A 576716-nucleotide genomic window follows, 5' to 3' on the forward strand; every position below is an offset into this window, starting at 1 on the left:
GTCCTCCCTAAATTTCTTTGTTGGAATCCTAACCCCCAATGTGATGGTGGAGCCTCTGGAGGTGACTAGGTCATGAGGAGGGAGCTGTCACGAATGGGATTCGAATACTTATCAAAGAAGCCCCAGAGAGCTCTCTCCTGCTCTTCTGCCAAATGAGGACAGAGCAAGAAGATATGCGGTGTGTTAACCAGGGAGCGGACCCTCAGCAGACAGCAAATCTGCAGTTACCTTAATCTTGAACTACCCACTTTCCAGTACTGGGAGAAATACATGTTGCATTGTGTCTAGTCATGTACAATGCACAAATATATTGTGGTCTAGTCATGTACACAGCTATACTAAAGAATGGACCCAGTGTCAATGACAATGTATCTTCAGACAATGCATAGGCTATCTAGTCTATGATATGATGTTACCGCAGTCTGAGCTAAGACAATGTGTTACAAATATCTTGGTCAATATGTGCTCTATACTGCTTTATTTTTTTTTTTTAATGTGTCTTTTAGTGAGCAACAATCCCCAATTTTAATGGAATCTGATATATTAATATTTTCCTTCTTAGCTGAAGTGCTTTTAGTGTCCTGTTAAAGAATTTGTCCAAGGTCATGAGGACCCTTTGCTTTCTTCTCAGTCTTTATTGTTTCAACTTTCACGTGTACCTCTGCAAGCCACCTGGAAATGATGGTTGGGTGTGGTGTGAGGTGGGGTCAAGTTTCTTTTCCTGGGCAGGTGTATTCCACTGACTCAATACCGTTTAGAGAAAAGACTGACTCTCTCTTTTCTACTGCTCTGTGATGCTACCTTCATTATTAATTCAGTGTTTTAAATATATGTGTGGACCATTTTCTTTTTTTTTTTTTTTTTTTTTTTTAGATTTTATTTATTTATCAGAGAGAGAGAGGGGAGAGAGCGAGCACAGGCAGACAGAATGGCAGGCAGAGGCAGAGGGAGAAGCAGGCTCCCCGCCGAGCAAGGAGCCCGATGTGGGACTCGATCCCAGGACGCTGGGATCATGACCTGAGCCGAAGGCAGCTGCTTAACCAACTGAGCCACCCAGGCGTCCCGAAATATATGTGTGGACCATTTTCTCATGGATTTACTTATCTATCGTTTCACCCAGATCACACTGTCTCAATCACCATAGCTTTGTAATAATAAATGTTTGTATCTAACTGTGTAGGTCCTCCCACTTTGTCGTTCTTCTTCAGCTGGTATTGATGAGACTATGGAGTGAAAGAAATTCTTATATACTGTTAGTAAGAATGTAAATTGGTACATGCACTTTGAAAAACAGCTTGGCAGTCCATACTGAAGATTTATATGTGCTATGACCCAGCAATTCCACTCCTACATGTATATCCAAGAGAAATGTGTGTGTATGTTCCTGGAGAAGCATGTCTGAAACTATTCTTAGCAACATTGTTTATGGAAACAAAATTTGCAAATAACTCTAGTAACAGTAGAATGGACAAATGCATTGTGGTCTAGTCATATACACAGCTATGCTAAAGAATGGACTCAGTGTCAATGGCTGTATCTTCGGACAATGACAGCTCCAGCTCTTGCTGGGCTCCCGTAAACATTTATTCTTCCTGTTCTTCAGGTGCGGTGTGGTGGGGTAACAGCTTTTCACTATTGTGTGTCTGTGACAGTAATCCTGCCCACGCCTCTTTGTTTCGCTCCTTCGTTAAATCTCATCAATAAACCATATACAGTGAATTCTTTTTCATGCCAGGACTCTAAACAACACACACACATATACACACACGTTTTTCATATGGATGCATGGGTGAGAGCATATCATATACATAACTGTTAGAAGGTTTATACAATTAAATTGTTCAAATATAATTTCTGTTTCTGTTTTCTTTGGATTATCAGGCTCTAGAACTCAAAGGGACTTAAGAAATTAGCCTGTCCAATCCCGATTTTTGGTAAGTAAATTGTTTTCACCAAACAACATACATACCAGCTCCTATGGTCGAGAGCGTTTAGACTACTTGCTCTGTTCACCCCACCATACTGGGGACTGGAACCCAGGCCCTGGTCCTGAGCACAGTGAAATGCCATACCTCTTATACATTGGTTTTCAAACTTGGCTGCATTTAAGAATCACAGGGGTGGGTTACCTGGGTTGCTCAGTCAGTTAAATGGCTGCCTTCAGCTCAGGTCATGACCCCAGAGTCCTGGGACTGAGTTCCGCATCAGGATCCCTGCTCAGCGGGGAGCCTGCTTCTCCCTCTCCTTCTGCCTGCCACTTTGCCTACTTGTGCACTATCTCTCTGTCAAATAAATAAATAAAATCTTTAAAAAAAAAAAACAAAAAACATTCACCAGGAGCTTTAAAGAATACTAATGCCTGGGGCGCCTGGGTGGCTCAGTGGGTTAAGGCACTGCCTTCAGCTCAGGTCATGATCTCAGGGTCCTGGGATCGAGTCCCGCATCGGGCTCTCTGCTCAGCAGGGAGCCTGCTTCCCTCTCTCTCTCTCTCTGCCTGCCTCTCCATCTACTTGTGATTTCTCTCTGTCAAATAAATAAATAAAATCTTTAAAAATAAAATTAAAAAAAAAAAAACTGATGCCTGGGTCTCACCTCCAGAGAATGTGATTTAATTGGTCTGAGGTGAGACTGGGGTATAAGAAATTTTTTAAATATATATTTTTATTGTAAAATAAAACATCTTTGCAGGATACCACACTAATAAAGCACATAACTTACTGAATTATTTGAAGGTGAACATCATCCAGATTAAAAAAAAAAAAATGAGTTTTGCCAGTTACTCTAGAAGCCCCTTCCATGTACCCCATCCCAATCACATATACCCTCCTCTCCCAAGAAAGTGCTTGTTAGATCTAACTTTTTTTTCAAAGATTTTATTTATTTATTTGAGGTAGAGCAAGAGCAAGCGAGAGATCATGAGTGTTGGGGGAAGGGCAAAGAGAGAGGGAGAAGCAGGCTCCCCACCGAGCAGGTAGCCTGACATGGGGCTTCATCCCAGGACCCTGGGATCGTGACCGGAGCCAAAGGCAGACACTTAACCGACTGAGCCACCCAGGAGGCACCCCATAGACTTGACTTTTATAGTGAGCACTTTCTTATGTTTTTTGTTTTTATTTCATTTTTTTTTTAAAGACTTCATTTATTTATTTGCCAGACAGAGATCACAAGTAGGCAGAAAGGCAGGCAGAGAAGGGTGGGGGGAAGCAGGCTCAGGCTGAGCAGATCACAAGCAGGCAGAGAGGCAGGCAAAGAGATAGGAGGAAGCAGGCTCCCTGCTGAACAGAGAGCCCGATGCAAAGCTCTATCCCAGGACCTGGGATCATGACCCAATCCGATGGCAGAGGCTTTAACCCACTGAGCCACCCAGGCACCCCTACATTTTTTGTTTTTATACTTTTATTACCCCAGTGTGCATTCCTAGACACTATAGTTCACTCTTGCCCATTTAAACATGTATCATGTACGTATCTTTTAATCCGTAGGCTCTTCCTGCATCCTTTCTTTTGTTTACAGGCCTTTCGGCTGGATTTTGTTACTTAAATATTCTTAGTGAAGTTCAGTGTGTTCCTCTGTTTTCTGTAGTTCTCGCAAATAGGCAACTGATCCAGATGATGGATCAAACAACAGGTACAATCACTTTGGCAAAATGCTGAATATTATATGAAGATGATAGGAAGCACATATTGTCTGGTTGTCATTTTTTGTGATCTTAACAGATGCATAATGACATATCTATTATTCACTCTGGAGTTACCAAATGTTAATAATCTACCATGATATTGTATCATTTCTCTTTCATTTTTTGTAGGAATACTTCTATAAAAACACATTTTCCTCATCTGCTGTCTTGTTATACAGCAGTGAAGTTCATATAAAAGGCAGGATGAATGTTATAGTTATTCCTTTTAATTGTTACTTGCAAGATAATAAATTAGTGCCCTGTTGTCCTCTAAACGGGACCAATTCTTGCTTTTAAAAGTATCATTATGAACTCCTAGATTTAGACATATTTGGTGAGTTTGAAATAGTTGCAATTACTGTCATTATTGAAGTTCATACAGTCCTGCGGCTGATGGGACTCGAGTTAGCTTCCAAGTCCTTTTGACCTCATCCTTGTCTTCAACAGCTTCCTTGCAAGCTTCCTTACTTCCTTGCAATCCTTCCTTTAGATGCTCTGGATTCATCTTGTGCATTTCTTGCCCCAGACTTGGGATCAGCCATTTTGTCAAAAATATCATTTTCTTTTCGTGAGAAAGGGTATTTCAAGACCACAGTCTGGGTACTAGGGGATACTCATTGCTACATAGTGTGTCATTGTCTTTAGGTTTCTTTCAGTGGCTAGAGCTAAATAATTCATGAGTTCATATTAATATTTATAACTCTAGTCCAGGACTACAGAACATTTACTTAACCTCTTCTCTATTATGATTGCCTTCTTCATTTTATGTTGAGGATCTGGTTTTCAAGGACACAGGGGATGAAAAATATTCATTTGTTTGGGACCCCTGGATGGCTCAGTCAGTTGAGCATCTGCCTTCAGCTGAAGTCATGATCCTAGGGTCCTGGAATCAAGTCCTGCATTGGATTCCTTGCTCAGCAGAAACCTGCTTCTCCCTCTCCCTCTGCCTGCTGCTCCCCCTGCTTGTGCTCTCTCTCTGACATATAAATGAATAAAATCTTTTTAAAAAGGGAAATTTGTTTTATCTTCTATTACATTTGTTTTATCCTCTATTACACTTCAAAGAGAGTGAGACTAACAATTCTAATACAACCACCAATATGATTGCTGAAAATGTGTAAAACTTTGCCCATGCTTTCTCTGTTCTCTCTCACCATCTAAAAAAAAAAAAACAGTTGTGCTGCCAGGACTACTGGATACTCACATGCAAAAGAATGAGGTTGGCGGGCGCCTGGGTGGCTCAGTGGGTTAAGCCCCTGCCTTAGGCTCGGGTCATGGTCCCGGGGTCCTGGGATCGAGTCCCGCATCAGGCTCTCAGGGAGCCTGTTTCCTCCTCTCTCTCTCTGCCTGCCTCTCTGCCTACTTGTGGTCTCCCTCTGTGAAATAAATAAATAAAATCTTTAAAAAAAAAAAAAAAGAATGAGGTTGGACCCTTACTTTATATCATAGATAAAAATTAACTCCACATGAATCAAAGACCAAAGTATAAAAGTGAAAATAGTAAAACTCAGAGCTCCTGGGTGGCTCATTGGATTAAGCCTCTGCCTTCGGCTCAGGTCCTGATCTCAGGGTCCTGGGATCGAGCCCCAAGTCAGGCTCTCTGCTCAGTGGGGAGCCTGCTCCCCCACCCCCGCCTGCTGCTCTGCCTACTTGTGATCTCTTGTCTGTCAAATAAATAAATTAAATCTTTAAAAAATAAAATAGTGAAACTCTTAGAAGAAAATATAGGTTCAAATCATTGTGACCTTGGATTGGGCAATAGTTTCTTAGATACAACATCAAGAGTACGAGCAACAACAACAACAACAAAATATTAATAGGGACATCCTAAAAATGGAAAACTTTTATGTTTCAAAGAATACTGTCAAAAAAGTGAAAAGATTATTCACAGAATGGGAGAAAATATATGCAAATCATGTACCTGATAGGGGCTTTTATCTAAAATATATAAAGAATAATTTTAACTCAATGACAGGAAGACAGATTTTAAAATACACACAAGATAGGAATAGATATTTCTCCAAAGAACAGCTATAAATGGAGAATAAACACCTGAAAAGTGTTCAACATCATTAGCCATCAGAGAAACACAAGTGAAAATCACACCTACTAGGATGGCTATTGTCAAAGAGGGTGTGGACAAATTGGAACCCTCGTACATTGCTTGGGGGTATTGTGTAATTCCATTTATATGAAATACAGAAGAGGCAAGCCTATAGAGTCAGAAAGCTGATCAGTGGATACCTGGGGCATCCAAGGTTAGGGGATGGGGAGGTTAGAAATGACAGCTTAAGATTATGGGATTTCAGGGGCATCTGGGTGGCTCAGTGGGTTAAAGCCTCTGCCTTCAGCTCAGGTCATGATCCTAGAGTCCTGGGATTGAGCCCCGCATCGGGCTTTCTGCTCTGCAGGGAGCCTGCTTCCCCCTCTCTCTCTGCCTGCCTCTCTGCAAGCTTGTGATCTCTGTCTGTCAAATAAATAAATAAAATCTTAAAAAAAAAAAAGAGTATGGGATTTCATTTAAGTAATGAAAATGTTCTAAAATTGATCGTGATGATAGATGTATGTTTCTGTAACTACACTAAAAGCCACTGAATTGTACTTTAAATGGGTGAACTATATGGCCTTTGAAATATATCTCAACAAAGCTGTTTTGAAAAAGTAAAAATAAAGAAGATAGCTGTACCACATTTATATTGTCAGAGTACATATCTGAGATACATAATATTCCATGTCCTAGCTCTCGTTTATTTGTACTCTGATAGGTAATTATATATTGAATGCTCACCACTTATTCTTATATCAATGTCTCTCCAGTTACTTTGGTGGCCTGAAGCTGATTTCTCTCTGATACATTTTTCAGGAAGGGCTCATGAGACTAATATTACCCAGTTTTTATATGTTGTTAATAGTTTGTTGGTGTCCTTTATGTTTGAAAGTTATTTTTGCTGGATATAAAATCCTTGTTTCATACTTGTTTTTCCTTGCTCATACTATTATTTTTCTCTTTTTGTCCTGGCATAAAGTGTTGTTGTCAAAAATTCTGATGACATAGGAAACAAACTGAGGGTTGCTGGGGGGGGTGGGGGAATGGGGTAACTTAGTGATGGGCACTAAGGAGGGCACATGATGTAATGAACACTGGGTATTACATAAGACTGATGAATCATTGAACTCTGCCTCTGAGACTAATAATGTATTATATGTTAATTAATTGAATTTAAATTAAAAAATAAAATTAAAAAAATTTTGATGATGATCTAATTTTCTTTTCCTTAAAAGTCACATGTTGTTTTTTTCTAGATGTCAAAGACTTTTAATTTTTTAAAAAAGATTTTATTTATTTATTTGATAGAGATCACAAGTAGGCAGAGAGGCAGGCAGAGAGAGAGGGGGAAGCAGGCTCCCCGCCGAGCAGAGAGCCCGATGTGGGGCTCCATCCCCGCACCCTGAGACCATGACCTGAGCCGAAGGCAGAGGCTTTAACCCACTGAACCAGCCAGGCGCCCCTAATTTTTTTTTTTTTAAGATTTTATTTATTTATTTGACAGAGATCACAAGCAGGCAGAGAGGCAGGCAGAGAGAGAGAGGAGGAAGCAGGCTCCCTGCCGAGCAGAGAGCCCCATGCGGGACTCGATCCCAGGACCCTGAGATCATGACCTGAGCTGAAGGCAGCGGCTTAACCCACTGAGCCACCCAGGCGCCCCTAATTTTTTCTTTTAAGACCAATAATTTTACTAGAATATGTTGGGGTCTTGGTTGTTCTAGGTCAATAATCTCAGCTATATGATATGCTCTTTCAATATGCAGTTTTAAGTCTTTTTTATTTTTAGGAAAATTTTGTTTGTTGCTGTTTGTTTTGTTTCATTTTTAATCCATAGGATGTAGCTATTTTTTCTATGTCCTTGCTTTGGTTTTCTCCCTTAAGCATTCCTATTACCTGTGTGTTTGAGCTCCTCTAAGTTCCTTCTTTCCTTTTTATTTCTCTTCCTTTCTTGTTGGTCTTCAATTTTTTTCTTCTTCACTTTCTATTTTTCTTGAGTTGCATTGACTTGCTTGTTTATTCTTTTTTTTTTTAAAATTCTCAGCATAATAGTATTCATTGTTTTTGTACCACACCCAGTGCTCCATGCAATCCGTGCCCTCTCTAACATCCACCACCTGGTTCCCCCAACCTCCCACCCCGCAACCACTTCCAACCCCTCAGATTGTTTTTCAGAGTCCGTAGTCTCTCATGGTTCACCTCACCTTCCAATTTCCCGCCACTCCCTTCTCCTAACTCCTCATGTCCTCCATGCTATTTGTTATGCTCCACAAATAAGTGAAACCATATGATAATTGACTCTCTCTGCTTGACTTATTTCACTCAGCATAATCTCTTCCAGTCCCGTCCATGTTGCTACAAAAGTTGGGTATTCATCCTTTCTGATGGAGGCATAATACTCCACAGTGTATATGGACCACATCTTCCTTATCCATTCGTCCGTTGTTTATTCTTTGTAATTTTGCCTTCATTTCTGAAATGATTCTTCCTTTTGATTCTTGTTCTTTATTGAATTCCATCACCTCATTTCTGAATTTTTCTTTTTTTTTTTAATTTTAAAGAATTTTATTTATTTATTTGAGAAAGAGAGATCACAAGTAGGTAGAGCATCAGGCAGACAGAGAGAGAGGGAAGCAGGCTCCTTGCTGAGCAGAGAGCCCCATGCAGGGCTCCATTCCAGGACTCTGGGCTCATGACCTAAGCCGAAGACAAAGGCTTAACCCTCTGAGCCACCCAGATGCCCCCATTTCTGAATTTTTCTAATTCTGACTAAGATTGGGCTTTTTAGTGTATGCTCCATGGTTATTGTGGAGCCCAACAAGGGGCTTGAACTCACCACCCTGAGATGGAGACCTGAGCTGAGATCAGGAGTTGGATGCTTAACCAACTGAACTACCCAGGCGCCCCTGTGTGTGTGTTTTTTTTTTCTATTATTTTCTTCATGATATTCATTTTGAAATAGTAATTTACGATTTTTACATGTTTTGTGGGCAGGTCTTTTTGGCATGCTTTGTCATCTGGGATGTTATTCTGCTCTGTATTCTCTTTTTTCTTGTAGTAATTTTGTGTGGGATTTGACCTTGATACTATTCTCTTTCTTATTTTTGCGTGAAATTAGTTTTCAGGGACTTAAAAAAAAAAGGAGCTCAGAAAAGCTTTTCTAATTTCGTAGAGCTCCCTCTTCTGTTGTTTTCGTATAGTGTTCAAAAACATGGTGGCTTGCTTTCTGGGATTTTTCTGGCACAGTTCCCCTCCCCCATTCAGGTCTGGTCTGTTTATTTTTATGCCATATTTGGGACATACTTATACTAAAAAATTATTCATTGTTTATCTGAAATTCAAATTTCATTGGGAATTCTGCAATTTCATTTGCTGAATCTGGCAAATCCAAAGCTTAGCTATGAATATTGTCCACGTGCTTTGGCTTTGCTATCTAGATGTTCTGCTGTTTTTTAAGTGAAAACTTGTTGAGATTGAGTATCTTTGCTGGTGCTGCTGAGGCCCCCTTCCCAGAATCCATCCCACAATTTTCAAATGTAGATTTTTTTTTTTCTTTTCTTTTTCCCTTGGTATAGTTCTCCCTTCCCTCACACACGTATCACTCTATATCTCCCCAGATAACCTATGTTCTAAACCTGATGCCTATTTCTTCTATGGTTTTTATTATAGTCATATAATCATACATACATATGCATTATATAAACAGTTTCTTTTAGTTTTCTAAGCAAAAACAAGATCACATAATATACATTTGTCTTTATCTTATTTATCTCAGTCAAAATCATCCTGAGGAAATCCTTCCTGGTCACCTTGAAGAACGCTGTTTCTTTATAATAATAGCACTCAGAGGGCACCTGGGTGGCTCAGTGGGTTGAGCCGCTGCCTTCGGCTCGGGTCATGGTCTCAGGGTCCTGGGATCGAGTCCCACATCGGACTCTCTGCTCAGCGGGGAGCCTGCTTCCCCCTCTCTCTCTGCCTGCCTCTCTGCCTACTTGTCATCTCTATCTGCCAAATAAATAAAAATCTTAAAAAAAAATAATAGCGCTCAGAGATCTACATGACTTTAATGAATTCAACCATGTTCTTTGTGTTGGGCCTTTTCTTTGTTTATGGATTTTTGTTGCTTACAAAAGTATCTGTAATAAGCCTTCTTACATAGATCTTCACATGTGAGTGCTTTTGTTTCTGTGAGATAGACTTCCAGGAGTATATTTGCTGGGCAAAAAGTGTTCCTGATTGTTGGAGGAATGAAGACTGAGTCATCCAATATCCATTTCTCACTTCTAGTCTACTTTCCCATAAGAGAGAGGATGGAAAATTAAAACAACAAAATCCCAGGCTTTGAACAATTCACCCAAGTAAATACGCCTGTGCAGTATTAGATGCTAGAAGTGAGTGATATAGGAAGTATCAGGCAGTGGGAATATTTGATCTTTGGGGGGAAGCTATATTGGTGATCCTTCCTGTTCTCTTGTCCCCAGCCTCGTACATGTCGATAAAAGGTAGTGGTAACTGCAGGCTTTCCCTTGGGACCTTCCATGGTGAGGCTGACTGTTTCTCCTGGCTGTGTTATCATGCCAATTTCTTGTCTATTCTTATAGATAATATTCTATAATAAATCACTCAACTGAAACATGCTGAAGTAAAATCTGTAGGCTAAAACAAACAACTCTGACCAGTGCTGGTTGTGATTGCAGGCAGTAGTACCTTAATAAGATGGAGAGGTGGGATTGTTCGTCTGACCTGGTTGTAGTTGGAAGCTGTGACGATCTGTTTAACATCAGAAGATGGGTTGCTGGCATGGCACATGGTGCCCAGGGGTGAGCAATTACTTTAACTGTCATCTGTGGTTACATGGAGTACAGTCCATATTGAAGACAATGCCTTAGTGATCAAACTGGTTACTGTGATAGGCCGTGTGAAGGGCATACAGAATATAAAGGCTGTGGCTGAGTCTGGCTATTTTTAGCTGTGCTTAAAGAAAGAAAATGGAAGTCTCAGGGTTTTAAATTCTTGCCTTAAGGTGTGGTTAGAGAACCACGGAGTTCCTGTGACTGCCCTAAAAGAATCTCTTCATGTGGTCTCACATGGCTGAGGTTCATTGGACTGCTGGATTAACATAGGTTGAACCCACAGCCTTGTCTAATCTTTTAGGTAAAAGTTAGGGCATGGAATGGGAAAGAATGGTAACGTGAAATTTGGAATGGGGAAATTCGGGATCTGGCTGATACCAAGCACCTCAAACCTCATTGAGCCCATTTTGATAGCAATAGCATACTGTCTCCTTGGCTTTGGCTGTTGCTTGAAGCCCTTCTTATGACTTCACATGAGATAGTTGCCTTGCAAGTGGATGCCAATTCTCCTCATACCTCTTTCCCCTCTCATTACATCCAGACATATGAGTCATGTTATGTCCCAAGGGATCAATTAAAGTCAGACATTACTTAGCAAAAGAACTGCAACATTTTGCTAATTTATTTCAATAGGACATGGATAAAATATGTGGGCATGGAGTTCAAGCGATTAAGGACACAATTTTACCATGGCCTAAATTTGCTTAGTTTTAGAGGATCTATCTCCTTGGTCAGCTGTTGGAAGCCTGTTGTGGAGTCTGACATATGAAGTTGAGATACCAGAAACTCTTTGATATGATATAGAAAAATCCAGAGACTTTAGTAGTTTGGAAGGTTTTTTTTTTTTTTTTAAGATTTTATTTATTTGACAGACAGAGATCACAAGTAGGCAGAGAGAGAGGAGGAAGCAGGCTCCCTGCTGAGCAGAGAACCCGATGCGGGGCTCGATCCCAGGACCTTGGGATCATGACCTGAGCCGAAGGCAGAGGCTTTAACCCACTGAGCCACCCAGGCGCCCCTAGTTTGGAAGTTTTGAGTAGATTTATTAAATGTGGATTTATCATTCACTCACCCCTTTCCTGAGCCAAGAAGGCTCAGAAAACATTTCCCTCATTATGGCATAGAAAAATATACTAATGAGAAGAGCCCTATATTTTCACAAGGTACAGATAGTTGTCCCCTGTAGAGTGAGATGAGGGGGGATATTCTGTTACTGAAATGTACTTCCTGATTTCAGTGGAGATAATCATATCCCAGAATGGTGGAGGCTATAGAGCGGCACTTACCCAACAGAGGTGAGCATGGCTACCGTAAAAGGTAGCGGAGCTAGAATGGTAATCAGAATAGTTTGACCTATAGGAAATTTTGATGGTGGCTAACATGGGATACTCAGAGCCAAAATAGGCAGTCCATTAAGGTTCTATTTAAATCGTATAACTGGGAAAAAAAAAAACTTTAGGTGTACAGAAAGAATCCTAACTTAAGCCGTCACAATAAAGAGTCATGGCCTCTTACGTTTTTCCCATTTCTGAGTCAGTTCAGTGTCCCAGGGCCCCTTGATGGAAGGAGAGATCAGGAACACTTGAGGAAGGACCATGTGATAAATCTTATTCCTAGACTTCCCTGGAAAGACTTGTCCTTATTTACCATGGTAACTTACCCTGAGGAAAGAAAAAAATATATCCAGACCTCCCAGGAATTATTAGTTACTGGCTCTGAGCCAGAATGAATCCCTAAGGAATCGGAATTCCACTGTGGTCTATCAGTCAGGATGGGGCCTAGAAGAGCTAGGAGATGAAGATTTGGCTATTATTCTCCTCATAGAGGTCCAGTGGATCTTCAAACCCATCCTGTCTTTACTTTCTTAGTTCCTGAGTTTATAATTGGAGTGGAAATATTTAGCTTCTGGTAGAAGATTACACATATACATTGCTCTCTGACCTATGAAACCCTGTCTATTATGGTAGAAAGGACCAAATGGAAGTTCCTGGAGATCACCTTTTTGGGTAATGTTTTTGGATAATGATAAGCTTAATCAAGTGGTAACTTCAATTGTAGCTGCTGATTCAAATGGGATCTCTTTCCTGGAGGAAAAATCATCTCAGCCCCTGATACCGTAGACTGCTATTTATCTTTTTTCTATCACCCAATAAGCAGAGACTTGAAGAGGAAATTGCTTTCACCTGCAAGGTCAATTGTATATTCTCTTGGCTCTGCACTACTTAAGTTTAGCATTGGATCATAATTTGGTCTTTATGTTTATTCACCATCCTGTTGGATATTACTTTGCTCTGATAAATTGATGACATCCCTTCTAATACAACTAGTGAGCAAGATGTAGCAATTATCCTTAGTTCTCTGATAAAATATGTACATACTAGAAAATGGCTGGGGAATCTCACAAAAATTCCAAGGTATCACTTCAGGGAAGTGTCTGGGGATCCAATGGCCTGGGGCATGTGGAGTTGTTACCTTCAAAATTAAAAAATAAGTAGCCAGAAAAACAAACAACAACAATGACAAAAATAATCCATCTTTCATCTGTACCTTTAAGAGAAAGATATGATATATAGCAGATCATTCTGGATTTTTTAAAAAGATTTTATTTATGTATTTGACAGACAGAGATCACAAGTAGGCAGAGAGGCAGGCAGAGAGAGAGAGGGGGAAGCAGGCTCCCCGCTGAGCAGAGAGCCTGATGCAGAGCTCGATCCCAGAACCCTGGGACCATGACCTGAGCCAAAGGCAGAGGCTCAACCCACTGAGCACCCCAGGCGCCCCTCATTCTGGATTTTTGAGACAACGTCACATTTACTGAGTAACCTGTACTCCAACCCCTTGACAAAGTAACCTGGAAGGGTTACATGATTTGAGTCAAGTCCAGAATAAGAAAAAACTTCAGCTTGTTGGAACTGCTCTGGCATCTAGCTCTGATGACCCAAAGTATCCAGTGGTGCTTGAAGTATCTGTGGCCAATTGAGATATTATATAGAGTTTGTGAAAGAACCAGTTAGAGGAGTAACAGTGAAGCAACCATCAAGGTGATCCATGAGTTGAGACAGAAATTTTGTACTCACAGGAATAGAAATGTTTTGCATATTCCCAGTTATCCTCGCTGGTTTATCATATATAAATTTCTTTTATACGAATACACACAGAGACAAACATATGCATCTATAAAACAAAATTTGTGTCTACATATGCCATATACTAACTTTTGTAATTTATTCTTCTGAATATAAAAGCACCATGAAAATGAAGTTATTAATGGATTGATCTAACCATCAGTGGAAATGACTCATCCTAAGGGAGAGTTTGCCACCAGAAGTCAACTGCAAGTTATAGTCAACTTCCAGACGCCAGCTGGAAAAGGAAATTAAATGTTCTCTGGTAGGCAGACATCTTTATCAGTTCCAGCAAAACCAAATTTATACTGAAGTTCTATTCAGAATCTTTTGACCAGCCAGTTCAATGCAATCTCCATTGACTTCGTTCCACAATGTTTACCAAGAACCACTATATATGTCAGATGCTGTTTTTGGCACTAGGCACAGAGTGGTGTGCAAAACAGATGAAATCTATTCTCTTGTGCAGCTTGTATCCTAGCAGGGGGAGATAATAAGCAAACAAATAAATGTTGAGTGGCAAGAAGTTGCAAGAAGTGAAAGAAAGCTTTGGTGAGTATATCGGGTTATCAGAGAAGGGGTCTCTGAAAAAGCAAGCAGATTTGGTGGAAGTGTGTTCCAGGCCCTGGGAACAGCAGATGCTCGGGCTCTTAGGTGGGAGTGGGCTTGCATATTAAGGAACAGTGAGGAGGCCAGCATGGCTCAAATGGGTGAGCAAGAAAGATGGGCAGGAGTTTAGATCTGGAGGGATCTGGGTAGGGGCCAGATCAGGTAGGCGCTTGTAGACCATGGTTAATTAGGATTTTGGATTTTATTCTGCACGAGATTGAAAGTTCTTGCAGAACTTTGAATAAAGACATGAAATACTCTAATTTTTTAACTGGATCAATCACTCTTTTTCCCCTGTAGAGAATGGTCTGTCATGGAAACTAGTTCCATATCTTGAAGTTTCATCTCCAGCCACATACAAGAATGCAAGCTCTTCTAATCTTCCCTGGCTGCAGGGCTTTCATCTGTGTATTTCTGCAAGTCTCCTATGGCTAGGAGCTCCTGGGTGGCTCAGTTGGTTAAGTGTCTGCTTTTGGCTCAGGTCATGATCCCAGAGAGCCCTGAATTGGACCTTGCTCAGTGGGGAGCCTGTTTCTCCCTCTCCCTCTGCTTCTCTACCTGCTTGTGCTCTCTCACGCTCTCTCTGTCAAATAAATATATTTTGAAAGATTTAAAAAAAACTCTTCTTTGGCTTTTCCTGAAATGTTGACCTCGTTCCTCCAAACCTGTGCTGAAATTGTAGACAAACTTCCTTGCCTCACAGCCTCTTACCTCAACCAATCCTTAACTGACACCTAGCTTGCTCCCGAGGTTACAGCTGTCCTTGCAGCTCCTGCAAGGGAAGTTGACAGTTTCCCACGTTCCACTTACAACAAGGTTAGGCCTTGTGCTGTGCCTGCTCCTGCTGCCCCCCTGGGAGCTTCCACACTGTATGGTTCAACAGGAAGGTCATGGACCATGTCGTCAGACAAATCGGGCTTAGAGCTATATTGCGCCTCGTCTCACTGGATGGGTTATATTGAGACAATGATTTAACTTATCTGAACCTTGATATCCTCATCTGTAAAATGCTTTGTTGAATTGCTGTGAAGATTGGAAGAGGCAATTATTAAAAAATATCCATCCTAGGGGCACCTGGGTGGCTCAGTCGTTAAGCATCTGCCTTCCCGCTCAGAGCATGATCCCAGGGTTCTGGGATCAAGCCCAACATGGGCTCTCTGCTCAGCAGGAAGCCTGCTTCTCCCTCCCTCACTCCTTCTGCTTGTGTTCCCTCTATTGCTGTGTCTTTCTCTATCAAATAAATAAATAAATAAAATCTTAAATACCCATCATAGTGTTTGATGCTCAACAAGCCTTGGTCTTCCCTTCCAGAAATTTATCTATTTATATGACAAAGAAAGAGAGAGCACATGCACAAATAGGGCAGTGGCAGGCAGAGGGAAAAGACACAGGGCTAGATCCCAGGATCCTGGGATCATAATCTGGGCTGAAGGCAGATGCTTAACTGACTGAGCCACTCAGGTACTGCTGCTCTCCTTTTAAAAAAATATTTTATTTATTTATCTGAAAGAGAGAGAGAGAAAGGGAGTGAGTGGGAGGGAGAGGGAGAGAGAATCTCAAGTCAACTCCCACTATACCAGGACCTATACCAGGACCCAGAGATTGTGACTTGAACTGAGATCAAAACTCAGCTGCTCTACAGGACTGAGCCACCCAGGAGCCCCCCACCTGTCCCTTTGATGTCCATATGGCCCTCCTGGTGGCTTATCTGGATAATGTGCAGAAAGAATGTGGCATGGACCTTCTTTATCATTCAGCTGTTTCTATCCCAGGGGATTTTAAATAAATACATGGGGAGACTTGTTTCAGGAACTTTCTGCTGTAGCCATAGCTCGGACATTTTAAACTCCTGTAGCTACATCTTGGACCTTTACAATTGCAATATTTTGGTCTCTAGTCAAGACCTTCAATTTCTCCATTTATCGTTTTATTCATCTAACCGTCTTGTGCATATAATCTTTCGGTGCTTTTTCTCTGAGGCTGACAGCTACATCCTGGGGCTGTCTACCTTCTTCCCTATCTGGCCTACACTTCCTTCTGTGGATCAGTGACAGGTTTTGTTTTCAAGTGACAACAGACACTGATGCTGGCTAACTTCAGCAGAAAAGGAACCTACTAGAAGGATATTGTGAGACTCATAGAACCAGTGGGAAAGCTGGAAACCAGGCTTCAAAAAGGGGTGGTATTTATTTCCTGTCTTCTGTCAACTTCTATAGGAGATATGGGATGTCGAATTTAGCCATGTGGTGTGCTTTGGGCAGTGATGTGTGGGAGAAAGTGAGAGTGTGACTGTTGCCTTAAGCGGCATTTGTGTTTCCACTCACCTTTGAGAGCTTCCTACCTCCCTCATGGAAGAAGCATTCTTGGAGTAATGGGCTGGTCCCAAATAATGAAAGACTTGTGGACTTAAGTCACCCCAGCCAACTCATGCACTGCAGCTTGAAACCGAGATCTCCAGATGACCAGCTGGTAAACGAGCGAGAAACAGCACTTTTTATTGTGGGTTGCCGAGATTTTGTGATTGTTTGGTGTTACCTGCATTAATATGAGTAGATGACCAGTAAAGGCAAGAACCAAGAACACCGGAGAACAGAACCAACGACTGAAGTCGTGCTACGTGTTCTATTGTCTGTTGCTACTGCTGAACTCTCTTTTTTAAAAAAAATTTTATTTCTTGGGGTGCTTGGGTGGTTCAGTGGATCAAAGCCTCTGTCTTTGGCTCCGGTCATGATCCCAGGGTTCTGGGATAGAGCCCTGCTTCGGGCTCTCTGCTCAGTGGGGAGTCTGCTTCCCCCCCTTCTGCCTGCCTCTCTGCCTACTTGTGATCTCTGTCAAATAAATTAATAAAATCTCTAAAAAAATTTAAAAAGTTTTATTTCTTTATTTGAGTGAGAGAGAGCATGAGTGGAGAGAAGGGCAGAGAGAGAGGGAGAGAGAGAATCTCAAGCTGACTTGTGCTGAGCGAGGAGCCTGACATGGGGTTTGATCTCATTACCCTGAGGTCATAACTGAGCCAAAATCAAGAGTTAGATGCTTAACCGACTGAGCCACCTAGGTCCCCCAATGCAACCCATTTCTTTACCTTGCAGGTCAGGGAGACAAGAACCTCTTGAGATTTCTTGCATTTTGTGGTTTAATGTGCCTCTGAGCCATCTGGGGGTCTTGTTAAAGTACAGGTTTGGTAGGTCTGAATGGGGCCTGAGAGTTCACACCTCTAAGAAGTTCTCAGGTGATGCTTCTAGTCCCCAGACTATGCTTTTGAGAAGTACAGTACTGAATTCTGTTTCACTCCCTTAAGATTCAAAGTCATATATGGGAGCATACACAGGTGTCAAACTAGGCCACGTGTCCATGTCTTGGCTGCTAGGTGGCAGGCAGAGGGAAGATTTTCTGTAGTTGATTTGGAAGCATTGTATTGTCCTTGATATTTCACAGAGAAAAGAAAGGAGTGGTTCTCAACAATTACGGGGCATCTGCATTACTTGAGGGTCGGCGGGTGGGGGAGGTGGGTATAAGAGCTCGTTTAAAGATCAGATTTTTGGGCACCAACCCAAACTTCCTAAACCTTATTCTCTGGGTGATAGCAGCTGGGATTCTTCATAAACATATACCTCAGGTGATTCTAATGAAGATGGTCTGCAGACCACATTTTGATTACCATGATTAAAAGCCAAGAAACATGAATTCGGTCACCATCTTGCTCCGCTTGCCTGAGTAAAAGATTTTTATTAATATCTGTCTTTTCTCTCCTCTATGAGAAAGCCATATTTTTGGAGGGTACTCCTTCCACTTGAATCCCCTGTCATCCTCTCTGCTTTTATCAATTATCTTTTTGTTTTCTAGCTTCAATGTCTTTCTTTCCTTTGGGTCAATCTTCTCGGCGTAGTAATAAACTCAATTGTCTTCCATATTGAAAACCAAAACAAAACTCTTGTCATGGTTCCTTTCCTGTTCTAGCCACTAACTTATCCTTTTTTTTTTTCTTTTCATGACCAAAATCCTCTCTACACTCAATGTCTCACTTTCCTCACCCCCAATCATTTCCCAACTGTTGTACCTGGAGTCTGTTCCCACCATTCCAGCAAAATAATTTCTTGTGCAAGTTACCAATAATTCCTTAATGCCAATTTCATTAGATGCTTTTCAGTTATTTTGTCTTTCTGTTGCATTTGATGCTTTTGGCCTCTTCCATCTTAAAACTATAGCTGACCCTTGAACAGTGTAGGGATCAGGGAACTACCTACCACACAGTTGAAAATTTATATGACTTGACTCCACAAAAACTTAACTACTAATGGCCTACTGTTGATCAGAAGAAGTCTTACTGATAACCTAGTCAATTAACACATATTTTGGGGACACCTGGGTTTCTCAGTTGGCTGAGTATCCTGGGATCGAGTACCATATCAGGCTCCTTGGTCAGCTGGGAGCCTGCTTCTCCCTTGCCTGCTTTGCCTGCCACTCCCCCTGCTTGTGCTCTCTCTCTGACAAATAAATTAATAAAATCTTAAAAAATGAATACATATTTTGTATGTTTTGTATATCATGTATTGTGTTCTTACACTGAAGTAAGGTGAAGCATAGAAAGTATTAAGGGATGCCTGGGTAACTCAGTTGTTTATGGGTCTGCCTTCAGCTCAGGTCATGATCTCAGCCTCCTGGGATGGCCTGTATCAGGCTCCCTGGTCAGCAGGAATCTGCTTCTCTCTCTGCCTGCTGTTCCCCCTCCTTGTGCTCACTCTCTATCTGTCTCTCTCAATCTAACAAATAAACAAAATCTTTAAAAAAGAAAGTGTTATCAAGAAAATTTAAAGAAAAGAAAATACTTTTATAGTACTGTACTGTAATTACCCCCCCAAAATCTGTGTATAAATGGATCTGTGCCATTCAGACCTGGTTGTTTCAGAGTCAACTGTATTTGATTTTCCCTACTCTGTATTACCACTTTGTGTTCTCTTCCTATCTCTCTAGTAGTTTCTTCTCAGTCTGTGCTCTCCTCTTCCTCTTTTGGAATGTGCCTATTATTCAGGGTTCCATCCTTGGCCCATTTATCTTTTATACTGAGTTGTGACTTTCTCTAACACCTATGTGCTTGTTGTCACCAACCTACACCTCCCTCTTCCCTAAGTCCCAGCCCTGTGTCTACAACTGTTACCTGAACATCCTTAACTGGATATTTTTAGGCAACTGAAACTCAATATGTTAAGAATTGAACTGATGACCTTTCCCTAAAGACCTGCATGTTTCTACTTCTGTATTTCCTTGATCAGCTCAGCTGCCCAAATGAAAATGAGGGATTTATCGTCCTCTTTCCTTCTATCTCTCCTACCTACACCCAGTCACCAGGTCCTATCGATGTGATCTCCAGGTACCTTTTGCATCTGTCCTCTCCTATCTCCACACCACAATCTGCATCCCATCATTCATCATCTGAAATATTGTTGTTAGTTCTTTTTTTTTATTGTTTTTTTTAAATATTTTATTCATTTATTTGACAGAGAGAGATCACAAGTAGGCAGAGAAGCAGGCAGAGAGAGAGGAGGAAGCAGGCTCCCCGCTGAGCAGAGAGCCCAATGCGGGGCTGGATCCCAGGACCCTGGGATCATGACCTGAGCTGAAGGCAGAGGCTTTAACCCACTGCGCCACCCAGGTGCCCTGTGTTAGTTCCTTATTGATTTCCTTTTCTCTGTCAGGTCCTCCAGGTCCTCTCTTGTGTTTTGGTTCCTAAGGAGAATGGGTGAAAAGATGTAGAACTGTATCAGTTGTAACTCAAGGATACAGCCATTTGTGTAAAGGACGGTGTAGTTGAAGGAGAACTCCAATTTATTCTCTGGAGGGCTCAGAGTCAGGAGACATCAGGTTTGTCTTTCAGACTGTCAACTTTGAATGTGGAAGTTGCTGAAAAGATTTACACATTTCAGCTATTAAATTAAGAGCAGTAGCTAAGATTTGAGAAAAACACACTAGAGATCATTGTTTTCCTTTCCTCTCCTTTTCTTTCCCTTTTTTTTCTTTTGAATTTTATTTATGCTATTACTTGGGGGGGTGGGTGGAGAAGCATGCTCTCTGCTCAGTCAAGCCATGGGCTTGATTCAGGATCCTGGGATTGTGAGCTGAGCTGAAGGCAGACACTTAACTGACCCACCCACATGCCCCTTTCTTTCTTTTTTAAAATTGTTTTTTCTTAACTACCATATGATCTCCCTGATATGAGGAAGTGGAGATGCAGCATGGGAGGTTTGGGAGGTAGGAAAAGAATAAATGAAACAAGATGGGATCGGGAGGGAGACAAACCATAAGAGACTCGTAATCTCACAAAACAAACTGAGGGTTGGCGGGGTAGGGAGAGGGTGGTGGGGTTATAGACATTGGGGAGGGTATGTGTTATGGTGCGTGCTGTGAAGTCTGTAAACCTGATGATTCACAGACCTGTACCCCTGGGGCTAATAATACATTATATGTTTATAAAAAAATAAAAAATTATAAAAAAAAGAAAAAAATTGTTTTTTCTTACGTGGCAGAAGAGCATACGGAGTCAAAGGTAATAGTAGGAAGATAAGGGAGATCATATAGAGAAATCATTTTGTAGTTAATAAAGGTTGTCCAAAAACATAATAGGCAAGATTTAGTGGTAGGGTAAAGGATGCTGAAGAACCAGAAAATTAATCTTGTTCTGTTGTAATGGGCATAAGCTACCCATTTCTGTAGTCTGCAGCTTCAGGATAATTCCTAAGAATCTTTGGTTTGAGATCTTCCAATGAATTAGACATTCAGTGTCCCAGAAAAAAATGATGCATTCATTTTTTTTTTTAAAGATTTTATTTATTTATCAGAGAGACAGGGGGGGAGAGAGAGAGCACAGGCAGACAGAATGGCAGGCAGAGGCAGAGGGAGAAGCAGGCTCCCTGCTGAGCAAGGAGCCCGATGTGGGACTCGATCCCAGGACGCTGGGATCATGACCTGAGCCGAAGGAAGCTGCTTAACCAACTGAGCCACCCAGGCGTCCCGATGCATTCATTTTTAGTTGAGTAACATGAATCCAGAGATCAATGCCTTTGGAGTTTCACTGTTGGTTTGTTGTTAACAGTGCCTGATTAGGATTTTCCATTGAGGATCAAGGGAAATTTTTTTCTGATGCTTTCTCAGAAGATCAAATCTCTAGATTTCAGGTCATGCAGAAGCTGCTTAGATGGGTGCTTTGTAAATATTTTGTTGCTTTACTGTTGATAAAACAAGAGTTACAGTGTGGGTCTCTGCAGTAATTAGTCATATCAGTTTGTATTAGGGTAGGATCTAGTACTGCAAATACACAAGGGAGCCTGTTATTAACTCAGAAAGAGATAACTTATGGGTCTTTTGATAGATTGATGTCATCATTATCAAGACAAATGGAACTACTTCGGGCCTTGGGAATTTGAGAGTTTCTGAGAATTTTGCTAATGAGTTATAGAATTCCATTAGTTCCCTTTAATTTTCCTGAAATTTGTGAATGATAAGGATAGTGGAGTTTCTAAGTAAATGGTAAAGGTTTACAGAATTATTTAATAACAGTGTCACTGTGTGTACCTGTTACTGGAGAGGTGCATTGGGATTTCTCAAGTCAGGAACACAAAATCAAGGAATTTTTTTCCATCATTACATCCATAGCTCTCCAGCAAGGAAAAGCCTCAACTGTCATAAGAAGAGTTATATTTGAATGTACTCATAGTCAATTTAGAGGTTTTCTTAGGAGCCCTGAGGCTTTGGGCTTCAGTCTGTATTCTATGTTTATAGTTTTGCCAGAATTGCGTCATTGGCAGATAGGACATGCATCCTTGGCAATAACCTTAAAAATTACCCCAGCGGTGCTGGTTCGATATCATTGCCAATTTATCTTTGCTATTATGGATAGATACCATGAAGAATTTCACTGACCTCTAATTATGGCTATCTCCTTAGGTAATAGCAAAACATCTCAAGATTCTTTAATTTGCTATTTATTTTACAGGAGTTCCTGAAATAGTCAGGAAATCTGTTTCTAAAGATTTTCAAAGCCACTGACTAACCTAAAATGTATATGTACCATCAGTACAAATACTTGTCCTTTTTCTTTTATTAGCTGATAGCTCTGGGCCAGGGCAATTAACTGGATCTACAAAAGACTTGGGATGGCAGTAATTCAGAGATTTTGGGCGAGTTATTTTTCTGAGCATTATATTTCTTCAAATACGAAATGGTAATAATACTCATCTCAGAACTGTGAGCATTTAATGAGTTTATCAATGAATAATACCTACCACTAAGTCCTTCAGGTTGGTTATCTGCTTTAATTATCACAACCATCCTTTGTGATGGCTTCATCATTTTATAGAGGCTCGGTCACGCAGCTTTAAGGGCAATGTCAGGCTTGAAACTTCTATTTTTTTCTGATACCACGCGTCCGGTTCTTAATGCCTCTACTGTCCCAGACATTTTTCACTGCTAGGTTCAAGAGCCGATCATAAGGCCTGTCGCCCAGCAGGCACTCAATCTTTAAAAATTTAGTTTGCAAGTTTGATCATCATGGGTTTGTACTGGGGTCTGATCTGCTCTCGGTGCATGGGCAAAATTCAGTCTTGCCTTGGCGCAGTCGAGAACTAAATTCTCCCCTCCCTCGAGACGAGCCCAGTCGGGGTTTATTGTGAGCTTTCAGTAGTGTGAGCAAGATCCCAGCGGGTGACGAGGACGACGCCCCTCCCCCGCCGGCCCCCACCACACCTCTGCCCCCTGCCCCGCCCTTTCCCGCGGGGCGTCCTTAGCAACGCGCGCTTTCTCTCCATGCCCCGCCCAGTCCGCGCGGCGCGGGGCGGGGCGCGAGGCCTCGGTGGTCTTTGCGCCTGCGCGCGGCCGCAACCGCCAGTCAGCTCTCCTCCCCTCCCCTCCCTCCCCTTTCCCCTCTCCCCCCCCCTCTGCCTCCTAGAGCGAGACACCAATATGGAGCCTGAAGACCTACCGTGGCCCGGCGAGCTCGAGGAGGAGGAGGAGGAGACGGAGGAGGCGGAGGAGCGGGCAAACCTGGACTCGGACGAGGTGGTGATGGTGGAGGAGGTGGAGGAAGAAGAGAGGAGGTACCTGGACTTGGACTTTAGTAACTACGAGAGCCAGCCTCCGGAGAGTACGGACGACGAGGAAGACGAGGAGGCCAAGGCCTGGCTGCAGGCGCATCCCGTAGGGCCTTTGCCTCCGTCGTCGGTCCCGAGGCACCGCTACTCGGAGGACCAGCGGACCGGCCCGGAGAAGGTAAGCCGGGTCGGGGAGAGATGGGGGCTGCCGTCGGGCAGGGTGACGCGGCGTCTCTGCGCGCTCAGCCCGCTCTCTGATCCGCTGCCTCCTGCCGGCTGCCGGTCACCGTGCCGGGCAAATAACAGGCGGGCTTGTAAAGTCTTGTAGGGGCCGTATCGCGTCCTGGGTCTCCACTCCTGCGCAGGCTCTGGCTGACTACGCCAAGTCTCCCATTGTTTATGGCAAAGACCTCTCTTGCTTCACCCTCTCTGTGGGTCCCGGGCCTTTTGAATTACACCAGCTGTTCCGAGCGTCCCTATTCCCAGGGGGTGTGGTTAAGCAACGCTTTGGGGAGGAGGTGGGGCTCCTCGTGCCCTGCTGGAGGGGAAGCGTTTGTACGGGGGGAGAGAGTAGTTCTCCAGGGGCTGTCTTGTTGGGAAGACCGGAGATTAGCGTGCCTGAAGGGCAGGCAGGACTCTCCTGGAGGGAGTAGTGTGGATTCTGGACACTACATGAGGCTCCTCACCTGTTTGACTTCTCCGGAACCTTGTTTGTAGCAATGAAGGGGAGTGCCCCGTAGGTAGGAGGTTTATGCTGCAACTCCAGTCTGGAAAACTAGAAAGCACCACGTAGTACACAATGGAGAAAGAGCTGGTTTTATGGTGGGCTCCTGAAGACGATTTTGAAAATAACTACATTTAATTCATTAGCTTTTCAGGGAGAAAAAAAAAAGTTTGCTATTCAGTTTGAATATCAAATCATCAGACACTTATTAAGTTTCTGTTGTGTGCAGGGCACGTTGTGGCGACCAAAACAAGCCTAGTGTTTATTGTCTAGGACTGCTCCATAGACAAGATGTAAACTGTGCAGAGTGAACAAAATACAACAAAGTACAAGTGAAAAGACAGTGAAGAGACTTTTAATAGACCTGTGCTGTTCAACACAGTCATCACTATCCACACGTGGCTCTTGACATCGTATTTCGTTAAGATTAAATAAAGTTTAAAAATTCAGTGCCTTTGTTGTACTAACCACGTTTTAAGTGTCCAGTAGCCACACTTGACCAGTGGCATTATTGGACAGTGCAAATATAGAATAGTTCCATCATCACAGAAAGTTCTTTTGGACCTTAATGCTATAGACGGTTGATCATTAAGGAGTAATAGTTATTGTTTTTCTTGGTAAGTATTCCAGTGGGTGCTTAATTCATTGAGCATTCACCATGGGCATTCACACTGTCCGGCTGGATGCAAAGGAATCTTGGTGAACCGAAACATTTTTTTAAAAATCTCTGCCCTTCTAGTGTTCAGGTAAGAAAAAGCAGACAAAATTTAGTTGGCCACATAAATAAGTAAAACTGGTATGTGCTAATATACTTTGAAAGTATACCATAAGGGGATTTGACCTTGTTAATGAAGCTGGGGAAAGCTTCCCTGAGGAAGTTCTGATAAAGCTAAGATCTGAAGACAAAAATTAACTAGACACAGAGAAGAGAAAATCCTCCCAGTTGAGGGAAAGTCACATGGAAAGGTGCTGTTGGAGAGAACATGGCATTTCCAGGGAACCAAAGGCTAATACGGATAAAGGCTTTATCTCTGGAACTTTGGAATTGTTTAAATGGAATTGTTAAATTTGGAAAATGTTTAAAACATTTTCAGTGGTAAGATTCGTGTTTCAGAGGGGCGCCTGGTGGCTCATTAGTTAAGTGCCTGCCTCAGGTCATTATCCCAGGGTCATGGGATCAAGCCCCACATTAGGCTCCCTGCTCAGTGGAAAGCCTGCTTCTCCCTCTCCCACTCCCCCTGCTTGTATTCCCTCTCTCACTGTTTCTCTCTGTCAAATAAATAAATAAAATCTTAAAAAAAAAAAGATTGGAGTTTCAGAAAGATCACTTTGTAGCAGAGTAGAGGACAGCTTTGACAGCAGGATGGAGTCAGAAGTGGCAGTAAGTCAAGGATGCTAATTATTAAGCCATTGCAGCATTCCCAGGCAAAAGATGATAATATTTTGGAACAGTAAAGTGTTAGTGGATATAGAAAAAAGTAGACTGATTGAAGAAATATTTAGGAGGTAGGGGTTCCTGGATGGCTCAGTCACTTAAGCGTCTGCCTTTGGCCCAGGTCATGATCTCCAGGTCCTGGGATTGAGCCCTGTGTGTGTGTGTGGTGGTGGTGGGGGAATCCTTGCTGAGCAGGGAGTCTGCTTCTCTCTTCTTCCCACCTCTGCCCCTCCTCCCTGCTCATTTTCGTTTTTCTTTAAAAAAAAAAAAAAAAAAAAAGAAAAAATATTTTGGTTCTATAAACATTTTTTATAACGTTTCTATAAACATTTTATAACATTTCTATAAACATTTTTATTATACTGATAATGGATTAGATAGAGTCTGGGTGTTAGATAACTCGATGAATGGTTGCGTCAAGCATCAAGGTATGGCCACCTTCATGGTGGGAACAGTGGAGGGAGGGGTTGATGGGTTTGGCTGAGATGAGTGTTGAGATTGTAAGATTGGTTTTGGAGATCAGAACAGAAGTCTGAATTGGGAATTCCAAGTTGTAAGTTATCTGCTTATAGACCATAACATATGGGACTCCATCTCAGGGCTGTGGGATCATGACCTCAGCCGAAGGCAGACACTTAACAAACTGAGCCACCCAGGCATCCCTGCCTTTTTTTTTTTTTTTTTTTTAAGATTTTATTTATTTATTTGAGAGACAGAGGGAGAGCATCCCAGCGGGCTGGAGGGAGGGGCAGAAGGAGAGGGAGAAGTAGACTCCCTGCTGAGCAGAGAGCCAATTGCAGGACCCCATCCTAGACCCTGAGATCATAACCTGAGCCGAAGGCAGATGCTCAACCAACTGAGGGACCCAGGTGCTGCATAATTATCTGACTTTTTTTTTTTTTTTTAAAGATTTTATTTATTTATTTGACAGAGATAGATCACAAGTAGGCAGAGAGGCAGGCAGAGAGAGAGAGAGGAGGAAGCAGGCTCCCTGCTGAGCTGAGCAGAGAGCCCGATGCGGGACTCGATCCCAGGACCCTGAGATCATGACCTGAGCCGAAGGCAGCGGCTTAACCCACTGAGCCACCCAGGCGCCCCATTATCTGACTTTTTGATTGTAGCCATCCTGGTGGATATGAGGTGGTATCTCATTGTGGTTTTGCTGTGCATTTCTCTGATGGCTTATGATATTGACCATCTTTTCTGGTGCTTATTGGCTGTTTGTATATCTTCTTTGGTGAAACGTCTATTCAGGTCCTTAACTCATCTTTATTTCAGTCATTTGTCTATTTGCTGTTGAGTTATAAGAATTCTTTATAAAGTCTTCATATTTTCCACAGTGTAAAGTAAAAATTTCCACATAAGGTGTCTGATTTGCAATATTTTCTCCCAGTCTGTAGGTTGTCTTTCACATACTTGATAGTGTTCTTTGAAGCACAGAACTTTTTATTTTTGATGAAGTCTGATTTATCTTTTTGTTGTTGTTGTTGCTTATCCTATCTTAGAAACTGTTGCTGAATGAGAAGTCAAAGATTTATCCCTATGTTCTCTCTTACGAGTTTTATAGCTTTTGCTCTTACATTTTAGATCTTTGATTACTTTTGAGTTATTTTTGTACATTGCTACTTTTTTTGTATGTTGTTTGTATGTATGTATGCTACTTTTTTTGTATGTTGCTACTCAGTTGTCTCCACCATTTGTTGAAGAGTCTTTTTTCCAATTGAATGGTCTTAGCACTCTTGTTGAAGGTCAGTCGTCCATTGATGTATGGGTTTATTTCTGGACTCTCAATTCTATTCCATTAACCATCTGTCCAGCTTTATGTCATGGTACACTTTTTTGATTACCATTGCTTTGTGTAGTAAGTTTTGAAATGAGGATGTGTGAGTCCTCCAGCTGTGTTCTTCTTTCTCAAAATTTTTTGGCTATTCTAATTGCCTTGCTCTTCTTTATGAATCTTAGGATCAGTTTGACAATTTCAACAAAGAAGCCAGCTGATATTTTGATAGGAATTACATTGAATCTATAGATCAGTTTAGGAGAATTGCCATCTTAGCAACACTGGGTTTTCTGATCCATGAACATAGGATATCTTTCCATTTATTAAAATCTTTCCAGACACATTCAGTACTGTTTTGTACTTTATAAGGTATAAATTTGACACTTACTTTCCCTTAAATTATTCTAAGTTTTTTATTCTTTTTGTGCTATTGTAAGTAGAATTTATTTTTTAATTTCATGTTTGGATTGTTCATTGCAAGTGTATAAAAGGACAGTTGGTTTTTGTACATTCATTTTGTCTCCTGCAATTTTGCTGAACTCGTTTATTAATCCTAATAGATTGTTAGTGGAGTTTGTAGAATTTTCTGTATATAAGACCATGTCAAATGTGAATACATATAGTTTGATGATTCTTTTCCAATTTGAGTGCTTTTTATTTTTTTCTTGTCTAATTTCCTTGGATAGAATTTCAAGTATAATGTTGAATAAATTTAGTAAAAATGGATGTACTTCTCTTATTCCTGACCTTAGGGGGAAAGTATCCAATTTTTTCACTGAAAGTAGGATGTTAGATTGATGAAATTTCTATCTATTCCTAGTTGATGGAGTATTGTTTACCATGAAAAGGTGTTAGATTTTGTCAAATTATTTTATTATTTGGTGTATTAATATTAGATTGTTAAGCCAAGCATGCATTCTGGGGATGCATGCTTTACTTCATCATGGTACCTAAATATATGTTATAGGGTACAGGAATATGTACACATACACACACAATTTACCTAGTATTTTTTAAAAGAATTTTTGCATCTGTAGTCCCAAGGTAACAGTCTGTAGTTTTTGTGATGTTTTTGTCTGGCTTAGTATCCAGGTAAGACTGGCTTCATAAAATGAGTTAAAAGTGTCCTTTCTGTTTGTTAAGGATTGGCACTAATAATTTTTGACTGTTAGCTAGATTACACCACATAGGTCTGGGCTTTTCTTTTGGGGAAGTATTTTAATTACTAATTGACTCTCTTTCATTGCTATATGTCTCTTCAGATTTTCTATTTCTTCTTGGATCAGTTTCAGTAATTTGTGTTTTCTAGGTGTTTGTCCATTTCTTCCAAGTTATCTAATTTTGTAATGTGTAGTTTTTCACTGTATCTCCTTATAATTATTTGTATTTCTGTAAGATTGGTAATGAAGTTCCCTCTTTAATTTCTGATTTTAAGTAATGGGAGTACCGTCTTTTTTTCTTGGCGAGTCTGGCTAAAGGATTTTTAATTTGGGGACTATTTCAAAGACCTAACTTTTGGTTTCATTCATTTTTCACTATTCTCTATTTCATTTCATTTCTTTCTTTCTTTCCATCCTTCCTTCCTTCCCTAAGATTTTTATTTATTTATTTAGAGAGAGCATGCACAAGCAGGGGGAACGGCAGGCAGAGGGAGAAGCAGGTTCCCTGCTACAAAAAGAGCCCCATGTGGGATTTGATTCCAGGACCCTGCAGACCATGACCTGAGCCAAAGCCAGATACTTAACTACTGAGCCACCCAAGCTTCCCTATTTCATTTATTTCTATTTAGTTTTATTTTCTTCCTTCTGTTTGCTTTGGGTTTTGGGTTTCTTTTTTAGTTAAAGATGCGTGGGCAGGCTGTTGATTGAGATCTTTGTTCTATTTGTAATGTATACATTTGTAGCTATAAATTTCCCTCTCAGCACTGCTTTAGCTGCAATGCATAATTTTGGTATGTAGTATTTTTGTTCTCATCTCAAAATATTTGAAAATTCTCTTTATGAGTTCTATTTTTTTACCCATTGGTTATTTAAGAGTCTGTTGCTTAATTTCCACCCATTTGTAGATTTATTCAATTTGCTTTTGTTACCAATTTCTGCCTTTATTCCATTTTATTCGAGGAATAAACTTTTCATGTTTTCTTTTCTTTTTTTTTTTTTTTTTTTAAGATTTTTATTTATTTGACAGAGACAGAGAGAGAGAGAGGGAACACAAGCAGGGGGAGTGGGGGAGGGAGGAGCAGGCTTCCCCCTGAGTAGGGAGCCTGACATGGGACTTGATCCCAGGGCTCTGGGATCACAACCTGAGTTGAAAGCAGACAACCAACTGACTGAGCCACCCAGGTGCCCATGTTTTCAATTATTTAAAAATTTTGAAGCTTGTTTTATGGCCCAACATATGGTCTGTCCTGGAGAATGTTCCATGGGGGCTGGAGAGGAATGTGTATTCTGCAGCTCTGGAGGGAAATGTTCTATTATATTTGTACATCTGTTGTGTTTATGGTGGCATTCACATCTTTTTTTCCCATGTTGGTCTTTGTCAAGGTGGCTATCCTTTTTTTAAAGTAGACTTCTTGGGAGCAGTTGTTCTTTTTTTTTGATAGAAAAACTAAGCAGAAAGTACAGAATTCCCATATATCCCCCCCATTTTCCTGTTATTAACATCTTGCACTAGTCTGTCACATTTGTTACAGTTAGTAAGTCAGTACTGATATATTATTTTTAATTAAAGTCCATAGTTTATGTTAGGGTTCACTCTTGGTATATTCTGTGGGTTTTTAAAAAAAAATTTTTTTTTAAATTTATTTAACCAACAGAGATCACAAGTAGAGAGGCAGGCAGAAAGAGAGGGGGAAGCAGGCTCCCTGCTCAGCAGAGAGCCGGACAAATGTATAATGCCATGTATCCACTATTACAGGATCATACATGACCGTTTCACTGATCTAAAAATCCCCTGTGCTATACCGAGTCACCCTTCTCTCCCTTCCTCTGAAACCCTGGTAACCACTGATATTTTTACTTTCTCCATAGTTTTTGCCTTTTCCAGAAAATCATGTAGTTAGCCTTTTCAGAATGACTTCTTTCACTTAGCAATATGCATTTAAGTTTCTTCCATGTCTTTTTACAGTTTGATAGCTCATTTCTTTTTTTCTCCTTGACTTTTTTTTATTGTGGCAAAATATACATAAAATTTATCATTTTAACCATTTTTAAGTAGCATTACATGTTTATTGTGTAACCACCACCATCATCCATCTCCAGAACTACTTTATCTTTCCAAACTGAAATTTTAACATTTCTGATTCTGAAGCTTGCTCTGTCCCATCAAACTGTTTGTCTTTTAGTATGCCTTTTAACTTTTTGTTCAAAGTCAGATATTTATTAAATGAATGTGATATGAAAGGAACTGAAGTAAATAGGCCTTTAGTGTGAAGTTTTGTATTTATCTGGCTAGAGGTAAGATTGTATTTACTATTTGCTGTAGCTTTATGCCAGGGGCTAAAATTTCCTCTGGTGACTTTGTTTTTGTCTTCCGGTTTCTCTAAGGATTTATTCTTAAATAAGGTCTGAGATGTACTTTTAGTTATATTCCCCTATGATTATCAGGAGCCCTATTGATGCAGGATGGTGTGTGTGTTGGGGGGGGGGAGGTGGTGGTGGGGTGGGGGAGCAGGGGGAGTGTTCTTTAGTGCTATTATTATTAGGTGTTAGTCTTTCCCCTGGGTTGTGATTTTCTCTGGGGTTTTCATTGTCTTCTCTTAAGTGAGACAGAAAGGCTAAAAGGGGGCTGGAGTTGGGATATTTCTTTATGCTCATGTTGAAGGCCAGAGCAAGCTAGAGTTGGTTATTTACCTTCCTCTAGGTCTCTTAGTCTCTGGTAAAGCCCAAGTGGGTTAAGCTCTGGTAAAATAGTTTCTTTTGAGGGCAGGTTTTACTAGGAACAGAATGCTCAGGTATATTTCAAAATGGCTACTTTTCCCCTCCCCCTGCCAGAAGCGGAAGATTTTTCTCTCATCTGTAGGAATGTGGTGCAGATCCTGCACGTAAAACTCATAGGTGTGGTGGCCCCTTTAAGACTGATATTCCTTTTTTTTTTTTTTTTATCTCAGGGTTGTTTACCCTGAGCTTCTAGCAAGTTGTCAATTGCAGTTTAGGTTTTCCTGCTGTAGTACTAGTTGCCATCGTGGCATCTGCTCCTTGGATTTTGCTCCAGTAAACAGTAATTCTCTGTATCTGCTTGTCTGTTTCCCCAGTCTTTGGGACTGTGGTTGCCTTTTATTTTATTTCTCTAATGGATGTAAGAAGAGTTGTTGATTTTCAATTTGTTCAGCCTTATTGTTGTTGTCCTTGTTGTAGTTATGGGAGTGATAACTTCCTAACTTGTTGCATGCTGGACCAGGACTCTTGTTTTTGTTATTTTTGTAACAGACACCGTTGTTAAGATTCCCAGAAAATTTGAGCAGAAAAACTGAGCAGGCTCCAAGCATACCTTGGAGATATTGCAGATTTGGTTCCAGACCATTACAAAAAAGTGAATATTGTAATAAAGCAAGTGAAAAGAATTTTTTGTTTGCTAAGTGCACATAAAAGTTATGTTTACATTATAGTGTAGTCTGTTATGTGTGCAATAGCATTATGTGTAAACCAACAATGTGTATACCTTAATTAAATACCTTATTGCAAAAAAATGCTGACCATCATCTGAACTTCTAGAAAGTTGTAATCTTTGTGGTAGAGAGTCTTGCCATGATGTTGGTAACTGCTGACTGATCAGGGGTGGTAGCTGCTGAAGGCTGGTATGGGTGTGGCCATTTCTTAAAATAAGACAGTGAAGTTTGTGACATTGATTGCTGGTTTCATGAATGATTTTTCTGTAGCATGTGATGCTATTTGAAGCATTTTACCCACAGTAGATTTTTTTTTAAAAGACTTATTTATTTATTTTGGGAGAGGGGGAAAGAGAGAAGAGGAGGGGAGGGGCAGAAGGAAAGTGGGAGAGGGAACCTCAAGTAGATTGCCTGATGAGTGCAGAGCCCAATGTGGAGTTCGATCTCATGACCGTTAGAGCCTAAATCAAGAGTTGAGTGTTTAACCAACTGAACCACTAGAAGTTCTTCATAAAACCGAAGTCAGTCCTCTTAAACCCTGCCACTGCCTCTCAAACCCTTGCCATTACAAGGTTAAGTAATACTTTTAAGTCCTTTGTTGTCATTCCAACAGTCTTCACAGCATCTTCACAAAGAGTAGATTCCATCTCAAGAATTTTCTTTTCCTGTGCATAAGAATCAACTCCTTATCCATTATAGTTTTATCATGAGATTGTAGCAATTTGGTCATATCTTAAGGCTCTACTTCTAATTCTGGTTCTTTCGCTATTTACATCACATCTGCAGTTACTTCTTCCACTGGTCTTAAACTGTCACAGTCATGCATGAGGGTTGGAATCAGCTTCTTTTTTTTTTTTTTTTTTTAAAGATTTTATTTATTTATCAGAGAGAGAGAGGGGGAGAGAGCGAGCACAGGCAGACAGAATGGCAGGCAAAGGCAGAGGGAGAAGCAGGCTCCCTGCTGAGCAAGGAGCCCGATGTGGGACTCGATCCCACGACACTGGGATCATGACCTGAGCCGAAGGCAGCTGCTTAACCAACTGAGCCACCCAGTCATCCCTGGAATCAGCTTCTTTCGGACTCCTGTTAAAGTTGATAATTTGACCTCTTCCCATGAATTATGAATGTTCTTAATATCATCTAGAAAGATAACTCCTTTCTAGAAGGTTTTCAATTTAGTTTTCTCAGATCCATCAGAGGAATCTCTGTCTATGACATTCTTTAATAAGACTTGAAGGTCCAAATGATTCCTTGATCCACGGGCTGCAGAATGCATGTTGTAGGCATGAAAACAGTGTTAGTCTTACTGTAGATCTTCATTAAGGGTCTTGGGTGAGCACGTGCAATGTCAGTGAGTGGTAATGTTTTATTTTTTGCTGAGCAGTAGGTGTCAACAGTGGGCTTCAAATATTTATTAAACCATGTTGTAAACAGATGTACTATCATCCAGGCTTTGTATTTCCACTTAAAGAGTCCAGGCAGAGTAGATTTAGCGTAATTCTTGAAGGCTCTAGGATTTTCAAAATGATGAATGAGCATCAGTTTCAACTTGAAGTCGACAGCTGCATTAGTCCCTAATAAGAGTCAGCCAGCCTGTCCTTTAAAGCTTTGAAGCCAGGTGTTGACTTCTTTCTAGCCATGAGAGTCCTAGACAGCATCTTTTTCCAACATAAAGCTGTTTTGTCTACATTGAAAATTTGCTGTTTAGTGTGGCTACCTTCATTAATTATCTTAGCTAGGTTTTCTGGATAATTTGCTGCACCTTCTGCATTAGAACTTGCTGCTTCATTTTACACTTTTGTTATGGAGATGGCTTTTTCCCTTTAATCTCATGAGCCATCCTCTGCTAGTCTCACTTTTCTGCAGCATCCTCACCACTCTCAGCCTTCATACAATTGAAGGGTTAAGTAAGGCCTTGCGCTGGATTAGGCTTTGGTTTAAGGAAATGCTAGATTGTATGCTAAGAGTATGTTTAGTTTTGTAAGACACTGTCAAACTGTCTTCCAAAGTGACTGTACCATTTTGCATTCCCATCATCATTCAGTAATGAATGAGAGTTCCTGTTACTCTGTACTCTGAGCAGCATTTGGTGTTGCCAGCGTTTGGGATTTTGACCATTCTAGTAGGTGTGTAGTGATGATCTCATTGTTTTAATTTGCAATTCCCTAATGATAATACGATGTGGAGCATCTTCTCATGTTCTTGTTTTCCAGATGTATATCTCTTGTTCACATCTATCAACCATTTTCTAATTGGGTTGTTTGTTTTTGTATCATTGAATTTTAAGGGTTATGTATTTTGGTTTATAGTTCTTTATCAGATATGTCTTTTACCAATATTGTTTCCCAGTCTATGGCTTCTCTTTTCATTCTTTTGACATTGTCTTTCACAGAACAAAAGTTTTTAATTGTAATGAGTCTGATTTCTTTCAAGGATTGTGGTTTGGTGTTGTACCTAAAAATTCATCATCGTATCCAAAGTCATCTAGGTTTTCTTCTATATTATCATCTACGAGTTTTACAGTTTTTATAATTTCCCAGTTTGCATTTACATCTATGATTGATTTTTAGTTAAATTTTCTGAAGCATGTCAAAGTAGTGTCTAGATTCTTTTTTTTGCTTGCGGATGTCTAGTTGTTTCAGCACCATTTGTTAAAAAGACTCTCTTTGCTCCATTACATTGCCTTTTGTTCCTGTGTCAAAGATGAGTTGACTATATTTATCTGGGTCTATTTATGGGCTTTGTTATGTTACCGTGATCTATTTTTGTTTTCTTTTGCCAATACTACCCCGTCTTAATTGCTGTAGCTTTATATTGAGTCATGAAGTCAGATAGTATCAGGTCTCCCACTTTGTCTTTAATTTTGTGAGAGCTGTTCTGGGTCTTCCTTATGAACTCTAAAATTACTTTGTCAATACCCGCAACATAATTTGCTTAGAATTTTGATTGTGATTGGAATTGTGTTGAGTCTATACATCATGTTGGGAGGAATTGACATATTGACAGTATTGAGTCTTCCAAACCGTGGACGTGGTAATTAGTTCCTCTTTGATTTTTTTCATCAGTCTTAACAGTTTGCCTCATATAGATTTTGCACATATTTGGTTACATTTATACCCGAGTATTTTAATTTGGGGGTGCTAATGTCAATGGTATTGTTTTTTAAATTTCAGATTCCAGTTGTTAATTGCTGGCATATAGGAAAGTAATTGACTTGCTCTGTGTTTGTTTTTTTTTTTTTTTTAGATTTTATTTATTTATTTGAGAGAGAGACAGTGAGAAAGAGCATGAGTGAGGAGAAGGTCAGAGGTAGAAGCAGACTCCCCATGGAGCTGGGAGCCTGATGCGGGACTCGATCCTGGAACTCTGGGATCATAACCTGAGCCGAAGGCAGTCGTCCAACCAACTGAGCCACCCAGGCGTCCCTTGCTCTGTTTTTATAATGTCCAAAAATCATTCATAGAATATCTGTTTCTTTGAAAATGGAATATTGAAGTCTAAGTATTGTTGAATTGTCCATTTCTCCCTCCATTTCTTCCAGTTTCTCCTCTCAGTTTTTACTGGGGGCTCTGATGTTAGTAGCATATGGATTTTTAATTGTTAATGCATTCTTGGTGGGTTGACTGTGTTATCACTGTGAAATGTTCCTGTTTATCTTGAGTAGTTTATTTTAATATGTTTTTAAAAAATATTTTAAAATTTTAATTCCAGTATAATTAACATACAGTATTCATTTCAGGTGTACAATGTTATATTCATATATACAATATAATACGATGAACATCGTTTCAGGTATACAATATTATGATTCAACAGCTATAACTCAGTGCTCATCATGATTAGTATGCTCCTAATCCCCTTCCCCTGTTTCATACACTGTTTGTGTAAGGTGTAAGACAGTGGTTGAGATTCATTCTTTTGCATGTGTTAGGGTCCGTAATCAAAGGAGCAAGACTGATATAAAGCAAAAGTCAAGCAAAGATTTATTTCGAGCCAAGCATCGAGAATCAAACTGACCGGTCAGGACTGATCAGGGCCGTCTCTTACAAAGAGGTGACGATCCTTCCCAGCCTCACAGACTAACTTTTATAGAGGTGGTTGAGTCTAGCTTATACACAGGTGGCCAATGAGATTGCAATACACAGGGAATACTGCACAGTCATGCTAGGTCGGCAATACGGGTGGCCAGTTGAATTTCAACTTACCATAGTAAATATATGTGTGCCCTACTGATTGGATGTCTCCACCTGGCCTGGCCCACCCTTGTATCTGGGCTTTGCAAGTAAGTTCCTCTGGGCGGGGCAGGGTCAATCTAAGTTTACAACCAAATGGCTCCCTCTGGCTAACTAGGCCCTTACAGCTGTCCAGTTTTCCCAGCCCCATCTGTTGAAGAGACTGTCTTTTTCCCATTGCATATTCTTGCTTCCTTTGTCAAACATTAACTGATCATATAATCAGTTTGTATTTATTATTAATATTATATTATTTCTGGGCTGTCTATTTTGTTCCATTGATCTGTGTATTGTTTTTGTTTTGTTTTGTTTTGTTTTTGGTGCCAGTACCATACTGTTTTGATTATTGTAGCTTTGCAGTATATCTTGAAATCTGGGTTTGTGATACCTTCAGTTTTGTTTTTCTTTTTCAAGATTACTTTGGCTATTTAGGGTCTTTTGTGGTTCCATACAAATTTTAGGATTATTTGTTCTATTTCTATGAGAAGTATTAGTTGTATTTTGATAGGGATTGCGTTAAATCTGTAGATTGCTTTGGGTAGTATGGACATTTTAACAATACTGGTTCTTCTAATCCATGAGCATAGAATATCTTTCATTTGTGTTGTCTTTAATTTCTTCCATTGGTGTTTTATAGTTTTCAGAGTACCAAGTCTTTTACCTCCTTGGTTAAATTTATTCTTAGGCATTTTATTATGTTTTGCTATGTTTCATCTTGATAATTACTATAGCTACTCTACCTCTTTTTTGATTGTTTGCAAGTAAATCTTTTTAATCTGTCCTTTAATTTTCAACCTGTTTGTCTTTTTGGGCCTAAAGTGTGTCTCCTATAGACAGCATACAGTTGAATCTTCTTTTTCATGCAGTCTAACACAACATATGCCTCTGATTGGATTATTTAGTTCACTCACATGTTTGGATTTATTTCTGTTTAACTTTTAAATATGTCTCCTGTCTGTTTTGATCCTTTAGTCCTCCTTATATTGCCACCTTTTGTATTAAGTAGATAATTTTCTCTTATTCTGATTTTTAAAATTATTATTCTTGAGTTATTTTTAGGGCTTACTTTCATATTAACTTATCAGAATCTGCTTCAGATTCATTAGGACTTAGTTCCAGTGACATTTAGAAACTGTATCCCCAGATATGTCCATTCTCTATCCCCTTTTTTTTTTTTTTTTTAAATATATTTTTTTAAGATTTTATTTATTTATTTGACAGAGAGAGATCACAAGTAGATGGAGAGGCAGGCAGAGAGAGAGAGAGAGGGAAGCAGGCCCCCCGATGAGCAGAGAGCCCGATGCGGGACTCGATCCCAGGACCCTGAGATCATGACCTGAGCCGAAGGCAGCGGCTCAACCCACTGAGCCACCCAGGCGCCCCTCTATCCCCTTTTTAATGCTATTACTGTGAGGCATAGGTCTGTATGTGTTACATACACAGCAATATATTTTTATATTTAGAACTTCATAAATCTTAGTTTTTTTTGAAGATTCTGGCAGGAGGGAGAATAACAACTATATATTTGTAGAGATTGATATACTAACTTTCCTATTTTCCCTTTTTCGTGCTCATTTCTTCCCTTCTTTTGAGTTCTTATTATGTGGTGTTATTTCCTTACTCCATTGCGACTCTATTCCTGTTATCTCCTTTGTGGTATCATTATCAAATATATTTCTGTGTTATAGCCCAGCAATATGGTTAGATACATTTTGTTTCATACAGTAGCTTTTTATTTTATTTTTTAAAAGATTTTATTTATTTGTTTGAGACTGAGAGAGCACAAGTAGGGAGGAGAGGATTGGAAGGATTGGAAGGAGAGGGAGAAGTAGATTCCCTGCTGAGCAGGGAACATGACATTGAGATCATGACCTGAGCCGAAGGCAGATGCCCAACTGATTGAGCCTCTCAGGTACCCCTACAGTTCCTTTTTAAATCAGTGAAAGGAAGAAGGGAGAATAAATACACAATTATACTATCTTTCCTAGTTGCCTACAAAATTGCTTTGATTGCCTTTTGTTGTGTTCCATAAATTTGAATTACTCGCTGGTTGTCACTTGCTTTCAACCAGAAGAACTTCCCTTAATATTTCCTGTAAAACCAGATTGTATTCAACAGATCTTCTGATCTTCTGTTTGGTTTATCTCGGGCTTAAATTTTTTCTTTTTTTTTTTCCCTTTTATTTTTATTTATTTTTAAATTAACATATAATGGATTATTGGTTTCAGAGGTACAGATCTGTGATTCATCAGTCTTATATAATACCCAGTGCTCATTATATCATGTGCCCTCCTTAATGTCCATCACCCTGTTACCCCATCCCTCCATCCCTAACCCCTTCCAACAACTCTCAGTTTGATTCCCATGATTAAGAGTCTCATACAGTTTGTCTCCAACTCTGGTTTCGTCTTGTTTTATTTTTTCCTCTCTTCCCCTATGATCCTCTGTTTTGTTTCTTAAATTCCATATAGGAGTGAGATCATATGATAATTGTCCTTCTGTTACTGATTTATTTTGCTTAGCATAATATTCTCTAGTTCCATACACGTTGCAAATGGCAAGATTTCATTTTTTTTGATGGCTGAGTAATATTCCATTTGTGTGTGTGTGTGTGTGTGTGTGTGTGTATGTATACCACATCTTCTTTATTCATTCATCTGTCGATGGACATCTGGGCTCTTTCCATAGTTTGGTTATTGTAGTTTGGTATAGTAGTGCATTTGCTGGGCTGTAGGGGAGCTCTGTTTTCAACTTTTTGAGGAACCTGTTTACTGTTTTCGAGAGTGGCTGGACCAGCTTGCATTCCCACACAAATTCTTTTAGTCCTGGAAGCTTTTTTTTTTTTTTTTTTTTTTTTTTTTTTAAGATTTTATTTATTTGGCAGAGTTCAAAAGTAGGCAGAGAGGCAGGCAGAGAGAGAGGGGGGAAAGCAGGCTCCCTGCTGAGTAGAGAGCCTGATGGGGGCTTGATCCCAGGACCCTGGGATAATGATCTGAGCCGAAGATAGAGACTGTAACCCACTGAGTCACCCAGGCGCCCCTAGTCCTGGAAGCTTTTTATCTCTTCTTCTATTTTGAATGACTTCTAGCTGGATAAAGTACTCTTGGCTGTATATTTTTCTCATTTAGCACCCTGAATATATCATGCCAGTCCTTTCTGGTCTGGCAAGTCTCTGTGGATAGGTCTGCTGCCAGTCTAATGTTTCTACCCTTGTAGGTTATGGACTGATTGTCCCAAGCTGCTTTCAGGATTTTCTCTTTGTCTCTGAGATTTGCATGTTTCACTATTCAACTGTCAAGTTGTTGAACTATTTTTATTGATTTTGAGGGGGTTCTCTGTGCCTCCTGGACTTGAATGCCTGTTTTCTTCCCCCGGTTAGGGGCCCCCCTTTCCTTTTCTGGGATCCCAATTATTTCACTATTGTTTTGCTTTATGGTATCATTTATCTCTTGAATTCTACCTTCATGATCCAGTAGTTTATCTCTCTTTCTTCTCTGTCATTTCGTCTTCTATATCACTAATTCTTTCTTTGCCTCATTTATCCTAGAGTCTTCAATTTTTATTGCCTCTCATTAGTAACCTTTTTTATTTTGACTTGATTAGATTTTAGTTCTTTTGTCTCTCCAGAAAGGGATTCTTTTAGTATGTTTATAATTGTTATTCTGAACTCTAGTTCTGACTTCTTACTTACCTCTGTACGGATTAGATCCCTGGCAATAAGTACTGCCTCTTGTTCTCTTTTTTGAGGTGAGTTTTTCTGTCTTGTCATTCTGTCTCGTAGAAAGTGTATGCTTTTCGATTTGTAGGATATTATTCTTTTTTTACATCTCTGGTTGAGTTTGTAGGTGTTCAGAATGATATGATAGCTATCTAGATGAATTCCTAGGACTAGAAGAAACTAAGGTCTCCTACTCCTCTGCTATCTTGGACTATCTTCTGCTTTTTTTTTTCTTTTTCTTTTTAATGTATGCCTTTACAGTGGTAAATTTCCCTTTAGCACTGCTTTTGCTGAATCCCTTAAGTTTTGGTATTTTGTGTCTTCATATTCATTTGTGTCAAAGTTGTTTTTGTTTTTGTTTTTCCCTTGTGACTTCTTATTTGATTTATTGTTTATTTTTTTTTAAAGCATATTGTGTTTAATTTCCATACGTTTGTGGAAATTTCCAGTTTTTTCTGTGCCATTGATTTCTAGTTTCATTTCATTGTGATTGGAAAAGACATTGTATTTCAGGCTTCTTTAGTTTGTTAAGACTTTTGTGGCCTAAAATGTTCTATCCTAAAGAATGTTCCATATGTACTTGAAAAAAATGTATATTCTGGCGGCGGGGGTGGGGGTGGGGGCTGGGTGGCTCAGTCTTTAAGTGTTTGCCTTCCACTCTGGTCACGATTCCAGAGTCCTGGGATTGAGCCCTACATCAGGTTCCCTGCTTAGCAGGAAGCCTGCTTCTCCCTCTCCCACTCCTTGTGTTCCCTCTCTTGCTGTCTCTCTCTGTGTCAAATAAATAAAATCTTTTTAAAAAAAGCATATTCTGCTGTTTTTAGGTGGAGTTTTCTGTATATGTGTTAGGTCTAGTTGGTCTATAGTGTTGTTCACTTTATTTACATATTGTTCTTCCATATGGTGGTTTTATCCATTATTGAAAGTGAGGTATTGAAGTCTTTTAATATACTGTGTTGCTTATATTTCTCCTTCAAGTTTTTAAAAATTTGCCTTATTGGTTTGGGAGCTCTAAGATTGGGTCCACAAATATTTGTAATTGTTGTATCTTCTTGGTGATTTGACCCTTTTATGGTTTTATAGCGTCCTTTGTCTCGTAACAGTTTTTTTTTTTTTAATTTTATTTATTTATTTATCACAAGTAGGCAGAGGCAGGCAGAGAGAGAGGGAGAAGCAGGCTCCCCGCTGAGCAGGGAGCCCGATGCGGGGCTCAATCCCAGGACCCCAGGATCATGACCCGAGCCGAAGGCAGAAGCTTAAACCACTGAGCCACCCAGGCACCCCTCGTAACAGTTTTTTATTTAAAATCTGTTTCATTTGAATTTGGTATAGCTACTCTTTTGCTCTTTTGGTTACTATTTGCATGGAATATCCTTTTCCATCCTTTCACTTTCAGCGTATATGTGTCCTTAGATCTCATAGGCAGCATATATTTGGAAGACTACTAACCTTTAATATTAAAAAACTATTCAGGGAAGGACTCTTTCAAGCTGTTAATTTATGCCCAAAAAACCCACATTTAATCTCAGATGAAGAGTTGATGACACCTGCTTAGCTTTGAAGCATTCATCTTAAGAATCCTTCAAATATTTGGGCTATAGTCAGAGGCAGTAGTGGGAAAGTTGATCAATCATATGGGAATGTATTAATTAGTTTTCTTGATGATGTCTAAACAGGTGATAAAAATAGGAAGTTCTGGGGAATGGATTTTTTTTTTTAATATTTTTTATTTATTTGACAGATCACAAGTAGGCAGAGAGGCAGGCAGAGAGAGATGGGGAAGCAGGCTCCCTGCTGAGCAGAGAGCACAATGCTCTATCCCAGGACCCTGGGATCATGACCTGAGCGGAAGGCAGAGGCCTTAACCCACCGAGGCACCCAGGCGCCCCGGGAATGGATTTTCTAATAAGAACTTTTAGCATTTAATTTTTAGGTTTTCTTTAAACTGATAAAGGGGGAATGGTTGTTTTCTCATACATTAGGTTAGTTCTCAAAGTGCTAGTTTCTTAATATTGTATCATTACTAATATCCTAAAGAATTGAACTCTCTTTTTATAAGCTGTTGTGAAGCAACTCTTTTCAAAGGCAAGACCCCATGGTCTACAGCAAGCATTATTTGGCTGTAGTGACTAGCCATTTTAAACATTTATGTTGGGATTCTTTCCTGGAGGGCTCAAAGAAGACTGTGCTAGAACTTTGGTTGTATTGTTACATATTTAGGTATTTCAAATGTCCAGAATGCATTTGCAAAACAGTTTTCTTTATTTTTTATTCTTTGTCCCTTAAACATTGCCAGTGAAGCAAGATGGGTGTGATCCATGGTACTCTACCTTTAGAGAAAAACCTCTTGGAAGAATTGATATCTTAGAAATCTCTTTAGTTATTGAATAGATTTTAAACAAGCTGGCCTTTCTGTAACCAAAAATACATTGTTATAAGTTCTCTCTGTAAAAGTGTTCTTTGAGTGTAGTAACAATGTTTTAAGTCTGGAAAAAATCTGATGACCTTGGATTTCCTTCAGAGGCTCTTTCACATTTGTGGTTCTTAATAATTTTTAGTATTCATCTTTTCTTGGCTTATAACTGCCTATTTTACTTTTATAACTTCTTCCCTTTTCATGGACATTGTGTGTTTATATCTTTGAGGATCTGAGATACTCATTTTAAAGTGTTTTGAAAGTATAGTTTGTAATTGCATTTTTATTAGCAGGAGTGTTTTTTTGTTGTTGTTGTTTTCTCTTTTGGTGTACCCTTCACTACCTGGTGTTTTTGTGATTGTCTTTGCCTCTTGTGGCTGCTTTTTAAAGAAGAGGTCTTATATTGAAGCTTCGGGTTTTTATTTTCCAGGGATATTGGAGAAAATCTCAGGAATCAGTCTCTGAACCAGTGGGTGACTTGACCTAGCTCATTTTTGTTTGATTGCCTTGGATCTCTTCCATTTGCATTGCTTCAGCCTTGAGCTGTAGTCACAGCTTTTACTGCTTCCTTTCACAGTTGAGGGACCCCTGCTCTAACCCCTGATCTCACAAAATAGCCTGATGTTTGTTCCCACGGTCTCCACCATGAGTTGATTTTAGTCCCTATTGTTAGGGTTCATTTCTTAGATGTCTCAAATAGTAAGATTTTAAAGTTAGTAACTTGCTTGTTTCTGCTTGCTTCTTTTACTTCTAGGGGTAAAGGAGGTTAAAGAACTGCCCTGGTTTATTGGAAAGTACGTTGAGTTCTAACTGGATAACCTTAAGACTGTTTTAAAATTTTTATCTTTTTAAGGATTTGTTTATTTATTTTGGAGAGAGAGAGAAAGAGAGCGTGTGTGAGCATGCATGCGTGAGGGCAGCGGGGAGGTGTGTGAGCATGCATGCGTGAGGGCAGCGGGGAGGGGCAAAGAGAGAGAGGGAGAGAATTGCAAGTAGACTTTGTGCTCAGCATAGAGCCTGACACTGGACCCCGAGGTCATGACCTGAAGTGAAATGAAGAGTCGGTAACCAACTGAGTCACCCAGGTGCTCCTGTTCTTTATTTTTAAGTTAAGGTAGTAATTTGGACAATGGTTGTGGAGTTGAAGTGTTTTATATATATATATATATAGACACACACACACACACAGGTTTGAAAATGCTTTAGAAGCTGAGAAGTACAAGCTAAAGTTTAGATTTTATTATTATCTAATAACAATGATTGTGTCACTACTCTATTTAAATCTGCTTTTGATTTTCAGGTTGTTCCATTGACCTGTCATATATGGCAACAGCCACTATATCAAGGCAATAGTAGGACACAGATTCCTAATACTACTGTGGTCTCTGTGGAAAAAACAGTTCGGTGGAGGCCTAAGGCTGATCAGGTGTGTCTTGTGTAACTAGCAAACTATTTTTCTCTTCATAAGCAGCATGAGAAATTCTGATTTAGCTGTTAAGAATAGTAAGAGGGGATTTAGAGAGGAGAAGGGTGTTGGGGGAAATTGGAAGGGGAGGTGAACCATGAGAGTCTATGGACTCTGAAAAACAATCTGAGGGTTTTGAAGGGGTGGCGGGTGGGAGGTCGGGGTACCAGGTGGTAGTTATTATAGAGGGCACGGATTGCATGGAGCACTGGGTGTGGTGCAAAAATAATGAATACTGTTATGCTGAAAATAAATAAAAAATAAATTAAAAAAAGAATAGTAAGAGGTGAATTACTTTAATATTCATTTTTCTAATAGATCTTTAACAATTTTAATTATGTAGACTAGCTAATTCAGTTTCTTTTTTATCTCAGGACTCCTTTACATTTTTTGTAAGTATTTTAAGCATCTTTTGTTCATAAGGATTATCTATATTGATATTTAGCTTACTAGAAATTAAAACATTTAAAAATATTTTAAAAATAATAAACCCATTATATATTAGCATAAATAATATATTTTAAAAATGAGAAATAACTTTTTATTTTTTTAAGATTATTTACTTATTTAAATAAATTTTATTTATTTATCTCCGCTGAGCAGAGAGCCCGATGCGGGGCTCAATCCCTGGACTGTGAGGTCATGACGTGAGCCGAAGGCAGAGGCTTAACCCACTGAGGCACCCATGTGCCCTGAAAAATAACTATTTTCCAAGACAAAAAAATTAGTTGAAAGAGTGACATTGTTTTACATTTTTGTGTATCTCTTTAATGACAGGTGTAATGAAAGATGATGTATTAGACAGGATTCTCTAGAAAAACAAAACTGGTAGGAGACATACATACATACATGTATATACACACACACATAAAATAAGGAATTTGCTCTTGTGATGGCTGAGAATTCTAAGATCTGCAACCTGGAGACTGAGGAGAGGTGATAGTATAGTTGTAATCTGAATCCAAAGGCCTGAGAACCAGGAGAACTGATGGTGTAAGTTCTATTCTGAACCCAAATCTAAAGGCAGGAGAAGACCAGCCTTAAGACCATCAGGCAGAGAGAGTGAATTCTGTTTTGCTCAGCCTTTTGTTCCATTCAGGCCTTTAATGGATTGGATGAAGCTTGCCCACAGTAGAAAGAGTAATCTGCTTTACTCAGTCTGTGGATAAATTTAGACATAGAGACATACAGAATAATGTTTAACCAAATATCTGGTCATCTGGTGGTTTAGCCAAGTTGACACATAAAATTAACCATCACAGGGGTACCTGGGTGGCTCAGTGGGTTAAAGCCTCTGCCTTCGGCTCAGGTCATGATCCCAGGGTTCTGGGATCGAGTCCCGCATCGGGCTCTCTGCTCAGCAGGGAGCCTGCTTACCCCCCTCTCTCTGCCTGCCTTTCTGCCTACTTGTGATCTCTGTCTGTCAAATGAGTAAATAAAATCTTAAAAAAAAATTAACTGTCACAGTTGGAGTCTTATGTCTGTTTGTGCATTTAGTCTGCTGGGATATATTGAAGTATGTGAAAAAAAATCTGGCCTTGTGTAGATAGAGCTGCACGAAGATTTCCTGAGAGAATGTCTGTGATGGCCAGCGATCTTTGGACCATACTTTGAGTACTAATCTAGAGTATAGTCTTGAATTTAGAAGAGATGGAAAACTAGGGAGCAGATAGGAAAGAAGCTTACATATGTTTGCTGGAGGGAAAAAAAATGCAACCTTATTCGTAATGGTTAAATATTTAAGGTTGATTATCTAATAATTTGGTTATCAGATTTTTTCTGGTACCTTTCGTTTCCCCTAAATTGCAGTGATGATCCATTTGATGCAAGATATGGAGGAAGGAGATTTGCTATCATCAGGGGAAAAAAGAGGGTTAAAAGAAATCTTGACTGGAAAGTGCATAGGATTCTGGGACCTTTAAATGGAAAGGGAATTGCGTGCCCCAGAATTTGTTGAAGTCCTAATCCCCAGTATTTTAGAAGGTTTCCTTGTTTGAAAATAGGGTGATTGCAAATATAACTTAGAGCATACTGAAGTATGGTAGGCCCTTAATCCAATATAACTGATATCCTTTTAAGAGAGGAGAACGGCATGTGTAAGAGACACACACAGGAAGAAGTCAGCCTTGTGAAGGCAGAGGCAGAAAATGGAGATACACTGTCCCAGGCCAAAGAATGCCTGGGGCTATCTGAGGGAAGAAGTAAAGAAGGAGCCTGCCTGGAGGCTTTGGGTGGAGCATGGCCCTGCCAGCACTGATTCCAGACTTCTAGCCTCCACAACTCTAGCCTGTGAGAAAATAAATTTCTGTTGTTTTGAACCCCCCAATTTGTGTAACTTTGTTATGGCAGTCCTAGGAAATGAATATAGGGATATATCCCCAAATAGTTTCATATTCTCTGAGGACATATTTATGTAGAGTGTGGTCCAAAAATAGATGTCTTCCCCTTTTGTCCCTGTCTTATGATACTATATACCATGGATAGATCCTGTAGCTCTTTATTTCTGCCTTTTTATGCCTGGGTTCCTCAGCCTAGCAGGAGCATTATGCCATTTTTTAATTCCCTTTCCTCTTTTCTCCTTCTTGTTATTCTGTTTGTTCATCTTTGTTGCTGTTATCTGAGTTACCTCTCTTTATTCATTGGAAACTATAGCTTTTGCTGCCCTGTTCTCAGTTTCTTTCACTTCAGCTTACATTACCCATGTAGTGCCTAAAGCTCCTGGATCTTTGATCTAACCTTCACAGATCTTTTCCTCTACTTCTCCTCCTACACTTCTGCCCCTACTACGTTATTATCTGATGATCACAGTCTAGACCATGTCACCTCCAGCAACTGAGTACAAATGTCTCATGCTCTCTTTCCCTCCAGCTGCTATTTGGTTTAATATTCTGCTCCTTGTTAAATGAAATTTTCAGGAATTTTCTCTGTTTCCTGCTACATTAACCTTATTGATGTATAATTTAAATACAGCAATCCTCTTCTAGGTATACAGTTTGATGAGCTTTGGCACATATTTACAGTCATAACCACTACCACATTTGAGATATACAAGATTGTCATGGCCCTGGAAAGGTTCCCTTGTGCCTCGATATATAACTAGTCATGTCCCCATCCTTAGTCCCTGGCAACCACTGATCTGATTTCTGTCCCTATAGTTTTGCCCTTTCAGAATTGAAGTGTATAGGTTTTTGAGACTGGCTTCTTTCACTTAGCACATGCTTTTGAGATTTATCCATATTGTATGAATTAATAGTTTGTTCTTTTTAATTTTTTATTGCTGAGTAGTATTCCATACAGGTGAAGGTTTTTGGCAGACAAATGGTTTCATTCTCTTGGTAAATACTTAACAATGGGATTGCTGTCTGATAAAGTAATTATATGTTTAATGTTATGAGAACATACTAAACTGTTTTCCAAAGTGGCTGTACCGATTTGCCTTCTCCCATAATATATGAGAGTTCTAGTTGATTTGTATCCTTGCCAGCTCTTGGTATTGCCAGTAGTTGTGTTTTAAAAATTTTAACCATTTTATACATAGGTGTATTATGGTGTCTCATTGTGGCTTTAGTATGCATTTTGCTAATGACTAATGATACTGTACATCTTTTTGTGTGCTTATTTGCCACCTATGTTTCTTCTTTGATGTAGGGTCTTTTAAAATCTCTCCCCCATTTTTAATGGTTTATTTATTCCATTTGTTGAGTTTGGAAGTTCTTTATAAATTCTGGATGCAAGTCCTATATCAAATGTGTATTTTGTAAGTTTTTCTTTGAATTCTATGTATCAGGATGCCTGGGTGGCTCAGTTGGTTAAGCCTCTGTCTGCCTTAAGCTCAGGTCATGATCCCAGGGTGCAGAGATTGAACCCTGAATTGGGCTCCCTGCTCAGTGGGTTGTCTGCTTCTCCCTCTACCACTCCCCCTGCTGTGCTCTGTCTCTGACAAATAAATAAATAAATAAAATAAGTAAAATCTTTTTTAAAAAACCCACATAAAAAATGAATTCTGTGCCTCTTTTGAAGAGCAGAAGCTTTGATTTTGATGAAGTTGTTATATAGATTTGGGGTTTTTTTTAGTGGTTTGTATTGTTGTGTTCTGAGAAATTTTTTCCTAATCTTGTGTCACAAAGATTTTGTTCTATATATTTTCTAGAACAAGGTTTCTTAACCTTGGCCTTTTTGACATTTTGGGCTAGATAGTTCCTTATTGGGTGGAGCTGTCCTGTGTGTTATAGTGTTTAGCAGCATTCTTTTTTTTTTTTTTTTTTTTTTTTGTCTTTCTTTTTTTTTTTATTTTTTAATTTTTTATTTTTTATAAACATATATTTTTTATATACATATATTTTTATCCCCAGGTCTGTGAATCACCAGGTTTACACACTTCACAGCACTCACCAAATCACATACCCTCCCCAATGTCCATAATCCCACCCCCTTCTCCCCAACCCCCTCCCCCCGGCAACCCTCAGTTTGTTTTGTGAGATTAAGAGTCACTTATGGTTTGTCTCCCTCCCAATCCCATCTTGTTTCATTTATTCTTCTACCCACTTAAGCCTCCATGTTGCATCACCACTTCCTCATATCAGGGAGATCATATGATAGTTGTCTTTCTCTGCTTGACTTATTTCGCTAAGCATGATACGCTCTAGTTCCATCCATGTTGTTGCAAATGGCAAGATTTCATTTCTTTTGATGGCTGCATAGTATTCCATTGTGTATATATACCACATCTTCTTGATCCATTCATCTGTTGATGGACATCTAGGTTCTTTCCATAGTTTGGCTATTGTGGACATTGCTGCTATAAACATTCGGGTGCATGTGTCCCTTTGGATCACTACATTTGTATCTTTAGGGTAAATACCCAATAGTGCAATTGCTGGGTCATAGGGCAGTTCTATTTTCAACATTTTGAGGAACCTCCATGCTGTTTTCCAGAGTGGCTGCACCAGCTTGCATTCCCACCAACAGTGTAGGAGGGTTCCCCTTTCTCCGCATCCTCGCCAGCATCTGTCATTTCCTGACTTGTTGATTTTAGCCATTCTGACTGGTGTGAGGTGATATCTCATTGTGGTTTTGATTTGTATTTCCCTGATGCCGAGTGATATGGAGCACTTTTTCATGTGTCTGTTCGCCATCTGGATGTCTTCTTTGCAGAAATGTCTGTTCATGTCTTCTGCCCATTTCTTGATTGGATTATTTGTTCTTTGGGTGTTGAGTTTGCTAAGTTCTTTATAGATTCTGGACACTAGTCCTTTATCTGATATGTCGTTCGCAAATATCTTCTCCCATTCTGTCAGTTGTCTTTTGATTTTGTTAACTGTTTCCTTTGCTGTGCAGAAGCTTTTGATCTTGATGAAATCCCAGTAGTTCATTTTTTCCCTTGCTTCCCTTGCCTTTTGCGTTGTTCCTAGGAAGATGTTGCTGCGGCAGAGGTCGAAGAGGTTGCTGCCCGTGTTCTCCTCAAGGATTTTGATGGATTCCTTTCGTACATTGAGGTCCTTCATCCATTTTGAGTCTATTTTTGTGTGTGGTGTAAGGAAATGGTCCAATTTCATTTTTCTGCATGTGGCTGTCCAATTTTCCCAGCACCATTTATTGAAAAGGCTGTCTTTTTTCCATTGGACATTCTTTCCTGCTTTGTTGAAGATTAGTTGACCATAGAGTTGAGGGTCTATTTCTGGGCTCTCTATTCTGTTCCATTGATCTATGTGTCTGTTTTTGTGCCAGTACCATGCTGTCTTGATGATGACAGCTTTGTAATAGAGCTTGAAGTCCGGAATTGTGATGCCACCAACGTTGGCTTTCTTTTTCAATATCCCTTTGGCTATTCGAGGTCTTTTCTGGTTCCATATAAATTTTAGAATTATTTGTTCCATTTCTTTGAAAAAGATGGATGGTACTTTGATAGGAATTGCATTAAATGTGTAGATTGCTTTAGGTAGCATAGACATTTTCACAATATTTATTCTTCCAATCCAGGAGCATGGAACATTTTTCCATTTCTTTGTGTCTTCCTCAATTTCTTTCATGAGTACTTTATAGTTTTCTGAGTATAGATTCTGTGTCTCTTTGGTTAGGTTTATTCCTAGGTATCTTATGGTTTGGGATGCAATTGTAAATGGGATTGACTCCTTAATATCTCTTTCTTCTGTCTTGCTGTTGGTGTAGAGAAATGCAACTGATTTCTGTGCATTGATTTTATATCCTGACACTTTACTGAATTCCTGTATAAGTTCTAGCAGTTTTGGAGTGGAGTCTTTTGGGTTTTCCACATATAGTATCATATCATCTGCGAAGAGTGATAATTTGACTTCTTCTTTGCCGATTTGGATGCCTTTAATTTCCTTTTGTTGTCTGATTGCTGAGGCTAGGACCTCTAGTACGATGTTGAATAGCAGTGGTGATAATGGACATCCCTGCCGTGTTCCTGATGTTTAGCAGCATTCTTGACCTTTCCCCACTAGATATCAGGAGTATTCCCCCTTGTTGTAACTGTGAAGCATGTCTCCAAATATTGCCAAATGTCCTGTGGTTGAGGGAAGAGGGAGTGTCAAAATTTTACCCAGTTGTGAACCCGTTTCTGAAGTTTTATAGTTGTAGATTTTACATTTATTATATATGATCCATTTTAGTTGGTTTTTGTATATAATGTGAAGTAAGGATACAGCTTTATTTTTTTTACATAGGAGTATTTAATTGTCATTACAACACCATTTGCTGAAAATACTGTAACTTTTGTCTAATGCTTCTTTGGCATCTTTATAAAAAACAGATTGACTGTAAATGTGTTGGTCTATTTCTGAACTCTGTTCCATTGATTCATATGTCTGTCATGCCAGTCTCACACTCTTAATTATTATACTGTCCTAAAATCAGGTAGTGTGAGTTCTCCCACTTTGTTCCTCTTTTGAAAAATGGTTTTGTTTATGTTAGATTCTTGTAATTTCTGTATAAATTTAGGATCAGCTTCTCTATTAAAAAAGCCCGATGGGATTTTGATTAAGATTGCCTTGAAGGGTGCCTGGGTGGCTCAGTGGGTTAAACCTCTGCCTCTCGCTCAGGTCATGATCTCAGGGTCCTTGGATTGAACCCGCATTGGACTCTCTGCTCAGCAGGGAGCCTGCTTCCCCCTGTCTGCCTGCTTCTCTGCCTACTTTTGATCTCTCTCTGTCAAATAAATAAAATCTTAAAAAAAAAAAAAAAAGGTTGCCTTGAGTTATATGTCAGTTTGGAGAGAATTGACATCTTAATAATAGTTGAGTTCTCTAATCCACAAACAACAGTTCTTTCAGTTTCATTTCGGTGTTTATTTTTTCGTCAGTGTTTTGTTGTGTTCAGTGTAACAAACTTAACACGTGTTTGTGTTAGACTGACTTTTAAACGTTGCTTTTATTTAAGGTGTAATTAATCTTACTGATGTTTTAAAAAATTTCAGTTTTCTATTGATTACGAGTGTATGGAAATATAAATAACTGTATAATGAACTTGTATCCAGTGACCTTGCTAATCACACTTACTGGTTTTAGTGGTAGACTTCTGTAGATTTTTTTTAGGATCCCGGCCCCCCCCTTTTTTTTTGAGAAAAGGAGAGAGAGTGGAGAGGGGCAGTGGGAGAGAGAGAGAGAGAAAGAATCCCAGGCAGACTCCACACCCAGCGCAGAGCCTGTGGAGCTCGCTTACATGACCCTGAGATCATGACCTGAGTTGAAATCTAGAGTCAGACACTTCATCAACAGAGCAACCCAGGTCCTCTAGGACTTTCTAAGTCCTACAGTTATATCAACTGTAGTTTTTTCTCCTTTTTAATATATGTACCTTATATCACTGGTTAAGATCTACTTATTATTTTACTTAATCTGCTTTGTGTTCTGACCTCAACTCTGTGTAAGCAAATTATGCTAACATTTGTGTAGCTGAATACAGTGAGCACTTTTCTGTGCTCATTTTAGCTACAGTAAATAGCATTTGACACCATTAACCATTGCATAACTTCTTAAAATGATTTCCTTTCTTAGCTCCTACTAGTTTTCTTTCTACTCTTCTGCTATTCTCTCTCAGCTTCCTTTGATGCTTTATCTTCCCCCGTTAAACTTCAAAGTCAAAGGTTGCAAGCCGTGGGCCTCAATAATGGTTAAATGTGGTTTTCAGAAAAAAACATTTTTTTTTCGCACACTGTTTTTAAAATTTTGAAATAGAACACTTTAAAATATTTTATTTATTTATTTATTTGTCAGAGAGAGAGACAGAGAGAGAGGGAGAAAGAGAGAGTGAGTGCACAAGCAGGCAGAGTGGCAGGCAGAGTCAGAGAGAGAAGCAGACTCCCTGCCAGGCAAGGAGCCTGCGGGACTTGATCCCAGGAATCTGGGTTGTCATGACCTGAGTCGAAGACAGTGGCTTAACCAACTGAGCCACTCAGGTGTCCCGAAATAGAACCCTTTAAAGTGTGTATGCAGTGCATATTTGGCCACAGGTCCCAACACTCTAACTTCAGGCAGATTTACTCATTTCTCTTACTTCCCTGGCCCTGTTCACATTTGAGTTTTTGACTTCTGCTTGAAGTTTTGGGATGTTTTAGTTCTTATTTGGATCTGGGGGGTTAAATATATCTGTATACTTAAAAATCCCAAATTTGTATCTCTGATTTTTATTTCTCCCTCAAAATGTGTTTATGTCAAAAACATTAGAGATTCGAGGGCCTTTTTTTTATTGATTAAAAAGGTATAACACAAGTGACCACTGTATGATAGAAACAGCAACATAATGTACAGAAACTTGTGACCAGTACCAGGTGTTGTATGTAAGTGTTAAATCACTAAACTGTACACCTGAAACTAATGTTTATTGAGATTTACATAAAAACTAAAACAAAGAAAAGAAAAAAAGATAAAAAGAAAAAGATATGCAGAAACAAAAGGAATGTTGAACAGGAATGTTTCATAATTTTATTTTATGATGGGAAATTATATATGTTTGCTTGGGGAGAAGAATGATTTAGTAGAGAGGGCAAATGGATGAAAGCAGGAGCTTAGTATAGGAAGGCAGTTGTTGAAAAGAATGGAATAAGATGATGCCTTTGGTAGGTACAGAGACTTTTTTAAAGTCACAAGATGAAAATAGAATTTAGATCTGATGATAGGAAGATAAGGAAGTTCCATCTCCTGCTCTTCACTTAATTGAAGTACAAGATGAGGTCATCAGCTGATAATCCAAGATCTATAAAGAACTCCTCAAACTCAACACCCAAAAAATAGATAATCATGTCAAAAATGGGCAGAAGACACGAACAGACACTTCTCCAATGAAGACATACAAATGGTTAACAGATAGATGAAAAAGTGTTCATCATCACTAGCTATCAGGAAAATTCAAATCAAAACCACATTGAGATACCACCTAACACCAGTTAGAATGGCCAGAATTAACAAGACAGGAAACAATAAGTGTTGAAGAGGATGTGGAGAAGGGGGAACCCTTTTACACTGTTGGTGGGAATGCAAATTGGTGCAGCCACTTTAGAGAACAGTGTGGAGATTCCTTAAGAAATTAAAAATAGAGCTACAGTATAACTCTGCAATTGCACTACTGGGTATTTACCCCAAAGATACAGATGTGGTGAAAAGAAGGACCATCTGTACCCCAATGTTCATAGCAGCAATGGCCACAATTGCCAAACTGTGGAAAGAGCCAAGATGCCCCTCAACAGACAAATGGATAAAGAAGATGTGGTCCGGGGCACCTGGGTGGCTCAGTGGGTTAAGCCTCTGCCTTCGGCTCAGGTCATGGTCCCAGGGTCCTGGGATCAAGCCCCGCATCGGATTCTCTGCTCAGCGGGGAGCCTGCTTCCCTTCCTCTCTCTCTGCCTGCCTCTCTGCCTACTTGTGATCTCTCTCTCTCTCTCTCTATCAAATAAATAAATAAAATCTTAAAAAAAAAAAAAAGATGTGGTCCATATATACAATGGAGTATTATGCCTCCATCAGAAAGGATGAATACCCAACTTTTGTATCAACATGGATGGGACTGGAGGAGATTATGCTGAGTGAAATAAGTCAAGCAGAGAGAGTCGATTATCATATGGTTTCACTTACTTGTGGAACATAAGGAATAACATGGAGGACGTTAGGAGAAGAAAAGGAAAAGTGAATTGGGGTAAATTGGAGGGGGAAACAAAGCATGAGATACTGTGGACTCTGAGAAACAAACTGAGGGTTTTGGAGGGGTGGGGGTTAGGTGAGCCTGGTGGTGGGTATTAAGGAGGGCATGGATTGCGTGGAGCACTGGGTGTGGTACATAAACAGTGAATCTTGGAACACTGAAAAAAAATGAAGGAGAGTTCAGTAGTTCTGAGGAGAGAAAAGTGTAGTCATTTCAGCAAGTCAGTTCAGCAGGAAAATATAGTAGGATTTCTAGGCAATTCTGAGTGCCCTTGAGGTTTAAGGTCATTACTTTTTTTAAAGAGCCTCCCAATCTTTTTTTTTCTTTTTTATAGATTTTATGTATTCGTTTGACATAGAGAGAATGACAGGGAGAGAGGGAACACAAGCAGGGGGAGTGTGAGTGGGAAAAGCAGGCTCCCTGATGAGGAGGGAGCGCTGCGGGGCTTGATCCCAGGACCCTGGGATCATGACCCCAGTCCAAGGTAGAAGCTTAATGACTGAGCCACCCAGGCATCCCTAATATCATCAATTTAAGGGAAAAACGGTTTGAGTTTGTGCTTTACTCAGCAGTGCGCCACTGCTTTGTTCGGATAAGGAGAAGGTTCGACTAGAGAACTGAGCTTTTACCAGGCAAATAGGATAATGGGAGAAGAGTGCAGGAAAGTTAAAGATGTTTGCAAGGCAGTGGTTATAAGGATGACTCTGAACTCTCAGAGTGGTAAAGAAGGAAATACAGGGGGCACCTGGGTCGCTCAGTGGGTTAAAATAAAGCCTCTGCTTATGGCTCAGGTCATGATCCCAGGGTGCTGGGATCGATCCCCACATCTGGCTTTCTGCCCCCCAGGGAGCCTGCTTCCTCTTCTCTCTCTCTCCCTCTGCCTACCTGCGATCTCCCTCTGTCAAATAAATAAATAAAATCCTTAAAAAAAAAAAAAAAAAGGAAATACAGGAAAAGAAAGGAATTATGAAAAGTCTAAATGTATTAGGATAATTGTCTTAATGAGGTTAAAGAATTACTGAGGTTGAGCTAGAGTAGAGTGCTCTGACTAGGCCAGAGGATGGGCAGGAGAGCCAACAGATAACCTGTCTCTTTGGAATGAGGAATAAACTGTGGGACCAAGTTCAAACCATGCTCGAGGAGACTGAGAGGAGTTGGGGACTAGAGATTTTTTGGTAGAGTCACACAATGACTGGAATTCCCCTGCTTTTGAACACTCCTTTGGTTCACTGTGCTCTATAGAATGGAGTACTCTCAAAAGAAAAAATTTAAAATTAATCACCTTTTGTTTCCAAGTATTGAAAACACGATTTTGATGTTCTGGGTTGGACTAATTTATCCAGCATAGCAGGGATTGAGATATTCTGGAATGTCAAAGGTCTACTGTTCTATAATCCCAGAAGCTATAGATGAGTTTTTTTCCCTGCATATATTCATATAACTGATAGTAAACAGTGGATAGTTGTGTTTTTTTTTTCTTAACTTACTAAAAGAACATGTAATTAGTGAATTTTAAGTAATGGTAATTTTAACTAATAACTTCAAAAACGAAAGTGTTTGAGAAAATCATTCTGTATTATAATACATCTTTTTATAGATTTTGGGTTATTTGAGAATAAGAAATTTATACTCTCTTAAAACATTTGAAAAAATAAAAAAATAGAAAAAAGAAAAAAAAAAGAAAACATTTGAATTGGTTAAGAAAGAAAAGTTCAGGGGCACCTGGGTGGCTCAGTGGGTTAAAGGCTTTGCCTTCAGCTCAGGTCATGATCCCAGGATCCTGGGATCGAGCCCTGCATTGGGCTCTCTGCTTAGCAGGGAGCCTGCTCCCCACCCCCCCGCCCCCACCTGCCTCTCTGCCCACTTGTGATTTCTATCAAATAAATAAAATCTTTTTTTAAATTTTGGGCTTTCTTTATTTTTTTAAAAAGATTTTATTTATTTATTTGATAGACAGAGATCACAAGTAGGCAGAGAGGCAGGCAGAGAGAGAGGCGGTGGAAGCAGGCTCCCTGCTGAGCAGAGAGCCCGATGTGGGGCTCAATCCCAAGAGCCTGAGATTATGACCTGAGCTGAAGGCAGAGGCTTAACCCTCTGAGCCACCCAGGTGCCCCATAAATAAATAAAATCGTTTAAAAAAAAAAAGAAAAAAGAAAGAAAAGTTCAGTAATAGACTTATTTACAAGCCATGAAAATCAATAGGTTGAGGTGCCTGGGTGGCTCAGTTGGTTAATCGTCTGCCTTCGGCTCAAGTCATGGTCTTGGTCTTGGGATCAAGCCCTATGTTGGGCATTACGTTCAGTGTGGAGTCTGCTTCTCCTTTTCCCTCTATCCCTCCCCCTGCTCATGCTCATTCTCTCTCTTTCTTTCTGTCTGTCTCAAATAAATAAATAAAGTCTTAAAAAATATATAGGACAAGTTTATGGAATAAGGTTAGAAAACAAAGCAAGGCATTTGAAAATCCTGATCAATCTTAAGAATATGTATGAGTGAAAATGTTAAGAGTGCTTGCAAATATGATTAAAATCTGATCTACCATTGCCAAGTAGGAAATGTACTAGAAAGAAATTTAGTACATTATCAGACTTAATTGGGAAAAAAAGATACTGTATTATAGTTTGATCAAATATAGAGTTCATTCCTAATCAAATTAATTAAATATGAAAGTAAAAGTGTACTTTCATAGCATGGTAGGAAGAATATCTTCATTAACCAATACAAAATTTAAAAGAAAAATGCCGATAAAGTTGTTAACCATTTGTCTTTTTTAAAATTTAAATTCAGTTAGACAACATATAGAACCTCAGTAATTTCAGATAGTCTTTAATTCAACATTGGTACTTAGTGTGATCTGTGGATTGGTGCCAATCCATGAATTGGTTGTTTCAGGTCTATCAAGAGATAAGTACAAGAATATAGAAGTAGTTAGAAACTTTTAAAAATTTGACAGTAATTTTGGTTTTTAGAACTAAAAATTGGACATTTGGCCTTCTGTTTTATAATTTTGGCTTATATATCTTTTACATTTAATTTTGTAATTCAGATTTGTAATCAAATTGTAGGATTTCATGTAGAACCAAATATAGTGAAGAGAACTGTTAAAGAATAACAGAAATGCTAGTGATATAACACATTAAAAGTGGGTAGTGATGGGAAGAGCTCTAATGTAGTTAATATTGTGAAAAATATACAGAAAGAACAGTTTTACTTTCTCCAAAAACACTATGATGAGAATGTTATCACACAGAAGCCAAATACTACATGAGTTAATGGATATTTGTATCTAAATATTAATGTATATGGTAACTTGGTCAATGATTTAGCATATTTTCCTTCAAAATTATTGTTTTAGAGAACAGAATGTTGGCAGTATCTTCCTCAAGAGATGGACTCTTCTCACACCTTGGATATAATCCAGACCAGGTTTAATATGAGAGAGGAAGGGACCGAAGTGACAGACCTCACCTCTGTGGAGGAAGGTATATTGACCCAACCAGAAAATGAAGGAAAGGAATCCAAGAGAGGTCTCTTATGTTCGCCGCTGCTAGGTAATGCCTCTTTATTTTTAACTAGTAGTAATAACATATTTATAACATACTTTGGGGGGATGTTGGGTCTTGCATCTAAATCTCTTTTTCTTTCTTTTAGGTTATTTATTTTAGAGAGCGTGCAAGCGAGCAGGGGGTGGGGAGAAGTAGAAGGAGAGGGAGAGAGAATCTGAAGCAGACTCTGCAGTGATTACAGAGCCTAACTCGAGGCTCGATCTCTCCACTGCAAGATCATGAGCTGAGCTGAAACCGAGTCAGACGCTTAACTGACTGAGCCACCTAGGCACCCCTAAATCCTTTCATGAATTGAGGAGCTCTGTAGAGCCATCCTCAAAGGTATTAGCTTAATTTTGGTTTTCTACACTGACCATCTGGTCTAGTTATGTGTACCTGCCCTTCATTATGTCCTGTTGCTCACAGAAGGTAGAAAGGTGATAACTTCCTCCCTAGTGGGTATACCTCCTTGGCCTTGAGGTTGTGGATTTTTCCTTGGGGTAAACTATATATTATCTTTTGACAACATCTCTCGCAATGGAACCTCCATGATCCTTAAAAAACAAAATAAATGCTTACAAGCTTGCTTCATTAGATTCTTTTTTTTTTTTTTTAGATTTTTAAAAATTATTTTTATTAACACATAATGTATTATTTGCCCCAGGGGTACAGGTCTGTGAATTGTAAGCCTTACACACTTCACAGCACTCACCATAGCACATACACTTCCCAATGTCCATAACCCAACCACCTTCTCCATACCCTCCTACCCCAGCAACCCTCAGTTTGTTTTGTGATATTAAGAGTCTCTTATGGTTTGTTTCCCTCATGATCCCGTCTTGTTTCATTTTTTCCTTCCCTACTTCCCAATCCCTCCACTCTGCTTCTCAAATTCCTCATATCAGAAATTTATCAGGAATTATCAGGAATGATAATTGTCTTTCTCTGATTGACTTATTCCGCTCTACATAATACCTTCTAGTTCCATCCACGTTGTTGCTAATGGCAAGATTTCATTTCTTTTGATGGCTGCATAGTATTCCATTGTATATATATATACCACTTCTTCTTTATCCATTGCTTCATTAGATTCTTAGAATTAGTTAAGTCGTATGTTATTCTCAGTTTTCAGACCCTAAAAGTGAGATAAAGAGGTTAAATGACTTGTCTGAGGTAGATCTTACTGGTTTCCTCTGCTTAATATGGCACTGATTTATTAGCTCTTTACAAAAGGTAAACGTGAAGTACCTTTCAGATTATCAGGGTGGGAGATAGAATTGTGTTATTACTACTTTGAATCGTGTGGGTATAGAAGAATGGTTAACCAGTATGGTGATTTCAGTTTTTTATGCCTAAATGATAATTAAGGCAATATTATTTTGTTCTTATTTTTGTTTTATTCAGCCCCCCCCCCCCAAAAAAAAAAAAAAAAAAACGCTTCTCAGCCTTTTGGCTAAGATCAAGTATAGAATTAGCCTTGACAGTGGAATGAAATTTAACCCTGATGTTATCTTGTTAGCGTTTTGTAGAGGAGCGCCAATAGGAGTTAATTCAACAAGTTTCTTTTTTTTTCTTTCAAGATTTTATTTATTTATTTGATAGAGCACACAAGTAGGCAGAGCGGCAGGCAGAGGGAGAGGAGGAAGCAGGTTCCCTGCTGAGCAGGGAGCCCGGTGTGGGGCTCAGTCCCAGGACCCTGGGATCATGACCTGAGCTGAAGACAGCTGCTTAACTGACTGAACCACCCAGGTGTCCCACAAGTTTTTTTCAAACATAAGTCAAGGTTATTCAGATCAGAATATGGGCACCAGTGTGTTTTATGATGTAGACCATCAGAGTCCATTTTAGTATCACATTTTAAGAAAGAATGTTGACAGTGGGGCTCCTTGGTTGTTCAGGCAGTTGAGCTTTTGACTCTTGATTTTGGCTCTGGTCCTGGGATCCGGCTTCATGCTTAGCTTGGAGACTGTTTGGGATTTTCTGCTTCTCCCTCTGCCCCTCCCCACCTCACATACTCTCTTTTTCTTTCTTTAAAATAAATAAATGAATAAAAAGATTTTTTTTTTTAAAGAAAGATATCGACAGCACAGCAGTTCCTTTTTGAGAGGAAATGAGTATGACAGTAGATCAAAGAGAAGACTTTGTTATGATCAGGTGTTTGAGGGGATGTCAAGCTAAAGAGGAAGGAGTTTACCTTTCATTTATTCACTCATTTGCTTAACAAATATCTAAGTGCTTATAGTGTGTTTAATGCTAGGGATATATAGATGAAAGCTATTTCTACTCTTGGGAAGACTAGTAAACAGAAAAATAACAGTACCATGGGATTGGTATTATAATGATCTGGTGCAAGGATCTGATTTTGTACTGGCCATGAGCTAAGAATAGTTTTTGGATTTTTTTTTTTTTTAAAGATTTTATTTATTTATTTGACAGACAGAGATCACACATAGGCAGAGAGGCAGGCAGAGAGAGAGGAGGAAGCAGGCTCCCTGCCAAGCAGAGAGCCTGATGCGGGGCTCGATCCCAGGACCCTGGGATCATGACCTGAGCCGAAGGCAGAGGCTTAACCCCCTGAGCCACCCAGGCTCCCCAGTTTTTGGATTTTTAAATGATTGTAAAAAACGAAAAAAAGAAGTACATGTGATAGAGACCATATGTGACCCACAAAGTGTGAAATATTTATTAGTTGGCCTTTTAAAAAAAGGTTGCTTATTCTTAGTCTAGGGGTTAAAATGAGAATACATAGCTTATAGGGAGGCTGTTTTCAATTTGATATAACAAAGAACTTTTCTAACGGAGCCATTTAATAGTATAAAGACCATATAACAACAGAAAATGTGAGGTTTACATCACTGCAAAATGTCAAGCAAAATTCTCTAACAGAAATTCAACATTGGGTTGGAGATTATGCAATGTGGCTTCTAAAATGTTTTCTAGTTAAGGTTTTAGAACTAAAGCTTCTCATTTACTTTAGATAAATAGAACATTTTTAGTTATTAGAGCAGACCCCGGATTTGATATATCGCTAGAGGAAATTTCATCATTGCTGTTTTGTTACATATGTATACAGTCATTGGGGGGTGTATCGGTCTCACCAGCAGCAGATGTCATGATGATGACTGGTGTCAGAACAGTTAGATATTTCAAAAAATAGTGGCCTAAGCCATCAGCGTTGTCTAAATGTGAGGAAATGTGGGATCTTTGTTAAAAACCTTTATGATTTTTAGAGGAATGAGAGACTTCTCTGTTATGAAGGTTTAAGACTGAGTCTGTAAGCCAAGGTCAAAGAGGAATCATACCAAGCAGTCCTTGGTAGTCAAGGTTATCATTCTCATCCTGCTTGATTTTTAATAAGTTAATTTTAATAAATAATTCTATTTTGAGTAACTAAGTGTAGCAAGTACTTTGGTAGGCACTGCAGATACAGCTGTGAATAAAGTGGATGTGGAGTTGATTGTCTAGGTGAGAAGCAGTTAGACCAAAAATTAAAATTCACAGATACAGCTGTGAATAAAGTGGATGTGGAGTTGATCGTTTAGGTGAGAAGCAGTTAGACCAAAAATTAAATGGTATGACAGTTATGGTAGGGAAGGTGTTGTCATGCAGAATTATAGGCATTCTGAAATCAAGAAAGTGTACCATAGCAATGATATCACATTCATAGTGAAAGAATGTTTAGTTCTAGCAAAGTATCACCTATCCAGTTAAATTAATCTTAGAATATTGATGGTTTTATAGTTTTATTTCTATTAAAATTTTGTTTTTGTTTTATAGTTATATAAATGGTATAAATAATGAGGAGTTTATACCTACTTTGTATGTATTTAGGTACATATAATAGGAATTATTTAAGTTGACATTCAGGAATCCACAAGAATTATTTTTCCTTTAAATCAGCAGTTCTCCAACTTTTTGGAGAACAGGACTCCTTTACATATTTTAAAATTACCAAGGACTTCAAGGAGCTTTTGTTTATATGGGTTGTTGATAATTTCCCATTTTAGAAATTAAAACTTAGAGATTTCTAAAATATTTATTAACTCATAAAAAAATAACAACTCCATTGCATGTTAACATAAATTACATTTTTTTTAAGAAATATAACTATTTTCCAGAACAAAATATTTAAGAGTGCTATTGTTTTATTTAAGAAAAAAAATCTCTATAATGTTTGACCTCATAGAGGAGAGGTAGATTTTGATAATCTGCTTTTGCATTCAGTATGTTGCTATATCTCAGATGGTGTAGCTTCTGGAAAATTCTACCATACCCTTGTGAGAGAATGAGAGTGAATAAGGCAAATGACATCTTAATATTATTTTGAATATAATTTTGACTCTAGGTACCTCCTGAGAATGTCTTAGGGATGCCCAGGAACCTAGGGACTACAGTTTGATTTAAGATGGAAAGAAACAAACACTCATAATGGTTAAGAGCACTCGCTAAGAAATTAGTGTTTAAGTTCAGTTCTCATTCTGACCCTTAAGCTATTTGAATGTGGGCAAATACGTATTTCTTAAATTTTATAATCATGTTTCCTCAGCTGTGAGATGGGCATAATAATACCTATCCTTCAGGGTTATCTTTGAAATTTTGTACTTTAAATGCTGTTATGTTAGCATTCTGATGCTTTTAGAAACTTCCAGATGGCTACGTATTTAGGTTCTTTAAAGTATTACATGAGTAAGCTAAGCATTTAACTTTCAGCATTCCCAACATTTTTATGCTTGAAACTTTGCAGTCATACAAGACAACTTTGCTTCCCCTGATTTGCCTTTGCTGACATGTATGACACAAGATCAAGAGTTTGGATCTGATTCCTTATTTCAACGAAGCGAACCAGATTTTGCACCTCTGAGGTAGGATGATTTATTTTTTTATTTGCATGTAAACTTCCTACTTTTTCTTGTTCTAAGTTGTTACTAATATTAATGACTTCAGGCTAAGGTGAGACTTTGGAGTGGGGGTTAGATATTTTCAGCACACCCTTGGAAGGTAACAAGGCCCTAAGTTAAGACATGATGCACATTAATTTGGTAGAGTAATACATGTGTAAAAATGAGCCATACAATTGTGGTTTATTTAAAAATGGTTTTTAATGTATTTTAGCATTCCAGGCATAATTTATTTTATTTTTAAATTTTTATTATTGTAGTATAGTTGACATACAGTGTTAGTTTTGGGTGCATAACGTAGTGTTTTGACAGTTCTATTCATTCTGTAGAGCTTACCATGACATGTGTTGTACACCTGAAACTAATATTATAGTGTATGTCAACTAAAATAAAATGTTTAAGAAAAAACTGTAGATGTTTGCAGAGTAAACACCTTTGCCCTTCTGCTGTGTATTACCTTAAAATCACTTTTATGAAAAGGTGTTCTATGTATAATAGTCAACTAATAATTAGGTTACTGCTGTGTTTTAAGAGTAGATCACTTAAGGGGTTTTAAAGAGCACAGTAAATGACTAGTGAAAGAATTAGTGAAAGTTAAGTGAGTATTAAATTATGATAGGTGATAAACATTTTAAATAGTAAAGTTGGAATTTTTTATTTAATCTTTTTTTTTTTGGCAGTATGAAAATATTCCCTATTTTTTGGTAGTCTTGTTTTAGGAAAAGGTTGAAAAAAAGTCAGGGTCGTAGGATGGGAGTTCGTATTCTCTTTACACAAAATTTGCCTGGTTCAGTCCCTAACCACTTTAAGGGAATTTGAGATTAGAACTTTGTTTTTCCAACACACTTTTCAAATAATCTTAATTTTGGTGACATATCAATTTTGTATTTTTCATGTTAGTATTTAAAAAAATGTTTTAAATGTGTTATTTATTTATTTATTTTTAACTGTATATTTTTCAGGGGAATTCCTGGTAAGTCTGAAGATACTGAATGGTTTTCTCGACCATCGGAAGTTAGTGAAGCTTTATTCCAGGCAGCCTCAGAAGTAGCTTCAGACTTAGTTAACAGTTGCATTAGTGTATCTCAGCACTCGCTTATAGCTAGTACAACTGTTGAGTGTCGGCACTCTTTTTTACCTTTTGAACAAGGGATTAAAGAAGAGACCCCTTCGTGTGATACAGTTGATGAACTGAAAACCCCCAATGACTTCGATAGTTATGATGCTCTTTGTTCCTATATGGCATGGAAGACACAAGAAGTTCAGGAGCCAGAAGTCAGTTTAGCTGATAAAGGTCAAGTTTCTGTTTCAACCTCATCTTATACAAGTGATGAATACATGACTCCTGAAGGAAGTGACAGTTTTGATGCTTCTTGTTCATATGTGCAGTATTGGAAACAGAAAGCTTTACAGCAGTCAGAAAATTATCTAACCAGTAAGGATCATGATTCTTATTCAGATTCGTCCGACACAATTGATAAAAACAAAATTCCTAAGGGAAGTGACAGTTTTCATGCTCCTTTTTCATGTACGCCATGGAGCAAACGGAAAGTTTCACACCATCCAGAAACATATGTGATCAGTAAGGACTATGTTTCTTTTCCCCATGAAGTTGCTCCTCATTTTAATAACAGAATGTCACATTCTTTCTTGCATTGTCTGTTGGAAAGAAGAGGAAAGGGCATTCCCTTGACAGCCCACAATCATTATTTTGGGAGTGTTTATTTAAGGGCTCCAGCTGAGAATGAGGTGAAAGAAATGATGGGGTATGAAAGAAATGAAGAAGGTCTGGAGAAAGAACTATCTCAAGGTTTTGAACAAAAGGAGAGTAGAAGTACTTCAGTATTTCCCGAGATGCATCCCAGATCTTCAGAAATAAAATTATTTGAGAATGTTGTATTTCCTGATAATTCTGTAAAAGTTTCGGAAATAGATACATACTCTAGGCAACATGGTACCTGTAAGATGGAGGTTTCTGGAGGTCCTCTTAAGACGATTAAATTCAACTTGGATGAGACATCAGAACAACCGTATTTACAAGAGGAAAGATACCAAAGGGCAGCTTCTGCTTTTGGTGGAAATAGTGTTGATGCTTCTGAAAATGTAGCCTTTGAGGTAGTTATTGCCTCTATTGAGCCTTCCAAGAAAGACAGTACAGTAAATGAAATCCAAACTGACATTAGTAAGTCTTTAATAAATGACAGCCAAGAACGTGAACCAAAAAATTCACATCTTTCTCTATTAAATTGTAATGGTGAAAACTCTTTGTTTGATGAGCTTAGTCATCCGCTTTATCAGTCTACTCCTGGGGGGTTTGAATTAGCGGCTTCAAAACCATTGTTGCATAAAAAAGATAATAGTGATAGCTCCCTGTATTGGCATCTTGATTTAAAATCCCTCCCCAGTGCTCCTCAGGAAGTGTTCATTAAGCCACTTTCTCTTATTCCAGAGCTTAAGTCATCTGCTTCTTTAAGTGAAAAATCTCACAGCCAGGCTGCTTGTCTTGGCAAAGCACAGTCAGCTTTATTTCACTGCGATCTAGACAATGAACCATTTCTTCCCATTGGGAAGATAAAGTTTGGTCCTGATCTTGACCTTGCAGAGAAGGCAGGATCTTCAAACATTTTTTATCCAATGAAAGTATCAACTTCAGATTCTTTGGTTTTACAAGATTTAAGAAGATTTGAAGAAATTGTGGATTCCTCAAACGATATTTTGGTTAAGAATGGAAACTCCAGTAACATCATTGAAGGTCCTTCTGCAAGTGTAGGAGGTGGCTTTTCAGCAAACTTGGTGACAAGTGATGCTGAGTCACAAGGTGCTTTATCAATGACCAGTAATGCATCTTTAATTCCAGTCGATCAAGAGTCATTGCTGAAAGCTGATGTAGGCCAAGATAAAATTCCTCAGCCTTTGGGAGCCAAATCCTATTTTACTATACATACAGTTATGCAAAACGACTCCTATTTTGTAGAGGGCCTGCAGGGGAAGGCTGAATCTGACACCTCTACTCTGGGTGATGATACTGAATGCTGTGACCTAGATGAAAATGCTACTGTGGGCAGTACAAGAGCTGTTGATCTACAAAGAGAGGTGAGACACAATAAAATGATAGTTGGGGGAAATGTTGTCTTTTCTAGTACTATTTTAGGAAATGGTATTGTTACTTGTTTTATTTTTCTTTCTTTCTTTTAATTTTATGAGCAGGTGTGTGAACAAGGTGACTTGGCTGTTGAGTGCATTGAGCTAGCAGGTTTTAAAAATGTGCTTGATGATCTGGAGGTTTGTGACAGCTCCCTGCACAGGCAGTCTGCCTTAGAACTGCCATCAAAGGAAGAGAGTGATTTTGAAGAGCCTGTAAGTTACTCTGTTTGATATTTCTTATGGGGTAGGGAAAGAATATTTTAGTTGAAAAATGGAGTTGAAAGTAAAGGGCCCATTTATATCCTCTAATACCAACATGTGACTTACAGTCTGGTCTTCATCTGATATCCAAGAATATGCTCCATTTATTTGTTAGAGGTTGGCATAAAAGAAATATTTGTGTTTCATAGACGGTAAGAGTGAGTTTTGTGGTGTCTGGGGAAAGGCCTTCCTTTGGAGCTCCCAGGCCTTTTATGTTGAGACGTGCTAATTCTTCCCAGTTGTGGCAGCAAGAACCTTTAGACAGTGTTCAGATTAGACTCACTGGTAGAAATAGTCAGTTGTACATTTTTTCACTCTGCCCTTCAACTTATAAGCATTGGAATAGACCCTGGAATATTTAAATATTTCTGTTTAGAAGCTCCTGAAAGGTTTGACTTTAGAGGAATTTTGAAAATTATAAGAACCGTTGTTTTCCCAGGAAGGATGCTGAGGTGCTTAATACTCACACTAGTTAGTGTCCCCAACTAACTGCCTCCTTCCCAAATGAGTGACATACTGAAGCATATACACACCCCCCCCCCCGTTTATATTATTATTATTGTGTATGTGTACTAGAAAATAACTTTGAAGTGCTAAAAAGTTCTCTGTCAACCTTTCTTTTATACAAAACTTCATTTGCCTGGATGCTTGCCTCTCTTGGTTTTAATGCTCCTTTGGTCCCATTGCCTATCCTCTTTTATCTGATACTGTCAGCTTCTTTATAAAATATCCTTATATTTTATTAGTCATTAAATATAGCTGTACAATAAATTTTGTGTACTTAATGTTACTTTCCCTTTCCTGTTTTTCCATGTATATGATTAGTATGTCATTGGAAAGCTGCTAGTTGAAAAGCGTCTGCCTTTGGCTCAGGTCATGATCCTAGTGTCCTGGAAGTGAGTCCCCTATCAGGCTCCCTGCTCACTCTTTTCCCTTTAGCCCTCCCCACTGGTTGTGATCTGCTTCTCTCTCATGCTCTCTCTTTCTCAAATAAATGAATAAAATCTTTTTTAAAAACCCGCAATTTTTTAAAAAAGATTTTATTTATTTTGACACAGAAAGAAATCACAAGTAGGCAGAGAGGTGGGCAGAGATGGGGAAGCAAACTCCCCACTGAGCAGGGAGCCCAATGTGGGGCTGGATCCAGGACCCTGAGATCATGAGCCGAGCCTAAAGCAGACGTTTAATGACTGAGCCACCCAGGTGCCCCCCAAAAAACACAATTTAAAAGAAATGTAGATAGATATTCAGTTAATATCCACTATTCCAGATTTTATTTGCACGCAGCTGTCGCCTTAAGTATACTTCTTCACTTTAGGGAGCATGTTCCCTGTATTCTCTTTCACTTGTAGCTCCATTCTGTAGTCCGGGAGTTATAATGCCAGTATCAGGGAAATAAGGACTCAGATATGGTAGTAATTTCCTGCATGGCTCACATTGCTCTCAGAGGGCTTGCCTGCTTCTTGGTTCCTTTCTTATTCTCATCTGTGTCTCAGAAGAGTCATTCATATTTGTTTGCCTACATTTGATACTAGCCATCATTTCTTTAAATGATTGTTCGGGCATCCACTTATATATGATGTAGCTTGGGGCTGTGAAAAGAGTGTGGAGATGTGGAATCAAACCTTGTTCAGTTATTTGTTAGCCTTATGCCTTGTGCAGATGACTTTGGAGGGTCATTCTGCTCATCTACATGAAGAAAGAGGAATAGTAACAATCAGCCTCATGCATTGTTATATCGAATGGGGTAAGGTGTATAGCACTGCCTGCCTGTTAGTTCCTTCACTTCACTGAAACCAAGTGACTAGACCCTCACCAGTGATTTCCTCCTGCCTATCATTGTTCTTTCTTCTGTCTTTCTCCTTGTTCCTGGTAGCAGCACATTACATTCTTATAGCTTCTGTGATAAAATACTCTTTTTAGGAAAGAAAATATTGTTTTAGTATTCCCTGTTTTGGTCATGTAACTAAATATTATTTAAAGTTTACTTTTAGAGTTCTTTTTGTTTTGTTGGTTCTGCGTCTTCCACCAAGTACTTTCCTCTCATGGTTTATTTAAATGCTTCTCTCTGTGTGATGGCTATTACTTCCATTTTTAGATCCTAATATTTCTACTAAGGTAGACCTGAATGCTTTCTTGCATGACATTTTTTTGTGAACATTCCTGTCACCTCAAACACAACTTGCCTGTACCAAAGAACTCAGACGTTTTTATGGAATCGGACTGACTTGTAGATTTTCTTTGTTCTTAGAGAGAAGTTAACATGTCTTGGTTTCTTCATCATCTTTGATTGATTCTTTCTTTATTATTGATTAAAGACTGGGAGATAAGCCAGTTTAACTTTTTTCCTCCTGATTTCTCCCATTTCCAGTTAGTAATGAAGATCTGCTGATCTCTTAAATAAATTCTTCTCATCTTTTTCATTCTACATCTTTTTTTTTTTTTCTTAAGATTTTATTTATTTGAGAGAGACAGAGAGAGAGCATGAGCAGGAGGGAGGGGAAGAGGGAGGGGGAGAAGCAGGCTCCCTGTTAAGCAGGGAGTCCAATGCAGGGTTCAGTCCCAGGACCCCAGGATCATGACCTGAGCCAAAGGCAGATGCTTAACAGACTGAGTCACCAGGTGCCCTACATTTTCTTTTGCATTAACTACTCTAGTATCCGTATATTTCGAAGCTTTGATAATAATGAAGTTTTATTTATTTACTAAATTTTAATTCCAGTATAGTTAACATACAGTGTTATATTAGTTTAGGTGTACAATATTCTGTACATTAACAGTTATATACATTACTCAGTGCTTATTGTGTTAAGTATACTCTTAATTCCCTTCACTTACTGCACCTGTCTCCTCCTCTCCCCCCCCAACCATCAGTTTGTTCTCTATAGTTAAGAGTCTGTTTTGTTTTTGTCTCTTTTTTTTCTTTGTTCATTTGTTTTCTTAAATTCCACATAAGTGAAATCAAATGGTGTTTGTCTTTCTCTGACTGACTTAGTTCACATAACATTATACATTCTAGATTTGTCTGTGTTGTTGCAAATGGCCAGATTTCATTCTTTTTATGACTGAATAATATTATCAATGAAATCGTACTGAAGTCAAGATTGGAATAGAGATTTTTTTTTTTTCTAACTATATTTGAAAGCTCTAGAGAAAAACTATTAAATACACATATGTGCCTGGGGACACACACACGAAGTCTCAATCATATATGTGATACATGTGTTAATGAACTGTACTTCAAAAAAGTCTATAGGAGTGGGATAATTGAAAACTTAGAACTTTGTGCTTTGTTTAGAGTAGAGTTTCTCTGTACTGTTGTCTTTTTGGATATGATATTTCTTTGTTGTGGGGTGGTGTGTGCATTTTAGGATGCTGAGCAACATCGCTGGCTTTTACTCACTAGATGCCAATAGCCACACACACTGCTCCCAACACCCAAAGTCAGGACAGTGAAAAATGTCTCCAGACATTGCCAGATGTTTCTTGATCAGGGAGAGATGGGTGGGGGCAAAATCTCCCACAACTGAGAACCACTGATGTAGAGAAAACTAGACCAAGGCAGCACAAGTAGACTATTTATTTTACACCCTGCCAGCTTCCTAAGATTGTTCATTACAGCACGATGAAAAAACCTGGACAAAAGAGGATCAAACAAAATTCATCTTTACATACATTTTTAGACTCTCCTGAGACTGCATCAAGAAGTGGGAATAAGGGGCGCCTGGGTGGCTCAGTGGGTTAAGCCGCTGCCTTCGGCTCAGGTCATGATCTCAGAGTCCTGGGATCGAGTCCCGCATCGGGCTCTCTGCTCGGCAGAGAGCCTGCTTCCCTCTCTCTCTCTCTGGCTGCCTCTCTGTCTACTTGTGATTTCTCTCTGTCAAATTAATAAATAAAATCTTTAAAAAAAAAAAAAAAAGAAGTGGGAATAATATTTTTAGGAAAATAAAGAAACCTAAATGTTGTATATTGTTTTTATATGAGAGTATGATGTGAATTTGGTGAGAAATGATATATGTTTATGTACTGACATCACCAGAGTTGGTTTCTAATTTCTTTTCTAGTAAGGACTTGCTGGGATCTGATGAAACTTTGAGAACTTCTTTTTCAGCATTCAACCTTTACTTCACTGTCAGTTTGTATTTCCCACTATTCTTGTTTAAAGAAATTTGAGGACTTAGGCTTTTTGGTGATTGATCATAGATTCAGTTCTTTGATACTTTAGTTTTTTTTTCTAAACATTTGTGGATTTCTTGAAAATATTCCTGTTCTCTCATTCCTTCTTTTCTCTTTCCTTTTTACAACGTAACCTCTCCTTTAAAAAAAAAAAAATCCTTGAGCTTGTCAAGAGTAATACCAAAGTTCACATTCTTCAGTGATCATACCATTATATGGAACAAACCAGATAGGCTTCCTATCTGTAATTTTCTATATAGGCAGACTTCCAGACCCTCAAGAGTAATTTGTAGAGCCTTCTTAGAATTGACCAAATAAGATACGACTTGTAAATGAATTTAGGAGGGTTGAGAATTTGAGCTTAAGGAACTGTTTAAACTGTTAAGTATTCATTTTCATAAAAATTAGGTTTGTTTTAATTAGGTGAAGCCTACTATTAATCCTATTTTCTTCATTTTTTTCTCTCTTTTTATAGGTAGGTTGTTCTAATACGGACACTAATCAGACGTTTTCATCCACATTGCCTCCATTTACTCCTGATGAGCCAACCATAGAGTTGGAGTATCACTCTTCAGATCTCAGGATGTTGAGGGTATCTCCTGACACTGTGCAAAAGTCTCTTAAACATATAGCAGGTATGTAGAAAAGAAGATATTAGATGTTTGTGTGACTAGCTTGCTAAAAATACATTGCTGTGGCTAACTAATGTTTTATTTTTGAACACTTTCAATAATGTTAACTTTGGATTAGGTGTATTTATAAATCCCCAGATCTTTTATTAGGTGAATCATTTGGTTTTTTATTGCCTTCTCTATGGCAGTGTTTAGAACTGAATTACATGGTGGAGTCTATTAGAGTCAGTTTATTATTTCTGCATTCCTTTCTGTGACTTGAAGGGAAGAAAGAAATTAATGGAGCACAAGAGGAAAAGAGTGGATCCAAATAAATTTGTAGAGAGGAAACAAAGATCAGTTCTGAGGTAGAAAGCAAGATTCTCTGCTGAGGGGAGGTAGTGATAAAGGAGGTTTGAGGAGAGTAGATTGGTGCAGGCTCAGAATGTATGTTAAGGTGAATAGGAATTGCAGCTGACCAAGAACAAGCAAAAGAGCTGGCTGGTAGTTCTGAGAAGTCAGCTGAGGTTGGAGATGATTCTGTAATGTTGCCAGCCTTACTAGAATCTCTGGTTTTTCTCTTCTAAAACTCAAGACTGCAGAGATTGAGTTAGGTTGATCCTCAGTTTTGCTGAGGGATTTGTTGAGTGGGTGGATGTGGTGGATGAAAAACAGTGGAAGGGAATCAGTAAATATTAAATGTTTAGATCTGTGAATGTGCGTTGTCTTTCCTTTGATAGAATGCCATTTTATATTAAATGCTTTGACCTATAAATATGGGACATCTTTTCATTATTTAGGTTTTCTTTATTTTTTCAAAAATATTTTGTAGTTTTCAGTGTATGAACCTTGCAGTCCTTTGATAACTTAATTCTAAGTATTTTAATCTTCTTGTTGAAAAAGAAACTGTTTTCTTAATTTCATTTTTGGAATATTCATTGCCAGTATATGGAAATACAGTTGAATTTTGTTAATTGTATAGCTGCAATCTTGCTGAACTATTTATTATCTCAAATATATTTTTGTGTGGATTTCTTATAATTTTTATATACATGACCATGTCATCTTCAAATATAGTCTTCTTTCTTTCCAACATGGATGCCTTTTATATATTTCAGATTCCCAACTGCCCCCAACTAGAACCTTCAGTGCAGTGTTGCATAAAAGTGGCAAGAACAGACATCCTTGTCTATTCTTGATCTTTGTAGAAAGATATGAAGTCTTTTATCATTAAGTATGATGTTAGCTGTGGGATTTTTGTAGACTATCTTTATCAGGTTGAGGACTCCCTTTATTTGTATTTTTTAGAGCATATTTATCTTGTTACCGTATAAGAGTGTTAGATTTTGTCAGATTTTTTTTTCTGTCTCTTTTATGATGATCACATGGTTTTTGTCTTATATTCTCCTAATATAGTATAATGTTAATTTTCATATAACCGACCTTACAGTCTTGGTTATATATGCCATTTGGTTATGGCATATAATTCTTTTTGTATGTTGTTGGATTTTTTTGGCAAGTAATTTTTTGAGGACTTTTGTATTTATATTCATAGTGGGTATTGGTGTGTACATTTTTTGTGATTTTTGTTATTGGCTTTGGTGCAAGAATAATACTATGTTACAAGTTGAGGTGAGAAGCATTATCTCTTCTAGTTTTGCTAATGTCACAAGTTGGAATGAGAAGCTTTGTCTCTTCTAGTTTTGCTAATGTCACAAGTTGGGATGAGATGTGTTGTCTTCTAGTTTTTGAAAGAGTTCGTAAAGGATTAGTTTTTATTGGTTGAAGGCTGCCTGCCTCTTTGTAGAAGTTTTAAAATTACTAATTCCATCTCTCTGCTTGCTATAAGTATTTATATTTTATAATTTTCATGAATCAGTTTTCATAATTTGTGTCCTTTGTGGAATTTGTCCATTCCACCTAGGTTATCTAATTTGTTGGCATATAACTGTTCATGGTATTTGCATATAATCCTTCTTATTTTGGAAGATTGGTAATAATACCCCTTCTTTCATTCATGATTTCAATATTTTGAATTTTCTATTTCTTTTTTTAGTGAGTCTAGCCAGGTTTTGTCAATTATGTTCATCTTTTCAAAGAAATAAACTTTGGTTTCTCTACTTTTTCTGATCTCTTTTCTTTCCATTTGAATTTCTGTTTTGTTCCAATTTTAGTCTTTATTTTTTCCTTCCTTTCATACTTCAGCTTTGGTTTGTGCTTTTTACTATTTCTTGAGGTGAAAGAATAGGTTATTGATATGAAACCTTTTTTTTTTTTTTTTTAAAGATTTTTCATCTGTTTATTTGAGAGACAGAGAGAGAGAGTGCACATGAGCTATGGGGAGGGGCAAAGGGACAGAGAGAAGCAGACTCCCTGCTGAGCAGGGAGCCTGATGTGGTCCTTGATCCCAGAACCCTGAGACCATGACCTGAGCTGAAGGCAGACACTTAGCCAGCTGAGCACCCAGGCACTCCGAGACTTTATTTTTGATATTAGGTGTTTACATTTAGAAATTTCTAAGCACTACTTTAGTGGCATGCTCAGAGTTTTCGTTTCTTGTGTTTTTGTTTTTCATCTAAAATATTTTTAAGTTTCCATTGCAATTTGTTTTTGTTGACCCCGTGGATATTTGGGTACGTCTTGTTTAATTTCCACATATTTTTGACTTTCCTTTTGTTATTAATATCTCATTTGATTCCATTTTTGTTGGAGAACACCTGCTTTGTATGATTTTAGTTCATTTACATTTTACTGAAGCTTGCTTTTATGTCCTAGTGTGTAGTTTATTCTGTAGAATGTATGGTTTACTCTTGAGAAGAATGTGTATTCTGCTGTTGTTAGGTGGTGTGTTCTATACGTGTATCTTAGTTCTGGTGGGCATATAGTGTTCAAGTCTTCTGTATCCTTGTTGATCTTCTGCCTAGTTTTCTCTATTTTTGAAAGTAAGCTATTGAAATCTTGAACTATAATTGTCTGTTTTATCATTTTTTCTGTCTTACTTGCTTCATATCTTTTGAGACTATGATATTAAGTGCATTTATGTTTATAATTGTTGTATATTCCTGGTGAATTGACCTTTTTGTTGTTACAAATGGTTGCCCTTTAATTCTAGTAACATTGTTTTAAGGTCTATTTTCTCTTACATCAGTATAGTCACTTCAGTTCTTATGCTTGCTGCTTGTATGGCATATGTTTTTCATCCCTTTACTTTCAACCTGTTTTCTTTTTTTTTAATCAGAAGTGTTATCTCTTGGGGCACCTGGGTGGCTCAGTGGGTTAAAGCCTCTGCCTTCGGCTCAGGTCACGATCCCAGGGTCCTGGAATCCAGCCCTGAGTCCAGCTCTCTGCTCGGCAGGGAGCCTGCTTCCCTCCACTCTCTGCCTGCCTCTCTGCCTACTTGTGATCTCTGTCTGTCTAATAAATAAATAAAGTCTTAAAAAATTTTTTTTTTAATTTTTATTTATTTGACCGACAGAGATCACAAGTAGGCAGAGAGGCAGGCAGAGAGAGAGGAGGAAGCAGGCTCCCTGCCAAGCAGGGAGCCCGATGCAGGGTCCGAGCCCAGGGCCCTGGGATCGTGACCTGAGCCGAAGGCAGAGGCTTTAACGCACTTGAGCCACCCAGGCACCCCTAAAAATAAAAATCTTAAAGTGTATTTCTTGTAAACAGCTTATATAGTTGGATCTCCTGGGTTTGTTTTGTTTTGTTTTGTTTTAATCCAGACTGACAGTCTTTGCCTTTTAATGTGACTGTTAATCAACTCATGTTCAATGCCATTATTAAGATTGGATATATATTTGCTGGGTTACTTTTTGTTTTCCATGTTTCTTGTTTTTTTGTTTGTTTTGTTTTGTTTTTTTGTTATGTTTCTCCCTGCTTTTTATTGGGCTTAGTGAATGTTTTCTAGTGTCGCATTTTAATTTTTAAAATTATTTTCTAGTTAATTTTTAAAGTTATATCCTAAGGGCACCTGGGTGGCTCAGTGGGTTAAGCCTCTGCCTTCAGGACAGGTCATGGTCCTGGGATGAAACGGGCTCTCTGCTCAGCGGGGGGCCTGCATTCCCCCCCCCCCCCCGCCTACCTCTCTGCCTACTTGTGATCTCTCTGTCTGTCAAAAAATAAATACAATCTTTTAAAAAAATTCTTTAAATATCCAAATTTTAATAAAGATCCACCTATCATATTAAATGGATATGCTGCTATTTTAAAATATTATTCTATTGCTGAATATTTAAACTATGTCTACCTTAGTTTGCTGTTGTAAATGGCTTTATAATATTTTTGTAAATATTTGTCTCCTTTTATGACTGTTTTCTTAGGATTCTTTACTAGAAGTGTAAAGGTCAAAGGAAGGAAAGCTTTATTTCTTTTATGCATAAAAGAAATGTTTCTTAATTAAAAAACATATAATATTAGTATTAATAAGTCTCTTTTTTTAGGAGATACTTCTAAAGGAGGCATACCTGAAGTTACTTATTCCAGCTCGAAACCAGGCATCACTGCTACTGCTGGAGATTCAGATACTGGATCTCTTTTCTCCTTGTTCCCCGAGGACTTTCCTCAGTTGGCTTTAAGGTCTCCTCAAGAGAATACTGTTGGTCAGCATACTGATAAACTCAACCAGCAGGCACCAGTAGATAGTAAGATAAGTGAAGAGACTCTAAAACTTTCAGCTGTTAGTGAACTAGCTGACCAGAAGACTGAGATATCAACAGTACCCTCTAGTTCGTACTCACAAAGAGGGAAGCCCAATATTTTCTACCCACAAGCCTTACCAGACAGTCATCTAACTGAAGAGGCTCTAAAAGTTTTGGCTGTTCCTGGTCCTGCTGTCCAGAAGGCTGGCATACCTACAGTCCTTCCAAGCGCCTACTCATGTGGAGAGAAGCATAATATCTTCTACCAACAGGCCCCGCCAGACAGTCATCTAACTGAGGAGGCTCTGAAAGTTTTGGGTGTTCCTCATCCTCCTGACCAGAAGACTAGCATACCTGCTGTCATTCCAAGTTCCTACTCACGTAGAGAGAAGCATAATATCTTCTACCAGCAGGCACCGCCAGACGATCATCTCACTGAAGAGACTGTAAAAGTTTCGGGTGTTCCTGGTTCTCCTGTCCAGAAGAGTGGCATACCTACTGTCCTTCCAAGTTCTTACTCACGTGGAGAGAAACATAGTATTTTCTACCCTCAGACCTTGCCAGACAGTCATCTAACTGAAGAGACTCTGAAAATTTCAGCTGTTCCTGTATCTGCTGACCAGGGGACTGAAAAGACAATAGTTCCTTCTAGTTCCTATTCACGAAGAGAGAAGCACATTATTTTCTCCCAGCAACAGTTGTCAGACGGTCATCTAACTAAACAGGTTCTGAAAGTTTCATTTGTTCCTGGGCCAGCTGATCAAAACACTGGGATACCTACATTATCTTCACATTCATGTCCACTTGGAGAGAAGCCCAGTATCTTTTACCAACAGGTCTTGCCAGATAGTCATTTAATTGAACAGACTCAGAAAATTGTGGCTCTTCCTGAACCAGCTGACCAGAAGACTAGGATACCCTCTACTTCTTACTTACACAGAGAGAGGCCCCCTATTTTCTATCAACAGACATTGCCAGAAAGTCATCTAACTGAACAGGCTCTGAAATTTTCTGCTCTTGGATCCATTGAGCAGAAGATTGGGGTACCAACCTCTACTTTCCCCTCACGTAGAGAGAAGTCCAGTATTTTCTACAAACAGGAGTTGTCAGATAGTCATCTAATTGAACAGGCTCAGAAAGTTCCATCTGTTCCTGGACCAGGTGACCAGGATACTGGGATACCAGTAGTGCCCTCTAGGCCCTCCTCTCTTGGCGAGAAGCCCAATGTTTTCTATCAGCAGGTATTACCAGATAGTCCTCTAACTGAAGAGGCTGTGAAAGCTTCATCTCCTCCTAGACCAGGTGACCAGAAGACTAGGATACCAGCAGTATCCTCTAGTTCCTACTCACATAGAGAGAAGCCTGGTATTTTCTACCAAAAGGTCTTACCAAGCAGTCATCAATCTGAAGAGGCTCTGAAAGTTTCAGTTGCTTCTGAACCAGCTGAAAAAAATAGTGGATTACTATCAGAAGCTTCTAATTTCTACTCACATAGAGAGAAGCACAATATTTTCTACGAACAGGAGTTGACAGATAGTTCTCTAACTGAACAGGCTCAGAAAGTTTCACCTACTCCTGAACCTACTGACCAGAAGACCGAGATATCAACAATAACTTCTGCTTCTTACTCGGATATAGAAAAGCCCTTTATTTTCTACCCACAGAGCTTGCCAGACAGTCATCTACCTGAAGAAGCTCTAAAAGTTACAGGTGTTTCTGAACCCACTGACCAGAAGACTGGAATACCAGTAGTTCCCCCTACTTCCTACTCACCGAAGGAGAAGCCCATTTTTTCCCCTCAGGCCTTGCCAGGCAGCCAGTTACTTGAAGAGGCTCTGAAAATTTCAGCTCTTTCTGGACCAGCTGACCAGAAGACTGGGTTGCCATTAGAACCTTCTAGTTCCTACCCACCTAGAGAGAAGCCTATTACTTTATACCCACAGGACTTGACAGACAGCCAGGTGTCTCAGGAGGCTCTGAAAGTTTCAGCTGTTCCTGGACCAACTGACCAGAAGACTGGGTTGCCATTGAAACCTCCTAGTTCTGACTCACCTAGAGAGAAGCCCATTACTTCATACCCACAGGACTTGACAGACAGCCAGGTACCTCAAGAGGTTCTAAAAGTTTCAGCTGTTCCTGGACCAACTGACCAGAAGACTGGGTTGACACCAGAACCTTCTAGTTCCTACTCACCACAAGAGAAGCCTATTATTTTTTCCCCCCAGGCCTTGCCTGGCAGTCAGTTCCTTGAAGAGGCTTTGAAAGTTTCAGCTATTCCTGGACCAGCTGACCAGAAGACTGGGTTGCCATCGGAACCTTCTAGTTCCTACTCAGCTAGAGAGAAGCCCATTATTTTCTACCCACAGGGCTTGACAGATGGACAGGTACCTCAGGAGGCTCTGAAAGTTTCATCTGTTCCTGGACCAACTGACCAGGAGGCTGGGTTGACACCAGAACCTTCTGGTTCCTACTCACCACAAGAGAAGCCCATTATTTTTCCCCCTCAGGATTTGCCAGGTAGTCATTTACTTGAAGAGGCTCTGAAAATTTCAGCTGTTCCTGGACCAGCTGACCAGAAGACTGAGTTGCCATCGGAACCTTCTAGTTCCTACTCAGCTAGAGAGAAGCCCATTATTTTCTACCCACAGGGCTTGATAGATGGCCAGGTACCTCAGGAGACTCTGAATGTTGCAGCTTTTCCTGGACCAGCTGACCAGAAGACTGGGTTGACACCAGAACCTTCTAGTTCCTACTCCCCGTGGGAGAAGCCCATTATTTTCTACCCAGAGGGCTTGACAGACTGTCTGGTACCTCAGGAGCCTCTGAAAGTTTCAACTGTTCCTGGACCAACTGATCAAAAGATTGGGTTGCCATCAGAATCTTATAGTTCCTATTCACCACGGGAGAAGCCCATTATTTTCTACCCAGAGGGCTTGGCAGACAGTCAGGTATCCCAGGAGGCTCTTAAAGTTTTAGCTATTCCTGGACCAGCTGACCAGAAGACTGAGTTGCCATCAGAACCTTCCAGTTCCTACTCATATAGGGAAAAGCCCATTATTTTCTACCCCCAGCGCTTAACACACAGTCCGATATCTCAGGAGCCTCTGAAAGTTTCAGCGATTCCTGGACCAGCTGACCAGAAGACTGGGTTGACATCAGAACCTTCCAGTTCCTACTTATATAGAGAGAAGCCCATTATTTTCTACCCTCAGGGCTTGGCAGATAGTCAGTTACCTCAGGAGGTTCTGAAAGTTTCAGCTGTTCCTGGACCACCTGGCCAGAAGACTGGGTTGCCATCAGTACCTTCCAGTTCCCACTCATATAGAGAGAAGCCCATTATTTTCTACTCACAAGGCTTGACAGACAGTCGGGTGTCTCAGGAGGCTCTGCAAGTTTCAGCTATTCCTGGACCAGTTGACCAGAAGGTTGGGTTGCCATCAGAACCTTCTAGTTCCAACTCACCTAGAGAGAAGCCTATCATTTTCTACCCACAGGGCTTGACAGATGGCCAGGTACCTCAGGAGGCTCTGAAAGTTTCAACTATTCCTGGACCAACTGACCAGAAGACTGGGTTAACAGCAGAACCTTCTAGTTCCTACTCAAACAGAGAGAAGTCTAATATTTTTTACCAGCAGGAGTTATTAGGCAGTCATCTAACTGAAGAGACTCTGAAAGTTTCAGCTGTTTCTGGAACAAGTGATCAGAAGACTGGGATACCAACGGTACTTTCAAGTTCCTATTCACTTGGAGGGAAGCCCATTATTTTCTATCAGCAAGCCTTATCAGATAGACCTCTCACTGAAGAGGCTCTGAATGTTTCACCTTCTCCTGGACCAGCTGACCGGGACACTGGGATCCCAATAGTATCTTCTGTTTCTTACTCTCATAGAGCGAAGCCCAGTATTTTGTACCAACAACCCATGTCAGATGATCAGCTGGCTGTAGAAGCTCTGAAAATTTCAGCTGTTTCTGGACCGGGTGATCAGAAGACCAGAAAACCAACAGTTACCTCGGCTTCTTATTCACATAGAGATAAGCCCATCATCTATCAGCAAGAGTTTCCAGATCTTACTGAAGCATCTTTAAATGTTTTCAGGGTGCCTGGACTAGGTGACCAGAAGACTGGAATACCAGTAGTAACCTCTAGTCCTTACTCACATAGAGAGAAGCCCATCATTTCTTACCAGCAGGAGTTGCCAGATCCTAATGAAGGTATTGTAAAAATTTTAGGGGCTCCTGGGTCTGCTGACCAGAAGACTGGGATACGATTTGGGTCCTCTGCTTCCTATTCACATAGAGAGAGCCCCATCTTTTCTTACCAGAGGGAGTCGCCAGGTGTTACTGAAGAAGCTCTGAAAGTTTCAGCTGTTTCTGGACCAGGTGACCAGAAGACTGGAATACATATAATTCCCTCTAGTTCCTTCTCATACAGAGAGAAGGACGGTATTTTTAAACAGCAGGAGTTGCCAGAGATTTTTGCTCTTCCTGGATCTGCTGATCAGAAAGCTGAGATACCAATAGGACCTTCTAGCTCTTACTCACATAAAGAGAAACTCAAGCTTTCACCTGTGACTTTACCAGATGACCAAAACACTGAGTTACTAACAGCTCCCCTTAGTTCCTACTCACAAGGAGAAGAGCCCAAAATTTCAACTGTGATTGGACCAGATAACCACACAACTCCATTACTGACAGTTTCTCATAATTCTTCTTCTCAGAGAGTAAAGCCCAGTATTTTCTTTCAAAAAGAACTGCCAGATGGACATTGTAGTGAGGATATTTTGAAAATTTCACCTATCTCTGAACCAACTGTTGTGAACGCTGGGATACCAATACCTCTTTCTAGTTCCTATTCCCACAGGGAGAAATCTAATATTTCCTACCCACAGGAATTGCCAGACAAACATCTAGCTGAAGATGCACTGAAGGTTTCAACAATTCCTGTACCAGCTGACCAGAAAAGTCTGTTACCAACAGTTCCTTCTAGTTCCTTTTCACACAGACAGAAACCAAATATATTCTATAAACAGAATTTTCCAGATAGACATGTAATGCAAGATGCTCTGATGTTCTCAGGGGGTGTTGGGCAAGTTGATCAGATTACTGGGTTATCAACAGTTACCCCTGGAACTTATTCACATAGTGAGAAGCAGAAACTTGTTTCAGACCATGTTCAAATGCTAATAGATAATTTGGATTCTTCGAACTCCAGTGTTATCTCAAACACTATGCCTTTAAGTTCTCAGACTGATGGTAGAGTTGTAATAAGTAAACCAGAATCTTCAGGTTTTGAAGATGTTGGGTCTGAGGAAATTCAAGATACAAGCAGCAGCTCCAAAACGCTTAGAGAGATTCGGAACCTTTTAATGGAGGCAGAAAATATAGCACTGAAACGATGCAATTTTTCTGCTCCCCTTGTCCCTTTCAGAGATGTTAATGATATTTCATTTATACAATCTAAGAAGGTGGTTTGCTTCAAAGAACCCCTCACAGCTGATGAATCTAATGGTGATTTGCCTCAGAGTCTGCCATTTGCAGAGGAAAGCCCAAGCAACAAGTGCATACAGAAGGATATTAGCACACAGGCAAATCTGAAATGCCAGAGAGGCATTGAGAATTGGGAGTTCATTAGGTCAACTACATTTAGAAGTCCTCTACAGGAAGCAGAAAGCAAAGCCAGAGTGACAGTAGATGAAACCCTTCGGCAATATAGAGCAGCCAAATCTGTAATGAGATCTGAGCCTGAAGGGTATAGTGGAACCATTGGGAATAAAATTGTTATACCTATGATGACTATCATTAAAAGTGATTCAAGTAGTGATGCCAGCTCCTGCTCGTGGGACAGTAATTCACTGGAGTCAGTTTCTGATGTCCTTCTAAACTTCTTTCCATATGCTTCACCCAAGGCAAGCTTGACAGATAGTAGAGAGGAAGAAGGTGTGCTGGAGAGTGATGATGCTGGTGGTAGCAGTGTAGATTCACTGGCTGCACATGTCAGAAACCTTCTGAAATGTGAATCGTCATTGAATCATGCTAAACAAATACTCCGAAATGCAGAAGAAGAGGAATGTCGAGTACGAGCACGAGGTAGGAACTGATAGTTTGTTATAAAGGGAGGTCAAGCTTATAAACATCATACTTTAATTTATTTAAAGTTAAGTATTTGTGGAGTCTGAATTTATATTCTTGTAGGACTGTTAGAATGATTACATTTTCCACCGTAATCCAGAGTAAGTCCATTTAACCAATAGTGTAACTAAGTCACAGTATTAATAGTGCTAGTTTGAGTTTAGGGTCTTAGATAGTTTCTAAAGCCTGAAGGAGAGTAAGAAGATAGCTTGGGTTTTCAGATTCCTGAAGTTCTCCTGTTTCCTTAATTCTCCTATTACAGTATTATTCTATTTTGGAGGCAGAAAAAAAAAATTAAAACAATTTGCTCTGCTCTAAATCAAACTGTATCATAAAACTATATATACATTTCTCCTTTTCTAATAAAATTCTTAGAGCGTATTTTAGACATTAGAAAGAACAAGTATTTCACACTAAAACTTGGGTTGGAGCTTTGAAAGAGGATATTTACCAATCTCATTAGTCTCTAATGGTAGAATGCCATTAAAAAGTTTTTTTTAAGATAAAATAAGGAATATATTTAGAGAGCGACTTAACAGCCAACAGTTCAGGCCTCCCTGATTTGTTTATAAGTTTTCCCTTGAGATAAACTACCTACGCTGTTCCTTTTATCACTTACATATGTTCTGACTCCAGAAAACTTAAGTATCAGCTCTCATGGAAGCAACAGTAACTGTAACAGGACCTAATAGGGCAGGGAAAGGGACCATCCTGATTGGAAGGAAGATTAAGATAAAAATAATTGAAAATCGTGGTTAAAGTGGCCTCTTTGGAGAAATATCTGTAGAATGTGGTTTTTAAAAATCACAGTTTTCAGTGAAATGATTGCTCTAGAACTTATAATAGTTTGTCATATGAGAACACATTTTGCTAAGTATTGTGGTAGCATTTAGCTGGATATATTGATGGTTTTCTGTGCTCTTGTAATCACTGAAAATTATCATTTTTGCATTGCATTATCTCAAGTGTTTTTATATTATCTTTTCAGCCTGGAATCTGAAATTTAATTTGGCTCATGAATGTGGCTACTCCATTTCAGAATTAAATGAAGATGACAGGAGAAAAGTAGAAGAGATCAAAGCAAAGTTGTTTGCTAATGAGAGAACAACTGACTTGTCCAAGGTATAAAAGAAATCTAGAAATGAAGAGAGAAAATGTGAAAGAAAGGGCATTATAGAGTTGGTATCTTTTACTTGGGCATTGATGACATGGGCTGAGTCATTAATAGTCTTTGGATAAAGTGTTAGAAGTCTTATTTCTTTAAAATTAATATTTAAGTATTAGGTTCAATAGTTTTTGATTACTTCCAAACTCATCTATTGAAAAAAAAAATTATCTCCTTAGGAAAATAAGAATAAATTTGCCTTGTCATTTGTATTTTCTCATGAAGGTGATAACTTGGGGTACAGAAGAAGTCCAGCCATATTCAGATATATATTATCTACTTAAGAACATAGAGCTATAATAACTTATGTTTAAATGATTTTCTTTTTAATAGTACTTACTTTGCTTCAGTTGTGAACCATTTGATGCATAATAAAGAAAATATATATGAAACATATAAAACATATAAAGAATAAAGAAAATAAAAATAATTCCTATATATATTAGCCCACTAACTTGAAAAATGGAATGTTACCAAATACCATTGAAGTCCTTTGTGTCTTCATCCCGACATGTACTGATTTTCTCTTGTTGTTCAGTGTAGTTTTAATTTCTTTAATAGATGGAATTACTCAGAAAATTCTGAGAATTACTTTTTTCACACAGACTTGGGTTTTTGAGATTGCTCTGTGTCAATGGGTGTAGTTTTAGTTTATTCATTTTTAGTACTGTAAGTATTCTAGTGTAAGACTATATCATAATTTGTCTCTTCTCTTGTGGATACAGCATTTGGTCCGCTTTCATGAATAGTAATGGGGTACAGTAGTACCTGACTTACAGGGTTTTGATGTGGGTTATATGAGATAATGCTTAGTGGAATATGTGGTATCTAGTTCTCAATAATTGGCAGTTATTATCATTACTATTAATACTATAAAACTGTTAATGCATAGACTTTATGACCTAATTCATAGTTTTTTAGAAAATTTTTTGTCAGTGATACAGCATAATTATTTGGCTTATCTCTTTTGGAAAAGTTTTTTAAAAGTATAAATTAGGTGTCGTTTGGGTGGCTCAGTGGGTTAAGCCTCTGCCTTCGGCTCAGGTCATGATCTCAGGATCCTGGGATCGATCCCTGCATCGGGCTCTCTGCTCAGCGGGGAGCCTGCTTCCCACCCTTCTCTCTGCCTGCCTCTCTGCCTACTTGTGATCTCTCTCTGTCAAAAAAATAAATAAAATCTTAAAAACAAAGTATAAATTAGATTGGATTTTAGATTTATATATATATTTGAAATAATCACCATCATCCCATTTCCAGAAACTTTTCATCTTACAAGAGTGAAACTTTGTACTTGTTAAATAATTTCTCTCCTTTCTACCCTCCTGCCAGCCCCTGGTAAGCACCATTCTGTCTTTATGATGTTTTTAAAGATTTATTTATTTATTTGGCACACACAGAGAGAGCAAGCACAAGTAGGGGGAGCAGCAGAAGGAGAGGGAGAAGCAGGCTCCCCACTGAGCAGGGACCCCACTGTGGGATTTGATCCCAGGACTCTGGGATCATGACCTTAGCTGAAGATAGATGTTTATCTGACTGAGCCACCCAGGCACCCCTATGATTTTTTTAAAAAGATTTTTTAAAAAATGTATTTATTTTAGAAAGAGAGCACGAGTGGGGCGAGGGGCAGGAGGAGGAGCAAACTCCCTGCTGAACAGGGAGCCCGACTTGGTGCAACTCTGGGACTGTGACCTGAGCAGAAGGCAAACACTTAACAGACTGAGCCACCCAGGCTCAGTCTGTCAATTAAAAGTCCGAGTTACTTTTAATTAAGTACCTCATATAAGTAGAATCATAACAGTATTTGCTTTTTATGATGAGTGTATGTCATTTAGCATAATGTCTTCAAGTTCATCCATGTTGTACCTTATGTCAGAATTTCCTTAAGGTGGTTCTCTTAGAGATAGTATATAGTTGAGTAATGAGTTTTTTTTTTTAGCGATTCTGCCAATCCCTGATGTTTTGATTGAGTTTGATCCATTTAAAGTAATTACTGTTAAGGTATGACCTACTTCTGTCATTTTGCTATTTGTTTTCTATGTCAAGGAACTGATTTTTATGTTCAGGTACACCTCCAAACCACAGGTTTATTTACCTTATTGCCTTTTAGTCCACAGAAGTGCAGAGGACAACAAATAACATTTTGTAGGCTCCTAAAGACACCCTGTTACATTGCTTGTTGGCATTAACTACTCAGATCAAACTATGATGACAAAATTCACTTTGTATGTATAGATTTACTGTCTGTTCTTAGGATACTCCCTCCTTTCTTTTCCCTTTTTTGTTTGGTAACCTCTGAAGACAGGAAGAGTTTGAAGTCAGGAATTTAGATCATCTTGATGTATGGATCATTATCTCTTAAGTTTATAAAGAAAATCATAAAACAAACCTAAGAGTAAAAATAAAACAAGCCAAACTAAGAAAGTAGTAAGAAAGAAATTATAAAATCAAATGGATCAACTAATGTACTAGAAAACAGGAAAAATAATAGAATTGAACATTACCATTTAGAGTTCAGTCTTAGAAAAATTCCACATGAATAGGCAGCCTCTAACTAGAAGATTACAAGAAAATAATTCAATGTTATAAATTAAGAGGAGTATGCTAATCATACCATTGAGAAGTTTTAAAGTCGTAAGAAAATATAATATATACCTATTTTTAAAATTAGATTTAAAATTCTCATGAATTGGCTGATTTTCTAGGAAGATGTCTATAAATCTTAAATAGATTAGATGTGAACAAGATAGAAAAGTCCTTGTTGGGAGGCCTGGGTGGCTCAATGGGTTAAGCCGCTGCCTTCGGCTCAGGTCATGATCCCAGGGTCCTGGGATCGAGTCCAGCGTTGCGCTCTCTGCTCAGCCGGAAGCCTGCTTCCCTCTCTCTGCCTGCCTCTGTCTACTGTGATCTCTGTCAAATAAATAAATAAATAAAATTAAAAAAAAAAAAAAAAAAGAAAGAAAAGAAAAGAGCAGTCCTTGTCTCTTAGATTTATCTTCCAAGAAAGGTAGCTGACTTGTTAGTAAATGGTATAGAGTATTTCCTAGGTGTGATATTAGTAGTGTGGTTTTATGACAGGTGAGTATCCCTATTCTTAGCAGATGTGGTGGTGAACTATTTAAGATTGAAGTGTCATTTACCAGTGTTTGTATAGAACTGATAGGGGGAAATGTTCAGTTGTTGAATCATGGCAGAATGAATTCCAATGTTTATTTTAATACTGCATCAACTTTTTAAAAAGAAGACTTTATTTTTTAGAGCTGTTTAAAGTTCACAACAAGGGGTGCCTGGGTGACTCAGTTGGTTAAGCATCTGCCTTCAGCTCAGATCATGATCCCAGGAGCCTGGAATTGGGCCCCATATCGAGATCCTTGCTCATAGGGGAACCTGCTTCTCTCTCTGCCTCTTTGCTGCTCCTCCTGCTTGTGCTTTCTTTCTTGCTCTCTGTGTCAAATAAATAAATGAAATCTTTAAAAAAAAATAAATTTCCCAGAAGAATTGAGAGGAAAATATGGAGATTTTCCATAGATCCCCTGCCCTACACATGCACTTCCACTGGCATTGTCAGCGTTCCTCTCCAGAGTAGTGTGTTTGCTACAATTGATGAACCTACATTGATACATCATAGTAACCCAAAGTCCTTGGTTTACATTAGGGATCACTTCTGGTGTTATATAGATTATGGGTTTGGACAAATATGTAATGACATGTATCCATCACTATATCATACAGAGTATTTTTACCACCCTACTTCTTCCTCTTCCCTCTTGCGCTGCATCTGCTGATCTTTCTGCTTTCTCTGTACTTTTAATACGTCATATAGTTGGACTAAAACAGAATTTAGCCTTTTCAGTTGGCCTTTCTGAATTATTAATATGCATTTAAGTTTCCTCCATGACTTTCCATCATTTGCTAGCTCATTTCTTTTTAGCACTGAGTAATGTTCCATTGTCTTACTGTACCAAAGAGTTTATTTCATCTACTGAGGAATATCTTGGTGGCTTCCAAGTTTTGGCAGTTATGGATATAGCTGCTATAAAGTCCTTATGCAGTTCTTTCGTGTGGAAATCAGACATTTTAGCTCCTTTGGTTAATTATCAGGGAGTGCAAATGCTAGATTATATGGCAAGAGTCTTATATTTAGTTTTGTAAGAAACTACCAATCTGTTTATAACTTTGTATGTCAGCTATCCTTCAGTTAAAAACATACACATATGCGTACGCACACACACACACTTAAATGGGGGAGAGAAAAAAAGAAACCAAAATTGTCTTACAAAGTGGCTATACCATTTTTTATTTCTACCCACAGTGATTCAGAGTTCCTGTTGCCACCATTTGGTGTTGTCAGTGTTTCAGATTTGGGCCATTGTTGTAGGTGTGGAGTGAATCTTGTTTTGTTTTATTTTTAAAATTTTTAATTTGTAGATTTTATTTACTTATTGAGAGAGAGCGTGCATAAGCAGGGGGAGGGAGAAGATACAAAGAGACTTGTACTGTGTGTGGAGCGTGAGTTGGGGCTTATTTCATGATCCTGAGATCATAATCCTGAGATCATACCTGAGCCAAAACCAAGAGTAGGATGCTCAACTGACTGAGCCACCCAAGTGGTTAGGAGTTTCGTTTTTCATTTTCATTTCCCTGATGACATAGGATGTGAAACATCCTTTCATATGCTTCTTTTCCAGCTGTATGTCTTTGGTGAATTATCTGTTAATGTCTTTGACCCATTTCTGAATTGGGTTGATTTCTTATTGATTCTTTTGAGTTCTTTGTATATCTTAGATAACAGCCCTTTATCAGACATGTCTTTTGCAAATATTTTCTTCCAAATATGTGGCTTGTCTTTTCATTCTTGACATTGTATGTTGCAGAGCAGAAGTTTTTAATTATAGTGAGTTCATCTTATCAATTACTCTTTCAAGGATTGTACCTTTGATGTTATATCTAAAAAGTAATCACTGTATCCAAGGTCATTGATGTTTTCTCCTTTGTTATATCCTAGCCTTTGCATTTTACACTTAGGTCTGTGATCCATTTTGAGTTAATTTTTGTGAGGAGTTTTAAATCAGTGTCTAGATTGGGGCGCCTTGGTGGCTCAGTGGGTTGAGCCGCTGCCTTCGGCTCAGGTCATGATCTCGGAGTCCTGGGATCGAGTCCCGCATCGGGCTCTCTGCTCAGCAGGGAGCCTGCTTCCCTCTCTCTCTCTCTGCCAGCCTCTCTACCTACCTGTGATCTCTCTCTGTCAAATAAAATAAAATAAAATAAATCTTTAAATCAGTGTCTAGATTCATTTTTTTGCCTGTGAATGCTCAGTTCCAACATCATTTGTGGAAAAGACTATCTTTGCTCCATGCCTTTGTTGCTTTGTCAAAGATCAGTAGACTATATTTACATGGATCTGTTTCTGGGTTTTGTTCTCTCTTTGATCTGTTTGTCTATGCTTTGACCAGTACCACACTGTCTTAATCACTGTAGCTTAATTGTGAGTCTTTTAGTGTCAGGCCTCCAACTTCATTCTTCTTTAGTATAATATTGGGTATTCTGAGTTTTTAACTTTCCCAGATAAGCTTTGGAAGCTGTATGTCAGTATCCAAAAAATAACTTGCTGGGATTATGATTAGCATTGCAATGAATCTATATAAGTCAGGTTAAGAGGAACAATGTCAAGTTGGGAGGTCTTGACAATATTGAGTCTTTCTATCCATAAACATGGAATGTCTCCATTTACTTATTCTTTGACATCGTTTATCAGGATTTTATAGTTTTCTTCATGGAGAGCTTGCAGGATATTTTGTTAGGTTTAATGTAAGCATTCCATTTTTGGGAATGCTAGTGTAAATGGTATTATCTTTTTTATTTTGAGACCAGTTATTCATTGCTGGTATATAGGAAAACGGTTGACTTTTGTATGTTAACCTTGTATCCTGCCTTTTGCTATAATCACTCAGTAGTTCCAGGAGTTAATTGATTCTTATAGATTTTCTACATAGATGATCAGATCATCTACAAACAAAGTTTTATTTCTTCCTTCTCAATCTGTATGCCTTTTATTTCCTTTAGTTGTTTTATGGCATTAGCTAGGAATTCCATTTCGATGTTGGAAAGGAGTGGTTAGATGGGATATCATTAACTTGTTCCTGGTCTTTGTGGGAAAGCTTCTAGTTCTTACCATAAAGTAAGAAGTTAGCTGTAGGTTTTCTGCCAATACTCTTCATCATGTTGAGGAAGTTTCTTTCTATGCCTCATTTACTGATCGTTTTTATCACAAATACGTGTTGGATTTTGTCAAATTCTTTTTCTACATATATTGATACAAGGGTCATTTTTCTTTTTTTTAGTCTGTTGATGTGATAATATTAACTGATTTTTGAATGATAAGTCCCACTTGGTCATGATATATAATTATTTTTATACTTTTTTGTATTTGATTTGGTAATATTTTATTGAGGATTTTTGCATCTATATTCATGAGAGATGATGTTGGTCTCTGTTTTTTTTTTCCCCTTGTAAAATTAAATGAATTAGGAAGTGTTTCTTCTGCTTCTATCCTCTGAAAGAGATTGTAAGAATTGGTGTAATTTTTTCTTTAAATGTTTGGTAGAATTCACCACTGAATCCAGCTGGGCCTGGCATTTTCTCTTTTGAAAGATTATTGATTCAGTTTCTTTAATAAATAGATTCCTATTCTGGATGTCTTCCTTTGGGGTGCCTGGGTGGCTCAATTGTTAAGCATCTGCCTTCAACTCAGGTCGTGATCCCATGGTCCTGGGAATTGAGCCCGCATTGGGCTCCCCTGCTCAGTGGGAAGCCTGCTTCTCCCTCTCTGACTCCCCCTACTTGTATTCCCTCTCTCACTGTGTCTCTCTGTCTGTATCAAATAAATAAATAAAATCTTTTTTTTTTTTTTAAGGACTTTTTTTTTTTTAAGATTTTATTTATTTATCAGAGAGAGAGAGCACAGGCAGACAGAATGGCAGGCAGAGGCAGAGGGAGAAGCAGGCTCCCCGCTGAGCAAGGAGCCCGATGCGGGACTCGATCCCAGGACGCTGGGATCATGACCTGAGCCAAAGGCAGCTGCTTAACCAACTGAGCCACCCAGGCGTCCCAATAAATAAAATCTTAAAAAAAAAAAAAAGAAGGGAAGGAATGTCTTCCTCTTTGTGTGAGTTTAAGTACATTTTTTATTTCCAGAAATTGGTCCATTCCATCTAGGGTATCAAATTTGTGGGCATATGGTTGTTCATACTATTTCTTTATTATCCTTTTAATGTCTGTGGGGTTTATAGTGATGTCACCTCTTTCCTTTTTGATATTAGTAATTTGTGTCTTCTTTTTTTTTTCCCTTTCTGGCTAGAGATTTATTGATTTTATTGGTCTTTAAAAGAAATAGTTTTTTTGTTTTGATCATTTTTCTGTTTTTTTCTATTTGCAATTCCATTGATTTCTGTTCTAAATCTTCTACTTTTTTTCCTGTTTGCTTTCAACTTAATTTGCTGTTCTTTTTCTAGTTACCTAATGTAGAAACTTGGGTTATTGATTTTAGATATTTCTTCTTTTCTAATATCTAATTTAATGCTAAAAATTCCCTTCCATGCCATGCATTCCCTGCATCCCACAAGTTTTTATAAGTTGGGTTTTCGTTTCAAGTTTAACACTCTTTTGTTAAACATTAGGTTAATATGCTTTTAAATTTTTTTGAGATTTATTCTTTGATTCATGCTTTGTTTAGAAGTATATTGGTTAATCACATACTTAGGGGAGGTGAATCATGAGAGACTATGGACTCTGAAAAACAATCTGAGGGGTTTGAAGTGGCAGGGGGTTGGGAGGTTGGGGTACCAGGTGGTGGGTATTATAGAGGACATGGATTGCATGGGCTCTGGGTGTGGTGAAAAAATAATGAATACTGTTTTTCTGAAAATAAATAAATCAGTTTAATAAAAACAAAAACAAAATCACATTTAGGGATTTTCTTGTTATCATTCTTGCTTTGATTTCTAGTTTAATTCCATTGTGGTGTAAAAGCAGACATGTGATTTTTATTCTTTTTTTTTTTTTTTTTTTAAGATTTTATTTATTTATTTGACAGAGAGAGATCACAAGTAGATGGAGAGGCAGGCAGAGAGAGAGAGAGAGAGAGGGAAGCAGGCTTCCTGCCGAGCAGAGAGCCTGATGCGGGACTCGATCCCAGGACCCTGAGATCATGACCTGCGCCGAAGGCAGCGGCTTAACCCACTGAGCCACCCAGGCACCTGTGATTTTTATTCTTTTAAATTTGTTAAGGTGTGTTTGATAGCTTAGAATATGACCTGTGTTAGTGAATGTTCTGTGTAAGCTTAAGAAGTTGTGTATTCTATTGTTTTTGGCTGAAGTAGTCTATAGATATCTATTATATCCAGTTGATTTATGGTATTGTTGAGCTATGTCCTTACTGATTCACTACCTGATAGATCTGTTCATTATGATGAGGATGTTGAAGTCTCCATCTATAATAATGGATTCATCTATTTCTTCTTATAATTAAATTAGTTTTTGCTTCATGTAGTTTAACACTCTTTTGTTAGGCACATATACATTATGGGTTGTTATGTAGAGAATTGAACCCTTTATTTTTTTTTTTTTTTTTTTTTTTTTAAAGATTTTTATTTATTTATTTTACAGAGAGAAATCACAAGTAGATGGAGAGGCAGGCAGAGAGAGAGAGAGAGGGAAGCAGGCTCCCTGCTGAGCAGAGAGCCCGATGCGGGGCTCGATCCCAGGACCCTGAGATCAGACCTGAGCCGAAGGCAGCGGCTTAACCCACTGAGCCACCCAGGCGTCCCGAATTGAACCCTTTAAAATCATTATGTAATGGTCTTCTTTATCCCTGATGACTTTCTTTGCTTTGAAGTCTGTTCTGTTTGAAATTAGTAAAGTATTCCTACATCCTTTTGGTTAGTTTTAGAATGGTATGTTTTTCTTCATTTGCTTACTTTTTTTTTTTTTTAAGATTTTATTTATTTATTTGACAGACAGTGAGAGAGAGAGAGCAAGTGAGCACAGGCAGGGGGAGCGAGAGGGAGAAGCAGACTCCCCCACGGAGCAGAGAGCCTGATCCCAGGACCCTGGGATCATGATCTGAGCCGAAGGCAGACACTTAACTGACTGACCCACTCAGGCGCCCCATCCATTTACTTTTAATCTATATGTGTCTTTATACTTACAGTGGCTCTCTTGGGAGGCCTGGGTGACTCAGTCAGTTAAGCATCTACCTTTGGCTCTGGTCACAATCCCAGAGTCCTACGATCTAGTTGCGCATTGGGCTCCTTGCTTGGCAGGGAGCCTGCTTCTCCGTCTGGCTGCTGCTCCCTTGCTTATGTTCTCCATCTCTCTCTTTTTCTCTGATAAATAAAATCTTAAAAAAAAAAATAAAGTGACTTCCTTGGGGCACCTGGCTGGCTCAATTAAGTGTCCAACTCTTACTATTGGCTTATTATCAGGGTTGTGAGATTGAGTGCCACATGGGACTCTGTGCTGGGTGTGGAGCCTGCTTAAGATTCTCTCTCCTTCTCTCCTCCAACCCCCACCCTTTAAAAATTTAAATAGATAAAGTGGATTTTTTTTTGGCATTGTTTTTCCATTTATTAGACAACCCTGGGCTTGTTCACTTGAAACCTCCTTTCTAGTGGTAGATGTAGATAGATATAGATGTAGATAGATATGAAAAGCTCAACATATATATATTCATATATACATATGCTTTTGTGTGTACATATGTGTATGTATGTATATTCTAAATTTTACTTCCTTCCTTAGAGTTTGTTCAGCAGAGGGGGAAAAGTTTAAAATTCACTCTAGGCTAAAAGCCAGTAAACAAAAGTAGTACACTTTTTGTTTGCGGCTCTGGTGTTAGATTCATGGCTCCATCGAAAACTCACTTTTAAGTCTTAGAAATGTCACCTAAACTTTTGGTTCTTGGTTTCAACATGTATAAAATAGAAATGTTAATGACATCTACTTTCGAAGGTTTTGCTAAGTATTAAGTCATATTGTGCACATAAAATGGTTAGCAACCGTAACACATAGGAACACTCCCCAAATTATTTACTGTTATTATTATTCTCAATGAAAAGCCCAATGGGACAGGAACTATTGTCCCACTTACTAAAATGATATTTTAACTTTATTTTCAGGCTTTGTTATATCACCCCTACTTGTAATCATGGGCTGAATATTTAATTATAAATTTTATTTTTATTCTTTAGAAATGTTATTTTATTTTAATTCAATTAATTAAGATATAATGTATTATTTGTGTCAGGGGTACAGGTCTGTGATTGATCACTCTTACATAATACCCAGTGCTCATTACAACACATACCCTCTCAAGTGTCCATCACCCACTTACCCATTCCTATACCCTCATCCCCTCTAGCAACCCTCTTTACCTATGATTATGGTTTGTCTCCCTCTCTGGTTTCGTCTTGTTTCATTTTTTTCCTCTCTTCCCCTATGATCCTGTTTTGTTTCTTTAATTCCACATATGAGTGAGATCATATGATAATTATCTTTCTGTTATTGACTTATTTTAGCATAATACCCTCTAGTTCCATCCATGTCATTGCAAATAAAGTGCCTTTCTCATAGATAACAGGTAGTAAGATCTTGTTTTTTTGACTCACTCTGACAATCTTTGTGTCTTTTTATTTTACTATTTTTAAAAAATATTTTATTTATTTATTTGACAGACAGGGATCACAGGTAGGCAGAGAGACAGGCAGAGAGGAGGAAGCAGGCTCCCTGCTGAGCAGAGAGCCCGATGTGGGACTCGATCTCAGGACCCTGGGATCATGACCTGAGCCGAAGGCAGAGGCTTTAACCCACTGAGCCACCCAGGCACCCCCATCTTTTTTTTTTTTTTTTTTTTAATTTTTATTATTATTTTTTTTAAAGATTTTATTTATTTATTCGACAGAGAGAGATCACAAGTAGGCAGAGAGGCAGGCAGAGAGAAAGAGGAGGAAGCAGGCTCCCCGCCGAGCAGAGAGCCCGATGCGGGACTGGATCCCAGGACCCCGAGATCATGACCTGAGCTGAAGGCAGCGGCCCAACCCACTGAGCCACCCAGGCGCCCATGTTTTTTAATTAGTGTACTTAGATCATTGATTTTCAAAGTTATTACTGGTATAGTTGGAGTAATATCTACCATATTGACTACTGTTTTTATTTGTTGCCCTTGTTCTTCATTCCAGTTTTTGTCTCCCTGTATTTTGTGTTTTAATTAAACATTATATTTTCTCTCATTTCTTAGCATATCAGTTACACTTTAAAAAATTAAAAAATTGTTTTTAACCTTTTTTTAGTGGTTGCCCTAGAATTTATAGAACATTCATAACTAGTTGAAGTTCATTTTCAAATAATACTAAGCACTTCAGGTAGTGTGAGTACCTTCTAATAACAAAAGAGAGTTTGATATTGAATAGTACAGCAGTGAGGGGAACCACTTCCCCACACAGTTGAAATTCTGCATATAACTTTTGACTCTCTCAAAGCTACTAATAGCCGACTGTTGGTCAGAAGCCTTAATGATAGCATAATCACTTAATATTTTGTACAGTATGTGTATTATATACAATATTTTTCAAAAAAACATATAAAGAAAATGTTACCATCATAAGGAAGAGAAAATACATTTATAGTACTCTATTTATCAAAAAAGTCACTGTGTAAGTGGATCCACGCTGTTGTTCAAGGGTCAATTATAGTCCTGTTTTCTTCCTCCCGTCCCTTGTGTCATTTTGTCATTTGTTCATACACATATATACATACACACAAGCAATAGTTTGAACAGATTATTATCTGTTAGATCAATTAAAAGTAAAAAAAAGTATGTGTGTCATTTTTCTTTTAACTATCACTTAGTCCTTCTTTGATGTTCTTCCTTTTATGTAGATCCAAGTTTCTGACTATATTTTTCTTTAAAGTACTTCTGCTAACATCTGTTGCATGGCAAATCTGCTGGCAACAAAGTCCCTCAATTTTTGTTTGTTTGGGAAACCCTTCATTTCTTCTTCAGTTTCAAAGATAATTTCATAGAGTAGAGAATTCCAAGTTTGTATTTTTATTTTCGGCAACACTCGAATATTTTATTCTCTTTTCTTGTTTGCATAGGTTCTGAGGATAAAGTGAATGTAATTCTTTGTTTCTTTATAGATAAGACTTTTTTTTTTTTTTTAAAGATTTTATTTATTAATTTGACAGAGAGAAATCACAAGTAGACGGAGAGGCAGCCAGAGAGAGAGAGAGGGAAGCAGGCTCTCTGCTGAGCAGAGAGCCCGATGCGGGACTCGATCCCAGGACTCTGAGATCATGACCTGAGCCGAAGGCAGCGGCTTAACCCACTGAGCCACCCAGGTGCCCCAAGACTTTTTTTTTTTTAATACCAAATAACTTCTTTCAGTATTTTTTCTTTATTATTTTTTTCTTAAGATTTTGTTTATTTGTTTGAGAGTGAGAGAGAAAGAGAGAGCACAAGCACTTCTCCCTCTGGTCAGCAGAGGGAGAAGCAGACTCCTCACCAAGCAGGGAGCCTGATGCAGGGACTCCATCCCAGGACCCTGGGATCATTACCAGAGCCTAAAGCAAATGCTTAACCCACTGAACCACCCAAGTGTCTCTCTCTCTCTTTTTTTTTTTTTAATGTTTGATTTTCTGTACTTTGAAATGTTATACCTATGTGTAATTTTGCAGGGCATTTATCCTGCTTTGTGTTCTGTAGCTTCCTGAATTTGTACTTTGGTGTCTGACATTAATTTGGGGGAAATTTTTAGCCATTTAAAAAAATGTTTATTTGTTAGAGAGAGAGCTCACACAGTGGGAAGTGGGGGATGGCAGGCAGAGGGAGAAGCAGGCTCTTCACTGAGCAAGAAGCCTGATTCCAGACTCAATCCCAGAAAACTAGAGTCATGATCTGAGCTGAAGGCAGATGTTTAACCCACCTGAGCCACCCAAGTGTCCCTAGTCATGGTTATTTTTTCAAGTATTTCTACCATTCCTTTCTTCTCTTTTTTTTTTTTTTTTTTTTTTAAAGATTTTATTTATTTATTTGAGAGAGAGACAGTGAGAGAGAGCATGAGCGAGGAGAAGGTCAGAGGGAGAAGCAGACTCCCCGTGGAGCTGGGAGCCTGATGCGGGACTCGATCCCGGGACTCCGGGATCATGACCTGAGCCGAAAGCAGTTGTCCAACCAACTGAGCCACCCAGGCGTCCCCCTTTCTTCTCTTTTTGTTATTTCCATTGCTCATGTGTTACACCACACCTGTTATAGTTGTCATAGAGTTCTTTGATGCCCTGTTCTTTTGTTTGTTTTTCAGTCTTTGCTTTGCCTTTCAGTTTTGGAGCTTTTTGTTGAGATACCTTTATGTTCAAGATTCATTCCCCCCCCCCTCAAGATTCATTCTTTAGCCACGTCTGGTAATAATGTAATAAGCCCATCAAAGGCATTCTTCATTTCTATTAAAGTGTTTGTTCTATAGCATTTCTTTTTCATTCTTTCTTAGGATCTCTGTCCTCTTGCTTACGTTGTCCTTAGCTGCTGTTCATTTTATCCATCAGAGCTCTTAGCATATTTATCATCCTTGTTTTAAGTCTCTGATCTGATAATTTCAGCATTTTAAAAAAAATTTATTTTTTATAATCATATAATATATTTTTATCCCCCGGGGTACAGGTCTACAGGTCTGTGAATCGCCAGGTTTACACACTTCACAGCACTCACCATAGCACATACCCTCCCCAATGTCCATAACCCCACCCCCCTTCTCCCAATAATTTCAGCATCTTGACATGTCTAGTTTTGATGCTCTATTTTTCTTTTCAACTAGGTTTTTAAAATTTATTTATTTATTTATTTTTTGCTTTGTAGTATCCTGTTCTGGGGCCTGTAGCTGGTATATTACATGCAGATTATGACCCACTGAATAAGGAGACATTAGCTATGCTCACAGGACTGGCAGATCACTTCCTTAGCATCCAAACTCCCACTTTGGGGGAGGGAAAACCCCAAGATCATTTTGATTGAAGATGCAGTTTCAGTACACTCACACAAAGGGAGTTAGATTCCAGCATTTGTTACTTATAGATCCCAGAAGCAGGGGTCTTTGGTGGGTGGGTGGCTCTGAGTAGGGGCAAGGGGCAGTCACTGAGCTGAGAGAAAGGCAGTCCTTTGTCCCAGGTCTGAACAAGCAGGAGGTAGAGAACAAGGTCACAGATACCTATTACCTATGAGGTAGTTGAGCAGAGGTCACTAACTTCATAGTCTTAACTCTAAGTAGTTCTTTTAAAAGCTGCCTGAGGGAAACAAAGTGGAGACTTCTGGAGGGGAATCCCAAGCTCAGGTCCTTATCTAACTGTCCAGACTCTGGGTGTGAGCAGGGTTGTCATACTGTAAAATGCCTAGGCAGCAACTCAAAATAGCTTTTTTCTCATCACAATTGACCCTGTGATGCCTCGGCATTAGTCTTTAGGGAAAACCATGGGCATGGTCTAGTTGGTGGAGATGTTAAAAGCCACTGGCAGGGTTTTGGTCACCTAGCTCATGAAACATTTGAGCAAAGCCAAAATGCCAGTCAATAATATCAATAGACAAATGGTAGTTTAAAATCCTGTCTGTAACCATCTCTCCATTTGTCAGGGTCCAGCTAAGAAAAGCCCATGGACAGGTTTAAGGTAAGTATCTGATTAAAAACTTAGGAAAGATTATGGAATATTTGTACCTATTAGGCCACCTTTTGTAAATTAGTCTAAATCTGTCGAGAATTACTAATACATATGCAGTAGGTGATGCACTCTACAGTGTATGTACCTCCTTCCTTTACCAATAAGGAATGTAAAGTGCTTATCCTAAACACTTCGCACTAAAGAACCTTTTGTGAAGTCTACGCTTTGGGGTAGCAGTCCAGTGTATTCAGCCAGGGTGGCTGACAGGTTAGTATTTGCCTTAATAATTTGTTGTTGTGTGCCTAGTGCGTTGGGTGTTCCCCACAAGGGACAGTAGCAGATCTATTTTCAACATAATGAGAATGCATTCTGAATGCTTTTGACATGAGGGGACAGAAAGACAGACTGGGGTTCCTGTTTATTAGGTAGTAAGGGTTGTGCCAGGGTACTGAAATACATTAGTGTGAACAGACAGGACTCCTAGGGGACCAGCAAGGAGGCAGATGTGTTGGGAGTTTGAAGGAAGAAGTGCATGTATGGAGAACCATATATGGACTGGACTCGCAGTGAACACTGACTGTTTCATTGTGGAAGCTAGAGTAAGTTAGAGTTCCCCTAAGTGAGTAGGCTTCAGGGCCCAAGACTGTGGGGTTTATGCTCTTTGGGACAAGATATATGTTCTGTTCATTTTTGTGGTGTTGGTGCCTGCACAAATAGGTGGAACTACAAAGAGCTTGTGGGGTCTCCTGCCAGATGCCACATACTGTCCCGCAAAGTGTCCTGCATTGGAACAGTTGAGCACCACAGAGAGTGGTCTGGCAAACTATAGAGATGTGTGGGATACCTTTTGGTGGGCAGATGAGCATAGGCTAGGCTAAGCCTTTGTTGAGTTCAGTAATGTGCCCAGCAATTACAGTGGCTCAATAAATGAGCCCTAGTTCTTGCCCATGGGATAGAAATAGACTATTGGAGGGCTTCAGTGGGAGGATTGTGGAAAGCTGAGTGGTGACAGTGGGAAAAGGTCTCCTTGGAGTCGTGAGGGAGGTGACCTTACAGCTATGGTCCTGTGAGAGTGTTGGGGGGGATCCTCTGGCGGTAGCTTCTGCAACCAGAGTGGTTCTTCCAGTAGAGATTAAGTTTACTAACCCCCAGTAAAAAGCTTGGACCAATCTAATGGGTATGATGAGGGCCAGTAACTAAGTGAAATGCTTAAAGGGGCCTCTGTAAGTTTATGAGTCTTGACAGATACCTTGGCCTTTCAAAGCTCAAAATTGCAGTGGAGACCAGCCTGGGAGTCATAGGGCTGCTTCATACTCAAGTAGCAAGCGTGTAGTAAATAAGGGGGCCTTGGGGTAAACACATAATTTAATGTGTTTAATGGACAGAATACCACTCGGGGGGTCATGTTCCCAGTTGTCATCTCTACTATTGTGGAAGGTTTTAGAGGCAGTATTTGGGATGAAGTTTTGTCCCATGCCATCATGGGCTAGGGTATTGTCATCTCCAGTGTTGTTGGACTGGAGAGAGCCATCCCAGAGGAGAGTGGTTCTTCTAGGTACCCACCCAGGAGGGGAACTGAGGGGCCCAGGAACATAGATTTCAGGGTCACATAGATTTCAGATGTCCTGGTTAAGGTTTGCTTGCATCATCATAAACATCTACTGGTATTGCAATTTTTAGTAAACTTTGGAGGTTCTTGGGAGAGTATACCTCACAAATGACTGGTCAGTGCTCTTCTCTGAGGCTTAGGACACCTCCTCCATAAGTAGTAAAGATTGGAGGTATATGTGTAGCCTTAATATAAAGAAAGTGTAGTTAGATGCTTCTGACAGTTTAATGTTTGATCCTGTATTACTGGAGATGGGTCTGAACTGCATAAGCCTATTAGCCAGTTAGGGTTGGAATTGGGGCAGTGCTACGGCCTTTAAGCATTTATGCCTTTGATTCCACTTAAGATTGTGGGCTTGAATCTCCTGGCATTTCAGGTGCATTTCAGGTGCAGCCACTCCAGGGCTGACTTCAGCACACACCGTCTTCCCATCCTGGGGTACAGTTGTGAGCTAGTGTTGTTTGCTTCCAGCAACTTTCTAGTGTTGTCTTTCTGGGGTCAAGGAGAAGCTTCATGACCCCCATGGTACAAAAGCACAGAGTTAGGCCAATAGTAACACGCATCTGCATTTTATAGTTTTGTCCTTCTCACTGCCTCATGAGAAGATATATTATGGGGCCTTGTGGATCAGCAGCTTATTGGTGGCCTCTTCAAAGTGGGGTAGGGCCAAGTGTTATGACAATGTCACCATGATGTCATCCCGTATTGTTGGTATCAAACAGGAGGAGTGCCTCTTCGCTGCTTTGAGTGGGTCCAGGTACAATTACTTCCACTTTCTGTGGGGAGGTATGGTTAGGAGAAATGAGCCATTGACTGAAGCCACTATACATTGGAATTTACATATCAATTAAGTAAGTGTGGTCCAGCAGCAGCACAGAACTTCTACTGGGCCAGCACTGTCTGTGACTAGGAGAGGTAACCGTCTGTCCTCAATCAGGTTGCCAGGGAAGACTGGAAAGTGAGATGATTGACCTTTCAAATCTGTAATGTTGGGGGAAATGTAAATACTACTGTTTTGTAAGATAAAGGTATCAGATTACCCCATGATAACAACTATAGGCAGCATGGTCAGATAAGCCTAGTTGGTATGAGAAGAGTGGTGTCCATATGTTCTATAGTTTAAAATGTTTTAAAGTGCCCCTCCTAGCACGAAGTCCATTTAGGAGTCTTTTTGTTGCCTTGTAACTTAAGGAGCAAGGAATTTAAAATACCCTTGTGTTGAATAATGCCAGAAGTCTGTAGCTGCTATGGAAGATGAAAGTCTCATCAGATGCCCTGTTGGAAAGTCCAGTGCTATGTTGTATGAGCAGTAAAATGAGATCCTTGATCTGAATCAGTGGTATCTGGCGGGCTGAATGGGGGCAGGCTATACTTAGGAAAGAAGGAGCTTACTTGTTCCATAGAGCTGTTCATGATGGGTATAGCAGGCAGCAGGCTGGTGAAAGCGTCTACACATGTAATAGTGAAGTGGGTAGCGCCTGCTGACGGAGGATGTGGCGCTGTTGAGTTCAACCTGCTGGCAGCTTACTGGGGCTCTCTCCTTGCAGAACTTAAATGGGGCAGGGCAGTTACCAGTGTTTGGTTTGGAAGCATAATTTGCAGTTTAAAGTGGTGTGTTTATAGGGGTGGTGGGCCCAAACTGTTGTGGCAGCAGTCCCTCATGACCCAAAGAGGTATGGTACCATTCAGACAGGGAATAAGGAGTATGGAAGTAGTGACTAAGAGCAGCTGGAATGTTGATGGCGGGTAAACCAGTTTTGTGGTAGTGGGTGGAACTGACAGTTGGTAGAGTGACAGTGGCTGAGAGCCCCAAATCCCTGGTGACCTGAATTTGGTCAAGGGTGTCTGCCTTGGAGTTAGACTCTGGTGTGATAGTATTTGTATGTGCTGAAACATGGGTAACCTTATTTGTGACTGGTGCCAGGGCATTGCCTTTCCAAATTTGGGGCATCCCAAATGGGATAGCCTTGAATATGAAAATCATCCTGTTGCAATTGGTCCGACCAAACAGCTGATATGGTAGCAACTGTCCATTAGTCAATGAAAATAAGAAAAGAGCCTTGTCTGGGCAACTGCACTCCATTTGGACCACCACAGATTCAAGTTAGCCAACCTTCACGTACCATCTTTGATTAGCATGCGTTACTGACAGGATGATACATTACCACTCTCCCAATAGGCTGTACCACATCCAGTAGTGGTGCCGCCCACGAAGAATACAGAATCCCTTTCTTGTTCTGTCAGCTCTTCCCAGGGACTACCACAGGTCACTAGAGGCTTAAGCAGTGGGAGCACTGTCAGCAGTTCCTCAAGGTCCATTGGCAGTAGGTTGAGGATCCAGGAAGCCACATCCCTCAGTAACATGGAAAGATTTGCCATGTCAGGTTTAGCCCATTCTAGAAGCTACCATTTCCATTTTAGCAAAGAGGCATTTGTGGCCATGCTGAGCCATTATTGGGTGGCAGACCTTAGGCACGATGTAATAGGAATTTGGGTACACAGTAGTAGAACAGTGTACAGTGAACAGGATCTGTTCCTGTTGAGTTGCCTTTGAAACAAAACCCAATAAACTGCCAGAATTTGATGTTTTAAGGGGATGTAGCAGGTGACTATGAAGGGCAGCCATGTGGTCTCAAAGCCAAGAGGCAACCAGGGAAAGCATTTAGTCCGTAGACTCCAGGCTGAATAGTACATGGTAGTAAGTGCCTCAACCTGGAAGAAAGAGCCAGAGGGAACTATGGGTAGGGCTTGATGATTTGACTTTTGTGCCAACTGTAAAACTTGTTGTAGGGCTCTTCCTGTGGTAGAGGATTTGTGTGTAACTGCATAAATGGTGCTAAGTATGGTGGATATGTGTCGTTTATGTGCCTCCAAAATGTGAAGAGAGCTGAGACATGTTGGGCTTGCCATAGTGTGGTAGGAGTGAATTCTTGGCCTTCAGAGGGCCAGTTAATGCCAAGAAATTTAACAGTTATAACTGGACCTTGAATTTTGTGTGGTGCAGTAGCCCCACCTCTATGTCGTAGGTGGGTTATCAGCTGTGTTAAGGCCTTGCGCACCATATCCTCCAAGGAATCTGGGATTCGAATGTCATCTGTATAGTGTCAGACAGTGCAAGGGGACACTGTAAGGGCATCTGTGTCTTGCTGGCAAAGATTGTATGTAATGGCTGGGTTGTTAAGTTAGCTCATAGGCAGCTGGGTAAAGGTATGTTGGATCCCTGTGGCTGAGATTTCTCAGTGATTGACACTAAATAAGACATACCAGCTAGATGGCTCTACTATGTGTTAGAATTGGCCCTCTAAGATCAACTTCTGTAACATCTGACATATTAGACCCAGCAGCTAGTCTCCCCTCCTGGCCTAAATGTAGGGGAATTCTCCTTGGCTCAGAAGACCTGATAGCCTATACCTCTAGTCCCTGTTTGTGAAAAAGAGGCAGAACCCTACCTTCCTGGTTAGCTCACCGTGGCTCAATTCTGGAACTTCGCATGAGTAGAGTGGATCACATCCAGACCTGACACCCAATGGACTCTCCTTTAGAGACTAATAGGAAAACTTACTGCCTCAGACTAGGGCCTGTTGGCCAGTCTCTGCAGTTTAGTCTGACCTTTTATAGGACTGACAATTAGGGTGGGGATCCACAGCAACAATCAGCAGCAGCATAAAGCAATGCCACAGACCACCAGCAAGCAGTTCTTCCTTCCCAGAGAGGCCGAGCAGTTTGGAAGAGGAAGTTAGTGACCAAGTCACAACTCAAAAACTTTATATGGGGTTACAAACTGCACTCACACTCCCATCCTGGTCACCAGTTGTGTTGTGGTCCCGGAGCTGTTGTATTAAATTAAGAATATGCAGATTATGACCTGCTAAATGAGGAGGGGCAGACCACCAACACAGAGCTGGCAGGTAGCTCCCTCAGCATTCAAGGGTTTTGACTTGGGGAAGTGAAAACCCCAGGGTCATTTTGATTGAAGATGCAGATTTTACTGTCACACGAAAGAAGTAACATTACAAGATCTCTTATTCCTTGCAGATTCCGGAAGTGGGGGTGAGGGTAGGGAAGGCATTGAGTGAGCCAGAGGAAGGGCAGCCCTCCATCCTAGATCATGAGTGAGCAGGAGATAGAGAGCAGAGTAGCAAACACCTGTTACTTATAAGGAAGTTGGGGCAGAGGTCACTAACCTTTCATGGGCTCAACTATAAATGGGTATTACAAAAGATGTCCAGGGGAAACACAGGGGATGTCTGGTTGGGAATCCTAAAGGTCCTCTCTAACTGTCCAGACTGAGTGTGAACAGGATTGTCCCACTGGAAAACGCTGAGCTGGCAAGTCACAGTAGCTATTTTCTCATCATATATGCCTTGTAATTTTTTATTCATAGGGAGACACAGTGTATCAGGTAAATAGGCCTTGAGTAATGTGGTGGTAAGGTATGTGGAAAAGGAAAGCATTCCTAGGATTAGATCTCAGTCTTTTTTTTTAAAGATTTTATTTATTTATTTGACAGAGAGAGATCACAAGTAGGCAGAGAAGCAGGCAAAGAGAGAGGAGGAAGCAGGCTCTCTGCTGAGCAGAGAGCCTGATGCGGGGCTCGATCCCAGGACTCTGGGATCATGACCTGAGCTGAAGGCAGAGGCTTTAACCCACTGAGCTACCCAGGCGTCCCTAGATCTCAGTCTTTTAGTGAACCTATACTTCTTAAAATATTTCTCAACATTTTTCCCCTGCTGTTATGTGGAACAGAATGACTAGAATGGTGTGGAAGGTGTATTTTCCTTCTCCCATATGGAATACTTGAGTTGACTAGACCTGGAAATTTTCTTTCACCCATGTCGGTTAGGCTTTGATAATTCCCCAGTGGATTAGGCTCTGGTTTACTAGTCTCTCCTGAGCGCAGGCCTTGTTAACAACAGAGTGGTCTGGGGTATTTCAGAATATTTCCTTTTCTCCTCTCAAAAGCATGCAGGGATTTTTCTCCAGTATTTATTGTGAGAACCTGGTCAATCTTCTGGTGGTAAAACTCATAAAAATGGGGCGCCTGCTCTCTGCTCAGCAGGGAGCCTGCTTCTTCCTCTCACTCTGCCTGCCTCTCTGCCTGCTTGTGATCAGTCTGTCAAATAAATAAATAAATAAATAAAAACCTTAAAAAAAAAAAAAAACCTCACAAAAATACTAGGGTACCCCTATGACTGGGTTCCCTGTCTAGTTTTCAATTTTCAGACTTGTCCACACTGAGCCTCCAGAAATTCATCTACTGTTGAGGTTTTCCTACCCCAGCACTAGTTCCCACAGTGGTTTCCGTTCAGTGGTCTCTGTGCCTGTTAGCCTGGACTCCCTGTATTTGCTTTTCTTCCTGGGGACAGTGATTTTCCCTATATCCTTACTTACGGATCCAAGAAGAGTTGTTCGTTTTTCAGTCTGTTGTTAGGAAACAGTGGCAACTTCCTAGGTTCATACATAAGGAACCAGAAATCAAAAGTCCCTGAGATAGCCCTCTACCAATCTTTTGGTACATTTCATGGCAAAAAGTTGCAGAAGAACATAATGTGATTCAGATATTTATATGGGTAAGTCTTTGAAACTGTTGAATAATGGATAAGTCCCATGCTATCTAAATACTTATCTAATGCATAAAAGAAAATAAAAAATTTACAGTTAATTTGAGAATACTGATACGTGAGAATGTTGATACAAAAATTTTAGATCCTTCAAAAAAGAAAATTACGTAAGAGTCTTTGACAGCAGTTATAATGTCTCTTTTTTTCCTTTGAGATTCTTTTTAATTTATTTCTTTTTTTTTAAAAAAATTTATTAACAGATATTATTTGTCCCAGGGATACAGATCTCTTTTTAATTTATTAAGGAAAATGGATTTTCTCACCTAATGAATTCCTAGAGGTGAAGATTTCCTCCCCAGCATTTTAATAATTGTAATTTTTTTTTGCAGTCCATTTTAAGGAGCCTCATATCAGTGGCTTCTTTTCATTTTCTGTCTTACCAGTTAGAAAATGGAATGGTTTTTCTACACCAGATTATAGGGATAAGATTATTGGAACTATTTGACCCGATTGAACAGCCATTTTTATGTCTGGATATATTTAAAACTCCATACAGAAAGGGAAATCCATTCAGCATAAAAAGGTCAAGTAAATATTCACACTGTGGTTTCATTACAGGCAATAGGTTTTCATAAAAAATGAAGGCTTCAGGCACCTGGGTAGTTACATACGTGTGGCCATTTGTTTTAGAATGGCCAGAGTTCTGTGCTTTCTGCCTAATTCTTTAGTAGTAGGAACAGATTGGCAGGTAGGAAGTAATGTCTCCTCTTTCATTTCCAATCTTTTTTTTAACAGTCGTTTTTTTTAAACATCTTAATTTAATTTTATTTTTTTCAGTGTTCCAAGACTCATTGTTTATGTACCACACCCAGTGCTCCATGCAATACATGCCCTCCTTAATATCCACCACCAGGCTCACTCATTCCCCCACTCCCCTCCTTTCCAAAACCCTGTTTGTTTCACAGAGACTTATTTACTAAAAAACAATCTTCTCTTTTTTTTTTTTTTTCTGTAGTCTAGCTAAAGGTTTGCCAATTTTTTCTTTTCAAATTTTAATTTTTTCTTTTATTGCTATGCTCTCTATTTAGTTTAGTTATGCTCTAATTTTTTAAAAATTTCTTTTCAGTGTAACAATTCATTTTTTATGTAACACACCCAGTACTTCATGCAATATGTGCCCTCCATAATAGCCACCACCAGGCTCCCCTACCCTCCTACCCCCTGCCCCTTCAAAACCCTCAGATTGTTTTTCAGAGTCCATAGTCTCTCATGGTTCATCTCCCCCTCCAGTTTCCCTCAACTGCCTTCTCTCCATCTTCCCATGTCCTCCGTGTTATTTGTTATGCTCCATAAATAAGCGAAACCATATGATAATTGACTCTCTCTGCTTGACATACTTCACTCAGCATAATCTCTTCTAGTCTCATCCATGTTGCTACAAAAGTTGGGTATTCATCCTTTCTAATGGAGGCATAATACTCCATAGTGTATATGGACCACATCTTCTTTATCCATTCATCCATCAAAGGGCATCTTGGTTCTTTCCACAGTTTGGCGACCGTGGCCATTGCTGCTATGAACATTGAGGTACAGATGGTCCTTCTTTTCACTACATCTGTATTTTTGGGGTAAATACCCAGTAGTGCAATTGCAGGGTCATAGAGAAGCTCTATTTTGAATTTCTTAAGGAATCTTCACACTGTTCTCCAAAGTGGCTGCACCAATTTGCATCCCCACCAAAGTGTAAGAGGGTTCCCCTTTCTCCACATCCTCGCCAACACGTTGTTTTCTGTCTTGCTAATTTTGGCCATTCTAACTGGTGTAAAGTAGTATCTCAATGTGGTTTTAACTTGAATCTCCCTGATGGCTAGCGATGATGAACATTTTTCATGTGTCTGATAGCCATTTGTAGGTCTTCATTGGAGAAGTGTCTGTTCATGTCTTCTGCCCATTTTTTAAAAATTTTTTATTTTTTATAAACATATATTTTTATCCCCAGGGGTTCTGCCCATTTTTTGACATGATTATCTGTTTTGTGTGTGTTGAGTTTGAGAAGTTCTTTATAGATCCTGGATATCAGCCTGTTGTCTGTACTGTCATTTGCAAATATCTTCTCCCATTCCATGGGTTGCCTCTTTGTTTTGTTGACGGTTTCCTTTGGTGTGCAGATGCTTTTGATCTTGATGAAGTCCCAAAAGTTTTTCGCTTTTGTTTCCTTTGCCTTTGGAGACATATCTTGAAAGAAGTTGTTGTGGCTGATATCGAAGAGGTTACTGCCTATGTTCTCCTCTAGGATTCTGATGGATTCCTGTCTCAGGTTGAGGTCTTTTATCCATTTTGAGTTTATCTTTGTGTACAGTGTAAGAGAATGGTCTAATTTCATGCTTCTACATATAGCTGTCCAATTTTCCCAGCACCATTTATTGGAGACTGTCTTTTTTCCACTGTATATTAGTTTTATCCTTCTGCTAACTTTGGGCGCTTTTTTTCCCCCCTAGTTCCTTGAGGTACAAAGTTAGGTTCTTTATTAGGTATCTTTATTGTTTTAGATAGGCATTTATAACTATAAAGTTCCCTCTTAGTACTGCTTTTGCTATATCCCATTAGTTTTAGTGTGTTGTATTTTTGTTACTTGTCTCAAGATATTTTCTAACTTCTCTCTCTCTCTCTTTTTTTTAAAAGATTTTATTTATTTATTTGACAGACAGAGATCACAAGTAGGCAGAGAGGCAGGCAGAGAGAGAGGAAGGGAAGCAGGCTCCCTGCTGAGCAGAGAGCCCAATGCAGGGCTGGATCCCAGGACCCTGAGACCATGACCTGAGCCGAAGGCAGAGGCTTTAACCCACTGAGCCATCCAGGCGCCCCTCTAACTTCTCTTTTGATTTCTTCTTTGACCCATTAGTTGTTCAAGAGTATGTTGTTTAATTTCTACATATTAGTAAATTTTTTAGTTTTCTTTCTATTACTGAGTTCTGGTTTCATTCCATTGTCAGTTTCTTTACTGAATTTTCTGTCTGGATGTCCTGCCCATTACTGAAAGTAGGCTATTGAAGTTTGCTACTATATTTATTGCTATGTGCTTCTCCCTTCAGTTCTTATATTTGCTTTATATATTTAGGTGCTCTGATGTTGGGTGTATGTATATATATAATTGTTATTTCTTCTAGATGAATTGACCCTTTATCATTATATAATGACCTTCTTTGTCTCTTATGACAGTTTTTTATTTTATTTTGTCTGATGTTTGTATGGCCACTTTTGTGCCCTTTTGGTTACCATTTGCATGGAGTATCTTTTTTTTTTTTTTTTTTTTAAGATTCTTGTTTATTTGAGAGAGAGAGGGGGAGAGAGAAAGAGCACAAGCATGGGGAGGGGCAGAGGGAGAGGCAGATTCCCCCCAGTGAACAGGGAGCCATATGCGGGGCTCAATCCCAGGACTTCAGGATCATGACCTGAGCCAAAGGCAGACGCTTAACTGACTGAGCTTCATGGAGTATCTTTTTGCATCCTTTCACTTTAAGTCTATATGTGTCCTTTAAACTAAAGTAAATCTGTTGTAGACAGCATATAATTGGATCTGCTTTTTCATCCATTCAGCCATTCTGTCTTTTGATAGGGCGAGTTTAATCCATTTATATTTTAAGTAATTATTGATAGGGAAGGAGTACTCTTGCCATTTTGTTAATTGTTTTCTATCTGTCTTTTGTCCCTTTTCTCTTCACTGGTTGTCTTTCTCCGTAATTTGTAAATTTTTTGCAGGGATGGGCTTTGGTTGCCTTTTTTTTTTCTTTATTATCTGTAGGTTATTTCTTTGTGGCTACCATGAAAGTTTACACATAACACCTTATAGTTACAGCATAGACAACAAAGGCAAAAATAGGCATCTGTGACACATCAAATTAAAAAGCTTATGCACATGGGTGCCTGGGTGGCTCAGTTGTTGGGTGTCTGCCTTTGGTTTGGGTCGGGGTCCTGGGTCTGGGAATCAAGCTCCGCATTGGTCTACCTGCTGGGTGGGAAGCCTGCTTCTCCCTCTCCCACTCCCCCTGCTTGTGTTCCCTCTCTTGCTGTGTCTCTCTCTGTCAAAAAAATAAAATCTTAAAAAAAAAAAAAAAGAAGCTTCTGCACAGCAAAGAAAACAGTCAATTGGGTGAAAAAGCAAATTATGAAATGGGAGAAAATATTTATAAACCACACATTTTATAATGGGGTTAATATCCAAAACACATAAGGAACTCCTATACCATAATAGCAAAACTAAACCTGACTTAAAAAAAAAAAATGGCAAAGGCCTAGATAGACATTTCTCCAAAGAAGGATAAGTGTATGATTCTACTTACATAAGATTTCTAAAATAGTTGAACTTACGGGAAGAGTAGAAAGGTAATTGCCAGGGCTGCGGGGCAGAGGCAATGGGGAATTAATGTTCAACTGGTATATCGTTTCAATTATACTAGATGAGCAAGTTCTAGAGATCTGATTCACAATATGGTGCCTGTAGTTAACAATACTTTATTGCACACTTAAAAAATGGATGGACCATATACACTATGGAGTATTATGCCTCCATCAGAAAGGATGAATACCCAACTTTTGTAGCAACATGGACGGGACTGGAAGAGATTATGCTGAGTGAAATAAGTCAAGCAGAGAGAGTCAATTATCATATGGTTTCACTTATTTGTGGAGCATAACAAATAGCATGGAGGACAAGGGGTGTTAGGAGAAGGGAGTTGGGGTAAATTGGAAGGGGAGGTGAATCATGAGAGACTATGGACTCTGAAAAACAATCTGAGGGGTTTGATGTGGTGGGGGGGTGGGAGGTTGGGGTACCAGGTGGTGGGTATTATAGAGGGCACGGATTGCATGGAGCACTGGGTGTGGTTAAAAAATAATGAATACTGTTTTTCTGAAAATAAATAAATTAATTAAAATTTTAAAAAATGGATGGACGTTTGTCAAGAGGGCACATCTCATATTAAGTGTTCTTACCACAATAAAACATATATTTTAAAAATTTTGTGACAAATATAGATGCAAAAATGTTTAAAATAAATATTAATATTTGGTACTGAGTATCAGGTTTTTGAAAAAAAAAATCTCAAGCAAGTAGGGCTTGATCTAGCAAAGCAGTAATACCTAATTTATAAATCTACATTTTACATTAGTAGGAAAACCACAGTTATTTCAGTAGTCTCCAAATAGGTATTTGGGAATAAAAGTTAAAAAAAAAAACCTGTTCCCAGTTAAAAATACTTCTTTAAATTAGAGTAGAGCAACAATGCCTTGATATAATAAAGAATATGTTTTGAAATTAGCAGTTAGTATAATCAAACGTCATATACTTTTTTATGCATATAAAACATTGTGACTGATGTTACCAAAAATGGTGAACTCTAGGGCTCCATTCCCACACAAAAAGTCTAACAGGATAGCAAATCTGTCAGAATCAACTTTTGTAAAACTCTGGACTCTAGTCAGAACTTTAGAAGTAAACCAGGAACCATTACTGAAGTAAAAAGCTTTTGCACTTAAGTGAGTGAGTGGTGTGACACCTTAAATTGCCTGCCTGCCATCCCTCAATTTATTGTAGCTTTGAAGATGACAGATCATACTCCTGGTATAGGTTAATGTTTATGAAGGACACAATGCAAACCTTTTTCTTAACAAATTGTTTTAAAGTGTTTTAACCTGTCTGGCAGCTCCCAGAAGCTAAGAAAGTTTTCCCAGGGCTGGGACAGCTTCCCTGCCAGGGTTTGTTGAAAATATTTAATGGCCAAAGTATTGGCTAAAGCAACCTAGGCCCGGGGATATCAGGATAAACAGTAAGCACACTGAAGAGCTTGAGAAGGAAGCAGTTGAGAAAGGGGAATACTTGGGGGGAGAGGACTTTCAAAGGCTCCTGCTTATATGGGGGAATTGAGAAGGCCAAGGGCTGGACTTGGCTCAGGGCTGGACTTATTCTCAGAAAGGCCTGAGAAGACCCTGAACTTCACTTTGGCTAACCTTTCAGGCTTTGTGTTGCACAAGTGAGAAGTGGAGTGTGAAGCAGTGTTTAAATAATATGGCTAAGTAATGAGGAAGTACCCTAACTTGGAGAAAACCAGAAAAGACTGGTAGAGGTTTTTTTTTTTCCTCTACCCCCCTTGTTCCTTTCCTTCCCTTTCCTTTTTTTCTTTTTGGCTACACATTTTAAGGAAACTCAAAACAGCTGATTATTAAGCTAAGCACATATACACTTCAATGCTACACACAAAAAAGAATACAGACCTTTCGCAAAAGTAATTTAGAAAAGTATCCAACAAACAACAACAATCTACAACAAGTAAAAATAAACCCTAGGCAGGGAGGAGAATCTGATATCCAGAGTTGCCATGTCCATTTTTAACAAATCATGAAATAGTTAAACAAAGTGGTCATTTTCAGGGAAAAAAGTAATTAATAAAAACTGTGTCTAAGGAAGCCCAGGAATTATACTTGTTAGAAAAAGATTTTAAGTCAACTCTCTTAATTATTCTCAAAGAGCTAAAGAAAGCCATGATTAAAAAAACTGAAGAAAACCAAAAAAAGGAGGCTTCATCAAATAGAGACATCAAAAAACAGGATAGAAATCCACTTGAACAGATTGAGGGTTTTAGAGGGGAGGGGGAGGGGGAGACGGGGGAGCCTGGTGATGGGTATTAAAAAGGGCACATATTGTATGGAGGACTGGGTGTTACACATAAACAATGAATCTCGGAATACTACATCGAATACTAAAGATGTATGGTGACTAATATAACACAATAAAAGTTGAAGGTTTCAGTAGCAGATTTGAGTAGGCAGGACAAAGAATCCATAAATTTGAAGATAATTGAGATTATAAAGTCTGAGGCCCAAAAAGAGAAAAGAATGAAGAACAATGAACAGAGCCATGAGATATAATCAATTGCCCCTCACAACCCCAGTGCACTTCTTCCTGCCCACAGGTACTGTCTCTGTGCTTTAATAAAACCACCTTTTTCCACCAGAAACAAAACCAAAAAACAGCCATGAGATACCATCAAGCATACCAACATGTGTAATAATGAAAATCCTGGGAGGAGAGAGAAAAAAGAGAAAGGAGCAGAGGCAATATTTGAGGAAGAAGTTGTTGAGAACTCCCAAATTTGATGTAAATTACCTATCTATACATCTTAAAAAGCTTAATGAACTCCAAGCAGAATCAAGAAAGAGTTCTTCACTGAGACTCATTATAGTCAAACTGTCAAAAACCAAAGACAGGAAGTCTTTTAAGCAGCAGTAAAGTAGTATATCATCACTTACAAAGGGATCTTAAGTAAGATTAAAGGTCAGCTTCTCTTTAGAAACCATAGAGGATGGGCACCTGGGTGGCTCAGTGCGTTAATGCTTTTGGTTCTAGTTATGATCTCAGGGTCCTGGGATCAAGCCCTGAATCAGGCTTTCTGCTCAGCAGGAAGCCTGCTTCCCCTTCTCTCTGCCTGCTGCTCTGCCTACTTGTACTCGCTTTCTCTCTCAAATAAAATCTTGAAAAGAAAGAAACCATGGAGGCTAATAAGGAGTGGGGTAATGTATTTACAGTATGTTTAAAAACAAAAACAAAAAAGCAAAATCCTCCTAACAATTCTACATCTGGCTAAATTGTCTTTCAAAATGTGCAAGAATTTAAGACTAGATAAACATTGACTTAGGGAATTTGTCATGCGAGAAACGCTCTAGGAAGTCATTCAGGGGAAATGAAAGGACACTAGATAGCAACTCAAAGCCATGTAAAAAAAATAAAGGACAGTGATACCACTTCAAACTTACTAGGGTAGCTATATTTTAAGAAAATGAAAAATAAAAAGTCTTGTCAAGGACATAGAGAAGTTGGAACCCTTGTGACAGAGAAATTGGAACCCTTGTACGTTGCTGGTGGAAATGAAAAGTAGTGCAGCCACTGTGAGAAACAGCTTTGTGGTTCCTCAGGTAAACAGGATAGCAAATAATAATAATAGTAATAATAACTAGTCCCTGCAATTCCACTACTATGTGTGTACCCCAAACAATTGGAAACAGATGTTCAAGCTAAAATTGTACATAAGTTTTCACAGCAGCACTGTTTACAAAATCCAAAAGGTAGAAACAGCTTAATGTTCATCAACAAATAAAGGAAGTATGGCATATTCAATACAATGGAATATTACTCAGCCATAAATAAGTACAGTTTTTTGATACATGCTACAATATAGGTGAACCTTGAAAACATGCTAAGTAGAAAGAACCTAGATATGACACATACCATGTCATCTATAGGTAATAGCCAGAGTAGGTAAATTCATAGAGACAAAATCTTATTAGAAGTTACCAAATGCTAAAGAATAAGGAGAAAAGGGATAGAAATTGCTTCATGGATACAGGTTTCCTCTGAGGTTGATAAAAATGTTGTAGAACTAGGTAGAAGTGATGGTTACACACTGGATAAGAGTGTTCGAAATGCTACTGAATTATACATGTTAAAGTGGTTAACTTCATGTAATGCAAATTTTGCTTTGATAAAACATTTGCATAAAAATTGATTAATATATTCTATATGTGGGGTCTCTTATCTTTTGCATTTCTCCATTAAACATTCTTCTAAAAGAATATATTTTAAAGCTCTTTTTTTTTTTTTTTTTTTTTTTTTGATTCTCATTTTTTTTTTTTTTTTTTTATTTTTTATTTTTTATAAACATATATTTTTTATATACATATATTTTTATCCCCAGGTCTGTGAATCACCAGGTTTACACACTTCACAGCACTCACCAAATTACATACCCTCCCCAATGTCCATAATCCCACCCCCTTCTCCCCAACCCCCTCCCCCCGGCAACCCTCAGTTTGTTTTGTGAGATTAAGAGTCACTTATGGTTTGTCTCCCTCCCAATCCCATCTTGTTTCATTTATTCTTCTACCCACTTAAGCCTCCATGTTGCATCACCACTTCCTCATATCAGGGAGATCATATGATAGTTGTCTTTCTCTGCTTGACTTATTTCGCTAAGCATGATACGCTCTAGTTCCATCCATGTTGTTGCAAATGGCAAGATTTCATTTCTTTTGATGGCTGCATAGTATTCCATTGTGTATATATACCACATCTTCTTGATCCATTCATCTGTTGATGGACATCTAGGTTCTTTCCATAGTTTGGCTATTGTGGACATTGCTGCTATAAACATTCGGGTGCATGTGTCCCTTTGGATCACTACATTTGTATCTTTAGGGTAAATACCCAATAGTGCAATTGCTGGGTCATAGGGCAGTTCTATTTTCAACATTTTGAGGAACCTCCATGCTGTTTTCCAGAGTGGCTGCACCAGCTTGCATTCCCACCAACAGTGTAGGAGGGTTCCCCTTTCTCCGCATCCTCGCCAGCATCTGTCATTTCCTGACTTGTTGATTTTAGCCATTCTGACTGGTGTGAGGTGATATCTCATTGTGGTTTTGATTTGTATTTCCCTGATGCCAAGTGATATGGAGCACTTTTTCATGTGTCTGTTGGCCATCTGGATGTCTTCTTTGCAGAAATGTCTGTTCATGTCTTCTGCCCATTTCTTGATTGGATTATTTGTTCTTTGGGTGTTGAGTTTGCTAAGTTCTTTATAGATTCTGGACACTAGTCCTTTATCTGATATGTCGTTTGCAAATATCTTCTCCCATTCTGTCAGTTGTCTTTTGATTTTGTTAACTGTTTCCTTTGCTGTGCAAAAGCTTTTGATCTTGATGAAATCCCAGTAGTTCATTTTTTCCCTTGCTTCCCTTGCCTTTTGCGTTGTTCCTAGGAAGATGTTGCTGCGGCAGAGGTCGAAGAGGTTGCTGCCCGTGTTCTCCTCAAGGATTTTGATGGATTCCTTTCGTACATTGAGGTCCTTCATCCATTTTGAGTCTATTTTTGTGTGTGGTGTAAGGAAATGGTCCAATTTCATTTTTCTGCATGTGGCTGTCCAATTTTCCCAGCACCATTTATTGAAAAGGCTGTCTTTTTTCCATTGGACATTCTTTCCTGCTTTGTCGAAGATTAGTTGACCATAGAGTTGAGGGTCTATTTCTGGGCTCTCTATTCTGTTCCATTGATCTATGTGTCTGTTTTTGTGCCAGTACCATGCTGTCTTGATGATGACAGCTTTGTAATAGAGCTTGAAGTCCGGAATTGTGATGCCACCAACGTTGGCTTTCTTTTTCAATATCCCTTTGGCTATTCGAGGTCTTTTCTGGTTCCATATAAATTTTAGAATTATTTGTTCCATTTCTTTGAAAAAGATGGATGGTACTTTGATAGGAATTGCATTAAATGTGTAGATTGCTTTAGGTAGCATAGACATTTTCACAATATTTATTCTTCCAATCCAGGAGCATGGAACATTTTTCCATTTCTTTGTGTCTTCCTCAATTTCTTTCATGAGTACTTTATAGTTTTCTGAGTATAGATTCTGTGTCTCTTTGGTTAGGTTTATTCCTAGGTATCTTATGGTTTTGGATGCAATTGTAAATGGGATTGACTCCTTAATATCTCTTTCTTCTGTCTTGCTTTTGGTGTAGAGAAATGCAACTGATTTCTGTGCATTGATTTTATATCCTGACACTTTACTGAATTCCTGTATAAGTTCTAGCAGTTTTGGAGTGGAGTCTTTTGGGTTTTCCACATATAGTATCATATCATCTGCGAAGAGTGATAATTTGACTTCTTCTTTGCCGATTTGGATGCCTTTAATTTCCTTTTGTTGTCTGATTGCTGAGGCTAGGACCTCTAGTACGATGTTGAATAGCAGTGGTGATAATGGACATCCCTGCCGTGTTCCTGACCTTAGCGGAAAAGCTTTCAGTTTTTCTCCATTGAGAATGATATTTGCGGTGGGTTTTTCATAGATGGCTTTGATGATATTGAGGTATGTGCCCTCTATCCCTACACTTTGAAGAGTTTTGATCAGGAAGGGATGTTGTACTTTGTCAAATGCTTTTTCAGCATCTATTGAGAGTATCATATGGTTCTTGTTCTTACTTTTATTGATGTGTTGTATCACATTGACTGATTTGCGGATGTTGAACCAACCTTGCAGCCCTGGAATAAATCCCACTTGGTCGTGGTGAATAATCTTTTTAATGTACTGTTGAATCCGATTGGCTAGTATTTTGTTGAGTATTTTCGCATCTGTGTTCATCAAGGATATCGGTCTATAGCTCTCTTTTTTGGTGGGATCCTTGTCTGGTTTTGGGATCAAGGTGATGCTGGCCTCATAAAATGAGTTTGGAAGTTTTCCTTCCATTTCTATTTTTTGGAACAGTTTCAGGAGAATAGGAATTAGTTCTTCTTTAAATGTTTGGTAGAATTCCCCCGGGAAGCCGTCTGGCCCTGGGCTTTTGTTTGTTTGGAGATTTTTAATGACTGTTTCAATCTCCTTACTGGTTATGGGTCTGTTCAGGCTTTCTATTTCTTCATGGTTCAGTTGTGGTAGTTTATATGTTTCTAGGAATGCATCCATTTCTTCCAGATTGTCAAATTTATTGCCGTAGAGTTGCTCATAGTATGTTCTTATAATAGTTTGTATTTCCTTGGTGTTAGTTGTGATCTCTCCTCTTTCATTCATTATTTTATTTATTTGGGTCCTTTCTCTTTTCTTTTTGATAAGTCGGGCCAGGGGTTTATCAATTTTATTAATTCTTTCAAAGAACCAGCTCCTAGTTTCGTTGATTTGTTCTATTGTTTTTTTGGTTTCTATTTCATTGATTTCTGCTCTGATCTTTATGATTTCTCTTCTCCTGCTGGGCTTAGGGTTTCTTTCTTGTTCCTTCTCCAGCTCCTTTAGGTGTAGGGTTAGGTTGTGTACCTGAGACCTTTCTTGTTTCTTGAGAAAGGCTTGTACCGCTATATATTTTCCTCTCAGGACTGCCTTTGTTGTGTCCCACAGATTTTGAACCGTTGTATTTTCATTATCATTTGTTTCCATGATTTTTTTCAATTCTTCTTTAATTTCCCGGTTGACCCATTCATTCTTTAGAAGGATACTGTTTAGTCTCCATGTATTTGGGTTCTTTCCAAACTTCCTTTTGTGGTTGAGTTCTAGCTTTAGAGCATTGTGGTCTGAAAATATGCAGGGAATGATCCCAATCTTTTGATACCGGTTGAGTCCTGATTTAGGACCGAGGATGTGATCTATTCTGGAGAATGTACCATGTGCACTAGAGAAGAATGTGTATTCTGTTGCTTTGGGATGAAATATTCTGAATATATCTGTGATGTCCATCTGGTCCAGTGTGTCATTTAAGGCCTTTATTTCCTTGCTGATCTTTTGCTTGGATGACCTGTCCATTTCAGTGAGGGGAATATTAAAGTCCCCTACTATTATTGTATTGTTGTTTATGTGTTTCTTTGATTTTGTTATTAATTGGTTTATATAGTTGGCTGCTCCCACGTTGGGGGCATAGATATTTAAAATTGTTAAATCTTCTTGTTGGACAGACCCTTTGAGTATGATATAGTGTCCTTCCTCATCTCTTATTACAGTCTTTGGCTTAAAATCTAATTGATCTGATATAAGGATTGCCACTCCTGCTTTCTTCTGATGTCCATTAGCATGGTAAATTCTTTTCCACCCCCTCACTTTAAATCTGGAGGTGTCTTCGGGCTTAAAATGTGTTTCTTGGAGGCAACATATAGATGGGTTTTGTTTTTTTATCCATTCTGATACCCTGTGTCTTTTGACAGGGGCATTTAGCCCATTCACATTCAGGGTAACTATTGAGAGATATGAATTTAGTGCCATTGTATTGCCTGTAAGGTGACTGTTACTGTATATGGTCTCTGTTCCTTTCTGATCTACCACTTGTAGGCTCTCTCTTTGCTTAGAGGACCCCTTTCAATATTTCCTGTAGAGCTGGTTTGGTATTTGCAAATTCTTTCAGTTGTTGTTTGTCCTGGAAGCTTTTAATCTCTCCTTCTATTTTCAATGATAGCCTAGCTGGATATAGTATTCTTGGCTGCATGTTTTTCTCGTTTAGTGCTCTGAAAATATCATGCCAGCTCTTTCTGGCCTGCCAGGTCTCTGTGGATAAGTCAGCTGCCAATCTAATATTTTTACCATTGTATGTTACAGACTTCTTTTCCCGGGCTGCTTTCAGGATTTTCTCTTTGTCATTGAGACTTGTAAATTTTACTATTATGTGACGGGGTGTGGGCCTATTCTTATTTATTTTGAGGGGCATTCTCTGAACCTCCTGAATTTTGATGCTTGTTCCCTTTGCCATATTGGGGAAATTCTCCCCAATAATTCTCTCCAGTATACCTTCTGCTCCCCTCTCACTTTCTTCTTCTTCTGGAATCCCAATTATTCTAATGTTGTTTCGTCTTATGGTGTCACTTATTTCTCGAATTCTCCCCTCGTGGTCCAGTAGCTGTTTGTCCCTCTTTTGATCAGCTTCTTTATTCTCTGTCATTTGGTCTTCTATATCACTAATTCTTTCTTCTGCCTCATTTATCCTAGCAGTGAGAGCCTCCATTTTTGATTGCACCTCATTAATAGCTTTTTTGATTTCAACTTGGTTAGATTTTAGTTCTTTTATTTCTCCAGAAAGGGCTTTTATATCTCTCGAGAGGGTTTCTCTAATATCTTCCATGCCTTTTTCGAGCCCGGCTAGAACCTTGAGAATTGTCATTCTGAACTCTAGATCTGACATATTACCGATGTCTGTATTGATTAGGTCCCTAGCCTTCGGTACTGCCTCTTGTTCTTTTTTTTGTGGTGAATTTTTACGTCTTGTCATTTTGTCCAGATAAGAGTAAATGAAGGGGCAAGTAAAATACTAAAAGGGTGGCAACAACCCCAGGAAAATATGCTTTAGCCAAATTAGAAGAGATCCAAAATCGTGAGTGGGGAGAAAGGGGATAAAAAGAGGTTCAAAAAGGAAGAAAGAAAAAAGAAAAAAAAAAAAAAAAAAAGAAAAGAATTTTTTTTTTTTAAAAAAGAAAACACCTAAGAAAAATGTAAAAAAATATATATATATATTAGATAAACTAGTAAAAAGTCGTTAAAAAAGAAAAAGGTAACAGTTAAAAAAAAAAAAATTTTACCCGAAGGCGAGAAAAAAAAAAAAAAAAATGAAAAAGAAAAAATTAAATTAACTGCAAGACTAAAAAAAATCACAGGAAAAAAGCCATGAGTTCCGTGCTTGGCTTTCTCCTCCTCTGGAATTCTGCTGCTCTCCTTGGTATTGAAACCGCACTCCTTGGTAGGTGAGCTTGGTCTCGGCTGGATTTCTTGTTGATCTTCTGGGGGAGGGGCCTGTTGTAGTGATTTTCAAGTGTCTTTGCCCCAGGCGGAATTACACCGCCCTTACCCGGGGCCGGGGTGAGTAATCCGCTCGGGTTTGCTTTCAGGAGCTTTTGTTCCCTGAGCGCTTTCCGTAGAGTTCCAGAGGACGGGAATACAAATGGCGGCCTCCTGGTCTCCGGCCCGGAGGAGCCGAGAGCCCAGGGCCCCACTCCTCAGTGCGCCCTCAGAGAACAGCGCCCAGTTACTCCCGTCTGCCTGACCTCCGGCCGCGCTCCGAGCTCACCGAGCCTGCGACCGGTTCAAGGTAACACGGAGCTGCGAGCTTACTGTCGGCTCTGTCTCTGTAGCCGGCTTTCCCGTTCCAATACCCGCAAGCTCTGCGACACTCAGACACCCCCGATCCTTCTGTGACCCTGCGGGACCTGAGGCCACGCTGACCCCGCGTGGGCTTCGCCCCGGTTTAGCCTCTGGAGCGATGTCCCTCAGCGGAACAGACTTTTAAAAGTCCTGATTTTGTGCGCGGTTGCTCCGCCGCTTGCCGGGAGCCGGCCCCTCCCCCGGGGTCTATCTTCCCGTCGCTTTGGATTCACTTCTCCGCCGGTCCTACCTTTCAGAAAGTGGTTGTTTTTCTGTTTCCAGAATTGCTGTTCTTCTTCTCTTCCATCTGCCGATGGATTTTCAGGTGTTTGCAATCTTTAGATAAGCTATCTAGCTGATCTCCGGCTAGCTGAAGCAGTCTCAGCTTGCTACTTCTCCGCCATCTATTTTAAAGCTCTTTTATACACCTACGTACACAGTATTGTTGCATAGGCTCACTGTTGTATATTTAGGTCGTTTTGAATATAAATGAAATTAACATCCCAGTAGGTTTAATAAGGTTGACTTTAAATTTGTAGCAAGGTTTTCAAGTGTTTCCAGAAAACATTTAAAAATAACTCTCAGAATACTTGTTGGTTCTAATACAAATAGATGTTTTTCAGCTAGTTTTTTAAAAGTTTTTGGTTTTGGGGCATCTGGGTGGCTCAGTGGGTTAAACCTCTGCCTTTGGCTCAGGTCATGATCTTAGGGTTCTGGGATCAACTCCCACATTGGGCTCTCTGCTCAGCAGGGAGCTTCCTTCCCCACCTCCAACCCCATCTTCCTCTCTGCCTACTTGTGATCTCTCTCTCTGTCAAATAAATAAATTAAAAATTTTTGGTTATGAGATCTTAAAACTATGAACAACTTAAAAAATTATCCCTCTTAGATAATTCTGTGGTAATTTTTAAATATTTCTAAAATTTTATGCACAACCTTATAGTAACCCTTATGTATTTCTTAAAACATTTGTTTCCATAAGTTTCATTTTCAAGGAAATTTTGCATGACTAGTAATCCATGTTTGATTTCTTTGTAGGGAGTAGATTTTTGCTGTTAGTGCTAGGTGATTATGTTTGCAGGCATACACGTGTGTGTTTCATTTTATGTGTGTTTCATTTTATGGGACAGGGCAAAACTATTTTTCTGGTTTGTGACATTGAAGTCTGTGACTTCTGGTAGTAAACTGAGCAATGAGAATAACGTAAGCTGATAAACTCAAAAAGATCTTATAAGTGAAATTTGTAATTGAGAAATTATCTCTGGAAATTAATAAAGGACATGTATCAGCTAAAGAGTACTTTTGTAACCTCAGTACAATTTTTATAAGGTTCACCCATTTAAAGTATATAATTCTGGTTTTTTTTACTGCACTGTGTAATGTTCAATAATTAATTTTAGAACACTTTTTAAATTTTTATTTATTTATTTGACAGACAGAAATCACAAGTAGGCAGAGAGGCAGGCAGAGAGAGAGGAGGAAGCAGGCTCCCTGCTGAGCAGAGAGCCCGATGCTGGGCTCAATCCCTGGACCCCGAGATCATGACCTGAGCTGAAGGCAGAGGCTTTAACCCACTGAGCCACCCAGGCATCCCTGATATTAGAACATTTTTATTATCCCCTCTCCTCCCCTTAATTCTCCTAGCCCTGGGTAAAAACTAATCCACTTTCTCTATGGATTTGCCTCTTCTGGAAATTTGATATAAATGGATTCGTATGTGATCTTTTATGACTGCCTTTGAATTCCGTATGTTTTTAAGATTCACCCATGTTGTATAGCAGCATGAGTACTTTCTTTTTATTGCCAAATAATATTGCTTTGTATAGATACTACTTACCCATTCACCAGTTGATCTACATTTGCTTTTTCCTATTGTTTTGCTCTGTGAACAGTGCAGCCAGGAACATAAGTGTACAAGTTTTTAAGTGGTCATGTTTTCATATCTTCTGTGTACATACCTAAGAGTGGACCTTCTGGAACAAATGTTCAGCATTTTAAGGCACAATAAATAGTTTTCCAATGTAACTGCACCATTTTACATTCCTATTAGCAGTGTATGAGGGTTCCAGTTTCTCCACATTCTTTCTGACTTATTTTCTTTTTGATTATAGTAGTTCTATTGATTGTAAAATATCATTGGGTTTTTTAAATTTTCTAATGATTAATAATGTTGAACATCTCATGTGCTTGTCATTCTTTGCAAAATTTATCTTTGCAAAAATGTCTGTTCCAATCCTTTGCTCATTTTAATTTATTTTTTTAATTTTATTTATTTATTTTTTTAAAGATTTTATTTATTTATTTTACAGAGAGAGATCACAAGTAGGCAGAGAGGCAGGCAGAGAGAGAGAGAGGAGGAAGCAGGCTCCTGCTGAGCAGAGAGCCCGATGCGGGACTCGATCCCAGGACCCTGAGATCATGACCTGAGCCGAAGGCAGCGGCTTAACCCACTGAGCCACCCAGGCGCCCCTGCTCATTTTAATTTAAATTTTTTTATTTTTATGTTATTTTATGTTTTTATTTAAATTCTAGTTAATTAACATACAGTGTAATATCAGTTTCAGGTATACAGTATAGTGATTCAGCACTTACATGCAACAAGTGCTCGTCACAAGGGCACTTTTTTCCCCCTTCCTTTGTCCATTTTAAAATAATTTGTCTTTCTGACTGTTGAAAATTAAGATTATTCTGAATATTAGTCCCATGACAGATGTACTGCAGATATTTTCTCCTATTCTGTGTGCTGTCATTCCACTTTTTTGATGGTGACATTTGAAGCACAAGTTTTTTATTTTGATAAAATCCGACTTACACTTCTCCTTTATTGCTTATGCTTTTGGTGTTACAGTAAGAAATCATGGCATAATTCAGAATTACAAAGGTTTATCTTTTTTTTTTTTTTTTTTTTTTTAAAGATTTTATTTATTTATTTGACAGAGAGAGATCACAAGCAGGCAGAGAGGCAGGCAGGAGGAAGCAGGCTCCCTGCCGAGCAGAGAGCCCGATGCGGGGCTCGATCCCAGGACTCTGAGATCATGACCTGAGCCGAAGGCAGCGGCTTAACCCACTGAGCCACCCAGGCGCCACCAAGGTTTATCTTTTTTGAAAGAGATTTGGTTTTTGTTTTTATATTTAGGTCTGTGATTCCTTTTTAAGGCAATAAAAAATTTATCTTTGAAAATTCTGTAAAATACGCATAACATAAAGTTTACCATCTTAACTTTTTTTTAAAGCTTTTATTTTTTTGACTCTCCTGTTCAGCGTCATCACGGCGACCAGCACCGTGTGCCCAACCTGTTTCTCTCTCCCTGTTTATGTCCCCCTTAGAGGGCAGTGTCTGTATCTTTTCCATTCTCTGTTTCTAGTTAGGTGCTCAATAAATATTTTTGAATAAATATATGAATACGAGTATGGCCCAAGAGTTGTTTTCAGTATTTCTACTAAGAATGTAAAGTCAGGGCAGCTGCTTCCTTTCCCATCCTGCCTGTCACCCTCAAGTTCTAATTTCTCTCAGTTCTAAGTTTTAAATGCACATGCATCCTCCTCTTGCACCTCCTCCGTGAAACCCCCTAATTCCCTGTATAACATCTCCAGTTCTCCTGATCTTTTGGAGAACATTTGAAGAGAAGTTTGAGAAATGCAAAATCAAGTTACCTGTAAATGATCCCTCTCAGCCAGCAGAAATAAATTAGATGACCAAATCCCAGCCAACAGAGAGGGAGGGTTCATGGTGCCTTCCTTTTATACATTTAGTTCTTTTTCATTATAAAGGAAATGCATATTTCTTTTTTTTTTTTTAAGATTTTTATTTATTTACTTGACAGAGATCACAAGTAGGCAGAGAGGCAGGCAGAGAGAGGGGAGAGGAAGCAGGCTCCCCGCTGAGCAGAGAGCCCGATGCGGGGCTCGATCCCAGAACCCTGGTGATGAGGGAGCAGGAGGCTGGCTGAGGACAAAGCAAGAGCTGGCGCCTTGCACCCCCCCCCCTTCCATCCGCTCCCCTCCATAAGTGTAGCATTCCTCAGGCACCCCTGACTGCCATAAAATGATAAATAGTTAACTTGCTAAAATCACAATCCTACAAGACAGGAGTCTCCCTTGGTTTGCAAATGTCCTTGAGATTTACAAACAAAGAAGTTACCTTATCAATAGCCCAAATTCCAAAGACACAGAACTCAGTTTCTCAAGCCTAATGTCACCCTCCCCTCCATAAAAACCGAAGGAGGTGGAGGTAGAAGGAAAAGTAAATAAAGTTAAATTTCTTCTAAACCTAAATCTCATTAACAAGGATGCTTGATGGCAGGAATGTAACATTCCACCAGGAGACTCTCAATTGTCTTTACTTAATAGTAACTAAGCCTTCAATATCCTGATAGTATTCTTTGCCCCAATAGCCCTTTGTCCTCACCTACCCAACTCCTGCGTATATAACCAACCACCCCTCACAACCCGGGGCAGCAGCAGCTCTTCCTGCCCACGGGTCCTGTCCCCGTGCTTTAATAAACCACCATTTTGCACCAAAGATGTCTCAAGAATTCTTTCTTGGTCATCGGCTCCGGACCTCAGCCCACCAAACCTCACCTAGGTTCTAGAACTTCATCATATGGCGCCCGAACGTGGGGCTGTGAGTCTTTACATTTGGACTCTGAGCTTCGGTGCAAAATTGGTGAGTACTTTCTTTCCATTTACTCTGATTTCAGGGGCTTTTCAAGGAGTATGGTCTTATTGGAACACTTGCATGTCAATTGCTCAGGCTCCGGACCTCAGCCCACCAAACCTCACCTAGGTTCTAGAACTTCATCACTGGGATCATGACCTGAGCCGAAGGCAGAGGCTTTAACCCACTGAGCCACCCAGGTGCCCCAGGAAATACATATTTCTTTAAAAAAAAAAAAAAAGATTTTATTTATTTGAGAGAGAGAGAATGAGCACAAGCAAGGGGAAGGGTAGAGGAAGAGGGAGAAGTAGACTCTCTGTTGAGTAGGAAGCCCAGTTTAGGGCTTGATCCCAGGACCCTAGGACCATGACCTGAGCCAAAGGCAGATACTTAATTGACTGTGCCACCCAAGTGCCCCCATCTTAACTACTTTAAGTATGCAATTCAGTTGTGCTAACAATATTCACACTATTGTACAATTGATCTCCAGAACTCTTCTAAGAAAACTAAAATTATATCCATTAAACCATAACTCCTCATTTCCTTTTCTCCCCAACCACTGACAACCACCATTCTAATTTCTTTGTCTATGAATTTTACTCCTTTAAGTGTCTCATAAAAGTGTGATCATAACAGTATTTATTTGTTACTATCTTACTTTGCTTAGCATTATGTCCTCAAGTTTTATCCATGTTGTAGCACGTGTCAGTTTCTTTCCTTTTTAAGGCTAATTTTCCATTGTATGTATATTCTACATTTCATTCATCCATTCATTCATTAGTGGACACTTGAGTTGCTTTCATCTTTTGATTATTTGTGAATAGTGCTGCTATGAACATGAGTGTACAGATAACTCCTTGAGACCCTACTTTTTAGTTTTTTTGGAGGTACAGGCCCAGAAGTGGAATTGCTAGGGTCATTCTATTTTTAAGTTTTTATGGAACTGTCACATATATGCAATTGTATATATTATACAGGTTCATATACTTGTGCTGCCTATACCCATAGAAGTAATTTTTATGTATGGATTGCAAATTCATTCTTTACACATGAATAATCATTTGTCCTAGCATTGAAAAGACTGTTGTTTTCCCATGAATTTTCTTGGCTCCTTCATTGAAAATCAAGTCGCCATAAATGTTAGTGTTTATTTATGGACCATCAGTTCTGTTCCCTTGATCTGTATATTTATCCTGTGCCAGTATTACCCTGTTTAGATTACCTGTTTAGTAAGTTTTGATATCAGAAAGTGAGTCCTCCAACTTTGTCCATCCTTTTTTAGGGTTGGTTTGTCTACTATGGGTCCCTTGAATTTCTACATGAATTTTAGGATATGTTTGTCAGATTTTTGAAAAAAAAAGAAGCAGCAGCAGCAGCCAGGTGGGATTTTTTTTTTCCCCACATAGCAGTATTCATTATTTTTTCACCACACCCAGTGCTCCATGCAATCCGTGCCCTCTATAATATCCACCACCTGGTACCCCAACCTCCCACCCCCCCCCCGCCACTTCAAACTGCTCAGATTGTTTTTCAGAGTCCATAGTCTCTCATGATTCACCTCCCCTTCCAGTTTCCCCCAACTGCCCTCTCCTCTCTAACTCTCCATGTCCTCCATGCTATTTGTTACGCTTCACAAATAAGTGAAACCATATGATAATTGACTCTCTCTACTTGACTTATTTCACTCAGCGTAATCTCTTCCAGTCGCCACGTGGGATTTTTGATAGGAATTGCCTTGAACCAATAAATCAATATGGGGAGTATTGCTATTTAACAGTATTATCTTTAAATACATTGGGTCAGTTTTCCATTTGTTTGATTGCCATAATGTTTTTTCAACAGTGTTCTATAGTGTGCTAGTTTTATATTTATTTTGGTAAATATGTTCTTAGGTATTTTATTTTTTGTGCTATTGTAAATAGAATTGTTTTTTTAAGTTTCATTTTTGGATTGTTTGCTGTAAAAGTACAGTTGAGTTTTGTATATTGAGCTTGAATCCTGCAACTTTCCTGAGCTTGTTTCTTACAATCTGGTTGGTTTTGTGTGGTTTCCTTGGAATTTTTTATATGAAGATCTTGTCATTTGCAAATACAGTTTTACTTCTTCCTTTCCAATCTGGATTTCTTTAATTTCTTTCCAGATTGTCCTGGGGAGGACATACAGTATGATGTTGAAGATAGGAGGAAGAATGGACATACTTGACTTATTCTTGTCCTAGGGGAAATCATCTAGTCTTCAACCATTTGGTATCATTTGGTTGGTTCTTCCAGTCCATAAACATGGAATATATTTTCATTTTTCATTTGTGTCATCTTCAGTTTCTTTCAGTGTTTTTTACAGCTTTCAGTTAGGTCTTAAGCCTCCTTGGTTAATTTTAGTCCTAGGACTTTTATTATTATTGGTTCGTTTGTAAATAGGATTATTTTCTTAATATCTCTTTCTGCTACTTCATTATTAGCATATAGAAATGCAACAGATTTCTGTGTATTAATTTTGTGTCCTACTTTACTGAATTAATTTTTCAGTTCTTACTAGAGATTTTTTGGTGGAGTCATTAGGATTTTCTTTATACAGTATTATGTCATCTACAAATAGTGAAGATTTTACTTTTTCTTGTCTTGCTGCTGTAGCTAGGACTTCCAGTACCTATGTTGAATTAAACTGGTGAAAGTGGATATCCTGATCTTGTTCCTGACCCTAGGGGAAAATTTTCCTGCTCTCAGTTTCTCACCATTGAGTATGTTAGCTGTGGGATTTTCATATGTGGCCTTTATAATGTTGAGGTATGTTCTCTCTAAACCTACTTTGTTGAGGGTTTTTATCATGAATGGATGTTGTACTTTATCAGATGCTTTTTGTGTATTTATTGGGATGATCTTATGGTTTTATTCTTTCTCTTTTTAATATAATAATGCTACAAACAATGAATGGCTCAACCAAGAAATCAAAGAGGAAATCAGAGAATACACGGAGACAAATGAAAATGAAAACACAATGGTTCAGAATCTTTGGGATACAGCTAAAACAGTTCTCAGAGGGTAGATTATAGTAGTACAGGCCTACTTCAAGAAGCAAGAAAAATCTCAAAGAATCTAACCTTACACCTAAAGGATCTAGAAAAAGAACAAAGTCCAGAGCCAGTGGAATGAAGGAAATAATAAAAATTAGAGCAGAAGTAAATGAAATAGAGATTTAAGAAACAATAGACCTGATCAATGAAACCAGGAAATAGTTCTTTGAAAAGATTAACACACTTGATAATCCTTTAGTAAGACTTACCAAAAAAAGAAGAGAGGATTCAATAAATAATAAAATCAGAAATAAATAATATCAGAAATGAAGGAGGAGAAATAACAACCAATACCACAGAAATGCAAAGAATTATAAGAATATTATTAAAAACTATATGCCAACAAATTGGGTAACCTAGAAGAAATGGATAAATTCCTAAGAAACATATCACCTTCCAAAACTGACTCAGAAAAAAAACAGAAAATTTGAACAGACCAATTACTAGCAATGAAATTGAATCAGTAATAAACTCCCAACAAACAAAAGTCCAGGACCTGGTGGATTCACAGGTTAATTCTACCAGTCATTTAAAGAAGAGTTAATACCTATTCTCAAACCATTCCAGAAAATAGAAGAAGGAAACTTTAAGATTCATTCCATAATGCCACATTACCCTGATACCAAAATTGTATAAAGACATTACAGAAAAATAGTACTGTGGGCCAGTATGTCTTATGAACATAGATGCAGAAATCTTTGACAAAATATTAGCAACCTCAATCTAATAATACATTAAATAAAATTATTTACCATGATTAAGTGGGATTTATTCCTAGGATGCGAGTGTGGTTAAATATTTGCAAATAAATCAACATGATACATTACATTAACATGCAAAAGGATAAAAACCATATGGTCATCTCAGTAGATGAGTTTTTAAAAATTATTTTATTTCATATTTAAATCCAATTAACATTTAAGGCTACCTTATGGTTTCAGAGGTAGAGGCCAGTGATTCATCAGTCTTATATAACACCCAGTGTTCATTACATCACATGCCCTCCTTGATGTCCATCACCCAGTTACCCCATCCCTCCATCCCTACCCTCTTCCAGTGTTTCCTATGATTATGAGTCTCATATGGTTTGTGTCCATCTCTGGTTTCATCTTGTTTTATTTTTTTCCTCTCTTTCTCTATGATCCTCTGTTTTGTTTCTTAAATTCCACAAATGAGTAAGATCATATGATAATTATCTTTCTGTTATTGACTTATTTTGCTTAGCATATCCTCTAGTTACATCTACATTGTTGCAAATGACAAGATTTCTATCTTTTTTTTTTTTTAAGATTTTATTTATTTGACAGACAAGATCACAAGTAGGCAGAGAGGCAGGCAGAGAGAGTGGGAAGCAGGCTCCCTGCTGAGCAGAGAGTCCGATCCAGGGCTCCATCCCAGGACGCTGGGACCATGACCTGAGCTGAAAGCAGAGGCTTTAACCCACTGAGCAACCCAGGTGCCCCAAGATTTCTTTCTTTCTTTCTTTCTTTTTTTAAAAAAAATTTTTTTAAGATATCATTTTATTGATGGCTGACTAATATTCTGGGGTGTCTCTGCATCTTCACCAACATCTGTCATTTTCTGACTTGTTAATTTTAGCCATTCTGACTGGTGTGAAGTGATAACTCATTGTGTTTTTGATTTGTATTTCCCTGATGCCTAGTGATGTTGAACATTTTTTCGTGTTGGCCATTTGTATGTCTTCTTTGGAGAAATGTCTGTTCATGTCTTCTGCCCATTTCTTGCCTGGATTATTTCTTTCAGTTTGATAAGTTCTTTATAGATTTTGGGTACTAGTTTTTTATCTGATATGTCATTTGAAAATATCTTCTTCTCTTCTGTTGGTTGTCTTTTGATTTTGTCAACTGTTTCCTTCGCTGTGCAAAAGCAGTCATAGTTTTAATTTGCATTTCCTTAATGTAAATGGTATTGAACACATTGTTACACCCCTATGCCCCATCTCTGTTCTAGTAAGAGAAATGCTGGGGTTTTATTCATTTTTCTGATTGGGTTGTCTTTTTTTTTTTTTTTTTTTTAAAGCTATTAAGGTTTCAACGTCTTTATGTGTGTTAGATACAAGTCTTTATTGGATATAAGGCTTGGAAAATTTTCTTCCAGCCTATAGCTGGGAGAGAGAGGGACCCATCATTGCTGCTGTAAGGAAAAGTCCAGTTACCCTGTGTGGTCTCCACACAGGAAGGGGTAGCTCCTTACCAGACATCATGGGTTAAAAATAGGTCCTGGGCCCCTGCTTGGCCATCTCTAATACCTTGGCTTAGATGTTGGGGTGCCTTGTCATTTAGCAAGGATAGAGGTTTAGGCTCCTCATTTAGCCTTTTCTGATATGAGAAAAACAGGCGCCCCCCCCCCCACCACCACCACCGTGGTGTTTGGCTGGAATAGAGCAGTTATGGTCTAAAAGTTTTCTGTCTTGTTAGACTTTGCTTTTACTGTTTTGTTTGTATTGTTTTGTTTTGTTTTTTTAAGCTAATGAGGGTGGGTTTTTATTAGAGACTTTGTCTATGCCCCTTTTTTCCTGTGTTGCTGGCCTCTTTAGCTCCTAAATCCGGAATATATGAGTTACAAAGAAAACCCAGGGATTTCACTACCATGTCCTTCCTCTGGTCCCAGAATTCCTAGCCCACCTGCCTTCTCTCCATCTTTCAGATAATTCTTATGTTTTTTTATATATAATGTCTAGGACTTTTAGTTACACTTATCAGACAAATAGGAGAAGGTACAACTACTCCATTACATCAGAAGTGACAGCATAATTTTAGGTATTATTTGAAATCAAATGTGGCTGTTACCATCACATAGGATGCCAGGTAATGACTTCATAGGTAAGACAGAAATCTCAAAGAAGTTTTATCTTTATTGTAGCTTAGCTTCTGATCCAGTACCCCAGAAAGAAGTACTCATTCTTTTTCCTATTTTTAGGAATAGTCCTTTACTTATTCTTTTTTTTTTTTTTAAAGACTTTATTTATTTGAGAAAGAGAGACAACGAGAGAGAGCATGGAAGGGGAGAAGGTCAGAGGGAGAAGCAGACTCCCCATGGAGCTGGGAGCCCGATGCGGGACTTGATCCTGAGACCCCAGGATCATGACCTGAGCCAAAGGCAGTTGCTTAACCAACTGAGCCACCCAGACGCCCCTCCTTTCCTTATTTTTATTGGTATAATATTAGGGTATAGACCAAGCTTCTGTAACAAAGAGACCCCCAAATGCAATGGCTCACATATGGTATTTTATTTTCCTTTTTTATAGTAGTCTAGGATAGGAACAGGAGCTCTGTTCCTTAAAGGTATCCAAAGACCCAAGCAGACTTGGCAGCTAAGCCATTTGCACACATGGCTTCTGAGATTGTTCTAGATATTACCATTTTTAGCTGGCAAGAGTAATGCTGATGATAGTGATGGTGCTAGTAGGGGAACATCGAGGTCAAGAATTTGATTTTCTAAGGACAGGAGGCAGAATTTATACTTACTGCTTTTGCTTATATACCATTGGCCTAAACTTAGTCATAACGGTCATACCTAGGTAAAGGAACCTGGAAAGGTCTCCAGTTTTGTGGCCATGTGACCAGCAAAAGTTGGAGTAAGGGACCTCTGTTACTAAAAGCAAATAGCTGAGAATGCTGAGGGACCAAAGTAGTCTTTACTTTTGTTAGTTTAGTGAAACATTTTTGAAAAAAAATTTTAAGATTTTATTTATTTGACACAGAGATCACAAGTAAGCAGAGAGGCAGACAGAGGGAGAGGGGGAAGCAGGCTCCCTGCTGAGCAGAGAGCCCAATGTGGGGTTTGAGATCATGACCAGAGCCGAGGGCAGAGGCTTAACCCACTGAGCCACCCAGGCACCCCTAGTGAAACATTTTTAGAAGAAATTAACAATGTGGTCTTACATACACAGACATTTCTCCAAAGAAGACATGGAAATGGCTAATAGACACAAGAAAAAATGTTCATCATCACTAGCCATCAGGGAGATTCAAATCAAAACCACATTGAGATACCACCTTACACCAGTTAGAATGGCCAAAATTAGCAAGACAGGAAACAATGTGTATTGTAGAGGATGTGGAGAAAGGGGAACCTTCTTACACTGTTGGTGCGAATGCAAGTTGGTGCAGTCACTTTGGGAAATAGCATGGAGCTTCCCTATGACCCTGCAATTGTACTGCTGGGTATTTACCCGAAAGATACAGATGTAGTGAAAAGAAGGGCCATCTGTACCCCAATGTTCATAGGGTGCCCTTCAATGGACGAATGGATAAAGAAGATATGGCCCATATATACTATGAAGTATTATGCCTCCATCAGAAAGGATGAACACCCACCTTTTTTTAAGAACATGGATGGGACTGGAAGAGATTATGCTAAGTGATATAAGTTAAGCAAAGAGATTCAATTATCATATGGTTTCTCTTGCTTATGGAGCATTAGGAATAACATGGAGGACATGGGGAAAATGAGAGGAGAAGGGAGTTGGGGGAAATGAGAGAGGGACATGAACCATGAGAAACTGTGGACTCTTAGAATCAATCCGAGGGTTTTGGAGGGTGGGGGTGGTTGGGTGAGCCTGGTGGTGGGTTTTATGGAAGGCATGAGTTGCGTGGAGCACTGGGTGTGGCATAAACAATGAATTCTGTTACACTGAAAAGAAATTTTAAAAAATTTTAAAAAGAAAAAATAATGTACCGTTCGGGGGGGGGGGAACTATGTGGTCTTAGTTATCATGAGCCATTTTATCCTATAGTTAACTGTCCTTTTTGTTATGTTCCTACCTGTTTTATTGTAATAGATCAACAGGACCTTTGTGGTCAAATCTTAGCCTGGATTATGTAACTGGTTTATATAAGTATTCGGACTAAAAGTAAGAACTTGTTTATATCTTCTAGGGTGTACGGAGTCCACGGGGAATAGGATGCAAGCCAGAAGCTGTATGTAGTCACATTATTATTGAGAGCCATGAAAAAGGATGTTTCAGGACTCTAACTGCTGAACAACCACAATTGGATAGTCACCCTTGTGTTTTCAGATCTGCTGACCCCTCAGAAATGATCAGAGGACAACGGAGTCCATCATCATGGAGAACCAGACACATCGACCTTTCCAAATCACTAGACCAGAGTAACTCCCATTTCAAAGTTTGGAATTCCTTGCAGTTACGAAGTCATTCCCCATTTCAAAACTTTACAGCTGATGACTTCAGAATTAGCCAGGGTCTTCGAATGCCATTCCATGAAAAGATAGACCCTTGGCTCTCAGAATTAGTAGAACCTGCTTCTGTGCCATCTGAAGAAATGGATTGTCATTCTTCATCACAAATGCTGCCCCCAGAACCCTTGCAAAAGTTAACTACTTCCATCACTTTTTCATCTCACCGACATTCTAAATGCTTTTCAGATTCCTCTGTTTTTAAGGTTGGTGTTACTGAAGGTAGCCAATGTACTGGAGCCTCTGTGGGGGTATTTAATTCTCATTTCACTGAAGAACAAAATCCTCCCAAAGATCTAGAACAGAGAACCTCTTCCCCTTCGTCATTTAAAATTGTTAGTCATTCACCAGATAAAGCTGTGACTATCTTAGCAGAAAGTGGTAGACAAAGCCAAAAACTATCTGTTGAACATTCTCAGCAAGAAGAAGAACTCTTAGAAAGATCAGATTTTAAAGGCAGTGATTCTGAGCCCAGTACCAGTGAAAAGGGTAGCAATGTCAAGGAAGTTCATTTTTCTGATAACCATACCTTCATTAGAATGAGCAGACCTAGTTCCACACTAGGAGTAAAAGAGAAGAATGTAACTATAACTCCAGATATTGCTTCGCACATTATTCTTGAACAACGAGAGCTCTTTGAACCAAGCAAAGCCTCACATGCGGATCACCATGTGAGAAAACATTCTCCCCCTCCTCAACATCAAGATTACATAGCTCCAAACCTTCCTTGTCGCATTTTTCTTGAAAAACGAGAACTCTTTGAACAAAGCAAAACCCCACATTTAGATCATCAAATGAGAGAAAACCACTGTCCCTTTCCTCAAAGTCAGGATTATATAGCTTCAGACATTCCTTCTTCCATTTTTCTTGAACAACGTCAGCTCTTTGAACAAAGCAAAACCCCAGATGTAGATCACATGGGAAAATACCATTCCCCTCTTCCTCGAGGTCAGGATTATATAGTAGAAAAGAATAACCAGCATAAGTTTAAATCATACATTTCCAGTATGATAAATGTTGAAGCCAAATTCAATAATGTGGTGTCCCAGTCAGCCCCAAATCAGTGTACATTAGTAACATCTGCATCTACTCCACCCACAAATAGAAAAGCACTTTCTTGTGTTCGTATAACTCTTTATCCCAAGACTCCTTCCAAGTTGGATAGTGGAACCTTAGATAAAAGATTTCACTCATTGGATCCTGCTTCTAAAACAAGGATGAATAGTGAGTTTAACTCTGACCTACAAACTATATCTTCAAGATCATTGGAACCAACCTCCAAATTATTGACCGGTAAACCTGTAGCACAGAATCAACAATCTTTAGGTTTTCTAGGACCTAAATCTTCACCGGACTTCCAAGTTGTACAGTCTCCTCCTCCAGATAGTGATACTATTTCCCAGGACTTGAAAACCATACTTTTTCAGAATAGCCAGATAGTAACTTCAAGGCAAACACAAGTGAACATTTCAGATTTGGAAGGATATTCCAGTTCAGAAGGGACTCCGGTATCTGCAGATCGGTGAGTCTCAATGCGATGAAAAGCAAGCTGATGGAATTTGGGATAGAGGGTTTTAAATACTTAAGCAAATGTAAGTTCTTGGGGGAAAGGCAGTACAATTTTTCTTAGGGGAGGTTGTAACTGACTATTCTTCTAGAAGTCTTTCAAGACATAAATGCCTAGGTAAAAGAGAATGTCTGAAAGTAATGTATTTATAATTTCAGAGGGCTTTTGACAAGACTTGGCATTGAGTGTTTCAAAACATCACATTACTTTGGGAAGAGTCTTTGATCATCCCATCGTACAATTTACTAATTGTTTATTGTATTGGAAATATGCTGAACACCAGGCTTTGGGATATGTGCATGTTGCTCACTCTCGTGCTTGTTTCTGCATGTTCTCTCTCTCTCCCTTCTTGGTTTCCATTTCATGATTCTCCTTAAATATTTAGTATTTATAATGAAAAGTAACTTTCCAGCAGAGAATCTTGGCTTACATCACTTTAGTCAAGTTATCAAGGGTAACATCACCAGTAATGCATGTCAATATAATGTTCTCTTTGATGTGATACCCCACTTTACAGTGTATTATAGGGAAGGAAACCCAGGTCAGGACTAAATGCATTACATTTATACTATTCAGACTAATTTTAAGACTATCATTAATTCAGTTTTACATTTTGAATCCTTTAAAATACAGCTAAACAGAATTACCCTGCGTGTTTCACGGTCTACCTGATAGTTGAGAAAGCAGCATATCGTAGTGAAGAGCCTGGGCTCGTAAAGAAGGAAGGGAAAAAAGGTTTGTTCAGCATCCACGTGTGGTGGTCACGGCAGTGAGGGACTTCTGTATGTTATCTCATTTAATGCTCATGATAACCCTATGAGGTAGGTTTTTTATTCTCTGGGAAACCAAGATGCTAATATTGCTACTTTGTCAGCAGACAGTATGGTCTCACGTAATGCTGGGTTTGGGGGGGTTTTTTGGCCTTTTTTTTTTTTTAAAAAAAATTTTATTTATTTATTTATTTTTTGAGGGTGGGAAGGGTCGGGGGAGAGGGAAAGAAAATCTCAAGCAGGCTCCCCTGAGCCATCCAGGTGCCCCCACACATACTGCTGTTTGTAAGCAGCAGAAGAGGCATTCTAGTGCAGTCTGTTTAAAGCAAGAGGTCATTCACTGCATGGTAGCGTCTCCCCAAACCTTGAACCCTGCTTTCAGCATCTCTATCAGCTATTCTCCTGGACAAGTCATTTAATATCTTTGGTACTCATATGTGGATAATGGTTGGAGGAAAGGCTTGAAAAGCTGCCGGAAGGCCCCTTATAGCTCTAAAACTTAGTGATTTAGATTGAATTGGGCCTGAAAAACAGGGTCAGTCTCTGCTTTCAGTATTATAATACTGAATTAGTGTTGAATTCCTCAAATGAGAAGAAAATAATAGGTGACTATAAATATAAACTAATAATAATGCCATTTGTCTAGAACGTACTAAATGCCATTTGTTATAGTAGATGTGAATATCATTTTATACTTAATATAAACATCAGGATTTTAAAATCCTTAATACTTGGAGAAATTTAATGTTTGGCCCAATACCAGTGCTTGGCTATTGTTAAGTGTTAAAAGGTGGCATTTGAATCTAGTTTGTCTCACTCCAGAGTCCATAGTAGTTCAAAGGGTACCTGGGTGGCTTAGTTAGTTAAGCATCTCCCTTCAGCTTTGGTCATGACCCCAGAGTCCCAGGATGGAGCCCCACATTGGCCTTCCCTCTCAGCAGGGAGTCTGCTTCTTTCTTTGACCCTCCGCCCTCTTGTGCTCTCTCTCTCTCAAATAAATAAAATCTTTAGAAAAAACAACAGTAATTCAAACCACACACACACACACACACACACTCTAATCTGTATACATATGTGTATATACATATGAATAAAATGTGTAAGTATGTGTATAGTTTTAAAACTTCTTAATTTTGAGATTAAGTTTACAGAGGTATTAGAAAAATAGGAAGATTTCTTGTATTATTTATTGCTGTGTAACATATTACTCTAAAATGTAGCAGCTTAAAACAATATTAATATGAGTTTCTATGAGTCAGAGATCTGGGTGAGGCTTAGCTGGGTGCTTTGGGCCCAGGGTCTCTTATAGGGTTGCAAACAAGGTATTGCCTGCAGCTGTAGTCCCATATTGAGGCTTGGTTGAGAGGATATGCTTCCAGGCTTGTTCACATGGCTACTGGCCAGAGACATCATTCCCTTCCTTCCATAAGGCAGCACAAATATGACAGCCAGATGTTCCTCAGAGTGAACATGTGAGAGAACAAGGAAGGATACCCAAAACAAACGTCATAGTCTTTGCAACCTAACTTTCTATGTGAATCTCACCACTTCTGCCACTTTCTCTTCAGTAGAAATGAATCACTATTTACTCAAGGATTCGGGATTACACAAGGGTGTAAATACCAGGATTCAGAGATCATTGGGGAATATCTTAGAGGGTGCCAATATATCCTTTACCAAAGATTGCTCTATGTTAACATCTTGCCATAACATCATAACCATAAAACATTTAACCAAAACTAAGAAACTATCCTTCATATAAAATTATACCTAAAATATAAACTGATTTGGTTTGGATTTCACCTGATTTTTCCACAATTGAACATTTTTTGCTTCAGATCCAACCCAAGATCCCACCAAGATTCCACCTTGTGTTACAGTTGTCATGTCAACTTTATTTCCTCCACTCTGTGGCTGTCCTTGTTTTTATGACATTGACACTGAAGAGAAGTGATTACTTATTTTGGAGAAAGTTTTTACTTAGTTTTACTTGATGTCTGAGGAGTATATTGAGATTATGCTTTTTCTTTTTTTTAAGATTTATTTTTTAATTATTAACATATAATGTATTATTTCAGGAGTAAAGGTCTGTGATTCATCAGTCTTAACATTATTCACAGCACTTTCATTGCATCTCATTAGGGAGCAGCACATTAAGTTGATATGCATTACTGGTGATGTTAACCTTGATCACTTGGCTGCAGTGGTGTCTACCAAGACTCTCCACTGTGCAGTTACTGTTTCTCCTTTGTATAAATACTAGGTATTTGAGGGAGAAACTGGTAGACTGTGTAAACATCCTGTTTCTGCTTAAACTTTGATCACTAATTTTAGCATTCATCACTGGATCTTGCCTGTAGCAATTATTACTCTGGTATTCTAATGGAGTTTTTATATTTCTTTCATTCTTATTAAGTGGAATTTTTCTATAAGCAAGAGCTATTGTTCCTTCTCCATTTATTTATTACTTTATTAATGTACATCAGTATGGATTCCAGGGCATTTATTTCATTCTTTGGATTGTAAGCAATACTACTCAAATTAATCCAGTTTTAGCTATTGAGAACATTTTCATGTTGGCTATTGTACCCTGCACTAGCCCCTCTGCCGCCCCCATCAGCCATTTCTCCCAAGAACTCTTGTTTCCTGTTCCCTCCCTCCCTCCATCCCTTCCTCTCTCCTTTCTTCCTTGTTTTACCTTTCATTTCTTTTTCCCTTCTTGAAAAAAGGATTTGTTTTTTTCTAGCTTTTTTGACACATAATTTACATAAAACATTGTGTAAGTTTACTAAGGTTTGTAGTGTGTTGATTTGATGCACATATATTGCAAAACAATTACCATTATACATTAGCTAATACCTCTGCCCTGTCACATAATTGCCTTTACTTTTTGCGGTGAAAACGTTTAAGGTTTTCTGTTTTAACAACTTTCAAGTGTATGATATTATTGTTAGCTATCATTACAATGCTGTGCATAGATCTCCAGAACATCTTCATCTTCTAGTTGGAAGTTCATATCCTTTGACCACAATCTCCCCGTTTCTCTCACCCTCCAGTCCCTGATCACTACCTTTCTACTCTTCTACTCTCTGTTTCTAGGAGTTTGGCTGTTCTGGGTTCCACATATGTATCATACAGTTTCTGTCTTTCTCTGTCTGACTTTTTCACTTAGCATAGTGCCCTTAAGGTCCATCTGTGTTGTTGCAAGTGCAGAATTTCCTTCTTTTTAATGGCTGAATAATATATAAAATATAGATACGTATAAATAGCACATCTTTATCCCTTCATATATTGATGGACACTTGGGTTGTTTACAGATTGGCTATTATGAATTAATGACGTAGGAGTGTAGATCTCTCTTCAATATCCTGTTTTCATTTCCTTTAAATATATACCCACAAATGAGATTGCTGGCTCATATGGCAATTCTGTTTTTAAGTTTTTGAAGAATCTCCATACTGTTTTCTGTAGTGGCTGTATCAGTCACATTCTCACCAACCAGTAGTGCACAAGGGTTACCTTCACTGTGTATCCTCACCAACATTTATCTCTTGGCTTTATTTTTTTTTTAAGATTTTATTTATTTATTTGAGAGAGAGCACAAGCTGTGGGGAAGGGTGGAGGGAGAAGGTGAAGGAGTCTCCCCACAGAGCAGGGAGCCCTCTGTGGGGCTCAGTCCCAGGACCCTGGGATCATGACCTGAGCTGAAGGCAGATGCTTAACCGACGAAGCCACCCAGGCGCCCCTTTCACTTTTCTTTTTGATAATGGCCATTCTAACAGGTGTCAGGGAATAATAGCTCATGGTTTTCATGGAGCTAGAGGGTTGTGTTTTCCTGATGACTAGTGATGTTGAGCACCTTTTCAAGTACCTGTTGGCCATTTGTGTGCCTTCTTTGGAAAAATGTCTGTTCAATTCCTCTGCCCAATTTCATTTTTTAAATTTTTATTTGAATTCCTGTTAGTTAACATACAGTACAGTTCCAGTTTCAAGTGTACAAAATAGTGATTCAGCACCTCCGTACAACACCTGGTGCTCATTACAGCAGGTGCACTTACCAATTTCCCTAACGTACCCAACCCATTGCCTCCAACCACCTCCCTGCTGGCAACCATCAGTTTGTTCTTTATAGTTAAAAGTCTGCTTCTTGGTTTGCCTCTCTCACATCCCCCCACCCTTTGCTTATTTGTTTTGTTTCTGAAATTCCACATGAGTGAGATCATATGGTATTTGTCTCTGACTAACAAGTATAATACTCCTTAGCTCCATCCATGTTATTGCAGATGTCAAGATTTCATTCTTTTTATGCTGAGTAATACTCTGTTATATGTATATATACACCACATGTTCTTTATCCATTCATCAATTGATGGACACTTAGGCTGTTTTCGTAATTTGGCTATTGTAGATAATGCTACTATAAACATCAGGGTGCATGTATCCCTTTGAATTATTGTTTTTATATTTTGGGGGATAAATACCCAGTAATACAATTGCTAGATGGTAGGGTAGTTCTATTTTTCACTTTTTGAGGAACCTCCATATGGTTTTCCACAGTGGCTGCACTAGTTTGCATTCTTACCAACAGTGCAAGAGGTTTCCCCTTTCTCCACATCCTCAGCAACATCTCTTATTTCTTCTGTTGTTGGCATTAGCCATTCTGACAAGTGTGACGTGATCTCTCATAGTTGTGACTTGCATTTCTCTGATAATCAGTGATGTTGAGCACCTTTTCGTGTCTGTTGGCCATCCCTAGGTCTTCTATGGAAAAATGTCTGTTCATATCTCCAGCCCATTGTTTAAATTTATTTTTTAAATTTACTTGACAGACAGAGATCACAAGTAGGCAGAGAGGCAGGCAGAGAGAGAGGAAGGGAAGCAGGCTCCCTGCTAAGCAGAGAGCCCAATGTGGAGCTCGATCCCAGGACCCTGGGATCATGACCTGAGCCAAAAGCAGAGGCTTTAACCCACTGAGCTACCCAGACACCCCTCCAGCCCATTGTTTAATTGGGTTATTCATTTTGGGGGTGTCAATTTGTTTGTTTCTTTATTATCGAGTTTGTGTGAGTTCTTTATATATTTTGGATATTAATCCCGTATCAGTACATGGTTTGCAAATATTTTCTTCCATTCTGTAAGTGGCCTTTTTATTTTGTTGATTATCTTTTTTTTTAAATTTTTTATTTTTTTATAAACATGTATTTATATCCCCAGGGGTACAGGTCTGTGAATCGCCAGGTTTACACACTTCACAGCACTCACCAAAGAACATACCCTCCCCAATGTCCATAACCCCACCCCCCTTCTCCCAACCCCCCTCCCCCCAGCAACCCTCAGTTTGTTTTGTGAGATTAAGAGTCACTTATGGTTTGTCTCCCTCCCACTCCCATCTTGTTTCATTGATTGTCTCTTTTGATGTACAGAAGATTTTTTGTTGACACAGTCCCACTTACTGAGTTTTGTTTTTGTTGCTTGTGCATTTGATGTCACATTTAAAAAGTCATTGCCAAGATTAATGTCAAGGAGTTTTTCCCATATGTTTTTCTCTAGTACTAATTTTCAGGTTTTATATTTAACTCTTGCCCCATTTCAAATTAACGTTTGTGAGTGGTATAAGATACGGGTCCAGTTTCATTTTTCTGCACATGGTTATTCAGTTTTTTCAGGACTTTTCCTCATTGAGTATTCTTGGATCCTTTGTCAGATATTACTTGACTGTATTTGCAGGGAAATATTTCAGTGCTATCTATTCGGTTCATTTGTCTGTGTTTCTGTTTTGATGCTACTACCATACTGTTTTGATTACTGTAACTTTGTAGTGTAGTTTAAAATCTTGAAGTGTGATGCCTCCAGTTTTGTTCTTATTCAAAATTTCTTTGGCTTTTTGGGGTCTTTTATGGCCTCATACAAATATTTTTTTAATTTAATTTCATTTTTTTCAGTGTTCCAAAATTCATCGTTTATGCACCATGCCTAGTGCTCCATGCAATACGTGCCCTCCATAATACCCACCACCAGGCTCATTCAACCCCCCCCACTCCCCTCCCCTCCCAAACCCTCAGTTTGTTTCTCGGAGTCCACAGTGTTTTATGGTTTGTCTCCCCCTGCAATTTCCCCCAGCTCACTTCTTTCCATCTCCCATGTCTTCTGTGTTATTCCTTATGCTCCACAAGTAAGTGAAGCCATATGATAATTGACTCTCTCTGCTTGACTTATTTCACTGAGCATATCTCCTCCAGTCCCATCCTTGTTGGGATTCATCCTTTCTGATGGAGGCTTAATACTCCATTGTATATATGTACCATATCTTCTTTATCCATTCGTCCATTGAAGGGCATCTTGGTTCTTTCCATAGTTTGGTGACTGTGGTCATTGCTGCTATGAACATTGGGGTACAGATGGCCCTTCTTTTCACTGCATCTGTATCTTTGGGGTAAATGCCCAGTAGTGCAATTTCAGGATAATAGGGTAGCTCTATTTTTAATTTTTTGAGGAATCTCCACACTGTTTTCCAAAATGTTACACCAACTTGCATTCCCACCAACAGAGTAAGAGGGTTCCCCTTTCTCCACATTCTCTCCAACACTTGTTTCCTGTCTTGTTAATTTTGGCCATTCTAACTGGTGTAAGGTAGAAGCTCAGTGTGGTTTTAATTTGAATCTCCCTGATGGCTAATGATGATGAACATTTTTTCATGTGTCTGATAGCCATTTGTATGTCTTCATTGGAGAAGTGTCTGTTCATGTCTTCTGCCCATTTTTTGACGTGATCATCTATTTTGTGTGTGTGGAGTTTGAGGAGTTCTTTGTAGATCTTGGATATCAGCACTTTGTCTTTAGTGTCTTTTGCAAATATCTTCTCCCATTCCGTGGGTTGCCTCTTTGTTTTGTTGACTGTTTCCTTTGGTGTGCAGAAGCTTTTTATTTTGATGAAGTCCCAAAAGTTCATTTTCGCTTTTGTTTCCTTTGCCGTTGGAGACATATCTTGAAAGAAGTTGCTGTGACTGATATCGAAGAGGTTACTGCCTATGTTCTCCTCTAGGATTTTGATAGATTCCTGCCTCATGTTAAGGTCTTTTATCCATTTCGAGTTTATCGTTGTGTGTATGGTGTAAGAGAATGGGCTCCATATAAATTTAAGAATATTTTTTTCTCTTTGTGTGAAAAATGCTAGCGAGTGTTGATGGGGGGATTACATTGACTCTATCACCTGTGATGTCTTCTCTTTAATTGTTTATTTTTATTCATTTGTGACTTTTCTTTTTTCCTTAGTTTGGTTAAAGATTTACAATTTTCTTTATCTTTTTGAAAAAAAAAAAGATCTTAGTTTCATTATCTTTTCTGTTGTTTTTCTGAACTTTATTTCATTCATTTCTTCTCTGATCTTTGTTACTACCTACCTTCTGAGTTTTTTCCTTGAGGTGTAAGTTAGGGTATTTGAGACCTTTCTCTTTTCCTTTCCTTTCCTTGTTTCTTTTCCTCTTCCTTTCCTTTTCAGGAGAGAGAGAGTGTGCATGAGCAGGAGGGAGGGGCAGAGGGAAAGGGGGAAAGAGAATCTTAAGGTCAATTAATGGGGCTCAGTCTCACGATCCTGAGATCATGAACTGAACTGAAATCAAAAGTCAGACGCTTAACTTACTGAGTGAACCAGGTGCCTAAAGACCTTTCTTTTTTCTTAATATAGGCATTCATCACCATAAACCTCCCTCTTTGAACTGCTTTTGCTTCATCCCATTGATTTTTGTATATTGTGTTTCCATTTTCATTTGTTACAAAATATTTTTTTGCTTTCTCTTTTGATTTTTTTCTTTACATATTGATTGTTCAGGACTATATTGTCTAATTTCCACATATTTTAGAGATTTCCTGTTTTCCTGCTGGTATTAGTTTCTAGTTTCATATTATAGTGGCATGATTTCAGTCCTCTTAAATCTGCTAAGACTTGTTTTGTGACCTAATCATATGTGCTGTCCTGCAAAATGTTCTGTGTGTGCTTGATAGGAATGTGTGTTCAGGAGCTGTTGGATGGAATATTCTATATATGTTAGTTAAGTCCATTTGGTCTAAATTATAATTCAAGTCCAACATTTTCTCACCTAGAAGATCTATCCATTGTTGAATTGGAGTATTTAAAAACATAAAAGTTCAGGGGGCAAAATGATAGTGATTTTGTGTGTGATCAAACTTGTTATTATATAAAATAGGTTGTTAAAACTATAAGAAGTTTTATGTAAGCTTTATGGTAACCACAAGGCAAAAACATGGTAGATTCGTGAAAAATCTGAAGGGAATCAGAACATAATCTTTTGAAAAATCAACAATTCACAAAAGGTGGCAGCAAGAGAGGAAGAAATGAACAAGGAAACTGCAAATCAGCCAGAAAAAAAATAATGAGATGGCATTAATTAAGTCTTTACCTATCAATAATTACTCTAAATATGCATGGATTGAATTCTCCAATTAAAAGACATAGAGTGACCGGATGAATTGGGGACAAAAAAAAACCCAACAACACGACCCAACGATATGCTGCCTACAAGAGACTCATTAGCTTAAAGACATACAGGTTTAAAGTGAAGAAATGGAAGAAGATACTCACTCCGTGCAGGTGGTGACCAAAAGAGAGCAGGAGTAGCTATATTTATACTTATATTGGACAAAATAGACATTAAGCCAAAAGCAGTAACAAGAGACAAGGAAGGCCATTATGTAATAATGAAGGGGACAATTCATCAAGATTGTATAACAATTGTACTCCCAACATTGGAGTATCTAAGTGTATTAAGCAATTACTAAACATATCTGAAAGGAGAAATAGATAACAATACAATAATAGTAAGGGGCTTCGGTACCCTCTGTTGACCAGTGGAGAATAGTATTTAGAAACAAAGGTATAACACCAGATTGGCTCATTGTTACTAGGATGTCCCTGCTTCTAGTAATTACTCAAGCTAAGAATTATATGTATATATATATTACTTCATATATATACCTACTTCTCTACTTGTTCCTATCTCTATCAGTATGTGTGTATGTGTTTATGTTTATCTGTATATTTAAGTATTTTTATTTATTTATTTATTTAAAAAGATTTTAGGGCACCTGGGTGGCTCGGTGGGTTAAAGCCTCTGCTTTCGGCTCAGGTCATGATCCTAGACTCCTGGGATCTAGCCCTGCATCAGACTGTCTGCTCAGCGGGGAGCCTGCTTCCCTTCCTCTCTCTCTCTCTCTCCCTGCTTGTGACCTCTGTCTGTCAAATAAATAAATGAAATCTTTAAAAAATAATAAAATAAAGGATTTTATTTATTTGACAGATGGAGATTACAAGTAGGCAGAGAGGCAAGCAGGGCGGCAGGGGGAGAGAGGGGAAGCAGGCTCCCTGCTGAGCAGAGAGCCCGATGAGCCCAATGCGGGGCTCGATCCCAGGACCCTGAGATCATGACCAGAGCAGAAAGCAGAGGCTTTAACCCACTGAGCCACCCCGGCGCCCCTTTAAGTATTTTTTAAACCACTAGTCAGTATTGATACCCTCAACTGATCTAGAGCCACAGAGTTGATTCAAGCCTCTTACCCTTATTTTTAACTTATTTCTTCAGTGGTGATACACCTGGCTCTCATTATCTACAATATATTTACCCTTGTATTTAATTAGATAGTTTCAGAATTCCTAACCCATACTCTGGTGAAAAACATTTAGTCACTCAGGTGACTAGATGCATTATAGCATCTAGTCAAAACATTGCTGACGTTTCTTAGGTCATGTTCTTTTTTTTTTTTTTTTTCCTATACCCTTCTGTGATTCATTTATAATACAGTTATTATCATTTGTCACATCCTGCATTCTATCTTTGTTCTTACATCATGGTTCATTTTTAAAAATTTACATAGTTTAAAACTTACATTTTGTGGTGTACAACTCTTATCAATTTTGATAAATCCACCATCACAGTTCATACAGTGTTTTTCCATCAGTCCCCAAATTTCTACATGCCTTCTATTTATAGACAAATCCCTCCCTTGACACCTGGTAATTCCTCGTTTGTTCCTTCCTCTGGTTTTGCCTTCTATAGTGTCATATAAATGAAATAATAAATATGTAACAGCCTTTAGGTTTAGTTTCTTTTACTTTGTAAAGCACATTTAAGATTCATCCCTCCTTTTTGTGAAGCAGATTTTTTTGCTTTTTATTGCTTTATTGAAAGCAGTGATATTTTATTACTCCTTTATATTACAATTCTATTTTATAGATTACCATAGTCTGTTTATCCATGCATTCACTCTTTGGAGTGATTGCACTTTGGGGTGATTACAGTTAGAGCAGTAAACTTTTGTGTGCTAGTTTTTGTTTCTGTAGGGTAAATACTCAGGAGTGGGATTACTAAGTCATGTGGTATATGTGTATATTTAATTTTACAAGAACTGTTTATTTTTGCATTTCCACTAGCATTGATACGTGTTCCAGTTACTCTACATCTTTGCCAGAATGTGGTATTGTCCACATATTTTAGACATTTTTATATGTGCACAGTGATAGTTCAACATGTTTTTCATTTGTATTTTCCTAATGGGTTTTCCTCATTTCATGTGATTTTTTTTTACCATCCTCTTTGGTGAAATGATTTTTTAATAGGGTTTTATTTTCTTACTCTTGAGTTCTGAGAGTTTTGGATAATGTGTTTTGGATATAAGATCTTTGTGGATATGTTATTGGCAAATATCTTCTTGTAGTATGTGACTTATCTTTTCATCGACTCAGTGGGTCTTTCACGGAACAAAGTTTTTTTAAATTTCAGTGAAGTCCAAGTTTACTCATTATTTTATGGCTCATGCAATTAGGTTGACAGTCCTTTTCTTTTAGTACTTTAAAAATAGTCTACTTCTGTCTGTATTTCATGGTTTCTGATGAGAAATCTACAGTTGTGGAATTGTTATTCCCATATAAGCTAGAGCAATGTATCATTTTTCCCAGATTGCCTTTTCATTTGTTTTGCTTTGAGTCAGTTCATTATGATGTTTCTAGGCATGGATTTCTTTGGTGCATCATGTTTGGAGTTTGCTGAGCTCCTAAGGGTTTATAGTTTTCATCATATTTAGGGAGTTTTAGCCCTTATTTCTTCAAACATTTTTTCTTACCACATTCTTCCTCTTCTCTTTCTACATCTCCAAAGACACAAATGTTAAACCTTTTGGTATTATCTTGTAAGTCCCTGAAGTTCTCTTGATTTTTTTTTTCCCAATCCTTTTTATCCTCTGTTGTTCAGCCTAAATAATTTCTGTTGATCTGTCTTGGAGTTCACTAAGTCTTTCCCCCAACATTTCCATTCTGCTGTTGAGCTCATCCAGTGAGTATTTTATTTCAGTTATATCATTTTTTAGTTTTAAAACATCTTCCGGGACGCCTGGGTGGCTCAGTTGGTTAAGCAGCTGCCTTTGGCTCAGGTCGTGATCCCAGCGTCCTGGGATCAAGTCCCATATCGGGCTCCTTGCTCCGCAGGGAGCCTGCTTCTCCGTCTGACTCTGCCTGCCTCTCTGTCTGCCTGTGCTTGCTCTCGCTCGCTCTCTCTGACAAATAAATAAAATCTTAAAAAAAAAAAAAAAAATAAAACATCTTCCATTTCTTCTCTAGATCTTCTCTTTCTCTGTATGTTCTGAGACCTGTCTTTCCATTTGTTTCAAGGGTATCCACCCTTACTTGTTGGAAGGATTTTATAATAGCTTCTTTAAAGTTTTTGTCAGATAGTTCTAACATTTCTTTCATCCTACATTGGTGTCTCTTGATTTTCTTTTCCCATGTGAGTTGAGATTATTCTGGTTCTTCATATGCTGAGTAGTTATTGTTTGTATTTTGTAATATTTTGAAGTAACTAGTCTCATTTAAATCCTATAGAAAATTTTGATATTTTTGTTTAACTGGGCAATCAACACATTCACATTCATATTACAAATTCTTACCTGCCTTCTGTGGGTTATAGTTCCATGTGAGTTCAGTTTTCAAAGTTTTTGCACTGCTGTTCAGATCTGACATGTGGCCAGTCTGAGACTTGGACTATAGTCTGTCTCATACTTCTGTGCTCAAAGTATAGGTATGCTGTTTAGGTTCAGATCCACACACACAAATGGCTCAGGGATAGGCCCAGGAGTTTATAACATACGTTAAGGAGTTTCTTTTCTCTTTACAGTTTTTCCTTTAGCCCCCCTTTCCTGGCTCTCAGGACAGAAAACAGGAGCTTAATTTACTCCTCTCTCCTGTGTACTTTGTGTCAGTTGTAGGTGGCTTAGTACAGAGGGAACCAAACCTCCTCTGTTGGAAGAGGAAAGTTTTCCTTCTGTAATTTGTGTTATTGAGAATCATTTTCTTAGATATTCCAGCACCATTTTTGAAATTTTGTTTCCTTTTTGAATTTAGTTATAACCTTTGTCAGAAGTCAGTTATGTGTGGGTAAAAATAATTTTACTCTATTCCTCTAATATATCTATTTTTATAGTAATACCATGATGTCTTTTTTTTAAGCCACGATTTCTTGATTACTATAGCTTGATATTAAGTCTTGAAATCAGGTTATGTCCTCCTCCAACCTTGTGTTTATTTTCAACGTTACTTTTGCTACTATAAGTCCTTTGCATTTCAATATAAATTTTAGAATAAGCTTCCTAATTTGTACGTTAAAGCTTCTTGCGATTTTGTTTAGTATTGAATTGAATCTATAGATCATTTTATGAATGATTGATATCTTAAGAATATTGAGTCCCACACATGAACAGTTCTTCCCTCTTATTAATGTCTCTCAGTAATAAGTAATTTCCAGTGTTTAGATCTTGCCATCTTTTGTTAAATTTAATCCTAAATACTTGTGTTTTTTAATACTATTGTATATGGTGTTTCAGAATTTATATTTTCTAGTTATTTGTTGCTTGTATATAGAAATACTGTTGTCAAGCCAATTTATATATGTCAACAAGTTACTTTTCATTTTTAATTTTTTACTTGTTGGATCAGAGCTTCCTATGGGGTAATTGAGGGCAATGGATTCTAAGACCACAGAGAATTTAAGTAAGCTAATATTTCTGTGGTTAAGTTGAGGCATACCTGCTGTCCTCTATTTTATATTCTGTAACTCCCTTAAGATTTAGGGAGTGTCTTATCTAAATTTAATGAGATCTGCAAGTATGGTATTTATTCTTAGTAGACAATCTTATTGTCAGGGAACAAGCAGAGCAGTTTTACTTCTTCCTTTTTAATCTTCATGGGTTTATTTCTTTTTCTTGCCTAATGCACTGGCAAGGACATTCAATATAATATTAAGTAGAAGTAGTAAGAGTAGACATCTTGCCTTATTCTCTGTTTTGGGAGCAGGGGGAATAAGTTCATTTTTTTCAAGTGTGATAGTACCTGTAGATTTTGAAAAAAGACTTATTGACTTATTTGAGAGAGACAATGGAGGAGGGGCAGAGGAAAAAGGGGAGAGAGTCCTAAGAGGAGTGCAGAGCCCAGAGTGGGGTCCATCTCACCACCAAGAGATCACATCCTGAACCAAAACCAAGAGTTTCGACTGCCGCCACCTGGGCACCCCTAATAGATGATGCCCTTTATCAGATTAAAGATTTTCTCTTTTATTGTCTACTGTGAGTTTTTATCATGAGTGGGTATTGAATTTTGTCAAATGCTTTTCCTGCTTTGTTGAGGTAATCATAGGTATTTTCTTTTTTTAAAATCAGTGTGGTAAATTATACTGATTAGATTTTGAATGTTAAATTTATCTTGTGTTATTGGGATAAACTTGCTTGCTTATGACATATTGTCCTTTTTTTACGTTTATTACTGATTATAGTTTGCTAATATTGGTTTATAATCTTTTTGAAGTGTCCTGATATCAGTTATGGTGGCTTCAAAGAAGAACTGGGAAATAGTCATTCTTTTATCATTGTTTGAAAGAGTTTGTGTTAGATAGGTATTATTTGATTTAAATCTACCATATCACATTTTGCTTTCTATTTGTGTCATATAGATTTTGTCCATTCTTTCCTGCCATCTTTTTTTTTTTTTATTTACCCTGCATCTTTTATTATTTGCCTTATTCTTCTTATAGGCCTTTTATATACATTCTTTATTTTTAATAAAGAAATGGGATGATTCCTGCCCCAAATTTGGTTCAAATATGTGAGCTATGACATTTCTCATACTATGAGAATTTGAGAAGAAGTTTATTACTCACACAGGAACTTTTAGGGTGAGCTGGATGAATACAAACAGGTCCTGGCTAGCTTTGGCAAAGCAGAGTGAGTGGATTGGGCTTATAGTGGCTAGGAAGTAGAACTAGGAAAAGGGTTTTATGTGTGGGAGGTTAAAATTTTTTTTGGTGCCAAAGAAGGAGGTACTTATATTCAGAGTTTCTTACCAGCCTGTCCAGATGTAGGGCCAAAGGCAATGCTTAAAAAGAAGTCATTAGTGAAACATCAAAAATGATATCAGACTTTATTACAGTTGTAGAGATTACCCTAATCATCTTAATTTATGTATTATCCTTTGTTGCTAGACACAATTTACCCAGTATTTTATTTAGGATTTTTACATCTATGTTCATGGGGGAATATTCACCTATAATTTTGTAATATCTTTGTCTGGTTTTGGTATGAGCATTAGGTTGACCTCAGAAATATATTAGAGGATACTCTGAAAGAGTTTGTGTAAGATTAATATTCTCTCTTTCTTAGGTATTTGGCAGAATTCACCAGTGAAGCCATTGTGGCCTTGAGTTTTTAGTACAGATTCAATGTAATAGATAAGACTGTGCAGATTTTCTTTTTTTTCTGATGTCAACTTTGAAAGTGTTTTTCAATAATTTTTTTTCTATTCTAACTTGTCAGAATTTGTTGATATGAGTTATTTTCATATCTTCTTATCCTTCCAATTTCTGAATCTTTAGTGAAATTAGCTTTTTTATGTCTGATATCAGTGATTTTTGTTTTCTCTTTTTTTACTTGCTTGATTTTTCTAGGGGTTAAGTCATTTGGGTTTTGTTGACCCTCTAGTGTGTGTTTTCTGTTTTTAAGGTTTCAGCTTATATATTTATTTTTTTCCTTCTGTTTGGGGTTTTAACTTGATGGTCTTTTTCTACATTTCTGAAAATAAGTACTCAATTTTTTTTCATATTCATTAACATTTAGCCTTTTTTTGATATAAACAGATTTTTATGTAGTTTCTCATCACCATCTTTGCTCTAAATATTTTCTCATTTCTGTTACAATTTGTTGTTATTGTTCCATGGGCTATGTAGAGATGTGTTTCTTAATTTCCAATTATATGAGAACTTTCTAATTATTATTTATTTCAAGTTAATTCTATTGTGGTCATTGAGATTATATTCTAAATGATTTCAACATATTTAAATTTCTTAGAATTGCTTCACTTTACAGTATATTTTTATTTTGATCAATGCACAGTTGAAGGGAGTATGTATTCTGCAGTTCCTGAATGTAATATCTATACATGTCAATTTGGTCCAGTTGAGCAAGTGTTATGTTGAAATCTTCATTTTTACTGAATTTTTGTCTGCTTGTTTAATTAGCATTTGAGAATATTATGTTAATATCTCCTTTGTTTTCCTTAACTATTTGGGAGTAAGTTGTTGACATACTGCCCCATCACTGTATCATTTCCTGTAAAAAGAACATATTCCTACATAACCCCAATAAAGCCATGAAAATCAGGAAATCAGTATCAGTGCTCCATTACAGACACTATTCAGGTTTTCTGGTTGTTCTAGTAAGGATTTTTATAATAAAAGTAGGCAGTTAAAAATCACATGTTGCATTTAGTTGTTAGGACTCTAATTTCCTTTGGTCTGGAACATTTCTTTAGTCTTTCTTTGACTTTCTTGACCTTCTGAAGATAACAGTTCATTTACTTTGTAGAATTTTTCTCAATTTGGGTTTCTCTGATGTTTATCATGATTAGGTTTGGGTTAGGACTATCACAGAAGTGACACTGAATTCTCATCGTAGTTATCAGATGTTGCACAATTTTTGTTTGTCCCACTGCTGACTGTTACGACATTAATTACTTCAGGTTATGGCTGCTAAGTTCCTTCACTGGGAAGTTACTCTTTTTCCCTTTGTAATTACATATTTTGTGGGAAGTATTTTGAAATTATGTAAATATCTTACACCTTTGTAGGTTTGGGTTTATTATATCCATACAGAATCATGCTTTCTTATTTCATTCATGGGTCTATTACGTTTTTTCTTCACTTTTTACTTTAAAAATATATAGACTCACAAGAGATTACAAAAATAGTTTAGAGAGTCCCACTCAACTTCTCTTACACAATATCTTATGTAACTTCAGTACATTATCAAAACCAGGAAATTTACATGATACAATACAGATAACTAGACTATAGACCTTCAAGAGATATCACCAGTTTTTGCATGCAGTTGGTTTTTAAAAAATATATATGTGTATAATTATATGAAATTTAATCACATAGATTTATGTAAATACTACCATAATCAAGATACAGAGGTGTTCTGTCATCACAAAGGAATTCCTTGTACACAGTCACACTCCTTCTCTCTGACCCTGCCTTCTTTAACCCTTGGAAAACAGTGATATGTTTTTCTAAGTATGATTTTATCATTTTGAGAATGTTCTATAAATGGAATCATATATAGCATGTAACCTTTGGGATTAACTCTTTTTACTCAGCCTAATAACCTGGAGATTAATATGAATTATTATATGTATCAATAGTTTTTTTTTAATTGCTAAGTAGTATTCTAATGTATGAATATATCACAGTTTATCCTGTAAAGGACATTTGTGTTGTTGCCAGTTTTTTTACTATTAGGAATATAACTGCTATGAACATTCAGGTTCCCTGTTTCTCTAGAGTGGGGCGCCCACTCTAGAGACACCTTCTTCATTCTGTTTGGGATCAGTCCACATGCCGAGCTGGATCTGCCTTTCCATGGAAACCTTTCCCATCCTTATTAGGCTCTGATATTTTATATCAGGCCACGCCTCCAGATTATCTCCTTGCCCTTATTAGATTATGATACCTTGTATTAGGCTGCTCTTTTACTTGGTTTTGTTGTTGTTGTTGTTGTTTTGTTTTACTCTTTTACTCCTTACACTAAAGAGGCTCTGTTACCTTACTCTGGGTACTTATTGCCTTACCCCATATAGGTGCCTAATTTATTCTCTCCACTCTGTCTAGTGGGACTTGGTTTGTTATTGGTGCCATGACTATGAAGGAGCACTCCACTTTTCATTCAGGAAAGAAAAGATAAAAGGATGGGGAAAATAAGGCAGGAGGAGGAGAAAAAGAAAGAATGCTTATTTTTTATTAGGATTTCCTTAGTATATCTTTTTCTATCCTTTTACTTTCAGTATATCTGTCACCTTATGCTAAATTGTATCTCGTGAATAGCATATAGTTTGGTTTTATTTATTTTTATCTTGTCAATATTTGTATTTTAATTGGGATATTTAGGTCATTTATATTCAATATAGTCATTGAAATGATTGTGTTAAGGTTTGCCGTTTTGCTGTTCATTTGTTTGTTTTCCGTGTCCTTTATTATTTCAATTATTTTTATTTCATGTTCTCTCCTTTGTTGGATTTTTTAAAAGATCTATTTATTTATTTATTTGAGAGAAAGACAGATAATGAGAGAGTACACAAGTGGGGAAGAGGTGCCCCTGTTGCATTTTTTATTGTACTTTTTTCTATTACTCTTTTAGTGATTATTCTAACGATAATACTTTACAATTCATTTTAAATTAGTATTCTTTCTACTTCATGAACAATGAGGACTCTTTAGGAGTGCGTGGGTGGCTCAGTCATTTAAGCATTTACCCTCAGCTCAGGTCATGATATCAAGGTCCTGGGATTGAGCCTCACATCAAGGTTCCAGAGCTCAGTAGGGAGTCTGCTTCTCTTTCTCTTTCTTTCTCTCTCTCTCAAATAAATAAATAGATAAATAAATAAATAAATGAAAATTTTTTTAAGAGTCTTTTTTTTTTTTTTTTTAAGAGAAAGAGTGTCTGGGTGGGAGTGGGGAAGGGCAGAGGGAGAGGGAGACAGAGAGACAGAATCTTAAGCAGGCTCCTCGTCCAGTACAGAACCCATGCAGGGCTCATTCTTGCAGCCCTGAGATCATACCTGAGCTGAAATCAAGAGTTGGCTGCTCAACAGACTGAGCCACCCAGTGCCCCGAATAATTAAATATGCTTATAACAGTTTAGCTCCATTTGCCTCCTCCTGCTTTTGTTCATGTGTTTATTTTCTACATTTTTATAAATCACCACAAGACATTGTTGCTTATTTTCTTTCATGTGAAATATAGAACATACAAGTATATATAAAAAGGTGCATCTGTATGAGTGTATATGAATAGGTACTTGTGTATGTTACACACACACACACACACACACACACACACACAGATGTAAGTACCTTCATTCTTTCCTGTAGTTCTGTACCATGTTGGATTGTTTTATTTGAGCCTAGAAAGTTTAGTATTTCTTGAGGTCTGCTGGGGACGTGTTCTGTTATTTTTTTAATTTTTTCTGTATTTGATTCTAAAAGGTAGATTCTAATTTTTATGAGAAGCCCTATATTTTTATCTATTATTCCCCATAATTTGATCTTTTAATATATTCACAGTCATTTTAAAGTCCTTCTTTCTGCACTAATTCCAATATCTTGAATCCTCTATAAAAGTTTTTGTTTTTCTCTTAGTTTTTAGTCACTTTTTTCTGCTTGATAAATTTTGTAATTTTTGATTATGTAATAAATGTTGTGGATTTGAAAAATCATAGGGACTGAGGATGCTGTTACTTTCCAGCCAGAGGATTTGCCTATTCCTCTGATCATATACAGTGGCTGATCACTTTAGTCATGTCAGGAATTTTCCTGGGTCAGCACTGGGGTGCAGTGCAATGACTCATTAAACTTTTTTTTTTTTTTAAGATTTATTTTTTTATTTGACAGAAAGAGAGAGAAAGCGAGAGTACAAGTAGGGGGAGCAACAGGCAGAGGGTGAGGGAGAAGCAGGCTCCTGCTGAGCAGTGAGCCCGATGGGGGGCTCAGTCCCAGGACCCTGGGATCATGACCTGAGCTGAAGGCAGAGGCTTAACGACTGAGCCACCCAGGCATCCCAACTCATTATACTTTTGATTTTTCCTGATCTGTGGCCTCCCTGGATTTTTTCTTTAAGCCTGACAGATCTTTAACTCTTCAGTAAGTAAATACAGCAAGATGTTCAGTTTAGTCTCTCAGGTGTTTTGAGTTCAGCTCTTGCAACTTCAGAATATGGCAAATGTAAGGGGAGTCCAGCTATATATTTGTTGTAGTTACACTTTCTTTTCTTTTTTTTCCAAGATTTATTTATTCATTTATTTGACAGACCGAGATCACAAGTAGGCAGAGAGGCAGGCAGAGACAGAGGGAGGAAGCAGGCTCCCTGCTGAGCAAACAGCCTGATGCCGGGCTCAATCCCAGGACCCTGGGATCATGACCTGAGCGGAAGGCAGAGGCCCTAACCCACTGAGCCACCCAGGTGCCCCTGTAGTTACACTTTCTTAATAGACATTTGTCTCATAAGAACTCAAACATTGAGATGATTTTACTTTTCCTGGATCAGCCCCCTTGTTGGGGGTGGCACTTCTGGGTTTTTATTGTCAGTCTGGAATATGTCCTAAGGTTTGAAAGTTCTCTCCCTCAGGCTGTAATTATTTAGCTTCCTGCCTTATTGAGGTTCAGAATCTGGCAGATGTCTTGAGGAGGAGACCTGATGTTTGTTACAGGCCCCTCTGTCTAGTGGGACTTGGTTTGTTATTGGTGCCATGACTATGAAGGAGATTTCACTCCACTTTTCTGATTTAGCTTTCCGTTCTCCCATACCATCCTGATACTAAAAAAGTGTCCTGTGGGGAAAATTGGCTGGCATTCTGCTAGATTTCACCTCATCATGCCAGCCCAGGAGTGATTTCTCTTTCCCAGTGGAGTATGTCTGCCTATACTCTGTCCCTGCCCATAATCTCCAAAATGCCCCTCTCTAGCTTATTAGATAATACTGTTTCCTGATGCTTCCATAATTTTTCTGATACAAAAAAAGTAGTAGATTTTTTTTTTAATTTCTTTTCAGCTTAACAGAATTCATTGTTTTTGCACCATACCCAGTGCTCCATGCAATACATGCCCTTCATAATACCCACCACCTGGCTCCACCCCTTCAAAACCCTCAGATTATTTTTCTGAAAAGTAGTAGATTTTTAAAAAATTTTATCTCCTGTCAACTTTCCTAAAAACTTACTTATATTCTAATGAGTTATGTTTAGATTGTTTTGGACTTTCTGTGTACCTAATTATGTCAAATATGAACAATGACAATATTATTTCTTCCTTTGTTATCCTTCTGTCTCTCATTTCTTTTTCCTGACTTCCTGCTAATGCCATTTAAGACCTTTACTAAAGTTGAACAGAAATGGTAAGAATTGGCATCCTTATTTTGTTCCTAATCTCACAGTGAACATTTTCTTCATTTCAGTATAAATAGGATGGTTGCTCTAAAGTTTTTTGTGGTTTCCCTTTGCTATGAGTTTTTATCTGAATAATTAATGAGTTTTATCAATATATTTGTATTGATATATTTGTATATATCAATATATATATCTATATAGATATATCAATATATTTGTATTTATATTTGACTATATTTATATGGTCATATGCATTTTCTCATTTATTTTATTGATGTGGTGAATCATATTGATTGATTCTTGAGTGTTAACTCACCTTGCATTCCAGGAGTAAACTATCTTGGTAGGAATTCACGTACATCCATTTAGTTTTGGATTTTGTTTATGATTTTGTTTGGATTTGGTTTAGGATTCTTGATTTTATACCCATAAAGGAGATTAGCCTATTATTTTCTTTTCTCCTAATTGTCCTTTTCAATTAGTGAAGGCAGAAGGTAGAAATTCAGAAGGCCTTCTCTTTTTTTTTTTTTTCCTTAATATTTTATTTATTTGTTTGACAGAGAGATCACAGGTAAGCACGGAGGCAGGCAGAGAGAGGGGGAAAGCATGTGGGGCTTGATCCCAGGACCTTGAGACCATGACCTGAGCTGAAGGCAGAGGCTTAACCCACTGAGCTACCCAGGTGCCCCAAAAGTTCTTCTCTTTTGTGATATAACTATTACTTCAAAATAATACAATATTACTCTATTTTTAAAAGAATAACTTTCAATTTCTTATTTTCAAAAAATATTAATTTGAGAGAGAGAGTGAGTATCTGTGTGAGCAGGGGAAGGGGTAGAGGGAAGAGGGAAAAAGAGAGAGACTCCTAAGCAGACTCTCCGCTGAGTGCAGGGCTCAATCCCATGACTCTGAGATCATGACCTGAGCTGAAATCAAGAGTCAGACACTTAAATGACTGAGCCAGTCAGGTACCTCAATAACTTGTTATTTTTGAGCAATTTTAGACCACAGAAAAGATACAAACATAATAGAGTATAATATATATCTATAATATATTATAGATATAATATTATTAGTTATATTATTAATTATTATATAATAATAATAATATTATTATTATTATGTATAGTAATCTTACATTACTATAATGTACATTTGTCAGAATTAAGAAGCCAACTTTGTACATTACTATTAACTACACTCCAGATTTTATTTATGTTTCACATTTTTTCCATCAATAACTTTTTTTTTTGGTTCCAGGACCCAGTGCATATCACATTCCCTTTGGTTAGCTATTGTACATCTTTCGTCTCCTCTTGTCAATGGCAGTTCCTCATTTCCTTATTTTTCATGATTTTGACAGTTTTGAGGAATATTGGTCAATCTGAGTTTAGATTGTTTTTTGCATGATTAGATGGAATTATGGGTTATGAAAAAAATACCATAAAAGGGTACCCATGTTTTCACATCCCAGCAGAGAGTATGTGACATCCACACAACACTGGTGATGACTTGAATAATATGGTGTTTGTTAGGTTTCTCTACTGTAAAGTTACTATTTATCACTTTTTATTACTCTGTTCTTTGGAATCCAGTTAATAAGTCCAGCCCATACTCAAGGAAGAAGGGAAAGATTAATCTTCACCTCCTTGGATGAGGAGGTATCTGCATATATTTTTTGGAAATTCTTCTGTAAAGAAGATTTGTATTCTCTTATTTTAAAAATCATTTATTTACTCTATTCTGTTTTAGTATTAATTCTCTAAAATATTAGTACATAATTACAATCTTAAATACCTCTGGTTCCCCCACTGACAATAAGCTTCTTGAGGCAAGTCTCTATTTTTGTACACTCTATGCATTTAGCACAGTCCCTTAATTTATTGTAGATGTCTAGTAATTTTTTTTTATTTTTTTATTTATCAGAGAGAGAGAGGGGAAGAGAGCGAGCACAGGCAGACAGAATGGCAGGCAGAGGCAGAGGGAGAAGCAGGCTTCCTGCTGAGCAAGGAGCCCGATGTGGGACTCGATCCCAGGACGCTGGGATTATGACCCGAGCCGAAGGCAGCTGCTTAACCAACTGAGCCACCCAGGCGTCCCGATGTCTAGTAATTTTTAAAAAATGATTATATTTTTACTTCAACTGGAAAGTACCATTTCCTAAATTGTACAGTAGCATTCTAAGTTGAAATTTAAAATAGATTTTTAAATGAATAAAGTAAACTCATGCATGATTTCATTGTAAGTATTTAAGATAGCAAAGGGTACTGCTGAAATACTTAGCCATTTGAGATTGATGTATCTCCACATAATGTTCCTTGAATCTGCCTTTGGAAAGAGATTACAGTATTCGGTAAGCCACAGATATTACCTTCTGTGTCTTTTCTCCTTTTTGTTCAGACCATCAGAGGAGATTAAGACCCCATTTTCTGCTTTTCCTGGAAAATTGTCATCTGATGCAGTCACTCAGATAACAACAGAAAGTCCAGGAAAAACCATGTTCTCATCTGAGATTTTTATTAATGGTGATGATCGTGGACTTGAAATTCCAGAGCCCAGTACCCCAAAGGTGGGCAAAGTTCCTGTCAAATTTGCTTCATCATCTTCAGGCCAACAGATTACTCATCCTCATGGCACAGATGGTAAGAGAATGTGATTACATTTTAGGTCATATTACCAACTTCTATATGAAATGATCTCAGAAATTTGTGAGGGGGTCTTTGAAGTAAAAAAAAATCCAATGTTATTTATTTATTTATATTTTTAATTTATTTTTATTATGTTATATTAGTCACCATACAATACATTATTAGTCTTTGTTTAAACTTTTATTATTTCAGTGTTCCAAGATTCATTGTTTATGCACCAATACCCAGTGCTCCATGCAGTACATGCCCTCCTTAATACCCACCACCAGGCTCACCCAACCCCTACCCTCCTCCCTTCCAAAACCCTCAGTTTGTTTCTCAGAGTCCACAGTCTCTCATGCTTTGTCCCCCCCTCTGATTTCCCCCAACTCCCTTCTTCTCCCAGTGTCCTCTGTGTTATTCCTTATGCTCAACAAGTAAGTGAGACCATATGATACTTGACTCTCTCTGCTTATTTCACTCAGCATAATCTCTTCCAGTCCCATCCATGTTGATACAAAAGTTGGGTACTCATCCTTTTGATGGAGGCATAATATTCCATTGTGTATATGGACCATATCTTCTTTATCTATTTGTCTGTTGAAGGATATCTTGGCTCATTAGTTTTTGATGTAGTGTTCCATGATTCATTGTGTGTGTATAAAACTCAGTGCTCCATGCCGTACATGCCCTCCTTAACACCCACCACCAGGCTAACCCATCCCACCACCCCCCTCCTCTTTAAAACCCTCAGGAGGACATTAGGAGAAGGAAAGGAAAAGTGAATTTGGGTAAATTGGAGGGGAGATGAAGCATGAGAGACTGTGGACTCTGAGAAACAAACTGAGGATTTTGAGGGCTTGGGTGAGCTTGGTGGTGGGTATTAAAGAGGGCACATATTCCAGGGAGCACTTGGTGAGGTGCATAAACAATCAATCTTGGAACACTGAAAAAATAAAATTAAATTAAAAAAAAAACCCTCAGTTTGTGGACTCCTGGAAAGAAAACCTAATTTTAGTTTTAAACATTAGGATTCTACATGATTTTATCCATCTTTTATTTACATGGCTGTGAAAGGAATGTGGCATGTTTTTGCCTTAATTTCTAGTGGAGATAACTTATGTGGGACTCAGGCTGCTTGTGGTTTATTTATTTTTATCTCATGATACTTAATGAATTAGTTCATAAAAATTTAAAAACTATGGATCAAGAAGATGTGGCATATATACACAATGGAATACTATGCAGCCATCAAAAGAAATGAAATTTTGCCATTTGTGACAACATGGATGGAACTAGAACGTATCATGCTTAGCGAAATAAGTCAAGCAGAGAAAGACAACTATCATATGATCTCCCTGATATGAGGAAGTGGTGATGCAACATGGGGGCTTAAGTGGGTAGGAGAAGAATCAATGAAACAAGATGGGATTGGAAGGGAGACAAACCATAAGTGACTCTTAATCTCACAAAACAAACTGAGGGTAGCTGGGGAGAGGGGGGTTAGGAGAAGGGAGGTGGGGTTATGGACATTGGGGAGGGTATGTGCTTTGGTGAGTGCTATGAAGTGTGTAAACCTGGCGATTCACAGACCTGTACCCCTGGGGATAAAAATATGTTTATAAAAAATTAAAAAAAAAAAACCTATGGATGTCTGATTTCAGGCCAGCAGATGAAGTATTGCCATTTTGTATTATATTAAATGTTAACATACTGTAATAAATAGATGAAAATATGTAATAGTACAAGCACAATACCAGTCTGTTGCTTATAAATCAATGACGAGGAACCCAGGTTGACTGTGGCCCTGCTGTCTTTAAAACACAGAATCCATAATTTCCTTGTATTCACCATCACAGTCAACTAGAAGGGACCCAAAAAAGCATGGAGAACCCCATGTCCTAGGCCTGGAAGTGGCTCAGATCACTTTCTTCTAGCTAGGAAATGGTTTAGCTATGATTTTGAGGATAAAGAAGTAGATTTTGATGAACAGCTGGTGACCTCAACCCTAAGGTCTACATTTAGAGTGTTCATGTGCTGTGAGAGTGGTAGTACGTGGTATTTATACTATATAACATTCAAAATAGAGCATTTTATTTTCTTTTTCAGACCAATAGCAGGAAAATTAATAATTAAGTTCCCATTCTTCCTTCAAATGAGAGTTAAATTACTAACTTAAGTTTAATAGTTTGCACAAAGTCTTCTCAAAATATTTAAGTTTTCCTCCTTATGCAAAAAGGTCTGTAGATAAAGATGGGGTATGCCTAAATATATAAAGAAAATTTCTTGATTCACCATATAACTTTGACTGAATTTAATTTAAACAAGTACACTTGTATGTTAAGATGGTTATAATTCTTACACATTTTTATGGTGAAAAAAAATACCCCCAAATCTACAGTTTAATAAATATCACCAAGAACAAACTTGTATATCAGTTACCTAATGCCACAATGATACTGTGAAACAACCTCCCAAATATGGGCTTTGTAACAATAAACATTTGCTTTTTCCACTCATGGGTTTTGTGAATCAGAGTTTGGCTTCAGGCTACAGAAATGGCTTAGGTCTGTACGCTAAGCCTTGTTCTGAAACCCCAGCTAGTGGAACAATGTCTGTCCTGGGTTATATTGTTCTTATGGTGATGCCAGAAGCATAAGAGGAGAAATGAAAATATGTTTTAAACCCCTACATCAAATGCATCTATTTATATAGAGGCCATAATTTATGTTTTCATCTTGGCATACAGGATCTAGGAGAAAGGATTCCTATAAAGGATGAATGTCATTTGGCCTACTGATAAAATAGTGTTTTTAATACTGTGTATTTAAAAGTAAAATTTTATGGGTTTTTTTTTTTTTTTTAAGATTTTATTTATTTATTTGTCAGAGAGAGAGCACACAAGCCGTCAAAGTGGCAGGTAGAAGCGGAGAGAGAAGCAGGCTCCCTGCCGAGGAAGGAGCCCAATGCCGGACTTGATTCCCGGATCCTGGGATCATGATCTGAGCTGAAGGCAGCAGCTTAATTGACTGAGCCACCCAGGCATCCCTTGTGGGATTTTTTTTGTATGAAAACATTTTAACTTACAAAGAATAGTATGTTAAACACATGACTGTGCTCAATACATAAATTACCAAATTCAGAATAATATATGTATATTTTTGTTTCTATTTTCCAAGTTTTTGAAGAAATAAATTTTATAGTTGAATTTTCTTCTTTATCCTTCTCTAATCTTTTTTTTTCTTTCTTAAGAATAACCATTATTTGCTGTGTAGTCACTTCTTTCCCCATAAGCAGCCAGGCCAAAGTAACCTTAAAACTATTGCATCCAAACAAAGTTGTCAGGAGTTTTGAAAAGCCACTTCTCTGTCTCAGAATTCTCCAGCTCTGCATGACAGCCATTCTTGCTCTCGGTCCATTGTAATTCTACCCACTTGTTATTACTTATTTTTTTTGTAGCCTTTCACCTAACTGGTGAATATAACCATCATTATCAAACATTATATACACTGGTAGAGAAAGAAAATTAATAAATCAATATTCCTACAGTGACTACAGTAATGACCAAATAGAAGTGGAGGCAATAGCCTATTTTTTCTGTTTAAAATTTCCCCTCCTCTCTACACTTTTTTGTTTCCCTTGACTTCACAGAGACAAAACCATATATATATATAATATATATATATAAATCTCCTCTATTATAATCAAATTATTACTTTGTTACATATACCTCCTTCCTCTAGAATGCTAGCTCTTCTTGAAAGCAGAGATATTTTTCTGTTTTAGTTCACTGATATATGCTAAGACTTTTTTTTTAAGTTTATTTATTTAAATAATCTCTACACTCCCATGTGGAGCTTAGACTCACAAACCTGAGATCAAGAGTTACATGCTCTTCCGACTGAGCCAGCTAGGCACCCTGATCTTTCCCAAGAATCTTGTACACTGCTTGGCACATGAAAGGCACTCAGTATTATTCAGTGAATTAATAAATCTTTTCTTATTAATTTTTCTGATCTTTCTCTCTTTAGCCCAGCCTTCACTGTTGCCATATAAGCCTCCTGGTAGTACGAGGATGTACTATGTTCCACAATTGAAACAAATTCCTCCATCTCTGGATTCCAGATCAGATACCACCATTGAGAGCTCACACTCAGGTATTATGCATAAATTATTCAGAATTTTATTTTTTGAAATTTTACTTGTGGATTGGCTGGTTAATTCTAGAATGACATATGAAAGCTCAGTGACATAATCCTTTAGTGTGAAATATGGAGCTTTTTATGCCTCAGTCTCTAGTTCAAAGAAATGTGTTATTTGGTGAGATGTGTTATGTATATATAAACATTTAATAAATATTTAATGAAAATTATATGGATAATTGTTTGTTTAGGTTAGTGGACTTTATTTCAGATGAAGGTTTCCAAGTTTTTTATGTTCACAGTGCCCTTTTGGTGATTTTTTTTTCTTATCATCATGTAGAATACATATGAACATAAGAAGTGTTTTTTTTTAAGTGCTGTAAGTTATTAAGACATAAATACTTACTGTTTTGATCTAACAATTTAAACAAAAATATTAGGCATTTCCTTTTAGTTTTGTGTTTTGAAAGAAAATACTTTACTTTGTTCTTAAATAACTAGTTACTTACCAATGCAGTATGTGCAGCTGTTAGAACACTGTATAGCTTCTCAAACCTTGAGATGAAATTTTACACAATCATAGTTATTTGCTGCTTTTACTACAGAAACTGTCAAAAATCCAGCTTTGCAGAGATACAACAGCATTGAAAGGAATATGGTACTATCTGATACTGAAACTTTGAACTCCTTTGGGCCAGTAGCTTGTGTACTGTACTAGGTACCAGTTATCACTGTTGTTTCCGTGGAATCTTAAAATATCCCATAGCACCCCCTGTGAGATCATCACAGGGTAACTGCAGATTTAGAAAATGAATAGCACCCCATGCAGGAATTCAGTAAATAGTTTTTGTGGGGATTTTAAGATAAGAATACTGAGTTGGTGTGGTGTGGGGTTTTGGTTGATGCCATAACATTTAGGGTGGTCCACAGGAGATGACTTGTTTCAGTTTAGATACAATTTTTTTTCATGATTTATCAATAGATATCTTGATATGTGTAGAAATAGCACACAAATGAGAAATTTTCCCTAGTCTTAGGCAGACTTTTTTGTTGTTAACTTTAAGAGGACCAAGCAAGTACCTAGTTGTAACTAAGTTAAAGTGCCTGGTACAACTGCTTCTAATTCCCCACTGTGAAGCTACTGAAAAAAAGAACCATCAAAATGCTGATATTACCAAATGATAAGATTAATTATTAAGCCTATAACCAGGAACTAGAAGAAATTTCATGGCATGCAAGGCTATGATTTTATTTATTTATTTGGCAGAGAAGGGAACACAGGCAGGGGAAGCTGGAGAGGGAGAAACAGGCTTCCTGCTCATCAGGGAACCCAGTGCGGAACTTCATCCCAGGACCCTGGGATCATGACCTGAGCTGAAGGTAGAGGTTTAACGACTGAGCCACACAGGTGCCCCAAGGCTATGATTTTAAAAATACACTTAATGGGGTTTTATTCCTGGGTTGCAAGGATGGTTCAGTATTTACACGAATGCAATACATCACATTAATAAAAGATAATAACCATATGATCATTTTCAATAGATGCAGAGAAAGCATTTGATAAAGTACAACACCCATTCGCAATAAAAACCCTCAACAGAGTAGGTTTAGAGGGAGCATACCTCAACGTACTAAAGACCATGTGTGAAAAACCCACAGCTGATACCATCCTAAGTGGGGGAAAACTGAGCTTTTCTTCTGGGGCAGGAACATGACCAGGGATGTCCACTCTCTCCACTTTAATTCAGTGTAGTACTGGAAGTCCTAGCCACAGCAATCAGATGACTAAAAGAAATAAAAAACATTCAAATGAGCAAGGAAGGAGTCAAACTTTCAGTGTTTGCATATGACATGATACTATATACAGAAATCCAAAAAACTGCTAGAACTGATAAATTCAGTAGAGTCACAGAATACAAAATCAACATACAGAAATCTGTTGCATTTCTATACAGCAGTAATGAAGTAAAAGAAAGAGAAAATAAGGAATCAGTCTCATTTACAGTTGCACCAAAAATAGTAAGATACCTAGCAATCAACCAAACCAAAGAGTTGAAAGACTTATACTCTGAAATTGAAGATGATGCAAAGAAATGGAAAGACATTCCATGCTCATGGACTGGAAGAACAAATACTATTAAAATGTCTATACTACCCAAAGCAAATTACACATTTAGTGCAATCCCTAACAAAATGCCAGTAGCATTTTTCACAGAGCTAACACAAGCAATTCTAAAATCTGTGTGGAACCAAAAAAGACTCCAGATAGCCAAAAAGCAACCTTGAAAAAGAAAAACAAAGCTGGAGACATCACAATTCCAGACTTCAAGTTATATTACAAAGCTAGAGTAGTCGAAACAGTATGGTACTGGCACGTAAATAACCACATAGATCAATGGAACAGAATAGAAAACCCAGAAATGAAGCCTCAATTACATTGTCAGTTAAACTTCAACAAAGCAGGAAAGAATATCCAATGGGAGAAAGACAGTCTCTTCAGTAAATGGTATTGGTAAAACTGGACAGTAACATGTGAAAGAATGAAACTGGAACACTTTCTTAAACCATATACAAAAATGAATTCAAAATAGATTAAAGACCTAAATGTGAAACATGAAACCATAAAAATCCTAGAACGGAATATAGGCAGTAAAGTAATTTTTTTGACATTAGCTATACCATCTTCTTTCTAGATATGTCTTGTGAGGCAAGGGAAACAAAATAAAAAATAAACTATTGGGACTATGTCAAAATACAAAGCTTCTGCCCAGGGAAGGAAACAATCACCAAAACTAAAAGGCAAACTATGGAATGGAAAAAGATATTTGTAGATGACATATCTGATAAAGAATTAGTATCCAAAGTATGTAAAGAACTTATAAAACTCAACCCCCAAAAATGAGTAATCCAACTAAAAATGGGTAAAAGACACAAATAGACATTTTTCCAAAGAGGATATGCAGATGACCAACAGACACATCAAAAGATGCTTAACATCACTGATCATCAGATAAATGCAAATCAAAACTACAATGAGGGACACCTGGGTGGCTCAGTTGGTTAAGCAGCTGCCTTCGGCTCGGGTCATGATCCCAGCATCCTGGGATCGAGTCCCACATCGGGCTCCTTGCTCGGCAGGGAGCCTGCTTCTCCCTCTGCCTCTGTCTGCCTTTCTGTCTGCCTGTGCTCGCTCTCTCTCCCTCTCTCTCTCTGATAAATAAATAAAATCTTTAAAAAAACAAACAAACAAACAAAAACTACAATGAGAGATCACCTCACACCTGTCAGAATAGCTAAAATCAACAGCAGGAAACAACAGGTATTCATGAGGATGTAGAGAAAGAGGAACCCTTGTGCACTTTTGATGGGAATGCCAACTGGTGCAGCCACTCTGGAAGACTGTATGGGGTTCATCAAAAAGTGAAAAATAGAACTATCCTATGACCCAGCAATGGTATGAATACCATTTTAGAGTTTTCACAATCACTGGGGCTTAACACCAGGAACTTCAAAAATAAACTGGCTCTGCTTTGGGATAGCCAGAGGGCAATAGGAAATTGAGTCCCTGCTTTTAAAGGAACAGCACAACAGCCCTTCTGAGATACAGTATAGAAGCAGTAGTTTGGAAAAATGCCGAGAGTACATCAGAAGATCTATTTACCAATCTCAGGTATGCAGTAGGAGCAAGGATCTTTAGATTTCTCCAAGAACGAAAGAGCCAGTGCCATTTTTCTTCCCCATCCACAATCCCGCATATTTGCTGAAGAAGCATGAACACTCTCCACCTAGCTTTGTTAATAGGATCCCTCACTCCCATGTTGTGCTCCCACGGATCTGCCACATCCAAACTGCTCTCAGTGGGAGTTCTCCCAAAGGTGCCAGGTCTTCTCCCACAAGCGTACCAACACATACCTAGCATTGCTAACAATGTGTCCTGCCCCCACATTCTCCTGAGAATTTGTTCCATCTGACCCACCCTTGGCAAGAGTCCATCGAAAGTAGCACCAGAAGCATGGTATTGTGCAAGTAGCCCCAGTAGTGACCAGAACCACTCCAAGGTGATTCCCTCCCTGAGTAGAGATGAAGATAAATACCAGTTCACCTTTGGGCTGGGAGCAGACATCTGGTCTGAATACATGCCCTGCCCACCAACAAAAGCCTCTCAGGGAACAACACAAGGAGAGCATCCTGCAGTTCAGTGCAACTGCAGCTCCAGCAGACATCTGGTCATACCCAACTCAATCACAAGGCAGCCCCAGACTGGCCCATAACAGCATAGAGTCTAAACCTGCCCACTACAAGCAAAGAGACCGATTGCAGCTGACTGGACTGAAGGCAAACATGGCTAAATCCCAGTAGTAGGACCATGCAATACTTGGAGGAGTTACCCCTGAAGCACCAGGTTCTGGCGAACAGGGGACATTGCACTGCATGGCACTACAGGACCTCTTCTTCATAAGGCCACTATCAAGACCAGGAGATATAGCTGACCTTTCTTTCTTTCTTTCTTTTTTTTAAGATTTTATTTATTTATTTATTTATTTGACAGAGAGACAGCGAGAGAGGGAATACAAGCAGGGGAAGTGGAAGAGGGAGAAGCAGGCTCCCCACTGAGTAGGGAGCCTGATTGCAGGGCTCAATCCCAGGCCCCTGGGATCACGACCTGAGCTGAAAGCAAACTCTCAATGAACTGAGCCACCCAGGCCCCCCGCAGCTGACTTTTCTAACACAGAGAAACAATTAGAAAAAGGGAGATAGAGGAATATGTCCCAAATGAAAGAAAAGGACAAAAATCACAGCAAGAGAGCTAAACAAAATGAAGATAAGCAATATGCCTGATAGAAAATATAAAGTAATGTTAATAAAGATAGTCACTGAACTTGAGAAAAGAGAGCCATATCTCAGTGAGATTCTCAACAAGGAGAAAATGTTAAAAAAAAAGAATCATTGATGAACTCAATAACAAATTAAAAATACACTAGAGAGAGAAAAAAAAATAGACTAGAGAACACAGAAGAATGGATCAGTGAGCAGTGGAACACAGAGTAATAGAAAGCAATCAAGCTGAACAGAAGATAGAAAAAACAGTGATAATAGGAGGTTAGGGGAACTTGATGATGCTAATAAGCATGACACTCATATTATAGGGCTCTCAGAAGAAAAAGGGAGCAGAAAATTAATTCAAAGAAATAGCTGAAAACTTACCACATCTGGGGAAAAAAACAGATATCCAGATCCAGATTGTAAATGTGAGAAATAAATGAAGCAAAATATGTATTTAGTGCGGAAATTGTTATAATTGAAGGATTTATAGACCCAAGTGCGTAGTTTTCAAGCAATATGGCAACAGAGAGATTTTCACAAATACATAGGAACTCAAAGCATACTCTGCCTTCATACTTTTTTTTTTATTGGGTTTTAAATTTTAATTCCAGTGTAGTTAACACACAGTGTTATATTAGTTTCAGGAGTAAAACATAGTAATTCAACAATTCTGTACATCATTATTTAGTGCTCATCATCTTAATCCCCTTCACTTACTTCACTGAACACCCCCAACCCATCTCCCCTCTGATATGCTTTATTTTAAATGAGTAACCTCCGTTAAAGTTATTTTTTTTCATCAAGAACACTTTTTTACTTGAAGCATACTTCAGAATACATGGTTCTAAAATATCTATATAACATATTCCACCCAAGAAAAACAGAATACACATTTTCTTTAAATACACATAGAAAAATTCCCTGGTTAAATCACTTGAAAAGAAATATAACAAATATTACAGATTTAAGATGACTGAAATATACCAAGTGTATTTTCCAGCCATGATGTTATAAAACTAAATATCAACAATAAAACAAAGCTGGAAATCTACAATATAAATATGAAATATTGAATATGTAAGTATTAACACCCTATGCACCATAGCAGTGGGCCAATATTAATAAATATTAACACCCTATTTGGCCAATTATTTATTAACCAATGTTAATAAATATTAACACCCAATTTGACTCTATAGCATTGGGCCAAATAAGAAATGAAATGCAAATCAAAATATGTCTCAAGACAAAAGAAAAAGAAAACACAACATTCCAAAACCAATGGGATGCAGCAAAAGCAGATGTTAGAGTGAAATTTATGTCATAAATGCTTGTGACGTTAAGGGGAAAAGATTAACATCACACCCCAAGGAACTAGAAAAAGAATAAATGTAGCTGCAATTTAGTAGAGGGAGGAAACAACAAAGAAAAATCAGAGATAATTAAAATAGAGACCAGAATAAACAATCACATAATGTTGAAAGTTATGACCAGATTTTCAAAAATATGTAAATGAATAACAAAATGGGCAATGCTTTAACTACATCAACTAAGGTGGGGGGGGGGGGGAAGAAAAGTCCCGAAAACCAGAATGAGAAATGGAAGAGAAAACAATAGATAACCACAGAAATACAGTGTGAAAACAGATTATTTTAAATAATTATATACTAACAAATCAGATAACTTAGAAATATACAACCAGATAACTTCTAATAATGCACGAATTACCAAGATTGCATCGTGAATCTTGAATCCCAAAAGTAGGAAATCTTAGACCAATAATAAGCATGAGAGTTACATTAGGAGTCAAAACTCTCCCAGCACAGAAAAGCCCAAGACCCCATGGTTTCATTGGTGAATTCTATCAAACATTAAGAAAAAATAATAATGACAATCTTATCAAAATCTTAAAATAATAGAGGAGAGGGAACACATTCAAAATCATTCCATGAATCCAGTACTACCTTGATACCAAAGCAGGATAAAAACAGTATAAGAACAAAAAAGTCTAGTATGTCCAATATAAGTATTGTTGCTCCAACTTTTTTTTTGACATCCATTTGCCTATTAGGGGTTTCTCCACCCCCTCACTTTAATTTAGCTGGTGTTTTTAGGTCTAAAATGAGTCTCTTTGTAGGAAGCCTTCATACTTTCTTAAAAAATTAATTTGAAGACTCATCCACCTGAAGAGGTGGCTCTAAATGAAGAGCTCCAGAAAGAGTAATGAAGCAGTGGTGAACTTTGAAGCCAGGTTAACATAACACTCACCTAAATAGAAATTTTAGTTACAAGACGAACAAAAAATGTCAAAAGTTAATTTTGGAATGAAAAACATGAGAACAAAACACAGTTTAATTATATCCTTTGTGTTTGATAGAAAAGACCAAAGAAGTCTTATTTTATTAATGATTTGGTGATCAGATAGATTAAAGAAGTTCTTATGGGGCGCCTGGGTGGCTTAGTGGGTTGGTTAGAGCCTCTGCCTTGGGCTCAGGTCATGATCCCAGGGTCCTGGGATCGAGCCCCACATGGGGCTCTCTGTTCAGTGGGGAGCCTGCTTCCCCCCGCCCCCCGGCTGCCTCTCTGCCTACTTGTGTTCTCTGTCAAATAAATAAATAAAATCTTTAAAAAAATAAGAAGTTCTGGGACGCCTGGGTGGCTCAGTTGGTTAAGCCGCTGCCTTCGGCTCAGGTCATGATTCCAAGGTCCTGGGATCGATTCCCACATCGGGCTCCTTGCTCGGCGGGGAGCCTGCTTCTCTCGCTGCCTCTGCCTGCCTCTCTACCTGCTTGTGTGTACTCTCTCTCTATCTCTGGCAAATAAATAAAAAAAATCTTAAAAAAAAATAAAAATAAAAGAATAAGAAGTTCTTATAAAACTAATACATTATCAGAAGCACAGGCAACAAAAGAAAGAAATTGGAATTTATGAGAAGTTAAAACTTTTGTGTATCAAAAATCTATCAACAGGGTAAAAAGGTAATTCACAGAATTAGAGCAAAATGCAATCATGTATCTGATAGGGGATTAATATTCATTATATATGAAGAACTCTTAATAACTCAACAACAGCCAACAGTCTTATTTTAAAATGGGCACAGGATCCGAATAAATGTTTTTCCAATACAGATACACAAATGGCAAAAAAAGCCATTAAAAAGATGCTGTACATTATTAGTCATAGAGGAAAGGCAAGTCGAAACCACAGTGAGATACCATTCCATATCCAGTAGGAGGGCTGATATCAAACAGAAAATAACAAGGCTTGGTCAGGGGGAGAAATTGCAACCCATGTGTATTGCTGGTGGGAATTTAAAAGGATGTAGCCACTACAGAGAGTATTGTGGTACCTGAAAAAGTCAAACATAGAGAAGTACCTGGGTAGCTCAGTCGGTTAAGTGTCGGACTCTTGATTTTGGCCCAGGTCATGATCTCGGGGTCATGAGATCGAGCCCGGCAACAGGCTCCCTGCTGGGCATGGAGCCTGCTTAAGGTTCTCTCTCTCCTCTCTCCTCTTTCCCCCACTGTGCACATGCTCTCTCTCTCAAAAACAAACAAACAAACAAACAAACAAAACATTAAAAATGTTTAACATGGAATTACTATATGAGCTAACATATACCCAAAAGAATTGAACGCAGGGATTTGAATAAATGTTTGTGTGCTCATGTTCATAGCAACATTATTCACAATAGCCAAAATGTGGATACAACTCAAATGTCTATCAGCTGATGAATAAATACATAAAATGTGATACATATATGCAGTGGGATATTATTCAGCTTTAAAAAGGGTGAAATTTGGCACATGCTACATTGTTGATGAACACTGAAGATACTGTGCTAAGTGAATAAGCTAATCACAAAGGGACAAATATTCTAAGATTTTACTTACATGAGGTACCTAGAGTAGTCAAATTCATAGAGACAAAGTAGGACAGTGGTTATCAAGGGTTGAGGGGAGGAGGAAAAGGGAATTACCATTTAATAGTTACAGTTTTGGTTTGTGAAAATGTGTGAATTCTGGAGATGCATGATATGATCGTTGCACATCAGTGTAAATGTACTTAAAACCACTGAACTATACACTTAAAAATGGTTACAGTGGCAAAATTTATGTATATTTTACCTCAATAAAAAAATGCTAAAAAAAATACTACTGGAAAAACACTAATTGAATTTTTTTTAAGATTTTATTTGTTTGAAAGACAATGAGAAAGAGCACAAGAGAAGGGAGAGTCAGAGGGAGAACCAGACTCCCCGCTGAGCAGGGAGCCCGACAGAAGACGGGGACCCAGGACTCCGTTCTGGGACTCTGGGATCATGACCAAGCCGAAGGCAGTTGCCCAACCAACTGAGCCACGCAGATGCCCCTCTAATAGAATTTTTAAACTGGATATCTATTTTCCAGATTACTGTTGAGTGTATAAAATTTGCAAAATAACAGAACAAGAACAGAAGGGACGCCTGGGTGGCTCAGGTGGTTGACTGTCTGCCTTCAGCTCAGGTTATGATCCCAGGGTCCTGGGATTGAGTCCCACATCAGGCTCAGTGGGGCACCTGCTTCTTTCTCCACTAGCCACTCCCCCTGATTGTGTACTAGCTTGCTTGCTCTCTCTGACAAATAAATAAAGGGCGCCTGGGTGGCTCAGTGGATTAAGCCTCTGTCTTCAGCTCAGGTCATGATCTTGGGGTCCTGGGATCAAGTCCTGCATCAGGCTCTCTGCTCAGCAGGGAGCCTGCTTCCCCCTCTTTCTCTGCCTGCCTCTCTGCCTACTGGTGATTTCTCTCTGTGTGTCAAATAAATAAATAAAATCTTTAAATAAATAAATAAATAAAATCTCCCCCCCCCCAAAAAAAAGCAGGAAACAAACTTTAAGATAGCATAAACTCAAATGAATAGATTATAATGAAATCTTTTTAGCTATGACAAATTTAGCATACATTGGCATTTTGTCATACATGTGTTTAACTTAAGCATGTTCAAATACATATATTTAACAAAAAAGAGAAAGCGCATGTCTTTCAGCACAGACATATGCTAAAAGGGCAAGAGTTGGGATGCCCTCAGTGGCATGGTCAGTGGACCGTGCAACTCTTGATTTCTGGGTTGTGGGTTCAAGCCCCAGGTTGGGTGTAGAGATTACTTAAAAATAAAATCTTTAGAAAGGTACAAGAGTTGTGTGTAATCTGTATACTCTGTGAACATACTGTGATGGATTTGAAATGGGTGGTGGGAAACCTCTCTTCTCAAACTTTACTGTCCTCATTTTCCTTTTATAATAGTTTAAACAGCTTATCTTGATTCCCTGAGAATGATTCTAGAACTAAAGTGTCTTTTTGTTATAACATGGCTTCTAAACATAAGCCACGTTCTTCATCAGGTGCTCAGAAACAGGCGCAGTGATTCGCTGCGAGCCAAAGGGAGAAAGTACTCTCTGGTGGAGTTGTTAAGCCAATAGGATGTCAGTTTCAACATGGTACCTTCTTAAGGAACCTTCGTGGGGGGGCACCTGGGTGGCTCAGTGGGTTAAAGCCTCTGCCTTCAGCTCAGGGCATGATCCCAGGGTCCTGGGATCGAGCCCCGTGTTGGGCTCTCTGCTCCGCGGGGAGCCTTCTTCCTCCTTTCTCTGCCTGCCTCTCTGCCTACTTGTGATTTCTCTCTCTCTGTCAAATAAATAAAATCTTTAAAAAAAAAAAAAAAAGGAACCTTAGTGGGGTAATTTCAGTGCTGTATGGTTTTTCATTTTATATGCTGACTTTAAACTCTAGATTCCATGTAAAATTTATCTTGAATTGAGTGTGGGGGAAAAACCAGATAGGAAACTACATACGTTGCATTCCCTGTGTATATTTATTCCAAAGCATATAAAACCAAAGTTTGGTTGTTTTGTTTTTCTTAAGGTGACAAAAGCTTTCAGTTCATGTTCATTGTTTCTTCAACCCAAAAGTATTAAAGCTCTTACTGTGTTCCTGGCAGATGCTACACTAGGTGCTACATTTACAGAGGCAAAATAAACATGGTCCCAAGTTTATGGAGTATGTGGAATGTTGTTACAGATAGTAAACAAATAGACCCCAAATAAGTACATAATTACAAATGGTAAGTGTTAATAAAATAAAGTAGATTTGGATGAGAATAATAAGAGTACCCAGTTTAGTTTTAGGAGCTCCTGAAGGCCTTTCCAAGGAAAAAAATTTTTGAGATGAGGTCAGTAAGATAAAGGTGGGTTAGGTAGGCAAAGAGTAGAGAGTGACAGAATGGGCACAGCTCCTGAAACGGGAAAGAGCTTGATGTATTTGACAAATGTGCAGTATGGTTGGAGCAGAATGGTGGCTAGATACGGTTAGATGGGTAGGCCCAAGATCATTTAATGTCTTGTAAACCATACTAAAACATTTGTATTTTATTCTAGTAGGCAACTGTGGTTTCATTTACATTTGCAAAATTTATCTGGCTGTGAGATGGAGAACTACTTCATAGGTGGAAAGGAGGGGAGCCAAGGTGAGGAGGACTCTAGAAGTGTGGAGGCGAGGACACCAGTTAGTCAGAAGGCTCTTGACCATAAACAGAGTTGATTTACACATTTAAGGTTATATGCAAGGGTGCCACATAAAAGGTTGTATTACTAACATCATAGAGATATATGCTGTTTTTTATGAAAATACATAGGTGAGGGGGCGCCTGGGTGGCTCAGTGGGTTAAGCCGCTGCCTTCGGCTCAGGTCATGATCTCAGGGTCCTGGGATCGAGTCCCACATCGGGCTCTCTGCTCGGCGGGGAGCCTGCTTCCCTTCCTCTCTCTCTCTGCCTGCCTATCTGTCTACTTGTGATCGCTCTCTGTCAAGTAAATAAATAAAAAAAATCTTAAAAAAAAAAAATACATAGGTGAGTATGAAGGTTCCAGATCTCCAGCTAGAGTTCTTCTTGCCCCAAACAAAAATCTATACTTAGAAGTCCCACAGTTGTGCTTGGATGAGGCAAAATAAGTACGCATACACTTGTTGGCATTCACACATCCATTTGGCTAGACGGGCTTTCAGTTGCCCCTCAGCTCCACAGACTTGCTTTTCTTGCTATCCACCACTATTCTCAGGGACTTTCTGTTCCCCATCTGACTGTGAACCTGACATACTCCCCTCTCTTGGAGAACAAAGTGGGGTGATGGTGAAGAGCATGCATGTGCTGGTTGCTGGTGGAGTGTGTTCTCTGGTATCTGGAAGTATTTGTGAGGAGAATGATCCCTGTGTACAGTTGTTATGTTGTACCATAATATATAATATCTTAATTTGTTTAATTAAGAAAGGGACACCTTTTTCTAATTTCTTCAAAAGATGCTGTAAGGACTAGCTGTGTCTTAAATGCTAGAATCTGAAGCTCAAAAGAAAGATCTCAGCCAGAGATACGTATTTGTTGGTCATCAGCATATAGATAGATAGTGTTCAATCCATTGGTAATTGATGAGTCTACTCAGGAAGTCAAAAGAGTTCTGACCCCTGGAGGAGCTCCTGCACTGAGAGATTTGGTAGAAGGAGAGATACTAAGGGTTTGCCAGAGAGATAGGGAGCAAATAAGAGAAAGTGATGCCACAGCAGCTGACGAAAAGCCCAATTTAATCTGTACATATGACCGAGCAGGCTTAGTAGGATCCTTGCAATCTGTCTAAAAAAGTCCTTCATGACTCACATACACTGGCACTGTACTAATGAGACTGATACTGAGCTTTTATTGCCATACATAGTTTAGGTGCTCAGAAATGTTCTTCACCTCTTTTTTATGGCATGGATAAACTTTTCTTACCAGTAGATTTAGGAATATTGAAATGTGTTTCAAAAGAAGGTAAAATTACTTTCCAATCTTGTATTTCTTTATCACATTACTTTTCTTTCAGTGTTATGTATCTTATATTATTATCAGATTAATCTTCTAAAACATGGCTGATTATATTTTCCCTTTATTAAAAATTTTTTAATGATGTTACATTTCATGTACAATAAAATTTGTGCTCTATAGCTTGGGATTCCATGCTCTGTGGAATTTTGCCCCAAACAATTATTTTTTCATATTTCCCACCACTTTCTTTAATGTGTTCTATGGTCTGGCTGCTGTTCTTACATACTTTTTGCTTTCCTGTTTCTCTGTCTTTGTTCATGCTTCATCTCTTCCTAAAATGTCTGTCTTCCTCTGCATAGTTCAAAAAGCCTACTTATTTTCCAGGTTACAGTCTATAATCTTTTTTCTTTGAAAGCCTTCCTGAACTGGAAATTACCTTTCTTCGGAGCAGATACTCTATATTTTCTGTCATTAGCTTCTCCACTATGTATTGTTGCAGTTTATTATACATGTCTGACAGCTTCAATTTAACTGACATCACCTTCTGGTCACATTACAACACTCCTATTGTCGTACCTTTTTAATAGAAGCAGTTTAAGAGGTAAACTTTTTGTCTTTCTTCAACTTCAACTTATATTAATTGTACTACTTTCCCACTTTTCTATAGGGTCCAATGATGCCATTGCTCCAGACTTCCCCGCGGAGGTGCTAGGCACAAGGGATGACGACCTACCAGTCACTGATAACCTTAAACATAAAGAGGGGATCTACAGTAAGAGGGCGGTGGCTAAGACAGCCTTGCCACCGGGGACAAAACCTCCTCAGAAAGATAATGCAGGTAACTGAATTGGCTTTGTATATTTTGTGGCCTTTTTTACCCCTGGTTATTGAGAATGTTGTCTAATCTTTATCTTATTTCTGGTGTTACACAAGCTTTTCTCTTAGCTATTTCATTGGTTGTAAACAAGGTAAAATATTTATAAAATCTTCTAAAATACTTAACAGGTTTCTTAGACCTATTTATTTTCACTGTGGGAAATAAAATATACTGCAACTTTTGACGTGAAATAATATCGTCAGATATGTTTTAGAAACAAATCTAGAAAATCTTGATTAAATTTGCTTCATGAATTTATCTGATGGTACAAACTAATATTTTCGTAGATTGGATTTTGCAAGAAAGTATATGGTTCAGGGACGCCTGGGTGGCTCAGTTGGTTAAGCAGCTGCCTTCGGCTCAGGTCATGATCCCAGCGTCCTGGGATCGAGTCCCACATCGGGCTCCTTGCTCCTCAGGGAGCCTGCTTCTCCCTCTGCCTCTGCTGCCATTCTGTCTGCCTGTGCTTGCTCTCTCGCCCTCTCTCTCTGATAAATAAATAAAATCTTTAAAAAAAAAAAAAAAAGAAAGAAAGTATATGGTTCACGTGGTATTTTTAATTTTCTTTGCATTTTGCTGCCAACATTTGAAAATAAGATTTTGTACTTCCCTTGAAAATCAGAATATCTGGTTGTGCTCAGCTTGCATTCCCCCATGACAGTAACCACTTGCCCCTGATGCATGGGTCTTCCCTGCAGAGAAGATGTACATTCTTGTGTTTGCTTCAAGTCCCCATACTTCTCAGAGCCAGTCTGCTTCATTCATCTACCTTACCTGTCTGGTCACTAGGGGTATTTGAGCTTTCAACCCTATCCCCAGATATAGGCCCCACTGTTTTATGAAACTTTTTAATCTTTAGAGACCTGCTTGGTTTTTTTTTTCCTCTACGTCCCTGACATTGTACTCCCCTAGCTGACACATGATTGTATTTATTAAAGGGAGACTCCAGGGGCACCTGGGTGGCTTAGTGGGTTAAAACCTCTGCCTTCAGCTCCAATCATGATCCGAGGATCCTGGGATCAAGCCCCACATCAGGCTCTCTGCTCAGCGGGGAGCCTGCTTCCTCCTCTCTCTCTCCCTGCCTCTCTGCCTACTTGTGATCTCTGTCTGTCAAATAAATAAATAAAATCTTTTAAAAGGTGCGGGGGGGGACTCCAGTGGCCACTGAAAATTCTACATGTATAATTGCCTCTGTTGCTTTATTGCATTTACTGTTTTTAGTTCCTGTGCATGGCTGTTAGCTAAATAGGTGCTGCTGATTCCAGGGCAATTTTTAAAGCATAGGTTAACTCTGTGTTCCAGTCTGGGTTCTATTGTTGATTAATACATGCAATAAAGCAAAAAAAATTCGGAAACATCCTTGGAATTGATAAACTCTAAATTCAACATAAAAGTTGCTACTGAGAAGACAGAGAGCCTTTACACAGGGAATCATATCTGTAATGTTTTATTTCTTAAGCTCTTTGATAGATACATTATATCTTTAGTAATCTCAATTGCTTTTCTGATTTTTTTGTTGAAAAATATTCATACTTAGGAAGAGCTGAACCTCTTTTTTACCCATTGTGAAAACATAAACATTGTTAACTATTATCCTAGTTGCTTTATTGGTGACTTTTTTTTTAAGATCTTTTTTTTTTTTAATTTATTTATTTGACAGACAGAGATCACAAGGAGGCAGAGAGGCAGGCAGAAAAAGAGAAGGAAGCAGGCTCCCTGCTGAGGAGAAAGCCTGATGTGAGCTCCGATCCCAGGACCCCAGGATCATGACCTGAGCGGAAGGCAGAGGCTTTAACCCACTGAGCCACCCAGGCGTCCCTGTTGGTGACTTTTTAATATACTTAGTAACATATTATTTTACACCTGAGTTTTCTCATATAAGAAAGAAAAGAGCTGTTTTTTAAAAAAAACCAATAAGGTGGATAAATCTCTGACAAATATGACCAAGAAAAACAGAAAAAGTGGAAAATATAAAGCAGTTTTAAAAGGATATAATTTCAGGAGGTTTCTGAAGTCACAAGAATATTATACATAAATTTTTGATGGTACAGATGCTTTCTAGGATGATATGAAATATCAAAATTGGCTCAAGAAGTGACAAAAACTTTGAATAAACCAAAGAACTCAAAAGAGTTATTCACATCCCTTTTTTTTACTTTGAAAAAGACAATTGATTTTTTTTTTTTAACTGTTGTGTCAAACCAGTAAAGAACAGTGGTATGTTAGGCTAGAATTAACATGTTAGGAGATGACAGATGTTGGAAAGGATGTGAAGAAAGGAGACCCTCCCCACCCCCCCATACTGTTGATGGGAATGCAAGCTGGTGCAGCTACTCTGGAAAACAATATGGAGGTTCCTCAAAAAGTTGAAAGTAGAGCTACTCTACAATCCAGCAATTGTACTACTGGGTATTTACTCCAAAGATACAAATGTAAAGGGACGCCTGGGTCGCTCAGTCCATTAAGCAGCTGCTTCGGTTCAGGTCATGATCCCAGGGTCCTGGGATCAAGCCCCAAATCTGGCTCCTTGCTCAGTGGGGAGCCTGCTTCTCTCTCTCCCTCTGTCTGCCTCCCTCAAATAAATAAATAAAATCTTTAAAAGAAAAAAAAGAAAGAAATGTAGTGATCCGAAGGGGCACCTGCACTCCAGTGTTTATAGCAATAGTGTCCACAATAGCCAAACTGTGGAAAGAGCCCAGATGTCCATCGACAGATGAATGGATAAAGAAGATGTGGTACATAGAGAGAGAATGAAATATTACTCAGCCATTAAAATAATGAAATCTTGGGACGCTTGGGTGGCTCAGTTGGTTAAGAAACTGCCTTCGGCTCAGGTCATGATCCCAGCGTCCTGGGATCGAGTCCCACATCGGGCTCCTTGCTCCGCAGGGAGCCTGCTTCTCCCTCTGACTCTGCCTTCCACTGTGTCTGCCTGTGCTCGCTCTCACTCGCTCTCTCTCTGACAAATAAATAAATCTTTAAAAAAAAAAATAATGAAATCTTGCCACTTGCAAGAACGTGGATGGAACTAGAGGGTATTATGCTAAGAGAAATAAGTCAGAGAAAGATAGTTACCATATGATCTTATCATATGATCTCATATGTGGAATTTAAGAAACAAAACAGAGGATCATAGGAGAAGAGAGGAGAAAATAAAACAAGATGAAACTAGAGAGGAAGATAAGCCATAAGAGAGACTCTTAAATCATAAGAAACAAACTGAGGATTGCTGGAGGGGGTAGGGGGTGGGGGGAGGGGATAATTGGGTGATGGGCATTAAGGAGGGCATGTGATGTAATGAGCACTGGGTGTTATCTAAGACTGATGAATCATAGGCCTGTACCTCTGAAATCAGTAGTACATTGTTTGTTAATTAATTGAATTTAAATTTAAAAATAAAGTGGTATTTTATTTAAACCATCATTGTACACAGAAAAATAGGAAGAGCTTTCCAATTTATGTTGTAAACCCATCATAATTGTCACAACTTAAAAGCTGTGATGGGGCCTAAGAGATGCTTTTTTTTCTTAATATATAAAGAGGTTTGGGGTTTTGTTTGGACTTTTTGGTGGGGGTTGGTGGCAGTTACTTGCCTATTGTGTTTATTGTCCTTTCCTTCTCTATGGAATTGTGTGATGTCATTATTACAGATGCCCAAGTTCAAGTTTCCATCATTGGGGACGAGGACATTTCAGATAAAAACCAGAAAAAGGAGATATACAATAAAAATACAGTGACTCAGCCTGCCCAACCTGAAGAAAAAGAACCCTTGCAGAAAACCACTGAAGGTAACTGAAGTGGATTATCTGTGTATTATTTTATTCTGGCCTTCTAAAATGAGTAGAAACAGAAAAGTATTTTCTGTTCCCTTACTGTCTTCAGCCTTTCACTGTCTTGCTCATATGTGAAATAGGATATTAGTTGCAATGTTTTTGGTATAGATTGGCAGGTAAAACTAACATTTTTAAAGCTCTTTAAGACATTTCTGGACAACTTTGTGACACAAGTTAATTAACACAACTAATCTTATTGCCAGAAATTCACATAATGGACTTTACTGATAAAAAATTCAGTTCCGGGGCACCTGGGTGGCTCAGTGGGTTAAAGCCTCTGCCTTCAGCTCAGGTCATGATCCCAGGGTCCTGGGATCGAGCCCCGCATCAGGCTCTCAGCTTCGCGGGGAGCCTGCTTACTCTTTCTCTGCCTGCCTCTCTGCCTACTTATGATCTCTGTCAAATAAATAAATAAAATTTAAAAAAAAAAAAAAAAGAAAGAAAGAAAGAAAAAATCAGTTCCACAAGATGCTTACTCTTTTTTTTTTTTTAAGATTTTATTTATTTATTTATTTGACACAGAGAGAGAGAGATCACAAGTAGACAAAGAGTGAGGGGAAGCAGGCTCCCCACCAAGCAGAGAGCCCAATGTGGGACTCCGTCCCAGGACCCTGAGATCATCACCTGAGCCGAAGGCAGAGGCTTAACCCACTTAGCCACCCAGGCGTCCCAGATGCTTACTCTTTGATACTGTTGTTGTACATAAACCTTTTTCTCTAGGAATTCAGCTTGTTTACTTCTTAAGTACCTATCCAGTTAATATACTTCCGTGGGATTATGCTAATTTAAAAAAGACTATAATAACATGTTAAAGTTAGGATTTGTTAAAAAAAAAATAGGATTTGTTTTGGTTCTGAGAGATGAAAATAAAAACAAAGTAACATTGTCTTAAAGAGGACAGGAAATTATTTCTCTTTCTTGTAAAAATCCAGGTATAGACGTCAGTGTATCAAGGAACAAAGCTCTTTCTCTCCTCTTGCTCCAACATTTTTAGCCTCCATTCTCCTGCAGTAGCAATTAGGCCTGTATTCCAGCCAGCAGAAAGGAAGAAAGGGACAGAAAAAAGTATATTCCTTCTTTAAATACTTCTCAAAAGTTACATGTACCATTCCTCTTCCATTCTATTGGCCAGACTTAGTCACATGTTCATACTAAGCTATGTTGTCAAAAGGCTGGGAAATACATTTATTCTGATAACCATATGCCCAGTGAAGTCAAGGTTCTGTTTTTTTTTTTTTTTTTAAATACAAAAATCTTCATTTTTGCATGTGAAAGAACGAATCACATATTCATTCTGACAGCTTTACCAAGCCTGGCCACCCAGTAGGTAACACACACCCTTAGTTACTTGGAAGGCTATTGCCTGGCTCTTTAACTGATCAAGTTGGAGCAAACCCCCAGTTGGACCCCGGCTCCATCTTCCACAAGGACTCCATACTCAGGACATGCTGTGAGGTGGCTGCAATTGAATCTTGTCTCCAGATTATGAAAGTGAAGTTAGCAGGAGGCTGTGGGTTCTTTCATTTCAGAGTGTCATGTCTACTGAAGTGAAACTTTTTGAGTAGGGAGACCAAAGTACTGCCTGCTCAGTAAAACAAAAAATGCAACTCTGTACTGCTTTAGATTGTAGGCAGGCAGCAGTAAGGTGTCAGTAACCTGTTCCTGACAGATTATACAGCAGCCCAGTGTGCAGCTGGAACTTAAAACCCTGAGATCAAGAGTTGCATGATCTACTGACTGAGCCAGCCATGAGCCCCTCCCTACAAGATTCATCTTCAAAGTTGAATCTTTGCCCTTTTTTAAAAAATTTTATTTATTTATTTGACAGATACGAGATCACAAGTAGGCAGAGAGGCAGGCAAAGAGAGAGGAAGCAGGCTCCCTGCTGAGCAGAGAGCTGGATGTGGGACTTGATCCCAGGGCCCTGAGAACATGACCTGAGCTGAAGGCAGAGGATTAACCCACTGAGCCACCCAGGTGCCCCAAATATTTGCCTTTTTTGCCAGATAGATGATTTCCATGAATTTGCTGTGATCCGGGGGTGTTCTGGCATTTCTTTGAGAATCAGCCTTCGGTTAGGGTTATATTTTAGCTGTCTTGTAAAGAAGTCTCTGGCTCCCTCTTATACAAAGTCAGAGAATAGGAATTCAGTCTAGGATATGTTTTACAGGTATCTTGGTATGTGCTTGCATCAGAAGAAGTCTTCCCAACTAGAAATTTATAACAAAGAACATTAAGACTCCAGAGATTCACTTCTCAGCATGCATTTGGCCCTTAATCATCTCAGGGGGCAGGTGGTCCAGGGTGCTGCAGTAAGTGGGTGGTTCTAGAGGATGAGGACATAAACCAGCTCCCCAAAATCTGTAATCTTAAGCTTTCTAGTTGATTCAAGAAGTGGGTTCTCTGGCTTAATGTCTCCATGAATAACTTTGAATGACGTTAAGACAGGGCATTTGCCAGTCCTGTTGTAGAAGCGTAGCAGTCCTCTGCTCATCAGAGTGACAGTTTGTGAAGTTCTCCTTAAACAGGTCCAAGAGGGGCATAGTCTAGAATTGGGTAAACTAGTGGCATCATGGAAGTAACCATACAGTCTGAAAATATTTGGATATCTAAGGTGGGATTGGATTTCTGCTTCTCAGCTGATACTTAGCTCTTACTTTCTCCAGTTGAGCTTTAAGAGAGACTTGAAGAGCTAGGATACACTTGCTTTTTCTCTCCCCAAATAAACATTATTATACATTATTATATTGCTTTAACCCAGCAGCTGACCAAATTGAAATCTTCCAAAACTAATTGTTTTGTTTTTGTTTTGTTTTGTTGATTCTTCGTTTTACTGTTTTGACATGAGTTCCATTTTAAGAATTATTTCCAAGGGCTGATGGCTGGGGTTGCTCTTTGGGGCATTATTCAGTGGCCTAGGATAGGACTAGGGACACTGGTTACCTGTAATTGCTTCTGCTTTAGATTCTGAACTAGTTAATAGCTGGAAACGAGCTTCTGTGCTCATAAAGAACTCACTGGTAGGAATTTGAAGGACACAAGATCCCCTCAGCCTGTCTACTCTATTCTCAGGGGTTTATTTTAGAGGAAAGGAAAATGGATTTCAGAGGACAGCTGGTAGTCTCTGACAATATTATAAATAGAAACATTTTGGAGCATAATTAGCCACTTCTTTTTTGTGCGTGTATTGCTTGTTTTCACAAGTTATATTGTATTCTGGGCAACATTTCAAAATTTTACCCCCCTTTTTGCGGTTGCTAAATGAATGTTCTGTTAATCTCACAATCAGAAAGTTTTCAATGCCCTAAGAATAAAATCTAAACTCTTTTAGTACAGTCTTTCAGAACAGGAAAATCAGCTCCCAAACAACTTTTTAGCTACCCTTTTTTCTTATAAATTCTGTACTCAAACCATACACTTGCTCTGTTTCTTCTATGTTTATTTGCTTTCCTGACTCTCTTGTTTTCGTATGCAGTGACCTTTGCCTAAAATGCCTTTTGTCTTTGTCTCAGTGTTTATCCCATTTAGCTATCTTCTTCTTTTTTTTTTTTTTTTATTTTAAGATTTTTTAAATTTATTTGTTTGACAGAGAGAGCACAAGTAGGTAGATAGGCAGGTGGAGGGGAGGGAGAAGCAGGCCCTTTGCCAAGCAGGGAGCCTGATGCAGGGCTCAATCCCAGGATCCTGGGATTATGACCTGAGCCAAAGGCAGCCACTGAACCAACTAAGCCACCCAGGTGCCCCCTCAGTTTAGCTATACTCTAACACCCAAGTCAATTGTTATTTTACTCTAGAATTCTTTCATGATCCTTTGAGCTAGAAGTAGTTTATCTCTTTCTGAGTACATATACTTCTTTCTCTTAGGTGATAATTCTTTTACTTTGTATGACATCTGTTTTTGTATATTTTTATTTATTTTAGAGAGAAAGGGTACATGCACATGAAATTGGGGGTGGGGGAGGGAGAGAATTTTTAAGCAGACTCCCCAGCTGAGCATGGAGCCCAGTTTGGGGCTCAGTCCCAAAAGCCTGAGATCCTGACCTGAGCCAGAATCAAAAGTCACCCAGGCGCCCCATGTTTCTGTGTATTTTTTAACTCCAATTTGGAACAATAGTTTCTAAACACATTTCTAAATGGTCTTTTTATTTATGGTTTTTTTGTTTTTTGTTTTTTGTGGGGGTTTTTTGGTCAATACCAGTAACAGTGCCTTTCACCTGTTAGATGTTTGATAGGTATTTTAAAATACTTCTTGTCAACCTCTTGTCTGGCTACTGTGTTAATTTACCTCTCTCAGGTTCTGGTGGTGGTGCGGCTGCAGAGCACTCAGCTAGACTGCAAGACACAAAGACTGAAAGTCTACCAGACACTGAAGATGTTAAACAGAAAGAGGAGAGCCATACTAAGAGAACAGTTCCTAAGGAAGCCTGGACAAAAGAAAAAGAATCCTTCCAGATAGATATTGCAGGTAATGGGATTGGGGCAGGGGGTTGGGGAGGGGAGTACAAAGGGAGTGACAGAGTGAAAGACAAGGTCTGTGTCTGTGTGTTTCCATTTTATTCTTTTTTTTTTTTTAAGATTGATTTATTTGAGAGAGTGAGAGTGAAGTGGGAGCAGTGGAAGGGGCAGAGGAAGAGAGAGAATCCTCAAGCAGATTCCCCACTGAACGTGGAGCTCAATCCCAGGACCCTGAGATCATGACCCAAGCCAAAAGCAAGAGTCAGATACTCAACTGACTGAGCCACCCAGGCGTTCCCCCATTTTATTTTTATGATAATGTTCCCTCACAATTTAAATAGAGATCCATTTTTCTTTTTCTTCTTTTTCTTCTGCTTTCTCATGCAAATCACTTTATTATGTAAAATAATTGTAACCCCTGGGAAAAGATTTGTGAACTTAGAAACAGGATTACAAGTAAATACTTAAATTAAGGCTGAAAATAATAGAAGTATCATGTCTCAGTACTAAAACAGGGGAAAACCTAAAATCTGAAGGCATTTCAGAAGACTGTGATAAAGACTTAAAGAGCCTCAATACAAACTTAAAAAAAAAAAATAGTAAAAGCCAAGTAAAAGGCCATGTTTACCCATGGCCCCCTATTTCTAACATAAGAGAACATATAGAACATAAGTCATTACTGGGTGCCTGGGTGGCTCAGTTGGTTAAGCAACTGCCTTTGGCTCAGGTCATGATCCTGGAGTCCTGGGATCAAGTCCTACATCAGCCTCCCTGCTCAGCAGGGAGTCTGCTTCTCCCTCTGCCCCTCCCTTTCTTGTGCTCTTTCTCTCTCTCTCATATAAATAAATAAAATAAGTCATTTCTACCTAGGTGTCAAACTTTACCTCTTAGAGGAAGATAGAACATACCTAGATGAGGAAAGAAGTCAAAGAGCTGATCTATTTGTATTTGTATTTTGAGTATTGTCCAGTTGCAGCTACTTCACATCAAGATCAATAGATAAGATAAATGATTCTCCACAGGGTGCCAAGACTACACAGTGGAGAAAGTACATTTCAACAAGTGGTGTTAGAAAACTGGGCATCCACATGCAAAGGAATGAAGTTGTGAACTCTTGCTTTTTACCATATACAAAAATTAACTCAAAATAGATGAAAGATCAAGTATAACCGCTAAATTAAAAAACTTTCAGAAGAAAACAAGGGAAAAAACTTCATGACATTTGATTTGGCAAGGATTTCTTGGATTTGACACCGAAAGCACAGGCAACAAAAGCAAAAATAAATGAATTATACTACTCAGAATTGAAAACTGCCTTAGAGGGCACAACAGGATGAAAGGCAGCCTAGGGAATGAGGAGAAAGTATTTGCAAATCATGGTTATTGGTTAATATCCAGATTATACGTGGAACTTCTGTTATTCAACAGTAAAGAAACCCACTTTAAAAATGGGCAAAGGACTTGAATAGAGTTTTCCTAAGAAGATTTATGACTAGCCATCAAACATATGAAAAGATGCTTGCTATCACTAATCATCAGAGAAATGCAAATCACAAACCACAATGAGATATCACTCCATACCCCATTAGGATGTGAGCAAAAAGAACAGAAAGTAACAATTGTCCCAACAATGCAGAGAAATTAGAACTCTTGTGCACTGTTGGTGTGAATATAATGGTGTTGCAGCCATCGTGGAAAATACAGTTCCTCAAAGAATTTGAAATAGAATTACCATGACTCAGCAATCCTACTTCTGGGTATGTATCCAAAATAATTCAAACCAAATCCCAGAGATATGTGCATACTTATGTTCATCACAGCATTATTTACAATTAAGTTACAGAAACAACCCAAATGTCCATCAGCAGACGAATGGACAAAGAAAATGAGGTACATACATCCAGTAGAATATTGTGTAACCTTAAAAATGAAGGCAGTCCTCTCTCATGCTACAACATAGATGAACTCACAGACCTTGTGCTAAGTGAAATAAGCCAGTCACAAAAGGACAATATTGTGTGTTTCATATCTATGAAGTATGTATCTAAAGTAGTCAGAATTTTAGAAACAGAAAAGTATTTGCACAGGGCTGGTAGAGAGGGCAGAGAGAGAATTGGTGTTTAGTGGATATGGTGTTTAATGTTGCAAGATGAAGATGTTCTAGAATTCTGTGGCACACAATGTGAATATACTTAACACTGCTGAACTATGTACATTAAAATGGTTAAGATGGTAAATTTAATGTTGGATGTTTTTTACCACAGTAAATAAATAAATAAATAAATAAGATGAAAAAACAAAATTGCAGCTCAGCAATTGGTAGTGTCAGAGACATAACTTGGAAAAAGAAAGGTGGAACTACAAGCTGTAAAAACATATTCTATAGGACAGGAAAGTTTTTACTGAATGTTTTGTGCCATAATAATTACAGAAGACATGAAATGTGTTAAATAAAGTTTAGGTAATAACAAGATAAAGAGATTTAGGAGATCAGAGAACAAATTGAAGGAAAAGAATTGTAACAGAAAAAGGAAATGAAAGCAATTGGAAAAAAATAATTTGAGGAATGACAGTGGAAGTCTAACATAGTGATAACTGTTAGTGTCTCTAAAGAAGACAACAAAAAATAATAAGATATCTAAGGAAAACTGAACCTGTAATTTAAAAGGACATACCCCAGTCCTAGAGAAAAATTTGTATATAGAAATCAACACCCAGGGGCGCCTGGGTGGCTCAGTGGGTTAGGCCGCTGCCTTCGGCTCAGGTCATGATCTCAGGGTGCTGGGATCGAGTCCCACGTCGGGCTCTCTGCTCAGCAGGGAGCCTGCTTCCTCCTCTCTCTCTGCCTGCCTCTCTGCCTGCTTGTGATCTCTCTCTGTCAAATAAATAAATTAAAAAATCTTTAAAAAAAAAAAAGAAAAAGAAAAAAAAAAAAAAAGAAATCAACACCCAGACATATACTAGTGACAGTACTGAACTTCAAAGAAAAAGAGCACATTGTACGGACATCCACACAGAAGAAGCAAGGCAAAAAAACAAAATGAAAAATCAGCAAGGAGACAGGCAGAAAGAAGAAAGGCAGGCTAAAAGAAATATAAGTGAGCTTTTATCTTTTAAGTTGTTAAAGATAAATTCAAGATGATAAATTTCATCTTTTAAGTTGATAAATCAAGAAATACATGTGTAAGTTACAGTATTTTAAATTATAAAAGTTACTTCTAAAAGAATTAAACTAAAATTAAAGTATAAAACATCTGAAATATTTAGAAAAATTATAGGAGTCATGGGAGAGTAGAGGGAAGGAAAAAGAAAAAAGTAAATTTGTAACAAAAGAAGAAATACCGGGTGCCTGGGTGGCTCAGTCATTTAAGTGTCTGCCTTCAGCTCAGGTTCTGATCCCAGGGACCTGGGTCAAGCCTCGCATCTGGCTCCCTCTTCCCCTCCCTCTGCTCGTGTTCTGTCTCTCTCTCTCTCACCCAAATAAATAAATAAGACCTGAAAAGGAAAAAAATACTATAAAATAGAGAATGGAGAGCATATGAGACTGTGTAAACATTGGGGCACCTGGGCGACTCAGTTGGTTAAGCCTCCGACCCTTGATCTCAGCTCAGGTCTTGATCTTGTGGTTGAGGGTTTGAGCCCCACATTGTGCTCCGCCTTTGCTGCGGGGCATATTAGAAAGAAAACAAAACAAAACAACGCTATATACATTTATGGAATAAATTAATCAATTTTTTAAAAACTCAGATTGGGTTAAAAACAAACTCAGTTTCATGCTATATAGCAGACACATTAAAAATAAAGTGACTCAGAATCGTTGAAAGTAAAAGGAAAACTAGAGTCATATCAAAAAGAAATTTGGAGACATGATATTAATATAGACAACACCCAAGTGTTGCAGTAATCAAGGAGGAATATTTTTACACTGATTTGCAATCCACTGTGAGGCTATAACACATATGTCAACCATATGTGTAGCATATTAGCATAAAAATGTGTATAAAATGAAAATGAAAACGTTTTTAAGTGGGGAGAGAGAACATTGCTTGGGGATGGGAGGAATGCAGAACAGACCATAAACTAACAAAACTCTATAGAGAATCTTCAAGAAGAAATGGATCGAACCCTGCATCAGGCTTCTTGCTATGTGGGAAGTCTGCTTTTCCTTCTCCCTGGAGCTTGTGCTTGCTCTCTATCTTTCTCTCCCTTTCTCTCTGACAAATAAATAAATCAACAGCAAAATGATATACCAGTTGATACCCACTAGAATAGGTACAATAAAAAAAGTTAGGGAGCACTTGGGGAATGCAGTCAGATAAGCATCCAGCTCTTGGTTTTGGCTCAGGTTGTGATCTCAGGGTCGTGGGATCAAGCCCCATCAGGCTCCACACTCAGCTTGAGATTTTCTCTCCCTCTCCTTCTGTACTTCCTCCCTACACTTGCTTGCTCCCTCAAATAAATAAATCTTTTTAAAAAGTCAGATAATAAGAAGTGTTATTGAGTTTGTTGAGAAATTGGAATCCTCATATACTGCAAGTGGGAATGTAAAATAATGCAGCAACTTTGGCAAACAGTCTGAGAGTTCATTAAATGATTAAACTTAAAATTACCATATAACCCAGCAATTCTACTCCTAGGTATATACCCAAGAGAAATGAAAACATATATCCACACAAAAACTTATAGATAAATATGAATATTTATATAGAAGCATTATTTATCATAGTCAAAAGGTAGAAACAACCCAAATGTCCATTAATGGGCAAATGGATGAAATGTTGTGGCATATACATACAATGAAATATTATTCAGCCATTAAAATGAATAAAATATCACTATGTGTTATAATTTACATGAACCTGAAGACATCATGCTGAGTTAAAAGAAGCCAGTCACAAAAGTCTACATTTTATATGATTCCACAATAATTAATTATTGTATTAAGATCCAGAATATAGACATCTATAGAGACAAAGTAGATCGGGAGGGAGTAATGAGGGGGTAAGATGGGTGATAGCTAAGGGTATATATAGGGTTTGTTCTTGAGGATATAAAAACACTTCTAAAATCAACTGTTTGGGGCGCCTGGGTGGCTCAGTGGGTTAAGCCGCTGCCTTCGGCTCAGGTCATGATCTCAGGGTCCTGGGATCGAGTCCCGCATCGGGCTCTCTGCTCAGCGGGGAGCCTGCTTCCTCCTCTCTCTCTCTGCCTGCCTCTCTGCCTACTTGTGATCTCTCTCTGTCAAATAAATAAATAAAATCTTTAAAAAAAAAAATAAATAAAATAAAATCAACTGTTGATGGCTGCAGACACCTATGAATAGGGTAAAAACCACTGAATTGTACACAATAAACAGGTGAATTGTATGTGCATTATATATCAATAAAGCTCTTTAGAAGTGTTCTATGGGCATCTGAAAAATTTTATTTAAAGATAACTTATTTTTATTTTTTTTAAGATTTTATTTATAGATAGACAAATCATTCCTAGAATATCATAAACCACTGAAAACAACTCAAGAAGTAAAAGACAATCTGAATGGACTGAAAATAAATGATGAGTTTGAGTTAGTAATTTTAAAAAATTACCTACAAAGGAAAGTTCAGGCCCAGACACCTTCACCCTTGAATTCTACCAACATTTAAAGAATTAAAACTAATTTTTTACAAGTTCTTCTAAAAAATAAAGAGAAGGGAACACTTCTAAATTCATCTTATAAGGCTAGTGTTACCCTGATAATAAAATCCAACAAAGACATGACAAGAAATTAGACTGAGATCTCTTATGAATATGGACACAAAAAGCCTCAATAAAATACCAGCAAACTAACATCTAATAACACATAAAAAATATTATATACCTTCAGCAAGTGAGATTTATCCCACAAATACAAGATTGGTTCAGTATCTCAAAATCAATCAACAAACTAAAACACAAACTCACTTGATCATCTCAAAGTCACAGAAAAAGCATTTAACAAAATCCAACCTCCTCTTTCCCCCACTTTGTTGATAAAGACATTCAACAAACTAGGAATAGATGGGAACTTCCTCAATCTGGTAAAGGGCATCTATGAAAAATCCACAGCTAAAACCTTATTGTGTTTAAGACAGAATGTCAGCAGTGCCTAGTGGCTCAGCTGGTTCTGCCTTCGACTCAGATCATCATCCCAGGGTCATGGGACTGAGCCCCGCATCAGGCTCCCTGATCACTTTCTAGATCTAGAATGCTGACATTAGTTTTATATTTATCAGTAATAATTTGGTTCTCTATTTCATTTTTTATATGAGTCTTCTTAGTTTTTTCCCTTGGTTGATCTAGTTAAAGTCTGTCTATTTTGTTAATCTCCTGTGAGAACCAGCCATTGGTTTTGTTTTTGTCCTTTTTTATTCTCTATTTCATTAATTTCTACTCTGATCTTTATAATTTCCTTCCTTCTGTTTGCTTTAGTTTTAGTGTGCTCTTTTTCTAATGCTTAAGGTGGAAGTTGAGGGTTATTTACTTGAGATCTTTCTGCTTTCTTTTTATAGGCATTTACAACCATAAATTTTCCCAAGATATAGCTGTACCTGGGGCATCTGGGTGGCTCATTTGGTTAAGTCTCCCAACTTTTGGTTTCTGTTCAGGTCTTGACCTAGGGGTCATGGGATCAAGCCCTGCATCAGACTCCTCACTCAGATTTATTTGTCAGAGAGAGAGAAAGAGCACAAGCAGCAGGCAGAAGCAGGCTCCTCGCTGAGCAAGGAACCTGATGTGGAATTTGATCCCAAGACTCTGGGATCATGACCTGAGCTGAAGGCAGACACTTAACCCACTGAGCCACCCAGACATACATCCCTCAAAACTATCTTCTAGGGGCGCCTGGGTGACTCGTGGGTTAAAGACTCTGCCTTTGGCCCAGGTCATGATCCCAGGGTTCTGGGATCGAGCCCCACATTGGGCTCTCTGCTTCTCCCTCTCTCTCTCTCTGCCTGCTGCTCTGCCTACTTGTAATCTCTATCAAATAAAATCTTAAAAAAAAAAAAAAAAAAACCTATCTTCTAACACTTTTCAGAGTTGACATGGCAGTTAAACAGCTTCAGGTCCCAAAAACAGGGTGAAAGCAGGAATGCACCATAGAGATAATTAAGCACTAAAGCAGACTGTCACCCTAAGGTTTCAGCTGAATTCTGTAGATCTGGGATTTTTTTTCTTTTTGTTTTGTGGTGAGCAACAAAGCAGTTTATTGAGTGATAGTGAAGTTTATTGAGCAATGGTACAAAGCTCCCAAAGAGAGAGGGGATCTGAGAGGGTTGCCCTGGGATTTAATTTTAATGTCTACATGAAGTCGGGAACAAAATATAGAACTTAGGGCACACTGATGGTGGAAAAGTCCTTCTTGGGTTTCCAGTAGGCTGCAATCTAAGTAAAATAAGAAATAAGAAATAAACACATCCGTGCAAAAGAATAAAACAAGGAAGTTCGCCTGTCTCAACCTTAGTAATGAGTTCAGGGAAAGAAGGCAGTGGCAAATTTATCCTGAAATTTGTAACTGCAGACCAACTTTTTGCACTGGTATGATTTATTTGCAATGGACTACATGTTATCTGAAAATTCTCCAGCCCAGAATTTTATTTAAAATGGCCCTAGCTTCGTAGTGCCAACTCATATGCCTAAAGGCTGAAGCAGATACACATCTCTCTGAAGAAATTTCAACTGGGACCTCAAAATATTCCCCCAAATACCAAACTCATAAGTACCATGAGTGAAAAAGCATAAAAAGTAAAAATAAAAAGCAGAAATGAAACCCACAAAAACATATTTTCAGGGCTCCTGGGAAAATAGGCTGATTCTACAGTTAGAGCAAAAAATATAGAAGAGCCAGGAGCGTCTTTAGTGCTGGAAAGTTAGAAAACCTGACAATGATAAGGATGCCAAGGGGACACAAGGGCCAAGTAAAAAAACTGCCAGTGATGAAAGTTGCCACAAGTTGAGCAGCATAGTAATACTGAATGATAACCGAAGGGTAAATATTTTGTTAACCTTTTGTAAGAACCAGCCTTTAGTTTCAGTTGTTTTTGTCCTTTTTTATGAATCCATATTAATATCTATAAACAATTAAATCAATAAATAATGGGAGCAAATAGATAATTCTGTGCGGAATTCCAGCTGTCTGAATATGTATGGAGTATATAGACACTCCACCCTTAAGGAGACAGAGCATAACTCCTTCCTTTTTAAGAGTGGATTGCTCAAAGTAAACTCCTTCCCAGCAGTTTGGCATAGGAAGGGGACAGAAGTTAAGTTTATAGTGAAGAACACTGACAAATACTACCTTAGCCAGGTAGTCAAAGTTAACATCAACAGTGATAAGTCACGCTGATGGTATGTTCCCTTACTATGTGATAAGAATGGCATTTTAAAGTCTTCCTCCCCAAAATGTATGACACCAGCCTAGTTGTGAGAAAAACATCAAAAACCCAAATGAACATTCTATGAAATATTTGATCAGTACTTCTCAAAACTGTCAGGGCCATGAAAAACAAGAAAAATTTGGGGAACTGTCACAGACCAGAATAACCTAAGGAGATATGATAACTAAATGTAATGCAATATTTCTATATGGGATCGTGGAATAGAAAAAGAACATTAGGTATAAACTAAGGAAATCAGATAGTGTGTAGACCTTGGTTAATAACAATCCATTTTTATTGGTTCATTAAACGTAAAAAAAGTGCTACATTGATGAAAGGTGTTAATAATAGAAGAAACTGGGCATGAATTATAGAAAAGTATTTGTACTGTGTTCACAGTATAATACAATAGACTAAACTCTTCTAAATCAAAAGGTTTAAAAAAGTCATGCGTAGTAAAAAAATCAGGCATGTTGTGATGAGCACTGGGTATTATACACAATGAATCATTGAACACTACATCAACAACTAATGATGCACTATATGTTGGCTAACTGAACATAATTAAGAATAATATAAATAAACATGTATCCATATGGATTTTAAAACAGATAAGATACATTATTCATTGATGAGATAATAAGAAAAGGGGAGGCTGTTCTTTATAGTACAGTGCCAACTAAATATAGGAGGAAAAATAGAGTTAGAAAACCAGTGAGTGAAAACTTACCGGGGAGAAGGGTATTTTATTCAGCCTCAAGATATCCCGCAATATCTTCCCACATTGCTCATTAATTTCAAAGGGAAAAAAGTTAACCTTTGCAGTAGAGAACTTTGGACATCAAAATTAACATCCACCAGTAATAAGAAACATTGAAATTGAGTACTTCACATGCGATGTACTTAGTACACATCACTCCTATAGAACTATTCAAAATGCATAACTTTAATCACAGTGAAACTCACAGAAACTCAAATTGAAGGACTCAAATTATAGGATATTCAACAAATAACTTGTCAGTCCTCTTTAAAAATGTAGGTGTTGTGAAGAACAAAAGCTGAGAAACTATCCTAGATTAAAGGATACAAAAGAGACATGGCAGCTAAATGTAGTCGTGATCCTAGATTGGACTCTAGCCCAGGGAGAAAAATTACTACAAAGAACAGTTTGGGGGAAATTGCTGAAATTTGAACATAAACTTCACTTTAGTATCATATCAATGGAAAATTAGATGGGTTTGATAATGGTATGTAAGAGGTTACTTTTCTTTCTAAGGTATACATCCTATAGTAGTGGATAGGCAAGGTGAACCTTTTTATTTTGAGGTAGTTCCACTTGTTTATTTTTGGTTTTTTGTTTGCTTTTTTTTATATAATTTTTTATTTTTTATAAACATATATTTTTATCCCCAGGGGTACAGGTCTGTGAATCACCAGGTTTACACACTTCACAGCACTCACCAAAGCACATACCCTCCCCAATGTCCATAATCCCACCCCCTTCTCCCAAACCCCCTCCCCCCAGCAACCCTCCATTTGTTTTGTGAGATTAAGAGTCACTTATGGTTTGTCTCCCTCCCAATCCCATTTTCTTTCATTTATTCTTCTCGTACCCACTTAAGCCCCCATGTTGCATCACCACTTCCTCATATCAGGGAGATCATATGATAGTTGTCTTTCTCCGCTTGACTTATTTCGCTAAGCATGATACGCTCTAGTTCCATCCATGTTGTCGCAAATGGCAAGATTTCATTTCTTTTGATGGCTGCATAGTATTCCATTGTGTATATATACCACATATTCTTGATCCATTCATCTGTTGATGGACATCTAGGTTCTTTCCATAGTTTGGCTATTGTGGACATTGCTGCTATAAACATTCGGGTACACGTGCCCCTTTGGATCACTACGTTTGTATCTTTAGGGTAAATTTTTGTTTTTGTTGCCTGTGCTTCTGGGGTCATATCCATGAAATCATTCCCAAGATCAGTGTCATGAAGCTTTTCCCTTTGTTTTCTTCTTGGAGTTTTATAGTTACAGGTCTTACATGTAAGTCTGTAATCCATTTTGAGTTGATTTTTTAAGATTTATTTATTTGGGAAAGAGAGACAGCATGAGTGGGGGAAGGGACAGAGGAAGAGTGAGAAGCACACTGACTCCCTGCTGAGCAGGGAGCCTGACATTGGGTTCGATCCCAGAACCCTGAGATCATGACCTTAGCCGAAGGCAGACGCCTAACCAGCTGAACTACCCAGGCACCCCATATGTTGATTTTTGTGTATGACATAAGGTCAGGGTCCATTTCATTCTTTTGCCTACAGATACCTAGTTTTCTAACACCATTTGTTCAAGAGGCTGTTCTTTCCCCTCTGGGTATTCTAAGCACTCTGATTGAAGATCAGTTTATCATAGTTGGGTAAACTTATTTCTGGGCTCTCTGTTCTTTTGGTCCCAAGTGACTTTTCCTACCTTATTTTATCTACTGCCTTTACTTTGCAAATTGTATAACCACATAAACTGAATGTTTACACTCAACTGTTTGCTTAATGCTTCCTGCTTTTATGCCTTTGCTCATGCTACTTAATGAAACAAGGGGAAAGGCCAGCATAATTGGAATATAATTATCAAGAAGGATAGTAATGCATGGTGAGATACCTGTACACCTTATTAAGGAGTTTGAGTTTTGTTCTAAGAGTAAAAGAAAGTTGTTAAATAGAAAATGGTAGGTCTAATTTACATTTTTGAAGATTACTCTTTGAAGAACAGATTGGAAGAAGACAGGAGTGACTGCCTTTTTTTCTTTTTCCCCTAATTACTCTGGCCAGGACTTCTAGTAGTATGTTGAATAAAAGTGGCAAGAGTAGGTATCCTTGTCTCGTTCTTGATCTTAAGGAAAAAGCTTTCAGATTTTTACCATTGAGTATAATGTCAGTTATGGTCTTGTCATGTATGACCTGCATCATGTTGATGTCGATTCCTTCTATACCTATTTGTTGAGAGTTTTTGTCATAAGTACGTATTGAATTTTCTCAAATACTTTTTCTGCATCTCTTGAGATATATTATTTTTATCCTCCTTTTTGTTAATTTGGTGTATCACATTAACTGTGGATATTGAACCATCCTTGAATCCCTCCAGTAAATCCCACTAGATGATGATGTATGATCCTTTTTATATATTGTTGAATTTGGTTTGCTGATATTTTTGTTGAAGATTTTTGCTCCTGGGTTCATTAGGAATATTAGCTTGTAATTTCCTTCTCTTGTAGTGCCCTTGTCTGGGGTCAGGGTAATAGTGGTCTCATAAAATGAGTTTGGAAGTGTTCCCTCCTCCTCGTACTTTTTGGAAGACTTTGAGAAGATTTTGTATTCTTTAAATATGTAGTAGAATTTACTCGTGGAAGCCTTCTGGTTCTGGGCTTTTATTTGTTGGGAGGTTTGAGAGTCTTTTTATACTTTAGCTATAAAAACAGATGCATCTATCTTATTGTAGTCTGGGGAAATTGTCTTAGGGATTCTCAGAGTAAAGAAAATTCTGGTTGCCAATAATCTATACAGTGAGCGAAAAGGATCCCATAGTCACAGTTGTTACTTTGTTGCGTATCTATCTTTGTTTCCCCATATGACTTAGAACTCCAGAAACGGGTATATTAGTATTTACAGTTAGGGTTTATAATTGTAAGATTTGTGAGGCGAACGTGATAACCACTACACTACGGAAACCGATTATAATTGTAAGATTTGTAAGATGTTCTTATATCTAAAAATGCCTGTTTTATTATAGAATAATGGCTGTCAGAAATTGGAGATGATGGTAAATTTTAAGTTGGGTGTATTTTACCACAATAAAAAAAAATTGGGAGGAAACGTAAAGATGGTTCAGAGAAAGGAATTTTAAAAGCCTCTAAGACATATGAAGAGGTTTTTTTTTAATCCCACTGGTTTAATTACTGATGATGAAAATGAAGTCTCAGATTTCTTAACTGAAAATGAGGTTAACAGTACCTCTCTCTCAGTTTTATCAATAAAATTGAATTAAAAGGAAAAAGACAGATACAGAGCATATATCATAATACTCTGCATGTAGCAGGTAGTAAATGCACAGCAGTTGCTGTTACAATCCAGAGAACTTAACTGCCTTCCTAAGGTCACACAGCCAGTCTGTGGCAGAATCTAACCTAGAATACCAGTCTCTTGACCCTTAGTCCCTTGAAGTTTTATTGTGTCAGTCTGGCCCATAGGCGTATGGCTAGAATCCTCTGTGGAGGCAGCTAATTTCCTGAAACTTTATATAAAACTTTCCTTAGGTCTTTGTTCTGTATCTAAAGAATTAAGTGTGACTACCATTTCTAAAGGGAATGCAGACATTTTGAAAGTCTTTCAGAATCTTCTCCTTTCTTCTTTTCAGAGTCCAGATGTCATTCAGAATTTGAAAATACTACCCATTCTGTCTTCAGGTCAGCCAAGTTTTACTTTCATCATCCAGTGCACCTACCAAGTGATCAAGATTTTTGCCATGAATCCTTAGGAAGGAGTGTTTTCATGAGACATTCTTGGAAAGATTTCTTTCAGCATCATCCAGACAAACAAAGAGAACACACTCGTCTTCCTTCACCTCACCAAAATGTGGAAAAGACGAAGGCAGATTATACCAGAATAGAGAGCCTCAGTATCAATGTAAACTTGGAAAATGAAGTGATGCATACTGCTAAAAGTCGGGCTAGAGATTATCCAAAAAGTGACAAGCTAATTAATGATCAAAAAAAGGATCATAAGGTCACCCCAGAGCCAACAGCTCAGCACAGCGTGAGTTTGAATGAACTCTGGAACAAGTATCAGGAGCGACAGAGGCAAAAGAAACCTCCTGAGTTCAGTGACAGGAAAGAACTATCCTTGGTGGAACGACTTGATCGTTTGGCTAAACTTCTTCAGAATCCCATCACGTACTCTCTCCGGACCTCCGAAAGCACACCAGATGATAGCAGAGGAGAACAAGATGTTAAGGAATGGAGTGGTAGACAGCAACAGCAGAAAAACAAGCTTCAGAAAAAGAAGCGGTATAAGAGCCTAGAGAAATTCCATAAAACTGCAGGAGAGCTTAAAAAAAGCAAGGTGCTTTCTACTCATCAAGCTGGGAAGCCCAATCAGATTAAAATTGAACAGATTAAATTTGATAAGTATATCCTGAGAAAACAGCCAGGTTTTTATTACAGAAACAACACTTCTTCAGATTCTAGACCCTCAGAGGAGAGTGAGCTGCTTACAGACACCCCCACCAACATTGTTTCCACCACCACTTCTCCAGTGGAATCAGATATGTTGACCCAAACAGATAGAGAGGTGACTCTGCATGAGAGGAGCAGCTCTATTTCCACCATTGACACTGCCCGACTGATCCAAGCTTTTGGCCAAGAAAGAGTTTGTCTGTCACCCAGGCGAATTAAATTGTACAGCAGCCTCACCGACCATCAGAGGAGATTCTTTGAGAGGCGGAACAAGAAGAACAAGAAAGCACTGAATACGGCTCATCCCCAAATGACTTCTGAGCACACCAGAAGGAAACACATCCAGGTACATGGCTACAAATTCCATCTGGCAATGTGACTGCCTTTTTCATGGACTCTTTAGTTAAGCTTTGCACACAGGTGAAAAAAAAAGCCAATTGCCCTTTCCTCACTATAACGTTTCTTACCAGCTGGAAAAGAGTGAGAAAGTGTAGTACAGTGCTATTGTGAGTTGTCATTCTTTTCATCGACACTCAGTTACGACTTACCCTTTGGATGAAGGGCTTTGCTACTAAATGCTTCAGAATCTGCAAAGTAAACCCCTGACACAGGGGACTGCCAGTGTCGGATGTTCTCCATTCCGACCAATAGTGCCTGGCTTTTTTTTATTCGTTCCTTCCTGTCTTTCAAGAAATTTTGAGGTACTTTTAAAAACATACATACCCATATATACATACATACCCATATATACATACCCATATATACACTCACATACATACATAAGTAATACAGTAATGATTTTTTTGAGTAAATGAAGATTTAGAATGGTAGAAAATTAAACTGAAGCCAGGGAGGGGTGAGCTACAACATGATTCTTAAAAATAAATAAATTGATGAAGGGTTGGTAGTGATGGGAAGACAAGTTGAAGCCAGAGGAGAAGTCAATCAATATACCTATGGATATGGTTGCCAGAAGTAAGCCACAACTTTCACTCTATGTTTTCTCACAGTTAGTGTTGCTAGAATTTTGCCATCAATTACATAAGTCTGTAATATAAAAACAAACTAAATATTCAAAAGCGTTACAGATATTTAAGACCTAAGAGAAATTTTTCTCATCTGTCCTCGTAAAGAAGGCACCATGGTATATAGAACAGCCTTCAACAGCATCCTTACAAGAGATTCGGTAACAACACCCATAAGGTTACTATGACCTTAGGTTAGGGAGTTCGGTCAAGGTTCATTTCCAGGGGTCAGCAAGTGCAGAGTGTTACTTTAACCCAAGAATAAAATTTTTAGGGTATCTAGAGCAGTGCTCTCCAAAGAAGGACGCTTGCAGAATGGGTCAGTAGAGTGTAGAAAGAGAGGTGTTAAAAAAAAAAAAGTTAGATGTATATTTTTCTCAACCTTTAAAAATATATATTTCTCTATATCTTTTATAATATATGAGTACAGTCATAATTTATAATTAGAAATATCTACTTTGGTAATTTGTGCTCAAAGATACTTCATCCGTAGGACTGCATGATCAAAAAATTTAGAGACTACTTGTCTAGAGGAAAGGAGGCACAAGACATTCAGATAGTTTGTCATAAATATTTCTCATAATTGAGTTTTGGTAGGTATCAAATGATAATGATTTACATTTACATGTGTAAATGGTACAATATGACCTTTTTTTTTTAAATAGGTGAATTGGGAATGATATGGAGGAAGGCTTTTTGTTCCATTAGAGGAGATAGGGGGGAAAAATCGTGGTAGAGGGTTTTTTGTGTGTGGTGAAACACACACTTTACAGAAAGCTTACAATTTAACCATTTTAAAATATACAATTCAGTGGCACTGAGTTTCACAGTGTTTTACATTAGCACCACAATCTGGTTTGTGTACTCTTTCATCCCTCTAATGGACACTTCGTAATCATTAAGCACTCACTCTCTGGTGCCTATTCTGTGTATTTCATATAAATGAAATGATACAGTATATAACCTTTATGTCAGACTTCTATCACTTTAGCGTATTTTTGAGATTCACCCATGTCCTAGTATGTATCAGTACTTTATTGCTTTTTTATGGCTGGATAATATTTCATTGCATGTACATACTACATTTTATTTATCCATTCATCTGTTCATGGACATTGAGGTTGTTTCCATCTTTTGGCTACTGTAAAAGAGCAGATAGGAACATTTGTATGTAAGTTTTTACTTATTTAAACACCTATTACAGTTCTTTTTGGGTATATACTTAGGAGTGGAAGTATTGGGTCATAGGGTAATTCTGTGTTTATCTTATTAATTAATTATCAAACTGTTTTCTACAAAGGATACACCATTTTATATTCCCACCAGCAATGTCTGAGGGCTCCTGTTTCTCCATATTCACCAGCACTTTTTATTTACTTAGTTTTGTGGCATTTTGTTGCCATGCTAGTAAGTATAAAGTGGTATATCATTCTCGTTATTTTAATTGTGGTTTTGATTTGCCTTTCCCTTTCCTAATAGCTAATGACATTAAACATCTTTTTGTTTGCTTGTTGGCCATATATATGTTCTTTGGAGAAATGTCTGTTCAGGTGTTTGCCCACTTAAGTTGTTTATCTTTTTGTTTTTGAATTACAAGAATTTTTTATATATTCTGGATTGTAGATTCTTTTTTTTTTTTTTTTTAAGATTTTATTTATCTATTTGACAGAGACACAGTGAGAGAGGGAATAAAACCAGGGAGAGTCAGAGAGGGAGGAGCAGGCTTTCTTTAGAGCAGGGAGCCCAATGTGGGGCTTGATCCCTGGACCCTGGGATCATGTCCTGAGCTGAAGGCAGACACTTAACAACTGAGCCACCCAGGCACCCCTGGATTGGATTGTAGATCCTTATTGGATATGTAATTTGCAAATATTTGCTCCCACTCTCTGGGTTATCTTTTCACTTGCTTATTACTGTCCTTTGATGTGTAACAGTTTACCTTTGATGAAGTCCTATTTTCTTCTTTTGTTGCTTGTGCTTTTGTTGTTTTATCTAAGAAACCATTACCAAATCCACAGTCTTGAAGATTTATCTCTATATTTTCTTTTAAGACTTTTATACATGTTAGCTCTTCCCTTTGCATATTTGATATATATTGGGTTAATTTTTGTGTATGATATGACATCATTCTTTTCCAAAGGGATATCCAGTTATCCTAGCACCAGTAGTTAAAAAGACTTTTCTTTCCCCATTGAATGGTCTTGGCACTTTTGTCAATAATCAATTGACGACAGATTTGAAGGTTTGTTTCTGAGCCCTCAGTTGTATTCCTTTGATCTGCATGCTTATCTGTATTCCATTACTGCAGTATTTTTTTTTTTAAGATTTATTTATTTGACAGAGAGAAATCACAAGTAGACAGAGAGGCAGCCAGAGAGAGAGAGAGGGAAGCAGGCTCCCCGCTGAGCAGAGAGCCCGATGCGGGACTCGATCCCAGAATCCTGAGATCATGACCTGAGCCGAAGGCAGCGGCTTAATCCACTGAGCCACCCAGGCGCCCCTACTGCAGTATTTTTGATAACTATATCTTTGCAGTAAGTTTTAAAATTGAGATGCATGAGTTCTCTAATTTTGTTCTTTTTCAAGACCACTTTGGCTATTCAGCTCCCTTGTATTTCCACATGAATTTCAAAATCAACTTTTCCATTTCTGCCCAAAGTTCATTGGGCTTTTGGTATTAATTGCTTCAAATCTGTAGATTGGTTTAGAGCTTATTCCCATCTTAACATTAAGTTTTCCAGTCTGTGAATACAATATGCCTATCAATTTATTTAGGTTTTTAATTTCTCCTAGCAATGTTTTGAAGTTTTCATTGTCCATGTCTTGCACCTTCATGGTTAAATTTATTCGTATTTGATTTTCTTGTTTTCTTTCTTTTTTCTTAATTGTGGTAAAACACATATAACAGAATTTATCATCTTATCCATTTGTAAGTGTGCAGCTTGGTGGTACTAGGTACCACCATATCACTGTGCAAACATTACCATCTTCCAGAACTCTTTTTCATCTTACAGAACTGAAACTCTGTACCCACTCAAACAATTCCTCATTCCACCTTATGCTCAACCCCTGGCAACCACCATTCTGTTTTCTGTCTCTGTGAATTGGACTACTCTAGGTACTTCATATAAATAAAATCATATATTATTTGTCTTGTAGGGTGATTTCATTTAGCAAAATATCCTCAAGGCTCATCTATTATGTAACATGTAATGGGATTTTCTTATTTTTGAAGGTTGAATTATATTCCTGTGTACGATATGGCACATTTTGCTTATCCATGCAACTATCTATAGGCAGTTGGGTTACTCCATCTTTTGACTATTGTGAATAATGTTACTGTGTGTGTAAATGGTGTTTGCAGATATCTGGGTGTGCAAAAATATGGGTGTGCAAATATCTGTTCAAGAGCCTGCTTTTAGTTTAGGGGGTATATAGCCAGAAGTGGAATGGCTGAATCATATGATAATTCTATTTTTAATTATTTGAAGAACCACCATACTGTTTTCCACAGCAGCTGCACCCATTTTACAGTCCCGCCAACAGTGCACAAGGGTCCCAATTTCTCCACATTCTTGCAAACACTTATGTTTTTTTAATAGCAGCCATCCTAAGGGGTGTGAAGTGGTATGTCATTGTGTTTTGATTTGCAGTTCCCTAATGATTAGTGATGTTGAACATCTTAATGTGCTTATTAGCTATTTGGATATCATCTCTGGACAAATACCTATTCTAGTCCTATGCCTGTTTTTTACTCAAGTTTGTTGTTGAGTCGTAGGAGTTCTTTATATTTTCTGGATGTTAGCCTCTTCTACCTAATTTATAATATTCTTTCTTACTCTGTGAATTGCCTTTTCCCTCTGTTGATTTTGTCCTTACATGCACAGGCATTTTTAGTTTAGATGTAATCCAGTTTGTCTATTTTTGCTTTTGGTGCCTGTGCTTTTGGTGTCATATCCAGGAAATGATTGCCAAATGCAATGTCATTAAGATTTTATTCTGTTTTCTTCTAAGAGTTTTTAATCCATTTTGAGGTGATTTTTTGTATATGGTGCAAAATAAGGCTCCAACTTATTCTTCTGCATGTGGATATCTAATTGTTCCAGCCCCATTTGTTGAAAAAAGACTTCCCCATTGAATGGTCTTGACACACTTATCAAAACTCATTTTACCATATATGTGAGGGTTTATTTCTGGGATTTCTATTCTTTTGGCCTTTATGTCTGTCTTTATGCCAATACCATGCTGTCTTGGGTTTATTGTATATTGGTAATAAATTTTGAAATCAGAAAGTGTCAGACCTACAACTTTTTCTTCTTTTTCAAGAGTGTTTTGGCTATTCAGAGTCCCTTGAAATTCCATATTAATTTTAGTAAAGTTTTTCTTTTTGATGCTATTTTAAGTGTAATTGTTTTCTTAATTTCATATTTACATTGTTTACTGCTAGTATATAGGTACATAATGAATTTTTGCATGTTGGTTTTGTAACTTTACTGAATTCATTTGTTAACTCCTAACAGTTCTCTTGTGGACTCTTTAGGATTTTCTGCATATAAGATCATGTTATCTGTGAATAGAGATAATATTACTTCCTCCTTTCCAATGTGGGTACACATTATTTATTTTTCTTGCTAATTGGCCTGGCTAGAACTTCCAGATCAACAGTATCAAATAGAAGTGTCAAAAGAGGACATCATAGTCTTGTTCATGATCTTAGAAGAAAAGCATTTAGTCTTTCACCATTGAGAATGATGTTAGCTTTGGGTTTTTTATCCTGTTAAGGAAGTTCCCCCTTTTTTTCTTCTTTGTTGAGTAATTTTAACATAAAAGGGTTGTGGTTTTTGCCAGCTGCCTCGGCATCTATTGGTATGATCACATGTGTCTTTTTTTTTCTTTTATTCTATTAATGTGGTATATATTGATGATCATGTATTGAACCAACCTTGCATTCCTGTGATAAATCCTTAACTGTTCCTTTGTCTTGATATATAATTCTTGTAATCTGCTGCTAGATTCACTTTGCTAGAATTTTAAAGAGTATTTTTGCATCTCTCTTTCTAAATGATAATTAACCTGTAGTTTTCTTAAGGTACGTTTGTCTGCTGTCTCATAGAATGAGTTAGGACATTGTTCCCTCATCGTCTATTTTTTGGATGAGTTTGGGAAGATCTAGTGTTAATAATTGATGCTTTCTTTAAATGTTTGGTAGAATTTATTAGTGAAGGCACTAGTCGTGCATTTTCCTTTGGGGGAAGGTTTATTGCTGATTCAATCTCTTTGTTGTTTAAGTCTACTCAGATTTTGTTTCTCCTTGAGTCAGTTTTTATAGTATCTGTGTTTCTAAGAATTTATCCACCTCTGTTGTTTTCTAGTCACTATTCCATTTATCTCCACTCTAATCTTTATGATTTACTTCTGCTTCCTTTGGGTTTAGTTTGTTCTTTTTTTTCCTAATTCCTTACAGTTTAAAGTTAGATTATTGATTTGAAATTACCATTTAATGTAAGCAATGAATCGCTAAATTCTACACCCGAAACAGATATTACACTGTATGTTAACTAACTGGAATTTAAATAAAAACTTGGAAGAGGGACGCCTGGGTGGCTCAGTTGGTTGGACGACTGCCTTCAGCTCAGGTCATGATCCTGGAGTCCCAGGATCGAGTCCCGCATCAGACTCCCAGCTCCATGGGGAGTCTGCTTCACTCTCTGACCTTCTCCTCGTTCATGCTCTCTCTCACTGTCTCTCCCTCAAGTAAATAAATAAAATCTTTAAAAAAAAAAAAAAAAAAAAAAAACTTGGAAGAAAAATTATGAAATTATTATTCTTTTTCAGTATAGGTGTTTACCACTATAAATTTCCTCTGAGTACTGCTTTTGTAGATAAGAATTTTTTTCTAAATTCAGCCTTTACTGCATTCCAAAGTTTTGGTATGTTTTCATTTCATTCATCTCAAAGTATTTTCTAATTTCCCTTGTAGTTTCTATTTTGACCATTAATAGTTTGACCATTTAATTACCACACTTTTGTTTTCCAAATTTCTTTGTTATTGATTTCTAGTTTCAGTCCACTGTGGTCAAAGAATAAACTTTGTATTATTTCAGTCCTTTTAAATTTATTATGACTTGTTTTATAGCCTAGCATATGGTCTCTTGTGGAGAATTTTCACATGCACTTGAGAGGATTGTGCTGTTGTTGGTTGGAGTGTTGTGTATATATCTATTGGGTCTAGTTGGTTTATAGTGTTATTCAAGTCCTCTGTATCCTTACTGGTCTTTTTTTTTTTTTTTTTTTAAGATTTTATTTATTTATTTGACTGACAGAGATCACAAGTAGGTGCAGAGAGAAAGGGGGAAGCAGGCTCCCTGCTGAGCAGAGAACCTGATGCGGGGCTGAATCCCAGAGTCCCAGGGTCATGACCTGAGACAAAGGCAGAGGCTTTGACCGAGTGAGCCACCCAGAAGCCCCTCCTTACTGGTCTTTTATCTAGTTTTTCTATCATATTGAAAGTGATGTATTGATATCTGCTGCTATTAATGTGGAACTGTTCCTCCACTCAGTTCTGTCCATTTTTGCTTCATGTTTTGAAGTTCTGTTGTCAGCTGTGTGTATGTCCATAATTGTTATATCTTCTTTATGGGTTGACCCTCTTATCAATAAATAATCCCCTTCTTTATCTCTTATAATGATTTTTAACTCAAAGTCTCTTTTTTCTGGTATTAGTAGAGCCACCCACCTTTCTTTTCATTACTACTATTTGCATGGGATATCTTTTCCATCCTTTTACTTTCAAATACTGTGTCTTTGGATCTAAAATGAGTCTTTTTCAAAATGGAGGGAGATATGGGGGACAGCAAGGTACTGGCAGTTTGGGCTGTACATCTTTTATGTGATTGGTTGAGGACCCTGTCCTTCTCTGGTGGTGCTGTAGAGGGGGAGAGCAGAATGACTTCATTCCATTAATAACATCTGGTAAAAATGGTATGGCACCAATAACATTCCCAGTATAAGCTACCACACACTGACATTTGTCAGGATAGATGTGTGATAAAGACAAGACAGACTTTGTGATAAAGACACAAATAAATCTTTGTGAGATTTATTTCTCACCCAGAAGTCCTAACTGCATGGGTTCTCGAAGTAGTGGCCTGGGATTGTCGGGTATTACCAGAACAACATACATATCTGACAGTTTCTGATGAAAGGAACTACTAGAGTAACAGCAACAACAAATCCTGTTCTTGAGAATATGAGATTGAATCTAATTGAAATGGGCTAAAACATCAGTCGCACTCCATGGCATTTTAAATTACAATTGAGCCTTGAACAGCATGGATATGACCAACATAAGTGTAAAATATCCACTTATATGCAGATTTTTTTCAATATAATTCTATACTGCAAATGTATTTTCTCTTATTTAATAACATTTTTCTTTTCTCTAGCTTTATTATAAGAATACAGTTTATTATATATATATAATATATATGACATATAAAATATATGTTGATCAGCTGCTTATGTTATAAGGCTTCTGGTCAGTAGTAGGCTATTAGTTAATTTGGGTAGAGTCAAAGGTTAGATGTGGATTTTCTGCTACCCTCAGGGGTAAGCACCCCTTTTTCCTGTGTTGTTCAGGGTCAACTGTATAAGAAAACAGCCTCAATGCAGGTATCTGTATGACCCCATTAAATTGCCTTAGATAGGGAACCTGTAGCTCAGTCAGTTGAATGTCCAACTTGATTTCAGCTCAGGTCCTGATCTCAGGGTCATGAGATCCAGTTCCTGTCTGGCTCTGTGATCAGCAGAGAGTCTGCCTAAGATTTTCCCTCTGCTCCTCCCCTCCCAAAACAAATAAATCTTTAAAAATATTTTACCTTAGTTTTTGAAATGAATTAATTAATGAATTCTTTTTTAGATGACACATAAGTGGATCATGTTTTTTCAAATCCATTTTGCCATCTCTACCTTCTAATTGGAGAGTTTAATCTGCTTACATTTAAAATAATTTTTGATAGGAAAGGACTTACTTTGGCAATTTTGCCATTTGTTTATGTCTTATATAAATTTTTTCTTTTTCAATTCCTCTATTCCTGCCTGCCTTTATATTTAACTGGTGTCCTATAATGAACCATTTTGATCTCTGTCTCATTTCCTTTCCTTTAGATTTATTTTCATAGTACTAACCTTGGGGATACAATTAATATCTTACATATATAGCATAATATAATAACATGAAATGATACCAATATAGCTTAAATAATATACAAAAGCTCCCACTTATGTATCTCTTGGCCTCTCACCCTTTTACTTATTTTTTAAAACTTTATTCATTATTTTTTAAGATTTGATTTATTTATTTGAGAGAGCATGAGCACGGGGAGGGGCAGAGGGAGAGAGAGAGAGAGAGAGAATCCCAAGCAGACTCCACACCTAGCATGGAGCCTAAGATGGGGCTCTGTCTCATGACCTGAGCCAATATTAAGAGTTGGACACTTAAACAACTGAGCCACCTAGGTGCCCCTATACATTTGTCTTTAAAAATCTTATAGGGAAAGAAAAGGGAGTTACAAACCAGAAGTACAGTATTACTGACCTTCATATTTACCTATGTATTTACTAGTGTTACTTCTTCATAGGGCATCCTATGGTTCTATTGCTTCACATGGCTTCACATGTTGCCTCTTGTTCTTTCATTTCAGCCTGAAGGAGTCCCTTTAGCATTTCTTGTAGGACAAAGTGTTCCAGTAATGAATTCTTTCAACTTTTATCTGGGAATATCTTAATTTCACCTTCATTCTTGAAAGATAGTTTTGCCAGACACAGATTTCTTTTTTCAGATTTTCACACCACTTTAAATGTCATTCTACTGCCTGTTGGCCTCCAAAATTTCTTATGAGAAAGTGACAAACTTACTGATGATCCCTTCTGTGTTATGAGTCTCTTCACTCCTACAGCTTTGGGATTTTTCTTTGACTTTTAAGAGTTTGATTATTATGTGTCTTGGTGTGGAGCTTATCCTACTAGTTCAATGAACTACTTCAATTTTAGATTCAGGTCTTTTATCAAATTTGGGGAGTTTCCAACCATTATTTCTTCAGATATTCTTTTTGACTCTTCCGATCTCTCTTCTCCTTTTGACACTCCCACCATCCATGTTATGGATGAATAGCTCCTATGCTATTCTATAAGTCTCTTAGACTCTGTTCATTTTCCTTTATTCTGTTTTTATTCTGTCCCTCAGACTGGATAATTTCATTTATCTTACCCTCAAGTTCATGGATTCATCTGTCTATTCAAATATGCTGTTGAACTACTCTGGTGAATTTTTCATTTCAGTTATTTTACTTTTTAGCTTCATAATTTCTATTTGTTTCCTTTTTATTTTTCTTTATTGATAATCTGTATTTGGTAAAACATTCTCCTTGTTTATTTGTCCATGGTTTCCTTTAGCTCTTCAAGCATATTTAGGATATATTTAGTTGATATAAAGTCTTTGTATAGGTTTTTTTTTTTTTTTAAGTCTCTGTATAGTAAGTCCAGTGTCTATGCTTCCTGGTGGGAAGTTTCTGTCATTTTTTTTTCCTTGTAAGTGTCCCATACTTTCTTGTTTGGATGTCTTGTAATTTTGGGTTGAAAACTTGACATTTTGAATATCATGATGTGGTAACTCTGGATATCAAATTATCCTTCCCACTCCGTAGGGTTTGTTGTTACTGTTTGTTGTGGGTTAAAGTTGTTGGTATGTTTAGTGACTTTTCTAAACTATTTTTATACAGATTGTATTTTTGGTCTCTGATGTCTCTGTTTCTTTAGCTCATTAGTTAGTTGTCTGACAGATTGCCTTAAATGCCTGGAATCAAGAGAAAGCAAAAAAGAAAGAAGGAAAGGGGGGGGGGTTCCCCAGTAGATTATCTTTGTATTAGGTACTCCAGTGCTTAGATAGGCCATTTATAACTCTGCCTTAGTCAAATTTCCAGCTTGCACTGAACCTATAGATCAGCCAATTGTAAAACCTTATAGTCTTCTTAGGTCTTTTCTGCACATGCATTCTGCCCTGTACATGCACTTTCTAGCTTCCCTGGGGCTCATGGGAGATTTTCAAAACCCCAATTCCCCAAAATTCTCACTGTTTTTCTCCCTGGCTTTAGTGTGCCTGGTGTTTCAACCAACTTTTATTGATTGATTGATTGATTGATTGATCGCCCTATGCTGTAATGCCTTTTTCACTTAGTTTTCGTTTTTTTCAAGGAAATCCTATCCTTTAAAATGCCCTAAAAGAGTTCCAAGTTTAGTGAAACAAAGATAGGCCCACTTGTATCAGTCCTTTAGGGAGTTCCCAGGCAGGTTCAAAGAAGCAATTCCTTGGGAAAAACAGACTCTGTGCTTCCTTTGGAAGCAAGTACCTACACCGTGAATGCAGGCTACTATCTTTAATGCCATGCCTGGGAAAGGTAAGTTAAAAGCCACAAAGCTCACCTATCTTGTTTAGGTGGCCTTGCTCTTGCTTAAGTTTTTACTTAATTGCCATAAACCTTTGACTGTCTTCTAGAATTCTGATGAGGTTGATTTTTTGACAGTTCTTGCCAGGTTTTTTGGTCCCTGGAGGTCCTTATTCTCCTGATTTTGCTAACATCCCTCCAAGGTAGAGTTTTATACCCTTCCCACAACAGCTACTGTTCCTGTTTCCTGAGTCTGCATGCACTATAATAGACATTTGAATAAACTCTTCTTTTTCCTGGTGGAGTTTATAGAGAAATAGCAAGAAGGTGCAGAGTTCCCCAATTTCTATAGCTCTCAAGGGCTTCACATTCTTGCCAGTGTATACCTGAGCTCCATTTAATCCAGTCTCCATCCTTCTTAATATTGTCCAGTTGTATCTCTTCCAGATGATCTGATGCTCATGTCTCATGTCTCCCTGCAGGCAACAGTTTCTCTAGTAAGATTTTGGGCCAAGGTTGACCTGTGACCTCAACTTTCTGATGACTTCAAGGAAGTCATGAACTTAAAATTAATACACTTTTGTTGGTGGTGGTAGTAGTGGCGGTGGTGGTGCTGACAGTGGTGGTATTATAAGAATGGAGGGCTGCTTTATCTGACTGTCTAGATCTCTAAATGGAAAAAATATATGTATATATATATATTAGATTTAGGTTTGTAGTATTTGTATTAGTAGTATTTTCTAGATGTTCTATAATTACAGCTTTGGATTTCCTGTTTGGCCCAAAAAGAAAGTTTAGGGAATAAATTTTTTTAATTAAAATTCTTAAAGTTGGTTTTATTGTCAGTACATATGAACTTACAGTTTTAAAGTATTGTGATCAGAGATTGTACTCAGTTCTATTTCTGTTTTAAGCATATTATAGATATCTTCTTTGTGGCTTAATGTATGAACAACTACTTCAGGGGTATTATAAAAGAGGTGGAGTTTCCATATAGTGTGACATTCCAGTTATATCCAGTAATTTACTTTTATTAATTATATTTTTCCCAAATACTGGTTTCTTTGGTCTGTTAAGGACTTTAAAGAGTGTACTTAGGGTATGTGGCTGGCTCAGTCAGCAGAGCATACGGCTCTTGACCTTGGGAGTTCAAGCCCCACATTGGATGTAAAACTTCCATTAAAAAAAAAAAAAAAAACTGCAGTGTTGTCATGCACAAGAGTTGGATAGATGCACAAACTTAAAATATTGATGGTAAATAAATGGGAGTTGGCAAAGAAATTTTTTTTTAAAGTAATTATCATATGGTTTCACTTATTTGAGGAGCGTAAGGAATAACACTGAGGAGATGGGGAGATGGAGAGGAGAAGGGACTTGGGGGAAATTGGAGGGGGAGACAAACCATGAGAGACTGTGGACTCTCAGAAAACTGAGGGTTTTGGAGGGGAAGGGGGTGGTATTTGGGTGAGCCTGATGGTGGGTATTGTGGAGAGCATGTATTGCATGGAGCACTGGGTGTGATGCATAAACAATGAATTCTGGGACACTGTGACAGCATTTAAAAGGTATTGTTTGGTGGGTAAAAAAAAAAAAGTATATTTGAAGGTTGATTTGTCTCCATGGTAATTAATGGTTTATATGTATATGTTTATTTTATGTCTGGCACATGAACATTTGTGATACTTTTTTATTCACTGTGAATTATACTATAAATCATACAAAGTAAGTTTTATTTTCCATTTTTAATGATTCCACTTCAGTACAATTTTTAAGACTTTACATTTGCCCGGTTGCTCTTTGCCTGTCCTTCTATCTTTAGCCTTTAGCATCTAGTTGAATTTAACTTTTTTCCCCAACAAATTTGAGCATTCTTCTTTTGGGGTAAATTTATTCTACTTAACTGTGAGGTTATAACAGATATGTTTGGGTTAAATTTTATTATCCTTATTTTTTTCCTTTTCTGATATGTTTATTATGCAAAATCCCATTTCAGACCAAGGCAAGTGAACTTTTTAATGTGGTTTTTTTTTTAAAAAAAGTGACAAAAAAGCTATCATCTGAACCATTTTTAAAAATGTAAAATTCAGTAGTATTAAGTATATTAACATTGTCATGAAACAGATCTCCAGAATTTTTTCATATTGTAATAAGGAAAATCTATACCCATTAAATAACAACTCTCCCTTTCCCCCTGCCCTGAGCCCCTGGTTCTACTTGATTTTAGATAACTTCATTTAAGTGGAATCACAGAGTATTTGTCTTTTAGTAACAGGCTTACTTTACTTAGCATAATGTCTTCAAGGTTCATCTATGTTGTACCATGTGACAGGATTTTTTTTTTTTAATTCATTTATTTAACAGAAAGGGAACACAAGCAGGGGGAGTGGGAGAGGGAGAAGCAGGCTTCGCCCTGATGCAGGGCTCAATCCCAGGATCCTGGGATCATGACCTGAGCCGAAGGCAGACACCCAATGACTGAGCCACCCAGGTGCCCCAGGATTTTCTTACCTTTTAAGGCTGAATAATATTTCATCGTATGTATATACCACATTTTGTTTATCCATTCATCCCTCAGTGGACTTTTGGGTTGCTTCCACCTCTCAGTTATTGTGAATAATGCTGCTGTGAACATGGTTATGCAAATATGTCTTCAAGACCTTGCTTTCAATTCTTTTTTTATTAATTATTTTTATTAATATATAATGTATTATCTGCCCCAGGGGTCAGTTCTTAAGGACATGTATCTGCAGGTAGAATGGCTGGATCATATGGTAATTCTATTTTTAACATTTTGAGGAACCACCATACTTTTCCACAGCAGCTGCACCATTTTATAGTCCATCCAAACAGTTCACAAGAGTTTCGGTTTCTCCGTATCCTTGCCAAAATTCATTTCCTGATTGTTGTCGCTGTTGCTGCTGCTGTTGTTGTTCTATAGTACCCATCCTAGTGGGTATGCAGTGGTATTTCATTGTGGTTTTAATTTGCATGGTAATGTTGGGCATCTCTTCATGTGTTTGTTGACCGTTTGTACATCATTGTTGGAGAAATGTCTACTCAAGTCCTTTGCCCATTCTTGAATCAGGTTACTTATTTTTTGGCCATTGAGTTATAGTTCTTCATATATTCTGGTTATTAACCCCTTATCAGATAATTTTTAAGTTTTTCTCCCTTTTTACCTTATTGATTGTGTCCTTTGATGCACAGATATATTTAATACTGATATAATCCCTGTAGTCTGTTTTTACTTTTGTTGCCTATAATTTTGGCTGAAATATCCAAGAAATCATTACCAAGTCCAGCACCATGAAACTTTTCCCCTGTGTGTTCTTTTTAAGAGTTTTATGGTTTTAGGTTTTGTGTTTAGGTCTTTAATCCATTTTGAGTTAATTTCTCTAGATGGTATAAAGTAAGGTTCAACTTCATTCTTGCAAATGATATCTAGTTTTCCCCACACCATTTGTTGAAGAGAAATTTCCCCTTTGAGTAGTCTTGGCATCAAGAGTCAAAGATCCTTTGACAATAGATCATTTGACCATATACATGAGGATTTCTTTCTAGGCTATTCTAGTCCATTGAAGTATTTGTTTTTATGCCAGTACTAACTGCTACATTACTGTACCATACTGTACTGTATTGTAATATGTTTTGAATTCAAGAACTGTGAGTCCTTTAGCTTTGTTCTTTTTCAAAGTTGTTTTGGTTCTTTAGGGTATTTTATCATTTTTAATGATTTCCTACTGTTTCCAGTCTTCTTTTGTTCATTGCTATATGATTTTCTTTGAGTTGAAATTTTTTTTTTCATTAGTTTCAGAGGTAGAATTTAGTGATTCATCAGTTGCATATAACACCCAGGGCTCATTACATCAAGTGCCCTCCTTAATGCCCATCACCCAGTTACCCCTTCTCCTTATCCACCTTCCCTCCAGCAACCCTCAGTTTCCTAGAGTTCAGTGTCTATTGAATTGTTTTTCTGATAACTTATAAAAGCCAGGTAATCTCATTAAATACTGTGTTTAAACCACCTAACAGTATCTACCGACTCCATCATATGAAAAATTAAGAAACTGTGTTGTACTTCTCCTACTTCTTCCCACCCACTAACACACACACAATTCTTCCCCCACAACCTACCAATATTATCTTTTGTAAATTTTGTCTTAGTTCATTATTGTAATATTACTACTACGTTGACTACCTTTATTTTCAAGGATTATAACATGTCACTTCCATATTGTAAGCAAAATCACCATTTTATATTATGTTCTAAAATACAGGGCCAGTATTTACCAAGAGCCTTTTCATGTAACTATTTTTTAATGAGTCTGTTCATTTAAATAATTCTGTTTAGTTAGATTTTTTTTTTAAGATTTTATTTCTTTATTTGACAGAGCGATCACAAGGAGGCAGAGAGGCAGGCAGAGAGAGAGGAAGGGAACAGGCTCTTTGCTGAGCAGAGAGCCCGACTCAGGGCACGATCCCAGGACCCTGAGATCATGACCTGAGCCAAAGGGCAGAGGCCCAACCCACTGAGCCCCCCAGGCACCCTAGTTAGATTATTTTAAACAGTTCAGGAATAAGCATTTCTTTAGTTCTTACAATTTGAGACTATCTTTCTCTTATCTTTATGTAAGAACAACTTAGTTGGATGTAAGACTTTTGGATAATAATCCTTAATTCAGAATTCTGTCAGTTCTCTCCCCTTTTCTGGGCACAAGCATTTAATGTTTCTGTATCAGAGGCAACCCTGATATATTTTTCCCTGTGGTGTCCTGGATTTTCATTCCTGTCTCAGTATTGGTCAATCTCTATTAATTTTTTTCTATTAATTTTGTAAAATAAAATTCACTTGCTGTACAGTTTACTTTTAAATATATAATTCAGTGCTTTTTAGTATTTTCTTTGAAGACTACACAACCATCACCACTAAGTCCAGATCATACTTGTCACACCAAAAAGAAACCCTATGTCCATTAATGGTCATTTCTCAGCCCCTCCTACTTCTCCCCACTCTGCAGCCATTAATCTACTCTCTGTCTCTGTGGATTTTCCTTTTCAGTACATTTCATAAAAATGATTCATGCGCTATGTGGCCTTTTGTGTCTGGTTTCTTTCATTAAAGGTATTTTCAAGGTTCATCCATTTCATTGCATGAGTCAATACTCATTGCTTCTTAGAGGTGAATAATACTACATATACAACATTTTGTTTATTCATGAGTTGATGGACATTTGGATTGTTTCTGGTTTTTTTTTTTTTTTTACCGTTATGAAAAATGTTGCTGTAAGCATTAATATACAAGTTTTAAGATTTTATTTATTTGAGAGAGAGAGCACAAGCAGGAGGAGGGGACAGAGGGAGAAACAGGCTCCCTGCTAAGCAGGGAGCCCAACGCAGGGCTTAATCCCAGGACCATCGGATCTTGACTTGAGCTGAGGGCAGATGCCTAATGGACTGAGCCACCCAGGTGCCCCAATATACAAGTTTTTGTGTGGACATTTTTTTTCAATGTTCTTAGATATATACTTAGTAATAGAACTGTTGGACAATATGGTAGCTCCCTGTTTAATCTTTTGAGTGACTGCACCATTTTACATTCCCACCAGAATCACATTCCAGTTTCTGTACATCCTAGTCAACATTTTTTGTCTGTCTTTTGATTATAACCATCCTAATGACTATGAATGGTATCTCATTGTGGTTTTAATTTGCATTTCCATAATGACTTGGTTTTTGAACATCTTTTCTTATACTTACTGGCCTTTTTATATCTTTTTTAGAGAAATGTCTATTCAGAGCTTTAAAAAAGGACTATTTGGGTTTTAAAATTGGGTTATTTGTGTTTTATTACTGTGTTATATTTCTTTATTCTTTTTTAATTTTTTTTTCCTTTTTTTTTTTTAATTTTATAAACATATATTTTTATCCCCAGGGGTACAGGTCTGTGAATCACCAGGTTTACACACTTCACAGCACTCACTAAAGCACATACCCTCCCCAATGTCCATAATCCCACCCCCTTCTCCCAAACCCCCTCCCCCCAGCAACCCTCAGTTTGTTTTGTGAGATTAAGAGTCACTTATGGTTTGTCTCCCTCCCAATCCCATCTTGTTTCTTTTTTAATTTTTTTAAAGATTTTATTTGTCACAGAGAGAGGGAGAAGACAAGCAGGGGGAGAAGCAGATTCCCCACTGAGCAAAGAGCCCAATGCAGGACTGGATCTCAGGACTTTGGGAACACTACTTGGGCCAAGGGCAGACGTTCCAGGCGTCCCACTTTTTTTTAAGTTTTTATTTATATTTTAGTTAACCTACAGTGTAATAATAGTTTCCAGGTATACAATATAGTGATTCAGCACTTCTGTACTTCACCCAGTGCTCATCACAGCAAGTTCCCTCCTTAATCCCCATCACCCATTTAACCTATCCCTACCAGCCGCCTCCCTCTGGTAACCATCAATTTGTTCTCTGTAGTTTCGGTATAGTTTTACAGTCTGTTCCTTGGTGTACCTCTCTTTTTTTTTACCCCTTTGCTCATGTGTTGTGTTTCTTAAATTCCACATGTGAATGGTATTTGTCTCTCTCTAACTGACTTATTTCACTTAGCATAACTCTCCCACTCCACCCATGTCATTGTAAATGGCAAAGTTTCGATCTTTTTCATGGTTGAGTAATATTCTGTTATACACACATGTTCTTTATCCATTCTTCAGTCAGGGGACACTTGGGCTGTTTCCATAATTTGGCTATTGTTGATTTAATGCTGGTATAAACATCGAGGTGCATGTATTTTCTTGAATTTGTGTTTTTATATTTTAGGGGTTAAATACCTAGTAGTGCAATTACTGGATCTTAGGGTAGTTCTTTTTTAACTTTGAGGAGCCTCCATACTGTTTTCAACAGTCGCTGCATCAGTTTGTATTCCCACCAACAGTGCAAGAGGGTTCCTCTTTCTCTACATCTTCACCACCTATTGTTTCTTGGGTTGTTTTTAGCTATTCTGACACATATGGGGTGATCTCTCTTTGTAGCTTTGATTTGCATTTCCCTAATGCTCAGTGGTGTTGCAGATGGCAACATGGGTCTTTTCATGTGTCTGTGGGCTATCCATAACTCTTCTTGGGAAATATGTCTATTTATGTTTCTGCTTTGCATTTTAGGAGACTTTTTCAATCTAATCTACCCCACTGGCTAAGTTTTCTTTTTTTTTTTAAATAAAATGTCTGTCTTCTATTGCAGTGGTATAATGCTATTATTTTTGTCCTCAGTTCTGTTTTGTTTTTTTTTTTTTTTTTAAAGATTTATTTATTTATTTGACAGAGAGAGATTACAAGTAGGCAGAGAGGCAGGCAGAGAGAGGAGGAAGCAGGCTCCCTGCTGAGCAGAGAGCCCGATGCGGGACTCGATCCCAGGACCCTGAGATCATGACCTGAGCCGAAGGCAGCGGCTTAACCCACTGAGCCACCCAGGCGCCCTGTTTTGTTTTTTTTTTTTTAAGTGACTGCTTTTGGTTCTCCCAAAACAGAGAATATACTTATAATTTTTTTGATAAGTTGTATTAATTTTGTCAACTGCCTTTTAATCTTATATTGCCTTAGTTTATCTTGGATCTATTTCATTAGGTCCATGACCTTTTTAATTTTCTCTAGAGTGAGAGTACAAATTATTTATTGGCTGAAATGGGTAACGCTTCTTGCAAAATAAATTATCTTTTTTTTTTCCCTTCCTTCTGCTTTAATGCTAGAAAATATTTATGTATTATCTTTGTCTTTGTCTTCAGACTGCTTATCTTTGTCTCTGAACAGTTGTGTGGAAACCATTTATTTGCCCACAAAGAATGTGGTTGAATTCTTGATACTGTTTTATTACCTGTTTGTAAGATACTGCTTTGAATCCTCTTCCCAGGACATGAAATGGAAGGCTAATTGTGTATTTCTTATATTTCTTTTGCCCCTCAGATTTGGGGAAAGTCAGGGAGATCAATAGTAGGTCATTATCTAGGATTCTGCCCAGCTACAGCAGGTAACATTTTCTTTGCCATTGTTAGGAAAGTCAGAAACGGTAGACCACCTTACCAAGTGTGGAAATAACGAAAGTATTTAATTCTATGGGATATGCCCTTGGAGTTTTGTTATTGTACTATTTTAGGGTCAGCTGGTGACTGTTTTCATGGCATTGTCATGTAGGCAGTGATATGGCTAGGGCCTTATCTTTTTCTAGCAAGTGTTAGTAATGCAACTAAGGTATTTATACTGAAGAGATTATTTCCCAGATCTTTTTCTGACTTCTTGGCCAAAAGAGGGTATATAGTAAGTCATTCTGGCTATGGGAGAAGGTGCTATTTTTTTCACTAAGACGTATCTCCAGTTGGAATATTTTTCTTCTGAGCCACTTGTTGCCTCAGTCCTTCTCTGAGGTATCAGTGTAGTATTTTTAATTTAATTCTCCTTTTACCCTTCTTCATGATCCTTTGTGTTGGAAGAGCTTTGTGATGGCTCCTTAAATTTGGTCTTTTTCTCCAGTGTTTCTGCAATTTTGTGGTATGAGTTGAGGGTTTTCCCTAGCTTCTGAATATTCTTTTCACTTTTTGTTTGTATCTTTCAGTTATAGAAGAAGAGGTTCATTAAGAGTATCTCTGTGCTGTCATATTTTCTAAAATCCATTCATCTCTTTTCTCAGTGTTTTCTCTTTCGCTCTCATATTCAGTTTCTTCCTTTTCTATAGATTCCTTCCTCTCAACTAGAACCATGCTTATGTCTTTCCTCATCACAGAGTGTGGAGGACTTGCCTATCAGGCAATGTAGAGAGAAACAATAGTCAAAAAATGAAATCATACCATATATATTGTTTTGAAGCTCTATGCTTAATATATCAGAGACATCTTTTTATTTGTTTAATTTTTAATAAATTTACATATGTAGTCATTTTTAATGGCTTTATGGGTTCCATAATATAAGTATAATATTTATCTCATTACTTCCCTAATGGCAGGTATTTAATTTGTTTTGAATTTTTTAAAAGATTTTATGTATTTATGTGAGAGAGCAGGAGCAGAGGGAATAGGTAGGGGGAGAAGCAGGCTCCCTGCTGATTAGAGAACCCAATGCAGGACTCAGTCCCAGGACCCTGGGATTATGACCTGAGCCCAAGGCAGCCACTTAACTGACTGAGACACCCAGGTGCCCTTTTTGAATTTTTATCATAATCTGCACTTTGATGAGTAGTCTTGTTATATCTTTATGAATTTTTCTGTTTCCTCTAGATACACTTCTAAACATGGAATTTCTGGGAATTAAAAGTGTTTAATTTACACTGCTAAGGTGTTCTCCTTAAATGTTGAATTATTATTTGTTCACCAGTAATGAAAAATTATAACTTGGTCAATACCTTCTGGTAGGATTCTTGTTAATATTTGCCCCAAATAAGTCGTAAATATGGTGTTTATTCTGTTCATACTTCTTTAACCACACCTGCTGAGTTTTTGTCTTTCTGTGTTTACTAACCATTTATATTTATTCTTTTATGAGCTGCCTGTCTCATCTTTTAACCCATGTTTCCTTAGATATGCTAATGGTTTTTTTTCCCCTAAACCTGTACGCCCAGGACATTTCTTAACTCTTTATACATATGAGGGTTTAAGAGCCAATATAAGTGGATAACAGCAGCCGCCTGCTCGTCCCGTTCCCCTTCCTTTGATGACACATCCCTTTCTGTGCCTCTCTCCCTGTGTCTGTGCTGTCTCTCCTCAGTCTGTGCAGTTCCCGTTTCCCTCTCTCTACTGTATCTTTCCACTCCGTGGGCTCCTCTGTTGTTTCTTTCTGTCTCTGTGCACCTGCTTTTCGGACACTTGCGCTCTCCTCCTCCCGCTCCCATGCTGTCTCTGCTGGATTTCTTTTGCTTGTCTGGTTATTCCCCTCTTCTGCCCTTTCTGTCACGTCCCTGCTCTGTTTGTCTCTGTGAGCACACAACGCCCTCCCTCTTCCCTTCTCTCCTCTCTTTCTTTTTCCCTCCTTTCCCCGTTTTTATTTTTCTCAGTATCTGGTTGTGTGCTAGTCTAAGAAGAGTAGTAGTTTACTACTGTCCATACAAAAAAAGAATAGTCAAATTGATCACTTTTTATTGAGAAACAGCTGAAGATGAATTATTTCTGGTTTTGACCTCTCATTATCTTCAATTGCCCATGTTTCCAGTAGCTGGGCAGATGAACAACACAAAACTACCAAACAAAGAGGCCTCCACGAGAGAATAAAATGAGAGCTTTAGTGATAGTTAGTAAATGTTTACCAGTAAGTCTTAGATTTTTATAAAACAAGCTGATTTCATATCAGTCCATACTGATCAGTCCATCTCTTGGAACCCAAGAGATAAATGTCATTAAATGCTAAGAGATAAAAAGCAAGATATAACATATATGTTATATATGCATCTATGTATATGACTGGAACAAATATTAACAAATTATCTTAAAATTATGGGTTCATAATTTTTTTCCTTTATAATGTGTCTTTTGATTTTTTTTTTTTTACAAGAAGCATGCATTTTCTAATAAGATACCACAAAAGTTGTTTTTGTTTGACATTAATAAAAAAGTTAGGTAAGCCAGGCTGATCAAACACAGAATGTTAGTTATGAGCTGGAAAAGGGGATTCTCAAGCTTCACATTTTGTTCTAGCTTCTGCCTAAAATAACTGTTTGTATCCCCAATCTAGTCATAATAAATCCTTCTAGAAGCAGAGTGAATAAATCCTTCAGAAGCAGAATAGGGGTAGAAAGGTATTACAAAAAGTTTCTATGCTAAGATGAAGTTTAAAAAAAAATTTAACTTGGGGTGCTGAGGGTTGAGTTAAATGTGCTCCTAGGTTCATGGCCTCTCTTGAAAATTTTATCCCCATATTACATCCTCATTTCTCATTTTCCATAGGCAATTGGTCTTATTTTGCAGATATCTTTCAGCTTACAAGAAATCTCACAAAATTTATATTCTCTATGTATTCCGTATGTGTGTTTTCAATTTATATAAAAGGTATAAGGTGTTTTTTTTTTTAATTTTTAGTAAGCATTGTGCTTTTAACATCTATCTACATTGCTAAACATGTATATAGAACCAGGTTTCTGATCATCACATAATATTCCATTGAGTGCATCTACCAGTTCACCGACATACTGTCCCTGTATGACAGCAACACAGGTTGCTGTCAGCACTCGTCACCACAGACAGTGGGAGTGCACACCCTTGTCCATACCCCTCATTAGATCTGTGTGAAACGGTCTTTGGCATATATATCCAGAAGTGGAATTCTTAGATCATAAGCTATATAAGTTTCCCACATTCGTACCAAACCACTTTCTAGTCCATGTCCTAACTGCAATGCATGCAAATTCCTACATTTCCACTTTCTGCCAGTAATTTCTAGTTGGCCAGAGGATTAGAAATACAAATTTCTATACCAAGGTTTGATTGGTTGGTTGGTTGGTTGGTTGGTTGGTTTTCGAGAGAGAGAGAGCATGTGCATGTGTGCACAAATGGGGAAATAGGGTGCAGATAGAAAGGGAGAGAGAATCTTAAGCAGGCTCCAACGCCCAGTGCGGAGCCCCATGTAGGGCTTATCTCACAACCCTTAGATGACGTGAGCCAAAATCAAGAATCAGACACTTAACACATTGTGCCAAGGCACCCCCCTTTTCTTTTCATTTTTAGTTTAATGTTACTTGTCTTGAGAATCTATTTACACTATCCCCACTGTAATGTCAAAAGGAGGGAAGAGTCTGAGACTTCTAAAATTACTGTTGTGCTTTCAACCAGAATGCATTCATTTTCCATTCATCCAGATGCAGTTAAAATAGAGAATGTGAAAAGTGCAAGAATAAGCTACTTTAATTGATTTTTTTCAGATTTTAACTTGTAACAGACAAAAGTAATGGAAGATTTTGCTAGCAATATTAAGATTGATTTAAAATATCTTATAAAACTTTATTCCAAAAACACAGCACTAGTTCCAGATGCCCATGGAATATTTACAAAAATTAATTGTACTTAGGCAAAATGTCAACAAATCCCCAAAGTAGACGATTTATAACTAAGCTTGTATTTTCTAACCACAATGCAATAAAGTTGGAATTTAATAGTTATAATTTTTTTTTCTTTAAGAAGATAAAAATTTTAAAACCTCATTCTAATCCTTTTTGTTACAGAAGGACTAAAAATGGAAAATACACTTTTTTTTTTCATTAGAGACAGAAAAGGCACAAATCCAAAAGTTATGGGGTGTGACTAAATCTATATTTAGAGGGAAATGGTATATTTGAACAAGTTCAATAAAGTAATACATAATTGAAATAAGTCTTCTAGTCTGAAAGAAGATTAATGAAAAAATTTTCTAAGGACCTATTATGCAGGCATAATGCCTTTTTAATGTTTTGAGAAGGACTTTTCATAGTTCTTACCTACCAGACTTGCAGAAAAAAATATCCAGTTCTGCTTCTTTAAAGGTGAATAACAAGCAGTTATCACTTGAGTTCCTGCTTCTATAAGCTCAATCTGTACCAATTTCTTATATAAAACTTTGTGATAGAATCGGGTTTCTGATCAATAAATTTATATCAAAGGACTACTGTCCATACAATCTATATCAAAATTTTGTGTTTTAGACAAACAGTTTGTGATTGTGTCACCCTTTACTGGTTAGTAAATTTTATTATTGAAACTACAGTTGACATGTGATCTACATATACCTAAAAACTCTTCACAAGAAAAGACTGTCCTTTGGTTCCTATTTTGACATAGTCTTATCATTGTATATCTCTGATCCTAAACTTCAGTGGTTATAAATGAACTAGCATAAACACATTGCTCTGAAAGAAAAACATCTCCCAGCAGGCATCTGACTGGCAGAATGTAGCAATAACACATTTCTTATATGAAGAAGAGCTATATAGGCTCATGTAAGGAAACATGACCTTTCTCCTATGTTAGATATATTTTCCTCAGCCCAATTTCTACCTCAAAAAGTAACTTTTTAATTGAAAAGCTTTTGGGGGGGGTGGGTCTATCTGAAGGTATCTCTGCTCAATAAATGTGGGAATTGAGTCTGACCTAGATTTTAATTAAACTGAACAGTACTGAAAAAGCCTGAGATGGTAGGAGTTATTTTCTTTTCTTTTCCCATTGTGGAATAAGACATTGGCAGGTGAGTTTGCTATCATAATACTAGAAATTAAAACCGCAGCCAGCCAGCCCACCAGCATTTGTCTTTTTTCAAGACTCCCTGCAATAGAAAACGTGAAACCATGATGGCTGATGATGTCAGCTGATGTGTAGTCACTTAAATCTTTTCATGTAAGCCTCATTGCAGAGGCCTGCGTGAGCTGATTCACACCGAGGCCCTAAGGGATGATGAGATTATCCTAGGAGATGCCTGAGACTCTCCCATGGACTAAAGGAGTGACTGTTTTGGTTTACCAACAGCATCCATAAATGAATGCGGCAGAACTGATGTGATGTCTCTTGGTGGGGCATCAGCACATATTGTCAGACCCAGTGAGGCCTATGCATTGTGATGATTTTTGTGACACTGTGGCTGTCATCCTGGCATCACTGCACGATTCTGACAGTTTGCACCGGCCCTCATCACAGTGTGGATAGTGCTATGTCATACCGACAACATCCAGGGCCCAAGTTTTTGTTGGGATTGTTCATGCTTTATTATATGAAAATGACACTTTGGTCCGCTTCCACTATTCTTATTTCACTTAACAGGAGATGTAGGACCACAGAACATAAGTTTTATTCTCCAAATAAGTCTTCATTACCTCCATTATTTGTTTGCATAATGAATAAACACATTTTTACAGCTTTTTTGAGATTTTTCACATACCATAAAATTCACCTAAAATGTGTAGTTTAATGGATTTTAATATTATTCACAGAGTTGTGCAACCATCCCCCAATCTAATATTAAACATTTCCCATGCCCCCTAAAAACACCCAGTACTTGGTGGCTCAGTTGTTAAACGTCTGCCTTCAGCTCAGGTCCCGATCCCAGGGTTCTGGGATTGAGCCCAACATCAGGCTCTCTGCTCAGCAGGGAGCCTACTCCCTCTCCCACTCCCCCTGCTTGTGTTCCCTCTTTTGCTGTTTCTCTGTCATAAATAAATAAAGTCTTTAAAACAAAACAAACAAACAGAAAACACCCTGTACACATTAGCAAAGTCCCTCTGCATTTCTGCAACCTCTCACCCCTGCCCCAGCCCCGGGCTGTGGTTATTAATCTATTTCCTGTTTCTGTGGATTTTCTGCTTCTGAACATTTCCTATACATGGAATCCTGCAGTATGTGATCTTTTGTGACTAGCTTCTCTCAATGTTTTCAAGGTTCATCTACTTTGTAGCAGTGTGTTCATTCCTTTTTATTGCCAAATAATATTCCATTACATAGTTTATTTATCCACTCAGCGGTCAGCAGATGCTTGGATTTCTTCTACTTTTTTGGCTATTCTTAAGTCAGCTGGGAACAGTCCTTCCAAGTTTTGTGTGGATGTATGTACTCATTTCTTTGGGCAGATGCCTGGGATCAGATATATGCAGGAGCGTATGCTAACTCCACATTAAACCATCTGAGGAACTGCCCGCTGTTACCCAAAGTACTGTCACCATTTTGCATTTTCACCAGCAGAATGTGAGGGCTCCAGCTTCTGCACATCCTTGAAAACCCTTGTCTTTGTCTGTCCTTTGGGTTTTCACCATCCTAGACAGCTAACTAAATATATTTTATTATGAAGGAATTTATTTTTAGACTTTTTTCTATTTTTAAATGTTTGTGACATTTTATAGGCAAGAATTAATCCCAAAGAGATTCAAACTAGAAACAGAAACACACACCCCAAAGCCCCTCCTTGAATCAGATGTAGACATCTGTTTTTCACCCCCAGTGGTGCATACCCTGACTGGCTGTGCCCCTGGGATGTTCAGGGGACTCGGGCTTGGAAGCGATCGTCATTTCCACTGCGTGTGCACCACGAGGCCCTCAAGGCTCTGCTTGCAGAGCCCCACCATTGCCTTTCTGCGCACGGGCAGCTCATTCGTGTGTCTGAGGCTCTGTTATCAAAGGTCTTACCCTCTAGAGATCCAAGATCTGCAGTAATTGCACTCCCTGGCAAAGCTCTGTCCCCAGCTTTGCTTTCAAAAGGCACAGGAAGTAGGTCCAGTCTTCATCTTGGGTTCCCATTTCCTTCCTGGAAGTGTTTCCTCTCAGGTCTTCACTCTGAACCATTTTTCACAGGGCATGCTGTCTACTCCCCTTTCCTAGAAACTGGCAGCTTTCCTGGGTCTATTAAGTTTGCCGGTACCTTATTTTTACACATATCTCCGAACTAAGTGTGTTGTGCTTCAGATGGTGAGAGCATGTTGACAGCGGATTTATCACCTTCCCTTTGATGGCTGGAACATTTCTTTGGCCTAACATACGTTTTCCTTCTGTTGAGCTCACCAGAGCCACAAAACCTCTTTAGCGGCACTCTTTCCTGTATGTTTTTGTTTTATTTTCACTTCTTAAATGGGAGTTCAACCACATCATACAAAACTTGAAATGTATAAAAAGAGTATTTGATACAGGACGTCCTTCCCACTCCTGTTCCCCAGGCACATAGCACTCCTTTCCAGAGCAACTCAGTGTCAGTTCTTGCACATCTTCACAGAGATTTTTAAAACAGCTTTATTGAAGTATAACTTATATACCATAGAACAGGGGGGTGGAGCCGAGGAAGAGAGAGAATCTTAGCAGCTCCACGCCCAGAGCAGAGCCTGACACAGGGATCAATCTCAGGACTCTGAGATCATGACCTGAGCTGCAGTCAAGAGTCAGATGTTCAACTGAGTGAGCCATCAGGCGCCCTTTAAGCCCATTTTTAAGTTACGTATGTGGAATGTCTCAGTATGTATTTAGATCTTGAGTTTCTTCCACCAATATTTTGCACTTTTCAGTCTGCAAGCCTTGCACTTCTGTTGTTAACTTTATTCCTGAATATTCCATTCTTTTTGATGCTGTTTTGAATGGAATTGTTTCCTTAATTTTATTTTCAGACTGTTTATTGCTAGAATATAGAAATATGGTTGATTTGGAGGGGGGCACCTGGGTAGCTCAATCAGTTAAGCATCTGCCTCTTGCTTTCAGCTCAGGTCATGATCTCAGGGTCCTGGGTCAGGCTCCATGCTCAGCGGGGAGTCTGCTTTTCCCTCTACCCCTACCCCATGCTTGTGCACACACTCTCTCTCCCCTTCCTCTTCAAATAAATAAAATATATATATGTTTTATATATACAGAGAAGACTAAAAAAACCCCAAATATATACATCTATTCTGTGTTCTTGGGTACAGACAACTAGTGAAGGGAGGATCTGAGACTGACTTAAGTCTTGGGACTCCAGACACAGAGCTTTTTCTACTGTGTCAAAGTTATCGCCACCCCCACCCCACCCCCCGCCTAACATGTAGGGCTTTACAATTACCCCTCGTTTGATTTAGCATCATTCCTGTTTATTATTTTTGATCTTGACAGTCATTTAGGCCCTCCCAGATAGGGATCATATGAGAAATCACCTGCTTCCCATATCTCCAAGTCACATATATGAAATGTTGAAAAGGAATAGCCAGAGCAAACCAAGTAACTGGACACTTAGTGTTTAGTGCTTAGTAAATACTTGCTGTTGGATCCAAGAAATACACTCATAAAAGGCCTCTTTGTGTTAATAATGTTTGGTAAGAGTGGTTCAACCAGTTACAGTTCTACCAACTTATTTTATCATTTAACCCACATAACTCCCATCTTGCCCTCAAAGATGTCATGAGAAGTTTTGTCATTTTATTGAAATCTAATTGTACTCAACCACACATTCTTTCAGCTGACCTGTTAGTGACCATATCTACTAGAAGAAACCAGGCTAACCTGGCAGGGCTTATTCTGCCTGCCTTCCTGAGCACTAGCTGAAATGTGCTCATCTTTCCTTTGACCTCCAAACGCTTGCAGATTATTACATTGGTGATCCATTCTAGAATTTCACGTGTCGTCATTGTTAAATCCAGTTTGCAATGCCTATCTTTTTGAAAGTTAAAACATTTCTTGTCTCCAGATATCAAGTTTCTAAAAGAAACTATTTCAGTTTCCTGAGGGCCCTGGAATATAGTTTATCTAGTTCAGACAGCGAACATTCTTAGTTTCCTTTCCTAACTTGGCCTTCAGTTCACCTTTACCAAACTTGCTTAAGTAGACAAGTACCTGGCATTTATAAAAAATATAAATGCCCATACCCCTCACCTAGAGATGCCACCTCATTGTCCTGGGTTAGGACCCTTATCCCCCAGGAGATTGTTGAAATGAACAAGTTTAAGAAATAATGTTTCATACTATATTTTGATCATCTTTTTGTCTTTCACTTAACATTCCACCATCAACTTCAATCCATGAAGTTGTCCTTCTTTGCTCTTAATTGCTCTGAACATAATTATAAAGCCCTTTTGGGTTCTTTAATAATTTTTGTAATACTCTAGTCCCTTGGGGCTTCTCATGGGGCCTTTCGCCTCTTTGCATTTACCTGTGTGTAAGTTTCTGAGTCTGATCTTACTAGAGAGCACCCTCTGCACCTCCCCCCACCACGTTTAGTCATTCCTAGCCCTCTTTATCTCTCATCAGAATTTCATTCTGAAGACCCACCACCCTAATCTTTGGCTAGCATCTTCCTCAGTTTTTTCAAGTCCCATGAACATACTCAGTCTTGATATCTTCCCTTCTTTTTCTTTATCTTTTTTTTTTTTTTTTTTTTTTTTAGTTTTCAGAGTCATTGTTTATTATCTGTTTATTCATTTATTATGTTCAGTTAGCCAACATGTCTTCCCTTCTTAAAACAGCTCGAGCCCTGGGACGCCTAGGTGGCTCAGTGGGCTAAGCCACTGCCTTCGGCTCAGGTCATGATCCTAGAGTCCTGGAATCGAGTCCCACATGGGCTCCTTGCTCGGCAGGGAGCCTGCTTCTCTCTCTGCCTCTGCCAGCCTCTCTGCCTGCTTGTGTGCTCTCTCTCTCTCTCTGTCTCTCTCTCTCCCCTTCTCCCCCTCTCCCTGACAAATAAATAAATGAAATATTTAAAAAAAAAAAAAAAAAAACAGCTCAAGCCCTTATCCAATAGCAGCAGCTTTCCTCTCCCATTTATAAACGGTGCTGGAAAATATTCCTATTGTCACAAGCTTCCTGGCCACTTGATCTCAACAAATGGAATCCAGTGAAAAAGTGCTCTTGGTAACTTGTGTGTTTTCTTATCCTGTGGGTGACTGTACGATTGACTACAGGTAGTAACAGGGTCTCCTCTTTGTTTTTCCAGGTGCCAGACCATGTGATTTCTTCTGATTCTGTTTCATCTTCTACCAGTAGTTTCTGGAGCTCAAGCTCTACCCTTGGCAACAAGCAAAATGTACAAATGTTAAACAAGAGCATACAAGCAGGTAAATTACCTAAGTTGAAACATTTCCATTAAAATACCAGTAGATCTGGGGCGCCTGGGTGGCTCAGTGGGTTAAGCCGCTGCCTTCAGCTCGGGTCATGATCTCAGGGTCCTGGGATCGAGCCCCGCATCGGGCTCTCTGCTCAGCAGGGAGCCTGCTTCCCTCTCTCTCTGCCTGCCTCTCTGTCTACTTATGATCTCTCTCTGTCAAATAAATAAATAAAATCTTTAAAAAAAATAAAATAAAATAAAATAAAATACCAGTAGATCTTTAACATATATTAAGATACTCAGCCTCAAAACAAAATGAAGATTAAAACTATACTCAACTCCCATTTTTCGTCTATCAGACTGGCAGAAATCTAGGTCTGGTAGTAAGTTTGTGGGCACAAGTGTAAAATAGGTACTCATACGTTCTGGTTGGGAATACAATCCTACAGACAATTTGGCAGTTTCAATCAAAATTACTTTGACCTGGTACTTTTACTTTTGGAATTTAGCCTATAGGTATGTTTTGCCTATGTGCAAAATGACAAGTGTACAGAATTAATCATTGAAGTAGAGGGTTTGTTTTTTGTTTTTTTTTGTTTTCTTTTGGTTTTTTTTTTTCAGATTTTATTTATTTATTTGACAGAGATCACAAGCAGGCAAAAAGAGAGGAGGAAGCAGGCTCCCTGCTGAACAGATTGCCCGATGCGGAGCTCGATCCCAGGACCCTGGGATCATGACCTGAGCCGAAGGCAGAGGCTTAACCCACTGAGCCACACAGGCGCCCCTGAAGTAGTGTTTATTATAGCCGAAAATTTAAATCGACTTAGATATCCATCAATAGCCAGCTGCTTAAATAGATTATCATATGTTCATATCATGAAGCATAGTGTGAGGACACTCTCTCTCTACTAAGATGACAAGATCTCCAACACTGATAATTAAAAAGGAAAAGCAAAGTACTTTAAAAATAAAGGAAGATAGTTGCTTGAATGTGTGCAAAAAATTCTCTGGAACCATGGGGTTACAAACTGAATGAATAGAAAACAGGAATGTAGGGGCGCCTGGGTGGCTCAGCAGGTTAAAGCCTCTGCTTTCAGCTCAGGTCATGATCCCAGGGTCCTGGGATCGAGCCCCACATCAGGCTCTCTGCTCCGCAGGGAGCCTGCGTCCTCCTTTCTCTCTGCCTGCTTCTCTGCCTACTTGTGATCTCTGTCAAATAAATAAATAAAATCTTTAAAAAAAAAAAGAAAAGAAAACAGGAATGTAAAGGAGGCTTTTCACTTTTTTTCTATATCTTCTGATTTTATTTATTTTTTTTTTCTTAAAGATTTTATTTATTTGACAGACAGAGATCACAAGTAGGCATAGAGGCAGGCAGAGAGAGAGAGAGGAGGAAGCAGGCTCCCTGCTGAGCAGAGAGCCTGATGTGGGACTCTATCCGAGGACCCTGAGATCATGACCTGAGCCGAAGGCAGCGGCTTAACCCACTGAGCCACCCAGGCGCCCTATCTTCTGATTTTATACAACAAAAATAAACGTTGCCCTTGTGTTGGTTTTTTTTTCCCCCTCAGGTCTTGACTTAGTATCTGTCAGCCTCTTCCTTACCTGGGTGACTGCCAGTAGGACAATAAGCATTAGCTATCTTCCTCACTTGGGATCAGAACTGTAATCCTGGGCCCCTTGGTGACTCAGTCAATTAAGTGTCTGCGTTCAGCTCAGTCATGATCCTAGGGTCCTGGGATTGAGTCCCACATCGGGCTCCCTGCTCACTGGGTAGCCTGCTTCTCCCTCTCCCACTCCCCCTACTTATGTACGCACACTCTTTCTCTCTTTCTCTCTCTCTCTCTATATCTATCTTTGTCAAATAAATAAATTAAAATAAATCTTTAAAAAAAAAAAAACTGAAACCTTTATCCATTGAATCCACGTTAGTTGTTTTTTTTTTCCCTCTGATATCTAAATTGACTTAGAAGTAAAAACCTTCTTTCTTTCTTCCTTGCCTTCTTCCCTTTCTTTTTCTCCCTCCCCTCCTCTCTGTCTCTCTCACACTCAGCCCTCCACACCACCCAGAGGAGGCCTGCATTTTTGAAGGCTTACAGTTTTCATTTACTGAATTGAATACACATGTCAACTAAGTCTCAAGGCTACTCCCAGAATACTGTGGATCTTTTTCCTCAGGTAACTTGGAGATTGTGAATGGTGTCAAAAAACACACCCGAGATGTGGGGATGACTTTCCCAACTCCAAGTTCTAGCGAGGCTAGAATAGAAGAGGACAGTGATGTGACTTCTTGGTCAGAAGAAAAAATAGCAGAGAAAAGACTTCTTGCCAACTATCTTGGGGACAAAAAGTTAAGGAAGAACAAGCACAGCTTTTGCGAAGGTCAGTTTCTAATTCCAGTTTCGTAGCCAAAGAACTAATGAATTTCCAGTCTCTCATAATGCTAAGATTCTTTATTTCTAAATGACTCTGTTGACCCCATCTCCCCAAACAATACCTTGGCACATCTTCTAATACTAAAATTACAGTCATGCTGCTAGTTTAGCCAACTCCAGGGCATCCTGGTGGCCTCTGACAGCTGAGCCCCCGAGAGCCTATATTACACACATATCTTTGATGAGCACAATGGGAAATCTCTTTTCTTTTTTAAAATATTTCCCGTAGGAGTTTCATGGTTTGTTCCCATGGAAAATGTGAAGTCCGGTCCTAAAGAAAACCTGCCCAAGCATCATGGCCCTGGTATCTGCTGGTTTGCACCAATAACCAACACCAAACCGTGGAGGGAACCGCTGCGGGAACAGAACTGGCAGGGACAGCACATGGACAGCCACGGGGCACTAGCAGGCCCAGGCAGAGAGCCACCGAAGCCGTTTGTGAGAGCAACGCTACAGGTGCAGTGACACTGAGTTAATTTTAGCTGTGGGGTCAAAGGGGGACATACAAAGAAGCTAAGACTGTGACTTGGCCTTCTGAAGATCAGTCATGTAACCCTCATTTCTAGCCACCCGCTCCCGCAGTTCAGCTGTTCCTACTCTCATCGTTAATCAGAGGCTGCCTTACTGTCAACCGTTGCAGACTGGGTGTTGCCCCCTGCACCTGGGGACAAGGCAAGGGAAGGGAGGGTGTTGTGATGCTGCTGCTCACGGGGTTCATGGGTTCCTGCACGTGGCGTGCTCTGGAGGCCTGATACTATTGTCAGCCTTACATGTGTTCCTCCGTTTACAGAACTCCTGTGCCTACTTAGCACGGGATTGAAAAGGCACAAAGTCCTTTCTTTACATGTACCTTGGGAGATGAAAGAAATGTCATTTAATAATGTATTTGTTGGAAGGGAAATTTAAAATAGCACAGTGGGCTGAGTGACATCTAGAAGAGTTAAAGTTGCCAAGGTCGTAGTTTTCGGCTTGCTGCAGAGGCACTCTTTGACACCTCTGATGGTCTGCCGCCACCCCCCCCCGCCCCCCGCCCCCTAGGAGTTGTTAGAATATTCTTCGGCTCTACATAGTTTCTGCACTGTAGAAACAGGCTCTTCAAAACACTGTGGGGCCGGCTTTTTTGCAAGCCGTTAGAGAACAGACTGCATCATTCATGTGAGGTCAGGGATCCTTTTCTCCCCCTCAGGAATCCCTTCAGTTTCACAGACCTGACTTCATCTCCCGCTCTGGGGAGCGGATAAAGCGTCTGAAGCTGATAGTCCAGGAGAGGAAGCTGCAGAACATGTTACAGAGCGAGCGGGAGGCCCTGTTCAACACTGTGAGAGAACGGCAGGGCCGGGACCCTGTGCGCCCGCTTCTGAAAAGAGGTACCCTCTGCCTCTTCGCTTTCCTATCATGGCTGCTTCCCCCCAACAGGGAGCGTGTCTCAGTGCCAGCCCAGTTAACAGGGATAGAAAGGGACTCTTAGCTTGCTGAGTCTCCACTCTCCCTGGGCAGCAAAACCTGCCCCATGTGGTACTCAGCGCTCTCATGATCCACAAAAGCCCCAGGTCCTCCTGCCCTGTCACTGCATCTCAGAAACCAGAGTGTACAGTGAGAATGGTATTTTTATAAGCCAGCTGTGGGTCCGTGAGCAAGTTCCAGGATTGCCAACTTCTTGGGGGGGGTGGGGGTTGTGATGACGATGATGATGATGATGATGATGATATGTAACCCTCACATGTTTTGCCCAGACACTGTTCTTATGTAATGCTTGTAACACCTCCCTGAGATAGATACTATTAATAACCCTGGTTTACAAATGGGAAAACAGACAACGAGAGCTTAAGTCCTCTGTCCAAGAGTATACACCTGATAAGCTGGGATTTGAACCCTGATGGTCTCGCTTTAGACTCTGCACTCCTAATGATTCTGCTAGATGTAAGATCTCCAGAAAATAATATATGTGCACTGTGAAAACTACAAGTGTGACCTAATGCTTTCATCGCAGCCTTACCTATAAACTGGCCAGTGTCTCTGTTCACACTCCCTAGTCTGTGCCACAGCATGTTGTGTCTTCAGGAGCCTGCTATCATAGCCCCCATAGTCTAACCTTGGCCTTAGCCTTGGCCCCTGCTCACCACCCAGTACTGTCAGCTCAAGGTAGGGGCATCAGGTCCCAGCAGCTCCCTCTCATAGCTTTTGAGCAACACACCCTTCCCTATTAAGACGCTATCTCCTGAAAACCCCTTCTTCTCATGCTTAGGCTTCCTGGATGCCCGAAAGAACAGGCCTATTGGGAAGAAGGAAATGATTCAGAGGTCTAAACGGTAAGGCTAAAAAGAATAAGAGTAATTACGAAAGTGTAAGTAAGGCCACCAACTGATTAGGAGCTCTGATTTGTCCCTGGAATAAAGACATATGCTCAAGTTAAAATTTTTGTTATGAGAAAATTAGTTGTGAAAGAAGTTTCTCACTTATAGCACTAGAAAAGGAAAGAAAAATAGCAGATTTGTGGTATGAATGAGTCAGATAAGAAAGATACAAAGAATTCCCTCTAATTTGCATGCCTTAGGCTTGTCTTATATAAATAAAGATACCTAAAAATAAATAAATAAATAAACCTAAAATGTAAGATATGACTATTTTGAAATAAATTGTTTATTTGGGGCACTATCCTTGTATCTGCACAATCACCTTTCTAGGAATTTATACAATATAGTGAGAAATAATGAAATACTAAGACACATTAAATTAAGCTTTACAAAAAGTCAAATTTGGGGCATCTGGGTGGCTCAGTTGGTTGAGCGTCTGCCTTTGGCTTGGGTCATGATCTCAGGATCCTGGGATCGAGTCCTGGTCTGGCTCCCTTGTTTCTCAAATTCCTCATATCAGTGAGATTATATGTTAATTGTCTTTCTATGATTGACTTACTTCACTTAGTATAATACCCTCTAGTTCCATCCATGTCATTGCAAATTGCAAGATTTCTTTTTTTTTTTTTTTTTTAATGGTTCTGAGCAGGATTTCTTTTTCTTTTTCTTTTTTTTTGCCTTTTTTTTTTTTTTTAATTTCTTTTCAGCCTAACAGAATTCATTGTTTTTGCACTATAGCCAGTGCTCCACGCAATATGTGCCCTCCTTAATACCCACCACCTGGCTCCCCCAACCTCCTACCCCCCGCCCCTTCAAAACCCTCAGATTGTTTTTCAGAGTCCATAGTCTCTCATGGTTCACCTCCCCTTCCAATTTTCCTCAACTCCGTTCTCCTCTCCATTACCCTATGTCCTCCATGTCATTTGTCATGCTCCACAAATAAGTGAAACCATATGATAATTGACTCTCTCTGCTTGACTTATTTCACTCAGCATAATCTCTTCCAGGCCTGTCCATGTTGTGACAAAAGTTGGGTATTCATCCTTTCTGATGGAAGCATAATACTTCATAGTGTATATGGACCACATCTTCCTTATCCGTTCTTCCGTTGAAGGACATCTTGGTTCTTTCCACAGTTTGGCGACCGTGGCCATTGCTGCTATGAACATTGGGGTACAGATGGCCCTTCTTTTCACTACATCTGTATCTTTGGGGTAAATACCCAGTAGTGCAATTGCAGGGTCATAGGGAAGCTCTATGTTTAATTCTTAAGGAATCTCCACACTGTTCTCCAACACCAGCAGTGTAAGAGGGTTCCCCTTTCTCCACATCCTCTCCAACACACGTTTCCTGTCTTGCTAATTTTGGCCATTCTAACTGGTGTAAGGTGGTACCTCAATGTGGTTTTAATTTGAATCTCCCTGATGGCTAGTGATGATGAACATTTTTTCATGTGTCTGATAGCCATTTGTATGTCTTCATTGGAGAAGTATCTGTTCATATCTTCTGCCCATTTTTTGATATGATTATCTGTTTTGTGTGTGTTGAGTTTGAGGAGTTCTTTATAGATCCTGGATATCAGCCATTTGTCTATACTGTCATTTGCAAATATCTTCTCCCATTCCTTTGTTTTGTTAACTGTTTCCTTTGCTGTGCAGAAACTTTTGATCTTGATGAAGTCCCAAAAGTTCATTTTCGCTTTTGTTTCCTTTGCCTTTGGAGATATATCTTGAAAGAAGTTGCTGTGGCTGATATCAAAGAGGTTACCGTCTATGTTCTCCTCTAGGATTCTGATGGATTCCTGAACAGGATTTCTTAATGTTTTTATTCATCTGTCTGCCCTCCCAGATCATGAGGAACCCAACCATCATTCTTTGTGTCCAAATGTCTGACAAGAAGCAGGCCCAGACAGAGGCCTGGGGCCTGTGTTTGAGATCTGAATGCCCTGAGAGCAGCAGACCTTTAGGGACATGGGGGAGAAGAAATCATGTTGCTATGTGGTTGGGTAACCTCAGTGCTTTTTGTTTTCCTACTGGCACCATTCCTAAGGATTTATGAGCAGCTTCCAGAAGTTCAGAGAAAGAGAGACGAGGAGAAGAGGAGATTGGAATACAAGTCATACCGCCTGCGAGCTCAGCTCTTCAAGAAGGTCAGTCAGTCCTTGGGCAGGATCCATCAGGTTTATTAGGGGAAAGAGAAGTTGAGAGAAACACATCTGACCTATTTGAATTAACTATATCTGGGGAGTAAACTTAAACTTGTAATGCATTGTACCACACCTGGAATTTGGAAGATAATGTCACCCATGACTAGATTTCAAATCTACAAATCTGAAAGGCGAATCTAGAAAAGGCACCCTCCAGGCATACATTTGGAACAAAACCAAATTCTGTACTTAAGAGTCACGGTGGAAATGTCCAAATCTATCAGAATTCTTGGCTTTTCATTTTAGAGTCCCAAATGGTAGTTCTGTGCCCCTTATTGGTAAGTCAGATACTTCTAGAGCTTATAAAATAAACTGGAAAACATCCGAGTATAGCATAAGAGTTGGCAGCCTGGGGACTCAGAGCCTCGAAATTGCCACCATTTCCAGCCCATGGCCCAGGGGAATCAGTGGTGCCACAAGTCCCAGACCCTCCCAAGGCCAGGGAACTTGCTACCAGTATATTCCTTGAGAAGCCAGGCAGGCAACCATGCCTGAAGGTCCATATCCTTCACTGTTCTCATTTCCTTCCCAACCCCTTCACTTCACCACCAGAGGACTCTGAAAGTCAGAATCCAAAAGACGTGTTTATACCAGACCGATGTGGGATTGGAGAACTGCTTCTGGAGCACACCCGGAGCTGGGCTGGGCCGGGCCCTTCGAAGAGGGGGCCCCCAGGCACCACATGGCCTGTCCAGTGGGTCAGCATCACAGGCCAGGCCTCTCGTTGTGCTCGTATGTTTGAACTGATGGATGGATGGATCATAAATGATCTGTATCTGTACAGAAGTAATAGATACTAACTATATAGATCATCTTTCTTAAACACTTCAGGAAGAATTTTTTTGCATAATTACCATAGTTTCTGTAACTGGGGAAGATAAACAAGATTTGGGTAGAACCCCACTGGTCTTTTCAGCCACATGTCTGGGGTGAGGAGTGGCTGTCTCCCTCTGATGGCAAGAGTATCTGACTTTTTTCCTGTCTTTCTTTTCTTCCACAGAAAGTGACCAATCAGCTCTTGGGGAGAAAAGTTCCCTGGAACTGATAGGAGATTATTTTCCTCACAGTCTTGGAATTATATTTTATCAACATGAAGAAGCACAATCCTTACTTTTATGAGTCTGGTTTAATAAAACGTAACTCTTTGTCTATGTTTAATTTAGAAGTAGTAACCTTCTAAAGAGTCTGAGGAGAATGGTGATTAGGATTATTAATGGTTTGGGAGCAATATTTTCTCCACAGTGGCCTTGCCCACAGGAATGTTTGTCACAGTGATACCATTTCTGAATTCTAGCCACAAGTAAGTCCCTTTTTGTATGTGTTTTTATACTTTTAGAAAATAAATAACTTCTGATTGAATCATAGTAAAGCAAGCAGCAGAGGGTCATTTCTTTACCATCTGGAGATGTGCAGGGAGCTATGTGATATCTCTCCTAAAGTGTGTGGGGAGCCTCAGTCTAAAAGCATCTGTCAAGGGAGTGGGCTGTGAGAATGAAATGTGGCCTTTGTTCACAGACATGGCAGAACTTGACGATAGCCCTGCCATGGGCTTTCTGGAGATGGGGTCTGGTTAGAGTAGCTATTGGGCAAGCCCAGACACTCCCAGCGGATTGGGCACCTTGGGTCGAGAGCCTCCTCTTAGCCTCATTCCAACTTCCCATTGGCCTCTAGCCCTTGGTGGATTTTCCTCCAGCCACCCTTTCTTCAGGACTGAAGCCTCAGAGCCTTTGTCATCACACATAGAACCAACATTTATAACCCGGAAAACCACTTATGAAAAGCATGAGTTAATAAATGTAATCATGTACATAAAGCATTTAATGAATCCTGTAGTCTAGAATGACAGCTAAAGCCCAGAGTTGACGGGGGAAGGTGCTAATCGGCCTCATTCAAAATTCAGGGAAGCCCCAGCCTCCCCAAAGGCTTCCGCAGAGGCCAAGTTAAACAGCAGTTCTGCCACCAAGCAGCTCCGAGGGCGCCACCAAGGCTCCTTTCCTTACCCAGGAGGAGGCTATGAAGAAGACTCAGAGAAAACATTTGGTATGTGAAGTTTACTCCCTAGTTTTTCCCTTTTATGCTAGACAAGATAATTACACACTCTGGGCCAGTTCACCTATAAAAGGGCTAATAACCCCTTAAACCGTATCCTCCCTTCAGCCCTCAGATGCTATGACTGTCTTCTGTCTTGTCAGAGTTATTATCCAGAATGCAAACAGAAAGTGATAGTTGTCTGGAAACCTGGGTCTGCGCAGAAACCAGGGCAGGATGGAGCCTGCTTAGGAATGATGAGTGTGATTCTCTTCAGGCCCTGAGCTGTGTCATCCAGGCACCTTCCCAGAGCATTTAGATTTAGGGCTTGGGAAGCCACAGGTGGCAGCTGGCCACCAGCTCCCTGCCTCCAGCCCCAGAACACATCTGCTTGGGAATGTTACTACTGATGCCCTGGGGAGAAGCTGTTAGCCTCTCCTGTAGGTTCTACAGACTTGCTTTCACATGTTAATGGTAGTTCCCAGGCCATTGGGCCCTGCTTGGGTAGGGAACAAAATCAAAGCCATGCATGTCTGAGAATTGTGTCCTGAGAATTGTCCCAACTGCAGTTTTCCTTGGCGAGGTGCTGCCTGCAGATCCCAGGCATTGGCCTCACAGGCAATCCTATTACCTCTCCCGGAACCTGTTCTTCCCCCACAGTGCTCAGGATGGTTCCCCCCACGCTGCCCACATCAGTCGATGCTGAGCATCAGGCAGAAGCCACAGAGTCTGTACCTTGTGCTGCCACACCTGTGGCCAGGCTCTGCTCTCCTGCTTTCCATGAGCCCCAATACCAGGACCTTGCTCTGTAAGTGCTTTTGTCCCATGCCAGGCAAGATATTGGGCCTCTTGTTCTATTTTTTCTTGCATGGGTACAGGAAAAGCAGGCCCAGGCTGGACCATTACCGCTGGCCACAACCTGTCATGGGGATTCATTCTGGAATTGCTTCTTGCTAGCCTGAGAACCCACTTGCCCTCCTTTCTCCTGGAGGTTAGGCTTCAGCCTCCTCAACCACTTCTCTGAGAGGATAGCTTGTGTTGCTGCCCTCCTCCAGCAGAGGCCTTCAGTGACCATCAGCAGGTGCAGTGTGAGGTGGGCGAGTGTACGAAGAAGGCGGAGTGTCTTGCCCATAAATCACAATGTATTTTGTGTCCCAAAGGATTGTTCTGGCCAGTCATTAGAGAGTTAGGCCAAGCTGAGCTGTTAACATGGTCTTCATCTTTACCTGTTGGAGAGCTTGGGTGCTTTTAACCTACAGTGTCAGTTTTATTTTTATTGACCGTGAACCCTCGCACACAGCCCTTTCCCAGTTTCTCACGAAATACTCCTGAATTCTGGTTGGGAAGGTGGTGTGGAGTGGGTCCACTATCAACAGTTAAAGCCAACATTATTGGCCTCAAGGGGGCACTCTTGGCTCCTCTCCATAAGTCTTGCTCCTTGAAAACTCCCCATGATGAAGTTCCTGAGGTAAGAAAACTTTACTACTAACCCCAAGGTTGAGTCATCTTCCAAATATGACTGGGCTACATGTTAAGGGTATTACATAAGGCCCCAGGTACATAGGTGTGGGCTTTTCATTTTCTTGGTCCATAGCCCTAGCCCTGTCTGCTGCTCTTACATCTTTCAGAGAGCTGTAGTTGGCCAGAAAATACTCGATAACCCAAGCCAGCTCCTCCTTAGACATTAGGATAAATTACCCCTCTCTCCCTCACTGTGTGTGTGGTGTTTTTCTCACTCTCTAACCCTGACTTGTTTCCTTTGATGGTTTGAGGCTGGCACGTTTATTCTGGGTAGTCTTACTCCTGCTGTGCATGGGGTTTGAGGTCCCACATGTCTCCTAGGAGGATATTCATATATTCCTAGGATCCCTGACCTGTTCTCATCACAGTGTTCATCCAGCCTCACCCACTGCTCCCCACACAAGACAGCTTAACAGTAGAATCTAAGTCCAGGGGTGCCTGGGTGGCTCAGTGGGTTAAGCCTCTGCCTTCAGCTCGGGTCATGATCCCAGGTCCTGGGATCGGGCCCCACATTGGGTTCTCTGCTCAGCAGGGAGCCTGCTTCCTCCTCTCTCTCTGCCTGCCTCTCTGCCTACTTGTGATCTCTGTCAAATAATTAAATAAAATCTTAAAAAAAAAAAAATCCAAATCCAGAACCTCAACTAGCCATGGGGCAGATGGGGCTGGACTAAGAAATGCCTACTCTAGCTTCAGGTAATGAGACAAGGACCAGTTGAGAAAAGGTGGGAAAGTGTTCATATAGTTCCCATTGTCCATCCCTAATTTATAGGCTGAGAACTTTGGCCAGGGAGGAAACTGGTGAGCAGGAAGTACTCAGGAGACACATACTTGGTGCCATCTTTTGACAGGCAGGCCTAGCTCTGGACCCCAGAAAATAATGAAGAATAACAAGCAATCTGCATAGAGTTGGTTGGTTTCCTGGATTGTTCATTAAATAGGTAACTCTATGAGGCAATAGTCAGCACTGCCTGATCATTTGTCGGGGGTTTTTTGTTTCATTTGTTTAAGATGGTTGGGTTTTTTTTGTTTTGTTTTGTTTTGTTTTTAAATAATCACTACACCCAGTGTGGAGCTCAAGCTGACAACCCCGAGATCAAAAGTTGCATGATCTGGGGCGCCTGGGTGGCTCAGTGGTTTGGGCTGCTGCCTTCGGCTTGGGTCATGATCTCAGGGTCCTGGGATAGAGCCCCGCATCGGGCTCTCTCTCTCTCTCTCTCTCTCTCTGCCTGCCTCTCTGCCTACTTATGATCTCTGTCTGTCAAATAAATAAATAAAATCATTCAAAAAAAAAAAAAAAAGTTGCATGATCTGACTGAGCCAGCCAGGTACCCCTGCCTGATCCCTTTGTTTTGCCAGGGCTAACACAATGTGTAGCAAGTGTTTGAGTCAATAAGGGTTTATCAAATGGCACACAAAAGGGTCATCAGTCCAGATTGGAGCCCAGAGGTTCTGGGAAAGAATTCAGGGGTATTTCATTGATAAGTTACCTGAGGCACCTTAATGTTAGGGGATCTGTTTAAACATGTGATAGAGTGTGGAGCTGAATAAGTGACAACGATATAGAAAACTAAACAACATAAAAAGATAATTCCAATGAAAAGAAAACAAAAATCTACATAAAAGGATAAGTAATCGTAATTTTACTGTGTAGCTTAGCTTAAACATAGAATGTTGCTGTTCCCCAACAAGTGGTCCAATCTCTGGGAAGCTGGAGAGTAGGAAGGGTGCACATGCTTAGTGTAGACATGGCCTCAATTCCCAAAAAGTAGTCCACAGACAAGCTTAAAACTGAGCATTAAGAAGCCGCCACACAAGTCCCTTAAAGATGTGGAAAAGGGCTCCTGGGTGGCTCCGTGGGTTAAAGCCTCTGCCTTGGGCTCTGGTCATGTTTCCAGGGTCCTGGGATCAAGTCCCACGTCGGGCTCTCTGCTCGGCAGGGAGCCTGCTTCCTCCTCTCTCTCTCTGCCTGCCTTTTGCCTACTTGTGATATCTGTCAAATAAATAAAATATTTTTTAAAAAAAATATGTGGAAATGAGTGAGACCTGAATCCATAAAAATCCTAGAAGAGAGCACAGGCTATAATTTCTCGGACATTGGCCATAGCAGCATTTTTCTAGATCTGTCTCCTGAGGCGAAGAAAACAAGCAAAAGTAAACTGTTGGGACTACATCAGAATTAAAAGCGTCTGCACAATGAAGGAAACAAAAAGACAACTTACAGATCGGAGAAGATATTTGCAAATGACATATCCCATAAGGGGTCAGTACCCAAAATAGATAAAGAACTTATGCAACTAAATGCCAAGAACCCCCCACAAATAGTCCAATAGAAAATGGGCAGAAGACATGAACAGGCACTTCTCCAAAGACCTCCAGATGGCCAACAGATGGCATGAAAAGATGCTCAATATCACTTATGATCAGGGAAATGCAAATCAAAATCACAATGAGCTATCACCTCACATCTGTCAGAATAGCTAAAATTGAAAATAAAAGAAGTGTTGGCAAGGTTATGGAGAAAAGGAACAATCTTGCACTATTGGTGGGAATGCAAACTGGTACAGCCACTCTGGTTAACAGTATGGAATTTCCTCAAAAGGTTAAAAATAGAATTACCTTATGATACAGTAATTCCAGTACTAGGTATTTACCAGAGAATATGAAAACACTTATTTGAAAAGATATATGCACCCCTATGTTTACTGCAGCATTATTTGCAGTAGCCAAAATATGGAAGCAATCCAAATATCCACCAAAAGATGACTGGATAAAGAAAAGGTGGTACACACAGACACACAATGGAATATTACTCAGCCATAAAAAATGAAATCTTGTCATTTGGAACAACATGGATGGATCTAGAGGGTATAATGCTAAGCTGAATAAGTCAGAAAAAGACAAATACCATAAGATCTCACTCATATGTGGCATTTAAGAAAACAAGCAAACAAAAAAAGACAAACCAAGAACCAATCTCTTAACCATAGAGAACAAATAGATGGTTACCAGAGGGGAGGTGGGTTGGGGGATGGGTTAAGAAGGTGATGGAGATTGAGGAATGCACTTACTATGATGAGCACTGGATGAAGTATGGAAGTGTTGAATTACTATATTATACACCTGAAACTAATAACACTATGTTAATTATATTAGAATTTTTTAAAAGTTTTAAAGACATAGAAGTGAGTATACACAGGGAAGTGTAGGGCTGTTCTTACATACCACAAATCTACAGAACTCTGACTCTTTAAAATAGATGAGCACATATGTAATCTTGAGAGAAAAACAAAACTAGACTTAAGTGTGAAGGGCAAAACAACAAAATTTAGAAGTAAATATAGGAAAGTATCCCTAAGAACTTAAGGAAAAATGTCTTAAGGAATAAAGCACAAACTGTACAGCAAAAGATTGATAAACTCAATTAATGAAATGTAAAAATTCTGTATTGGAAGACACCATAGGGGTGCCTGGGTGTCTCAGTTAAGAGTCCAGCTCTTCATTTCAGCTCAGATCATGATCTTGGGCTTGTTAGAGCCCTGGGTCAGAATCCATTCTAGGCATGGGGCCTGCTTAAGATTCTCCCTCTCCCTCTGCCCTTTTCCACCCCCATAAATAAATGAATGATGAATGAATGGGTAATTATAAATAATAAAGACTGAAAATACAGGGCACAAAACAAGATAATTGTAGCACATGTAACCAACAAAGATTTGTATCCAAAATATATCAAGAACTCTTATGAGTCATTTTTTTAAAAAGATAATCTATAGAAAGAGGGACTAAATAAAAGCATGAGCAGGCAGTTTCACAGAACAAACACAACTGGCCTGTACATGTATGATAAATTGCTTGACTTATTATTAATTGGAAATGCTCATTATTAGCAGAATACTCCATGTTGGCCTCTTGAGTGTGCATGCACGTCCCAGATCTGGTCCTCAGAGAACACTTGCCCATCCTGTGTCCCACCAAACTCTGAGAGTGCAGACCAACCCCAGGGTCTTAGCCAGACTAGTCCCTGCACTTGCCCTCTGGAGTCCTCTGGTATGAGTCAGTCCTCTGAAGCTCTTGACTTACAGGGAATGCATATCAACCTGTCCAAGCGGTGAAGGCCTCCCTAGATCTGGGATCACATTCACGAACATTGTAATTCCCTTGCCCTATGGTAAAACAAATTATCATAAATTAACCCAATCTGGTGTGTTTTTCTTAGAGCCTGGAAGAAAAGGCAGAGGGGAAATAGCCTGTTGCATACTCCCTCCTCCTCCTCCTCCTGGACTTCGGAGTCAAAGATGGCAGTCTATGGACTCAACTCGAGTTTAGAATTCTGGGTAGTGGGGAGCACCTGGCTGGCTCAGTTGGTAAAGCCTTTGACTCTTGATCTTGGTTGGGAGTTCAAGCTCCACATTGGGGTGGAAATTACTAAATAAATACATAAACTTAGATTTCTGGGTAGTGTCAACAGTAGGGCTGCCAGATTTAACAAATTAAAATATAGGACTCCCAGGAAATTTAATTTTAAATGAACAAATGATTTAGTGTAAGTCCTGTGCTATATTTGAAACATACTAAAATATTACCCACTGTTCTTGTGAAATTCAAATTTACTGGGGTATGTCCTATTTTTTGTCTGACAACTGGAGTCCACAGGGATTAGGGGTAGCCTAAGTTAATGCTAGGGAAAACGGAAATGGAAGAGATGAGACCAAGAGAGTCCCCACTTACATCAGGAAGTCTCATCAGGACAACCTAAGGTGCTAAACGCCCAGGAAGGATTTTGAATCTGTGTCTCATGTCATCCAGAGAGACTTTGGAAAGCCAGCCCTGAAGAGGATAGATTGACTGACAGGTACCAACTTGATAGAGAAGTGGTGGGCAGGACAAGGCCAGCCTTCCATATGGGGTGACCTCATCAGCACAACAAAGCAAGTCACTCTGTTAAAAAAACACTTTTTAGTTAAATTCAGGATGCAAAGAAATTAGATAAAAATCCAAAAAGAAATTTAAACAGTAACTGAGCATTAAGGGAGAAAAAAATAAATACAAAGGCCAACAATCAGGTGGTCCATTTATATGAAGCACCTAGAGTAAGTGAATCATAGAGACAAAAAGTAGCATAGTGGTTGCTGGGGACTGGATGAGGGGGGCAGAGAGCTGGTGTTTCGTGCATACAGTGAAAGCAGATGGTGGCGATGCTTACATGGCAAAGTGAATGTACCTAATACTACGGAATTGTACAATTAAAAATGGTTAAAATTCTATGTTAGGTATATTTTTCATAATAAAAATAAATAACAATGAAAGGAATTACAACTTACAAGAAATAAAAATCACAAATATTAAGATATTGGTAAAACGTATAGCTTGGAATTAAAAAGCCTAAATTAAAAAAACATTTAAAATGTCAACAGAGAAATGTCAAATGTCAATTTAAAATGTCAAAGAGAAGGGGCGCCTGGGTAGCTCAGTGGGTTAAGCCGCTGCCTTCGGCTCAGGTCATGATCTCAGGGTCCTGGGATCGGGTCCTGGGATCGGGTCCCGCATCGGGCTCTCTGCTCGGCAGGGAGCCTGCTTCCCTCTCTCTCTCTCTCTGGCTGCCTCTCCATCTACTTGTGATTTCTCTCTGTCAAATTAATAAATAAAATCTTTAAAAAAAAATGTCAAAGAGAAATTTTAAAGGCATTATTTTTTTAAAAGAAATGAAATAATTTTTAAAATATGTGATAAAGCCAGTTTATAAATTAAGATAGTATACATATAAACTTTTTAGAAGGGGGAAAATAAAAATGGTCAGGAAGCCTAAGAGCAGATAAATTAAGCTAAAACAATTTAATAGACAAACTACATACTGTCAACAATGAGGACACAATACATTTGAAATCATTTGAAAGGAAAACAAGGTAACAGTTGAAAAGTATGCAATGAGAAAGAAAATGAAGGGCATGCTGTATGGGTGGCAGCTGGAGAGATAGGGTCACCTCCCAGCCAGGAATCTGTTGTGGGCAGCACCGAACCCCCAGCAGCTTTGTCCAGTTCATCCTTCTCCCGTCTGCCCCTCAAGAGGTAGGTGTGGGCCACAGGTCAGCTTCCCATACCCACTCTGGAGTCCCTCGCATCCAGCTGGAGCTCAAGCTCAAAAGATGCCCCAAGTTATCCAACATCATCAAGGATCCAGACTCCTCATGCCTTCAGTGGTTGGGAGAAAGGGCCCTTCCTCCATGTTACACCCAACAGACAACAGACCCCCCCCCCCATCTTCCCCTCCTACCTCTCAGAATGCTCCACGGAGAAAGCTCTACTGGCATCTCACTGCCCTGCCTAACCTTGCTTCCCTGAATCCCACCAGGCTGCTAGTAGGAGCAGGGCTTGGTCCCAGACCCCCATCAGGGTGCTCTGCCCTCTTGTTCCCCAGACCCACATGCCATGAAGGTACTCACTTTATCCCTTGGGTACTTCTTTACCTCACTGAGCATTTGCTTCAAGCAGCTGGTCCCCCCTCCTCTGGTTCACACCCCAGGGAGTTAAAATGCCCCCAGAGGAGAGATATTGACTGAAGAGAGTAACCTTTCTTCTCTCTGCTCTCTCTGCTTCTGCTCTCTCCTATGGGCTTTCTCTAGCCATAGCTCCGGGTGACATGGCCCACAGAGGCAGAGCTTTGTTTAATTTCCTCTAATGCTCAAAGTAGATGCTGCCTTCCCCAGTCACCTGCTAGCTTTAAAACCCCAGCCTGCTACCTGATCACAGGTCCATACTTCCTGCATAGTTGTTCCTAAAATAAACTTCCCATTTTAGCAAAATCTAAATTATCTTATCCCCAGTATGTAAAGCTGAGCATTTTCATACTGATTTTGTTCAGAAGGTAACCACCTGGTTTATAATACATGCAAAATTTATTCATTAACCTCCTTGATAATGTCTTCCAGTTAAAAAGTCACTATGTCCCCACTGTAACTTAAATATTTTTTTTCTGAATGGTTTCTAAAAAAAATTAACTCTGGTCAAAATGTGAAAACAACCCTAATGTCCATCAACAGATAAATGGAAGAACAAAATGTGTGTGTGTGTGTGTGTGTGTGTGTGTGTGTGTGTGTGTGTAAACACCTTTACTACCTTCAAAAGGTAGTAAAATTCTGATGTATGCTACAATATGGATGAACCTTGAAAATACTATGATAAGTGAAATAAGCCACACACAAGAGGACAGCTACTATATGACTCCACTTAAACAAGATACTTAGAGGCAAATTCATAAAAAGAAGGTGGAATGGTGGCTACCAGGGGCTGGGAGGAGGGAGTGAAGGGGAATTATTGCTTAATGGTTACAGAGTTTCTTTTTGGGGGATTGAAAAGTTCTGGAAATAGTGATGATAGTTGTACAACATTCTGAATGTAGTTAACGCTACTGAACTATATATTTAAAATGTGTTAAAATGGTCAATGTTATGTAATGCATATTTTGTCATAATATTAAAAATACGAGGAGGAGGGAGAAAGGGAGGCAGGGGCAGAGCAGGGGAGCACAGACCTTCCTGCAGGTACCCACCTACACGGGCACCAACATGTGCGAGCCAGACGGAAGAGGCATGTGCCTGGCAGGCAAAACCAAAAACGAACTTACCCTAGTTTAACCAGTACACTGGGACATAAAAGGAAACCTTGATGTTCTTAAAACTTGACCAAAGTCTGAATAAAACCTCATCTTTCAAATTGAACAAATTACTTATTAGCTGGAGAAAAGTGAAGGGAAGTTTGGAGTCAGCATTCTAGGGTTTTTTACTTCTGGGTCCAAGTCCCTGACCTCTAAAATTATCCTGGACCTCACCCTCCGTCCTTCCTACTTTCTGGAAAACTATCAGTTCCCTACACTTGCCCAAAGAGGTCTTTGTCAAGGTTACAGAGCTGCATTTTGCCATTCCCTAAAACCCACCGCCTCACCTCTATCTGCATACCCTTATGCCCAGTTCAGGAAAAGAACTCTCTCCTCATCCACCCTTTTCTCTCTCAAATACACACACACACACACACACACACACACAAAGCCAGGAACATCCCACCTCTGCCAGAGTTCCAGGCCCATAGGCACTGATTGTGACTTTTAGATTCCTCAGGAAGACATCAACCATCAGCTCTTGCTCCACAGAAAGGTCCATAGGTGTTCTCAAGGCTTCTCTGTCAGTGGACTTGGGGTTGTAGGTGGCACCTTGCCCATCCTTTGCTTGGTCGGGGCAGACTCATGGCTGGCTGTAACTCCCATAACAACTTCTCAACATCTCTGCTGTCTCCAAACCTTTGTATCCTCCCTTTGGTTCTTAGAGCCATCTAAGCTCTTCCTTTTTTTATCTCGAAAGACTTTTTGGAGGTGAATTTCATACAACATAAAATTAACAATTTTAAAGTGTACGCTTCAGTGGCATTTAGTATATTCATGATGTGAAGTCACCACCTACATTGAAACTCAAAACATATCCATTGCCCCAAAAGAAAACCTGCAGCCATCACTCTCCATTTCTTCTTTCCCCAACTCTTAGCAACCCCTCTAAACTGTCTTGGTCACCTGCTTTGGAACTTCCACATTTGGGTCTCAGAGCTTATTTCTTCTCTCTCATACCTGGTGCCTGGTCTTAAGCTCCGGCCTAACTTCCTGCTGTCCTTAGCCCACAGTCTTGACTTAAATACCCTCCTTCCAATTCATCAACAGACACGTTCACTTGTTTGGCCTTAGGCCCCTTACCTGAGCTCTGCAGGAAAGCACTGTTTCAGACTCCACAAATCCTGTTTCAAACACTGTTTCAGAGTGTGGATTTGATCTGGGGAATATGAGTAAAGGAGTAGCCTCCAGGAAAGGCCTGGCCTCTGACCCTGGCTGTTGGAGCACCCTCCGTGGATCAGGCAATAGGGAGCAGTGGGGTCCCCTGACTTCCTCTGCCTGAGGTGGGACCAGAGGCTCATGGGAAGCCGTCCACCAGTCAGTGGGGCGAGGGGGTGCCCCTTTGATGTTCTTTGTCCAGTACCCCCATCATCTGCACACTTATGACAACATATTCCAACTTGCTGCCTCCTTGGTTTCCAAGCCTGCTCTGACCTGTAAGCCCCTGGAGGGCATGGACCATGTCTATGGGGATTAGCAAACCAATTAATTGTCACTTAAGAAAACTTTCAAAGCATCAAGACCTCTGTGGGCCTTCCCCATCTCTAGCACAAACTGGAGCCCACTTGGGAATTCCTCCTGAGAGGCCATCTGGGCCGAGGACAGTTGGTGGGAACCTCCTCTTCCTCTACCTCTCAGAGAGGCTGGGCCCAAAGCCCTGCCATTAACTAGAAGCGGGAGCTGGGAGGAAACAGAAACTTCATTTTAAAAATGAAGTGAGGTGGGGGTGGGGCACAGTGTAACAGGAGATTTAGATGGCTCAGTCTTCTGAGAAGCATGCAGGAAAGGTACAAAAGCTGCAGGCATGGAAGAGGTAGAGTGCCTGGTAGAAGGGATGGTGGGTCACCCAAAGTTAGGGAGAAAAGAGACCCAATGGAGGGCAGCAGAGTTGTGGCCCACGGTCTTGGGTAACAAGATGTTTGCAGTCATCCTATGCATTTGATGAAAGGTCCTCATTTAGGGGAAATGTGCCAGCAGCAATGCCAATTGGCAGGTTTGGGCCTGGTTTGAGACTTGACTGATCCTTCACAGGAGAGAAGCTATGAGCAGGCATACTGCCAAGATAGGAGTATATCACAAGACCCAGACTGAAAGGGTGTGCCTGAACTTCCTGGGTCTTCCTGGGACTCGGCCTCTGGGTCAGGAGACCTGGTGCCTGTGGTGACCTGACCGGACAAGGTGCACAGTGGGGCACCCACCACACTGCCACTGTATCACTTAGGGACAAAAAGGTCAGGGCTGAGGTTTCTGTAAAAATCTGGGGTCTCTGAGCCCTGGGACAAGAGGCAGGGTGCCAGGTGTTGCAAGTCTGCGAAACTCATCAATCCCATATCCTCTTCCCAGACACACACATTCCCAGCCTCCCCTGAGGCATGTTAGGGCTCTGTGACTGGGACCTGGCCAGCGCGGTAGGGGCCACACCACTTCTAGGTCTAGCTGGCATTGAAATGCCACTCCCTGTCCCAGGCTGCCTTCCCTTTCAGCGGACACAGCGGGTGGGGGCCAAAGCAGGCTGATGGCATTGCGGGCCCCAGTCCTTCTCCCAGGATTCTTCTTGCTCTCTTTCTTGGCACCCTTTGCTATGTGATTTCAGTTCCTCTCACTAAAGAGGCGGGGCCCATTTCTCTTCCTGAGTCTGGGATGTCAGCAGATGTGATACCCGAGGAGCTTGGAAAAGCATTTGCTTTTCTCTGCTTCACTTTTTGCTCCTCTGTAGTTACCTTAAAACCACCACTGAGTTCGCATGCTGGAAGATGAGCCATCCCGGTCGCCCTGTCCCTCCAGCTGACCCCACGATGATGTGTGAATTAGGTTGTAGGAGACCAAAGTGCTGCCAGACAAGTCCAGCCTAAATTGCTGATGGTGGACAAGTGAACTAAAGAAATGTTCATTTGTGTGTATTTGTTTTATTCATTTGTTTTAATGCAGCCTTCCCGTGGAGCTAGATAAATCAAACAGCAGCCACCCCAAAAGACAGAAAGGAACAGAGCCACCCACCACCATCCCCCTGGATCCCACGGAAGGAACAATAAGCTCTCACTGTGCCATCACACTGAGACTTTGGGGTTTGCTTGCTACCTCAGTAGAGCCGGCCCTCTCCTAAGCCACCAGGAAAAGGATCGTGAGCCACCTTCCTACTCATGTTCCCAAAAGGCCTGAGCAGAGGGCAGGCAGTAGACAAACGTAACCAAAGGAACAGCAAGTAGCCTCCAGCACAGGGGGGAGAACTGATGCAACTTCTGGAAGCCCATGCGCTGGTAGAGGGCCAAGGCTGAGTGCTGCAGCATACTGGTGGTGAGGACGACTTGGCTGTAGCCCTGGTTGCGCGCGAACTGGAGGACGGTCCTGACCAGGGCTTTCGCTATCCCCTGACCTCGGCGATCCAAGGCCACGCACAGGTGAAGCAGCTCCAACTGCTCCTTGTGCAGGGAGCGCTCCTTGACAGGCAGCGCCCCGACGATGCCCACCACCTGCCCCTCAGCCTCAGCCACCCAGAAGCAGGAGCCGGGCTCACTCAAGTAGGACTTGGTGATGTTGGACATGTCTGTGCGCAAACAGTCGGCTGTAAACTTGGTCCAGGGGTATTTGCAGAGGAATCTCAGAGCAGTGAGGAGGGTGGGGCTGGCTATGAGGGCCAGCAGCCAGGAGCCAGAGACCAGGAGGAGGCCGAGGGACACCCCAAGCAAGAGCATCAAGGTTCGGGGCAGCTTCAGGATGTGGCGGAAGGAGGCAGGGCCATACTCATCCAGTGCATGGAAGAACAAGTCCAGGACCTGTGTGCGGTCACTCTCCTGGTATTTGCGGATGTGGTAAGGAGCCATGGAGGACTGCCGTGCCTGAACCTTAAAGTCCACAAGAGTGAGCGACCTTCCTGGCAGCCCTGGGGAAGAGAAAGGAAGCCAGATAAGTGCCCCATCTCTGCCACCTCCCGGAAGTGGGGGAGACACTGCTCCGGGGATTTCTGCTTTTGTCCTAGAGGATGTAGCAAACAGCTTACCCTTCGCCCCTTGACTGCAAATTTTTAGGCTACTGAGGTGGCATAAGAGTCAAACATCAGGGCACCTGGGTGGCTTGGTTGGTTAAGCATCTGCCTTCAGCTCAGGTCATGATCTCAGAATCCTGGATCGAGTCCCAGGTCAGGTTCCCCACTCAGCAGGGAGCCTGCTTCTCCTGCTACTCTCTCTCCCTCTGCCTCTCCCCGATGGTGCTCTTTCTTCCAAATAAATAAATAAATAAATAAATAAAATCTTAAAAAAAACAAAACAAAACAAAACAACATTAAAAAAGTCCCAGACTTGATACCCAGAGCAGGGTCCCAGGCTCCAGGCCTCTCTCAAGAAACTGTCTTTCAATCCTAGTCCTCTCACCTGCTACCACAACAGACTTTAACGTCCAGGGCCGTGTCAGGACCGCCTCTGCCCTCAGTCTCTGACTGGATTCCCAGGAGAGACTGTGCAGGGCTCCCTCCACCACCAGGAACCAGCCCCTTCCTGGATGGCCACCTGATTGGCTGGCTTCTGCACACTGGAAGCCCCAGGATCAAGAGGATGGGCTATGATGCAACCTGAAGCCCATTCTCCACTGATCTCTTGATCGCCAGGGAATTAGCCTGCCAGAGGAAGCAGGGTCTGGAACATCTCAGGGAATCTTGCCCTGGCAGACGGCCTACATGTTCCTCCCTTGGTGGTTGGGGCCTGGAGCATCTCCCAGCTGGCCCCTCGATATGCCCTTGTGTCCACTTCTGGCCCCTTCTGGGACACAGCTTCTGGGAGCCTGGGGACTGCACCCCCGCCTTGTGCTGTCATTACAGGCTAGGGTCCAGACCCGTGGCTCAGCACGCAAGGTGCTCTCTCCCTGCCTAGCTCTACCTGGCCTGAGGGAAACTGATCGTTTGCAGTTCGCCGGCCTCATCTCACTAGGCTCCATCTTCATTCATTCGGTTGTTCAAGGTACTGTCGAGTACGCTGCCACGACTGCGTGCCTGACTGCCTCTTCAGCTCTAAACAACACTGACAAAGCCGGGGACAGCCACCGCTATGACGCGCCCCTGGTGTGTGCAGCTGTGAAATATTTTGCACTGAGAGCAACTAAAGCGGGGAAAAATTCAACAGAAAAGCCCTTCTCTGTGGCACACGTGTGCTGTCCAGGGGGTCGCTTCCGTCCTGGAAACGTGGCGGGCGCTTCTCCCCACGCACCCTCAAGGCCAACCTCTATTAATATTCTCCACTGCTCCTGAAGCCGGGCTCTCGTCCTCCTCAAGCTTGAGTGTTAAGCTTCATGGAACGCCCGTCTGGGCGAGGCGCCCTGTGGGCCGCCCGGCCGGAGCTGAGGGCCTGGCACACCCAGGTTTCCCGTGCCAGGGGCTCCTCAGCAGTGGTCGGCAATAGCGAGATCCGTGAGGCGCGCGGCGCGGCGCGACGCGGAGAGGCACCTGCTGCCGCGGGGGTGACGGGAACTTGCGGGGGTGACGGGAACTTCCGGGGAGGACCCTCAGGGCGAGAGCGAAGGGAGAGGTAGATCGCGCCGCTCCTCAGCAGTGGCCGGCAATGGCGAGAGCCGTGAGGCACGCGGCGCGGCGCGACGCGGAGAGGGACCTGCTGCCGCGGGGGTGACGGGAACTTCCGGGGAGGACCCTCAGGGTGAACGCGAAGGGAGAGGTAGATCGCGGGGAGGCTGAGGGGGAGAGGGCGTCCGGGGCTGAGGGGACTGAGGCGTGAAGGCCCTGAGGCAGGTCAAAGGCAAAGTGTTCGGGGGACAGGTGGCCAGCACGGCCGAGGGAGGGAGGGAGGGAGGGAGTGGTGAGGGCGGCTGGGGCCTGGGCATGCGGGGCCTATCGTCCCAGTTTGCGGAGTTTGGACTCTACTCCAAAAGCGACAGGAGGCCATCGATATGCTTTTAACTGGGGAGTAACGTAGCGGTCTGTGTGTGCACGTGTGTGCCTGCCTCTGTGCACCTGTGCCTGCTCTGGCTCCATCTGGGGAGTGAATGGGAGGAGACCGTAGTGGAACCACATAGCCCCCACCCCCACAGGCTAGTGTCCCAGTCCAGGTGAAAAAAGAGCCCCCAGGTACAGATACGCAGGTTGCTCACTGTTCAAGAGCATCCGGGCAAGGAGGACTCGTCGGAACAGAAATAGAGCCCTGCTCCACTCACCAAGCCGTGAGCCCTGACACAGACCTGAATCTGGCCAAAGGTGAAGGGGGAGCTTTTTCTTATTTGCTCAAAGGCGGCACTGCCCACTGGACTGTGCCTTCAGTGGACTGCTGTCTGTATTCACTAAGGAGCCACGTGGGCTAACAGAGGCCCTACAAGAGTGAGTGGTGGCTTGGAACAGAGTGAGGCAATCCAGATGGTGAGAACCAGCCCACCCGTAGTGCATCTTGTGGGCAGAAATATCAGGAGTTTGTAATGACCCAAATGGGAATGAGGACGAGGAAGGGGTCAGAGATGACAGCCACATTTCTGGCAAGAACCTCTGGAGGATGCAGGAGAGACAGACTTGGTGCCCCTAGTGGTACCATCCTGAAGCCTTCTGGTCAGAAACCAGAGGCTGGCAGCTGGGGCCCAGGCCTAGTGGATGGAGACTGCTGACAGGTCTTTGGCACCCAGCAAGGTCACAAGGGTAAAGTTTAACATGAAATCTGAGGGGTGAGCCATGGGTATTTGCTACATTGGTTTCATACATTTTAATATTTAAACGTTTCAGTGTTAAGCAGAATTTGAACTAGGAATCCAAAGGGGCTCCAAAGTACAGTTGAGTTTTCCTAGCGAGTCTAATATTAACCAGTCAAAAACCTAACAGTCAAGCTGAGGGACCAGAGGTCTGTGATCTGTCCCCATGCTCTCCTTCCTTGTATTCTCACTGGGTTCTGTGGCCTCCTCAAAACCCAGTGGCTTGGTCTCCAGGTTTTTCATCTTTCCTCACAGCCATAAACAATGATAATGTGAGGATATATTGACATTTAAAAAAGACTATAAAACAGTAGGTTTTAATTCATTTTTGGAAAACCATAACTTGAAACTAATGTATAGAAGCAAGCATGCAAAGAGAAAAGTCTGAGCGATCATACCAAATGATGGCAGCATCTGGATGGAGGACTTATGGGTCATTCTCTGTGCAAATGATGGAACCTTGGGTGTGCTGAGACCCCAGGCTCTGGCCTTCAGATGGTGAAACAGAGGCATGTGGGAATCTACCTGGCTCTGCCTCAGCTGGATCTGAGAGTCTAAAGGCACTTAGCTAAGATCATGAACTCCCAAAGGTAAGGCACATGTGTTTATTATTTCCCATTTTAATTAACTGGTGTAGTGTGTACAATTCATTGGCATTCAGCACACTCAGTATGTTGTGCAGCCACTGCCTCTACATGGTTCCAAAGCATATTCACACCCCAAAAGCATCCCCCTGACCCCTACGTAGTCTCTCTCTCTTCCTCCTCTTGCCAGACCCTGGCAACAACTAACCAGTTTTTTAGATATTTCATTTAAATCGAATCATGTGATAGGCGAAATTCTGCGTTCAGCTTCTTCCACTTTGTTTTAAGGCTCACCCATGTTGTAGCTTGTATCAGTAGCTCATGGCTTTTTATGGCTCCATAATATTCCACGGTAGAGATATCCCACATTTGTTTATCCATTCATCCATTCATCCACTGAGGGACACTTGGGTTGTTTCCATCTTTTGGCTATTGTGAATTGTGCTGTTAGGAACATTGGTGTATATGTTTTGGGTTGAGCACCTGTTTTCGGTTCTATTGGGTATATACCTAGGAGTGGAATTTCTGGGTCATATGGTAATTTTATGTTTAACTTTTTGAGGAACTGCCATACTGCTGTCCAAAGTGGCTGAACTGTTCTACTTTTCCACCAGCAACGAGTCCTGTTTTATACTCCTGTCTGCCTCAGCACTACTGGCTAGTACAAAAAGGGAAATCAGATGCCTGGCACTGTGAGGAATCTCTTTTCCTAGGCTCTGTTTGATATTCATAACAATCTAAGAACTAAGGTTGATATCAATGACCCCATTTACAAATGGAAACCAAGGCCAGAAAAGCTGAGATCTCCTACTCAAGGCCTCGTAGAATCACCATTAGTTCAAAGGTTGTAGATTTAAGAGGAAAAAGTCATTAAAACCCCACACTTAAATCTTTGAAAAATATTCCTTACTGCATCAGCGCAGCCCAGAAATGGGACAGTGAGAAGGACAGTTCATAAATGGCATTACATTTTGGAAATCTCAAGGAGAAGAGAACATCAATTCAGTTTCATTTAACTTAAATTCCTTAAATTCTCCACTAATCTCTCATCAGGGCTCCCCATAACCCAGTGTCAGACCAATACCCTGAACTTCTACTGGGAGCTCATTATTTTGAGAAGATGAGTGGAAGAAAATCATGGCAAGTCCTTTCAAGGGGAAAGAAGTAGATGGGTGAGTCATCCTAGTAAGATGTTCAGGAATCCTAGAACTATGATTCCAGCTCCACAGAGATGTTCTGTAACCTTACAACTAATTGTCTGAGAGAGTGAGAGAGTATCAGGCACTCTTAAATTAGGGTAACTCAAATTAGAGCATTCCAAATTAGGGTAACTCCAGCAGATTTCATGCAGATGATCAAAGGGACTAATTCTGAAGGTATGGGTGGGTAGAGAGGGACCGAGGATGGTGCAAGAACAAGGTGTATTATTGCCCAGGAGGCCTGAAGCAGCGTGGGAGGGAGAGATGACAGAAACCTGACTCAGGAGTTGAAAGGTTCAGGGACAAAGCCAGCCCACATGACCTTGCAGGGAGGGGGCCAGGAGAATAAATATGCCGGCCTCACATGGTCTTCCCCTTTCCAGTCTCCTGCGGGTCACCTACTTGGCCAAACCTAAGCAGAAGCCAAGGAGAAGAGTCCTCTTGCTGCCATATAGGTCCACCTCTCAGAACAGGGGCGGGGCAGGGGTATTGGAAGGATTGATCTACAGGGGAACATGGAAGGTCAGTGGCAGAAAGGACTATAAAAACATCACTAACAGGCAAATTTGATGAATACAAACTTCATTCTGAGACCAACCAGACTAGGTTATGCTTATATTGTGATGTGAGTGCAGAGTGGCTGCCATTAGTAAACCAGAGCAGAGAAGTGGCTGCAGTAGGTAGGGCAGAAGGACACCTTTCTGCTCTGGAAGTTCTCTAATGAGTACAGCTGCTCATCCCCAAGAATTCTACTTTAGAGAAACTATCCAAAAGAAAAACATGTACAAAGATTTATTGCAAAAGTGAAACATTAAAAGCAGTATAATGTGTAAGAAGAGACTAGGTATGTTACATGTACCTTGTCGATACAAAGAAAGTGAGTGACGGCATGGGGCATGGGAGGAGCCATGCCACGGAGGTATTCAGAGCATGGGGCCTGGGGTTATTGGGATCAGACTATTAGTTCCAGGCAGCTGAAACGCTCTGTCAGGGAGAGATGCCTTTGTAATGGAGACGTCTGGGGAAGGCACCGCCTTAACCAAGGGATCCAACTTTTATCACTAATGATGGGGCCAACGGACATTGCGTGGTGACACACAATGGCAAGGATCCAAGATTACTTCCAAAAATATTTAAGCTGATGTAAATCATGAACAAATCCAGATAGTGTGGAATTCTGAAAGATACTTCGGGTGCTCTTCAAAAAATGTCAACATCACTCTTAAAAGTTTTGCTGTAGATGAAAGGAGATATAACAACTAAACACTGTGTAGGCTGGAGTGCCAGGTCTATAACTTACATTCAAATCATTCAGCGTGTGTGTGTGTGTGTGTGTGTGTGTATTGTACACACCTGAGCACAGGCAAGTAGGAGAGCAAGAGGCAAGAGCAAACAAATGTAGCGAAGTGTTAAGAACAAATAGTAAATTCACAGGAAAGGTACATGGACTTTTCCTGTATAATTGTTAATTGTTCTTTAGGTTTGAAACTTTTTGAAATAGACTTCAGAGATTAGATCTGTTTCCTCGCTGGTAAAAATCTCTCCGGATTGTAGTAAGACTAAATGAGGTAGTACATATAAAATGCTAAGCACACTACAGACAAGAAATGTCAGTGATGTCCCTATGCTTTATTATTTATGACCATGATAGAAATCACTATTTCCACCTTCCTACTTTCCAGCATGTGGAAGGATCATACTTCTCTGTTCCTTATGTGGTTGGAAGGACCACATGACTGGCTTTGGACCATGAAATGTGAGATAAGCAGACCCAGTTTGAGTCACTGCCCCTTGTGTTTACTGCTTCACCCTGGCTATGCAGACTGAGGATGACACAGACTTTTGTCTGTTGTGTGAAGCCAGTGAGCTTTAGGGACTACAACTGAAGCCTAATCTAACCCAGAAGTCCACAGAATATGGCCACAGGTCAAATCCTGCCCACCATTTATTTTTGTCAATTGAATTTTGTTGAAACACAGCCATACTCATCATTTATGGCCTATGGATACCATGACAGCAAGAGTTAGTGGATGCAGCAGAGACCTTATGGTCTGCAAAGCTGAAAATACTTACTATCTGGCCCTTCACAGAAGTTTGCTGACCCTTAACCAAGGCAGTCTTAACTGCTACAATCAAAATAGAAGACAAAGTGAAAAAAGAAAACCCAAACCATCTATAAAACATGACAATATTAGCTGTATGACCTTGAGCAAGTTACTTATTATTTGTATAATCTTTTAGTTGCCTTGTGTGTAAAATGGTGGTTATACTAGTATTTACCTATGATGAATGAATTCTTGTATGTAAAACCTTCGGAACCAGGACGCTTGGAAGGGAAATGCCAGAAGAGCCAGAAGTAAGGGCAGGAATATGAACTGATGAATATAAAATCACTAAGGCAAGAACCTAGTAAATGCCCAATTATTCCAATTACATAAAGATGAAATATATTTGAATAGAAACAGAAGACTAGAAGATAAGAACACATAATAGCAACAGTGGCTATCTTTTAAAATATTAAAAGAGAAGACGGCAGTGGCTTTTTTTTTTTTTTTTTTAAAGATTTTATTTATTTATTTGACAGACAGAGATCACAAGTAGGCAGAGAGGCAGGCAGAGAGAGGAGGAAGCAGGCTCCCTGCTGAGCAGAGAGCCCGATGCGGGGCTCGATCCCAGGACACCAAGATCATGACCTGAGCTGAAGGCAGCGGCTTAACCACTGAGCCACCCAGGCGCCCCGGCAGTGGCTTTTTTTTTTCTTTGTTGTAACATTCTGTGTTTTCTAGAATTGAACATATATAATAAGACAGAAAAATCCATTTTTTTAATAAATACTGAAAATTTTTAATATTTGTCACTTCACAAAACATCTTTTGTTGACATTCTACAAATGATACCATCCAATAATGTTCCAATACTTTCTTCTTGTGAAGACAGTTTATATATCTGTAAAGATAGAAGACAAATTATGGCATGCTAATATATTCATGCACTACTCATTTTCATCATACAAACATGTATAAATGAAATTTTTATTCATCTACTGGGATAATGGCATGAAATCACAAATCACAAATGTAATTAAAATATGCAAAGTAGATGGCAATTCATCATTTAAGTCAAAAGTTCCCTTTAAATTGCAGTTATGGTGATTAACCCTATAAACACAGAAACCAAATTTGTACCAATTTTAAAAGTGTACATGTAGACATTAAAGATCAGGCTCACACAGGGGAGCCTGGGTAGCTCAGGTCATGATCCCAGGGTCCTGAAATCAACCCCTACATCTGCATCTGCATAGGACTTCCTGCTCAGCTGGGAGTCTGCTTCTCCTTCTGCCCCTCTCCCTTCCCCTGCTTGAGCTCCCTCTCTTGCTCTGTGCTCTCTCAAAATAAATAAAATATTAAAAAAAAAAAAGATCAAGCTTACACAGTGCATTTGAAATATAAAATATAGAATTTATTTATTTTTAGAGAATGCTTTTATCAACTAAATTTCTAACTATATTTTACATAAACCTGCACTTTCTAATTCTTAGCCTCTATAATTCAAGTAATTTTTAATTACATTAACCTTTAAAAAAAAAAAAGCATTGGTGATCAATAAGCAAACAGCATTGGTTTTACTTTTCCTCTTTTTTTTTCTTAAAAGATTTTATTTATTTATTTGACAAAGATCACAATTAGGTAGAGAGCCCAATGCGGGGCTCAATCCCAGCACCCCGGATCATGACCTGAGCTGAAGGCAGAAGCTTTAACCCACTGAGCCACCCAGGCACCCCTCCCCTCTTCATCACTCTTTCTAAAAATACAGATTTACAAACCTTTTTGACTTCTGTAATATTTGTTATGTCGGGAAGGTTTTTCAGAGAAATCTGATGACCTTCAACCTGAGATATTAGGTCTTCTTGATTTATTTGTTTTTCTCCCTCTTCAATATAAACAATTAGAATTGAAGTGTCATTTGCTGAGATACCAAATTTTTTCAAAGCTTCTGAAATCTAAGGGGAAAAAAAGGTAAGATAATATACTAGTAGTTTCTGTGTCTGAAACATCTCCCCATCAGCCTCCTTCTCTGGCTGGGGGTTATTTTACATTTCCAAATGGTTCTCTCCACCTAGTGTTTCTCTTCAACAGCCCTTCCTAACACCCACCAGCTATGCCTCTAGCACACTCTCTGCTCACAGGTACACCTCCTTACTGCACAGGCAAGCCCATTCTTGGCATGGCACACAAACACCCCCTCCTTCTGACCCCCGATGAACCTCCAGCCACGCACGCCTACCTTCTAGCCAGCCTGGACGGTGCCGGTCCTATCATTTCACACTTTTCCTCCTTCTGTCTGGAGTGCCTCATCCTTCACCGTCCAGTGCACATGGCACTCCCCGCTGCAGCCCACTCCTTACAGGAGTTGCTTCCTTGTTGTTCCCATAGGTTTGACTTATTATTCCCAATATATCGTTTGTCTTAGAGCAGCTGGATTTCTGTCATTTCCCTGCCTTCCTCAGGAGCATATTTCCTTCCCCTGCCCTGGAACTGTAGCCAAAAGAGGGACCAGCCCAACAGATGCTTACTGAATTGAATAGTTTCTCAAGTTATTTCAAATGATCTCAAAGAAATAATAATTATCTGGAAATGTTTTTCTCCAGGTACCAAGGAGTTAATTCTATTACCCTGCACTTTATAATTTTATAAATATTTGAAATTATGCTGCAGCATTCCCAATTATCCTCTGGATGCTATTATTACCTGGTTGTGTTATTAACAGTAGTAGTAATACTCAAACTTCATCAGCAAAATTTTCAGGGTTTTTTTGTTATTTTTTTAATGTGCCACATATGGAATGTCTTTAGCTCAGTAACTTACCATCAGTACCTCAAACCACAAACTTCCTGTGCCCCGGAGGTGTGAGAGCACCCGTGTTAAGGGCTGTTAACCGGAGGACTTCTGGATATGGAAAAGACATGGATTCTATCCTCAAGTTTATAGGGAGAGTAGATGTGCGCGATAACACACAAATATCTATGCTTAATGTTTTACCATTTAAATGTATATATCATTTAGGGGGATCTTCCTGCTCCTTTTATCTGATAAGGACAGATAAAACTGTCCTCATTTCATGTAGCTTAACTTCTGTTTACTCATATCTGAAATGACTAAGCTTATTTGTCTAGTAAGAGGCAGTGCTAAACCTCAATTCTGTCCAGAACTCTTAACTATTATTTTGCTTTGTTACCAACAACAGGTGTACAGGAATTCAGCCTCCAACCCAACACTAGGGAACACATGGTATATCATGACAAGGTCAACAGAAATAAATTAAGTGAAATCCATATTAATTACATTGTTATTTGGGGAAAGGTTGAAAATAATTTCAGTTGGTAGAGTTCTTGTCTTCATTTTTCCCAGTTTGTAGAGATGAACTGCTTTGTTTGCTGCCACAAGTATCTGAAATGGATCGACAATCTACCAAAGAGGACAGAAAGAATTACACATGGAGCATCTGGAGCGCCCTGGAGATGCATGCCTTAGCTTTTGGTAACTTCGATGTCAGGCTATTTTACTTCATCACAATTTCTGTGGACTACATTTTCAAAATTGCTGGGTGTTCAGAAAATCATAGAATTTTAAAAGCCGCAAGAAACTTAAGTAGTGAAAAAATTTTAAATAACATTTGTTCAGAATATCATGGGAAAAGCCATATTCTAAACATTTTACGTGTGATATTTTAATCCTTAAAACTACCCTATGAAATCAGTATTATTATTCATGTGCAGTGGACAAGGAAACCAAAGCAAAGAGTGTCTGGGTTTGAATCCCAGCTCTGTCACTCAACCACTGAGGGGACCTGGGCAAATTCCTGTTTTATCTGTTAGATGCAGATAGTCATAGTATTTATTTCATAAGGTTGTTGTGAAGACTGAGCTGGTATATGGAAAGGAACAGAGTAAGCATACTCCAAAGGTTGGCCACCACCTGTTCAAAGTTGTAATGGCAGAGCTGGGATTAAATTCTGCTGCTGTGTTTCCACAGTGTGGCCTCTTAACCACTATACCTGCCTCCTGTGCAGAGATTTTTTCCCCCCCAAATAACAGCTTTTTAAAATTTTTATTTATTTTTTAAATTCTTTCTTTAAATTCAATTTAGTTTACATATAGTATTAGTTTCAGGGGTAGAATTCAGGGATTCATGACTTACATATAACACCCAGTGCTCATTACCTCAAATGCCCATCACCTAGTTACCCCATCCCTACACCCTCCTCCCCTCCAGCAACCCTGTTTGTTTTCTAGAGTTCAACATCTTATCGTTTGCCTCCCTCTCTATTTTCATCATTATTTTTCCTTCCCTTCCCCTATATTCATGTTTTCTTACATTCTCCAGGAGTGAAATCATATGGTATTCATCTTCCTCTGACAATTCTTTCGCTTACCAGAATACCCTCTAGTTCCACCCATGTTGCTGCAAATGGCAAGAGTTCATTCTTTTTTTGATGGCTAAGTACTATTCCATTGTATATAAATATACCACATCTTCTTTATCTGTCAATGGACATCTGGGCTCTTTTAATATTTCGGCTATTGTGGACACTGCTGCTATAAACATTTGGGTGCATGTGCCCTTCAAATCCTGTGCAGAGATTTTTTTCTAGTTCAGACGAGAAGATGAAGATCCAGGAATTTGCCATTAGATCAGAGGCTGACCACAACCTTTCTTTATCTCCTGGGGGAAGTTTCCAGCACTTAGGCTTCTATTCACTGTTAAATTCAAGGCTGGCCCAGTCTGACTCCAAAGCCTGGACGAGAACTCTTTACCCAAAGGTGACAGTTTTAGGCTAACCCGTAACATCATGAAAAATTAACATACTCTTCAATGCCCTGTTAAAACTCAGCTAGTCTCACTTATACTCACCACCTTAGGGTTTATTAGTGAACCATCAATAGCACCGTCCATGGCCTTTTTTCTCAAGTCTCCAGCATTTTTTACATCTTTAAATAACAGAAGGGTCACCCTGCATTCGGGAAATAGGTCCAGCTGATGTGTTAACTGCATTTCATAGACAAGCAGGAGTCTATCTGCATAAAACCAAAAAGACCAAAAGACTTTGTTTAAAAGTTAATGTTATAATTCACTAAAAAATAGCCTTGCTAACAAATAAAATAACTTTAATAAGATGGCAGAACTGTTAAACTAGAAGAATCCATCCCAAAAGCACATTTGCATCCTCATGAGATGTCTTCCCACCCATGCTGACGTGTTTCTAGCTTCCTTTACCATTCTTCAGAAAGGATCAAGGTTACTGCCTGGTTCCCTTGTTGTACAGACAGGATCTGATGCATGGCTGAGGGGAAGCTTCTCTAATAGCCAAGTAGGAGCAGAATGTCAGGAATTTGTTAGACAAGAGGTTGCTGATGCTATTAGTAAAACCTCATGCCAACTTAGCCTTTTTAGCTTCCTGGGCTTACCATTATATGTAATTTTAGCAGAACCTAGACACAAATATTAAGAAAATTTTATTGAAGAAAGTATGACACCTGACTCAAAGATACTCATTTCATAATGACATCTGAGCAGAGAGGGTACAATCACTAAACAAAGAAAAAGAAAAAAGATCAATTACTGGCCCTTTCTTACACATAAGTTTAATAAGGAAAGGACAAAGACATAAAAGAAACATAAAAGACAAGAACTTGACTAACCAGAAAGACAACCATATCTTTGAATTGATAAACAAAGTATTGCAAAAATATGACGTTTAAAACAATGTCAATCAGGGCGCCTAGGTGGCTCAGTGGGTTAAAGCCTCTTCCTTCAGCTCAGGTCATGATCCCAGGGTCCTGGGATCAAGCCCTGCATCAGGCTCTCTGCTCAGCAGGGAGCCTGCTTCCTCCTCTCTCTCTGTCTGCCTCTCTGCCTACTTGTGATCTCTGTCTGTCAAATAAATAAATAAAATCTTAAAAATAAAAAAAAAAACAATGTCAATCAAAGTCTTAGTGAGATATTTGGATGAGGCAATTTGATAGATTCATTTTATCCTTTTACTTGGTTCCATTTCTACGACTCTTTTCAAAGAATAAACCAAAAACCTGAAAATTTATGTAAACTAGATAGATGTCCCTCTCATCATCCTAATAGCAAAAAGTTGAAAAATTATCTAACTAATAGCAGAATTTGTTGCAACTAAACAACCATATTAAAAACTATAGTCCCGAAAAGCAGTTAAGGATGTGTGAAAACAGCAATAAATAACATTGATTTAAAACATGTGCTTGAAAAACAAAACCTAAAATGTAGCATAAATAGTGGACTTCTCAAAAAAAGTGCATAAAAATACTGAAAGGAAAATAAACCGAAAAGTTCTGACTTGGTGGAATGACATCTGAGTTTTTATTAGGAAAAAGCAGTATGTGTGGATCATATCTTGGCACACCGCAGTTCAATCTTTATAGTCATGGGAATGTCCAATGGGAGGAAAAAGATACAGAAAAAAAATAACGAATATATTCCCAATTTCCCAAAAAAGATGCACACAGAAGACAAAAACATGAAACACGCCAAAATATGGCCATCTCGGGTGGTAGGAATATTGGTCATTTTTACCTTCTATTTAAAAAAGATGTCCGTTCTGAATTTTCTACAGGGAGCACACAAAATAGGAATACATATAATCAGCAGGGAAAAAACCTCTTCGCTGTTTATGTTTTAACACTAGGGAAAAAAGGATCCCTGGCAAAGGTCAAAATAAATTTCCTCACTTAGGCCAGAAACTTGGAATCATCCCCGAACACCTACCCCATAGTTAATCCACAGTCCAGACGATTCTACCTCTTAGGTATCCCTCTGACCCGCCCACTTCTCGTCTACACCCACTGCCCCCAGCAACACCGCCCCTTCTTCTACGGCTGTGGCCTTCCCGGGGCTGTCGCCTCGCAGTTCCCGCCCTCCCACCAGCCAACCTCCGGCGGGCAGAAAGAGCGATCCCCTCAAAAAGTAAGCCACAGCGGGTCCTTCCGCTGCTCGTGCGATAAAGCCTCCAGCCCCGCCACTCCGAGCCGTCACTCCCTCTGCTCGCAGGCGCGCGGGGCTCACACTCTCTCGGCCGCCGCCGCCGCCGCCGCGGCCTCCCCGGCTTCCGGTGCCCGGGCTCCCCGCTCTGCGCCCCCGACCGGCAGAGCCCTGACTCCTACTCTCCCACTTGCCGTTAAGAGTCCATTTACCAGGGCGCCCAAAGCCCCGGGTCTGGTCCCTCTTAGACGCGCTTCTCCGCCCTTTCAGGACGTCAATGAGCAGGCGCCTGCCCCCGCCGGGCTGCGTTCCCGGGGCTGGCCTTCCAACCCCGAGAGGACCCACACGCCCGCGCTTCCGGTCCTCCTGGAAAACCTTCCCCTTGGAAACAAAGCCCTCACATTCCGGAAGCCGGGCCGAGGCGGCGTCCGCCCCTCCCGACACGCTTCTTCCCCAGCCTGAGCTGTCAGCGGACGCGGAGTGACGGGAGGCCCTGTCCGTCACTTCCGGCGACGGGGACGCTAAGGACCCAGGGACTGGACGCTGAGGTTTCAGTGCCGAGTCTCGGCCTTCTCTCCGACGTGTTGGGCAAGACGTAGGTTTCTTCCAGTGCAAAGCACAGTGTTGGCCAGGATGAGCTCCTTCGTCTCCGCTACAGTTCTCTGCGGGGTAGGCGGGACTCATTCCCTTCTTGCTATCGGTGCGGTCGGTCATCTAGGGAGGGTCTCCTAGGGAGAGGGAATGGACAGATTGCCTCCGGTACTTAAAAGATAGGTGGCAGGACACTGATGAAATGAACCTCTTCCTGCATCTAGCAGGCTCTGAAATTTCTCATCCGTAAGAGTGTATCAGCCTCCGAGAGGAAGTAATCCTCTAAACAGGTTGCAGAGCATTATTTTCCATGTTTATAGTTGGAGCTCTTCTTGGACAGCACTTTTCTTTAAACAGGTACATTTACACAGGTAAATAATAAATATAGCTGTCGGGTAGGTGTGTGCTATGGAGAAAAAAAGATAGGAAAAGGGAGGAATGCCTGGCCGTGGGTATTACTATTTCAAATAGGATGGTTAAGATCTCACCAGAAAGTGACTGGAGGAGGTCTGGAAGCAAGCTCTATGATATGGGAGAACAGCATTCCAGCCAACACAGAGTTCAAAGGCTCTGAAACACAAAGGCCTTCCCCTATTTAAGGAGTAGCAAAGAGTACCCTTTGGCTTGAATACGTGGGAATGTGTATGTGAAAAAGATATTCTGACCAAAGATTGGTATTCAGACTATATAAAGAACGCCCATAACTCAGTAAGAGAAAACAACCTAATTATGAATGGGTGACATATTTGAACACTTTATAAAAGATACATGAATCAGGCCAATAAACACATAAGATGCTCAACATCATAGCAGAGTAATGCAAATTTAAAACACAAGGAGCTGCCACACATTCACATAACTAAAATTTTAAAAACTGTTAATGTAAGTGTTGTCAGACACAATCGGTATTGCTGGTTTGACTTTTATAAAATAGTACAACCACTTTAGAAAAGAGTGGCCATTTCTTAATAAACCAAACGTGTATTTACTGTACTCAGCAGTTTCATTCCTTGGCATTTACCAGGAAAAATGAAAACGTGTACATACAAAGGCCTGTACATGAATGTTCACGGCAGCTTTTAGTCTTAACAGCAAAAGACTGGAAACAACCCAATGCTCAACAACATGTCAGTGGATAAGCAAATTGTGGTAAATTCATACAATGGGATACAGCATTATTTTTATCATTAACAAAAAGGAATGAATTACTGATACTTGACAATACTTACAACATGGATGACTCACAAAACATACTCAGAAAAAAAACACTAGAATTTATTACCATATGATCCCTTTTCTATAAAACTCTAGGAATTAAAAAATTTTTTTAGAGTGACTAGAAAGCAAAAGATTGCTAGGAATGGAGGAGTGAGAGGGGAGCCTGGAAGAAACCCCAAGGGAATCTTTGCCATGAAGCCAATGTTCTAGATCTTGATGTGGTGTTAGTTACATAGCGAGTAGGAATTTGTAAAAATTCATCATACTATGCACTTTAAAAATATATTTTATAGACAATAAATTATACCTCAATAAAGCTGATTAAAAAGACATTAAAAAAAAGCAGCTCAGTTTTCAGCAGCATATTTGTAACCATCCACAGCTGGAAACCACCATAATGTTCATCAACTGAATGGATAAGCAAATCATATATCCATACAATGGACTACAACTTGGCAATAAAAAGGAACCAACTGTTGTCACATAGAATAACATGGATGAATCTCAAAATAATCACGCTCAATAAAAAAGGCCAGACATTAAAATAGTACATTTTGTATGATTCCACTTACATAAGACTACAGTGACACAAAGCAGATCAGCGGTTGCTTAGGTGGGGGCCTTGGGTGGAAAAAGGGAATTACAAAATAGCACAAGGAAACTTTGGGGGTAACAGGTATGTTCTGTCTTAATTGTGGCAATGGTTTCATGGTTGTATACATGCCAAAAGTATCAAATTGTACATTTAAAAACATACAATATATCATATCAATTATGTCTCAAACTTTTATCTAGTTTTTGGGAGGGAGGTGGGGAAGGGCAGAAGGAAAGGGAGAGAGGATGTTAAGCAGTTTGCGTGCGCAGCCTGGAGCCTGACTCGGGGTTTGATCTCATGACCCTGAGACCATGATCTGAGCCAAAATCAAGAGTCACATGCTTAACTGACTGAGCCATGAGGGTGCCCCCTCAAATGTTAAAAATCACGATGAGACAAAAATTCACCAGTATTAGAATAGGTACAATTAAATTGAGGGTACTAAGTGCTAGTAAGGATGTGAGCAACTGGAACTCCTATACCCTGTTGATGGGGATATAAAATAGTTCAGCCATTTGGGAGACATTTGGCAGTTTCTTATAAAATTACGTAACAGTTACCTCATAGCAGCAGTCTCACTCCAAGGGAAATAAACACCTATGTTCACAGAAAAACCTGTATACAAATGATTGTAACAACTTTGTTTAAAAGTCAAAAACTGGAAGTGTCACCTGGAAGATGGATAAACAAACGGTGATATATCCATACAACAGAATGCTAACTCAGCAACAAAAAGGGAATTGAATGTTGATCCCCTTCGGTGACATAGATGGATCTCAAAAGCATTATGCGAAATAAAAGAAATCACACCCATAAGGCTATATACTATGTGATTAAATTCATGACATTCTGAAAAAGGCAAGAATACAGACCAAAAACCGATCAGTGATTGCCAGGGTATGGGGTTGGTGGGAACAGTTACTTACAAAATAACACGAGGAAAGTTTTGGGGGTGATGGCAAGGTTCTCAATTGTGCTAGTCATTATAAAACAGTGCATTTGTTAAAACTCACTGAACTGCACACTAAAAATGGATGAATTTTACTGTTCCTAAAGTCATCTTGGTTGGGGTACCTGGATGGCTCAGTGGGTTAAAGTGTCTGCCTTTGGCTCAGGTCGTGATCCCAGGGTCCTGGGATGGAGCCCCGCATCGGGCTTTCTGCTTAGCAGGAAGCCTGCTTCCTCCTCTCTCTGCCTGCCTCTCTGCCTACTTGTGATCTCTGTCAAATAAATAAATAAATAAAATCTTCTAAAAAAAAAAAAAAGTCATCTCGGGCACCTGGGTGGCTCATTTTGGTTAAGTGTCTACCTTCAGCTCGGGTCATGATCTCAGGGTCCTGGGATCAAGCCCCTTGTTGGGCTCCCTGCTCAGCAGGGAACCTTCTTCTTCCTTTCCTTCTGCCAGCTCATGTGCACACATTCTTTATGTCAAATAAATAAAATCTTTAAAAAAATAAAAAAAAAGTCATCCCAGAGGCAAAGATAATCCCTTTACTACAGTTGCAGAGGAAGAGGTCACTATGCATCATAAAATGAGTTCAAAAGATCTGATTTGGAAGAGTGTTAAATGAGAACTATCACAAGAACATCAGCCTTGTTCTCTACAATATATAAACCTGCATAAACATGCATAACTGTTACCATCTGCTAAAGTGAGTCTAACCTTGGAAGTGTTATCTGAACAAATGGGTCAAAGAAGACACCGAGACTCCAAAAACTATTCCCAAGTCATGTGAAAATAACCCTGAGAATAAATGCCTGCCCAAAAGTACAGCCTATACTTCTTGGTAAATTGTTACTTTGAATATATTACATTTCTGTATTCCTAAAGGTATAAACATTTGTAGGATCTCCATATCAGATCAGGAAGAGCTCTGGTATTTCCCACTTTCGTATACATGGTTAAACAATTAAAAACCTATGATTGGGACGTCTGGGTGGCTCAGTTGGTTAAGCGGCTGCCTTCGGCTCAGGTCATAATCCCAGCATCCTGTGATTGAGCCCCACCTCAGGCTCCTTGCTCGGCGGGGAGCCTGCTTCTCCCTCTGCCTCTGCCTGTGCTCACTCTCTGACAAATAAATAAATAAAATCTTAAAAAACAAAAAAACCTATGACTGCCAAATGTATTAACAAATGCTTGAGTACCTTACCTAGGTCCTCTGGAAAGCAGAGCCTCATACAAGGGTTAAAGTGCTAATGTTTTATTTGGGAAATGTGCAGACTAGTGACAGTGAGGGAAAAAAGGGCAGTGAAGCAAGGAAAGCTGCAAAGCAATGTGAGGTAATGGATTTCCTCATTAGCAGGGTCGTTTAGCAAGTGTCTGCTCAGTGGGCTAAGCTTTCTCTGGAAGGCTTGAAAGGAAAAACCTTTCCCCACAGTCCTCCACAGAAGGGAGCAAGGAGGGGGATGAATTTGCCTGCCAGGTGTCCTCCAGTCCTCTGTGTTTCACTAATCAAGGCTCCACACAGTGGGAGCTTCCTCCTCATTTCTGATCATCCCTTCATTGGCAGTTCAGAAAGCCCGATCCTGTGCTGGCAGTAGAGCATCTCCTCCAGCTCTAACGTGAAGAAATGACAGAAGAGAGAGAGCTTGGTCTGGAGGCTGTAAGGGCCTTGATTAACCTGACCTTTAGTCGGCTCAGGGAGTACAGTAAGGTTTGCTGCCAAGGTGGAAAAGGGGACTGTGGGCCGGGTGACAGATGGTGCCTTTGGGAAGGAAGGGGGGAGTTGAGGGAATCTGAGACTGTGCTTGGAAGCTGCGATATAAATGAAATAAATACTAAATAGTGACACAAGTTACCTTGTAGGAAAAGGTATGAATCAATAGGGGGTAGAGTTGGGAAAGAAGGCTTTACTGAGATAGGCTTCAAGAATGGGAATGATTTGCTCTCAGAGACCACAGCGCCATTATAGCCAAGGGAACAACCTGGAAGATAAAGACATGTGACATAAATGTGTACGGCATAATTCTGGGGCAGTTGTTAGAATTACATCAGAAAGGTGGTTCACACAGGTTCCTATATGGGGCTTCCTGCCACAGCAGGAGGGTTTGTGACTGACGTTACAAGACCAAATCGTGACTGAGGATACTCAAAGGCCTACACTTCTGGGACACAATGTATAAAAATCACGCTTGTTAGACTGAGGATAAATCCCAAACTCAATTTTATTGGCAGCAGATGCTCATTACACTGGCTGAACTGACCAAATATTGGCATCTCTATTTCTACCCAGAATGTCAAAAAAGGAATTTTTATGGTTTAAAAACTCAAAAGACAATGGGGAGAGATACCAAATGGTAGATGAGAGAGCAATAAAATGATCAAAGACAGCAACTGTTAGAATGGAGAAAATAAAACCTAAATGCGTGCAGCAAGGGGGAAGGAAACAAAAAGCGAACTGACAACATTATGATTACAAATCCACCATAGTTCAAGCAGGGCTTCCATCAGTTTTTAATGCCTCAATCTTAAGTACGAAAAGATGGGCAAAGGTTACCAGATATCCTAAGAACACCTCTCACGGGAGAGACAGGCATCAACAAACAAACAATTTAAAAAAAAAAGAAGGGAAACAGTTGATGCAGGGAACAGAAGAAACCTAAACATAGTTGGTAACTTTGGAGAAAAAAAAAGAATACATTCATTAAAAAACAAAAAAGTGGGTGCCCGGGTGGCTCAGTGGGTTAAGCCTCTGCCTTTGGCTCAGGTCATGGTCTCAGGGTCCTGGGATGAGCCCCACCCACATCGGGCTCTCTGCTCAGTGGGGAGCCTGCCTCTCTGCCTACTTGTGATCTTTCTCAGTCAAATAACTAATAAAATCTTTAAAAAATAAAAAAAAAAAATAGAAGAAAGGCAGAATAAATGCTGATACCTTAAAAAAAAGTATCAAAAAAAGTCATTCAGAAAATAATATATGGAAGGTAGAAAATAAAACTGAGGAAATTCTCCTGATCTTAAAAAAAAAGAGCAAAAAGGTTAAAAACTGAAAATAAGAGAAAAAATACATAATTAACTTAAAGTACATTTAAAAAAAAAATCCAATATTCAACTAATAGAGGATCCTGAAATAGAAGGGATAAAAACAGAAAATTTCCCAGGACTGATAGTCACAACTTGCCAGGCTGAAAGGGCTCACTAAGTATGCAGCATTACAAAAAAAAAAAACAAAAACAAAACCACTTTTAAACATATCATGAAATTCCAGGATATTTGAGATAAAGAAGATCCTAAAGCCTTCTAGAGAAAAATCACAGGTCACAAATATAAGCTTGAGAATCACAATAGCACAGGGTTTCAGGAGCAACAACAAAATGTATGAATAAGTGGATTCAAAAGGGCCTACCTACAAGTCTACAGCCTAGCAAATTATCAGTGGAGCGAGAGATTAAACTATACCCATTTCACACATGCAAGTCTCAATGGAACCTTGCATTGGGCTCAGAACTCAGCTTGGAGCCTGCTGAGGATTCATTCTCTTGCTCCCTCTGCCCCTCTCCACTCTCCCTCTCCAACAAACAAATATTTAGTGTTTGCCTTTGGGCAGTGATACCTGTGGGGCAGGAGGAGGGACTGTTCTTTTCCACTGTAATCTCAGTAGAACTATTTGAATTTTAAACTATTCCTACGTGTTTTTTTTTTTTTTAAAGATTTTATTTATTTGTCAGAGAGAGCGAGCGAGAGCGAGCACAGGCAGACACAGTGGAAGGCAGAGTCAGACGGAGAAGCAGGCTCCCTGCGGAGCAAGGAGCCCGATATGGGACTGGATCCCAGGACGCTGGGATCATGACCTGAGCCGAAGGCAGCTGCTTAACCAATTGAGCCACCCAGGCGTCCCCCTACGTGTTTTTTAAATAAAAATGAAAACTTTAAAAAAGCTTAAAAGGCTACTGAAGACCTTTTAAAAAAATGGGAGTGGCTGGTCCCTTTAGCCAGAAGACTTTTAAGGGGTATGGTGCGAGTAGAAACCAGAACTCTAGTATGGTGAAGAATAAATGAAACATGAGAAAGCGAAAGCAGCCTCTTTTTTTGTTGTTTAGTTTTTTAACAAACCACGTTGACTGAAATGGGAAGGGGACAGAGGGGATAACAGGGTCACTATTTCTGAAGGCAGCAGTACTTCTAAGGAGGGCACTTCTGCTGGCAACGGCCTCCTTGGAAACCGCCTGCCAAGGAAAACTATCAGAGTAGCTGGATTCCCACGCCTGCCCCTGCTTGTTCTTTCCCGTATGCCTCACCATCTGTCTGACTCCAGTTTCAGTCCATGTGAGCCTTCAAGGTGTAGCCACAAGAGCAGCCTTTCAGCAAGAAGAACTTCCAAATCTGTTACATGTGGCAGGCCGAGGACCACTTCCTGAGCATCTCAGATGACGGGCAGCAGTGTGATGGAGCTAATGAGACACAGGCCAGGGGACTGGCCGAACTAGAGCACTTCCTCACAGTCAGGTTCCACATGTTGTTCAGATGGAAAAGACGATAAAGAAAATGCCTGTCGCATGCAGTATGAGACATTCTAGGATAAAAATCTTCAAAGTCAGAAGCTTTAAAAACAAAAATGAAGCCAAGCTGCCCAAGTACTCATCGAATATCTACTGAGGCTTAGGATGTCATGTTGGTGAGACACTTTATTGAGCAAACGGGTCTCTGGCTTCCTCTGCAACTAGAAATATTTAACACCTCCCAAGTGATCCATCTGTATGTTCCAGAGGTATACCCTCAGGAAAGAGAACAGAAAAAGTCAAGATCAAGGCACCACTCTACTGTAAGGCAAGAGCAAAAAGATCCCAGTGGGTTATGTTCAACAGACAAGTAATAAAACAAGGAGCCATCCTTGTCCACAAGTCTTCCAGACAGCCCAGGCTTTAAGTGTTGTATCCTATTTTGTTCATTAAAGAACTTCTGTAGTCTATAAAAGTTCTCAAGTTTTCTGAATAGTTCTACCCAGTTGGTAACAATTACCCTGTGAGGTAAATTAACCAGCATTCTGGTTTATCAGTTTCTCTTGCCCAGTTGAGAGTCTATTACCTAAAAGTTTATCTGTTCTTGTATTAGATGGTATATCTGACAATTCAGTGAAAGAAGCTGGTCAAATCCCACAGCAGACTACCAAAGAAAGAAATGTCTAACCACAAAAATACAATTTCTAGGGGCACCTGGGTGGCTCAGTCGGTTAAGCGTCTGCCTTCGGCTCAGGTCATGATCTCAAGATCCTGGGATCGGGCCTCGCATTGGGCCTGCTTCTCCCTCTCCCTGCTGCTCTGCCTACCTGTGCTCTCTCTCTACCTCTCTCAAACAAATAAAGTCTTAAAAAAATATAATTACTAACTTCAAGTAGATTTTAAAGAGATTGTCTCTTAGGTAGGTTTTAATAGAAATCTTGAACAATTAGGGGAAAAAAAGATAGCCTTAATGATTGGGCCAATAATAGAACATGACAAAAACACCAAAAAGTTCTGCACATACCCTCCTATCACAAGTCTAGTCAGAAAGAAACACATCGATAAGGAAGACAGAATTTTTAAAAAATAATTTACAAGGGAAATTCTTTATTACTTTCTCAGTCCTAAAATACCATCTTCCTTTAAAAAAAAAAAAAAAGACTGAATGACAGATTATTTCCTTTACTGTTGCAAATACTGCATATTTATCGACAAAGAGGTATCAATGTAATTTTTCTTTAAGCTTGAACACATGAAGGAGCAATAAAATAGATTATAAACCTCACATTTGACCTGATCTTATAAAAAGTCACTTCAACTGTCTTCAGTCCTGCTCTATCTGCAGAGAGATTTCTAGGACAGGTTTGTATCATTCGGTCCATCCACAATAGGTTGGATAGGAGAGTCTGTAGTAACTGCCCGGATACCACACTGTATTCTGGGCTGCTTGACTGGCGTTTGGCTTTACATTCCAAGAGTACCTCCTTTGTGAATAGTCCTCTCCAGGGGGACCAGGAGGAGGGATATGGCCTCTCTGGTAAATGTTCTGGTTCTGTGAAAATTTTCTTAAAGAAAACAAAAAGTAATGTATTATTATTAGTTTTAATAAAATATCTTAATAAGCTTTATAAAATAATACATAAACACTCAGGTTCTACTGTCTTCTCCTTGTACAGCCTTAGCAGATAAACTGCTTCATCTTTGGATTTCTTAGTTCTTTATAAAATGGAGGTAATACCTTCCATCTTCATGGGTGGTTTTCAAGGCAAATTAAGACAATGTATTTAAATTACCTACCACACACCTTGCCACACAGTAGGTTCCCAAGAGCTGTTCCAACCCTTCCCTACAGAGATAAATGCCCACTTTTCTAATCAAATACTTTCTCCCCAAGTCCTGCAGAGTTGATGTAGACAGTATTAAGGTATTTCTTTTTAAAAACAGAGAGCTGCTTTCACTGTATAAAATACATATATAAATTAGCTATAAAGAATAGAAATTCTGGGGCGCCTGGGTGACTCAGTGGTTAAAGCCTCTGCCTTCGGCTCAGGTCATGATCCCAGAGTTCTGGGATCGAGCCTCACATCAGGCTCTCTGCTTGGCAGGGAGCCTGCCTCCTCCTCCTCTCTCTCTCTCTCTGCTTGCCTCTCTGCCTACTTGTGATCTGTCTGTCAAATAAATAAAAATCTTTAAAAAAAAAAAAAGAATAGAAATTCTAATTATTAACTACATGTAACAAATTTAGGAAATTGAGATTGAAATTTAATTGTTTCAAAAGCAAGATCAATAAATGTAATATAGCATACTGGAATTTTATATTTTTCCTTATAATTTGTATTTACTCTTTAAATAACAACCTTCCTTATTCTGCAAACTTTACCACTATTAATAGAGCCTAAGAATGCAAGATCCTTTTTGGTAATCACATCAAACTTTTGGCTTAAACTAAGTTTAGAATCAGTGAAATTTTCCAAGTCATTTTCCCAACTGCCTCTGAAAATTCACATATTCCTTCCCATCCTATGCTTTATTTTCCAGCCCCGAATGCTAAATATGGCGCAAATGATACCTCTGGTCAGCTAGAAAACATCGGTTCTCACCATTTTCATGTGTTTGCACTAATTTACAATATAAATTTCTATTTCAATTCTAGAAAAGAGGACAGAAAAGATACCTTACTGACTGCTGCAAATCCTGGGTTTGGCTGTGGAAATGCCGAGAAGGAACTGGGTAACCTTGGGTCTGATGTAGGTTATACCAATGTCCTTGGTTAACAGGCTTATACAGTGGTGTGGACTGGTTAATAGTGGGGTGGACTGGTTCCATCATGTGTGTTACATCTTCAAAACCACTTGATCTGGATACACTGGAATCCCAATTCCTCAAAGAGAATGTTTCCACACAGTATTACTGGTTTCCAAATTCCGTAGCCAATTTAGTGACGATATTTTGGCCCATGAAAATAACAATCCCATCCTCCCCTCCCTGCTTGTTTAAAGTTCCCTGAGCAAGTAAATAAGGTACAAGAAGAATGAACACATACAACTTCCATGACGTAAAAGCAGATCTCCCTAACCATAGATCTCACATATAAAATGCAACTTACCTTCTGATGGGACCTTTCTGAAGGTCTTCAATATAGTTTTGTCTTTCCAAGCAATGTCCGCGGCACCTATTGAATACTGAAGAGTGGGTGAACTGTTAAAAATCACTACAAAAAGCAAATCTTTCCCAGAGAAAGCATGTCAAAGCTGAAAGCCAGTGACTAATCATTCAGGCAGTTATACCTCACTATTTCCAGATACATCCCTTTATAAACTTTTGGCAAAAGAATGTATTATATCAGAGCAAATGAATTACAAACATTTCTCTTCTCCAAAATCTGAGAAATTCATCTACATTTCCACCTTCAACTTTTATAAAAAGAAAAAATAGTGACAACCCTTATACTTACATTCAATTGCATCATCTGGCCTCATGCCTTGTACATCAATCAAATATCTAACAAAACAACATAATTCAAGTCATTTATATATATGAAAAGAAAAAAATCAAGTGTTTTCAAAAAAGGTCCAATTTCACTTACATACATAAAAATCCTAAGAAAATATTAGCACATCTAATCCCATAATTAAAGAATGATATATCATGACCACAAAAAGCCTTTATTCCAAGGATGACCCAACTCTAGCAAATCTATTAATGTAATTATTTACATTAATACAACTTAATTACTAAATGAAAGAGAAGAAAATAAAGGACCAAATTGGCAGATGTTAAAAAGGTATCTGAAAAAAATAAACAGTTATTTTTGGGTTTGTTTTTTAAGATTTTATTTATTTGAGAGACAGAGTTAGAGAGCAGAGCAGGGGGGAGTGGAAGAGGGAGAGGTAGAAGCAGGGTCCCTACTGAGCAGGGAGTCCAATACAGGGGCTCAATCCCAGGGCCCTGGGATAATGACCTGAACTGAAGGCAGATGCTTAACCTACAGAGCCACCCAGGTGCCCCACAACAGTCATTTTTATCAAAGTGTTTTGTATATTAGAAACAGGACACTTACTTAATATGACAGTATTTATCAGGAACCAACAATAGAAAAAGACAAATTGGGAAAAATACTAACTCAAATCTAAATACTATCTAACCAACACTATGGGTCAGAAGCTTAGGAGTCACTGCCACCGCCAGCCATTTCTCCCTCACCCTCAACACACTACCAAGTCCTATCAATGAATAGCTCTAGAATATGTCCACATCTTTCCTCCCAAATGACCACCACACCCTGGTCCAAGCCACTGCCATGCCTTGATTTCTACAAAGCCTAACTTTTCTCCTTGCTTCCACTCTTCCTCCCCAAATATTTTCATAGGAAGATGTCCACAATATATTAAATTATAAAACGGGATGTCTAGTATATTCTCCACTTAGCATCAAAAGGATGGCTTGATAATGCAACTGTGATTATGTTCTACATACTCACCCTGAACAAAAAACATTCAATGGTTTTCAATTACTCTTAAGTCCAAACACAGACCACGTGATCTAGCTCCTCCCCGTAAACTTTTTTTAAAGTAATCTTTGGCCCTTGAATTCAAGACACCAAGATCAAGAGTCATATGCCCTTCTGAGTCAGCCAGGTGCCCCTCCACCTCCATTTTAAACTTTTATTTATTTATTTATTTTTAAGTAATCTATCCTGGGGCTCAAACTCATGACCCTGAGATCAAGAGTCAAATGCTCTACCGACTGAGCCAGCCAGGCACTCCCACACCCAACACCCCCCCCCTTTTTTTTTTAACTTTTCTGCTCCATTTTAACATCGTATTTCCCATGGCCCAGCCTCCCTGGCTCATTCCAACACAGCATATGCTTTCCTATTATCAGTCTTTGCTGTTCCTTATGCCTAGAATTCTCTCCCCAGTGTCTAACAGTATCTAACCTCATCATCCTTCAGGTATCAGCTCAAACATCCCCAAAGAAACATTCTGTATTCTCCATGCTAAGGTCAAATCCCCCCTATTAATATGCTCTCAGGTACCATGTCCCTCTCTTTGGCATTTATCAGATTTGTAATTCCACATGCATATGTGTGATTCCTGAATGTCTATTCATACTCTCTTGAGTTCACAAAAGGCAAGTCAAGTCTCTGAGGTCTTTCTGCTAGCACCCAGCACAGTGCTTACACAGAGCAGATGCTCAGTCTTTTCTGAATGAACAAATGTATCAATACTTTGATTCAGAAATTCCATTCTGAATTAAATTATCTGAGAAAATAGCATATATATTCAAATTTGTTCATACAGGAATGTTCACTGATTCAATGTTTTAAAATATTAAAAACTACTGACTTTTATGTTCATCAGAAAACAATAAAACATTGCAGCTTCTAAAAAAGAATGAGGTTTCCAAATATTTTCATAGGAAGATGTCCACAATATATTAAATTATAAAACGGGATGTCTAAATATTAACACCTTTATATTACATGTATAAACTTATATCTGTCTGCATATTTAAGTCTGAAAAATATGTAGTAAATTGTTCCTGCTGGTAATCTCTGGGTGGGGAGCAAGACTGCTTTCTAAACTTTCATACATTTCAATACTGACTGCATTTTTTGCAACTAGCTTACGCTATTATTGTAAACAAAACAACTTAAACATGGTCTATCTCCTGGGGTTGGCGACTCACCTGCAGATGAGATAGCCAGTCCTGTTTAAACCGTGGGTGCAATGAACACCAATAAGTTTGTCTACAAAATAAGGAATACAGAGTTAAATAAGTGAAGTAGATACACTTAAAACAAATCCTACTATTTTCTTTAGAGTACCATTTATTAGTTGCCACTACCACAACCCTGAAAAGGAATAACTGATAAGGAGTGTGTTATTTTAGGAATACACTCTAAAAAATTATTTCACATAAAGTCGAAATTCACTGCCCCTGAGAAATTCTGCATAGCCCCTATAAGAAGCAATCGTGTAACTGGGGAAGGCCTAGTCAGGTACTAACAGCCAAAATGGCATGGAGACGAACCCAGCTTCTTACTATAGAATGTCCATCAGTAACTGATTTAATTACAGAAAATGAATGCAACCCCCCCCAAAAAAAAAAAACAGGCTAGAAGAATCAAACTTTTTTTGAGTAAAACAAATCAAATGCCTTTTCTTTGGATACTGAATATGAAAAAGAACAGTTTCTGCGGGATTCTTGAATTCCCAAAGCGCTTCCCTCCCTGCTCTCATTTGCTGCTCCCCACGCGCCACAGTCTGCTGATGAAAAAGTCAGACTTGGTGACGGAAGCCCAAGCTGCAAAGCAGGCAGACAGAGCAAAGATTAGAATCAAGTCTAAGATTTCTCCAGCTATGCCATAGTATCTCTTAGTCCATCGTTTGAAAAAATTACGTGAGAGGCGCCTGGATAGCTCAGATAGTTAAGCGTCTGCTTTTGGCTCACGTCATGATCTCTGGGTCCTGGGACTGAGCTCCACCTCGGAATCCCGGCTCAGCACAGAGTCTGCTTCTCCCTCTCCCTCTGCCCCTACACATGTTCTATCTCTCTGTCTCAAATGAATAAAATCTTAAAAAATAAAATAAATTTAAAGTGTGTGAGAAATTAAATGAACGATTAAGTGTAGCTGATCTCTGCAAAATGTCTGTCTGTGACTCGGTGGTGTCTGGTAGGAAAGCACTCATCACCTGCCTGGGTTACTGTCTCCCTACCTCTAAATCTTGTCTATTTCAAGTAATTCTTCATATGGAAGATGGGGATCTTCCTAAAATACAAACTCGTAGGGTTGCTCCCTTGCTTAAAAATCTCCATTTAGCATAGAAAAAAGCCCAAACTTTCAACAAAGCATTTAGAACTCTTTAAAAAGGGTATCATCAGTCTCTCCACCTGAACTGTATGTCCATAATGATTCAAACCAGGACTTCCAGGGACCTCCATGACCACCTCCTCCTGCCCCCTGCCAACCTCCCAGACCCCATTTTCTACAGCGCTGACCTCATACACGTTCCCCACCGCAGCTGCACTGGTCTGCAGCTGTGCTGAGCATAGTCCTGCCTCAGGGGCTTTGCACCTAATATTCCCTCTGCTTGGCAACACTCTGTCCCCCCAAATTTCTCAGATATCCAATGATTCCTCATTTCTTTTAAGGCTCTACTCAAATGACATCTTAATAGAGAGGCCTTCCCTGATCACCCAACACAGGCCCTCCCTTCTGAATCCTGTTTGTTATTCTCCAAAGCACGTTATCACCATCTAACATTTCCTATAGTTACTTATTTATTCCTGTCCCCCACTAGAATGCAGAGTATAAAAGGGCAAAAACTTTCTTCCGTTCTGCTTCCTAGAACAGTGCCTTTAAGTTAAAAGGTGTCCTATAAATGTTTGTTGAAATTCAACAGGTGAATTCTATGCCCTTTCACGCTATCCTCTGGTCATTACAGAGGCTGTCTCTCCTGGGCGCAAGGTCAAGGCCTGTGCCTTTTGCACTTGCTCCCCAAACCTGAATATTCTGGCAAAATCCTCTTCCCCACAGCCTAGCTCAAATGCTGTCTCCTCGGTCAGGCCTCCCTCAGCCTCTCCTCCATATTCCTGTTGCACTTAATTCTTTTTTTTTTTTTTTAAAGATTTATTTATTTATTTGAGAGAGAGACAGTGAGAGAGAGCATGAGCAAGGAGAAAGTCAGAGGGTGAAGCAGACTCCCCATGGAGCTGGGAGCCCAATGCGGGACTCGATCCCGGGACTCCGGGATCATGACCTGAGCCGAAGACAGTCGTCCAACCAACTGAGCCACCCAGGCGTCCCAATACTTAATTCTTTTATTATAATTAACCCACTCTCTTACAGTTACCACACGTTTGTCTTCCTGGGTACTGTCAGTTTCTAATGAACCTCTGTATCCCTGGGCCCTGCCAACAAATCTAATAGGCTCTCAGCATTTACTGAATCAACGTATTTTCTGAGCCTCTACCGGCTCCAGGGAGTGAAGAGTTGAGTGTCCTCCTTTTCTTCAGAGAGCCTGGTGTCTGTGGGAGGGGCTTAGAGCAGAAGGAGCCAAAATGGATCAAAAGCAAGCTCTCCAGACTGCCAGGGCTGAGAGCTCAGTGAAGTCAGCACAACACAGGCAGGAGACCAACATGGGACAGCACATGAACAAACAAGACTGATGGCCCTGTTCACATGGACTCACGGGACCGAAGGGATACTGTACAGCAGCCACACACAGAAGCCGGGGAGCCACGAGCAGCCTGGCAGCCGCACCCTAACATCCTACGAGGCGATGTTTCCAAGACGAGTTAATACAAATCAGAGAGTCTACTTCTTTCATAGATGCTGTGGTTGTCAGAGGCAGGGCCAAGCCTCCCAAGTTTTAAAGTATGGGGAAGATCTGGGAGCGGGGCTTAAGATATTGAAAAGCCAGTGCCTGCATGAGGCAACCAGGTTACAGTTTTGAAAAATTATCTTAAAATTCCCATCCCTTTCTCTCACGCCTGCCATCCCCTACTTCCCCACCGCTATCTCTATTTTTTCTCTCCTACTCCCTGTTTATATATGTCTATGTATATATATGGAAGATTTACTCTCTGTCATATTTACTTAACAAAATATAGGCTCCTCAAGCTAAATTTAGAGAATAAAATGAGCACGTGGTCCTATAGATTGGTGGCTTTCCAAAGACTAAAGATTCCTCAGTCTTAAAATATGGCAAATACCACATTCTTTCTGATAGTCAGGTACAGAAATAGGTAGGTGGATCCTTAAAATTCAGAAGCTAATAGCTTGCTAAGATCTATTGCCCACAGAGTAAGACAGATTTTGAAGCAGGAACAAGAAGCGCCAGCTTTTTAGGTCCTTCCTTGTCTGAATGAGAGGTAGAAGTGTCCTTCCGCATCTGTATCCAAGTGGAAAACCAGTAGGAATATCTGAGATGTGCACAACGGAGAGGCCATGCCCCGGGTGCACCTTGTTTTGCTCTGCTTCCAGAGCTCCATCTCACCCCAAATCTTTCCCTTTTGTTGTCTCTTTTATATACACCAAGACCTTGACATCTTTTTTCCTTGTTTTCAGCAGAGGGTCACACAAGTCATGCTCCCCATACCCTTTGACCCAATACCCTGACATCCTTAACCTTTCCCCCCATACCTCTCACCTCTGAACCAATAAATGAGATAAATGAATGTTTTAATTTTCGTATATATTTCCCAAATATTTTTAAAAGAGATGAGGAAGCTAGTTCACATTTCTTATTAAAGCCAAACTAAATTGTTAATTAATCTGTGACCATAAAAGTAAGAACACCTCAATCTATCTCCACCATCTGACATATCTACCTTAACATTAGCAAACACAAGCCTAACGTTAAAACTATTAAACACACTAGAAGTTCCATCCCCATTCAAAATGCATAGCAAAGTTCAGGTAAAAGAAAAAACAACAACAAACTCACCGTTATCTCTATTTTCTTTTAAAAACTCATTAACAGCACATTTGAATTTAAAAATAGTGTCATCATCAGGCACCTGATGCCCAATTGTATAAATTTTTAAGTAAGGAATAGTTTCTGGAAAGTCCTATAAGGCAAAACCAGGAAAATGCATATTATTTCATTTGTAAGGAAAGAAGTAAAAAGTAACCAGAGAAGCCAGAATATAAACCAAGAGATTATTAATAAACATAGTTTGTCAGTAATTCTGAAAAAAGAGCCATTTTTCCCAAGCTGTTCCAACCAGGAAGTACCATCTGTAGTTATTCCCTAACTACAGAATAGGGAATAAAAAACTGTACAGAATGGAGAGGCAATAGGCATACAAACCTGAAAGCTGAGTCCATATGAATACATGTATATAAAATGATGAATAAGTAGTTCTACTAAATATTTTATATCTTAGGGGTGCCTGGGTGGCTCAGTGTGTTAAAGCCTCTGCCTTCAGCTCAGGTCATGCCCTGGATCGAGCCCCATATTGGGCTCTCTGCTCAGCGGAGAGCCTGTTTCCTCCTCTCTCTGCCTGCCTCTCTGCCTACTTGTGATCTCTGTCTGTCAAATAAATAAATAAAATCTTTAAAAAAAGTTTAAAAAAATATTTTATATCTTAAGGGTTATAAGGCAGCTGTGATTTAAGCAGAACAGGAGAACAGTGTCAGAAAAACTTGGATTTTGTATTGTAGAGAAAGCAAATTGCAGGCACTGTTGAGAACTGGTATTCTTGGGGTGGGAGAAATTAGACACCAATAAAAGATGAAGTTAAATGAAAATCCTATGGTTCTGAATTGAAATGGAAAGTACCAGTATGAACCTATGATTTGTTTTATATTGAACACATTTCCTAGCCCTGAGCCCAGAAGAAGCCTAGAAACAACTGATGTCATGTCCAAAGGACTTAAGAGCCACACTGAGAAGCAACTGGGTAAAGGCAGGGCCTCAATTTCTGCCTCAATGAGAATAATAGCTGCAATGAAGTCCATAATGATACAAAAAGTAAATAAATAAATTTATTGGTTACCACCAGAGGATATTAGTGCATCAACTCATCATTTTGACACCTATTAAATAAAATGCTTCTACAATTGGGCAACCAAATAGATGAGGAGGAAGAGGAAGCTTCTCTTGATAAAAATATACCCAGCTCATAAATGAAAAAGGAATAGAAATTCATTATTTTTTGAAGTCCCAAATGAATTAATGGATGTAGGTATCAATCATCAATGACTACTAGTATCACAGAAAGAGATAATCACTTATATGTCTCCACAGAAGAACATATCATCACTCCTGAAACTGTCCTCCAAAAACAAAAACAACACAAAAACAAACAAACAAAAACCCAAACAAGCCTGAATCTGATCAAGCCTCTAGGTCCAACTACCAATTTATAGGAAATAAAAGGACTGAACAATATGTTAACAACACATGGGGAGGGAATCATCAAATCAGAATGAACAAAATACCTGGTTTCTCCAAAAAATAAAATTCACCAGGGGAAAAAAAAGAAAGTGAAAGAGACATGGAGGGAGAACCTACAGACTAAATAAGACGTCAGAGACCTAATAATCCAAGTGTGGACCTTATTTGGATTTAATTCAAGCTCTTAAAAAACATTTTTTATGACACTTAGAAGACAACTGAAAATTTGAGCACTGACTGGATATTGAATGTTAAATAATGATAGTAAAAAATAAAAATCCTACATTTTAAATATAAATACCAAAAATATACAGGTTAAATTATATGATCTATGGGATCTGCTTCAAAATAATATGGGATGGGGGTGAAACCAGTAGGTGTACAGATGAAACACGATAGTCATCAATTAATAAAGATTAAAGCTGGATGAGTTCGTGGTTGTACAATGATTACCCAAAGTATTATGCCTGTTTTGTGTATTTTTTTTTTTTTATTTTTATTTTTTTTTATTTTTTTTTTTTAAAGATTTTATTTATTTATCAGAGACAGAGAGGGGGAGAGAGCGAACACAGGCAGACAGAATGGCAGGCAGAGGCAGAGGGAGAAGCAGGCTCCCTGCCGAGCAGGGAGCCCGATGTGGGACTCGATCCCAGGACGCCGGGATCATGACCTGAGCCGAAGGCAGCTGCTTAACCAACTGAGCCACCCAGGCGTCCCTGTTTTGTGTATTTTTAAAACTTGTGATAACTGTTTAAAAACAAAACGACAATGGAAAAGTCTGATGGTTTCTTGAAAGTTTCTAAACATGAGACTATCATGATCCAGTAACTCCATTCCTATCTATACATCTAGAGGAGCTGAAAGCAAGGCTCTGACCCAGTACCAGTACACCAGTATTCACAGCAGCATTATTCACAATAGCCAAAAAGTGGAAATAACTCAAGCGTCCATCAAAGGTGAATGGATAAACAAAATAGTGAATGTACTCGTAATGGAGTATTACTCAGCCATAAAAAGGAGTGACATTTTGTTACATGGATGAACTTTGAAAACATTATGTTTAGTGAAGTAAGTTAGACACAGGACAAATATCGTATGATTCCACTTATGTGAAGTACTTAGAATAGTCAAATTCACAGAGACAGAAACTAGCATAGAAGTTACTGCTGCAGGGAGAGGAAGTGGGATTATTTAATGGGTATAGTTTTGGTTTAGGATGATGAAAAAGTTCTGGTTAAAGACAGTGATAATGGTTATACAACACTGTCAATGTATTTAATGCCACCAAATTGTATACTTATGAACACTTACGATGATTATTTATGTGTATATGACCACAATAAAAAAAAAAAAAATCAAGAGGAATAACTGAATTCAAGTGTCAATTCTTCCTTTTTTGAGACTCTAGTTCTATCATCTATAGACTGAGCAACTGCAATCATCTATCCTCTGAGCTTCGTGCAGAGTAAGCACTCGGCAGGAGAGGTCAGTACTGCTAATGCTTCATCAGCAAAGGACTGTTGCGAGGATTAACTAAGTTAAAGCATGTAAAGGTACTTTTTAAATAGCAAACTGCTTTACAAATATTAATAAACATTAGGGGTTACTGTTTCCAAGGCCACGAAATTGGTCACAAGGATAATTCCTTTCCACCAGGATGCCACACAGGCCAAGAGATTATATGGGCTCTTTTATCAAGAGATACTAGGACTGACTGCTATAGCTTGAGCTTTCTGGTCACTTACTGGTCACTCACAGTTGTAAAAATAAGTCAGTCAGTCATGGCAAGGTAATATATGGCAAAGCATATTTAATGGCAAGGATGGATGAAAAATGAAGTTGTTATTTATTCAGATCTGTTACTTGTATGCAGTTACTCATTTAAATTGAATTCAGCTCATTAAATAAAGTCATTTATATTGTGGGGAAAAAAAAAGAGATACTAGGAAAAGAAAAGCAGGAAATTTAGAGAACAGTTGTCTTTTACCACAATGCTCACATGCTCAGGCAACTGCTTAAAATAAGTGCTAAAGACATAATGGATATGCATTTCTTGCTACTAGAGTTACTGAAAGTTTATTTCATTTTCAAAATATAGAACAAAGAAGCTTATAGAATTTCTTCAGCACATACAGAGTCTACTATCCAATATTACAGTTTTTAGTTCCTGTCTTTAATCTCATTTTGAGACACCAATAAGAAATATGTACTTAAGGAAACCACTAAGTTCCCCTTTGAACTATTATCCATGGAAGAAAGCCAACATTCACCTTAGCACAAGACAGCAATTCCTGAATTACTATGCATTATTATAGTGGCAGAAAGTAGGTTCTTTTCAATGAAGGGTTCCATTTACCTCTGGTTTATAATAGCGGTGAGTGTAAGTTAAATCAATAATTAGTCCAAGTTCTTCATTCTGTTTTTGGATTTTGTTAAAAAGATCCAAGGGTGAAAAACGTTCTTCTGGAGCAAGGTGCTTTTCAAAACTCTGTTAGAATGAAATAAGAAAGAGCAAACATGTGCTTAAAATCCTTTTCCATTTATTCAAGCCTTGTGATGCCAACACAACAGATTCAAAGCAAAGTTTCCACTCTGCTGGAATTGACAAGCTACATTACAATCCTTTCTTCTAGAGATGAGAGGGAAGAAAATAAGCTCACTTCTTTGTATTTCTGTGTTTGTTTTATGTTGATCTCCCAACCAGACTTTAACTCTCAGAAGGCAGGGACCACATCAATTCTGCCCACCACTGTACGTCCAGCTCCACATGGAACACCTGTAAATAGGTACTTTTAAGTACTTCTTGAGTACTTACATATATGAAAGGTGGCTTTTATTGCTAAATATTGTTTTATGTATTTAGCTTATTTACATACTCTGCTCATTGATCTGTTTGGTTATTCAAATGCCAGCAACACACTATTTATTATTATTATTATTAAACTAACAGACTAGCTTTTACAGCAGTTCCAGGTTCAAAGCAAAACTGAGCAGAAAGCAGAGTTCCCTCTTCTACCCTCTCTCCTTTACCCCCCCACAGAGTCCCCCCATCCACGTTCCATAGCACTGTGGTCCGTTTGTTAGAATGGACCAACACTGACATGTCATTTTCAAATCAGTATGTATCATACATTCTATGGGCTTTGACCGATGTATGACCTATATTTACCCTTATAGTATCACACAGAATAGTTTCACTGTCCTGAAAATTCCCTGTGCCCTAGCAACACTTTTAATATAGGCTTAATACCTGGCAGGGCTACATGATCCCTTCCACCATTATTGCTCTTTCTCAGAATTTTCCTGGCTATTTAGGTTTACTTTTCTCTATGAGTTTTAGAATTGCCCTATTTGAGATGATGTTAAATTTATAATAAATTAATTAGGAAGATTTGACAGATTGATGATTTGTATTCCACACAATACTGTGAAAGTTTTGAAGAGAAAATTAATTACAGTAAGGCATACAATCTCTCCAGTAAGCTTTTTTTTTTTTAAAGATTTAATTTATTTATTTGGCAAAGAGAGACGCAGCAAGAGAGGGAACACAAACAGGGGGAGTGGGAGAGGGAGACGCAGGCTTCCCACTGAGCAGGAAGCCCGATGTAGGGCTCTATCCCAGGATCCTGGGATCATGACCTGAGCCAAAGGCATACACCCAACGACTAAGCCACCCAGGCGCCCTGTCCAGTAAGCTTCTTGCAGACCTAGGGCCGATGGATCAACTATCATCTCTAGCTGTGTGAACAACTAACTTTAAATAAGTAATTTAAGTCACAAACCCTTTAGGAAGGCTTTCTGTCTGTTATCAATTCTCCCTCCTCTGAAATCCTTGATATTTCTTGCCATGGCATTTATGTGATACTTAACATACTCTAATTTATATTCCAATGTGCATGAGAACTGACTGTCAAGTACTGGGACTGCTTTTCTTTGGGTGACTTCCATGAAACACACAAGAAATCAATGTCACATTTTACTTCCTGACTCAGAGCATAAGTAAGACCTGCAGTGGGGTGGTTATGCAGCTCTGTAATCCCCTTTACAGGGCCTAAATAACCATATCATACAGGAAAGATTTGTGGCTGGAAGGGAAACCACGGAGTCTTCCTATCTTCTATCTTGCTGATGTACTTTTAGGCAAGAGGCTAAGCAGGGACTCTGGTAGAACCTCAGAAATCCACTTTTAGAGGCCATGGAGTAGGGAGTTAGGGAATTAGGACAATCGCACAGAGGAAAGGAGCAATATAGGAGATAATTCACAGTAACTACAAATGGGAGGGGGGTGTCCATTCCACAAATATTTGCTAATATTTATTACATGCTAAACACTGTTCAACTTATTCAATAGCACCATGCTTGGTGTTGATGGATGTGAGTAAGAACCATATGTTTACCTTTATGAAAAGACTAGTTTTTAAGTCTAGATGCAGAAGAACTAATATAACAGGTAATAAAGGAACTCTGACCTATGAGTCACAAACTAAATAAATTCCCAACATACTCAAAGTAGGCTTTTCCAGATACCAATCCATTCTATGCTGGCCAGTTTAATGAGACATAAGTCTTTTCTCATTTTTTTTTTTTTTAAAGATTTTATTTATGTATTTGACAGAGATTACAAGTAGGCAGAGAGGCAGGTAGAGAGAGAGGGGGAAAGCAGGCTCCCTGCTGAGCAGAGAGCCCGATGCGGGGTTCGATCCCAGGACCCTGGGATCATGACCTGAGCCGAAGGCAGAGGCTTTAACCCACTGAGCCACCCAGGCGTCCCATTTTCTCATTCTTTTTATACTAGCCAAATGTTATCCCCACCTATTCCTTCCTTAGTTCAAACAAAAACACAATTTTCAGGATCTCCTTGCTGAAATCTTGACTTACTAATCCACAGCATTGGGGTCTTTGGGGTGTTTATTGGTTATGATGATGGGAGTGAAGGGGTCTTACTAGCATTTAGTGAACAGGGGTTATGAATGCTAGAAATCTTGACAAATTCCTTACAGTCCTACAAATGTGTCTCATACTTGAATTACTTTTTTTTTTTTTTTTTTTTAATGATGAGACTTTATTGCCCTGCAATTAAGAGTATTCAAATAGGGGCACCTGAGTGGCTCAGTTGGTTAAGCATCTGCCTTTTGCTCAGGTCATGATCCCAGGGTCCTAGGATCAAGCCCCATGTCTAGCTAGCTCCTTGCTCAGCGGGGAGCCTGCTTCTCCCTCTCCCTCTGCCCCTCCCCCTGCTTGTGCACACGCACTTTCTCTCTCTCAAATAAATAAAATCTTTAATAATAATAAAAAAATAAAAATACTCCACACATGTTTTTCTACATAACTTGTGAGTGATCAAGGTTAACTAAAATATTAATTTTCATCATCTGCTTCACTTCACGTCTTCTTTTTTTTTTTTTTTTTTTTTTTTAAGATTTTATTTATTTATTTGACAGAGAGAAATCACAAGTAGTCAGAGAGGCAGGCAGAGAGAGAGAGAGGAGGAAGCAGGCTCCCTGCTGAGCAGAGAGCCCGACGCGGGACTCGATCCCAGGACCCTGAGATCATGACCTGAGCCGAAGGCAGCGGCCTAATCCACTGAGCCACCCAGGTGCCCCCACTTCACGTCTTCTTGACCAAGTCTTCATTTTTCATTCCAACTGCATGTCTTTGAGGCAATGACGAATTTTTTACCACCTTAGTTATGGACTGGAACATTCGCTCCCCTGCAGCTACCTAAATGCTCATTACACGCAATTGTGCTCATTTTATCGCATTTTATCACAGCCATCCTCAGACACGTTTTCAGAAAAACATCAGGACGACCTTCATTCAGCTTCACCTCACAGACTCTGCTGTACCTCGAAGACCCCCGCAACCCCAGAGACACTGCTGCTGGCCTGCATGGCCAATGGTGCCTCAGGGTGCGCCCTCCTTCAGGGGCCACCCGGAGAATGACTTTGGAATATCCTATTCAATGCTCATACAGGTGAAAAACTGTTTCACAATTATCCAAGCCTTAGAACCTAACTTCATGGGACGCCTGGGTGGCTCAGTTGGTTAAGCAGCTGCCTTCGGCTCAGGTCATGATCCCAGCGTCCTGGGATCAAGTCCCACATCGGGATCCTTGCTCAGCAGGGTGCCTGCCATTCTGTCTGCCTGTGCTTGCTCTCTCCCCATCTCTCTCTCTGATAAATAAATAAAAAAATCTTTAAAAAAAAAAAAAAAAAAAAGAACCTAACTTCATTTCACAAATAAACACGAGTTTTTTGGCCTAGTTTTAAAGTACATTGACTTTTCCAAGACAGTAATCACATTATCAGCCAAGTAAAGATCGTATACTAGGTTTTATTTAAAAATCTATTAAGAGCTGTTCACTATATGGAAATTTCTGCCAGCAAGGCAAGAAAACCCACCTACTTCAACCTGGATTTGCAGTTTTTGTATTCATGATGGAAGTAATTGACTATGTTTTTATTTCTAGAATAGGCATGCCCAAATATTTACATACTGAAATTAATACATATTACTTTTTTATAAATTACTTTATTTATTGTGTATGTTATTGGTTTCAGCATTACATTGATATTTTTCTTTAAAATTAAGTATGGACGTAGTATTTATATATGATTTTTATTTCAGAATAGTAAAGGGGATATAACAAAGTTAACAAAGTATTTGCTATTAAAAAGGGAAAATGGAAGGGTGCCTGGCATAGAGCATGTGACTCTTATTTTTTCTGTCCCTGAGATCAAGACCTGAGCTTAGATCAAGAGTCAGACCCTTAACCAGCTAAGCCACCCAGGTAGCCCTGAGCATGGGACTCTTGACCTTGGGGTTGTGAGTTCAAGCCCCACACTGGATACAGAGATTACCATACAAAATAAAAACTTTTAAAAAAGGGGCGGGGGGGGGAGCACCTGGGTGGCTCAGTTGGTTGAGTGGCTGCCTTCGGCTCAGATCATGGTCCCGGACTTCCGGGATTGAGTCCCGCATCGGGCTCCCAGCTCCTTGGGGAGTCTGCCTCTCCCTCTGACCTTCTCCTCTCTCATGCTCTCTCTCACTCATTCTCTCTCAAATAAATAAATAAAATCTTTTAAAAACAAGGGGGGGGGGCAGAGAAACAGTGTGACATGCTCAAGCACGAGTATTCTACACCATGAATTCGGATTTGTGAAAGAATACTGAATTTACTTTTGCTCACCTTTTTTAAAGGAACTTTGAAAGCAATGAAACGAGTCCCAGGCATCCGTTGTCCAATTGGGAGGTAGTCTTTCCACCTATTAATACATTTTTGTTAGCCAGATTTTATGTTAGCCTGTCTCCCTGAATAGAATGAAGGCTCCTTGTAAATGGAAACCATAGCCCACACAGTAGGTCCCCTCTTCTCTTTGCTTTGAATTTTGCTGTTCCACTTATTCAACACCACCTAGTAACAACTTCCACTCTCTCAGACACAAGGCAATAAAACAGTGCAAAAGTCTCAACAAGTAAGGCAGACTTAAAGCCAGAGTTGGCCAGTACTGTTGTATCCCTGATAAAACCTAGACCAATCCTGAATACTAAGATGTCATTAATACATACCTGTCGACTGAAATCATTTAAATTCAGTTCTTTCACTTTAGTTTATTTTTAGTCCTTATACAACTGATGCCATCAAAATCAATCAATAGGAAACTTCAAGTTCATATTTTAAAAGACAACCTGATAGAAAAGGGGCTGTGAACTTCACTTAGTAATGTTAGGAGTCACAGCTAAAAGTGATACTGGAGCTGATGTCTGTAGGATGAGTTAGTTAAATAAGGTTAATTCAGTATAGCTAAAGCACAGAAAGTGAGGACAAAAGTGGCACAAGATGGGGCTGGAGAAGCAAAAGAAGAGTCTAGATTATGCAGAGACTTAAAAGACCATGGTAAAGAGTTTCTTTTTATTCTTAAAACAATGTTTTTGATATATATTTTTGAGCAATATTTGAACTAGTTTATTAAAATGACTTCTTGTGTGAAGAATGGATTGGAAGGAACAAGAGTAGATAAACGTACACTAGTTAGGACCTAACTGCAACAGATCGGTCAAATTCTGTATTTGGATGCTGACAGAAACTGACAGGTTAAAGATATTAAGGAGATAAAATGAAAGGGACCTGATGCAGAAGATGGAAGGAAAGGAAGGGCTCAAGGAATACAAGAGTTCAATGCACACACAACCAAAGCCTCAAAATTAATCATTTGTACAGAAGCAGCCATCTCAAATGAGACGTGTTAGGAAGCAACAGTATCCCCTCCATAATTCCTAGAAATATTATAAATCAGCTTTTTCGATGGAAAAGTTCGGATGTCCTGGTGGGTTTTTTTCGCTCGAACTAGGTTATTAGTCATATTTGCTGTGCCAAAATAACACAGCTCGAGGAGCTGAGGGAGACTCCAATTTGGTAATTAAGGGGCTGTCCCCAACATTGGCAGTCCCATCTTAAGCCATCCCTCCGCATTTTACCGGAAAAGCAATGGCCAGAGCCTCGCTTTCAATAGAATGGGGAAAAATCAGAACCTCACAGATGATCGGAGACCGTGGGCGGAACAGCTAGAGCATCGTGCCTCCCAGCTGGGGCGGACCACAAGCGTTCGGCGGGGACAGGGGCAGGCAACCACCACAAGAGATGGAGCCCAGGCCCAGGAGCTCGGAGCTGGAGGGCCACGCCCCGGGGCCAAGGCTGATTACCTTTCCGGGACGTGGTTTCCGCGCTTCTTCTTGGCTGAGCTACGTCCAGAGAACGCGCGTCCCTGGCCCCAGCCGCCGCGGGCATGATGCCACTGGCTCATCTGGGCTCCAAGATGCCGCCCACCCAACGGCAAGAGCGACAAAGCCGCCAGCCCAGCGCCTTCGGTGCCAAAACAAGATCCGGGACCGGAAGCGAATAGGCAGCAACCCACGTCGTTCCCAGGCCCTTTGCTATTGCGCACGCGCCACCGACAGCCGTGATGACGTAACCACGCAGGCCGGCCGACTATAGTTTGATTACTAAACAGGAGTCGGGGAACTACAGTGCCCTCCTAAGCTGGGGGCCGGTAGCACAGGTTTGATTAGCATGTTGGTTCACTTCAGAATTCAAACAGTGCAGGATATGGAGTGAAAGTTAAGTCCCACTCTTGCAGTTCCTTGTGTGGTTCTTCCAGATATTTTCCAACTGCTCACATTCACACTTACTGTGTGTGTGTATATATGTATATACATATCGATATCTATCTATCTATCTATATATATATATAAGCATATGTAGGTATCTCCTATTTTATACAAAAGCAGTGTAGTATATGTATCCTCCAATCTATTTTGGATGCTGATTTTCCCAATTTATGCATACATCCGTTCTATTCTTTTCAATGCCTGGTATGCATAGTATTTCATTGATTATAAGAAACATAATCTGTATAACCAGTCCAATACTGATGGACTTTTTGTTTTTTTCAGGTTTTCGTTCTGTATTACAGACAGGCTGCAATATGAGTGCCCTGAAATATGTATACATCTATATCTGAATCCCTAGAAGTGGAATTGTTGGAGTGAAGGATATGTAGACTCAAAATTTTCAAAGATACTGCCTCACTGCCCTCCAAAAATATTGTATCAGCGGCACTCTCACTCACACTGAAACTATTATTGGATTGTTATCATGCACCTTAGAGTTTCACGTTAAAGGTGGACAGTAGGTATTTAGGTTTTAGAAAAAACAAAAAAACAAATAAGAGTAGAAGCTCAAGTCTAAGATTTCCACACAGTATCAGGCATAGGGATCTGTACCTGCTAGAAAAACTTAATTTCTGCTATATGTGGAACAGCAAAGGACAACATGTCCTACAGTAGGTCTGAAGGCAGAATAGAGTACTAAATTGCAGGCTGGGTTTTTTTGTTGTTTGTATTTTTTAGTTTCTAATTTCTAAGAGTATTATATATACACTGCTAGTCTTCACAACCATTTGAGATCTGGACAAACTGAGGGTCAGAAAGATCAGAGTTATTGAATAAATGACTAAATGAATGGGTAAAAAGATCACTAGCTTTAACAATTCTGGGACAATCATATTCTAATCCAGTTTATATCTATAAGCATTTATAATTCTGAACACTTACACATAATGTAAAACAGGTCAATCTTATCAAATTGCTATTTGGAAAAAGAAAAGATTTAAGATAGAACAGCACATTTGCAAACTTAAAATTAGGTACATTCAACTTTGGTGCTCAATCAAAATATTTTTTTGAATTATGAAAAAAAATATTAAATAGGCATGGAGTAGCCAAAAACAGAATGGTATATATATCTATGGATATGATAACATATGAAAAGTGACTTAAATCTATCAGAAACTACAAAAGGTATATCAGTTCTACACTTCCAATGTGCTAAAAGACACAACAAACTCAGTTATAGCTGATAGAAGAAAATCCAGACCTAGGTAGGGAGCTGGCTTCTCCCTATGCCTGCTGCTCCCCCTGCTTGTGCTCTCTGACAAATAAATAAACAAAGTCTTTAAAAAAAAACAACCCTACATTCTACAAACATACCAATGATACAAATGAGGTAATATAACAAAAAAGTGAAAAAATATATTTAAGATTACTTCTTTAGTATATGGAGTTCATGGCAGTTGCTGTGCTATCTAGCTGCATGAATAAATAATGACTATAAGATATTAAATGCTAAAATATATTATTATATAAGTTATAACCAATGTTATATATGAATTATTATCATTGTTATATCAATGTTACACTAATATATATTTACATTTATATGCATATGAATGTGTATATAATTGTATGTTTTGTTAATACAAAATGAGGCCAAAATGTGTCAACTGACTTTTTTTTTTTTTTTTTTGGCATTTATTTGTCAGAGAGAGAGGGAGTGCACAAGCAGGGGGAGTGGCAGACAGAGGGAGAAGCAGGCTCCCGGCTGAGCAAGGAATCTGATACAGGGACACAGGACTCCATCCCAGGACCCCAGCATCATGACCTGACCCGAAGGCAGATGCTTAACCAACTGAGCCACCCAGGCACCCCACTGTCAGTTTATTTCTCACAGAAGCAAAAAATCCACACAAATCTCTTTCTTCCTGTACTTTTTCACTCTGCATGTTCCCTATTCTCATTGAATGTCCTCTTCTTTCTCTAACTATTCTCCTCTTCATTTTGCCTGATCTTGCACCCAAAGATGGCAGGCAGAGAATCCTAGAGGCCCAAGATTCTACAGTGGCTGTTTGCAAGGGGGGGCGGAGGCTACAGTAACTGCCACACTGGATACACTTAAGTGAGAAGGAAAAAGGAAAAGTATCCCGAATGCCACCAATGCCTCTTACCTATAAAAGAACAGTATGGCAGCATGCCCGTGTGACCCCAAGGGCCAGAAGTAACAAATTATGGGCAAAAGAATTGCAACCAAATGCTGGAAAAGGAAAGGTCTGCAATCAGCTGTATCCTCCAGCTCTCTGCTGTTTGCTTCTAACTGGCAGAATTCATTTTGGGAAGTGTCAGGCACCGAAAAGAAGACCCTTGCTGCTGGAAGTTGACTGGAAGTAACATCCACAAGTGTAATAATGCAAGGTCAAGGCTTGTCCCAGAAACAATGCCTATGATGAAGGAGAGAAGAGAGATCTAAGTCCAATCTGGCCCAGGCCAGCCTGGTCCAAGAAAGCCAGAATCCAAGGAGAAGAAACTGAAAGAGAAGAGCCTGCACCACATCATTCCCTACAAGGTGCACTCAACAAACTTCAGCCTATTCTTTAATCAAGTTACCAAAAGAGCTTTTTAATCCCTTCTTTGCTCCTTAAAAGCTGCAGTAAGTTCACTAATCAGATCAATTAATATTATTTGAGAACACCTGTAATTGTTCAACCTAGATGTGCCTTTCCTTTGTCTCTAAAGATGTTAATTAACTGGATAATTATAAATGTAGAACACACAAAATAAAATATGATACATAGAATATAAATAACTATTTGCTGGTTATATTAATGAACATCTCTAAGAAACGCTGAGATGATTTCCTGAACATAAGAGCCTGGGGAAAGTGGGGCTATCACACCTGTCTTATGGGTTAGGTACCACTTAGGTGTTGTCTTAGCTCTCCTACAACCCCTTCTACCCAATCCCGTCTTGCTACTGGGAATCAGACCTCCCCATTGGTTCCCTCAGACCTTTAAACTGCCTACTTTGTGACATCATTCTCCCACCAAACCTACCACCACCTGGTAGAATCTGGGGGTTTCCATGGAGTTGTCTGTAAATAAATTTGGATCATCGCAAGTGACCAGTGACCAGTGACCAGTAACCAGTGACCAGTAACCAGTCGCCTTCATACTGGACACATGCGCTCTTTGGCTTCAGCTGCTCCGACATCCTCCAGGATCAGCTCCTCATCCCTTGTTTCTTCAGTGGATGTTTCTTCTTCTTCTCTGAACATGTCTGGTAAGGAAAGAAACTTTTTAAAGTTTTTCATTGGATTTTTTTTTTTGTCTCTAAATTTAGTTGTAGGTTCAAAGTAACATAGAATAATGGGGGAAATAAAGTACTGAACTAAAAATCTGGAGAACTCATTTCAGTTTTGACTTTGGCATTTACTAGCTGTGTGACTTTGGACGAGTCATTGAATCACAAAATGTTTTTTTCTCATCTGTTATGTTAGGATGTTAGATTGGTTGTTCTCTCTGGTCCCTTTCTTTTCTAATTGTGAGTCTTGAAGGGCACCCACGGAGAAAATAAAATCAGAGACTTCTTGAGAGTGTTTCAACAGATAGAGAGGAAACCTAGGTTATGTAGGAACCTAACTGTTTACCAAGAAGTCTCATCTGAAATGTTCCCTCCACTAATACTTCAACTGTCGTCTTTTAAATTTAGTGCTGTTCAGAAAGTTAGAGTCGTGGGCACCCATGGAGAAAATGAAATCAGAGACTTCTTGAGAGTGTTTCAACAGATAGAGAGGAAACCTAGGTTATGTAGGAACCTAACGGTTTACCAAGAAGTCTCATCTGAAATGTTCCCTCCACTAATACTTCAACTGTCGTATTTTAAATTTAGTGCTGTTCAGAAAGAGTCACATGAGTTTTCTACCTAGCGTGGGCAAAAAGAGAAAACAGGGAAAGAGGAGGGAGAAGAGTGGGCTCTAGGGAGGCACGTCTTCGAAGGTAAGGAAGTTCAGGATTGTTTCCCTCAGCCCACGCCAACAGGAACCAAGGGGGAGGAGAAAATATGAGAATGAAGGGGAAGCAGGGCACCTGGGTGGCTCATTCAGTTAAGCAGTTGAGCAGTTGAGCATCTGCCTTGGCCTCGGCCATGATCTCCCGAGATGGAGCCCTGCATCAGGCTCCCTGCACATTCAGTGGGAAGTCTTCTTCTTTCTCTCTCTCCCTCTCTCTCCAGAATAAAAAAATAAATCTTAAAAAAAAATGAAAGGGAAGAGCACAGAGGAGCTCTTAAGGAAAAAAAGAGGTAGTTTAGGATGGAATGTTGGAGAGAACCAAAGATTTTAAATTAAAGCAGAAAGCAGTAAACTGAAATCTGCTTTGAGCAGAGCCAAACTAAACTGACTTTAGCAAGCACTTCCACTAATAGACCAGGCAAGAAAGGATGGCCAGAATAGGGCATTACTAGGAAAAGTAGCTTACGAAAAAGTCATACTCAGTAGTCTGGGTTTTGTTCATTCCTCCCTGAACACAGATGGCACTTAACAGTTTAAAATGTAAAGCATTTTAGAAATATAATTTAGTTTAAAAGTGGCTATCTAAGGGGGCTGGAAGAAACAGAATTTTCGGTTTTATTTCATTTTGATTTTTAAGCTTTGTGGATGTTTTGCCTATTAAAAATCAGACTAAGTTTGTTGAAAAATTGGCATCTCCTAGATTGAATCATAAGGCTGCTTTTCATCTCTACAGTTATTTTCTTCCCAACACAGAGGGCACACATCTGTTTTTAGATCTTAGTGAGCAATCTAACAAGAAAAGAAAAAGAAAAAGAAAGTCAAGCCCCACATCTCTAATTCCACATTTATCTAAAACAATTTTGTAGAGTTCTCTGGTTTTCCTACATTAAAATTTTTTAAATTTGAGTTTAGTGATGATGGCTTGTTTAGGCTTTGAGGGTGACATTTTCCTAGACGTTGAAGATGATTAAAATATATTTTTGGATGAGTATAAAAACCTAATGATGCTTTTTAAGTGTTTCTTTTTAATTTTTATTGACATATGATGTATTATTAGCTCCAGGGGTACAGGTTAAGTGTTCTTTTTTGTTATATGATTATATTGAAATATATATTTCTCTTTTTATTATTTTCTTCTGATTTTATTTAATTTTTTAACTTAAATTCATTTAATTAACAGAGAGTATATTATTAGTTTCAGAGGAAGAATAAAGTTGAAATATGTATTTCTACTAGATGTAGTACCTGTTACTTGCTGGGTAATATTCAGAAAAAAATGTGAATTAACACAATAATGGAATTCCTTTACAGTTATTATTTCCCTCTCTGCTCTGTACCAGATTTTATTGAAATATTTGTAAAAATTGTGGCTACATTTACATTCACATTCATGGCATTTGCTGCTTGTAAGGCAATTTTTACTGATCTATCTTCTCTGTATGCACTGGCTAGGAACTCATTCAAAATCACTTTCTGTTGTGGGTTGTGTTCTGGCAAAACAGGGTAGCAATATTCACTTCAACTATATTGCATGCATGATACAGAACTTCATTTATTAGTGAACTTATTATGCTCACTACATCGCCCAGTTTTCGGTAATATCTATATATTCTTAGTTCTGTAATACATGTTTTTCATGATTTTTCTGTCTTTTCAGAACATATTATATCTTCCTTCACAGAAATATAAAAAGTTTAATGTACCACTTTCATTCACATTCATGCAAGAATTATTTCCATTATTATTGTTATTATTATTATAACCACTTTATAGATGAGTAATTTGAAGCTCAGAGAGAGTTTAAATAACTTTTTTCTTTCAAAAAGCACTTCCTGAGAAACGTACTCTCAGGTAGTCATTTTGAGGTAGAATCAAAAACCGGGTTTTAAAGGGTAAAAATGACCCTTCTTCCTTTTAAAAAAAAGATTTTATTTTCAAGTAGTCTCTATAACCACCATGGGGATCAAACTCACAACCATGAGATCAAGAGTCATACCCTTCTGACTGAGCCCACCAGGCACACCAAGAGGGATGCTTTATATTTACCAGCTGGACTGAGCTGTACGTGAACTCTGGGTAAGAGCATGAGAAGTGCACAAGCCCAATGAGACACTGAAGTTACAATGGTCATAGCTGTACTGTTCTCTAATGTGGGGAGAAAAGGTCTATATGCGTTCATTTCTCCTGGTTTCTGGCGGTATGGGGCTCGGGCAGAATCCTGGCAAGAAGTCAGCATCCTTAGGCTCTGTAACCTGGTAATGAGACCTAAAGTCGGGGGAGACCTCAAACAAGTCTAAGTGACCTCTCTGAGCCTCAGCTTTTTCCCTCAGAGAATGAGAACAGGAGACCAGAGGCTCTCTGAGCCGTCGGGAGGGCTGAAAGGCTTCATTCTGGGAAGTGGGATGCGAGTGGCTGTGGGGGCAGGCCCCCGCAAAGCTAGGGCAGGGAGAAGGCTGCTTTTTGCCTGCAGAACTATGCGTGAAGCACACTGCCTGGGTCTGCATGCGGGGGCCCTAGCTGGGAGCCTGGGCCGTGACTAGACAAGAGAACAGAACCACCATCCTCCACGGGTTGCCTTTTGATATCTCAGCAAGGGTTGGTATCAGAGGCTTCCTGGTAGCAAAAACTTTAAGATAATGCTGTTCCTCAAGCATAGAATTGATCCATCCCCCTGATTTTTCATCACCTTCTTGTTCCCTACAGAAAATTTCCCAAATCGATCTTTACTGGGACCTCCAAACTCTCTTCAGCTCTCCCTCCCCGTGGTAACCAATGCAGCTTCCCTGACAGGAAACGTCTGCAACTTCTCCCGGGTCTCTGCTCCGGCAGTCAGTTCGGCATGGCTGCTGCCATCAGTTTCTGGTGCCTCCTTCCAGCCACTCATGGGGAGTGCCTACCTTTACCAACATTCCAGCACAACTGTGTTGTCTGGGGTTACTGGCCAGAGCCAGCTTTCCACAGCAGCTGCTTCCTATCCGGGGGTTTTCGAGTGGGATGTCACAGGAAGTACTGAAAAGAAGTCCTCTTCACTCAGAGACTTAACTGTCACTGTCATTGACCAGGACGCAGCTATGTCTTCCATGTCTCTGGCAGCTTCGTATGATAAAACTTCAGAGGCCAGTAGCATGGTCTCTCTGTACCCATCGCTTTCTGCCAGCCTTGTTCAGGGAACACCATCTCAGATGCCAAATCAAGGACATGGCCTAGCACTTCCCTACCAGGAAGGCAGGCAGGTATATTACTATAATCAAGGCACACTGGGACCTCTACTTTCTGGAGAATTTGGCCCCTGCTTGCAGTCCTATGGCTCAGTGTCCTATGCGGGGAGTAGGGCCTCTGTCCCTCAACCGGAAATGGTAATGGTCCTCAAGGAGGTTCAGCCCGCAAATGTCATACCACCAGCTTCCACCTCTGGAATTTACTACTCTGTGTCTGCTCAGCCCATCACAGAAACAAGTTTACAAGGTGAGTAGAGGCAGCGAGAGGGAGAGAAACAAGGTCAGCGTTCAAAAAAAGGGTGAAACCTGCAGCTGAGAGCTAGCGAGTCCACAGATTGGCAGAACTTAAGTCCTGAGACAGAAATAACCACGACCCTCACTTGGTGCTTTCCACCTTCAGGCTCTGTTTCAGAAGCCTGCATGGAGTGGCACACTGTGACGGCCAGCTAAGCCGCAGGTGCAGGAATCCCAAGAGCATAGTGAGGGCTGCCACACATGTCACTGCCCTAGCCAATCAGCCTCCCCATACTGTCCCACGGTAATGAGTTCCCTTCCTTGAGCTATTGCTTCAGTGCCTTTGCAAAGTGTCTTGGAACTCTTGTTAGGATGGAGCCATCTATCTTTCTTTCTTTCTTTCTTTCTTTCTTTCTTTCTTTCTTTCTTTCTTTCTTTCTTTCTTTCCTTCTTTCTTTCTTTCTTTTTTCCTTAGCCAACTTTTCCTCACTTCCTCAATTCACACCAGGATTTGAGACCTCACCTTCCGAGATCCTGTCCAGAGCAAGCAGGCTAAGAATTTACCCTTGCTTGTGTATTTTATCAGGAAGAGCTCCATTCCCTCTCCCAGTTCACAGTGTGAAGCATTCTTATTCTCTAGGGAAAGGGGAGAAACTTAAAGTGACTCTATATGAGAAGGCTAGGCTTTGTTGAAAATTTCATAATATAAAAACCACTTTACGTATTTGACTTATAACAACCCTATAAAATACAAAGAAAACCAAGAACCAATGACACCAAATGATCACCTGTAAGAACTAGAAGTCACCTCCTGTATCTCCTAGCATACCCTGCTGTCCTTGATTCTTAAGAAAGGCTGGTAGAACTGCCCTGCCCATTGCTGGAAGGTGCATAATTCCTGTGTTAGTGTCTAGGGGGGGAGCATCTCACTTACCAGGGAATGACTTTTTCCTTGATTCCTTTGTAGTGATGGAGACTTCCCTGGGGATGGAGGCTTCCCTGGGATTACAACCTCCAAGTCAGACATATTGTCTGCCACAAACTCCAGAATTCTCCAAGTCCCGCAGTAGCAGAAATATCCAGATCCTTGAAAGTAACCCACCACCTGAGCTTGGAGACATCTCAATGATAGCTCCAGTCCAGAGTTCCAATAATGTCCTGGCATTGCCTCCAGCTCCAAGCCAGGAACAAACAGAGAATAAGAATTTGGATGATATTAAAACCAAGCTTTCAAAGCCTCTGGATGTCTATCAGATCCCAATAGAAAACCAAGATCCTCCCCTACTTCCTTTAGAAATTCCTGATATTCACCAGCTCCTGGCCTGCATCGATCCCCTGGGCCAGGAGGAGAAGCCTGTTTCTGAAAACACCGATCTGGGAAAAAATGCCCTGGGTCTTGAAGACCAAGTGACCCTTGAAAATGGGATCGAATCTAGCAGTGGTTTTGCAGACATTGCTACACTGGTGGAGGACATTCATCTTCCCCAGCTCTTTAATTCCTTGAAAGACCTTGATGAAGCCAAAGGTCCCAAGGTTATGAAAGCCAAAGATACCAGAGTCAACAAGTTGAAACAGGTGCAAGAGAAGCCAAGTGTCATAAAGGCTCCCTCTGATCACGTCAGGAAGAACAAACACAAAGCCACCGAGCCGATCAACGATGCTCCCAAGACCAAAATCCAGGCAAAGAACCCAGAGTGCCTGTTAGGGGAAGAAGTGATTATTTGCAATGTTGCAGACGGTGACAGGGCTCCTGTGAACAGGGCCAAGCATTCCAACAGCAAGTCTCAGAAAGCAGCATCCAGCAGGACCAGCAAAACAAAGAGCCATGGGCAGGAAAAGACCAAAAGGACCAGAGAAAACAATCCCAAGAAAGCAGAAGAGAGTAAGCAGTCTGGAAACAAAGTCAAGGCAGAAGAGAAGCCAACCATTCCCAAGGGGAAGCGGAAGAAAAATCAACCCGAGCTTATCCAAGAGAGCTTTAAGAAGCCTCGAAGTTGCCTAGGCATGCACATGTTGGAGTCTGTGCAGGTTTTTCATGCTCTGGGGAAGAAGAGTGATAAGAAAACCGGGCTGCCTTCCTCCCGGGCCCTGGTAAGCTCCGGCAACTCAAAAAATGCCCAGCGACCCCCAGCTATCAAACCATGGCTTGATACACCACGTGAGGGCAAAGGTCCTGAGAAAAAACAAGTCAAAGTCCAGAAACTAGACAGAGGTGCTGACAATGAGTGTCCATCTCCATCCCAGTATGAGCTTCCACCTCCTGGGAAGGTCAAGTTGGTGCCTTTGCCTTTTCCAACCTATGAGAAGCCTCAAGCTCGACCTGTTCCTCGGAGGCCACAGTCTCTGGCGTCACATCGGTCTGCCGTGCCTTACCCTGCCCGGCCTGGTTCTACTAGCTCAGCTCGGCCTGTTGCAGTCAATTCATCCCGGCCGACTCCTGCCTCCTTGACAGGTCCTGCCAGACCAGCTCGGCCAATTTCAACCAATCCCACCCGCCCAGGCTTGACCAACCCGACCCGGCCTAGTGTCCCGCAGTCTGCTGCCTCGAGGCCTGCACCCTACAAAACATCATCATGCACTTCTTTCCAGCGGGAGCCTGTCGCCATTGCTGTGACCAAGCCCAAGTCGCCACCCAAAGCTCAAAGCCAATATCTACTCCAAGACTTCAGCTTTCAACCAATTCCGTGGAGGAAACCCAATGTTCCTGAGCCAGTCATGTCAAAGCCCATCACAAAAGAGCAGAGGCCAGAGAGGGAGGCCATGAAGAGGCAGGCTCAGCAAGAGCGTGAGAATGCTGCCAAATACACCTCTGTGGGGAAAGTGCAATATTTCATCGAGAGGGAAAAGGAGATGGATATTTCTCGATACTATGGCTATGCAATATAAGAGATGCTAAGATTGTTTGTACCACTCTGGGTACCCACTGTTCATGCCTATATAGATAGATAGATATAAGAGATGCTAAGATTGTTTGTATCTCTCTGGGTACCCGCTGTTCATACATATATAGATAGATAGGTATAAGAGATGCTAAGATTGTTTGTACCACTCTGGGTACCCGCTGTTCATGCCTATATAGATAGATAGGTATAAGAGATGCTAAGATTGTTTGTACCACTCTGGGTACCCGCTGTTCATACATACATAGATAGATAGGTATAAGAGATGCTAAGATTGTTTGTACCACTCTGAGTACCCGCTGTTAATGCCTATATAGATAGATAGATATAAGAGATGCTAAGGTTGTTTGTACCACTCTGGGTACCCGCTGTTCATGCCTATATAGATAGATAGATATAAGAGATGCTAAGATTGTTTGTACCACTCTGGGTACCCACTGTTCATTCCTATATAGATAGATAGGTATAAGTTTCTCTATTTATTTGCATATATTTTAAGACAATAAAACATCATAAATAGAATTAGTAGATTAGAAATAAAGAAGCCTTTTGAGTTCTGAGATGCTGTTAACTGTGGTCTTTTTTTGGTGTGGGTGGGGATCAAAGGCTGCATGAGAAAGAATGGGAAGTTGGATGGGAGAACAGAGAAAAATGTAAGAAGAAAATTAGAAGAAGGAACTTGATCTAGGCCTAGGAAGGCCAACGGGAAGAGAGATTTTATGAGTTCATAAAAAGCAGGAGTGGGGGAAATGGCAGAATCAGGGTCTGAGGTGAGGCTTAAAAGAAGACATTTTGAGTAGACTTGAAGATGACAGAGGAGTCTTGCTTTACTAGGAAACATATAAAGCTTTTCATGGAGATTGGTCCTACATCCCATGTCCACTAGATAGGGATTTTTGAAAACAAGAGACTCGGGACATCCCTCCAGAAGGTTTGGGTTGCCTTATCCATTTAGGGCTATGGTTGGGTAAAGGGGAGTAGGAATCATAGGGGAATCTACCAGATGGATGGCAAGGGCTCACATCTATCCTGGGGGCAGCTGGTAACAGGAGCCTAGCCAAGTGACCTGCAGCAGCAGGAGGGCCCTCCAGAACTGGGCCTGGGATAAAAATCACCGTTTCCTAAACACCTGTGCACCAGGCCTGCGAATGCCCCGCTCCAATGAACGTGCACGACAACATGCAAGGCTAGTCCCGCGGGGCCACTTGACTAGGGAGATTCAGCAATGGGCTATCACGCTGCAGGCGGAGAACAAGGCTTCCATTTGAGGCCTACAGGGCTCTAAAGCCTTCAGTATTTGCGAGCGCCCGTAGGTGGCCAACCCGGCTTTTAGAGCACAGCGTCCAGAGGTTACTGGTCGTCGAGATCAAACTTCTGGAGGGACCTAAATCTTAACTTGAGGGGCCTGCTAGGTCGTCCTCCATTGACCCTGGCGCGTGCCGTCTTCTCTAAACATGTCCAACCGAAGCTCACGAGAAAAATCCGCTGGAGGGGTCCCTCCCCTCTAGGTAAGAACAGCGGGTGTTTGAGCGCTCGTAGCGTGCCTACCAGGGCAGCACGCATGCGCCAAGGGTCTAGCTGTGCTCCTTGGGACCAGGTGGGGCATCAGGAGGGAGGGGAAGGGAGGGGTGGGGAGGGGAGGGGAAAGGAAGGGAGGGGAAGGGAGGAGAGGGGAGGGGAGGAGAGGAGAGGGGAAGGGAGGGGAGGGGAGTAGAGATGGGGCAGGGGAGAAGAGAGTGGGGAGAGGAGGAGAGGGGAGGAGCCTTAAAGGGAATGGCGTGGAGGAGGGGAGGATTGCAGAAAGTCACCATGGGAAAATTGGTACTATGCATTTTAAAATTATTTTGTATTGAGATATAATTAGCATACCATAAAAGTCACCTTTTGAGACTGTGAATTTAGTGTCATTTAGTACTTTCACAAGCTTGTGCCACCATCATCATCGAACCCCTAACGTTCTCATCACCTCAAAAAGAAACCCCCTTAACCATTAGCAGTCGCTTCTCATTCCCTCCTCCCTTCAGCCCCTGACAACTAGGGAATCTGCTTTCTGTCTGTCTGGATTTGCCTTTTCTGGGCATTTCATACGTATGAAATAATACAATACATGACCTTTGTGTCTGACCTCTCTCACTTAGCCAGTCTTCAAAGTTCATCCATATTGTAGAGTGTCCACGTCATTGCCTTTTAGGACTGCGATAATTCAATTGCCTGGTTCTATCACATTCGTTTAATCATTCATCAGTTTGTGGACATTTGGGTTGTTTTTGCTTGTATTTTACGTTTACTGAGAGTTTATTTAATCCATTTCACAAATAATGAGATAGGCTTGGAGAGTGTCAAGAATTTGCCGAAGGTTAAGAGCTAGCAATCAGAGGAGCTGGTGTTTGATCTCAGGCAGTCAGACTTCAGAGGTAATCAATTCACATGATAGGACAAGGTACGGAAGGTATTCAACAGAAATATCTAGCTGCCCATTTCCCTGCTCCTTTAGAGACATCTACTTTTGCCACACTGTGAATCCTTCCAGAAAAATTATTTGTCTCAACATGTATATATCACAGTGTTTTGATTAATTTATCTCACTGATTTGCAATGTCACTTTTATAGCATGCTAAATTCTTACATGTGTTTGTATTACTCTTTTCAAAGTTGTCCTGGCTTTTTGGCCAATCTTTTATATTTGCCATTTCTCTAGAATTCTTTTTATCTCCTTTTTTATTTTTAAAAATTTCCTACTTTTCTTGTTTATTTCACTTAAGGCATTATCCATTATGTTCAATAACTCTTGTTATTTTCTTTTTTTTTTTTTAAAGATTTTATTTATTTATTTGTGAGAGAGAGAGAGAGCAAGAGCGAGCACAGGCAGAGTAGCAGGCAGAGTCAGAGGGAGAAGCAGGCTCCTTGCAGAGCAAGGAGCCTGATGTAGGACTCGATCCCAGGATGCTGGGATCATGACCTGAGCCGAAGGCAGCTGCTTAACCAACTGAGCCACCCAGGCGTCCCACTCTTGTTATTTTCAACTGAAGCCTTCATTTAGGAAATTTTAAATTTTATTTAATTCTGTCCCGAGCTCTTTCACCTCACCAAATTCTGATTTATGTTGTTCTTTCTTTTTTTTTTTTTTTTTGTTTTGTTACAGTAAAATACACATACACAAAATTGACCATTTAACCATTTTTAAGCATAGAATTCAGAGGCAGCAGCAACCATCCACACCATCCACGTTTAAAATAATTACGTCCAAAAATTGAGCAGGACTCCAGAAAGACAGAGGCAGCAGCCTAGTATTTGAATCTCCCCAACCTTCTCACGGAAATAGAACAAAATCCAAAATGCCATTTGCCACTTGTAGAGCTTTTTCATCACCCCCAAAAGAAACTCTGGAGCTGTTGGATGTTAACTTGCCCTTCCGTCACTCGCCCCCATATTCTTTCATCTTTTGCATTGTGTCTTCTAATGTCTTCTAGCTTGTTTTGAAATTGCATGTTCCGACTTTGATCTGTTTTGTGGGCCTGTCTTTTGGGACTTGCTTTCCACGTCTGAGGGGAAGCTCTTCTCCTTATTCTCATTTTCTGATGCTGCATGTAGAGGCTGCTTTTTAAGGCAAACTGATTGGAGCGACCATGTGCCTGGACACACTCGGACCCATTGGGCACCCACCTCAAAATATCCATAGGCTCTAACTAACCAGTGGGCTACTTACAACCAGGCACAGTTATAGCAAAAAATTCCCAACGTCCCATCCCTCCTCTCCTTCCCGCTTTAAAAGCTCCACCCGCTTGTCTCCTCGCGGACAGCCTCCTCCTTCTGTCCCGCTGCCGCCACCTTGCGGTGGATTCAATAAACGTCTCTCTCCTTTGTTCTGCCGCGGGTGAATTCCTTCTCCTCCCAGCCCCGAGCTTCCCTCGGATCCTTGCCCCACACCTGGGGGCCCGCCAAGAGACCTGATGGAGACAGACCCCACACTACCTTTGTATAAAATTAGATCTCAACCCTTTGTTTCTTGTCCATGTTTTAAGTGAAATCAGTGTTCATGCACTTGGGAAAGGAGTGGTGGTTGAGGACCGGTTTTCTAACTGCACTGAATTTGCTTTTCCGGTTGTCGTTGTTTGTGAAATGTAGCGTTCAAAAACATGGCAGCTTGCTTTCTGAGGTTTCCTGGCTCCGTTGCCTTCCCCAGACTTCCATCAAGACATTTCCCTTTGTGTCTGATGTTCTCCGGGCCACATCCTAGAACAGCACTCTGGCTGCTCAGTGTCCAGACAGAGGGTGCGAAGAGCACCCCAGACCTTTAGAGACCCTCCAGGTCCCCTCGTACATAACCACTAGGTGAGTGGACAAGACCCCTCTGGGTCTCAGCTGCTGTTCTCACATTGGCCCATCTGCTGAGTGAATACCAGCTAGCAGTTTGAAGTCCTCCTTCCGTCCAGGCCATCAGATGGGTCCTGTCTACTCCTGCCTCCTGCGCAGACACCCTGGCCAGGCAGGTCTGTGCCTGTGGGAAGAGGTGCTCTGCCCTACTGTTTCATGCCTGACTCAGTCCATCTATAACCAATGTGGTTGGAGCAGCCCTCTGAGTCTTACTATGATTTCAAGTCCTTTAGTGATCTCCATTAGGAAAGCTTGAAAAAGTAGAGGTTTTATTACTTACAAGACCTGGGAATTACTCTGCATACCTGGAGCCCCACAGGGAGATTGCAGGTAGAGATAGAGCACTGGGAGAAGGGGTTCTGCACTGGTTGGGGTCAAGAGGGGTGGGGGGCGGCAAGAGTTTCAAGCACTCACTCCTTGGTGGCGAATTTAAAACATAGGAGTGGGAAGTTATGGGAAAAGAAAACACAAGTGGTCCAAAAAGTCAGTTATTAAAATGGACCAAGATTTCTAAATCAGAGGAGCCTCAGTTGGGGGAAGGTGGCTTGGGGAGATTAGAAAACGATGCTGCTACCTCCATCCATCTGAAATTCCACTTCAGGGATGCCTGGGTGGCTCAGTCGGTGAAGCATCTGCCTTTTGCTCAGGTCATGATCCCAGGGTCCTGGGATCGACTGGGACTCCAGGCTCAGCGGGGAGCCTGCTTCTCCCTCTCCCTCTGCCGCTCCCCCTTCTTGTGGTTTCTATCTCTCTGACAAATAAATAAAATCTTATAAAAATTTTTTTAAATTAAAAAAAATGAAATTCCACCCCACCATTTGACATAATTATTTTTAAATTTGGGGGTTCTGTAACTTTTAGTTCCTGAAAGCAGAGCCCCATGTGGCCTATCCTCTTTAGGGCACTGGCTCAGATGAGGCTTTCTGAGTCTCCTCTAACATGGAACCTCTTGTCTGTATTGCTCCGCCCATGTTTAGAATAAGATGTCAAAAACATAATAGCCTCTAAGAAGCTGATGGGTGGAGGGCATTTGACCACAATGAGAGGCAGAATGAGCCTGTGGGCAGGTAGAAGGTCTGGAGGCGGGCCTGGTCAAGAACATGCATTTTTTCTTCCCTTTTTCTTCTTCTCTTTGTACCTACTTCTCTAAACACAGGCAACATGGAACCCACCAATCTGCCCTCCTCTCCGGCAAAATATCTGGTCCATATAGCATGTTCTTCATCTCAGATCACAGTGATACTTTTTCCAGAAAAGGTGTAAGGAGGATTTGCAGTTGTTTGAATCTTCTCTTTCCCAAACCAACCACACCTCCACAACATCGGCAAACTCCATCTGTCTTACCTTCAAATGGTATCTGGAACTTGTTTACTTTTGACCACTTTTCTCCCTTTCTACTCAAGTCCAAGCTCCTTCATTTCCTGCCTGGGTGGTTGTCAGAGCCTCCTAACTCAGAGGCTCCCTGACTTTCTCTATTCATCGAACCCCTTGTGTCTCACCTTTCTTTCTTTCTCCAAGAAACAACCTCATGGTCTCGTTTATCAAGTAGTTAGGTGCCAAAAATATACTAAGTATTTATGCCTGTAGTAGGCTGGGTAATGGCCATCCGAACAGGTCAGGCCTTAATCTCTGTAACCTGTATATATTATGACTTTATTTAGAAAAAAAAAAAAAAAGATCATTGGGTATGTGATTAATTAAGGACCTTGATATGGAGAAGTTATCCCAGCTTAGCAGGGTAAGTCCTAAATGCAATCACATATGTCCTTTTATTTATTTATTAACTACTCTATCTGCCCAGTGTGGGGTTCAAACTCACAACCCCCAGATCAAGCGTCCCATGCTCCACCGACTGAGCCAGCCAGGTGCCCTTCACATGTGTCCTTAGAAGATTGAGGCAGGAAGAGATTTGACATGGACAGCAGAGGAGAAAGCAAGGTGACAATGGAAACAAAGATTGGAGTGTGGCAGACAGCAGCCCCCAGAGCTGCAAGAGGAAAGGAAGGAAGTCTTCCCCCAGAGCCCCTCGAGGGAGTATAGCCCTTATTATGCCTTAATTTTGTCCCAGTGACACTGATTTCAGACTCTGGCCTCCAGAACTATGAAACAATAAATTTCTGCTTTTTTTAAAGTCACAGATTGTGGTGAGTCATTAGAGTAGCTGGAGGAAAAATGCTCCAATCACACAATACATTGTGCAATAATGCAATTCTCCAAAAACTAAGTAGACTTTGAAAAATAATACCTATAAATAAAAGAAAAAATATTTTTATTTCACTCTTAAATAACCACGATTACTTGCTAATGGAGAGAGTGTGAGTTGGGCACTGCACAACATCTCAAACCTTGGAGTGAAACTGGACACTGCCAGTTTCATTTCCTGCCCCATATTGATTTTCAAAGAGGACTGGTTTTTTATTCCAGGTGCTGCCAAGAGCCCAGCTTCACAAAGTTATAGCAGCACTGAAAGGAAAGTAGCATGACCTAAGGTTGAAACCGTGAACCACCTGGAAGCTCACATGGTATCTGACAGATGTCAATATTGCTGTGGACCCTTCAAAAATTTAAAATATCCTTGGGGCGCCTGAGTGGCTCAGTGGGTTAAGCCTCTGCTTTCGGCTCAGGTCATGATCCCAGGGTCCTGGGATCGAGCCCCACATTGGGCTCTCTGCTCAGCAGGGAGCCTGCTTCCCCCTCTCTCTCTGCCTGCCTCTCTGCCTACTTGTGATCTTTCTCTTTGTCAAATAAATAAATAAATAAAATCTTTAAAATATCCTGCTACACCCTGATGAATTTGTGGTGGTACCCTGGGGGCACCCTGGTGTACCTTCCAAACTGGCTTCTCAGGTCCCACCCTTGCCTCTCTAAAAATCTGTCCTCACGATCACTATAATGATCCTTTCAAAACACAAGTCAGATCCTATCTTCCTTCTGTTAAAACCCTCTCATGGCTCCTTGTTTTTCTCGGAGTCAAACCCAATGTCCCTACCACAGCTAATATGGTCCAAACTATATCAAAGGTCAGGAACACTTTCTATAAAGAGCCAGACAATAAGTATATTTGTCTTTGTGAGCCAGATAATCCCTGTCTCAACTACTCAGCTCTGCAGTTGTATTGTGAAAGCAGCCACAGAAAATACGTAAACAAATAGGCATGTCTGTGTCTCAATAAAACTTTATTTACAAAGATGGTTCACACTGTAGTTTGCTGACCCCCACCTTGTATGACATACTGCTATGGTCACTTTTGCTCATCCATATTCCAGTCACTCTGAGTCCTCATTGTTCCTTAAGACCACAAGCAAGCTCCTGGCTCAGGGCCTTTCCACTTGATATTTCTTGCCTGGAATGCTCTTCTTGCCACGAAGTCTTCACACAAATTTTTTCAATAAGGATTTCCCTGACTACACTATTGGAAATTACAACTGCCTCTCTATATCTCTTCTTTCCTTCAATCTGTTCCCTTTTCTCCCATAGCCCTTAGACTCTTCTAATATTCTTTGTAAGTTACTTGTTTAACTTGGTGATTGTTTATAATCCATCACTCCCTCACCCATCACTAACATGTGAGATCTTTGAGGGCACAGTTTTTGGGGTTTTGTCTGCTTTGTTCACTGACACATGCCCAAGGCCTTGAGCAATGTTTGGCACATGGTGAGTACACAATAAATATTATCTGATTGACTGAATAAATGAATATTTTTCAAAGAGCATAATTATAGTGGTCTGCAATTTTTAAAAAAATCTCCCATTCAGGAGCGCCTGGGTGGCTCAGTGGGTTAGGCCGCTGCCTTCGGCTCAGGTCATGATCTCGGAGTCCTGGGATCGAGTCCCGCATCGGGCTCTCTGCTCGGCGGAGAGCCTGCTTCCCTCTCTCTCTCTCTGGCTGCCTCTCTGTCTACTTGTGATTTCTCTCTGTCAAATTAATAAATTAAAAAAAATCTTAAAAAAAAAAATCTCCCATTCAAAGGTATAGTGCCCAGCTATATGACAGTATTTTGGCAAAGAAATATGGAAACCGAATATAAAATCATAAAATCCCTCAACCTAACATGTCCAACTCAAATAGCCCTAAAATTTCTTATCTCATTTAACCCTTGTTGAAATTTACAATCCTCAGAATGTCAATCTTATCTAGAACAAAAGGCTTTGAGTTATTAGGAACCAAATTATAAAACTCACAACTAACTAGCAAGTAATAAAGCAATAAAATATGTCTAAAATTAAATTGACCTCTTATGCATGTACATTTAACCATTAAATGCAACAATACACACACATTAAAAACCTTTCAAGCATGCGGAAGAACTAATTTTCCCAACTAGAAATTTTTCTTGGCAATGGAGTTACGCGTCTTTCAAACAAACTGTAGGTGGAGCTCTAAACCTCAGAGTTATCTTGATGTTACCAATTTTACTGTGGCTGTCTTCTCAAGGAACAACTTCATCAGGTAATTCCAAGTTCAACTGAAAAGGAACATAATTTGCATCCATGTGCAATGTTGCATATGTTGCAATATGTCAGCATTAAAGATCTCAGTACACTTGCTGCATTTCACCCCCTTTTTTTTGAACAGCTCCTTCCACGTCTTTTAAAAAGTATTTATTTTCAAAATTCTATTTGTCATTTTTTTCCCAATGGGTTCACAGCAAAAATTTAAAAATGTGAACAATTTGTCTTTAGTACACATTCCATTCTTGCTTTCAGAGCACTTTCATTCCCTAGCAGTGTTCAAAATAGGCTGTTTCAGTGTTTCGGGACATGGAACTCAGCTAGCATCAACTTGAGAAAGTTAATTATCTTTTTTTTTTTTTTTAAAGATTTTATTTATTTATTTGACAGAGAGAGATCACAAGTAGGCAGAGAGGCAGGCAGAGAGAGAGAGAGGAGGAAGCAGGCTCCCTGCTGAGCAGAGAGCCCGATGCGGGACTCGATCCCAGGACCCTGAGATCATGACCTGAGCCGAAGGCAGCGGCTTAACCCACTGAGCCACCCAGGCGCCCAATTATCTTTTTTTAAAAAAGATTTTATTTATCCATTTGCCAGAGATCACAAGTAGGCAGAGAGTCAAGCAGAGAGAGGGGGAAGCAGGCTTCTTGCTGTGCAGAGAGCCCAATGTGGGGCTGGATCCCAGGACCCTGGGATCATGACCTGAGCCGAAGGCAGAGGCATTAACCCACTGAGCCACTCAGGCGCCCCAGTTAATTATCTTTTGAAGAACTTTTTCCCTTCTGATGGCTCTGAGCTCTCATCCACGAGAGCCTTACAACAACAGAAACTGAATTTTTCTTTGCTATTATTGTAGGCCCATTGCCTGACATAGAGTCCTGAACATGATACATACTCAACAAATATTTGCTCAATTAATGAAGGTATCTAACCTTGGAGGTTTCCTGCTCCTAACTCTAACTGCCTTGTAGAGAAGACTTGGTCCCAAGAGCATAGTAGACACTGTTTTTCATTGTTCATTTCAGTTATCACTATAATTGGCTAGCCATCCTTGTAATTAATTTGGGGGACAGTGAGACAACATTTATTTTAACAACATTTGAACGTTCAACAATATTGAGTATCTTCTGGGGTCCCAAGCTCTTCTAGGTACTGGGGATACACTTGTGAACAAGGCAAAAAAAAAAGTTCCTTTCTTCCAAGAGATTATATTTTAAGGGGGAATGAAAGACAATAAACAATCCAGTTCATTAAAGACCAAAGCAGACAATGGTAAGGACTACGAAAAGAATTTAAACAACGCTGAGTGATAGAGGGTGGCTGGATGGCTACTTAGAGTGTGTGGTCGGAGCAGGTGACATGTAAACCAATACATGAATGACAACAGGGAGCCAGCCAAGTGAAGACCAGGGTAAGAGCATCTCAGGAAGAAGAAACACCTGTGCAAAGGTCTAGAATGGAACAGCAGATGTTCAGACAGTGTGGAGAAGACTGGTAAGCAAACGGGAGAGTAGGAGATGAAGTCAGAGAGGCAGCAGGGACCGAGTCACTCTACAAGCCACAGTGAGGAGTTTGGATTTTTTTTTTTAATTTTTAAAAAAGATTTTATTTATTTATTTGAGAAACAGAGATCTCAAGTGGGCAGAGAGGCAAGCAGAGAGAGAGAAAGGGAAGCAGGTTCCCCATCGAGCAGAGAGCCCGATGTGGGGCTCCATCCCAGGACCCTGGGATCACGACCCGAGCCAAAGGCAGAGGCTTCAACCCACTGAGCCACCCAGGCGCCCCCAGGAGTTTGAATTTTTAATTCCAACTGCCATGGGAAGTAATTGGAAGGTTTTAAACCCAGGAACAATAGAACCTGATATTTGTTTAAAAAAGAATATTAGCTGCTGTTGTAAGATCGCATTGAAGTAGGTAAGAAGGGTTGTCATTCCTGTATGCATGTCATTGCCTTGCCCTTCCAGATATGTCGCTCACCAGAGGAGTGACAAGGAAGAAAGTGATATGTGCCTGGAGATTTCCTTGTATTTAACTTCCCCACAAAGCCCATCTGAGCATTTTCTCTCTACCCTGATGCTATATATTGAAGTAAGAATTTTGCCTTTTAGGATTCTTTTGCTGCTGCCCAGGAAGGAGCAGGTAGAAATAAACATACAGGAGTATAGGAGTAAGTGACGCTGAACTTTGAAGAGGTCATATGGAGATTGTAATATTCAGGGAAAATGTACTGACTAGGTATGGGCACCAGAAAGAAAAGAGCTCTTCAATTCCTAGCTCGGGTTTGCCCCCCAGGTGAGCTGCTAAATCTTCTCTGCTGACAGAATACCTTGATCTTACTTAGCCTCCAATTTGGGGAGCAGGAGTAAGTAGAATATTCTCTTCAGTTAAGCCAAGAGCCAACAGAATTCTTGCAGCGTTAATTTCCTGGTTTCACATATAAAAGGGTCCAGTTTTCAACTTTCCCAGTTAATAAAGAAATGAAGAATGTCAGATATTCATTTTGGCCAGGGTTTTCTTGCTTGTTGTTTCCAATGCCTGTAAACCCAAGAGTGCTGACCACTTGTCCCAGAGCCCAAAAACTTCAATATTTACAGATTCTCTCCCTGAGTGAACCAGATCCTGCTTACTATATCCTCTTAGCCATGATCTTAAGAACTGCCGTCACTGGGGCATATCTCCTTTCTAATATAGAGCACAGCCTCTGTGAGATGGTTGCTGTGTTTGTGATTATTCCACACTCCTCTCTTATGTGTTTCCCATTCATAGCTTCTTAAAGACTTCTCCTCATACTCTTAACTTCTAGCATGTTTGTAAATTCTGTTAACTTGTTATGTTAAATGTTACAAAGCCAAGAGCTACTTTTTGGAATCTGTGCTTAATGGAAGCAGGTGCCTCTTTTTCCCCCACCAGCTCTGCTTCTGTCTGCACTTGCACAATAACAATATCCACCTGCTGGATTTGTCCATAGCTGTATCCTTAACACCTAGAACAGCAATTGGCATGTAGTAGATGCTCAACAAATGTTTACTGAGAAGTTGGATGGGTTGGATTTTGTCCTGTGTTGACTTCTGCCAGGACTCCAATTGCACTGTATGCCTTCCCTAAGACCAGCTCCCCCAGTGGCTTAATTTCTTCAGGCTCTACCCACTATGTATACCTTCAGAAGGGAAAGAGTCAGTAGAGAAATAGAATTCTGAGGACCCCCATGGTCCCCATTACAACTGTCTTGCCAGAGTTTTCAGCCTGAGTTCCAGGAGAATTGATAGTGGATCCTTGCAATGATATGCCTATTTATGCTTGTAGGAGAGAAAGAGTCTCATTCTGTTAAGTGCTTTCAGCTGTAAGTCTCAAAAGCCAGTGACCACATAGAATCACTTTGGGGAAATTCCAAAGACAGATCCACAACAGCGAGTCAGAAAATTAGAGATCTGAACCCTGATCTAGTGGAAGAAGTAACACCAGTTCCGGGGCTTTAAGCAAGACCTTGAAGGATAGGTCATGTCATCACATTAAGGAACTTACAGGGAGGGTCCCCAAGTTTGGTGGGTAGAGTGTCCCCAGAGAGCAGAAAGTATCAGAGTGGTGATATACAAAATCTCCTGATACGGAGATAGCAGGCTTGAAGGATCTTTTTGGAAAGCAGCTGTGCAAGATATTCATACATACACACACCCATACAGAGAATATGCCACTGTTTGTACTTGGTGTAAACAGCTGCCTGTCCTGTCTGCAGGGGCAGGAACCGCATCATACAGTTTCGGTCTCCAATGCGTGGCACGTGGCCCTTAGAAGCCAAACACTCATTTTTTTAAAAAAATTTTATTTTTTAAGAGATTTTATTTATCCATTTGACACACAGAGATCACAAGTAGGCAGAGAGGCAGGCAGAGAGAGAATGGAGGAAGTTGGCTTCCTGCTGAGCAGAGAGCCGGATGTGGGGCTCTATCCCACAACACTGGGATCACGACCTGAGCTAAAGGCAGAGGCTTTAACCCATTGAGCCACCCAGGGGGCCCCAAACACTCATTTTTAATAAATTGTATTGGAGTTCTAACATTCAAAAGTTAGTCTCAAGTTTTTTTCTAAGCAATAGAAGCGATTGCCAAATACCTCAGGCTATCAATTTTGCGTAGGAAGTGACACAAACAAGCAGAAATTTTCAAGAGTTTGGTTTTTTTTTTTTTTTCCACCAATTTAGAAAACTTGCTTAGTTCAGCCAGGTACTTGCATCACCAATCCCTTCTTGAATGTTGATTTGTGGATTTGTGTAAGTGTGGTATAGGGGCTATCTGGCAGGAAACTCGACCCAAAGTCAAATTAATTCCACAAATAGAAGTTAGCTTGATCATTTAACTACTTTAACTACTCGCTGTCCCTCTACCTTGTCGCTTTTCCTTTACCAAGATGGCCGCTGTCGAGCTCTCTCCTCATTGGCAGTCTTTTTTCGCGGGAGGGGGGACAGGGGGGAGGTGGCGGTTCTAACCCCTCCCACCAGCTCACCGCCCTGGGTCCTGCGTTTTTGAGAGTGCAATGGGTAGACCGGCGGGAGGGGCGGGGCGCGCGCCGGATGTGACGTTTCCGGAAGCTCCGAGTGTCGTCCGCGGGGACAGGTGGGGAAGGGTCCGGGAAATGTGGTGGGGCTGAGCCCCGGAGCATAGTCGGACTCTGAAGGGGAGTGGCCGCCGTGAGTGTGGGGCCTGCGGCCTTGTCGTCCCCGCGCCCTCTGCCCGGCCCGCCGCGCGCGAGGCCACTGACGGCACCGGCCTCCGCCAGGCCCCGCGCGTCCCCGCGCGTCCCCGCGCGTCTCCTCCTGCAGCGCTCTGAAGACCCGAGAACCTTGGATAATTTTGTCCCTGGGTTGGCAACTTGGGCGTGAGGGCCTTGAAGGAGGGGATCTCAAGCAGGTGTCAGGAGGTCCCTCTCCCGTGAATACGCCCCCTCGGCTCGTTCCTGCAACTTCCTTTGACCTCGTCTTTCCTCCTCAGTCCTTTATGCCACCTTCTCCTTTTTTTGCGGATGCCGCATCTCCTCTGGAGTGTTGCTCAGCCCTCTAGTACCGCTCGCTGGCCTTGGGAGGGGGTTCCATTCTCGACCTTACAGATCATCTCCCCAGAGGTACTGAGGCGCAACAAGCTTCAGTTAGCTTTAATGGGCTCTGGATCGAGTTTACTAATTAGGCAGCCTGGGGAGGTTTTAGATTTGCTGAGCGGCTTTCTGAGCCTCTAAAACGGCTTTGGGGGAGATGGAAGGCCTTTGCATCTCTGGTAGTCTGCACAGCTTTTGTACTACTCGTGAGGGTGTTTAGAGAGGAAGCTTGGGGAAAGTGTGACCTAGAGGTGGAATTGACCAAGAAAAGCCTCGTCGAGGGAGGGCTTGGAGGGGAGAACAGGAAAACAGTGGGTAGACCAATGAAACACATTTGAGGATTTCTGGGCAGATTAGAATCCTGACTGAAGGGAAAGATCTCTGATGGGAAGGAGTAAGGTTTAAGACTGAAAAGACAAAGTGGGACCACTTGTTAGAGGGCCTTAAATTCCAAAATGGGTTCTACTCTAGTCGTATATTCTAGAGCATGCTGGCTAGGGTGGGCTGTAATTCAGTGTGTATCAAGTACCCAGATTCTTTTTGAAAATGATGTAGAGTCATACCAATTGGGAGTTGGAATCTGATTGTAGCAATAGAATGAGATCTAGAAAGATTGTAGAATTACTGCAGTTCGAAGCAGGGAAAACTCCCTCCCTGTTTTTTGTGGGTCTGTTTTATTTATTTATTTATTTACTTACTTATTTATTTTTGAGTACCGAGTTACCTTTGTGCCCTTTTGTTATTTGAAGAGTGCTTAGTCTTTGAGGATAGATTTGAGTAAGTTGTTTTTCAGGTCTAAATTCATTACCATGATGACATGATGAATGATGTTGTGGATTGACCGAAAGAGGGGTTTAGTGAGCAGAACTAGAATTGTTCTGCATTCATTCCCAGACTAGTTCCCCTCACCATGTGCTCAGAGATGAAAAAGTACACCATGGGAAAGTGTCATTACTCATTAAATGAAAATGACCAAACTTGAAATCAGTTAACAATCATCTTGAAAGTTCTGGGATAGATGAAAGTGGGTAGCTGGTGGGAGAAGTAGCGCAAAAAATATAAGATACCATCCATCTTTTTATGGTGCTGAGAGCAGGGCCACCTCATGATAGGGAATGATTAAAGGGTAGAACCAAATCCCCATTATAGTTTTACTCCCTGTACCACCTAATCATGGCACAGGTTTTGTGGGGTTTTAAGTCGGCCAATGCTTTGATCATTGTGATAGGCACTTCCTCGAGGGTCTCAGCCTTCTTGTGGGAAAGAGATTTTATCTGATACAAGCCACAAGCATATGGTATTTTTCTCTTAATTTCTCTGTAAGGTAGAAGTTTGTGGGCTAACCATGCTGTGTGCTAGGTTGTGTTGGGGTGATGGGGACCATGGTGCTGATGCCACCTGTTTTTTCTGTCTCAGAACTTCTTGGCCCTGATGTCTGACCATGGAGATGTGAGCCTTCCACCCGAAGAGCGGGTGAGGGCCCTCTCCCAGATGGGTAGCGCAGTGGAGATAAATGAAGACATTCCACCCCGACGGTACTTCCGCTCTGGAGTCGAGATTATCCGAATGGCATCCATTTACTCTGAGGAAGGCAACATTGAACACGCCTTCATCCTCTATAACAAGTATATCACGTAAGACACCTCCAGTTTCCTTTTTCTTTTCTGGTGACTGATGCCTCACTCATTCTGCTCTTGTGCTCATTTATTCTGCTCGGAATTGCTAAAACTAGAGAACTTTACAACATCATTAGCATTAATCATTCTTTGCAGGCAGCTCCTACATACTGACTGTCCTTGACATTCAAAGTTATGAGTACTGAAAGTGTTATTTTCATGACTCAGTGATTTCATGAGTAAGAGACCTAGCTTTTTGGCCTGTGCCCACGTGGCCCAGCTGTTAGGCAAGAGAAAGGATGGTTAAACTACATGTTTTGTATTGATGAATGTTTTTCCTATGCTCTCTTTATTAAGGCAGCTAATCATAGGATTACTGTTGAGGTTTAGCAGAGCCAAAATTTGTCATCTCTGCTGCTTTTGTCACAAACTGAGTGATTCAGGAAAAAAGGTTTTTCTTCTTAACCTTTATTATGATCATACAAATCATCAAATAGATATTGACCACCTACAGTTTGTGTGGCTCATCATGAGACCTTTCTCTTGAGTTACTTAGCATCTTAGGTAGGCAGCATAAATAGAAGATGGCAGTGCAATTAACAGGGAACAACTTGTAAAACCCCAGTGATGATGAAATGATGTGTAATTTAGGAAGGGAATAAAGTTAAAGGGTCTCATCTAGCCTTGTTCTTTCATGATACCAGGACCTTTAGAAAAATAATGACTGTAATGTGTTTGTATGACTCTTACAGTTCATAGAGTGTTTCCCCTGCATTGTTGGTTTTTAAAAAAAATTTTTTTTAAAATATTTTATTTATTTATTTGACAGAGAGAAATCCCAAGTAGATGGAGAGGCAGGCAGAGAGAGAGAGAGGGAAGCAGGCTCCCTACTGAGCAGAGAGCCCGATGCGGGACTCGATCCCAGGACCCTGAGATCATGACCTGAGCCAAAGGCAGCGGCTTAACCCACTGAGCCACCCAGGCGCCCATAATTTTTTTTTTTTATTCGAGAGAGAGACAGAGTGAGAGAGAATGAGAGGAGAGGTCAGAGGGAGAAGCAGACTCCCCATGGAGCTGGGAGCCTGATGTGGGACTCGATCCCAGAACTCTGGGATCATGACCTGAGCTGAAGGCAGTCGCTTAACTAACTGAGCAACCCAGGTGCCCCTCCCCTGCATTGTTTCATGTGATGTTCATAGTTCTAGGTACATGGGGTAGAGCTCATTGTCTTCCCATTCTATATGTGAGGAAGTAGGCTCTGGGTTTTGTGATATGCTTTGTTCCACACTTCAGAGTGAGAAGGCTCAGATCTAACTTTTTTTTTTTTTTTTTTTAAGTAGGCTCCACGTGGGGCTTGAACTCAGGATGCTGAGATCAAGACCTGAGCTGAGATTTAGAGTCGGATGCTCAACCAACTGAACCACTCAGGCACCCCTAGATTTTTTTTTTTTTTTAAGATTTTATTTATTTATTTGACAGAGAGAAATCACAAGTAGATGGAGAGGCAGGCAGAGAGAGAGAGGGAAGCAGGCTCTCTGCTGAGCAGAGAGCCCGATGCGGGACTCGATCCCAGGACTCTGAGATCATGACCTGAGCCGAAGGCAGCGGCTTAACCCACTGAGCCACCCAGGCGCCCACCCCTAGATTTTTTAACTCTTTAATTAGGATTCATCTATGACATTGGTCTTGTTTTTAGTTTGTTTTTGATAATGTTCTGTGAGTTGAAGCTAGAGTTGAGACCATAGTTTAAGCCACATTGACTATCTTTTGGTTATTTTTTATTCTTTTTTGAATAGATAACATGTATACAAGGTGCAAATTCAGAAGGCACAAAAGGGTATATATATTTAAAAAGTAAGTCTCCCTAACCCTCCCTTTTCCCCAAACTCTCAGTGCCCTTCCCCAGAGGGAATTCCTCTTACTAGTTTCTTACATGTCCTCCCTGAAATAATAAATGCATTTCAGTTGTATCACATTCAGTTTTTTTTTTTAAAGATTTTATTTATTTATTTATTTGACAGAGATTACAAGTAGGCATAGAAGCAGGCTCCCTGCCGAGCAGAGAGCCCAATGAGGGACTCGATCCCAGGACCTTGAGACCATGACCCGAGCCGAAGGCAGCGGCCCAACCCACTGAGCCACCCAGGCACCCTTTTCAGTTTTTTTTTTTTTTTTTTTAAAGATTTATTTATTTATTTGACAGAGAGAGAGAGAGATCACAAGTAGGCAGAGAGGCAGGCAGAGAGAGAGGAAGGGAAGCAGGCTCCCTGCTGAGCAGAGAGCCTGATGTGGGACTCGATCCCAGGACCCTGAGATCATGACCTGAGCCGAAGGCAGCGGCTTAACCCACTGAGCCACCCAGGCACCCCCCCTTTTCAGTTTTTGATCACATACTGCTCGGCAGTAGGGTTTGTCAAGCTTGGTACCGTTGACATCTGGGGGCAGAATAGTTCTTTGTTATGGGTACTGTCTGTGCATTGTGGAGTGTTGAGTAGCACCCCTGGTCTCTGTCCACTAGATGCCAATAGCACCCCTTATCCCCTCCCTGAGTTGTGACAACCAGAAATGTCTCTAGATGTTACCTGGTGGTCTCTGATGGCCCAGTTGAGAACCGGTGTTCTGAAGAAAAGTAGCCTACAAGTGGACTTCCCGGAATTCATACTCTGATTGTAGAGTCCCTTTGGTAGAAAAAGGGACTGCTGTTGTCTCTTTATTTTTTCAATTTAGAAGTAGTCCCTGTCTGGGATGCCTGGGTGGCTCAGTTGCTTAAGCAGCTGCCTTCGGCTCAGGTCATGATCCCAGCGTCCTGGGATCGAGTCCCACATCGGGCTCCTTGCTCAGCAGGGAGCCTGCTTCTCCCTCTGCCTCTGCCTGCCATTCTGTCTGCCTGTGCTCGCTCTCTCCCCCTCTCTCTCTCTGATAAATAAATAAAATCTTAAAAAAAAAAAAAAAAAAAAAAAAAGGAAGTAGTCCCTGTCTCCTCAGAGATCATGCAGGCCATCCACGCCATCATGCCCTGTTATGTGACCTCAGTGTTGATAAAGTTACATAGAATTAAATTACATTTTTGTCTCTCTTTGCTATTACGAGTTTTTTATTCCTTGACGTAGTAGGCACAAAACTTATTTTCCTGAGAAGTTTCTTTCACTACTGTCCCTTTCTTCTACTGCTGGTAGAAATAATATTCTTGTATATTTCCAGTAATCTGGTAGAGAGTTTTCCCAGAATGAGGCCATGGGGCACAGTTCTTCAAAAAATCATGGTTGAGAAAGTTAAATAGAATCATGGAATCACTCTCTCCAGTATTTTCTGGAGAACCTTCTGGGTCCTGTAGCCTCTCATAGCAAGTGCTTTGAGGTCAAGGACCATATTCATTTGACAAATATGTATTGTGTTCATCTGCTGTCCACTTGGCACTGCTCTAAGTCCTGGATACAGAGGAAGTAAGTGGCCCCTGCCCTTCATGGTGTATCTTTGTAGTTATGGGAGAAGACAATAAACAGGTAAGCAAAGAAATGTCAGAGTAAGGCAAATGCTAGGAAAGCGACAAAGAGAGTGCTGGACAGAGATTAACCAAGGGTATCAAATAGGGTAAGGTCTGTCTGAGCAGGTAAAATTTAAACTAAAACTTGAAGGATGCCACGGAGTTGGTCTTTCCAAGAGCATGGAGCAGAGTGTTTGAAACAGGTGTTACTGTGTGTTCAGAGCTCTTAAGTAGGAAATACCTTTGTGTGTTCTGAGGAATGAAGGAACATCATTGTGTTTGGAGTGTAGCAAGGGAGGAGGGAGAAGGGGATGAGGCTGGAGAGGCAAGTGGGGCCACATCACGCAGGCCATGGGGGTTTGCATTTTATCTCGACAGCATTAGAAGCCATGGCAGAGTTTTAAGTGAGGTTATGACTTAATTTTACTTATATTCCAAAAAATATAAATTGGGCTACTATGTGGTAAATGGTGGAAGGTGTGTTAAGAGAAGGCAGGGAGAAGAGTTAGGAAACTCTCATGGCAATTCAAGGAAGAGACTGATGGCAATGCCATGAAGCAAGTGGATTGGGCATTTTGGAGGTAGAGTCAATGGGACTGACTGATAGTTTGGGAAGGATGGTGTCAAGGTTGACCTCAGGTTTCTTTTTTTAAAGATTTTATTTATTTGACAGAGACAATGAGAGAGGGAACCCAAATGGGGAGCGGGAGATGGAGAAGCAGGCTTCCCACTGAGCAGGGATCCCAACTCGGGGCTTGATCCTATGACCCTGGGATCATAACCTGAGCTGAAGGCAGACGCTTAAGGACTGAGCCACCCAGGCACCCCTGACCTCAGGTTTCTGCCCTGAGTAACTTTAGGATGTATGGGCGCATTTACTGAGATGGGGAGAATGGTATAGAAAAGGAGCTGAGAGGGAACCTGGGTGGCTCAGTTGGTTAAGCAACTGCTTTCGGCTCAGATCATGATCCTGGAGTCCCGGGATCAAGTCCTGCGTTGGGCTCCCTGCTTGGTGGGGAGTCTGCTTCTCCTCTGACCTCCCCACTCTCATGCTCGCTCTCTCTCTCATTCTCTCTCAAATAAATAAATAAAATCTTTAAAAAAAAAAAAAAGAAAGAAAGAAAAAAGGTGGGTTGAGATTCAAGGGAAGAGATTCAAAGGGGAGGAGATTCAAGAGTTCAGGCCTGGCTTCTTTGACATGTTAAGGTGTTAAGTTTAATATGCCTCTGAGATATCCAGTAGGAAGTTGGATGTACCAGTCTGAATTGAGGAGAGGTCTGGGTTGGAGATACAAACTCAGAAGTCCTCGGCATATGAGTGGTTCTGAAGCCTTGAGAGCTGCTGAGATCTTCTGGCAGATAGGTCTTAATCAGAGATCCAGGAACCCCACAGGGATTCATCGATAGAATTTATTCTCCATGAATTCATTTGGGAACAACTTTTCTTGTTTGCTAACCTCTCACTGAAATTTAGCATTTCCTTCCATTTTGCACAGTAGTATTAATAATATTTGTAATGCTGTCACCACCGGGAGAAATCGATATTTTTTTCTTAAAGATTTTATTTACTTATTTAACAGACAGAGATCACAAGTAGGCAGAGAGGCAGGCTGCAAGAGAGAGGGGAAAGCAGGCTCCCTGCTGAGCAGAGCCCCATGCAGGGCTCAATTCCAGGACCCTGGGAATCATGACCTGAGCCGAAGGCAGAGGCTTTAACCCACTGAGCCACCCAGGCGCCCCAGAGTCGATATTTTGTAGCACATTATGACTGATGTTGATATCCAAAAATAGCATTTACACTTACCTTTACTTCTGAATTACAGTACAGTTATTAAAGCCACAAGTAGATGCTGATTTTTAATGTATTAACAAAATATCAGTAAAGAAGCACACAATACAATTACTATATTTTGGAAAACTGTATTTCAGTAGAATTGCTTTCTAATCCTTCATGTTTTATATTATATCTTTAAAAAATTATTCTGAGAAGGAGTCCATAGGCTTCATCAGATGCTAGGAGGATTCATGACACATTCAAAGATCAAGAAACCTTGATAATGAGACTATAGAATGGGAAGAGCCTCGAGGTTGGTTAGGTGGAGAGAACCAGCAGACGGGACTTCAAGGGAGGTTTGAGAGGCAGGAGGAAATCCAGGAGAGAATGGTGTCATGGGAGCCAAAGGAGGCCGGTATTTGCAGGAGAGTGGCCAGCTGCGTCAGAATGGGTCAAATGGGGTGGGTCAGGTGTTGGGGTTGGTGTCGTGATGTCACTGGTGATCTTAGTAAACAGGTTTCACTGAAAGGACTAAGAAGACATTGGATCGGGGTGGGATGAAAGGTGAATGGACGCTAGGAAAGCAGAGACCATGAGTATAGCCCGGAGGTCGGCACATGTTTTCTATAAAGGGCCAGAGAGTAAATGTTTCTGGCATTGCAGTCATTTGATCTCTGTCACAAGCTCTGTAGTGTGATAACACATGAACGAATGGGTGTGGCTGTGTTCCAACGAAACTTCATTTTCAGATATAGATGGCAAGCCAGACTTGACCTACTAGTTGTACTCTGCCAGGCCCTGGCATAGATAACTCTTTGGAGGAGTTTGGACAGAGAGTGAAGAGAGTAACTGAAGAGGGACAAGGAGCGCATGAATGTGTGGTATTTTAAGATGGGAGATTCTGGAGCATGTTTCTTTGCTGATGGAAAGGAACCTGTGGAGAAGGGGAAGCCGATGGTACAGCACAGAAAGAAAGAGCTTAACTGTAGCAGTAAGCTCTTGGCTAGGCAAGTGGGCGTAGGATTAAGAGTACACAGATACTTAAATCGATTTTGTCCTGTGACCTGTGGTTACTTTGAGTGACACGAATATCCATGTTGACAGCAAGATCACTATGGGGAATCTGTCCTTGTATGTGGTTCCCACTGATGGGACCATTTAATACCACAAAATGGGCCAGGAGGAGAGCTCAGTGAGAAGGGGGTGGGATGAAGCAGCTCATTTACTTGCCTTGATAGATTTGGAGTTTGATTTGGGACTTTGTTGGATTGGCTTGACCTGAAGCAATAAATGTAGCTACTTTCATTTTTCTCGCCGGTATCTTTAAGACCCTGATTCTGATTTTGTGAACTGACAAGCCGTAGGAGTTGCAAAAAAGTTCTGGCTTAATATTCTCAGTCTGTTTTCCACTTCATTTTCTTGGTATATTCTTGTCAGTAACAGTGGCTCACTTCGGCAGTTATTACAACTGCGGAGAGAGGAGAGAGGGGAGCGGGCATCTCCCTCACCACTCCTCTGCCTCCCCCACTATTGCAAGTCGTTGTTCTAGACCTTTTGTGGGTACTTTAATTCCGGGTTTTAAAAGGCATGTTTGTTCTTTTCCCTGGGACACTTCAGGCATCTGAATGATCTGAATTACATTTCCCTCTCAGAGGTTTTCCCTCCTGTAGGAATGCTTTGCCTTTTGCAGACCCCGGTATAACAGGATCTTCAGCATATTAAATCAGTACATATTTTCATGATGAGCACAGACAATAATCCAGGCGGTGAATTCTTTCACAGCTTTTTATGGTCATTGACTAGGCTACATAGAAGGGAGTTACACAGAACTTAGGCAATTCTTGTCTCCTGTGCAAGCCTCCTATAGCACAGACTTGCTTGCTGAAAATGGTCTGTCCCCTGTATCGAAAATGTTTTCTTCTGGGATCGGGGCTTACAGACTAGAGTCTATGATCATGCTCACTTTGCTGATCAATTTCTAAGATTGGGAGAGAGGAGAGGAGAGTCCTTCGTCCCTCCATGTTATAGAGTTTCTGCTGGACTCTCTGAAATAGTTTCTTGTATGGAAAATTAATATTCATGATCAAAACAATTATTTTTTCAAACCACCCAGCCAGGGAAATACTAAAGTGAAAAGAATCCACTAGCGATGACCACTGTTTATTTCTTGTGTGTAGAGGGAAATGTTTGTCCGTGCAAGCACTTAGGCTCATGTGTTTATTCTTGTTTTTTAAAATGTGAATAAGCTCATACAGTATATTCTGTTCTACAACTTTTCTTTCTTTCTTTCTTTTTTAAGATTTTATTTATTTAAATTTGACAGAGAGAGAGCACAGGCCAGGGGAAGTGGCAGGCAGAGGGAGAGGGAGAAGTAGGCTCCCCACAGAGCAGGGAGCCTGATACGGAACTTGATCCCAGACCCCTGGGATTGTGACCTGAGCCATAGGCAGTCACCTAACCGACTGAACTACCCAGGCGCCCTACAACTTGCCTTCTTAACAGTCATATCTTTCTGTATCAAGTCATACTGATCTCATTTCTGCCTGGAACAGTCTTGCTCCAGATCTCTTCATGGCTTCGTCTCTTCCTGGCTTAATTAAATGTCTTCTCAGTGATGCTTTCCTTAGCTGCCCTGTATAAAATCCCACTCCCTCTCCTGTCACTTCCTGTTTTCCTTCCCTATTAATGACTTCTAGCACTGATTATCAATATATTTTTTCTTCTATTGTTTATCTGCCCACCCCATAACACATACCCTATGAGGTGGGATTTATGACTTTGTTCACTGCCAAATCCCATAGTAGATGCTCAATAAATATGTTGAATGAATGAGTGAATGATTATGTTGTTCTTCACATTTGGGTGCAATGTAATTTATTAAATAATCCCTTATTGATGGACATTTAATTTTTTAGTTTTCCCTACTTTTATGACCAATGCTATATTGAATAGTCTTATGTATATTTTAGTACTGTTGTGTAGGATAAATTCCTAGAGGTATATTTGTGAGTTTAAAGGATATGCAGATTTTAAAATGTGAATAGTTGTCTCTCCCCACCCCCAGGAAAATTACAGTCCTGTGGTAATACAATGTATTATTAAATTACAGTCCTGTTTAAAGTGTGTAAGGACACCCATTTCCTTTCCTCTTGTCTACATTGGTTATAATCAACCTTTAAACTTTTGCCAATCTGATATATGGGAATGGTAACTTGTCTTAATTTGAATTTCTTTCATTGTAAGTAAAGTTGAATACCCTTTTGTATGTTTACCTTTTGTATTTCCTTTTCTGTGTATCTCTTTTTATCCCCATTGTCCCAACTGGTTGTTTTGCTTGTGTTCTTGCCAATACATCTTTGCTTTGGTATGTTTCCCCTCTCTAAGCTGCAACAAGATCTAACCCTAGAGAACAGTATACCTCTGGGCCACAGATATTCTGTGCCTACAACACTTCTAGCCCTGGTGTTAACATCTTCATTGGTTCTTATTCACACTTTTTGTTTATTTATTAGTAAAAACAGTCATATAACTTACATAACCATCATAGCAGATGTTGGCTATGTGCTAGGCACTGTGCTCAGCACTTATTTTTTCTTTTTCTTCTCTTTCTTTCTTTCTTTGTTAACATATAATGTATTATTAGTTTCAGAGGTAGAGGTCAATGAGTCATCAGTCTTATATAACACCCAGTGCTCATTAAGCACTTTTTAAAAAAATCTCTTTAAGCGTCCCAGCAACCCTATCAGGTAGTGCTAGTTTGTCTCCGTATATAGAGTATATATCTAGAAACTGAAGGGTAGTGAGACTGAGTAACTTGGCGGAGTTCACACAGCTAGTCGTGGCTGAGCCAGGATTTGAGCCCAGGCAGCATGGCTCCAGAGCCTGCTCCCTCCCCGCTGAGCACTTGCCTCCTGTACAGACAATGGGCTAGGTTGCCTGTTCTGGTTTCAAGAGACCCTTCTGCCCATATGGTCCCCATTCAGAGAATTGACTATGGTTGCTGGAACAAGAGGAAGGTATTCATGTACCTGTCTAGAAGTTTTACCTTATAAACTAGATTCCACTGCGTGGTTCAACATCAAAATAATAGAGGTGTGTGGTGAGAGGTCTCCCTCCCACTCTTGTCCCATCTACTCTCTTTCCCCTGCCCTCTACTTTCCTTGATTTCCTGTATTACTGTGTACTTAAAATATATGTACAAACACATAGAGAATTGTCCCCCTTTCTTACATACCAGGTGGCATACCAAATGCACTTTTGTATACTTCAGGTTTCTTTCTTTACTCACCTCATCTGAAGGTTTTAAGACCATTTTATTGCTCAGATATTTATTGAGTGCCTCTTCATACAGGCACTATGCTGGCTTTAGAGGGACTTGCAGAGAAGCACAAGACACAGGAACCTCTGGCCTCACTTCTCAATTTTTCAGGTTGGGAGCACAAGTGCATGTTAAGTGTGGTGGTCATGTTACATGGTGCTATCTGGGCTGATTCAGGCTTCCATACAAAGCACATTCAGCCTGCTAAAGTTAGGAACAGGTACCTTGGTCTTGTAGAGCCAAGAGAGTGTTACTGAATTATAGATAGGTGTCTTGAACATAAGAACTAGCCTTATTTATCCTAATATCTTCTTCAGGGCTTGATGGGTGAATAAATGAATCTGTCGTTTTTTTTTAAAGATTTTATTTATTTATTTGACAAACAGAGATCACAAGTAGGCAGAGAGGCAAGCAGAGAGAGCGAGAGGAGGAAGCAGGCTCCCTGCTGAGCAGATAGCCCGATGCGGGACTCGATCCCAGGACCCTGAGATCATGACCTGAGCCGAAGGTAGAGGCTTAACCCACTGAGCCACCCAGGTGCCCCCAAATGAATCTGTATTTTAAATATAGACTTCAAGTAAATTGTTTTATATCTTTCTCTGTGAACCCAAAGGGGAGAGTTTTAGAATCATTTTGATTTTAGAATTCATCCCTGCCTGAAGGGTCTTGTCAAACTGGATTGAAATGAAAATTTCATGTGCCTAATATAGAACCAAGAGAGGAGGCTCTTTTCAAAAGAGTTTGCTTTGGTGGAGGTCGACTTCCTTCCCCTTACTGAGGCGTCCTCCTCCGTTTACTCCTACCCATGGGCAGAAAGTGGAAAAGAATCATTTAGTCCCAACTACAGTGTGGTATTTTAGAGCTGTGGGTAAGCTCCCCTCAACTGATTTGTTTTGGGTATCAGTTTGAATTCATTACACCTTAATCCTATTAAAAGACATCTTTGTTCAGTACCCCTCCAACAGTTCTGGGCGTTCTGGAGCCATGTAGAGGCAGAGTGATATAGTGGTTAGAAGTGTAGACTCTCGAACTGGCCTGCTGAATCTGCCACTTTGGACTGTGACAAGTCACTGAACTTCTGTTTGTTTTCACTCTTCCCACTGTTCCCACATCATAAACATTAGAGATCTGTGAATTGATTCAGTTTATTTTTCCCACTGAGCTTTACAGCTATGGATAAAACTGGAAGAGAAAATCTAGCACTTAGTTTCTCTAAGAACTTTTCATCAGGACCGTAATGCACATCACACGTAATATGCACATGTTACACACGTATAACACATGAACTGTCTAAGGATCTCAGTGCTTAATATGATGCAAGGAATATTCTGCTTTGAAGGCACATGAATCTCAAAGAAAAAGAAGCCAAATTTAAGGTCACAGGGCTAGAGTAGTCTAAAACATGGATTTTCTCAGCCTTCTGCCCTTGGTTGCCAGACTTATTTGGAGAAGAATTTGTGACCGAGGCCCTTTCCTTTGGAAGCCTGTCATGGTCATAATAAGAAAAGAATCTCTTTGGAGGTAAATTTTTGGGCACAGGGTAAGTTTGCCCCCGCCCTCATCTTTTTAGTTGTGGGAGTCTGGTGCTTCCTGCACACCAGATTCAGGGGAGGAGAGAAACACAGGTTGAAGGTGGGTGGGGAACATGGTCACTGGGTTTGTGTGACCCCTTCCTCCATGTCTGTAAAGCCGTCTTGTGGTGGCTGCAGGACATGGGAGTTGCTTTGCTTCAGAGTCTGTTGGACATTTGGACATTTTCTTTGCATGATAATGATTCTGATCCATTCCTTTAGGCTCTTTATTGAGAAACTCCCAAAGCATCGAGATTACAAATCGGCTGTCATTCCTGAAAAGAAAGACACAGTAAAGGTGGGTCTTCACTTTCACTGTTGCCCATCTAAAAGCAGCACAGACTAACTTCAAGGTAAAAGTAATGTTGTCCACATCTGAGCTTCAAATCCTGCAATGGGAGATAAGGTCAGATCTGTTATGAGGTAGTAGGTATGGTATAGTAGAGGGTATTTTACATTGTTTTGGGATACATTGTTGCCATTGCCAAGTTGACTTACGTCTTTTTACTTCTGTACTTAATTAGCTGGGAATTATTCTAATTCTCTGTTTTCTGTTTTTGTGTCTCAGAAGTTGAAGGAAATTGCATTTCCCAAGGCAGAAGAGCTGAAGGAAGAGCTATTAAAACGATATACAAAAGAATATATAGAATATAATGAAGAAAAGGTAAGTATATAACAGCAAAAAAAAAAAAAAAGAAAGAAAATAAATTATTGTGGTTTCTTAGGCTGTGCCCTGTCATTGCAATATGATATTTTAGCAGATCCTGTGATTTTATTGTCATATTTTACTTTTTCAGCAAAGACCAGAAACTCAAAAGAGTGGAACACAAGTGTTTAGGCTGAGAATTCTAACATAGTTTTAGCCTGCTTGTCTTACAGGGTAACTTGAGGAATAGGAAATTTTGTTTGCTATATCTAGAGTGAGAACCTAAGGACAGGTTTTTAGATCAGCAAATTTTGGGGTATTGATTCACATTTGGTTATACCTGTTTATAATAACTGATTGCTCTTCAATCTGTTTTCAAATGATTCTTGTTAGGGAGAGTTAGGACACGTGGAGAAACTCCCAAGGCACGTGTGTGGTCTGTGTCAGATGTGAATATTTACTGTGGATTGGGATCCCTTCCATGTTATTTTGTAGTGCTCTGCTGAGCCCTTCTCTGAACTCAGATGCTGCAAATTAGCAGGGCGGTAAACAGCTATGAGGCATCTATTTGTAAGGGACTGAGGGAGTGAAAACCTTATTGAAGGAGATTATTACTTGCTATTTCTTATTTGAAAATGTCACTCTGTATTGAACTGATCAGCAGGAAAATTTTGGAGGCTTCCTTTTGGGTTAAAATTCACTAAAGACCCCCGATACAGCAGGGTGAAGTTTGGATTTGGTTCTCTTTTGCAGCCTTGCTTGGGATAAAGAATGTATGCACAGCACAGTCAGAATAAAACTGTGTTAGATACAGATTATGAGGGATAGACGGTAAGTTGCAAGATTTCAGTAAAGAAGAAAATACATTAGTAAAGAGCCATTGAGGAAGGAGAGTGAGGGGATCAGGACCTTCACTGTCCTTGCAGAGTCAGTCTGCAGTGGCCAGCTAGACAGAAGCAGTGACATTCTGCAGTGTGGAACTGCCGAGGGAAGCGCGAGGTCTGTGTTGGGAAATCGGGCCGGAGCAGGTGCACATTTTAGGAAATCACTGTGCTGCAAAGCCTTGTCCTCCTGAGGTGTGAAGTCACCTGAATGTCACGTGTAAGCCTGACTCCTCATCCTTCTTTGCAGAAGAGGGAAGCAGAAGAGCTCGCACGGAGCGTGGCCATCCAGCAGGAGCTGGAGAAGGAGCAGCAGAGGGTGGCCCAGCAGAAGCAGCAGCAGTTGGAGCAAGAGCAGTTCCATGCCTTTGAGGAGATGATCCGGAACCAGGAGCTGGAAAAGGAGCGACTGAAGATCGTGCAGGAGTTTGGGAAGGTGGACCCTGGCCTAGGCGGCCCCCTGGTGCCGGACTTGGAGAAGCCCTCCCCAGATGCATTCCCCCCGGCACCTGTGGCATCTGCACAGTCTACAGACTGTAATACGACCGTGAGGCCTGCCAAGCCACCCGTGGTGGACAGGTCCTTGAAACCAGGAGCACTGAGCAACTCAGAAAGTAGTGAGTCCACTTGCTCTTGGCCTCTTCCATCTCATTGGCTCCCAAGCAGAGTGTCATTCTGTGGGTTTCAGCCCAAGATCACCTCCATGATCCCACTCATTAGACCCTGGTCACAGAAGCCCCTTTGGTCAGTATAGCCATGCTGGGTTCTGTGACACTGGCTGTCATGTGCAGGTGGCTGTTGCTTCAGCCATATAATTTACCTGGAGCAGGTCACTTTTCTGAAGAGCTCATAATATCCTTGAAAGTCAGACCCTTCACTTTTAAGGATTTTACAGAGATTCAAAATGTTCAGTGAATTAGAGAACACTGTTGGCCCTCTGGAAGGGGAATCTGAAATTTATAGTTTCACTTTATAATTTAACAATTGACTTTTAAAAAATAAAAATGGGCTACAGAGTTGCACTTGCCCTAAAAATGATCCCATTCCTTAAGGAGCTTGGTCAAGGTCAATATTATACGTAGTTGGTGATGATTCGGGCTAGCCGTAAAAACTGTTGGCAGTCTTTCCTCCTCTCATCACTGAGAGACTGTCTGAGACAGTAACAGTAGCAGCAAAATGGTGCATATACCTCGGTTAGTAGAACAGATCATTTTGGGAAAGAACTTTCAAGTAGTAGTTAAGGAAGTCAGCTTTGCAGAAGATCCATTTATAAGGACAGCGTAAGAGTAAAGGGGTTCCAGACTCCGAATCCTGGCCTTTAGGATTTCTCCCCATGGACTTGGCAGGCTTGTCTCCCACTGCTTTTCCTTCATCCATATTCTGTGCTCTGGTCAAATTTGGCTGTCACGTTCCCAGAGCAGCCCCTGGACTTTTTTTTTTTTTTTAAAGATTTTATTTATTTATTTGACAGACAGAGATCACAAGTAGGCAGAGAGGCAGGCACAGAGAGAGAGAGGAGGAAGCAGGCTCCCTGCAGAGCAGAGAGCCCCATGTGGGGCTCGATCCCAGGACCCTGGGACCATGACCCGAGCAGAAGGCAGAGGCTTTAACCCACTGAGCCACCCAGGTGCACCGCCCCTGGACTATTTTATCCAAGGAGGTTTGTTAACATTCGCCCTGAACCTAAAATCCCCTTTCTCTATCTCTGCCTTCCTTGCTTTTCTTAAAGTTTTGCCAGATCTCCTTCCCTTCATTTAAACTGACTCTGTTCTCCTTAAGACTCTCAAATCTCTAGTTTCTATAATGCAGTTGAGATAATTTCCCTGATGATGTAGTCATTTGCTAATAACTAGATTTTAACTTTTTCCTGGTTGGGGCTTGAATCTTACTCGTACTTGTGTTCCCTGTGAGCTGAGCACAGTGAGCGCACTGGTGTGCACTCAGGGAGTGGTTGTGGAGTTGCAAGGAAAGGACTGTGCCGACATTTCCTTCAGAATCTTCACATGCTGCTGTCCCACCGCCATGTGACTGCCTGCTCCCCTGTCTGTTACCTCCCCAGCAGTTTGGAGCTTGCTGTTACATGTGCAGAAACAGAACATCCCCTTTCTTTTCTCTTTTCTTTTCAATGAAAATGTGACTATGAAAGACACATCCTAACTTGAGCCTGTGGTCTCTCACAGGGCTTCTCCCTGATGTCCAGCTACTGGGCCCATTCTTGGCATTCTGAACTAGGCTTTTGAGCTGCTCTGTGCATTCATGCCTCTTTTGAGGACCAGTTGGGGGTTTTTGTTGTTGTTGTTTTGTTTTGGCATTTTAACGTTCTTCTAAATGAATAAATTCAGAATTCGTTACCCAAAGTGTTTTCCATTACCTAGAAGAATATATCTGGTATATTTCTTTGAAAGTCCTACTTACCAATATTCTTAGGCGAGGTAAAAGAGAGATTTAAAATAAAAATAAAAATTCAGTTGAATGAGATTTTTTTTTAAATCCTTTATATTAGGTTGTAACTGAGAATTTCTAAATAATGCAGGAACTTGTTTGAGGAGTAGTTCACCTTTGTCTTAACTTGAATTGTGCAAGCCTCTTTTTTTAAAGTAATGCACTTGCAGTTTCTGTGGCCACAACTCTCCTCCTCATCCGTCAGGATGAGATCCCCACTCACTGTCCACAGTTTGGGGAACCCCAGTGATTTGGCATTGCTCTCCCAGGACTGCCAGCTCTGGAGTCTGCTTGGGAAGGCTCTCCCCCGGTCTCAGACTTCTCTCCTTTCTCTACGACAGCTCCTACAATCGACGGACTGCGCCATGTGGCAGTGCCCGAGAGGCTCTGCCCGCAGTTCCTCCAGTTAGCCAGTGCCAACACAGCCCGAGGAGTAGAGACATGTGGAATTCTCTGTGGAAAACTGGTAAAAACCAAACGCTTTCCTGAGCTGAGACTGTACTTTCCCCCTTGGCCTCCTGTGACTCTCAGAGAAGATATCCAGGGTCAGTTACTGTTTGCGACAGTCCCTCTGCAGAAGGAACCGGGGATAGCGTAATGCAGTGTTAACCTTGAGTGTGATGACCTTGCATTTTATTGATTTTCATGGTCCCTTGAACAGATTATTTTCATGCTAGTAGTAAGAAATAGATAATTCTAAACTTGGTAGGAAGAGCCAGCATTACCTGTATGTCAGTTTTTGCATACCTGCTTTATGGTAGGCCTGGGAATATCCAACATGTAAGGCACATAGCATGTGTCCATAGAACATACCCAAGCATTTTGAAGAGATGGGAGATATACCCAAAGATGAATAACACACTGAATGGTGTATGTGGTGGAGCGCTAGGGATTCAGAGGAAGGAAATGTAATTGAATAAAGGCACTTGAAGAACCCATTGCTAACTGCTGAATGCAGAAATGAGTGAAATGGAATAGACTGAAACTGAGCCTTAGAGAATGAGAAGGGTTAAGAGAACCAGTAAGAGGAAACTACCTTAGACTCAAGCAACGGAAGAGAAATGGTATTATCCCAGAGCTTCTTGGGACCCACAAGTAGACCCATTTGACACCCCCTGGAAATTCCCACTGGACTGTGGGTGCCTGTGGCTTTGTGGAGCGCCCCCTGCAGTGCACATGCATTTCCAAGGTTGGAAATCACTGAGTGAGGGACTCAGGGAGCACCAGTCCTCATGCCTGCTTAAGAACGACCTTTGTTGTACAGATGTTTACCTTGAAACTACTGTGACAGTGGGGGGTTGCATAAGTGCCAGGGAGTGGTGACAAACTGTTTTCTCCTTTGACAGATGAGGAATGAGTTTACCATTACTCATGTTCTCATCCCCAAGCAAAGTGCCGGGTCTGATTATTGCCACACCGAGAACGAAGAAGAGCTCTTCCTCATACAGGATCAGCAGGGTCTCATCACACTGGGCTGGATCCATGTAAGCAATCCCGAGCTCTCCGAGGGCCAGGCTCCTCCTCCCTCCCCAAGTTATAAACATGCTGCTTCTTTCTTTCTTTGAGCAAAGTGAACTATGGCCAGATTATTTAGGTGACTGTTTTTCCCTCCTCCGGAGGCACACTCGACTTCCCTCGCATACTTGGCTGCTTCTACTCCGGTACTGATTTCTGGGAACTACTTAGGGCTTTTTAATTTTTTTAATTAAAAAAAAATTTTTTTTAAGATTTTATTTATTTGACAGGCAGAGATCACAAGCAGGCAGAGAGAGGAAAGGAAGCAGGCTCTCTGCTGAGCAGAGAGCCCAATGTGGGGCTGGATCCCAGAACCCTGGGATCATGACCTGAGCCGAAGGCAGAGGCTTTAATCCACTGAGCCACCCAGGCGCCCCCCCCAAAATTTTCTTTTTAAATTAAAAAATTTTTTAATTTTTAAAAATTTAATTTAAAAAAATTTTAATTTAATCAAAATGAACTTATTTCCTGTAAAGTCCCAATTTCCCTGTGAGTATGAATGGTGGTAAGATGCTGGCCTCGAGTATATGCCTACTTCACACAAATGATGTTCCTGAAAGGTTTATAAATCAAACTATTTTAATGAGCCAAGGAAGATAATTCAGATGTTTGCATTTGGTCTTTGTTAAAACAGCATATATATTTATGTAAACCAGTTGGGTCACCACTATGGCAGATTTTCAAGGGTTTGCTTATTGTGAGTAGTCTGGTGATATTTAAGTAAAATGTAATTCCACCCCTAGAGGTGATATTTAGGTAAAATGTAATTCCATTCCTAGAGGTCATTTCTACTTTTTTTTTTCCTATTCTTTTTCAATTCCTCACTCCACAGACCAAGCTACTTTTCATGTTTTGTGATAGGCTTACTTACAAACGAGTCTACTCATTTCTGGATTTAGGAAGATTACACATACTTGTATGTTAGACTTGGGAAATACTGACCCAAGAGGCTGTCCTATGTGCCCCTCCTGTCTGCATTCCATGACCTACATATTTGCCTTCTATTGGGTACCCCCTATTATATAGTATGGGAGTGGCAGAAAACTTGTTTCTTATCTGCCGGAGGATACAAATTTGAGTAAGACAGGGCTTTAGTCTCATAAAGGAGACTAGACAAAGAGACAAGTAATCACTCTTCACATGTGGCAGAAGGTGCCAAGTGCTTCCAGAAGTGCAAACAGCACTATGGAATTTGGAGGGGAGGATTGCACCTGGCTTGATTTCCCAGAATTTTGACAAGATAGGCCGAGAGAAAATTCCATGTGCAGGGGGTAGCACTGGAATAAGCAGACTATGTTCCTGAGACATTGAGAGGTCTGGTTTGTTGGGGTTCATGGTTCATATCAGGAAATTGGTCGATAAGCTTTAATATGATGCATTAGAGCAATGTTCTGGGGGGTCCTGGGCAGATAGGCAAAATAGTTCTTCTTTTGAGATGGCTGGGTGGCTCAATTGGTTAAGCCGCTGCCTTTGGCTTAGGTCATGATCCCAGGGTCCTGGAATGAAGTCCCACATTGGGCTCCTTGCTCAGAGGAAAGCCTGCTTCTCTCTCTGCCTCTGCATGCTTATGCTCTCTCTCTCTCTCTGATAAATAAATAAATAAATAAAATCTTTTAAAAAATAGTTCTTATATAGTAAGTTTTTAAAGGTTTTTTAATAGAGCAAGGCTATGCTCAAAACCATTCTTTAGAATATCTAAAATAAAAGCTGTTTTAAAGTAGGTCAAGGCAGGGAGATCATATAAGAGGTTTCAGGGATGATAGAATCTACTGATGAGAGCTAGGGTGATGACATTGCATTTGGGAAGGAGATGAATGTAGGATTTCAGAGGATGTGGGTAATGAGCAAGAGGAGGATGAGTAAAAGCCAGTGGTGACTTAGAGAGCAGGCCTGACTCATGGGGGTGGCAGTGATTATCAGAAACAGGGGCTCCAGGAGGATAACTTACTTGAGAAGTGGGATAAATTGTGGGTTCAGTTTTGAGCATGTTGAATTTAAAGTATGTGTGAGGCTTTCTGTCAGTGGAGGTAATTAGCAGGCAGTTGGAAATGTGGCTGGGACTTGGGAGCAAGGTCAGGGTAGGAAGTGGATTTGGGAGACCTCTGCACAGAACTGACCTGGGAGGCCTTGGAACTGGAGGTGATTGGAGAGTAAGAAGAGATTCACCAGTAGGTTGGGGGCAGGCCCCCCAGGGAAGTATAGGGAATAATAGTTGGTTGTGAAGCAGAGAGATGGAAGAGCAGGGGGAGGGCAGGCAGTGTGTTAAGGCACCGAAGGCAGAGGAGGAGGAATGCTATAGAATTTGAAGAAGTAATGGGGATTGAGGTTGTGCTGATGGTGAAATGTACACTATTTTTGGAAGGAGTTTAGTTCACAGGGAAAAGGGAAAAAATGGGATGGTGATTTAAGGAATAGCCAGGTTGAGAGAGTATTTGCTTGATTTATGGTTTAGTGTGAAAAGCTTGAACTTGTGTTTTGGTTTGATTTTGGTTTTTTTTGAAACCTTTATATTGGCAAAGCGTAAGAAAGGACATGAAGATAAAGGTACACTTCAGTGAATCATGAAGCAAATATCTACGTACATGCATGACCCATGTGAAGAATTAGAACATTGTGAGAGGCATGCTCCCGCTCCATGGTCTTGCCCTGTCACACTTGCCCTCTGACACAGGTAACCTCTCTCCCACCTTTTCTGGAAATCCTTTGCTTTCTTAACAGTTTTACTACCTATTTGTATATCCCTGACCTTGGCAGTTTAGTTTGGCCTGACTTTCAACTTTATGTAAATAGGATCATGATATGTATTCCTCAGTGTCTGGCTTCTTTTGCTTAACATTTTAAAGGCTTATCTACATTCTTGTGTGTAGTTGTGTGAATGTGTTTGTATGCCCAGTGAGCCAGCGGTGCTCAGTGGAGCATCGTGGAGCCAAGAGAGGAGATGTAGAGGGACAGAGACGAGGTAATGTGGTGGTAGGAATGTATTCAATCAAAAGTACAAGAAGGGGGCTCATCTTCTTATGGGGGAGAAAACACTCAGACAGAATTGAAGAAAGAAAGCGACAGAGAGATTTTGGAGGTTCTGTTTGGAGGGGTTGATGGAATTCATTTGATTCAGCAGGGTTGCCATCTAGATGCTCTGCCTGGCCAGAGGAGACAGGTGGTTTTAGGAACTGGAGGAGATGGGGGAATGTTTGGGTAATTACTGTTTAGACTGCAGGTAGAACTCAGCCCCAAATGAATAAAAGGATTTCTAAATTGTAGCTGAGGGTCCAGCTAGGAACAAATTTAGAGCTGAAGTTGACAGTATTTCAGCTTTTTTCCCCAGTGATCTTTCTGTACCATTCCTTCCCAACTGGGGATTAAAAGCAGAAAAAAGCAGAGATTTGCTCACATCCTAAACTTGGCAAGAGGATTATGGAGAATATCAGTTCTTCCTTCTATATTTTGCCAGCTGTAAACCAGGTCCCCTGGTCCAAAAGTGTGTATGATCATATATTGATCACCAGCTACAGGGTGACCCTCCTGCCCAGGATTCATGGCCATCCCTCAGCTTGCCTCAGCCCTGCCTTAGCTCGCATCACTGTCCTGTGGCTACTCCCTCCCATCCAGGCGCGGAAGCTGCCCCCAGCATTGAATCTCCTTGTTCATGTCTGCTCCTTTGGTTTATTGTTTTCTCTTCATAAAAATGCCTTCCTCTGTCTCCAGCATGACGGACACAACTGTTTTTTCAAGAAATTCAATTGTGAAGGGAAGGAGAAAGAGAAAGCACAATAGAAGGGAATAGAGGCTCAAAACAAGGTTTTTTGATTTAGGTTAACAATTATTTATTGAGCTCCTGCTGTGTGCCTCTATATTGTCTTTCCAGCTAACCCAACTTTAGGTCAGAGGCCTAGATCAGCTTGTATAGGCCTCATTTGTCCCAGTTAAAATTCCTTGTTCTAACTGTGGGATGAAAGGTGTTGGTACAGGCCATTTGTCCTGTAGGATCTCATAATTAGGTAGACACTATTTTTCCTTTGTGGTCACCAAAGTTCATACCTGCCCCAAGAGGACCTGTGTGTGGATTTGCTATAGCACTCAGCTGACTTGTTCCTGGCCTGCAGACCTCTTCTGCAGTGAGCTGGCCACAGCTTTGTGTGGAGGGGTGCTTCTTAGATGAGGCTGCACATAAGAATCATTGGATCAACTTTCTAACTATCTATTTATCTGTCTATCTATTTATTTATAGATGAGGAGAGGGGCAGAGGGGAAGAGAGAGAATCCCAAGCAGTTTCCACATCCAGCATGGAGCCCAATGTGGGGCTCAATCCCACAACCCTGAGCCAAAATCAAGAGTCAGATGTTTAACTGATTGAGCCACCCAGGTGCCCCTGAATGAGCTTTAAAAAAAAAAAAAAAAAGTCTCCGGTTGGATATTTCTAGGGGTGGGCACAGGAGCCAATGCTTTTGACAGGCTCCTCGGGAGCTTCATTTCATACACAGCAGGTTTGAGAACACTGATCAAGTACACGTATGTTCTAGCCCTTCTGTCAGTGAAGGTTGGTAGACTTTTTGAGTCCTGTTGGGGCTTTCTTTTTCCATTCTTGTTATCTGTACTCATACTCCTCTAAGACGAGCATAAGGCATTATGTGACTGTTCATTTGTGTACTAACAGTGTGCTCAGTAAAACTTTAAATGGTTGAAAACAAATGAGATCAATTGAATGTACATTTCGAGGGTAATAGATTACCCTCAAATTTCAATATCTTAGTCCTTTTCCCAAACAAGAAAGGGTCTTTTGTGTGATTTAACTACCGCTGAAATCCTGATTGCCCCCGGCTTCTCACATCCTTAGATGGTATTCTTTAGCCATAGGACAGCATTTGTTATTTTTGCCTATAGTGCTGCACACTCATGCCTGACCTCTGCCAAGAAGAAGAATCATTCACCCACCTGGGGTTTGTTAAGTTCTTGACTTCTACCATGTTGAAGTATTGAACAGCGTCTACCATCTATTCCAGAATGGATGGCTCTCCATTGCAGAGAGAAAGCTTGTGAGGGGCCAAATAAGTCTTGATGGTCCATTCAAATTATGAGTTTCTTCATGTACTTCTGTTAAGCCATACTTCTTTACAGTGCTCAAAAAGTAATGAACTTCAGGCATTGCCCCATCGTGATTGCCAGTGGCTTTGTGCTTGAGAAGGAGATTGTGGCCAACTGAGAGCTCTTTGGCTCTATTTCCTTCATGGGCCAGGCTTGGCTGTCTCACTGAGGGGCATCTCAGACATTTTTTCCTCCTCTCAGACTCATCCCACACAGACCGCCTTCCTCTCCAGTGTTGACCTACACACTCATTGCTCCTACCAGATGATGTTGCCGGAGTCAATAGCCATTGTTTGCTCCCCCAAATTCCAAGAGTAAGTACATTGATGTGGTTTGGGGCATTATAAGGAGATAGTGGGGAAAAGCCTCTCAGGAAACGTTTCTATTTGGCAGACCTTGTTCTCTGTAAAATATATAGATTGTGGTCGTAATTGGCTGTTTTTAAAAGTTACATTCTAAGCACCATATCCTGATACACCTCCTATGCTTGTTTTAAAAAAGATAGCCAAAGCAACAGTTTTGATGCTTTTCTGAGAAAAGGACATAAGAAATTTAAAGTGTTTGACTTGAAGCAATAGGAGTTTTAAGAGACTGGTGTCAAATTAAAGAATTTCAAAGTTAAACAGATTATCTCAGTTAACTTCTTTTTCATTCTAAATCCTGTTATTTACTATGAGTTCTCCAAGCAAACTAGTGTGGTGGCAGTGATGAGTCATTCTCTAACTCTGATTCATTCAGCAGAGAAGAGACCTATGTGCCAGCACACTTTTGAAGCTATCTCAAAACAAACTCCGTGTGTGTGTGTGTGCATGCGTGTGCATGTGCATGTGTATTTGGGACTAGGGAAACACCTTTGCTTGATTCTGGGCCTGCTTTTTTTAATTGCAGAACTGGATTCTTTAAACTAACTGACCATGGGCTAGAGGAGATTTCTTCCTGTCGCCAGAAAGGATTTCATCCACACAGCAAGGATCCACCTCTCTTCTGTGTACGTATCTACATAGAAGAAATTGGGGCTATGCATCAAGCAGGGAGGACAGTCTGAGCTGATGAGGTGCATTGTCCTTTCTGACCCACGCAGAGGATCAACCTTGTCATTTATCTTTGCAAGTCTTCCTAAAAAGAACATACGTGGGAAGCGGTGTGGGATAGGAATGGATTTGAGTCGTAGCTCTGCCATTTAAGGACTATCTTGGATTAGACTTAATTTTCCTGGGCCTCAGCCTACTCATCTGGAAAGGGGAATGATAATGATGATAATACCTACTTTATAGGGTAAGAGGCTTAACTGAAGAAAGTACCTGGTGCAGTAGCTGGCTTATTAAATGTTAGTTTTTTTCCTTCATCAATGCCAGTTGCTAAGGCTGTACTTCAGTGAGAGATTGAAATTCAAAGGAAAAAAGCCCTTTAAGATTGGTAAGGTATATTTGATTCTGAAATTTTGCTTAAATAATAGGGATTTATTTTTCTGACCTTCTTAGGAAGGTTTCTTTTTTTTCCTAAGTTATAGTCCATGAATAAAAAGTTTCAGTTGCTGGTAAGATCAGTATGTTTCAATTTGTCCCTCAAATCTAATGTGATAGGTTGCTTCCCTCCATGCTGGCCATAGAGTGTTATTTCTTTTGGGTTCACCAAAAAGTGACCAGTATGGAAAAGGGACTCAGAACCTTGTCACATGAAAGGAACCGGGGATGTTTAGAGGAGAAACCTCAGGGAGGATCTGAAAACTGACTTTCAGTGAAAGAAGAATTATTGTATGAAAAGGTATCAAGTGTGCTTCATGGGCCTCCCAGAACTGAAACTAAGTCCTCACAAAATGACAGTTCTCAGCTGAGTTTGAGAAAGAGCTTTCTGACAGATCTGTTCAAAATAGGTCAGTCTGCCGGGAATATAATAAATGTACCAGGATGGGTACATTTAATATAATAAATGGGTACCAGGATGTTGAAATAGTGGCTGCAAAAACAGTGCCCACATTTTCAGTTTTTCAGTTATAAAGACCCCTTTTGCGTGATGAAACTAAGCATTCCCCACGTGACAGTGGGTGCACTGTATTAGCTGGTTGACACAGTAACCCCCCCAAAAAAACATAATGAATTCATCAGTTCTTTCGAAGAAATGTAAATTTTTTATGAACAACTCTAGAATATACATCCAATTGAAAAGTAAGTGAAGATATTCGGGCTCACATTGATTGAGGCTACAGATAGGGATTGGGGAGTCACTGATTCCCGGGGCTCTCATCATAACCGCAAGTAAATAGCAGTCTGGCTTCCAGACTGGAAACCACTAGCCAGAATAAGCATGTTAAACAAGAAGGTTTAAAAAGTGACTTCTTAGAATTTTCCAGGACTTTCCCTTTTTTTTCTCTTTCCCTGTTGTAGAGCTGCAGCCATGTGACTGTTGTGGACAGAGCAGTGACCATCACAGACCTTCGATGAGAATTTGACTCAAACACTTCCCAAGAACTATAAAACCATATCAGTGTACTGTAGGCCCTTAATTTAAACTTTCCAGAAAGCTCTGGAAGCCTTTTTAAACAGAATTAAAAGTGAGTATCACCTGGGGGAGAACTGATTTTCTATTTCTGGTTTAAAAAGAAATAATTGGCTGTATTTTTTACAAGTGTGGAAAAATAGCATGATCCCACTAAGACAACTTTTCAGTCTGTCTGCAATTAAAAAATTAAGTTGAAAGAATGGTATAATGAACACTTAATCTATACCCTTTATTCTAGATTCACAAGTTAACATATTTTTTTCCTCTAAGCTATGCTCCTAATTTCTCCACCTATTTGTCTACTGTTTACCTTTGGAATTATTAAGGGCATCTATGCAGAAATTTGGAAGCCATTTAGAAAATCTTTGGGTTTTCCTGTGGTTTATGACAACATTAATGAAGCTTATTACAAGGGTGATGGATAGCTCACTATGTCTGACCAGATGGTGAGGCCCAAAAACCCTGAAGAGTGATTTTGTCAGGAAGTATTGTTATTTAACAAATATGTCTGGATATTTTTTTCCTCTACAATAAAATAACAATTAACATATTTTGTGTGTGTGTGCTCTGGAGTGATCTGTTTGATCAAGTATTGTGGAAACAGGCTAACTAAAAGGTCTGATTGTTTGGGGAAAGGTGAGGGGAAAATGGAATTTGAGCTGGGCTGATATTGAAGGTGTGTCCTAGTTCACTGTTAACTGCTCAGTGTCGTTTGTCTGCCTGTTGCCATCTTCCAGGGCTGTTAAGCTTTCTGTTCTTCTGGTGTTGTCTCAAGTGGGTCATCCCATTCACTTCCTCCTTAGGCCCCAAAAGCTTTCAGCTAACCACAATGGAGCCTTTATTTGCGGTGCCAGGTTATGCTCCAACTGAGTGATTGCATTCCCTTGCCACCCCACCCTACCAACGTTGTCATGTTGACTGTGTTTTTCTGACTCAGGCAACATCTAGGAAGGTGTTTGAAGCTGCACTTGGTTCTGTATTTCTCTTCCTATGAGATGAGCCTAGTGTTCTTAGGTGGCCTAGAAATAATTGTTTGTGACCCCTCAGGTGAGGACAGTTGAGTAAATACCTTGTATGGGAGAAGAATGAGTTCTTTTTATATCAGAATTCTATGGGGAGAAAGTCTGCAAATGTATGAAGTTTTGCTTTATTTTAAAGTTTTGTGTCCTTGAATATACTATGTTCTTTATCACTCAGGTTAGTGTCCTTGAACTTTTCCCCTGGAAGAACCACGCTTATAATCCTCTTCTCCTCTTGGGTTCCTAACTCCCAAGGTATCAGAAATTCTTCTGCAGTTCCTGTGTAGGGAGTGTGGGACCAAGGGAGTCTGGGGAGGGGAAAGAGTGCCTCTCCTCTCACTGCCTTCCTTTCCCTACTGTGGCCCCAGAGGCAGCCTGGACTGTCCCACCTTGCCTTAACAGTCCTATAACTGCCCCATTCTGGTACTTTCTAGGAAATTCATCCTTTCTTTCTGTGCTCAGGGTACTGCTTACTTTAGGGCTTTATTGCCCCTTATTTGAACTCGTGCAATAATAGGCTTTTACTAGGTCTCTCTGTTTCTTTCTTTTTTTTCTTTCTTTTTTTTTTTTTTTGTATTTCTTTACTCCATTCTGTTCTGCCCAGTACGGTCAAGAGAAGCTTCCTACATTACAGCCATTCTCATGTTTCTCCTCTTGCTCCAAAACCTGCAATAGCTTTGTATGGCCTGAAACCTAAATTTAGCCTTTGTTCAGAATTTTCTGTGTATGACCACATAATGCTCTTGCCCCTGGCATTCAAATGCCTGGAGAGCATTTAAAAAAAAAAAAAAAAATATATATATATATATATATATATATATATATATATATATAATAATACTTGTGCTCTACCCCACACCAATGAATTCCACATTGCTGGGGTGGGGCCCCACACAGAGTTTTTGTTTTGTTTTCGTCTTTGTCTCTAAAGCTGCTGGGGTGCAGCCAGGATTGAATAGCACTGCCCAAATCATAGTTCAGGGACCACTGTACCTAAGAATTGGGAGCTCTGTCACCCATCTCTTCACCTCAGAGACATTCTGCAAATGTTCATCGAACCAGAGTGAACTGAATATGTCATGTGTCCCAACCACATTGGTCATTTACTTTTTACCAAATCACCACATATTTTCTGCCTCTGCACCAGTGTGCTAGAAATCTTAGAGGCTGCCCCGGGGGCAGGAAACCAGTCTGCAGATGCCCTCTTTGCACCTGCTGCAATGTAGCCACTCTGCACGGGGTGCTTTGGCTGTCTCTTTCACCGCCTAGCTCTGGGGGAAAGCAGTGGTTGCAAGCCAGCCCACAGGGAAGCAGGGAACTGGGGCAGGCCCATGAAAGAGAAAAGGAGCCAGAGTTGTAGGGAACGGACAGAAGCATTCCATATTGTGAATAAAAGGGAATCAGATCATGAAACTTAAGGAAATAGCTTATATTGAAAGAGTAGCAACTGCTCAGTAAAGAGACTGATTCCTGGGCTCCTGACTCTCCCAAGCCACCGGAGCACCATGCTTCCTTGTCTGGACTGAGGGGGCGGGGGAGGCAGTGTGTGGTTCCATTCCAGTTGGCTTCAGAGGCACAGACCTTGCAAAGTGCCATGGGCCAGGTGCAGAGACTCCAGGGCAGCTGCTGTGCGGGTGGGGTGGGGGGTCGGGACAGGGCTGGCTTTCTTGGAATGATCACTTTCCTGTACTCTAGTGAAATGCCACCAGAGAGGAAGAAGAAACATTTCAGCCTTTATTTTGCTTCCTCAGGTAACAGACACCTTAAAAGGCAGCATGGGGAGAAGCATTCCCGAGCGGGTCTAGTATGGTGGGTATTTGTGGCCTGAGAGGCGAGGGTTTCAACTTTCTGGCACCCCTGATTTTAAAATCATGGTGCCTATTCCTTTTGCCTGCTGATCACTTCTTCTGGGTGTCAGTTGCCCCAGTGAAAGGAAAAATTTTTCATGTGGAGATGGGGAGGAACGGAGACCCCTGAGAACAAAGCTTTAATGACGTGAAAGCCCAGTGAATCCCCCAACATTGGTCTGTTTCAGACAGGTTTTGAGAACAGTTTTAGGAACAGACCAGTTGTTCCTTAGAAAACCGTCAGTTAGTATTGTGCCTCCTGATCCCCACCCCCACCCCACCCCCCGCCCCCGTATCTCGGTATTTTAACCACACCTGGGTTTGGAGACCAGTTTGTGACCAGGAGTGGAACTTCTGAGTCAAGGCTCATTTTTTTTTTTTGTGAGGATCTTTGCCTGGGGCACTGAGAAACCTTGTTTGGATCAGGACCACAGGAACATTATCCTCTGGAAAGGAAGTGCCAGCTTGACAATGTAAGACTTTGCCTGTGGGCCCAGCTGGTTATTCACCCGCAAGTCACTTAACTTCCCAGACTTACTTAAAAATCTATAAAATGGGATCCATCTGACATGTCTACCTCAAATGAGGACAAAATGAAATCCTGGTGCAACTCTGAGAGATGTAAAATGCTGTAAAGATTGAAGGCACCTGTGATTTGTATCTCCGGAAATGCTAGTGACGAGCTGCCATCACTCCTGCCTACTAGACTTTGACAGCACCCACCTTCCAGCTACAAGACTCTTGAGGCAGATCCACTTTCTTTATCACTAGTTGGGCCTCAGCTCCAAATATCTTACTGGTACATTCTGATGTCCTGAGCTGGAAAACTAAGAATCTCAAGAACCAGAAGAAATAATCCAAATTTCTTCTCATTTCCCCTAAGACCCAGAGCAGAGTAAGGACCCAAGGAGATTATTGCACTGTATCTTTTATCCTTGGTTCCATCCACTCCTCTCTGAGTCTCCCACTCTTGTTGTTCCAACTAGTTTTTGAGATGAATGAAGAGGAGTAGAACTTTGACCCTCTTCACAAAGTCACCACTCCTTAACCCAGGGTTGAGTTTCTTGTTAACCTTAGCCTACTTGGGGTTAGCAGCCTGGTGCTTATGGGGTGTGTCCAAGATCATTCACTGGATCCCGAATCCAGCCTGGTTGTAACTATGGGCTCTTGTATCCTTCTTTGGTGACCACATCTGCTTCCCTTAGGGTTTAGCTCAAGTTCCACTTCATTTCTTCTCTCACCAGTAAGTTCACTCTGGGGACTTCCTTGTTTGAACTCCAGTGTCACTTTTAGGCTATTTCCCACAACTTGATGAGTTGTGTTTTGCTGTTTTGCAGTGTTTTCTCATTGTCTTCCTATGTGGGTCAGGCGTGAACGGTCATGTAAATTCTGTAAGGGTAGGAATCATGCTTATTTTCCAGCACTGTGTTGAGTGCCTTTCAGTCAGCCTGGCACTTCCTTACTTTCTTCTGCTTTAGGCCTTCTTGAAATTGAGTCCTTGGTGTTGAGTTGTGAATAAGGAAGCCAGCTGGACCTGTGCCCAGATTGAGAAGCTCTAGTCCCACTTTGTGGGAAGCTGTCTTAAAGCCTTGCCTCTGACAACGTTGCTCTTTGGGCCCAGGGCGCCACCGCAGTGTCACCTTGTGCCAAAGGTCTGAATGGGAGCGAGCGCTCTCAGCAGAGGAAGCCAACAGTTGGGCTTTCTTCCGACTGCCAAGACAGATGGTTATCTTGCCCAGCAGGCTCCTTCAGTGGGTAGTCAAAAGAAGATGTGATGAAGGCTGAAAGGGGGGAATTCAGAGAAGCAGGAGGAGACCAGGAGATAGTGGCACCACTATCTTATCACAGAAGCCAAGGAAGGCAACAGTTTAAAACTAGGGGAGCAAGTGGCGCCAAATGGCTCAGGAGAGGTTTTCTGGGCCAAGATGAGTTCATGGGATGTGGCCACTGATAGTGGTCTTCCCTGACACCCCATCACTCTACCACACCTCCTTTTTATTCTCTGAATAGCACCATCATTAGCTAAAATAATTTTGTTTATTTCTAGCTTCTGTATCCAAAGTAAACTCCTTGAAAACAGCAACTTGATCCTGTTTACTCTTGTCTTCTCCGCTCCCAGAATAGTGCCTGACACTCAGAAAAATAAGAATAAAGGTACAGACTTGTCCAAAGTCATTCAGCTAATAAGTGGGAAATCTCTGGGGTTCTGGGGGGAACAGAATAGTAAATGTGCATATGTTCTGAATAATGATTTTAAAGCTACTATTTAAAAATTAACGTGTTAGTCATAGACATTTACCACTTAGGTAAAAGAAGGAAAGCATATGAGATGCTAAAAACTGCATGATAATGCAGTATCACAAACTAAACATCTGGAATTCCTACAACCCGTACAAAGAAGGACATTTAGAACTTTAAATGGTTTATTTAATGAGAATAAAAAAATGAATTAAACATTTGACTCAAATTAGGAAAAAAGAACAAAATGCATAATAGGAAAGCCAGGAAGAAAGAAACATGTATTAGAGCAGAAATTATTGAATTTTAAAATAGAGTTTTAAAATGTCATTTTTCAAAAAAGGAATAGAGTAGTCAAAGAGGAAAAAGAAAAACATATCCAAAATTAGAAATGAACAAGGGGATGCAACAAATTTATGTTACAATAAAGTACCACATGTAAGTAGGCTAATAAATTTGGTCCTCAGTGAAATAGGTGATTTTCTGGGGGAAAAAAAAATTATATGTATGTGAATGAAGCCAAAATTCACTTAGTTATCTTAAGCTAAGTGGAAGACCTGAAAGATCAATGATCAATGAAGAAATGGAAAAAGAATATGAGAGCTATCTCTATATGCTTTTTTTTTTTTTAAAGATTTTATTTATTTATTTGACAGAGAGAAATCACAAGTAGATGGAGAGGCAGGTAGAGAGAGAGAGACAGGGAAGCGGGACTCGATCCCAGGACCCTGAGATCATGACCCGAGCCGAAGGCAGCGGCTTAACCCACTGAGCCACCCAGGCGCCCCTCTCTATATGCTTTTATGAATGAGTTCTTTCAAACATTCAAGGAACAGGTAATTCTCATGCTATTTTCTTTATCATATCACGATTCTGATTGTATGTATGCATTTTTTATTTATATTGAGGTATAATTGACATACATTATATTAGTTTCAGGTGTAACACATAATTTGATATCTATATATATTGCAAAATGATCACCACAGGGGCGCCTGGGTGGCTCAGTGGGTTAAAGCCTCTGCCTTCCGTGCAGGTCATGATCTCAGGGTCCTGGGATCAAACCCCGCATCGGGCTCTCTATTCAGCAGGGAGCCTGCTTCCTCCTCTCTCTCTGCCTGCCTCTCTGCCTACTTGTGATCTGTCAAATAGATAAATAAAATCTTAAAAAAAAATGATCACCACAATAAGCCTAGTTAACATCCAGCACTATACAGAGTTATAATTTATTATAGTTGCCAAATTATACATTATGTCCCCATGACTTACTTATTTGGGGAGTTTATACCTGTTGACCCCCTTCACCCATTTCACCCACCCATCCCCCTCTGGCAGCCACTGATCTATTCTCTGTACCTATGAGCTTGTTCCATTTATCAAGATTCTACATATAAGTGAGATTATATGATATTTGTCTCTCTCAGAATTATTCCCCTAAGCACAATGCCCAGAAGGTCCATATATGTTGTTAAATGGCAAGATTTCATTCTTTGTAATGGCTGAAAAATAATCCATGCATGCATGTGCCCACAAGTGTGTATCTCACAACATATGTGTGATTATATGTATGACAATTTAAAAACTCTGTCTTATGGCTGAATAAAATTCCATTTCGCGCGCGCACACACACACACACACACACACATATATATATATATATATCACAATATGTGTGATGTATAGATAAATAGATCACAATTTTTAAATCTGTTCATCCATCAATGGACATTTAGGTTGTTCCCATATGTTGGCTATTGTAAATAATGCTGCAGTGAACATGGTGGGTGCATATATTTTTTTTGAGCTAGTGTTTTCATTTTCTTCAGATAAATACTCAGAAGTGGCTGCATTAATTTATAGTCCCTCCAACAGTGTACAACAGTGTACAAATCTCAATATCCCTGGAGTAAATCCTACTTGATCATGGTGTGTGATCCTTTTAATGTATTGTTAAATTAGCTTTGCTAATATTTTGTTTAGGATTTTTGCATCTATGTTTATCAGGAAATTGGCTTTTAATTTTGTTTTCTTGTGGTGTCATTGTCTGGTTTTAATATCAGGTAATGCTGGCCTTTGTAAAATGAGTTTGGAAATGTTCCCTCCTATTCTGTTTTTTGGAAGAATTTGTAAAGAATTGGTATTAATTCTTTGAATGTTTGGTAGAACTTACCAGTGAAGCTGTTTTGTCCTGGAATTTTGTTGTATTTAGCGTTTATGATTACTGATTCAATCTCCTTACTAATAATTAGTCTGTTGAGATTTTCCATTCATGATTCAGTCTTAGATGATTGTATGTTTCTAGGAATTTATCAATTTCTTTTACATTGTCCCATCTGTTGATATTTAATTGTAGTATCTTGTGACCATTTGTATTTCTGTGGTATCAGTTGTAACATCTCCTCTTTCATTTCTGATTTTATTTATTTGAACCTTTTTTCTCTTTTTCTTGATGAATCTTGCTAGGGGTTTGTCAATTTTGTTTACCTTTAAAAAAAAAAACAGCTCTTGGTTTCAATGATTTTTTTTTTTCTGTATCTTTTTAGTCTCTATTTAATTTCTTTCTTTTTTTTTTTTTTTAAAGATTTTATTTATTTATTTGACAGAGAGAAATCACAAGTAGATGGAGAGGCAGGCAGAGAGAGAGAGAGAGAGAGAGAGGGAAGCAGGCTCCCTGCTGAGCAGAGAGCCCGATGCGGGACTCGATCCCAGGACCCTGAGATCATGACCTGAGCCGAAGGCAGCGGCTTAACGCACTGAGCCACCCAGGCGCCCCTATTTAATTTATTTCTGCAATGACCTTTATTTCTTTTTCCTAGTGACTTTGGACTGGATTTGTCTTCTTTTTCTAGTTCTTGAGGTCTAAAGTTAGGCTGTTTGGGATTTTTCTTGTTTCTTAAAATAGGTGTTTTATCACTGTGAACTTCCTTCTAATAACTGATTTTGCTGCATCCCATAAGTTTTGGTATGTTATATTCCCATTCATCTCAAGGTGTATTTTGATTTTCCTTTTGATTTCTTCATTGACTCATTGGTTTTTCAGTGGCACATTGTTTAATCTACACATATTCATGAATTTTCTGGTTGTCTTTTTGAATTGAATTCTAGTTTTATACCATTGTGATTGGAAAAGATGCTTGGTATGATTTCAGTCTCTTTAAGTTTATGAAGACTTGTTTTGTGGCCTAATATATGATCTGTCCTGGAGAGTATTCCATATATGTTGGAGAAGAACGTATATTCTATTGCTTTGGGATGGAATGTTCTGTATATATCTGTTAAGTTCATCTGGTCTAAGTTTTGTTTAAAGCTGATGTTTCCTTACTGATTTTCTGTCTGGATTTTATGTGAGTGTATATCAAAGTTCTCTACTACTATTGTATTGGTGTCTATTTTTCTTTGTAGGTCTGTTAATATTTGGTTTATATATTTAGATGCTCCCATGTTGCGGACATGAATATTTATGTATGTTATAGCCTCTTGTTGGATTGACCCCTTTATCATTATGTAATGCCCTTCTTTATCTCTTATTACAGTCTTTGTTTTTAAGTCATTTTGTCTGATATTAGTATAGCTACCCCAGATTTCTTTTGATTTCCATTTGCATGGCACATCTCTTTTTATCCCTTCATTTTCAGTCTGTGTATGACCTTACATCTGAAGTGAGTCTGTTGTAAGCAGCATATAGAAGGATCTTGTCTTTTTATCCATTTAGCCACTCTATGTCCTTTGACTGGAGAATTTTGTCCATTTACATTTAAATTATTATTGTGGCAAAAACCCAGATAACATACAATTTGTCATCTTAACCATTTTTAAATGTACCATTGAGTAGTGTTCAGTATACTCATATTCTTATAAAACAGATCTCCAGAACGTTTACATCTTCAAACTAAAGCTCTGTACCCATTGAACATCTCTCCTTTCCCCCCAACCCCCACCCCAGGGTCACTCTATTCTTGGCTTTTGTGAATAATGCTGCTGTGGACTTTCGTGTATAAATACCTCTTACTGTTTTAACTGTTGTAGAGCATAGGAAAATGAGAAAACCAACATAACTCATTTTTATGAACACAACCTAATAAATGATGTGCATATACACATACACTTCACACCAAGCTCAGTAATAGAAATCCATGAATCCTAAATAAAGCATTAAAAAATTTATCAATATAGTAAAGGAGCATGAACTACCAGCATTTGTTGTCCATCCCATGGTGCATTAGAACTTAGAGCACATTAGTACTTGCCCATGATGCTCAGCTAGTAAGTGGTAGACTAGCACGGCAACCCAGGTCTGCCCAGCTCCAGAGCCCTGATGCATTTGGTGAGTTTGTTGAGAACATAACAACACCCCCATAAAAGAAATCTATTAGTATATTTCACAGATGCAGGTCAAAGGAAAAAAACAGACCTAAGAATCTCTCGTGGATAATAAAATATTTGAAGGTAAAATACAACACTTGTTCTTTATTTTTGAAACTCCTAATAAATTAGGGGAAAAGAGAAGCTTCATTAACATGATAAATCTGATGGGGTGCCTGGATGGCTCTGTTGGTTAACCGTCTGCCTTTGGCTCCAGTCATGATCCCAGGACCCTGAGATGGAGCCCCGCATAGGGCTCCCTGCTCAGCAGGAAGCCTGCTTCTCCTTCTCCCACTCCCCCTGCTAATGTTCCTTCTCTCGCTGTGTCTCTCCCTGTCAATAAATGAATAAAATGTTTTTTTTTAAAAATGATAAATCTGAAAGAATGCCCAGCATCATTCTTTTTTTTTTTTTTAATTTCTATTGGAGTTAACATATAGTGTTACATTATTTTCGGGTATACAATATGGTGTACAATAGTGATTCAACACACCCAGCAGGCACCATTCTTTTTTTTTTTTTTAAGATTTTATTTATTTGAGAGATAGTATTAGCAACTTGGGGAGGGGAAGAGCAGAGGGAGAGGGAGAAGCAGATTCCCCCCACTGAGCAGGGAGCCTGATACAGGCTGACCCCAGGACCCCAGGATCATGACCTCAGCCAAAGGCAGATGCTTAACCAACTGAGCCACCCAGGTACCCCCAACATGTATCATTCTTAACAAAGAAATAATGTCAGGGATAAGGCAGACCCTTTATGTATGTATGTATGTATTATTAACATATAGTGTATTATTTGTTTCAGGGGTACAGGTCTGTTGTTCATTAGTCTTACACAATACACAGCACTCACCACAACACATACCCTCCCCAATGTCCATCACCCAGCTACCCCATCCCTCCCACCCCCCTCCCACTCCAGCAACCCTCAGTATGTTTCCTGATTAAGAGTTTCTTATGGTTTGTCTCCCTCTCTGGTTTCTTCTTATTTCATTTTTCCCTCTCTTCCCCTGTGATCCTAACATAGACCCTTTCTAACCACTATTATCTCAAGGTATCCTGAAAGGATAATCTATCCAATGTAATGAAGTAGGTTAACAAGTTTACTACTGGAAAGGAGATACAGTTTTTGGCTGTAAACTAAGTATCTACCTAGAAATCTAAAGATAATCAATGGTGGAAAATGGTTAGGCCTAATAAAGAGCAGGAGTTGTCCACTAAAAGACATAGATAAAACTTCCTAAAATAGCTTTCCTAGTTCAAGAAACAACCAGTTAGGGGCACCTGGGTGACAGTTAGTTGAGTGTCTGCCTTTGGCTCAGGTCATGATCTCAGGGACCTGGGATCACCCTGCACTGGGCTCCCTGCTTAGCAGGGAGTCTGCTTCTTCCTTTCTTTTTCCCTCTGCTCCTCCCTCCCTCATGCTCACTTGCTCTCTCTCAAATAAATCTTTTTTTAAAAAAAGAAAGAAAGAAACAACCAGTTGCAGTTGGGGGAAAATAATCTCATTCATCCTAGCAACCACAACTATAAAATACCTTAGAACAAAATTAACAGGAAATGTGCAAGACTTACAGGAAGAAAACTACTGAGCTTTACAGAAGGGCATGAAGAAAATAAACAGAAGGGTAGATATGCAATATTCCATAAGGGGAAGACTTAGTGCTTTAAAGATGTTAATTCTTTTTTAATTGATCCATAAATTTAAATGCAAGTCTACAAAAATCTCATTTTTTTTTTTTTAAGTAGGCTCCACGCCCAGCATGGAGTTCAACACATGGCTTGAACTCACAACCCTGAGATCAAGACCTGAGCTGAGATCAAGAGTCAGATGCTTAACCAACTGAGCCACCCAGGCGCCCCTCTTTTTTTTTTTTTTTTTTTTTTTAACTTGGAAATACAATTCTAAAACTAATCTGGAATAAGTGAAATAACCATTTTTTTTTAAAGTGAAAGAAGAATGTTGGGGGAAATTTTATTACCAGATAATTTTTATTATAAACCTGTAAGTTAAAATAGTATCATACTGGTGGTGCACTAACTTAAAAATTAGCCAACTTTATTACTGAAGGAGTTAAGACTTGAAGAGATAAATTTCCAAAGACCACAGAACTCTAATGAGTGGTGTCAGACTTCCAAACCCACACTCTTACCACAATGCAACACCACCTTCCTAAAATATACATAGATACATGTATTCATGAAACTATGGGAAAGAAGCACACCTAAATATGAGTATTAGTTATCTTCAGATGATGGAATTATGGCATGATTATTCTTTTTTTTCCTTCTGTACTTTTTTGAATTTTCCAAATACTCTACAGAGAACACTATTGCTTTTATAATTGGACAAAAAGGACAATGCCTGCTATTTTCAGAAACCAAAGCTCCACTGCCCCTTCAATGTGGGAACTCGGCCAAGATCTTATTCTTGGACAGCATCAGTGAAAGGGCCTTGGGAATGCTCTTGGGCGCACCAGCAGAGGCATGTCATATATGGAAACCTTCCATTACGATGACCTCACCACTGGAACCCATTCAACATAAACCTTGCCTGCAAGAGCTAGCAGAGATCTTTGGACAAAACCTGAAGGGTGGAGAGCTGAGAAAGAACTGACCTAAAGAAGAACGAACTGGACTCTTGGCGTGTAGAAGTCCTCCGTATCCATTTGGGCTTAGCAGGTCTCTGTGATCAGTTCCTAGGGAAGGATTAATTTCCCCATCTCATTCTGCAAAAAAGAACTCCCACAGTGGCCTGAGGGTTATTTCTGTCTTTTTCCTGGGGCCTGAGTGAGACCTCAGTTCTTACTTGTGTTGGAGAAATAGTAGTGGGTTCTGAGTGGGTAAAAGAAGTGGAAATATCACCTAGACTAAAGGAAGTAAGACTATTCTTAGATATTCCTCAGTCAGTCCCTGTAGTTAGCTTCCCGATTCCTGGCAGTCTCCTCTCTTCACCTCACTTTGCCTTTAAAAACAGCACTGGCCCCTTTGCCACTGTGAACAGCTCTTAACAGCCCCACTTCCCATGCTTAAACATCTGTGTCTAGAACTCCTCTCACTCAGCTTAGTGTTCTATGCTTTTTCTGTGGCTCTGCAGTTTTAAATTATTTGTAATTGAACCATGGTAGACTTGAGATAAGTTTACACAAATACTTTACCTCCCAGTCCTGGTGGTGTTCTCTAAGCACAAAGTCTCTGTTTATGACCCCTAGAACTTAAACATGGCCTAGGAAGAAAGCATATAATGAGAATAGAATGATATGTTAGTTTGAACTGTTTTCATTGCACTGACAGAAAATTCAATTCACATTGGTGTTCAGGCACAGCTGGACCCAGCAGCTACCATCATCAAGACTCACTTTACATTTTGTTTTAAAGATTTTATTTTTAAATAATGTCTACAACCAGTGTGAGACTCGAACTCACAATCCTGGGATCAAGAGTTGCATGCTACACTGACTGAGCCAACCAGGCACCCCAAAACTCATTTTGTATTCCTCTCTTGGCTCTTATATGCTCAACATCCGTTCATTTATATTTTGTGTGTGTGTGTGTGTGTGTGTGTGTGTGTATGTGTGTGTATGTATGCTTATCTAAGTAAGTTTTTGCAATATGGTAGTTCTGATAGCCATAGGTTTATATCCTATTGTCTTGGTAAGTCCAACAAGAAAAAGAAAACTTCTGTTTCCAACAGTTCCAATATAAAGCCCTGAAACTGAGTCATTTGGTCATGGCTTTGGTCATGATTTCATCCAATGACCAATCACTGTGGCTGGGGGTATAGAATGCTCTGATTGGGCAAGACCTGATCCTTGTGCTTATTCACCAGTGGAACCACATGCACTCAGAGTGGGGAGAATTCATTCTCCAAAGAAAAATCATGATGGCATTAAGAGCAGAAGGAGGAGTGAATGCTGGGCAAGCAAAAGGAACAGAGATCCACAGTAGGTGCCTAGGAGAAAAAGTTGGGCCTGTCATCACCACTGTGGGCAGTATGACCCAAGATGAGCGAGCTGTTAAGATAGAAATGACATGGGGCGCCTGGGTGGCTCAGTGGGTTAAGCCTCTGCCTTTGGCTTAGGTCATGGTCTCAGGGTCCTGGGATCAAGCCCCGAATCGGGCTCAGCAGCCAGCCTGCTTCCTCCCTCTCTCTCTGCCTGCCTCTCTGCCTACTTGTGATCTCTGACTGTCAAATAAATAAATAAAATCTTAAAAAAAAAAAAAAAGAAAGAAAGAAAAGAAAGAAAGAAATGACAACACCAAGTACTATTTGCTCTAGATAATAGGACCAGAATTATGGGGTAATGACCCCTTCACTCCCCAAAACATGGGTCACACATCCAGGCCACCGGTCATTCATTCATTTAATTTGCATTTATTGAGCACCTGCTGAATGAGGAGCACTGTTCAAAGTACACAGAATTAAATGCTGTGCTTTCTGTCTTCAAGGAGTGAATAGTAGAATGAGATAAAGGAGACATACTCTCAGGGAACAGCACAAGAGCAGTTTCTTCCTAATTGATGAGTGCGCATAGATGAGCAACAACTTTACATGTGAGTGCTGAGGGGACCCAAGTAACGGAGAAATGAATGTTTTCACTTTAGCCATGTTCTACTTTTATAGTTTCACTTATACCCTTTATAACTATAATTGATTTGTTTTTTGTTGTCGTTTTTGTTTTTGTTTTAAAGATTGTATTTATTTATTTGACAGAGAAAGATACAGCGAGAGAGGGAACACAAGCAGGGGGAGTGGGAGAGAGAGAAGCAGGCTTCCTGCTGAGCAGGGAGCCGGGTACGGGACTCGATCCCAGGACCCCAGGATCACAGCCTGAACTGAAGGCAGATGCTTAACGACTGAGCCACCAGGTGCCCCTATAATTTATTTGTATCCCACTTTTAATTCTTTAAACAAATATTTATGCCCACTCAATGTCAAGACCCCAGACTCTGGATACCTAGTTTGAAAGGTTTTCCAGAATCTGTAAAATATTAGAAAGAAAAACTAAATGGATTGAATATAGGGGCAGATGAATCAAGAATACATTCCCACTATGGATGAAACACATGATGTGTCATGTCATAAATAATATAAACGTGTATAATGAAACCAAACAACACATAGAAGGCTCTGTTTTGCCATGTAAAAGTTGGCATAATATATAGTGAAATATGTGTGTATTATAGGTAACATATATAACATCATAAAGTACCATATGTAGTAAAGCACAATATATAGTAAAAGTAGTCAAATTAATTTTGCTGTAACTCAGGTGGGGGCGGGTGATGGAGCAGTACGTAGTTCAGCTCAGACACCCAGCTGTCTGCTAATCCGGCTTCACCTAGATGCTGGACCACATAGATTTTAAACAACTCCAAGTTCCTGTTCATCAACACTTTAATAAATATTTAATGACCATGAACTTGGAATTGTAATCTTTGGCAAATGCTTGGGGTGCGGCTGCCAATCTTTATTGGTGTCTGAGTAAGGTCCGAGGCTCTCAACTTTCAAACTGTTTTTGTTTTGTTTGAACACCACTCACCAGAGTTTAGTAAGAGAGCCCATGGGCCACTTACTACATCGATTCCCACTTCACAGCAGAAAAGGAACCTGCGGTAACCACAAGGGTTTCTGTACAAGCAAATTTGGAGAGTCACATTTCAGACAATGTGGTCGTCTCCTTATTTACGAACTTGGGAGTAACATGGGAATACCTACCCAGGTAATCATTCCAGTATTTGAGGTTTTGATCTTGTGGACCTTCTTTCTGTCCATAACTGGCTATCAGAGTCTGCTGCATATCCAATTATTCTCCGTCCAAGAAAATAAAGCCCTATCATCAGAGTAAAAAAAGAGTATCTTTTCTTCTTTTTCTTAATAGCAAGGGACTACGCAACCAGCCCATCCAAAGATAGTCTCAGGTTTTTTTTTTTTTTTTTTTTTTTTTTAATGAGTGGAAAAGTACTGGTGTCAGAATTCAGTCTGGATCAGCCCTCAGGAAAGCTGCCCCCCCAGCCCCCACCCCCACCCTCCGCTGGGGCCCATGAAGTAGAATAGCAGCACCGAATCAATTTGTCCATGGCCCAGACTAAAGAAAGGTCAATAAAAGTTGCAGACAATTTGATATTATTCTGCCACTGCAGGGCAGAAATTACAGCAGTGACCTGCAGTGGAATTGCTTTTGAAAGCCCATTCGTTCCTTGTGTCAAATACTCATCTGAGAACCCTGGGTTTTCACAGCTTGTTAGAGAGTTAGTGTAGCATCGGGGTAGGATGATCAATAAGCAAACAGACTTTTAACTTGAGTTAGAGCAGACACAGGTTGTTCCTATTCAAGGAAGATAAACCGGATTCTGGGTCTAGCTCAACAGAGCTATGTCCAAAGAGTTTTTAAAAAAAAAAAAAAAAAAAAAAACCCAAATAATAAACACAATCAGTAAACAAAACTGGGTCTGGGAGCCCACCTGACCATTTGGAGGCAAAAATTCGCCCCCGGATGCTTTATTTAGATCAAGTTTTTAAATTGTCTGTGCCTCATATTTCTTTTTTTCTTTTCTTTTTTTTTTTAAGATTTTATTTATTTTATTTGACAGACAGAGATTACAAGTAGGCAGAGAGGCAGGCAGAGAGAGAGGGGAGGAAGCAGTCTCCCTGCTGAGAGCAAAGAGCCCGATGCGGGGCTCGATCCCAGGACTCTGGGATCATGACCTGAGCCGAAGGCAGAGGCCCCAACCCACTGAGCCACCCAGGCGCCCCCGTGTGCCTCATATTTCTAAAAATTGGGGCAGTTGACCTTGTTTGTTGAGAGCCAGAGGAAGAGAACTTCCTAGGTGTCTGGTCGCACACAAACTCACTCTCCAGGATAACGGCTCAAAATCTTCACTTGCTGCCAGGTTCCATTCTCACCACAAGGTGTTATTGAAGTAAAGTATTTTTAAGACAGTGAAAAAATGTATTCTAAACTTTAACTTTTATGAGGTCTTGAGTGGCCTTTTTCTATTTTGAGCTTTCACAGCTTCTTTACTTGATGTGTTCAAGGTGATTTTGGCGAGCCAAGACTTCTTAAACCAAATGTAGGGAAAGAAGGACCTGCATTTGCTGTAACATTTGAAATTAAGACTGATTTTAAATTATTTGCATTATGTTGTCATGGGAGAAGCTCACCTTCAGACCCTGCAAGTGATTCTTCTAGTAGTTCTCAGCTCATCCCCAGCTGCAAGTGTGTTTTTCCCCAAGCATTAGGAGAGGGCATAATGCCGAGGTTATAAATGGGCTCCAGAGCCAGCCTGACCTGGCTGGCTGGGGTGGATTCCTGGCTTCCTCACTTACTGGCTGTGTCACTTAACCAAGTACCTTACCCTCTTCAGCTCCAAAGTTCTCAATTTCATAAAATGGGAATACCAGAAGTAAATAAGAGAATGCTTACACAGGGCATGGTACCATTTGTGGCAATTAGACACAACTCAGTAAATGGCAGTATTGATAATAGCAATCATAGTAAGAACAGTGAGGCCTAAGGCCAGTAGTTTGCTGTGAATCACCCTTTCGGGCCTCTAGCTGTGCAGGGGATACATTCTTCTCTTGCCTAGAGAAATGGACAGAGGATCCTCACAGCCCAGGGAAACCCCCTCTGGGGGCTCCTGGGTGGCTCAGTTGGTTAAGTATTTGCCTTTGGCTCAGGTCATGATCTTAGAGTCCTGGGATCATGTCCCAGGTTGAGCCCCAGGTCAAGCCCCACATGGTAGCAATCCCTGCTCAGTGGGGAGTCTGCTTCTCCCTCTCCCTCTTTCCCCCACCCCCCCCTTCATGCTCTCTCTCTCTCTCTCTTTTACTCTATCTCAAATGAATAAAATCTTTTTTTTTTAGATTTTATTTATTTATTTTACAGAGAGAGAGATCACAAGTAGGCAGAGAGGCAGGCAGAGAGAGAAGGGGAAGCAGGCTCCCTGCTGAGCAGAGAGCCTGATGCGGGGCTCAATTCCAGGACCCTGAGACCATGACCTGAGCCGAAGGCAGCGGCTTAACCCACTGAGCCACCCAGGAGTCCCACAAATAAATAAAATCTTAAAAACAAAAACAAAAACAACAACAAAAAAAACCACCCTTCAGGTGGGCAGGCCTAATGTCAGGTGAACCTTGACTTTAAAAAGAACCATCTATGGGGTGCCTGGGTGGCTCAGAGGGTTAAGCCTCTGCCTTGGGCTCAGGAGGTCATGATCTCAGGGTCCTGGGATCGAGCCCCGCATCAGGCTCTCTGCTCAGCCGGCTGAACAGAGAGCCTGCTTCTCCCCCTCTTCCTACTTGTGATTTCTGTCAAATAAATAAATAAAATCTTAAATAATAATAAAAAAAAGAACCATCTAGCAGCAGGGAGGCTATCAATCCTGCTTTGAAAGCCCTCTAATCCCTTTTCTCCTATTACTCTCCTCCAGCTTTTCCTGTCTGGGGATGAGGGTAGGGATTGATGGGAAGGACAGAATGACTGTGGGAGTTGAGGGAGGGTACTGCCTGAATATCAATAAGGGAAAGGGTCTCCAATAATGGGAGACCTCGCAGGCCAGCCCAAGATTTGGGACACTTAGAGAGTGGAAAAGGATGTTGCCTGTTTCTATGTCCTCCAGGATCAGGGTCACCCCAGAGGACTGGAGGGAAAAGGAAAGACATGTGTCTTTTTACTTAGACATATAGTAGATTTCAAATTTTTCCCCTTTGGCTGTTACTTCATTTAGCATTGACTATCAAATGCTGACTTTCTTGTAGCGATCACATGTGGAATTTTCTGTGGGTCTCATGCAAACCGCACCTCTCTACCCAAGCTCCCACTTCCTTGATACAGGAAGTCTGGTCTGGTTCAAACACTTTCATCCTCCCTTGTCCCCACCCTCTCAATGGTACAACCACAGACTTTCTCTTGGGTGGAGTATTTGCAAGAAGGCTCCAGCCCAACCATGTTCCTTGTGCCCATTGGTCCTTTAAAGACACCCCAAAATTGAGGGCATATGGTTTGCTGTATTACTGTCTTCCCCCTTCACAGAACTCTGCAGCCTTGGATGGGCTCAAGGCAGATCAGTACAGCCAATGCACAAGCAGACATCCTAATGGAGAGTGAAAACTATTCTGGGCACCTGGATCTTCCAAATTGTCCTCTTGGAATCTCTTCCCTTTACTTGGTAGGGACACAGCCCTCCCTGTTCACAGAGTAATAAGGAAGTCCCCTCTCAATGCACTGCTCTCCCCCAAGACTGAGGACTTGGCTGGGAAGATTCAGTCTACTTCTCTCTCTGGTTTTCCTACATAGATACCTAAGGGGGAAGAAACCAGAAAGTAAGGTGGCTGAGCTATGTCTCAGTGAACCCTGGGGGAGGGGTTGGTCTCCTCATTTGACCATGTCCTAGAGCTATTGTTTGTAGTTGGGGCCATAGTAACAATTTCAGGGAAACAAAAATGTTCACTCAACATTCTGTACCAGATAAGATTTAATCCTGTTCAAATATTCTAGATCTTTCTTGTTTTTTGTGCTTCCTTGTTCTATCAGTTACTGAGAAGATGGTGTTACTCCAAGTATGATTGCAAACGTATCTATTTCTCCTTTTTGTTTAGTTAATTTTTTCTCTCTCTCTGTCAATATGTATATGTGCTATTGGGTGCATGCAAATGTGGAATTGTTATATCCATGCGTGGACCCACCCTTTTATATTATAAAATGGCTCTTTCTGTTATGACTGTTCTTTGCCTTAAAATGTGCTTTGTCTGATATTGGTATAACTTTCTTTTGACTAGTGCTTCTTACTTTCAGTTTTACTGTATCTTTGTATATAAGGTATATCTCTTGTAAGTAGTAAATTGCCAATTTGATATCGTCAAATATCCAAACAATTTTTATCTTTAAATATGGATATTTGCTCAGTTTAAAGTTAGTGTAATTACGGATATATTTATGTATAAGCTCACCACCTTACAATTCGTTTTCTTTTTTTTTTTTTTTTTTTTTTTTTTTTTTTTTTTTTAAAGATTTATTTATTTATTTGTTTGACACAGAGAGATTACAAGTAGGCAGAGAGGCAGGCAGAGAGAGAGAGGAGGAAGCAGGCTCCCTGCTGAGCAGAGAGCCCGATGCGGGACTCGATCCCAGGACCCTGAGACCATGACCTGAGCCGAAGGCAGCGGCTTAACCCACTGAGCCACCCAGGCGCCCTACAATTCGTTTTCTACAGAAAAGATCAGTCTTTTCTGTTAAGGTCATTGCTGATTGGATGGGACCCACCCCTAGTGGAGGATAATCTGCCTTACTTGAAGTCTATTGATTTAAACATTAGTTTCATCTTAAAAATTCCTACAGAGAGGAGTGCCTGGGTGGCTCAGTAGGTTAAAGCCTCTGTCTTTGGCTCAGGTTACGATCCCAGGGGGGATCGAGCCCCGAGTCAGGTTCTCTGCTCAGCAGGGAGCCTGCTTCCCTTCCCCTCTCTCTGCCTGCCTCTCTGCCTACTTGTGATCTCTGCCTGTCAAATAAATAAATAAAATCTTTAAAAAAAAATTGCCTCCAGAGAAACATCTACATTAATGTTTGGCCAAATATCTGGGTACTGTGGTCTAGCCAGGTTGATACATTAAATGTGACCATTAGGTCCCAGTGGAAAGCCCAAAGTATTTGACAGGCCCCTCCCCACAGTGGCTCTGAATTGCAGTGGTTTTCTCCCTTGTCCCAAAAGTCTGCCAAAAGCACTGGTAAGCTTCTTAGTCTCTTGGTTACTGCATCTTGCTCAACTTCTTTTTCTTTATTTCTTTTTTCTTTTTTAAGATTTTATTTTTAAGTCATCTCTACACCCAACATGGGGCTCGAGCACACAGCCCTGAGATCAAGAGTTGTATGTTCCACCAACTGAGCCAGTCCAGGGCCCCACTGCTTGATCAACTTCTTTGTCTCTGCCCTATGCTGCTCTAGCATGGAAAGATGTCTTAAGAGGAAGATGGCACAGAATATCAAATTTACCCAAATGAGTTTCCTTGCTCTCAAAACCTGGCCTCTTATGTACTACCTGCTTTGGTGGTTCTGGGTGCCTTCAAACAGGTACACTTTCATATTTTATCCTAGTGGGAAGATTATTGAGATGCTGATATGCGCATTTCATGAAATCCAACTCCTCATGAATAATTCTTTTTTTTTTTAAAGATTTTATTTATTTATCAGAGAGAGAGAGAGAGAGAGACAGTGAGCACAGGCAGACAGAATGGCAGGCAGAGGCAGAGGGAGAAGCAGGCTCCCTGCCGAGCAAGGAGCCCGATGTGGGACTCCATCCCAGGACGCTGGGATCATGACCTGAGCCGAAGGCAGCTGCTTAACCAACTGAGCCACCCAGGTGTCCCTCTCATGAATAATTCTTAAACTTAGAATAGAGCAATACTTCCTTAAGATGAAAAATAATGCAAATTATATTGAATAATACTAGAGTACAGTCCTCAATGGTATATTGGGAAAGAACATGCTTCAGTATTATCTGTGTGGCTAACAAAGCACAGTCACAAAGCACAAATCTGAGGTCCCCCTCAGATTTACTGGATCAGAACCTGTGGATGTTGGAGGAGATGGGCTGAGACCAAACCAGACACATTTTCATTAAACACAAGGATCCCATTTGTAAGCGCAAAACATTAAACTTTGTTCTGAAAGTTCTAAATAATGTAATAAAAATAAGGAAATAAATGAAAGGTAGAAATATTGGTTGAAATAAATATTTTCAGATGATATATTATCTATCAGGAAAGGAAAAACTTCAAACTAATGAGTTTAGTAAGATAACTGGATATGTGTGTATAATAATATACCTGTGTATATAATAAAATGTATATATTTCCTATATATCAGTAATGAGTTAGAAAATATAACAAAACTGTCAATATAGCAGCAATAAAAATTTTAAAAACCTCGTTAAGAAAACAGAACTCTGCAGAATTATATGATGACATCTTTGTGATGTTATTGAGGAAGATAAAGTTTTGAATAAGTGGAAAGACCTAAACAGCACAAAGATATAAACAGTACAAAGAAATAAACATTTTGTAAATTAGTATGTAAATTCAATGTAACCCCAGTTAGGGTCTCAATTTTTTTCAGGGGATTTGGTGAAAGAATTTCACAAAATGATTTTAATGTTTTTCTGGAAGAATAAATGAATAGTAAGAACCAAGAAAAGTTTGAAAGAGAGTAGCAATACAATATTTATTTCTGAAGATATTAAAACCTAGCGCTATATTCGAAATAGTGAGATATTGGCACAGAAATAAGTAGGAAGATAAAGGAAGAGAGTAGGGTACAGAAAGAACATTCAAATCATGGAGAGTTGTTGTGTTGACTGGTTTATAAGTGATATTGTGCAGTTAACAAATAGTGTTGGGTAGCAGCCCTTGGGGTAACAGAGAAGATAGAGAACTTTGAATGTATCTCATAGTTTATATTAGGATAGATTTCTGCTGGATTCAATAAAGATTTCAATATAAGAAATGAAATCACAAAAGTGGCAGAATAAAATGTAAGTGAATATTTACATAATTATAAGTTGAGGAATGACTTCTTTAAACATGGCCCCAAAATACATGCCATGAAGTGTAAAACAGATATGTTCATGTCAAAAGTTAAAACTTTATCAGGGTAGCATTTACCTCAGGAAGATTATTGACTAGGAGAAGTTACATGGAAAGCTGCCTTGGGTGGTGGTTATGTGGGTGGAAAGACTCAGTGCACACTTGAAATTTATTTACTTGTCTGTACGAGTGTTGTTCTTCAATTAAAAAAAAAATTTAAGTAGCATTTCCAATTGGAAAAAGAGACCAAGAAAATAATTTTTGAAAAAATAACAAACTAGGAATAAAAATTGCAACCTTTGTAACATATAAAAAGTTAATTAATATCTCTAATATATTAACAATTATCGTAAATCAGTAAGAAAGGATTAAACACCCTAATAGTGAAAATGCACAAAAGTAATACATATTGGCAATAAGCAAGTAAAGATGTATAATGCACTAATAACCAAATAAATGCAAATTTAAATATTTAAATTTTAATTTAAATATAATTTAATATAACAATTATTTAAATTACCCAGTATGACAATTCTTTTTACTTGTTAGATTGCAAAGACTAAAAGGTTTGATGCTTGGGACGCCTGGGTGGGTCAGATGGTTAAGGTCTGCCTTCTGCTCAGGTCATGATCCCAGGGTCCTGGGATAGAGCCCCGAGTTTGGCTCCTTGCTTAGCAAGGAGCCTGCTTCTCCCTCTCCCACCGCCCCCCTGCTTGTGCTCTCTCTCTCTCTGTTAAATAAATAAATACATCCTTCAAAAAATAAATAAAAGGTTTGATGCTCTCTAGCTAGGTTGTAAGGAAAGTAGCACTCTCATACTTCAGTGGGAGAATACATTGCAATTACTTTCTGGAGGTCTGATTTAGCAAAATGATTTATAGTTAAAATGTGCATTCTACTTGGCCAAGAAATTTTTCTTTTTGGAATGATCTAAGGAGAGATAATTCCAGAAATTCACAAACATAAGTGAAAACATGTTCATGACAGTATTGTTTATAATAGGAGCAAATTGGAAACTACTTAGACAGCCAATCAGCAAAGGACTGGTTTAATAAATACACTGAGGTATATGCAAGCAATAAAACAGATGTTGGTGAAAATGTATATTTATGGACACAGAAAAAAGAAATTCCAAGACAGAGTGCTAGGTAATCAAAGTGGGACTTGTTTATTTCTTCGTGTAATGGATAGTAAATGCCCACATATGTCAGGGCCTCCTCTGGTCACACAGGGTACAGCAGGGAGGGGGAGAAAAGTAAAAGCAGCTCCTGCTTCTTTGGAGCTAGCATTCTAGTGGCAAATGAAAGATAATAAGAAGTGAAATAAATTATGTAGTTATAAAGCAGTGTGTACAGGATAATACCATTTCCTAAATGTGTATTTGTATTAAAAATGTCTGCAAAGAGTTTAATCCTTCGTGCCTTTCTTCATGGTGGAGATTTTTATTTTCCACTTCTGCTTTTCTCCTGAAGTGTTCTGAATGAGTATTCCTTTTAAATCAGAAGAAAATAACTGAATTTCTGTTTTGACAAGAATAAAGTGGCAAAAAGAATGTCTGAATAAATGATATTCTCTGTTGCCTTCCTTCAAGAAATGCAAAGATCAAGAACTGTCGAGTGGAGAGATTTTTTGACATTAAAAGAAGGTGCAGGGGTGCCTGGGTGGCTCAGATGGTTAAGTCTCTGATCGTGATTTCAGCTCAGGTCATGATCTTAGGGTTGAGAGATGGGTCCCGCGTTGTGCTCCATGTGGGGTGTGAACACCACTTAAGATTCTCTGTCTCTTCCCCCTCTGCTCTTGACCCTGCTTGCACACACTCGCTCACTCTCTCTCTCTCCCTCCCTCAAATAAATAAATAAAAAGAAGAAGAAGCATGCAAATGCAAATCAAAACTATAGTGACGTGTAGAAGACTTGCTGGTGGAAATGCAAGATGGTACAGCCATTTTGGAAGGCAACTTGGAAGTTTCTCACAAAACGAAGCTTACCTTCACATATTACCAGCAGTCAGACTCCTTGGTTATACAAATGGTTTAAAAATTCACATTTACACAAATACCTGCTTGAGGATGTTTTGAGAAGCTTTATTCATAATTGACAAAACTTGGAAGCATCTAAGATGTCCTTCAATGGGTGAATGGATACATGAACTGTATCCAGACAATGGATATCCAGACAATGGACTATGACTCCAGACAATGGATTATAACTCAGCATTAAAAAGAAATGAGCTATCAAACCATAAAAACACATGAAAGGAACCTTAAATGCATATGACTAAGTGAAAAAAGCCAATTTAAAAAGGCAACAGATGTTAAAAAAAAAAAAAGGCTACATACTGTGCAATGCCAATTATATGACATTCTGGAAAATCAAAACTATGGAGACAATGAAAAAATCAGTGATTGCCAGGAGTTGAAGTGGGTGGAGAAGGATGAATGGATGAAGCTCAGAAGATTTTTAGGACAGAAAAACTATCCCGTATGACACTGTAATGGTGGATACCCGTCATACACTTGTCAAAACCTATAGAAGGTACAATATGGAAAGTAAACTCTGATATGAACTGTGGTCTTTGGGTGATAGTGACATGTCAGTGTGGGTTCATCAACTGTAAAATATGCACCCATCTGGTTGGAGATGCTGATAGTGGGGGAGGCTATGCGTGTGGGGGTGGGTAGGGTGTGTATGATAAATCTCTGTACTTTCTGCTCAATTTTTCTGCAAACATAAACCACCAGAAAATAAAGTCTATTTAATCATTATTACTTTTTTTTTTTTTAACACATAAGAGCAAGCGCGTCACACCCATTAGGATGGCGGCTATCAAAAAATGTCAGCGAGGGGCGCCTGGGTGGCTCAGTGGGTTAAGCCGCTGCCTTCGGCTCAGGTCATGATCTCAGGGTCCTGGGATCGAGTCCCGCATTGGGCTCTCTGCTCAGCAGGGAGCCTGCTTCCCTCTCTCTCTCTCTCTCTGCCTGCCTCTCCATCTACTTGAGATTTCTCTCTGTCAAATAAATAAATAAAATCTTTAAAAAAATAAAAATAAAAATAAATTAAAAAATAAAAATAAAAAAAAATGTCAGCGAGCATGTGGAGAAATTGGAACACTTACTACACACTGCTGGTAGGAATGTCAGATGTGTAGCTGCTGTGGAAAGCAATATGGTGGTTCCTAAAAAAAAACCTAAAATAGAACTACCATGTGATCCAGGAATGCCATTTCTGGGTATCCACCCAGAAGAATCAAAAGCAATGTCTTGAAGAGGTATTTGTTCGTGTTCATCGGCAGCAGTATTCACAGCAGATAAGAGGTAGAAATAACACCAGTGTCCTTCTGTGGATGAATGAATCAGTATGACAAAGGCCTGAAGTGGAATATAACTCAGCCTTAAAAAGGAAGGAAAGTCTGACACATGCTACCCCATGCAGGAATCTTGAGGACATGATGCTAAATGAAATAAGCCAGTCACACAAAACAAATACTGTATGATCCCACTTACAGGAGGTGCCCAGGGTTGTCAAAGTCACACAGACAGTAAATAGAGAGGGGTTTGCCAGGGTCTGGGAAAAGTTGGTGTTTAATGGGTACAGAATTTTATTTTTACAGGATGAAAACCTTCTGGACATTGTTTGCACATTAAAGTGAATATATTTAACATTAGTGAACTGTACACTTAAAATGGTTAAGATGGTACACTTTATGTTTATGTGTAGTTTACCACAATTTAAAATAAAATTAAGGATAAAAAAATAAAAGAAGTGCTCAGCATTCCTAAGAATGTTATGAAACGCAGACACCAAAAAAGAAAGACCTTTGCATAAACTTCAGTAAGCAAATGTTACCAGACAAAATCAAAAGGCAAATGTTAAACTGGGAGGAAAATACATATTTGCAACCACTGGGATAGGCAAAAGGCTCATAGTATCATTAATGAGACATACCAAGAACTCTTATAACTCAAGAAGATTAAAGTAAATCATCCAGTGGAAAAATAGACAGATGTGAACCAGCTATTCCTAGAGAAAGACAAAGAAAAAAAAAGTTAATAAATGCCAAATGTATTCATTCTCATTAGTTACCAAATAATTTTGCATTTTAATTAAATTTTATTTTCTTTTTCTAAGTGGGCTCTATGCTCAGTGTGGACCCCAGCACAGGGCTGGGGTCATGACCTCATGATCTTGAGAACAAGACCGGAGCTGGGATCAAGAGTCAGATGCTTAACTGACTGAGCCCCACAGGTGCCCCTGAAATTTAATTTTAAAACAAGAAGATACTGGGTACATGGCTGGGTACATGACTCTTGACCTTAGGGTCATGAGTTCTAGACCCACATTGGACATGGAGCCTCCTTAGAAAAAATAAAAAATAAAACAAGAAGGTGCTAAGTTTCTCCTTTTGAATTAGGAAAAAATTAAAAGATGGCTAATTGCCACGTGGTTCTTTTGGGCACAAGGAGAGCCAGAGAGGCTTAGTTGGACAGCTGCCCACAGAAGCAAACAACTCAAGAAACAAACACCTATTTCTAATTTTTCTTTTTTTTAACCATTGTGTGTATCACTTTTATAATCAGAGAAAAAAAATCATATGAAAATTAGCATGTTTCCAAATGTAATTAAAAAATGTAATGGACAAAAAAATCATTAAAAAAATCATTGCTGCTCAGTATCTGAAGTGTGTGATGAAGGAGGTGGTCTCATACACTATTAGCAGGAGTGTGAACTTGTACAACCTTTTCAGAAGACAGTCTGGCAGTTTCCACCAATGTTTCAAATGTTCTTGCTGGATCAAACAATTCTGCTTTAAGAAAATTATCATATAGACACACACATGCACACAAAAGCACATACATAAAGTTTTATTAATTGCACCAATGTTTACTTAAGTAAAAAATTGGTAATGATCCAAGTGTCCATCAATAGGATATAGTTTAAATAATTATATCTCAACTATGGAAAACTGTGCTAAGGTTTAAAAAGTTATATGAATTATATGATTTGAAAAGATATCCAAGAGTATTATTAAGAGTAAATGGCAAGTTTCAGAACAGTTGTAAAAACATATGTTATAATTCCATTTTTTATAAGTAATGTAAAAATGGTAGAAAAATCAGGAAAAAACAGGAAAGAATATGCATCATACTGTTAACAGTGGCCATCTCTGATTCAGGTCTGCGAAATTGCAGGAGATGTTTGCTTTCTAAAATACACATTTTTGGGACGCCTGGGTGGCTCAGTTCGTTAAGCCACTGCCTTCAGCTCAGGTCATGATCCCAGGGTCCTGGGATCGAGTCCCGCATGGGGCTCCTTGCTCAGTGGGGAGCCTGCTTCTCTCTTTGCCTCTTCCTGCCGCTCTGCCTACTTGTGTTCTCTCTCTCTCTGACAAATAAATAAATAAATGAATAAATAAAATCTTTTAAAAAATAATAAAATACACATTTGTGTATTCTTGAGTTATTTTTTGCACTGATTTTTGAAACCGGGGTAGGGGAGTACACATCTTAAAGGTGGGTTTCCTCGTAAAAAATTGAGTACCTCTGGTACCTGGTTTAGCCTCCGTCCCCTCCATCCCTTCTTCTCTCTGTCAAAGTGAAGTCAGGCTGCACTTCCTTAAGAATTTCCTAAGAGTTTCAGTTTATTCAGATAGCTTTCCTTTCTGATCTCTGGTCTCCTTGGACCCTGAATCATGACCAAACCCCTTTGATCACAGAAAGAAAAAGAAAATTATCTTTATTGTTTATCAGTTAACTGTGCCAACAAGGTGTGACCACCCTGGCCTCAGTGCTGAATGTTTAGAAGGAAAAAGAGCCAACCCTGACACTGTGAAGGGAAACGATGCCCCCTTTATTTTATTTTATTATTTTTAAATGATTATATTTATTTATTTTTCAGGGAGAGAGAGAGAGCACAAGCAGGGGAACAGCTGGCAGAGAGAGAAGCAGATTCCCCACTGAGCAGGGGGCCCGATGTGGGACTCCAGCCCAGGACCCTGGGATCATGACTTGAGCCGAAGTCAGATCCTTATCCAACTGAACCACCCAGGCGTCCCATGATGCCCCCGTTTAGATTCTCGATCTGGGTGAGAAGAGACTGGCTTCCTGTCCCCACCCATGGAGGGAGACTCAGAGGAGGAGCTCGTGACCTGGGCACTAGCTCTTCGCCGCCTCCGCCAGTGAGGACTGACAGCACTCAGTTCCTGCTGGACAGCTCCCACCTTGTCTGCTGCCTTGCATGCCCCCTCAGCTAGTGAGGGCTTTTGCAGGGACCTAAAACATTCAGGGAGGATTCCTATTGGGCCTGGAGTTTAGGCTTCACACTAAGCACTCAGGTCAATCACCAAAAGGTAAATATACCTCATGATGGCTACAGTGTCCGTTCCCCACGGGGATAATCACAGGTCCTCATGTAAAGCCTTCCCTAACCTACCCTCTAATCTCTCACTTTTTATTTACCCTCCTGTTATCCTCAGTTCATGAGGAACACAGACCTGCCCCAGGCCATTGTGCCAGGACACCAAAACCATGTAGAACTCCTACGCAGTGTCCCCAGAGTGGGTCCAGTTGTGCCTGTCTGGACAGCTCAAACCTGAAGGGAAATGCCATTCATATCTGGAAAAGAAATCCCATGCGTCCTGCTCACCTGCTACCCCCACACAAGCTCCTTAATCTTGGACTGAGTCACGGGTCATGGTGGGGGCTTCCCAGGACACCTTAAGCAGGTATTCGATGCATCCTTCTTCTGGTGAAGGGTAGGTATCCTGTGGACCCGTGGATCCCCGGAGTTGCTCATTCCCTCCAACTGGGTGCAGCATGAAAATGTGCATTTCTAACAGGTTATCAGGCCATGCTCATGCTGCCTTCCAGGCAGGCTGGGGACCCCATGTGGGAATTGCTGGGTTTGAAGATGGGGTAGAGTCTGGAAGGCCAGTCAGGAAGCTGTGTCAGGACCAGAGCCTGAAGCAGAGTGGGGTTAATGGTGCAGAAGGGAGGCAGAGCTGAGGGGCATCTCGGAGGGGAGGGCACCAAGAAGGGAGCCCAGCTGGTTGTAGAGCATGAGGGAGGGGGAGGCGTCTAGACTAACTTGGGGTTGCTAGCCTGAAGGACCAAAGGGAACGACTCTGAGGTAAGGAAGCCAGGAGGCACACTGGTGTTGAGGAGAGGGGACAAGGGTTCAGGTTTGGAGGGTCATCTGGGTGGGGATGTCCAAAAGGCACTCGGTAATTTCAATCTGGATTAGGCATCAGGTGTGAGGCAGTTCCCTTGGTCTGTAATTCCCCAAACTTGGGAACTGGCAGAGGGAATCTGGTAAGGTAAGGTAAACAATATGGGACAGTGAAGATCCAGAGGTGGCTTAAGGTGTCCAGGTTGACTCAGCCCAGCCTTTAGAAGCTTGTGTGAGGGGCAGCAGGTGAGTAGGGCCCACGGGATTTCTTTTCCAGCTATGGATGGCAAGTTCACTTCAGCTTTTCGCTGTCCTGGGCTGGTACCAGACAAGGCACAATTACACCCACTTGGGGGCACAGCGTGGCTGTCCCAGGCCGACCCCAGGGTAGGGGGGCTGCAGGCAGCAGGGCCTGAGGAGGGAGGTGTGGAGGGAGGAGGCCCACTGCCATTCTTGGTATGGTTCTTCTCTCCAGGAGCAGAGCTGCATCTGGCCTCACTCTGGGCAGCTTATAAGGCCTGGTGTGAGTTTTGTTGATGCAAGTGCAGCAAAAAAGGAACAAATCCGCCAGCACCAGAGCTGTTGCCACTGGAGTCCTTTTGCATACATTTTTCAAATGATAATTCACTCTACCCAGCCCCCTTCCCCACCCCCCCAAGGCCGATTTATTGAAAAAACCACCTTATATGGTAATATTGTTAACACACCGTCAGCTGGCCTTTTTAGGGACTCTGTTTAAAGAAGATCCGCCTCTGGGGTTTTATATTGCTCCGGTATTTATGCCAAAGACACAGCAGCCCTCAGTCACTGGGAGAAGGACCTCTCGTCCACTCGGTGAGTACTGCACAGCCTCAGGCCAGCCCTTCCTTTCCAATGCCGCCTGGCCCCCTGGGTGCGGGAGGCGCCTCCAGATTGGCCTGGCTTCCGTGACGCGGGCCCAGATCACACGTGAAGGCACTCTGTGGGCAGTGGTGCCTCCAAGCACGCTGCTGCCTTCCAGGAAAAGGCATTTCTGGTCACAGGGCTTCCTGGACAGCCCTTTGATCAGGTGGCGGGCAGGATATAACACCAGTGGTCCCTACTCACCCTGCTCGCCTGGGCCAGTGCAGAGCTATACGCTCGTGTCCTTTGTCATGACTCTGGATATCTGAGAGGCTGTTTTAGGGGAGCAGAGACTTCGGTGGGTGGGGGGGAACAGCTTCTTCACAGGGTTTTTAAATCAAAGCCAACAATGGTCCCAGTGTCTGTGAGATGTCTGTGTTGGGAATAGGTGTGTATTTTCTTCAGTCCCCTGTGAGTCTCACTGTCCTCTGCTCCATACTTGGCTGAGATGAATGGAGAATTTTCTCAATCCCTGAAGGCTCCAGGGTCACTGGGGGATGTGGGAAGTCAGGGCTGGGGCAGAGGCAAGTATCCTGTGGCATCAAGCTCTGTTAGCTCTGGCAGGAACAAATGAACAAATCTGAGAGCCATCTAATTCATTCTGAAGGCAATGAAGCCTAGAGAAGTTGAGTGTTGCCCAAAAGTCTCACAGGCAACTGTGAGACCACCCGCCAAAGCCATCATCCACTGCTCCTGTCCCCCACAAACACACACAAATATAATTAAGAGGGAAATGAGACCAGGGGCTATTTCCACTCTGGTGACCAGAGTCTGCTAACATCTGTTTAGGGTTGAAGCACCTTGGTGCAGTGGTGGAGGCCTTGGAGTCAGACTGCCCAGCTGCCCGAGTTACTGAGTGACCTCGGTTTTCTCTCTTGTACAATGGGAGTACTAGTAATAACATCTACTCAGCAGCACTGCTGTGGGGATTAAATGAGATAATACGTTTAAAGGGTGCTCAGCTCAGTACCCTCAGGGCCTGGCCCTGAGTGCTCAAACTTTAAGCACCTGGAAGGCTTGTTAAAACATGGCCTGTCCTACCCTCCAGCCCAGATTCTGATTTCAGTAGGCTGGAGTGGGGCTGGGTAATCTCCATTCCTAATAAGTTCCCAGGTGATGCTGAGGCTGCAGGTCTGGAACCACACTTTGTACATACAGGGAGGCTGTAAGCACTTGCTTTTACTATCTGAACAAGTTTAGACTTTGAGGTTAGCCCTTAGAGTCAAAAAGAGATGGAACTTCCTCTGGTGGAGAGGGATGGGCACTGGAGAAATTGCAATGAGCAGTGGACAGGTCTGGGACAGCAAATGGGCAATATGACATCATGATGTGAGGCTAGAGTTCTTTCCTCCTTCCCTTTCTTTGCTCATTCCAGCAACATTATTGAGTACTTACTATGTGCCAGGCACTGTTCCTATTCCTTAGGGACAATGGAGAGGCTTCTGCCATCACTGGGAAAGATGAACAAACATAAAGACAGCCCAAGAGGAGCCTTCACCTAGCCCAGGAGTTATCAGGGAAGGCTTCTTGGAGGAAGGGGTACCTGAGCTGGGTCCTGAAGTAGGACTAGTCTCGGTGTCAGGGAAGCATAGTCTTTGGACTGTTTAAGTGTCTCAGTTCCACCGAATTTAGATGTCATGGCAGGAAGCATGGAGAACTAAGGTCAGAGAGGCAGGCAGGGCCGGATTATGAGGACTTCATATTCTAAGGGATTAAACAATGGGGGATCACAGGAGGGTGACCGCGAGAGACCTGCCCTTCGAAGGGTCTGCTCTGGCATTTGTGAGGAGACCGGAAGGGGCTAGAGCCCTACCGCAGCGCACTGAGGGTCCAGAGCGCCCGGCCTGCGGTGGTGCCGAGGTAGAAATAAGAACCTGAGGATTGGTTGGGAGGGAGGTCGGGGGAAGGTGGGAGGAATGGGGTGTTGGGCGTGGCCTCCAGGGAGGCGGTGCGATTCTCTGAGGCGGGATTCCAGGGCGAGGCTGGGGCTGAGCAACGAAGTAGTCGAAGTACCTGTAGGTGGAGTGAAGGTGCCACGGGGTCTGCGGGGCAGGTACCCCGCAGGCAGTTGGTCCTCAGGGTCTGGAGCTCAAGAGGAGGGGTCTGGACTGGAGCGGAGCCGGGAGAGCGAGTGAGAGGCCCAAGTAAAAGAACATGCCCAGATTCCTGATGATCAGAAATACTACGAAACAGAAGTCATTTTTCATTTAATTAATTGCCTGTCAACCAGGTCAAGATAGCATAAAGTTGATTAGAGATGCTGCTACAATTTTTCTGCCACAGGAGTGTTTTTCGTTAAATTATTTCTCTGTGCCAAGCTCTCTAATTGTGTGGATATCTGTGTGTATGCGGATTGTTATAGGCGGCTGCTTAATGTCATTCAAAGCCCTCACTGCAAAATATTTCTCCAACTATTGTTTGAAGTCTCACCGTCTTAGAGGCCTTCCTCTTAGGGCTTAAACTTTGCACTGAAGTGAAAATGTCTTTGGAAGCCAGCATAAATTATCATCCCTTCAATAATCATTGATTTGTGAAGTGGGTGGTTCAGCTCCTTCCAATATGACAGACTTCATTCTGGGAGCAAGTTCTGATGGAGAGGGGTAAGAGAGAGATCATAGGAACCTTTTTTTTTTTTTTTTTTCCAGACCTTTACAGCAGGGGTTGGCATACATCTTCTGAGGAGAGCCAGATAGAAAGTATTGTATTTTAGGCTTTGCAAGTCTAAAGGTTTCTGTGGCAACTGCTCAGGGCTGTCTTCATAGGCAGAGCAGCCGCAGTCAGTATGTACCTGAACAGGTGTGGCTGTGTTCCAATAAAACTTTATTTATAGGCATTGAAATTTGAATTTCATGTAGTTTTCTTGGGTCCTAAAATATTATCCTTTGGCTTTTTTTGCAACCTTTGGAAAATGTGAAGGGGGATCTGGCTGGCTGAGTCAGTGGAGCACATGACTCTTGATCTTGGGTTCACGAGTTCAACCCCAATATTGGGGATGGAGGTTACTTTAAAAAATAACAAAAATGTAAGAAAAGAGAAAAATGTCAAAATCATTATTAGCTGGTGGGACACACAAAAATCAGTGTGAGTTTGCCGGCCCTGATTTACAATTTATAGAGAATTTCCACTTTACTTCCATTACTCCATTTGCTCCATCATCCCAGGAGACAGAGGTTATCCTTTCCATTTTATAGCTGAGGAAACTGAAGTCCAGAGCGGAAGACCAGGGACAGGGCCATGGGAAGGAGGTGTCTTGAGAGAGGAGAAGGTCAAGGAAAGGGGAATTGGAGGGAACTCTAAGTCAGATCTTATCTCCTTCAGAGTGACAGATTGGGGGACTAACATCTCTGCCCTCATACTTGCCTGAGGGTGGCCGGGGAGATGAGTGAGTGAACAAATTCTTTGCACCCATTATGTCTTTGGGTTTTGGCCACCTTGAGGGGCAGGGGTAGGGCCATGTTTGTAACTTTGTGAAGTCCTCAGTGAAGACCAGATGTAGTACGTGTTGAAAGAGCCAGAACAATTTGATTGACTTTCTCAGAGCAGAAAGTGGTTGTGACCCCAGGAAACCACAGTGACTTTGGCCCTGGTTCAGCTGACATGCTCGAGCCCAGCCACAGATTACCAGCAAGCAGCTGAGGAAGGTCTAGAATTTCTCCTGGCAGGGACATTCCAGGAGAGCTTGGTTCCACAGTAAATGCCTTTTTCCTGGGCAGCCTGGGGCCCCATGGAGGCCCCACTCCAGGCCAGCAGCCGCACCCTGCCTTCACCTTTCTCACTTCTCATTTGGTTCTGACTTCAAAAAAGCGGATTTAAATCCACCTAAAGTGCTGCAGAACCACATCGTTGACTTGACAGCTTTAAGTTGCTTTCGTGTCTTCTCTCAGCCACTGCTCTGCTTGGGAAAGTCCAACACTCTCTGTGTGAGGGGACCTCAGGGAGAGACAAAAGGTTCATTGAAAAGCCAGGCAGGCTTGAATTATAAACCACACCAGAGAGATGCTGAGGGGAACCTCGAGAGAGACAGTCATGGAGGTGCAGCCTTGCATCTTGGCCACCTTCTAGATTTTGGGGTTGTTTTCTTCTCACGGTGGACTCTTCTCTCTAGAGCAGAGAAGCACAGCTGTTTGCTGAGCAGCTTGTGAAGAGAAAGAAAACCGTCTTCAGGTGATTCTACATCAGGTCCATATCGTGAGCTGTCATGAGACTGGACTATGGGGGCACAGGGAGCCCAGGGGCAGAGGTCTGGGAGGGGCTGTTCAAGTGGTGGGATCGTCACCCAGCCTTTACGGAGCACCTACTCTGTGCTAACTGAGTTAGGTTCAGGGGCTATAATAAACATAAATCACAGACTATCCACATAAAACACAGACTTAGTCCTGGCATAGGAGGGGTGCAGAGGCTCAGAGAGAGAAATGAACACAGACCCTTTTGTTTAGGGCTTTTGCTGCCAACAGCTCTAGAGAGACAGAGAGGCAGAAGCAAAAGCACCAAACATGGAGAAGTTAGGACAGCCTAAGGTGGTGAGGAAGGTGTAAGCTTCAGGCTTTGGAACCCGTCCTGGTTGATGCCAGCTCTGCCTCTTCCTGGCGAAGAGAACTTGGGCCAAGTTCTTCTACTTCTCTGAGACTTGGTTTCCAAATCTGCAAAATAGAAATAAAAATATCTTCCCTTGGGGTTTTTTGTGAAGATTAAATAGATAATCTATATGAAGAGCTCCACATTTTTCAAAATTAAAAATCATTTTTACCAAAAATGGAACCATGGAATATTCTGCTATGTTTCCCCTAGCAATGCACCTTGCACCTTTTCTGTTCCATTAAATATTCTGCTCTCTCCATTGCATGAGGGTTTCTGGCAGTTATTTTACAAACCAATGTATTATGCTTCTGATTTTGGTTCTTTTAAGCTGTGATAAATCAGCTCTTAGCCAAATCTCTGCACCCACCCGTGAGTGGTCCCCAAGGACGAATTCCTGAAAGTGCCTTTGTGGAGTTAAAAGAGATATGTACATTTTTAAGACTTTGGATAAGTTTTCTTGAGTTCCCCTTCTGAAAAGCAGTACAGTTTGACACTCGTGAAGGCAAACACACCTCCCACACCTTTGCCAGCAAGGGTGGCCCCAAGAACCGGTTATAGTATTCCAGCCAGAGGTGCTGGTCAACAAAGTACTGCTTACCATCCACAGGACCCCAGGTCCTGCTCACGGAGGCTGAGCAAGAGCGATCACAGTTTGCTCATTTAGACTCACATGCAGAAACTCATACTTACTCAGTGAAATATTGAATTTCAAATTATTTGATTTGGTTCATGTCTCTGTTTCTTGAGATCTTCTTGGGTTTTGATTCTACCATGTGACATATTTAATATTACACCCTCTTCCAGCTCTGGAAACTTGATGGGCGCGTGCTCCGTATTCTCATGTAATACCTTTATAAAAATGTGTGACAAAGGACCAAGAGCGAACCCCTGAGGGATATCGTGGCCTCCAGGTTGATGATGGTCCGTTAAATTAACACCTTTCAGTGACAGTAACTCAGGCAGCTGTAAATATGCCTAACTGATTGATTGTTCAGACCATGTGGCTTTGTCAATACAGATATCACAGGAGACCTTGTCCGATGCCAAGATCAAGTTAAGCTCAATGTCTCCCACCTTCTGCATTTCCAGCCCACAGTGGTCCTGGGAAGAAAAGGGAAGGCTGTTAGTCTGCCAACATTTGTTATTGGTAAACCTTTACTGATTATAAGAAATCACGGCTTCTTTTTTTTAATATAAGATTTTTAATTTATTTATTTGACAGAGAGAGATCATGAGCAGGCAGAGAGGCAGGCAGAGAGAGAGAGAGAGAGAGAGAATGAGAGGAGGAAGCAGGCTCCCTGCCGAGTAGGGAGCCCAATGCGGGGCTCCATCCCAGGACCCTGAGATCATGACCTGAGCCGAAGGCAGAGGCTTTGACCCACTGAGCCACCCAGGCGCCCCGAGAAATCACTGCTTCTTTAATAACACGTTCTCTAGCAGTGCCTTCTGGAAACCTGCCTACCTTGCATTCAAGAGTATCTGAGGTTTTGGAAATCCACTTTCTTTCCCGTTTTGAACATTGGAACAAACTTTGCCCACCTTTCGTCTTCTGATGGTTCTTCATCTTCCACTTCTCTAACATGGTGGGAAGTTACGGATCATCTCTGCCATCCAGAAACTGCTCAGACCAGAAATGATACTGTTGTAAGCAGCGAGGTAAGGGTGCTTTCCTTTAGTCTCCACCTCGTTGCAGACCTTGATTGCCCCTTCTTTCTTTTCTTCTGCATGTCCTTCTCCGGTACATCCACTGATTGATTTTGATGACAAAGATTCATTCGTTCATTTTGATGACAAAGATTTAAGAGCCCAGTCTGTGCCAGACATGGTGTCGGGCACACTGAGGAATCACTGGGGAGCATATCAGGGAGAGCTCCCTTTCAGCTTTAAAGTTGTGTTATGAAGCTTCTGCTCAGCCTCGACTTAGCCTTTCTGACCTCATATTCACAGGTCTGTGGCTCTGGCTCCGCTTCACTTTGTCCACCTTCAACCTGAGGCCACGGAGGGGCCAGGGTCACAGGTCTCTGTAGCACTTATCTCCTTCCCACCTGTGGTCAGATATTCTGAATGAAGCTCCCACGGGCCGTCCTCCACAGGGGTCACCTTCCCCCTCCTCTGGACTGCTGAAAGTTGGCCTCCCTGAGCCCTAGGCTGGTGCCTTTCCCACTCCCACCCCCGCCCACTGCACCCCCCGCTGGGGACTCCCCAGGCTGGGAAGCTTCCGTGTTCTCCAGGGGGAGAGGCAGGGGCGGTGCTTCCTGGCCGGAACCCTCTCTCCTCTGAGGGGCTTCCTCCCTGAGGCACTTCAGCCCTTAGGACTGAGAATTTCACTAGAACCACTGCATCGTTTGTCCCTTAATGGCATGCTATATTGTCGATTTTTATTATAAACGATATGCGAATAGAGTGTCCTTGGGAAAAAATGAAAACATCACAGCTATAAGCCAGCACCTCCTCTCCTGGGTCCCTGCCTCCTCCAGAGGTAATCAGGGTGCTCTGTCAGAGACTTCGTTTTTCAGAACTTTTTGCTATGAGTTCATATCCACAAAAAGAAAATGATGAAAAAAACAACATTGTTTCGTTCTTTGAAAGAAATTCAATGTAGAGCAGTCTGGGTGGCTCAGTTAGTTACCCGTGTGCCTTGGGCTCAGGTCATGATCCTAGGGTGGTGGGATCGAGTTCCACATCGGGCTCCTTGTTCGGCAGGGAGCCTGCTTCTCCCACCCCCACCCTTTTTTTGTGGACTCTCTCTCTCTCTTTCTCTGTCAAATAAATAAAAGCAATCTTTCAAAAAATTAAAAAGAACTCACTAGATTGTTTTATAACATAAAACATTATACTCTGAGGCTTGCTCGCTGAGTAGAATGGTTTAGAAAACTACCCACTTTAATCCCTATAGATCGACCTGGCTCTTCTCTTGACTTCAGTGTAGAATCCCATAATTTGGACCTTTGAATAGTTCCAAAGTATAAGTTTATGTGTTTCTCGAGTCAGAGTTCCAGTTTCCCTCACCTTTGCCAACACCTATTGAATCTTAACCATACGATGGATGAAAATGGTCTTATCTCACTTGTGCTTCCCTGAGCACTAATGAGGCCAAGCATCTTTACACATACACATTTATTTTTTCATAGTTCTGGGAATTAGAAAGTCTGAGTTCAAGGCATTGGCAGGGTTGGTCCGATAAACTTATCCATCTTACTAGATTAGTCATATTGAACACCAGTCATGTTAGATTAATGAGGTCATTTTACCTTAATTACCTCTCTAAAGACCCTACTGCCAAATACAGTCACACTCTGACATACTGGGGGTTAAGATGTTAACGTATGAATTTGGGGAGTTGGGGGGTGAGGGACAAAATGCAGCCCAGATCAACAGGGTTGAGGGAAGAAGTCCACCTGTTCGTCGTGGAACTGGGCCCTGGCTGGAGGTGGACTAAAGCTCCAAAACCAAGAATCCTGTCTCCAACATGATTCTGACAAGTGGCTGACTACTTCTCTTCCCCTCCTGCTCCTAAGGTGCTCCAGTCACTGGTTCACTTGGCCACACTCACCATGTGTGAAGAGGAGACCACTGCGCTCGTGTGTGACAATGGCTCTGGCTTGTGCAAGGCTGGCTTCGCAGGAGACGATGCCCCCCGGGCTGTCTTCCCCTCTATTGTGGGGCGCCCTCGCCACCAGGTATGTGCTCATCTGGAGCCAAGGCACTGAGCCACTAGGAGAAAGTGCCGCAGAGTGGACACTGGACTGAGCTCTCTGTGTGTGTGTATGTGTGTGTGTTGTATGGGTGTGTGTGTGTTGGGGTTGGGAGACCCTCTTCTAATTAACAGAACAAGACTTTTCAAATAGCAATACCCAGGACCAAGTGCAAAACATTCCAGGGATGCAGAGATGGTGTTCTGTCTGCCTCAGGTCTGCAGGATTAGTAGGTTTGGAAGAAATTTTTTAAAAATACATGCAAGTAAACAAGACCCTTGCCTTTAAGAAATGTATACTCTGTGAGCTAACTTGAGATCACAGGCTAGCATAGAGACAAAAGACTTCACCAGGGGTAGCGCAAAGGAGGGAGAGATTAAATCTGAGTGGAGGGACTGAGGAAGGACAGGCTTGGTAGAAAAGGATAAGTGAGCATGAGGATCTCCACATACGGGAGGGGGCGGTGCAGGAGCCAAGATTTGGAGACTTAAAAGTGCAAGTGTTGGAGCACATCACCTTCTCTCCTCACTGCCTCCATGGTCATGGATGTCTGCCTGACTCTTGTCTCTTTCTGTTCTGTCTCCAGGGAAATCAGATATCTGTCCTATGCGTGTCCTTCTTCAGAGACCCCTCCTGGGGCCTGGGGCCCCTGAAGTAGAGCTCTCAGCTAACTCCCTTCTCCCCCGTCTCTTGCACTGCAGGGTGTCATGGTGGGAATGGGCCAGAAAGACAGCTACGTCGGGGATGAGGCTCAGAGCAAGCGAGGGATCCTAACGCTCAAGTACCCCATCGAGCACGGCATCATCACCAACTGGGACGACATGGAGAAGGTATTGGCGGTCCCCCTTTTAGTGTGATAATGCATCATTGTGACCCTCATCTCCCACAGGTCTCTGCCCTGTCGGCTGCCTCTAAAATGTTTCTCGTGTCCTTCTTTCCTTCCTGTCCATCCTCATGGCCACTCTCTGTGGGGCTGCCAACCCGCTCTCACTGGGCAGTTGCAGTGGTGTCCTGATTTGTCTTCCGCCTTACAGACCGGTGATTTCTTTATGCTGCCGCAAAGCTTGTCTTTCTAAACACAGATTGTGTCACTCGCCTCCTCGGGAATCTTCAGTAGCTCCTCATTAAGGACAGTAGGTCCCTAACCCCCTGTCTGGCATCTGAGGGCCTATCCCACCCAGTGTCCAGCTTCAGCCTCTCAAGCAGCTCCCCCCAGAGGAGGCCCTGATGCCTTGGCCGCCTCTTACAGGCACAAACAGCTTCTCTCCCTTTCATTTTCCCGATGGTGACCTCAGGTAGGTGCATCCATGCTGGGTCGTTATGCTGATTCTCTAATGAAAATTCTAAGTAGGACTCTCTAGGGTTTTCTGGAAGCGTGTGTCTGTGTGTGCAAGAAAACATAGAAGTGGGGGGGGGGCAATTTTTAAATGGCAGTTTGTGATCCACAAAATCACGTGTGTGGAATGTGAATAGAGTCCTTCTAATATTCTTTTCCTAAATTCTTCTGACATTTGTCTGAGAATCCCTATTTTGGCAAGGAGTGCCTTTTGAAGCGTACTAGAGTGCTCATCGAACAGACTGTGACCAGAAGTAAAGAATGCTGCCGTGAAATCTGTAATGCACCCTGCCATTCTCTAAATCCCAGACCCAGGCACTCTGGGTGTGAGATAAATAGAAAAGACACCATAGCTTTCGTTTTGCACCATGGCATGGCTAAGAGCAAAGACCCCAGAGTCAGTGGCAGGGAGACCTGGGAGTGAGTCCTTCCTTCCGACCCTCAGTTTCCTCATTTGTACAGAGAAAAGAAAAACTGTTTTCATTAGGTTACTTTGGAAATTGAATTAGGTACTCAGTATAATCCCAGGGCATGCAACATACTTCATGCTCAATAAATAGCATATATTTCTTGTATGGACCTAACAGTGTCTGATTCCAAAATATAATAGACAAAATACTTTAGTATATGTTTTAGCATAGTAGTAACAATGTGTGAACTCTTCATTTTTTAAAATATGTTTTATTTATTTTAAAGATCTTATTTACTTATTTGAGATAAAGAGAGAGAGAGTGAGAAAACATGAGCTGGGGGAGGGGCAGAGGGAGAAGCAGACACCCCTCCCCCAGCAGAGCTGGGAGCTGGATGTGGGGCTCGATTCCAGGACTCTGGGGTCATGACTAGAGCCTGATGGACTGAACCACCCATGCGCCCCATGGGTGAACCCTTTAAAGAAATTCCTGAAAATATATCATGTGCCTGGTGCACCTGGGTGGCTCAGGTGGTTAAGCATCTGATTCTTGATCTCCAATCAGGTCAGGATCTCAGGTCAAGATCTCAGGGTCATGAGATCGAGCTCTGCCTGGGGCTCCATGCTGGGTGTGGAGCCTGCTTAAGATTCTTTCCCTCCATGTGCCCCTTACCCCACCTCAAGTGCTCATATGTGTGTGCACTCTCTCTCTCTAAAAAAAAAAATATATATATATATATGTGTGTGTGTATGTGTTAAATATCTATTATAAATATATATCTATAGATAATATATTTATATTTATATAAGTAGATTAATATATTTATATATTTCATATATATTATAAATATTTAAATATACACACATATATTTTGTATACTCTAAAAATATACATATATATGTATTAATTATACTATGTGCTTGAAAGAAAAACACAATAGATGAAAGCTGTGTTTGTTATCATCTTGGGTGTCTTTCTCCCCTCCAGACTTTGAAACCAGGATCAAGAAGCCATATCTGATTCCTATCTGCTCTCCCCACAGTTACCACCATCCTAGCCCAAAGCCAGGAGCCCACAATTATATGAGTACAATGGAAGCGGATGGCCCTGAGCCCCGCCTCTGAGGAAATCAGAGCCCTATGTCCCTGCCACTTGGCTAAACCCTTCTGAAATACAGAATCCTGTTGGGTCGTCTTGAATCACTGGACGCAGTGGGAAGAAATTACTTCCTCTAAAACAGTGATTCTCAACAGGAGCAATTTTGCCTCCTGGGGGGCATCTGGCAATGTCTGGAGACATTATTGCTTGTCATTGCTGGAGAGGTGCTGCTGGCATCTCGTGGGTGGAGGCCAGGAATGCCAAACTTCCTGGAATGCACAGGTCAGCCCCCCATATCGCTGAATTACCCAACTGAAAATGTCAAAGTGCTGCGGTTGGGAAACGCTGCCCTAAAGCCCCAGCCTGGCCAGTCTCACAGGGGACGGTTCAAGCATAGCTGTCAGGTTCCCAGCAGGAGAGAGCACACACTCAGCAGCTGTCCTGAATTAAGAAAGGACTACTTAGAGAGGTGTGAGCAGAGTTATGGAACCAGAAAGGGGAGTTGAGGCACCCATGTAGTCAGAACAGAGGAACACTCTTACACCTGTAAGCCTGAAGGATGGGAGTGGGGCAGTGTCACTGGAGCTGGGACAGGGGCAGTCCAATAGGGGTGGGGCTCGTGGAGGACCACACCGTTGGTTGGAGAAACACCCGGACATCTCTCCCACTTCCCATCCTCTTGCTGGTGTCTTGCATCATCCAGACATAGCCAAAAGCCGGGATACAAGGAATACTGAGAGATGCAATTGGCCTGGCCCCCACCCCCAGGGGCAGAAGGTGGGAAGAGACAGAAGAGGGGGAAGTTCAAATGGAAATAATCCGTATGCTAAGTATATTGGCCCCAGGCCTGAGTCCTGTCTGGGCCCCTGTTGGAAAGGAACATAATCTCTAAAAGTCAAGCAGAAATTGCCAGGATTCCTCTCCAGAGGTGAAGAGGTCTCCTCTCTAGAACCCAGCCCGTGCTATGAACAAGGTGTCATCTCCCCCACCATGAGCATGCCAGTTAGAGTTTTCTAGAAATCTCCTTGGCTCATTTGACTTTTGTCTCAACCAGATCTGGCACCACTCCTTCTACAATGAGCTGCGGGTAGCACCCGAGGAACACCCCACCCTGCTGACAGAGGCCCCCCTAAATCCCAAAGCCAACAGGGAGAAGATGACCCAGGTAAGAGGCCAGAGAGTCTTAAACATGAACACAAGAATGTAGCATGGATCCCTTCTCCCTTCCATGCATCAGGACGACAACAAGTTCTGAAGACATGCTGTGTACGTGGCCTATACCAGGCCCCGTGGGAGGCGGGAGTGGGGTAAATAGACACAGCCCTCTTGCCTTTAATAAGGTTAAAACCATCCTGTGGGCCAAGAGGCTCTGTGATTTCTGCCAGATCACCCTATATCCGCATTGTTCTTTCAGATCATGTTTGAGACCTTCAATGTTCCTGCCATGTACGTCGCCATCCAAGCTGTGCTCTCTCTCTATGCCTCTGGCCGTACAACAGGTGAGCAGCCTGTAATCCCATCCCTTCCTGACTCTGGGGGGCAGAAGGGAAAGCTGGGCTCCTGCAGAGCTTCCTGCTCAGGAGAATCAAAGGGACAGCCAAAGTCCAGGGAAAACCCTGCATAGGGGTAACAGAAAGGAATGCATTCAGGTCTACCCGGTAGAGCTGGCAAGGATTTATATGAACCAAGCATGACCAGTATATCCAGCAGGGGCTGTTTTCCTCACAGCAGTCAGTCCCCGAGCTTATTCCAAGAATACTGGAATATTCCTGCTCATGAACTTGTGATGTGGCTATCTGTGTGCCCTTTGTATGGAAAGGTGTTCAGGGAAACAGAGGGAACTTCAAGATAAAGCAATTTCTAATTGGGGGGGTGCCTGGGTGGCTCAGTGGGTTGAGCCTCTGCCTTTGGCTCAGGTCATGATCTCAGGGTCTTGGGATTGAGCCCTGCATTGGGTTCTCTGCTCAGCGGGGAGCCTGCTTCTCTCCTTCTTTCTCTCTGTCTGCCTCTCTGCCTACTTGCGATCTCTGTCTGTCAAATAAATAAATAAAATATTTTTTTAAAAAAAGCAATTTCTAATGGGGATTTGACGGCTTCCATGAACATAGCTCAACATTCATTCATTCAAGTATTCATTATTTGTTCGTCCATTCATTCATTCATCAGGTATTTGTCCATTATTCCCTACCATGGGGCAAAGACTACACCAGCCCATGGCTGCACACCAACAAGGAAGACAGCCCTGCCATCACAGAGCCAACGGTCTAGTAGGGTGAGCAGGGCAAACACAAAAGATAATTTCACTGCTGATGACAAGGACAGTGATGGGGAATGTGTGATGGTTCTATAGCTTACTCGTTTGTTTTACCATTTCTTTACTGCCGGACTTTATGATCATCTCCGGTTTTTATTTTTTATTGCAAAATATGCTCTGATCAACGCCCTTGTACAAGTGTAAGCTCCTGATCCCTGGGTATTTATTTTGCTTCTGGCCCTTACTGAACCATCTTATTGTGCTAATCATGTCTCACTTGGTTCTCTTGGGTCTTCCAGGTATACAGCCTCATTATCTGCAAACAATGACAATCCTGTTTCCTTTTGATAATATCTCTTTTTCTATTTTCTGTCATATTGCTTTGGCTAGAACATCTAGGACAATATTAAATAATAAAGCAATAATAATATTATACTGTTTCTCCATCAGTTACGATATGGCTTTTGGAATGAGAGAGATTTATTATCATATTGAAAAGCTCCTTTTCCTCCATGGTTTATTGAGTTTCATCAGTAGGGAATGTTAATTTTTTTTTCACATCAGCTGGTTTTTATAGTCCCTTCCAGATCTAACATTCTCCATGCATGTGCATATGGGTTAATTTAATGCCAGAATGATATGCAAATTATCCAGTCTCCCTTAAAGAGTCGGCAACTAAGATGCACATTGACAGATATGCAGTACAGTGAAAGTGGTTTTTTTTTTTTTAAGATTTTGTTTATTTTAGAGAGAGAATGAGAGAGAGAGAGAGAGAGAGAGCTTGAAAAGGGAAGGGTCAGCAGAGAGCCTGATGCGGGACTTGATCTCAGGACTCCAGGATCATGATCTGAGCTGAAGGCAGTTGCTTAACCACTTGAGCCACCCAGGCGCCCCAGTACTGTGAAAGTGTTTTAAGGAATACAAGAAGGGAAGATATTTTACTTGCCTTCCAGAAGGCTACAGTCTCATTTGGGAGAATAAATGAAGTACACAAAAAATATTACTGATGATCCTTATGGTGGGTGAATTTTCTCAGCTGCTGGAGAAAAATATGGTAGTTGAAGACCATTTGGTGACTGGTCCCAGAAAGACGAAAGGCAAGAAGTTTTCATAGGTCCTATCCCCTCTCTCCATAGGCATCGTGCTGGATTCCGGGGATGGTGTCACCCACAATGTTCCCATCTATGAGGGCTATGCACTGCCCCATGCCATCATGCGCCTTGACCTGGCTGGCCGTGACCTCACTGACTACCTCATGAAGATCCTCACAGAGAGAGGCTATTCCTTTGTGACCACAGGTATCCAGCCCCTTTCCTGATTTTGACTTGAGCTCAAACCAAATCTGATCTGGGACCAAACGTTCTCTGATGAAAAGTCTGTGGCCCCCATCCTCAAATTCTCTAAAGATAGATGGGGAGGATTCTAGGCTGGAACTGGGCCTCTGGACAAGACAGATAGTCAAGGCGGCCTTATTTATGGCAGAAGATTCCCAACTGATATGGTCTCGGGATGGGGACAAGGCCTCCTTATGTGCCCTTTCACAGCATTCCTTCCTTCCCCAGGGACCTGCTATCTCTGGTTTTTACGGGGTTGAATGATAGTAAAAATCTGATAATGCATTTTGTTACTGAAGGGAATTTATGGTTTCTCTGAGGACACATGGAATAAATAAGGTCTGAATTTCTAAGAAGTTGTCATGGCTCAGTGCCCAGCCCAGGCAAGAGGAGACTTTAGGCAGGAGCTTTCCTAGATTCTGTAAGATCACAACAAATCCTCCTACGTCTGTAGGAGGTACAGTACTGTGTCCTGTAACGCCCTCAGGAAGGCCCGTAGCTTTGTCAGGGCAGAGTAAAGACAGCAAGGAGGAAAGCCCATGCGAAGTTTTGCCTAGGAATCAAGATTTTGGACTTACACTTTAGGAAGAGCAATGAAAAATTAACATTTGTCCTAAAAATAAGTCCAAAGTAGAAGAAGAGTTTTTCATGGAGATCAAAGTAGGACCAACTAACAGAACAGAGGATCTACTTTCTGTCATTTCTTCTTTTTCTAGCCGAGCGAGAAATCGTGCGAGACATCAAGGAGAAGCTGTGCTATGTGGCCCTGGACTTCGAGAACGAGATGGCCACGGCAGCCTCCTCTTCCTCCCTGGAGAAGAGCTATGAGCTGCCAGATGGGCAGGTCATCACCATTGGCAACGAGCGCTTCCGCTGCCCCGAGACCCTCTTCCAGCCTTCTTTCATTGGTGAGGTGCTGCCCTCTGTCCCTGCTAACTGGGAGTGGAGGGGGTGAGGTGGAGGAGTGGGAAAAACGCCAGGAGTCACGCACACTTTGTTTATAGTTCATACATAGCCCATATTTTTCCAGAAAGGGCCCAAACACATCCACAATGTAACCAGATAAAATCTAACTTTTATTTATTTATTTTTAAGATTTTATTATTTTTTTTAAGTAAGCTCCACATCCAATATGGGGCTTGAACTCACAACCCCAAGATCAAGTGTCATATGCTGTACTGACTGAGCCAGGCTGGTGCCCCGATAAAATCTAATTTTAAATAAAAGGATAGGGAAATCAAAATAAAAGAAAAGCAGAATAGGGAATATAGCATAAAACTAAGAATAAGGCTAATACACAAAACTCTTCTTGGATTGACGTCACCGGGGCCAAAACCCATAGCGGTAAGCAGGATGGGTTTGGGGTGAGACCTGGTCTTAGGTCCTGATTCTGCCCCTTCAAAGCCTGTTACCTTGGACGTGTTACTTTCTTCAAACCTCAGTTTTCTCATCTATAAAGTGGAAATGATGTTTAGTGCCAACTAGATGGGGTTGCAACAAGGACTAAGTACAAGACTATTTAGTACAAGGACAACTACTCTCTTGAGGACTGTGTGGGAAGAGTCGTGCCTGTAAACAAATGTTAACAGACAGCAGTAGCACATAGCAGCTGAACAAAATGATATAAGCCTAAGAGATCAGTAAAGTCTTCTTAGGGAAGGCGAACCTTTGAGCAGAATCTTAAAGAATGAGTATCATTCGATGGTATCTGGGGGCAGAAGGAGTACAGGGGTGGCAAATGGCATCCAAGGCAGATGGAAGGGTTCATGTGAAGACGTGGAGGTGTGCAAGGTCATATTCTACTTGGGACACGATGAGAGAAGTGTGTGTGTGTGTGTGTGTGTGTGTGTGTGTGTGCAGAGAGTTGCTGGACCACACCAAGAGCGTAGTGGCTAATCATACCAGCGATGAGATCCCTGAAAGCTGTGAAGCAGCCCTGTAGCCAGGTTAGGTATGTATTTTAGGGAGATTCCTCTAACCTCAGTGTGAAATTATGTCACATGGAGGAAAGACTAGAGGTGGGGGAGGCCAAAGGTGGGCATGAACTAGTTTGGCCTACAGGCCTTCCACTGTGGAAGGCCTCAGCAGCAAGCTAAGGTAGCTAGATGTAACCTGTAGATAAGGGGGGGCTGTCAAAGATGACATGATAGGTATACCCATGCAATGGAACATTTTTTGACAATAAAAGAGATTAAAGCACCAACACACACTCTAACATAGATGCACCTTGAAAACATGGGTTGCAGTGTGAACATGGACACGCCGTTAAGTGAAAGGCACTAGATGCAAAAGACTACATATCATAGGATTCCATTTATATGAAATGTCCAAAACAGACTAGTCTATAGCAAGAGAAAATAAATTAGTGGTCCCCTAGGACTGGGGGAGGGGTGAAGGGGAAGATCACAGTGTCTACCAAAGGGTATGGAGTTTCTCTTTGGGGTGTTAAAGATGTTCTAAAATTAGATTTTAGCAATGGTTGCACAGTCCATGAATCAACTAAAAACTACTGGACTTTGGAAGGGTGAATATTATGATATGTGAATTATAACTCAATAAAACTTGAAAAAAGATGACTCAGTGAAAGTGTTCCCTTAGAAATATGCCTCAGCTGATCAATGTGAAAGATCAATTGGAATAGGAGGAACCAAAGGCCAGCTGGAGGTCTGATTCTGTGAGCTGTCTGGGAGGTGATTAAGGGTCTGAGCTAAGGTAGTTGCAACAACAGAAGGATCCCTTGAGGAGCTGGAGGTGTGGGTATTTATGAATTGACGGGTGCTGACTCTTACTACGACCTGTGTAGGCATGGAGTCCGCCGGGATTCATGAAACCACCTATAATTCCATCATGAAGTGTGACATTGACATCCGCAAGGACTTATATGCCAACAATGTCCTCTCAGGGGGTACTACCATGTACCCTGGCATTGCTGACAGGATGCAGAAGGAGATCACAGCCCTGGCCCCCAGCACCATGAAGATCAAGGTGGGTCCTGCCCCCCAGATCCCTCCACTCAGTCCTTGGGATAAAGACTTGCCTGCCTGGGAGATGTTCCAAGTCAGTCTGCCTGGCCCGTAGATCGGTGGCCTCCTGGGCTTAGCATTCTCCTGGTCTGGGACAGATTCCATCTCAAGGGATTATGTTCCTCAGGCACTGATGAAATGGGGACATGTAGATCATGGAATCTCAAATGTAACCCTATGATGTCCTATGACAAGGGGTGAGAGAATTTGGGAGGAAGAGAATATTGAGGGGCTGAGGATGCAATCAAGAGGAGGGAAAGGGAGGAGAAAAAGAAGGAAGCAACGCTACATTGTCTTTAGACTTTAAAAGGGATGTGCGTGTTCCTCCAGAGGAGGGTGAAAGTTCCAGAGATAAAAGTTTGGCATGGGGCAGGCTTCTGGTTCAGACTCACAGTGACATCACTTGATTCCTGGGCAACCTGTGATCTGTTGTGTCCTCTTGGCTCCCGTCCTCCCCGCGCCGCTACTCACCAAGGCGACTCACCGCACAAGCCCCGTCAGAACATCAGAATAGGGGCCCTCCTGTCTTCAGCTTCTCTCCAGCCTCTGGTCCCCAAGCAACCATACAGAGCTTTTTTTTTTTTTTTTTTTTAAAGATCTTATTCATTCATTTGACAGAGAGAGAGAGAGCACACAAGCAGGTGGAACAGCTGGCAGAGACAGAGGGAGAAGCAGGCTCCCCATTGAGCAGGGAGCCCAGTGTGGGGCTTGATCCCAGGACCCTGAGATCATGACCCGAGCTGAAGGCAGAAGCCCAACCGAGCCACCCAGGCGCCATACAGAGCTTTTTAGGGCTTCTAGGAACTTTGCAGCTAGCAGGTTTAGAAAAGGAGTTGGGAATTGAATAGAGATAACAAATAGGTTGAGAGTTACAAAGTCTCACAGTAAAGTTGGTCTCTGGGAGTTCGCTACATCTGAGTGTATTCTAAGAAACTTTTTCACAAAGGAAGGCTGCCCCAGGGCTTCCCCTGCCTAGCGGATGGTGCTCAGCAAAGGCAAGCAGAGCCAGTTACCAGAAAACGGGTGGGAGCCTGTGGGCCCTTCTCACGGGGAGCCACTGGGGCAGCCACGCTTCCTGAAGCTTGCCACACTGGGGACATGGCGCCAGGCCCAAGGCAGGGGCTTTTTACCAGGACCATTGACTACATCCCACCTCACCCCCAGATTCTGGCTCACCAGATCCAGGGCGCCCCCATCACCTACACCGATAACACACTTATGCATTTCCATGCATATCCCAATCTGTGACCCACTGCCCTGAGCTGAACAGCACGTGCCAGCCTTCAAGTCTTGAGCCTTCAAACTTCAAGGTTTAGAATCTAATCAGGAGACGTGATCGCTGAGAGAGCAATGTAAATAAGATGTGGCGGGGGTGGGGCACCTGGATGGCTCAGTGGATTTAAAGCCCCTGCCTTCGGCTCAGGGCGTCATCCTAGGGTCCTGGGATCAAGCCCTGCATTGGGCTCTCAGCTTAGCAGGGAGCCTGCTTCCTCCTCTCTCTCTGCCTGTCTCTCTGCCTACTTGTAATCTCTGTCAAATAAATAAAATATTTTTTAAAAAATCAGAACTTAAAAAAAAAAAAAAAAGACAGGAGGAGAGGAAAGGGCACTCAAGGCAGGGGAAATTAGACCGAGCAGAGGTACCCCAGGGTGTGTGTGCGTGCAGGTACGAACAGCCCAGCCAAATGGGACAGCCAGATTTGTGTAGAGGAACTGGGGAGATGAGACAGATGTCGAGGATATGGAAGAAGAGAGGTGAGGTGAGTTGGCACTGAGACGGAGGACCCCAGCCCAGGACTCTTCTCACAGCCCGAGCCACACAGCAATAATGTGACTGTACTGGTCCTTGAGGTATCAGTCCAAAGAGCGACGGAGTGTCTTTGTCTGATTGAATAATAAGATAACTTCTCACAGCTCTTCTTCAGCAAATCCATGATCTTCGCCAACTTAGGAAGGATGTAGAGAGGGTCTAAGAAGACAAAAAACAATCAGTTCCATGTCCCGTTTTCTTCTTGCCCTGGATTCTTTGACCCTTTAGTGGCTGTCCCTCTGGATCCACATGTAGGTGGTGTTCAAAGTTGTCTAACTGGCAACCAATTTCTAGAAGCTAAGCTCGGGACTCCCAGTGGCAGGGATGCACCATGTGTCTCTGAACTTGAGAACTTGTTAGCTACCAGTGGCTATCAACAGATGAGGTTCAAGACAGGGTCTGAGTGCTCTGGGTGACTCAGGATTGGCAGAAGCTCTGCCACAGCTGCTCACACAGCCGAACTCCAGGCGAGAACAGAGAGGTGCTGTCCCTGTCCATGTTTGTCTTGGTCATCTATTGCCGAAGAGCAAGGAACTGTGAAATCTAAGGGACATAACCATAATTTATCACGTTTATCAAGTTTATCCCATGTGCAACTACAGATCAGCTGGGAGTGAGCGGTCTAAATCAGGCCTGCTTTGGCAACTCTGCCGGGCTGGCCAGCTCGGGTCAGGTCCAGAGCTCTCCTGCCAGGGCCCAGGCTGAAGGGTCGGCAGCCTCTTAAGGGAAGCCCTTCTCATCAAGGCAGAAGCACAGCTTCCTGCCTGAGGCACATTTCAAGTTCCTGTTTGTGTCCTGTCTGCCAACATCCCATCCCTCAAAGCAAATACAAGCCCAGCCCCAAAGTCACAAGGCAAAACAGTGTGCCCTTCCCATGGGGGGGGGGGGAGGACTGAGGGCTGGAATAAAGATTTGAACAACAATCTAATCTACCCCAAGGTTTTACCCTGTTTGTTTCTGACCGGGGAGGAGGTCCTTATCTGGGGCAGCCCCGCACTGTGATGAAAGGATCTCCTGGACCAGTTCCCTATTCCCTTGGGCACTAATCGTGATTCACCACATTTATTCTTTGCAGATTATCGCTCCCCCAGAGCGGAAGTACTCGGTCTGGATTGGAGGCTCCATCCTGGCTTCTCTCTCCACCTTTCAGCAGATGTGGATCAGCAAGCCTGAGTATGATGAGGCAGGGCCCTCCATTGTCCACAGGAAGTGCTTCTAAAGTCAGAACAGACTCTCTGGGGTTCCCCTGGAGACTGCTCTGTTACCCGTCATGAAACATTAAAACCTGCAAAGCCTTACTTCTCGTGTGGGGCTTTTGTTTTCCCCCACTCTGGACTTTCACACAGTGCTGAGCGCTTTTCACACCTTATTACTCATCCACACAGTGCTCCTGTGAGATGCATGTATTCCCATATTACAGATGAGGAAACTTAGGCTCAGAGAGAACTTAAGAACTTGCTATAAAGACCAGAGAACCAAGATTAAAATCCAAGTGTGTCTGACTCTAAAGCTAATACTCTTACTATATTAACCTTGTTTCCCTTTCCTTGAACATGAGTAAGAATGAGGGCTAGATGATGCTTGGTGGCAGGTAAAGAAACAAGAACTTTCAGAGGTGGAAGTCCTTGTACTCAAGGGCAACACACAGAACAGGACCGGAAGGGGAAACACAAGGTTTATAGCCTGTGACATAAGAGTGATTCAAGCACAATGCTTGAATTTGGGTGGTGGAAGGTCATAATGGGCTTGAAATCTCTATGAGGCCCTTTGTTATTGAGGATTAGGCTGTATTTTGCCTCAAAACTAACCAAGAAAGGAGCAGCAGCCTTAGGAACAATTTTTTTCTTTACCTCCTCTCCTCCTCCCTCTTCTTTTTCTTCTCCCCGCCCCATCTTGTTCTTGTTCTCCTTTTCCCCTTCTTCCTCTCCTCCTCCGCCTCCTCCTCCTCCTCCTCCTTCTCTCTCTCGGTCTCTTTCTCTCTTGTTATTTGTTCCCCACTCCCTGCCCTTAGTCAATTCTGTTAAAATGTCACAAGTATTTACTGAATTTTGGGCATCTGTTATTACTGGGTAAGGCCACATGGGACTTATGCATCCAGCAAAGATGATTCCTGCCCATCAAAGTATCATTGCATAAAAGGGGGGGCACATATACGACAATGATTTGAGGTGAAATAGAAGCACCCATAAAGTACGACAAGAAAACAAAGGGTAGGGGCACCTGGGTGGCTCAGTGGGTTAAAGCCTTTGCCTTTGGCTCAGGTCATGATCTCAGGATCCTGGGATCGAGCCCCACATCGGGCTCTCTGCTCAGTGGGGAACTTGCTTCCCCCTCTCTCTTTTCCATGCCTCTCTGCCCACTTGTGATCTCTCTCTGTCAAATAAATAAATTTTTAAAAAAGAACAAGGGTAATAATAATAGCATTGGTTGAGTGCTTATACTATGCAAGGCCCTAGGTTAAGAGCTTTCCATGGACTTTCTCACCATAACCCTATTAGCAGGTACTAGTACCATTCACATTTTATAGCTAGTTTATGAGTTAATGTGTTCAACCCAGCTAGTTAATAGCAGAACTAGATTCCCACTTTTGCTTGGTGTACCTTCACTATCTCTACCTACTCACGTCCCATCCTTGATACTCCTGAGGAGATCCCACTTGGCTGTGAACCTTCCCAGACACATCTATTTGGAAACAGTGGAAGTACACAGACCTCAACATCAAAACAAGCTTCTTCTGCCATCCCTGCACTTGCCCTCCGAGGAGGGCTGGAGAAGCATGTTTTACAAAACTCCCTAGTGGGGCACCTAGGTGGCTCAGTGGGTTAAGCCGCTGCCTTCGGCTCGGGTCATGATCTCAGGGTCCTGGGATCGAGTCCTGCGTCCGGCTCTCTGCTCAGCAGGGAGCCTGCTTCCTCCTCTCTCTCTCTGCCTGCTTCTCTGCCTACTTGTGATCTCTCTCTGTCAAATAAATAAATAAAATATTAAAAAACAAACAAACAAACAAAAAACCTCCCTAGTGGACTTATGTCTAAGACAGTTTTCCCAAAAGCAGACCCTGAAGTGAGGATATGCAGGCAAGTGATTTAACAAAGTGCTTGCTGGGGAAAGCAGTGAGCAGAGTAGGAGACGCAGGACAAGAATGGAGAGGAAGCCCAGCAGGGAACCTCTCAGACAGAGTTCCACAGAAGATGGCTTACCTTGGTTCCCAGGCAGCTCTGGTGTAAAAGCTTGACTGGATGCAACTGGGCTTTTGCCCTGGCCTATCAGTAATTGGGGAAGGTGTACTCTGAGGGAAGGTAAAGTCCCAGGCTTTCCACAGGGACTGAGAAAAGGCTCCAGGAGGCCAAAAGGCAGTCTTGCAAAGAAGAGCTGCCGGCACTGGCTGTTGGGAGAGAAAGCATGGGGAGGAGGCCAGAGGGCAGCCACACACACACACACACACACACACATGCACGCACACAGGATGGGAGGAAATGTGGAGCACTAACAAATCCCTACTGTAGAGGGATGCATCAGAGTCTCCATGTGGGGGAAGGTGAGGAGGCTGACCTGTTGTTCCTCACCCTGCCCCCACCCAGTCTTGCCCCACTTCAAGAAGTGCTGTCCTTGGCACACCTGGGTGGCTCAGTTTGTTAAGTGACTGCCTTTGGCTCAGGTCATGATCTTGGAGTCCCGGGATGGAGTCCCACATCGGGCTCCCAGCTCCACTGGGAGTCTGCTTCTCCCCCTCTCATTCTCTCTCTCTCTAAGTAAATAAATAAAATCTTAAAAAAAAAAAAAAGAAAGAAAGAAAAAAAGAAATGCTGCCCTTGAAGTCATCATTGGAAGTCAGGTCATATGCTGATAGTGTGCATTACAGTGGTCTGAGGAGAGAGGAAGTACACCAGAGAGTCAATTTAAGATAAACAGCAGTAATGTTCCGGGAACCTAGTGTCAAGCTGAAGGCAGCCATTACTGATTATGGAAAGCACATTGGATGGTAGCTGTGTGACAGGAGGTTAGTGCTGCTTGTGGGTTGTATTTCTGAACCCTCATTGCCAGCTCTCAGGAGCCCACACCCTTAACTACTCCTTAAATGTCCCTGATGGCAGAAAAGGCAGAGAGGCTTTCCCAGTGCCAAGAGCCTTTCTCAAACTTTTTTGGATGAATATTTTCCAAGTCTGAGTTTACATAATAAGAAATGTAGGCAGTATTTTGACATGGAGGTGGCTGTGACAGTGGGAGCAGAGGATGGGACAGATTTTAACTGTTCCACTATCCATTGGTGCTCCATCCAGGTTATCCTAAATAAATCTATAACATATAACATATTTTTAAAATGTGTTTAATATATGAACATCATTTCAACCATCCCATATAAACATCAGTATAAGAAGAAAGTCTTGGGGCGCCTGGGTGGCTCAGTGGGTTGGGCCGCTGCCTCCGGCTTGGGTCATGATCTCAGGGTCCTGGAATTGAGTCCCGCATCGGGCTCTCTGCTCAGCAGGGAGCCTGCTTCCTCCTCTCTCTGCCTGCCTCTCTGCCTACTTGTGAACTTTCTCTGTCAAATAAATAAATAAATAAATAAAATATTAAAAAAAAAAAAAAGAAGAAGAATAAGAAAGTCTTGTACTTTTTATGCAAGACTGGTGTCCCAGCCACGGACCCCTCCCCAACCCCTTGCGATTACCTCCCGGTTTCCTAAAACCTCCCACCTCTAAGAGTGCTGCCTGAAGGCCGGTTTAACTGTTGGACTCTTGCTTTGACTCTTCTGGTTTCAGCGGTGGGAGGTGGAAATACCCTCTGACATTTCATCAAGCGTTGGTTCTGAGGTCATTACGACAATGGGGTGTGGCAGGACAAAGCTAGTCAGAGCCTCACCTGGGGGCAACAGTTCAGAACCGTCCCTGCCTCTCCTCTGAGCACAGCTCTCCACCCACCGCAGGACTCCAGTTTTAAACAGCTGCGAGTCTCTACCCGGGTTCTGCTCAGCCTTAGAGACAAATCCCATTCGGAATCCCCACCGCCCCAAGCCAGCCCGGCTCCTCACCCCCGCCGTTGTTCACGCCCACAGAATACCTAATCTATCCGTTTTAAACGAGTTCCACTCAGACCCTGAGCCTCCACCCACTTCAGCCTAATGGGATTTTGGGCTACTATGCAAATCGACCGGGCGAACGCTTATTTATTCATTCAAAAAGACAAACTGGGAGGTGGAATGTACCGAACTAATTTGATTAATTCGATAATGTGCCAACATTGTATTGCTCGTCATGGTGAGCGGGAAAGTTAATTTGTGTACATTGTGTACACAAATTACATTGTGTAATTTGTGTACAGATTGTGTCATTTTCCTACTCGAAATAGTCCAGTTGCTACCCATATTCGAATAAAAGGCAGACAACAGACACCTGGAAAAGCCTCGTTTGCAATTACAGTTACTTTGATTTGTCTTTAGCTATGACTTATCGTAAAGTTACACAAAATACAAAGGTGATGAGATTGGTGAGTTTATGTCTCTTTTACCACGTTACCTGTTCGGCAAACACCGAGCAGCTAAGCCGCCAGATGCAATTACTAATTCTCCCGCACCCCACCCGGCACCGGAGGTCTTTCCACCTAGCTTCGCTCCTGCACAAACTTCGCGAGAACAGAGCCGCCCCTTTGGCCCCACCCCCAGCCTGCTCTACCACTTCTTGCCCGGCGATCTCCTGACGTCATAGGCGCGCCCGAGCGCTGGAACGGCTGTACCGAGGGCGGAAATGCTCGCGGCGGAAGTGGTAGCTGCGCAAGTGGTGGGTGGAATGACTGCGGGCCGGCTCTTTCGAAGGCTGTTGCGAGCACCTTCCAGCTCCATGGTTCGGAGCGCAGTCCGTGGCGTGTGCCCCTCCAGGGGCTTGCACGCGGAATGCGGGCCTCGAAGGCTCTCCATCGAAGGAAATATTGGTAAGGGCCGGAAAGTGGCTGCTAGCCTGAGAAGCTGAGCAAGGGAGCTGGGCCCAGACCCCCCTTACCCGCAGTCTGATGCCACGGGGCCTTTCCCCTCCTAGAGAGGCCTTTGCTTCTTTGATTTTTAGGATGTCAGGCCTCAGTACTCTTTCACTGCCACGGAGTTTGTAGATAGGACAAGAATTCTACCAGCTTGTTCTGATAGAAATGGATGCGACAAGAAGCAGGGTGTAATTTCTTAGTTCGCCTAAGATAGGGTTACCAGATTTAGTGGAGGTGGGGGTGTGCTCATTTAAAATAGGATTTCAGATAACGAATACTGTTTTAGTGTATGTCCTACGCAGTACTGGGGACATACACTAGAAAAAAAAATTACTACTTATCTACAGTTAAAATTTAACTGGTGTGCTGCATTTTCTCTGGCAGACCTACCCTAAGAGTTCCTAAAATTCGTTCAGTACCACTTACACTAATTTTACCGTGTCTCTTTTCTAGTCCCATATAATTTCTTAACGTTTTTCTTGGAAGAAAGTCACTTTTTAAACTTAAAACACGTAGAGACCCAGTATCTTAAATAAAAAATAATCATAAAACGAGATGAAAGCTAAACACTTCAGTTCACTGTTACTAAATTCTGACTTGATGCTTCTAATAGCTAAGATGCTGAGCCCTAAGAAGATTAGCAGGTGTTGAGTTTTGAAGACATTCTAGCAGCAAATTGAGAATTTCTCATTTTATTCATTCAACAAATAACCGTTTGAGTAACTTCTGTATGCTGGCACTGTTCTTGGCCCTGAGGATACAGCACCAAACGGAACAAATAAAAAATCTCTGCTCTCTCGGGACTCTAGTAGCGATAAATAATAAACAATATAAATTAAGTAAACAGTGTATTAGGTAGTAATGAATGTGATGGAGAAAACTCAAGGATGAGCAATTGAGGGAGATGGCAGTTTTAGATACGGTAGTCATGACAAGCCTTACTGAGAGGGTGACATTGGAACAAAAACCAGAAGAAAATGAGGGAATGAAACCATGTAGGTAACCAGGAGAAGAATCTCCGAGGCAGAGGAAAGACTGAGTGCAAAAGGCCATAAGGCGGACAGTGTGTTCAGGGAACAGGAGGAAAGCTATTGTGGTTGGAGCAGAGTGAGCAAGGGGGAGAATGGAAGGACGTGAGGTGAGAAGGTAGGGAATAGCTGAATTGTCTAGGCCTTTAGTCCATGGTGGATTTAAATTATGAAAAGATGACTGTGGCTGATATGTTGAAAGTCGAAGGTGTCGGAAGGTTACTGCAATGATGAGTTGCCATGAATTGGAGCAGGGTGGTAACAGTACTGCAAAGAGGCAAATTGGATTCCAGTTACATTTTAAGGCAGACTGGGTTTGATGTCAGATGTGTGGAATGTGAGATCAAGACATCATTTTGGCCTGAACAACTCAAAGAACGGGAGTTCCAAATGTTCTTAAATGGAGAAACATGGGAAGAACAGACTGGGTCGGCCGATGGTTGCAGGGGTCTATCTTTAGGCATATTAGGTTTTTATGTGCTTATTAGATATCTAAGTAGACATGTTGAAGAGACAGTTGGATGTTTAAGTCTGGAGTTCAGAGTCTCCCTGCATTGTAGGTATAAATCTAGATAGTATTTGAAGCCAGGAGACCTTGTGTGTTGATGGAAAGGACTAAGCTATGGGGCACCCAAATGTTCAAGAAGTTGGGGAAGGAACGAGGCAAAAGAGACTGAGAAGGAATGACTACTGAGCTCAGAGCAAACCCAAAAGAGAATGGTATCTTGGAAGCCAAATGAAGAAGGTGTTCAGGGGTGGGAATGTTCAACTGTGTAATGCTGTTTAAGTAACAGAGCTTTTTGGTGAACTTGAGAAGAACAGTTTTTAGGGCCTGTAAGGATGAAATGTCTGATCAGGGTAGGGTCAGGGAAAATGGGAGGTGAGGAACTGGAGATAGTGGATTAAGACAACTGGAAGTTTTCCTAGAAAGGGGAGGTATGGGGTGGTAGCTGAAATGGGGAGGGTTTGTGGGGGTTTCAGATTTCTCTTTTTGTAAAAGGAATTAGGTCATGTTTGTAAGCTAGTGGAAATGGTCTAGTTGGGGGGGGAATTGGTGAAGCAGGAGATAGAATATAATTACTGGAGTGATTTTAGTAAGCAGGAAGGAGTGGAATCTATTGCTGAAGCGGAGAGAGGTTGGCTTAAGTTAGGAGCGCTCTCTCTCCCTAGTAACTGTGAATGGCAACAGAAATGAGTATGACTTGAGTAGGCGTGGTGGGAACTTGGGGAAGGTCTTTTGGCTGTTTTCTCAGCGAAATAGGAGGAAGGCTCAACTAAGCAACATGAGTGTGAAGAGAGAGAAAAGACATGAATTAGTCTAGTGAGTGAGCAAGAGAAATGTAGAGCTGCCAGTTAGCATTAAGGATCCACTTGGACTTAGTGGTCCTGAATTTAAAGTGAGAATAATCATCACATCTGTTTTTTGTGTTTCTCCAGCCAAATCAGAAACCTCAAAAAGACTGAGAAGGGAGGGTCCTGCTCCCTGCCTCATGGTGTTAAAGATGTCCGTTAGGAAGCATGCCTCTAAAGGAAGCTCTGTTCTGAGAGAACAGAGAGTACCAAAGTACTTCACACAATAAGTACTTGGACAGACCATCAGGCAAAGTTTGAGCTCCCTCTCCCAATTTTCCTGACCTTTGCTCTTAACCTTTCTAAATGGGTCTACTTCTTCCTTGCTTTCACTCAGATCAGGACTTATTGAGTACCTGCTATGAAGGTAGACTCCCATGTGGTACAGTTCCTGTCCTTTAAGGAGCTCACAGCCAGGTGGAGGACTTCTCAACATAATTCCTGTACCATGTGATGAGTGCCATGATTGTTTGGGCATAGGACCTCAGAATCCCTGGGGTAGGAATTCCCAAGGGGGAGATGAGGCAGGAATGCTCCAGGTACAGGAAGTCACATTTGTCAAGGCAAAGCCTGAAGAGACATGCAGTTTTAAGAACAGGAGTGTGCCTGGAGGGCAGGATGAGTGGCCGGAAGGGTAGACTTGCCAGATGCTGAACAGCCTCTGCAGCAGGCTGTGCCAGGAGTTTGTTGTGTAGGTTGTGAGGGGCTACTGAAGACTTGAGGCTGGCGTGTGCCTAGGTCAAATTCATTTTACAAAAGAAATTAGCCAGAGGGGATGAACAGAAAGCATGCACTTTCTTTGTACATCTTGTTTGCTGCAGTACCCATAGTGCCGTGCATCCATCATGTGGCGTGAATGAGCAGGAATAGAATTTGGCTGTCGTAGTAGTTGAGAGGGTGGGGAAAATGCAGGCCTGGACAGAGGGAATGGAAGGACAGAGAAGAATGGTGTTTTGAGAGGGATTTTGGAAGTGGGATTGACAGGACTAGGTGGCCACTGGGAGGTGAGGGATAGAGGCATAGAGGAAGACAGTGAGATTGTAGTTTGGACATGGAAAACTGAGGATGGAAATAAAGGAAGTGGTCTGGGGAGGTAAGACATAGAGATAGATGTTCAGAGGTAGATTAGGACATGTGCCTGAGATCGAGAGATGGGACCAAGATTTCAGATAATGGAAGTTGTGGATTGTGGGGGTGGTTGTTGGAGCCTTGGAAGTGCGTGCACTTGCCCAAGGGAAGTGTGACTAATGGCAAGTGGACTGGGGGCCCCTAAGCTGGCTGTGTCTCGTTTTACCTCCTACTGCTGTCCATCACCCCACACACCGTGATGACTGTCCTCAGGCAGAATTAGTCACTGCCTCCTCTGTGTGCTCTCATAACATTTTGTACCCACAGCAGCTGCAGCACTTGAGTTCTGTGGGGATTATTTGCACACTCAACACCTTCCCCGGGTTGGCCACTTGGGTCTTGCTCATCTTTGCATCACCAGCACCTAAGCCCCTGCCTGACCCATTGTATTCTTTCAGTGTTTGCCAGATGCCTGGCTCTTGTGCTGATACCATGTGGAAGTTAGTCACTGGTGCCCACGGAACGAATATTTTAAACTGCTTTACAATCAAGTCAGGAGTGATCTTGTTCTCTAATCACAGGTGGTGTCCCCAAACAAATCAGTACCCCTCCAGGACACCTGAAAACGGGAAGGTAAACCCCTGTCCTGACTGAAGTTAGATATGTCTAGAGGGGCTTTTCTTGTTCTCGTGCTGCCCCAAGTTCTGTTGATCTGATCCTCTGAGACCACAACACGGAAGGAAAAGGGTCAGTGAAGTAGCACCCAGTGGTGCCCAGTATGTGTTAGGAAACTGTATGCCAAGTGTGATTGAAAATCAAAAGTTTGGTGCCCAGAATCCCTTAAGATCTAAGAACTAAAACACTTAGTCCATCTTCTAAGTGTATTCATGGCTACAGTGAGTATTATTGCCTCCCCAGACCAGTTACTTTATAATTATAGACCTCAGGCGAAGAAAGGATTGCTGTATGAGATACTGGCAGTGAGTCATCTCAGACCATTCTCACTTTGATTTTCAAAGACCCAACCGAAAAAGAAGAACTTTCTCACTGTTACAGTCTAGAGACTTGTACATAAAGCAGAGGAAAGAGCTTTTCTAATAGCATGTTCCGTATGTTCTAACGTCACTAATGTGCATCTGTTGCTTTTATTGCGTATAAACAATTGGGCAAAGAATTCGAGGGGAAAAAAGGCCTATTCTAAATGTTGTATACTGGAGTCTTGTTTGGAGTCTATATTGTTTCCGAGATTTCACCTCATTCCACCCATCTCCATTCCTGCTCTCTGGTTAGATACGCAGGATGCAGAGGGAACAAGTCAGTGTGTGTCTTCAGAAAGCAAGTGGGGAGAGTGACAGGTCGCAAGTAATTATAAAGTAATTCCTTGGTAAAGTCAGAGCAGGCAGTGGTTCGCTCTGCCTCCCGGGTGAGGTGGAGCTGGAGAGAGTTCCGGAAGGCTTCCCTGAGAAGGGGACAGTGAAATGATGAATCACGCAGTGGGCAAAGTGGGGGTGGGGAGGGGGTTCCAGGTCAGTGGGGGGTCTCATGCTGAACAAGAGGGGCCTGGACTGTATGCTGTTGTTAAGCATAGTTCCCATGGGTAAGACAATAAGAGGAATCAGAGCAAAAAGGGTATTAAGTTTCTTTTTAAGTCTGTAGAGTGATTTTTGTTAAGTTTGCCCAGAATGCTTTTGGGCTCACAGCCTTTCTGATCCTGGGTACTTTGTTTTGCAGGTGGAGTATAAGCTCTTTGAAGGTAGGGTCTCCGCCTAGTTCATCACTGTAGTTACAGTACCTAGTCAGTGAGTGAGTGAGTGGATGGATACAGCATCAAATGTGGTGCCTGAAATACAGGCTTTAAATGTTTTTGGAAGACTTTTTTTGTTTAAGATAGTTGTATATTTACTGCCTTAGTTTGCTTTTTGGTACAAGGTTTCAGAATTGGATTTTTGCCCGTATTTTAAATTTTGTTCAGGAGAGGAACATGCCTAGGGGTATGTTTGAGAGGCTTTCTCAAAATACAACCGTATTACATTGAAAGTAATACATTCTTTGGGCTGTTCCATCAAATACTATCTAATTGCTAGATTTTAGCAGAATATAGCAATTGCAGGTATCATCGTTTGTAGAAGAATTTGTGGAGGGAAAACAGTCATGACTTAGCAAAGGATGGAAATTAGCAACAGAATTCTTTGATGCAGCTTGTGGAATGACAGCCCTGGTACTAATAAAAATCAACATGTTGAACTAATATACCCTAGGAAAGTACTTCCTACCCTTTTCCAAGTCGTGGCACACATAATAAAGTTCAGTAATAGCTAAGGTCTGAAAGGAAGGTTTGATTCTGAGATCTGATACCTCCCAGATCTCATGATATTAAAAAGTATATTCAGAGATAACAGTGAACCTGGGATCTAACTAAATGGTAATAATGATATCATAAGAGCCTGGTGTTTTGCACAGAAACCAGACAAAGGAAGGGCTTTGTCTTGTTTGCCCAGTGTTGTATAAAGAGGAGTGGCTTTTGGTGGACATGAGTCCACCAAAGTCCATCAAGTCCAGTGGACATGAGTGTTCTGTTCCTTAGGAGGAAGCCAGTGTAGCAGGAAAGAAGCAGACACCACTCTTAGGAAGCCCCTGGGAACACTCTAAAACATATGTCTTAAAAAACAGAACAGGGTCATGGCTGAGTGGCCCAGTCAGTTAAGCATCTGCCTTCAGCTTGGGTCATGAAACCAGGATCCTGGGATCGAGCCTCACATCAGGCTCCCTGCTCAGTGGGGAGTCTGCTTCTCCCTCTCCCTTTTGCCACTCCCCCCCACCCCCGCTTGTGCTCTCTCTCTGTCAAATAAATAAATAAAATCATCAAAAGCAAAACAAAAAAATGGGCGCCTCAGTGGCTCAGATAGTTAAGTGTGTGACTCTTGATTTTGGCTCAGGTCATGATTTCAGGGTTGTTAGACTGAGCCCTGTATTGGGCTCCACATTCAGTGGGGAGTCAGCTTGAGATTCTCTCTCTCCCTTTCCCTCTGCTCCTCCCTGCTTCAAATAAGTAGATAAATAAATCTTTTAAAAAACACAACAACAGTCAAAACTCAAGCAGGAAGAAAAAACCTATGCTCAGGTATTATAGCACTAAAAACTGTTAGGCCGTGTGTGATTTTAATATGAATATATAACTTTGAATTATCTTTTAAAATTATTCCATATTTGTGGCTGGTGCTTGGCACAGCTGAGTTCCTTTGGAACAGCTTAAGAAATACTGCCCTATGGCAAATGACCCAGGCTCTCTGAGCTCTTAGGACCTGCCACCATCATTTACTGTCATTCTTTGCTGAAACTGGCTTCTGATTACTAAACTGGCTTTCCAGAAGATTTTGAATGGGCAGTGGGGTGCAGGGAAGGAGTATTGCCCTGGTGTAATTGTTCCAGTAATTGGATCTGTGTATTTCCCATTACATCAAATTTGTTGGCATTCCGGGTTTTGTGTGTTTAAAAGGCGTGAGTCGGTTTCTCAGAGTCCTGACTGCCCTTAGATGAACAATAAGTGTCTGATCTCAGAGGTGAAGCTGGCACTCCCTAACCCTCAGGGCCCTTCTTTTTTGATCTGCAGTAGTTTCTTAGATTGTTTTTAACTTTTAAAAAGTGTAATTCTAACAGTCATTCAATCTCAGCAATCTCAATTGCCTTAATCTTTCCCTGTTAATTAAAATAACATTTTAGGGGCGCCTGGGTGCTCAGTGTTTAAGTGTCTGCCTTCGGCTTGGGTCATGATCCCAGGGTCCTGGGGTCAAGCCCCACGTCGGGCTCCCTGCTCGGCGGGAAGCCTGCTTCTCCCTCTCCCGCTCCCCCTGCTTGTTCCCTCTCTCACTGTCTCTTTCTCTGTGTCAAATAAATAAAATTTAAAAAAAAACCAAACCAACTTTTTGGCTGGTAGGCAGGGACCATGTTTTAGTTTTAATCGGCAACCTACAATCTAAATTTTGCCTGTTTGTGCCAAATATTTTAAAGTAGGGGCTACTCAGAGCAGGCAGGCATCTGATAATATATAAACTGAACCAATTTGTAATTCCTGTCAATCTTTTAGGTTCTTCATGACAAGCCTGTAGGCTTTTAGTCAGTACTCTGGTATGTGGTTTTAGAACCCATATATTTTTTTAAAAAACCACCTCTGTTGATTTTGATCAGATTGCTCTGGATAGCAGCCTCAAATAGAAGTATGTGTTCTTGAGGCATACTTATAAATGTAGATTCCTAGGTCCCAACACCAAAGAGTCAGCCAGATCCTGTTAAGAAACCAAAATTAAGACCCAAGAAGCAATCAAAACACTTAAAGGCTATAAACATGTCCTAAGCAGTTAATAGATACTGTTTGATTCAATTGCCCAGTGTGGTGGGAATTCCGTGTGTGCTAGAGACATTCTAAACTTCATGGAAGAGGTGGGGCCTTAGGCTTGGTAGGGGGAAGGGATTCAGACACAGGCCAGGAAGAGCAGGGGAAGGCATTTATGCACTGAAGTGTGGGAAGAGCAGAGGCGGGCGGATGTGCAGAGGCACACATGGGCCGGGTGGAGGTGGAACTGAGAGATGAGCATGACTGTACAGCACACAGAGATTCGTGTTGTTTGTTCTTACCCTGTGTTGTTCAGACAGGAGCTGGAGTGCTGTGTAATCAATGGCACCTTATGGATGTGTGGGCTCTTCTGAGACATCCCTTCATTCCTAATCAGTAACCATGAGTGGCTGATAGAATTGACTTGAAGGGTGCCTTCCTTCCTCCTTTTGGTTCCATTTGGGTTCCTCCTCAGGGTAGAACTTGGTTTGAGAAGATCATCTCTCATAGAAGGGATTGATCTCCAAACATACCCTTGTCATTTTTTTGATTTTTAACAAACATCAGTATCAGAGGGAACTGAAATAGTAGTGTATTAAGTGTTTTTTTTCAGTCAGGTCATTGTGCTGGGCTCTGGTTCCACCCTGTGTGGCCTAGAGGAGCCCCCTGTTCTACCTGGAGAAAGAGAATTACAATTGCAGTGATGAGTTGTTACCCAGAAAGCCAGGTCAACTATAAAGGATGATAAGCTGACCCAGCTCAGAGGCATCAGGTTCTGGAAAAGCTTTATACAGGAAGCACATCTGAGCAAAATCTTGGAGACTGAGTAGGAGTTGACCAGGTGAGGAGAGGAGGTGCTCCAGGAAATGAGAATGCATTGGCAAAATCACATCTGTGAGAAAGAACAAGGCATGATTGGAGTTGCAAAGAGTTTGGTCGGCAGGAGCTCAGGGTGCCTGAAAGAAGCTGAGGCCAGGAAGGTACATGCAGGGGCCAGATCTTGCTGTGTCTCACAGACCATGCTAAAGGACTGGATTTTTGTGAAGGCAATAGGGAACTGTCAGAGGGTTGTTTTTTTTTTTTTTTTTTTTTTTTTAAGATTTTATTTATTTATTTGACAGAGAGAAATCACAAGTAGATGGAGAGGCAGGCTGAAAGAGAGAGAGGAAGAAGCAGGCTCCCTGCCCAGCAGAGAGCCTGATGTGGGACTCGATCCCGGGACCCTGGGATCATGACCCGAGCCGAAGGCAGCGGCTTAACCCACTGAGCCACCCAGGCGCCCCTGTCAGAGGGTTTTAAGCAATGTTATTTTGTGTTCACTGTGGCTGCAGTATGAATGACAGATTAAAGAGGGCAAAGCCAGAGTCAGGCAAGAGATGAGAGCCCGATCCTGAGCTTGGAGGTGGGAATGGAGAGAAAAGGACAGATGGGGAAAATTTAGAAGGCAGGTGCAAAAGAATTTGGTGGCTACTGGACATTTGGCAGAGGAGGGAGAAGTTCTGACAGGGAGTGATGCTGCTGCCATCCCCTGAGGTCTGGGTATGGGAGGACGTTCACTCTGCTGGGGATGATGATGGCTTCATTCATGTAGGGAGCAGATTGACTCTGAGGTGTTTGTGGGACATCCAAGTGGAGGTGTCTGGAGAGCCCGTGGATAGTGATCTCGAGGCAGGAAGGTAATGGGCCAGACATTGGTGTGAACGGGAAGAGATAATTTGTTGTACTAGCTTGGTTTCATCTCCAAAATATTTCTCAAAGCAACCACTACTTTCCACCTCCTCTGCAATCCCTTGGTTCAGGCTGCTATTATCTTTTAATTGGTTTGCCTACTTCTGTGTCAGTCTATTCTTACACAGATGGCAGAGTGATCTTTTAAAAACGAGATGGAATCTTACCATTTCCCTGCTTAACATCCATTGCCACTGACTTCCCATTGCCCTTAGAATAGATTCAAACTTCTTACCACGCTGTGAGGTCGTGCCCGATCTGGCGTGGCCTTCCTCCCTACCCCTACACATGTCTGAAGCCACTCTTCTCCCTCATTTGACCGTGCCTCTTCTAGGCCCAGGCTCTTCTTCAGTCTCATCCTACACCAGGTTCTTTCTCTTTCCCCTGCCTTTGTTTATGGGGTTCCCTCTGCCTAGATGACCCTTCCCCCACACCTGTCCTGCTTACCTCCTCACCTTTCAGATCTTACCTCAGACAGCATTTTCTTCAGAGGAACCTTCTCTGGTCTCCTGAGCTGTGTTAGAGCCATTCTGCGTTTTTCTTTCCTGTCACTTATGTTTGTTATTAGTTACTCCGTGAACATATCTCCCATACAAGCTCTGTGAGGGCAGAACCCTACGATGGTTTGTTTGCCATCATACTCCCAGTGCCAGACAGTCCTGAGCCCGGAGTAAGCACCACTCCAGGAAATACTGGTTAGGTTTGTTGAATGAATGAGGGTCCTAATCTCAATTTTTCTTTGCTGAAGAACTTGCAGTTTTTACGCTGTCACAGAATAGGTATGATTCAAGCCTTACAATTTAAGTAGCCGATTTCCTCTATTGTGGGTAGTCCTATTACATTTCCAACTGTCATTACATACCTTGCCTCTGGGAGGTTAGGGCATTACCACTGCAAGTCAGATCTTAAGGGTCTTTTTCCTCCCCTTTCCCCCCTGTATTCATTATGGGACCCGTCACCGTGGCCTGCCCCATCCTGAGTAGGACACAGATATAGGACTGAGGGTTGAAACTGGGAAAACTGGTACTTGTTGCCTTCAGCTGGGCCACCGTGCCTGAGTTTCATCGTAGCCGCCTCCTGCAGCCCTGATGTGGCAAGGGTCCCGACACATGCTGTTTGCATTGCAGCCGTGGGAAAGTCCACCTTTGTGAAGTTACTCACGAAAACTTACCCCGAGTGGCACATAGCTCCAGAGCCTGTAGCGACATGGCAGAGTGTCCAGGCTGCTGGCACCCGAAAAGTAAGTTTTCAGTTGTGGTGGGTAGTTGGCTGGCACGAGTGAATAAACTCATTGTAATAATCTCATTTGCTCAAAGTAGGTGAAACAGCCCAGTTTGAGTCTCTTTTTTTTAAATCATTTCATTCCAGAAAGCAGACCACATGTGCCAGAGAGGATATGACTTGTTTTGAATATGTTTAGTTTTGATTTTTGTGGTTTTTACATGTCTACATAAGTGACTGCCTCTGTTCTTTGTGGTTTCCCAAAGTATGTCCAGCCATCCTGGCTTTGTCATTCCTACCCTTGAGTGTATTACTGAAGCTGACCTTCGGGATTAAGAGCTAATTATAGTGATTTTTTAACTTATTTATGAAGTGTTAGAAAATTGGAAGGGCCATCTTGTCACAGTCTGAGTCAGTGCAGAAATACTAGCTAACACTTATAAAGCATGAACTATGCCACATGCTGTGCCAAGCGGTGCACATGTCACTTCTGCCTCATGGCACAGGACCCAGTGTTGGGCCTGCTGCTTTGGGAGGGGCCATGGCATTGGTTTCAACACCAGCCATATCCACGTGAGTAGGGAAGGACCAGTCTGGACGTGAACCTTAGGGGTAGCTGCGGGAGTTATTTCCCTACGCTCCTCCCGCAGCCTCCAAGAACATTTCACTGAGTAGCTCATTCTGGTTTTTAACAAAACTCTAATTGTTAAGAGAGTTCTTGGACGAGCCACTTTGCATCCCTGTGACGCTGAGTCATTGGTTCAAGTTCTGCTTCCTGAGTTTCTAACTTCTCTACATGACAACCCTTCATAGAGTTGAAGGTAATTCATGATTTGTTTGCTCTTTCTCCTCGTGTCTTCTTTCAGACCAAACACCATTTCCCCCCAGACTGGTCCTCATTCTGAAGTCACTTTGTCTAGGCGATAAGCTCCAGTTGGTTAGTTTTGCACTTAAACTAAGAGTAGTGCTCTGAATGGTAGAGAATATCATAGAACTTGTTCTCAGTGGCATTTTTCTGTTATTCCAGCTCAACATTGTGTTACCTCTTTTGGGAGGCAAATCATGCTTGTTGTGGACCTATGTTTTTTTAAATTGTCTCTGTGTGTGTATGTATGTGTTTGTGAAGTTAATTTTCCATTAAGAAAATAAATTACATATCTTTCTCTAAGGATGCCACAGGTCACCTGTTATGGGGATTTGAAAATAAGTCCACAGATTGTTTGTTGAACTTTCCTTTAAGAGGTAGACCCTAATTCTGTCCTTGAGTGTGGGCTGGATGTAGCGCCTTGCTTCTGATGAAGAAAATGTAGCAGGAATAACAGTGGGACTTGTTAGAGTAGGCCAAAAGAGACATTGTATCTTCTACCTCTTTCTGTCTTGATCACTTTTTGCTCTGGGGATGCCAGCTGCCATGTCATGAAGCATCCTTATCTGTGAAGAGGCCCGTGAAGCAAGAGATCGAGTCCTCCTGCCAACAGCAATGTGAGTGAGTCTTCTTGGAAGTGGATCTTTTGGCCCCAGTCAAGTCTTCAGATGATTGGCCTCAGCCAACATCCCGACTGCAACTTCGTGAAAAACCCTGAGGCAGAACCAGCCAGCTAAGCTGTGTCCCGATTCCTCACCCATAGAAACTGAGATAATGAACCCAAGCCACCAAACTTGGGTACAATTTGTTATGCAACAGTAGATACCTAATATTCACGTAGTTCCGGTATTCAGAGGTAAAGAGTTTAATGTTTTTGTTCTTTTAGATTTCTTTCTACTTAGGAGAAAATATATATATTTACCTACACCTATATGAATGTCTAAAACATATATACATTTACTTTTTTTAAACAAAAATTGTAATTGTTACCTGCATGGCGTTTGATATACAAGATCTAACATCCATAGTAATTTTAATGATTGCAGTGTATTGCATAATATGATCCTTTAATTAATGTAATCGATATATTTAATTTAATTAATATATGTTATATATAGCAATTTCTTCCTGTTAGAAGCAATGTTACAATGATGAATATCCTTGTAGCTACATCTTTTTTCTTGTTAAGAGCTAAATTTTGTGTCCTTTTATATTTTAAGAAAATCTGTGGTTGGAATTTTAGTGTCCAGAAATTACACATCTTGTTGATTGTTGACACCTGCTATAGTTTACATAGTTTTCCTTCAGAAAAGTTGTACCACTTTCCCCATACTTTTGGCAACACTGGGTATTGCTGTTTTTCATTGTGCTAACATGAGGGGCAAGAAAGCCGTTATTTTGTTTTACATTTCTTTGATTACCAATGGATTCAACACCTTTTTTATACTTATCAGCCATTTATTAGTATTCTTTAGTGAATTGCCTATTCAGACCTCTTGCTTCCCCCCCCACGATCTTCAAATTTTTTAATGGCTTTATAAAAACTCATTGTATGTTAAGTATCTTAACTCTTTGTCACATATTGCCTATCCTTTCCCCAGTTTGTCACTTTTCTTTTCTCTCTCTATATGATGTATTTTGCAGTATAATACATTTAAGTTTTTATGTAGTCAAATATGTCTTTTTCTTCATAATCACTGCCTTTGATGTCTTAGAAAGACTCACAATCCAAAATTATAAAAACATGCGCCTGCATTTCTTTCTCATGCTTTTATGGCTTTATTTTGCTCTTTATGTGACTTTAAAAGTTACAGGAGGCTGATTTTCCCCAAGTCATTATTTTCATTTTGTAGTAGTAGTTTTGTTTTATTTTATTCCTGAGTGGTTATTTAATTCTTATTATGGTAACTGGGATCTGTTTTCCCATCATCTTTTTCAAACTGGTTATTATTGTTTTAAAGGAAAGCAGTTAATTGTTTAGGAAAGCAGTTAATTGTTGTGTTTGTCTTGTAATATTATTATTATTATTATTATTATTATTGCTTTATTTGCTTGAGGTTTCAGAAAATAATAGTTTTCCCTGAATACTTATCATTTGTAAGAGTTTTCCAATAGCTATACTTCACTTCTATTTTCTTGTTTTCTTTTATTGGATAGAAGTTCCAGAGCAATACTAACTTGAATAGCACTTATGGTAGTCAGCCTTAACTTGTTCTGTCTTTAATGAAACTACCTCTAATGTATCAATATTAAGTTTTGTGATTGTTAGTCGTTTCAGTAGATCATGTGGAGGAAGTACTCTTATAATTATTAGGACAGGAACTGTTTTCCTTGGGATCAGATAATGAATTTTCATCAAAAGCTTTTTAGTATCTAGTAAGGTAACCACAGGGTTTTTCTTTTTTTAATCTCTTAGTATTAGTAGATTTGATAATGGTGCCATCTGTACATGCTAGAATGAACGAACCCTTTTGATCATGGTACATTAGCCCATTAATTTGCTAATAGATTGTTTGAAATTTTGCATGTATATTTATATATTTAATTGGTATTGCTATTTTTGACAGGTTTTACCATTGGGTTTATAAAATGAATTGGGAAGTTTTATACTGTTTTAGTGTAGGAATTATTTATTCTTTGAAGGAGGGATAGAATTTTTTTTTTTTTTAAGATTTTATTTATTTATTTGAGAGAGGGAGAGAGAGCATGAGAAGGGAGAAGCAGACTCCCTAAGGAGCTGGGAGCCTGATGTGGGACTTGATCCCAGAACTCCAGGATCGTGACCTGAACTGAAGGCAGTGGCTTAACCAACTGAGCCACCCAGGCATCCCAGAAATTTTTTTTTTTAATAGTATGGATTCACTGCTCTTTGGGTGGAATAGTTAGTGGACAGCTGTTTCTTCCTCAGCTATTCAGGGTTTGCAGGTTTTGTTTTGTTTTGTTTTTTATCCTCTTGAATCAATTTTGATAACCCTTGTTTTCTTAGAAAATTTCCCTTCTATTGAGACTTTCAAATTTAATAGTATAAAAGTAGTACCTATATTTTTTTATGCTTCAATCCAGAATGACTGTGTTTTTTGTCTAATGTTACTTGTTTGTGTTAATATTTGGGGAGGGCTAGATTTGATAGATGATTGTCTCCTTTCTTTTTAAAAGACCCAGTTAATGGGTTTTATTAATTTTGTGGAGATTTGTATTCTAATTCATTAATTTTGGACTTTAAATTTACTCATTTCTTTCTAAGAACTTCTGTGTATTTTTAATGATTAGTTTGTGTACTTTTCTTTTTTCTTTCCTTAATAATAAAAGCATTTGCAGCTGAAAATTTTCTTCATGGAATAAGCTTTGGCTTTGTCTTTTAGAGTTTGACATACAAGATCTCAGTTTGATGTACAAGAAATACCAAATCTGTAATTGCAGTTTTTGATTTGTTTTGTAGTTTTTTAATTTATTCTTTGCCCTAGAATGAATTATTTTTAAAGTATTTTACATTTTCTGGGTAGATTTTGTATAGGTTTTTTTTTACTCAAGTTTATTTTGTTATGGTTAGACAACATGGCTTTTGCAGTTTCTAATTGGGGGAACTTACTGAGGTCTTCTTCATGGCTTATGTATGATTGAATTTTATATATGATCAATTTTGGTAAATGTGCCATGAACTTTTGAGAAGAATATGTACTATCTCCAAGGTATGGAGTTTGATGTGACATATATTATAGATTCTAAGATGCCACTGATTGTAAGACACATAATCAATTTAATAATACTTCTAAGGCATAATTAAAATGTCTGTTAAAGTTTAACTTAAGGGGCGCCTGGGTAGCTCAGTTGTTGGGCCTCTGCCTTCAGCTCAGGTCATGATCCCAGGGTCCTGGGTTCAAGCCCTACATCGGGTTCCCTGCTTGGCGGGAAGCCTGCTTCTCCTTCTCCCATTCCCTCTGCTTGTGTTCCCTTTCCAGCTGTGTTTCTCTCTGTCAAAGAAATAAAATCTTAAAAAAAAAAAGTTTAATTTAAACATTGTAAGATGTACATCGATTTCAGGTATGTGAAAAATAATAATGACTTAATAATAACAATTTAAAATAAGCTCTCATTTTGGGGTCTACTTTTTATATTAAATTCTGAGAAAAGTGTGGTAAGGTTTGTGCTTTTATTTTGTCCATTTCTCCTTGTATTTTTAATTGGCTCTGCCCTTACATTTCTATATTTCAGAAATTTATTATTGCATGCAAAAAGGTTCGCAACTCCTTTTTGTAGTCTTTTTTGGTTTATTAGTATAAAAAAACCCTCTTATAGCATTTAATGCTTTTTCAAAATAGCATTTTGCCACATCTGCTTTCTTTTTATTTGACTCTGTTTGGTGGATTTTGCTGCCCTTTATCCTTAAGTAATACATGTCATCTTGTTTTAGGTATTTTTCTCATGGGATTTTTAGTTTTTACCCAATGTTAGGGTTTGCCTTTCCTGGAAATATTTCTCTTTTATTATAATTATGCTCAACTTATTTCTGTCACCTTATTTTGTGCTTTCGTCCCCTTTTTTTCCCCTTTTTGCTATATTTAATATTTTCTTTCATTTTTCTCCCCTTTATTCATATGGGAAACTTACTGTTTTTATCCTAACAGGGGAAACATGTAAATTAAAAATGCGCATGTGTAGACCTATCTTTAAATGTTAATGGAGTATCTGTTACAGAGAAAAGAAGCCAAAACAGAATTCTTTCTGTTACTTTTTTATTACCTTCTTTGCCAGGTATATTGAAATTATCTGAAATTTTGTAGATCCAGAATGCTTTTACTTTGTGAAATTTCTCTATTAACAATAGAAATGTGGCTTTCAATTTCACAGCTACATAAGTAATGGTTTCTCAGTTACACCCATACTTACTTAACTCTGTTCTACTGGTTGATCACTGACCACTGTTTTTCCCTTACCACATCTTCCCATTTCTTAATTTTTTCAGTTGGTCGAAGTATATTTTAGAGGATTTTTTTCAAAAAGGGCATGTGGGTGGTATAATTTCAGTGATTGCTTGTCTAAAAAAGTCTTCCTTTTGCTCTGGAATGTAAAAGGTGGTTTCTGTTGTAGGGAAGCATTATATAGTTCTGATCTTTTTTTTTTTTTTTAAATAAATAATTCCTGTGATTTCCCCAGCATTAGGTTTTTGTTTTGTTTTTATGAATTGTCAGTATTTTGGCAGGATACATCCAGTTTGGGTTTCTTGGGTGCCCATGTGTGTGTTTATGAAAGCTGTATATATAATCTTTTCTGGTACTCTGAATTTTTCTGGTGGAAAGTCTTGTGTCTCAGAGATTTTCTTTAATTTTTTTCTTTTGTTTTAGCTTTTCTATCAGATCAATTCTTTCTTACTATAATTTCTTGTTTTAAACTTTTTCTTGAATACCTAGAGATACTACATGGTTCTATCAGTGATTCTCAGAGATGATGAAATTTGATGAGAAGGAGACACACCCCTCATGAGTAATGGTCTTCCTGTGCTCATTTCTTGTTGGGGATGGCATTTCCCCTCTCTGTATCGGACTCTTGTCTCATGAGAAGGAAAATCGTTTCCTTAGGTAGCTTTGTCTGAGCTATGGGTACTGTCGAGTTGTGGGTCATTTTAGCTCTTGTTTGAAAAGTTGTTTGATATAAAATTATGTTAATCACTGTGAGGTGGAACACAAGTGACATTACATCTTGATATATCTTTCCAGAGGAAAAAAAAGAAAGGCAAAAAATACCCTAGCATGATACTACAGTGTACATTGGATCTCCTCCTTCTAACCTGTATGTCTTCATTTGTGTCATAATTTTCTGGGTGGTTTTCCCTCTCTTAGTTTAAGGAAAATTTCTTGAGCTGATGTTCTGTATGACATTGACTAATTAGGTTTACTGCAGTATACAATCTGCTAGTTACTGTCTTCATAGGGTGTTTTGTTTTGGCAATTGCATTTTTTCTCCTCTAAGAATGTTTTTTTTCATATTATTCCTGTTTTTATGACAGCCTGTTCTTATCAATGTAGCAGTCTTTTGAATCTCATTGAGATTTTTCTGTTTTGTTTTGTTTTGTTTTGTTTTGTTTTGTTTCTGGCAACAGCTCTGTCTCTTGAGGGGCTGCTTGTCCTGAGCAGAGGCATTGGTTTTCTCCCTTTGAATTGCTGAATATTACTATATCCAGTCATTGTCCCTCTCTCTGCTTATGTATTTGAAGGGATGTTTACATTTGTTCTGTAGCTGAGATGGGTTCTTTCAGAAATTGTGTAGTCCCTGTACAGTTTTTTGTTCCAGAACAGTCTCCCTTGGGTAGCCCAGAGGCCACTGATGGACTAGCTCCCACCCAGTCAACCTAGTACATCTGTACACATAGCCCCTCACTCTCTTCACTGGGCTTCATGCAGTCTCTAACCATGCTGCACCCCACGGGCACTCTGCTATCTCTAGTGATACCATCAGAGACTCATATGGATTCAGATTTGTCCACCTGCCTCTACTTCCAACTCTTAACCACCAGTTATTTGTGAGACTGCTGGTCTGTGTTTGTGGGTTAGAGGACTGGAAGGAGGGAGAACATGCTGTGATCCATTCTGCTCTCCCTGCGTTGCTCCCAGTGAAGCCTTTCAAAGGGCTGGAATCCTTTTTCGGAATCTGTGGTTGATACTTAGGCAAACTGGACCACTTGTGGTTATCTAACCTGTTCCCCCTCCTCTCTTTTTTTCCACCCCAGAGGTGCTCTTAGTCCCCGATTCTGTCTATGGGAATTTCATGTGTCCTTACTTCCCAGCTTGTCTTTATCTGGAGAAGCATTAGACTGAAGTTAGAGGAAGCCAGGTTTGAGTCCCTGTTCTGCACTTACTCACCTTGAAACCTTGGACAAGTTACTTAACCTTTCTGAGTGTATTTGACCCTCTCGAGAAAATGAGCATGACAGCAGTGCCCTCTTCATGAAGCTGTTTTGAAGATTAAATGACATAACAGCACAATGAACATGGAAAATAAATCTTAGTTTTGTTTTCTCTACCCTTTACAAGCCTTGAGCCTGTGTAGCGCCTCATCCACGGGGGCCTTCAGTTAATGGAGGTGAATGAATTCACTTTTGTGCTGGGTCAGTGGCAGAGTCCAGGGCGCTCAAGTATCTCACGCATGCTCCCGCCTGCATATGCTGAGGAAGTGGGTCTTCAAATACTTTTCATAACGTCTCCAGAATGGAGGAGGAAGGTTGCGTTTGTTTTAATCCCTTCTATGTGTGAGAGAGAAAATTCTGTTCTGGTTGGTTAGTTGGATTTTCAAATAATCCGTTACTTTCTTGTCTGGGTTGAAGTTTTGTAAAGAAATAGCCACAGATGGAAGTTCAAAAGATAGGCCACATAGTGTTATAATGGGAAGATTCGATTCCAAGTAGTCTTAGGTGGTTGTTGGTTAGCTCCTGGTCAGACAGACTCCACAAACTGGTCAATGAATGTGCTAATTGTTTGGTGGTTCTTCCTCTGCTCTTCTCTGGTATGTTGAAGATGGCATGTCCTCTCCTCTCAAACTCTTGTTTTATCGGGTAGGAAATCTCTTCCTCGATTAAATAGCTTTGACCCAACTGGGGGATAGGATTTTATCTTTTTAGGAGAAGGAAACTTTTGTTATTGCTTCCCTCACTGATTATTAGACCATGGCGGTGGGGAGTAAACACCATGAGGTATATAAACCTTCTAGGAAATTCTCCTCTTTTCTAATTTCCCTCTAGGCCTTCACTGCCCAGAGTCTTGGAAACTTGCTGGATATGATGTACCAGGAGCCAGCACGATGGTCCTACACATTCCAGACGTTTTCTTTTATGAGCCGCCTGAAAGTACAGCTGGAGCCCTTTCCTGAGAAACTGTTACAGGCCAAGAAGGCGGTACAGGTCTTCGAGAGGTCTGTGTACAGTGACAGGTAAGACTCCGAGCCCTTCACTGGTCATAAGCCCCATGCTCAGCGCTGCGTGTTTTCCTTTCCTGCTCCCCTGTGGTTATTGATAATTGTACTTTTTCATTGCCCGTTTACTTCTGAAGATGCTAAGTTGATTACCCACTTACTTCCAAATTAGACAAACTAGTTCCACTTCTTAGTGTTCCCATAAATCCTCCTAGAGGGAAAAAAGAAGGGTACACTCACTTGGAAGTGTCATATAAATTTTTTCTAACATTATCTCAAAACCAAGCAAGAAACGTAGAACAAGTCCTGTGGGCTACATATTCCTTCTCTACCCTAAGAGAGAGTTTACTCTTTTTTTTTTTTTTTTTTTTTTTTAAGATTTTATTTATTTGACAGAGATCACAAGTAGGCAGAGAGGCAGGCAGAGAGAAGGGGAAGCAGGCTCCCTGTTGAGCAGAGAGCCTGATGCGGGGCTCAATCCCAGGACCCTGGGATCGTGACCTGAGCTGAAGGCAGAAGCTTTAACCCACTGAGCCACCCAGGTGCCCCGAGAGTTTACTCTTTACAAAAGCTAAATATGTGAATTATAAGTAGTTGAGCTATAGATGTGAGTTCTTTTACAGTTGTTGGGTACACTACTGCATGTTTTTCTCTCCAGTTTCCCAGGCCATGCCTCTTAGACTAGGAAGATGAATTACATATAACCTTCCTGGTTACCTGGAAACAATTCACCATGGGTTTTTTGATTTAGCCCTTTAGTGAAGTAGGCATGTGAAAGACCCCTCAGAAAAAGAAATACTTCGTTGAGAAGTTACAAGATCTTAACGTTTTCTTGTAAAGGAAGAGATGGGAATTGATTTTTGCTATAGGCAGCTGCACATTCTGAATATTTTCTTCAGGGGGGCATTTTTGAGATAGAAAGGACAATCCATTATATATTCTAATTGTGATAGTAAGTTAAACCTTTTGCCTTCTTTAAAAAATTCATTCATTCTTTCCTTTGCTCAGCAGAGGCTTACTAAATCCCCATATGTTCAGGCACTGGGCTAGACCCTGGGGCTGCAGCAGTGAGCAAGGCAGACCTAGTCCCTGCCTTTAGGGCCACCTTAGTGTAATGGGGACTCTGAGACAGCACACATGCTCACATGTGTGATGTGTGTCCCAAAGGAGGAACACAAGTTGTTCAGGAGAGTGGATGGCTAGGAAGAAGAAATCTAAATCTTTTCTCTTGGGGTTAAACAATAGTGTGTGGTTTTAGAACGGGCACCCTGCTGCTTGGGTTCTGATGCTCCTTCTGTGCGGCACCTGCCTGCAGACTGCAGTGGTTCCCTCCCCTGGTCCTGTACACCCCAGAGGTCTTCCCCCCCTCCGCTGGTCACCACTAGCTGTGGAGAAAGAGAGGTGCTCATCCCCAAGAAAGAGGAGGGCCCCTCTTGAAGGGCTTCTTAACAGATACATCATTGCTCTTTGTGGGATTTTAACTTCTAAGTTGCCTATGAAGAAGCTGAAACTGTTTTTCAGAAATTGAGTTACAGACGTCATCATTCTGTGTTGCCTTCAGCTAGACTATAGTTAAACCATCCCAGACTGAGAAAGTTGACTTAGGGAGCCCCTAGGTTAATTTCTTCACAGCCCAGCAAAGAAGTAGGTATAATAGCAAAGATGTTCGACTCCTGGGCGCCTAGTCACTCCTGCAGGCACCTCTTGAGTGCTCCCTGCAGTCATCACCACAGTGCTGTGAGTCAGGTTCTCCAGTCATCTCTTTGCACAGAGGAAGAAGTGGGCTGAGGGAGTTTGAGGACTTGACCATGGCAACCCAGTTTGTGAATTTGGGGGCCAGGCTCACACTCGGGACCGTGACGCTGCTTGCCCATTCTCTTCCTTGCAACACTTGCAGCCTTGTGGTGTATACTTTCCTGGACCATTCGTATACAAGGATTCTGAATTTCATTTTCCCAGAAGTGGCCAGTTGCTAAGCGTTGCCTTAGAAACTAGTGTTCATTGTTTAGGGTATAAATTGTGTTTTGTATCAAGATGCCTGAGGTTTGAAAGCAGAGTTGACCCTCTGAAGCAATGGTTTCTTGTTAGCTCTGATTTCCTATTTACCAGATGCTCCTTTAGTTGTGGAAGTAAGCAAGGGGCAAGCTCGTTTGATTTTTAGATTTAGCTTTCTTGTACCTGGACTAGAAGCTCAGTAGCAGAGGAAGCAAGTAAGGGCTCCTGTGTGCTTTGGGGAGGGTCTGATTTCTGGGGAACACTGCTGTGAAGAAGAAATGCGTCCCCAGCTCTGTAGGGGACACCATCTCCCTACCTTTCCTTCTCCACTTATTATCCACACGAGAGGATGGCTCAGCTGCCTGGAGGCTCAGAAGGCCTCATAAGCCCTAGATGCTTTGTTGGTTTGGGGGCTGGCTGCAAAAGTGTGAGTTTGTGTGCACTGTAGCTGTATGTCCTGCGTGGCCTCCAGCAGGGAGAATCGCTGGCAACCATTGGTCGGTCGTCTTTTCCACTGCTCCTATTCCTCCACTGGATTAATCCAGTTGGAGAGCTATGTTTTGGGCTTCTAAAGTCGACATGCTATTTCCCATCTTACTGCTGAACAAGGAAGGAGATACAGGCTAAAAATTCAGATTTCTTAAAGATTGATGAGCCAGAAAGTTTAAATGGCTTGCACAGTCATGAAACAAGTTGGTTATTGATTTTTCTGCTTCTCTCCCTTTTACCTTTCATTCCCTTTCCCATTCTGATCGCCTTCCCTGATCCCACCTGTATTTCCAACCAGGTATATCTTTGCGAAGAATCTTTTTGAAAATGGTTCCCTCAGTGACATCGAATGGTATATCTATCAAGATTGGCATTCTTTTCTCCTGCAGGAGTTTGCCAGCCAGCTCAGATTACATGGCTTCATCTACCTCCAGGCTACTCCCCAGGTAATGTGGAATGGCAAGCCTTAATCCTCAGTGCTGTAGGAAACCTAAGAGATGATGCTCTCCAACACCCGATTTTCTGGTTGGGAGAAATTGGAGCAGATATTATGTGGAGCATGGAGAGCAGTGTGGGTCACACCCTCCTGTTCTGGCATTGAGCACCCTATTTCCCACACGCTTTCTGCAGCAGAGGGCTAAAGCAGATGACTGACAGAAAGGGGCCCTCTCGATGTAACAACAACGTAGAGAACATGGGGCATTGTCTTTCTTGGCCAGGGTTTGCACATTGGCTCCTCTGGCCAGGTCACCTGTAGCCAACTGTCTTGGCTTTCCCTTTCCTCCAGCTGGGTCCTTGGAGTCTAATGGTCTTGATGGTTGCCTGATATTAGCCTAATTTGTAGCTGCCTTTTGAACCTTGAGGGTGCCGCTGGTAAGTAAGGGTGGACTACAGAAGTTACATTCTCTGACTTCTCTGACTTGGACCCTGGAGCCAGCCTCATACACTATAGGGTGATGTTGCAGGAGGAGCACCAAAGTCTCTGACTGGCAGTGACCATGGACAGCCCCTAGAAACCTTTTGCCTGGAAGTGTCCTTGTGTTTCAGATTTAGTGGCTCAAGTTAGTGGTCTCTAAGGGCTCTTATGGAGTGGGATTCTGAAACAAGGCTGGAGGTATTTTTCGAGAGGTGTGTTGATCTCAGCTTTTGAGACATATGTAATGGGTGGCTACATGTCAGGTCAGGTGTACAGCATAATCTCAGGAGGAAAGCTCCTTCTGACCAGAGGCTATGCTTTCTAGAGACAAGACTGAGCCTTGTAGACGGAGCAGGCCAGAGAGCAGACTGAGCAGGGTCAAAAGATAGTGGGGAACCCAACACGTGGACTTGCAGGAGTGGGAGAGGAGAAGGCCAGCAAGAAAGTCTTCCTCACTTCTTTGTGCACTTGGAATGACTCTGAGAAGGGGACAGTGATGATGAGGGTGTGACTGATACATCTTCATGCAGAGACTAACCGAGGTCTTTTAGCTGAGGGAGACTGAGGGGGTTTGAGGGGTTCTTGCGGCTTAAAGGTAGAAAAAGCAAAAAAGCTTTGACTGGATGGGGATTTTGATGCTCTTCCAATGGTTGTAGAGCCAAGACCCAGGAATGCTTCCCCAGAGCCCACCCGACCCCTTCTGTGAGATTCAGAGGTGACGGTATCCAAGGGAAGAGCAGAACAGAAGTGAACCACATCTCTGTGTGAAAAACCGTGTAATTGCCCTGTACTCTAGTACAGAGCCCTGGGAAAACCTGAGTTTAGAGCTTGTGAGATGGACCTAAGGAGGGCATTTTGCTCCTTTCTACCTGCTCTTCCCTAAGCTCTAAAAGGCAAGCAGACCAACATAAAAAAATCAGTGAAAAGGGAGATGTTGGCCTCAGTGTCCCCACCCAGCCCTGTGGAGTCACGAAGAGAGTGCAGCCGGCCGGGCCTTGCTGGGGACTGTTGGTGGCGTGGAGATGGCCTGTGGGGATGCCTGGCCCAAGTGGCCTGTGGGTTTGGGCCTGGGAAACACAGTGGCGAGACCCACCAGCAGAGTCGCAGTTGCCGTCCCAGCAGTCCTTTCTCCTGGGTGGTTGGTGAAGGCGGCAGGTCAGCAGGATGTCCCCCCCTTGCCGTTCATAGCCCACTGCCTTTCTTAGTCATGTTCAGGTGTACCCTCCCCATGACGACTGATAGCAGACACAGGACTAGAGCACTACTTGCACAGGACTTGATAAAAAAGAATTTGTTGTAGCTGTACCAGTAAAACAAGCATTATGCCAAATGCTCAAAATAGGAGCTTACCTATTAATCATGCTCCGTGGAATTTACTCCATAAATACGCTCCCACACGGGCAAAGTGGCTCCTGTGCCAACCAGCACTGTTTGTAATAGCGGGTCATTGGACATAGCCCAGGTGGTCATCCGTAGGGGCTGATTGTATTATGCTCTGGCCCTACGCTGGAAAGCTCCGAAGCTGTGAAAATGGGAAAACACCATACTAACATAACAGTCTCTAAGATGTTGTTAGGTGAAGAAAAGCTGGCACAGAGAGTATGGTGGGACACCTTTTACAAATGTGATGTTTTTTTAAAAGGTGGGAGTAAGGAGTATACGCGTGGACTGTTTCTGCAGGCATACAGAAAGTCACTGTCGGTTACAGGGATAGACAGCTGGATCGCTAGAAGTTGGGCTGGAGGGCTGTGTGATGGGGAAGGGAGGCAAACAACGGGAGATGTTTTGAAGCCATCAGCAGCAAGAGTGGGGACAGAGAGGGAAGAAAAAGCAGGTTGATGGTGAAGGAAAGTAGAAAAGGAAAAGATGAAGGCAGGAGACAAAGGTGGATGGAGCTGGGGGGTCGGGATCAGAGCAAACCACGAATGAAGGCAGCAGATATGTACTGAGCTCGGGCTCTGCCAGCATGGCTAGCGCTCGGGCCCGAATAACACAGGCTGTGGCCCTCGCCTCTGTGCCCCCTGTGCACGCCTCCCTCTGTCTCCTGCGGCCCTGGACGTGCCACTAAGGTGCTGGGGAGCTGGTACCAGAGATAAAGGGGGAGCCCCCGCCGCCTCCGGGAGTGCCTTTCTGACTGTTAGGGCCCGGTGGCTCCCTTCCTTATCGGCACTGCTGCCCTGAAGGTCCAGACCTCATAGTTTAGCGCTTGATTCACTGTTTTATGTATTGTTTTATTTATTATCTAACTAAATTTTTTTTTTAAGATTTTATTTGTTTATTTGACTGAGAGGGATCACAAGGAGGCAGAGAGGTAGGCAGAGAGAGGGGGAAGCAGGCTCCGTGCTAAGCAGAGAGCCCAGTGCGGGGCTTGGTCCTAGGACCCTGAGATCATGACTGGAGCTGAAGGCAGAGGAGGCTTAACCCACTGAGCCACCCAGGCGCCCTATCTAACTAAATTATAAAATCCCAAGGACAAGGACTTCATCTAAGTTGGGGATGATAATTGATTAGGGGAAAAGGCTGATGAAAAGGAGTAAGTGCTAAAAGTATTAACCTGTTAGATCTGTCCCCATAAATCAATCTGAGAAGCTGGACATAAGCTCATAAATGAAATTTGTTTACATGATTTTTGTCTCCTTAGAGGAAAGGTGGGATGCACAGCACAGACTCTGCATCTTCGGGAATACCATACACTTCATTTGGGGCTGAAGTTTATATTGGGAATGAAGTTTTCAAGCATTCGAATGAGGGTGGTCCTAGCTCAGTGAGTCAATCCAGCTCTTCTTCCTAGGACAGATGACATTGAATGATGAAATGTTTGCCAGGCAGGGAGAGGAAGGGAAGCAATCAAGCAAAACGAACATTGGGAGCAGAAGTCTCAAGGTGGGAAAGAGCTTGGTCTGTCCCTCGGGTCCCATCTGGCTTAGTCCAGGGAGGTACTAAGGAAGTTGAAGGTGGAGGGGTCGGAGCAGTGGCCAGAATCCCAGATGGCTTTGTGTGACAGGTAAAGGAGAAGATGACATTCTCTGAGCCAGTGTGCTTTAGACTTTTCTACCAGCTGAAGGCAGAATGGAATGATGCCCACTCTGGAAAGCGGGAAGGAAGGAGAGTTAGTCTTAAGCCTCACTTTTTTTTTTTACTTCTTTACCTTTGACCTATACAAAGTTTGCCTTCTGCTCCAGAGTCAGTGAGTGACAGGTTAAGACATCTTTCAGATAACTTACCATTTTGTAACTGTGATGCTCCTCATACTTCCTTAAACCTGGGGCTTTATGGCTCTAGGCAGTAGGGAGCCTGGGAGGGTGTTTGCAGCAAGAAGGGTTCTGCCTTCTCTTGTGTAACTATGGAAGGGCAGGTGGAGGCAGCTCACTGGGAGGAGAGAGCAGCAGTGGCCAGGATCTTGACACACCTTAACCTTGATGAGTCCTCACGGCATCCCCCAGGGTGAGTGGAGGGCAGGAAAGAAAAGCCCATAAAGATTGCAGCACTCGTACATGGTGAACACAGGAAGTGAATTGTGGATTTTCTGACCTTAAGGCCTGTGCTAATCCCATGCACTTCACCGCCTCCAGAAAGCAGAGAGCCAGAGGACTCCTGCCATGGTCTAGGTGAGAGGTGATGAGGACCTGACGAAGGCAGAGGTGAGGGAGATGAAAGGGGATTTAGTGACTTCCTGGATGGGCTTGGGAGGAGGAAAAAGCAGGGTAATTACAGCTCCCCAGGGTGGATGAAGTTTGCCATTAACCTGTGATCATAAGGAAACAAGAAAGTAGAAGCAAGGTCGGGGCTTATCATTCCCAGGTTGGATGTTATCAGGAGTGGGTCCTAGAACCCCCGAAGACCCCGAAGCCACGATAACGCATGAGCTCAGCATGGCCTGGGGATTGTCTTGTAGGTTTGTTTGAAGAGACTCCACCAGAGGGCCAGGAAAGAGGAGAAGGGAGTTGAGCTGGCGTATCTGGAGCAGCTTCATGGTCAACACGAAGCCTGGCTTGTTCACAAGACAACTGAGTAAGTGGAGAAGACAGCACCACACAGACACCTGCCTTCCTACAGCCAGGTGCTCAAACACAAGTTCAACAGGCAGCCCCCTGAGAAGGTTCAGGATAGACCAAGTGGTTAGAAATCTGAGAAGCTCAGTATTAGCTATAATCTGTATATTTTAAGAGGCATTTTATTAGATTCTGTTTCTCCAGCTTTTTTGTTTTTTAACATTTCCCTAGATTGAACATTGTAATGATGGTGATAGAGTTGACACAGGGCGAAGGGCTGAAAAACTTCAGAGAAATTTTCCATTTTACTAAGCTGACAGTCCTAGTTTTGGACTTTCCTCCCTCCAGGCTTGGTATGTAGTCCACTTGAAATGTTTGGGGCTCTGACCTTCAGTATCCATCTCAAGACTAAATTAGAGAAATTTCAGCCTTCTTCTTTGTAGCCAACTTTATTAAATACTTTTTTTTTTTTAATTGTAATTTACATGCGGTTCCATTGTGAAGCCTTGTGACTTTAGGTCTGTTCTGTGGATTATTAAGACATGGTGAGTATGTGAAGGGTCAGCTTTGTTTTATCTTTTTTTTTTAATAGATTTTATTTATTTATTTCACAGACAGAGATCACAAGTAGGCAGAGAGGCAGGCAGAGAGAGAGGAGGAAGCAGGTTCCCTGCTGAGTAGAAAGCCCAATATGGGGCTCAATCCCAGGACCCTGGGATCATGACCGGAGCCAAAGGCAGAGGCTTTAACCCAGTGAGCCCCCCTGGCACCCCAGCTTTCTTTTTTCTGTTCATGCTTCTTACAGGCTCCACTTTGAGGCTCTGCTGAACATTCCAGTGCTGGTGTTGGATGTCAATGAAGATTTTTCTGAAGAAGTAACCAAACAAGAGGAACTCATGAAAAAGGTGGAAGAGGACCTTAACTCCTGCTTCTAGTGATTTTCCTTTATTGCACTTTAATCTTTGCTTCAGACTTCAGTGTAATGGGCCTTGTGCTTCAAATTGCATTTCACACTCTAAAGCCTACAGGGCCTTGTACAAGTTACAAATACAGTCCCTATTCTCTAAAGCATTTTGGGCTAATAATTGTTAAATAATAGACTTGCTCCCTAACTTCCTCCTCAAAGGTATTTTTGGACTGGGGAAATGCAATTTCTGGATTCTCTTTCCAGCTCAGCCACTTCCACTACATGACCCTGTGCAAGTTCCATTTCCTCCCCTTTCCATTTTTTCCTAATTTACAACACCTCGTACCAGTGTGGGTGGACTAATGTGGAGTCTGCTGAAAATGTGAAATTTAACTTTTGGTTTTTCTCTTTCCCACAGGTAAACACCTTTGTAAAGAATCTGTAACCGGTACTGGGATGTTCTGGCCATGACCTGGGCTCTCTGACTTTCTAAAGCTGGAAAAATCCTAAGTCCTGTACCTTGCCATCTCCTTTTACCCCTAGAGTCCTCTGACCCTCGGGTCCCTGGTTAGTGTTAGCCTTTGACTTTGCAATTCCTGTCTGTTATATCTCAAGGACTTCTAAAATAAAGTGGAAGTTTTGCTTCTTTTGCTAATCCGGTTGTTGGTTTCTCTCTTGGTCCCTACTCTGAATTCCCTTCTAGATGAGCCATTTTCACCTGAGGACAGTCCGAGCTTTTCCTCTTGAATCCTTTGCCACCCAGACTTCCTTATGTCTGCTTATTCCCTGACATGCCCGGGGCAGGAATTGTTCCCAGGATTCCCAACCAAGCCCTACCCTGGGCATGAAAGGGAAGTACAGTGGCTCAGGAGAGGATGGACACTCTGTGCGAGCCCCAGAGCTAGGAATGGAATCCAAACTCTAGGATGTTCCTTTCTCTCTTCCCATCCAGCACTCTTATTAGGGGGGCACAGGGCACTCAGACCTTTGTGCTAGAGCTGAAGATCCTGGACCAAAGGGGAGAAAGAAAGGGAGAAAACAAATCCGGAGCCCCATAGTCCAGCATCTCACATTTAGGGCTCGGTCATCCCGGCATGCTGGCCCTTCCAAAGTATTGTACCCACTGAGTGTCATGTGCTCTCAACGGAGTGACTGCTGGAAGGAGAATCTTTTCGTGCTGTGCTTGAAGCTCCAAGGACATTCATTATTAAGGGAGAAAAACACACGGCTCTATAGACTTGAAGTGCTCCATTGCAAGAAGCCTGCAGGTCCCTGATTCCCCGGGAGTGGACTTCCTGCACTGAGCCCTCAACAGTTGTGCAAGCTCATAGGAAAATGAATAGGCTCAGGCAGCAGTGTCCTGGAAGACAGAAACCTGCGTTTTCCTTTATGCTTGGGAAAATGAGTATGAGCTTGGCTTCTGACAAATGCGTGCCATTGCGAAATAGAAACACAGTGTTTCTTTGCCTTAAATTTTCAACAGCTTTATTGAGATATAATTCATGTACCATACAATTCATCTAATTAAAGTGTACAGTTCAATGGTTTTTAGTATAGTCCATAGGGTTGTGCAACCATGCATGACCACAGTCAATTCCAGAATGTCTTCAGCACCCCAAGAAAAATCCCCAGCCAACTAGCGGTCACTCCCCATCCCCTGTCCCCTCTGCTTCTCCCACCCCAGGCCAGCTCTGGGCAGCCACCAAGCTACTTTTGTCTCAATCTAGATTTGTCTTTTCTGGACATTTCATATAAATAGAATCCAGTAAGGTGTGGCCTCTTGGGAATGGTTTCTTTCACTTTGAAGGGTTTCAGGGTTCAGCCATGTTGTACCATACATCAGTACATCATTTCTTTTTTATAACTAAATATTTCAGTGTATGGCCATACCACATTTTGTTCACCCATTCATCTACTGATAGACTTGGATTCTACTTTCTGGCTATTGTGAATAATGCTATGAAAATTCACATATGAGTTTTTAGATTTTACTTTTTCTTGGGTATATACCAAGGAATGGAATTACTGGGTCCAGTGGTAATTCCATGTTTAATTTTTGGAGGAACTGCTAAACTTTTCTGAAATGGCTGCACCATTTTACATTCTCTGGAGCAATGTATGAGAGCTCCAGTCTCCCCAGGTCCTTGCCAACACTTGCTGTCATTCTGATAATGGCCATCTTAGTATCCTGTCATGGTTTTGATTTACATTCCCTGATGGCTGTAATGATGAGCATCCTTTCATGTTCTTACTGGTCATTTGTATTCCTTCTTTGGAAAAATACCTCTTCAATTCAACAGACAAACTCCTTTGTCCATTTTTCAGTTAGGTTCTTTGGCTTTTTATTGTTGAGTTGTATGAGACTTTAGATATTCTGGATACAGGGGCGCCTGGGTGGCTCAGTGGGTTAAGCCACTGCCTTCGGCTCAGGTCATGATCTCAGGGTCCTGGGATCGAGTCCCGCATCGGGCTCTCTGCTCAGCAGGGAGCCTGCTTCCTCCTCTCTCTGACTGCCTCTCTGTCTACTTGTAATCTCTGTCAAATAAATAAATAAAATCTTAAAAAAAAAAGATATTCTGGATACAAGCTTTTATCAGAGACATGATTTATAAATATTTTCTTCCATTCTGTGGGGTGTATTTTGATAGTGTGCTCTGAAGCACAAAAGTTTGTAATTTTGATAAGGTCTAGTTTAGTCACTTGTGCTTTTGGTGGCATGTCTAAGAAAATTTTGAACAACGCAAGGTGACAAAAGTTTGCGCCCACATTTTCTTCCAAGAGTTGCATAGTTTTGGCTCTTACATTAGACCTGTGATTGATTTTGAGTTAATTTTGGTGTGTGGTGTAAGGAAGGATTCAGTTTCATTCTTTGGCATGTGCATATCCAGTTGTCCCACCATTAGTTGGAAAGATAATTCTCTTCTCCCACTGAATTGTCTTGTTACTCTTGTGGAAAATCAGACCCACTTGTTCTTGCATCTGTTGACTACTGCTTCAGGCTTTGGACAAGAATACAGATGAACATAGGATGTGAGCTATGTTTTAGAAACTCAATGGTTTGGGTTATTTAGCTTTGAGGGGCCCAAATGTTTAATTTCCATTTCCATTTCCAGGAATTACTAACGCAGAAATCTATAGACCCAGAGTAAGAGCATGAGGCCCACTCCTTCACTCAGTTAACCAGTCCTCATCAAACACTTGTATCTGCTCTCTGCTAGAGACCGAGGAGAAAACAGTGAGCACAATAGAAGGCAGACCTTGTCCTTACTCTGCAGAATTAATCTAATGGTGAATGTGAAAGACCCTGAGCGAGTAATTGCAGATATGGTGGCCATTCCGAAAGGAGAAGTGCAGGTGGTGTGGCGGCCTACAGCAGAAGGAGCCAACATAACCTAGGACAGCCCCCCAAGAAAGTGACAGCTGTTCTGAGTTCTGAAGAATGAATGAGGCAGGGAAAAAAGTTGTAGGCCAAGGCCTCTGTATGAGAATGAGGCATTAGGCCCAGCTTGTCAAAACTGAATGAGGCTGGGGGGTTTATGATTCAGCGACACACTGCTATCCTTCACATTTTCTACTCAGCCTGAAAACCTGGAAATCCAGCATTTCTTTCCCTGTGTACCCTTAGCCCTTTGGAAAGAGAATGTTCTGTAGGATAGTGCCATCAACAATCTCAATCTGGATGAAATAATGTGCCCTTTTCCTGACTGGTAGCTGAGAAAGTGGTTTAGCGAGGAGCTGTAGCTCTGGACCTTAAGCATCTGAGGAGGGGTGCTCTGGGAGGGGTGTTTAAACACCAAGACCAGCTCTGCACAGTCTAGCCGGTCTGGTGGCCATCCCACTCCTCATTTAGGGTGTCCTCCAATGTCACAGAACTTGGATTAACACATAAAAGTAACTAGATTTCATTCTCGTTTATGATGTGGTAAAACCTGTTCTTCTGGAACCAGAATATTACCTTGATGGGTTTATAATGTGAACCAAGATTGCGAAAGTTCTCAAACTCTCAGGCTTTCGACATGAAGGGAGAAGGTGATAGTTTCAGGTGAAAAAGGCTGCTTGTTAAATGCAAACACTAGCACCCCGGGGACTCTGAAGCAAGGGAAGAACAGGCACTTTAAACTGAAAGACTGCTCAACCTTCAGCCTTCACTTTAGGGAGTGGCCAGCTTACATCTGGACCACTTTCTCCTCTGTTGGTCTCTTTTAGCTGTTCAACTATTTGGTGTATCCCTTGGTTCATTTCTATCTTTACCCACTGTTCTGAGTGATTTCATGTTTTTTTTTTCTTTTTTTGTACTGCCATGTCAAGTTGCCACAATGTGGCTTAAAGTAGCACATTTAACTTCTAGTTCTACAGTCAGAACTCTGACATGAGTCCCACTAGCTCGAATCAGATTATCAGCTGGCCTGCATTCCTTTCTGGAGGTTCTGGAGGAGAATCTGTTTCCTTGCCTTTTCTGTCTTCTCGAGGCTGCCCACATTCCTTGACTTGTGGCCCCTTCTCCTGCCTTCAAGACCAGCAAAGTCTCTGACCCTCCTTCCGTGGTCACATTTCTTTCTGACTGCAGCCATGGAAGCTTCTCTGCTTTTAAGGACCCACGTGATTATACTGGGGCGGAATACTCTCCCCATCTCAAGATCTTTAGCCTTAATTAAATCTGTGAAGTCCCTTTTGTTATTAAGATAACATACAAGTGTCAAGGATCAGGACCTGGATGTCTTTGGAGGGCTGTTATTCACCCTTGCAGAGATCTCAACGTCATGGCTCCTACTATCATGACGGGGTGAGGACCTCTGAAGAGCTTGCAAACGTGGAAAATGTGAGTCATTTGTAATAGCAGAGGGAATAGTCCAAAAAACCTGTGTATCCCCATTACCCACACCCTGGCCCAATCAGCCTAGGATCCCTAGGAACAAATCTGTAGTTTGACAAAATCCGATTTACTAATTCATTGCAATGAGGAGGCCACACGGGAGGAACTAGGGGTATCTGACCAAACAGGAAAAGAGAGAATTATAGGATTTGGGGGAAGGATAGAACTTAGGCCAAAATGTAAATGAAGCAGTGCTTTGACAGGCTCAAAGCAAAGCAGGTCTATATATACAGGAGCCAACACCTGGTCTGAACTGCACAGTAGACCCGGATTCATTTCCTGCAAAAATACAAAGTTAAGGTAAATGTGGACTGTTGGGTTCAGAAGCCCCTTATCAGAAGCTCTGAACCTGAGGTGCAAACCGAGAGCGCTGCTCAAAGTGACTTAGATCCTCCTGGCAACAGAAGGGGGTTTCATTTTTACTGATAAAATTTCAAACAGTGAAATTTCTGATGGTCCATCGTTTTAGAGAACAAGGTTTCTCAGTGAGTCAGAAAGCAGCAGTTCCGCAAAGAAGGGGGCGGTTATGACGCCTTAGCTGCCCTTGGGAGGAATATTGTTCCACAGTAACTTTGTAGCCCTCCAGCTTTAGTTTTCTTAGTCTGAGCTAATTTTTACTTTCTCACCCACTTTGGTTATCTATTCAGAGCAAATCTGGTGTCACTTTGGACCAAATCACCACCCTCTGATTGTTTTGAAGCAAATCCCGGACAGGAGGATGACTTTGAAAGCTAGCTCTGTCCAGACCTCTGGGAATCATTACCTGCCTATCCCTTCTGCTCAGCGTGTGTAAAACAGTTCCTCGCCTCCACACCGCCCGGGGCAGCAAAGCCTGTTTCTCTGGCTTCTCCATGCTCGCAGGTGACCACAGGAGGAGTCCTCCCCGTCCTCCAACTCTCTTTCTACACCCTTTCTCCCCAAATTCTGCTTGTTCCCCTCTGAAAGCTCTCAGACCTTCCCTGCACCTCCGTGTCTGCCGCTCTAGCTGCAGGTGTGCAGGGCACGGTGCGGTCCAGTCCCCCAGATTCCTCGACTCCACCTCCTCTCTCGCAGCAGACACCCAGATCCCTTCCCAGCATGGCCCTGTCAGGAGCGGCCACAACGCCCACTCCCTGCCCGCCCCGTACTTCTACCAGCAAGCCACCTCAGCTCACCCATGGGCCAGCGTCCCCCCTTATCCGCGGTTTCACTTCCCTGCGGTCTCGGTTACCAGCAGTCAGCCATGTTCTGGAAGCAGATGGTCCTCCTGACGAGTTGTGGGAAAGTCCCAAGTCGCCCCATGCTGCGTCACACCGCCTACGTCATTCACCTCACTTCATCTCATCACACGGGTTGTCGCATCTCACAGCATCACCAGGAGAAGGGTGAGCACAGCACAGTAAGATTTGGGGAGAGAGCACAGTCACAAAACTTAGTGTCTTAATTGTTCTATTTTGTCATCAATGATGAACTCGCTGTTAATCTACAGTGCCTAATTTATAAATCAAACTTAAACTTTATTAGAGATATGTACGTGTAGGAGTAAAAATAGTATATATAGGGATTGGGGACGACCTGTGGTTTCAGGTTTCCAGCGGGGGTCTTGGAACGTACCCCCCCCCAGAAAAGGGGAGACCACTGTACAAAGAGAACTGTGGTTACTCTCTAAAAGCACAGCTTCCAGTCAGGTCTTCTGCCAGCCCCTGCCCCTTCCCACTCCTGCCTCCCACCATGACTGCCCTTCAGTCCCCTCAGTCCTTTCTGTGGCGAAGTGTTAGAGCTGCCATGTTTATACAACCTCACCAGCCTCCACTCCTACCATAAACCCCACAAGACTACCTTGCTTCCAGAAGACAGCTTGTGTTTCCCACATAGTGAAATGCTTCTCTCTCATCGTCTCCCACTCTTTCTTTTTACTGAAAAGAACTACTGATTCTGCCAGTCCCCAGTCTACTCTCTCTGGGAGGCTCTAGCCTTGCCTCACACAGAAGGAGCCAGTGTTTGTGCTCTTGGATACAGTGCTTATTAAACTCGTCCGACTCTGTATCAGACCTGAATGAAAGTTGACTGGAGACCTCTCTCCCCTCTTGGGCTTTGCCATTTTTGACACAGACCATGTCTTGGTGGCTTAGCACAGTGCTTGGCTTTTATCTATTTACTGCTCTTTGGTGAGCGCCTAATATAGACTTGCTAAATAAATGAATGAGGTAACTGGAGACATGGTCTGCCCTTTCTGGGGTCATCAGGTTTGGGAGCTCCATGTTATAATCACCAAAGTATGAAGTGCCTTCTGTGTGCTAAGTACTACAAGGATATGCAAAAAAATTATGAGGCCAGACCCCACCCTCAAGTTAAAGGAGCTGATGATTATTGAATACCTACTGTGTGCCAGATACCCTGTGGAACACTTTTATTTATTTGTTTATTTATTTTAAAGATTTTATTTATTTATTTGACAGAGAGCAGGGAGAGCAGCAGACAGAGAGAAAGAAGCAAGCTCCCCGTCGAGCAGGGAGCCCAATGCGGGGCTTGATCCCAGGACCCTGGGATCATGACCTGAGCTGAAGGCAGATGCTTAACCGACTGAGCCCCCAGGTGCCCCGCTGAACACTTTTAAAATGTGATTTCATCCTCTCAGTAATCTTATGAAGGAGGTTTAAGGTCCCTGTTTTTACCAGTGAGGAAAGAGAAGCTCAGGGAAGTTAGGGACTCCCCCAGGCTCCTCCTGCACTAAGTGGTGGAGCTAGGGCTCAAACCTGACTCCAGCGTCTGCTCTCTTCCCACAACACACTGCTTGTTAAGGGAGACAAGACAACGCTTTCAGAGAAGAAGGCCAGCATGCATTTCTTTGGCTCCCTCTTTAGATTTATCAGTCCACTGGAGTTGCCCAGGCAGGCAGAACTTCGGGCCTGCTGGTGCTACGACGTGGAGGCCCCCACATACGTCCTGAATATGCCTTTGGCTCGGCTGGCCCTAAGCAGGCAGCCATGCTTCCAGTGGCCCAGAGCTCTTCTCTCTGGCAACCACAAGGTGTTGAGTCCCTCCAGGCACCAGGCATTAAGGTGCATTTGGAAATTCGGTGAAGATTCTGGAATGCGTTTACAAATACCTTTCTATCCAACTTCCTGGTCCAACGTGGATGTTGCTATCAGACAATTCTCCTAAAACAGCTTTAATCATATTCAGTCTTCTCCTTTAACAAGATTGGCATCTAAATGCAAAGTGGTATCCTGGATTGGAACCCAAAATAGAGAAAGGACATCGGTGGAAAAACTAGTGGAATCCAAATTGAAACTCCAAAGCCTGGAGTTGAGTAAATAGTAATATGCAAGTGTCGGCTTCTTAGTTTCGGCAAATGTAGCATACAATGCAAGACGTCAGCATCAAGGGAAACTGGGTGAGGGGTATATGGAAACTCTGTGCTACCTTTGCAACTTTTCAGTCAATCTAAAATTATTCTAAAACTGGGGCACTGGACTGGCTCAGTCAGTAGAGCATGTGACTCTTGATCTCAGGACTGTGGGGTCAAGCCCCACGTTGGGCATAGAGCTTACTTAAAAAAATTATTCCAAAATAAAAATTTATTAAAAAAAAAAAAAAAGTTAGGGGTGCCTGGGTGGCTCAGTGGATTAAGCCTCTACCTTCAGCTCAGGTCATGATCCCCGGGTTCTGGGATAGAGTCCCACATAGGGCTCTCTGCTCGGTGGAAAGCCTGCTTCTTCCTCTCTCTCTACCTGTCTCTCTGCCTACTTGTGATCTCTCACTGTCAAATAAATAAATAAAATCTTTAAAAAAAAAAAATAGAAAAGAATGTTTGTGCCTCTTACAAGGTAATGACCAAGCTCCTGAACTGGGCTTTTGGGATCCTCCCGCCTTAATCTTCCCCTACCCTGTGGAAGAATCCTCTGGTCTAGCTGAATGGTTTTACTCACTGTCCTCTGCACAAAGTTTGTGCTCCCCTCCCCACTGTGTTGTCCCTAGCCACACACCCTGCTGGACGGATAAACTGCCAAGGAGTCGTCATGGTCCTTAATTGCAAATGGAAGCCGGTTACGATGGACCTAGTGAAGCTCAACTTCAAGGCTGTCATTTGCAAGGTCCCAGAGTGTCTGGCGTGGCTGTTATGAGAACATGATCCCTAGTAATGGCTCCTGTCACACAAATTTCCTCCTGGACTCGAGCCTCTGGTAGGTGTATCTTAGTTGCAGTCTCAGCCACAGGCCCTTGGCATGCCAGGTAGCCGCAAGGAAATCTAAGAAAGGTGGTATCTGAGTTTTCCTCTTCACCGTGTGAGGCTGGCTCTCCCTCCAAGCACAGTGGGCAGGTCCCCGAACACAGGAAGAGGATTCATTCACTGCTTCTCCACAAAGTGACACATGTTCACTACAGGAGGGCTTTCTAGAACCAAAGCTCACACTCGGGAGAGCGGCCCAGGTGACACTTGCAAAACCAGCTTAGTTTGGCCCAGAGGCTGCCTGGTCCACACTATGCTCCTGCATTTGATTCATCAGGCCAGGGCCAAGGGCACTTCATCTCCCGAGAGCACTTGAATTAAAACGCGGTGCATGTCTTTGGGAGTGGCAATGGAAAAGAATAGTACTGGGGAGCGGCAGCCTCCTCCGAAGCTGGGGACGTTCCCCAAGGCAAGAGAATGCCTGTGTTCTCTGTATCTGCGGTGGTCTGTCCCCCCGCCGGCTGCCACAGTTAGAAACAGAAGGGGGGGGGCATTGGACTCCTCCCTGTCACTCATCCCCAGAGCTGGCTGATCCTCTGGGGCTAGCAGTTGCCCCCTGCTGTTTCCCAGCTCTTGTCCCCAGCAAGCATTGTCTTCAGTGGCTGACCTCCCCAGCTGGGCCAGGCGCCTTTGTGCTCTTGCTGAGTGCCCTTTGCGTGTCTCTTCTGGTAGCCTTTGCCACCGGAGCATCAGAATGGTCTATTTCCTCATATCTTCAGTAGATCACTGACTATGTCTTATGAGTCTTTTTATCTCTGGTGCCTGGCACATGGGATATGCTGCTCAGTAACTATTAGACAAATGGAAAGAAGGACAAAGGGGAGAAGAGTAGGCTAAGCTTGAGAAGGGTCCCTGGACTGAGCAATGAAATGCGCCCCCCCTTACTCCTATCCTTTTTGCTGCTAGCAACGTGCCCCATGCTCGCCAGGCCCCAGACCAGCTCCCAGCCGGGGACTGAGCATCCTCTCTGGCGTAAACGGTACAAGCAGAAGACAGCCAGGGAGCCCTCTGAGTCCTCTTGTAGGACTGCTCTAGGTGATCCCAGGGCCCCTGGGGAACAGGCAGGGCCTCATGAGAAGGGAATTGCAGGAGACAGAAGAGGCCCCAGGCCCTAGCTGGGTAATATTGCAACATTAGCCCCAGATTGCCCTCTGCAGGCTTCTTCTACCCAAGAAAGATATAAACTTAAGTCACTGCTGTTTGTATCATTGTATACATTGTATACATATATCATTGTATACAGCTCAACTAGTAACCCAGTGGCTCTAAACTTGCCGAGACATTCTCTCTTGCCTCCTCTGGGGCCCTGCTTGCAGGACAGGTGTGTGTCAGAAACCTTGCAGCCAGAAACCCCAGAGACCGGCACTGGAGACCCCCCTGCAGTGGATAGACGGTTCCTGGGTCCCCGGGACCAGCACAGGGGAAGAACGAGGTAAGGTGGTGGAGAGAAGCCATGCCACCCCGGGCCAGTTGTTGGGCCTAGATACTCCTTAGGTTCCTTGCTCTGAAAACAAGAAATATGATCCTCTAAGTTCTTATAGCTTCAAGCTCAAAGTATTTGCCTTACGAATGAAAAAGTAGTATGGAAGAGATGGAGCGTTTGGGTTTAGGTATCACACCTGGGCTCCAATCCCAGTCGGGCCACGAACAAGCTATACAACTTTGACCAGTTCCAGAACCTCTCTGAGCCTCTGTGTTCCCCGTCTGAAAGTGAAACTGTCTTTGCTCCCATTTTGCAGGGCCATTCCAAGATTAGAAATGCCGTAGACAAAATTCTGGGCACAGAGTAGCTGCTCAGTAAGTGGAGCCGGTAGGTTTTTGGGTGGAAAATCTTTCAGAGAGCCTAGCTGAACTGAGCCTCGGAGATGAGGTGCAGAACAGGACGGGAGGCAGAAAGTAAGGACAGACCAGGCAGGTAAGGGGTGTGGGCCAAGGAAGGAAGACGCAGGACGTGATAGTGAAGTGGGGTTACCGTGTGGTCCCAAATGGGGAGAGAGGACGTGTGCCTAAGTGTGATGCAAGACAGACGAGAGCCATTGCTGCTTCCGGCGAAAGCAGCTGCACGGGTCCCGTGGCCTGTGAGCCGGACACCACACGGGAAGAGGGTCTGTAGAGCAGAAGCTGGGATAAGTGGTTGTAGAGTTAGCGCCATGGACAAAGGTGGGGAGCTAGGAATGTGTCCTGGTGCTCATTCTGGGGGCGGGGAGGGCAACGAGGCAGATGAGGAATGCTCAAAGGCTTTAAATAGAGCCCTTGGGGCCCTCTGCTGTGCAAGGCAATGACAGGCCGGCCAGGCTCTGATGTTCACCCTGTGTACTACCAGCTTCCCCTTAGCACCTCGGCGTGGACCGAGTCTGTGAGGCCAGAGCCAGGATGCCTGGGTCTGGAAAGAGCCTCTGAGGTCCCCCAGGAGACCTGGCAAAGGGGCTGATACAGGACTTGTGTTCAGAAGGTGAAGGGCTTGGAAGCGCAAGCAAGCAGGCATTCACTGCAGCTTCCTTCCCGCCTGGCGGCTGGCTGCGCGCCCTGAACTTGACCTCAGATGACCTGCGTGTTCCCTTCCTGGAAACGGTTCCATGGCCAGAAGCTGTGGAGCTTTGGCTTTGGCTTTGTTTCTCCTTCAGAGCAGAGACTTTGCCGCTGCTGAGACCGGCTCTGCTGTAGAATTCTCCCTGCTACCTGAGCAGGACCTTGCTTTCCTCTCCGTCACCTGCCGGCACGTGTCTGCGGCTCCCAAGCACCCTCCCTGCCTCTTGTCAGCCTGCATGGTTCTCAGTTTTGTATCCGTGACTTTAAGAGTGTGAGATCACCGCATAGATAAGGACAGAGAGACCAAGGGGGAAGTGTAAAATGTTTTCCCCAGGCTGCACAGCGAATGTCTAGTTACTACAGTTACTATGGGCGGAGCCGGGACAGCCCAGGAGCCTGGCTTGGCCAGTGCTCTCTGTCCCGGCTGGGAGCTGCATAACGCTACACTCCTCAAATTCATGAAGGTGGGTGGTGTGCAAATCCAGATTAATGTCAGTGTCTCAAAACCCTTGGGTGAAAGTGAGTTTTGTTTCAGGCATTGTTCTTGTTAACAACACCTAATTGGTTGTTTTGTGGACTGGGTCAGCCCAAAAAATAATTCCAAAAATGCTTGGATTTGTCCAGTGTTGCTGATTAGTGTTGCCTTAGGAAACTAAATCCAGTATTAGCCCCGGTAAGGGGAAGGAACTGCAACATTTTCTCTTTAGTCAAATGCATAAGGTATACAGGAGACAGAGAGAGAGCATACTTACCAAAGAAAGGGACTAATTTCTAATCAGCATACAAACTAGAATTTGTTAATTCCGAGTAGGCTGCTTTGGTCAAAAGCCTTTTCAGATTTACCTTTGGAGCCAGTTTATGGGTCCCAGTAGAGAGCCAAGCTGTGGTCACCATTCAACAGGAATATGTTGAACATCTGGGTCCCAGGCTGTGTGCAGGGTGCTGGGAATGAGCGGGGTAGGGAGACAGGCACATGCGTGTTCTTCACGAGTGACCTCTTTGCTTAAAAAAAGACAGTCTTATCCAGGCTTGAATACCATCTTAATCATCAGGTTTGGTTCTGAAAGATATTTTTGACTGTTTTCTAAAATTAAGCTCCTCTTCAAAGGATAGAGAATGAATTCACTGATTGAAACTACCCAGAAAAAAAAAAAATGTAGCTGAGACAAAGGCAATCTCAAAAGAGGAATTCCCAAGACATTTTAAGCAGTGGCCACGCAGCCTCCCAAGGAGATGGTTAAATAAGAACACGCATTTGGAAGCAGTAGGTATTTAAAATGCAAAGGCACATTTTCATGAGAACAAGGTTTGGGCTTCTGGAAGGCAGCCACCTCTCAAAGCAAGATGACCAAATGGTCTGAACCAACTCAGATCTATTGGCTGCTGTCCACTGGCCATGAGCCCTTAGGCTAAGACCGTCCTGGGCATCCACATCTGACAGCACCTGCCTACCGAATCTCCAAATCAAGTCAAATTACAATACTGACAGAGCTTAGAAACAAACCAGCTTATTTGCATGGGTTCCCATGTTGCCAAGGATATTTCACTGATCAAAGATAATTGTTATCATCGCAGCTTCCAGGTTCTAACAAGGAGCTCATTCTACAGGCTTTCCATTTCATGCAGACCTTTCTTATTTACTCTCTCCAGGAAGCCATACCCCCAACTCTTGCGGTAGGCAACAAATATCCCCATTTTATGGACAGACAAACTGAGGTTTGGTTAGACAGCTTGCCTAAAGCACACAACTACAGAGGGCCAATGCTGGGGCTTGAAACCAGGTCTTGCAGTTCGTCTAGCACCAGGGGCCTAAACTTCTGCCAAAACGTGAGATGGCTTCGTCAAAGAGAGGTTCCCAGCCTGGTTGCATGTTAGACCACACCCAAGTGTGGTTAGATGTTGCCAAGCACATGAGGCTTGGGGCCCCCACCCCGATCCATTCAACCAGAATCTCTGGGTGTGGGGCCTGGGCACCAGGATTCCTGGAATTCTCCAGGTGGCTGCAATGTGCAAAGCCACAGTCATTCTGTTAGTAATCAGGATTGGCTTCCTTCTTTCTCAAGGAACTGCTTTCCATTTGTCTTTTTTCAAAAATAATTTTTTAGGGGCGCCTGGGTGACTCAGTTGGTTGAGTGACTGCCTTCGGCTCAGGTCATGATCCCGGACTTCTGGAATCGAGTCCCGTATCGGGCTCCCAGCTCTTTGGAGAGTCTGCTTCTCCCTCCAACCTTCTCCTCTCTCATGCTCTCTCTCACTCATTCTCTCGCAAATAAATAAAATAAAATCTTTAAAAATATAATTATTTCTCCATTATAGCAATAATAGTATTTGTTAAAGTTTTAGAAGAAAGGTATTTGTTTAAGAGATTTTATTTATTTGACAGAAAGAGACACAGGGAGAGAGGGAACACAAGCAGGGGGAGTGGGAGATGGAGAAGCAGGCTTCCCACTGAGCAGGGAACCCGATGTGGGGCTCGATCCCAGGATCCTGGGATCATGACCTCAGCTGAGGGCAGACGATAAATGACTGAGCCAGCCAGGACCCCCTAGAAGACAGGTATGAAGAGAAAAAAATCATCAAGAGATCCATTGTTATTATTGCGATGTATTCTCTTCCTATCTTTGTGCGTATCTACTTACAAATGTACATGATTTCATATATTTCATAAATGTTTTCTATTGTTGCCACATAGTTTTCAAAAACACTATTTTAATATTAAAACAGAAAAGATATTTTTAAGATTTATTTATTTTAGGGGAGGCAGGGACAAAGAGAGCGAGAGTCTTAAGCAGACTCTGAGATCAGGACCTGAGCTGAAACCAAAGGTGTCACTTAACCAACTGTGACACCCAGGCATCCTAAAACATAGATTTTTAAAGATAGGGTCTACAAAATTAATAGTGATTAACATTGAACTACATTTTTTTTTCAGATTTTTCTTTTTGCCCATTTGTATTCCCATATGTTGGGAAAGAGAATTGTTACAGTCTTTGCAAAATTGAGTATTTTTATTTTATAATCTACCAGTTTGCTATGATTATTAATGAGGTTGGACTTTTTATATTTTTATTGGTCATTTGTATTCCTTCTTTTGTGAATGTTCACATCGTTGGCCTCCCCCCTTCACTTTGGATATTCATGTTTTTTCTTACACATTAAGAATACTAAGTATAGGGGTGCCTGTGTGGCTCAATGGGTTAAAGCCTCTGCCTTTGGCTCAGGTCATGATCCCAGGGTGCCAGGGTGCCAGGGTCCCAGGGTCCTAGGATCAAGGGTCCTGAGATCGAGCCCCACATCGGGCTTTCTGCTCAGCAGGGAGCCTGTTTCCCTTCCTCTTTCTGCCTGCCTCTCTGCCTACTTGCAATCTCTCTCTGTCAAATAAACAAATAAAATCTTAAAAAAAAAAAAAAAAGAATACTAAGTATAGGGGTACCTATGTGGCTCTGTCAGTTAAGCCTCTGCCTTCAGCTCAGGTCATGATCCCAGGGTCCTGGGACTGAATCCCCCATCGGGCTCCCTGTGAGCAGGGAGCCTGCTTCTTCCTTTCCCTCTGCCTGCTGCTCCCCCTGCTTGTGCTCTCTGTCAAGTAAATAATGTCTTTAAAAAAAAAAGAATACTAAGTATATATCACACTTTTCCTGTTCATTTGTTTTGGAAATATTTTCCCTAAATTTAGCATTTAATTTGGGTTGTTGATGTACAGAAGAGTCTATTGATTTTGTGCTCAGAAATACCTTTAGACTACCTGATCAGTTAAACAGTTACCAACAGTCTCTTCTACAGGTCTCAGTGAATAACTGTGTGATTACATAGGAGCAATTTTTCTGATTAAGCAGGATTTTATTGGTCTGGACTAAGAAACAGTTCATCTCTTACAGGAACCTGACTTGAAATGATCAAAACTAGAATACTTTTTTGGACACATTCCTGTGACCTGCCCTACCTGATACATGATAATGTGAAAAACACATTGGTAAGCCCCACCTTTGTAGGACAAAACATTTAAAAGCAAACAATATGGCATAGCCTCTCTCATAAAAGACTGCCCCACCCTAAAATTAACAAAGCCCATTTTCTCTCCGATTTTTTTTCAGAAATAGGGTAGGCCGTAGGAAGGTTCCACTGGGCCTTAGGTGGAGACTGACTTTCAGCCCCAAATTCCCGGGTGGTAGGCCTTGGGAACAGACTCTAACTCTGCCGCAGGGCTGCTTCAAAATGTAGCATTTGGTATATACATATGCTAAGAAATGATATGTTGTTTCTCTGACATTCAAATTTAACTGGATGTCCTGTGCACAGACCCTGCATCTCAGGTATATCACGTAAGGAATTTGCCTGCCTGCCTCCAAGGAGGCTTTTATGGCCAAGGGGCAGCTTCCTCCCTGGGCCCTGGGGATATTTTCCAAAAATCCCACAGCTTCGACTTTTCTACACCCATCGGGCCCTGTGGGTTGCTTCCAGCTTTCCGTGTGTTGTTGTTCTTCTCCCTCCTTTTTCTAGCAGCTGTGAGGTTCTTCTGGGGCTTCCATCACCGCCTCACTCACGTGCCCTTTGCCCACTGCCCCTTCCTGTTTGAGGCGCTAATCTGTATGTTCGCTGTGGCTCTTTCTGCCTTCACACCCCTTTTCTGTCTGAAAGGCTTTGGTTCAGCATAAATAATTATATTGTTTTCCAAAAGTTGGATGTTCAAATTTGTGCTTTATTGTGGTTTGGAATGGCCAATGACAGGCGGATGTGGGTCATGGCCTAGTCCTGTCTTCAGGAGGACAACCGAAAGAATGGCAAGGAGAGGGAGGCATTAGCTCATACCCACCACTTCCCTGGCTTAGCAGATAAATACTGCCATGTTGGCAATACAGACTCCCTCCCCAGGAACGCTGCCAGAGTGACCTCGAATGACTCCGTCCATCAGTGCAGGTGTTCCCAAGAGCGCCTCTCCTGCTCCATGGGGAAGCACTGCGGCTTTTTCATCTCTAGCCCGTTAATCCCTGAAGACTTTGCAAGCAGAACTTCTCCATTTGTAGGGTGCCCAGGAATCACCTAGAAGGCTCGTTGGAATGCAGAGCCTGACTCAGACGCTCCAGGGCCTCCTGAGAGCAGACTCTCAGGAGGAGTCTGCAGCTGCTGCGGGCCCACCTGTCATACCTGGAGAGCCTAGACTTTGAAACTTCTTCTCCTGATAGGCTGCAGGATGGTCCAGGCTCCCCGTCTTTTCAAGTCTAGGGCTCTGGTGAGACTGCTAGGCCCAGGAGGTCTGAATCAACGGCGGTGGGATCCATGTCTGTGAGAAAGGAGGCCTCGGGGTGAGGGCAAGGAGGGGAGTGGGAGTGAGAGCTGGGTAGCTGCCTGGAGGCCGAGAGAGGGGACAAGTTCAGGACAGGTTAGAGTGGAGGTGGCAGGCGCTAGGGCTGCTTGAATATGTAGGGAAGGACGCATTTGGAAGACTGTCATCATCAGCTGGGGAGGCTGTTGGGGGGCTTCTTTATACTCAGGGGCAAGTCCCATCCTGGGCACCTGGACGTCATCACCTTCCTTCTCCTAGGTAATACATAATATCCTCCCTAACGATTATATACATTTTAACTCTGGTTGTCAGGGCTACATGTGGTTAAAATATTGTCAGTCCCTTTCTCTGTGAATGGGGAAGAGGAACCAGGGGATGGCACGGGATGAAAGGAGGGAACCACCTGAGTGCCTACTATACACCAAGGTCCGAGACAGGACATTGTCATACCATGGTTCCTTTGATCCTCTGCAAAGGACTCTGCAAAGGAGGTAATATAAGTAGCATTTGGACAGATGGGAAGGAGGCTGGGGGGAGAGGAATTACCTCACCCACAGTCACAAGCCAGTGCACAGCAGAGCTGGAAATGGAGCCCAGGCACCCAGAGGGAGTATGTCAGTGTTTGGGGAAACGGGAGGTGTGGGGGGAGGGGCGCACCATGGCCAAGTGGATTGGTAGGGGCTCTGAGGATGGGTTTGCCAGCATTGCACAGTTCCTGCAAATGGGGCACGCATAAAGTATATGGGGCCAGGGAACCTTGAGAATGAAAGGGGTTGATATCAAGTTCAGGTCTCAGATGGGACAAGCTCCTGCTCTGCGGAGATGGAATGGGGACAAACTGGGTGAAGTTGAAGCCATCTTGTAGGGATGCTCAACTCTTCTAAGAAGGCTTTGCAGTGCTCTGGCTGGATTCTTAAGATGTGTAGCTCAGGAATTTCATGATTTCATAGTACACGTATTTTCTGTGCTTTCCTCTCCCCAATTCTCAACCCTTTTTTTTTTTTTTAAAACAAAATCCTTTTAGAAAGGCTAACTTTGCTCTTCCAAAAACTTCCTTCATACGTCCTCACGTCATCGGTCCCTACCCTGTTGACGTGACTCTGTAAATCTCTCTCCAGTACTTTTCTCCACCCCCACCTCACAATCCAACAGGAGGCCACCATGATTTTGTTCTCACCTGGGTTCCTGCAGCAGCCTTCCTGCTGGGTGCTCTGCCTTCATGCTGAGATTCTACCACATCCCCCGTAGGGCAATCCTGAGTGAGATGTGCTCTCTTGCCACAGCACAGTTCACAGGACGGACCCAGGCACTCTAACAATGTGCTGGGAAGGTTCAGTTTCGAGAGACCATCAAAGGCTTCCTGGAGTGTCACCCAAGTTTAGCCAGGAAGGATGAGTGGGAGTGAATGGTGAGAAGGCAGGAAATGCTTCTGCCATGGCTCTGCTGCTTTAGAACTTTCCTTTAGCAGGTGGGTCCCTGGTGATAGAGATACCCTGAGTCCTTTCCACTGCTGGATTCTTTCTCAATTTAACATCAATCTACTGAGTTTGCCCCACTGCCACTCATCTCTTCCACTATGCTTCCCTCTGCTCAGATTTCCTTGTCCCTGGTCTAAGTCTCAGAATCCTCTCTAGTGGAAGGAATGACAACCCAATAGAATGGGAATCTTAGATTCTCATCCCCAGGAGGCAGAAGCACTCATGAAATGGGCAAAACTGATTGCACTTACACACCCCTCGAATATCCACATCCGCTATTCCCTGTGTGTTATTAGTGCTGTTAACCAAATGTTTGCTTCTCCTTGCAGGCACTTGGGAGCATTGCATGCACAGTTCTTCCTGGCCACCTTGCGACTTGCTTTGGCCACTAAAACGAGAGCAGAAATGATGTGAATTGCTTCCACGTAAACACTTTGGAAATTAGTGCTTGATCTGCCCCATCCTCATTTCCTGCCTTCAGGGTCGAGGGGGCGACATGTCCAGTTGCAGCTGCCTGAGTCCCCGAGTGGCTATGGGAAACAGGGCTCCTATTGGCCCCCAGTGGACATATTTCATGATTGACACATGGGGCTTGTTATTATCATGAAACCTAATGGATCCTAACTGTTACATCGGGTCAAACCAAGACTTGGGTGTGGGGTTACCAAGGCCTTTATACCTGTTTGGTACTCAGCAGCCTGTGAATTGGAGTCCATCAAAGTTCCCACCCTCCTGCCCAGCCCCCTTAGGCTGGAAGATTTCCAGGTTATTTCATCTTTTTCCTACTACGGTGGGGATCTCGCATTCTCCTTGCTAGTTATACAGTCTATTTGATTCAGCCTAAATTCAAAAATAAAACAGGAAAGCATTTGCTGAGTTACTCAGAAAACATAGTCTAGATATGCTACACACATCACACTAACCAATGCATGACCAAAAGGAATCTACGGACACATCTGTTTCTTCCTAGGAGCAAAATGCCGGCTTTTGCCCCATATCAGCTCTGGCCCTGATAGGTGAATTACAGAGGTCCTGGATTGTAGGCCCAGTTGTGCCACCTGGTAGTGAATGACCTTGGACAAATTACCTCTCTGAGTCCCTGTTCCTTTATCTGTGAGATGGTGATAATAAGAATAAAAGCTATGTCACAGAAAGAAAAGGAAAGTAACACTTGCACTTGGTGTATTCGCCACTCTGCAGACAGAATGATAATATATGTGGAAGCGCTTTGAAACAGGAAAACTCTACAAAAACAGCCGAAAACAGCTGATAATATTTTTAACCAGTACAGGACCAAAGAAGAAACACATCCCCAACCAAATAAACCCCCCATGCCTTCAGGTGGGGACCTGGCTGTATGTTTACATTTCTGCAAAAGGTTCCATAGTGCAAAGCTCCTTCAGACAGGACAAATTGCATCTTAGCTAAAGAGAAGGAGCAAGGCCAAGCATCTCAGAGGTTAGTCACACGCGATCATTCACAGGTTCCGCAAGCAAGCGGCAGTGTTCATTCCATGAAGTGACTTCCAGAAGAACCACGCGGGCACATCAAACCCAACTCCCTGTGCTCTTCTCCGCATGCTGAATCCACTTCAGTGGAGCGGGAAGTCTTCACGATTTCCCAGCCCCACCTCCGTCCCCAGCTGGGGAAACGCCCCCTGCCAACCCTGCAGAGCTCGCAGTCCACTGGGCTTGTTTCCTTCGCGACGGGATTTCCCTTTCTAACCCTTGGGGCAGCTGCGGCAGCCAGGTCCTGACCTCACCGGAGCCCTGGCCTAAAAAGGGCTCAGTCTTCGGTCGCTGGGGGGTGGGGCTAACCACCCTGCTTAATTAAAAGGAGCCTCTCCCAGTCTACTTCCTCTAAGCGCCTGGGGCCTGATTCTGGCCGCCGCCTGGGTGCTGATCTGGTTTCTCAACCGCTGGCTTCGGGCGAGTCCAGTGCTCCTCCAACTCCAGCGTGCATCACCCAAAGGCTTGTTAAAACACAGCGCTGGGCCCGCACCTGCAGTTTCTGCTTCAGTAGGTTTAGGTGGGGCCGGAGAGCTTGCATTTCTAACAAGTTCCCAGGTGTGGTGATGCTGCGTCTGGGGACCACAGTTAGCAAACCACTGCCTCTAGCTTAATGCTGCCTCCGGGGCAGAGAGCTTCGCTGGGCACCTCAGGCTGCTCTGCCGCCCTGAGTGTGAGGAAGGAGTAACCCGACAGCACAGGAGGCTGCAGAGCCGAGAAGGCCCGCTAGAAAAAAGACAAAGCAAACTCTCGGAAGCCTGTGGGTCTTCGATGTCACTGGGATATGTCATTGATCAGGTTCTACTGACCTCATTTCTTCATTCAACACATATTGATCCAGTGCTAGGTGTACAGTTACAAAGGTGAAAAGACAAGGTCCCAGCCCTCTAGGAGCCCAGAGTAACTGGGAGGGAAATGTACCAACAATTACAATGCTGATAAGATAAGTGTTGCAAAGGGAGGGAGCCTCAAACTTCTTGGGGGGGGGGTGGTGGTAGGTGGGGCTCTGGAATCCCGGGAGCTGGAAAAAGTTTCATAGAAGAACTGGCATTTATGCTGAGACTTGCAGGACGAGTGGGAATTTGGCAGGTAGAAGGAGTAGCTGGGGCGGGGTGTGTGTGTGGGGGTGAAGTGGTAAGGGGTTTCCCTAGGCACAGGAAATGAGCAAATGAGAAGGGCAGGGTTCCGGAGGGAGAAGCAGTTGGGAAAACACAGGCAGGTGTCCGTCTGGGCCCGGTTCCCCTCCCACCTCCCTGGCTGCTCCTTGTTAGTCTCTGTGGCTGGCCCCTTGTCAGGCCCGTTTCTCTGGAGCCCTTTCCTTTCACTCTCCATGTCCGCTACCGTGAGCCCCTCCACACCTGAGGTCTCACACTGTGCTCAGCAATGAGGCTCACGTGTGTGTTTCCAGCTCCACATGGATGGCTCCATGCACGTCTCCTGCCACACTCTGCTTGGTGAATGGCACCGGCATCCACCTAGCTAGCTAAGCCCCAGGGTTTTAACAACCCCTGCTCCCATAGATGGCTGGTGGAGAGTACTTTCACACAGTAAATTGCTCAGAATATGGGAGGAAAGATGCCAGGCTCAAATTCTGAACCTACCATTTGCTAGCTGAGTGACCTTGGGCAAGTTACTTAATCTCTCTGTTCCTTTATCTGTAAAATGAGTTTCATGATAGTACCTGGTTCACAAGGTTGTTCTACAGGTGAGACAATAACTGTTCTCATTTATTATGCCCTATGAAGAATAAAAAAGTAACTGATTTCAAGTAATGCTGTCTAGAATGCCCTAGGCCAACTACTTGGATTCTCTCAGAGTTGGTGAGTACCTTGTCCAAGGTCACTCTGCTAGCAAATGACACAGCTGGGTCTGGAACCCAGAATTCGCTGTTCCTAAGCCACCTGCTTCGCCCCATTGTCACGCTATCTGGAGATTGTGAAACAAATAGGGAAATGCTTATGGTATAAAGTTAAGTGAAAAGAAGGCAGCAAATTGCGTAATCAGAGCGAGTACAACCACGTTATTAAAAAAAAAAGGAACTAATCTACAAATAGAAAAGGCTAGAAGGAAATGTAGCACATAGTTAAATGGGGTTGTATTTGGGTGATGTTTGTCTTCAAATTCTCTGTATATTCTACATTTTCTTTTACATAATTTTCATTAAAATGAATTATTGAAAACATTAAACATTTATTACAGTGACAACAATTTCAAGTCCACAGCCTGTTCTCATGTTTGATTGAAAATTATACTCTCAAAGTATCTCTTCTCAGCTCTAGACTTACTTCCCTGAACAGAAACTCTTTAGTACTCTCAAGCACCCGGGTAGGAAGTAAGTACCGCAGCCATGTTCCTACCCACCCACAGCTGACAACACTGGCCGCAGCAGCAGGCTGTCAAAAAAAGGCCTGCGAGGAGGGAAGTTCCAGGCAGAACCCCGGCTTCTCCTACCGCCTAGGGCTTTCTGGACAGCGCTACTTGAGATCAGTTACTTTTTTTGTTTCTTCTAAATAGCCGGCCGAATGCTCTTTTTCCAGTTCTGGCTGAGTTGTTAGCTTCAGTCGGGCGGGGATGCCTGCCAGGTACCTGGCTCCCTGAGCACCGCCCAAACTGGTCAGGCCAGTCCGCCCCGTGGTTGTTTCTGCCAGGACTTGCCCGCGCGCGAGCGTGTGTGTGTGTGTGTATGTGTGTGTGTGTGTGTTAGAGACCCACCCTTCTCCCCAGCAACCCAGGTAGGTGGAAGGCAGCTACGGGCACTCGCCTAGCAGTCAGGCCAGATGGGTGGAGCAGAATTAATTTAACCTGGAATTTCAACTTGGCCTGCACAACAGGTGAGGGTAAAAAAGCAGCAGAGAGAACGGGCAGTTTGGCAACTTGGAAATATTCTTGTGCCGTGCTCCGTGTCCTCTGCCTGGAAAACAGCCCAGGGTGACTTTTCAAAGTGTGTGCACCGGCTAATGGGGCTTGGTTGTGCCACGGCCCCCGCGGAGGCTCTCCGAGCCCCTACTGAACGCTGTCCTCCCCCGTTACCCTCCGCGACGCGCCCGTTCCCCCTCCTCTGGGAGGCAGGGCGGGGGTATCGGGTTAGTCTTTGTTTTCGACGCGAAAGAGCCGAGTGCGGCGCGGGGGAGGCTCGCGATGGCGGGGCCCTGGGGTCCGCCTGAGTACGGCGCTCGGCCGTGACCCCTGCGAGGGTGCCCCGCGGCCGGCCCGCAGCCTCTGCCCCCGGGTACCCCCTCCTTGCCGGCCAGGCTGACTCGGTACGCAAACGCGCGATGTCCCCCATTGTCCTGCCTCGGAATGAGCGAGCGGCAGCCGGGAGAGGGGGGTCAGTCAGGCCCGGAGCTCAGGGCTCCCGGGGCTCCGGGGCCGTCCCAGACCGCTCGGGCCCATAGGGAGCGGCAGGAAGTGGAGACACCGGGGCCGGCTCGGCCGAGGGCCTAGGCTGGGAGGTCCGCGTGCCCCACCCCGCGCGGCCCGCCTCGCCTGCCCGGGCTGCAGAAGCGCCGGAGGGCGGGGGCCGCCAGCCCCAAGGTGGCAGCCGGGTCCTGGGAGGGCCGACGCGGGGGTGGGGAGGTGCTGCAGGTGCAAAGGCGCGGCGGCGGAGCCGGGCCCTGCGGCCGCGGGCTCCCCGCTCGGTCCCCTCCCCCCTCCGAGGGAACTCCCCCCCACTCCCGCCATCGCGCAGCCCCGGGCCCGGCGGAGGGGGCGGCGGGGCCGGCGGGGCTCGGCCCGGCCGCACGTGCGCGCCCTCTCGGGCGGGGGAGTCCCCGGGCGAGCACGTGCCGCGGCGCGCGGGGGGCGGGGAGTCCCGCGGACGCCTTCATTGCTGCTGCTGCTGCCGCCGCGGCCGCCGCTGCCTCTTCCTTCCTCCTGCGCCGTCCCCTCCTCGGCCCGGGCGGGGGGCTCCGCGCGCCGAGCTCGGCCCGGCCAGGCGCTCCGTGAGGCGGGCGCCCCAGGCGGCGGCGGCGGCCGCGACGGTGGTGGCGGCGGCAGCGCGGGCCGGGAAACTTTGCCCCTTTGTGCGCTCCGCCCCGGAGGCGGCGGGCAGGTCGGTGCAGTCGGTGCCTTTCCGGCTCCGGGGTGGGGGAGGGGCGGCGGGGAGGCGTGGGGGGCCCGGCCCGGGGAGGGGGGAGGGGACGGCCCGGGGGCCTGCCTGGGGGGGGCCCCGCTACTTTGTTGCGGGGGACGGGGCGGCGGTGCTACGGGTCACAGTGTAGCGGAGCCGGGCGGGGGCGGCGGGGCGGGGCGGGGGCTGCGGAGCCGCCGGAGCCGAGCGGCCGAGGCCCCAGAACAAAGGAGCCCGAGCGGCGGCGCGCGCGCGGCCCGGCCCGAGCTGGAGCGCGCCCCCCTCCCCGCGCCCCCTCGGCGGAGCGGGCCTCCCTCCCGGGTCTGGCCGACCGGCGGGGGAGGGGGGCGCGGCGGGGCGGCCGGCGCGGGCTACCCCGGGCGCGCCCCCATCCAGGCCGCTTCCGTGCCGGGGGCGCTCGGGCAGCCCCGCCGAGTGAAGCTCTCAGCAAACTTTATTTTGAAAGCCCTGCTCCCTCGGGGAGGGCCCAGCGACCTCCAGTGAAGGGTGTGTGTGTGGGAATTTTGGTGAAACTCTCCGAAGCCCGGGGGTGGGGGGAGAGGACAACTTTCTTAGAAATCTCACCTTGATTACCCCCTTACATTCGTTGGGCAGGTTCCCTCAGCACCCCCATCGGGCGCAAGGCCTCCTCCCGCATGCAGGGAGCGGGTGCCGGTGCGCCCTGCCAGAGGTTCTGGGCAGGACTTCATGTGAGCAAGCCCTTTCTCTTCCCCCATTTTCTCTTCTTCCAGAAGCAGGAAGAGGTAACATGTGAAAGTTGTCCCTGAGCCTCCAGTGATGCGCTTCCCCTTTCTGTCTCTTTTTTAGGCATCGCTGTCTTCTTCTCCATCATCCTGCCCCCCCCCCCCCCGGAGGACAAATACCAGGAGAACCTCCTCAACCTGCCCAGCCCCCACCACACACCCACCTGCTCACCTCATGCCTGGGTCCAGGGTGGGTGAGGGTGAAGAGCCCACCCAGCCAAGATGATCCCTTCTCTGGGGACCGCTGCTGGTGTCCTGCCCCAGATCCCGGGCTCCAGCAGATGGGAGAGTGGCCCCCGGCTGAGCCCGGCCAGAGTGCTGCAGAGGAGGTGAAGAGGCGCCCATTCTGGATACTGGAGTTACTTGCCTTCACCCTTGTGCACTCTTGACTGTCTTAGGAGAGAAAGACCTGGTGGAGGGCCTTGGCGGGCAGGCAGGACGCTGGACCGCGGCCCTTCTCTGGCACCTATGCCCCTGCCCCTGGCAGCACTATGAGCCAATTTCAGGTGCCCCTGGCAGTCCAGCCGGAACTGCCAGGCCTTTATGACTTCCCTCAGGGCCAGGTGATGGTAGGGGGTTTCCAGGGGCCTGGGCTCCCCATGGCTGGGAGCGAGCCCCAGCTCCGAGGGGGTGGAGATGGGCGAAAGAAACGAAAACGGTGTGGTACCTGTGAGCCCTGCCGGCGGCTGGAGAACTGCGGGGCCTGCACCAGCTGCACCAACCGCCGCACGCACCAGATCTGCAAACTGCGCAAGTGTGAGGTGCTGAAGAAGAAGGTGGGGCTTCTCAAGGAGGTAAGTGGGCCCTTGCTCGGCCGCCCTGCCCTTACCACCGACCGCTGTTCTCCCAGGGGCTTGTCGGACACCGTTCAGCCCGTGCTTCCGTTCTCATCCTTTCCGTCTAACTCTGGATGGGGCTGTGGGCCCGAGCGGGCTTGTGCTTCTTTGCCGGGCTGATGGTTTGAAAGCTAGAGGAACCAGGGAGTGGGGGCTCCGGCCAGCACTCTCATCTCTGATGTTTGCATTTGATGCAGGACACATCCAGCCTTATTTCTAGAAGTTTTTTTGTCCTGCTTGAAGCCTCAGGTGTACTTCAGGGTCACACCAATGCTTGAGTGACATGGGGAGTGTTGGTGTCAGGTAAGGGGTAGAGACTGAGGGATTTGGAAAGAAAGATTTGGGGTGATAGGGTGGTTTTATGCTGCCCTGATGGAATGGGATGGCCCCATCATTCTTCTCAGAAAGACAGCAAGAGCGCCAGCTGGAACTGGAAATTTAATGACAACCCATGATTTGGGTTCCCCTGCTGGACTGAAGTACTTCTGGAGGTCAAAGACTTTTGTTTATCTCTTGTGTTCTCAGGACCCGGCCCTGTTCCTTGACATGTAGTCGGCACTCGGAGACTAATGGAATGAATGAGTGAATGAATAAATGATGTACTTTTGAGACCCTGTCAAGCCCAGGAAAGAGTACTCCCTTTATCTGGAATAGGGGGATGGAGGAAAGGAGGAGCGGGGACGAGATGAAAGGGGAAAGTGGAGAGGTAGTGACCCTGCACTAGCCATCTTTCCCTTCTAGTTGGGTGGCGGGCTGCCAGCACGAGGTTGGTGGCAGCCTCGATAGCGGAGAGTTGGCAGGAGTAGTGATGAGCAAAGTTGAGCAGCATGGGAGGAGCGGCGGAGCGGCTGAGGTCGCTCTAGGCAGCGGAACTGGCGCTGGACAGAGCCAGCGGCCTGCGCTCAGCCACTGATTTGTCCGAGGGCTCAGGCAACTAGGGCCCCCTCTCGGGGCCTGTCTTCTCCCTGGGGAAATGGAGGGGTTGCGCTTGATGGCCTTTGAAGCCCTTTCCAGCTGGGCTGGGAGCAGCCGCGCTTCTGAGGGCTAGGGCACCTGTGGCTTCTACGGGCTGGCGGCTGGTGCTCGGGATTTCCCTGACCGCTGAGCGCCCAGCTGTGCCGTGAGCTTGATGGGGCTGTGGTCCCGTGGCTGGATAGGAAGCTCCAAGTGTCGGGGGCAGGGAAGTGGGTGTCGCTGGGATGTTTTTTGCTCTTTTCACCTTCTGTCCACTCCCTGTGGAAGCTGCCTGTCACGACCCAGGACCACAGGCTCTGTGCTTGACTTCCCCGGTCTCTGGTTAAAGCAGGCAGCTCCCCACTCCAGCCTGGGAGACCACGTCCACCCCCTGTATGTTGCTGGTGCCTTGGGGAGTTGGCATCCTGCTGGTGTGGGGCCCTGTGGGTCCCTTTCTGAAAGCGGGGAGAAGAGCAGGGGTAGGCTTCACTGCTTGGCAAGAGATCTGCTGTTCTGGTGTAAGGAAGACCTGCTCAGTCTACTTTGAAAGCTTGGTTCCCTTGGTTGCTTCCTTCAAGCGTTCACCCTCCCTCCACTTATGTTTCACTCTACTTCTCCTGTGATCAAACCCGAGGAGCAGGGGGGCTGATCTTTCCAAGTTGGATGGTCCTGGAACCAGTGGCACTGTCGAACCATGTCTGAGCTTTTCTTAGGGCAGCACCAGTGCGGCATAGCCGAGTGAAGGGGGCGGGGAATGAGGCCAGGGTCTTTGTCATCCTTGTGCCTAAGCTGCTGGCCTGGGCAGCCCGGTGATCATGGTTCAAATACAGGGATCTGGCTTCGCTGAGGCTTAGAGACCGCTCTGCTGAGAGATCTGTATCTCTGTGGACCTCTCCATGGCCGGCTGCCCCTGTAGGCCCCCAGCGTCTGGGACTGGTGTCCCAGGTGTCCCAGGACGGAAGGTCCGCATACGGGCATGTAACCAGTGCTGGCCCACCACAAAGCTCTCCCAGTTTCTAGAGAAGTAATGGAAAGAGGACAATTGGAGTGAGCTTTTTTAGACTTGTTTTAAGCATAGAACCTTTCAATTTGACGTTCAAAATGTGTTTTCTTTTATAAAATGAGAGTGCTGATGGAAAGTGGGTCTATTTTTTTTAAAAAAGTCTTTACTTGGTAAAATACAAGATGGTAACTAGTAGCTTTAGATCTACAACTTTTTTTTTAATGGGTCTGTGAAAGCTGAAAGCGTGAGACCACTGTCCAGACCATGCTGCATTTAATGAGCGTATCTCTGGCATAGTCAAGGAACTGAGAAATACCCCGAGAGGCTCTGCTTGCATGACTGAGCCAAGGAACCAGCCCCGCATTTACCAGCCCCAGGGGGACTGCTGGGACCTTAAGCATTAGACCTGAGCAAGCTTGTAGCAGAGGGAATGCGTCCTGGGATTGGGGAGGTTGGGAAAGGGGAAGACATATTACTGACATCTGGGGGTTTTTTTTTGGTTTTGGCTCAGGAATGGACCTTTAGAGTTTGGCCCTGATTCTTCAGGTGGGGCAAGACACAGCATCCAGGAGTCTCTTGAGAACCAGTCCATCTCCTTGCCTCCCTGCTCCCTGGCATTTCTTCTTCTAGGCCCCTTTTTCTTCCATCCCGTCTCCACCTCCCCCTGCCTCCTTTGAGCTGTCTACTAACAGCTTCCTTGTATCATTCTGTAAAGGGGGGACGTTATCTTGGGCTTCCCGTCTTCTCTTCTCTTCTCCTCACTCTTTTTTGTAGTGTGTGTGTGTGTAGGAGGAGGTCCTGTGGAGCCCCTTCTCTCAGAAAAGAAGTTCATTATTTTAAGACTAGAGATCGCTCCCAGGGATGGGCCCTCCCACCAGAGCCAGGTGACTGCTCTCTGGTACTGAACGTGAGGTCGTCTGCCTTGACGTGGTTCATTCCTGGACTGAGGTCTTTCTTCCTAATGGCAGGAAGGATTTAGGTCCTAGGCTGATGTCTGAGGCTGATAGTCTTCACATTCTTTTTACCTGAGTGGTGACTTGTAGCACAACGAAGATGCCTAATTAGAAAAGTAGGGTTTGGTGGGTGTGGAGACAAAGTAGGTCTCGGACCCCAAAGTAAGCACTATACTGCTTACTGTCTTGAGCACTGGTGTCTCTCTTTCTCTCTTTCTCTTTTTTTTAAAAGTAGGCTTCATGCTGGGCATGGAGCCCAACGTAGGGCTTGAACTCATGACTCGGAGTTCAAGACCTGAGTTGAGCTTAAGAGCTGACACTTAACTGACTGAGCCACCCAGGCGCCCCTTGAGCATCGGTTTTTTAGTTGTCGGATGGCGTGACCCTTCTCTGCGGGGTTGTTGTGAGGATTAATGGAGATTAATATATGCATAATGTCTGGCACATAGTAGGTAATCAATAGACGGGGACAAAACATTCCTAGAATATCTAGAGAAGATGGTTGGGAGGGAACTCGAACTCTGAGGGGTGGCCATGGGTGAAAGAAACGGAGACAGTGTGGTGTCTTTATGCATAAGCAATTCTGTATTAGTTAGTCTCTGAGTGGTAATTGTAGAGATATAATACAAATTAAGTGTTTATCTCTAGACATCTTGTAGCTTGCTCACAGAAGAACTCTGGAGCCGGGCTGAAGGAGGGAGGAGTTTGCCAGCCTCTGTGCTGGCGGAGGAGGCTGGACACCCGGGGGCCGGGACCTGCTGTGGTCTTGGGCCTGACTGAGAAGTTGCTCATGGGTGAAGGCACTAAACACCTGATAGGAAGGGTCGGAGAATAACTATTAATGGAAAAAAAAAATCCAAACCCTCCTTAGAAAAACATGTGTATGAGGTGGGAAGCTCGACTGAGAACATTGTGGGTGAAAACGAAGAGAAATGGGAAGATTATATATATATAGTGTGAAAACACTGTGTGGCTCTCAGCCACGTGGCTTCAGTGGCTCTCTCTGCCAGTTTTGAGACAAGATACCTCAGCATTGGGGACCCCTCCACAGTATCAGAATACCTGTGAATTCTTGCCTTGCCTGTCACTCTGTGTTTCTGAAGACAGAGGCTGGGAGGAGGGGTGTTCTCGGGCTGGCACCAGTTCCCACCAGCAAGGGGAGAATTGACTGGTAAAACAGAGGTGATCAGATCCATTATTGAGAAAGGAACCCCAGCTTAGCGTCTGTGAAGCCGGAGTGAAGGCTGGGCAAGGACAGGCATTGGCCACAGAGTTTAGAAATTTTTTTTACAAATGCAAACAGTTTTTAACCCCATGGCCACAGGCTCTAAAAGGGAACTTAGCAGGAGGGATAGGATTGCCCCCCTCAAAAGGAAATGCTGACAGTACAGCCCCTGAATGGTGCCCCAAAGAGGATGGTGGTGGGACTCAGGGAGAACTGAGCCATCTGGGTGGCTGTGCGGGCTGCTGTTGAGTGAGCGTGGATGGTGGAAGGCCACGCTCCATATGTGGAAAGGGGGTGCGTGTCGCTGAGGGCAGATTCAGGAGTGGTCTGACCCCTTAAGAGGAGTGTCAGGAAGTCCAGTGGCCAGAATGTGCTGAGGCTGGTGGAAAATACCCAAGACAATAAACGTCTTGTGTGTACTCCTCCGGCAAGAACGAGAAGGAAGAGTAGGCTTACAACTTCGGCTGCATAGCTGGGGACAGAGAACAGCTACCGGGGCCCTGCTGTGTGGGGAGGAGTGAGCTTGGGGAAGACTGCACGGGTGTGCTTGTGTGCTTGGGGAGGGAGAGCCTGTCCGCTGCCTCAGCCTGAGTGTGAGCCATTGGCTCCCTACGGAACAGTCACCTGCGCTTGCAGAGTGACAATCTTTATGCAGTCACGGTGGCTGAAAGAGGGCTGAAAGACTGGAGACAGGCAAAAGGTCCCAATTTTGCAGAGATTTGGGAAATTATGAACACATAAGCTTGACTTCTGTTTTGGCCCACTCCAGAGCAGATTGTTCAAAAGGTGGTTTGTGAGACTAGAAAGGCAGGTGGTGAGCTCTGGGGAATGGGGTTGGTCCCTATGGCTCTTTATAAAGCTGCCCAGCCAAATTAATAGATCTGGTTTTCTGCAAATAAATGATGGCATCTCCTGCAGCTTCTTGGACAGATCAGAAGGCCAGCTTTTTATTTAAAGTCATCCTGAAGAGAAGCCACTTCATAGCCGCCTCGTTCAGTCTCTTTATCAACCGTGTGGCCCAGGGATTCCACTTTGCCATCCCCTGGGCTCCACTCTCAGGGATTCTGATTTAATTGGTCTGTGGTGAACCTAGTCAGGCTGGGGCTCCCCGGGTGCATCTAATGTGTCGTTAGGGTGGAAATTCGCTGATGCAGATGAGAGACCGAGGCAATGGGCGCCCGCCTGGGCTCTTCTAGCGCCAGTTGCTTGCTTGCCCTGAGTCTCGGAGAATCTGAATGCCTCGTGACCAGGTGTCCTCTGTGCCTGTCAGTGGACCAGCAGCACTGGCGTTACCTGGGAGCTTGTTAGAGCTGCAGAATCTTGGGCCCCACCTAGGACATACTGAATCAGAATCTGTGCTTTTTTTTTTTTTTTTTTTTTTTTTAAAGATTTTATTTATTTATTTGACAGAGAGAGATCACAGTAGGAGAGAGGAAGGGAAGAGATCACAGAGAAAGGTGGGGAAGCAGGCCCCCTGCTGAGCAGAGAGCCCGATGTGGGACTCGATCCCAGGACCCTGAGATCATGACCTGAGCCGAAGGCAGCGGCTTAACCCACTGAGCCACCCAGGCGCCCCAGAATCTGTGCTTTAACCAGATTCCCAGGTGATTTGTATGTGCATGTGGTGTGAGGAGCCGATCTTCAGTACTTGTGTGATTGGGAAAAGGGGGTGGAGCTTGGAGAAGGGGCCCTAAGTAAGTCTGGATGAACAGGTAGACAACTCTAGTTGCCAAGAAGAGTAAGGAAGATGACCCACTTGTTTTTCTTTTCTTTCCTCTCTCTTTCTTTCTTTTTAAGATTTATTTATTTCAGAGAGTGTGCATGTGGGTGCACATACACAGGGTGTGGGAAGGGGCAGGAGAAGGAGAGAGAAACTTAAGCAGACTTGGAGCTGAGTGTGGGGCTCCACAGACATGGGGCTCGATCTCACGACCTTGAGATCACCACCTGAATGGAAACCAAGAGTCGGATGCTTAACCAAGTGAGCCACCCAGGTAGCCCCAACCCAACCCATTTCTTTGCCCTGCAGATCAGGGAGATAAGGAACCTCTTGAGATTTACTTTAGGGTTTATTCTTGTTCTTCTGGAACCCATTACCTTCTAGTCTAGTGAGTTATCAATAAAACCCCTTAAGAACTTGTGGAACTTGTGTGTGTGTGTTTTGAGAATAGTCAGGAGAGGGCTCTTGGAAGACGTCTGCTGGTAAGCAGCCTGACAGGATCTTGGAGCCCATGAGAGTAGTAGATGGTGGTGGTTGTGAAAGAGGGGTGTGTTTATAGAACCTTGGATCTTATGGGAGGGTTTGGAGACTTATGGAGGAGAAGACATGTGTACCATCTTCCTAAGATGCCTGTTGGTATTGGTGTGAGATGTTGGTGGGGAGTAGGAGTGTCAGCTCTGGGCGTGGGGTGGAGTGGTGAGGGCTGTGGTGCAGGTATTAAGTTGAATGATAGAACAAGGGGTTAAGTGGGGGTAGTCTGGAGCAATGGGCCCCAGCCAGAGCTGATGGAATCTAATCAGTGAATCCAGAATCTTGTACTTGAAAAACTAAAAGAAACTAAAACTAAAAGAAACTAAAAGAAAAACTAATACACAGGTAAGGAACCCTGGTTTCCTAGCAAGTAGGAAGAGCTGAAACTCCAAAAGCATTGTTGACAGCCTCTCTTGAGATCTGTCAGAATGGTCACATGTAGGATAACTGAAGGAAATAGGGCTGTTCAGCTTGGCAGTGAAGAATGCCAAGGTGAGTCTTATGTGAAAGAGGGAATTTCTATGTGTAGAGGAGTGTGCAGAACTTTTAGTAGTGGATGGAAATTATAAGCAGGGAGATTGAACCTGTGTTAGAAAAAAGAATTGTCTAGGGGTGCCTGGCTGGCTTAGTCAGTGAACATGTGACTCTTGATCTCAGGGTCATGAGTTCAAGCCCCACTTTGGATATAAAGCTTACTTTAAAAAAAAGAAGAGAAAAATAAATGTCTAACATTTACAGCTGTTCCAAAAATGAAGAGCCAGCCCTGAGAGGGAGTGCCTCTCCTGTGCCTGCACATGTCTGGGGAGAGGCTGGGTGCTGAATAGGAGGGATGTCATGAGGACATCCTCTGTCAGGTGGGGGCTTCCATGCTTGGTGTCTCCTATTGAGACTGTGAAGTATAATATCAGGTCTGTTTTCATATTACTTAGACAATTACTTTGCAGAAGAAACATTGCTCTTAGTAAAAGTTTTTGGTCAAGTTATAGACAGTCTTAAACCTAGACCTAATCTCAGACCTGTGTTGGAATAAAGTCTGCAAACTTTCTGAAAATGTCTGCCAAATGATGTGTGAAGGTACTGGGGAGCAGGCCCGTGGTTTTCAGCAGATTCTCAATAATACTCATGGACTCCCCAGATTTAAGAAATGCACTCTTTCTGAGCTGTCTAGTATGGTAGCCATTAGCCCTGTGTGACCATTTAAATTTAAATTACTTAAAATGGAATAAAACCAAATTCAGTAACTCAGCTGTACTAGCGACCCCTCAGTTGCTCAGGATGCACATGTGGCCATGTGCCCAGGATAGCACAGATAGCGAATGTTTCCATTACTCTGAAAAGTTCTGTTGAATACAGAGTTTCCCTGTGTGATCTCTGGACCCTCACTGAAACCTGTAACTGGGTTGGGGACATAGTTGTTTGTGCTGGCGGCTCTCAGAAGAATATACTGGATTGGGATCCCTGTCCCCACCCCACCTCCAAGGTAAGCAGGGAGGGGTTTGGAAGGGGCTGGTGCTTTCCTAGGCTAAAACAAACACACCCTGAAGTTCATCATCACTTCTAGAAGGCATGGGCTGTGTTTTATGGGGGAAAGAACAATAGGAATGAGGCGTGGCTCCCCACCCAAAGGCTGTCTCTGAAGCTCCCAAGGGGGAAGTGGCCTTTTCCACCCCCAGTCTTTTTTTTTTTTTTTTTAATTTTATTTATTTATTTGACAGAGAGAAATCACAAGTAGATGGAGAGGCAGGCAGAGAGAGAGAGGGGGAAGCAGGCTCCCTGCTGAGCAGAGAGCCCGATGCGGGACTCGATCCCAGGACCCTGAGATCATGACCTGAGCCGAAGGCAGCGGCTTAACCCACTGAGCCACCCAGGTGCCCCTCCACCCCCAGTCTTGACCACCCGGAGCTGTGCCTGTGTTTACATCTAGCCCTGTTGTCTCCTTTTTGCCTTGGACCTCCGACTGGTTGAAAGACCACATCAGGGGTCTCAGGAGTTGTCACTAATTCCCCCTCCCCCTCCCCATCACTTCTTCACAGCTCCTTTGTGGATCGAAGGTAGGACGCTCAAGAAGAGAGGTGTTGGAAAGGAAGGGCACCCCATCATCTCCCTTGAGTGCTCTTTCGGCCTGGCCAGCAGCGGGGGGAGGGTGGTGGTGGTGTTGAGGGCTGCGGTGGGTCTCTACCTGAGTGTGGCCCGTGCAGGGCAGAGGCTGCTGCCGTGCTCGCCATGGACACACCCCATGGGGCCTCATCTCCCATCATTTGCCTAAGAAATCCCATTGCCCAAGTTTTTAATTAGTTTTTGAAGGAGAAGAGAAAGCTGGCACCTGACTTTTGGGGTGACTGGCTGGCCTGCAGGTGACCTTGGGCCTGGGGCTTGCTGGCTTGCATCAGGTTGTACAAGTTCTTCCTCCACTGCCGGCTCTGACCCGTGTAAGTGCCAAGTCCAGTGACCACCCCTCACCCCCTAGCTGGGGAGGCTGCAAACAGAGACGCTGCTGGGAGTGCAGCAGTTCCGGACCTTCCAAACGGAAGGGGAGTTGCATTGAGTGAAGTCCTTTGGGGGCGTTTACCAGAGGGCATGTGCCCCCTCAGCCCTCCACCCCTCCTCCACAGGGCTGGAGGAAGCCTCAGGAAGGAGTGTGGGGATGTTGGGTCAGTAACAAATACCCAGACACTGGGCTAGATCGAGTCTGTTCTGCTCCAGAGCCATTTAGGCTGGAAGAACACGGAGTGGCTCATTCGGGTCTCCTCTTTTCCTCCCTTCACGGATTGCTCTGCTCTTTAAGGGTATGCGTTCATGCCCCAGTATGGTGTGGGGCGTCAGAAGCCCTGGTGCTGGGACAAGGAGGAGCGGTACCTCCCCGGAATGTTCCTCGGGTCCCGGGATGGGCAGCGGGACTGGCTGCGGGACTGGCAGTGTCCCCTGTGCTGGGGGAGGGCCGTCACTCCCTCCGGCACCGGCTTCAGTTTCCCAAGCAGGAAGGCATCTGCTTTGACTCGCAGACCGCGAGTTGCCTTCCCAGCCTCATTCAGCGCAAGTCTCGCCTGGGACTGTCCAGGCGCTGGAGCCTCAGCTGCGGGAAGGAGGAGGCAGCGCTTGCTCTGTCCTTAATGAGCTCACAGTCTGGGGAGGGAGACAAGCGTGGAAACAAATAATTACAGGACAGGCTGCCAGGGCTGTGAGGGAGGAGGGACGCCTGGAGGGCAGAGACCAGCCTTCCTCACCTTTGGGCCCATGGGGAAGGGAGGAGATATGTTCCGAGAGTCTCAGTGTAGCCGTAGGTGTAGGGTGAGAGGGCTTCCAGGAGGAAGGGGGCATCTTGCCTGAGTCTGAGGTGTGTGGAGATGCTTCTTGAATGCTCACGACTGGTGTGGAAGGACTGGACTGACTGCAAGGGACCCCTGAGGGTATTCCCAGGTCCTCCAGGTGGTAGGTAAGATGCTTTGTGTGAATTCCTCTTGGAAGTCTTTCTCGGGTGGGCGCTGTCCCTGGGTTTCTAAACTACTCAGCATTCCTGTCCCACCTCTCTACCACCTCTTAAGGTCTCTTGTTTGCTTGGATCCTGGAACATTTGGTGGCCCAAAGCTGTTGAATTTGGGGTGGGGAAATAGACTCTAAGACTTTCTCCCAAGCTTCGAGGAGGCGTGCGGGGTCTGGGCAGAGCTATAGCCTCTGTCTGTTAGCCTGGGGGGCCCAGGTGTGTTCTGTTTGTGAGTAGGGAAGTCTGCGGGCAGGCGGGCGGGCGGAGTTTTTGGCTGGCTCCGACTGTGTTCCCTCGGACGCTGCTGGGTACTTGGGTTCAGTCTGTCTCTGCTGCGTCTCTAGTCTCTAGGAGAAGCACCTTTTCTCCTCCTCCTCCTCCTCCTCCTTGTGATTGCTGTTGACACAGACTTCCGCTGCCAAAGCTAATTGTGAGCCCTGATCAGTGAATGAAGGCAAAGGCAGTTCCCATGACAACCGCAAAGAGTTTCAAATATAGGGGATGATGTGTGTGATGGGCTGCAATTACTTGGGTGGAAATTGATGCATGGACACCGGGGACTTCAAACATAGGCTCTGAAGGTGGAGGGGGTATTGGGTTTCTTTGGCAGGATCCTTTGTGTGGTAGAGAGGGAAGGAAAGGAGGGTACAACTTCCCCCACAGTTGATTTCAGGTGCCTTCCAGGTGTGGTATGTTGGGCAAAACCCCTCAGGGGCTTTGGAAAGGCATGACTCCAGCCATTCCGGTGGGGGGGAAGCAGGACCCCCAGACTGACAAATAGTAGTACCAAGTGTCAAATGAGAAACATTACAAGTGCTGTCGGCTGGCAGAGGACTGGGGTAACCCTAGAAGGCTTCCTGGAGGAAGTAGGTCTTGAACTGAGCTTTAAAGTAAAATCTGTGGGGAGTGACCTCATTCAGGACACAGCTATGCCAGAGAAGAGAACTTTGTCTATTCTCTGCCAGCACTAAAAGGGGTAGGTTTATAGGAAAATCCTAGAACTACCCAGAGCAGCCCCCACTGTATCAGTGCAAGTGAGGGGATGACAAGAGCCCTGCTCAGTCATTTTCTAATTGTGTGACCTTAGGCAAGGTGCTTAGTCTCCCTGTCAGTGGATTTCTCTATCGGTAGAATGGGTGTGAATAATTCCTGTTTCACTGGTTGATTTTGAGGATTAAATAAAATTGCTATACCATGCTCCAAGTATGGGGCCCTGCGTGGGGTTGACGTTTGGTTGATGTTCCTGCATGTGCTCCTGAATCTGTGTCTGCATGTGTCCCCATCCCCTAGTCTTGGTGTAACTGTGTGGTTTCTGGCCTGGGGGTACCCATGTCACTGCGGTTCTCAGTGTTGGGGTCATTTGTGTGTTCTGAGAGTGAGCAAATCCATCTGCCTCTCCTCAGTGGGGATGGCTGTGGCCCTATTCCTCTTGTTGGGAGTATAGTGGGACTGCGGTCATGGCAGCCCCCAGGGGGCCCAAGGACATCTGGGTCAGTCACTGAGAAGTCCAAAATGCAGAAAGAGGGGCCAGTAGAGATAGGAGAGGGTTGGCCGTGGGGTGTGAAGAGTGTCTCTGCTAGGAGCGTGGGCCCCTGACTCCAGGTGCTTCAGGAAAGGGCAGAGGGCCCGTGTGGGACAGAGGTGGAGGCAGGTTGACTACCACAGGCTCTTCTTGGGTATCTTCAGGCTGCTGGGGGTGGGGAGCCAGGACTGGTGGGTGGGGTAGGACTGAGCTGGCACTGGAGTGGTGGGTCAGACAGTTAGGGTGGCTCCTGCAGGCTGGGGAGGAAGACTGGTGCGGGCTGAATGAGGCTGAGGCTCAGCTCTAGCTCAGTCCGAGCAGGTCTGCCCTCCCAGGAGAGTAGGTGTCCCTCTGATCCTTGGGGACCTCAAAGAGAAGGTCAACCAGGAGAGCGGACTCCACATTTCAGTGCCCAACCCCCTGCCTCTCCACCCTCCCTGCCTAGAAACTTAGCACATTCCAGTTCTGTGCAGAGCCTAGTAAAGTGGGGAAGACAGGGCCCCCGCCCACGTGGGGAAGACGCCGTGTAAATAAATAACTGTGCTTGGTTGTGAGTGGTGCTCTAGGAGAGGCTGTGAGCTGCGCTGTGAGGCCCCAGAGGAGTGGGGGATGCTCGCGGGGGCTAGAAGAGCTGGGAAGGCCGCCCAGGGAGGGAACAGGCAGAGGAAGCCCAGCACTAGGCAGGGGAGGGGAAAGGGGAGAGGAACCGAGTCAAGGAGCAGCTTCATGAAGTCTCTGAGGCATGAAAAACGTTACTATTCTCAGACCCATAGCTGGAAGGGAAGTGGTTAGGTTCAAATGACCCTGTCCCTTTTTGCATTTCCCTGGGGTTGGCAGAGAAGGGGGCAGTTAGAGAACTGGAACGAGAAAGGCCTAGATTGGAATTCTAGCTCCCTTCTCACCAGCTGTGTGTTGCTAGGCAAGTGACTTACCATCTCTCAGTCCACTTCCCCATTAGAGGCTGTGTGTGGAGTAAGTCAGATGCCCAATCGGATGCTCCTATGGCGTCACTGGCTCGGGGCCTGGGACAGAGCAGGGGCTCGAGAACCTGTGGCAGCCACAACAGCTATTAATTGTCACTGTCCAGGCAGTGTTAGTCACTCTGATGGGGCAGCAGAAGGTGTGTGGGGCGGGGGTGGGGGGCCAGGGGTGGTGGGGACCAGGATAAAGAGGGCACTTCTCTTGGCCAGGTCAAAGTAAGAGCTTTGGGGGTGCAGAAGCCATTTCCTATCTTGAGCCATGGTTTGGGACATTGCTCCTTGCCTCGCCTTGTTACCTACACTGGAGAGGAGCCAGCTGGGCTGCCCTTTGTCCCCAGGGGTGAGGCAGGTGTGGGCCCTGGTGCTTCTTGGAATCTCCTTACCAGAGCCCGAGATGGCTTGTCCCATTCAGAGTATCAGCGCAGGACACCCCGGAGGGGGCAGCAATCAGGCAGGTAGCAGAGCTCCTCTGAAACAGAGGCTCCCACGAGTCCTAACCAGTTCTACCAGCTGCCTCTCCCCTGGGGCTCGGCGTCTTCATCTGTGAGATGAGAAGTGGCCCACGGTGAGCTCCCCCCGAAATTCAGAGTGCTGGTGGCTTGCTCTGCTCAGTCATGCGGTGGGCACCATGCTACCTTTCTCTGTAGAATCCTCCGGACTGCGCAGGGCTTCGCTGGTATTTGTAGTTCCATTCTACAGAGGAGCCAAGTGAGGCTGAGAGGTAAAGTCACACGCGGTGCTGTGGCTGGATAGTGATGGAGCTGGGAACTGGACCAGACACATGAGTGCCAGATTCTGTGGCTGGCCCTTTCCCGCAGAGGTAGAGATTTTGGGGTGTTCAGCTCCAGGGAGGGTTAGGGTACAGCAGGATGTGCCCGGGATGCCCAGGAAATGAAATGAAATGAAATCCCCATCCTGTTCTTTCTCCTCCTGCTGTTCTTTTAGTCTCCTGGGTGTTACAGTGTTCAAAAACTCAGAGTCTAGGAAGTGAAGCCCAGACCTCTTGGGGTCCTGATCACCTCCTCTCCTCAGCCTTTTCCCAGGGCTGGGAACCCCTGAGGTCTGGGGGCTGCTTAGGACCTGGAGGGCCACCCTCTGTGGCCTTTCTGAGAGAAGAGGAAAGAAACATCCTTGTCGTGGTGGCGCTGGAGGCTGTCTGGCTGGGGTGGGGTATGTTCAGGCATGAGGGATGAGTGATCCAGGGTAAGGTGTGGGTGTTTGTGTGTATGGGGAGGGCAGGGCTGACTTGGTGAGGCTTTGAGCCACAGGCAGTGTGGGCTTCAAGCAGTCTCTTTTCTGAGGTGGGCGCTAGAGGGAGGGAGGAGCAGGACTGTGTAATGGTTCAGAGTCTCGCTTTAGAGCCAGATGGGTCTGGCTCGGAGTCCCAGCTCTGCCCTGTTCTAGCTGTTGTCACCTTGGGTAAGTTCCTTTGCTTGTCTTGCCTTGTTTCCTCATCTGCAAAAATGCGGTAAAGGTTCACACTGCCAAGACTTTTTTCTGTTTCTTTTTTTTGGAAGATGAGGGGGGCTGTCACCCCTCCTGCTCTTATCCCAGCACCCGGCACCGGCACTGTCCTGGCTGCTGCTAGGATGAGGTATTATGCTGGTGTCCTCGGGTTAGAGTGCTGCTGCGAGGGGGTGGGGGGCGGGGAATCCCACCAGTCCACCCCAGCTCCGCTGGGCGCGGTCTGTCCTCTCTGACCCCGGAGATGCAGAGGACGTCCTGGGTATTACCTTCAGGGTCCCCTGCTTGGGAGGAAGCGAGATGCCCCGGGATCCCCCGCCTGCCGGGGAGCGGCGGCGGCCGACCTGGGCAGCAGCCAGCGCAGCTCCGCGGCACCCTTGGCTGCGCCCCCGCCTCCCGGCTGGGCAGGTCCAGCCCCCGGCGGCCCTGCCCCCGCCCGGCGGGCCACGGGGATTGGCTGGCGAGCGCGCCGCCCCCTCCACACCAGCCTCGCCGGCGGCGGGGAGGGGAGCCAAGCCGGCAGCTGGCCGCCGCCTCCTCTGCAGTGCCTCCCTCCGTGTGCTCCGGCGGGGATAATGGGAGGCCCGCCGGCCGATGCACCAGAGGAGGCCGGCCGAGGTAGAGCGGGCAGGGCGGGGAGAGACGAGGCCAGACAGGACGCGGGAGGAGGGGCAGTGCCCTCCTGGATCTCGGGAGGGTGGAAAAAGGAGAAATGAAAACAAAAACACAGGAAGGCGAAGGAGCCCATCCACCAAGAGTCTGGGCGGCAGCTCGAGGCAGGAAGATGGTCCCTGCTCTCCGTTCTTTCCGAGGCCCCCTCCCTCCCATTCTCGTCCTTGCTCTGCAGCGGTGCTGGGGGTGTGCAGCAGAAGGACTTCGCTGCTTTCCTGGTGTCTGCCGGACTCATCAGTCTCTGTGGCTTCTTTTGCAGGTGGAAATAAAGGCTGGTGAAGGAGCCGGGCCGTGGGGACAAGGGGCTGCTGTCAAGGTACCTTGTGCGCGCGCGCATGTGTGTGTGTGTGTGCGCGCGTGTGTGGTGGGGGTGAAGTGTTTGACTGGATTGGATAAAAATAAAGGGTCTCCTCTGGTGATCCCTTAATCTCCCACTGTGTGTGTAGCAGCAGCCGAGGGGGAGGGGTGGCGGGGGTGTGGGCGACCAATGAATTCTCAGGCCTGTGTGGGTTTTGTTTGGATTCTTTTTGCTTTCTCAGCTGGATGGTTTGGGTTCAGTTGGGATTGGGTTTGTTGAACTGTGTGTGTGTTGTGTGTGTGTGTGTGTGTATGTGTGTGTGTGTGTGTTTAAGACATGCAACCCACTCCCCACTCTTGCCTCTGGAAATCTCTAGAGAATGTCCCTGGTGCTGTTGGTTTGCGTCCAACCTGCAGAAATCCCGGGGCGCCGGGGTGGGGGGGAAGTGTAAGGGGGGAGGGGGGGTTGTGCTCCTGAGTCTGAAGCTGATAGGGTGTCATTAGTCATGCTGCTGTCACCATGGAGATGGCTGGAGAGGAGAGGAGGTGGTGGGGGTGAGGATATTTTGGGTAGGGTGGGGGCTGATGCAACATCATGACTGGGAATCCGGCGGGCGGCTGTTGTTACTCTGTGCGGCTGGGTGTCTGGGGGACTGGGAAGGGAATGTTACCAGGTGCGTGGGCAGCAGAGAAGGGGGCACTGTGATCGTCTGAGAGCTGAGACTGGGGTATTTGGGGCAGGGCAGGGCAGAATCTGTCGGGGTATCGGCCATTGCTGGGGAATACAGATGTTCCTCTCGCGTCGGCAAGGACCGGGATCGGTAGGTTTCCTTGAGCTTTGCCCCTCTTTTCAGGGCTGGGGACCCACCGAGTGTTTGGGATTACTCAGCAGTATCCTCTGCTGGCCCCGGGTGGAGAAAACAGAGCGGGAGGCAGCTTCGTGTGCCTGCCTCTCAAGTTGCTGGACAGAGGGGCTGGGGAAGGAGTGTGAGGACTGTCGGGCAGGGGCAGAATGCAGGGAGGGAGCCCGCCCCTGCGCCTGCCTCAGCCCTTCTTTCCTCTTTGGCCCACGGAGCCTGTGGGAATCAGGTTGCTTGGGTAGCAGGTGGGCAAGCTGCTTGAGTCCCCAGACGCTCTTAGACTTTGGTCCCTGGAAATCCTCCTCCCGCTTCCTGGGAAAGCTGTGGGAAGCTCTGTGGAGGTGCTGGAAGTGGCACCCTGCCGCCTCACTGCCTGGGTGGGGACGCCGCTAGGGAGGGGCTCTGCTTCCCCACGTGGGATGGGGGCTCCAGGGCGAGGCGGCTGCTGGGTGGATTGGGAGCCAGGGTGGTTCCCTGGCCTCCTCCCAAGGAACTTGAGGCAAGGAAGTGATTGGGGGGGAGGGCATGGATTTTGCTCCTGAAGCCGTATTCTGGAGGAAGAAGAAGAATGGGTGGGGGGGTGGACTTAGCTCCTGTGGGGAGTTGGGCATGCCTCCGTGGGGCTGGGAGTGGTGGGTGGCCCCCAAGGCAAGCAGGGGGTGGTTGATACTGGCCGTGCTGTGGGTGCAGAGGAGAGATCTGTGAGCTCACTCGTTCACTTCTCCAGAGCAGAACCCCCGGTTCCACCTCCACTTCCTTCCCTGGCCTCCCACTGCTGACTGGGGGAGCTGTAATCACTGTGCGTGCTGTTGAGGGCTGTGGGCGCTGAGATCATGTGGTGCACCTGTTCTGCCCCCCACCCTGGGGAAAGCAGGACAAGGAGATGAGGACAGATGGGCTCAGGGAGGAGGCAGCTCCCTCCCTCCTCTGTGTCTCCGGCCTTGTCAGCCAGAGCTTCCCTCTGTGCTGGAGGAAGGACTGCTGGCAGGTTTGTTTACTCCCCAATGCACCCCCCTCCTGCCTAGCCATGGTTTCTCTTCTGTTCTTTCCAAGTATGTTCTCCATTTCTCCCTGTCTGCATTCTGCTGGCCCCGCAGTGCTTCTGGAAGCTCTCAGCTTCATACCTCAACCTTTGGTAGTGTGGGCATGTGGCAGAGGCTCCTTGAAAAAGCAGAGGAAGCCTTCCAAACACATCTTCCTCCTTCCCCCTTCTCCGCGTAGAGCCCGAGCTGGCTGTGTTTTTGAAGTTCTGAGACTGTGTCTGTGCTTGTTTTTATTGTTGAGTTGTCTGTCTGAGAATCTTAGCCTCCTCTTGGCCCGGCTTGGGCATTGCCAACAAGCACCAGGATACAACCCCCCCACCCCCCACCCCCGTTCCTGGTGCTACCTTTCCCTCACATGGAGTTCCTTTAGGTGGCCAGTCAGGTGCTGTGTCCCACATACCCGATCAGGCAGTGTGACCAGATCCTCTTCCCTCAGCAGGTCTTGATGTAGGAAGATGTGTTTGGTGCGTGAGCTCATTCTGAGATCAGGCCAAGACTGGGACACGGGACAAGGGGGCATCACTTGTCATAGTGTGTGTTCCCACAGGATGGGTGCAAGATGGATAAAGCTCATGGGTGAGTGATGTGCAGCAAGCAGGAGGGATCGGCTTGCTGCCGTGTGCAGAGTCTAGCCAGAGTTTCAGGCATATCCATGAGGTAGGGTTTGCGTATTGCCTAGCAGGGGCGCAGAGCTGAGCTTGCCAAACGCAGTTAGTTTGTCGTTGTACTGGCTGGTGTGTTATGTGTCTACCCATGATATCCCGAGGAACATGCCATAGCACACACTGTTGCCACCGCCTCCTTCTTGGCAGCCTGGACAGGAGTGAGTGCCCAGTGCCGAGAGCTCCAGGCCACCCCTGCTTTCGGGCTCCCACACTGCTCCCACGCTCAGCCCCATGGGAATCCTTGACTGGCTGAGGATGTCTGGAAACTATTTTGGGACCGTGCCCGGGATCTCTGCCTCCTGTCTCTCCTCTGGACCACTGCAGAAATGCCCCCTTTGTCAAGGATCTGTGGTCCACACACCGTGGGTGACTCCTAGTTCTTTCTTGCCTGCTCTTCCTACTCTCCAGCCCCTTTGTGGGGTCTGGCAGAAACTTTTTCTCTGAGGTGAGTTTTCAGGCAGCAGTGAACTTGGGGAGATAGGGGCTCAGGTGAGCGGGTCAGGCTAGAGCAGGAAGGGAACCAAACACAGAGTTGCCTTTGGGAATGCCCCCATGCCTGATAAGGATTGCATTTAGAGTCCCAGAGCTCAGCCCCACCTCCTTAGAGACCCCAGCCACATTTGAACCATTGAGAGGACACTGCAGGATAGATGCGTTAGCGGCAGGGAGAACCTTCCTGCCTGCCACAGTGAGGGGCCCCAGGAGCTGCCCACAGGGATTGTGGTGAGGGCTCCGGTGTCCCACTTGCTGGGTTTGCTGAGGGGGTTCTGGGCTCTGGGCTCCCTCCAGATGCTAGAAATGGGCTTTGTGGTCCTGCCAAGTCCCTTCCCATACCCTTGAGGCTGTAGCAAGGGGTTTGGCTCCTTGGGAGTGGGGGCAGGGAGCATGGGGAGAGGCTTTGGTTTGGCTCAGCTTCCAAGTCTCCCAGCTCTCTTTCCCACCCTGACCTCTTGGGCTTTTGGCCTCATTTCCTCTCACACTCGTGCATCTGGCAGTCAGCTGAGGACTCCCCCTTGTTCCCAGCATGTGTGCAGCTTCTGAGAAGGAGGTGGCTTCCTTAGGGGTTAGTTTAGGAAATAGGGGACAGGAATGTCTCAGACGGTGAAAATCTGTTGAGTATTGTGCTATCTGGGACTGGGATCCTACTCGTTTTATCTCCCTTTCCGCCCCCTCCCCTTTATCTTTCAACATTTATGAGCATTTACCGTGTTCCAGGTACAGTAGCAGATCCTGAAAAATAAGTCATTATTTGCTCTTCACAGTACCACTGGACCCAAGAGACATTGACAATATTACCAAAAATCCTAACTCGGAGTGAGAAAATCAGCACTGGCAAGTTTTGTTTTTTATGCAGTGAAGGCGTTTGATCTTTCGGTTTAGGGCTGTGAACTTGCACGTGCCCCCCCCCCCCCCACCAAACCCTTGGCCCCCAGCTGTGCTAGCTCTTTATGTTTGCTTTCATCACTGGCTCAGTGGACCTCCAGGGACTTTGCAGGAAGAATCCATATGCCAGCCTTGTTTTGAGTAAGTCAGTGTTTCTGGAAGCTGGTGCTTGCAGATTAGGGTAATGGGGTCAGGAATGAAATGAAAGAGGTGGGAAGACAGCTTAGTTTCGAAAGGAAAGCACTGGTCATAGATGTGCTGTGTCTGAGATTCAGGTAAAGCGGGACAGAAATACTGTGGGCGTTCCACCTTGAATCCCGAATTGCCTTCCACTCAGTGGGAGTGTGTGGGTCCTGCAGCCCTTCCTGCCAGGGGGGTTCCCATGGAGACCACCAGCTGAAAGGAGGAAGCTGGGAAGGGCAATTGTCTGTTCTCCTCTCTGTTCCCCGCTCTTCTCCTATGTGGTAGGTGTGGGGACGCTTCCTGTTACTGGACTTCAGTCATCTTTGTGAAATGAAGGGGTTACCCAAAGTTAGTTTTTCTCCAACTAAAGGTGGCAAAGTGACAGTTTTTTTCTTCATTACCAAGATGTTGCAGATGGAAACATAGCCCAGCTTTGTTTGTGCCAAGGAGTTTGCGCATTGTGGTGGACATGGCTCCCCTTGGGAGTTCAGCACCATCCAGACCGGTCCGGGAGCTCCTCTGGGTGAGGTGTGTCCGCGAGCACGCTCTGGCTTGTCACAGCAGGTGCACATAGCTGCGATGGTTTTACAAGTCGTGGGGGACTGGTGAGCCACAGCTTGCGGGCCAGGTCTTGGACTGCATTACTTTTGAACTTTGCTCCTGGGAGAGCAGAGGGTTCTCTGTTTTGACCCCCTCTCCCCCGCCCTTTTCTGGACAGGACCTCTTCTCTCTTCTGTACTGTCCTTCTGGAGGACACGTGGAAGAGTAGAGATCTTGCTATCACAGAGATTCTTTCCCAGTACCTCCAAAGATTTACCCGCCTCTCGGCTTCTGTCGATAAGGATGCCTCCTGTTTGCCCTTACTTTTCTGCGAGTCTCAGATTCTGACGGAGAGGAGGAGAACCTGAAGGGGCAGGAGTGTGTGTGTGTGTGTGTGTGTGTGTGTGTTTACTGTGTGCTTCAGAAGACGGGAACAGTTACGGAGAGGCCAGGTCTCGTATAGATGCCGGAGTGGACCTGGACCCTGTAGGACACTAAAGCCCCATGGCGTCATTCAGGGCACCTTGACTTTCAAGCTTTTCCGCTTTGGCGGCTCTCGTTCCTTTAGAGGTATAGCTCTTTTCGTCTTGGGGCTGATCACAAACTCTGCGCTGGTTTCTGTAAGGACAGACGTCCTAATATTTTTGATTGCTAAAGTTTGGACATTTTCTTCCTCCTTTATCCCACTTTCCCCTCTACACACTCTGCAAAGCTTGTTGTTTTTTTCTGCTGAGGATCTTTGGTGTTTTCATTTAGGATGCTAAAGACTAGGCAAAAAAAAGAAAAATAGCCATTTTCTACTACCCCAGTTCCCTTATCCTAGAGGAGAGTGGGGTAGGGACTAAGGCACAGATGACATTGTCCTGCCACAGAAATATTCCTTAAGAGGCAGACATCCCAAGGACAGTAAGATTAGGGTCTGAGCAAATCCTGGTTACTTCTGTGGCCTGGAACTCTTGTGCCCTTGGTGCTTAAGTAATTGGATTTCTCAACCCCGCCTCCAAGCATTTTTCGCATGTAATCCTAACCTCATGGGCTTTGCAAGGGAAACAAAGACATTGAAAGGGTTTGCAACTTGTCCCTGACAGTGAGCTCCTAAACTCCCTGCGCTATTGACTGAGTTTTCCTGCTCTGCCCCTTCTGCAGCACGCACCCACGTCCCCTCCCCCTCATCCCCCCCCCCCCCGCCCCCCAGTCTGCTCTCTTAGCCTGTGGGCCTTGGTTCCCAGCCCTGCTACACAGATGGAGTTTACTGAAGGAGCGATTTCTGCCCGTCTGTCGTCCTATACCTTAGGAAGTTTCCATCCCTGATTCCCGCTGGCTCCTCTGCATAAGTGAAGGAACTAGGGAAACCAGTAACTCCAGCAGAGGCAGAAACAGACCCTGGAAGGGGTCTGGGCTGACAATCCTGTCTGCATCCCCAGACAGATTCTCTCTCCACCACCTTCTCCCTTGAGAGTGGGCCAAGGCCCAAGCCTCCTGGGCCAAGTCATTTCTCTACTGACTTGAACAAGTTCACGCTGGGTGCAGGGAGTACCGTCTGACCCCAGGCTCTGCTGGACCCAGGGTGGAGGGCTGCCTTCCCAAGTGGGACCATTGTTGCCCTCCACCCTGAGCTGTGCAGACTGCACACAGAAATGGATTTGCTGTGGGTTGGGACAGGCTGTGCCCCAGAGATGCCCATTCTGTTTTTCCTGGTGCAACACCTCCCTGTCTCTTCTCCTGCTGTGTTCTCCATCCTAGAACACTGTTCATGGCTTCAGTCCATCCCCACTCTCACCCCTTGTGCTTTGAGCCCAGCCCTAAGTTCTGGGCTGAGCAGAGGGGGCCTTTGAGGGGACTGCTTTGTGGGCTATAAGCCAGGGACAACTCCTGTCAGTCATCTAGGTGCTTATAAGATGCTGTGGGGCTGCTGGGCCATGACAGCTACTGTTTGGGTCAGACCTGTGGCTTCCTCTCTCACACATTTAGTCAGAGTGGTTGCAAGATGAGGGTGGTATGGGGGTCCCAGAGATGAGTTTTGGAGACTCTGGGCAGGTGGTCTGTGTGACATCCCTTCTACACTGGCCCTGCCCCTTGTCCCTGAACCAGGTCCTGTGTGATGGTTGAGCTATACACTGACCTCTGCCCCATGGCCTTTCTTCTCGCTGTTATTTTTCCTCGGTTTCCTGTTTTCCAGCTGTGGGTTCCCGGTGGTGTCATTTGGACCCTGGGTAGTAGTTAGGGCTTAGCTCTGGGGTTGTGTGGTTGGAGTGGTACATGTCTTGGGGCTGGACTGGCAAGTGGTCCAGAGCATTCTGAACACCTGGCTGGAAGCCAGAGCTCAGGGCTCTGTGTCCAGCCCTTGGGAAGCTCCCCCCAACCCAGCCTTCCAGAGGATGCCTCCTTTATGCGGGGGCATGGTATCCCCCTGTCTCTGCCTGAGGTCTGGGGGTTGTGAGACGTGGAGGAGGGCCTGGGAGGGTGCCAGGGCACTTGGTCCCTAAATGCTAGCTCCCACCCCCACAGCCTCTGTCTGGACGAGCAGGGAGCATGCTTAAGCTTGCTCAGGAGAGCGCCTGGGGGCTAGTCCCTCCGGTTCAGCTAGTTCAGTTCAGCTAGTTCAGTGGTTCTCGGTGCCACTGCATCCTGGAATCATCTGGGGAGCTTGTAAAAAAGAAAATATCAGTGCAGGGGCCCCAGGCCCTGAGAAGCTGATGTAATTAGTCTGGAGTAGAGCCTGGGTGCCAGCATTTCTCAGGACTCCTCAGGGGTTTCAGACGTGTGCTCAGGGGCGGAGAGCCACTGGCCTTCATCTGGTTTGGCTTTCCTGTGTCTCCCTGACTGCCCCAGAATTTTTTTCTTGTCCATTGATAATTTTAGTAGTAATCAATAAAGAGTCTGGAAAAATGAAGACAGCAAGACATATCAGGCAAAATACTGGATTGAATGTTCTGTTCCATGAAACTTGCCCATGAGTTCATATTTATCAAAACCAGAATTTAAGAGGGAAGCCCTGTGGCAGAGGACAGAAACTGAGTTCTTCTCTGATTAAAGAAAAAAAATACTTTATTGAGGTACAGCATACACACAAAAGGGTACATACTGTGTGCAGCTGGGTGAGTTTTCACAGAGCAAACACACCTGCATAACAAGCCCCTGGCTCAAGAAATGAGTGCTCTCACCCCATTCCCATCATCCAGGCTTTCTGTGTCATTTGCACAAAGTCAGGTCAGGCGCCGCGGTTGTACGGCACTGTGTGCTGGCTGCGGGCCCGGAGGGCTTCGTCTCGTCCTCTGCCGGGAGCTGGGCTTCGCTCCGCGCCTGCGGCGTGGGTGTGCCTGAAACTGGTGGGTTTCACCACAACGGGAGCCCCAGCGGCCCGCAAGCCCCTCCCCTCAGTAACCAGCCCCCCCCCCCCCCCCCCCCCCGTCGTTCCTCAGCCACCTTCTCTGGGAGCCTTGCCCAGGCCTCTATCTTGGCTGAATCCAGAACTGTTACCTCTTTTTTTTTTTTTTTTTTTTTTTTTTTTTGCTTTTCAGTCTCTTTTTATATTTTACAGATAATACACGTTTGTTGGAAAAAATGAGAAAATAAAAATAGAGGGGAGGAATTTGCCCGTCGTAATTTCACAACCTGATTAACCACTGTTCACTAGTATTCCCCAGACTTGACTCTGTGCACTTGAATAACGTGGATTTGAACTGTGTGGGTCCACTGACACATGGACTTTTTGGGTTTTTTTTTTCAGTAAATATACTATGGTACTGTCCATGTGTTTTCCTTATGATTTTTTTTTAAAGATTTTATTTATTTATTTGACAGAAATCACAAGTAGGCAGAGAAGCAGGCAGAGAGAGAGAGGAAGGGACACAGGCTCCCCACCGAGCAGAGAGCCCGATTCGGGGCTCGATCCCAGGACCCTGGGATCATGACCTGAGCCGAAGGCAGAGGCTTTAACCCACTGAGCCACCCAGGTGCCCCTCCTTAGGATTTTCTTAACATTTCCTCAGCGTTCTTGTAAGAATACAATAGATCATACATAAAACGTCAAATACATGGTCATCAGCTGTTTATGTTATGGTAGGGCTTCCTGCCCTCAGTAGGCTCTCTGCAGTTCACTTTTTGGAGAGTCAGAAGCTATATGCAGATTTTCAGCTGCATGGGGGTCGATGCCCCTAACTTCAAGTTGTTCCAGAGTGAACTCATTTTCTATAAAAAATAAAAAATAAAAAACAAACAAACAAACAAACAAACAAACAAACAAAAAAAAAAAAAAAAAAAATGGAGTCATGCTTTGTTACAGCCTGCTTTATCCTGCATATTACTAGCTGTAGTGTTGCTTACTGATCACTCCCCATGTGTGTGGTGTGTGGAGCCAAGTTTTCATGGTTCTTGTGACAACTTGGAGGCAGGTGGTAGTAGCCCCACCTTTCGGATAAGAAAACAGATTCAGGGGCACCTGGGCGGCTCAGTGGGTTAAAGCCTCTGCCTTCGGCTCAGGTCATGATCCCGGGGTCCTGGGTTCATGATCCCGGGGTCCTGGGATAGAGCCCCGCATCGGGCTCTCTTACCGGCGGGGAGCCTGCTTCCTCCTCTCTCTCAGCCTGCCTCTCTGCCTTCTTGTGATCCTCTCTGTCAAATAAATAAATAAAATTTTTAAAAACAAAAACAAAAACAGATTCAGGCCAGTAGTGTGAGCAAGGGCTGCTGTTTCTCCAGGAGGTGGAGCTGACTTCAGAGCCAATCCCCTTGTCTGTAGACTACCACCTCTCTCCTAGGACTATCCTTCCATGTTAAATTCATTTGACAAATATTTAGTGAGCAGAGGCCATTGTTCTTAGTGATTCCCGCCCCCCCCCTTCACTCTAATATGAATGTTGCTAGTGTTTTACCCAAAGCATGGTATTGCTGATTGTTTGAGGTCTTTATGTCATGTTAGGGAATTTGCCTCTTGCTCCATTTTATTAAGGAGTTTTTCCCTATTAACAGTGGATGCCTCATTTTGTCACATCTGTTTAACGTGGTTTGAAGGTGAAATATTTCTCCTCTGTTAATAGGATGAATTGTGTTTTAGCAGAAATCATGCAGAAAGTAGTAAACATGAAACTACTGAAACCACTGTGATGTCTTGCGTTGTTAATTTTTAAAAATAAATATGCTTTTTTAAAAAATTTTATAATTTATTCTTTTACTTTTTTAGTTTTTATTAACATATAATGTATTATTAGCCCCAAGGGTATAGGTCTGTGAATCGTCAGGCTTACATACTTCCCAGCACTCACCATAGCACATAGCCTCCTCCGTTAATGCATCTCTTAGTGTTGCACTATCTTTATATTCCTTGATATTCCATATTTGGTATTGGGGTATTTTTTTTTTTTTAGCATGCTGTTTGATTTATCAGCATGGGAGTTTTGCATTTATTTTTGTGAAGGAGATTGACCTATAATTTCTGTGGCTGTTGTTACAAAACATTTACTTTGTGTTTTCTCTGAAAGTGATCTCTTTTCAAATTTAATAGAATCATGGGTATATAGTTATTGCCCTTCAGTTCCCTCAGTAGCTGTGATTTCTTTTCACTTTGTTAATTTCCAACATCGTACATTAATTTCTTTTTTTATGTAACTTAAAAGCACATGGATTTGTTAGTTGTGCTTTCTGTTTTGTTTCCTTCCTTTCTTTCTCTCCTTCTTTCTTTCAGTAGGCTCCATGCCCATCGTGGGGCTTGAACTCACAACCCTGAGATCAAAAGTCACATGCTCTATACTGACTGAGCCAGGCAGGCACCCCAGCTTTCTGTCTTCTAAACCATGAATTTCTGCTTCAGTCTTTATTGGCTTCTTTTCCTCAGGTTTATTTGGTATGTGCTTTTTCTAGATTCTCCATTGGATCTGTAATATGCTCTATTTTTTTTTTCTACCTTTTTTTTTTTTTTTTTTTTTTGTCACAGACACATTTAAAAATATGACTTTTTCTTTAAGTTCTACTGTGGCCTCTTTTACAGGTTTTGCTATTTCATGTCTGCTAGTGCTCTTGGGGAGATGCTGATGGCATAGCCAATGTGAGAAGACCAAGTCCTGATGCATCCTGGCTCACTTTGCTCCCAAAAAGGGAGAATCACTGGCTGTGGATCAATGGCAAGGCCAGAGAATGAGCTTGATTACTTTTAGGGGCTTTGTCTCCAAACCGCCGGGCAGGGACCTAGTAACAGCTTAGAAGCTTAGCAGCTTAGCAGCCAGAACTGTGGGAGAAAAAAAAAAATTTTAACCTATACAAAATCAGTTTGAAACTGATTGAAACTGAAAATTGCACTTTCTCTCCATCTTGGTGTAATCTCTATTGTCAATTTATACATATCTTGCAGACTTTATTTTTATTTATTTATTTTTTTAAAAGATTTTATTTATTTGACAGAGAGAGATCACAAGTAGGCAGAGAGGCAGGCAGAGAGAGAGGAGGAAGCAGGCACCCTGCTGAGCAGAGAGCCCGATGTGGGACTCGATCCCAGGACCCTGAGATCATGACCTGAGCCGAAGGCAGCGGCTTAACCCACTGAGCCACCCAGGCGCCCCTCTTGCAGACTTTAAAATGAGTAGGTGAACTCACTACTTTTCCTGCAGTAATGTGTTTGTACCATCCTTTATATTTTGGTGTTCTTTTATTTGCTCGTTAATACGTTGAGGGTATCTTTGCATGTCAGCGCATCTATCTTAGTCTTATAAAGGCTGTAGAGTCTTGCATTTTATTTTATTTTTTTTTGTCTTGCATCTTATAGAGTTATTGTAATTAAACTGATTCCCATTGATGGACTTGTACAGTTCCAGTTTTTTGTAATTACAAATATGGTAATTGACACATATATACATACATTTTTTGGCTATTTGTTCAAGATTTATTTTTGCGTATGATTAGATAGGGATTGGATTTTTCCCGAATAGAAAGCCAGTCTGTTTATTGATTATTTATAGTTTCCCAAATGGTTTATAATTCTACCTTAAGCATTTTATAAATACATATTCGTGGGCATTCTAGAGCCTCTCTTCAGTTCCATTGAATTATTTGTCTGATTCTATGTCGGTATTTTATTTTATTTTTTAATATTTTATTTATTTGAGAGAGAGCATGTGCTCGAGCACGAGCTGTGGGGAGGGACAGAGAGAGAAGCAGGCTCCTAATGAGTAGGGAGCCTTACATGGGGCTTGATCCCAGGACTCTGGGATCATGACCTGAGCTGAAGGCAGACGCTTAACTGAGCGAGCCACCCAGGCGCCTCAGTATTTTATTGTTTTAATTACAGCAGTTTTTATATAACAGTTGAGTTAAAAAAACAAACAAACAAAAAAAAAAAACAAAAAAAAAAACAAACCCAGAACTCATTTTTTCCACTTTTTTTTTTTTTTTGGCTTTTCTTCTGTATTTCCTTTTCTAAATAAGCTTATAAACAACTTGTCAGATTCTGTGAAAAATGTTGTGATTTCTCAATTGGAATTACATGGAACTTACAGATTATTTAGGGGAGAAAGGAATGCTTTACAATGAGTCTTCCTATCCAGGAAATGGAAAGTATATCGGTCTCTTCTAGTCTTCTTTGTATGTCCACCAGAGTTTTAAAGTTTTGGCTCTGACACATTTCTCAATAGATTCAGATCTAAGATGTTGTAGGTCATTACTGCAGTGAGTGGGATCTTTTTCTGTTACACTTCTTTAAAAGTTTCATTTATTTAAGTAATCTCGACACCCAGCATGGGGCTCGAACTCACAGCCCCCAAGATCAAGAGTCATGTGCTCCTCTGACTGAGCCAGCCAGGCACTCCTGTGTTATACTTTTTAACCTGTTTCTGCAGGTATATTGGAAAAGTTCTGGGCTTTGTCCCTGCAGCTGTGCTGCCTGTCTCCAGTGCTCCCACTGCCTGGGCCCCAGCACCCACCCTTCCCTCATTGCCTCACAGGAAGTCTGTACTTCCCTAGGAGTACTTTAGGGCCTGGGATGACTTCCTGTGGTGAGGTGCTCGCTCCTCTCCCTCAATTCCATTTCCCAGGAGTTGGCACAAGGCCTGGCATGCAGTAAGTCCTTTTAATAAATGCTGTAGAATCAAATTGATGGGAGAGACAATGAGCTTCACCTCCTCAAAGTGTGACAGCCTAGGCCAGTCTGAGGAGCAGAATCTAACGCAGGCTTGGCTGCGAGCCTGGAGGCTGCGAGCCGGATAATAGATGGGGCACCGGCCTGTTCCCCCAACGTAGAAAGAAGGTCCTAGGCTGTTTTCCCACAGACATGCATCAGGGAGGAGCCTGTGAACCCACACCTTGTAATTACCTGGGGACTAACAGCCCACTTATCATTAACTCTCATTAGTACTAACTACTAGGAGGGGGAGCTGCCTTCTCAGTTCCCAGACACCTGAAGGAAGCCTAAAACACAAACTTACCTGCAGCTGCTCTGTGGGGATGAGGGTTCGTGGAAGCTGGAAGTAGAAATTGGCTCCACTTCTGTGTGTCCGGTCTCCTTTCTTGAGGCAGCATCTTTGTTGGTTGTCTGGCTCTTCAGAGTCCAAGACTCCCGCAAGTGTGTTCTAGATAGAGCCTGTCAACGCGCTAATCTTCCTCGTTGTGTTTGCCTTTTATTTTTATTTATTTATTTTCTAAGTAGGTTCCACGCCCAGCGTGGAGCCCAGCTGGGGGCTTGAACTCATGACCCTGAGATCAAGGCCTGAGCTGAGATCGAGAGTTGGTCCCTTACCCGATTGAGCCACCCAGGCGCCCTGCACTTTAAACTTATAATTGGGGAATGGGAGGCACTAGTTCTCCGTGGAGCTGCCCAGTGCCAGCCCCTCTGTCCTGCCCCGCCCCCGGCCCCTCGCCCCATAACTGCACGTTCCCGGTCTCTGCTGCCCCAAGAACTACATTGGAAAGGGAGCTGTCTACCTGCCTAGGAAGGTTGCGTCTGCTGGGAGCCATGAACAAGGGACCCCCCTACTTCCCTGGGAACCATGGGAACCCCTGTTGCTGTTAAGTAGGGGCCAGATTCCTGTCTCTTGCCCTCCCTAAAAAGAAGGTGGGGAGAGGGGTCAACTTGGCTTGAAAAGAGAAAAGTGAAAAAGAAACACCAGTTAGATGTGGGCTGCCTCCCTGTTGCCAGAAGGGTCGTCACATGTCGGGTTCCTTGTGTCACCAGGTTGCATCTGCAGAAGCAGTGAGCAGTTCTCATCTAGCTGGTGGTCTCTGTTCCTCCTCCCCTTTCATGTTCAGGTGGCGTAGCAGACCGAGCCCTTTCTCTGGCTTCTCTGCTGGTTTTTTAAAGTTCTCCAGGAAACCTTGGAATCAAGGGGGTAACCACAAGGTCGAGGAGGGAGGGGAAGCTCTGTTCCAGGGCTGAAGGAGGTCCCCGTGGGGGCCGCCAGCACCAGGCCAAGTCCTCGGGCCCCTCGTGGCAGCTGCGCTGCATCTCTGCCGGCCAGGGAGGAGCTGTCTTCTCAGGGTGCCACACAGAAACCATGGCAGATGGACCTCTGTGAACCCGAAGATCTGTTCCAAGTGCGTTCTCCAGGAGCAGAGTGCTTTCTGGCAGGGAGGCTAAGACACAGGGCTGTGCTGGACTTCAGCTCACCTGTTGGGAGAAAACCTTTTTCTACCCCTGCCTTCCACCCACCTGTTGCCCTCTTTCAGCAGCAGGAGCCCTGGTCAACCCTGCACAGAGTAGGGGGTGGGTGGAAAGAGACCGCTGTCCCCCTGCCAACCTGTAAGACCCTCAGTTCACCCAATTTCTAAACCAGGCAAGACTTCCCTTTTTCTATACTTACCCTCACTCCCATAGGGTTATCGGCCAGGCGGGGGGCTTCTCTAAAGATAGGGGGCCATCTGGTTCCATATCACTTCCGTGGACACACAGGGTTGATCACTGAGGGTAGGACCTGGAGGTCCACATCTGCAGCTGGCTTCCTCTGGGTGATTCCTGTGCGCACTGGAGTGCTGCAGGCTGCAGAGTAGGTTAAAAGGGCTCTGTTTATCTGGGCTTGGTACTTGATGAGGACAGAAAGGACGTGTCTTTAAGACTGTGATTTGTGAAAAGGAAATGTGTGAGGATTTAAGAAAATCCAAGAGAGACTAAGTGTCAAAGCTATTAAATTACAAATCAGGTCAAACTAAGAAATAGTTAAGATCTTCTTGGTTGTTGTCTGTTACAAAGATTGTTAAATTTATCGCAGTAAAACTAGGAGGTTCACATAAGCACATAAAATAAAGCATCTGTAATTTCACCACTTAGAATTCCTGTTAATATTTGGGTCTTTCTAGAACAAGAATATATATATATATGTAAATATATATATATATTTTTTATTTTAAATGCCTATTGATTTTCCCGATTGTCAACAAAATAATACATATTTATTATAAAGTCTTTATTTTTTAATTGGCATAAAAATGGGCATAACATTTGATTCTCAGATCTCTTATTGCTCTGTTTAGTTGGGTCTCTGGACTACTATGTGAATATATTTTTATTTCCTTTGCCTCTTTGTGTGTGTGTTTCTTTATGAATTAGTAAGAGTTTCATTTATTAGTGGTATTCTCTCAGACCTTGATAAATATTACAAATTTCTTTTAATTTTTTTTTTTAAGATTTTATTTATTTATTTGACAGAGAGAGATCACAAATAGGCAGAGAGGCAGGCAGAGAGAGAGGAGGAAGCAGGCTCCCTGCTGAGCAGAGAGCCCGATGCGGGACTCGATCCCAGGACCCTGAGATCATGACCTGAGCCGAAGGCAGCGGCTTAACCCACTGAGCCACCCAGGCGCCCACAAATTTCTTTTAATTTTTTAATGTTTTATTTTGCTACACTTTTTTGGTGCGTGGTTATAGGATCAAATCTCCCTCCAGCTGTACATAAGTTCATTTTTTTGGGTTGTGCTAGACAGAACAGGCGCTGCTTTTACAAATTTTAAAGGGAACTGAAGCAGACTGGGCAGATAGATATAGGATAGACCAGTGCTTCTCATATTTTAATATTCATCCACATCATCTGCGAACCTCTTTATGATGCATTTTCTGATTCATCAGGTCTGTCTGGGGTGGGGCCTGAGATTCTGCATTTCTCACATGCTCACAGGTGATGCTGCTTCTGTTTATGAGACCAGACTTTAAATAGCAAGGGCCCAGAAGTTTCTAACCCTGGCTGATCACAGAAGTACTTGAACACTTTGGAACACAGAATTCTCTGAGCCTTACCCCAGAAATGTCAGGCTGTGGGACTGAGTCCCAGGTTGGCCACATGTGGCTAGGTGACTTGGAGACACTGCTTGAGCCCCTCTGAGCCCTTGGATTCCTTGTCTGTGAGAGAGTGTACTTACCTTATAGGGATCTGGGAGAATTAAATGAAAGAATAAAACAAATCATTTTTATGACCTAGAAAAATAATGTAATAACTTTTGGTCCTGGTGCCCTTTTTTGGGAGAGGGTTGTTCTCTGATATGTTTCTACTTGTCCGGTGATTGATAGTTTTAATATTTCTACCTCTTCCTAGAAAATCTTCCTTTCATTAATATTTTCAAAGTTTTTAGTAATGCACTTCATACCTTATTCACTGATAATAGTTACATTCCTGTTCACATTTCTAATATTGTTTATATGTTTTTCTTTTTCAAATGATTCAGCCTTGCCAGAAGTTTCTTTATTCCATTGGTCTTTTGGAGAGCCATCTCTTAGATTCCATTTATAAATACTACTACATTTTGTTTTCTAATCAACTATTTCTGTCTTTATGGATTCCTTTTTACTACATTTTTATTTACTTTTTATTGTTTTTTTTTAAGTTTTATTTAAGTCTTCTCTACACCCCACATGGGGCTTGAACTCACGACCCCAATGTCAAGAGTTGCATGCTCCTCCGGCTGAGCCAGCCAGGGGCTCCTTTCCTACGTTTTTATTTTTTATTTTTTTTATTTTTTTTTTTTTAAGATTTTATTTATTTATTTGTAAGAGAGAGAGAGAGTGAGAGCGAGCACAGGCAGACAGAGTGGAAGGCAGAGTCAGAGGGAGAAGCAGGCTCCCCGCAGAGCAAGGAGCCCGATGTGGGACTCGATCCCAGGATGCCGGGATCATGACCTGAGCCGAAGGCAGCTGCTTAACCAACTGAGCCACCCAGGCGTCCCCTTTCCTACGTTTTTAAAGGATTCTATTTCCTATCTTCTTGGATGGAGCCTTAATTTATTTTTCTTCATGTTTCATAAAAAGTATTTATAGAAGCAGCTTTAGAAGAAATAGAAGAACTTTTCCTTTGTGAATAGCTATTATTTTCATGGACATTAATCTTCAGATCTGTAAGTGTGACTTTTTTCCCCAGAAATAGCTCTTATTTTTATACTCAAATCAGTTTACATATTAATGATATTTAAAATACATCCTTGCCATGACACAAACAAGTAGCACACATAAATTAGAAATAAATATAGTTGTGATTTGGTTTCTTTTTTTTCCCTTGATCCTAGAGTTATTTAGGAGACTGACCAGGATTTCCAGATGTCGTGTTCCATGGTCAGAGATGGCTGAAGGCTGCCCTCCCAGGGTCATACTGCGTGTCCAGGCTGTGTTCCGTGTTGTGGGCTGCGTGTTCTGGTGGAGTTAGTGCATGCATGCTGGCTGAAGCTTCTGGTTACTTCTGGTTAGCCTCTGGGGTGTGTACCAGAGGAACCGTCTGTGCCCCGTGCATGTGGAGGGAAGGGGTCTCTGGAGGAGAACAAGGTGGTCTGTTTTCCAAAGCTTTCTGCTTCTCCTGACAGCCTTCTGGGCATTTACTTGCTTTCTGCACTGAGGCTCTTGTCAGGTATCTAGAGTGGTGTCTGGGGCTCACCATCCCTTGCTGTTCGGAAGCTGGAGTCTGGGTGGAGGGAGGACTTGAGTCAGAGACCCTGAGTTCCAGAGCCCTCCTGGTGCTATCAAGGAGCTGTCCTCTTCCTGTTTCCTAAAATGTGAAGAATGTTACCTTCTTACAGAGACTAGGAGAGTCTTATCAATCATCTAATAACATGGGGCGCCTGGGTGGCTCAGTGGGTTAAAGCCTCTGCCTTCGGCTTGGGTCATGATTCCAGGGTCTAGGGATCAAGCCTCGCATCAGGCTGTCTGCTTGGCAGGGATCTTGTGATCAGTCTGTCAAATAAAATAAAATCTTAAAAAAAAGAATCATCTAATAACGTAATTCTTTTAAAAAGTATTTTATTTTTGGCGTACTTTCAGAGTTTCAGAAAAGTTGCAAGACTAGTACAAGGAATTCTCTTCACTCAGATTTCCAAATGTTAACATTTTACTACATGCGCTTTGCTTTCTTTTTCTAATTTTTATATGAACCATTTGAAAGTAAGTAGCAGACATGATTCCTTTTACTTCTAACCACCTGAGTGTGGATTTTCTTTTTTTTTATATTTTAAAGATTTTATCTTATAAGTAATAAGTAATTTTTTAATATTTTAAAGATTTTGTCTTATAAGTAATCTCTGTACCCAACCTGGAGCTCAAACTTACAACCCCGACATCAAGAGTTGCATGTTCCACCGACTGAGCCAGCCAGGCACCCTGAGTGTGGATTTTCTATAATCACATAAATTAATACAGTGCCACGATAAACCAGGAAATGAACATACATACAGTACTACTACAGACCTGATCTACAGACTTTATGAACACTAGCATTATTAACATTATTAACATAAATGAACCTACAGGCATTATTTAGATTTTGCCCATTGTCACAGTCTGTTTCATAAGGAAAAAAAACCCCACAAAGTCACACATATTCAGTGCTTAGGTTTCTTAGTCTCCTTTAACCTGGAGTGGATCCTCAGTTTTCTCTAACACATGTAAAGAATTTTTTAAGAGTGGATGAGGAATTTGAGGCCCAGCGAGATAAAATGTTATCCAGGGCTTATAGGAAGCCAACCTTAGAAGATGTGAGGGTCCCACCTGGCAAGCTGATGTCTCTGCTGGTCACATGCCCACCCCCAGCTCCAGGTGAACATCTTGCTGCTAGGTCTTTGTATCATCAGCCACCTGTCCTCTTCTGCCCTTGCCTTTTGCCCTCTGTTTTGGCAATGCCGGGCCACAGCACCCCACCCCCACCCCTTTCCTAGCTGATCTTGGTTTGGCCAGAGATCAAGGCCATAGCTGGGGAGAGAGAGGGACTTTAAAACTGGTCCAGCCTTTCCCTTGAGATGAAGGCTGAGGAGCAAGGATCGTGGCCTTGGGGGTGCACAGCTGCTGGTTTCTGAGGACTGACACCCCCAGGTTGGGGATGTGGTTTTCAGATCTCCCTCCCCCATTAGTTTTGGAGTTAGTGGCTAGGACTTGTTCATCTCCAGCCCAAAGTGGGAACATGGGATATGTCTGGAGGCTGGGCCTGAGTGTGCAAGTCACCAGCTCACCTGCCTGTGTCCTCTCCCAGAGGTTCTAGAATGGTCTTTTCATAACAAAGGGCCTGTATTGTGGGTATTAAAAACACTACTCCGGTTTTCAACAAAATGGTTTGCATTTAACTTTTTAAAGGACATGCTAATTGCTTAATACATATTCTTTGTCTTATTTTGCTTTTATTTTACTGAATCTCTGGCAGACTCCCCTCCCCCATTTTTCTTTTCCTTCTTATTCTCCTTCTTCAGTAAGGGCCTTTTGAACCCACCTGCATTTTGTGACTGTTCCCTGTGACTGCATAGCTGATCACTGGAGTTTGTGGCAGTGAATCTTGGGTTGGGGGACCCTTGCTTATGCATCTTCAGAACGCAGCTCTTTCTTCCTCAACCCACAGCTTATGGCCACACCATCTTGCTTTCCCCTCCTCACAGGAGGTACCATGCTCCTGCTGTCCTGGGGAGGCTCTTCCCTTCCAAGTGTAGCGACGGAATGGGAGGGGGTCTCCCTATCCTGACCACCAGCACTCACCCTGAAATAAGACCCCTCTTATTCTTACTTTCACTTGTGACCCAGTGGGGAAATGGAAATGTCAAACCCATGTGAGGGAATTAAAAGGGGAGTTTCTACCGAGGTTCCTGCCGTTCCTCTGTCCCTTACCTTTCAGCTTCGGGGTGGGCTCTCCAGCTCAGCCATCTCCTTGTGAGCGTGTGTTGTTTCTGCTTTTTGTCCTAAGGCTTCTTACAGGGAGAGAGATACAGGTTTCCTCTAAAGGATTTTCCTAAATTACAATTTTATTTTGATATAATTCACATCATACGCAATTCACCCATGCCAGGGCATGGGAAACACTATGGGAAAATACCTAGGATACAGTCAGGGAAGAGCTAAGCTTTTAAAAATCCTGAATATACTCAGTGACCCCAATTTTATAAACTATATGGGGAGAGGCATCAAATGTAAACTATAGCCCTCCCCGGTAAGTGGCAACTCCTTGTTTTTACTTCTTTGTTTTCCACTTCGCAGGGAGGGAGTCTTCTGTTCTTCCGTCCCTCTCAGCGTCTTCTACTGAAACTCGCCTTTACCTTTCTTGTCATTCTATTCTCAGGACCCTGCTTGATTCCTTTGGGTCATCCACCAGAGTTTTCCTTGGCTCTGTAATGGGTTTTAGTGTGCCTGTGATAATTCTGTCAGTAGCTGCACAAAGGGCAGCTTCACTCAGAGATAAACTCATAATTAATATCAGTTTTCATTGCTTTCATCGCAGACTCAAAGCCACAGAGTCTGTAGCCTAGATTTATGCTGCCATACACACTTCAGAGGGATTGGTCTGGGTCTATCCTAGAGAAACCTTCCCTTGAATGAGATCTAAGATGAGTCCAGACATCCCTAACATCTTTGTTCATGAGGCAGAGACGGCTCACCGAGTCCTGCCTCCCCAGTCCCTGCAAGTAACACTCACCGAGTAAGTTATCTACACGTGCTTGCTGGAAGTGTGCCTGACTTAACATACATGTACGCTCTACATGAAAGGCCTGATGGTTAGGATGTGCTGCTAGCATCATTAGGTGAAATTTTAGTATTCTGTGGGGCCACTCTAGCTCTTCCTGCTTTTTCTTCTTTCTTTCTGCTTTAAAAAAACAAAAAAAAACAAAAAAACCACACTACTTTCCGGCTTGTGCCCCTTGCCTGCATGGTTTTATGTGGTTACAGTCACGACCTTCGTACAGTCTGGGATTCTGCTGTTTTTCCTGCCCATTTTATCCAACATATTCCCTTAGCGTTCATGGTTTATAGTTTTTGAGGATTCTCTAATATTCCATTGAGTTGTATTCTAATTTACCCAATTGTTGCCCTCATCCGGAGTTTTCAGTTTTCACTAATGTGTAGAAAAGATGTTTTGAAAAAACACAAAATTCTAAACCTAAGTTCATAAGAGCAAGGTGGCAGGATCTTTATTGCCCTTGATATGCGTCTCTGTCTACCTACCTACTTACCTGCCTATCTACTTGCCTAGATGTGAACCAAAAGAAAAGATTGAAGCAGTGAATTAGGCACACTGGTCTGGGAGTTGGGGCCGTGGGTTGGGGGTTCAGTGGATTGAATATGACTGACAGTGTGAGCTGAGGTGAAGGCAGAGGTCAGCTGGCCAGTCAAGGAGACTTGTACTGCAGTTATACCCTGAGAGAGAAGTGAAGAGAAAATGGGAAGAAGACAGGTCTGAACTGCTGTTGAGGGGAGCCGTTGGCAAGCCGTCTGCTTGCATATGGAAGCATAAAGGGGTCAACATCAAACCTTCATTGATGAATAACTTCATTGATGAATGACTTTTCATATGAATTTTTAAAAAACAATGTTCAGAGGAGGAGTTGCTGGGAAAAAGGGGACAGGTGCCGAGTGAGTTGTTTTTGTTTGTTTGTTTTGTTTTGTTTTTAAGACTTTAAGTCATCTCTACATCCAGTGTGGAGCTCACACACAAGACCCCAAGATAGAGAGTCACGTACTCTTCAGACTGAGTCAGCTGGGTGCCCTTTCCCCCAACCTGCCCACTGACTTAGGTTTTAAGTGCTTTGGGCCTACATTGCATCGGTAGAAGTGTTTCTTGGAGCGGGAAAGCAGGCTCGAGCTTGAGGAACAGTCTAGGAAAAAGGAAGCTTTAGTGTTATTGGTGCAGGCTGAGCTGTGGAGCCTTGGGTGGAGGGGAAGTTTCCAGGAGACCAGAAGGTAGAAGTGTGGAGAGTAGCTCTGCTGAGGGGATGAAGGAAGAAATGGAGAATGGGGGACCAAGATCTAGCAGGGTCCCAGAAACTGGGAGGGAGGTGAGTGGGGTGTGTGCCATAGGAAGGCCAGAGGGAGGACTCCCACAGTCTTCCTCATCACCCCTGACCCTCAGAGAGCATTTCTGGGACGGGGGGGGGGGGGGGGAGGCAGGGTTTCTCTGCCCTTTTCTCTAACACTGCAGATGGGACTTTCAGATGAACATGTACAAGAACCTAGATTACGGGCATCTTTCAGTTATCTGGGCTAACAGACTGTAGTGCCTGTGAATAATGAGACTTTATACTGAGATGTGTTGTGTGATTTTTTTTCCCTAGTTGTTAAGGACAAATAGAATGTATTCGATTTGTTTGCATTCCCTAATTTCCTGTTACCAGGCTTCCCTAACTGGCATTTCTCCCCCATTTCCAGTTCTTAGCTCACTTCGTGAAGTAGGTCTTAATGACTGATGGCTGGAGGCCCCTCTGTCACAAATTACTTCTCCTCCAGATTTTTGGGTGCTGGCTTAAAGATTCATTTCTTTGAATGAAAAAAGGAGTAAGTCCTCTTGAGTTCTTGAGAAAGGAAAGGCCTGGGGCAAACTTGCCGGCCAGGGGTGCAAGGGAGAGGCAGAAATCCCTGGTGTGTGGGAGCTCATTCTCCAAAAGTGGAGAAGCTTGGCAGCAGGGAGGCCATGGGCATCCACGCTCCCCTCCCGAGTTCCATTGGCTTTTGCCACTCACCAGTGTTGGAGTCTGTTGGTTGACTGTCCCCCGTTTATCTGCCCATCCACTAAAATGGATGTTGGAAGACTTACAGAGTTGCATTTGAACATGAGAGTACTTGTTTCATCCGCGATTTCCACCGGCCTTTCCAAAACTATTTGCTGCTTTCCTCCTCAGCGTTGTCCTCCAGCCCTCCCGAGGGAACAGGAGGTTTCGAGGCCTTTGGACCCCTTTAGGCAATGTGCATGGGGCTCCTGTTCTTTTCGGGGCTGGCGCTCCGCGGGCTGTGGTGGCTGCGCGTTTGCTTTCTCCTTTGCTTCGCGTTTGGGGTGGGAGGTGGGTGGTGAGGAGCGGTGCTGGCATTCGGGCGGGTGGAGCTGTGGGAGTGCCTGGCCTCGCGGGGGGCCGCTGGGGGCTCTTCTGGACGTGCACTGCGTGGCGCGGGCGATGGCCCCAGCGGCTGCTGGAGGGGCGCGTGTGCGTGCGTGTGTGTGTGTGTGTGTGTGTGTGTCTTGCTGTCTGGCCAAGGAGCCGCCTCTGCGTCCTGACCTGGTTCTCGTGCGCTGGCGGCTTCGGAGGCAGCTGCTGCGCCTTTCGCCAGGCCTCAGATGTGGTCGGCTCGATTTCCTCCCGGCTGGCCCCCGGCCGGGCCGCCACCGGCTGCTGGAGGCAGGGGCTTGCGTGGGGAGAGCTGGCCGCCTCAGCCCAAGATCAGGAGACTGCGCCCAGCCTGGGCTCCCCGCCCCCACCCAGCGCGCACCAGCTCCTGCTGCCTGCGGGGTCGCTTCGGGGGAGGTGGGGGAGGATTGCGCTGCTGCCCAGGGAGGCGGCTTCCGCAGCGGTGCACTTTGCAGGGCTTTACCATGGACTTGGGGTGGGAGCACTTCGAGCCGCAGAGAACTTTTAACGGGTGGGGAACTTCAGCCTCTGCACCCCACTTCAACCAAACCCTGTCTTCCCCTCCCCCCCTACGGCTCATCTTGTAGGACTTTCGCTGTTCTGTCCGTGTGTGTGTGTGTGTGTGTGTGTGTGTGTGTGTGTGTGTGTTGTGTGTTGGGGGATGGGTAGTACAAACTCTCTACCAAGAGAAATAGCAAGAAGAAACTTCACCCAACACATTCCTTTCCAGGAAGCTCCCGTCTAGTTTTTGTTCAGAGGTTAGTGTATGCCGTTTCAGGTGTGTTGTCCATACTCTGTTCTTAGACTTACTGCCTACAATACCTACAATAAAGTCTGGAGATTATGAACAAGGTAATATTCACATTCGGTACCACCCCGAGATGAGCACTGTTACCGTTTCTGCACATTTTCCTTTGGTGTTTTGTTGGTGTGTGTTGTGGATGGAATTCTTAAATTGGGTAATATTTTGGATCTTGTTTCTTTTCTCCACTTCAGATGCCTCCCCTGTCATAAAACCCCTCAGAAAGCATCTATTTATGAGTACATTCTTGAGTTTCTTTTTTTGTTGAAGACATTTCCCTGTGTTTTTATAAAAATGTCCCTTTTTTAAAAAAATCATTTTAAGCAGTTATACATCTACTGGTAAAGTAGCGTGTATTGTAATTTTTTGTGTGTATTATTTGCAATGTATATTTCGCCTAGTGTTTTATGTACATTAAACAGATAAAGCATGATAATGCACACATGAAGTACCTACCCAAGATAAAAATTGAATTAAAAAAAAGATTTAAAGAAAAAAACTGAGTTGTTTCCCCTTACCTTGTAGTCTTTCATTACCTCCAGAGGTTACCACTCCCTTGAATTTTGTGTTTATCATTCCCTTGCTTAAAAAAGAAAAAAAGTTTTAATTACATACCTTTAATTAAATTTCTTATAGCACATTTAATTTTATTTTTTGTTTGAACTTTTTTGAATTGGTAGACTATATATAGCCTTTTAAGCCTTGCCTTTTTTTTTTTTTTTTTTTTTTTTTTAAATTTAGCTTAGTCTAGTTTCTGAGATTTGTTTGTGCTCCTGTGGTTCATTTGTTTGCACTACTATATAATATTCCATAGTCACTCCGTGGTTGGTGGCGCTTAGAATATTTACAGGATTTGAGTTTTATGAGTAATGCTACAGTAAACATTTGTGTACATATCTCTGATGCACATTTGCAAAGTTTCTCTGGGAGTGGAATTGCAAGACTGTAGGGTAGGTGTATGTTTAACATTAAAAGAAAGAACCACAGACCTTTCCAGAATGGTTTTTCTATTTTGGCTTCTACCAGTGGTATATGAGAAAAACATTCCTGCTAAACCCCACCATCACTTGGTATGAAACTAAAGTTTTCACTCCTTTCTGTGTACCTGGTACTGTTGAAAGTGCTCGTCATATGTTAATTCGTTTAATCATGACAACCGTGTGAGGAAACAGAGGCACAGAGAGGTTAATGATTAACCCCAGATTTACACATAAAGAAATGAGACACAGAGAAGTTAACTTGTGCAAGGTCACGCAACTAGTAAGTGGTAAGGGCAGGCAGGATATGAACTAAAAAATTTTTTTTTAATTTTGAGATCTTGTTTATTTTACAGAAATTAGTTATTAAAATAATAGAGTAAGCTAGAATCCACTTAACCAAGATATCTTAGCAGCCTGCTGTACCATGAGTAAAATAAAGAGGTATGTTAATACATGTACAAAATAACACTTAGGATGAAAGAATGCATATTTATATGCTTTATTTTTCAAGGAAAGGTTGCCCATGGAAGAAAAGGCCTGAGACAAGTATTCATAAGAGCAGCAACAACATATGCTATGGACATCATACCAGTACTTATTTTATTTTATTTTTATTATTTTTAAGGATTTTATTTGTGTGACAGAGAACACAAGTAGGCAGAGAGGCAGGCAGAGAGAGAGAGGAGGAAGCAGGCTCCCTGCTGAGCAGAGTCCATCCCACAACTCTGGGATCATGTCCTAAGCCAAAGGCAGTTGCTTCACCAACTGAGCCACCCAGGCATCCCAAGCTGAGTACTTTTTTGTATTTATTCCCATATTCTTTTCATGAAGAAAAACCAACATAACATTTTAAAACCATTAAAACATAACATTTTAAAACCATTCCCCTATCTTTGGGGCACTTAGGTTATTTGTAATTCTTGGCTATTAATGCTTCAGGGGAAGTCTCTGGCACATGTAACTTTTTAATTTCTTCTGTTGTCTTATTTATTTTGTTTACATTTCCTGAAGTGAGATTAGGAACACTTCATGATGAAAAATTGCTGTGCTCTTCTGGGTTGCTGTGTGATGCTGGTGAGGTGAACTTAGCCTCTCTGTGTTCAGGGTCCTCATCTGTGGAGGTACATCTCCACTGTATAGGAGTCTGTGATGATTGGAGGAGACAAGTGAGTGTTCAGTGATTAGATTGATACTCTAAGAGTGCTTCATCAAAGTTACTAGACTTTTCCTAGTTCCTCTTCTTTTTCTTTCTTCCCTGAAACCATATTGGTTACTGTTGGGTCAGAAGGCATGAATGGTCAGAGCCCTGTGCTTCTGCCAGATATGGTGACCTCAGGGAATTAGGCCTGAGGTCACTGGGTCTAATTCAGCTTTTTCCCAAGCATCACCCCAGGCATTGAGAGAATTGCTACATCTGCATCCAATTTGTAGTAGGAAAAAAATTAGATTTTAAAGTGTTTTATTGATACGTACATTACTAACCACAAGAGCCCACTATCTCCCCCCACCTCACGCAAGAACACCCTTTGCCAATACGTGACAGTCTCTAAAGCTAACTCTGCAGGATTTGCTGTCTGCAGAGAGCTTGGGTGTGGAGAGTGTAGACATGGGACAGGGCTAGCCAGCATACACACCCTCACACTCAGACCCACACACAGACACATGCGGGCGCATGAACACATCTCTGAAAGGGCTCCCCTAAAAGTCTCTTTTTCCCCAGTAAAATCCCAGGAGGAGAGAATCCTCTTAAGAGATGAATAATTGATCACCTCTAGACAGAACGTGCCGTAAACACAGCCCCTGTGCTGAGAGGTGGTGGGGCCATCAGTTGGAGGAGGGGGGTAGGAAGGATTTGGCTACTGCCCTCTAGGACTGGGGGAGAGGGCGGTGCTGGGAGGTCCAGCTCCTTGAACAGCTGCTGGAGGGCAGAGGAGTGGAGTTGCTGGCGCAGGCTGTTGGGAAAGCGCTGGGTGGGGTCTGTTGGCCAGCTGGATGGGGAGCAGCCACTACTATCTTGGAATCCCAGAAGAATTCATTCTTGGAGATTCCTCCATAGAGGATGCACCCAAGACCAGCCCTGCCTCCCAGCCACTGGCCTTTGGTGGAGGCGGACTACAGACTTCTCCATCCTGGCTGGAAACACCTTCCCAGACACGCTTCTTCCAACATGGTGCGTAAGTGCTGCCCACCCACGGAGCAGCCCCCTGGACCCTGTGCCTCTTTGGGCTTCCCCTTCCCTAGAGGCCCTAGGATGGTATGGCCGGCAGGGACTCTTGATCTCTCAAGATAGCAGTCTTTAACCTCCTTCCTTCTGTTCCCCTTTGATAGGGGATTGCTGATTTGGTTTCAGTGTGCTGATACTCTGAGAGCCAGGAAGGACTTGGAAAATCCCTTGTCTTTTCTGCCCCGCTCCCTGTGTTATAGGCAAAATGAGATGTTTGGCATTTGGTGGCGGAGTTCCACACTTCTCTGGAGCCCCTCAGGTGGGGAGGGTGGGCTGCTGTTGTTGGATACCTGCAGATGTCAGCGGACCAGCTGTGGGGGATTGGGAGTTGGTTGTAGGAGAAGAGATGGGTGGGCCCTTGGAGTCCTGAGCGGGCACGGTGCAGGAACCAATCCCAGGAGAGGTTCGTGGACCCTCAGAGAAGGATCTGGAGTCCCCTCAGGGTGCAATTCTGGGATCGGTGTAATGTATGCACACGTCCACTCTTCATAGAGCGGGGCGCGGCATTAAGTCTCTGCTTGGATCTGAGAAGGGCATTTACTCTGCCCGTCTTCCAGGAACAAGCCCCTGTTGCCCCCCATTGAGGGGAGAGCACCCCCAGCTTGGATAAGGCACAGCCTGGGATGGGAACGGACTGGGTAAGGTTGGGTATGTGCATCCCAGTGAGGCCAGGGTGTGGTTCTGTACCTGGAAGGTGGCCGTAAATAGGGACCCACTTTGGCTGGGCCTTCCCATGGCGGGCGGGTTAGGGGCAGGCCGTTCCCGGGTCCGATGTCAGATTCCCCAGTCACTCGTGGTGAAGGTGTTCCCGGTGCTGGCTGCCTTGCAGACCTCTGCTGGGTGTGCTCTGTGGTGGGCCTGTGGTAGGGAAGCAGCCTCCAGCTCTGCCCAGGATTTCACGGGCCCTCCTCTCTAGGTATGGGGCTGAAGGGACAGGTCCCAGCCAGGTGCTGGGAGGAAGAAGCAGCAGGTCCTTTGGGACATATACTGAGTACTGTATGCTCCGTCCTGAGGGTGTGGCGGAAGCTCCAGTGTGGGTGCTTACGGTGCAGTTGGTCAGATTCACAGGAAGAGAGAGAGATCCCCCGCCAGACAGAGGCTGTGTGTGGGGACCGTAGGATCTGGCTCAGACCCTGTGGTCAGCAGGTCTGGTGAGGTAGGGCTCTATCGGGAGGCGATTGATTCTGTTTCCTGGCTCAGCCCCTGCACTGAGTCATCTGCTCCCGCTCCCGTAAGCATGGCCCAGTCTCACCTCTCTGCTCTTGCAGGCCCTTATCACTGATTGGGACCTCAGTGTCCCAACTGGTCTTTAGGCCACCAACCTTGCAGTCTGCAGTCTGAATTCTACAGGGTCACCTGATTGCCCCTCCTAAAATGTACATCTGCTCTGTTTTGTTCACACTGTGAGCCACACACCTGTCCTCTCCGTGCTGCTCGGCAGTTATCTTTCCCTGCCCCCCACCCCACCCCAGGATTGTGTGCCTTTGCATCTGCTCCTGCTCCTCCCTCCATCTGGAATTCCTCCACCCCTCCCCCTCCCAAATACCTGCCCAGCTTTCCAGCTTCATCAAAGGTTACTTTGAAGTGAGATCCTTTTTTTTTTTTTTTTTTTTTTTAAGTAAACTACGTCCAACACCGGGCACCCCAAAGTGAGATCCTTCTTTTTTTTTTTTTAATTTAAAAAAAATTTTTTTAAAGATTTTATTATATTTATTTAACAGAGAGAGAGATCATAAGTAGGCAGAGAGGCAGGTAGAGAGAGACGGGGAGAAGCAGGCTCCCTGCTGAGCAGAGAGCCCTATGCGATGTGGGGCTCCATCCCAGGACCCTGAGATCATGACCTGAGCCAAAGGCAGAGGCTTAACCCACTGAGCCCCCCAGGGGCCCCAGGTGAGATCATTCTTGATACACATGTGCACTTGGCCTGTGCCCTCCGTGTAGACAGCTTTTACAGCACTGACAGGCTTTATAGTGTTTGTTTATAGTCTCTCTTTTCACTCATTAACGTCTTGGTGTTCCTGGAATAGTCTGTTCTTTATGCCACCCCAAAATTTAGTGGCATAAAGCAGTGATTTTATTATGCTCTTGGAGACTTTGGATTCAGAAGTCAGGACAGACATGCAGGGGAAGCTTATCTCTGATCCTTGACGTTTAGGGCCTTGGCTGGGGAGGCTCAAAACCTGGAGGTAACTCGACCCCTGGGCTTGAATCCTTGAAGGGCGCCTTCCCACACACGTTTGGCAGGTGATGGCAGCTGTTGGCCGGGACTTCTGCTGGGAATGTCCACTCAGACACCTGCATGTGCCTTTTGTATGTGGTCTAGGCTCCCTCACCCCATGGTGGCTGAGCCCCAAGAGTGTGTGTCCCCAGAGAATCAGGCAGAAGCTGTGTTGCCTTTTGCAGTCCAGCTGTAAAAGCCATGTAGGGTCATTTCCACCACTGCCACAAGCCCAGCCAAATTCACGAGGAGGGAGCATATAGATTCCCACCTCTCCGTAGGAGAAGTACATTTGGGATGGAGGGATATAATGGCCATTTTGGAAAATATAATGGCTACACGCCCCAAGCACTTTGTGCATACACATGACATTCTCAAATTCTGGAGGGTGAGCAAAGGTGGAGTGGGAGGAGGAGTTATGAAGCGGTGCTGGGAGCCTTGAGGGAAGGTGAGGCATCATCAACAGAGATAATCAGTGGGCTGGGGCCGAGGGGGGCACATGGAGTTGCTTAAAGGAGCTGGTGGCAGATTGATAGAAAGCGTGCATACACAGCAAGGCTCAAATTAGGGAGCAAGCATGGAGGGGGAGGAGATAGAACAGAGAGGTGTTCTTGTTTAAGAATTGTCTGGGGTCTGGTGATGAGGCACATTGGAAGAGCACAGGTGATGCTGGGGTCAGGAACATTGGCGAGTGTAAGAACACTGTCCAGAATAGGAAACTGTTGCAGGTGGGGAGGGGAGTTACATTCTGTTTGAGACAAGCTGCCTCTCAGTGGGCTTGTAACATGTCCCCGGGGTTGGAGCTAGCTGGACGTCAGCTGAGAGGTCCAGACAAAAAGCAAACATTGGGGAAGATCTTTGGAGTGGGAAGGAGACATCGTGGAGAGTTTTAGAGCTGGGGCATTTGAAAGGGCCTTTCTCAACTAGCCTCCATCGTCTGGCATTGCCACTAATCACCTGATAACCCACCTTGTCCCCTTCTCAGTCTCCATTGATAAGAACTTGCTGCCTCCTGCTTGTTAGGGGGATGTGGGCCAATGCGTCAGCATCTCTGAGTGTTCACAGTCTTCCCTAAATTGAGCCTATGTTCACCTCTCTAAAGATTTACTCATTTTCTAATTCCATCCCTCAGAGTCACTTGAAACGAGTCTAATTCTGTGCCTGACAGACTTCAGATGTGTAAAGACTTTTACGAGTTTTGTCTTCAGAACCTAAAGGGACCCGTACCTCTATACTTTTGTACTGTCTAGCTTGCTCTGTGTCCCCTCACGGACTGTCTGGGCAGAGTGGGGCCATCGCTGCCTGTGCTGTGGTCCTCTTCAATCAGGTCATGCCTGCGTGTGTGTCCAGCAATGGCTTGGGACTCTTTAGTGGGCTGTGAAATCGCCTTACAAGGTTGCAGTTACAAGAAATGGAGGGAGGGATTTGTGTATCTAGTAAGGAGAAATAGTATTTTGCCACCTTGTCATATGTTTAAGCATGTAATGGATCACGTTACAGGATGTATTTGTTACTGCAGACTGTACTAAAGAAGTGGGGGAAAACCCTGGGTTATAGGACCCTTTGAAGCTGCCACATCCTCCTGTTGCGTGTATCAGGAGAGAGGAAAGACTAGCTGAAGACAGAGCCCCGTGGCAGACCACTAGAGATCTCCCCCTGCTCCCCACCCAAGTTGCTACCCCACTTGAGTTTGAGCATGGTTATTCCGCCTGTGGCGAGCCAGCCTGTCCGGCCTGTCATTCTCTACTGCTGGCCCTCGAGGGGATCATAGCAGGCCTTAGTAGACTTAAACGTCTATAGCCCAAGTCGCAAGCGCAAATGTGTGCAAAGGCTTGGCAAGTAACACAACTGAAGTGATAACTAATACAGGCAATTCAAATAATCTCTGACCCCTGGCCTTGGTGTCAAGAAAGCAGCATGGAACTGTGAGGCCGGGGGTGACCAGAGCAGAAGCCATGGCTTGTCTGCTAGGTGGAGATGCAGACCTTCAAGACGATCTGAGTTTCACGTCAAATTCGACATTTTATTTATTTATTTATTTATTTTTAAGATTTTATTTATTTATTTGACAGACAGAGATCAAAAGTAGGCAGAGAGGCAGGCAGAGAGAGAGAGAAGAGGAAGCAGGCTTCCCGCTGAGCAGAAAGCCCGACGCGGTGCTCGATCCCAGGACCCTGGGATCATGACCCGAGCCAAAGGCAAGGCTTTAACCCACCGAGCCACTCTGGCGCCCCAAATTTGACATTTTAATATTGACAAGAGAAACAGTCTAACGCTGTGTAGGCTAAACAAACCAGGTCTGTGGCTGATTTGGCCAATAGCCCTTGAGTTTGTGATCTGTCAGATACAATGTCTCCCTGTCTCCTGATCCAGTGACCCTACGACACAAAACAGTAAGGTTCCTTGGGTGTTGATGGGTTGATGGCGTTTGTTGAACCTGGTTCCTTGTGGTTCCCCCAGTTACCCTCTCAGGAACCCTCCTGGGGCAGGTCTTGCTCCGGGCACCAGAGTCTGGAACGATGCTTGCTCTCTTCTTGCCGATGGCCCCTTCTCCTGACGGTGTCTTTCCTTCAGGATCCCCAGCCCATGTTGAGGAATGTATTATAGTGGAATCCTCTGGTCGAGAAGCTGGAATGTAGCATTTCTTAAAAAATCCCCCCAGGGACGCCTGGGTGGCTCAGTTGGTTAAGCAGCTGCCTTCGGCTCAGGTCATGATCCCAGCATTCTGGGATGGAGTCCCACATTGGGCTCCTTGCTAGGCAGGGAGCCTGCTTCTCCCTCTGCCTCTGCCTCCCTCCTTTCTTTCCCAGGGAAGTCAGAGGCCCGAGCGCCAGCCTAGCTCTTCCTCGTTCTTGTTCACAAACCAAAAATAACTTTTAAAATCCTTTTAGTTGTCTTGACCATTTTGGGGAAGCCTCAGCTCCCTCAGCATCAGTCTTCCTGACACTGTTTCTGTAAGTCCATGCTACCCCCCTCAAGTTCCTTCAGGGTTATGTGTGCTCCTGCTATCTTTTACACACAAGCAGGTAAAATTCGGCCACTTCAGACTTCATTGCCTTTGTTGTCATGGTAGTTTTAGGTTTCTGAGAAGGAAGGAAGGGACGACTAGGTGATCAGCCACATTCCTAGAGGGAAGGTCTCGTTCCTAGTTCCAGGTTGGGAGAGACGGTCAGAGAAAGGTGGCATTTGTGCCTGGGGGCACGGGAGCCCTTTCACCCCAGGAGAGAGTATGAGTGGCAGCTGCGGGCAGCAGGCACAGAAGCAGCTAAGATGCGGACCTTGTCTTGAAGGAGCTCAAATCGGGTCGGGGAGGCAGCTGCTGGAATGATAGCAGGGGCCAGTGAAAAGTGCTGCTAAGGCCTGTACGGGGTGCCGCGGGAGCCCAGGGGACGGGATGCCATGGGAGACTAGGGGGCGGGAGCCACAGGGCAGTCTGGGGTCTGCTGGCCAAGTCAGGGAGGAGGTTCCTCTGAGCTGGTGCTTCAAGGATAAGCCAAGGGGGTCCCACAGAGGCTGGGAAGGGCATTCCAGGCAGTGAGCCCCGCACGTGCAAAACTTGGAAAAGCATAAGGGTCCTTTAGGGCCAGAGTTGGGCAGTGATGAGGATGAGGTGGGAACCCCAGGCTGGGGTCTCTGCTCCCCTCCCACGGGGCTGATCCCAAAGCCCACCTTCCCACCGCTGCTTTGGAGCCCATGTGTGATGGCCGCCTTGCCCAGTCTGGGGACTAGTAGCGACATAACCATCTGTTTAATCCGCTTGATGTTACGACTTACAGAAAAGTTGCAAGAAGAGTACCTGGGACTCCCACATAATAAAATTATTTACATTTTGCTTTATTTGCTTTATCATTCTCTCTATGTATGTATATTTTTTATATGCATATCACATTTTTCTGAACTACTTGAGATTAAGTTAGAGATACTATGTTCCTTTGCCCTGAATACTTCCATGTGTGTGTGTCTGTGTGTGCGCGTGCACACGCGCGTGTGTCCCTTAAGGACAAAGACATTCTTTTACATAATCAGAGTAAAATGATTCGAGCCAAGAAGACTGAGACAGATGCAGTGTGATCTTATCCACGTCCATATTCCAGTTGCATCAGATGTCCTGTCGGTGTGCCTTCTAGCTCTTTTCCCCAGTCTGTGATCTAACTCATGAGCGTGCCTTTCTCTGTCTTGTCTCGTCAGTAAGCTGAAGATGTTTGTGGAGATGTTTGTCTTTCTTGTCTTTGAAATTTTTGAAGACAACAATTCAGGTGCTTTCTAGCATGCCTTCCAGTTTGGCTTTATCTGATGTTTCCTCACAATGGGAGGCGGGTTGTGTGTTTTGGCTGGAGTTCTGTGTGAGTGCTGTTGTGTCCTTCTCAGTGTATCACATCAAGACTCTCAGGATGTAGGTTGGTCGCAGTACTGGTGGTGATGATGAGAACTCTGATCGTTTGGTTAAGGTGGCGTCTGCCAGATTTCTCTTTACAGTTGTTAACTCGGTGGTTTTTGTGGAACTGTCTTGAGACCACGTATATATCCTGAGCCCCATCAAGCTTTCACCTGCTAGTTGTAGCATTCACTGATGACTTTCCCAATCTATTGGCCCTGCTTTCTACTGTGGGGAAGAGCTTTCCTTTCTAGAGGGACGAATTCTGCAAACTGAATTTCCCATCTTTGTATTAGCTTTTAACTTGCTGGGCTGGACCCCTGGCTCCTCCTTTTTCATGCCCTCCCCCGTCTGTGTGTTTTATTGGACATCAAGTGCATAGTGGTGGTTCGTGGGCTTGGGAAGAGGCCTGGATCTCGGGCCGACCAGCGGCTTGCTTGTCACTGGCGTGCCTGGCTTGGCAGGGGGCTGCTGCACGTGGTGTCCGATCAATGTTTCCCTCCGGCCTGCCTGGGACTGGGAGTGGGAATGTCATCTTGTCACCAGCTCTTGGAGCTCGGCCAGGGCTTAAGTGCAGACAGGAACAGGCAAAGCAAAAAACTGTGGGTTCCTTCCCACTGAAAAGCTCTGGCTGACCTCTGGTCCAGGCTGCATTTGTTCCTCAGAACTGCTCGCCCCCTCCCTGTACACACACACCCCACACATTTATGGCCTGTGGCTTCTTGGAGTGTTTGGTTAGCGTTCTCCTGACAAACACCGAAGTCGGCATGGCCCCGGGGTCACTTTGGTCCCTGGAAGTTAGAGGTCTTTTTGTGAGTCCTGAATAAATGCTTGGTGTCTGGGGAGCCTCGTCTATAACATCAATCTTAAGCTCTAAAAGGAGCAGAATTCTGGGTTAGGACCTCTTAAAGATCTGCCTTCCATTTCTGTTGGTGTGGCTGGCTGGGCAAGGAGACACGAAGACAAAGATGAGTTCAGGGGCAGAGTTCGCAAGAAACATGGGGTTTAGGTATGCCTCTGAGTGGTGTGAAGCAGGACAGTGATTTTCTAATATTATGGCTCATCTTTTTCCCTTTTTTCTCTCTTTCTTTCTCCAGACAGGCTCAGAGCTCAGCCCAGTTGATGGACCTGTTCCAGGTCAGATGGACTCAGGGCCAGTGTACCATGGGGACTCACGGCAGCTAAGCGCCTCAGGGGCGCCGGTCAATGGTGCTAGAGAACCCGCCGGACCCAGTCTGCTAGGGGCTGGGGGTCCTTGGCGAGTAGACCAGAAGCCCGACTGGGACGGTGCCCCGGGCCCAGCTCACACTGCTCGCCTGGAAGATGCCCACGATCTGGTGGCCTTTTCGGCTGTGGCCGAAGCGGTGTCCTCTTATGGGGCCCTTAGCACCCGGCTCTATGAAACCTTCAACCGTGAGATGAATCGCGAGGCTGGGAACAACAGCAGGGGAGCCCGGTCGGGGCCTGAGGGCTGCTCTGCTGGCAGCGAAGACCTGGACACGCTGCAGGCGGCCCTGGCCCTCGCGCGGCACGGCATGAAGCCGCCCAGCTGCAACTGCGACGGCCCGGAGTGCCCGGACTACCTCGAGTGGCTGGAGGGGAAGATCAAGTCTGTGGTTGTGGACGGCGCGGAGGGGCGGCCCGGGCTCCCAGGGACTCTGCCTTCTGCTGAGGCTGGCCTCCCAGCGCCAAGCCCCAGGCCGGTGCTCAGCTCCGAGGTCCCCCACATACCTCCCCCCGAGGGCCTTCCCCTGTCCCAAAGTGCCCTGAGCATCGCCAAGGAGAAGAACATCAGCCTGCAGACGGCCATCGCCATCGAGGCCCTCACCCAGCTCTCCTCTGCCCTCCCTCAGCCTTCCCACTCCACCTCCCAGGCTTCCTGCCCCCTCCCTGAGGCCTTGTCCCCTCCTGCCCCTTTCCGGTCCCCCCAGTCCTACCTCCGGGCCCCCTCGTGGCCTGTGGTCCCTGCTGAAGAGCATGCACCCTTCGCACCTGACAGCCCCGCCTTCCCTCCAGCAACTCCTAGACCCGAGTTTCCTGAAGCCTGGGGCACCGACACCCCACCAGCAACTCCGAGGAGCTCTTGGCCCCTGCCCCGCCCGAGTCCTGACCCCATGGCCGAACTGGAGCAGCTGCTGGGCAGCGCCAGTGATTACATCCAGTCAGTATTCAAGCGGCCCGAGGCCCTGCCCTCCAAGCCCAAGGTCAAGGTGGAGGCGCCCTCTTCCTCCCCAGCCCCATCCCCATCCCCCATGCTCCAGAGGGAGGCTCCTGCACCCTCTGCAGAGCCTGACACCCACCAGAAGGCCCAGACCGCCCTGCAGCAGCACCTTCACCATAAGCGCAGTCTCTTCCTGGACCAGGCCCATGATGCCCCCTTCGCCCCGCCCGCCGAGCCTCCTGCTCCAGGCTGGTGGGCCCCAGCAAGCTCACCTGCCCCACGGCCTCTGGACAGACCACCCAAGGAGAAGAAGAAGAAGCCGCTGGCACCAGCTGGAGGTCCCCCGGGAACCGAGAAGGCGGCCCCTGGGATTAAGCCCAGTGTCCGGAAGCCCATTCAGATCAAGAAGTCCAGGCCGCGGGAAGCGCAGCCTCTATTCCCGCCACTGCGGCAAATCGTCCTGGAAGGGCTGAGGCCCCCGGCCTCTGAGGATGTGCAGGCACAGCCACCGGCCCCTGTCCCCACTTCCCAGGGCTCTGCTGCCCCCCCGCCCCCAGAACCTTCTCTTGCGCTATTTGCACCTAGTCCCTCTGGGGACAGCCTGCTGCCCCCTACTCAGGAAATGAGATCCCCCAGCCCCATGGCGACCCTGCAGCCGGGCTCTGCCGGCCCTCTTCCCCCTGCTGATGACAAGCTGGAAGAGCTCATCCGGCAGTTTGAAGCTGAATTTGGGGATAGCTTTGGGCTTCCTGGCCCCCCATCTGTGCCCATTCAGGACGCCGAGAACCAGTCAACATGTCTCCCAGCCCCCGAGAGCCCTTTTTCTACCCGCTCCCCCAAGCAAATCAAGATTGAGTCTTCGGGGGCTGTGACTGTGCTCTCAACGACCTGCTTCCATTCGGAGGAGGGAGGCCAGGAGGCCACACCCACCAAGGCCGAGAACCCCCTCACACCCACCCTCAGTGGCTTCCTGGAGTCACCTCTTAAGTACCTGGACACACCCACCAAGAGTCTGCTGGACACACCTGCAAAGAGAGCCCAGGCCGAGTTCCCCACCTGCGACTGTGTTGGTAAGTCCATTGGGTGTCAGGGACAGGAGAGGCCTGGTGGGCTTGGGTGTCTAGGCTCTGTCTGTCACGTGGCAAACATTTGCTGTGTGCTGACCAACCCCCTGCCACTTGTGCCTGGGGACACTGAAAAGAGCGCACAGACTAGTGGAAGAGACCGCGAAGGAAGCGGCTGGTGATACTGTGGTAGGTAGCATGTTAGCGGAGGCGAGCGCGGGTGCTTTGTGCACAGAGGGAGGCAGAGGCATCCTGGAGGGCTTTCTGTACAAGATGGTATTTGTGTTGAGGCCTGAGCTGGGTGACCGTGAGAGGGAGAGGCTTATTAGGATGGCTCTGGGTCCGGCAGGAGCAGGAGGGGTGGAGTACATGTGGATCTGAACCAGAGGTGGCCTGGGCGACAGCATGGGACCAAATCTGACAGGGGCCTGGCAAGCTAAGGTCAGCAGTTTGACTTGATCTTGTAGGTATAAGCGAGCTTCTGAGGGTTGTAAAGCAAGGAATTATCTGTCACTTTGTGCTTCCAAAAAACTCTTCTGAAACCTGTAAGAATGGTGTCATGAACCAGGCAAGGAGGAAAGCAGGCCTAATGGAGAGAGTGGGCAGACAGGGGGCCTCTCATGGGGGAGGGCATGTGCGGTACGGACGGCCTGGGGGTTCTTCCTGGGTGGTGCTGGTTCCCCAGAGCAGGCTGAGAGCCTGGATCTCTAAGTCGTGGGTTTGGATGCAGTTGGCATCCAGGCTGTGGCTGAGGCTATGGTTCGGGTAAAAGCGCTGAGGAGCCCTGCCCTTCCATAAGTAATCAGGGCCAAGGCTGCGACGACTGCTCCCCGGGAGCTTCTGTCTTAGGCAGGCACGGATGCACTGGGAAGCTCCAGGTCTCCTCTAGGGCTATGGCTCTCTGCTGTGTATGGTGCGTTCCCTAGAAGATGTGTTTTCAGGTGTTGCCGGAAAAGCACATCGATGCTAGTGAGGAGCGTGTCGAAATGCTTGCGATTTTAGGAGGTACAAACCAGGTCTGTATTCTCTGCTTGTCAAAATAAATTAATATCGGGGCAATGGTGTGATTTGTTGGGGTGCTGTGTCCTTGTCAGTAAGGAGGAGCTGGGCTGCCCAGCCCACTCCAGCTACCCCAGACTCCTGTACTCCTGACAAGGACTCACTTCGGGGACAAGGAGATGTTGGCCCCAGGGTTTCTGTCTGGGGGTGAACAGAAGTGCAGGGTCCTGCCAGATGCTCTCAGATGTGTTCTGGGATTGTGGTTCCCTTAGAGGGCTAACCCTGTTCGTTCCTGGGTCTTCATAATGAGATGACTTTGAGGGCCTCCTTATTTCTCAGCGTTTCGGAGAAGCTTGTTCTGATCATGGGAATTGGGCCCTTCCCTTTGCCCTCTTCTCTCTTTGCCTTGGTGCGTATCCGCCAGCTCTGCCCTGTGTTTAGTTTGTTGTTAGAAATTCCTCCCCCTGCAGTGTAAGACATGACCTTACATAGTGCGTAGGCCATAGCTGGTCCTTGCCAAATATTTCAGGTATTGAATTCATTTATTTGGATATGATGTTTGATCAAACTAGTTTTTAAAATTTGAATTCTAATTCCATCACTTCCTCGTGCCTAAAATGAAAATGATGATAACATCCCCTTGCCAGGGCTGTTGGAAGGATTAGATTAGCTAATATGTACACAGCACTTAGACGGTGTCTGGCGCGAAGCGAGCCCTCTTGGTGTTAGCCGTCACAGGGTATATCGAGCGCAGTAAGGCAAGAGAAAGAAGTGAAAACACATGTATTAAAAAGGAAGCCCGGTGTTGGCTATGACTTTATTCATCAATCATTTATTGATGACTAACTGTATTAACTACTGTGAAGGATCAAAGTTAGGAGACAAGGTTTGTCTCTGAAGGATTTTGTCGTGTGCTTGAGGCAACCACTGAAACCACAAGATACTCAGTCGCCCCTTTAGCAGGTGTCTGCCAGGTGCCCATGGGGTCGCATGGGTGTGGCTGGACGGTAGGAGTGCTCTGAACCCGCAGGCTTGGTTGCCATTACTGAGGGTGATGTTTTCTTGTTCCGAACTGGGGTTTGAAACAGGCAGTGAACCCAGCCGGGGAGAGGCGAGAGGACAGCCGCTGCAGCCCCAGGAACGTGTGAGCCCCACCTTCGGGGCAGCAGGAGCTGGCAGGTGGCATGGAGGGCCAGCGACACGGGGGTGCTCCCGGACCCTTGCTCCCCTACAGAGGATGGGTGTCAGCTCGAAGCTAGTGAGCAGAGGATTGGGCAGGAGAAGGTCAGCATCCCACAAACCTGGCAGCAGCGATGCGGGCCACCGTTGCCTCTCCGCCGGGGAAGGGCAGGTCGGTGGGCAGCACCTGCCATGGCCAATCCTTTAGTGTTCCAGTTTGTGTTTCTCTATATGCAGCCCTGAGCAGAGAGCCCAAACCGAGCCTAGCTCGTGTTGTTAAATGTTAGCTTATGGGGACATGCTTGGTGGGAGCCAGTAGACATAAGCAGTACATAAATGATCATCCCACCTATGTTAAAAAAGGGAAGGAAGGAAAGGAGGGAGGAAGGAAAGGAAGGAAAACCCTGGAAAGAAATACATCAAAAGTGGCTGTCTCTGTGGTCAGTGGGTGACTTTTATATGTTTTCTGAGCTTTCTGTAATGAAATATGTATTTTATAATCAAGAATTGTTTTGAAAGCGTATCCTGGAAATAGCCTGGAAGACAGATCGGTGAAGGGTGATGACCTTGCAGTAGAAGACTGGTTGGGGAGCTATTGAGAAGAAGAAGAATTGTAATAGTAGTAATAATAATATTTATGAAACACCTGCTCTGTGTTTCCAGGCACTGTGCCAAGTACTCTACACTTAACTCATTTAATCCTCATAACACCTGTTTGGGGGGCGTCCTGTCAGTAGTGCCATCGTAATGAGGAAGGAAGCAAACTTAGATTGAGTAGTTTACCCAGGTCCCATGTCTAGCACACGGTAGAGGCAAGATTCGAATCTAGGCAGTGGGACTCTTAACCAGCACACCATACTGTGATGGAAATTTAGTTGAGGGGTACTTGGGTGGCTCAGTGGGTTAAAGCCTCTGCCTTCGGCTTGGGTCATGGTCCCAGGGTCCTGGGATCGAGCTCCGAATCGGGCTCTCTGCTCAACGGGGAGCCTGCTTCCTCCTCTCTCTGCCTGCCTCTCTGCCTACTTGTGATCTCCGTCAAATAAATAAATAAATAAAATCTTTAAAAAAAAAAATTTAGTTGAGAAAGGAGTCCTATTATGTAAAATGGTGGGATTAAGAGTGAAGAGGGCAAGAAAGATGGGATTCACTTGGAGCCCGCTTCTTGACATGCTGGAATTCGTGTTAGGGAAAGCCACCCTGTTTTCCAGAAGCATCTAGAGATCCCGCTTTTGGACAGTTGCTTCCATCAGTCAGTATGGCAGAATTTGTCTCTGTGAACTCAGGCTCAGGACAAGGGTTAGGAGTAAAGGCTGCTCACTCTGGCATTAATGTCAGATGGGAACCGTCTCATGTTCCAGAAACTCATCCTCTCAACAGTGGTAGGTAGAGAGGTGAGGATTGCAGGTCAGTTTGAGGAAGAATTTTCCATAGAAGTGACAGTGAGATTCGGAGATGCCATCGTGCATTAATAATGACCAACTTTATAAAGGCATAAAAAGGTTTTATAGCACAGCAAAAGAAACTTAATATTCAATATGGTGACTTTTGCCAAATTGGTGATTTTGGCTGACATGGGCTTCACTGACGAACCAAAAACCCATACACAAAGAGCACTGTTTTTCCCTTATATAAAGACTATGAGTTTCTGAAGGAATGGGTGACATTCATTTGGCCTTATTCTCCAAATCTTGAAATACTAGAATTAGAGGCACCTCTTGAAGCTTCAAAGAAATAAATTTAGAAGACGTGAAAGGAAGTGCTCTTCTCCAAAAGGTAGTATGGTATGTCCAGGTTTGGGAAAACTTACAAGTTGAAGTTTTATTTTAGATTATTGGAGGAAGAGAGCATTGATGTATTTCTAATACTTTGCGGCACACAATAGTGATCCCCTTAACCATCCTGTAATACCATTGTCAGGGGCAGGACGGTGAGCAGCAATGACTTGGAAGAGATAAAATACTACTCCTAGATGGGAAGGTTCACAAGATGAGCCAGCTTAGGACAGAGAATGAGTTCAGGTGGCTTTTTAGTGGGAAGGCATCGTTGGAGGTCATCTACTCATCCTTTTACAGTTGAGGAAACAAGTTTGGATTAACTTTTGAGTCTTGTCCCCCTGTCTCTGAGCAGCATCCCACAGACAGCTTTAGACATTAGATCATAGGAAAAGCAGATTGGGAGACAGATCTTAGGAGGCACCTTCATAGGAATGATATTTTCATTCAGTTGATCATCTACCTTAAAGAAATAGCCAGAGGCCAATATAAAAAAAAAAGTCCTTTTGCCTAGAGCATGGAGAAAGTCTGGGTGAGAGGGAGCTGTTGTCCAGCAGATATGGCTGGTAACAGTGCCATGGGATCTGAATGGGGGACACACAGACTTACCTCTGTTTACAATCAGGGAAAGTCTATTTTATATAGTTTTTAGGAGAAGGTACCCCCCCCACCCCCGCCTCTCATTCAGTTTGAGATGAAGAGGAACTTCATGTGTTCTAAATATTTTTTTGGACAATAGACTATTTGGATCCCAGCATAAAGATGGGGAATCTGACTCTGGGGAGGGTATCAGAAAGAAGTTCCTGGAGGAGGTAATGTTTGAGGTGAGACGTTTAATGGATTAATACGAAGAAGGGAGAGTGTTCCAAGCAAAGGAACATAAAGATTGTGGAGATGAAAAACCTCAGGAAGCCGGAGCTGTGGTGGTGAGAAAACATGGGGAAATGCAAGTAGTTCTGGTGTGACTGGTGTATTGGATGAAAGGTTGGGAGTGGCCGGACAGGAGAGCTTGAGGGGATACAGAGATGATACTGAAGGCAGAGAAACCAGTTTGCAAGCTGAGTTGTGGTTTAGGCAAGAAATAATGGGTGCCTGAACTCAGAGAATGACATTGAGTGGGAGGGAGGAGAGAAGTGGATGGATAAGAGAAAGATTAGGAAAAAGATTAACTGCCGGCTGTAGGAGCAAAGGAAGAAGCAGCATGTCAGGTGGCTCCTGGGGCTCCAGGTTGGGTGACTGGGGTGGACAGTAGTGCCATTTGCCTAGATTCAGAATCCTTAGAAGGAAGCAGGTTTGGACATCCAGCCTTTGAGATATCTGTGGGACCTGAAGGTTATGCATCGAGGTGGGTCTGTGCATCAGAGGTTCTAGAACAAAGTGATGGTAGTTGATGTTTCAGTTATGATCATTCCACCAGGCTGAGCGTGTAGATTGAGAGGAGGCCCAGGAAGGGAGCACACTAGCATTTAGAGGGTCTCAAACAGGAGACTGTGAAGGAGGGTGTGGAAGAGACGTGGGAAGACATTGGGGTTGGGGAAGGCTAAAGAGTCAGCAGAGAGCTGGGAGGTTGGGAGGGCTGGGAGCCTAGTTCTGGAGAAGCGTCAGGATTCAATGCTGGGTTCTTCTTTGTCTCACACATGCCGTTATCTTGTCGATTGAATCCCCGGTTCCTTAGGAATGGGGTCTGAATGTTGTATTTTTAGAACGTTTAGACTGGTGCTAAGCATTTTGGTAGGTGTGCTTCCTATTTTTTGGTTAACAGGTCAACCTTATTCTGCCTCCCTATTTAAACTCTGCAGAGATGTCACATGAGTTTAGGCACAATCTCCTTCCCTTTAACCTTTGTCATCAGTGAGTGTGCCCCTGTTATAAAAGTATTTGTGTCCACTACCAGCAGGCCTGGCACTCTGCCCATGGACTCACAGGCAGCTGACCTGTGATTTTAGTTTTTAAAAAACTCATCTAGCACACCTAATCCAGGGTAGGGCCCAACCACCTACCTACCCACTGTGTGGCTTTATGCCTGCCGGGAGGCAACAAGCTAGCAGCTGGTGATAGACTGTCATGAAAATAGAGTCTAAATACTTAATATAAGCCTGAGCTGTTCAGCTTGAAGTCCACTGAAATGGGACTAGGAAACTGAGCATTTTATATAGGATTGTTTGGAAAAAGAAGACCGGTACATAAAACCCTAGTGTGATCTTGACTCCTATGCATTAATTATACCAGTTATCAGTTGTCTCTGTCAATGTCATAAAGAGGAAAAGTGCCTCGGCCTGTGCTCCCATGTCTTTCCGTGGCCGTCATCTTTCCCACTGGGAAAGTGTGGGTGCCTTAGTCTCTGTGTAGACCGGGTGGGGGGGAGCAGAGAAGATGGGAGGTTCACTTAGAAATTAAGGATCCTTCTTGCTGTTAGGCAGTCATGAGTAGTTTCTTGTGTTTGGTATCTCTTGCTGATAGCAGAAAGGATACATTTCATTCTCTCCCTCGCCTAGTGCAAAAGTAGAGCAGAGCATATTTTTCTCTCTTAATGAGCATAAAATTAAGTGCACAGGGTGAAGAAAAGCACCTAGAGCCACATAACCAGCACTTTTCTCAAAAATTGAATTTTTCTCTCCTGAGCTCTGCCTCAGAGCTTCCTACTATGTATTTTAGGGGGGGTGGAAAATCACTTCTTTCTGCTCCAGCGGCTCAAAGTGAGGCATAAAGCAGATTTTTCAAGGAGAGTTGAGCCATTCCCTTGCTCTTTCCCTCTGTAGAAGAGGAAGACACACCCCACTGGGGACTAGCAGGAGAATCGGTGACTTAACAGCAAGATAGCCAAAGAACCCTTTCTAGAAGCCCGGTGAAAGGAACAACAACCAAAACAGAAGTGAAAATTCATCCACTGAAGTTTGGAAGTAGCCCCAATCTTAAACCATGAATTCTAGAGGCTGTCTACTAGCTTAAGAGAAGTTGTATTAAAACAAAGGATGATGCAGGGTATACAGCTCGCAGTGTGGGGAGAAACAGTAGTGGACTCTTGGACACTGAAGCTTGGAGAGATAGGCTGGGGACCACCCTTCTGGAAAGCATACTCTCTGGAAAGTGGGGAATGCAGACAGGCCCCCTTCCTCTCCCTATTCCAGCTTCTGATGGGGGTGAGGTATAGGGTGAGTTCAGTTAGTTGGAGGGCCTGGAAACCATATTCTAGGAGCCAGCTTTGTAGCTGAGGGCCAGCAGCACCATACAAAGGCCATTGTACACAGAGAAGTATTTGCTGAACCACCGAACAAAAATCCTGTAATCTGTGGGGCTTTATTTTAACTTGATGTTAACTTATCACAGTGACCCGCTCACTCCCAAATGAGGAAATAAATCAGTATCGTAGCATTAGGACAGAGCATAACCCAACCCCCAATATACAAACATACATCTGTCCTTATTCAGAGGTGTTGGCTCCTGCAGACAGAGTGCCCAAAGATGAAATTTCCTACTTGTAACAGTCCACAGCCAGCTCCAATTCCTCCCATCCCCCCTCAGACAGCTGAGCTTTTGAACTAATAGTCGAAACTTCTCCCAGTTCTTGAGCTTAATTTCTAAGGGAAGGATTTGAACAGGGTGCAGGTAAATCGAGAGGAGTCAGGACCTTCCACCCATCCTCCGTGGGGCAGGTGAGTAGACCAGTGGTTTTCAACAATGGGCTCTTTTGCGCTTCTTCTCCCCAGGAGACTTTTGGCAATGTGTGAGGACAGTTTTGGTTGTAACAACCAGTGTGGTACGACTGGCATCTAGTGGGTGGAGGGCAGAGATGCTGCTAAGTATTCCCCAGTGATTGATACACAGAACATGATAACACAGGGCTGTCCAGTCCAAAATGTAGTACCAAAGGGGAGAAACCCTGGAAATAAACTTTGCCGTGGAAAGATTAATTAATAAGCAAACAAACAGTCCCACATGCAATCCATTTAGATTCTGTGGGGAGAGTCGAGGGACTGATATATAACATTTAGAATGAAAGTTTACATTAGAGAAAACAAAAATTTGAAGAACTGATATATGCCGTCAAGGAAGTTGAACCAAAAAAGTTCCCTTTGAACCAGGAAGTGAAAGATGAGGGGCTCAAATGAAATTACAGAGAAGCTGCATGAGGTACAGATTAAATTCCAGAAGCAGGCATTGCACACAGCCCACACAGCTGCACCAGAAGCTGGAAAAAGCAGAATCAGAGTTACAGGAAGAGCCAATCAGTGAGGAAGAGGGACTTGGAGGTCATGGCAAAACAGGAAAAGAAAACAGAAAGGATCCTAGCCAGAGTGGGGAGATAAGGGGACCCAAAGGCCGGAGGAGGGGTCCTGTGTGCCAACTCCCTGTCAGGAATGCTGGCAACATTCACCGGGGAAGAGCCTGGAACAAACTGAGCAAAGGCAAGAGTCAAAGGATAGAAAACTTTTCTGAAGCGAAAGAAAATGACTAAAAATGGACAAATCATGATCCCGACCAACTTACTGAATTTTAAGGATGAACAATCACCTACAGATAAATTAACTGAAAAATTAAGTCACACGTACTCTTTTTTTTTTAAGCTTAAAAAAATGCTCTTAAAAAACACTGTTTTAATCGAAAGACATATAGGAAGGTATAGAAACCTTAAGTGTATAGCTCAGTATGTTTTACAAAAGACATGTACTTATGTAACCATAACTAGATCAAGACACAGCTTTTCCAGCCCCTCAGGAGCCCCACGCCCAGTCCCCTACACCTGATTCACTAAAGCACACTGTAGCCTGCAGTCCAAATCTGGCTCTCATCTCTGAGCTGAAGACAATTTTTATGTTTTTAAATAGTGCCCCCCCAAAAATCAGAAGAAGAATAAGGTTTCATGACTCATGGAAATTAGATGAGGTCCAAATTCCAGTGTCCATAAGCTTTAATGGAACATAGCCATGCTCGTTTGTTTATGTGTTATCTGTGGCTGCTTTTTCACTACATCAGCAAAGATGAGTACTCGCCACAGACAGCAATGTCCTGTGAAGCCTGATATGCCATCTGGTTCTTCACATAGGTTTGCCAACCCCTCTCTTGATGTAACTACTTTTCTAACTTGTAACCACACTGATCCGTTTGCCTGTTCCTGAATTGCATACGTATCCTATCATAAATCTTTATGTATTCCTTCACATTCTGACTTTTTCTGTTTGTGTTGTGTTTGTGTGTTTGTGAGGTTCATCTATGTGTGTGTAGCGGTTCCTGTTGTTCCTTCATTCTCGTTGCTATATAGTGTTCTGTTTTGTGAATATACCACAGTTTATCCGTTTGACCGTTGATCATTTGGATGGTTTCTAATTTGAAGATTATTATGAATCATGCTGATATAGGATATTTTCTATAGCTCTTTTGGAACACGGAGGTGTACACTTACATATTTCCATTGGTTATATACCCAAAACTGAAATTGTTTGTGTTCAGCTTAGGTTGCTACTATTCGTGTTCCAAAGTGGTTGTGACCCTTTAAACTCCTGCCAGCCGTGCTCCACATCCTCACCAGCAAATGGTATCCGCAGTCTTCCTGCCGTTGTGGCAGGTATATCCCATCATGGCTTTAATTTGCATTTCCCTCATGACTGATGAGGTTGACCACCTTTTCATACCTGTTCATACTTTTCTATAGAGTGCCCATGCAAGCCATTTGCCCATTTCTCTGTTGTGTTTCTGTCTTTTTCTTATTGATTGGCAAGGGTTCTTTATTTATGGTGGATCAGATTTTTGTTGTTGGAGATGTGTATTGCTGTTCTCGGAATATTAAGTTTGACCTGGGAATTCTATACCCACTTATGTTGCCTTTCACATGTAAAAATTTCATTAAAATACTTCCAAATATACAAGAACTCAAATTTTTCTAGAGATGAATCAGATAAGTAATGGATTTGGGAATTTATATATATGATGGGACACTAAATATACTCAAATGTGAAGTCTGCATTTAAATAACTGTGATCGTTGCTTTTCTAAAACAAGGGTAATTTATTTACTTATATTTGAAATTGTTTTATATCAAATATCTCTATGATAACAGAGAGGAAAAACTATGTTCACAAGGATACCCATAAAAAACAGGAGACGAAATGAAGGAGGAGGTGGGAGAAATTGTAAGGATGCTAATAACTTCTTTCTCAGCAAAAGTACAATGAACATTACTAAAGACATACTATAGATTTTTTTTTTTTAATTACTAGGGTCGAGGGTAGGGAGTAAAAGAAAATATAAAACCTAGAACAAATACAGGAAAGAAAAAAACAAGGACACAGCATGGAAAACACAACATAAAATGACAGAAGAGCAAACATATATTATGACAATAAATGTAAATAGGGTAAACTCATGCACTGAATTTAAGATGAATAGCATTAAATAGCACCAAAAAAGGTTAATAAACCTTATTTTCCTATGAAAAAAAGAGAAGCATATATTGCTTACTGATTGAGAATGTGTACTGCATTCTTTAGAACATTATCCCAACCTTGCAAAGTATTGTCACTTGTCTGGCACCATAACCAAGTACAAGCCCATTGCTATAGAAAAGATACACACACACACACACACACACACACGTGTATATATACATGTATATATGTATATAAATGTGTATATGTGTATATGTATATATAATGAGACGTATTTTCTCTTGCCTATATAAATATATATAATGAAATATATAGCCTTGTGGATATATAAACATATACCTGTGAATAATTACATTTGCAAATGTATACTAGTTTTATAACTAAACATACTTGGTTTTAAGTTTAATTTTTTTCCACAGAATATCTTCTCCCTGATACAGACATATAATCAACATATAATCAAGGAAGGAGATCTATTTATCATTATGTTTAAATCTATCTATCTTACATGTTTTTATAGATGTACGTCAGGAAAAGGGATACAGTTAAAGGGAACAGTGCTTCTGAAGGGCTCCCTGGGCTGCCTTGTAAACTGACAGACGGGAAAGAATGACTTTGCTTTTGCTTGGCACTCAGAGCTGTGTCTGCCTTTGCATTTTCGGGGCCTTCCCCGAGAAACCTGACCATCCAGTGTGGAGGCTGGCTTGGTTTTGGATCTGTATCTTTTTTCCCTGCGGCTGGAGTGGCCAAGATTTGGTTTGCATCTTCTCCTTGAAAATCTCCTTTCTCTGCCTTTAAGCCAGTAAGTTTTGAGCTTTTCTGACTGGGGGGCAGAAGGTAGTCACTAAAAGCTACATTACGTTCTAGTTCCAGTGGAAGATCCTGCAGTCAATCCATTATTTTGACTTTTCTCCAGACAATAGAGCTGGAATAGAGCCCAGAAGTTCTGGCATCTTCTTACATTCTGTTTTCTATATACCATGTAGTCTCCTAGCGCCTATAAAGAGCTTCAGACCACTACTTCCAACACCCACATTCTTCTATTTCCTTTCCCCAGCCTTCTCTAGTCTCCCCTCCCTCCCGCCCCCATTCCATATGCTTCCTTCTGCAATCCTCTCTGTGTTATGTTCAGAATAGTGGATATTTGGAGCAAGTCATTTTTAATCCTTTAGTTGAAAACATTCATTCATTCATGAAACATTTAGGCACCGATAGGTTGAGAACGGGGCTAGGTGACTAACTCTCATCTCATCATCAACGATTCTGTAATGCAGGAACGCTATTTTAAGTGCTTTTAAGGCTCATAAGGATTGTGTCACTTGGCCACAGTCACACAATTTGTTTGGCAGAGCCTGGACAGCAGCTGCCTTTTGAGTTCGTCTCATGCGCCAAAGACTGCACGGAGCCCTCTGTGCTGTGTGCACAGGAAGGCATGAGGATTACAGGTCGGGAGGGTAACTGGTCTCAGGTCCCCAGGTCTCTGCAGAATCCACGTTCTTTCTGCCATGCCATGCTAACAACAGACACGGGTGGTGATACGTGCCTTGATATTTCTGCTGTCTGCAAGGTGCTCTGGGAATCCATAGGTGAAGTGGACCCTGACAGGTGCCTTGGCGTTTCAGAGAAGAGGCGGCATTTAAACTAGACCTTAAAAGAGGAGCTTTTCCAAAGACAGAAATAAAGGAGGGCACTGTTGTCAGTGAGGAAACCCTCTTGAAGACCCGGAGGAATCGCACAGTTGGGTGGCAGGAGCTGTGCTAGTCGCTGCCGAACATGGGGTGGGACGTGTGCACAGATGGCTCCATGGGGCCCTTGTGGACTGTGCTCTGGAATTTGGGTTCTTTCTCTTGTCTAACATGGGGTCATTAGGGAGAAGCGGTGTGATCAGATTTTTTTGTTGGGGGTGTATAAACTGATGGAATTGGGAAGGATAACCTAGGAGGGCTGAGATCGGTTAGACCATACCCATAATTCAGACAAAAGCCTGACCCAGGACATTAGTGGGGGATGAAGAACCTCCAGGAGCAGAAGCCATAAGAGGCAGACACGTCTGGTCAATTCATTGGCTGGACACACCGTTGCTATCTTTTTGGGGGGATCAAACCATTTTATTGAGGGGCTTCAGGGAAATGTCAAAGGGCTGGAAGTTCAGTGAGATCAACATCCTCAGCCTGGCTGGGACCTGCCCAGCTTCACAGTGGCCTGAAGGCTCTGCAGATGTTTTCTTGTTTTTTTATTTTACTTTATTTTATTTTAAGAGAAAGGGGAGGGGGGCCTGGGTGGCTCAGTGGGTTAAAGCCTCTGCTTTCGGCTCAGGTAATGATCCCAGGGTCCTGGGATCGAGCCCCGCATCAGGCTCTCTGCTCAGCAGGGAGCCTGCTTCCCCCTTCTCTCTCTGCCTGCCTCTCTGCCTACTTGTGATCTCTGCCTGTCAAATAAATAAATAAAATCTTTAAAAAAAAAAAAAAAAAGAGAAAGGGGAGGGTTGCAGAGGGAGAGGGGGAGAGGGAATCTTAAGTAGGCTGTACACTCCAGGTGGCATCCGACACGGGGTTCAGTCTCACGACTCTGAGATTGTGACCTGAGCCAGAATCAAGAGCCAGATTCTTAACCAGCTGAGCCACCCAGGCGCCCCTTCTTGTTTGTTTTTAAACCCAGAAACACAACTCATTTTCACAAACTTGCTCTTACACTTATTTTTAGTGTGGGTGGTGACCCAAACACCGTTTTGCTTGCACATAGTGTGTATGTGTGATGTCTGCACACTCATGTATGTGTGTATATGTGTGTATATGCACACTCATGTATGTGTGATTGCATGTGTGCACTGACTGTAGTGTGTTATACATGCAGTATTGAAATTTTCTTTTTTCCTCCCCATTTAAAATATCTTGGAGGTCGTGTTTTGTCCATAAATCTGGAGCTGCCTCATTCCTTTTGATATTGCTTAGCATTTCATTATATGGACATGCCCCAGTGTCTTTGGAATACATAATGCATCGTGATGGACATTGAGGTTTCTGTTATTTTGCCATTACAAATAAGGTAGGGAGTATTCGTGTATACAAGTATCATTGTGCACATATCTGAATTTCCAGAAATGAGTTCTTAGAAGATTTGAAATTCTTTGTGTAATTGCTGAGTCAGATGGACTTCTGTGCATTTGTGATTTTAACATATTGCTAAATTACTTTGCATACTGCCTGTTTTCCTGTACTCTCACTAACACAGGACCCTGATGGCAACTTCTCGGGAAGGTAAACCTGGTACCTTCTTGTGTTTTACAGATGTTTGAGCCATTTGCATTTCCCTTTTACCCTTTTTAAATTTTTCTCTTGAATTATTGACCTTATTTAGCTATAGAAGTTCTTGGTATTTTAAGGAAATTACCCTTTTGTCTGGTATGAATTCCAGATATTTGTCCCCAGTGTGTTATTTGTCTTTTAGCTTGACTTTTGGTAGTTATTACTATAAACTTTTTTTTAGTTAAATTTATCGGGGTTTGCATATATGTGCCAGGCGGCTTTAGAATTTCGTGTTACACTTAGAGAAGATTTCCCTTTTCTTTTTCCCTTTTTTTAAAAAAAAAGATTTATTTATTTATTTATTTATTTGACAGACAGAGATCACAAGTAGAGAGGCAGGCAGAGAGGGAGGAGGAAGCAGAAGGCAGAGGCTTTAACCCACTGAGCCACCCAGGCACCCCAGATTTCCCTTTTCTATGAATATTTTTTAAACTCTCCAATTGTTTTTCTTTCAGAACTTGCATAGTTTAAATTTTTTTTTTTTTTTTTTTGGTATTTAAATCTTCCAGCTCTTTGGAATATATTTGAGGGTAAGGTCTCGAGTATGGATCAGACGTTTCCCCCATTGTCTCAACACTGTGCATTGAAAAATGAATCTCCCCACTGATTCGAAATGCCATTAGGTATCTTCTTATTTGTGGATATTATCTATCCAGATAGACCATAAACTTTTAAAAGGCAACAATTAGATATCATCCTATCTTGAATCCCCCATAAAGCTGAGCATAACGTTCTGCATAAAAGAGGTATGACAGTGTTTTTATATACAAAGAATTGTGACTTACATGTATAGGAAAGTACGCAAAACATTCACATATAACTCAGTGAAAATTTATAAAGTGAATGCCCTGGGTAGCCACAACCTAGATCAAGAAATAGGCCATTTCTTCCTCCTCAGAAGTCCCCTGTACCTCTGTCCCATTCACATTCCTCTTCCATCCTCCAGAGGCAACCACTCTCTTGACTTGTGACAATGATTTTCTTGTTTTTCTTTATAATAAGATTGGACCATATAAAATCACCATTGTTTGTAGGTAAAAAGCCGTTGAATGTCTGCCATTTCATATGTCAGCCTAGTAATTTTACCACCTCTGCATGTGTCTTTAAACAGTATAGTTTAGTGGAGCCTACTTTTGAATACTATTTAAGTGTAATCTTACTGTATTTGTTCTCTGCCATGCTTCTTTCCATTACTGTGACATTGTGGTGCTCAGTCATGTTGTCAAAGGCTGTCAGTTCTCACTGCTACAGAGATCCCACCGTACGATGTACCGCACTCTATTTATCCGTCCCACTGTGGTGGGATTATAGGTTTCCAGTTTTGACTATTGAAAACAAGGTTGCTATGAAAATCTTTGTACATGTGTTTTGATGCATGTAACTAAGATTTCTTCTAGGACAGAATCCACGAAGTAGGGCCCGCTCCCTAGTTTTTTTATTTTTTTCAAGCCTTTAATGATTTTATATGTATAGAAGAGTTGCAGAGTTGGAACAGAGAGTTTGTGTATACCTTTTATCCATCTACCCCTAATGTAAGCATCTTACATAGTTATGGTGCACTTAAAAATCAGACATTAATGTTGATACAATATTATGAACTACAGACTTTGGATTTCGTCATTGTTTCCACTAACATCCTTTTTCTGTTATAGGACCAGTGCGAGATACCGCATTGCACTTTGTTGTCCCATTTCTTTAGACATAAAACAAACTTACCAACTCCAGTATAGATTTGTGTAAAGTTCTTTCTGTTGTTAGCCACATATAGTAGCCAAAAGCTCCTTACTATGACATAGTCATTTGGGTCTCCTTTCTTTCACTGAGAAAAATCCATTTAAAATTCCTCCAGGCTCCGTGCCTCAATAATTTGTTCCTTTTGTGAGTGAATGAATAAATGCAGTGAATGTCCTACAACATAAAACTTAACTGTTGGGAAGTAAGCACTTCCCGTGGTGTTTCGTACATTTACAGGGCACAACCACCACATCTGTCCGGTTCCAGAACATGTCCATCACCCCAGCACAAAACCCCGTACTCGTCCCGGAGCTCCTGTGTGCTCTGTCCCTCTTCCCAGCCTCCAGCCGCCGTCAGTCTGCATTCTGCTTCCGCAGCCTCGCCGTTCTGGCTGTTTCCCGCGGGCAGGACTGTGCAGCGTGCGATGGTTTGGGTCCGGCTTCTTTCGCATGTCCTGTTTTTCAGGTTCATCTGCCTTGTACCGCATGTCAGTACTTCCTCTTTTTTTTTTTTTTTTTGGTTTAAATTGTGGCAAAATATATATAACAGAACACTTGCCATTTTCACCATTTTCAAATGTACGGTTTAGTGGCATTAACTACACTCACAATACCACCCTTTTCATCCGCCCCCCCCCCCCCCCCCCCCCCCCCGCAGAAAGGCAGTGCTCAGTAAGTCCCCTTTTTCTGCCTCCGCTGGGCCTGGTACCTTCTAGTCTAATCTCTTTCTCTAGGAATTTGCCTGTTCTGGGCATCTCTAAGCGGAGTCCCACAGTAGCCGTCTTCTTGCGTCTGGCTTCTCTCACCCAGCATCAAGTTTTCCAGGCTTATCCATGTTGTAGCAGGTTTCAGAAGCTCGTTCCTTTGTAGGTTTGGATGATACTCCACTGGGCGGCGACCCCATATTTTGTCCATCTGTGGATGGACAGTTGTGTCGCTTTCACCTTTTGGCTCTCATAAATTAGCCTACAAGTATCCGAGTGAGTCGTTATTTTTTATTCCCGTGTGTATAGCCCTAGGAGTAGAGTGGTTTGCCAACCCTGGTCTAGAACGCGGACAGCGCGACAGACCGAATTCTGAAGTGGTTCTGCCATAGTCTTGACAATCTTGACTTGATTTTACCAGATTCTTCTGCTTTTGCCAGTCTGCCCGGTGTGCCGTGGTGTTTCACTGTGATCTTAATGTGCATATCTTGATTCCTAAAGGAGTTGAACACATTTTCACATGTTTATAAGCCATTTGAATTTCTTGTTTTGTAATGTGCCCGTTAACGTTCCTACTGGTGGGTTGCCTTTCTGAATTGATGTTATGAACCGATGCCTCCAAATAATGTTTACTCTGTGTCTCTGCAGAACAAATAGTGGAGAAAGATGAAGGTCCGTATTATACTCACCTGGGATCTGGCCCCACGGTAGCCTCTATCCGGGAGCTCATGGAGGAGCGGTGAGTGACGCCCAGGTGTCCAAGCAGAGGTGGGCAGTTAAGAGAGCGTGGCATTGAAGCGCCTCTCAGTGGCATTGCCTCATACCAGACGACGAACAGGAAGGAGGTCGCGATACCCAGACTGGAGGGTTGACTACGGGGCTCTCTCCGTAGGTCTGCCCTCTCTCTTCCCCTCCCCGGCTCTTCTCTCTCTCTCTTGAACTACTTTTTATTGAAGAAATTTGGTGAAATGACCCTGTCCCGTAGTGTTTCTCAAGGTCTGAATTTTGCTGCTGGCTTTTTCGAAGTATCAACTACTGTGTCCTTCTGCCCTCGCTATGGCCTGTAAATTCGCAGCTGGAGCTAAAGACGTCATGGGAATCAGATCATTTTTTCTTTCTTTTTTTCAAAACAACTTCATATGTGGTTTTTTGTGCCTCCACTAGGAGGAATAGAATGTTTCCTCGTTGGCCAGTGGGTGTCTATTCAGGTTATACCCTGAGTCGTTGTGATGCTGTGCCTGGAGTCTGACAGCTTTCTCCATTCCTCATGTGGTATTATGCTCGGGGCTCACACTCCACACTTACCCAAGAAGCCCCGGTCCCTTTTACTGGGGGAAAAGTACTTAGAAGACAAACTCTGGTACTAGATGTGCCCATTGCTTCTAGGCCATTTCAGTAGAAAGAGTTAAGAGAGATGTGTTGGGTTTTTATTTTTGGTTATTGATTACTGATCAGATACATCACAGTTTACATTAACATTTAGAATGCAAACTCAGAACTATGGGGTTTTTCCTTAACAAGGAAAAGCTGTTTTGTTTTTTTAAGCAGTTTGTATAGATAGAGACTTTAAAATCTATGTATGTATCCAAAGCAGATATGAAATGCCATGAGTTCCAATGTACAGAAGGGTAAAATAGCTTGATGATTGAGAACATGTGGGTACCGGAGCTAGACATCACGATCTAATCCTGGCCCTGCCCTTCCTGCTGAGTCCTTGCGTAAGTTGTTCCACTCTGTGACTCAGTTTTCATATCTGCAAAATGGAGCTGATAGAAGTCCACATACACTGTAGGAGAGTTACAAAGAGAAGCTGAATTCATGTCTGGAGAGCACTTCGTGCTTATAGGGAATGACCACGCACAGGGGTTCTGTCTCATACATATATGTACTGGTAGAAGTTTTATAACAAGCATTAGCATTTTAATAGTAAAGGCAAAGATTATGTAGACAAACATGTTTGTGTGTACATATACAGACAGATGTGTGGAAGGCTGAGTGGCTCAGTGTTCCCACAGATTTGGGAACCATATTTCATCTGATCGGGGAGCCAGATGAATCTGGTCATTAAGGTAGCAGGGAACATGATTTTGACCTGGAAAGCTGTACTGGCATCCCTGAGTAAGTAAGTGGTAAGATGGATGGCAGACTGTGATCTCTTGTAATGACTCCTAATCGTCCTGCACCATCCGCAAACATTTAGATTCAAAGTAGCCCATCAGAAAAGCATTTGATCAAAGACCCACTCTGCACATTCGAGCCTGATTGCAAGGCTACCTCTGAGTCCATGAGAACAGAACATTTAAGACAGGGTGTGCGTTACACATGCACGCCCACCTGTGCCGACACGCATATGTGTCACAGCGTCAAGGCTGGGGCAGCCAGTAAGTTGGCCCGTGATGACTTTTTTTTTTTTTCCCCCAAGGAAATCTTGATACTGTGGTTTGCAGATTGAGGGTTACAGGGGATTCCAATGTGCATATTGATCTGGGACAGTTTTTGTTTGTGTTTGTTTCTTGGTAACAATTTTACAAAATTTCTAGACAGCTCGCTAAATAACTTTTAGTTATGGAAGAGTATGTTTTGAAACAAGGATTAGGAGATCGTGATAAAGTTGAGATTTGTCCTTTTTTTTTTTTTTTTCCCTCATTGCTTTAAAAATAACAGCCAACTGTAGATTCTTCAGAAACTGATCCAAGGGAGGAATTCCTGTCAAGACCAGGAATACTTGTGTTTTTCCTCAGCAGCTGTTTTATTTTTATCTTAAGGACCTTGTAAATTATGTAACAGATTGCGTTTCCATCTTCGTTAGCTGCTGGTAAGCTTAGAGCCAGATTTGTGTACCCCTATTAGGAGGAATGTAATTTCTCATCTTTGGCCCATGGGAACCTAGTCAGGTTCACTCCTGAGTCCTTTTGACATGACCCAAAGGAGTCTTCATGAGTTTGCTAGATTTCTCATACAATGAAAATTTCTAGGCCCATCTCTCAGAAATACACGCAAGACCCTACTGCTTGCATTTTTGCACACCAACATTACATCCGTCTTTTCCCCCTTTACTCTGATTTCATCACCTGTTATTTTTATCTGGTAGACCTTTTTTTAAAAAAGTTTTCTTGTGGAAGAAGGAGAGGAATGAATGATTAGTGAACATCACCAGGCTGGGGGTCTAGTCTGTGAATGGTCCAGGCTGTCTCTTTCCCTAGACCTCTCCTCCCCAACCCTCTCTCTGCAGGACCACTCTACCGCCAGAAGTTGGCCAAAGTCAGGAAGGGGAAGCGAACTGAAATCAAGGAGACGTTGGTGCTTTTAGCTTCTCTGGTAAAGATTTGGAAAAAGGAGGGGGAGGTCAAAAGAAAATCCTAAAATATTCTCCCAACTTATTTATGGGTTCCACCTGTGGGAACCCAGGTCTCCACTGACATAGGTAATCGTAGTCAGTTGTTCAAACCCAGGGGATTCTGTGCAGCCTAGGAGTTCATTCAGTGTTTATTCGAAAACCAGAGAACCAGCACCGTGTGGGCAAAAAAGCCTCTGAGTTTAGGGGGAACTGGTCTCGTTACTGTGTGATAAAGGGAACCTCAAAGAAGTCCAACTTTAGGTCAGTGGATCTCAAACTTGAGCAGGCTTCAGGGTTTCCCAGAGGACTTGTGAAAGCACAGATCCCTGGCCGCACCCCAGAGTTCCTGACCCCGCAGGTCTGGGACGGGACCCGAGAGTCTGCATTCCTCCCGAGTTCCCAGGTGGTGCTGGTCTCGCCACCACCCTTTGAGAATCCACTTGCTAAGATGATCGAGTTATCACTCAGAGTAAGGTTTCAGCCTGTCCTTTCAGATTTTGCTTAGGGTCTAGGAGTTTGTCTGTCTATGGGGATGAACATCATCAAGATGTTCTAGAATATCATCTTAATGATAGGCCAGTGAGTGAGACATTTAAGGAAAAAAAAAAAAGAAGAAGAAGAAGCCCCAAATCCAGAGTTGATTGGTTGTCTTTACGCACAGAGAGAGAACGTCTAGCTGATCAGACAGTGCTTGGCCCTTTTATTTGCTCTTGAATATGCAGGTCAGTGCAGGAAGTGTTTCTCACACGGGTGGGATGGCAGAGAAGGTACTGGTCAGAAAGCTCACGTCAGTGTCCTCAGCTCACCCTCCTGTGGGGAACATGATATCCTGTCTGTTTTGGTGAGAGCAGCATGGACACCTTGGGCTGTTCTTTCCACAGGGACCCCAGGACACATCAAGTATCCAGGCTTTTCCTCCGGAACCAGGCCACACCATGTCAACTCCCCAGGGTCCTTTCCCCAAACACATTCTATAAGGGACTCACATAGCCATAGAATTTTCATGTGCTAATTCTCAGAAATGCTTTTCACCTCTTCAGTATTCTCTGTTTCACTCAAGATCTCTGGGAACTCAAAGAAACTATACATCAGTTTTTTAAAAAATAATTTGTTTTCTTTCCCAATTACAAAAATAAAACCTGTCTGTAAAAGTCTTGCTTTAAGAAAGCTAAGAATGAATAAAGCTCTCCAGCAATTATCCAGAAGAAACTTTAAAAAGAAAGTTTCATGCTTACCCTTCAGTTTTTTCTAAAGCGTTTATAGCTACACATATATAGATAAATTTTACACCAAAAGGAATTAATCATAACATACCCACTGTTTGCAGCTGCCTGCCCCCTTGTTAATTTCCTCCATGTTAGTGCATACAATTATGTTGAATCCTTTTTGATGGCTACATGGTTTTCCATTATGTGGAAATTTATTATATTGATTATATTGTATTTAGCCAGTCCTATGCTGGATATTTAAGTTGTTTCTAATTTCTCAGTTGTCGATGCAACAACATCAACAACACAACAACATGGTGTGTCTGTGCAGTGAGCTCAGAGGCCTAGAGATTCCTGGAAGCAGAGTAGACAGGAGAAAGAATTCAGGTCTCCCGTACTATCCAGAAGTGGAGCATCCCTTTGAAAATTTTCCTAAACTGAAAATGGCAGTAAAGTGAAGCAGCAGTTACATTTAACTTACAGAGAGAAACGTTTGAGCATTCCTGGACCCTCCCCACCTCCAGTTACCTCTTTTAGGCTTCTCACATACCTTAAGATACCTCTGGCTAACGGATGCACAAAATAAATCAGTAAAAAGCCCAGATGCTCACAGACACAGTTCAGAGCTCTGGCAGCTGGATGTGGAGATGCTGAGTGGAATTCCTGGGGAAGATGCTTAGTGGGGCCACTCTTGCCCCATTATTCCGGGTGCGCACTGCCTCCACAATGGCTCATTGCGAAATAGACGCTGAACACAATGTTCGCTTTCTGCCTTTGTTCACAAAAGCAGAAATTCTCTTGGATTAGTTTCAGTTACCAAAAAATAGGGGCTGAGGTCGGCGTTTTGTAAGAACACCGTGGTATAACACGTGGAGCAGTGAGGGAGTGCGTACGAGAGCATAGGTAAACGGGAGCAGGTGTGAAATGTTATCATTTCTCTCTATTAAACTGTGTGTTAAAGATAATAGGCAGCGGCCGACTCGGATTCATTACCAAAATACAAGGATGGTTTGATTTAGACAGTCCGTTAAAGTAGCATACCACGTTAATTGACCAAAGGAAAAAAAGAACCATTCGGGCATCCATGTCCTTTGATGCGAAAAGTGCTTTTGATAAAAGTAATAATTCTTGATCAAAAGTCCTTCGAACAGGAGACCCCTAGTAAGTGGCTGCCAAGTAAGGCAGTCTCTGTCTCTTCCCTGGGTCCACTGGCTTCACGCTCAGGGATGGAGTTGGCAGCCTTTTAGTCGAGGGAGGGAATAAGCAAAGGTGCCGCTAGCATTTGGGGAGCCCTGACTGGGGCAGAAAGACAGGAGCCTGAAATGGGGCGTGAGGAGTGGACAGGAGGAAGGGACCGCTGACCCTGCTTGCAGATGCTAGGACTTGGTTCCAGAAACTAAAAAGCTATTAAAAATAAGACAGTTCAGCCAGGTGGCTACTTGCGTTGTTAAGAATAGTTCGTGAGCTCCTGCCCTGTGCCAGGAACTTCAAAGCACTTGAAACCATGTAGTCCCTGGCGACAATCTCCTTTATTCCCTTTCCACGTCTAAGAAGTGGGAGCCCTTTTTATGTCCATTTTGCAGGTTAGGAGACTGAGGCCTCGAGAAATTCAGTCACGTGGCTGCAGTCCTGTAGGCGGAAAGTGGCGGGGCTGGCACTGCAGCTCCCGTTGCCCACAGCACTGTGGTCGTGTGGCCTTGGGCAGGGCTGTCAGCTCTGCGGCCATGGTTTCCTCCCCTCTGTGTGAGATGGCCTCGGGCCCCCTTGCACGTGCATGTGCGTGTGCAGGCCAGAGCAAGTGCGTGTGCGGATTGTGTGTGCTGTCTGTGGTGGGACATGGACAGTTGGTGCTTGGTAGGGTCCCTTCCCCTGGCCTCAGCTGTCGGTCTTCCTCATGCTCAGGTGTCAGCTGGGGAATGTGGAAGGAAAACAAGAAGGCTTTACCCATTGACCTCGTTCTGCCTGTTGAATTTATACATAACAAACTCTCAGGGTGACTCAGCTACCAAGGCTGGATACAAAGGGCCATGTTTAGCCACTGGCTTGAGCACCCTTCCCCAAGGCTTGGAGGTAATAACCAGGGATGTTGTGCTTGACAATCCCCTCGACCCTGGGTGAGATGGACCAGAGGCCCTGGAAGCCTTTGTCTCCAGAGGCTCTTGGCACAGAACAAACACTTAAACTCTTCTCCTTCTCTGTTGACCCCATGGAAACAAAACCCACGCTGAAGCACACTGAGGCTTGCCTTCTTACCATAAGCTACTCTCCTCTGGGGCTCCACTGTGCTGATGGCGGCTTCTGTCTCCGTCTCCAGGTACGGAGAGAAAGGGAAAGCCATCCGGATCGAGAAGGTCATCTACACTGGGAAGGAGGGAAAGAGCTCACGCGGCTGCCCCATCGCCAAGTGGGTGAGTGTCAAGCCCCCCTCCCCCGCCCCCAGCCAGGGCTGTGCCTCATTTCCCTCCCACAGGCCAGGCCAGGGGTGTGTAGAGCCTAGAGATGCTTCCTGTCCAGCGGAGTCAGAGTCGGCATCTGTGCTCCGTTTCCCCCAGGCTGCGCTGTCTGCTCTTGTTTCAGTGCCAGCCCCTGGCATCCTGGCCTGGCCTCAGAAATGCTCTAGTCATTACGTTCAGTTCAGACTCTCCCCATGGTTCGGAGACGTGGTGGAAGGGAGGCACAGAGACGGCGCCTCCCTCAAGGTCCCTGTGGACCACGGGACCTCCGGGCCCCACATGTGGCAGAAGAGCTCGGCCTCTGGGGGCGGGGGGCGGCGCATGCATCTGCGTGACTTCTGAGCCACTCTTGCCTTCGAGGCAGCCAAAGTGTCCCAGCAGAGGCAATGGTGGTGACTGAGACCCCCCCACCCACACAGTTTTCTAACCTCGTCCTTCCAGTCCTGCAGGAGCCCTTTATGTCCCTGCAGAGTCTGTGCTCCAGAGCAGCCATGGGGTCGTCAGGTAGCCGTGAGCTTGGCTCTGTGCCGGGTGCTCAGTGGAGGGATGCGCCCAGAACAAGAGAGCTGGGCCTGTGCCCAAGCAGCTTCTGATGTAGAGACACGGGAAATAAAATCAGAGACCCGAAACATCAAGGTCTGACTTTGAGACAGTGCTATGAAGTCCAGAGTCCAGGGGCGTGCATGGTGGGGGGAGCCTGAGGCTCAGTTTCTTGGAGGAGGGGGTGTGCATGGGGCCACGACTGTGGGGCCGTGAGCGCAGGGCCATATAAATGGCCCAAGGGGAGAGCAGAAGCATTTCTGGCGAGGAGAATCCCAGGAGCAAAGGCAAAAGGCCGCATGAACACACAGCTCCCTTGGAGTGAGGAAAGGTGGTCCATCTGTCTGTCTGTGCACCTGGTCTGTCTGCCATGCCTTCGTATGTTGGTCTGTTTTTAATGGACATGAAAGGTGTCTGAACCTGAACTACCACATATCTGTTTTTAGTAATTTTCAGTCAATGTTGCTGAACTATATAGAATTAAAGAATCTGGGGGTGGGGTCGCCTGGGGGCCTCAGTAAGTGAAGTGTCTGCCTTCAGCTCAGGTCATGATCCCAGGGTCCCTTCTCAGCAGGGAGACTGCTTCTCCCTTGGCTCCTCCCCCTACTTGTGCACATGTGTGCGCTTGCTCACGTGTTCTCTCTCAGATAAATAAGAACTTCAAAAAGATGAAAAAAAAAAAAAAAGAACCTGAAGCTACATAGAGCTTTCACAACTATGAAGCAGCACAGTGTCCCGTCCTCCAGAAAGTTGGGCGTTAAAGTGGTGGGTAGACGGTGTGTGTCTGTGGCTGATCAGGAGGTGGTGGTATCCCCCCCAGAAGCCATCTGCCCTGGCATCTGACCTGGCATCTGCCCCTTATTCCTGCTCATTCTGGTAGTCCTTGAGAAATTCCAGAGTCTTGGATGGGAAACTGAAGGTCCTCACCCAGGTAGAGACTTTTCCATCTTTGGAACAGTCAGGAAGAAAAGAGCTGGCTCTGTGTGTGTGTGTGGGGGGGGGGGTGAAGAGAATATGCATTTCCAGCTCGCAGTACCCCCAGGGAGCAGCTCCTGTGGGTCTCTGCCAGGCCTGAGGAAGGAGGTGCCTGGGTGAAGAGTGAGCTCGGTCCCTGGGGCAGTGAGTGGGAAGCAGAATGAAGGAGCAGGAGGACCTTGATCTTCACACATTGATCCTGCAGGGTCTATGGACAGATGCCCAGAGCAGAGCACACAGGACACCTGATGTTTTGTCCAGGGATGAAACAGCTTGGGGGTGTCACCAAACCCCGGTGGGGGATGCTGGCTTTGAAAGAAAAGGCCAGATAGAAGGGAATGCATGGTGACAGTGGTCCCAGAGATGGGGAAATTCTAGTATCTGGTGAGCGAACATAAAATGAGAGAGGAAAGAATTTTTTCTTCTTTTATGGGAAGAGCAAATAGTGGCAGGTCATAGATGATGACAGAGGTAAGAAAGGGTGGTGCTGAGTCGTGTGGTGGTCTTGTGTAGCCATCTTCCTCAGTGTGGTGGGCTTCTCCGGTTTGCCTACACAGCCACCAAATACACGATCTGCTTTGGTGGTAGAGCTCGTCTACAGAGTTCTACCTCCCTGGAAGATAGAGAAGGGACAGGTGCCCCCTCATGGGGAGGGGACTCATCAGTGCCAAGAAGGGCAGATTATCTTTGGCGGCCGCATAGCTTCAGGAGCCCAGGCGGTGGTCTGTGGCTACATACAGAGCAGTGCCTGGCTGCCCATGGTGGATGACACCTCCTGTGGTTCTCCCTGCCCACAGCCCCCTCCGGTCTCCCATCTAGAGCCCGGGCTTCCCTTTGCAACCAGCTGCATGTCTTCGTTCACCGCCCAAGCCCCCAGCCCGTACGTTCATCTAAAAGTAGTATGCCTGACAAATTCGAGACTTGACTGGCCAGGATCTCAGGGACAGAGTTGAGGCTTGTCATGGGTACCCAGTAAATGTGTGTTGGGGGAAGGATCTAAGAAAGCAGTGGGATGGCCCAGGGAGCCCACTGGTAACCGCCAGTTGTAAGGTGGCCCATACAGAATATGGAAGTTGCCAAGCGTGGGAGTAGGGGAGTGACCCAGGTCGCATTCCTAGGGCTCCGTATAAACAGAGGCACGCCACTGACCGCAGAAGTGGGCTTTCGGTAGAAGAACTGCATGGGGACAGAAGGCCAGTATTTGAAGGCCATAGAGGGCACAGTGGAATGGGCCTCCTGGGGAAACCCGTGGGTTGAAACTGAGTACCAGGAGTGGGAGCTGTGGGAAGACAGATTTGGGCTTCTGTTGCGTGCAGTGCTCAGGGAAATCCTGCCCAGAAGCTGAGTGGGCTGTCTGTGGTTCTGTGGTGGTTTATGAGCCATTGGTGTTGCCAAGCTCAGATGTTGGTTGGTGTCCTCCTGCCCTTCCGTGGGTCTTTCGGTTGTGCGCTTTGTGCATTCAGTCCTGCTGGCTTCCTTCCTAGTGTGCATAGGGAGCTCCACTTTACTCAGTTTTCTTATGGTTTTTTTGAGGGTAGCCATAGGCCTGTGAGGGTATGGCCACAGAGAGCTGTCTGCTCGTGCTAGTCATGTTTATGTGTTTGCCACTTGGGAAACCAAAAAGATATGGCCTCAATCTCAGCTCAGACAGGTAAGGTGTTTCCATGTGTGCTCGGAACACACTGTCACACATGGGCGCTGTGAGCCAGTGCCTTGCCCCGCGCACTGAGCAAGAGGTGGACGGTGGTGCCTCAGGAACCCTGGTGATAGGACTGCTGTCTTTTTTTTTTTTTTTATGCAATTTTTAAAAAGGATTTTTATTTATTTGTCAGAGAGAGAGTATGCGCGTGCACACACACACAAGCAGGGAGAATGGCAGGCAGAAGGAGAGGCAGGCTGTCCTTTGAGCAGGGAGCCTGGTGCAGGACTTGATCCCAGGACCCCAAGATCATGACCCAAGCCAAGGCAGACGCTTACCCGACTGAGGCACCTTGGCGGCCCAGGGACTGCTGTCTTATCAGTCCCTGGAATGTGCGTAGCTGCTCACAACACACCCGGACAGTCACACAGCGAGTCCTCTCATGGCAGGCTTCGTGGCACGTTCATAGGTTCCTTTTCCCAGAAAAACAGTTTAAAAAATAATCATGTAACTTATGCTCCCCTGGGATGGCTCAAAGCAGGAACTCGTGGGCCAGGGATGTGTTTTGTTTAGCCTACAAAGTGCCCCTTAAAATTTGGAAGGAAATTCTGATCCCTGCTGCAGCAGGCATGAGCCTTGAGGCTGTTATATGGAGTGGAATAAGCCAGTCACCAGAGGACAAGTCCTGGACGACTGCACGGGTATGAGTTTCTGCACACAGTCGCCCTCCTCTGAGGGTCAGCAGATCGAGTGCTTGTTGCCACGGGCTGGGGAAGGAGGCAAGGGGAGAGAGTGTTACGAGGCTACAGAGTTTCTGTTTGGAGCGAGAGAGTTCTGGTGGCAGGTGCATTTATTTATTTTTAAAGATTTTATTTGTTTATTTGACAGAGAGAGAGATCACAAGTAGGCAGAGAGGCAGGCAGAGGGAGAGGAAGAAGCAGGCTCCCCACAGAGCAGAGAGCCTGATGCAGGGCTCGATCCCAGGGCCCTGGGATCATAACCTGAGCTGAAGGCTTTAACCCACTGAGCCACCCAGGCGCCCCAAAATGCTCACACTTTTAAAGCAGAGATCTCATGTAAAAGTCTGGATCTCTGTTGTCTTATTAAAATTGGAAGAGGTGGGTGTCCTAGGCTGATATTCTCCTCAGGCACTGGTCGATGGAGAGAAGGCCGGGCTTATTCCTTTTGAAGGGCAAGTGCTGCTCTTTCAAGTGGCCGTGGTCTGTCCGCACTGCTCCCGCGTTGTCCGTCTGACTCACTCTCCTTATTTATCCTGTCTGGCTGCCTCTTCAGACGTCTCCCGCACTGACACACTCATGACCAAGTGTGTATCCAGCACAGGCATCTCCTGACCCCAGACCCATCTCCTGCGGCCTATGAGGACTGGCTGCTCTCACCCCAGTCACATTCCCAGTTAACTCGCCAAGAAGCAGCCCACAACCCACCCACTGTTCCCTGCCACAAAAGTGAAAATGCATTTAAAACTTTCTCCTCCGTCAGCCCCTAGAGTCAGAGGGTCCCAAAGTCTCTTCTCTCCCCAGTGTGTCTGAATGCGCTCCTTTTCCCACGTCATCCGCCATGGCCCTGCTTCAGCATGTGATCCACTTCGGCTTGTGTTAGGTCTGTTCGTGGCCTCCCTGTCCCTCTCCCCCGCCCCTACCACCTGCTCCCCTTCTAGAGCAGGAAGCTCCTCAGGAGAGCCCCCTGTGTTGATTCTCCGTGGAATGCCACCTCGAGTCCTTGTTCCCTTGAAGTCCTTCCCAGTCTACCCTCCTCATAGGCCCTCATTGGCTCCTGGAATTAGCTGGGGTTCTTAGGAGAGGTCAGTCACCTCATGCCTCGACTCCTAGGCCCTTTGCTGTGGGAGCCAGGTGGGAGTTCTGGCAGTTGGGGTGGGGGGGGCCTGGCTGAGGAGCCACGGGGTGCAGAGCCCCAGGCCCTTGCTCGTCATGTTAAGAGCCTTATTGAGACACAGTACACATACCATACAATTCTTCCACTCAGAGTGTACAGGTCATTGGTTTGGGGGGCATTACTAATCTTTAAAAATTATGCTAAATTATACATAATGTAAAAAGGACCCTTGTAACCATTTTTAAGTGTACAGTGGTACCAGCTACATTCACTTTTTTTTTTTTTTTAAGATTTTTTTAATTTGACAGACAGAGATCACAAGTAGGCAGAGAGGCAGGCAGAGAGAGAAAGAGAGGGGGAAGCAGGCTCCCTGCTGAGCAGAGAGCCTGTTGTGGGGCTCCATCCCAAGACCATGGGATCATGACCTGAGCCGAAGGCAGAGGCTTTAACCCACGGAGCCACCCAGGCACCTCTACATTCACATTCTTATGCAACCATCACCACACTCTGGACTTCCAAAACTTAGAATACAGAAACCCTGTACCCGTTAACTAAGTCCCCATTCTCTGCTCCCCGAGTCCCCGAGAGCCGCCATTCTACTTGCTGTCCCTGTGAATCTGACTGTTCCAGGTACCCTTTGTAAGTGGAATCCTGTACGGTATTTGTTCTTCAGCATCTGGCTTATTTTACTTAACACAGTGCTCTTCAGGCCCATCCCTGTCATCGTGTGTGTCTGATGTTCCTTCCTTGCTGACGACTATTTCACGTATAGAGAGGCCACATTTTGTTTATCCGTGTCCGTTGATGGACATCTGGGTTGCATCTGCTATCGGGCTGCTGTGACTGGTGCTGCTCTGAACATGGAGCATGGAAACGCTTGTCCCAGTCCCCGCTCTCGGTCCTCTTGGGTAAATTCCTAGGAGTGGCCTTGCCTGGTCATGTGGTAATGACATGTTATGCATTTCGAGAAACTGCCCAAAACTTTCCCATAGTGCCAAAGCCCTTGTTTTGTAACTAAAATCATACAGATAAGCAACATTTTCTCTGCAAATATTTTAGGATGACATAGAAAGAAATCTCTGAATATATCTTGGCTCACAATTTTATCTCTATATTTTTAGTTCTAAGCCTATGCAACTCATCAATAACTTATTATAGTAATTATTCTTTATTTTGCTCTTAAGAAAATGTTTGTGTTTATTATTCCCTAATGATAGCGGTCTCTCAGCCTGCATGGTTGCCGTCGACACTGCCCTAAAGACCCACCGCCCTGGTCTGGTGGGCAGAGGTGAGGGGGTATCATGTCCGAGGCAGAGGAGCGAGGGGGCCAGTTTCCGACAGTGAACAGTGTGCCCCTGCCCACATCCCTGCAGGTGATCCGTAGGCACACGCTGGAGGAGAAGTTGCTGTGCCTGGTGCGGCACCGGGCAGGTCACCACTGCCAGAACGCTGTGATTGTCATCCTCATCCTGGCCTGGGAGGGCATCCCCCGCAGCCTCGGAGACACCCTCTACCAGGAGCTCACCGACACCCTCCGGAAGTATGGGAACCCCACCAGCCGGAGATGTGGCCTCAATGATGAGTATGTGGGGAGAAGGGGAGGAAGGGGGGTCCCCACATGCAGGGGTGGGGGCAGCTGGGCCAGGTGGCCGTTGGCAGGGTGCTGGACAGCAGATGCAGGGGACTCTGTCCTCCCGCCCCAGGCCCTGCCTGCCCTGCAGTCAGGGCTGTGATGAAAGCAGCTCCCCCACGATCCCAGCCTGGCTTCTTCTGGTGCCAGCGGCAAAGGGTTTCTTCCCTGGGCTCAGCTTTGCTGCTGAACTCACGCGGACTTTGGGACTCTAATGCTGGAACAACTGTGAAAAATTGTGTGAGCGACCCCCCCCCCAAGTGTAAGGCATCAGTAGTCATCACGAAACCTGCCCTCCTAGAGTCTCTTCCCAATTTTAAAATTAAGGTATTTTTGCTTTTCATCCTTTTAGGTATCTACTTAGAAGAGGGTTTTTTTTTTTTTTTTGAAGTTTTTATTTAAATTGCAGTTAATTAACCCACAATGTAATAGGGACTGATGTTTACAGTGCCATAGCCAACACTGCCACCATCCAGATAATGGAACAGCTCTGTCATTCCCCCCAATTCCCCTGTGCCCCTTTACAAGAAAGTCCTTTCTTCTGCCCTTGGCAACCAATGGCCTATCATGCTTCTTGTCCCCATAGGTTTGCCTTTGCAAGAATGTTCTATAAATGGAACCAGACCGAGCATAGCCTTTTGGGTGTGGCTTCTTTCCCCGAGCTTCATCTGTGCTTGTGTCAGCTCGTTCCTTTTCACTGCTGAGTAGTACGCCACTGCCGGCGGGGGCACCGTCATTTATCTGTTCCCCAGTCGAGGGGCACCTGGGTTGTTTCCAAATTAGTTGTTAAGTGACAATGTCAGTGTTAATTTGTTTAAAGGCTTGGCAGCCCCCAGGCCTGAAGGACGTGGGAGTGTTCAAACCCCATATTTCGAGTCACGACTCTGTTTGTGTTGAACACGTCAAAAGCTGTCCTGATATTAGAGTTAAGGCAAAGGATAAACCTTACTGGGGTTTTGACTGGATTCTTCCTACTTACCTCAAACAACCCCAGAGCTTCTCCCAATAGCAGAAGGTTCAGGGGTAGGAGAAGCATGGGCTGCTCAGAGCGGACCGTCCACCCCAGGACACTTGGGAGAGGAGTCGGAGGTGGGCAGGATGTGGTCCCAGTCACTGGGAGGCCATGGGTGCTAGGCCTCCGCAGGACCTCCCCCCGGGCAGGGAGGAAGGTTTCCGAACAAAGCCTGTGTCTGCGTGCCTCACGTGGGACGTCTGTTGCAGCCGGACCTGCGCTTGCCAAGGCAAAGACCCCAGCACCTGTGGTGCCTCCTTCTCCTTCGGCTGTTCCTGGAGCATGTACTTCAACGGCTGCAAATACGCTCGCAGCAAGACGCCGCGCAAGTTCCGCCTCGCAGGGGACAACCCCAAGGAGGTGAGCGGTGGGGTGAGGGGAACCCTCCTGCCAGCCCCCCTCTACCTGCTGGCCTTCATGCCCCGGGGGGAGGACGGGTCAGCAGGTGTTACTCAGACGGGGGCAGAATGCAACTTGCTTTGTTTTTTTTGAACTGACCTTATCTTGCCACGAGGTAAGGCGTGTGGGGTGTGGTGTGAGGGCAGGGGGAGTGAGAGATTAGACTTAACCGACAACTGGGTACCCCAGTCTTCCAGCTTTAAAACCATCTCTTTATGGCTGATGTTCAAATTCTACATCTGAATGGGACCCGCTTCCTGGGTCATTTCGTCTCTTTGTTCTTGCCAAGATGTCTTTCGGAGGGTAGGATGATTAGCAGGAAGGGGAGCCTCAAGGCCATGGGCCATTTTCTGGGGCCAGTGTTGGATTTCCCGGAGTGACCTTCATCCTGCTTGGCGGCCAGTGACCTTTCTGCGGTTGTTCACCTGTTCGGGCCCTTGCTGTCTCTTTTCTGGGAGCCTGGCCTGGCCCTTAGGTACTAGTCTGGTGTCCACACAGTACGGCCTCTCAGTAGCTGCCTCATCAGGTCAGGCTGCCCGCCGCCCTGCCCCTTCCTCTCTGTTGCCCTGCTTGTGAAGGCCATTCCAAGAGGTGGGCTCCCCTCTGAGTTCCAAGTGCAGAGAAGCTGCAGACCTGTCTGGGCTCCCTGTCCTTTCCCTTTCAGCAGCCCCCTCCTGCCTGAACACCTGTGAGGTAGGGTACTGGACCCTTTAGTGGGGGTCAAGGCAACATCTTGATCCCTGGTTCTACCTTCCATATATCCCTAAACTCCTTGTACCAGAGGGTTTCCCCCTTTTCCATGGGTATGGGGACTCCCCTTGGGTGTGTGTGTATTGTTTTTTTTAGGATTTTGTTTGTCAGGGAGAGAGCAAGCACAAGCAGGGAGAGTGGCAGGCAGAAGGAGAAGCAGGCTTCCTGTTGAGCAAGGAACCTAATGTGGGACTTGACCCCAGAACCCTGGGATCATGACCTGAGCCAAAGGCAGAGGCTTAACCCACTGAGCCACCCAGGCGCCCCAGGCGTATGTTTTTCTACTATACATGTAATAAACTTCAATGCTCAGAGTTCTCAGCCCTGCTTTTCAGAAATAAAAGGAAGCATTTTCAAAGCAGAACTTTTTTCCCTCAAAGCCTGGCTTTTTTTTTTTTTTTTTAAGATTTTATTTATTTATTCATTTGAGAGAGAGTGGGAGTGTAAGAAAGAACGAGAACAGGGGGAGGAACAGAGGGAGAAGCAGACTCCCCACTGAGCTCAGAGCCCAATGCCACCAGGCTCAATCCCACAACCCCCAGATCATGACCCAGGAGTTGGACGCCCATCCGACTGAGCCACCCCGGCGCCCCCGAAGCCCAGCTTTTAGACTGTTGTACAAGCTCGTCTACCAGTCTGGTTTGACACTAGACTTTTATTTCTGGCGGCGTCCGCCCTCTCCTGGAAGCAGCGAATGCAGTTGTTTCAATGACAAGAGGAGTCTGGGGGCCATGGGAAGTAAGAATTATCAGGAGAGAAAATGCACTGCCTTCATTTTTCTCTCACTCGCCCTGTTCTGTCAGCTAGCATTCCCGTGCAATTCCGTCTTGCTGTGCTCGGGCTGGCGCCTCCCAGGTGTGCGCCATGGCTCATGGCACCCCAGGGTCTGGGCGCTACTGCTCCTCACTTTGTAGAGGAAGCACATGGCTTGCCCAAGGCCCTGTGGCAGTAATGGTGAAGTTGGGCATGGATTTCCCTGGAGCTCCTGAGCCTCACCCCTGCACTGTGCTGGCCCTGGCCCCACTGTGCTGGTGGCAGCATCTGGACCGCAACCAGAGGGTGGCGGTGGCTGGCTGCTCGGGCCACCCGGCTGGACAGACGCTGAGCCATCGGTCCCGCGTTCACATTTCCACTTCTCTAAACTTGGTTCTTTCTCTCTTCCGTCATCTTCCTCTTTCCTCTGAGTAAACTCTGCATGCCTGTGCTCAAGGCCTTCTAGGAGGCCTCTGGCCCCACCCCCGCTGGCTCTGCTTGGCCCCCTTGGAGGGCCAGGCGGGGGACACCTGAAGCCTTGACCAAAAGCAGCGGGGATGCTGCTGCCCTGTGTGGGGCGGCACTGGCCAGCGGAACGCCCCTGAGGAGGGAAACGTTCTCTGTAAAAACAGCATGGGAGCCGCGTGGAACTGCTGAGCATTTGGAAATGTGACTAGTAAAACAGGGGGACTGGATTCTCCACTTTAATTAAAATTCACATTTATTTCGGTAGCCACGCCTGGCTGGTGACGAAGGCACACGATGGTGCAGGTCTGCAGGGCACGGCTCTGAAGGGTGTGCCGCCGGCTCGTGATGGGCTCTGGGCCTGTCTGGCTGGGGGGCTCCCCCGCACAGACCTTGAGCACCCCTCTCGCCTTCACCTTCACGGTGTCTGTAACACCGAAAAAGCCACATTTGTTGCTCCTGCTTTTACGTGCCTGCCACACCACACCTCTGGCCCAGGATCCTCCGAACTCAAAACCAACAGCCTGTTTTATGGGTTGTGAGCTGCCCTGAGCGACAGCCTGGAAGACAGTAGCTGGGCAGTCCGGGGGCTGGACCTTCAGGCCGAGACTTCCTGAGCTTCCATGTCTCCAGCTTTAAAACGGACATGGCACTGTGCCCCTTCCTGAGGGAACTCTGTCAAGACCCCTGATGGCACCTAACTTCTACCTTCCCAGCAGCCTAATGGTGGTCCAGAATGGAGGTCAATTTCCAGTGTACAGAGCTTGTTGGGGGGGCTGCTGTAGGGGTGTGTGACGGCTCTTCTTCCCACAGGAGGAAGTACTCCGTAAGAGCTTCCAGGACCTGGCCACCGAAGTCGCTCCCCTGTACAAGAGGCTGGCCCCCCAGGCCTATCAGAACCAGGTATGGGGTCTTGGGCCTTTCCCCGCCCACGGGTCGTCCACATCTCTGTCCTCCTCCCATGCTGTTCCATACGGGAAAGCTCAGCTAGAGAGACAGCGACCGTGGAGGTCTTGAATAAGATCCTTTCTTTACACTGAGCTAACGGCATCCCAGACCCTCTCTCTTCTATCCCTTGCTTTCATGCCTCTTCGCCTATTCCTCTCTCACCTCCTCTGGTCTGGCTTCTCCCGGGGAGGCTCGAGCTTCTCTGTGCTCTTGCCCCTGCATCTCCCAGATGATGGGGGTGGGCGGGACTTGAGGTAACTCAGAAGGAAGTCACTTCTACAGGGTCTTCAGCCAGGAAGCCTACCTTCTGCAGCCCATGTGCAAGGCAGCCGCAGTCCTTAACCTCTCTCCCCCCCTCCAAGACCTAGCCTCCCCGGTGCAGAATCCAGGCCACTGACCTCAGGTCACACAAGCAGTTCTCCTTGGCTGTCCACACAGGTGACCAATGAGGAAATAGCGATTGACTGCCGTCTGGGGCTGAAGGAAGGGCGGCCCTTCTCGGGGGTCACGGCCTGCATGGACTTCTGTGCCCACGCCCACAAGGACCAGCATAACCTCTACAACGGGTGCACTGTGGTAAGGAACCCTTGGCCCCCTGCGGGATGATTCTGGGACAGGGACTGGTTTATGCAGACCTGTGAGCTCAGAGTAGGGAGGAACCTGGAGACAAGAGTCTCAGATCTGCAGGAGGTGTGCCCTGCCAGACTGCTCCTGCTCACTTCTCTGAGAAACGCTTGGACCAGGTTGGCCTTGGCTCTGTGTCTCATGCGGGTGCTGCAGAGTGCAGGCTCTTGGACACCTGTAGGCCCTCCGTTATCTACAGATGGCCCCAGGTCTCCCTGAACACTTGGATTTAAATCTAAACACTCTCTTGATGCACCCATTAAGCAAATATTTATTGAGCTGGTCTAGATGCTGGGGAATAAAATGGACTAAGCCCTGCCCAAGGATGTGATACAGTTCGTGTCTGGTACCGATGAAGATGGAGTAGAGGAAGGGGAAAGAGCAGAGGCTGTTTGAGATGCTGTGGGCAGAGAGGACTTTCTGAGAAGGGATGGCTGAGCTGAGACATGAATGAAGCGAGAGAGTGAGGGATTGAGCGTCTGGGGGTGGAATGCTCCCGGCAGGAGGACCAGCAAAGGCTCAGAGGCAGGATGGGATCAAGACACAGGGAGCTGGAAGGCAGACAGAGTTGCGAGCTATGCTCAAAGTGTGATGGGAAGCCCTGGAGGGCTCTTCAGCCAAGAACGGTAGGAGCTCATTTATGAAGTTAGACGCTTCCTCCTGCAACTGGCAAATAGAAGTATGTGGAGGTGGTGGATGGGGGTTAGCCAGAGGAGGAGGCCAGTTAGAAGGCTGGGACAATGTCTAGGCTAGAGGTGACAGGGCTGGGGCAGGAGGAGGGTGAGGAGGAGGGTAATGGGAGGACTCTGGGTTATTTTGAAGGTCCAGTCAAGGGAGTGTTGCTGATGGACAGATACAGGATAGGAGAGGGAAGGTACAAGACAACCACCCAAGACTTTTTGCTTGAGCACCAGGACATGTGTTGGGGTGACACACTGAGCTGTAGACTAGCAGGAGAAGCCAGTTTGGAGGGAAACTCTCCTGAGAGGCCTGCTATCTGCCCACAAGATGTGCCGAGTATGCAGGGGAGGGGGCGTCTGGAGAGCACGTAGCTCACACTTAAACAGCCATAAGGCCAGGTGCGGTCACCAGCAGAATGAGTACAGTTGGAGAAGAGGGGAGGTTTGGGCTTGAGTAGACCTCCTTGAAGGGATGATGCCAGCTGTCTGCTTTGCTTTTTACTGGATCCTGGCAGGCAGGGCTCCCTGGGGAACTGTAGCAGAGGCTGTAGCAGGTCATCTGAAAGGGGGCTCCTGGAGTTTGGGTGTGACTTGGGTCTGACACCAGGATTGATGGCATAGCCCTGAGATCGTATTTCTCTGCTTTGTCCTCCTTCCTTATGTCCAAGGCTCAAAGCGAGGTGGGGCGAGCATCTGTCTACACTGTACAGGGAGGGTTTCCAGCTGAGACAGAGAGAAAGGGAGGGACCTACAGGATTTAGGAGAGGGTCGGGGAGGAGGAGGAGACACTAGGAGATTGGAGCATGGTGAGGTTACTTCAGTCCCAGAGCTTGTAGAGTTTGGAGTGAAAAAAAAAAGCAAACTTTTTTCAAAATGAGCAGTATTTTTTCTGATTAAAAAACCTGTTCTTTGTTTAAGAAGGTATAAAGTAAAAATTGCCTGAAATCTCATGGACGTGACCAACGTGAACATTAGGGTGACCATCCTTTCAGGCACCTGAACGTGTGTGCACGTGTGTGCGGACAGCTCTACACGTTTTATACAGATGTGATCACATGATACATACATGCTGCTCCATGACCTGCTCTTCTCAACTCAGGAGTACGTGATGGACAACTTCTGTGTCGCTGGGTGTAGATCCACTTCAGCCTGTGCTCAGGCTGGCTGGATGGCTTTGCCATCGTTTATTTGACCGCCCCCCTCTGGATGGACAGTGAGTGCTTCCACATGCCCCCTCCAGAAAGCAGAGGGGGGCTCCAGGCTTACCAAATCTTGGTGCAGTGCTGGGATAACCTCGAGGTCCTGGGGCCAGGACATTTCTAGGCTTAGAGGGGTGCTTACTGGCGACACAGACCTTTCTCGGTTTCTTGAGTTTTTGCCTGCCTGAGTGGCAAATGTATCTCATAGTACTTTGTGTTTGTTTTAGGACTAGAGAGGTTGAGCATCTTTTATATTTCTCACCCATTTAAATTTTATCTTTGTAACTATCCTTTATGTCCTTTAAAAAAAAAAAAAAAGGATAGCCTTAGCTGTTGACGTGAATAAGGTGTGCATGTTAGGGAGAGAAACACTGTGCCTGCCATCGCTCCTCGTTTGCCTTTACTTTTGCTCTTTTATTAAACTGGGTTTCAGGGAATGATTGGAAGCAGGGCGGTGGTCAGTCCAACCCAGAAGGTACGTGGGGCCTGGTCAGAGCAGATTAAGTCACACGGGCCCCATGTATGCGGGGAAGAAACCTACATGGTAGAGTATGACAGCAGAGGAGAAGTTGTAGATGGGAGGAAGAACTACAGCTAATTTTGCAAAAATGAACTGTTTCTGTTCAGTAATAAAACCCTACGAGCAAAATTGAAAGGCCAATCCAAACTGGAAAACAGTATAACAGTGACAAAGAGCAGGATAATCTTCATATGCAAAGATTACATAAATGATTAAAATAAATGGCCTAATATAAAAATGGGGGAAAAGGCATAAAACTCATGAGAAAAAGAAGACTGGTATTAAAAAATACACCCAGGGTTTGACTCGAGTATGACCTGAAGACACAGATGTGAGCATCAGGAGGGCAGAAGTTCATCCTCAGCATTCAGAAGCACCTGCCAGGCCACGCAGAAGCCGCAGGATGGGGCAGGGGGCAGGGGGTGAGAGGGGAGAGCGTGGGCAAGGCAGAGTAGAAAGCTGAGTAAGCTGGGGATTGGAGAGTTTGGAGAGTTTCTTGGCGCTCCGGGCCATAGGGGTGGTTCCCCGTTGTCTTCCCTGGCCCTGGGTGATGTAGGGCAGCGGGAATGCTGGCTCAGGGTGCGAGAGTTTGATAAAGAGAGAGAGCTGGCTGTGGGCTCTGGATTGGTTGGTTTGTGTATCAGCGTGCACCTAAAGGAGGTGATTTGCTATCTCTAGGCATTAGCTAGTCTTAGGGGAAGGAAAGCCCTTCCAGGGTCAAGGCCCCAAATGGCAAAACGTCAAGAACACAGAAAATAAAATAGAGTCAACACAACAGTAAAGAGTAAACTTGAGAGAGAGAAAAAAATCAAACCTCATTAGTAATCAGAGAAATGCAGACCAGCAATGAGACACATTTCCATAATGAACAAAATGTTTTCAGAAGTGAATGGCAAAATTATAAGCAAAAGTGTAGGAAGACAGAAACTCCCCTCATCCCAATATGAGAGGAGCACTGAGGAGACTCGTTGCACAGGGCAGTTTGGCAACATGTGGCCCTTGACTTCACAGAGTTTATTTCAAGGAATTATGTATTTTAGGAGATTTAGCTGAAAGTGTAAAAGTATTGTTTATGGTAGGGAAAAGATGGAAACAAGTTTTAATAGTGATGAAGGTTTATGAACACATTGATAACAGAATAATATGATGCAAATTCTGAAATCACATTGGGGAAGAATAACGCATAAGGAAATCTTCATACTGGGTTTAAAAAGAAGTTAACTATAAGGCTGTATGCATAATGCGATTCAATTTCATTACCAAAGAGTGAGTGTGGGTTTGTGTGTATGCAAATATGATCAACATGCTTATAGTGATTATTTCTGGATGGTGGAATTATTGAGATAATTATTTCCTTTTTGCTGGCCTAAATTTTCTACAAGCAGTACAGGTAGTTTTTATTACGAAGTATTTTAAAGAGCCAAAGGACGCTGCATGTTCAGGGCACAGAGGAGAACGGGGTGAGGTCTGAGGCTCTGCGAGGTGACGAGGCGTCGGGACAAGTGTCTCACTGGAGGTAGAGCACGGCTGCCCGTCCTGACCGGCCCTTTCCCAGCCGCGGGACCTTGGGCCAGTTGTCTCTTCCCCTCTCCCTCACCCGAGGGTCACAGGAGACAGAGTGATTGGACGCACTTTGAAAGCCGTAGGGCAGATTCTAATGCTGGTGATAGTGTTACTCTGAGAACCAGCAGAACGCGCTTTTAGACAGACACTCTTTCTAGAGTGGATGGCCGGTGTCGGGACGACGCGGGGCAGGGGGAGCTCTTGCATGCCAATGCTCAGCCTCTTCCTCCCTGCATGCGCTTGGCACCCCCGACCCCACACACCCTCCCTCCCTCTCTCTGCTTGGCCAGGTCTGCACTCTGACCAAGGAAGACAATCGCTGCGTGGGCAAGATTCCCGAGGACGAGCAGCTGCACGTGCTCCCGCTGTACAAGATGGCCAACACGGATGAGTTCGGCAGTGAGGAGAACCAGAACGCCAAGGTGGGCAGCGGGGCCATCCAGGTGCTCACTGCCTTCCCCCGCGAAGTCCGGCGCCTGCCTGAGCCTGCCAAGTCGTGCCGCCAGCGGCAGCTGGAAGCCAGGAAGGCGGCGGCCGAGAAGAAGAAGATGCAGAAGGAGAAGCTGAGTACTCCCGAGAAGATCAAACAGGAGGCCCTCGAGCTGGCTGGCGTCACCACTGACCCAGGTGTGTGGGGAGAGGGTGCCCACCAGAGGTGGCACCGTCGGGGCAGGGGTAGGCCCTGGACAGCTCCCTCCCTGCCCCTCTTCCTGTCCGGCGAGGGAACTCCAGACCAGAGTCACTGGGCCTCTCTCGGCCATCTGGACCCCGTGGTATCTTACTTTCAGTCAGTGCAGTATCCGTGGCAGCCCCAGGACACCGGAGTCGGGCGGGGGGTCCCATCTTCCCACAGAGGAGCTGGGCTCCTCCAGCTTGCCATAGTGTCTGCAGAGTGTGCTGGGGCCCCAGGCGCATGGGCCGCAGTGGAGTATGGGGCCGCTCTCTCGTCCGTGGATCCTGGTCCTGCTCCAGCACGCAGTGGCTGGAGCTTCTGTGCAGACCCGCAGGGTTCACCAGGAGTGCTGCAGGGGACCTGTGGGCTCTGGCAGCCGCTTTTCCCTGGGGCTTTCGTGGGGCTGGGAGCCCCTCGGGAAGAGGGAGCTTCCATCCCCAGTCCTCAGGCCACGGGCCCATTGTGAGCTGTGGTTCTCTTTGCTCCTTCTTTGTCTTGCCTCCTGTCTTCCCCAGGCCTGGCCCTGAAGGGTGGACTTCCCCAGCAAGGCCTGAAGCCCTCCCTCAAAGTGGAGCCCCAGAACCACTTCAGCTCCTTCAAGTACAGTGGCAATGCGGTGGTGGAGAGCTACTCGGTGCTGGGCAGCTGCCGGCCCTCCGACCCCTACAGCGTGAACAGCGTGTACTCCTACCACTCCTACTATGCACAGCCCGGCCTGACCTCCGTCAACGGCTTTCACTCCAAGTACGCTCTTCCGTCGTTCAGCTACTATGGCTTCCCATCCAGCAACCCCGTCTTCCCCTCACAGTTCCTGGGTCCTGGCACCTGGGGACACAGTGGCAGCAGCAGCAGCTTTGAGAAGAAGCCAGACCTCCACGCTCTGCACAACAGCCTGAGCCCGGCCTACGGTGGTGCTGAGTTTGCCGAGCTGCCTGGCCAGGCTGTTCCCACGGACACCCACCACCCCACTCCTCACCACCAGCAGCCTGCTTACCCAGGCCCCAAGGAGTATCTGCTTCCCAAGGCTCCCCAGATCCACCCAGCATCCAGGGACCCCTCTCCCTTTGCACAGAGCTCCAACTGCTACAACAGATCCATCAAGCAAGAGCCAGTGGACCCCCTGGTCCAGGCTGAGTCTATACCCAGAGACCCTGGTAAGATGGGCAAAACACCTTTGCCCGAGGCTTCTCAGAATGGGGGGCCCAATCACCTCTGGGGACAGTACTCAGGAGGCACAAGCATGTCCCCCAAGAGGACTAACAGTGTGGGCGGCAGCTGGGGTGTGTTCCATCCTGGGGAGAGCCCTGCCATCATCCCCGACAAGCTCAGTTCTTATGGGACTGGCTGCCTGACCCCTTCTCACTTCCCGGATAGCCAGTGGGGGCTGTTCTCTGGGGAGGGGCAGCAGCCAGCACCCCAACCCGGAGGACGGCTTCGAGGCAAACCATGGAGCCCCTGCAAGTTTGGGAACAACACCTCGGCCTTGGCCGGTCCCAGCCTGACTGAGAAGCCTTGGGGAGTTGGGGCCGGGGATTTCAACTCTGCCCTGAAAAGCGGTCCTGGGTTCCAAGACAAGTTGTGGAGCCCCCTGAAAGGAGAGGAGGGAAGGATTCCAACCCCGGGGGCAAGCCAGCTGGACAAAGCCTGGCCGTCCTTCGGCGTGCCCCTGGGCTCCAGTGAGAAACTGTTCGGGGCCCTGAAGTCAGAGGAAAAGCTGTGGGATCCCTTCAGCCTGGAGGAGGGGACAGCCGAGGACCCCCCCAACAAGGGGGCGGTGAAGGAGGAGAAGAGTGGGGGCGCGGAGGAGGAGGAAGAGCTCTGGTCCGACAGTGAACACAATTTCCTAGACGAGAACATCGGCGGTGTGGCCGTGGCCCCCGCTCACGGCTCGATCCTCATCGAGTGTGCCCGGCGGGAGCTGCACGCCACCACGCCCCTCAAGAAGCCCAACCGCTGCCACCCCACCCGCATCTCGCTGGTCTTCTACCAGCACAAGAACCTCAACCAGCCCAACCACGGGCTGGCCCTCTGGGAGGCCAAGATGAAGCAGCTGGCGGAGAGGGCCCGGGCGCGACAGGAGGAGGCCGCCCGGCTGGGTCTGGGCCAGCAGGAGGCCAAGCTCTACGGAAAGAAGCGCAAATGGGGGGGCGCCATGGTGGCCGAGCCCCAGCATAAGGAGAAAAAGGGGCTTGTCCCCACACGGCAGGCGCTGGCCGTGCCCACAGACTCAGCAGTCACCGTGTCCTCCTACGCCTACACGAAGGTCACTGGCCCCTACAGCCGCTGGATCTAGGTGCCCGGTGCCAGGGAGCCAGTGTACCTCAGCGTCGGGCCCGGCCCGAGCTGCCTCTGTGGTGCTTTTGCCCTCACACCTGGGGGCGGGTTGGGGGTGCAGAAGTCTTTTATCTATATATACATATATAGATATGCATATATATGTATTTATGGTCCAAACCTCAGAACTGACCCGCCCCCTCCCTTCCCCAACTTCCCCAGCACTTTGAAGAAGAAACTACGGCTGTCGGGTGATTTTTTTCGTGATCTTACTATTTATATCTCCATGTTGGTTTTTTTCTCCCCTCCCCCCACCTTGTTGGGGGGGCTTTTATTTCCTCTTGTTTTTAAAACTCTATCCTTGTATATCACAATAATGGAAAGAAAGTTTATAGTGTCCTTTCACAAAGGAGTAGTTTTAAATTCCATTTAAAATGTGTATTTATTGGATTTTTTAAAAAGCGACAATAGTAATGGTAAAGGAGCGGCGGGAAAGGCCAAGAGCGCGCATTCCTGCCCAGTCTTGCTGGGCCCTGCGAGCCCGGCCCTCTTGGGAGCTGGCAAGGTTCTCTCAGCCATCTGCCCCTCACGAGCCAAGTGCTGACTGTAGCCGCCCGGTCCATCCCTCCTGACCGCTACGCCTTCCCTTCAGGGGAGGGAGCCCTCAGGACCGCTTCCATCCTCTCCAGCAGGATGGGAGAATCTGTAAAGAAGTATCCGGGGTCCCTTTTCCAGTCACCGGCTTGGAGTCGGGGACCGGGAGGCAGGCGCACCCCCAGGCCAGGCACCGGAGTTGCTGGCGTCGATTTCCCCCCGGAAACCAGGTTGGAAGTAGACAGCTTCGAGCTTGCTAGTCTCCACACTGAATCCTCTGTGCATTGTCGATCAAGTCCCATGATGTCACGGTTCCCCAGGCAGCACCTCCTTGCAGGAGCTGGAGTTGAGAGGCTCTTTGGAGCCCTTTCCACCGGGTTGACAAGCCAATGAATGCTGGGCTGAAGGAATTTGTCGTAGTGGCAGGTATTTTTTTGTTTGTTTAAAAAAAAAAAAAATTGCCCCAAAGCCTATGCTGATATTGAAAAAGGGCTACTGTATCTCTAAACAAGAAGCTGAACCCAAGCTGTGAAAAGCCAGCGTCGGCCCATGGCGCGGCGCTGTGCAGAGCCTGGTGCTGTAGTACCGAGCTGGGACTCCGGGCGGGTGGCGTCCTGCGGGAGCCCGGGCCCGGCCGCGCGTGACAGCAGTTAGCGCATCTCTCTGTTCCTGGATCTCCACATCAGACAATGGTGCAGGCCTCCCCACCCAGGCCCACCCTCTCCACGCTCTCCCGGGCGGGGGTGGGCTTACCCTCAGCAATTTTAAAATGCAGGAGTCCAACGTTTTCAGCAGGTAGCTATGATTTTCCTCCCTAATTGGTGCCATTTCTCGATTTGATCATCTTCTCCTTTCCTTCCTTCCCCATCCCCCTCCTCAACTGGCCCCTTCTAAAATTCTGGTGCATTCGTTTGGTTCTTTGAAATGAGAATGTGGTGCTTCATTTTTGCAACGTTGTCAGAGAGGTTGGGCGTGGCTGGTGGAAGCAACTTCCGTGGACAGCAAGTCAGACTCCCTTGCGTGTGTGTTTTTCCTGTGGTGTGAGCGACGTTTCCATCCGGCTGCCCGTGTGGATGTGCGTGGTGAGTGGGAGGCTTCAGCAGGACACACGGAGGGGACCGTGGCCACACGGTGAAGGACAACCAAGCCCTGAGATACTTACTGAGCAGATATTTATTGAGCAGTTTTATTCAGACGTGGGTCTTCGTAAAACGAGTTTAACAATCAGATGACGATGCTGAAGGCAAGTTCCTGAGCTTCCAGGTGCCTTGTGTAAGAGCTGAGAACCGACCCGCTGGGTGTTTGCTGTAACTGGTCAGACGCACGGGCGGGGAGTCGCTGTCAGATGTCCTGAGCATTTATGTGGTCTGGTTTTAACTGTACATAGTGAAAGATTTTTTTAAGCACTTTTGCCTAGATTTAAACAGCAACTTGAAAAAAAAAAAGTATGTTTTAACATGTAATTGTGGGAGAAATTGTAAATAGTAGCTGAATATTTAACGTGCTTTGTCTATCCTTCACTTTTACCATATTCTGTAAAGTTGCATTTATTTTACAGGACAAAAATGAAATATTATTGCTTTTGAAATAAATACCCAAGAGCTTATCAGGATTTAGAATTATTCAGAACTCAGATTTATAGGAAAACCTCTGACCTTCAGTTTGACAAGCTAAAGGAAGCAGAGTCTTTAATAAGCATGCTAATTTTCTAGTTTTGAGGAAAAGTTGGGTCCTTTAAATGCTATTTTGCTTATCGCATCAGTACTTTTATGCAGGTCTCATTTGACTCCGTGCTTAGGTAGATGCGGGGGTGCCTTGAAAACTTCATTTTAAATGATCTTAAGCAAGAAATACAATATTTTACGAACCATTTGGAGAATGTGACCGTCTGTATGACCCGGGAAAACCCCAGGTTGGCTGTTGGTTTGGAAGGTCCCGAGTGTAACCCAGGTGATTCGGATACTTGGCATGTGTGAATCTTCCTGATGTCTGTTAAATATTCTCTTCCCCTCGTCACCCTTTGGTAGCAAAGCCATTAGATGAAAGGAGAAACCGATACAGGCTCAAAGCATGTGATGTCTGTCCCTGCAGCCCCAACAGCCTTTGGTCCGTAACTTTCTAGACTAGCACCAAGGCTGCTGAGAGCTGAGTCAAGAGGCGGTCTCCATTGGATGTTCCCGTTCCCCTGACAATGGTGTTTCACAGATTAGGTGGTGCTGTTGCCATGCTCGAGTCCATGCTGATTTTTACACACTACATGTATAACCTACCTCAAATCTCAGTCATTAAAATTAGCATGCTTTAGACGTATATTTAAAAAGTAACTATGCACAGCTCCTTATTACCCCCCCTTGCTGCTGAAGGTTTCTTAAAGAGAAAAATCAAATTTTTATTTTTTACTGGCACTATCATTTTTTAAGTCCTAAAGATGATTAACAGACATTTTTATCATGAGAAGAAAAATAAAGCCATTGCAACTAAAGAACCTAACAGCATGACCAAGTTGTAGAGTAATATTATAGCAATGAGAAGCGATGGAGTCCTAGAGTCCTCTCCCCAGTGTGCCCTGTCCACAGACGCCAGCCACATGCAGTGCAGATATCTGGGTCCCCCTGTGTTTGGTTTCCCCTGCCTTCTGCATGCAAGGGAAGTGCTTGCAAAGTTCTGTGCTAAGAGATTTTTAAAATAATAAATCGCTTTGCGGCAGGTTCTCACAAAATAACTGGTGCTAGCTCAAGAACCCATTATCAGAAATCTTGACTAAAGTTGTTGCGTGGATTTTGAGGTTTCATTGTTTCTTTTGTCGTCGTTTGGGTTTTTGTTTTGTTGTTTTTGGGGGGTTTTGTTTTTGTTTTGGAGGTGTTTTGTTTTTTTTTGTTGTTGTTGTTGTTTTGCTAGGGCCTAAGTTTCCCACATGCTGGCTTCGTGGGTACTGCTTGCCCTCTCGCCGGGGTGACCGTGGTGTGCATGGAAAGAGATCATACCCTGCCCCTCTTGGTCCTTCCACCAGCCTCTTGTGGAAATGGTAGTTTATAGAGCAAGGGGTTTTTTAAGTGCTAAAGCCAGGAAAGGAGCAGAGCTCAAGGGCTTTGTACCAAACAGCCCTAGATGTGTGTGAAGACGGTTGATGAGTAGATGGTAACCTGATTTCATGGAGAGAAATCCAGCTAGACTTTGTGAAGTTGAACCACCGCCAGATCTCAAAACCAAGGCGATGCTGGTGGAAAATTTAAGTAATATCCCTGACGTGCCTCAACCAATCTCTTTCCTTTTGTTACGGAAGTGTGTTTTATGGACTAGGAAGCATTTTTATGAATTGAAATAGTCTAAATAAAATGGTGCTATGGTGTTTTAATGTGACTGTCCCTGATCCTGTCCTGCTGAGGTGCTATCAAGGTTCTGAAACCACAACCAACCAAAAACAAGGTGGGCTCCAGTCTCTCTTGGCTTCCCCCCTCCCCCTTTTGGTGCTGTCTCCTAGACCTCTGTTTACCATGCTAAAACCTGCTCGGAGCAGTTTTTCTGTTTCGTTTTTTTCTTCTTCCCTTGGTGGCTGAACACAGAAAGGCAAGTTCTGAAGGCAGTCGGCTCCCTAACAGTGAGGGGAGTGGGCCTGCCTGGCTTGGCAGGGGCTCTGGTGACACGTGTGTCCCCTCACGCCTGATGAGAAAGGAAGGGTGAAGGGCTCCTTTGAGGAAGGAGAGTCTGGTACTCCTGCCCCTTCTACCATGGCAGGCATTCTCATAGCCAAGGACACACACTTTCCCCTGCAGCCCAGGGTGCCAAGAAGGCACTGCTGAGGGTCTCAAAGGCCCTCACCTACCAAGGCGTTCCACAGGGACCTCCTTCCTTCCCTGGCACTGGCCAGGGCAGTGCGCAGCAGGCTCGTTCCTCTGCTCCCCCCAACCCTGGCCCCAGCGCTGCTCCTGCCTGTCCCTCCTCGTGTTCCAACTAAAGGAAGGAGCTTTCTTTGCTCACTTGATGCCACTGAGGCTGCTTTTTAGTTGGTGCTACTCTCCATTTTCTCTTGGGTCCACAAAAGTTGATGTTGGAGAAACGTAACAGGAAGCTTCATTTTGTGTCATCCACTGTCACAGTAATTTTTTTAAATACCTCAAAAACAGGACATTGTGACAACTTCAGTAAAGTAGATTCCGTAAGGGTCTGACACCTGCAGATTGTCCATCCGCTGACTGACTTGACCTTGAAACATCTGGGGTCATTTTATTTTTCACTCTTCGGCAGTTAATCATGGCAGAACATTGAAAGGAAGGAGTGTGGTTGACTTTCTTTGATTTTCTTGGTCAGTTTTGCTTTCGGATACAATGTGAATCTCCCGTGCCCATCTCACTGAGCTTTGGCAGGCATTGTTGCTGTCATTTGACATGACTTCCTCAAAACCTACTTGATCAGCCAGCTGCATCTGCTGGAGTACGCGGCCAACTTGGACACACCCTGGACCAAAATTTTTTGAGGTGCGTATCCCCAGCGTAGGTTATCTACGGCCCCACCCCATGTGTGCATAGAGAGTTTCCGCGTGCGACCCTGTCTTGGCGCTCCCGGCCCTTCCTCCCACAGAGCAGAGCAATAGGCTTCTCCCCTGAGCAGAGGCTGCAGCACAGAAATGCAAGGTCTAAAGTTGCTTTTGGCCTAAGGATCAGTGCGTGATTTGGCCGACTTCCTCGTTTGCTTCTCTTCTGATATCAGGGATGCTTTTTGTAGTGGTGTCATTTGCGCTCTTCTCATTTTGACTACCCGTCGTCATTCAGGGAAAATTCATCACTATTCACATGGGGATTGAAAAAATACTATTTGGCTCATTTGAACATCCAAAATTTTCTTGATTCCAGTACCTTTTTTTATTTGTTTTATTTGTTTTTTTTTCTTTTGAGGGGAAAAAGGAGGAGAAAAACAGGAGTGATGTCATTTCTTTTTCGCATATTCTAATTATAAAAAGAAATAAGGGCAGGTCATATTGTGGCATATTAATGCATTAGACTTAATCTAGAACCCCTATAGCTTTTTGATGTGTTTTATTTCTTCTCTCTTTGAATTCCTGTTTGGTTACTTGGCTTCCAATGGAGGTGAACTTAACAACCATACTTGAATATTCCGTCTTGACTTTGTAACTGTGGCTACTTGAAATGAAGTTTATCTGGGGTTGATGGATGAATGGTAGATTTTTGCAATGTCTCAAGGCAATAGGATGTGTATTATTAAACTGTAGATATTCTTAGTACAGTAAATTTATGCTGATAATTTTATTTTGTATAATTTTTACCTTTTTGTTAATATTTTTTCCTCCCACTTTATTGGTTTGCCTCCTGAGCTACCCCTCCTTACCCTCCCTTCTCCCCCAGTGTTTCAGTAAATTTAATTTAGGGTGCCTAGAAATTGCAAGTATGTATCCTTTTTTGATTTGTATTTTATTATAATTTACACAAACAACTGGGTTTGTGAACTGTATTACTCCTGGTATCTTTAAAATATTGTGGGTGTTTTAATAAATTTTATATTTATTTTTTGCACTCAAATTCAGAGTGGGTCCTTTTTTCCCCCCTGTCCATCCCCACTCCCTTGAGCCAGGCCCAGACTGGTATTTAAGGCTCACTCTAACCCTGCCCTCTCACCGTGTGTTGTAAGTGCACCCCTGAAGCCCTCACTAACAGTAACAGTAGACCCTGGCCTGGTCTCCTCCTGCCACCTGCATAAAGTTCAAAGGCCATCAGCTTTTGATGTAAATGAGGCATATGTGGGAACAAAACAGAGATGGCTTTTTTCTCATCTATGTTTCTGTTTGGGGTTTTTTTTTTTCCTTTTATCTTTTCATCCCCTTTTTTCATTCTAGTTGGAGACTCCCTTCCCCTCCCCCCAGTTAAGATTGTTCACTTCTGATGTAATATTTGCTAAAAAACAGCTGATTCCAGTTTCATTCTGATGACCTGAACACCGGGTCTAGTAGGAAGGGCCATCACCCAAGTACAATTTTAACAGAATATTATGAAAACTTACATGCCAACAATTTGGACAACGTAGAAGAAATGGGTAAATTCCTAGAAACATATAACCAACCAAAACTAAAGGAGAAATAGAAGATTTGAACAGAGCAATTACCAAAAATGAAACTGAATCAGTAGTCAAAAAACTCCCAACAAACAAAAGTCCACGACCCAATAGCTTCATAGAATTCTACCAAACATTTAAAGAAGAGTTAATACCTATTCTTCCTCAAACTATTCTAAAAAAACAAAAGACAAAAGAAAACTTCCCAATTCATTCCATGAGGCCAGCATTACCCTGATACCAACACCAGATAAACATATTACCAAAAAACAAAAAAATAAACAAAAAAAAATGAAACAAAAAGCATACAAGCCAATATTTCATGAATACAGATGTAAAAATCATCACCAAGTATTAGGCAATCAAATCCAACAATACATTTGAAAAATCATATACCACAATCAGGTGGGATTTACCCCCAGAATACAAGGTTTGTTCAGTATTTACAAAACAATCAACAGGATACATCACATCATTTAAAGAAAGGACAAAGTGCCTGGGTGGCTCAGTGGGTTAAGCCTCTGCCTTCAGCTCAAGTCATGATCTCAGGATCCTGGGACTGAGTCCCACATTGGGCTCTCTGCTCAGCAGGGAGTCTGCTTCTCCCTCCCACTCTCCCTTTGTGCTGTCTCTCAAACAAATAAAATCTTTTTTAAAAAGGATAAAAACCATATAATCAGTTCAGTTGATCCTGAAAAAGCATTTAACAAAGTACAACACCCATTCATGATAAAAACCCTCTGAAAAGAAGGTCTAGAGGAAAAATACCTCAACATAATAAAGGCCATATATGAAAACCCACAGCAAACATCATACTCGGGATGCCTGGGTGGTTTAGTGGGTTAATGCCTCTGCCTTCGGCTCAGGTCATGATCCCAGGGTCCTGGAATCGAGCCCCACATCAGGCCCTCTGCTTAGCGGGGGGCCTGCTTCCCTTCCTCTCTCTGTGCCTGCCTCTCTGCCTACTTGTGATCTCTGTCAAATAAATAAATAAAATCTTTAAAACAAACAAACAAACATCATACTCAATGGTGAAAAACTGAGAGCTTCTCCCACTAAGGTCACAAACAAGACAAGGATGTCCACTCTCACCATTTTTATTCAGTATGGTACTGGAAGTCCTAGCCCCAAGCAATGCACATAAATAAAACAGACAACATAAAGAAATAAAAGACATCCCAGACTGGTAAGAAAGAAGTAAAACTTTCACTGTTTACAGATGACATGATGCTCTATATAGCAAACCCTAAAGATGCCACCAAAAAGCTATAGAACTCATAAATGAATTCAGTAAAGTCACAGGATACAGAATCCGTGTACAGAAATCTGTTACATTCCTATATACTAATTCCTATATACTATTTCCTATATACTAATTCAGTAAAGTCACAGGATACAGAATCCGTGTACAGAAATCTGTTACATTCCTATATACTAATATACTAATTCCTATATACTAATAATGAAGCAGCAAAGAGAAATTAAGAAAAACAATCCCATTTTTAATTGCACCAAAACCAATAGAATACCCAGGAATAAACTTAACCAAAGAGATAAAAGATTTGTACTCTGAAAACTATAAAACTCTGATGAAAGAAATACAAGACAATGCAAAAAGTAGATATTCCATGCTCATGAACTGGGAGAACAAGTAATGTTAAAATGTCTATTATCCAAATCAGTTTTCATATTTAATGCAATCCCTATCAAAATACCAACAGCATTTTTAACAGATCTAGAACAAAGGATCCTAAAATTTGTATGGAACCACAAAAAACACTGAATGGCCAGTCTTGAAATGGAACAGGAGGAATCACAGTCCCAGATTTCAAGTTACACTACATTACAAAGTAGCAGTAATCAAAGCAGTACGGTAGTGGCACATATGGATCAATGTGACAGGATAGAAAACCCAGAAATAAACCCACAATTATTGGTTAATTGATCTTTGACAAAGGAGAAATGAATATGTCATGGGAAGAACTCTCTTCAACAAACGGTGTTGTGAAAACTGGACAGCTACATGCAAAAGAATGAAACTGAACCACTTTCTTACACCATATTCAAAAATAAACTGGATTAAGGACCTAAATGCAAGACCTGAAACAAAAACAAACAAAAAATTCCTAGGAAGCACGGGTGCTAATTCCTAGGACATTGAGCATAGCAACATTTTTCTAGATAGTTTTCCTGAGACAAGGGAAATAAAAGCAAAAATAGACTATTGAAACTACTTCAAAATAAAGAGCTTCTGGACAACAAAAGAAACAATCGACAAAACAAAAAGACTACTGAATAGGAGAATGTATTTGCAAACAACATATCCCATGAAGTAACGGTCAGTATCCAAAATATATAAAGAACTGACACAACTCAACACCAAGAAAACAAATACTCCAATTAAGAATGGGCAGAAATCAGGACGCCTGGGTGGCTCAGTTGGTTAAGTGGCTGCCTTCGGCTCAGGTCATGATCCCAGCGTCCTGGGATCGAGTCCCACATCGGGCTCCTTGCTTGGCGGGAAGCCTGCTTCTCCCTCTGCCTCTGCCTGCCACTCTGTCTGCCTGTGCTTGCTCTCGCTTCTCTCTCTATGACAAATAAATAAATAAAATCTTTAAAAAAAAAAAAAAAAGAATGGGCAGAAATCACGAATAGACATTTCTCCAAAGAAGACGTGCAGATGGCCAACAGACCCATGAAAGGATGCTCAACATCACTCGTCATCAGGGAAATGCAAATCAGGGAAATGCAAATCAAAACAACAGTGAGCTATCACCTCACACCTGTCAGAATGGATAAAATAAAAAACACAATAAAAAAAATAAAAAACATAAGAAACAACAAGTGTTAACAAAAATGTGGAGAAAAAGGAACCCTTGTGCAACGCTGTTGGTGGGGATGCAAACAGGTACAGCCACTGTAGTAAACAGTATGGAGGTTCCTCAAAAAATTAAAAATAGAATTACCACATAATCCAGTAATCATATTACTAAATCCAGTATTTACCCAAAAAAGAGAACACTAATCTGAAAGGATACATGCACCCCAGAGTTTATTGCATTTTTTTTTTTTACAATACCCAAATTATGGAAGCAATTGAAATTTCCACTGAGAAATGAGTTGGTAAAAAGTGATGTGTACAGACACACACACACACACACACACACACACACACACACACACACAGTGGAATATTACTGGGCCTTAAAAATAATGAAATCTTGCCATTTGCAACAATATATATGGATACAGAGGACATAATGTTAAGCAAAATAAATCAGTCAGGGAAAGGCAAATACCATATGGTTTCACTCGTTATGTGGAACTTGAGCAACACAACAAATGAACGAATTTTAAAAAGGAAACAACAGCAACGAAACAGCCAGAGTCTTAACTATAGAGAACAAACTGGTGGTTGCCAGAGGGCAGGTGGGTAGGTGGATGGGTGAGATAAGTGAAGGGATACAGAGTACACTTAGCATGAAGAGCACGGAGTAGGGTATAGAATTATTGAATCACTGTACTGTACACTTGAAACTAACCTAACACTCTATGTTAATTATACTGGAAATAAAAAAGTAAAACAATAAAGTGCTGTCTTCTGTGCACCAGTCATCTCTCGTAGTCATCTAAAAGTGGAGCCCTCTATCCACCACCTTAGGGAAGATCAGAATAAGTCTTCCCACATTCCAGTCAGAGCGTACGCTATCCTCCACAGGGCCTGCAACACCCAGTCCAGAGGGAGGTCATTGTGCAGGAATAAACAAGATGGAGGGCCAAAGATGGAGTCAGTGTTGTCCACGTTCCCACAGTTGCCTAGTACTTCATTGTATGGAAGTAGAAGCATTTAACCATCCATTTATTATTATCATTATTAAACTCTAAGATCTCAACATTTTGCAATTATAAATGGACCGATCTAAGTCTGCCTCCATAAGTCCCACCTACTGAATTTCTTTCTGCTCTAAGCAGCAGCCACAGAACTACATCCTTAAGTCCCTGAACCTCCTTGTGACATAGCTCTAGATCCTATCCTACCTGCCCCTACCATGCCCTGTCTGTATAGACAGTGCATTGTTCTTTATATGGGAATCCCTAAAAATAAACACTTTGTTCCAGATGTCCTAAGCCAAGCTGAGACACCAAGGAGTCCCATGATCTGGACATGCCATCCTTATAAATGCACACCAAGGTTTATCTACTTTTCAAGCAGTTGAGTCATGCTGAGGGCTGTGTGGCTTAGTAAAAACCACATGGATGGCCCTCTAATATCCCAGTTGTGTGATGGGGAGAGGAAATGGCTCATCTCCTAGGTCATTTTCTTTGTCTATAATGTAGGCTAATGATACCAGGTAAGATTGATATGAGCACCAAAAAATACTATAGAAGTAAAGGTACCAGACATGCAAGACATGTCAAGTAATAGAATCTGTCATTATTACTCTTAGCATATTCAAAGACTTAGGTCACTAAGGAGTCCAAGACACAGTGACCTTTTATGTGAACTCCTGACAAGTCAAGTTCACCAACCTCCAGCCTTCCTAGTCCATCCTGTGTTTTTAATTCTACATACAGCCCCTGAAGTTTAGCTGTCTTAAACAGACTGCTTAACTCATTCTTCCTGTGGGTATTGAATCCTAGCTTTGTCAATACATGCTGCCCAGCTACACAAAGTTGCTCAACAACCTTATCACAGGCTCATCTGCTGATGCTCTTGTGGGCTTCTTAACCTCAGGGGGCTGTTAGTCATCTTTATGTCTCCCATTTTACTCAAAATAATTGGCACTCACCATCTTATAAGAGGGAATGAATCCTTTAATATCCCCAAGGGCCTGGTGGTTCTGCCAAAAATACATTCAACCCATATAACCCTTGCACATTCCCACCAGAGCCATGAGGTCCCCAAAGAAGATGTGATCAAAGCTTCTTCAGAATCTAGATTCTTCCAACCTCATCCCCACTCACCCCTCCAGAAGTTTTGGCAGAAGCCTACTCTTCTTATCCCTTGAGAAGCCCAATCCCAGGCCACACAAGCTTTCCCAGTTTCCCATTCCTATACTCCGAACATTTTCTCTTATTCTTTCTTCACACACACTGATCCCTTCTTCTCAAGGCTGATCCCCCCAGCCCGGAGTTTTCTCTCCACATCCGCCCTTTGGTTCTCCTTTACCACCTGCCGCAGCAGTCACTCTGCTTTCTGCTGCTCCTCTCCCTTATGTGCTCTCAAGTCTCTGGCTTGATCCTGCTCTGCCCATGTTCACCACCTTTCTCACTTCTTTCTATCGCCACCACATTTCTGCGGGTGTAGACAACATCTCAGCTTCAACTTCCACACCAACCACTCACTCCAGAAAGAGCGGTCTTTTAGGGCAACACTTGTCCTCACTGATTTCTTTCGACTCTGAATGCCCTCAAAGTTCTCAGCTCCTTAGCTGTACCATCAGTGACATTCCCAAGACCTTGAAGCCCTCTGGTCCTCTCCTTAGGTGACTCTTTGTGCCCTCATGTCCTTTAAACACATACGACACCCCCCACACACTGCTGGGAAGATGGCAGAGTAGGACCCTAAGTTCACCTCTTCCAGGAATACAACTAGCTAACACTTACATCAGTGTAACCCAGAAAATGATCTAGGAGAACTAATTCCAAACTAAATGTAGATAGGAGGCAACATGGAAGAGGGTAGGAAGGGCAGAGACACATTGAGATGAGAAGTTAAAACAGATCACGGGACTGTCCGCAGGAGGGGGGACCCACAGGCACAGAGAGGTAGACAGAAACAGATGGGTATACAGGGGAGCATACATGGGGAAGACAAATCCCTGTAACATTTGGCTTTGAAAACCAGAAGGGCCAAATTTCATGACTTCTTACATGAAGGACTTAAAACTTAAGATTTTGAAAATTAGCAGGCTTAGCTCTGGAAGAGTCTAGAGCACAAAAGGAAACTGAGTCCCCACCCCTTAAGGAGTCAACAAAACAAACAGCTCATGGAGATCAGCACAGAAGTAGCAGCTGGAAAAATGCCTAGGGCATATGGGAAAGAGAGTTATTTACTAATCTGGGAACATCAAAGGGGCAGGGATTGCAACGGGAGACTCCTCCAGGAATGAAGGAGCTAGCAGGCACCATTTCCTTCCTTTGCTGGCCCTCATAAACACACAGACAGCTGTGGGATCCAGCACAATGCCAGCACTACCTTTCTAACACCCTGATCTCTCCCTTCCTCCACACCCCCTCCCTCTCCTTGCACTTCAGCAGATCTGCCCCCTCCAGCCAGGCCTGACTCAGTCCCAGCACTGAAGGTCTCCTCTCCCCGGGGACAGTTGTGCAAACCTTGCAAACACCGTGCCGTCTGCCCCCAGGTATGTTATGGATCCACTCCCTCCAATACACTCTTGGCCAGAGCCCATCCAAAGAGGTACCACAAGCCTGGCAGTGTGCTGCAGCCCCAGCAAGAAACAGCAGCCCTCCAAAGTGACTCCTGCCCCAAGGAGAGGAAAAGATAAACACATACACCAGTCAGACGATGGGCTCAGGAGTAGGCTGGGGGCCAACATCTGATCTGACTACAGGTTCCACCCACCACAAAAGCTTCTTGGGGCACAACACAGGGGAAGCACACTGCAGTTCAGTGCTACTGCATCTCTGGCAAATGCCTGGTCTTACTCAACTAAAGCCCAAGACAGCCCCAGACTCACCCACAAACAACACGGGGACCAAACCCTGCCCACAACAGACACAGAGAGCCATTGCAGATGACTGGACTGAAGGCAAAAGCAGCTCAGCCACACATCCAGGGCACGTGCAACACAAATAAAAGATACCCCTGAAGCGCAGGTTCAGGTGAACAGGGGACATTGCCCTGCATGGCACTACATTACCTCTTCTTTATAAGGCCACTACTTTCAAAAGCAGATGTAGCTGACTTCCCTAACTCAGAGAAACAGACATAAAACGTTAGATGAAATGAGGAGACAGAAGAGTATGTCCCTACTGAAAGACCAGGACAAATTCACAGCTACGCACTTAAGCAAAATGGAGATAAGTAATATACCTGATAGAGAATTTAAAGTAATGGTCATAAAGATATTCCTTGGACTTGAGAAAAGAGTAGAAGACATTAGTGGGACCTTTAACAAAGAGATAAGAAAGAACCAACCAGAGATCAAAAACACAATAAATAGGATTAAAAATACTCTAGAAATAAAATAAATACTAGACTAAAGAAAGCAGAAGAACAAATTAAGGACCTGAAGGACAGAGTAATAGAAGGTGATCAAGCTGAACAGGTGAGAGAAAAAATTGTGCAAAATGAGAACACACTTAGGGAACTCAGTGACACTATCAAGTGTAATAACATTCACATTATAGAGATTCCAGAAGGAGAAGCAAGAAAAGGAGGCAGAAAATATATTTGAAGAAATGGTTGAAAATTTCTCAAATCTGGAGAAGGAAACAGAGATCGAGATTCTGGAAGCACAGAGATCCCACAACAAAATCAATCCAAGGAGGTCCACACCAAGGCACATAGCCATTAAAATGGCAAAAAATACTGGTGAAGAGAGACTTTTTAAAGCAGCAAGAGAAAAGACAATAGCTATGTAAAAGGGAAACTCCCTATGCTATTAGCTGATTTTTCAGCAGAAACTTTGAAGGCCACAGAATAGCAGCACAAAGTGCTGAAAGGAAAAAATATGCAGCCATGAACACTCTATCCAGAAAGACTATTACTGAGGATAGAAGGAGAGATAGAGACTTTCCCAGACTTTCCCGAGACAAAAGTTAAAGGAATTCACAACCACTAAACTAGCCCTACAAGAAATGTTAAGGGTACACTTTGAATAGAAAGGAAGATCATAAGAGTAAGGAAAGTAGGAAGCACAAGAGTAGTAAAAATAAGTCTATCTGTAAAAATCAGTAAGGGACTCACATAATAAAAGGATATAAAATATGACACCATATAAATTGTGGGGAAGGAGAAGAATAAAGAATGCTTTTGAATTTAAGTGATCATCAGCTTACTATAGACTGCTATGTGTAGATGATGTTATGTACAAATCTAATGATAACCATAAACCAAAAACCAGTAATCAATATGCAAGAAATAAAGAGAAAGGAATCAAAGTATGTCACGAAGAAAAACCAGCTAATCATGAGAGAGGAGAAAAGGAAAGAAAGGAATAGAAGAACTACAAAAACAACCATAAAACAAGCAACAAATTGACAATAAATATCAATAATTGCTTTGAATGTAAACGGACTAAACACTCCAATCAAAAGACATAAAACCATGAGAGACTGTGGACTCTGAGAAACAAACGGTTTTGGAAGGGAGAGGGGTGGTGGGATAGGCGAGCCTGGTGGTTTTAAGGAGGCACGTATTGCATGGAGCACTGTGTGTGGTGCATAAAAAATGAATCTTGGAATACTGGAAAAATAAATCAAATTAAATACAAACAACAAAAGACATAGCATAACAGAATGGATTAAAAAAATAAGACCCATCTATATGCTGTCTATCAGAGACTCATTTCAGACCTAAAGACACCTGCAAATTGAAAGTGAAGGGATGAGGAAACATTTATCATGCAATGGGTGTCAAAAGAAAGCCAGGGAGGCAATACTTATATCAGACAGACTTCATATTCTTTTATTTTTTAAAAGATTTCATGTTTTTATTTGTCAGAAAGAGAGAGCACACAAGCAGGGGGAGCAGCAGGCAGAAGGAGAAGCAGGGTCCCCACCCTCCTTTTGAGCAAGGAGCCCAAAGTGAGACTCAATCCCAGGACCCCAGGATCATGACCTAAGCTGAAAGCAGACACCTCATCAACTAAGCCACCCAGGCATCCCATCAGACAGACTTTAAAACAAAAATTACAACAGGAGACAAAGAAATACACTATATAATCATAAAGTGGACAATCTAATAAGCAGCTATAACAATTGTAAATATTTATGCACTCAACATGGAAACATCCAAATATAAAAAGCAGTTAATAACAAACATAAAGGAAGTAAGTGATAGTAATACAAAAATAGTAGGGAATTTTTTTTAAAGATTTTATTTATTTATTTGACAAACAGAGATTACAGGTAAGCAGAGAGGCAGTCAGAGAGAGGAGGAAGCAGGCTCCCCACTGAGCAGAGAGCCCGATGTGGGGCTCGATCCCAGGACCCTGGGATCATGACCTGAGCCGAAGGCAGAGGCTTTAACCCACTGAGCCACCCAGGTGCCCTGGGAATTTTTTTTTTTTTAAAGATTTTATTTATTTATTTATTTGTCATAGAGCACAAGCAGGCAGAGTAGCAGGCAGAGGCAGAGAGAGAAGCAGGCTCCCCACTGGACAAGGAGCACAATGTGGGACTCAATCCCAGGACCCTGGGATCAAGACCTGAGTGAGCCGAAGGCAGCGTCACAACCAACTGAGTCATCCAGGCATCCCAGCAGGGGAATTTAACTCCCCACTTACATCAATGGACAAATCATCCAAATAGAAAATCAGCAAGGAAACATTACCTTTAATGACACATTGGACCAGGTAGATTTAATAGACATATTCAGAATATTTCATCCTAAGACAGCAGAATACACATTCTTCTCAAATTTGAAAAGAATGTTCTGGAGAAGAACATTCTCCAGAATAGGTCACATATTAGGCCATAAACAAGTCTCAACAAACTGAAAAAGATCAAAGTCATATCATGAAACTTTTCTAACCATAATGCTATGAAACTAGAAGTCAACCACAAGAAAAAATCTGGAAAGAGCGCAACTACATGGAGGTTAAATATCATGCTATTAAACAATGAATGAATCAATCAAGAAAGCAAAGAAGAAATCTTAAAAATACATGGAGACAAAAGGAAATGAAAAGAAAATGATTCAACAAAAGCTATTCTAAGAGGGAAGTTTACTGCAATACAGGCCTACCTCAAGAAGCAAGAAAAATGGAGGGGGGTAGGGGGAGAAGGAGAAAAGTCTCAAACAACCTAATCTTACACCTAAAGGAGTTAGAAAAAGAACAAACAAAACCCAAACCCAGAAAAAGAAAGAAGATTAGAGCAGAAAAATTATATAAAACTTTTTAAAAAACTCAAGATAGAGCAGAGGAAACCAGAAGCTGGTTCTTTGAAAGGATAAACAAAATTAATAAACCTCTAGCTAGACTCATATGAGAGAGAGAACGAGAGAGAGACTGGACATAATTAAAAAAAAATCACTAATGAAAGAGGAGAAATACCAGGCCAACCTCACAGAAATACAAAGAATTGTAACAGACTATTAGGAAAAGCTATAGGACAACAATTTGGACAACTCAGAAGAAATGGACAAATTCCTAGAAACATATAACCTACCAAAAATGAATCAGGAAGAAATAGAAAATTTGAGCAGACTGGTTACCGGCAATGACATTGAATCAGTAATCCAAAAACTCCCAACAAACAAAAGCCAGGACCAGATGGCTTTATAGGTGAATTCTATCAAACATTTAAAGAAGAGTTAATACCTATCCTCCTGAAACTATTTTGAAAAATAGAAGGAAAACTTCCAAAATCATTCTGAGGCCAAGATCACCCTAAACCAGATTACAAAACCAGATAAAGATACTACAAAACAAAAACAAAAACAAAACTACAGGCCAGTATCTCTCATGAATATAGATGCAAATATCCTCAAAATACTAGCAAACTGAATCCAACAATACATAAAAAAATCACTCACTGTGACCAAGTGGGATTTATTCCCAGGATCCAAGGGTGATTCAATATTTGCAAAAACAATCATCATGATACATCAAAGAGAGAAGGGATAAAAACTATTTGATCACTTCAATTGATGCTGGAAAAACATTTGACAAAGTACAACACCCATTCATGATAAAAACCCTCTGTAAGTAGGTCTAGAGGGAAAATGCCTCAACATAATAAAGGCCATATATGAAAAGCCCACAACAAACATCATACTCAATGGTGAAAAACTGAAAGCCTCTCCCCCTAAGGTCAGAAACAAGACAAGGATGTCCACTCTCACCATTTTTATTCAACATGGTACTAGAAGTCCTAGCCCCAAGCAATGAACATAAAGAAATAAAACAGGAAACAAAGAAATAAAAGACATCCAGATTAGAAAGGAAGAAGTAAAACTTTCACTGTTTACAGATGACATGATGCTTTATAGAGCAAACCCTAAAGATGCCACCAAAAAACTATAGAACTCATAAATGAATTCAGTAAAGTCATAGGAGATAGAGTCCGTGTACAGAAATCTGTTACATTCCTATACACTAATAATGAAGCAGCAGGAAGAGAAATTAAGAAAACAATGCCACTTACAATTACACCAAAACCAATAAAATATCCAAGAATAAACTTAACCAAAAAGATAAAATATTTGTACTTTGAAAACTATAAAATTGATGAAAGAAATTCAAGACAATGCAAATAAATGGAAAGATATTCCATGCTCATGGACTGGGAGAATATTGTTAAAATGTCTATACTATCCAGAGCAATTTTCAGATTTAATGCATTCCTTATCAAAATACCAACAGCATTTTTAACAGATCTAGAACAAATGATCCTAAAATTCATATGGAACCATAATAGACTCTGAATAACCAAAGCGATCTTGAAAAAGAAAAACAAAATGAGAGTAATCGCAATCCCAGATTTCAATTTATATTACAAAGTGGCAGTAATCAAAACAGTATGGTACTAGCATAAAAAGAGAAACATAAATCAATGAAACAGAATAGAAAAGCTAGAAATAAACTCATGGTTATATGGTCAATTAACCGTTGATAAAGGAGAGATGAATATGTAATGGGAAAAAGTCTCCAACAAATGGTTGTAAAAACTGGACAGCTACATGCAAAAGAATGAAACTGGACCACTTTCTTACACCATATTCAAAAATAAACTGGATTAAGGACCTAAATGCAAGACCTGAAACGAACAAAAATTTCCTAGAGGAGAATACAGGTGGTAATTTCTCTGACATTGGCCATAGCAACATTTTTCTAGATAGGTTTCCTGAGACAAGGAAAATAAAGCAAAAACAGGCTATCAGAACTACTTCAAAATAAAGAGCTTCTGGACAACAAAAGAAAAGGTCGACAAAATAAAAAGACAAACTACTGAATAGGAGAATGTATTTGCAAACAACATATCCCATGAGGGGTTAGTATTCAAAATATATAAAGAACTGACACAACTCAAAACTAAGAAAACAAATACTCCAATTAAGAATGGGCAGAAGAGGGGCGCCTGGGTGGCTCAGTGGGTTAAAGCCTCTGCCTTCGGCTCAGTCCATGATCCCAGGGTCCTGGGATCGAGCCCAGCATCGGGCTCTCTGCTCAGCAGGGAGCCTGCCTCCTCCTCTCTCTGTGCCTGCCTCTCTGTCTACTTGTGATCTCTGTCACATAAATAAATAAAATCTTTAAAAAAAAAAATGGGCAGAAGACATGAACAGACATTTCTCCAAAGAAGACGTGCAGATGGCCAACAGACACATGAAAGGATGCTCAACATCACTCAGCATCAGGGAAATGCAAATCAAAACCACAGTGAGCTATCACCTCACACCTGTCAGAATGGATAAAATAAAAAACATAAGAATCAACAAGTGTTAACAAAAATGTGGAGAAAAAGGAACCCTTGTGCAACGCTGTTGGTGGGGATGCAAACAGGTACAGCCACTATAGAAAACAGTACAGAGGTTCCTCAAAAACTTAAAAATAGAATTACCTTATAATCCAGTAATCATATGACTGGGTATTTACCCAAAGAAGAGAACACTAATCTGAAAGGATTCATGCACGCCAACGTTGACTGAAGCATTTTTTACAATAGCCACATTACAGAAGTAGATTAAGTGTCTATCAGTATAAGAATGGATAAAGAAGACGTGAGCTTTATATCTGATATACAATATATCTGATGTAGATCTCAGATCTTTACACACACACACACACACACACACACAGAATATTATTCAGCCATAAAAAAGAATGAAAGTCAGAAAAAGACAGATATAATTTATAATTTCATTCATATGTGGAATTTAAGAAACAAACAAAGGAATAAAAAAGAGACACCCCTCCCAAAAAAAGACTCTTAACCACAGAGAACAAAGAGATGTTTACAGGGGGCAGGGGGGGAGCAGGATGGGGAGGAATGGCTAAAAATAGGTGAAGGGGATTAAGAGTACACTTATCTTGATGAGCCCTGAGTGATGCATAAAATTGCTGCATCACTACACTGTACACTTGAAACTCATTTAACACTGTATGTTCATTGGAATTTAAAAAGCCAGGGCAGGGACGCCTGGGTGGCTCAGTTGGTTAAGCGGCTGCCTTCGGCTCAGGTCATGATCCCAGCGTCCTGGGATCGAGTCCCACATCGGGCTCCTTGCTCAGCAGGGAGCCTGCTTCTCCCTCTGCCTCTGCCTGCCATTCTGTCTGCCTGTGCTCGCTCTTTCCCCCTCTCTCTCTCTGATAAATAAATTCAGTGTTACCTTATAAAAAAAAAAAAAAAAAAAAAAAAAAGCCAGGGCATCTCGATGGCTCAGTTGGTTGCATGTCCTACTCTTGGTTTTGGCTCAGTGTATGATCTCAGAGTCATGAGATTGAGCCCTGCCTTGGGATCTGTGTGCAGGGGGATGCCTGCCTGAGATTCTCTTCCTCTGCCCTTTCCCCCTACTAATGTGCTCTAAAAATAAACCCAGCCACCCTGGGTGGCTCTGTCGGTTAAGCATCTGCCTTTGGCTCAGGTCATGATCTCTGGGTCCTGGGATCAAGCCCCGCATGGAGCTCCCTGCTCAGCGAGGGGTCCGCTTGTCCCTCTGCCTCTCCCTCACCTCGTGATCTCACACATTCTCTCTCCCTCTCAAATAAATAATATCTTTTTAAAAAAATAAAAATAAATAAGTCCTTAAAAAATTAAATAAAGCAAAATAAACTAAAAATGAGATAAATACAGATGTTCCCAAGAGGGGCAGTCTTAGTCTTCCCTATGGCTTATAAGCTTTCCTTACAAGGCCTCATATAGCCTCCTGGCCTCAGCTATTACCCCAATATGATGATTTCCAAAATCATGTCTAGGTCTGACCTCCCTCATGAGTTCAGGCTGCTGAATAGCTGTTTTGCAGGGCTAAAGCCTTAACACACCAAAAACTGACCTCTCAACTCCCTGCCATATTTTTCTTTGGCTGTTGGTGGCCCCATTGTTCTGCTGGTCATATCCTGACCCTTACCAAGTCTGGATTTTACCCCTTCAGTATCCTCAATCCTGCTCCTCCTTGCCAATATTATTAGGAGCTCACACCTTGCAGTTGCACAGGGTGTGTACTGCACAAGTCTGGGCAGGGTGGGGAACAGGCACCCTTCATATGGACTGCCATGTGGGTCTTGATCATTGGCATAGAGTCCTCTCACCATGGGCAGGGGGCTGCTGGAAGAGGACCACAGCAGGCACTTCTAAAGCTGGTGGCCCACAGCAGCGGCCTCTCTTATAACTTGGTCTAAAACTGAGAACTTTCAGATGATTGACTCATGTAAGACCATCCATCTAGGAACCCAGATTCAAACCCAGGTGTGTCTGACACAAAAGCCTGTGCCCGTCCAACTATATACCCCCTGCTTCTTCTGCACCTTAGGAGTTGTGTACTTAAAGGATACCCATTGCTCTCACTGGCAGGAACCTACTCCTAAGCAGAGCTTAAGGCATGGTGGGCAGCCCAGGGGTCTGGGAACACAAGAGGCACAGGCTGCAACAAGGGGGTTCTGCAGGAAGACATGCTCTGGCACTTTTTCAACAAGTGTCAGTAGTTGAAAGCCTGCTGTCCAGCCTCTATTTGATCTCTCTGCCCATCCCACCAAAATCAATCTTCCGCAGATAATCCTCATGAAAAGCAAATCTGATGACATGATTTCCCTGTAACATCTTCACTGCTCCCCATTTGGTATAGCTCTTCAGCATGAGGTGCACCCTGTTCCTGGCTTTGTCATGGAACCCTGTGGGACCCCTGCCGAGCTTGCTCCTGCAGTACCACCGCCCACCAGGCGGGGTCTTCTTGTCATCGGATTATCGCCTCGGAGCCTCCCCTTCCGGGTGACTTCTCAAATACCAAGGGGCTTTCAGGTTAATGGCACTGCAAGTAATACCACCCAGAATTCATTCCCTAATTTAGAATCTATTTAAAATATTTACAAACTGAGGGTTTTGGAGGGGAGGGGAGTGAGGGGTTGGGTGAGCTTGGTGGTGGGTATTAAGGAGGGCATGTATTGCATGGAGCACTGGGTGTGTTACATAAACAACATATTGTGGAATGCTGAAAAGAAATAAAATAAAATGAAAAAAAATTTTAAAAATAAAATATCAGAGCGCCTGGGTGGCTCAGTGGGTTGAGCCTCTGCCTTCTGCTCAGGTCATGATCCCAGGGTCCTGGGATCGAGCCCCACATCAGGCTCTCTGCTCCGGAGGGAGCTTGCTTCCCCCCCGCCTCTGCCTTCCTCTCTGCCTACTTTTGATCTCTGTCAAATAAATAAATAAATAAATAAATCTTTTTAAAAAATAAAAAATAACATATTTACATCAACTATAAAACTACTCCAAATAATTTGTCAATACGAAAAGATCAACAAGATTTTACTCAGAGAAGTCTGAATCAATAGGAAGACAAGTTATGTGAAACCAAAAAAACAAAAAAACCTTTTACTGCACAAAGAACAAACATTAGGAATTCAATGACAACACGGAGTCGCTTGCAAGCAAGACACAAGGTTAGACAGTGACTGTAATCGATTTTCAAAAAGATTAAAAGGAATGTCTTACCTACTCAACAAAATTAACATTACTAGAGAACTAGAGTGTCTGAGCTGAAAGCATAACTGAGGCTCAGAGAACAGAATAAGCAAAGCAGACGAGCAAACAGCTACTGAATGAGAAGGAATATACAGGACGAGTCCCGAGGCCATAAGAGACCACGAGAACAGGGGTGCCTGGGTGGCGCAGTGGGTTAAAGCCTCTGCCTTCGGCTCATATCATGATCTCAGGGTCCTCCATCTCATGATGGAGCCCCGCATCAGGCTCTCTGCTTGGCGGGGAGCCTGCTTCCCACCCACCCCCCCACTGCCTGCCTCTCTGCCTACTTGTGATCTCTGTCAAATAAATAAATAAACTCTTAAAAAAAAAAAGTCTCAATTAAAAAAAAAAAAAAGACCACGAGAACAGAGTTGCTGAAGGGCTTCCTGAGAATACAGAGAGTCCCCACAAAGGACGCAGGATAAATGGTCTGAATTAGTAATCCAAGGTCAGTGGGAACAGTAATACTCTGAGTGAGGTCAGATGGGAATGGGCACCACCAAGGCCCCACAGGCTGCGGCTCATGTCACGGACAGGTGAGAGTCCTGGAAATTAGCTTCCTCCTGATCACCTGATGATGCATTTCTGCAAAGACGTTTTGACTCTTTAGCATGTTCGCATTGGGAACCCGGGGCAAAACTGCTGCCCCACGTGCCAGACCCCCTCACTCCATAGCTGGCATGGAGCCCCTTGCCCTTAGCAGCTGCTGAGCTGGGTGCTCGGCACATGGGGCCAGGCCCACACAACCATGCAGTTACATATGTATTTTAATATCAATGTGTACTGCATTTTTAACATCTAGTTACCACTAGTTGACAGCTAGTGTACCCTCACTGCTCTTCTGTTTCAGGAGTTTCCCAGCTGTCCTTCCATGTTTATCTTTCTGTCTGAACTTTGGAATGAACCTGCCTACTGTCAGGAAAAAAAAAAACTTTTTGACATATATACACACACACACACACACACATACACACACACATATACACACACATATATAATAATACTATTATTATAAATATATTATTTGACTCACATTAAATTTGTAAGTTACTTAGAACTGACTTTTTATGTGGTTGGGTCCTTCTATATAAGAACAAGGTTGGGGTGCCTGGGTGCTCAGTGGGTTAAAGCCTCTGCCTTCGGCTCAGGTCATGGTCCCAGGGTCCTGGGATCAAGCCTCACATTGGGCTCTCTGCTCTGCGGGGAGCCTGCTTCCCTCTCTCTGTCTGCCTCTCTGCCTACTTGTAATCTCTCTTTCTGTGTGTGTCAAATAAATAAATAAAATCTTAAAAAAAAAAAAAAAAAGAACAAGGTTGCATTTTCCACTTGTCCAAGTCCACTTCCTGGTTACTTACAAAAGAACGTACACAGAGTGCAGGGCAGGTGTGTAGGTGAGGAGGGATGGGGGCTTGGAGGTTGGAGGAGACCCAGGAGGCAGTGGCTGCATGACATGTGACAAGGGGATGGGATGGTGGGTGGCCAGGGAGGGACCCTTAAAGGAACTATGCCCCCCGGGAAGCACCCCTTTGCATCCCTGCACCTGGCCTGGGGCACAGAGGGACCAGTTTGACTCAGAAAACCACACACAGTGGGGAATTTCTATTCTTGAGAAATACATGGACTCAGTTACGCAGAGCCACTTGGGACCTTTTGAAGAAATACCAACCTAAACAGAAGTCGAAGGAGGAAGAGTACAGACACACATCCTGGAAAGCTTTTCCTTCCAACCTGTGAGCTGAAGCAGCCTGCATTGACCCACGAGTACTTGACGTCACAGTGACTATAGAGCACACGGGCTATGGCCTCCTCCTGCGCAGGAGTGGAAATCACACTTTCATGACGCACAGACGACAGATGCTTACCGGAAGCAACTTAAATCAAGTCAAAGATGATTTGGGTAAGATTGCAAAAAGACTGGCAGAGCTCAGCAGTGTTTTGAGAAAATGATGCTGACAGGAATGTTTTAAAAAGTGGATGGTGAAAAGGCGCACCACCAAGCTCAAAAGCATTGCCAGGGACAGAGGACAGCAAACAGAATCAATTCCCCCAAGAAATGCTACCATGAGCTGCGCGAATATTATCCTCATTGTTCCAATATCTTGCAGAAAATACAAAGGGTGGAGGCCAGGAGGAGAGTGAGAACAAGAGAGTCAATGAAGATGTGCAGACATTAATCACCAGGAGATAGCGATCAATGAGAAGTTCTCGGAGAGAACAGGAAAGGCAGCTGGATCGGTGATGGGGAAAATGCCACAGCTGGTCACAAAGCGTCAGGTCAGAGTTGGAGCCTCGAAGAGATGTCCAAGGAGGACACTCAGCCAAAGAGGTGTATTGGGTCTGAGAACAGTCTTTCTAATTCCGGAGAAGGCAAACCAGAGGTCAAACCCATGAGCAAACCCAGAAAGCAGTTATGGCTGTTCATAAGAATAAGTCTCCCGAACAGAAAAAGGAACTCACTGCTCTAGTGAATTCACGATCTTCAAACCCCAAATTCCCTGCTTCAGAAGCCTAAAGTGCAAGGGCTACGATGTTAGAGGATTTTAGTAATCTTTCACCTCAACAAAGAAGGAAGAAACCATAAAAGATAGTCAATGAATCAAATAAGGAAATCCAGATGGAGAGGATCAAAGAGACGACATCACAAAGATGAAGGAGCGTTCTCCAAAGAATTCTCAAATAGGAGACCCAGCCAGTTTGGGTCCCAGGATAATATGTTACCCCAAAATATAGAAAAACTGTGACAAAGTCTGGCTGGCTGAGGTGGAAAGCAGGCTCCCAGCATCAAGCATGTGGACCTAACAACAGAGGAAAATGTACAAAACCCCCAAGGCCCAAATAATGGTGCTCAAGCTGCAGAGGGGGGGTGGGGAGGAGGGAGGACACAGAGGAGCCTAGCTGGGAGAGTGAGGTGCGGGCTCTGGGTAGAGATTTTAACAGTGAGTCTGATGACCAGGAACCCCTTCCCACCATAGGAACAGGTAAAGCTCTGTGCATCTGTGAAGGGCAGAAGGAAGGAGGCATCGTGGCTGCTGGAACAGAATCACCAATGGCACAGAGAAAATGGGAGGGGAGTCCGCCTGGGACAAATGAAGTGAGCAGGGTTGCTAGGGTCCTGCTTTCTTTGTCAGAGTCTGTTTGGATAAAAAGGCCAAAGGTGCCCAGATGTGGATTTCATCTCTCTTTTAAAACTTAAGAAAAAAAAAAAAGAAAAAAAAAGGACTGGGAATGTTTCTCCCCACCCCTGTGATTGTCATAGGCAGTTCTCCAAAACACAGGATGGATGGACGGATAGCCCAACAGTGTATGTTTTCACAGACTCCCACGTAGGCTTTTAGGCATCATACCCCTGAGTTTACCTCAGGCACTTTTTTCACCAAGCTGGACAATGATTTTATTGCTCGAATACATAGACACATTGATGCCACCTGGGCAGAGGCTGCGGATGACTTGAATTTGGGGGGAGCTGGGGCAGGGAGTAGGAGGGGGAACTTGTTCCGTCTCAATATTGGGTCATCCAGTGATGATGGCTCTTGATCAGAGTACAGTCCGAATTCAGCATCCTTATCCTTTCTGTTCCTCTCAACATGCTTGCAAAGAGCAACAGCTTTCTTAGTCACATGGTAAGAGATCCTTAGGGGCACCAGGAGCAAGTCCTTTGGCCTTAAGAATTCCCGGGGATCATACTGCCTGTCACAAAAGGAACTTGTGCAGCACCGTGGGAACGCGCGAGCCCTGACAGCAGCGCTCACCCAGCGGGAAAGAGCCCAGCTACTCTGGACTCTAATCCAGTCTCTCCTGCTAAGAGGAAGCTTTACACAGAAAGCTGCCATTGGTGCTATCCAAAATCTGATAAATCCTTTTTTCTTTCGCCAGCATCCATATACAACAAAAAAGTTGGATTCTACCTTCTAACCATCATTTTGTAACCACAAAGAAGAGCATCATGGGGGAGCAGAAGACTTCAGCTCTCTTATTTATATACAGTGCCTACCGTAAATTAGACGACATGAGAATGTTACATTTTGTAACTCAATAAATTGACCTAAGCTAGTGTGTTAAATTTCCCCATCATTTACTTAGGGGAAGTCATGAACAAAATAAATTCTCTCCCTTTTAGAGTCAAGAAGTAAATGTGAAAATAGTTACACTGGTAATAAACCTTTGTATTTTTCCTTGGCTCATCGTGACTATGCTAGCATGTCTCTATGCTAATACACAACCAGTTGAAGTCCAGAAAAATTTGGACAGCTAACCTGTTGATTTTTATACATGACATCAGTTGACCTCTCTCCACAGAACACAATAGATCAGATGTTCTCATGCCCTATAGACATGTTTATATGTCAACAGTGCTTATCCCCTCGGTTCTGTTTCAGCAAGTTTTGTGGCAAGAGGAACTATATCTGGCTCATGCTTCCCTAGACTGACCTAAAACTAGAATACGGTGTGGCAGTCACTATTGTCACACAGGGACACTCAGCTTAGTGTTTCTCAAAGGGTAGATTTTAAAAATCACTGGTATCCTTAAAACTTCACTTTCAAATTGATTGGGATTTTTCTTTTTTTAGATTTTATTTATTTATTTGACAGAGATCACAAGTAAGCAGAGAGGCAGGCAGAGAGAGTGAGAGGGAATTAGGCTCCCTGCTGAGCAGAAAGCCTGATATGGGGCTTAATCCTAGGACCCTGAGATCATGACCTGAGCCGAAAGCAGAGGCTTTAACCCACTGAGCCACCCAGGTGCCCCTGGGATTTTTTTTTTTTAATATTTATTTATTTATTTGCCACACAGAGAGAGATTGCACTAGTGAGGGGAGTGGCAGGCAGAAGGAGAAGGAGATGCAGACTTCCCACTGAGCAGGGAGCCCAATGTAGGACTTGATCCCAGGACCCCGGGATCATGACCTGAGCTGAAGGCAGATGCTTAACTGACTGAGCCACCCAGGTGCCCCTTGACCGGGATTTTTAAAAAGCAATAAATGTAAAGGCTCACTTTAGAAAATAATATGATTACTTTTAGCCAGAATAAAATAAAAATATCTCACGAACTTTAAAAACCTGCCCACGTAGGATTTGCATTCTTAAATTGGCACTGAAGCGGGAGGATGGAGAGTGAAACGAGTCACATGCAGAGACAGCTACTAAGCCCAGGGTTTCATCATGCTCAGTAATGAGATCTACCCAGAGATCACAGAGAACCAGCTATTAAGTTAAATGGGTCAGAAGAAAGGTGTCAGGTTGAGATGTTCTTTTTATTTCTTTGAGAAATATTTATTCATGTCCTTCCTCCTTTTACACAGGAAAACTAGCTTTTTGTTTCTATATTATGGGCTCATTTCATAAGCTCAAATCAGAGGATCAGAAAGTGGCAGGAAGGGAGCTATGCTTGCTGCTCTGACTGGCTCCTGTTTCAAGGTCCCAGCAGTGAGTTACCTTACATTTTATAAGGGCCACCAAAGTGAAATGTTGTGGCCTTAACTTAATGGCAGCCTGACTTACAACTATACGATTTTCTAAATTTTGTAATTAACAGCTCTGTTGCATTATGCCTTTACTGACATGATATTGGTTAACACCGCTCATCTTGACCCAGACCTCCTCAGGGGGAGCCAGGTCTCTTTTCAGGCATTGTAGCAAGAAAAATCAGCTGATCTTCAAACCATGAGGATTTGGTTTAATGAGCTGGAAATGCTTCTCACTGCAGCACGAGTAGATTCCTAGCTTCAGACATTTAGCCAAACAAAGGGGAGAATGAAGATGTAAAAAATCGGACCTACCCATACCAGATGAACTCATTTCCAAACTGTGAGCTACCAGAGAAGGCAAAATAAACACTGAAAAAGCCTAAAACAGGGCAAGTCAACACGAGCCTCTAAAAAGCCTGCCTTTTTGAAAAACATCCTGTTCTTTGAACTTTTTTTTTCTTTAAAATTGTGCAAATTTGATTCAGAAAATAGCTCCTTTGGTTTAAACAGGGCGGGGCAGGTGGCTGTGTGCATAAATGTGTGAGTGTTAGTTTACACTGCAAGCCTCAGCTCCCAGGACAGAGGAAGATGTGGGACAGGGCTGGAGCAGTTTAAGGTCTTTTGTATTTTCAGTTCTGCTAGTTGATGCCTGAGGTATTAGAAAAAGTACAATTTCCAAGGCATCAGAACTTTCTACATCTACACAAAGTGTTCTTTTTCTTCCAACAGTTCTCTGTTAAATAAAAGAAGGACAATCTCAGCTTGTTTAGAAAGTTTTCTTCCTTTGTCTCACACGTTACTAATTACATGCTTACAGGTTAATGTGTGCGGAGAAGCCTGTCCTACATAACCTTGTTTACAAATCCAGCAAAACTCACCCAAGACAATGTCCCCCTTTAAACCCATCCTGCCTGGGTGAAGCTGCTACTTTCAGATGCCTCTAACTCAGGGCACTCATTTTATTTTTAATAATGCCAGTGCACTTTTTTTTGATGTGGTGTCTAAGATGTGACTATTTTGTGTTCGCTGAAATGTCTAGGATAGAGTAACTTTCAATTGGCCAACTGGATGGTGACTTCTTTTGTAGTTTTGTCTTTGTTATAAACAGTGCTTTCTGTAGCAAAAACTGGTAATAGATACGCAAACAATTAAGAGAAAGGAATCCAAGTATCACTAAAGAAAGCCAGCAAGTGGTAAGAGAGCAAGAGAAGAAAGGAACAGAGAAGAATTACCAAAACAACCATAAAGCAAGCAACAAAATGGCAATACATCCCTATCAATAATTACTCTGAATGTAAATGGAATAAACACTCCAATCAAAAGACCAAAAGTGACAGAATGGATAAAAAAGCAAGACCCAACTGTAGGCTGCCTACCAGAGACTCATTTTAGACCTGAAGACAACTGTAAACTCAAAGTGAAGTGATGGAAAAGCATTTATCATGGAAATGGAAATGAAAAGAAAACCTGGATAGAAATACTTATTTGGACAAAACAGACTGTACAACAAAGACTGTAATAAGGAACAATGAAGGACATTATATAATCCTAACCCAACAAGAAGATATAGCAATCATAAATATTTATGTACCCAACATGGGATCACTCAATACACAAAGCAGTTAAAAACAAATATAAAGGAAGTATTGATATTGATATTAATACTTTAATAGTAGGGTATTTAAACACCCCACTACATCAATGGACAGATTTGTCCAAACAGAAAACCAACAAGGAAATATTTTCTTTGAATGACACACTGGACAAGATGGCTCTAATAGATATTCAAAATATTCTATCCTAAAACAGTGGATTACACATTCTTTTCAAGTGCACATAGAACATTCTCCAGAACAGATTACATGTTAGGACACAAAACAAATCTCAACAAATTCAAAAAGACTGAAGCTATACTATCTTTTCTGACTACAATGCTATGAAACTAGAAGTCAACCACAAGAAAAAATATGTAAAGAGCACAAATACACAAAGGTTAAATAACGTACCACTAAATAATGAATGGGTTAACCAAGAGATCAAAGATGAAATTAAAAGAATACATGGAGGGGCGCCTGGGTGGCTCAGTGGGTTAAGCTTCTGCCTTTGGCTCAGTTCGTGATCTCAGGGTTCTGGGATCGAGTCCCACATTGGGCTTTCTGCTCAGCAAGGAGCCTGCTTCCCCCCCCCCACCTGCCTCTCTGCCTACTTGGGATGTCTCTCTGTATCAAATAAATAAATAAAATCTTTAAAAAATAAAAAATAAATTAAAAATTTTTAAAAAGAATACATGGAGGTGAAGATAAAAACACAATGGTCCAAAACCTTTGGAATGCAGCAAAAGCTGTTCTAAGAGGAAAATTAATAGCAATACATGCCTACCTCAAGAAGCAAGTAAAAGCTCAAATAAACAACCTAAACTTATATCTACAGGAGCTAGAAAAAGAAGGATAAACAAAACCCAAAACCAGTAGAAGGAAGGAAATAATAAAGATTGGGACAGAAATAAACAAAATAGAAACTAAAAAACAATACAACAGATAAATGAAACCAGGAACTGGTTCTTTGAAAAGATCAACAAAATTGATAAACCTTTAACCAGTCTTGTTAAGGGAGAGAGAGAACTCAAACAAAATCAGAAGGAAAGAGGAGAAATAACAATCAACACAATAGAAATACAAAGAATTATAAAGAATATCATGAAAAATTATATGACAACAAACTGGAGAATCTAAAAGAAATGGATAAATTCCTAGAAACATAAATCTTCCAAAACTGAACCAGGTAGAAATAGAAAAACTTAACAGATCAATTACTCATACAAAATTGGATTGGTAATCAAAGAACCACCAAAAATAAATGTCAAGGACCAGATGGTTTGGCCATCTGGTAAATTCTACCAAACATTTAAAAAAAACTTTTATTTTTTTTAAGTAATCTCTACACCCAATGTAGGGCTCAAACTTAAACCTAGGAGATCAAGAGTTGCACTCTACCAACTGAGTCAGCCAGGCACCTCCTCTACTGAACATTTAAAGAAGAGTTAATACCTATACTTCTTAAACTATTTAAAAAAAAAAAAACATAAAGGGAAAGAAAGCTTCCAGATTCATACTCTGAGGCCAGCATTACCTTGATACCAAAACCAGAGAAGACACTACAAAAGAAAGACTAACAGGCCAATATCTCTGGTGAATAGACACACAAAAAAACCTTGACAAAATATTAGCAAACTGAATCTAACAATACATTTTTTAAAAAATCATTTACCACAATCAATGGGATTTACTCTTGGGATGCCAAGGTGGATCAATATATACAAATCAATCAACATGAGGGGCGCCTGGGTGGCTCAGTGGGTTAAGCATCTGCCTTTGGCTCAGGTCATGGTCTCAAGGTCCTGGGATCAAGGCCGGCATCGGACTGTCTGCTCAGCAGGTAACCTGCTTCCCCCTCTCTGTCTGCCTCTTTGCCTACTTGTGATCTCTCTCTGTCAGAAAAATAAATAAAGTCTTTTTTAAAAAAATCAACATGATACATCACATCAACAAGAGAAAGGATAAAAGCCATATGGTCATTTCAGTTGATACAGAAAAAGCATTTGACAGTGAAAACACCCATTCATGATAAAAGGAAAACAAAAACCAAAAACCAAAAACCTCTATGGGGCACCTGGGTGGTTCAGTCATTTAAGTGTCTGCCTTCAGCTCAGGTCATGATCCCAGGATCCTGGTATAGAGTTCCATGTTGAACATGCCTGCTTCTCCCTCTCCCTCTGCCACTCCCCCTGCTTGTGCTATTTCTTGATCTGGTGCTCTCTCGCTTGCTCTCTCTCAAATAAAAAAAAAAAAAACAAAAAAACAAAAAAACAAAAAAAAACCCACCCTCTGCAGAATAGGTTTAGAGGGAACATACTTCAACATAATAAAAGCCATATATGAAAACTCACAGCTAATATCATACTCAATGGTGAAAAACTGAGAGCTTTTCTCCTAAGACCAGGAATAAGACAAGGATGTCCCCTCCCACCACTTTCATTCAACATAGTACTGGAAGTCCTAGCCACAGCAATCAGACAAGAAAAAGGAATAAAAGCACCCAGTTTGGCAAGGAAGAAGTCAAACTTTCACTATTTGTAGATGCCATGATTCCAAATACAGATAACCTGAAAGACTTCACCAAAAAACCACTAGAACTGAAAAATGAATTCAGTAAGGTTGCAGGATACAAAATAAATTTGTAGAAATCTGATGCATCTCCAAACAGTACAATGAAGTAGGAGAAAGAGAATTTTTTAAAAAAAATCCCATTTACAAATGAAATATAGTAAAATACCTAGGAATAAACTCAACCAAAGAGGAAAAAGACCTATACTTTGAAAACTGTAAAACATTAATGAAGGAAATTGAAGAAGATGCAAAGAAATGGAAAGACATTCCATGTTCATCAATTGGGAGAATAAATATTGTTAAAATGAAAATACTAGCCAAAGCAATCTATAGATTTAATGCAATCCCTATCAAAATACCAGCAGCATCTTCCACAGAACTAGAATTTGTATGGAAGCACAAAAGACCCCAAGTAGCCAAAGCAATTCTGAAAAAAAGCACAACTGGAGGACTCGCAATCCAGATTTTAAAATATACTACAAAGGTATAAAGATCAAAACAATACGGTACTAGCACAAAAACAAGACACATTAAATTAAAAAACAAGAATTACCATATGATGCAATAATTCCACTTACTGGGTATTGACCCAAAGAAAAGGTAAATACTAATTTGAAAAGATATAAGCACCCCTATGTTTATTGCAACATTATTTATGGTAGCCATCCAGGTGTTCACGGATAGATGAATGGCTAAAGAAGGTGTGTATACATGCACACGTGCATACACACACACACACACACACAGAGGAATATTACTCAACCATGAAAAAGAATGAAATCTTGCCATTTGCAACAATGTTGCTGACTCTAGGGAATATATTCCTAAGTGAAATAAGTTAGAGAAAGACAAATACTATATTATTTCATTCCTATGTGAAATTTAAGAAATAAGACTCATGAACAGAGCGAGAAAAAGACAAATCAAAAAACAGACCCTTAACTATAGAGAACTAATGGTTACAAGGGGTGGGATGGGGAGGGAGGATCACAAAATGGGTGACAGGTATTAAAGAGTACACTTATGATGAGCACTGAGTAATGTAGAGAATTACTGAATCACTACATTATACACCTGAACCAATATTTATTATAAATTATTTATATTGGATTTTTTTTAAACGATCAAATGAAATCAGGGATGTGAGAATATTATGCAAAAAGTGCTTTAAGCTTAAAAAACTAAGCAATTATTTAGGCTCAACTCCAAACATTTTCTCTAGAAGAGGAAACACACTGCAAATCTGAAATCCCTAAACACCCAGGTGTTTACTAATATGGCTGTAGTTCCAGGGTGCCCTCAGAGAAAATGTTTCCTGGGACCATATGTTGAGGTTGAGGAATATGTTGTTGGCATCTAAGGCACAGTTCTTTTTTTTTTTTTTTAAGATTTTATTTATTTATTTGACAGAGAGAGAGAGAGAGAGAGAGATCACAAGCAGGCAGAGAGGCAGGCAGAGAGAAAGGGGATGCAGGCCCCCTGCTGAGCAGAGAGCCCAATGGAGGGCTCTATCCCAGGACCCCAAGATCATGACCTGAGCCGAAGGCAGAAGCTTAACCCACTGAGCCACCCAAGCGCCCCTAAGGCACAGTTCTTGAATATAAAATAAGCTCAGACTTTTTAAAATTTTATTTTATTTAAGTAACTCTACACCCAACATGGGGCTTGAACTCACGACCCAGGATCAAGAGTCCTATGTTCCTCCAACTGAACCAGCCAGGTTCCCCAAGCAGGAGCTTGTCTTTAATGACTAAATAAATAAATAAATAGCTTCCTGTTCAAACACACCCATTGTTTCCCCCACAGAATATATTGGTATGCACTCCTATTTAAAAACGTAAAGGTTGTTGAATGCGAGGAAATTCTGAGAAACTGTGGGAGCCAAGAAGAGACAAAGGCGACGCGA

The 576716-nt window shown here is 42.5% G+C and overlaps 9 protein-coding genes, 2 long non-coding RNA genes and 1 pseudogene across 26 annotated transcripts; 6 read left to right on the plus strand and 6 right to left on the minus strand.

The window, feature by feature from the left end:
- Positions 1–13156: 13156 nt before the first annotated feature.
- LOC131840306 (uncharacterized) lies at positions 13157–23406 on the minus strand. Its single transcript, XR_009357314.1, has 3 exons — positions 23282–23406; positions 16635–16776; positions 13157–14178 (listed from the first exon to the last, which is right to left on the minus strand). It is a non-coding gene; the product is annotated as an uncharacterized LOC131840306 (long non-coding RNA).
- Positions 23136–235067, plus strand: ALMS1 (ALMS1 centrosome and basal body associated protein). Of its 4 annotated transcripts, XM_059188063.1 has the most exons (24): positions 23137–23568; positions 43602–43727; positions 57274–57469; positions 62208–62325; positions 63324–65454; positions 65569–65718; positions 70418–70577; positions 74993–81277; positions 82308–82441; positions 131628–133468; positions 157167–157408; positions 161425–161550; positions 174858–175028; positions 178718–178855; positions 183195–183365; positions 196156–197318; positions 226804–226924; positions 229093–229296; positions 229579–229805; positions 230536–230716; positions 231595–231658; positions 233753–233852; positions 234462–234607; positions 234910–235067. In XM_059188063.1, exons 1-24 carry the CDS (start codon positions 23263–23265, stop codon positions 234914–234916), a joined length of 14508 nt encoding a protein of 4835 aa, XP_059044046.1. In that variant the 5' UTR covers positions 23137–23262; the 3' UTR covers positions 234917–235067. The 4 variants fall into 4 exon arrangements, with proteins under 4 accessions (XP_059044049.1, XP_059044046.1, XP_059044048.1 ...); XM_059188066.1 differs by lacking the exon at positions 229093–229296 and having other exon boundaries at positions 23136–23568; XM_059188065.1 differs by lacking the exon at positions 43602–43727.
- On the minus strand, positions 180810–182792 carry LOC131807697 (aurora kinase A-like; annotated as a pseudogene).
- A 4008-nt stretch (positions 235068–239075) lies between the features above and the next one.
- On the minus strand, positions 239076–244310 carry LOC131840305 (uncharacterized). The gene is made up of 2 exons (XR_009357313.1): positions 243896–244310; positions 239076–239448 (listed from the first exon to the last, which is right to left on the minus strand). It is a non-coding gene; the product is annotated as an uncharacterized LOC131840305 (long non-coding RNA).
- Positions 244311–248002: 3692 nt separating this feature from the next.
- On the minus strand, positions 248003–250605 carry NAT8 (N-acetyltransferase 8 (putative)). 2 transcript variants are annotated; one of them, XM_059133966.1, is made up of 2 exons: positions 250315–250605; positions 248003–248986 (listed from the first exon to the last, which is right to left on the minus strand). In XM_059133966.1, the coding sequence occupies exon 2, from the start codon at positions 248925–248927 to the stop codon at positions 248241–248243; it is 687 nt and encodes a 228-aa protein (XP_058989949.1). In that variant the 5' UTR covers positions 248928–248986; positions 250315–250605; the 3' UTR covers positions 248003–248240. The 2 variants fall into 2 exon arrangements, with proteins under 2 accessions (XP_058989949.1, XP_058989950.1); XM_059133967.1 differs by lacking the exon at positions 250315–250605 and adding an exon at positions 249474–249538.
- Positions 250606–256376: 5771 nt separating this feature from the next.
- Positions 256377–262947, minus strand: TPRKB (TP53RK binding protein). 4 transcript variants are annotated; one of them, XM_059188069.1, is made up of 6 exons: positions 262779–262909; positions 262162–262195; positions 260473–260636; positions 258904–259026; positions 257385–257561; positions 256377–256507 (listed from the first exon to the last, which is right to left on the minus strand). In XM_059188069.1, exons 3-6 carry the CDS (start codon positions 260611–260613, stop codon positions 256421–256423), a joined length of 528 nt encoding a protein of 175 aa, XP_059044052.1. In that variant the 5' UTR covers positions 260614–260636; positions 262162–262195; positions 262779–262909; the 3' UTR covers positions 256377–256420. The 4 variants fall into 4 exon arrangements, with proteins under 4 accessions (XP_059044052.1, XP_059044053.1, XP_059044051.1 ...); XM_059188070.1 differs by having other exon boundaries at positions 262761–262843; XM_059188068.1 differs by lacking the exon at positions 262162–262195 and having other exon boundaries at positions 262779–262947.
- Positions 262948–271493: 8546 nt separating this feature from the next.
- Positions 271494–290258, minus strand: DUSP11 (dual specificity phosphatase 11). The gene is made up of 9 exons (XM_059188071.1): positions 290020–290258; positions 288506–288581; positions 283673–283804; positions 279862–279985; positions 276098–276158; positions 273861–273907; positions 273513–273588; positions 273081–273287; positions 271494–271971 (listed from the first exon to the last, which is right to left on the minus strand). Exons 1-9 carry the CDS (start codon positions 290118–290120, stop codon positions 271776–271778), a joined length of 1020 nt encoding a protein of 339 aa, XP_059044054.1. The 5' UTR covers positions 290121–290258; the 3' UTR covers positions 271494–271775.
- Positions 290259–292201: 1943 nt separating this feature from the next.
- On the plus strand, positions 292202–301219 carry C9H2orf78 (chromosome 9 C2orf78 homolog). The gene is made up of 3 exons (XM_059188072.1): positions 292202–293766; positions 297200–297961; positions 298916–301219. Exons 1-3 carry the CDS (start codon positions 293667–293669, stop codon positions 300832–300834), a joined length of 2781 nt encoding a protein of 926 aa, XP_059044055.1. The 5' UTR covers positions 292202–293666; the 3' UTR covers positions 300835–301219.
- Positions 301220–314188: 12969 nt separating this feature from the next.
- Positions 314189–341134, plus strand: STAMBP (STAM binding protein). Of its 5 annotated transcripts, none has more exons than XM_059188074.1 (10): positions 314189–314281; positions 316173–316390; positions 327741–327816; positions 328087–328182; positions 329296–329662; positions 331829–331953; positions 332834–332971; positions 338287–338399; positions 338974–339073; positions 340470–341134. In XM_059188074.1, the coding sequence occupies exons 2-10, from the start codon at positions 316188–316190 to the stop codon at positions 340524–340526; spliced, it is 1275 nt and encodes a 424-aa protein (XP_059044057.1). In that variant the 5' UTR covers positions 314189–314281; positions 316173–316187; the 3' UTR covers positions 340527–341134. The 5 variants fall into 5 exon arrangements, 4 of the variants coding, with proteins under 4 accessions (XP_059044057.1, XP_059044058.1, XP_059044060.1 ...); XM_059188075.1 differs by having other exon boundaries at positions 314245–314355; XM_059188077.1 differs by lacking the exon at positions 314189–314281 and adding an exon at positions 314508–314575.
- Positions 341135–370527: 29393 nt separating this feature from the next.
- Positions 370528–391509, plus strand: ACTG2 (actin gamma 2, smooth muscle). The gene is made up of 9 exons (XM_059188078.1): positions 370528–370626; positions 378771–378932; positions 379649–379777; positions 382846–382956; positions 383206–383290; positions 385182–385343; positions 386096–386287; positions 388183–388364; positions 391287–391509. Exons 2-9 carry the CDS (start codon positions 378807–378809, stop codon positions 391428–391430), a joined length of 1131 nt encoding a protein of 376 aa, XP_059044061.1. The 5' UTR covers positions 370528–370626; positions 378771–378806; the 3' UTR covers positions 391431–391509.
- A 4407-nt stretch (positions 391510–395916) lies between these two features.
- On the plus strand, positions 395917–424627 carry DGUOK (deoxyguanosine kinase). 2 transcript variants are annotated; one of them, XM_059188083.1, is made up of 8 exons: positions 395917–396136; positions 406813–406925; positions 415504–415691; positions 418456–418603; positions 421870–421956; positions 422969–423084; positions 423871–423970; positions 424391–424627. In XM_059188083.1, the coding sequence occupies exons 1-8, from the start codon at positions 395953–395955 to the stop codon at positions 424415–424417; spliced, it is 963 nt and encodes a 320-aa protein (XP_059044066.1). In that variant the 5' UTR covers positions 395917–395952; the 3' UTR covers positions 424418–424627. The 2 variants fall into 2 exon arrangements, with proteins under 2 accessions (XP_059044066.1, XP_059044067.1); XM_059188084.1 differs by lacking the exon at positions 421870–421956 and having other exon boundaries at positions 395921–396136.
- Positions 424628–446266: 21639 nt separating this feature from the next.
- On the plus strand, positions 446267–548783 carry TET3 (tet methylcytosine dioxygenase 3). Of its 4 annotated transcripts, none has more exons than XM_059188080.1 (12): positions 446267–446688; positions 448755–449484; positions 464291–464347; positions 498957–501090; positions 517808–517898; positions 524019–524112; positions 530539–530747; positions 532017–532167; positions 534988–535077; positions 535561–535698; positions 539999–540335; positions 540897–548783. In XM_059188080.1, exons 2-12 carry the CDS (start codon positions 449182–449184, stop codon positions 542672–542674), a joined length of 5382 nt encoding a protein of 1793 aa, XP_059044063.1. In that variant the 5' UTR covers positions 446267–446688; positions 448755–449181; the 3' UTR covers positions 542675–548783. The 4 variants fall into 4 exon arrangements, with proteins under 4 accessions (XP_059044063.1, XP_059044062.1, XP_059044064.1 ...); XM_059188079.1 differs by lacking the exon at positions 446267–446688 and adding an exon at positions 447781–447908; XM_059188081.1 differs by lacking the exon at positions 446267–446688 and adding an exon at positions 448274–448433.
- Positions 548784–576716: the final 27933 nt, after the last annotated feature.

Source organism: Mustela lutreola, chromosome 9 (genome assembly GCF_030435805.1).
Source record: "Mustela lutreola isolate mMusLut2 chromosome 9, mMusLut2.pri, whole genome shotgun sequence".
Taxonomy (NCBI): Eukaryota; Metazoa; Chordata; class Mammalia; order Carnivora; family Mustelidae; genus Mustela; species Mustela lutreola.

Coding starts and splice junctions, on each gene's coding strand:
- C9H2orf78 (XM_059188072.1), top strand. CDS start 293,667: ATGCGCTCTTTGGCTTCAGCTGCTCCGACATCCTCCAGGATCAGCTCC. Junction 293,767..297,199: donor TTCTTCTCTGAACATGTCTG/GTAAGGAAAGAA, acceptor TGTTCCCTACAG/AAAATTTCCCAAATCGATCT. Junction 297,962..298,915: donor CACAGAAACAAGTTTACAAG/GTGAGTAGAGGC, acceptor ATTCCTTTGTAG/TGATGGAGACTTCCCTGGGG.
- ACTG2 (XM_059188078.1), top strand. CDS start 378,807: ATGTGTGAAGAGGAGACCACTGCGCTCGTGTGTGACAATGGCTCTGGC. Junction 378,933..379,648: donor TGGGGCGCCCTCGCCACCAG/GTATGTGCTCAT, acceptor CTTGCACTGCAG/GGTGTCATGGTGGGAATGGG. Junction 382,957..383,205: donor ACAGGGAGAAGATGACCCAG/GTAAGAGGCCAG, acceptor TTGTTCTTTCAG/ATCATGTTTGAGACCTTCAA.
- TET3 (XM_059188080.1), top strand. CDS start 449,182: ATGAGCCAATTTCAGGTGCCCCTGGCAGTCCAGCCGGAACTGCCAGGC. Junction 524,113..530,538: donor GCTGCCCCATCGCCAAGTGG/GTGAGTGTCAAG, acceptor ACATCCCTGCAG/GTGATCCGTAGGCACACGCT. Junction 535,699..539,998: donor TCTACAACGGGTGCACTGTG/GTAAGGAACCCT, acceptor CTGCTTGGCCAG/GTCTGCACTCTGACCAAGGA.
- ALMS1 (XM_059188063.1), top strand. CDS start 23,263: ATGGAGCCTGAAGACCTACCGTGGCCCGGCGAGCTCGAGGAGGAGGAG. Junction 43,728..57,273: donor GGAGGCCTAAGGCTGATCAG/GTGTGTCTTGTG, acceptor TTATTGTTTTAG/AGAACAGAATGTTGGCAGTA. Junction 229,806..230,535: donor TTGTGAGAGCAACGCTACAG/GTGCAGTGACAC, acceptor TCTCCCCCTCAG/GAATCCCTTCAGTTTCACAG.
- STAMBP (XM_059188073.1), top strand. CDS start 314,688: ATGCCGCATCTCCTCTGGAGTGTTGCTCAGCCCTCTAGTACCGCTCGC. Junction 314,787..316,172: donor TACAGATCATCTCCCCAGAG/GTACTGAGGCGC, acceptor TTTCTGTCTCAG/AACTTCTTGGCCCTGATGTC. Junction 316,391..327,740: donor CTCTATAACAAGTATATCAC/GTAAGACACCTC, acceptor CCATTCCTTTAG/GCTCTTTATTGAGAAACTCC.
- DUSP11 (XM_059188071.1), bottom strand. CDS start 290,120: ATGAGCCAGTGGCATCATGCCCGCGGCGGCTGGGGCCAGGGACGCGCG. Junction 288,582..290,019: donor GGAAACCACGTCCCGGAAAG/GTAATCAGCCTT, acceptor ATGTATTAATAG/GTGGAAAGACTACCTCCCAA. Junction 271,972..273,080: donor GATTTGCAGCAGTCAGTAAG/GTATCTTTTCTG, acceptor GTTTTCTTTAAG/AAAATTTTCACAGAACCAGA.
- DGUOK (XM_059188083.1), top strand. CDS start 395,953: ATGCTCGCGGCGGAAGTGGTAGCTGCGCAAGTGGTGGGTGGAATGACT. Junction 396,137..406,812: donor CTCCATCGAAGGAAATATTG/GTAAGGGCCGGA, acceptor TTTGCATTGCAG/CCGTGGGAAAGTCCACCTTT. Junction 415,692..418,455: donor AGGTCTGTGTACAGTGACAG/GTAAGACTCCGA, acceptor ATTTCCAACCAG/GTATATCTTTGCGAAGAATC.
- TPRKB (XM_059188068.1), bottom strand. CDS start 260,613: ATGCAGTTAACACATCAGCTGGACCTATTTCCCGAATGCAGGGTGACC. Junction 259,027..260,472: donor CACTAATAAACCCTAAGGTG/GTGAGTATAAGT, acceptor CCTCTTTGGTAG/ATTGTCGATCCATTTCAGAT. Junction 256,508..257,384: donor ATATTACAGAAGTCAAAAAG/GTTTGTAAATCT, acceptor CTATCTTTACAG/ATATATAAACTGTCTTCACA.
- NAT8 (XM_059133966.1), bottom strand. CDS start 248,927: ATGGCTCCTTACCACATCCGCAAATACCAGGAGAGTGACCGCACACAG.